At 38.6% G+C, this 491,788-nt stretch overlaps 4 protein-coding genes across 29 annotated transcripts; 1 reads left to right on the top strand and 3 right to left on the bottom strand.

Annotated features, from left to right (window-relative positions):
- Positions 1-109,830: 109,830 nt before the first annotated feature.
- ARL5B (ADP ribosylation factor like GTPase 5B) lies at positions 109,831-128,385 on the bottom strand. The gene is made up of 6 exons (XM_052803944.1): positions 128,223-128,385; positions 120,182-120,242; positions 118,793-118,940; positions 115,730-115,813; positions 113,832-113,983; positions 109,831-111,851 (listed from the first exon to the last, which is right to left on the bottom strand). The coding sequence occupies exons 1-6, from the start codon at positions 128,266-128,268 to the stop codon at positions 111,803-111,805; spliced, it is 540 nt and encodes a 179-aa protein (XP_052659904.1). The 5' UTR covers positions 128,269-128,385; the 3' UTR covers positions 109,831-111,802.
- Positions 128,386-129,557: 1,172 nt separating this feature from the next.
- On the top strand, positions 129,558-154,066 carry NSUN6 (NOP2/Sun RNA methyltransferase 6). Of its 9 annotated transcripts, none has more exons than XM_052803875.1 (13): positions 130,116-130,243; positions 132,467-132,588; positions 133,220-133,328; positions 134,076-134,231; positions 135,899-135,978; positions 137,182-137,291; positions 140,024-140,177; positions 141,813-141,894; positions 144,310-144,429; positions 147,283-147,427; positions 149,279-149,427; positions 150,377-150,502; positions 153,465-154,066. In XM_052803875.1, the coding sequence occupies exons 3-13, from the start codon at positions 133,254-133,256 to the stop codon at positions 153,675-153,677; spliced, it is 1,410 nt and encodes a 469-aa protein (XP_052659835.1). In that variant the 5' UTR covers positions 130,116-130,243; positions 132,467-132,588; positions 133,220-133,253; the 3' UTR covers positions 153,678-154,066. The 9 variants fall into 9 exon arrangements, 8 of the variants coding, with proteins under 8 accessions (XP_052659852.1, XP_052659868.1, XP_052659835.1 ...); XR_008237535.1 differs by adding an exon at positions 152,317-152,437 and having other exon boundaries at positions 130,124-132,588; positions 153,465-153,598; XM_052803892.1 differs by lacking the exons at positions 130,116-130,243; positions 132,467-132,588 and adding an exon at positions 129,558-129,588.
- Positions 154,067-154,199: 133 nt separating this feature from the next.
- On the bottom strand, positions 154,200-423,047 carry CACNB2 (calcium voltage-gated channel auxiliary subunit beta 2). Of its 13 annotated transcripts, none has more exons than XM_052803851.1 (15): positions 422,806-423,047; positions 411,174-411,266; positions 249,647-249,766; positions 202,207-202,329; positions 197,661-197,797; positions 195,776-195,852; positions 191,718-191,851; positions 188,193-188,273; positions 187,823-187,881; positions 182,871-182,980; positions 169,059-169,210; positions 168,235-168,330; positions 166,699-166,884; positions 162,745-162,791; positions 161,871-161,985 (listed from the first exon to the last, which is right to left on the bottom strand). In XM_052803851.1, the coding sequence occupies exons 1-14, from the start codon at positions 422,905-422,907 to the stop codon at positions 162,789-162,791; spliced, it is 1,473 nt and encodes a 490-aa protein (XP_052659811.1). In that variant the 5' UTR covers positions 422,908-423,047; the 3' UTR covers positions 161,871-161,985; positions 162,745-162,788. The 13 variants fall into 13 exon arrangements, with proteins under 13 accessions (XP_052659718.1, XP_052659724.1, XP_052659732.1 ...); XM_052803857.1 differs by having other exon boundaries at positions 161,875-161,988; XM_052803758.1 differs by lacking the exon at positions 162,745-162,791 and having other exon boundaries at positions 154,200-161,988; positions 422,806-423,046.
- Positions 423,048-452,405: 29,358 nt separating this feature from the next.
- On the bottom strand, positions 452,406-490,687 carry SLC39A12 (solute carrier family 39 member 12). Of its 6 annotated transcripts, none has more exons than XM_052803701.1 (13): positions 490,588-490,687; positions 489,117-489,469; positions 484,898-485,179; positions 482,177-482,384; positions 479,547-479,749; positions 474,180-474,351; positions 470,748-470,920; positions 469,317-469,469; positions 468,018-468,128; positions 465,638-465,701; positions 461,799-461,957; positions 460,198-460,385; positions 452,406-454,917 (listed from the first exon to the last, which is right to left on the bottom strand). In XM_052803701.1, the coding sequence occupies exons 2-13, from the start codon at positions 489,384-489,386 to the stop codon at positions 454,789-454,791; spliced, it is 2,112 nt and encodes a 703-aa protein (XP_052659661.1). In that variant the 5' UTR covers positions 489,387-489,469; positions 490,588-490,687; the 3' UTR covers positions 452,406-454,788. The 6 variants fall into 6 exon arrangements, 5 of the variants coding, with proteins under 5 accessions (XP_052659661.1, XP_052659671.1, XP_052659703.1 ...); XM_052803711.1 differs by having other exon boundaries at positions 468,018-468,125; XM_052803743.1 differs by having other exon boundaries at positions 489,351-489,469.
- Between the last annotated feature and the right edge of the window lie 1,101 nt (positions 490,688-491,788).

The following is a 491,788-nucleotide window of genomic DNA, read 5'->3' as shown; positions in this document are numbered from 1 at the left end:
AACCTTTGGATGTTCTATCCATTGCTGATTGCCTAAAACCTGCCATAGGGGTCCTTTTGGTTGCTTGTTATGTATAAGTCCAGAATAGCCTAAAAGAGCTTCTTGAATCGCCGTAGAATGACGCAACTGCCACTCTAAGCCCTTGACTTGCACAGGAATGCTAATGTCAGCAGGCTCTTGACCCAATATTTCCTTGACTCGATCTCGACTCTTCCTTATAGCTAGGCCGATGGCTTCTGTGCGCGTCAAAAGTGAAGTTTTGGGTTGTGTAGGGAGAAAAACCCATTCTATAATTCGAATATGATTATTCATATGACTATGACAGCTCTCTTCTTTCCCTCTTTGAACTTGTTTTTCCTCTCCTTGTACCATTCGGCCTGCTCCCCCTTTTCTTTTTGGATCCACTGGCACAGGACTGCAAATGGCGACAAAGGAGCTTTAACAAGTAGGAGAGACAGGGGGACAAGTGGAAGGCGTCTCGAACTCCACCCGTTGGTAAGCTTTGTAGAAATCTGCACAAGAGCATTCTGTTGTGCAGGTGAGCAAATACGAGGTGCATTGGCATCTGTGCCCTGTAACCATGTTAATAACAGTGCGATGTCTTCATTGGTAATGCCAACGATATTCCGAACCCATTGCAAATCTCCTAACAGCTTTTGAGCATCAGCAAGTGTTTTAATGTTCTTATGCAAGGTAACCTTTTGTGGTCGTACCTGACCGTCAGTTATGTGCCAGCCTAAATACTTCCATGGTTCAGAACGCTGAACCTTTTCTGGAGCAATAATTAATCCCTTGCATTTTAAATGAGTTGTAATGAACTGTAGCTCTGCCTCGGTGATGATACGGTCTCGGGCAAATAGGATGTCATGCATATAATGATAAATTAGCATGTCGGGGTTGTTGTTACACATAGGTTCAAGGGCCCAGGCTACATATAGTTGACACAAATTGGGTGAATTTTTCATTCCTTGCGGCAATACTACCCATTCATACCTTTGGGCAGGTGCACTTCGATTAATGGATGGTAAGGTGAAGGCAAAACATCGGGAGTCTTGGGAATGTAAAGGAATCGTGAAAAAGCAGTCTTTTAAATCAATAATTAACAATGGCCAGCCCTCTGGAATCATTGTTGGGGAAGGTAGACCGGGTTGCAATGCTCCCATGGTCTGCATTTGTTTGTTTACTGCTCGCAAATCATGTAGCAACCTCCACTTCCCTGACTTCTTTTGAATCACAAAAATGGGAGTGTTCCAAGGGCTTACTGATGGTTTAATATGTCCTGCATCAAGTTGTTCTTTTACCAGTTGTTGAGCTATTTGCAGCCGTTCTTGAGTCATCGGCCACTGATCCACCCACACAGGAGTGTCTGTTAACCAGGTCAAGGGTGGAGTGGGTGGCGTTGGCTGCTCTTCAGTGGCCGATGTCAAAAAACTGGCGTATTAGTGGTAATCACAGCCCCAAGTTGAGAGACAATGTCTCTGCCAACTAATCTGTCCAGGTTTCCTGGGAGTGGCATAACAGAAGGTCGAAGTGTGACATATTGTCCTTCAGAAAAACAGAACGTTATGGGCTGTACACTCAACTCCGGTGTTTCAGATCCTCCTACCCCCAAAACTTGGGAGGTCGGCGGTTGCAGAGGCCAATGTTTGGGCCAACGTCTGGAGCTGATGATGGTTACATCTGCCCCTGTGTCAAGAAGGGGGTAAAGTTCAATGTTTTCTGAGCTTTGTCGAATTACCACCGGTTGGGCTCGTCGCTCAGATAGCGTCTGAGTAAACATGATAGCTGTTCCTGTCAATTTAAATTCTCCAGATCCTCTATTCTTCTGCCACTCTTCCTTTGGTTGGTCACATGACAGTTTACAGTTTAAAAACGCCACAATTTGAGCTATTTTACTACCTTTCGGAATATGTAGAGGTGGATGCAAGGTATAAGCCATAATTTTTATGTTCCCGGTGAAGTCCGAGTTGATGACTCCAGGGAGTACCATAAGACCAAGTTTTCCCGCAGATGAACGTCCCAGTAAGAGTCCTCCTAATGGTGAATTTTCATGATACAGAGGACCGTATGTCGTCGTGGGAATGAGTGTGACGTTCTGGTCTTTCAGTATTATATCTACTGCGGTTTCCACATCCACTCCAAGGCTTCCCCATGTGGCTGGTTGATGTTCTCGCAGGAATCCGGAATTTGAACTGGGGCGGTCACGTGTGTCTTGGTGCGCTGCCCTGTCGCGCTCGGCTTGAAGTTTCCCGACTTGCGGCATGCCATGGTAGAGTGACTGTCCTGATTGCACTTGTGGCACCAGACTGTCTTAGTGCAATTTCTCCTTAAATGTCTGTCCGGGGTTCAGCTGGGATAGAGTTAATTTTTACAGGAACCTGGAAGGTGGGGGGGCATAGCCGGGGCAGCCGACCTGAACTAGCCAAGGAGCTATTCCATACCATGTGACATCATGCTCAGTATATAAATGGGGAGCGGGCCGGGGGGAGGGCTCTCGACTTTCGGTGGCGGAGCGTTGGGTTCCGGGTGGTGAGCAGTTGCACTGTGCATCACTCTTTTTGTATATTCTTTCATCAGTACCGTTGTTGTTGTTGTAACCTTTTTTTGTGTTGTCCCAGTAAACTGCCCTTGTCTCAACCCTCGAGGTTCCAGGGTTTTTTTTCTTTTCTCTCCTCCATCTCCTCCCTATCCCACCGGAGGGGGGGCAGGAGGAGTGAGCGAGCGGCTGCGTGGTCCTTTGTTACCAGCTGGGCTGAAACCACGACAGTCCTTTTTGGCGCCCAACGTGGGGCACGAAGGGTTGAGATAACGACAGATCTGGCCAGAGCATGTTGAAACAAATTTGTCATACGCATTTCTTATATTAGATAAATAGATGTTAGTCACAATGTTGATTCATTTGTTTACATGGTGGCGTTTTGTAAGTTCTTATGTGCTCTATGTATTGCCTGTAGTTACGTTTCTCACCTCTGGGAGAGTGATTGGGATTATCATTTTGCTGTACTGGGCAATGTCGACTTGTGAAATGATTACATCACTGGTCATGACGTTAAGCTGGTATCTGTATGAGGCAGTGATATCATTTCCATACTTCGGGCACCTTCTATCGGATTTTATTGGTAATTACACTCAATCCATGGGGAAGTTAGGGGGGGATACTTCCCCCCGTCCGTTCGCCTCCCTTCTCTCCTTCCGACTAATTACAACAGCTTTTGAGAATTTTGAATATCCTTGGGATGCGCAAGCCAGTGTGCTGTTAGTGCTATGCCTCCTGAATATGTTTCAGGTCTTGTTTAGGGCTACAAAAAGGCTCTTTAAGAGTACCACCCAGAGATCTGCCCCAAAGCTGGATATTCATGGGTGGCACGGCATGTGGGAGGATATGGGCAGGTATCTAGAGAACTTCTCACCTCCAGTAGCTTGGAAGTTCACTCCCAAACAACTACAGAACCCTCATGAAGTGGTAGAATATTTGAAAGAAAAATGCTGTGGCTATTCCAAAGACGTACAACTTGCTGCACTGTGCTGGGCCCTGGCCAGTATCTACCAAACACTGCTTGATATTAGGCAGCACCCTCAGGGGGAAAAGGGGGAAAAGATGGAAAACAGGACAACAGGCACCATGGCTACCCAAACCCCGACAACTGGCACCGTGGCTACCTCAACCCCGACAACAGGCACCGTGGCTACCTCAACCCCGGCAACAGGCAGTGTGGCTACCCCAACCCCGGTGACAGATACTGCAGCTAAACCAGAGAACCAACCTGTGCCAGTATCAGTCGCCCCTGTACAGAAGAAGAAACACACAAAGAAATCAGTTCGCTTAGTGAGAGATGAAGATGAACCAGGGTCATCGCGAGAACAGGAGGAAGAGGCAGAACCTGAAATAATTACCCGATCTCTATCCCTGAGTGAGTTGCGTGACATGCGAAAAGATTTTAGCCGCCACCCAGGTGAGCACATTGTTACCTGGCTGCTCCAATGCTGGGATAATGGGGCTAGTAGTGTGGAATTAGAGGGTAAGGAAGCCAAGCAGTTGGGATCTCTGTCTAGGGAAGGAGGCATCGACGAGGCGATTGGGAGAAAAACACAAGTCCTCAGCCTCTGGAGGCGACTTCTGTTAGGTGTAAAGGAAAGATACCCCTTCAAGGATGAAGTTACATGTCACCAAGGCAAGTGGACCACCATGGAGAGAGGTATCCAGTACCTGAGGGAATTAGGCGTGCTGGAGGTGATTTATAATGATCCAGAAAATGCGCAGTCACCCACAGATCCAGATGAAGTCCAATGCACACAACCGATGTGGCAGAAGTTTCTACGAAGTGCACCACCAACCTATGCCAACTCATTGGCAGTAATGTCCTGGAAAGAAGGCTATGGACAAACGGTGGATGAATTGGCTGTCCAACTCCGGCAATACGAAGGAAGTCTCTCTTCCTCCCTACGGGCCTGTGTCTCAGCTGTAGAGGAATTGTCCCGAGAGTTCCAGCAATTCAAAGTGGATATGTCCTCCTCCCCACCTGTACAGGCCCGCATCGCAGCTATTGGGAGTAAGCACTCCTCTGCCCAAGAGAGAGGAGAGAGAAAGTACACACGACGGGCTAACCTGTGGTTCTACCTGCGTGACCATGGAGAGGACATGAGGAAGTGGGATGGAAAACCTACCTCAGTCCTGGATGCACGGGTACAGGAGTTGTGAGAAAAAGCAACCAGAAAAGAGGATTCTTCTTGGAAAGCTGCTGCTCCAGTTTCCCGTGAGCAGTCCCCCAGATGCAGTAGATGGGCTGATCCCATTTCTGATCCTCTTGAAGGGACTTCTAATTCACATGTGCAAAAAGTGAGTGACGGATATTCTAACCAGGATTAGAGGGGCCCTGCCTCCAGCCAGGTGGAGGAGAGGGACAACCGAGTCTACTGGACAGTGTGGATTCGATGGCCTGGCACGTCCGACCCACGGGAATATAAGGCTCTAGTAGACACTGGTGCACAATGCACCCTAATGCCATCAAGTTATAAAGGGGAAGAACCCATCTGTATCTCTGGTGTGACAGGGGGATCCCAAGAGCTAACCGTATTGGAAGCTGAAATGAGTCTAACCAGGAATGAGTGGCATAAACACCCCATTGCAACTGGCCCAGAGGCCCCATGCATCCTTGGTATAGATTATCTCAGGAGGGGGTATTTCAAGGACCCAAAAGGGTACCGTTGGGCCTTTGGTATAGCTGCATTGGAGACGGAGGAGATTGAACAGCTGTCTACCCTGCCTGGTCTCTCTCAAGACCCTTCGGTTGTGGGGTTGCTGAAGGTTGAAGAACAACACGTGCCAATTGCTACCACGACGGTGCACCGGCGGCAATATCGCACCAACCGAGACTCCCTGATCCCCATCCATAAGCTGATTTGCCAATTGGAGAGCCAAGGAGTGATCAGCAAGACTCACTCACCTTTTAATAGTCCCATATGGCCCGTGCGAAAATGGGGAATGGAGACTAACAGTAGATTATCGTGGGCTGAATGAAGTCACGCCACCGCTGAGCGCTGCTGTGCCAGATATGTTAGAGCTTCAATATGAACTGGAATCAAAGGCAGCTAAGTGGTATGCCACAACTGACATATTGCTAATGCATTTTTCTCCATTCCTTTGGCAGCAGAGTGCAGGCCACAGTTTGCTTTCACTTGGAGGGGCGTCCAGTACACTTGGAATTGACTGCCCCAGGGGTGGAAACAAAGCCCCACTATTTGCCATGGACTGATCCAGGCTGCACTGGAAAAAGGTGAAGCTCCAGAACACCTGCAATACATTGATGACATCATTGTATGGGGCAACACGGCAGAAGAAGTTTTTGAAAAAGGGAAGAAAATAATCCAAATCCTTTTGAAGGCTGGTTTTGCCATAAAAGAAAGTAAGGTCAAGGGACCTGCACGGGAGATCCAGTTCTTAGGAGTAAAATGGCAAGACGGGCGTCGTCACATCCCTATGGATGTGATCAACAAAATAGCAGCTATGTCCCCACCGACTAATAAAAAGGAAACACAGGCTTTCTTAGGTGTTGTGGGCTTTTGGAGAATGCATATTCCAAATTGCAGTCAAATTGTAAGTCCTCTCTACCAAGTTACCCAGGAGAAGAATGATTTTAAATGGGGGCCTGAGCAACGACAAGCCTTTGAACAAATTAAACAGGAGATTGTTCATGCGGTAGCTCTTGGGCCAGTCCGGGCAGGACAAGATGTTAAAAATGTGCTCTATAGTGCAGCTGGGGAGAATGGCCCTACCTGGAACCTCTGGCAGAAAGCACCTGGGGAGACCCGAGGACGACCCCCGGGGTTTTGGAGTCGGGGATACAGAGGATCCGAGGCTCGCTATACTCCAACTGAAAAAGAGATATTGGCAGCATATGAAGGAGTTCGAGCCGCCTCAGAAGTGGTTGGTACTGAAGCACAGCTCCTCTTAGCACCCCGACTGCCAGTGCTGGGCTGGATGTTCAAAGAGAAAGTCTCCTCTACACATCATGCAACTGATGCCACGTGGAGTAAGTGGGCCGCACTGATCACACAACGAGCTCGCATAGGAAACCCCAGTCGCCCAGGAATTTTGGAAGTGATCACGGACTGGCCAGAAGACAAAGATTTTGGAATGTCGCCAGAGGAGGAGGTGACACGGGCTGAAGAGGCCCCGCTGTATAATAAACTGCCAGAAAATGAGAGGCAATATGCCCTGTTCACTGATGGGTCCTGTCGCATTGTGGGAAAACATCGGAGGTGGAAGGCTGTTGTATGGAGTCCTACACGACTAGTCGCAGAAACTGCTGAAGGAGAAGGTGAATCGAGTCAGTTTGCAGAAGTGAAAGCCATCCAGCTAGCGTTAGACATTGCTGAAAGAGAGAAGTGGCCAGTGCTCTATCTCTATACTGACTCATGGATGGTGGCAAATGCCCTATGGGGGTGGCTACAGCAATGGAAGAAGAGCAACTGGCAGTGCAGAGGTAAACCCATCTGGGCGGCCGCACTGTGGCAAGATATTGCTGTTCGGATAGAGAAGCTAGTGGTAAAAGTACATCACGTAGATGCTCATGTACCCAAGAGTCGGGCCACTGAAGAACATCAAAACAACCGGCAGGCAGATCAGGCCACCAAGACTGAAGTGTCTCAGGTGGACGTGGACTGGCAACATAGGGGTGAGCTATTTATGGCTCAGTGGGCCCATGATACCTCGGGCCATCAGGGAAGAGATGCAACATATAGATGGGCTCGTGATCGAGGGGTGGACTTGACCATGGACACTATCGCACAGGTTATCCATGAATGTGAAACATGTGCTGCAATTAAGCAAGCCAAGCGGCTAAAACCCCTGTCGCGTGGAGGGCGATGGCTGAAATATAAACAGTGGGAGGCCTGGCAGATTGACTATATCACATTCCCACGAACCCGCCAAGGCAAGTGCCATGTGCTTACAATGGTGGAAGCAACCACTGGATGGCTGGAAACATATCCTGTGTCCCACGCCACTGCCCAGAACACTATCCTGGGCCTTGAAGAGAAAGTTTTATGGCAACACGGCACCCCAGAAAGAATCGAGTCGGACAACGGAACTCATTTCCGAAACAACCTCATAGACACCTGGGCCAAAGAACATGGCATTGAGTGGGTATATCACATCCCTTATCATGCACCAGCCTCCGGAAAAATCGAACGATACAATGGACTGCTGAAAACTACATTGAGAGCAATGGGGGGTGGAACTTTCAAACATTGGGATACACATTTAACAAAAGCCACCTGGTTAGTTAATACTAGAGGATCTGCCAATCGGGCTGGCCCTGCCCAACCAAGACTTCCACTTACTGTAGAAGGGGATAAAGTCCCTGTAGTGCGCATGAGAAGTATGTTAGGAAAGACAGTCTGGGTTAGTCCCTCCTCAAGCAGAGACAAACCCATCCAAGGGGTTGTTTTTGCTCAGGGACCTGGGTACACCTGGTGGGTGATGCAGAAGGATGGGGAAGTTCGATGTGTACCTCAGGGAGATTTGATTTTGGGAGAGAATAGCCAGTGAATTAGGCTGTATGATATTTAACTGCTAAATAACCTGCCAATGTATGTCATTGTATCTATAGTGTCTATATGCCATATCAAGGGTATTACTGTAAGAATTACCCAAATGACTGAAGGATGGACTTTGAAACTGAGCCAAGTACAACAGTGATAGAACTTGAACTGGTGCCCAGCAATTTCCTCAAGATCAGCCTCTTCGACCTGCAGGCCAAGGGTGTGGGTTGCATCAAATGTACCAGCCACAAGTTCCAGAGGCAGCATACAACAACCTAACACCTCACACCATCTCTCTTATCCTGAAGAACTGTTACAACAGATGGAGCCCCAAAGTCATGGACTAAATAAAATTGATGGACACATTGGAGGGATAGCCCATCGACTAAGGGAATACTATGTGTGGGGGGGGGGGGGGGGGGTGTCCATATACATATATATATATATAAGACAAGGAAAGTGGTAGTAGTTGATTGGAAAATGTAAGATCTGGCCATGATGTAGATGGTATAGAATAAGGGGTGGATAATGTCCTGGGTTCAGCTGGGATAGAGTTAATTTTTACAGGAACCTGGGAGGTGGGGGGGCATAGCCGGGGCAGCCGACCTGAACTAGCCAAGGAGCTATTCCATACCATGTGACATCATGCTCAGTATATAAATGGGGAGCGGGCCGGGGGGAGGGCTCTCGACTTTCGGTGGCGGAGCGTTGGGTTCCGGGTGGTGAGCAGTTGCACTGTGCATCACTCTTTTTGTATATTCTTTCATCAGTACCGTTGTTGTTGTTGTAACCTTTTTTTGTGTTGTCCCAGTAAACTGCCCTTGTCTCAACCCTCGAGGTTCCAGGGTTTTTTTTCTTTTCTCTCCTCCGTCTCCTCCCTATCCCACCGGAGGGGGGCAGGAGGAGTGAGCGAGCGGCTGCGTGGTCCTTTGTTACCGGCTGGGCTGAAACCACGACAGTGTCCAAATTCTCCACAGCAGTAACAAGGTCCTAAACCCTTCGCGTCATCTTTGCCATTGTCTTTTACACAGGGTCTGCCGGCTCTTGGTCCTTTTGACCCCTGCAGAGCTGCTGTAATCATTTTGTTTTGTTGTTTCACTACTCCTTCTACGGCGGCAACAACCATTGCAGCCTGGCTGTGCTGTTCTGCTCGAGCTGCCCTTACTAGCATTTCATCCACTGAGCTTCCTTGTGGGAGACTCACTAACACTGTCTTCATTCTAGCGTTAGCGTTCTCAAAAGCCAGAAGATGAAGCATGTATTCTTTCATGTCTTCTGACAGGTCGGACTGGTCTTTCAGGGCTGCTGAAAGTCTATCAATAAACCAGCTATAGGGCTCGGTGGTCCCCTGGCGAATGGTAGCAAAAACAGGTATGCGTTTTCCCTCTGGGAGCTGATACATTGCTTGGTATGCCAATTCTGAGCTCAGTTGGTGAATGTTCATCAGATAGGTCAGCTGAACATGCGTTGGTGCATATGGCCCTTGTCCGGTAAGCATGTCGACGGAGATGCCATACAACAGATCATTCGGTGGACGTGGTTTGTTTACTTCGGCTAGGGCTAGCCTTTTCCAAGTATTAGTCCATAACAAATACTGAGACGGTGTTAGCAGCAATGATGCCAAATTTTGGCAGTCATTTGGGCACATGATGTCACATGTGAAGATATATTTGATGATGTTCCGGGCAGCTTCGGATCTTAACCCATATTTTTCCACCGTCTGTTTTGCTTGTTGTAATATCTTCCAATCGTGCTGCTCCCATGACGAGGTGTTATCAGAAATTACAACCGGGCAGGCAATAGCTTCGGCTGCCTGCCAATTCCCTTGAAGAATGGCATCACGCACAACTCCTGTCCATCTCTTTTGAAACCCTTTAACATTTGTTGGGGGGGGGGGGCTGTCGGAATCGCATACAATGGTGGACGTTCTATTGCACTTGCGTTGCTCAATTGTGTGATAGGTAGTTTCGGGACAGTGGTCATCATTTGAGAACTGCATCCTGTAACAGGTGGGCATTCATCCCCGTTTACAACCTTTCCTAGGGTCTCATTCTGTATCTCTTGAGTCTCTTCGGTTTTTTGTTTCTCTAGGGCAAGGTTTTTCAACTGATCAAGGACTTCTCTCATTAATTCTTCTGACCTGTTATGGGACGGCCCCTTTGATGTTGATATGGGGGAGCCGTCCACCAGAGAGAGTGTCTCAAAATCTTGGCCAGATGGGGGCAGCGGAGGATACAATTCTGGTCGGCAAGCAGCTCCGCCTTGTTCTTCCACCTGCTGACTTGTCACTGGCATGCCCTGCCCCTCGCCATTGCCCGCAGCTGCAACTTCCGCCTTGCTCTCAGTATCACCGGTCACTGAAGACATTACTTCCTCTTTCTGCCCCACGCTCCTCAGAACGTCAGAGACTGAGGCTACTGGCTTTGCCGTTGTGCCTTTCATGGGGCGGTGATGTCTGATCCCAAAAAATGTGGCCAGTCGACTGGGCTTTGGGGGTGCTGCAGCGGTAGGTGCAGCGACGGCAGCTTCTGGCTGCAAAGCAGCAAGGGCTGCGGCAGCCACTGTCCTTTCTGCTTTCATGGCATTTAAGGTATTTATTACATCTTTCCACACTGGTCCCAGCTCCCGGGCTGCCTTACCCTCCTTGCCACCTTCAATCGTGTCAGCCCAGAGTAAATCCCCAACCTCTCGCCATTCTTGCGGATTGAAGAAAAGCGGAGCTGACTGGCACCGTCCCTTCACCGGGGCCCACTTAACAAGGGCTTGAATCCCTTTAATATCTGCCTCGAGCCCTCTCTTTGAGAGGATACTTGCGAGGAGCCGAACCGCCGCCTCATCTTCCATGACGGTTCTTACCTTTGCAGAGGGTCACTCAGCTGCGCGAACTCCAGGCTCCGACACTTTACTTTCGGCTCGTGCCCACCTCTGCTTCTCACGTCCTCAGCCTCCCGGTATCACTGTTCTGCGATGCTTTGGAGGTTTCAGCAAGCTGCCAGATCCAGCCTCCTGGTATCACTGTTCTGCGATGCTTTGGAGGTTTCAGCAAGTTGTCAGGTCCAGCCTCCCAGTATCACTGTTCTGCGATGCTTTGGAGGTTTCAGCAAGTTGTCGGGTCCCTGTTCGGGCGCCACTTGTAGCAGGGAACCATCTGGAGACATGAGCCGAGTAACAACCGGACACCGATACGGTTAAAGTCGTTCTCCCCTTTATTGCCCAAATAGCGTGCTTATATACCTTGTCAAGCTAAACATCAGCTGTCCACGCGCCAAAAGCTAAAATATAATTGGTTATACTATCTCTGTCCACGCGCATAAACATAGGACACAATTGGTTATACTAACTCTGTACACGCGCATAAACATAGGACACAATTGGTTATACTAAAACATGCGAAACTTGTCTTACCCTAATTGGTCAAGATAAACTGCCGAATTGAGGTTCTTCGTGCCAAGTTCCCTTTATCTTGGAATGTGCACCTGTGTTGTTCTAATTGGCATCTTTCTTTTTTTGACTTCTTGTTTATTCTGTTCAAGGCCTTCTAAAGGCGTCTGGAATGCTTTTGCGACTGTTAGCTAAATATGTGTCCGCAACATTTTCATCCTTGACGACTTCCATATAAGTCATCCAGACCTATTCTGTGAGTCCTTTCAGCAAAAAGTGAGTGGCACTTTCCACCAGAGGCACATAATTTCAAATCTACAATTCCAAAATCTTCAAGATGCAGTACCTAACACTGAAACTTGGCATATTCCTATTCCCAGTAAAAACCCACTGATTAATGAGCCTTCTGCTTGTCTTTATAAGGCCAAAATCCTCACTGACTGCAATCAAGGAAATCTGAGGACTCCAGATAATACTGAAGCAATTTCAGCATAATCTTCATAAGAGACAAAGTCAGAAATCAGATAGCAATCAACATCAAAAGATGGTTTCTTGACAGTAGTCAGAGCTCTACCCTAAATAGTTCATCTTCAAAGATTGGTAAATGGATATTAATTGATTTAATGCCTATTAAAATTCTATTTTGGAAAGCAAATTCCCAAGACACAATAAATAAATGATTGGACATTCATCACTGCAAGAAAATTACATTTTTAACATGAATTATGTAGAAATGAGGTAACTCATCAAAGAATACTTGCATAACTTAATATCAGGTAAAGTTACAGTTGTGGAAAAGGTAGAAGCCCAGTGTAATGTTTCACAAGCAGATAGAAATTACTTTATAACAAGCAGTTAATTATTTTCTATATATATGGTAAATACAGACCACATATTAGATTCAATCTTTAATTTTCTACTAAGATTAGAAGAAACAACTATTAATGCCAATTCAATTTAAAAAAAAAAATCTAATGACAAGATCATAGAAAAAAACAAAACTTGAGATGAAACGACTAGTAAATTCAGACTGGTCTGTAAATGTGTACCTACACAAGCTTTCTTTAAAATTAAGTTTTAATAATGGAAGATGGAAATTTTCAATTAAAAAAAGGAGTTAGAAAAAGCATCATCACCTTTCCAAAGACACAGAATATACCCAAGTACCATGGTGAACATTTACTTTCCCGATTGCCACTTTACACATGGGAACAGGAAGTTAGCAATGTCCCTGAAGCAGATTCTCAAGAGATTGAAAATGTTGGAGCTCCTTTAGATTTTTGTCATTTACTTCAGACTTTATCGCTCCTCAGTTCCTTTGTTCTTCTGCTGAGGCTGTTGCCAGCAAGGTGCCAGTTTTGGCTGTAGTCATTTCTGAGGCATAAACCACGGACAGCTTTGACATAGCTGACTCATTTCATGGGAGACAAGCAAACAGCAGGTGACAGATACTAATGAAATTCTGCCCCAGGTGGCACAAATGAAATGTTCACAGCAATGGGTGAAGATAAGTATTGAGAAAGCAGGTAGCATAAAAGTTTGTGGTACAAACCTACCAGTGCAGATCTGCAGCATGGCTGGCTGAAAAGTCTGTAATAACATCAACCAATAACTCAGGTAAAATTAGGGTCTTCATTTCTACCAGAAACCCAAAGAAGTTTTGAATAAATAACTCCAAATCAAAGAGGTCAACTCAAAACCCAATGCAGAATGATCAGTGGGAAATGAGAACGAATGTCGGGACAAAGCCAGGTCCTGTAGCTGCCTGGATGCAGGTGCAGGAAATATTGACAGAGATTAGAAGTCTCTTTTAGGTTGTCCCTTGTACGTAACCCTCTAGAAAATGGATCACTGACAGGATAACTACACTGTCAGCGTTATAACCCTTCCAAGGAAGAAAAGCAGGCCATGCTGAGGGAATAATACCTACCAAAGTCTAGAAAGACAGTTTGGAGCCAGACAACAAAACACGGTTACCCAGCTGTCTTCTAACACTGTATCAGAAGGTCCTGTGCTCGGACATCTCCTTCCCTCCAACACACTGTGTGAAATGCGTGCTCTCAACTTCTTTATAGTGGAAAAGAGCAGTTCTGACAAGCCGTAAAGAAACTCCTTATTTTTCTCAGATTTCTTCTTACCATTATGACATCACAGCAGCAAAGGCTTTCCAACAAAAACTCAAGAGAGATCATGACAATGATTAGTGTTTGCCCGGAAGAGTCCACGCTGATGGATGTAGGTGCAAGCCCACCTGGACAAAGAAGCACAGAGAGATTTCACAGCGGCTTGGCATCATGCTTGTGCCTGCAGGGTGGGCAATGCCTTCCTAACTGAGAAAACTGCTGGCAGGATAAGTGGAGCCCCAGGGCTCTAGCTGCAGCTGGCGTGCAGCTGATTACACAGGCACCCTCCAAGCAAGCAAGACCAGTACTGGGACTAGAGGCCACCAGAGTCACCTGTGCTCTGGGACCTGTTCGCTCCATATCAGCCTGGGAAATCTCAGCCTTTTTCTGACCACCTCAGGCCTTGAGCACTGAGAAAAGCTCGGGCAGAAGGGGAAGCCAATCTGCCAAACCGCTCACTAATCCTTCTTGCCCTGCCAGCATGGTGAAAGAGATGAAGGGCAGTGCTGAGGTTCCAGGTGGACACCAGCTCCTCACCAGCTGGCCCAGACCTGAAGCTCGGCCACTGCCACACCTGAGCTTTGCACCAGTTTCCTTTAATAACCTCTGTAACCTCCACAGAGAAAAGCACAAGAGACAGGTTAACAGAGGTTTCACTTGGTCATGCATTCGCCCTTCCAGAAGACATAAAATTTTTTACATTAGAACACATCTCCCTCCAAAATAATTTTAATGGAAGTTATGGGCTTACAAAAAATGCTTGTGAATATTCGTGAAGCCTTTGAAATTCTGAAGGTAGTAATTGTATAATAAATGTTATTTCACTGCTCAGATGCCTGTGCTGCTGACATGGTGAGACTAGATTTGAATTACACATACAAAAAAAAAAAAAAATCCAAATACTCTGTTACTAAAAACTCACAGAGATTTGTTACTTATAAGAAAATGTGGGTTTGTATGTGTTTGCTTATTTCTGGCTATTTCACATCAAAATAAGTGGCAGCTAGTTTTCTTGCTCTTCTCCTTACTAATTAAGTTAGCCATTTTGGACTTTGGTTAACAGACACTATACCAAAGTGTCTGATTTTGTACATTTTTACCTTTACCTACACTCTTTCCATAACAGCTGCAGGGGAGCATCTGAACTAGAAACCAAGGGTAAAAGGAGTCAGCAGTGCAGAACATGGAGAAGAGCCATGGACGTTCAAAAGGAGAAACCCCCTGAAAAGTGATAGGAGCAAAGCATCGCTTCGGAGCGCAAGCCTAAGTGAGACAGACATTAGATTTTCAATGAATAGCTGAAACAGACTGTATTTTGAAATTTTAAGTCCTAGCAAGAGAGAGAACAGTGAGCAAAAAACTATTCATCCTAAAGGAAGCTAAAAACTGTGGTGGTTTGCATCAAATACGATACGATACCTCCTATTCCAGCATATGAACTCTGAGGAGGTTTTGAAGATGAGAATTTAAGTGGAAACTTTCCTCTTGCTCTCTGGTGATAAATTATGTTCTGACAGTGTAATCAACCGTTGTAGAAATAAATTTGCTCTGGAATTTTTGAAAATAAAACAAAGTCAAAACCTTCCAGGAACATCAAACTAGGCACCAGTTTAGAGCTTAATTTTATATTTAGTTTTATTTGATGGAACTGGTTTCCCAGGGCTTAATAGACATGGATTTTTTCTGAGAGAAAACATGCTTTTTTGGTTAGGAGAAGGAGGCTGGAATCTGAGCTCCTTGTTTCTAATGCCTAATTTGTGACTTTTAAGAGAATGAAATCCTTAGGAGCCCCGTATGCAAAAGGAACATGATGATATTTACTACTGATGCACAACTGCTGGATTAAATTATCGTGGACGATCAGACCAGATGGTCAGAACAACCTGCTTTTGTCTTAAACTCTGTCCTCCCTTAAGTTACTGTTATCATATAAAACTAGATTTATTAATGTTTTGATTTATCTTTAAGACTCTTGGAAAGACACTATTAATTCATTTGAGTCATGACTCTTTTTTTTTTTTTTTTAATCAAGCACAGATGACAGAGTATTTCTGGTGACAGGTGACCATATTATTGGCAAGGACCAAATGATACAAGAGTGGAAAGGATTTAAGAAACGAAGGGAGAGAGGATTTTAAAAATCAGAGAGAGTGACAGAAAATACAGCTAAGACTGGAAAGACAGCCTTAGAACAAAACCTCATGAAACAATAAAATGGATCAGAAACATGCCAGAATGGACCAGACAGATGCGGTGAGAGTTGCTACATTTGAGTTCCATACAAATGTCCAAATAAGTAAATTAAAACTAGTTGTTTAGGCGACACAAGAAGACATCTCTGCTAGCAGATCTACCACTAAAGGGCACAATGTCAGAATTCTCAGTGCTGCAATCTGCAGTTAATTTAATTTGTTAGCAGAATTACTTTCTGAAATTTTAAATAATACTGTTACATGCCTCCCACAGTCACTCACAGCTAAAAGCACTTACAAAATGAAAGCACTGTGCAGCAAAATGAAAACAAATCTGTCACCCACACAAAAGTGTACACATCTCCAAACTGATAGAAATGGGCCTTTATCCAAATAGTTTGCTAGCACCACAACACTAAGCTAATCTTTGGTTCGGTTCACTGTTGAAAAAAATAATTGGGATTGTTGTTTAACTGGACTTTCCTAAATTTAAATCCCATTGAGTTTTGGAGGGAGAAAAGCAGGGACAGCAAGTCGTTGCACAGCTGCCTTTGCTAGGAAAAGCAATCCTTTCTTTTTGTTTTCTTAAATCAGTATGAAAGAAGGTGGACAAGGAAGTGTAATACTCCTTTTTCATACATTGCAAATGAAGTGAATCTCCAGGATTTTCACCTTCTTTTCACAGGCTGTCAGCTACTTTAAAGACTATACTTTCCCCAAGTTTTTGTCCAGGTCTGGTACCAGAACACCCGAAAAGAGAATGCAAGGGAAAACATGAAAAGAGAACTACATAACTGATAGCTACAGCTCCTATGTCACCTTGAGCACAAACAGGGCTATCAACAGGAATACACAGTATATGCAAGTACATAAAAGTTACCCACAGGAGGCAAGATTTGGAAAATATCAGGCTTGTGGAGGATGGAGTGGGTGTTAGCTAGCAATAATATGTTTGTGAGTATGCGTACATGTATATGTTCACACGGTGTAATGCTGGGAACACTTAGGTTCCCAGATTTGCTCCTGAATGCAAACTTTATTCAAAGTTAAGGCTGCAAGTGGAACAAGCCCTACCACATGGACAGGCTTTCAGATCAAAACAGAAGATTTGGGTGAAATACACGCAGTTAAAGAATCTTTCTCACGATTCTGTAGAAAATTGTGGTTCCAGTTCCATCCCAGTGTAATGCTGAGAAGGCTGAACCAACCCCTCTCCCATCCATAGAACTAAAATTCCTGTAAAATTAAGTGGAATTAAGATATAAACTTAATTATGACAATAAAAATTAAGCTTTGAAGCCAAAAGAAGTGTTCTTTTAATTACTGACAGTAAGTAAAATATGAACGAATGCAGCATAAATTGGAAAACCATTCACTGTGTAATAGAAACTCCAAATAAGCTTATAGATGGGAAGTAAATGAGTTGGAAAAGAAAGAACAAATGTGCTGGGAATGCTGTTTTTCATATTATGCATTGTGTGAATCTGAAGAGATCCCATTGTACTGGCTTTTTCACTTCAGTTTAGCTGGAAATGTACTGGCTTAAGAGAAACACATTTGCATTTCATTTCTTAACCTTTCTAAGCATTTAAGAATATTAAATCCATTTCCTTGCCAGAAGTACTAAAAAAATACATATTTCATTGTCAAAATCATATACCCAGCATTATAATAATAATTTTTCCCAGGCTCATTAATCTCTGGGTAGAGAAGATATATTTGTTTTAAATATTAAATAACTTGCTTTATTTTACTGAGAACTGAAGTGAAAGTATAAACATGAAAAAGAAATTAAATCCTGGTTGGATCTGACTTTAAGAACATATTAAATTTTAACTTTCTATAAAATTAAAGCATTTTTAAGAGTAACAAGAAACCTAAAATGAATACACATAGCAGAATGCAGGTAGCATCCTCTACCTCCTTAGCCAATACCTAGGACAGGCTTTAAAGCCCATGCAGCCAAAGGAAATCCTGTCAATGCTTTCAAAAAGCTTTGGATCAAGCCTTCGGAAGTCACCAGGACTATTCACGAATATAATATTAAAGTGTAGTCTTATGCTTAACTGCATTGCTAAGCCAATGTACCATTCTGCTACTGACTGTAAATCCTAAGCCTGCTTTTACCATAGTGTGAAAAATATTGATCATCAGCTCATACCTCCTTAGTACAGTATTTAACTGGGGTAACAAATGCTTTATCTTTCCTATTTTTCTTCCTCTGTTCATCTTTCTCTTTCAGGCACCCAATTCCAATATTTTCTTCTAAATTTATATAAATTATATTGTTTCTTTTTCTTTGAGTATCTGTCACCACTGTATTCTTCCTATAATGCAAATATAACTGTGTAACTAGTGCAGGAATGTGTGTCTGAACATGCTCCCTCCAGTGTCTCTAAAGCTTTTCATTACATAAAGCTGATAATGTTTTCAGACTGACACACTTAAGATAAATGATTTTTTTATTATGATCAGTTAAGATGGTTAAGACTTTTCTTCCTTCCAGCCCCTCAATGAGTAAATTAAGACTGTGCAAAGCCCATTTTTATCATACTCATAATTACTATTCCTTTACCACCACCCTCAGATTTTCTACCCCAGTGAACATTGGATGAACCTAGAACGCAAATAAAAATTGAAAGGCAAAAAGGCCTATTGGGCCCTATGGGGCCCAAATGATGCCAGTCAAATGACATTGATAACCATTATTTTTGATCCAATTCTTCATATTTCTAAAAATAAAAAGAAATCTTGTTTCTCAGAATACATTATGAGTCAAGTACAGAAGGATGGTTTGTTAACACCCAGTGTAAGACTCCTTCATGCAGGACTTTAGATAAAACTTCTCTACAGGTATTCCTCAGGCCTATGTTCCCAATATTTGTTCTCGCTGTGCCTTTGATTTGCACTGCTGTATCTTCAGTTTTTCTCCTTTTTCTCTCAGATACAGACACATTCATCCCCCAAGAGAGGGACAGACAACTGCTTTCTTGGTGCATACGAGGTTTAGTTTGTCTGAGTTTTGGATAGTGCCAAGTACCATCACTTTAGGTGAAGGGTTTTGGTTTACCTACCTGATTGCAAGAAATAGCTAATGTTTTGCTTCATTTACTGTAATGAAGAGCTATTATTTCATTCGCGGTGTGAACAAGTTTTAACTCAAGACCTATAATTCATAAAATTCAAGGAGAAGAGCTAACTGGCTTTAAATTGCTCTGCCCACTGGCTTTGGTTGCCAGTTGTGGTGGTAGAGCTTAATAACCTTAACTATGGCTTATGTCATTGTGTACATTCCAGGCATACTATAGATAATTGGTTGATTGTAGATTTAATACAGGTGATTTCAGATTTTTGAAGTTTTCCTGAGTACATTTATTATTAGGAGTTTGGCAGGTATACGATTTGTAAAATAAAATAAAGTCTTGATTGATCTCCTTAGACTTTTACTAACACAGTGCTAAACTTTGAATTGCAGAAATTATTTTTTTCTTTTACTTATTCAAACTCACTTTTTATCTAGTCATCTGCTCCTGTCAAAGAAAGATTCTTTATTATACCTCAATTTTTTTCTAACTCCCTTTTGGCAAATATGTTGTATGTATGATATTATTTTCTTGAGTTTTTAAGAGAGCTTTTCACTTCATATATTGTTTTCTTTAATGAAATATAAAGATGGGGGAAACAATTTTTGTGCCTGTGTGTGACACCAAATAGATAGGCTGTCATTTGTATGGATATTTTTACAGCATTGCCATATCATTTTTTGACCTAGAATCAACACATGCTTAATTCAGGATGAAGACAGCAAGAAAAAATGGCTGTTAGTTTCTTGGTGCTTTGTTTCATTGAATGAATTTGTCTCCTGCAAGCAGATTACTGAGGAAAAGCTAAAATACAGGAATGCATCTGAGATTTGATCCTGAAAATGGTTAAATCCCTGCTCAACTTTCTTCTCACATTTCTTCTGAAAGACATGAAACAATTTTCTGAGCAGAACTGAAAAATTCACTCGGCTATTCAAAACATTCCCACTTTTTGGTTAGTGATTTTACTGCTATCAAGTATATAGAAGGTCAGCTCACATTCACTTGGTGCCTTCACTGTCAGAGTATAGGAGCACACTGGCCCAAGGGGAATTTTATTCTGATGCATTGTTGCAGTCTTACGCTTTATAATAGCAATGAGCAAATTATGGATAAAGAAGCTGACTTTCAAAAAGAAAAAAAAAGCAACAACCATGGTGTAAGGTAATTTTTTTTAATTAATGGATATCAAATTATGCTGACAAAGCATAATTTATGCCTTCCATAGCCATAAACATTAAACCATAAGCATTAAACCTGCAGAGTCAAAACACTACTGTGTCCTCAAATACATTAACTTCTAAAGAGCAGCTTCCCTAATAGTTGTACGTATTCCAGCTATGAATCCTCCTCCAGGAACTGCAACATGCATAAAAGAGAGGAGACCAAATCTTGGCCTGATTTACAACAAAATTAAGCAAAGACAGGCAGTATAGCAAGACAAATCAGATGTCATCACCATTTTGAAGGAATGACAATCACTTGTTTGCTGCTCATCATTTTCTTGAAAATTCATTATTTAGTAAATTAGATTTACTATTTTGTTACATAATGTGACAAACTAGCCACTGACTGTGAAGTAATTGTAGCTATTTATTTAGGAAATATAGCAGAGAAGAATACATTTTTCCACTTCTCTGTAGGAAACAAAAATTCTGCTCTGCTTCCATCCCACTAAGTAAATAGATTTGCAGAATTTGCAGCACAGAGGGAATAAGCCCCTAACGTCAGGTTATGCACTAGTTGAACTGTTAATTATAATCATCAGAGCAACACTGCTGATGGTGTTGCTAATATTGTTTAACTCAACAAGCAGCTAGAAATTATTATGTTTTGTTGGAATTCTTTTTTGAACTGCCGCACTTTGCCAGTAAAAACTGTATTTGCTGCCTTTGTCTCTGTAACAATCAATTATAGGAGCATTTGCCATTAGTCCACAGCACACACAAACATTATATGACATTAAAACCATTAAAGTTCTGGGGAACTGATTGCCGCTCTTGTTGCTATACTTTGGGTAGATAAACAATAGTGAAAGAGAAAACTTCTTGTCATGGACGTGTCCAGCTAAAACAGCTTATTTCTTAGGTCATAAATTGGTGTGGGCATATGCTGTTAGTGAAAGGTTCATAAGCTACAAGGCACAGACCCAATTTCAAATCATCATACATTACATATGAATAGTTTTTTATGCAGTGGAAGGCTATTCAATGAAATCATTAAAAAATGAAAATTTGTTTTATTAGCAAAGAAGATATTACTGGCACTATGTTTTACTGTTCAAACCTAGAAAGTAGGCTTGCAATTAAATGTCTGATGAAAGAACATTTTCTTCTTGCATGTGGATAAAACTAATTAATTAAAAATCATAAAACAAAACACTTGCAATAATTTAACTAAGATACAGTGAAAAATAGAGTGGATATTTCTGTTTATATTTTGACTATCGTTTATTCATTCTACTTACAATAATGCTCTTTTCCCTCTGTGTTAACTTACCATGCTTAAAATTATAGGGTCTTTAAAGATGATGCAGCAGCATCTGCAGCAGCTTGGATTCAGTATGTCAAGTTCATGGACAGGAAGAAGACTCCAAATGCAGTATTGAAAACCACAAATATATCTCATCAGCAAGTCAAACTCGGATACGGAAGTAATTAGCTGTGTCAGAAGAATGAGCATTCTGCCTTCAAGGAAATAACAAAAGTTGCATAGAATTTGCATACAGTATATGAAATATGGTAATTTCTCTGTAAACAGATGTGTTTTCGGCTTTGATTTACTGTCATCACTAAATGATGAGGATGTGCATGAATACTAATATGATGGTATTAAATTATTCATTTACTAGAGAAAAGTAGAAGAGACAAAAAAGGAAATGGTCTTAAACTCATGGAAAGAACTCCTCTATTTGATGAAGTGTTAAGTAGATAGAGAAACAACTTAATCAACTTGATGCTGGAAAAGAAGGTAGGAAGTTCATATAGAAAATTTTAAAATTATGTGGACATGAGTGTTGGAAACAAAGACAGGATGATACTGATTGACTGAAAACTGAGAGGAAGGCTACTGATGGTTTCAGAAGTGATGTACAGAGAATTCATGTACTTTTTGCAGCCTTATTTAATATGTTTTTTATTGCTAACAAATTTTCAAACTCTTCTAGTACATCTAAAAAAGTTATTACATAAGCAAGTAAAAATATTGTACCTTCTTTATATCTTAGGCTCAGAGAGGTTTAAGAATTTTAAATCTGAGCAAACCTTTGTACCTACATCCATGGACAGACAAGTAAGTCAAAACAAACTGATTTTCATGAATGTTGATCATCCTCATATTCATTACAATTAGCCAGAATTGGAAGTATTTAGGACTTCTGACATTAAATTATTTGTATTTCTGTACCTAAATGCAGAATATATGCCTTATATCCAAAATATCAAAGTTAATAAATTCCTTGTAATGCAGAGCAGAGGCAAATGGATGAATTTGAAGAGCTCATGTTGAGTGTACCGGTCTGGAGGTCCATCTTAAAAAATTTCATTCTCTTATATTCTTTAGTTACTTCATGAATACTTCATGAATGAGTATTTACAGAACCCAGGGGCTCTTCCTTGCAATGTCCTCCCTGACATATATTTTAAATTATGTTCTGTTACAGTTGTTTTCATTGGACAACACTGATTCCACTGAAGTTGAAAACAAATTTCCCATAGAGTTCACCAAAGTACAGTTTTCAACCTTTTCATTAAGAAAACTGTTTCTGGAAGGGAAGAGGGAATCACCTGAGATTTTAAAATTATTCTGCTATAAAAGTGAGTAAGTTTAAAGTTCTAATATGAACTTTATTCTTTTTCTCATAACTCTTAAAAATTATTTTTTAGTCCTAGAAACATGCTCATGTAGTCAACTCTGGACATGAAAAACTTAATCTAAGAAAAGAAAATTAAGCTTGATTTTTTAAAATCATAAAAATATAATTAATTCCAAGAGAGGTTAAGGAAAAGCTTCAGAGAAACAATGATGCTATGCTTTACCTTTGACATTTTTGTATACAGTCATAACCACTGCAATGGAAGGTTCTTGCTGTACATCAACATAAATTTTGGTATTGGATTAGTAATTGTGTTAGCCAAATTTCCATATTGAAGCTTTTATGGATTATTGTTACAAAATAATACATTTTTGCTGTATGGCTTAAACTTGAAGAACACAAAATTGATATCTATGCGCTCAGAAGACAGCTCTGTTCTCATTCTGTGACAGAGGTTTTCATGTGTTCTGTTCAAATCTCAAGAAATGGCAACGGGAAATAATCTGAACCTATCTGAGCTTAATTTTATCCAACATGGCTCACCAGTTTGAATTTTAAGAGACATTTAAATGTCTACTTTTGCCTTTAACCTATGAAAGTAGATGTCAAGATACTACTTAAATGAACAGTGTCAAATTCTAAGCAGTGTTGATAATGTCAGCTAGACCAATTGCAAAAAAGAATGAGAAAATAAAATATTAACAGACAATTGTATGAGAATAAAGAGGGTCTTAAAAAAGATTTTTACACCAGATTAGTTAAATAGATATGCTACAAAGTTATGATCATTTACACTGCATGTGTTTTATTCCAATTTTCTATTTCGTCAGTTTTTGATAATGGTCAAAGCCATTTCTGTTCAGTCATTTTCACAGACTTCTTGTATCCCCTATGTACTCTTTCAATGAATGTACAAGTACACTCTAGGCAAGATGATTAAGGAGAAAAATCTGGATAGTATCATGCTGTAGGGGCACAGTTTTGTATCCTGGAAACCTAAACACTATTATAAGCTAATCTTGTGCATATGCTGATTACATAGGGAGCAGACTTGTTTAGATCAACAATAAAAATAAAACATTCACCTAATACTCATCAACATTTAACTCAATACCCTGAACAAATCCTGTTTATATGAGTTTTGTACAGATAACCAGGGTGTAACACTTTAAGAATACCCAAACTCTTCCCCATATGAAGAGCTTCGGACGTGCAAAAAAGATGTGTCTCAGGGTCTTTTGCATGAAGATTAATTTGTTTTTCATTTCTCAAGTGTAGTAAACTATGACTGTGATTTTCACCCCAGATATGGGGATATTTATATATTTCTTTGCCATCAAATCCAGCATCTTTCCTGTTCTCTCTTTGAAATGCTTCTATTCCAAACATTCATTTCCTACCTGCATTAATTTATATGAAGTGATTATTCAAATAGACATATATTCCTATTGAATATAAACAACATTTATAAATTACTATATCATAAACAAATCATAGAAGTTTCCACACATAGAAGTCTTTTCGGAAGAGTTATAGAAAATGATTTTAAAATGGACTGTGAAAAAGTCCAAAAAGGTACTTGAGAACATATTAAATATAAATAGGTGGGCATTTAATACAGTATTTTAATTATCTTTTTTTTAAAACAAATTAGATATCGTTGTTGGTGATCCTTTGGTAATGAAATAACAGACTCTCTACAGAACACTACAGATCTCTGGGTTCAAAGATAGTTTTTAACTAAGGTATCGACAAGAAATTCTGGCATTTCATTAGCAGTATTAAGGACAATTCTGTTAGGTGGAAATCAAACTCCTATTCTCTAATTACTCATTTTGGCATTTCTGTTTTATAAGGATCATTTTATTTATATATGTATACCAAAATGTTGGGCTAATACCTCTGGACTTAGTTTTTTCTATCTCAGGAGCGTACACAAAGGCACTTAACTTCTCTCTTCTACAGAGACCTGCAGAAAGGTTGGATCAGATAATTTTGGAGTATGCATCACATCAGTTTTGTGAGAGTTAATCACTCATATTTCAATCCCAGACTCACTAAGAAAATAATTCCTCCTTCAAAAAAACTATTCATAAAATAATCAGTCTTCAATTATTGTTTAAGTAATGCTCACTGAAGTTTCTTTACATGCCATTAAAATCCAATATTTGAAAGTAATACAACAGTAGCAATAAAGGCCCATATTGGAATGACAAATGCTGTATGCATCACCAAGCCAGATTTTGCCTTGAGTGATTTCATCAGCTCATTTTGAAGTTTCTATCTGGCATTTAAGTTAGCTATTAAATATAATTAATGGAACCATCTGGAGAGCTATTGTAGACAGAACCGCCTAATAAATGTGACCTGCCATGATGGCATGCCTTTAGATTATTTATCTTCTGTTTGATTGCAGTCTGAACTAGTAATTTCTTTACTAATTTTAGAAAATTCAAATTTAAAGCCTTGCACTATTGCTTACATATGATTGTATTTGACTACAATTATCTCTGGAGATCTGACTTTACAACTTGGACTCATTTCTTAGCTGAATAGGAGACTTAACAATTCAAGTTTGTTTACAAAGTGAGTAGTGCCCTAGTGAGGAAAAGCTGGTGTTGCTTGGTATCTTCACCTTAAAACATGTAAAAATGGCAGCGCAAAAGCCAAAATGCTAAATTGAGAGAGTAAGTGTGGGAAGAACTCTCACACCTTCTTACAGATATGAAATGAAATGTTCTTTCTGGAGTCAACAAAATAAATTAAGCCAGGAATTTCATGCTTAATTGTACATGGTCAGTCACCTCAATATTCATGACACCCTACAGCCCAGTGAAAAAATAAGGAATAATTCCTGCTGATTTCTTGGAACAAAACCAGCAATGATTTTACAAATGTACTGAATTCATTATGTGAAATTATTTGAGAGAAGGGGGAAATTTCCGTTATCTTTCCATGTCTGCCAATTTTTCTGTTATGCAATAAATTATTCTTTCTTGATATACTCATATTAATCCTCTGAACTCAGCCTCCCAGAAATTCTGATCTCACATTAGCCCCTGATCACAACCAGAGTTCTGCATATTATCTCCTTCCTGAGGATCCCAACACCTTCAGTAATGCCTGTAGAAACCCAAACTTGCTTCTCTTCCCCCCAGGTTGGGGGAAGGAATATATCAGAAAACCTGACTTTCCCGTAAGTATTAAACATGTGCTGTTCCACTGATCTTACATTTCAGAAATTATTTTTCTACATCTATGACCCACTGTGACTTGTCAGTTCACACTCCAATAAAATTCCATGAACTGTGGCTGAATAGTCTTTAAATATCTTGGCTTTGTATTCCTAGGGCAATTTAAAATTCTTAAACATGTCATCAAAAGTTATTGTAAACAGGACTATTTTCATTTTCACTCAGCTGTGCATGTGAGGTTTGACCTTGTCAGTCCTGATCCAGCAAGTAAAGCAAGAAAATCAGACCCTCTATCTTGGCTCTATTCCAGATTTCAGCTGATGGCTTACATTTCATTACACATAGACAATTTCATAACATTTCATTAGACTTAGACCCTCAAATGAATCTAGCCACCATTGGTTCATGAATCATCAGACACAGTCTGGGCATTTCAAAGCAAGCCACACATGCTTACTAACAAAAATATTTAGGTGTTCCAAGAAGCCTGAAGAACCTAAGGATGACAATGAATAATGGAAGATGATCACCAGAGGCAGGTGGCGTGCGGACAATTTAAATCAAGTAATATTTAAAAAATGGTTTGGTTGCTGACTCTGTTTTACCTCTGAAATCCATTCTAACTTGTAGATAGGTTTTTAGAAACCATTTGAAATGTACATCTTGTACATAGAAGAATATCACTGATGCATCATTGCTAGATGTTCTTTGACCACACACTCGTTTTCTTTCTTCCAAAAGCCCTGACGGAACAAAACCATGCATATTAAAAGGCAGAAGAAACTGTAACCCAGAAAACCGTAATATACTGTAGTCTTTTCAATTAATAATGTCACAGGCAGTTGAGCACCATGGAATTAGAAACTTCACAATGCGCTTCTCCACATTTCGCAAGCAAAAAAGTATGACATATAGAGTCTTATTACTTACAAGAACAGTGGAGCTTGAAGCCCATGCATTAAGTTTGAGCAGCCTTGGTGAAAATGAGATCTCGTTCCCTCATTATGCATCCTTCATCTAAAACCAAATGAGATAATAAAGTAAGAGAGATGAGATATATTTTCTGCATAAAGAACCATATAATCCTTTATCTCATTTAAATAATAGATTCATAAAATCTTTTTTTAAACAGCCAACTAAATGATGCAGTGAAATATTAATAAATCTGCATATTTAATAAAACTAATACCACATGCTAAATGATATCCAGAATAATTGATATCCCTAGAGATATGCCAACCACCACCAACACGGTTGTGGTTGGCTCTTGGATATGAAGCTTGTAAAGGATTGTATATAGCAACAGGTCTCAGTATTGTGTAAATTCTGCAAAACGCTGTGCATCAGCACAGCATTAAAATACTGGCTTTGTTTTATGTTTGCATATATTTTTGTTGAAGAGGGGACTGTGCTGATGTTTGAGACTGAGTACCAAAAGGCAACATCCTTAGTGCTTTACAAGGCAATTTCTTAACTTCTCATAAGAAAGGAATCTCTACAATTGTTGAGAATCAATGTGATGGGGTGTTTTCAGGCATATTGAAGGCATTTGCCTCACACTTGTACTAGGAGTGGGGCTTTTCTCTTCTCTGACTTCTTTGTAGCTGTGTCAAACATGAATTTCTGGTAAAAAATAAAATGTCAGATAAGAAAATTGATAAGGAAGCAATGAGCCATTAAAGGAAAATCAAAATTATCCTGACTTTCCCTGGAGAGGACTAAGTAAATGGGAAATGAAGAACCAAACCCACTGCTAGGCAAATGGCTGACAGACTGAGTGTTCAGAAATAACAGGAACAGTAGCAGGAAAATGTTTCCTGTTTGCTTGTGGCTATAAAGGGTTTTGCACATCTATCATTTTCAAGTACTGCATAACCAGGTATTAATTTCTCTCCATAACAACTCTGCTATGTAAAGGAGGGTCTCCAGGCGTTTAAGAATGGAGAACCAAGGCATAGAATTTAAGGCTCAAATCCAAAATAGATTATATCAAAATATCTATAGTGAAAATTAAACAGAGTATAGGCATGTAGTTTAAAATCTGAAATCCTTTAAACCCTGGTCATTCACTACCTATTTCTGGAGACCCCTAAAGCACCAAGTGCTTTATCCATGAATATTAATGGCTCCTGTTTGTCCAAAGATTTTCTACTCTCTCAAAAATACCTTACAGTTGACAGGGCGAAGCAATCTGATTAGCTAATTAGTCCCTAATCCCAGTCATGGTCTTTAACCTATCTTCCTCCTATTTACTGGGAGTGGCAAGGGGAATGTCATCTAATAGGTCATTGGGCTGTCCAATGACCAGGTACCACATACTTCAAAAGGGCAGTGGAAGATACAGCTATAATACACAAACACTCTTTGGAAGAACGACTTGAGCTAGGCGACTCTGTGTTAACACCTAAGGTAATGTTCTAGCAACATGTATTTTTAGCTGCTTAGTCCGGAAAATAAGAAACACTAGAGACTCTGAAAAGGGGTGTATTAGAATAGGGTAAAATGAGCAGTGCAAAGCACAGGGTCATATGAGTTTTACTGATGTCTAAAATATGAGTCTAGTGGAGATGACAGAGCAGGAGAAAGACTCATCAGCTATCAGTTAACAACGTCATGTAGCCACGAAAGAGGTGAACAGAGCTAAGGAAGTGTAACTCCATTGTCCAAAGCGCTAGTGACAGTGCACAAGTAAATTGCAGAGCATTAGTCCTTCATTCACAAAAAAAGTTTAATTACAGCAATAAGCATAAACTACCTAGACTGATAAGAGGCATGAAGAGATAACCTTACAAAAGAGGCTAAAATAAGCTGACGTAGCAAACCAAGGCAAGCAGGGATATAATTGCTTTCAAGGAGTATATCAGCAGGCAGGAGGGTAAACACATCTCTTTGAAAGGACATACTTGAGGTAAAAGGGTGTTGGGAGAAAAATAAATGGGCATAAACTATGCATAACTAATAAAAAAGATCTCTAACCTACAGAGCAGTGTAATTCTGGAATACAAACTGGGGACAAAATTTGACTTTTCATCAACTAAAGAAAGATGTTATGGTGCATGGTTGTCTGAAACTGCAGGGGACTGGGCGTCAGCAGCCCAGGAGGTCACTTTGCATCCCATTTTCCAAGACACAACTGGAAAATTTTCAAAGTGAAGAGAAGAATTTCCAAGATTGCTAAGTGAACAATAAGGGAAAGCTGCTTTGTTAAAAATCATAATGTTAGTGAAAGACAAAACTGAAAAGAACAATATTGCATATTATGATGCTTACAATTAATAATATAGGGAATGTAAATCAAAATACTGAGTATATAGAAAGCTGTCCAAAGAAATTAGTCTAACATTCCTGAAGTCTATAAATATACAAAAACTAGTAATTACATACTGATTTTCCACTGCTGATACTTAGCAGCTCTACATTTCATAATGTATTTCCAATTTCAGAAAATAATGTGTATTTAATGATTAATTTTCAAAGATCTAAGGTTAGAAATTAATCCAGTTACCCAACAGGAAAAGGCAAAAGATGATGAACCTCCTACTATTGTGGTCTGATTCATACCAACCACCACTGGAGATGTTCATCTCATAATTCATATACCCTCCAGACTATGTTGCCAAATAAGTGATGGCTCTATCTACAAGCCAGGGCTACCATTTTTATTCTCACCTTTGCCACTGATTCAAAGCCAAATCTGGTCCAATCACCTGATGGATTAATAGAAAATGCCAAAGTAACCTAACAAACAGACTAACTTTGAGTTAGCACTCTTTATAAATCTAGATCAAAGACATTGCATAATCCTTTTGAAAATATTCCTTTTCTAGGGGAAAAAAAGTGGTATCTCAGAGGACAGACATAGACTACCCTAAGATTTCTCAGTGCATACCTTACCATAGACTTTATTTATCTATCTGTGCAAGAAAATAGAAACAGAAAAAGGAATCATATTAAATAAGAGCAGGCCAAGATGATAATGAGAAGAATGAAGTAAACATAACATGAAAATATACCTTGGAATTACAGTGTAGGTGTACTTCCAATGGTTGGCTTTTAGTCTCTCCTTTTTGCTTTTTGGTATCTTAAATAAATACACATTTGTGATTATCCAAGGTAAAATTGGAGCATTTTTAATGAGACATCACAGTCTGAGGGTCCTAATTGGATTTGTTATCTATGTAGGAAGATAAATGATTTGATTTTATTGCCTACAGTGAGTTTACAGGTGTGGCAGTTCTAAAGGCTTCTTTTTAATGGGGAAGTAAGGTGATTTATTACAGTATCAGTGAAAACCCAGGAGCTTCCAAGTGTCAGTATTGCTGTCACTTTTTCAAAATCTAAACGCTCTTCAATCTGACCCCTAACACTTTACCGCAAAATACAGAGATGCTTTATTAATATATATTTTAATTATTTAATGGCTCTCCTTCCTTCTAGCAATATATTCTTTCAAAGGTGTCTTCCACATTATGCATGGCATGCCAAGGAGTGAGTGACAGAACAGCTTTTTAATCAGAAGGAATTACTTCCTTTTGGTTAAAGATGGTACATGTCCATGTATGTAGCCTCCTAACACATTCTGTGGTATAACGACTTATTTATATAGGGATGATAGTTACAGTAAAGAACATTAAATGAAACAGCATAATTGAGTATAGGGTGAGTAATGGCTAAAGCATTAATTGGTTTTGAACTGCCTGCTTTTCTTTTGCTAGCATTTGTTGTGTTCCATACAGTGAAAACGCCAAGATGTTTGTCTGAGCTCATAATGAAGCTCAAAGTGATTAGTCGTTCCTACAAGCCAAAGATATGTGTCTGTAGGTATATATATATATATATATATATACGGTCTTCATATATTTGTATATGTATATATACCTAAGTGTACACATGTATATGCATACATATATATTATTCTTGGTGAATATACAGAACATAATTATATGTTTACATATTATGCATGTAATATGTGCAACAGCATATACAGGAAGCATGCACAAAGTCGCTATCCAGTCATAACCTCAACTTTGAATTTATTAGATATTAAGAACAAAACTATGTGGTGTCTGGGAAATACAAAAGCTGAGATCCCTACCCCTTTTCCTGTTTATATCACTTAGACCAAGGAAATCAGAAATGTCCTAACATCAGAGACTTTCCTGGAATCAGACATGGATGCGATTTGAGTAGCTAGAAGGTGGGGGTATTTAAAAAAAAAATGCTTGTCATTCACTGTTAATGAATCCATTAACATTATTCCTTATGAAAAAATCAAATCTTAAACAGAGCTAAAAAAATTCAAACACTAGTTAACTGATTCACATAAGTAATGATCAGACATTAAAAACCAAGACTTGTCTGTATGTAAAAATAATAGACTAAAAGTAGTTAATTTTTTGCCTGCCAAGAACTGCTCCCACAGTCATTTGCAGTATTCAGTCAAAGCATTTTTACACTCACTAGTCACAATGAAATACTGATACAATAGTGCATATTAATTTTCAGCAGATGGAATGATTCTAAAACCTAAATATCCTCAGCTCACTTGCAAGCCCATATTTATCATGACACATACATTTCCTGTTGAATATTTCCCATGAACAAAAACCATCCTGTTTCTTAAAAAATGTAATGATTATCTTATTTTCATTCCTTCACATGCTTCACCTAAAGCAAATGCCATTTGCTTTCATCACGTAATATCATTATGAAGATTTACCTTCATATTTTCAAATCAAATAGTCACCATAATAGCAACTTGATTGCATGAAGAATAGTGGCTATCAGGATATATTATCATTATACAACGTGCACCTAAAATGAGGCAAATTTAAAGAAACATTAAGTAAGTCATTTTACCCTGACATTCTTTTATGTAACTACCAAAAGGGCTTAAAGTGTACAGCAATTAGTACCACTTTAGAAAGATTCTTTTTCTTTAGTAATGCATTATGGATGGAACTTGAGGAGAGTATTGCCTGACTGAATTGCACCATTCTTGATTACACTTTAGAGCAGCATATCTTCGTTTTCAGTAGATTGCATTACATGACAGCGAGAGCAATAATATACATGCTGTCTGAATTAACATTCCTTGTCTTCTATTTTTAATACCAAGGTGCACTACTGTGATGGCATGATTTTTGTTGTCATAAATAGCATATAATAGTTTTCAACATAATTTAGAAAGGGCCTAGTTTGAAATATGCTGCACAGTGAACTAGAAATCGATCCAAGGTGTAACAAAATGTTGCTGATGCAAAGAATAAGAAACAAACTGAATTACTGAGCTATATATTCCATTGGCAGGTTTTGGTGTAAAATACTTAGCAAATGCTTGGGTGTTTCAGCCTTTTTAAAAAAAATAAATATCAGAAAAGGTTACGGGAGTCTTTATCAAAGCCTAAACAAAAAACTGAAAACTCTTTGTAACCCATTTGTTATAATGTATTCTATTTCTGGTGAAAAAAACATTTTTTATACAAACCATAGACACAATTCTGCCAGTGAAAAAAGGGTTGTGTCTTTATATCTATCTGTATGAAGTTCAGCTGATCGCACCATGCTTGGGACAGAGGTGTAACTTTAGTAGTGATGGTTACTTCACTGAAGGTGGACCCATGGCAAAGCAATGGAACAAACAGCATTTCTGGCCCCCACTGCTGTGAGCTTCAGACCCTCAGCATTGCTTGAATAGGTCTGGTGGGAACTAGTGCAGTAATGTTAAAACACATAGGAGCAACATTATTAAATTTGATCTTTTTAATCTATACAACATAAGTAATAATAACTTATTTATGTTGTTTGTTTTACACCAAATGGAACAAACCAAATCACTGATTGAAACTAGTAGGTTAGTGAAAATAATAATCACAGCAGTCATGTTAGAGAATGAACTTGTTTCAACAGTTTTGGTTAGATTGGTGGAGACATTCAAATACATTCGTGTGGAAATTGACTTTAAAATCATTCCTTTACATATTCACATGATAAATACTACCTATCTTCTTTATCGGGCAGGATGTAGTGAACAGAAAGCACTTCACTACAGCTCCAGGAATTAAACTTTACCTGTATCTTGCTGCAGTTGGAGGACCTAAGCAAGTAAACGTGACTGAGACAAGATTAGTCACATGAGGAATTTTGCACCACTGGCTACAGAAATTGTTGACCGTGCTGGCCACTTTCACCAGATCTTCCTCCTTTCTTTCAAGGGCACAGACCATTTTCTGGTGGAGGAAAGACAGTGTTTACAGACCTCTCTCGTGGGACTCTGACATAAGATGGCAGAAGAGAATCTGACTGCATCCCTCCCAGCTCTATGCAGGTTGGAAAATACACCATTTTGATCATGAGATTATAGTCTGAGAAAATTTATCAATAACTGGGGTCAAGCCAGGAATGTATTCATAGACATAATTTTTGGAATAAAATAAAATAAAATTCTAATTTCAGCATTTCCAAAATTCTTTCCCTGTAGCTATTCACCAGTTGTTTCTGACGCTATTCATGAAATAGTGAAAGTCTCAGAAACTTATCCTAGACTTCTTCGGGTAACAAGATATGAAATAACAGTATCACATGTCCATTTGCTGTCCAAAAAGTGGATTCATCACCCAGTGTGCAACGAGCCAATAATCACAGTGTGCAAGGAGCCAATAAACACGGGAGAGACATTATTTATTTCATATTTGTGCAAAGATGGGTGCTAGGTGGTAATTCCGCAAAGCTAACACACCCTGCAGTTAAACAAACAAGCAATTTATACAGTTTTAGATTCACCCATTTAGTTTTCAAAGACCTTCCCCAAAACCATTATAGGTAGTCATGTATCTGCCACCACTTCTATTGGACTAAGGTTTTCTCTGCTTCAAGTTAAAGGTTTATTCCACAGTGCATGCTCAAGGAGTGAGGGGAGGGGGTAAGTCTTTTTGGTCTTGAATTGAGTTGGTGGTCATGATCTCCCCTGCCACCTTTACCTTTCCCACAGTTACCGCAGATGTCCACTGACTTCATGCCCACTACTAATTACTCAACTTTCAGTGCCTTCTGCAGCAGGATGTTCCCTTCTTATCATTCTTCTAATTCTTCTTCAAGGTTCCTCTAGGCCCAGTTGCTCCAGGATGTCCTTGGTTAAAGAATGTTAGCTGTTTTCTTCTCTGATTACAAATGATTAAATGTCTTTAGACTGTTGGCTTAATAATGACAAAGAACCTCTTGCATAGAAAGAAACAAATCATTTCACATTTTTCAGTTAACACATTCACCCACCCAGTTCCAGTTTTTAAAACCAGGTAGGGAATGGACCTGGCCAACTTCCTCTTAGTAAAGCAGTGAAAGAAAGTAAATGGTGCATCCACAAATCCATATTCTTACCCCATCTTCTCTCCACTTTCTTTTTCACTTATGATCTCCATTGCAAGCACAGCTTCAGCAATCACCTCCTTGCTAGGATGTGCAGATCCATTTCTGACATCAGATTTGCCTCCTTATATTCAAACTGAAATCTCTGCCAGACCTTCTGACACTTTTTGTCTCCCCACCTGCGTAAGTTAAACATGACTAAGCAGAACTTGTTGTTTTCCTCAGGAATCACTTCTTCAGCCTATATTGCTCTGGAAAACTTCCTTTTTATATCTACTACCTACTCAGGCCCAACAATCTAGGTGTTATCCTCACATCTGTCCTCAAATCCAGATAATCTACACACTTCCCAATTTTTCCTGAAAAGTGTCTTTAAGGCATAGGCTTTCCTCATGATTCATACATACAAGTATCCCTTTCAGGCCTTCTGTTTTTTCCAGTCTTGACAGACACAGCTTCACTCTATTTCGAACTGTTCAAAGTGGTTTTGTACAGATGGCACTCCTGAATTTAACTGAACCATGCCAGTTTTCCTCTGAGTCTCTACGATGCCCTCATTTTTTCACTGCATATATAAACTATGCATCTTTATCTAAAAGCCCATTCTGGTTTCAGTGGAAAAGTTAAGGCAGCAACTGGAAATAAGAAAGCCATTAGAAATAAAAGACTGAGGAAAAGAGAAAATGGAAATTAAAGTACATTAGAAGTTATGAGGCATATAGAAGTGACAAAGGATAATACGTACATTGGGGAAACCCAATTGTTGGCAGGGGAAAAGACAAAAAAAAAGTTTTAAGCCTATTGGAAAGAAATAAATCTAGCAACATTTTGTATTTATTATCAGATGGAGATGGTAATGATAATAACAGCAGCAACAAGTAATGAACAGACTGAAGCGTTCAATAAATATTTCTATTCTACATTTGGGAAGAAGCAGGATAATGTACAAATCGACAAATGTGGAAGACTTCACAATTAGCAATAACTAAAGAGGCTGTTAATCAACACTTAGTAGCAATGGTTACTTTCAAACCAGTGGACAATCTCTGGTCTGTGTATATTCCTTCAAATAAACCTGGGACTCCAATGAAATGCTAAAATATTGCTAAAGAATTAACACTGGCCTGAAGTCACAAAAGGCAAAGAGGATGACAGGAATAACTACTGACATTAAATGAGACAAACTCTTGGAAAACCTGTTACAGGAATCAAATAATTTAATTTTTAATTGTTTTACAGGAAATTGATCTTGTCAAGCAAAATTGACTTAATTATTGCATAAAATGGCAAATTTGTTTAAGTGTACTTACTGTAGAAGTATAAGACTCTAGAAATAATAAAGGCATTTGAATTAGCACTGCAAGTACATAATGAGAAGATTATAAATTGGCCTATTAGCCAAGCTTGAAAGGAGTGTCTGTGAGATTCATCAACAAATGGGGATTTTCTAATAGCATCTAGATTTAATAGTATTTAACTATCAGTGGTCAGACAGGAATACAAAGGTATTGCTTATAAGATAACATGCAAAATAATATAGATTTCTTGGTTAAAGAGGTCTTTACAAAACCTTTGATTTAATACAGCTAAATGTAAGCATTTACAGCAAGAAACAAGGAATGCAGGCCTCACTTGAGAACAAAAACTACAGAAATTGTGTAGGAGTTATAATAAATGGTCAGCTCCCAAGTAAGCACCATGAGGCAAAAAGGGTTTAATACAATTGTTACTTGCAAAAACAAGGACTAGCAAAAAGGGAACAGAGATGATTTAACTTCTGTTTAATAAGACCAAAGCTGGAATATTCTGAAAAGAACCTACCTGGGAAGTAACAATCCTTCTCAGCTAACGTATCAGTATTTTTGAAATTGAATTAAGATGAAAAATAAAAAAAAACTTAAAAAGTCAAACAACTTCGTAAGAATAAATTTCTGCACAACTCTTTCTCACAAAACAGAAAACAAACAAAAATGAAAACATGACAAAACTTCTCAGCTGGTGTGCACATGACGCTATCTGAGGCTCTAAGTCAGAAGTCTATCAACTATCATATTGTTTTTTCTGTATGGTTTGATACATTTGATTTGGAAAAGTTTTTGTGGAAAGTCTTAGTTTTACAAAAAGGAATATTTTTCCATTAGAAGTGTTTCATCTATATCTGGTGTTTTAGAATAAATGTTTTATAACTGCAGAAATTTTAAAATCATAAAAATAAAGCTCCACAAAAATATTCAAGTACTTAGCACCTTAGTTGAGAGAAAGCACCAGATATGAAAGGGCCACTTAGGTTAGTGAAAGAAACTGGGGACTGCAGCCAAACATGAATGAAGCAAGGAATAAGGTTTTTTTATAATCAGGGTGATTAACCACTGGACAGCATTTTCCCATAACAGTAACAGACTCTGAAGTTCAGTTTCTGATGCCTTCTTATCAGAAGTGTTGACTTTTCCAGGAGATAAGTTTTAACAGATACTTCACTGTCAGGTGATTCTTTGTTCAGCAGCTGCAAATGCTGTGATCTGTTTTCAGTTAGCCTTCCTTGAAGGGCAGCCTTTGGCATTTCAGTACTGGATTAAGGCAAAAAGAAAACAATGATGTTCTGCACTTAGATTACAGTTTGCAGTCCTATGTGTGATGCATACTTAAGCACACAGTCACATAGGATTTGCCGCTTCAGAGAAGGATTCTGGAACTACAGACCAAAAATGTCTCAGCCAGGTAGACACTGGCTCAATAAATGTACCATGGTATGAAATGCAACATCACATGGTATAAAGAAGGTTTGACTGGATGGTATGCTGTGATCTAGCGATCTATTCCAGCCTTAAATTTTCAGGCACTCTGCAGCCTTTCTCCCTTACTGGTCATTTCTGCACACAATTTTAATTCTGCTCATGGGATGGTTCTGCACAGCGCACTATAGCTGGGGTGTATGATAGGGGTTGTCCTTGCTGACACTGACAGTGCTTTCCAGTTGTATGTGACAGTATACAAAGCATTAATTAAGCTCCCCATTGCCCTGTAACTGCCAAGGTTATTTCAATAGCTGCAGAAACCACCATAATATGAATAGAGAGTGTTATATATTGACATTTGAATTCAACAGATTTCTCCCTTTACCCTCAAAGATGATAATTATAGCAAAGATCACTCTCCATAGGAGAACTGTAGCAAAGAATTATGTATACTAGTTCAACACAAGGACCCAAATTCCCCTTCTTATATCTAAAAAATATTATTAGTGGAGTTGCTCTGAATAAATAAGTTATGTTATTCCATGTGGGATATGTCCAAAGACTTTTACTATCCTTTGCTGGAGCACAGGGGAGTTCATAACCAACAAGAAATAAATTGTTCCTTTGCTGTTATATTTGATTAACGTTCCACTAAAGCAAAGTCTATATTGCATCTGAAGAAAACATCTTTATTTTGGTTAAACAAGTTAATCAATTTGGTCAAGAGAGCATAATGACAGCAAAATTGTCATTCCGTCATGCAACTGTATGTTTCACACTGTGTCTTAGGAAAGGAAAGGAAATTGCACTTAGTTTAGTTATCTTGCTTTATGTACAACCCTCATTTCCTCTTTCTTCCTGCTATCATATACATTCACTTGATCATCTCCTATTTCTGCCTCCTGGAGCAAGGCAACTGTTCTACCACCAGGAAACAGAAGAAATAGGACTGATTTACATCTGAGTTACAAAACTCACCAAATTACCATACTTAGTAGACATCTCCTTACATTTAAAAAAGCTATAGCATTTTATACATCTTTTATCAAAGTATCAAAACCATTGAAATAGCAAAGAAAACAATGCTTTGTCCAATGCTTACTACAGTTGCTCCTACCGTACTTTAAAAACATTAAATTAAGAATCAACATTCCCTTGGGAAATAAATGAAGGAGACACTATGTAGGTAGATTGCTCACCTACTGCAGCATTGCCTCTAGACAGCAATTGCTCACAACAGCTAAGAACAGATAGTGAGAAAAGACTCTCATATCCAGCTGAAATGGCACAGGGAATTTGGGAAGGCAGAACACAATTATCTGAGATGGAATTTCATCAGAATTCTAAGGTTATACCGAGGGAACATCAATGATCACTTTAGAGCCTCCTTTGAATTAGGAAAGCAGGACTTAGGTATAATAAATACACTCAAAGAATTCAGGGCATAGGATGCAGAGAGATTTCAGTTTTTCTGCATGCCCTAGTTTTCACACTGGAATACAGCTTGTCCCTTTTGAGGCATTTTTTCCCTCCTAGTGATCATCATTATAGCACCTGAGGGCCAGACCTAAAAGGGGACTGACCTGCCAAGAGGGACATAAGCAGAATTTAGACACAAAATGAAGCTAGAACTGCAAGCCCGAAAGCTTCCTGACTAATCTCAGCAGAAAGCACAGCCAAAATCCAGAAGGGTCTTGAGAACGTCCAGGGTGATATGTGCTGCGGAGTGTACAACGCCCTCTTATGTCGTATAGACCTTGCAACAGATGACATTTTATGAACTCTTTTCAAGACACTCTCCTTCTTTATCCTTCCTTAACTCTGAACAGCCATGAAGGAGACAGATGCCACATGGCCACAAGAACCTAAAGAAGCTCTCAATTATAAGATAGTTTTCAACACCTCTGATAAAGATAATAGGGCTACATTCTTAACTATGGATTAGTCCTGTTGCAAAAGTTTGATGTAATGTCTTGTCAGATGTAATAAAAAGGAAGTTGCAGCACAGCACATCACCGCCTCACTAAGGTGTTAAGCAGCAGATAAACTGTTTGTATACATTATTTCCTTGACATCTTAGATTACAATGGTATTTTTTCTTGGCACTTTTAGGAACTGGAATATAATGAAGTTTTATTGAACTGGAATGTGGTCTGTTGCTTCTAACAAATCACTGTGACCAAAGCTGACCTCATTAAAAGATTATTTTTTATGCAAAGGACTAACCATTGGCCAAATTCAGTCTGGATTTTCCTAAGTATTCATAGTTAATTTAAACAGCAGTTTCTATGTAAAGACAAACATAACCTTGACTGAAGACGGGGAAGTAAAAAGCTGGTTTATTACAGATTAAATTCCGTTCTGAGAACATCTTGCCAGACAAGCAGAAAATATACCCTCTATATCTTCCAATAATATACAACTATCAATCATTTTCAGTTAACAATAAAGCTGCAAATTATCTCTGCTAATTTTGATCCTTTCTATAATTCCAGAATTCCAGGTATTCCAGGAATTTTTTATACCCCTTTTCATTTCTGCTCAGTCAGAGCACTTCTGGTTTTGTTGGATTATTTGTTTCTAACACTATTTTCCGGTTTATAGACAAGACTGTTGTCCATATACCTATCCAAAGTAACACAGATTTGAGTCACAGTGCATGTTGAATGAGAGCAGTGCTGGTCTTAAGTCTGGTGTACAGAGGGATCAATGCTGGGTCCATAGAGTTACTGTCCCAAAGTAATGTCAAAAAAACCCTTTATAATACACGCTGCTTAGTGTGATAAGTTGTCACAAATATATTTCTGTTGTTCTTCATCTGTGCAATTACCTCTGGTCTCTTTCCTTTCACATTCAGTGTATTGGCTCTAATCTGTAAGGGTCTCTACACTTAAGAGCCATGTCTCAGGGAATCCATTTCCTATATACTAATGCAGGGGGACAACATAGCCATCCTCTGAACAGTTTCCTATTTCAAGACTCATTCTCATTCTTAGGAATAAAATAATTGGATTTTAGTTTTCAATATAAAACATTATTTTGGTCAAAATTCTGTACCAACAATATGGCATAATGTGAAATTGGCCTACTTCCCTGAGAAAAAATGCTTGTTTTACCCAACTTCAAAGTTCTTGCTGTCTGATGAAAAGGTGGAGCTAGATCTGGATATTGAGCCATAAACTTCTGTGGCAAAGTTTGGCAGTACTTGGCAATGACTCTGCATTTATCATGGGATAGAAAGAAGTTCTAAAGCAGTTTATATGACTCCACATCATTTTCTGAACAGTCCTTTTTCCACAGCCTTTGATTTTGGCTAGCAGATGGAGCTACTTGGAGAACAAAAGCTTCTCTGTCTTGGAGAACAAAACCCTTTTGCAGTGGCAGATTTATCTTACGGGCAGTAATACAAGCAATCAGCCTGAATTCACATAGTATATTATCTATATTCCACATGAATCTAAAAAAACAAAGAACAAAATATGCTCCTTTAAATCAGATAATATTCCACAGGAATTAACATCCTCATCTTTGAACTGACAAAAAAAATACACCATTGTTTATGAAAAAATGAATTTCTGGCAAACACTGTCCAGAGAAATACTGATGTTGTTAATATATCTGGTCTCTAAATATGTTTCTAGTAGACTGTATCTTTATTTAGCGCTCACAGAAATTAATTTACAAGAGCCAAAAAGTTCTCCATCCAGATCATTTTGAACTCCATTCATAGGCACAGTTGCTTTTTCCAGTTTGGTCCAATACTGACTAAAAATGTGCTGTCTTTCATTATTTCATGTTTCCTTACTCCTTTCTTGGTCACTGTATTGAAGGGAAAATACATTTTTAAAAATATCAAAATTTTTAAAAAAATCAAAATTCAGTTTCTTAATGAAATATTGATTGAGAGTTCTCAGTTTTGATATATGCATATGATAATGGTTCCAATAAGTAAGGCCTATAAGTGTACATATATATATATGTATAAATGCATCCAATAAGGCAAACATATCCACAAATATGTATGCATATAAAAAGAAAAGGTATTTTTCAAAGAATGAGAACTCAGATGAAGTGACATTGACCAGCTACTAAAAATAATAGTGTGTACAAAGAAGTCCTAATGACCTAAAGAAGATAAGGCAAACATTACTTAGACCATAATTCATAGCTATAAGCTAGGACAGGAACCATCCAACAGATGCAGCTGTATTCATTAAAATTCCATATCACTGCACTGCTGTCTAGCAATGTCCTTAAAAATCTTTAGCTTTATCCCCTAAAGACTTTTTGGAAATTGAACTTCTTGACCCCACACAGTCTTCTCCAGGCATACACATCATTCTAGTTATCTGTTACCTGAAAAGGTCCTGATGGGGTCAAAGTCATTATCTATAAATTCTGAACACTAGAGAGAGAGAGATGGAAAAAAATGGTACAACTTTTTCATATCCCTAAAACATAGTTTTGGCTAAAGAGTATTTTTTTCCAAATATGAATAAATATGATGCACAGCTCATGTATACTTTTAAACACAAAGTAGCCTATACTCTGCAGTACCTAATTGAACATATAAGAGCTAATGACATAAGGGATAATAATAAATGTATAATAAATATTCCAAAATCAGAGATGAAGAGTCTGTGGGGCTGGAAAATGAAAGTATAAAAGAAATTCTTAAAGAAGAGAGATCTCCAAATCATTTATACCTGTAGTCACTGTAGAGATATTAGAAACGTTCTCATGAATGAAACTTTCTTTACGTGAAATAGAATGAAGAATCTGTCTCTGATAAAAGTGTCAGTAGAAGAGGCTTTAGAAAAATACAGAAAATGAAAAGACAGAATTCTAATATCACAAAAAGTTCTGAAAAATTGAAAAATAAAATCCCAAGATTATAAACTGTGCTGCTAAACTATATTCCTTAAAATTGTATTAGTACCAGGTGAATGAAACAGCAAAAAAGCATGCCACTTCTGAAAGGCTCTGGTGATAAAATATTGACAACTCATTCTCACATTTGCCCTGGGGAAACTAGAAGAAACAATCACAGAAACATGGAAACACAGAATCACTGAGATTGGAGGGAATCTCTGGAGATTGTCCAGAGGTAGTCCAACCCCCTGCTCAAAGATGAACAACAGAAGCTGGTTGCCTAGGGCAATGCCCAGTCAAATTTTGAATGTCTCCAGGATGGAGATTCCACACCTCTCTGGGCAACTTGTTCCTTGTTCAATCACCCTCACAGTAAAAAAGTTTTACTTTTCTACATGAGCTCCAGTGTTTCCACATCTTGTTTGTCCTGGGGACCCCAGCAGTGGATACAGCACTCCAGATGTATCTCACCAGGGCTGAGCAGAGGGGAATGGACCTGCTGGCAATGCTCTTCCTAACACAGCCCAGGAAGCTGATGGCCTTCTTTGCTGCAAGGGTGCATTGCTGACTCATGCCCAACTTCTTGTCCACCAGCATCCCTAAGGCCTTCCCTGCAAAGCTGCTTTCCAGCTGGTTGGCCCCAACCTGTAGTAGTGCATGGGGTTATTCCTCCCCAGGTGCAGGACTTGACATTTCCACTTGTTGAGCTCCATGAGTTTCCTGTTTATCCCTTTCTCCAGCCTGTAAAGGTCCCTTCAAATGGCAGTGCAACATTCTGGTGCATCAGCCACTCCCAATTTTGCTGTGGGTGCTTTCCTCCAGTACTCAGAAAACTTCCCCAGTCACCATGACCTTTCAAAGATGATCGAGTGGCCTCACAATGACATCAGCCAGCTCCCTCAGCACTTGGGGGTGCATCCCACCAGGTCCTGTGGACTAGAGTATGTCCAGTTTATTTAAACATCTCCTAAGATGATCCTCCTCTAGCAAGGGTAAAACTTCCTTTCTCTGAACTTTCCCAGTGGTCTCAGGGACCTGGGATTCCTGAAGGCCTTGCTAGTAAAGGTGGAGGTGAAGGGGCTGAGCCTTTTCTGTGTCCTTTGTCACCAGGTCCCCTAAGCCATTCATCAGTGAGCCCACGTTTTCCCTAGTCTTCCTTTTGTAGATGATATACCTGCAGAAGCCCTTCTTGTTGTCCTTCATGCCCCTCACCAGGCTCAACATCAGATATGCCTTGGCTTCCCTAACCCTATTCCTGCATGCTCAGACAGTATCTCTATACTCTTCCCAGGACACCTGTTGCTGCTTCCACCTCTTGTATGCTTCCTTTTCACATCTGATTTTAGTCAGGAGCCTTTTGTTCATCCTTACAGGCCTCCCGCCGCCCTTGTCTGACTTCCTGCACTTTGGTATGGGTCAATGGAGGAGGTGATCCTTGAAAATCAGGCAGTTCTCCTGGACTCCTCTCCAGGGCATATCCCATGGGATTCTACCAAGAAAATCCCTGAACAGGCCAAAGTCTGCTCTCCAGAGGTCAAGAGTTGTGATCCTGCTTTTTGCCTTATACTCTGCTCTCAGGATTCTGAACTCCACCATCACTACGGCCAAGGTTGTCTCTGCTCTTCACACCTCTAGTGATCCTGACTGAAGGATGGTTAAAGTCTCCCATGAGAACCGGCGTCTGCAAATATAAGGTTTCTTCTAGTTGTCTGAAGAAGGCCTCATCTATTTCTTCTTTCTGATGAGGCAGTCTGTAGCAGATGTCCACCACAACATCCTATATTTGTCTGCCTGCTAATCGTGACCCAATAAGAAAATGGATCAGTAGGCACGTAAACAAATAAGGAATCTTGAGGAAGAACCAATGTAGATTCTGTAGAGGGAGGTCACAGCCTCATGTTCCACTGGAGTTCCCAGAATAAATCAAAATGAGTTTGCAGACTAGAATCATTCAGTTAATGTAGCATTTACTTGAGGTTTCCTGTGGGTTTTTTTAACAAAGTCCCTGTCAAAGTGTCATAGGATAAGAAAGAAAGTCCTCTCGTGGATTCTTAAATGCAAAACAGGAAGCAGAATAAGAATAAGCTCAAAATGTGAGAGGGAGACTCATTTGCATGCCAGAGGAATCTTTGCTGAATCTGACACTCTTCAACATACTCATAAATGGTAAACTATGGCAAGTTTTCATAAATTTGTAGAAGGTAATAAAAGTAAGATGACAACACCTTATCATTATTATAAGTTCAGGATAGTAAATACAAAAGCCAGAAGCAAATGACAGAGGAAGGGCATGCTGGAGGTAAGTCACTGAGCAATGCACTGGAAGGTAAGTTACTGATAAAGATAAGGTAATGCACCTAGGAAAAACAACACTGACAGGATGCATACACACTGATGCATTCTGAACTAGATATTATCCCTCATGGAAAAGTTATTAGAGTTTTTTAATAGGTTAAATGTGATACTTTCAGAAAAGCAGCTATAATGTTAGTACTTTTTTGGAAAGGAATATTGAACACAGCAAAAAATATCCCTATACCACAGAATAAATCCACAGTACATCTTAAATGGGTGTTCCACTTCTGTCACCAAAAGTCTAGAGCAGAACTAGAATAACTGCAAAGAAAGGCAACAGAATTATAAAATAGCTCACACTGAAAAGCTAACTCAATAGATTTGGACTCTGAAGCCTGGAAAAGAATTGTCTGTTGGGAAATAGGATAAAACTTTATAAAAACATGACTGAAGGGAAATAAGGAACAGTAATTCATCATTTCTCATTATACAAAAAGCAGAAGACATCAAATACAAGTAGCAGGTGGCAATTCAGAATAAAAAATAGAATACTTCTTCCACATAAATCAGAGGTAAACTGTGCAATTCATTGCCTCAAGATGCTGAGAATGCTAAAAGTTTACTTGACTTCAGAAGTGACTAGACCCATTCATTGAACAGAAATCCGTCAAGGACTACTAAACACAAAGTAATGACATCTAGATTAATCACTGAGCTGTAGGTTGCTGGAAGCTGGGACAATGTGTTTGGGAACTACCTCCTCAACCTTGCCTTGTTCCTAACTGTGTTCTTATATTACTCTTAGCTGCGTGCTGTGAGCCATTGTCTGCCTCAGTGAAAATAGTCCTCTGCTGAAAGAGATAACACCTGAAAAGCATGGACTGGAAAATTATGGTTATAAATGAAAGAAAAATCACAAATTCATCTGACCTGGGAATTAAAGGGAATTAAATATGCATTAACAATGTCAGAAGTTGAAAGCAAAAAGTATCTCTGAAGACCTACCACTTTTTTTCCCATACCCTAAATTTTCAGAAAGCTGTACAAAATCATATGTTTGCCCTATCTATTCAGGAAGCACTATCATCAACCAGTTTTCAAAAATTTTAGTACCCCCAGAAAGTAGAGAACCGTACATAGATGTTCAACATGTTTGTATCATCTCCCTCATTGAGTGATGCACTATCAGTAGATCTGAAACAATTTTCTGTAAGTTTTTTAGGGTGAAGAGTTTATATTCTGAGGAAAATAGCACAAGGTAAGCCAGTTCCCATACTTTTTTTATGAGGGTAGCCCAGCAAAATACACAATGTTTTGTAACTTTGAATAGCTCCATAGTTCACAGTATTGCAACCTCTTATCATCTCATTTCACAGCATTTGCTACCTTATTCACACCAAATCTGTTTTAAATCATATCAGGGACATTCATTTTACCTAACATGAGGAATCTAATTTAGACATCCTTGTAAGGAAGGTAGTCAATGTGAAGTTACAGGACAGGTAGGCTCCTTCAGAGGGTGGTTAAGATCCCCTTATATTGTCCCCAGTGATTTTTTAGGAGTCAAAGAAAAATGGCTCCCTTTAATTAGGGGCCTCAACTAGGTGGGATGAACAGACCTTTGCAATGACAGGCATCAGTTCAGCTGTTTGAATATGCATCTTGCCCCGAGCTTCTAAAAAGGAAAACAACTTCTCAATATCATGCCTTTATTATTGCTGCCTTTTTTACTGTGAAAACAGAACATGTATTTCTGTCTGAGCAAGATAGGAAAGGATCAGCCACCGACTATCTCTGTCCCCCACAGTGCTAGCTTTCAAATCTAAAAGTGCCATGATTGTAATACTCTCCCTAGAAAGAAAACTATTCAAATGAGGACGATGAGAATATACTCACTTGAGTTTCTAAGCTTCAAAACAATTTATTTTTAAGTTGTTGTTTCAATTATTTTCATTTAAAAAAACAAAACAAAACAAAACAAAAACAAAGAATAGTTCTTTGCCCAAGTCATTTTTCAAAGAGAAGTCTTGAAATGAGATGGTCTGAGCATGCTGCACAGAAGATGCATAGATTTAACTCAGGAACACTTTAGGGAAAGGAGCAGTAGGATGTATGAAACAACTCGACATCCAACTGCACTCTATTCTCTATTTCACCAAGTATCTCACATGTCTATGGGAGCAAAGGAGATACAGGGAGAAATAAAGAGACAAGACTAAAGGACAGACATAACATTAAGGTACTGTGTTTGAGGATGGCACATACATTGTTTGACCCTGGAAGGCAGGTACTGAGCTGTAAGTCTGTGCCTAACAGAGAACTGGAGAAAGGCCACTTTCTGTAGTGGAAATATACCTTGAAAATGAGTAAGGAAGATGCAGATATTGAAGTAAAGCCACTGGTAGATATTATATAGATATTTTACAAGCTGGATGGGGTTTTTTTCTCCAAAAGAATACCAAAGACTTTTTTTTTTTTTTTTTCAACTGCCTGATTTAATGTTCCATGTGTCCATCTTGCCTCTGGTCTCCCTCGTACCATTGAGTCTGAAAGGATGTTGTGAGGAAGTCTGAGGTGTCCTCAAACAGCGCTGAATAACAGCACTATACACCTCCTTCTTTTTCTCTTACATTTTTCAGCTTTGAAGATCAGAGTACCTCTTCATCTCCATCAGTAATTAAATGAAATTCACATCTCTCTTTGTCTTACAGAAGGCGGCATTATCTTTGCCTTTTGCACTCTTCTGCCAGCATGGACTGCTCCACAGTCCAGTAAGACACATTTTTCTTCACAGTGGGAAGAGCTCAAAAGGCAGGATAAGTTGAACAGCTTCACAAAGCTGTTTGAAACTTGCCTTGCACGTGGAATGCACATTCCTTGGTGGCACACAGGAAAAAGTGCTGCAAGTCACAGGATACGAGGGATTCCCACAAACCAGGTATTTTAAGAGATCTGGCTGTGCTCAAGAAACATGGCCTTTGCCTTTCTTGACATTGTTTCATTATTTCCCAGAACGCTTATATTTCAGGATAGTATGCTCTCTGTGCAAGTACACAAACCAGAGCGTCATTAAAAGTTCAAGGCATAAACTTACCAGGAGAGCTAAGAGCCTGGACCCCATCTTCTCTGCAGCATGGGCCAGTCACAGAGATGGCTGTAGACCTGCCACTTTTGGCTGGGTCTGCTGCAGGCACAGCAGTTCCTGATCAGACATGATTTAGATTGTGAGAGATTCAAATTGGTAAATTATTCAAGTCCAGAATGGTCATACAGGGAGCACAAAAGTGTTTTGAGTGAAATCACAGAACACCATCACTAGGTGATAAATCCAGATGGAAGAGAGAAACTATAGAGCAAGTGACACACAAGTATTATCTTTACTACTCAAATCTTCTCCATTTAGCAAAGTCTAAACATAGATAGAACAAGCTTTTCTGGTTCCTCTCTCACTTCTGCTCCTTCCGTTTGGAGGAAGCTGTTTTGTTACTTTCTAGGGTTTAGAGCGTTCTCAGACATGCCATATACACATGAACAGAAACTAGAAAATGAAGCAATGAAAAAAACACTATTTTCTTTGCTCTGTTACCACACAGTTATGTCACTGTATAGTTACTGGAGCAGAAATGCCTAATTTTGCTTGGGTCACCCTCTTTGAAATGAACAGCTCTTGATATTTCTTGGGGTTTTTCATTTCTTGATTAGACTTGTAGGGATTTTTTTTAAAGAAAGAAAGATTTTCAGTCAGGATGTTGTTGTTCCACCCTGAGATTCTCACAATTTCCATCCTGGATCTTGTAAAGCATGTACTTAACTCAAAGCATGAGGGTAATGCCACTGAGTTCTCAGACTCTTGACTGACACAACTGCAGTCCACTTCTACCTTACTACATAATTCTCTATAAGCAGCAAATGAAAGATACTGCAATGTACAATATAATAGTCAGAGCACAACTTCAGAGCACCAAATCCTGCTTGTCTTATACTTACTTGGAAGCAGTGTCACTGGTGTCAGAGAAAAGGCTCAAGTGAGATAGCTAAATAGCCCTATCACAGCTTATCTTTCCAAACTAGCATACATACTTTCACTGGATAAATAATACAGCTTCCTGTATCCACACAGTGTTATGTTTTTAAAACTGCAAGCTTCATACAAGCCCTGTACAAGTAACATTAGCAAGAGTATGTTTCCTCTTTTAATAGAAAAATCACACACACAAAAAAATCAACCCTTGTTTTTGTTAGGGTTTTTCATCTTTATTACAAAAAAAAAAAAAAAGTTTAAAAAATCATGATTCCCTGCATGTGGAATTGCACTTTGTTTATCTTGTGCTACATTTTAAAAGTTCAGGAAGATGTTGGCTGTCATCCAAGACTGCGACTACCCTGTCATAGGTAAGGACCTACACATGGCAATAAGAAATCCTTAGGATTTCTAGGTGTCTGTTTTAAACAAACACAACTCTTTTTTTTTTTCTTTTTCTTTCTGAAACAAAAAGGTTATCAGTAATGAAGTGGAATTTTCCTGCTTTTCATTATTAAAGCAGTTCTGCAAAATGCAGTCTTAATCATTGTTCACTTTATCACTCATATTAGGGTATGATAAATTAGCTTCTAGACTTCTTAAATGACACTGGACTGCATCTGCCCTACATGTACTTAAAATTAGGTATTGTGTAGGTGCTCACAAAACATGCCCAGGAACAAGCATTAATGGACAATGTTAGGTGGTTCAATTGTGTGAGTTAAATGTGATAACTTATTGACTATCCATTAATGCAAGCTGCTGCAAATTTCTAACAACATAGCCGTATAATTTGGGTAAGCCCAGGATTTCAGGGTTTTTTTACACTCATTTATTTGTTACCTAAGGCCAGGATGGATATCCTTTCCAGATCTAGATGTGCAATGAAGACATTACTATTCTCAGCTGTTTGTCACCGACAGCTGGATGGGTGTTGCTGCCTTCATCTCTCTGTCTGTGGAGGGGAGCGCAAGTGCAGCCTCCCCCCAATAACTCCAGTCTGCTTAAACCTGCCTTCGCCTGATCTATGGGGGAAACTGTCCATATGGTCCCTTCTATTAGGTGAGCTATGGGGTGGTAACCCCTAGCAAAGTCCAGGGAATAAAGAGGGCACCAGTGTCTTCTACCAGCACTTGCAAAGTGTCTGCCCCTGCCCTAGTAAGAAAGTTGTGCCGGTATAATTAAAGGTCTTATTTCATACTAAAACAGTTAAATTGGCACAAAAAGTTTTGTTGACAGGTTTTTTACTTTTAATTCTAAAAAGCAAGATCTTTGAAAAAGAAGTTAAGATTATCCACAAGAGGGAACTGATTGCTCCAGTCTAACTAATTTAAAGTGGTACAACCTTCCCTTGGACAAGCTCCATTTCTAACTGTCAAGCTGATGTTTTTCACAAGTGCTACATTTTTAAAACCATTCTCTCCTCTTCTAGAAAAACAGATCTGTTGTAATAAACATCAGTGATGAATACATTTGTGGGGTTGGTTGATTTGTTTTGGTTTTGATTTAGAGCGTTCAATCTTAAAATTCTGTCAACGAGTGTTAAAATCAACCATATATGCAAAGTCTCAACATAGCAACTTCTGCACCTTCCCCATGTCATGCCCATTTATTTCTGATTCACCCAACTTGCCTGACTTTGGTGTGAGAACTTTGATTATACCAGCTATGTGCCCCAGTGTTATCCAGAACACACCCCTCAAGAGATGAGCAGTGCTCCTAAAGGAGCAGCACAAGAACCAAAAAAACCCTCTTAAATCACTATTCTCCTCTCACCCATTCTTTTCTTGTTATTTTTCTCATGATTTTCCTTTTACCTGCATTGCTCACAAACTCATCCTTCTCGCCATAATTTTTTAAAAACATTTCATCAAAAAGTGCCTCCTGATTTTGCTATGCTTTGGCAGATTTCCCACATTGAAATCACAGAGTTAAGGAGGTAATCTGACCCAAATGTAACTAAACTGAACCCCCAGAATGGTCCAAATGATAAAAACCTACCAACAGGAATCTTCTCAGACCACTGGAGACGAGGAGACTTGTCCAGTTTTGCAAAGGGTCCTAATCTCCATAAGATCCCTTTAGGATGTGCTGCAAACTATAAACTGATAATTCCTCCATCTGTAAAAAAAAAAAAAGCAGTGACTAGATAGGTTTTCAATGCTATGTGCAATACTGTGCAGCTCTGGTTCCCAACATTGTCCAGAGTGGAGGGTCTGTCAGAGCAAACTATGGTTCCTTTCTGGCTTGTGTGCCCAAAATACCCTCCCACTGGTACAAAGATATGGGGAAGAGAGCTGATGAGCACTTGGATGTCAAGTGATATGATCAACTCACAGGGAAGGCCCTATGTGCTCAGGAGATGGGCAGTGCTCCTGACGGACCAGCATAGACTTAACTAATGTGTTGTGCTTCCTCCCTTAAGAAATACTGAATAGAAGAGTGTGACAGCAAGGAAAGAAATGCATACCCTTTTATTATGTGAAGTCCAGCAGCACACCACATTACAGTGACCTTCTCAGGTTTTCTGTGTTTTGATTGCCTGCTGTCCCATCCACCTCATTCCTCAAAGGTTAATAAGGATAAACAAGAGAGAAACAAAAAGGTCAGCCAACGAAATGCTGATCTATTGACAAAGCCTAAGGAATGCAAAAGAATGCAGAACTCAAATACTGTTGTTCCTGCATTACTGATACCACACTAGAACACATCCATACATACACACATCTTCAGAAAATTTTGCTGTGTGTGAAGTAGAGAGGTGACCCTCTCTCTCAAGTCCAAAAAGCTGAACCAATACTATTACACCCTGAAGGCTGAAGTTCCTATTTCATTATAACTGTGGCATGGTGAACAATGACAAAGAGGGAACCAGGGATGAAGTCAGGAAAATTACTCTACCTCTCTAACTAATTGCCCAGTCATTGGAAGAGGTATATGGGGCAGAACACTAAGGTTTGCCTCACAGCTGGCCATGTCACCTGTGCTCCTCACCTCCAGGCTCAGATCTTTCACCAAGGCCATATAAGTGCTGGCTGTCACAGAAACTCTGCTGCTCTCAGAGGTGGCACAAGCAAGTGTATTACAGCTGGAGACTTTTCTCTTCCTGTCACTGAGGCTGAGAGTAGAAAAGGGCAGACAATCTGTGCCTCAATCCCAGTGACAACCAAGAATAATGTCTAAAGAGCAATTTATGATGAGAACATTTTTCCATTGTAAAAATTTGATCACTTGGCACCCCAGCTTTTCATTGGAAATGGCACTTCAGTCAATAGGAAGAAATGTCTGATCAAAATGAGCAAGGAAAAAAACATCTGTTCCTTCCCATCACTGTCTGTCTGAGCAGGGACTTAAAGCTTTTATTTTTAGTAGGAGGAGGGAGGATTTGTTTCAGATTGAGAACTCAAGATTCCTGGAGTTCTGATTTGGTTTAGAAAAATGTAAATTTTTAACTTTCATAAAATTTTAAAAAAACTATTCCTAGTCTTGGAAGCAGAGTGAATTTTGTTTAAAAATAATCACACAGATTCCATCTATTAAAAACTGTAATTTGTTTCTTTAGTTACATTTCTTTGACGAGCAACAGTTTAAAAGAAAGCAACAGTTTGCAAAGCCCTTCCAGGACTCCTTCTCTAATTAACATTGATGCTGAAGAAACTACTACTACTACTGAAAACTACCAGCAAGTTGTAAGACTACAGAATTAAAACAAAATGGCTAGAGCATCAGATTTGAAAGAATAGTCTATAAATAATACACCTATCTGCAAGAACAATGTGGAGAGCTGATGTGGAAAAAATATTATATATTTACACTTGCAAAACTGCCCTTTACAGTTAAATTAAAGATTTTTAAAAGTTGCCTCAGCAGATGTCTTCAGCAATAAAGCTAAACAGTGAAGGAAGAAGGAAACAAAAAGGGAGGATTGAAAATGTGTTTTCTTAGCAAAGTGAACCTCCGTTGTTCTTTGACAAAATTAAAGGATAAATTTCATTATCCAGACCGTGTTATATGTTGCAGGTTAAAAAAAAAAAGAGTAAAAATGAATGAATAATCTAATATAGTTGATTCCAGTAATTACAAAGCATAAAATCATACTAAAGATCTCGAAACACTGTCTCATGTTTTATAGCTCTCCACAATCCCTTTCTGGTTTTGTTGCCTTTTGTAGGGATGGTGAGGCACCAGCACCTGTCACTAGACTGCTAAACAAATAATGTGTCTTCCCTTTGCACGGACCACTGGAAGGAAATTGCTGCCTGGTGCTCCTATTACTTCTCCATTGACATAAATTATGAGCCACTTACAATGATGTAAAAGGATAGATTTTTTTCTTTGACTGGAAACTTACCTGCTGAATACTCTGGAGCTTTGATTAAAGTTTTTGCCCCATTTTGTATGAGAGCTTGGAAACTAAATATAGTTGGTACTCGGTAACTGTATCAGTATAGTGGACAATAATAAGCCGTGGCTGAGAACAACTGAAGGTTTCAAATTGCTAATGGCATAAATGAGACCTGTTACAGAACTGGAGGCTGAATCAGAATGGGAACTCCTCCATCCTCAGTCACGATGGTGATGGAACAAACTACCATATAGTCAGAAGTTTTGAGTATGGAATACTAAATACAGCACTGCATCAGTAGTTGTTGGATCTGTCTCCTTTCACTGGGAGGTACTTTACTGAGGTATTTCTTCTGTGCTGAATTATTAATGGCTGTTATATTGCCTTGGGAAAAAAGCAGATATATGAGGCAGGCAGTGCCCCGGAGGCACTAGTTGATACTGATCCTCATGTTCAGGGACCCCAGGCAGTGCAAATGTGGCCAACATCCACAAGGAAGCTTAAGCTTAAGAAATTCCTTGCACTAGTTTGCACAATTATGCAGGGACATCAGTTTCCATACAGAAGCTGGATATGACAGCAGAAGGAACACAGCATAGCAAAGGGAGGGTAATCTCCTAATGTTTTGACCAACTGTAAACACAAAGGCTAAGTTCAGAGTCAATAACTACAGTTGCAAATTCCTCTTTTTGAAGAAAAAACTGGAAACTACTAATTATTAATACCTATTCAACTACAATAATATTACTGGCACATTATTAAACCTGTTGGAAGTAAATTTGCTTGCTTTTCTCCACGTTACAACACCCTGCAATATGAGTGACTTTTCAAAGTCTAGATCTGCAGGCCTAAACACGTACATTTCACTGTTTTCATGTGACCAGAGATGAATGCCTGAAAGTCCATGAAACAATGTCTGAGGCCAAAGACTCGGGGTTTACTGTCTAAGGAAAACCTTTACTGTGTGACAGGGGAAGCGGAGCAGGAGGGACTGTGAAATGGCACCTAGAAGAGATGCAAGGAGCCCATATAATCCAGCCCACCGTGTGGCGCTGGTTTGGTTCACAAGTGAGTTTCCTTCATGTTCAGGTATTTCCTCATGCACCAGCTTCCTCTGGGACAAAGTCTGCACACTTGCTATTTTTTACAGTATATTATTTTTTTATCTAATAAACAAACATACACACCCCTCTATATATGCATGGAAACACATAAATAGTTATAGTGATTATATATGAAGCAGTAGTTGGATGACATATAAGAACATATTTTAAAAGAAAAAAAGACCATCAAGGTTGCTGAAAAGAATGTATGAGATTATACTACAAGGTTATTTAGCCAGGTGCAGGCAAGAATATTTATTATTTCATAGGTTTTACGTACAAAATGGACCATCAGGATTATTTAGTCTAAAATTTTGCATAACGGAAGTTGTAAATGTTGCAAGGCATTTCCCAGATCAGTTACAGCCTAGTAACATCAGCCCAGAGGAAGACAAAAAAAATAATAATGAAAATATATTTCTACTTGTCTACTGTTTTGAGGAGATAGACAGTGCAATATAGGTCTTACACATCAGTTAGTTAGACTACTGTTACAGATACATTCCTGTACCCTGTCAGAGAAAACTATGAATACTGTTAAAAGACAATTATGCAAAAGCACATCTATGGGGGAAAAATTGTTCTTTTCTGCAGTCATTGCAGGTTTCTTTTAGGCATCAGTGATTGAATTGTCCAAATAGAAAGCTCATCAATATTAAAAAAAGGCTATATTAATTACAAAAGAAATTACTTAGTTCTTGTTGATTTGATTAAACATAATGAAAAATTGAGTCAGTCAGTGAAAGTGAGAATGAGGTAAATTAACTGGGTTTAGACATACCTTCTTAGGCATGTCTGTGTCTTTAGAGTATGCAGTGAGGCAAATAGGCACAACTGAACCATCACCCTGGGCATGACCATTATGAATACCTCCCTTACTACATGTGCAAACTCATTCTAGTTATAGTTCTTGCAGTTCAGCATTAGTCCAATGTTGAGACCTTAGTAAATTTTGAGATGGCACAACAAATTCACTTAAAGCCCACTAGAGACCCTTTTTAAAAAAGGTTGGTGTGAACATTTATCCTGTTACAACTGGATTTGAATTCTTTTGTGGATAGCAAACTTACAGTTATATTTGTAGTGGTTTGACCTTGCCTAGCCACCAGGTACCCACCAAGCCACTCTACCACTCCTCCTTCTGAACAGGACAGGAGGAGAAAAATACAACAAAAAGCTCACGTGTCAATATAAGGCCAGGGAGATCGCTCAACCAATTACTGTCATGGGCAAAAGAGACTCGACTTAGGGAAATTAATTTAATGTATTGCCAGTTAATCAGAGTAGGATAATGAGAAATAAGAACAAACCTAAAAACACCTTCCTCCACACCCCTGCCTTCTTCCCAGGCTCAACTTCACTCCCAACTCTTCTACCTCCGCCCCCGAAGTGATGCAGGGGGATGGGGAATGGGAGTTGTAGTCTCTGCCACTCCTTCCTTCTCACAATCTTCCCCTGCTCCAGCATGGGGTCCCTTCCATGGAATACAGTCCTTCATGAACTTTTCCAACATGGGCCCTTCCCACAGGCTGCAGTTCTTCAAGAACTGCTCCAGCATGGGTCCTTTCCATAGGGTAGAATCCTTCAGGAACAGACTGCTCCAGTGTGGGTCCCCCATGGGTCACAAGTCCTGCCAGAAAACCTGCTCCTGCATGGGCTCCTCTCCACGAGGCCACAGTTCCTGCCAGGATCCTAGCTTAGCGTAGGCTTTCCACAGGGTCACAGATTCCTTCAGGGCACATCCACCTGCTCCGGCGTGGGGTCCTCCCCGGGCTGCAGGTGGATATCTGCTCCACCGTGGACTTCCATGGGCTGCAGGGGGACAGCCTGCCTCACCATGGTCTTCCCCACCACGGGCTGCAGGGGAATCTCTGCTCCGGCGCCTGGAGCACCTCCTCCCCCTCTGTCGTGGTTTAACCCCAGCCAGCAACTAAACACCACGCAGCCGCTCACTCACTTCCCCCCCACCCAGTGGGATGGGGCAGAAAATCGGGAAAAGAAGCAAAACCTGTGGGTTGAGATAAGAATGGTTTAATAGAACAGAAAAGAAGAAACTAATAATGATAATGATAACACTAATAAAATGACAACAGCAATAATGAAAGGATTGGAATGTACAAATGATGTGCAGTGCAATTGCTCACCACCCGCCGACCGACACCCAGCCAGTCCCCCGAGCGGCGATTCCCCGCCCCCACTTCCCCGTTCCTATACTAGATGGGACGTCCCATGGTATGGAATACCCCGTTGGCCACTTTGGGTCAGGTGCCCTGGCTGTGTCCTGTGCCAACTTCTTGTGCCCCTCCAGCTTTCTCGCTGGCTGGGCATGAGAAGCTGAAAAATCCTTGACTTTAGTCTAAACACTACTGAGCAACAACTGAAGACATCAGTGTTATCAACATTCTTCGCATACTGAACTCAAAACATAGCACTGTACCAGCTACTAGGAAGACAGTTAACTCTATCCCAGCTGAAACCAGGACACCCTCCTTCTTCACTGACCTTGGGGTCTGCAGGGCTGTTTCTCTCATTTTTTCACTCCTCTTCCCCAGCTGCTGTTGCACAGTGCTTTTTACCCTTTCTTAAATATGTTATCACAGAGGTGCTACCCACATTGTCAATGGGCTCAGTTTTCACCAGTGGTAGGTCCATCTTGGAGCCAACTGGAACTGGCTTTGTCTGACATGGGGGAAGCTTCTGGTGTCTTCTCACAGAAGCCACCCCTCCAGCTACCAAAACCTTGGCACATAAACCCAATGCAACATTTTAAAGTTATGATCAGCTATGGTCACTCATTCATAAAGAGTTGGAAGATTTTAAAAATTTGTATCATATTGTGCTTTACCTAGGAAATGCCTGCCTCTGATTAAATGGGTGATGGTTAACTTCCTATATTAGCTAGCCTCACTTTCATGACTCGAAGTTTATTGTTATCGCAACTAGCAAAATGTATTTATCACTCCAGGTCTTTTGAAAGGAAAACACCTCTTCATTTCATGGAATTAGGTGATGCTCATTTCCTGCAACACTGATATGTGTTGTAGCTGCTAAAAAAGGAAAAGTTGCAAGTATTTTATTTTTTTCCAATATATGACTATATATTAAAAAGTATTCAAAATCTATATTAAACCAGTCCTTACAGGGACACTCAAAACACTTAAAATACATTTGCATGTAAACAAAGAAAATAATTGTTAATGGAAGACCTACTGTCTTCCTTGGTGATTTGCAATTCCTGTTTTGATAATCAAATGGTGTTTTTCAATTGCACTATTGAGGCTCCAGTTAAAGAACTGGTTTGCTAAATCAATTTTAGGCTCCATTAAGCTCATGGGGGTCCAGTCCTCTCTTCTGAAGCTTGAAGTATGTGCAGCATTTCCCCCTCAAATTATGTGCCACTAGAACCGGGAGCATTCCACATACCAGAGGACTGAGCTTACCCTTGTTCTGCATGGCCAAACTAGCTCTTCTTACAAAGCTTTAATTTTAATTCAATTTAAGCTCCCATTAAGTTAAAGCACAACAAATGCTATTAAGGAATATATTTTACTTTCAAGTGTACACAAAGAGTATTTAAGTTTACTTTAAACTATGTCTCAAACTACCAAAGAGACAGACACCTCGTCAAGTTGACATTGTTTAACAAGTCACTAGTCAAAAACTGGGCTGTGGCAATCTGTCCACTCTAAACCTATAGCAAAAGGAAGCAGTGCCACTTACTTTAATCTTGTTTAACTGTGAGTTAAGTAGATTTAACTTGTGACTTGTCATGTTTGAATAGTGCATGAATGAGCAATTATCATGGTTGAGTTGATGCATGTCAGGCTAACTTGTATGTCTATTCCTTTAATTAATATGAAATCATCCTTTTGGTTTGCTTTAATTAAATTGATTTTTAAATTATTCCATTAGTTAAGACAAACACATCCTTTTTTGTGTTTCCATAACAATGAGTAAACTGGTGGTTTTTTCAGCAGGGGAAACATAACTTATACACTGATTTAATAAAGAAAAAGAAAGAGAGAAAGAAAAAAATGAATAAACAATTGAATTAAGAAAAGAGAATGTGGCCTGTCATCCATACAAAAATACTGCTTTTTCTTTGCAATACAACAGTTTCAAATAAACAAACTCCTCTTCCTTTTGAAATAAAATCTGTCTTTGGAACAAGATGCTACCAAATAATTTATGTTTTCATTAAATAGCTATTTAATTTTGGCCTGCTGTTCTGCTAAATTTGTGGTTGTATAATTAGCACAGCTCTGTGGACTTTGAGAAAAGTACTAATTCATAGCTGATTAAGAGCCAAGCAATTTCTACTCATCACTTTCATAGTGATTTTTATTTTCTTGTCACTTTTTATCATCTAATTTCCTTTTTCTTTCCAGTTCTCAGAAATAATTATTTTTCTTACTGAAAAAGAATTCCTTCTGGACATAAGAAGTTTTCTGTTACATTGAATTAATATCAACAAGGTAACACTGAAAACAGAACCAGTCCCACACACAAAAAAAGAGGCACTGTTGCAGGCCAATACAGCAAGGAAGGTCAATACAAAACTTTAAAACAAATGCAATAAAAATGCCCACTGGATTAAGATCTGTGACTACATTAACTTAATTTCTCCCAAACAATATTCTATTTTCTTCTTTGCATCTCAGCAGTTAATTCCCAAATTCTGTCTTAAGCAACTCCACTGCAAAGTTTCTGCACTAATCCAGAAAGCAAAATAGCCTATACCACCGCAGCCCATTAAAAATTATATATACATTAGGATTATTAGAAAGACTTCAAGCTACTGCTGTGTAATAAGAGCATCAAAGACTATGAAAGCCAGAATGTCATGTGCCAGGTGACTTGTCTCCAGGACAGCAGTCTGTATCAGGCTCAGTACTTTCAGGCCTGCTTTTAGAGGAGTCAGGGGTTCCTAGTACCTTGAGAGAACAACTGAACGAAAATACAGTTTCATATCAACTATATTCATAAGGTGGTTTCACTGCTCTTCCAGTGCATGTATGAAAGAGCTCTTGTCTGTATGTAGCTTTATAATGTATGTAGGGGAGCTTTTGGGTTAAATATGTGTATCTACTTTATCATGATTATTAGAGATAAATAAACTAGCCTGAGAGAAGGACATGTCTTTAGTCAAATTCCTAACAGAAACTTGTTTTGCTAAACTAGCTTCAAAGAGACATTTGGATGGATGTCCCTTTATTCAAAAACATGATACTCAGGGACATTCTGGTACAGTAAAACCTCATTTTGGGTCTATGTCATCAGTTAATTAATGGAAGTATTTTATCTGCAGGTATATGAGTAAATTTATTCAATGAAATTAATATACTGATAAAAGAAAAAAGAAAAAAACAAAAAAAACAAAAAAAATCAAAACTTTAAAGCACATTTACTAAAAGTTACTGAAGTGACAGCTGGTGGAACAACTGGGTGGTGGGAGGCTCACATTATGTTTGAGTTGTTCACAATAATGAGTGTCAAGTAGTCTGGTGTTTCATGCATGTGTGCATTGACTTTGGCTTTTTGAGGTCATTAAGATGGTGAGGACATCGTAGGCTTCTTTTTGTAAATAATAGTTTAAATATGATTGCTAAGGAGACTTCACAGGTGATTTGGGGATTTCAGTAAAGACATTAACTCCAGCTAAGCACTTCTAGACTCAAGGAGACTCTATGTCATTATTGGCATTTATGAGTAGTTTGAACAAAGCTCTTATAAATTCCAACATAGTGGTATCAGTGGAGTGACTTATTCCTGCCGCTACCAGTCTTAAAAGTTCAGAATATTAATGAGAGAAAATGCAGTTAAGCAAAACATGACCTGAATTAGAAAGAGGCCAGGGTAGCGTAATACAGAGTGCAAGCTACCATCAGTTATAGCATCCTGCAAAAAACTCTCTATGAGAAAGGCAGAGTTACAAATAATAAATACAAACTCTACATATTACTATAGTGCCCTGCTGTGGTTTTTAACTGTGAAAATCATTCCTTTTGTACTGATAGGAAAGCTGATCAAAAAAGATATGCCAAACAAGTCAGAAATTGAATCACCTGCTTTTTGTCCCTTGAGGACATGACTAAAATAGTAAAATCTCATATAAACAGATTTATAACCACAGAGACGCAAACATACATTCACACTCATTTTATTCACATACACACAAATGCACACAAAGTAATGTTAAGAAGGGCAGTCAGACTTTATGATGCAATTGCATGGAGTTACTTGCTAATGAGAAGTACCAGATTATTTTTCCTTACAAAGTGTAATCTCTCAGCATTCCTTCATCCTTCTGCCATGTAGTGCTGTGTGATCTGTGTGATCTGTAGCAACCTGTACAAAATGAAACTTACTGTTTCCTATTTTGCACTCATTTGTTGGAGTCCCCTCAACTCAATAGACATTTTGCAGTCCTACTGGACCTGTTTCTTTGGATGACACCTAACAATGTTAAAGTGGAAGTGCTGCTGAGACCAGCTCCTATTTGGGTGCCAGCAAGTCCCTTCTATAGCACTAACCTTATACACAAGACAAGGAATAACCCAGCTAAATTGCTGCCAAAGAGCCACTGAATGCAAATATCTGCAGTTCAGTGACTCCATCACTTTCTATGTCAAAAAAGGCATTCAAAATTGGACAGGCGAGACTGTCTGCCAAAATAGTTACCCAGACCAAAGTGGGAAAGTAAATTAGCTAGCAGTGCTGAACAAAATGATACAGTAAAATTGAAACTGCAAGCTCAGTAATGTTATTTAACAGTCCAGAAGAGAAGTCTGTACGTCTTTTAAACATTAATGATCGAACCACACAACTTATAATGAGAGTCATCATCCGCAGTTAAGAGATGGAGGTATGTGCTCTGCATTGTGAAATGACAAAGTGGCAGTTTCATATGGAAGTCAGAATTGGGCCGTAGCTATGTGTCTGGTGCCACTTAACCTAAGAGAGTCAGTGGACCTAAGAAAGTCCATAAAAGACAGAGAAGGAAATTATGAATGCATTTGGCAAGAACAGCCAGGACAAAGAAAACAGAAGAGAAAGAAATAGACAAAATAATAGCAATTAAAAAATTTTTAAAAAAGCAACGCAAAGAGAGATAAAAGAGAAGGCATAGAAAAGCCAAGTAAGGCAAAAAAAAATGGGTAGAAAAGATAAGAAAAAAGGCAAGGCGAAGTTGGAATATTAGTTCATCTAGTTGACTTTGAGGTGTCATATTGGTAGGGGTATGATTTTCCCCAAAGGGAAAAACATTTAGCAGGAAAAATTAGGGAGTGGGATTAATTCATATTTTGCCCAGGAGTAAGGTAGCCGCCTCAAGCTGAAAGCTAAACAAATTGAGAATGAAACAGGGAAAATTCAAGGAAGCTTTTCAGGCTACACTTGACACCTTCTCTACATAGTTTACTGTGAAGGTCTCAAAACATCTTATATTAATACTATGGAAAGCACAAATTAAACCTTCTTCCACAGAAAGAGTTCAGACTCGCAGGAGTATTTTTGCTATGGGCATGATTGTCACACCATATTAAGATTGTATCAAGTCTTTCTTCATTAATACTTTGAAAGATTTCTATAGTTCCCCTATAAGCTCAGGTTCATTAATGGAGGTGATTTCAGTAGTAGTCATCTGTACTTTGATCAGTATATCATAACAAAAAATGAATACCCTGAGATTTGTATAGTACTTATGATCTTTCTGAATGAAGTCTATTGTGGTTCTTTATTCAAGTACTAGTGAGTCCAATTACCCTTCTATCGTATCAAGCTGCACACCTAGACAATTTTAATGTCCTTTGCTAGGTTACCTTGTTGTTCAATGAAACTTTCATTTTGCAACAGTTACCAAAATATCCAATTTTAGAAACATCTTAATAGCTATCTTTTGTAGACAGTGCACTGATTTTCCACTCTGCAGCTGTCAGGTGGATATTTTTTGCAGATATAACTTCATTAATTCCCAATAAGTTATGCTGAGCCTAGCTCAGAGCAAGCCTCAGCTGATTTACATCTTCATACCAATGATCAGAAAAAGTTGGAAATTTTGAGTTAATTTCTCTTGGAGTAACAGAGGTTCAAACTCAGTTAAATTGATACTGGAAGAAAAGGGTCTTCAAATCACTCTTGAAAGCCAAAATGCTCAAACTGAATACACTTCCAATGTAACATCTCCTTAGTGCAGATATGCCTGACACAGCAAAATATGCTGTGTCAAGCAAAATTGCCATGGAAAAGCAATTTGTATATTTTGTATCTGCCTAATAAAGGTGAGGGGTGGGGGTGGGGATTCAGACAAATTTTAACTACTCACCAAATAATGAAACTAAAGGCAAGGTAGTCAGAAACCAAGGACCAAAGATAAAAATTATAAACAATAATAGCTCATTTATCATCCCAGGCTGTTTAAAAAAAAAGTATAAATGGCATGATAAGAAACAAAACAAAGCAGGGCTAAAAAGTAGCAAATACAATACTGGGAAAATGAAGACTTACCGGAGAGAGGCAACAAAGAAAATTAAAAATGCTGCTCCTCTGAAGACCATGCTCTATCCAGTTTGATCTGGTTACCAAAGGGATAACGGAGAGAAGGTGTCTGCAGATGTAACTGTAAGGTGACAGAAAATCCCAGGGTTGAATCTTGCTTTGAGAAGGAACACTACACGTTTCTTTGGGGCATCCCATCTTGCTGTATCTCCATTGTTCTATTTCATGTTTGAAGAGCTTTTAGCCAAAAAGAAAAATGTTCTAGTTGCAAATAGCACAAATTTCTCTGTGCTGGTTTTCGACATCAGTCCCACTAGTAAAGGCTGTACAAATGAAACTACATCTGCTCACCTCTCCTGGTAGCAGCACTTCCATGAACAGATTTCTGTTTGCATGACAAGTGAACACAAAATGAAAGTAAAGCAGTTGCAGGTGATTATTACACTTTCATTTTTTGTAGCATGCAGCCATGCTAAGTTAAACAAGCGTGGAAGTGTGTTTACCTTCAAGCTGGTGTTTCTCCACTATAGTGCTTCCTAGTAGGACTTCCAGTTCTATGAACACACCAACCATCTTCTTTCCAGAATACAAATGATCAACTTGTTTTGAAGGTGTTTGTTTGAAGAAACTTTTGTCTGGGTTTTTATTTTGTTTGATAGGTTGTTTTTTTACAAAACATATTTTAAAAGTGTTTCTAGCAAATAGCATTAAGTACTTATCAGTGTATCGAAGTAAATACCACACAGACACATGAAACCACAGTTTTTCACCAAAGTTCAGTACTTGTCCTTGAAGGCTGCAAAATTCTGAAGTTTTTAACAACTGTCAGGACTGTCAGAGATATAGTGTATGAAAAAGAGATGTCATCATGGCTCTACAGGCAGAAAAAATCAAAAAGTAAGCTACAGAACTTCCAGCAAATTTATCAGCAGAGCAGCATAGATTGTAGAGTACAGGGTTTTTGGTTTTTTGTTTTTCCATATGCATAGAAGAGCTGACAGAATAAAAAGGAAAATGTTCCTGATCACTTTTTGACAGGTGTATGTTGTTTATCTAAGTAAAAAGTTTGAGACAGGTTGATAAAGAAAAAAAGCAATGTACAAAACAGAGAAACTGAAATGAGAACGAGCATTTTCCTAGGTTGCTTTTCATAGGCTCTAAGATAGATTTGTTCTGTTTTTAACAAGCCTTTATTTACAGTTCCCAAGATTAGCCTCTAAGCAACTAATCAAGTAGCCTTCTATCACCCTGACACAAAAAGATTTGGGAATAGTAATCCTTTGAATAAGAAGATATCAGCATTCGGAAGCATGAAGAGCTATAATAAAAATTTCCACTTGACTTAGTGTATTGTTTCTAATTCTTTGCTTGAAAATCCCTTTCCACTGCAGAAATGACAATAGTGTCTCGACTTAGTGGGCTCCAACTACATCTGGTGTTAAATGGTGCTGTCCCCAAAATTTTAACTGAAACAAACCAATTTACTGTAGCTGAATGTTTTGCCTGATTTTTTGTAGCTGTATTTACAGACAGAAGCAACTGTGCCTATTTCTAACTACATGCTCCTTACAGCTTACATGATCAGTCCAATTGCTTTGCTTTATAGCCTGGCAGTTACTATATGGATTTTTCAACAGAAGCTATAGAAGATTTCTGGCACATCATGTGCACCATGTATCAGTGGGCAGTGCAGCCCTACATGTGCATTTTAGAATCATTCTTTCCCCTGTGGGCTGCGAGCAGAGCAGGTGTTGCAGAAGACATAATTCTCACTAGTTCTAGATGGGAAGATCATATTTCCAAATACTTTTGTTCCTCTTGCAAGTCATATAGTCAAGCTTCTTGTCATTAAATTTGCTTTTGCTAGTTGAAGCTTCAGAGCAGAATCAAACTATGTAGCTCTTCATCAAAAGCTTAAAGCTTTTGGAGTTCACCAATCTGTACTGCACATTAACGAGTGTTCATTTACAAATTTAAAAGAAGTCCATTAAGTAGATACTAAAAATTAATATAATAGTTAAATGATCCTATTATCATTACTGCATAATAATGGATCGGGGTTTTTTTAAAAAGAGTCAGTTTCTACATTTTACACACTATTAATGTATTCACTTAAATCAATTTTCTTTTTATAAAATACACTGAATGCCATTGAAGTTTTCAGTTCTCAAAACACACTATCTTAGAAGAAAAGAAATTCCACATTCAGTTCCCACCTAAAACTATACCTTTTAGTCCTACTAACAGACATACAGGTTTTATGAAGGAAGAAAATACATTCCTGCCTTCAAATACACACTTATCTTGCTCTTTTCATAAAACATGCTTTCTTCTAAATCAGGGGTTTAATTTTTAGGATATTTCCAGAACTGGTAGCCAAATTAGTGCTTAAGTCATATACCTGCAGTCACCATAGTTCCAATTAAAGATATTAAAAATAATTTTTCTTCTAATCTCTTAAGTGTTTTATTTGCTAGCCAAGTGCTGGGGTTGTCTTGATCTAAATCAGAAGATATGCGTAATTTAGTAGAGAGGTTGCAGCTACCATTGATGTGTGCAACCTCTGTCAGTACTTACTCTTAAAATTCAGGCAACTATCTTGTCTTCCAACATAGATCTGAATCAGAAATGGATTTGGTACATGAGATGTGGGAAATCCACTTTGTAGGGGTCTTCTATGAAACAATTTGTTACTGAGTTCCCCCATCCCACCAGCTCTAAATGTCCATTCTTCCAGGACTCGCCAGGGAAAGACCACTTGTTAGGACAGGAGAATTCTCAAATTGGCAGGGGTGGAAGGCAGATCTGCTGGCCAAATTTGTGATTACACTGATGAAATGGATTTGTTTATTTTGTGCATATATGTCAGCAGAATGGCGTGTTTACCTTAGACACCATGACTAAGAATAAAGTTGTGTTGTCTGAGGGACAGCACTCAGCCATAACTGACAGATCATAGGCCAGAAAGCCTTAATACTCAAGGAGATAAGGTTTGACACACAGCTTTAAAGCAGATTGGGGTCTATCCTTACTTTTCTCAATCACAGGACTTTCACTATTCTTTAATGTTGACAGTTGTCCAGCAATTTACTCCGAACAATTATATATACGTATCTCTATATGATATATTACAATATACATCATATAGAATATAGTATGTGACATAATAATATAGTATCTCATATATAATTTGGGACTATTATATACATACATTTTATACATTATAGTTGAAAATTCCTTAAAAATAAATATTTTGATGTATTTTTATCAATATCATCCTTCCTCCAGGTATCAGAAGCAATCACACACACAGCAGAAAGAAATCCTATATGCCACTTGGGGAACAAAAGGATGCAGAGCTTCTTCTGCAGCAATTACAGTGCTCTATTGCATGTTCATTTTTCCTACTGGTGCTATATCTCAAATTAAACTAGCAATTTGCAGGACAAAAAAAGATGTGAAATTTTGGTTCCTACCACTTTGTAAGTACCACAGCCCATTTGTAAGAAACCTTTCCCCTAGGACAACAAAAGAAGACAAAACCAGAGTCTATATCTGATTTATGTGACAGCCTGAATACAGCTTTCAAAAACACAATCATCAAACAGTTACTAAAAAGTGATAAGTGGCTAGAGCTTTGAAACTAACAGGAGTCCCAGGTTCCCTAAATCTTTGACAGCCATCCAAATTGTGTCCAGTTCCTTGAAAAGGTACTGGTGCAACTGAAGGCATCAAATCCTAACACCATCTAATACTGTAACACAGTCAAAACCATTTTCTATCAGCTTCCATGGTTTCTTCTAGACATCAGAAAAAAAAAAAAAAAGAAAAAAAAGGGTTCAGGGCTCAGGTTGTGACTGTCAAGATGAAAAATAAAGGTAAAAATTAAGTGAAGCACAACCCCAGCCAAAGGAAACTGCTAACTTCTGCAGCAAGCTATTATCCAAAGAGGAAAAAGAGTGATGGAAAAACAACATACCTATGCTGCAGAGGTGGAATTATCTGACTTTTTCCTCTTTAGATTCTAGAAAACACTGGAGCATGGAAAACACCAAGATATGATGACACAGAAAAAAAAAAAAGTATGAAAGGAACAGACAAGTGTTATGAAGCTAATGTTCTTGTGCTAGTTTTATCAACTTCATAATTACAAATGATGTCTTTTTAATTATTGCACTAAGTCTCACTCAGCACTTTAAAAATTGAAATTACATGGAGTGGAAAGCTCTAAGTAATACAGTGTTAAACTAACAGCTCTTCTAATACTTTAAAAGATTTGGATCTCTGCTGCTGAAACGAATAAGAAAATAAAACAACCACAGGAGCTGCTTCCATCCTTACATGATAATGTTGAACTGTTTATTTCTTATGGACAGCCTACATAGAAATCACAACTGAATTTTATAAAATGGCAGGTATTATAACCTGTGAGACATCTCAAGTATTTGGACCACAAACCTGAAATATTTATGAATTGTTACAGAGAACACATCCAACAAAGCTGGATGATTAATGTACAGAATTTCTATGTCTTCCATGTCAAAAATCATGAAAGATTCTGTAATATATAAATCATCAAAGAGTCCAAACTACTGCAGCCTTGAGTACAGTTATTTGTCAACAGCAACAACAAAAAGAGTGGCAGCAAAGGCGAATACATACTAAAACACACACAAAAAAAAAACCCAAGACAAAACAAAACAAAATAAAATATCCTGTATGTGTAATGGAAACAGAAGTTGTAAATCCATGTAAAATAACGCAAGTGAATGAAAACTCCATTTGCATAACAAAAAGCTGATCCGAATGGGGCTACTAGAATGCCATACCAGGGAGATTTTTTCTCTGTGATCCCTTTACCATTACTTAATCCACTTCACTCAATGCACTCTTAGAAAAAAGACTTTTCATTTGCCCTTGGAGAAGGATTATACAAATCTCACCAGACCAAACCTACAGGGCTGAACTTCACCTAGGAAGAGTTTCCACTATTTGTGGCAGAAAAAGCCTTGTGAACATGAGTGAATCCTAGCAAGACTCTTATTACTATTCAATCAATGGTGGTGGAGGGGAACAGGGACAAGCAATAGGTCTTTTATAGAAGAGCCATATTCCCATCAAGACTAACACACAGTGAACAGCAGAGCCTCCAACCATTGCACTGCAAAACTATAGCACAATATTTCTGGTGAGAAAGGGAGGTCCTGAATTTTTGGCAGTATATTCCTTGTAGTCCATTTAGAAAAAAGCAGGTAATTTATGTCAGGACACACATTTAAATGGACTGAGTTACTAGCTAAATGCTTGCAAATCAGTATCAATCATACCATGTATTCTTTGTGGCCTGTGCACTTTCTTCTCATATAGAAATGACTGGCTGAAGAGAAAATCATAAATTTGTGTTAGTTTCTGTTGTGTGGCTTCTGACCTACTCTTTTTGCCCTCAGAGGCTGGGAGTAGCAAAGCAGAAGAGAAAAGCCACAAAGAGCCAAGATCTACAGATGTAGGGAGCTGCAGCTGTAGTCTGTGGAGGCCCAGACAGCTCTGTATGTCGCCATGGTCTCTTCTCCATGTCTGCTCCCATTCCTAGTTGAAGTATATCTTGTAACAGATGAAGTCTGTCTTAGTGCATCCTGAGTATTATGGTTTCTCTTTACTATGAACAGTGGTGGGGAGCCAGACCAGTGCTGCAGGATGCAGCTCAGCAGACTGGCGCATACCTCCAGCGAGACAGCCAGGCAATGTCAGACCTCAGGAAGATGCTTTGCAAAGCCAGCACATTTATTTTGCAGATGAGGAACAGACCAAAAGCCATCCTCTGCAGTGACAGTACAATGTACAGATCTAGGAAAGTGAGGAATCTGTCAGGGTTTTTGTATTGGCTTTGTGTGGCAAGGTTTTGGTAGCGGAGGGGGTTACAGGGGTGGCTTCAGTAAGAAGCTGCTGGAAGCTTCCCCTGTGTCTGACAGAGCCAGTGCCAGCCGGCTCTAAGACGGACCCGCCACCAGCCAAGGCTGAGCCGATCAGCGATAGTGGTAACGCCTCTGTGACAACATTTTTAAGGAAAAAAGTTGTGGGACAGAGAGAAATGGCAGCCAAAGTGAGAACATGTAAGAGAAACAACCCTGCAGACACCAAGGTCAGTGAAGAAGGAGGGGGAGGAGGTGCTCCAGGCACCAGAGCAGAGATTCCCCTGCAGCCCGTGGGGAAGACCATGGTGAGGCAGGCTGTCCCCCTGCAGCCCAGGGAGGTCCACGGTGGAGCAGATATCCACCTGCAACCCCGGGGGGGACCCCACACTGGAGCAGGTGGGTGCCCAAAGGAGGCTGTGACCCCATGGGAAGCCCGCGCTGGAGCAGACTCCTGGCAGGACCTGCGGATCTGTGGAGAGAGGAGCCCACACTGGAGCAGGTTTTCTGGCAGGACTTGTGACCCCGTGGGGGACCCACGCTGGAGCAGTTCATGAAGAACTGCAGCCCGTGGGAAGGACCCACGTTGGAGAAGTTCGTGGAGGACTGTCTCCCGTGGGAGGGACCCCACGCTGGAGCAGAGGAAGAGTGTGATGAGTCCTGCCCCTGAGGAGGAGGATGAAGCGGCAGAAATAATGTGTGATGAACTGACTGTAAAACCCATTCCCTGTCCCCCTGTGCTGCTGGGGGGTAGGTGGAGAATCCGGGAGTGAAGTTGTGCCTGGGAAGAAGGGAGGGGTGGAGGGAAGGTGTTCTGAGATTTGGTTTTATTTCTCATTACCCTACTCTAGTTGATTTGTAATAAATTGAGTTAATTTTCCCCAAGCTGAGTCTGTTTTGCCCATGACAGTAATTGGCGAGTGATCTCTCCTGTCCTTATCTCGACCCACAAGCCCTTTGTTATATTTTCTCTCCCCTGTCCAGCTGAGGAGGGGGGGAGTGATAGAACGGCTTTGGTGGGCACCTGGCATCCAGCCAGGGTCAACCCGCCACAGTTTTGCTGAGAACAGCCTGTTTAAGGTGCCACTCCTCCTGCTAACATTTTCTATGGAGCCTATGGGAGTCACCAAAGCTAACAACATCAACTATACTAGAGCCTCAGCTATGTAATTGCTGTTACTAAGAAAGTGTTTTGCTCTGTGTTATAATCTATAAGAAATGAATGAGGACATTTTCAGCTACCCATTTTTGCTTAAAACTAACCACAGTTTGAATAAAACAGATAAACAAATAATTCCAATATAAAGCAATATCACCTCTGTCTAACTTCAGTTCCTAGTCTCCCATGTTGCCTGAGTAGTTGAGCATAGAAGTAAATAATTTAAATTGTGTCCTGTTGCTTTCACCCTAGCATTTCAGACATACGCTGTGTCTCCAGTTACTGAAGGGTGTATGAGGATATGTGAAATCCAGAGTGAATACTCCATCTCGTGGCAGATCGTTATGTTCCCTGTTGACAAAAATATACTTACAAAACCAAGATTGTATAATTCTGGTAAGACTATTGTATAATTCTCTTAAGATTGAAAATATAAAAATAGATACCTTTTCCCAGAATTAGAGCAGAAATATCTGCACATACGTATGTGGTGGTAGAAAGAAATTACAGTTTGAAACACCTAATTTGCACACTTCTCCCGACCAAAAAACACAGCAAACCAAAAAAACCCAAACAATTTAACAATAAAATCAAATTCCTGGAATTTAAAAACAACCCAGCACATTGAATTCTGACATAAATTCTTCACAGCTTTCACAGAAAATACAGCGAAATGGAATCACTGGATTAGTCTGACTTTTTATGTATTATAGGTCTTTTAAGTATTGCTCAAATACTCTAGTACATACACAGAATATTGTAGCCTTCCAAAACTAAAATCTGTGCTCCAAGGGAAGAATGTGTGATGCCACCTTAATTCTCCAGAGATACACTCAGCTAGCTACACCCTGATCCACGCATAAATAGAAAGAAAATCAATCATCAAACCATTCTCTGGTTCATTTGCAAAACAAACATTGTCCCTTATTCTAAAGAAGAGGCTAGAAGCCCTTGAAATTACTTGGATCATATCAATATCAAATTATAATACTGAATCACCCCAAGTAATCAGAAAGTCAAAGAACTTGTAAAACCTAGCAGTAGTTCTCTAACTATTGGGAACAGGGCACCGAAGTATTCTTTTCCTGACAACCATGTGAACAGACAATGACAGTTCTGAACAGTCCTGGAAAAAAAATCAATAATAGAAAAATACTGCCCTGAAACTATTTCATATGTGTAGGTTGCTACCCTTAAAGGCTCAAAGAGGTACTGTTCTTTGTAGGTTCAGATTGTTTTAATCTCTTAGTTCTCTAAGAAATCACCATTTTCCTTCAAGAACTTTTGCTTCATCTCCACAAAGTGCTTCAGGAGATATCATGGGTAGTAAACACCAAAAATAATTTAGTTTATCCTCCATGATATCCATTGCAGGAACACATCAGGCTATATCTGTATTATTGGAGTCTCATCTGCATTATCAGACTCAAGCATGTTTTCAGGTTCTCTGCAGTTTGCTCTAGCCGTATACCAACTCTGTTTCAAGGTAAGGTTAACAAACACTAGTCCCTCACCCATACGCTTGTTTCCATGGAAATGAACTATAAATTTGCAGATTAGATGGGCACTTCAGCATACTGGGAAAAGTCAGTTGCAGGCAGCCCGAATGCTTGCAAGCATTCTGCCTCTGCTTCTGACCACAGCTAGGACCTTTATCAAAGAAAACATCCATGCTTCAAAGGGAGAAATCTGTTGTTAAACACCCATGCACTGACAAACAACTCTAAAGAAGCCATCACACTATTGATGCCACTAGTTAACTTCTCACGACCCAGATTCATTTTCAGAATACCAAGTCGAGAAGTTTATAGAAAGTCTGCTACGTCATCTGGACATCCATTTTCCTGAAGCACACTCTGCCAGACTCGGATCAAATGAGATGCATAGGGTACAGCACTGCACTCACAGATCATCTCTTCTTTATCCACGGTGGAACACACGACCAGAATTCACCATTACTACTAGTAGCAACCAACTGGTTAAACTTGTTTTAGAGGTGAAAAGTAATGGTGAATAATTGTTGCAAACTGAATCCAAACCTTGGCTTTTTTGTCTTTCATTTTCAAGATCATCTTTAAGGAAAGTACTAAGCCAACAGAAATGCACATGAAAATCATCCAGATGTCTGGATATACTAAATTTGAGGGACAGCATATCCCCACCTCAAGCCTTGCTGTTTAACATCTCATTGAAGATGAAATATCAAGACAGACAGGCAGAAAGAAAAATAATGTGGGGGTTTTTCTTCTTTTTTTTACCCCCAATATCACACAAAGTAGAATTCAAACTTGGGATTCATTCTAAGTCTTTACTACTTTTCAGTCCCATTATAGCTGTGGTCATCTGCCTCTGGGTAGAAAGCTGTCCCCACCATTTTAGATAGATACACACAATTGTGTTTCAGACACTCATCATCTTCAGCTATAGCCATCATGACTATAGCTCATAGATAAGAATGTCCAGAAATAGCAGCAGCTGGTCTTAAATACTGTAGCTGTCTACTAAGTGTCAGAAGTCACCATGAATATACCAGACTACTACTCCACTGTCTACACTGACTCTCCAAAGAATAGTGCAATTCAAAAGCCCTTTTCTGATATGCACAGCCTTCACTAGTTTTAGAACTACTTGCCTGATGCCCCAGAATGGGCACTGAAACATTAACTAAAAATTGTGGAATAGCCATCAAGAGCCAGTTTCATTTTTAACACTATATTTATCCCAGGAATCTCATATGAAAAGTATGACAAGGACATTTATAAGAGAGACAAGTAGAATAACATATGTTCTGTTTATGATTAAAGCCTCTCAGACATCCAATACTTGGACAAAACTATAAAGTAATATACAAATCATTATTCAGTCAAGATTTTGCAGTCAGCATAATCAGCTTAACAGATTCTTTCCATCATGGTAAGCAATACTAGTGATTTTTGATAAATTATGTATTTTTGCCATTAAATGTTATTCTAAGAGATAATGAGTAAAAAAAGAATCAAGTGGTTAATAATTAATCATTTATCTCAAACCTGTTACTAGACCTCTTAACCTCAGCTGAAAGAGTTACAGAAGCTTATGAAAAACTAAAGTACAAACAAGAAGCCAAATAGCCAACAGAACCTTTAAATTCAGTGGTCTCCAAGAAAATCAGTGCTCTGATTATGTAAAAGATTCCTGTGGGGGGAAAGAAAAAAAAAAGCAGCTAATTTAAAATTAGAAGAAAAACCCCAAACTTTATAAATGTCAAGGAAGAAAGTTCACCTTACTAAGTTTTAAAATTATCAGGATCAGATTGTACAGGCAAACTAATATAAACAGGGTAGCTGCAGGAATTCAATATGACTTTTTTTTGATAAAATCTGATTAAAGATAACCATAGAAACGTTTTCAGTAATGTAAGCATTCTATCACCACGGTTTTATCTGCTATGATCTTGCTTCTACAGACAGGACATTTTTTAACTTAACTGAAATAAAATTAAAACAGCTTGAAATTACATTCCAACTAACTGAATTCCCCTTCCTATGTCAATTAGACATAATGTTATTCGCTTCATGCTCTCTTACTAAACAGTTCTATTCCCCAGAGACAAAAAGTGTTCCAAGGTAGTACCTCACCAACAGCTGTCCATTACCCAAAAATTAGTTCCAGTAGAGTAATTGACTGTGTATATTTTTCAATCTTCTTGTCCAAACCATTTCAATGAAAAATATTTAAGTTCTGATTTTGTATAGTATTTTTATTCCACTATACTGTAACTGTCTACAAAGAGGGCTAAGAATTTTTCTGACAATTTAAGGTAAAGATAAGATAATAAGTAATTTCCATTACATAAGACTCACTGCTCACTGGTCTTGCTACTAAAATGTTTCCTCCCTAACTAATCCAAGACCTTATAAATGGTACACAATAAAATATAGAAAATACAATTCTTCCATACATTTTAATTGGATGCTTCAGTCTCCTCCCTTACTTTTCTCAGCCGTTAGAGTCTGGAGCTATCAGCACACTTTCTGAACCAGTAGGACACCTCAGCAGTGGTGACTACCTGTTATTCCTCCTATTCACACGCAGTTGCTGCTCCAGGCTTGCTCAGCACTATCTGTCCATCACATGAACACTTAGAGAAAATAGACTTGAACTGATGCTACATCTCTTCAAGCCAGTAAGAAACACTAAAAAAAAAAATCTAAATTTTATTGTTTTATACACTAATGAGTTCTGAAAGAGTCCTAGTACTTTCAACAACTTCTGTACAAAAAAATCTTGCATTACACACTCATCACAATAAACAGTGTTTTATAGCAGTGAGTCAAATCAGTAAGGTGCCTTGGCAGAGATATGGCTGATCTGGATATCTGACATCCTGACAGAATTTTAGTGACATCTGCCACTAAGACAAGCAAGGTTAGAAGCTTTTTTTAAAGGTTCCAAATCAAAGTTGACTTCCTTTTTTAAAGTACAGAATGGTCACTTCATCTAGAAAAAAGTAGCCTCCTTGTAACTGCATCAAGACCTAAAGCTAAAGTCTTTTTCACCGACTTTTCAGGAAGACACTGAGGATTTTATCACAAAAGACACAAAGGATTTCCTTGTGGTTTTTTGTTATTACTATTACTCTATAGTAGCACCTGCAGCCATGCTGTAGACTTATGCTATTCACTGCATATTTATCCTGTAAATTGGGAAGAATAGAAAGAGGAAGAAGCTTAGATTACTATCAGAAGCACTAATAAACCTTTCCCTGGTGATACCACATCCCGTTTCTGTTGATGCTTTAAAATAGACGTTGACAAATTGGAAAAAAATCAGAAAAGAGTTGCAAAAACTAGTCCAGATTTGGGAAAGCTATTTTAGATTGAGACTTTTTTTAAAAGTCTGTTTAATGCAATTTAAGGAAGGTTACAGTCCAGAGTAAGCTATCTAATTAGAAGATGTTTGACAATAGGAATCTTTGTGTTGATCAAATGTCCCCCCTGCCAAAAGTCAACTGAGAAGACAACCATGTCAGCATTTCCTCAGTCCTTTTTGTGAACTAAGATTATAAAAAAGAGGAAAGAGGCAGGGAAGAGAGTGCAGTAGGAGTTGGAGCAGAAGGGGAAAGGTGAGATGGATTATTGGTTTTAATATGCTAATATAGAATGATGAATAAGTATTAATTTGATACTAAACTTCTGCTTCTCTTATTAAAATAATCCTAGTATTTGACCCAAGAGGGAATACCATCTCTGGTATTCATAAGTCTTCACCCTTTCTTAAACTGCAGTTAAATCACTAGTCTGACCTATTTTCTTTTAAAATGATTGTACAGGATACCCGATATAACACAGGACATGGGAAGTCTTATCCCTTCTTCTCTCTGACTTCCTGCAGCTTCTTTTCTCAGTAAGCTCATCTTTCTCCTGTTTGTTCAAAAACTGCCTGTACTTCATCCTTCTTCTGTTTTTTTCAGCCCAGTATGAGGCCTGAACCTCATTCCAGCTCTACTGCTGGGGAGAGCTGTAACTGAGGAGCATCAAAGACACTCAGGATTGTAGAAAAGGACGGTAGTAGACACTGTCTACAAGAGGTAAGAATGAACTCCAGAGAGTCAAACACGTTCCTGGTCAACATCTGCTTTACATATGTCAGTTCATGGAAACTTTAATAATCTAGGTGGAAACATACTGGAAAGCAGGATAACTTTCAAAGACCTGAAGGTTGCTGGAAACTGGAGGAGCATAGGAGGGAAATGCCACCTCATACTTGCTCAGCTCTCTGACTCCTTCATGGGGATCTGTTACTATTCCTTATGATAAAGAAGATACGTGGGTGCAATTTTTAGTCTAATTCTATACAGCCAATTTCAGGTAGGATCAAGGAAAATACAAAATAAAGAAGGGGAGAGAGATTAAAATAAAATGCGTAGATAGTTCTGCATGAACTTGACTTACACATTTCCCATCAGTTTTTTTGACCATCTTTTCTCTTGCAACCTTAATGCTAAATGAGTTCCATACCAGCTAACTAATTTATTCCCTTTTTGATTTCTGAATGCTTTCATGAACACTCACTTCAGAGAACTGTGCAGCCCGTGGCTAGAGTGAACCCGCTATTCCTGTCTTCAGAGGGAACTGATGTAGGCCAAGCTACAGCAGCTGTGCTGAGTCCACGCCATGCCACATCAATCATTTTCTCTTGGAAAGAAAGAGAACAGAGATTCAGTACCTGCACGCTGCCAAGTTAGCCATATTTTCTTTTTGTTGAATACATTCTTTTCCCTTTTGGTTCTCATTAAAGATCAAGACAAGTTTATGTAAAATGACTGCACATACTTGAGAATCAACAGCACTGTTTGTCATGAGGCAAAGAAGTATTTTTGTGCTACTATAGTTATGTAGTTACACAAAGGAGAAAATAGTAGTTGTTCCTAATCAGTTCCTCATCTGTTCCTAATTAGAAGAGCATGCCTTTGTGCAAAACATGTTGTAATTCCGAACTTCATACTTAAATGAGTGGAATATGTGAAGGCATGGTAGAAAACTTGAGTCTCAGAAGTAACATTCTAGCTGCTGCTGTGCATACCACTGTAGGAAATTCCTAGAGGCCTCTGTCACAAGACACTTCATAATTCAGCATTTAGGATTATTCTGATGTTACAACGGTATTTCATAAAGCTAATTTTACATATAAGCAATGAAACTATTAATCACAATCTTATACAACTTAGTATAGAAAAGGTTATGTCCTTAAAGAGTTTTTGCTCCATCATTTATTTTCTAATACCTATTTTCAAAAAGCACAGTGGTTTCAGAAACCATTATCCTACACCCTTGTCAGACATAACAGGATATCAATGGCCCAGGGGCTGACTCTTGAAATATTTTTTTTTTTCTTATAGCTTCTTGGAATAAAAACCAAACAAACAAACATTGAGTTTTCTTCCTTTATCAACTTCCAAATTTTGTCATAACTCTGGCAACACTTAGGGTTAGTCTGTTAGGGAATCAAGTGTGAATTCCAGTAAATTCCATTTAAAAGTAAGAAAATAAATACACTTCTATTCCTTCATTAAAGGTGATAAAACTGAGTAACTTGAAACAGATCAAAACATTGAAGGCAAACACAATGATATGAGTTTATTAAGTATGTCTTTTTGTTTTAAACCTCATGGCACTCAGACTATTCACGCTGATTTTTAAGTACTCACGCTTCAGCTTGGCAATATATTGATTACTGCAGTTTAAAGTTGAGGGCATAGGTTAAAGGACTAAATGGAATATCTAACCACTAACTAAGAGAGAGAGAGATAAGATCCATGCATCTGAGGGTGACTCAGCTGATTTGAAAAAAAAAAAGAACTTTTTGAATTCTTACACTAATGGACTTAAACTAAATTGTTGATAGAAATAACAGTATATGGTCCTTCCATTTCCACCTTCATTTTTGTTTTACTGGCTTTTTCCACTTCTGTATTCTAGATGGTTTTTTAAAAATGTCCTAAAAGAATGCAAGAGACTTCAAGAGCCGCTTCTCTTCTGTTTTTTTTAGGCAAACTGCTCCCCTCCTCCCTTTAAGTAAAGGTGGAGTCCTAGTAACTTCTCAGTGAAACACTTGATGCACCCCAGGACATGGTTGGCCCTTTTTGCTGCCAGGGCACACTGTTGATTCATATTCAACTTGCCATCAACCCAAACCCCCAGATGTCTTTCCACGGGGCTGCTCTCCAGCCTCTCGTACCCCAATTTGTATGTATAACCAGAATTACCCCGTCCCAGGTGCAGAATTGGGCACTTGCTCCTGTTAAATTTCATACGGTTGGTGATTGCTCAGCTCTCTAGTCTATCCAGATCTCTCCCTAAGGCCTCTCTACCCTTGAGAGAGTTCACAGCTCCTCCTGGTTTAGTATCATCGGCACACTTACTCAATGTAAGATCATTTATAAAAGCATTAGAGAGCACTGGCCCTAAAACTGAGCCCTGGGGAACCCCACTGGTGACTGGCTGCCAGGCTGATGTAACCCCATTTACTAAAACTCTTTGAGCCCAACCCATCAGCCAATTGCTCACCCAATGTATTATGGATTTGTGTAGCTGTGTGCTGGACATTTTGTCCAGAAGGATACTGTGAGAGTCAGTATCAGAATCTTTGCTAAAATCCAAAAGAAACGCTTCTACTGGCTTCCCTTGATGATAGGCTAGTCATCTAATGCAACCTACTGCTTCGAGCAGCATCAACACTGAATTCACACCTTACTGTAATAAGTGACTTCAAAGTCAGAAAATACATTCCAACCCATTTTTCATATGGATAATATATTTTTAAATCAAAAGCATTGGCATCAAATATTATCAGAAACTCCATCCAGCACATCAGGAGATATACCTGCACAGCTAAAGAAACATCCTCTTCAACTAAAGCACTTGCAAGCTACCCTCCTTTTCTTTCTTTCAAAAATTAGATGAACTTGCATCGTCGAATACAGAGACAAAGCATATATGAGGGCTGTGCCAAAATTCACCTAAGCAATTATAGGCAAGGTCCTATAGTACTGTGGGAGCCCAGTTCACAGTAAGTGAAGGAACTAGAGCCATAAACACCGGTAGAAAATGTTTTATTTTTGCAAAAGAGAGAAAAGCCACCTAACTGACATTCTGCACCCAAAAGTTTCACCAAGGGCCCATTGGCTGCAAGCCAGTTGTCAGACAACAGACAGCTACCAATTGTTTCAGTACAAGCAACTTTCTTTTCTAGCATGAAATGTATTTCTAGTCTAAGGACTTTTACTAAAACAAAACTATATTTTCATTTCACGTTATAAACACTGGCATAGAAACCAGGGGTTTGAGTGAAATGCTGTTAAAAGCCTTTTAAACTTCCTTCTTTGTCTTTACTGCTAAATATAACATCATGAGACTATTGAGTGATAACAGAAAGCCCTTGTTCCAAATGGCAGACACACAGGGCAATATGTAAACAGGATTAGCGTATAATGCTACCATTACTCTCTGGAAAAAGTGCAAACTAATAATTTATTGGCTCATTATCTAATTAGAAAAAAGCTTTTTGGCTAATAACTTCAACACTGAAACATAAAACCAGCTATGCCAAAGCTGAAAATGCAAAGCTTCATGTGTATTTTGCTGCATGTTTCCATGTAAGAATTTTTCTAGGAATGTAACCCAAATTTCTACCAAGCACTTCATTTTTTGTAAAGTACAAAAGTCTGCAATAAGTTCAAAAATAATCCAAGAAGTACAGGCCGGATTAATCCACCCACTAATAATCAAATAATCCTTTGACTTCCAGCAAAGCGTGCAAGAAATCTTAGCTGGATGATCAAACTAGTCCCTCTATAGTGCCCTTTACATTTCCAGTATCATTACAGAAATCAGTTATATTGTATTTGTGCATTAATTCCCATATTTTCTAAGACATAGTGTATAGTTATTGTTAGAGAGAAACTATTTAAGGAACGAATAAAAGGATGCATTTGGAATGTTGCCCAACTCCCCTTAAATCCAATGAAAATGTTTCTAGATTCCATTACAGATTTAAAAAGGGCCATATTGAGAAATTTTAAATCTATAAAAGTTTGCAGTCAAACACCTGAAATTAATCTTCTGGTTTGCTAGCAGCCAATGAAACACAATACATGGTCACATTAAAGTGGAAGAAGGACCAAACAAGTGGTCTCACCGCTGAATTTTCCAGTGTTCTGTGCAAACAGCGAGCTGTTCAGATCAATACTTATGGCATATTTTGCAACGGGATCAAAGATTTAAATTTATGTGTTGAAAATAGGTTTCAGGATAAACATTACAGTCCTTCAAAACCATAAAGTTGAATACATCTCTCTCTGTAATACAGGCACAGTAACAAGAAATTATTGCTAATTCTTGCATAAGAAGTATTTGTTGTACAGAAAGTAATTGCAAGCTTTCCACTATGCAATGTATTATCACCAGTATTACATTGAGTTTAAGTCTGAGAACATTGAAACTGTGCTGTTGACAAGGGGTAAAAAGTATTCTTGTATGCTACCTGAAACTTAAGACCACTATGTGGTAGAGTATTTCACAAGCTGCTTAATAGGAACTGATAGCAGGCCCAGAGCAGAGGGCAGAAAAAACCCGAAGCGTAGCTAGCAAAATAATGCTTTGGTGCCTCAGATTACTGTGTAAATTACAGCAAGCAGATTTAGGCATTCCATTCGGGAAGAGCAATAGAGAGCATGAACATGTACTAGAGAAAAATCATTAAAAGAAAATGAAATAAAAGCAAATGAGAAGTGCATCTGTAAAAAGAAAATGTATGAAAAAGGAAAATGTGGATGCACATGTTGTGATCAGACTGCAATTTAAGATCACATTTGGATGTATTCTGTGTGCTACAGTTAGTTACCCTCTCATACAACATTTGAAGTGAGAAAAAATTTAGAGGCGGGAAATCAATTCTGACCACATATCTCAAGGAAGATTTCTTTAAGAATAACTTTATTCATTCATCTTCAGACAAACCATAGTCCTTGAATTCAGTAGGATTTCCTGAGTGGAGCTGATATCCCACTGGCTTCAGTAGAAGGACTTGATTTGAAGTCTTGCAAGCCCCCCCCCCAGCTCCTGCCTGTGCCCCCACCAGCCATTGGCTCAAGCTGATGAGGAGCACCCAGGTGCTGCCAGGCCACCCCATGCATACAGGCTGACCAAAGCTGCCCTTCGAGGACTGCTTTCCTTTGGTGGGGGGGACTCTCTTCTACCTGGATGATGGTTTTCACAGAAGCCATACAAAAGGTGGTACCTATCAGGTTTTCATCACTCCGCCAAATTGTCAGAAAAGAAATAGGCTCGGAAGTTATTAGGCAAGAACTGACAAGTGAACAGACGGTAGGGGAATCAGCTGCTTAAACACTGGTCACTAGTGCCATTTTTACACCCTGAGCACCCACAGTACCCACACAGGACTAGCGGATGTGATGCAGGACCTATTGGGCTCCATTCCCTTTTGGAGTGACAGCTAGAAGCCAAATGGGCAGTGTTAAGGTATTGAAAATGACACTGAATGCTTTGGCAACTGAATTTAGCTGGCAGTGTGAATATGTAAGTCTTGTTTCTTTACAAAATCAGTCTTAAAAAAGAAGAAGAAATATTTAATACATCAAGGAAGCAAAAAATGTGAGGAAAACTAAACATTTCCCATCTGAATGAGAAGACAATCAAAAATTTTTTGTACGGCCCATCAGATTTTTACATGAATGATGGAAAAATAACAGGACAAACCATAGTTTTTCTTTATCTTATTGCAAAATTGTTTTACATTTCTGGATGCATTTCCAAGGACCAAACGTTGTTCTAAGTTTCAGCCCACTTTCTCTTTTTCATATGGGTATATTTCTATGGAGAACAACAACATTATTTTTAGTTCTTCAGTTCTCTAAAATGCAATGTCATCAAATGAAAAACTGAGCTATCATAATCTGCCAGCTATCCCATCCAGTGATTAAATTCAAGATAAAAATAGCCAAATGGTTTTATATATGATTGAAAGTGGAAAAGGCAGATTGCTTACAAGATAAAAAGAAGAAACTATGATAAGTCAATCATGAGCACAGGAGATGAGAGCTAATATATATTGGTGTGATGAAGACTGACATGCCCATTACCAAAGTGGAAAAATTTTTAGCAGTAAAAAGATTAAGCATGACGGCATGAAATAAAAAGTAGACTAGACTTTATAGAACATGGAAATTCAGGGGCTTCAAAAGGATTATTAAAATCTGCTGTGAATAGAAGCCTCCATGAGTAAAAAGAATCAGAGAGATTATGCTGCCCCTTAATGCAAGAAAAAAAATTATTAATTTATCTCTTCTACACCCATGCAAACTACAGAGAAATGACTTATAAGCAAGAAATAGTAAAAGAAAGAGTGAAAAAGAATAGTCAGCTGCAAATTACTGCAGAAGAAAATGACAAAAGTATAAGATAATTGCTAGGCAAATACAAACCTCAGCATTGCCAATTAGCGATCTAGAACTTGAGGAAGATTCTTTTAGCCACAGATGTAATTTATTGGACAGTATTTTAAGGAGTTGGTCATCTACTATTGATGATCTTACCAGAAGCTGCAATAGGTATGATTTTGCTCTAGCATCTTTGTGGGCCTTTGATTCATATTTATATTGGATGATGTAGTGAGCAGCAAGTCCTCTATCTTCAGAGCAGCAGTTGAGACCTCAGAGGACAAATGACAGTCCCTTCTCCACTGGCACCATGCGCCAACAGGTTTCCACAGCACTGAGGCTTTTGCGCTGGTTAGTGAGCCGCACACCAGTAGATGGAGGCTATATTCAGCGTTAAGGACTTAATTCAGCTTTAGAGATGCATCCAAAATGAATGCTTATAATTTTGTTCATTCCCATTCATACACTGAAGACAACAGAGCTGGACCGCTGTATCAAACACTGTGATACTTACAACATACTGATGATTTATAACACCTGAGTTTCAGACCTTTTACTCTTCTTTTCAGATTTTATACCTTTCATTGAAGTTTTGCTAAACTGGATTTACAAACCTTTTCGTCTAATATTTAAGCAAGCCGTCAGGAGAAATGTTCTCTTCACTATTACCTTTACACTTTTAATTATCACCATTTGCTTGTGTTAGAAACAATCTTACAAAGCTTGACCAAAGACATACATCTTTTAGCACTTGCATCTTACCATGGTGCATGTGTGCAGCTTTTGTTTCAGGCATATTTAAAAGATAGATCATAAAAGTGGTGATAAATAGGTCTTAAGATTTATTTCAGGGGGGTTATTTTGAGGGTGGGTGGTAGCAGTGAAAAACTGAGCTTGGAGTTCCAGATTAATTCCCTTTCTACCTTCATTGAGACAAGCAGATATGCCAGAGGAGTGATGTGTAGGATTAGTGACTGTTTGCTTTGATAATTATTGTCAGCACATGATAAAATTTCAAAGGTAGTGAAGAAGTGATCACTGAAGATTTAGAGATTGTTTGCAATGCTATTTTGAATGGACAATCACCTAACAAGGTGTGATTTATACCTATGATGCCAAAGGCATAAAAGAAGAGAATTCCATTTCAATTACTTTTACTTTATTCTTCATTTTAGTTATGAACACACACCTGTTAAATGTATCCCCTAATGGTACCAAAGCAGACTGACAGAGCAGTTATCAAATTTTCTGGTTTAGTACCAATATCTTGCACTGTTAAGAGAATATTTATTAGTTAGTTCTCTGTTTTAATAAAACCCGTACTTGTAAATCAGGCATACAGAAATGCTCTATGCATTGATTTGCAGTTGCAGAATTGTAGGCTTTCCATTTCAAATCATGAGCTTTTAGTATATTTATTTACTTCCTTGAATTTTCTGTAGTACATATCAGTACAGCATGAGCATTTCAAGATGCCCTCACCTACCTTAGGCAAATATTATTCCTTGTAAAAGGATCATTATTTCCTCCTTTAAAAAAAAAATCTTTGAATACGTATGAATTGTACACAAATGCAGTAAACAAAGCATCTTTTTAAGCCTACCTATTGATAAACTAAACGAAAAGCACCAAAAATGCATCCCTTTCAATCAGATATTGATTTCAAAAAAACAATGATGGTATAGGATGGGATTCATCTGATTTAGTATAAATGTCTACACCTGAGCTAATCACCCACGATTACCTTCAAGTGACAGCTAGTAGGTATAGTCATAGGAGGGCCGGGCAACAGTCATGTCATCCTAATATTGACATCTAACACAGGTCAAGTGAATCACATTCTAGTTCTTTTAGATGACTGCAGAAGGAGTATAGTGTAACTAGCTTAACTGTTAACAACAATATTTAAATGTCTAAATTTCAGATTGATGAATCTCATCCACGATGTCTACCAGGCATTTTTGCTGTTTGTGTGGATTCATTTATCCCGTTTGTTGCAGAGTTGTTAATGCCCAAAGAGTGCAGTTGCAAGTAAGGATGGATGGAATGAGAGTGAAAATTTCAGTTGTTCTAAAACTCATGCTAGTCACAGATCAGCAGTGCTTGACATTTCCCATTTCTGCAGAAGTTTGCTACCCCCTCACGCCTGGGTCTTAAAAGTGTGGGCTGAAAGATAGATAAAACTGCAGAGATATTGCCCTCTGGGTTTCAGATAGCACATAACCATTACCTGCAGAGAGAACTTTGTGTTTTGCTGAAATAGATGTTTATTTTTTGAATCACAGCACTCTGAAGACATCTTTAAGACTGAGATTTGCTCCAAGTAATAGCTATTAGAAACCAGAGGAAAAAACATAAAAAGGAAAAAATAGTCTTACACATTACCATAAGTAATAGTCCTTTCTATGAGGTCAGTTTAACTGTTTTTACTGAAGAATCAGTAGCAAACTCTGGTTTATGTTAGTATTAGCAAATAAAAAGGAAAACTTTCAAATTGGTGAAAATTCTGAGGAAGAAAATCCATTACCAGAAGGACACAGTTGCAGCAGCTGAAATTGTCCAACTGGTTTTTAACTGACAAGTTTTCGTCACAATGATACTTTGATTTATGTGTGTGTGTGGTGTAACTGTGGGTCTAATGAGCACAGTTGCCTTAAGCATATTCCTAAACCCACTAAAAAGAGGCTGAAACAAGCAAGAGCAAATACTTATGCAAAACACTGTATTCTTTCTCATTTTTCAAGCTTCTGGGTGAAATAACAAATTTCATCGTGTGGGGTTTTTTTTTAAATGGCCTCGGGGACACCTACTGCCCAATCATTGTGCAAACACCAGTTTTCCAGTGATCCATCAGCAGCACGCTGCAGAGAGCACTGCCATTGCTAGCACAGTTGAAGTGGTTTGGGATAGTTCTCTTTCTTAGAAAAAAATAAGCCTAAGAAATGTAAGAAGCAATTTAAGCTTAACTTCACAAATGTAGTCCATGACTTCTAAAAATAAAGTTCACTCCTTTTCCAAGAAGGGGGATTGACCCCCTCCCAAGCCTGCTCCGAGCGGGGGGTTCACCTCCTCTTCCACACTGGGCTGCACTCACTTAAAGGAGTATTCCAACCCAACAAAGCAAGTACAGTGACCCGCAGAAGAAATATGTTAATTCTAAGTAAAGAAAAATTATTTTCTATTTGAACAGGCAAAAAGAATTTTTCAGGAGTCTCTGATAAATACAGGTTCATCAAGATAAGATCTGGGCTGTAGTTCTCACAGAATATATTATTGCCTGATACTCCCTATCGTGTGATACAAAATAAGCTAAGGCTAAACCTCTCTCTATTTTAGCGAAGGTATGGTCTAAGCAGACATCAGAAGAAACACATATAATTTTATTTCTTTACACAGTGTGTGTAATGAGAAGAAGAAAGCTCAGCTCCATTGTTTTCAAATGAGACATTTTTATTCAAACAGGAGAGGTAAGTCAGATCTGTAACATACCAAGCATACATTTCTTTTTCCATAATTTATTATTTTAAGAAATAACAGGGTAGACATTAGTCAAAGAGGAGCAGCTGACATACATTTCCTGAGTAAGTCCACAACTAAGAAGTATAATTATTTTCTTTTTGTTCACAGTAACTTCCCTACTAATTCAAGAAACAAGAATATTAATCCATTTGGAAATGTATAATGGAAGAAAATATCAGCTCTAGTTAATTTTTGTTGACATTTCCTGTCATCTAGGCAACATATATTAATATTTGGTGGTAATATGTTTAATAAATAACATTTATCTATTTCTTTTTCCTCTATGTTTCCAGAAATGTTATACAGCTTTGATTTTTCTCTTTTCTTGTTACAGTAATGAGGGTATAAAACCTGTATCATAGTCTAATATCGGTACCTGAAAATTCTTTCAGTTCTTTGTGCCTTCCTGTGATGCCTTTGACTGATCTAATGCAGTAGTGTCTATTAAAAGTAGACAAGAAAGCTGAAACTTGCCAAGTACAGGAAAGTTGTTTTGTTAAGCCACCTTGGGTTTCTCTTTTTCTAATACATAGGTGATGCCATTTTTGGAAAAATACCTGTAGTGTAAGCTCAAGATGCAGAGAGTTATAGCAAGAGCATGCTATTAAGAGTTATTTTCTCCTATCATCATGAAGAAAAAGTAATTTTAGTGTCATGTTGGTTGAAAATTTTCAGCAGTTCATTAAGCCAGTAAGAATGCTCATGGGCACCTCTCTCTCTTCATGAGAAAAAAAATAAACGAAAGTAACTTTTAACAGGACTAGCTTTGCAATCAATCCTCTCATTGATTTTGTGTCACGATCTGAAGACTGAAGAGAGAGGCATTATGCTACTGGATGTTACTGGATGTCGTGAACATCTGAGGACCAGGACAGCATCCAACCTGCAAAGACGAGGGATGTTCCTGTTACAAGTGTCACCTCTTCCTCTGGCTCTGAGAGGAGAAGGATGTGTGCCCGGTGCTTCTGTCTGGCTCATTGCGGCTGCCACAGCCTAACCACGAGCAGGACTTGGATATCGAAGGGAGCAGGTCAGACCTTTAACTGCTTCCCAGGCAGGTTCAAGCAGGAAGGTGGAGGGCTAAGCTGGCATGACAGTGAAGGCAGGGAATGGAGTTAATTATTATGTTTCATATCCAGTGGCTCACTTTGCAATAAAGTAAACCTGTGCTGTACATATCAAGGCAGAGGAAGAAAGAAATAAAGAGCTTCCAAGGATTTTTCCTTTTGGCTCTGAAATGTCCAAGAAAGCCTTGGGATAAGCATCCTGTCAAGTCTGTAAAACCTCCCACATCAAACTTTGGGGAACGTCTCTGGGACAGAAGGGCGGATGTAAACTGTTTGAGATTTGACCAACGTTACATCTTTAACTGCAAACAGCAGGACTGAGAATTAATTTCTTTATAAATTAACAGAATGAAAATTAAAAGCCTATTCAATGCCTACTGAAATGATGACTAAGTTTTATTAACAGCAGTGGTGATGTAGGGGTTTCAACAATTGATTCTGAGAAGAAAAAAGCAATTGTAGCCTGGGGAAGACTGAATGTATAAATCTAATAATTCTTTTTTTCCCAGGCATTTTCACTACAGACTTGAGCAATTAGAGGAGTGAGCTTTCTCTCCAGTAGAGAATATGACAACTACTGGTTTAATATTAACAATTTAACAATTTTATTCAGGCAGATCACTGGTTCTAGAACAGGTCAGTAGATACACAGGGTAATTTGTAACCACTTTCTACCTATAAACAGGTCAAAGCACAACATATGTTAATTCTACAACCATGGTGTACCATGGACTGGCATACTATTGCTCGTGTGATCTTGAAGAAGAGTCTGTTGGGAAAGATCAGAGTTGCAGGAAATGCTGATCAAAAGCAAATGGAAAAGATAAACAGAAAGCAGCATGGGAACGGCATCAACACACAGAATCTGGACTGCAAACATCTTCCTTAGCTGCTGAGATGTCACAGTTGTTTGACAGAGCTTCCAAATGTCACAGTTTCACTAAACGTGACCCACAAGTTACCTGCAGTTTTGTTAGAGCTACTAGGACAGCTTGCATTTGTCCAGGGTTTCTGGGACATCTCAACAGCCTTTCTCAGACAGAACTACGCAATAGATTCAACTAGATTCCCATTTGGAATGTGGAGTTCTCTTACTTTTTTCAGAAAAATTGAATTTACAGTCTGGGGAATGATTGCTGGAGGTGACTTGTTGATATGTCCCATCCCCCCTGCTTAAGGGAAGGTAAACCTCCAGGGTGGAATGTGGTGGATATGCAAGGAATCTGTTCCATAATAATTCCCTAAGCAACATAACCTGCAACCTTAGATATTAGCAACACCGTGGGAGCCTGGTATGCTGACTCTAAGAGAAACAACATGGAGGGTGGAGCAGAGTGGAGACACCGCAGCCAGGCTCTGTGATATCACCACAGGGATGGGGAACTGGAACTGCTGGAACAAGAATGGAAGGTCCCTGCATTGAATCTACTGAAGCAAGGAGGTGAAACAATGGGGGTTCTGTCAACCTACTGCGCTACTTCTGATTTATATCATAAGTGCCCCATTCTGGAGTACTGACATGGAACTTTGCTCATTATAATCTCATTATAATACCAAAACACACCTCCATCCCAAAAGCTACCCACCTCCAAGGTGTGACCATCCCTCACTGAGCAGGCACTCTGAATTTTCTCTAGCATTTACCTTTAAAAGTAAAGCGAGAAGATTTTACACCAATCATAATACAGGTATATAGGACTAAAGTCACCCAAGCTCCACCTAAAAAATAAAAAAATATAAAAGGGCTTAAGAAAGGAGGAATGCTAGGGAAGATACCATCATAGACAACTCAGGATGACATTGCTGACTTCTGGGATCAGTCAACAGGCTGAACCTCTCTTCTCCCTGATAGGGATGCCTATTGGGTAAGATTCGAACCCTCAGTTATACCGAGTGCTTCCCTGGGAAACTTAGAAATCTCTATGGAGTTTTTCCATAATTTATTGTGCTTGTAGTTGACTGTATTATTATTTGCACATGCTTTGCAGACAGCATATTTATCACTGGCAATCCAAAGGAACCTGTACTGTTGCTTTAATGATTTGCGCTGCTCATTAATCTAGCCGTGCTAGTTTGTTAATGCAACCAAACTCCCTAAGTCTGGTAATTCTAGTGCATTGAACGCGGCTAAGCTGAGAGTGCAGTACGCTATTAGTGCATCTGTCATTGTGATAGCTCAACATATTGAACGTGATCAGACTTACAGCGTTGAATTGGTCACCACTTGAAACTTAAACCTAGCTGCCCCCAGCCCCTCTGACATCTGAGGACAAGCTGGAATGCAAGGGGGTTTATTTTTTGCCAAACTTCATTATGCTTTAACGCAACAACAGTCCCAACATGCACATGATGATACAAGAACAGAGATAGAGGAGGAGGGAGCAACATCTCTTGGACTAGTGATGTCTTAGGAAGGAACACACAGATTAGATTTAAAATCCCCATAGCATCTCTACGGCATCTGTCAGCCTTAGCTCTTTCAGCAGTTTCTAAACTACCATTACTCCCTATTTTTCACACAGGGAAATAGGTCAGAGAGGTGAAGCAACGTTCACAGACCAAGTCAGTAACACTAGTGGCAATAGGTACTTTAAATTCAGTCATTACTGTAATTTTTTTCCTAATTATTTGACTTCTTAGAAGTGATCAAAAAACTGTTTACATCTTGAATAAAGTATTAATCTTACCTATTTACTTGCTGTAGAAAACCCACTTGCTAGCCCAAGGGGAACAAAAACAGAAGGAAAATATGTTTTAATATTTCTTTTATTTCTACTACCTCAATAGCTGTTCTCCATTATTAACAACAGCAATTTCTTAGAACAGTGCAAAACACACAGTCTTCAACATGACATGTTAGGAAATAACATTTCAGCAATCTCACCTTGCATTCTGATTCAAAAAATTACTTGGCTCTAACAGGCATCAGTTAGCCTTTAGCAATTTGACTGCAAGCTTCAAACTAAAAACAAATTTCCAAAGATTTCCCTCACTGTGATTTTGCTATATGACAAAACATTACGATGAGTTTTCCAAGCATCACTTTAATTTACAAGTTTAATATAGACATGTAATTACTGACAAGCACTGGTCTGTGTGCTACCCTTAATTTATGCAAAACTGCTCATGACCTGTGGTGATCTATCCAAAGAGGTGTTGTATGACAGACAGAAGAGTTTATAACGGCAGCCCAAGCGTAGGACTCTTGCAGTGTAGGCTTGGCTGTTACCGCAGTGCCCCGCTGGAGCGAGCTCTCTCTCACCATTTGAAGTCCCACTCAGCAGGGCGTGCTGGGATGGGGGAGCAGGTGAGGGCACTGTGTGGGGAGAGCTTTACTTTTAATGTGTTTGCAGATGTGAGGACAGGCTGCTCGGTTCTTTCAATGCTGACAGTCCATACCAGTCTATGTTTTCCAATTTTTCATTCCAGGAAGGAAAGGTAGAGACAGCAAAGCCAAGACTCCTTTACGGGATCCACAGGCTAAGCCTTCTACAAAGTGCTCAGCAACCTCCTCATGTTCATCTCTTCAGCCTGCTTCCAAATTGACAAACCTCTCCTCATTCACACAGCTCCCTCCATTGCTCAGACACCTGCTGAAAACTCCTCCAGAAAGTTCACAAAGATGCAATCATCAGCTCCTTCTATATCTCTGATTTTAAGAAGTCCTCTTGCCATAGCCAGGAACTCCAGCAGATACTTCCCCAGAACTCCAGTGTATATTTCCAGCTTTATGTTTGAAAGCCTTCCGAGCAGCCTGCTGTAGCTCTCACAGCGTGAAGCACCTCTGCTATGCTTTACCATTGTTACACTAAATAACGGAAGCAATGAAACACTCCTAGGAAATTATCCCACCCTGCCTAACTCATTACGAAATAATGCACCACTCCCACCTCAGACATCAATGAATCCAATGAAAAAAAGTTATTTTGAATGAAGCTTTGACTATTGACTGTAGTCAATTGACAATATATATTGACTATTGACAATAGTACTTTATTGACTGAGCTTTGACTACTGACTGTGTATTTGACTACATATATACACATTTTGAATGGAGCTTTGACTATTGACTGGAGCTTTGACTATATTTGACTATTACATCAAAGGATGGGAAAGGTGGTGGTGGGTAATGACAATGTATTGGATAGAGTGGGATGTGAGCATGATGTAAATGGTATGGAATAAGGGGTGGAGGATGTGCTGGTTTTGGCTGGGATAGAGTTAATTTTCTTCACAGTAGCTACTATGGGGCTATGTTTTGGATTTGTGCTGAAAACAGTGTTGATAACACAGGGATGTTTTAGTTACTGCTGAGCAGTGCTTACACAGAGTCAAGGCCGCCTCTGCTTCTCACCCCACCCCACCAGCGAGGAGACTGGGGGGGCACAAGAAGCCGGGAGGGGACACAGCTGGGACAGCTGACCCCAACTGACCACGGGGATATTCCAGACCATATGACACCACGCTCAGCATATAAAGCTGGGGGAAGAAGAAAGAAGAGGGAGACCTTCAGAGACGTCCCAAGTAACCATTATGCATGATGGACCCCTGCTTTCCTGGAGATGGCTGAACATCTGCCTGCCAGTGGGAAGTGATGAATGAATTCCTTGGTTTGCTTTGCTTGCACGCATGGCTTTTGCTTTACCTATTAAGCTGTCTTTATCTCAACCCATGAGTTTTCTCACTTTTACCCTTCTGATTCTCTCCCTCATCCCACCAGGAGGGGGGAGTGAGTGAGCGGCTGTGCGGTGCTTAATTGCCAGCTGGTGTTAAACCCCGGCAAACTGTTTCAAGTAACCAAATAAGTATCAGAAAGGCTATATCATAAAATGCTTACATTTTAAACTTTGTCAAGTCCAATTAATGGGTCTTTTTTCCCTTTGAAGATTTGTACCTTGCTGCTTCTTTTCCTTTTAGAAAGACTTAAATAATTCATTTATTGGTCTTATTTTTCTACTCTCAGTTCCCCATATAGTTATATTTTCTTGTACTAATCCCTTATGCCCTATTTTCAGAAACTTCTGTCACCTGCTTGTGAGAGAAAAGTTAGTTAGCTGAAAGCCTGTTTAACATCTCCATTTCACAGCACCTCTGTACTCTAAAACAAATAGCAGTAAAGAAGAAAAAAAATTTTAAAAAATCCCAGTCTCTCTGATACCTAAGAATTACCTGTATGGCAAGTAACATTTACAAAAGAAATAGCAGTAGTTTTAGAAAGTATTCCCAGGCAATGATTCCCCAGCAGTAATAAGGGCAAATTAAAAACTGTTGGTGAACTTCATCTTTCTGAAACTGGTGGGTCCCACATTCCCTGCCTCCATTCTCCTATTTTCATTCACTCAAGATACGTGAAAAAGAATCTAAACCAAAACACAACCCTCATTAAAAGTAAAACAGCTGGACTCTGGGCTACGAGATATGTTACATTTTGTGCAATGCAACAGCATGAATCACTGAAGAAAAACAGGGTTGTTTGTAGGTAATGATGAAAAAAAGCTGGAAAATCTGGAAAAAAAGGCTGTTACACTTGCAATCTAGGAGACAAATGCACAGGCTTAGGCTGTGGGAGGATTCACAAAGATGAAAATTTGTTATGTAGGAACTTCAATATAGGTGTTCTGCTCTACTGCACTTGTAATTGCCTCATCTCTTCCTTGGCTGACCAATGCTCAAGTGATGTCCTTGGCACTGCATCTTCACTCCTGGCTGCATTTGCTGTTTTCTGGCCCTCCTAAGCAGGGAGGTAACGGCTGCTTCACAGGCAAGGAAGAAACGGGCACCTCTAAGAGGGAGTCTGGAGCCAGTAGTGGAAAAACGATGAAGGATGGGGAGTGAGGTACTGAATTATGCAGATTTTATGAGCATGTTGCTGACACGTCAGTGTGCCTGAATCTCTCAGGGCTAGATATCTAGGATCCATCCCACGTGGTTCAGTGAATGCAAAGCAGTTTTCTGGTCTGAGGCAACTGCATTGTGACCAGATGCAGAGATGCAGACACCTCACGCGGAGAAAGTGTAAGAATCTGTCCCTATCCTGAACATTGGAGATGGGACATACTCCAGCCACAGTAGCTACTTCTACATAAAATAGCACCAGCTGCTGTTATTTTCTGTCGTGTTACTTTGCTTCAGAAATTCATCTGTTTGGCAAAGATAACAACCTAAATAATAATTGAAAAGAGTCTACAAAGTGCTGTAGAGCTAGTTATAGGGACATTTTAAATGTTGCCTTTCAAATATCTGTACTAGGTTTGCAAAGAAATCTATGAAACCAGTTGGCTTTGGATTATATCTGAAATAAAATCCTACTCTCAGGAAGAATCTGATTGCTACTTCCTAATTTTACGTGGCATTTTGAAGACTTAATGTACAAAAATAAGATAAGATACAATGAATAGATAAAACACTTCTTCTATTCCAAACTATGTGCTTGACAAAGATAAAAAGAAAAAAGAAAATAACATCACCTATGTATTTAAATCATTAAATGACTCTGTACAAAAAGCTACAGTTCCTCTTAGGCAACACTTCTTTTTTTCTCCCCCTCCCCCCCATATTTCAGGCTGATGATGAATGAGACTGATTTACTTAGAACTGATTTCATGGCAAGAGAAGCACATACAGAGCAGGCAGCCACTGAGAAAGCTTTTTCACGCTACTACTGTGCCAAACTGCAAGGTGGCATTGGCGGATAGATAAATGTCCCCTGGGGACAAGCGTGCAAACTCATTTTAACTTGTGACCCAAGCCAGATTTGAATTCGAGCTGGCACCCGAATACACCAAGCTGGGAAAGCTCCTCATATGCAATTCTGCCCCACTCCCCTCAGAGCAGCTAATTTCACTCACATCAGTGAGGTCTTCTAAGCTTCAGTTGTGCCTGCAAATAACTCCTAACTGCTCTAAAGCCTTCAGATGCATAAGTTGTATCTCCAGCCTTTTCACATGACATTTTCTTCACATTCTGTCATATAACAGTCACCAGTATAAGGAAATGGTTGAATAAGCATTTCACTATGAGAAGTGAATGGGAGATTAAGTAGCCTGTTGTGTTTTAACTCCAGCCAACAACTAAGCACCACGCAGCCACTCACTCACTTACCCCCCACCCAGTGGGATGGGGGAGAGAATTGAAAAAAGTAACACTTGTGGGCTGAGATAAGAACAGTTTAATAGAACAGAAAGCAAGAAAGTAATAATGATAATAATTACAATAATAATACAATTACAATACTAATACAATTACAATACTAATAAAAGGATTGGAATATACAAAACAAGTGATGCACAATGCAATTGCTCACCACTCACCAAACAATGCCCAGTTAGTTCCTGAGCAGCAATCCCCTCCCCCAGCCCCACTCCTCCCAGTTTATATACTGGACATGACATCACATGGTATGGAATACCCCTATGGCCAGTTTGGGTCAGCTGCCCTGGCTGTGTCCCCTCCCAACTTCTTGTGCCCCTCCAGCCTTCTTGCTGGCTGGGCATGAGAAGCTGGAAAATCCTTGACTTAGTCTAAACACTACTTGGCAACAGCTGAAACCATCAGTGTGTTATCAACATTCTTCTCATACTGAATCCAAAACATAACACTATACCAGCTATTAGGAAGAAAATTAACTCTATCCCAGCCGAAAACAGGACGTAGCCAAATTGGGAAAAGAAAATGAACTGAGCCATCAACATTCATACATAACTTCCTGAGTAAGAATTACAACATCACCAGTCTGGTCTACTACTCCTTGTCTTAACTCTCAGTTACCAGGTAATGGTTATGTTAAGAGTTCTCTCCTCAGAGTAGCGATTATCTGTTAATGTCTTCATGAAATAGACCTTGAACATCCCTGCACAGACTCAACACATAATTAGCAAGGAGTATACTAATATGCTGGCTCTAACATAAACATTTAGGAACTATCCAAGGAGTTTTAGAGACATTTCAGTGCAATACCTTCACCATCACTAGACATACTAGCTTCCCTTAAGGCAATTCTACATATTTAAAACATTTTGGGCTAGGTCACATGTTTTTGATTGGGGTTGACAAAGACAGAAAGTCTTAATCTGCTCACAGAAAGTAGTGGAACTGTTAAAGTGTTTTAAATAAGCAAATAAAATAATTTCTTTGCAACTGTCTGCTCCTCCTCTTTTCTTATGGGAGTGAAGACAGACATAAACCTACAGGAAGAGATAGTAACAAAGAATACACATACAAACACAGCTGTGTTTATTCATGATTTTGTTCATTTTTAAACACAATTTAAATTTTATGCATTATGTATTTTTAAGGAGGCATTGTCCCTACAGATAGCAAAATCTGCAATCCCAAGCAGCTCAGCACAGCTGCACATAGTTCAAGCCAGTACACGTTTCAGATAAAGCTCTTTTTACACAATGCAACCCCCATTAAGCAAACTCACTAGAGAACATCCCTTAAAGCAATTCATTATGCATTAGGTGGTATATTCAACAAAAATAAAGCAGGTTTTATTATTTAACATCTACTTAGAGTTTAAAAATGCATGCTCGATGTTCAGACAGTTTAAATGGCACTCAAGTTTCATACACTATGTCAGATGCAGTACTTTTGCTAACTCTCAATGCCAAAACACAAAAGCAATGTTGTTTGGCTCTGGTCTGTGTTTAGCAGAACCTTGAGAGTTTTAAGGGAGTCGATAACAGCTGATAAACTTATTCTCTAGCTCAGTAAAGTACATTTAAAAAACTGGAAGTAACGTGGCATATTTAATTTTCACAGGTTATTTATCTCACCAATGTGACCTAAGTTTTTCAACAAGTGATAGAAAACTACATTGTGCTTCCTTCATGAATTTGATTTCATTTTATTGTTTTCTGTTCATTGTTGCTTCTTTAAATTGATGGTGATAAGCAGATCGATCATCTTATGTGAGACCTTCGCAGTTTGAATAATCCAGTATACAGTACAAAATATGATTTGCTGACAAAGTAATTCACTGATCAGTAACAGGGATAAAAATCTACAGCTTCAGTGGAAGGGTCATCAGAATTGAATAAATTTTAGATTAGTAACTTGAAACATTACATGCATATAGAATAAACTGTGCAAATTCTGTCAGAAATCTCATTACACAAGTACAGATGTTGTCAGGGTATCATCTGCTGAATGATGAATTCATTCTCAACTGAAAGAGGAGCTGACTCGGCATATCAATCACTCCTGCAATCCTTGCTCTACAATAGTGTGAATGTTTTTTTACGGATGCATGACATCTATAATTTTCACCGTTTGCAGCAGTTAATGTCGTTCTTCTAGCTTTTAACTTTTATTGCCTCCAAGATATTCAATCCCAAAGTTTGCCAGCTTCCAATTTGTACAGTTGAAGTCACATATTGAGTCTAAATTGCTGGCCATTTAAAGGGTCTTTCTTTAATATCTTTGTAGGACCTATGTTGTGTCTTATGTTTTCAAAACATATTCTGCTGTCATAAAAATGTGCATCTAATGTTAACTTCGAGCTGCATTTCCAATGGCATTGATATTTTTCATCTTCTTAAAGTCATGACTAAGAATAGAAACCTGAGGATTTTTTACTGTGCGATTATTTTTATCAATATAATATTTCACAAGTCTGAAATAAAAATATCTTTTTTACTGTACCCATTTGCAACCAGACATTTCTGTACAGAGTATCGTTTGAACTAATCTACATAAGAGGCCAATTGTTCTATGACTGTACAGAGAGGCCTCTTCTTCCAGGGAACCAGTTTATAATAGATGTTAACGCTTCCTATATTTTGATGGGAAACAGAAGGAAAGTTGAGTTGGAAAAATAGGCTGAATTAAAATATAGTTAAATTTACCAAACAACTTTAAAGTTTAAAATCCCAGTGAAGCTAGCCAGCATTGCATAGTATGGTATACTGGATGAAATAAATTGATAAAAAGGAACTATGTTTCTTTGATCTCTAGAGGAAGCAACCGAGATCAAATAAGACCATGAATAATACTACTGAATAAACTAGTTTAATTCTTCAGAAGAGGATCTTTTACATCATGTCCTGGTTTCAGCTGGGATAGAGTTAACTGTCTTCCTAGTAGCTGGTACAGTGCTATGTTTTGAGTTCAGTATGTGAAGAATGTTGATAACACTGATGTTTTCAGTTGTTGCTCAGTAGTGTTTAGACTAAAGTCAAGGATTTTTCAGCTTCTCATGCCCAGCCAGCGAGAAAGCTGGAGGGGCACAAGAAGTTGGCACAGGACACAGCCAGGGCACCTGACCCAAAGTGGCCAACGGGGTATTCCATACCATGTGACATCACATCTAGTATAGGAACGGGGAAGTGGGGGCAGGGAACCGCCGCTCGGGGACTGGCTGGGTGTCGGTCGGCGGGTGGTGAGCAATTGCACTGCACATCATTTGTACATTCCAATCCTTTCATTATTGCTGTTGTCATTTTATTAGTGTTATCATTATTAGTTTCTTCTTTTCTGTTCCATTAAACCGTTCTTATCTCAACCCACGGGTTTTGCTTCTTTTCCCGATTTTCTGCCCCATCCCACTGGGTGGGGGGGAGTGAGTGAGCGGCTGCGTGGTGTTTAGTTGCTGGCTGGGGTTAAACCACAACACATCAGAAGTCCATCTCCTTTAGACTTCATCCAGTATATGGTGGGGAAAGAGCAGAAGGTAGGACTGGTGCATGCAGGAAGAATTTAAAATACGTATTGTCTATATTTGCACAGGTCTTAGCTTATCAAGCACTACTTTATGTCGAGGAAACTCTTCAAAAGAAAAATGCATGCAATACATAGAAAATATCAGTTACTTATATGAGAATGGCATTTATAGTTATAATACTCAATACTACTCAGCCCAATTTATTAAGCTTATCTTCAGCTCCACTGTAATATACAAATCTTGAAAAGAAAACTCAAAATCTTCTGAGTTGATGCTTCACTTAGAAGCTTAGGAAGGAAAGGACAGAAACAAAGAAACCAAAGAAAAAACATTCAGAGAATGACAACAGAACCCCCCCCCCAGAGTTCAGTTTCCATTTCTTTTTTTGCACGCTATCTATAGAATACCACCTTGTATAGCTTCACTGTACCTAAAGCTTCCTCTTTTGCCACACACTCCACCAGCTCCACTCCCGCCCCCACTTGCTTTGACGACATTGCCCTTGTTGAGATGAAAACCACAAGAATTTAAATAACAGAAACGCAAGATCTCTGAACTAGAGCTGGTTGTTAAATTCAAAGTACTATTGCTAAAACTTGATCTCCATGACGTTTGTCCTATTATCATGCTATATGCTTCAAAAACCTGATGCAGTGCAGCAGAAATCATTTTAAGGTTATTTATACACAGTATAAAGCACTGAACGGCTGTGAGAGTTAGCAGATTTCCACATAGAATCAGAGTGAATGTGACAGCTCTCTGTTATAAGTTCAAATCTCCTAGAGGCTAAATTAAAGGTTTTTCTGTAACAAAGAATAAACCAGAGTGAATACTTTGGCTGTCATTGAGCTTAATATTAGGCTATGGAAAAGCTGAGCAAGACCTGGGACAGGAAGATTTTGTGAGGCTTTTATTTATCTAGTAAACAGCAGGTTTTGGATTTTACATATATTTTTCACACCAATTCCAGGCTTAGAATTTGAACTTAGCTTTCAGTGAGCTTTGAGAAAATTACAGCATGGAGCCTGAATTTGAGACATTACTGAGAAATGTACTTATGTATTTTTTAGTTTTGTTTTGGAGGTTGTTTCGGGAAGTAAAAAGAATTGAATAGCTTCTGATTGTGTTGTCCATTCTTCCAAAACACAATTTACATTGATGAAATTTCTCACATGTATAAATGCAAGAGGTTTCCTACAGCGCTCACCTGTGTGTGCATCATTGGGGAAGGAAGAAGGGACAGTTTTTGCATTTGCAAAGGAGTTGCTTTTTTCCTGCATCTCTCCACCTCACTTCCTTCGGGAAGAGCCAAGAGAGAATGTTGTTAAGACCAATGTTGTCGTTATTTCTCTTGAAGTCACTTAATGGTTATTTTTAGCCAAATCAGCTCCCCGACTCTCAGTGTAGTCACATGAATGCTCAAACTGATGCCCTGAGCATGGAGACATGACTGCAGCTGAAGTAGCTAACATGAGCAAGCCCTGGCACTTGGTGCCCAAAGAGGTTCAGACCAAGACAACTGGACAAGGCTTTAAGCCTAATTTGAAGTTGGCCCTGCTTTTGGCCAAGCACTGAACTGAATGAGCTCTAAAGGTATCTTCCAGCCTCAATTATTCTATTCCAGTTGCCACAGAGCAGTGCCCTCTGACTCAAGCAGACTCCCACGCTTCCTCGCCTGGGCAGACTCAAGGCATTTCCACCTCTAATGCCTTTTCCCTTCTCCTTTTCACCTACTCGTTTCACCACACGGGCAGCATCGTTACACACCCCTACTCAAACACCCTATAAGACAGCCAGCAAGGCAGGCATCTGCTTTTGAACAATTACTGAATAAGGTATCAGGGAGCACATGAAGCTAAGGAAATACTCTGAATATCTGTTAGCAGCTGAAATGTTCTAGAAACATGAAGGACAACAAAGAATGTTTAAAACAGAACTTCCATTTCTGGCTACTAGAAGTGGGTTCAAGGAGGAAAGGAAGACAGCCACAGGACACTATTTTTGCAAGCAACTAGTTTGGAAATAGCTCAAGCACACTTTTAAATAGGTAGTATGAAAAACAAATGAAGGCAGGAGGAGTCTCCAACTAAAGACTGAAAAGATAAACGTGATTTTTAAAGATAATCCAGAAGGGATCAGATAAAAAATGAAGCGTGGGACAAAATGTTAAAGAACTAGACCCCAAATTACTCTTTAAGGAAATAATAAATTTCCCAGTCAAATATCACTCAACTAGAGATGTGAAGCTTACGAGGTACAGAGCAACCTACTGCACTACAAACATGACAAAAAAAACACAAAATGGGGGTTGGCGGGGGGGGGGGGGGGGGCGGGGAGAGAGAGAGAGAAAGAAGCAGAAGGACTTCCAGGGGTTAACACTGGAGTCAAAACAGGAGAAAAAGTTGCACAGAACATTAAATTGTGTGGCAGACTCACAAACCAAGAATGCCCATCGTTTAAAACAATAAAAAGGACCCCATGATTTCACAAGCAACTGCAAACATTAGCAGAGTATAAACAGCATGAGCAGGGCTGGAAACAGCATTATTAACACATTGGAAGGAATGAACAACATTGCAGTAAAAAGTGAATGGGTTATCAATTTTAAAGAAAGCAGAATGTTAATTTCAAATTGGACACAGATGAACAATCTGGCGTTATCAGGACACAGTAATTGTTGCTCTTGAGGGAAAAGCTCCAGGAAAACAGATGAAACTCAAATGTTGTAATAAAGATTTTATTCCCAACTGAAGAAGTTTATGAAGTAAATGAACAGGAAACTAAGGCAAGGGAAAGGGTACAATCCATATACAGTATTACCAAAGGGGGAAAAAAAAAGTCTCAATAGAGTAAAAGATGCATCATGGTCTGTGTTTCAGCACTGGGAAGCCCATAAGAGGGGCATCAAGCCAAAACAGCTATGGGAAGAGTTTGAGGATGTTCAGGGAACATCCTGAGAGAGGACCCATGAGAGCCCATCTACTTCATGCTCCTCAGGCACAGAGAGCAGGTGAGGCTTTTTTTGTGTGTGGGACTCACCAGCTGAACTTGGACATCTGAAACAAAACAGAGAAGAGCACTGCCTACTGGCTTCTGAACCTTTTAACAATTCCCTACTTGATTCAGCACTGCCTGATTTGGCCCACATATATTTGATTTGTTTTTACTTCATCAGGATTCTACTCATGATAGAAACAGGGCTTACAGGGATGCCCAAATACAAAAGCTGTACACCAACCTTTAACTACTCCATTTATCACACAATGCCATTTTGCAGTCAATGTTTTTTAAACAAACAAAATGCAAAAATCCCATTATAAGATTCCACCCAACCACAAGTAATGACAGGTACTTAACCACTACTTGGAAGTGAAGTACATACATCCATAGGAGTAGTACTATTTCTGTGCATTACTCTAATGGAAATTTCTTTAATGTCTGTATTTTTAAAAATAGTTAACAGGAATTTTATTTAAAAATAAACTTTATTCTGCTCTCAAAAGTTTTATTTAACAATTTTGGATGTGTTCAGAATGCCAGTACCACCTGAAAAGGACACAGTGAGGGGATAATTGACCTTGTCAGCTAGAAGCAGTCTTTTCTTTTCCTTGGAACATTTAACTCATAGATGCAGTCAATTACCTTTAGGTAATGCCTGCTTCAAGGGTTTTATTGCTCTGTTCCTTTGAAATGAAATAGATTTACTAGCCTAAGTTAGATCTGATTTGCCTGAAGTTCCAATGGCATTTTAGCAATATTAAAATTCTCTCTGATTCTAGTATTAGGCTTTAAAATAAAGCCACCAACATCTGTGTTTCAAAACAATCAAATATTTACGAATGTTGCAAGCATTTTTTTCCATAACCCTGAATTCATTAGTATGTATATTAAAGTTGATTTATAGGTTCAACGGCTAATTTTTACTTGACACAAGTGTACTGGACAACTTTTAATCTAAAACTGTGTCTATCCCTTATAATTGGTTGGGAGACTCTGTGGGTCTTTGGATTAAGCCAGAAATCCTGGTAGAGTAAAAACAGGGCACAGCAGTATGCCATGGTTTACTACTCTGTCACCAATACAGTCTCTGCCCAGGAATCTTAGAGACTTTGTGTTCAGTGCTGAGAAATCCCAGCTGACAAGAAGTCAATAGAACAACTGAAAGGAAAAAGGTTGGAATGTAAAGCCCATGGCTTACACATGGGCCTCTTGTCTAGTCCTTGTTCAGCACAGTTAAAAATCTCAGATTCCTTTCTCTCCCAAACAAGCTTCTAAATTAGTCACACAGCAGAAGGCAGACACAGATTCATGAGGCAAAAATGGTCTGACCTTAGATGAGAGTACTTTCCCCCCCTCCTTATTTCAACGCATATATAGTTAACCATTTTTCGTCTTTTTTTTTTTTAGAAATATTTATTAATCTACACAGAGACTAGCAGAAACAGTCTTGACTGTACAGAAGAGACAGTCAGACTAGCAATTGAATTAAGAAGGTACTGAATTTAATTGCTTATTTTCCAGATATACACAACTCATGTTAATGTAAGATCCCATTTTCATTGCAGCTAAAAAGCAAAGCAAAAAGAGAAAAAGATTCACAAGAAGCAAGGGAAACTGTCTACACCACTTGCAGAGAATCAGTGTATGGAATTTCAAGCAGTCCAATATTTTGTTCATTAACTCCTAATAAGATAGTTCTGTAAAGAGGAATGAGCACTGTTGGATTATGTATCCTACTGCAAGTCCCCAGACACTTCCTATATTGTGTTTAGTTTCAGAGAAGCAATAGGATTTAATTCTACAGTAATTACCTCCCAATTTTCCTCCACAGCAGAAGTGTATTACATTTCCTACTAAACTGAAAATGGATGCTATCAAGTAGCTGCTGTCTTACAGCTTACTGATAAAAGAGCAAAGGGAAAATATTTTAAGAATTTGCACTCATCTTTGAAGGTGCCAAGTCCAAGAGCAACTGTTAGATAGGAAAAGCAGGATTAAGAACAGAGTGTTTGGGCCTTTGTAGTATCAGTACTAATTTTTTTCAGTATTCACTGGACAGAATACAATATGTATCTGCATCAATTTCCTTTACCTGTAAAAGAAATTTAGATATATAGACATCGTAAAAAAAAAAAAAAAAATCAGTCACTCATATTGCCCTGGAAGTTTGAACATTATTCTTTCAATTGGCTTCTTCAGCTTCTAACTGTAGTGTACTCAGCTGAAATCTATACCAAATTTCTAGTTATGCCATTTTTAAAAAAATGCATTCAAAGTTTTTCCCAACAATAGAGTTTGAGTATTGGTGGTGATTAAAGATATATTGTTGTCAAACTTTAAAGCTTGACCAAACCCACCTTTTTTCAACATGGGATTAGAATAACAGATCTCCTGTCTGCTGTCTATCCAACAGCAATTTCCTTTTTGACTCTGGTCAAACAAGTGAACTTTCTGCTCTAGTTCTGTTGTCTACAGAATGGAATAAAACTTCCAAGGGGATATGGGAGAAGCTGATGGAAAAATGATAAGCACTCAAATGATTCAGTGAAAACACTGCTTAAAAAGTGCAATCTTGAAAAATAAGAGACCAGAAACCAGAGTTTTGTTTTGTAAAGAAAATGGCCATATTTTTCTTAATACTGTCATAGAAGATTTTGACCAGTATTAGCCAGTTACCAAGATTTTCTTATGTAAGTATCAGTTTTAGCAGCACTATTTTTGAAATGTTTTCTGAGATTCTTTGGAAGAACTCGGTAGACATTTTCCTGACCAACAGTGCCTTTTTACTGATTTAACTCCAAAAGGTCAGTGGTTACATCTGAAAATTTTAACCAATACTTTCACTACATTTTATCTTTGTACCTTTCATTTCAGTTTCCAGTGTCTTCACTGGTAAACACAACCATTTCTGGAGAACAGTGCAGTGAGACCAAAGTCATCTCTGGAGGCAGATCCACTTCATTCTTTGTGGATGCAGTGAGTGCACCATATGCCACTGTACAGAAGCCTCTGTGCAGGGCTTTGGAGACAGCTTCTGAGGACTGGAAAATCCAGCCACAGAAAGGGTATACCTAAGCGATCAGGGTGTTGAGATCTACAGGTGAGCTTTCTTAGACAGCATGTTTGAATCTTGAAGTGTGTGTGGTTTTGACACAATAATGGGCTAGTACATCTATCTGAGCAGCTTTTGGAACAGAATGGGATCTCACCCTACAGGCTCAGAGCACAGCTGAGCTAGGTCATGACTGCTCCCACCAATCCCAATAGATGTCTAAAGTTTTATCCATTAAACTTATGTACAAGTTGTACCAAAGAAAGTGACTTCTGCAACTAGCTGTGAAAGATACACTGCAGAACAGATAGAAAGGGAGGTTCAAGAAGTTCTTGCTCATCACTTCATTAAAGAATATCCTTAGAGAAGAACTGAAAGAAGTTATGGTCTTACAGACTCCATTCCCTCCAGGTGTCCTACACTGTTTACCACTTTTTTTCTTTTTCAGTATGGAGGATGAGCCCTTTGAGACCATACAAGTCAATTCCACCTGTAATGAAGCTTGGCCAGCAGTAACTTTCATTGTGGACATTAAAATGAATGCTAATTATTAGGCAATAGTTTTGTCAATAGTAATAATGTAAATAGTTTTCTAAAAAAACTGTATAAAGGGAAATACACAAAATATGAGACCATGAAATATAAAGAGAGAATTATAGTTTCCCATTTGCATTTATAGAAGATTGTTTTTTCCTCTTGTGCATATTTCAAAGTATTTTACAGAAAATAATTTTAAATTCTGCCCATGTGCTGCCCAGCTGAGGATTGAATACTGTTCCATCATTAAACATGAAGACACTGGGCTTTGCAAAGTCAGAAATGAAAGATTAGCAGGGACAGGAAGAGAGCTATTTTGCTGTCTTGCCAGGATACTGACATTACATATACACACTGAATTAACACATTCACATGCATAGCTTGTGTCTTTCTAAAAATATAATTAGACCCAAAATTTTCCAAATATTTTTATATTTGGAACAGACTGGCAATGTTTTGTATAAATCTTTCTTCAGGCCTGAAATAGAACCAGTAACTTGTGAACTACAAATAAGCTGAGAACAATTGTTTCAAGATTAGTTTGATTTTGCTCATCAACAATTAGAGAAAAGGCAGCTCTAAGTGTCAAACAGATGGATGCTACAGGGGTGGATATGGTATAGGACCTCCTCTGGGTTAGTCAGAGAAACGCAGCATCCTTTCTGTGTCCAAAATGTCCTTTTGGCTAAAAAGGTACTTTTTTTTTTTTTCCCCCTCCATCCAGAATTCCATTTTATACAAGAAGTACAGTTGAAGATCCTCATTTCACCATCGTAAGGAGGTAATCATGAACACTTGTCAAGAATTCACTCTGGCAACCAAGCCTCAGGTACAACCCAAGATTGCCCAAATTCTACTGTCTTCATCAAAAAGACACTCCTTAGTAGAAGCTGGCATCCTATTCTGTCACACAGCTTTTTTTTTTTTTTCATATTATGAATTATCAAATCTAAAACAAATGCATACAGCTTTCCAAATGACATAATTACTGAAGAACTGGTAGCATGACATGTCACCATGCTGTGCTTCCTTGCTCCGTTCCAACCCTTCCTCAGCAGGAAGCAGTATTTCAACACTAATCTTTGTTCTAGTTTCTCCTCCCACCCCTACCTGAATTTAAGAGAAAGAAAAAGTCTTGCAGGAACGACTGTCTCTCAGATACTTATTTTCATGAACCTTGCAACATTAGATACCCCTCTACATTCCTTAGCTCTCTAATTTTGTCCATTTTTGATAAATACTGAATCACTTAGCACCAATTGTACAAAATAGTGAGAATTAAGCACTGTTTAACAGGAGACATGCATTACATCAACTGCAACAGAAATGAGATGGGCAATGAAAGACTGTTGGTGATACAGCACATTGGGACCACTGCTATTTTGAGCACTGCTTACCTTTAAAGATGATCTAAACCTTGCAAAGAAACTGCCATTTTACCTGAGTTTAGCCTTCATATGTAATAAGTATATAGGAAAGACTGCAAATCATCACAGCTAAACACACAGCAAGGTACATTTTAGAGGTATGAATGACAGTTCAAATGTTATAGATCCCAAATGTTATAGATATTTGCCTTGCAATTTCTAAGTAGTAGTAGGACAACTTTGCAGAGCCTTAGAAGAACAATTGTCAATCAACCAAACCTCAAGAAAATAAGGCATGTCGTGGACAGCAGCCAGAGGTTATTATAAAAATGAAGTATGTTGGGAATTGTATTCATTTTCGTGTTGTCTTCATTCTCAGATGGAGCAACAATAAAAGGTGTAGAATATAATTCTAACCATAAATGATGAAGACAAAATGCTTTTAAGCTACAGAACTGAGTTTCGGGTTTATTCAAAACGCACCATAAGCTTCCCTCCCACAGAAGATATGATTCAGCCTTCCTCTCCTCTGTGCTTTCTCCATTGTATCTAAGCACGGTCCCCATGATTTAGCTAGTGATAACAACAACTTTGTTTTACTGAGGTATTCTTAAAATCTCTTGGGTCGATGCTGAAGCACATGAGTTAATGCAGGTTTGGCACTGTTAAAATGATCCTTTACTGCCATCTAGGGGACACATACTGGTGCGCAAATGGAGGAACAGAGGATTGTCTTCACAGTTACATATAGGAAAACTTTCTATATGAAATGGTTATCCCTATGCAGCAAACCAAAAATCAACTTAATTGAAGAGTAGCACAACTATCAAGAAACAAACCTAACTGAAGACTATAGCACTATATTATTAGAGACCAGATATGTAACAGTTTAATTCTGACATAACCCTAAAATGTTCTACAGTAAACTTTAGTTAAATGACCAACAGAAATACTGGGTTGACAATTTAAGCCCCGCTTTTATGACACACAGCCATGCCTTCTGAGCTACTCAGCTATATGAAAAGCTTTTTGATTTTCTTGGATACCTCAAGAGAGCAAGATCTATGCTGTTATAAACAGTGTGTAGCCATCAACAGCCAATACAGAGATAAAAAGAAAGGATTGAGATGTCTGTGGTCCCAGAAATGGAGAAAGTCAGAAAAAGCAAAGTTGCATCACACCTGATAATTTTGAAGTCTTCGCTCAGTGTCAGAACTTGCTTTTTGATACATCATTTACACGAATCACTAACTTTCTCAGAGCCTCATTCGGCTGTCTGCACGGTGGGCAGGGCAAAAACTTAGTATGTAACAACGTGCCCCAGGCACTGTGCAGACAGTACGCACCTTTCTATTGCTCTACCCTAAGGAGCAAAATATAGAAAAACTTAGTGTCAAAAGGTCATCAAGTTAATTTTAGAAAAAGTTAAAGGTTGTTCCGAGATGCAAGCTCCTATTGCTAGTGTTGGCATCGTGGTCACATTTTTCATATTTGCTCTCTTCGCTGTTGCCTTCCAGGCCTTTCACAGGGCAGACTCTACAAAAGGAAAGAACAAACTCAGCTAAATGCTAAGCATAGTCAAATGCACACATGAAAATCCAAACAAGTTTTTTCTTCCTCTTCCATTTGGATTTGTTTTGTTCTTACTTTGAAAGGGAACAGTCCACTAAAACAAACAAAACCCCAGGCTTCCCATGGCCAAAACGATGTGAAAGTCTCTTTAGGATCAAAGTTGGAGCTTCTCCCGAGATGAAAGGAACCAGGTGTCCAGCCAAGATGTTTTGTGAACTGGCAACAGTTGCACAAGATGCGGGACCCAATTCTGCCCCAGTGAAGGGACTGAAGAAGAAATGCTTTCCCTAATCACTACACTTAAAGTGACAGTGTTACACTACTTTGATACCTCTTCACCGAGGAACAAACACACACAAAAAAGACCCCCAAATTTAACAGAACAACTCTTCAATTAATTTTATTTTGATAAAAAAAATTTTGAGTAGCTCCACCCATGTCCTCTTCCCATTACTGTGTGCAGTGTTTTTAAATAGCTGGAAAGAATCACTGGCTTGGGGATACTGAAGCTCTTTACCCCCTAGGCAAGAAATTCCAAAAAATAAACAAATAAAAAGCCAGGTGCCAACCCATTTAGAGCAGTGCAATATAAATCTGTACAAGACACCTCAATTTCTTGAACTGGAACATAGTATATGCTTGCACACCACAAACAGAAGTTTGACACTAGACAAACACTGCTGCTAAAAAAAAAAAATTCTCTCTAGATACTATACTTATGGAATTTGTTACAGAAAAAGAAGGAAGGTCTCCTGCAAGATCAGGATAACAGCACACATTGGTGAATAGCAAGCCTTAAATTTGATGCAGAAGAACTTGCAGAGATTAATACTAGAAAGCTGGTAGTGCCCACAGGTATTGAAGGAAGCTGCAACGGATCCCAAGTGTTAGTACAGCCTGCCTGGCTAACTTCAGGAAATCTGTGCCCCTGTACCAGGAACTGTTGTCAAGGTTCTGTAGAACATCCAGCTAGGGGACTCTTAGATCCCCAGATAAGATGCCAGCCATGTCTTGGAAATGGAGAGTGCTCACGGCTAGAGGGTAAACATGAACACCAACAAACTGAGAGAAGGCACTTAAGATATGTAAAATAATTTTTTTTAAAAAAGGGAAGAAAACAGTGAAATGAGATTGGATTTAGCAAGACAGCTGTATGAGGAAAATGCAGCTTATTTAAGACCACCTTTTTTGTTTGTTTGTTTGTACAGTACCTCACATGCCTTTGTCAGCATCTTTAGACAAGCTGTTACAAGGCAACAATACCTCGGAGAGGGAGAGAAAAGAAAAAAGAAAAAAAAGGACAAGGGCTCGAATTACACACAGGATAGAAAGGTAGTAGGGCACCATCAAGAAATCAAGACAGCTTGTTTCCTAAGTCTGACCTCCAGTGGTGTGTACAGAGACTAAGATAAGGTACATCCTTAATGCAAACTGCCACAAACATACTTGTGAACAGTAAAAAAACCCTATGATACATATTCAGGACCTCTCAAACAGATTGTATATTGCACTTAATGAGGTAAATTATAAAGAAGTCGCATTCAGCCAAAAGGAGAACTTTTGTGCCTATGAAAGCTGACACGTTCCAGCTTTAGTTTTCTAAAAAACAAAGCAATGTTATGTCAGATTTGACTATCTGCAATGACATTTGTGTAGTCTTACAGAAGTTCTGAACCACCCAAAACTCCGTAATTCGTTGGCTTGTATCTACAAAGTTTTCTCTGCATTTAACATATGCTTATCTTTCCATTAACTTAAGAAACCAAAGCCAACAAGCACGTGAGATTTATGGGTTTGTTTTTTAAACGTGATAAAAAGTAAGGTTTCAGGAAGGGAACTTTATTCAGTGTTTCAGGAGGTGTATTCCTATGCAAGAGATGCACCATGTCTAGGTAACAGCATGTAAATACAGGCACATATTTATTTTGCTACTCTGGCCCTTCTGCTTAGAGAACATCTTCAAACCCCTTTGTTCTTTGGCAATATTTTTGGAATTCTGGGGTAAAAGGAAACTTATGTTACATTAAGAAGGTCAAAATTAAGACACTGAAAAAGTATCTATTGTTTAAAGCCTATCCTTATGAAATAGTGTTGGGATTCAACAGAAAAACAGGAATTCACCCCCCACCCCACTTTCACAACTCAACACAAATTACTGATCTGTCTGTAAATAATTGTCTAGAAGTCATGTTTTGTCCAAAAGCTTTTTTTTTTTTTTAACAAAAAACCAGAACACAAATGAAAGTACAGTTTCTTAAAAAATTACCTGAAGACCACAAGATCAAACAATTTTTCATCAGAGTTTTGTTCTACCCCAAAACCCTATTTTGGTGTCTGTTACAATATTGACATGGTGAAGTGACTACCAGTTTGACTGTAGAATTTCATTTTCAACACTGGAAAATATTCAAATTGCATGTTTTACAGGGGGCATTTCAGTTTATGAAGAGCAAATGAACTTTTCAAAAATTCAATATATGAAATTATAATAGAGAACACTTGAATATTTGCAAGCCACAGTAACTGTGAACATTAGGGTAAAGAAAGAAAACTGTTTCCTTCTCAACCACAAATGACCCACTTTAACATGCTAAATAGTACAAAAGGAAAAGCAACTTTTTATGATCACGAAACATATTTTTTTCCTTAGTAAATGGTTTTCACTTACCATATATTACTGAAGCAGATAAAAGTTAGCTGGACAAGAAAGACAGGAAGGATAGCACACTCACTACTCAATTAGCCAGCTTATTATTTTCTAGTACTTACTTATGAAATAAGGCTTTATTCAGTCTTAAAGTGATTAACAGGGAGGGAAACATTAAAATTATTACTGGATCTACTTAGTAACAACAGTTAGCTCACAGATGAACACATGGGGAAGGAGGAAGAAAAAGTCTTACTGTAAAACTTAATTCCACTTCAAATACATTAAAAGCAAATTCAATTAAGAAAAAGAGCTTAAAGTCTGCAAAGACTACTTTCAAAAAGTGGATCCTGCCAATTTCATCCAAGCATGACAAAAATTGCTCAAAATGTGCAGGCTCATAGAGGCTGCTAAACAAATCAGAACTATTTCTCTCATAATATGATACATTATTTTAACACAATGGGTCTGACTTTATAAATTAGACTATAACATGCATATCAATTACTCAAAATACAGGATACTGTAATGAAGTGGATTATTTAGGACAAAAATCTTTGTGATATTTTACTCGAGAATGTTTTTAAATGTTTACTTGCATTTGTAATTTCCTCTGAGAAGCTAATTAATAGTGTTCTTTGTGAACAGCATATTAAATGCAGAATATTTTCAAAGTGCAACAACTACCTGGAACATATTTACTACATACAGATTAACAAAATAATGCAGAGTTTGGCAGTGCAGAGACACATGCAGTGTTCTAATGCACCCCATTGTAAAAATTATTTTAATTAGACCACTTTTTAGTTTAGCAGGCTCTGAAGGTGATTAAAAATAAACCCCCCAAAATTCCACACCAAGCCTTTTTCAAAAAACCCAAACCACAGCATAGATGTTGTGAACACATCTATATCATAAATGGAAAACTGTTGTAGAAAATGAAGTAGTAAGGTGATCAAAATTATAGCTATTGCCAAGAATGTTTCCTTCTGTAAAGGTACTTAAAGGCCTTAAAAGTGTAAAGGAATTAAAAGAAAACCTTCATTATTCTGATATTCTAAGGTCTACAACATGACCATTTCCTCCCAACCAAAGTTAGATATATTACCTAAAGTGAGACTGGACTTAGTAATCAAACTATAACTTTATGAATGGTTTTACCTGGAAAGGGTTAAATATAAAATCATGTTTGTTTGGTTTTTTTTTAACCAATCAAACAGCTATGCATCCAGATAGTGCTTTTTATAAATATGCAGAACTACATTCTGAATTACATAAAAATAAACCTAAAAATAAATGTAAATTGCAAACTGAAATTATTAAGTCACCAAACAAGAAACCTCATTCACAGTACCATTTTATTTTTTTCATTTATAATTTGCTTCCCTAAGAACAAAACAAATCTTGTTTTTGCACATTAGAACAGATGTTAGCATGAACATCAGAGCAAGAAGCTTTAGTATCAGATTTTCACCTTGCCTTGCATTCCTCTTTTTTCTTTAAGCACTACTTTTCACTGATGTAAATTATTTTGAGCATTTTGACTTGACACTCAACATAGTCTCTCCCAAATGTGACTACTGCTAAATTGCATTAATATATAATTTCATTCAACAAATCACTGATTCCACATGTATTCAAAAATCTGCTTTTTAACACTTATGACAATATATTTGCTGACACTTTTAAAATTTCATTAATTTTTGTTCAAGTAAAAATGGAATCAAACTGAAATTTATGAAACTTAGAATTTTATTAAGGAAAACTCAGTGTGCTTGAATTATCAAAACAAGATTAATGACAAAATGTTTTTCATACAAGGACTCTAGTCAATTAGTTTAATGGTTCTAGTAACCAGAATCCACATGGGTTATAGGCATGCAAAAGTGCAGAAGGCTGCTTTTGGAAAGCCTACCAAGCATTTTTGTAGGTTAGATCCTTGACTGCTGCTGGGATTTCACTAGGAATTGGGTGTCCACTACTGTTTTTCTTTTTTTATTTTTTTTTTTCAGATTTTTGGGGGGCATTTGGTGGTTAGGGGTTTTTTTGGTGTCTAATGTTCTCAATTAACTTCATCCATAGCTTTAGATTCTCTTTACAGATCTAACTTCATCACCTTCAAACTGGATTAAGAGTTACTAGGTCCAATCTTTCAATAGCTGTTTTTCAAATGGAAGCTCTCTACTTTTCAACTGCCAGTTCCTAAATTTCAGGTGAATGAATCTAACTTGAACACCATCAAAAGTTCTCTACTCTTGCAAATAAGACTCAAAACAAAAATTAAGGCAAAATATTTTCTCTGCAATGGAATCTGAAAACATATTTTGATAGCAGGTAAATAAATGTCAAGATTAGCTTCGCTCTAAAGTCCAGAGATACAGCACCCTGATTTTGTTCTGTTTATAAATCTGGCTTCCCTTTTGATTTTGGATTCATTTAGAAAACAGCATTCTCACTAAAAGGTGAGGAAGGCTCATGTATACAGTATTTAAAATATTAACAGATTACAGAAAGTCTACACATAACACCGGCTGCTGTGATTCCAAATTTAATAATTAAGAGGTTTATTTTTAAAAAGGTATTCGAGTTCTAAATGACTAAATCAGCACTTAATAATGATTTTTTTTTTAATCCACTGTACAGAGATGTATTTTCAAGTAAAAGAAAAAGAATCATATCCTAGAACTACTTACCAGAGAAACTGAGAATGAAATAGATTTCTTTTAAGGCAGAAGTTCAATTATATACCAGGTTAAAAGCCACCACAATATTAACTATAACTAACTCATTCAGAATTTAAAAATTTGCGTTCATAACTATTAACTCCTGTGCTGGCTAGAACTCTACTGATGTTCAGGAAGCCCAGCTGGAGATATGGTTATCCTTAGAGGCTAAAGCTATGCCAGAGTAAAGTCAACCTACTCACTACTTTTCCACTATTAAACAAACTGCGCTCATTTATGTTAGTAAGTTATATAAACTATTTAGAAAGAGGAAGTATGAAATATTGACAATGACAAAACAGATTTTAAAAAGCTATCATTGAAAAAGTTAGAATACACATTCAGAGGAATTTCAATGCTTAAAAACAGATTCACTTATGTTCATCCAGTTGAAGATTAGTGTATTAAAAAAAGTTAAGAAAATACTTTGTGTTTCAGTTCAACTGCACTTGATTCAAGTACAGCTTGGGGGTTGGCTAATATAAATTAAACATGGTCACTGCCTTAGCAGCCAGAAGTACAGAAGAATGTACATGTTCACAGGATAAATACAAGTCTTTTTTTGGGGGGGGGGGGGGGGGAGCGAAGCTATCTCACTCCAATACGGGAGGTCATCCACTCCAAGCCTTGGCATAATCTGAAAAATAAGAGATGTTATATTGGTACTAGTTCTATTCCAACATCTTTAAATTATCTTCTATCTGTTTTTATGTTTAAAAACATCTACATAAAATAAATAAAATCAGCTGGAATTAGGACTGAAACTTGAGTAGAGTAAATAGTGTTTTAAACTAAAGTCTCCTTAGGCTTTAACCACAAGAAGATGGTCAAGCATGATGTTTTATTGAAGCTTGGCACTCCTTCCATTTTTTTTTTCCTTGTAAATCTAAAAGACACTATTCTTAACATGCTTACTCGTAAGTACGTGGAAACAAGTAAGTTTTTCTTTTTCTACAGGTTTCCCATGAAAGACTGCTTACTTGAAAGCTAGACCTTTAAATACTAATACTAAAAGACAAAGGACAGGTACCCAGACTGAATCAGTTCACAAAAAGGCAGTGTACCAAGAATTCCAAAATCCCATTACAAAATTAAAAATATGTTTATATTCAACACCAAGATTGCACAGGATCTAATCTGCTTACTGACTCAATTTGTATCGCTATTTAAAAGTCTTCCATTTCAGAGGATAGGCCTTCCTTTGATGTTCTAAGGATCTAGTTACCTAGTTTATGCCATATTTAAGCTTTTCCATTGTAAAGTATATCATGACTTAGCTATCCAAGAGGGCTAGCTTCACTCACACTGGGCTAATCTCCCTAGACTTCTGTCAGATCTTCCCAAGGAAGATTCAGCTCAGCAATCTAACTCCAGAAATTTTTTTATGAGTTGGTCTCACTATGGTCACAGTTTTAAGTATTCTAATTACTCATCTTTTTTAAATAAGAAAGAAGCAGCCTAGGATGGCCAATGTTCCTGAACCAAAGTTCATATTCATTAATTTCTACCTTCCTCCAAATGCCAACTTATTTGAAGATCTAAGTTAGCACACAAACTAAGTACTCAAAAGTGACTTTGGCAAAACTGGTAGGAGGAAAGCAGAGTTAACTCTTAGAATGAAACAATACGATCCAAAGACTCAATCAAAAAACCAGTTTGTTTTCACTAACACATCCCACCCTAAGGAAGTGAATGCTACCAATCACTCTACAAGACAATTCCATTACATTAGAAAATACTTCATGCTAGAAGTGAGGAAGATGCTCTCACTTCCCAAATACTCAGTTGGATTCACTATTTTTGATGTCACAAGACCACATTATTGTAAAGGTTGTACAACACAGCTGAAAAAAAACCTCTATTACACATTAGAAGATGGCTTTAAGAATCAAGATGAAAAATTAGCACACTTCAAACCATGTAAGCAAGACACTATCCAACTTGTTACAGGCATCCAAAAATGGGGGTTTTTTATCTTTATAGACAAAGGATCTAAGAAAAGCTCAGCTTTCCATTTTAGTAATTCCTGCCATAAGGTATACAAGTTTCAAAATTAGCTACATCAGCCAGGTATAAATAAAAGGTTTAATATTGGTAACAATTTTGGTTTATGCCAGATCTATGTATCTCTTCATCAAAATCATGTTTTATCAAAAATCCCAACAAACCAAAAAAAAAGCCAAAACCACCCCAACCCCCACACACACCTTTGAAGCTTACGGCAGATCAGAGTGTAAAGGAAGACAACAGTAGCTTATTTCTTTAACTACACGAAGACATACAGAATGAGATGGTAGCACGCACAGTAAATAACTATGCCAGCAGCCACATATTTGGGGGGGGAAGGGTGGTGGTTTGGGTTTTTTTGTGTTGTTGTTTGGGTTTTGTTGTTTTGAGTTTTTTAACAATAAGCTGAAAGACTTTCATACAAATTTGGAGTTTGACCTATGGAAAAAAAAAAATCCACAAGGTTCAATAAAGAAAAGGAAAAATTCAAAAAGTCCCCTCTGACTGCAAAGATCAGAAAATATGTTCTTTCAGGAAATCCACATTAGTGTCAATAAGCTTCTAAATTCTCATTTACCATATATTACTATACTAAGCAGTAAGCATTTACCCTTCTCCTGTCAAAGCACAACAGGACTGAATGTGCCACGGGTGATCCTTTATGGAGCTAAGGGTGAGGTATGTAGATATCTCAGCAGCTGTCATGCAACCTTTCATGTCCTGCTTGTTTGCAAAGATGAGAACTGCAGCCTTCCGTAAATCCTAGAAGTAATTTAGAGTGTTCATAATAGTTATTGTAAAGACCTAAAAGGCTACTGCATTAACTGACATTCCTTAAAAGAACTGTATTCAAGCTAATCTGCAATTACACAGCAGCATGGAGTTTTAAGAGACTTACTGCATTAAAAATTAATTACATTAAGACTGAAGAAACCAATTTATTCAGAAGTGTTCACCACAGAGAGTCAAATTATAATGTATTATAAGACTATCCTTTTGGTGTTGACCACATGTTCATATGTTAACTAATGGAAGTTAAATTATTGTTAAAATGTATTTCATAAAGCTCCAAGCCATCCTGCCAGCAGAATTATTACTGGATAAACATTCCAAAATCTACATAGATACTATTCAAACAGAAAAGCCTGCTAGATATCATTCCCTTGAAATTACTTTCAACTTCATTAAACAAGTTCTGTAGTGATTAAAGCAGTAACAATTTAAAGAAAGCTATCTAAATTCTTGTAAGTTTTATACCTACTGTTCCAAAAAGGGATTTCTAATAATGCTGCAGCAGCTTTAGTAAAAACAGAAACTAATAAAAAGTTGTTTTGTTTCTGTATGGAGATTAGGATTCCACACAACAATGAGACAAGAACCAGAATGTATGGTTTTAGGAATGTAGGAGAGTAAACAAATGCAATACTCAGGAAGCTCACAGCTGTAATTAAAACTGTTCAACACATTTAAATGTATATTAAATTTTGAGACTATTTCTCCATCAAGAGAAAAAAACAACCCAAACCTTTATGGTGCAAAGTTGAAAATTCACTCCTACAAGTAGTCCAGTCAAGGCCTACCGACTGTTTTCAAGAGGTGGTAGATCACAATCTCTTAAGAGTTTATAACACTGGAAACTAATAAGTTACATGGGAAAAACTTTACCACAAAAAGTCATCCTTCCACCTTTCTTGGTAGTGCATTTGCTCCTTACTACCAGACCCAAACTACATTAATATTAACTATAAACTAAAAACATCATTTGTTTGAAACAATGCATATCTCTCAGAAGTGAACTCCACAGAATTACTTGCATTGTGCTAAACCCTTTTACTTCAAAAAATGGAGATATTTAGATTTAAAACAAACTTAATTTAGCTTGAGAGTGATCACAGAAGGTTTTCATGTACTTTAGCTAATCCAATGTAGATGTCAGTTTAGGATGTTTGAGGGAGTTAACCCAATGTTGAACAGTCCTCAATACAACATATAATAATAAAACTACAAAAAAAAAATCCAGAAGGAAACTGAACTGAAACTGATTTATCCATAGTATTAGATATGCTCCTTAATTTTAAGGAACCAGATTAAAACAAACAAGAGAGAAATGGAATTGCCTACTTCCTAAAATAAAAGTAAAAAATATTTTTTTTTTAAAAAAAGAGTTTATTGAAATTTTAACCATTTAACTGAAAGAAGAGAGAGAGTGGTGGAGAACAGTAATACCTTAAACTTCTCGTTAATATAACTGGGTATTTTACAAGTTCAACATTTGCAAAGTAAAGAGCGATTTGATTACAATCAAGCAAGCTCTATTAGAAGACTGCTTCATAATAATTTTCCTGTTTATTTATAATTTACATGGTTTTAAAATGTGACCAACATGCACGCACATTTAGGCTCAGAAATTTTTTTGTGATGGTATAATTTTTGCTAACATAGGAAGCATGTAATGTTATTTGACTGTTCACAACAAAAGAAAACTATTATCCCAACTCCCCACCATACCTCATGAGCCAGCATTCTATAAAGTTCTTCTTTTGTAATGGAAAGTCGCTCTCTATCAATGCTGTCAACAACAAGAATGATGAACTAGGGGAAAAAAACAATAGTACAGTATGTAAGTACAACGTATAAATTACAGAAAGCACGTTTTCAAGAGACGACTACCACAAGTCTTCCTATATAAGAGACAGACTTTCAGAGCACACTAGAAAATAGAACAAGAGTTTTATTGTTACAGTCTTTTGCTAGGTCCCTGGGAATCACACATGAAGATTATAGTTTAAAAAAAAAAAAAAAAAGATTGTGCTTGTACATTTCAGCACTGCTATTAAGATCCACTGTCATGTACTACAGTTAAATCTCCTTGGTGAATTTTCAGGCCCTCCATCATAAGCAAAATAACGAGGTAGGTACCAAAAGCACCTACAGATAGTGGAGTCCATTTAAAATGTGGATGACAAACTTGTTAAACAGTTATTAATGAAAACATCTATTACTGTCCACTACTACTTGCATACTCAGAAAACTATAAAACTAAAATTGAAATTCCCTAATTTGAAAGAAGCATTTTTAGCAATTCAGCATCATATTACAAGGCTTAAGAAATGTTATTTCAAAGTAGCACATCAGAACTTAGAAAGCTATGTACCTGTAGGGCTTAGCATTATGTTGTTGCATAACACCTTAACCTTTGTAATTCAAAGGGGCTGTGCAGTTGGCCTCTCACTTACAACTTTGCACCCTTCCACCTAGGCACCTGGAGAAGGCTATAGCAGTGATTTTACCCTTACCACTTCTGCCAGGCACATTACTCTCATGGCCATGTACTTTGGCATCCTAGGACACTGCTAGGTCTGGTACATCAGATCTGCCATGGGAAGCAATTGTCACTGGTATGAAAATTACCCTCTTTTGACCCACTCTTTCTGCCCCTTGTTTTGTACCTTCTATTTATAGACTTACACTAGACAGGAAAAAGACATGGCATTCGCACAGTAGGTAATACTCAAGTAAACGCTTGTAAGCATTACACAATTAGTATGTGTACACAAACTGTAACAACTGATCAGTGTTCAACACTTGCCCTGCCCAGAGCGTGCTCCAAGCAGCACTAACAGCATCACAGGTGGGAACAATAATTAGGGAGATCAAGCACATTCTGATGAAAATTATACAGATAGTATTTAAAAAAAAAAAAAAAAAAAAGAATTACAGGGAACACATGCTACACTGGAGAGGAAACCAAGGAGATTACATTCATCCGAGAGACTCCATCACTTCTCTTCCCAGATGGGAATACTTTCCATCCCTTTTCTCTTTTATGTAGCTCTCTTTGTTTGCCCCCACCCCCAATAGCTTAACCATGAGAGCTTCCTCCCCTTTCCTCTCCCCCCAAATCTTGTGTCAGTAAGCCTGTCTCAACATCCTCTCTGTAAGAATACTATCTGACTCTTAAAACAGAATGGCAGAATTAACCATGTCAAGTTGAAACTAATTAGGACAGGTATGCACTGAAAAGCTTATTCGTGGGATTTTTACACTAACCCAAAGATTTTGTTTAGATTGCTTCAATTTACAGATAATGAAAGGGAGAAAACAGAGATAGTAACAAAAAAAGTCAGATTAGAGGTCACAGCTGTAATTCTCCAACATATGCTCCAAATCACTTTGCCTTATAAAATTAAGGAGATTCATTACCTGTTGAAAATGACCACAAAGTATGAAAAACTAAGTCAATTTAATGCTTCTGTGACTTTGCAATGTCTAGCAGATGAGGAGGAACAGTAAAGGAATTATTCATATCAGGGAGGCTAGGATTAGCATAGTAAACAGACCCCTTTTCTTCCTCAACTGTTTCCAGCAGACAAAGCTTCTAAGTAAAGGGAAAGTTGTTCTTTCCAAGTGCTAGAAAGCACTGGATTTCAAGCACTTACTAGCCAGAATATGATGAAGAACATCCCAAAAGAATCAAAAGAAGAACCAATACATGCATCTCCCCAAATTCCAAAATCAAAGATGCTCAATGGACAAAAGTCAAGAACTTGTTGTTATTGTACCACATAATGCTGGCAGAAGTATCTTCACCCTCACATGTATGTATCTTAGATGTAGCCACACTTTTCTAGATAAAATTAAAAAGTTTAAAATACTAGAGATGAAGGTTGAGATGTCATCACCAGGCTTTCAGTAGACAAAAAATTTCTGAACATCTGGGGTGGATCACTCTAATCTCCCCTTTCTCAAAAGGGGGCATAGGACAGAAAACCTCATTCTACAGGAGGATGGAATGCTTATGTAATGAGTAATATCTACAAGAGGTCTCAGCTTTTAGTAGAAATGATATGAAATGAAGTCTAAAATCTTTTACATCAATGCAGAAGTCTCAAAGTGAGGCTACAGAGATTTTATGTGCATGTTGCATTGATAACCTTTTGGCATCAAAAAGACTGGCATAAAAAACAAACCCCCAAAGACAAGTGTTGCTGAGTTCTACTCCAATCTTTCCAGCAATGGCAGCTTTACCAGTACCTCATGAGTACTGCACAGCTAGACTTTCCTTTATCCTTTGGATAAAAGCCACAAGCTGATGAGCTTTTTAAATACTGCTGCCTAGAGAAAGTTTCATTCTTCATCCTTAATTATCATTACCTCAAAAACATTCAGACTAGATGTACAGAAGTTAGGTTAACCACTGCAAATCCACATCAAATTTGCAAAGTACACTGCAAAATTTTCTTTTTAAATCTACTTGAAAAAACATGCAGAAAACCCATTTGATCTGAAATGTATTTTGATACCATTTGATTGTCTAGGAAAAAAGTCTAACTTCACAGTTTATACCACAGAACAAACAACATTAAAGTATACAAGAAAAATACTTCCAATATTACCAGAAAATTGCTGCATATCAGACATACCTCATACTTTTGGGGTTTGTTCTTCCTCAAAGAGATTTTAAAACAATACAGCTGCAATCTTTATAAAAATCTACTGATAGTCCTAATAAATAAATATAATTTCAAAAAAACTTATTGAATTTGCAGACTTCGAAGCAGCTTCTCATACCTCTGTGTTTGAATAATAGGTATTCCATGATGACCGTAATGATTCTTGTCCTCCAATATCCCACATTAAGAAATGAGTGTTTTTCACCACTATTTCTTCTACATTGCTTCCTATGGTTGGAGAAGTATGAACCACTTCATTCATTAAGCTAAAGAAAACAATATCACACCATAAAGACCAGCCAGTAAAATCCACAAGGCTTGTCACAGCTCAATTACAACAAATTTGTTGTAGGAAAAGTAAATATGTGTAACACTGATAAAAAAAGATTAAAAAATGAGGCATATTTCAAAGACCTATACATTTGAATTTTTATAGAAATGAAGCAAATATTTAAGAGCAGTTCTTTAGTAAAAAAGATTAGTTCAGTCTGAATTTGGATTAAAAACTGTGGCTGATGAAGTTCTAGTGTGCTTTTGTAGCAGACTGTAGAAATGCTTAAAGACATGAGCAACAAAAAATAAGCACATAAAAGGCTTCTAACAAATGGATAAGCATCTGTGTTTTAAGAGGCTTCTCTTTTTAAAGGGCACTCTCCAACAGATACTTAAAATACACTTGTTTCAAAGTAGAAGCCACTATTCTAAAGATCCCAAATAAGGGGAACACTAAACTGTGCAAAATTTAAATCAGAATATAACTTTATCAGAGCACTCAATTTAGTAATTCAATATTAAAACAAATTCCAAAGGACTGTTTGGTTACATAGCTAAAAATTTCAGTTCTACCTTTAAGCTTTGTCAAAAATGCTTTAGAAAAAAGGTTTTTTGGAAAACATCCCCTGCTCCCTTTGTACCCAAATATATGCATAGTAATTTGGTTACACCCTCCTCCTTTTCCACAATTACAATAGTAATTATGCTCCTGACAATGTTCTTGAATTTATCATAGATATTCTTGTAATGCTGGCAAGATTTGGGTGCAATGATGCTATTGAAAATGCTTAAGATAGGACCCAGGCAAGATGAAATACTATTCTGAGGAATCCTCCATCATAAATTTTAGACACTGGAATCAGGAAACATTTATGGATTTTTGCAGAGTGGCTAGAATATCCATTAATTTAAAAATCACTTTCTTCTCTGCAGTTCTTGGTGACAGGATTATTTCTATGCTTGCAAATAAAGATAGGCTTTGATGGCAAAAGAATGTGCAGTTCACTTTGTGCTTGTAGGTACAATTCTGTTACTCAATTTACAGTTCAGTTTTAAAACACTGAAGTTCCTTCACTTACCATTTAAATATTTACTCTGTTTAGAACAACTAATACCATTAATGTACAAACTGTGATCCTACAGATCTGCCAGTTTGCAAAGCTGAATTTTCAATGATTAAACAGTGACAAATACTAAAACGTAAACAGAAAAACAAAATAGTTCATATACTTACAATTGGTAAAGAATAGTAGTCTTTCCAGCGTTATCAAGTCCCACTATGATTACTTTGTGCTCTGCATACACACAAAAAGGACAAGAATAAATTAGTCAAAACAGCAATAATTGTAATTTTGGTTAATCATTTTTCCTTACTGAAGAAAGCAACTGTTTGTTTGTCTTATTTCAATAGCTTACACAGAATACTGGTGACTTCAGGACAGAAAAAAAGTCCACAAAGCCTCATCTTCTCTTGAGACTACAGTTTTAGGAAAAGTCAGTACTGGAAGTCTTCATAAAGGAATGGTTATTAATATGGTTACTTCATTAAAAAAAAAAATCTAGTTTTAGAAAGAAAAGTACAATGAAAAAATGTAACTCATAGCAGTGTATGATCTTAAGAACATCACCAAACATCCAAAGACTGCACAAAATGTTAGCCTAATATTTAAGGCTCAATAATAACCACTTGTTAAGGGATCACCATCATTCGCACAGTAAAAACTAAGAGAAAGCTGTATTTTGAATAGATCACAAATTCCAACGTTGCAATTTCTAAACTGAAAATTCACAGAATGACAGAATGGTTGAAGTTGGAAGACACTTTTGGAGGTCATCTGGTCCAATCCCTCTGCTCAACCAGGGCCACCTAGACCCAGTTGCTCAGGACCACGTCCAGACAGCTTTTGATTATCTGCAAGGATGGAGACTCTACAACCTCCCTGGGCAGCCTGTGCCACTGCTCAGTCACCTTCACAGTGAAAAAGTGTTCAGAGGGAACCTCCTGCATTTCAGTTTGTGCCCATTGCCTCTGGTCCTGTCACTGGGCACCACTGAGACGAGCCTGGCTCTGTCCTCTTTGTACCCTCCTTTCAGGTTTTTATACACATTGACAAGATCCCCTCTGAGCCTTCTCTTCTCCAGGCAAAACATTTCCAGCTCTCTCAGCCTTTTCTCATATGCGAGATGCTCCAGTCCCTTCACCATCCTCGTGGCCCATTGCTGGACTCTCTCCAGCATGTCCATGTCTCTCCTGTACTGAGGAGCCTAGAACTGGACACACTACTCCAGGTGAGGCCTCACCAGTGCTGAGTAGAAGGGAATGACCACTTCCCTCAACCTGCTGGGAAGTCCAGCTTATAGAATGGTGATCTTCCAAATGCTGCAATGTTATTTTTCCAGGCACAGGGGAAACAAAGCCAAAGCCAAACAAAACCAACACCCCCCCCCCGAACTTATATGCTTCTCTGTAGTTAACCCTTCTTAGAATTTCAAATACAGCAGCACAGCCAATTAGAATGGTGGTTCTTTTGATACATGTGTGAAGTTAGAAGATACTGATCTGCTTACTGACAAAAAAGCAAATCACTTGAGAGCAGAGAATTTACAAATGGATGCTAGAAGTAAACTTGCATAAAAAGTCTGTGAACAGGCTCACTTTTGAAGGGGTAATATTTAAAATTCTAGGGCAAAGCAAAACATGGTTCACAGCCTAAAGATTTCTTCTAAAATACCACATTCGGTCTACAAGACTTATATAACAAATTACTAAAAGGTCAGAAGATCGATCATAAATATCAAGTTGGTATATTTTTGCCCGCAAGTGGGTGGGCTAACAAAGAATTAAAGTGTGTTGGGGTTTTGGTTTTGTTGTTTTGGGTTTTTTTAAATCTGTTTACATATTATAACCTATGGCCCTAATAAATGTTGAAAGGTATTTCCTTGTATCAGTTCCCCTACTACTGCAACCTGCCAACATGTTCTAAGGGAAGAACTTTTCCTGGCCTTAAATCCAGTAATTCTTTTAGCCCCATAAGCAGCAGCATCAGTAATTAATAACCTTTGCCCATACATAAGTGATATGAAATCCTCTCTGCTTTCAACTCTTAATAAACCATGACACATAGCTAGACTGTCCATCTCTTTTTCAAATTCAGTTAAGTTTAAAGGGCTTTCAAAGTTCAAACACAGAAGTACCCTTCTGCTGTTTTCAAAACAGCCATGTTGTCAACTATTGCCTGGAAGAAGATGACTCTACTTTTGCAACATTCCGTTTGAGTTATTTTGAAAGAAAAAAAGAAAAGGAATTACAGTCAGGCATTACATTGCTCTTTCCCACCTTCACATCAGAATACAGTGTCTTACTTAGGAATGAATGAGAAAAATGTCAGATGAAACAATATCACACTACTTAAAGTGATGAAAAAAAAAAAACAAACAAACTCCATTGAGATAACTGTTTTTGAAAGCCACTGAAACGTGCATGGTATAACACTAACTGGGAAAATAAAGCACAGCTTATCTGTGTTACTCTGTAGTCAAATAGTATTTTATACAGTAACTGGATAAGCACAAACAAGAAACAGTCCACAAGTATTAATTAATATTGATTTGGGGATGAAAAGAATATGACGAAAGCATTAGTATCTCATACAAATAGCAGTTTCCACCTTTTATTAATGGCAGTTGCTTCCAGAATTGTCATCTATGGTAATGGAAAACTCTTCACTTGCAAACATATTTAAAAGTTGAATTTCTGTTTAGATTGGTTAGATCACAGAATTTTTACTTGTGTATGTGCATTAGAGGGAAAACATGTGAACTAAAAATTGCCAAACTAAGAACAAAATTTTAGCAAGATGAGTACTTGTTTACAAGAGCAACTAGTAGAAGATAGATGCTACATTTAAGAGAAAGGACAATTACAGAGCAAGCCATAGGCAGCAATTTATGCTCATATTTGTGTTCTGTACTTACAGACTAACCCAAGTTTCTCCCTTTCACTGGATATCATTCAAACTCAGTTTGGGTTGTATTCATTAACATCTTCACAGTCCACCATGTTCTTGGCAAAGGAAGAAGAAAAAAACATAACAGAGTTGCCAGAGCAGAGGCTTTATAAATCAGGTAGAAAGAGGGAAAAAAAAAAAAATTAGAAAAAGTAGGCGTACACGGGGGGGGAAAAGACAGTATTAGACTATGGCTTAAAAGAATCTAAAGAATTCTTTTATGTCAACAATTCCTGGTGGACTGTTTTTTTTTAAAAAAAAAAGCATATAGTATTGTTAAAAAAATCTCTGGCACTCTAGTATAACAAAATAATAGGACAGTGAAGATGATCTTCCTGCAGATGTTAGAAGGAAGAGATAATATGCTCTTTTCTTCACATATTCTTCTATACTCCTCTGTGGTAAAAAGAGCCAAACCTGAAAATTCAATTCTCACAATTTTGCCCTTTCCTCTTTCTAATTCGCAAAAATTAAAAATAAAAAAAATTCTAAATACTTTAATGATGACCAAGGCTCATTTCCAACATATTTGAAAAAAGAAATGAATATTGGAAAGGGTACCTATACTTTTCAGGCTGTGAAACACAAAACCCACATCCAGTTCCAAAGAATAACAATCTTGGAGGCTTTAAGGCTGAAGACAGAATGCAGATAGAAGTTTGCTAAAGAGGAGGCAGGAGGAATAGCATTTTACTAAAGTTCAAAGACATTTCAATACGAGGATTAATTCTGCACACTAAAAGCTGTCTTAGAATCTTCTTTTAAGCCCAGAAGAACTGCTTAAATACATCTTGTATTTCCAGACTTGATTACAAGAAAGTAGCCTTTAGTAGTCACTGGAACCAAAATCCATTTGGTTTTGCAGATAATGGTCTCTGCTAACCTGACTGCACAGTCTGGGAAACGTCAGCAAGGCCAAGTGAAGTAAACTGGGGAGTTACAGAAGTTTAACCACCTTGACTTAGAGCTTATCATTATTTTTCTTATGGCAGTTTTTTAACACCTATAGCATTTATTCAGAGCAACCTGGAAGACTTTGAATGACTATCATTTAAAAAAAAAAACAAAAAAACAAAAAACCACACAGATTTGTGAACTTCTTAACTCTATCAGCCACACACACACAAAGGAATAAGGTATTGACAATTGTCAGAGTTGCCTTTATCAGGGTTGCTGACATTCACTTCTGTTTTTTCCTTATAGTTTCATTAAGGGCAATCTTGATAGTATTGATGGAATGGTAAGTCAAGCAAGTTTTATTCAGCTATGTGTTAACACAGGCAAGAAGTTAATTGCTCCACCATTTATTTGTATTATGACACACTGCTTAGAAGACTGTGCCATTTGAGTACTGAATCATAGCTTAAGCAGGTCATTTTTTAATACTGTTTTATTTTTAAACATACTTCTATTTTCAAAATAAGTGTAAGTTCATTCTGAACCTATGACACTTTATAACTAGACTTTAAACAGCTGCAGGGCATAATATTTTAAATGAAAACAATACTCAGGCAATGTTTTTTGTCAATTTCAAAAACAAGGAAAAAGAATCAGGAAGCCATCAGTAAGTCACTTAGAAAAAAAAGACAAAAATCTATTTTCAAGCCAATTGTTTCTCATACAAGTATCTCTATTTCAGTTCACATCATTCAATTACTACTCGACTGAGAGACAATATATATTGAGAGCTGAAAAACAGAGACGAGAAAACAACAACATTAAATAAGGCCCTGGAACAGTTTTGACCACTACCACCACCACCACCCAAACAGAAACAGCCACTGTTTAAAGACTACTGCCAAACTCAAACTGGAAATGAACCCTTCCAAACACATCCACAAAACTAAACAGATATTCCCTGATGGACTGTGCTCAAGGCAGAGACTGTTAGCCTTCATCTCTTTCATTAGTCATTGACTCACAGATCAGCACAGGCATCACCCAGTTTCCTTAAACTGCTCTGCACTGTAGCTTTTCTTGTTCCATAATCCCACATACCAGATTTGGAGAGTAGATGGTGCACTGCAATGGAAAACCAAGTGCATTCTGCCAGGGTAGGAGGAAAAAGAGCTAAAGGCTTTCCCCTTCCAAAAGTTCCCATCACAGGTCAAAGCCACACAACACTATTTTAACCATTACATTTTCCACCACTGAGCCAGTCTGGGTTTGCCAAAACGGGCTAACCATAATCAAAATGGGCTGAACCAACTGGAACAATTTCTGCTGCTTATACAGTGAGCTGAAACAGAACAACAGACAGATTCAACTCCCTGGTAGGAACACACAGACGTTACCCAAGTCATAGGGCTAAAACAGCTGAATACAAATAGTAAGAAATGCTACTGGAAGAGGTCAATAGATAACATTAGTCAACAGACACTTATTGCTGAATGTCTTTAAAAACAGATTAGGTTGAGTCTCTTGACCTTCCTTCCAGTACTTCATCCTTACCATTGGAAAGGAGGGTAAGAGAATCAAATTGCAAGAGTAGTAAAGAAGAAGATGTGTAAATTAATAAAGTGACATTCAGTGCTTTAGCAGGATCTAAGGTACCTTGATTACAAGGTTTTCCTGCCAGGCAGAAGTCACTCTGAATGAACTCAATTTTCTGTGCATCACACACTTTAACTTCACTGAACCCTGAGGCACAAAACATATGGGGCTTATTTTAAGATGTTAGTTATCTTAAGATGTGTGTTTTTTCAGAAGGCTACCAATGTATTTTCTTCCTGTGAGTTAACGGTATTAACTAACCAGTAGATATTTCTTTAACATTGGCCAAACATTATTGATCTAATACCTTTCAGATTTGGCATTTTCAGCTCAGCTATTATTATTCACATTTATGTAAAGCAAAACTGCAGTGCATAATTAATACTTAAGTGAAATGCCAATGATTTCCTGTTCTTATCTTCTAGCACTTAGGCACACCTCCTCCCCCATGCTCTACTTGATGGAAAACAGATGGCACTTTCTAAATCTTTGCTTTGTTTAACCTTTCATTTTGCCAGTATCAAGTGCTTCAGACTATCAGCACAACCCACACTAGCCATGATGAACTGATGACATGCTCCACACACACCAGGGTGTAATTGCATCTTTGGCATATTCCCTCTAGATAGTAAAAATCATTGTGTAAACTACTGTGCCAGTCTGCTCAACAAGCAGTTTCATTAGACAGCCTATGGATTCTCTGAGAAATTGTCTAGATTTGATATAACTAGAAGAGCAACCCAAACCAACTTACTACTACTCTTTATTATTATTAATAATATTATTTACAGGAAAATAGTCATGTAATTAGAGAATAATTTCCTACTAGATGGGTCAAAAATTTATGTTTGAAGAGAGTTTTCTAGGGTGGAATTTCAATTTTGACCATGAAAAGAAATTCACTTTCTTCTCTATGGTCACCACAATAAGAGGGGGTGAAAAAACCCAACCCAAACCACAAAGAACCCCAGCAACAAAACAAGATCAGAATACACCCCAGAAGCCTCATATTGGGATAAAAGCTAACTGATAAGTATTCTATGGTAGTGCCTCAGCTATCTTAACTGTGATACTAATTTTCATTAACATTTTAAATGCATGAAGAATAACTTTCCTTTCAGGAATTAATATACAGCAACAAAGACAACATGTTTTCCACTAATGAAATAGAATCAATGTAATCTAATGTTGTCACATAGTAACAAAAAAAAAAAAAAAAAAAGAAAGAAACCAAAACAACAAAACTGCACCTCTTCCTTCCTTCCTGAAGATAAATGCTGACATTGTAAGGTACCATATAGACCAACACTAAAAGCCGCCAGAAGTTACCTCCTGATCAGTTCTCCGCTTATAGACATCTCTTTTGAGTCCTTCACGGAAGGAAAGGAGTCACAGATTGCAGTATTTAATGAAAACCAAGACAGTACTTAACAGTTTTCTGGACAATAGGGGAAACCTTGAATCTTATCAAATGGGTTTTCCAGTTCAGAAAAATAAGAATCTTCAAATCAACAGCAAATTCAGAAGACTCTGTTAGAAGACTTCAGGTCCGATGTGGTAGGATAGTGTATGCGGGGGAAAGACAAATGGTCTGGATCTCCCTCCCACTCCCATCCCATTAAAAGACAGTTTGATACATAGAAGTTAATACATACACATACAGAGACTTTGCTCTGGTATTTACAGAATTAGAATGGGTTATGTGCACTGACAGTGACAAGGCTACTAAAGGGACACCAGGTGTACCTGCCTCACCAAATCTGGAAAGTTGTAGTGGCAACAGTGTTGCACAAAAAAGCTGAACTACATTTTTAGTAACTTTAAAGTGGGAATGAAGCCTGCATTTGAAACCTGATGAGAGAACAATAACATTAACATCAGGTTGCCTGCTCCAAACTCAGGGCCTCAAGGAAAATCAATACAAATGATAATTTCCTTGACTATTTTATTTTCTACCCTAAGCAAGCTAGGTAAGCAAGATTCATTAAAATAAATAAATAAAACATAATTTTCTGTTTTTATGATAACTGTCTGAGGTAAAGGTGGTGGCAGCCACAAGGTTTGAACTCTGGATTAGAGCATGAGCCACTACTGTGGGGCTGGGTGCACTAGGTAGGAGAGAACAGAAAGCTATCCCCTTAACAATCCTTTTATTCTTGGCTCGAGAAGTGATTTTCTTGGGTCACTAACTGTATTTAACCAGCACCTTTGCCAAAACACAAGCAGATCTTTACCTCAAATGCCCCAACCCAAGTTTGGTGTTTTCTTCTTGATACTAAAGATAAAAATAGCATCGTTTTAATAGCAGACCCCGACTTAAAAACGGAGGGTCTGCGAAGACAAACAACACCTGTATCGTCCATCAAAGCTTCAGTCCCTGCAACGGCGAAAGAACACGTCTGAGAGGCGGCAGCAGCAGCATTCACCCCTATGCCAGCTCGGGAGCACATCGCTCGCAGGGCTGCCCGGGATCAACGAAGTGTTCCGAGCGGTCAGGGAGGAAGGGGGAGAGGAGGGGACCACCTCCGCAGCAGAAACAAAGCGACTCCGAGCATGAGGCGCCGCGGAACCAGCGCTCGAGGCGCTGCACAAAGGAAAGCCCAACTTTCGCCTGGGCGCGCCCTCAGGGGAAGCCCGGCGACCAGAGCAGGCCCCCGGCCTCCGACGGCTGCCCGCCGCCCCCCTCAGCCCCGCGGGCTCCACTCGCCCCCCTCCTCACCACCGGCGCGCCGCCCGCCCCACCTCCCAGCGGCCGGCTCGGGCCCCCGCGCCCACCTTGGCTACCGAAGAGACTCCACAGCTTGGCGAAGAGCAGGCCCATGCCTGGCCTCGGCTTCCCGCCGAGCCCCCAGGGCACCCAGCACTGAGCCAGGCGGCAGCTCCGCGGCTCCCTTAGGGCGGACGCAGCCCGCAGCGGCCCCGGGGCAGCGGCCGGGAGCGGGGCAAGGGGGGGCGGGCACACAGGTCCGCCCCGCCCCCCGGCCAACGGCCGCACGGCGCGAGGGGCCGCCCCAACGCCTACGCGGCTGTCGCGCCGCGCGTCATCACGTACGCCCACGGCGGGAGTGAGCGGCCGTCGCGGTAGCGTCTGTCTGAGGCGAGCCGCGGGGAGAGGCCGGGCTTTTCCTAGGGCTGGTGGAGAGCCGAGGGGTCTGGGGTCTCGCGCGGCCGGGGAGGAGGGAGCCGTCCCGCGGGGTGTGCTTGTCCCCCCCCGCCCGGGGGAGAAGCAGCCCCGGCCGCGGTGGTCGGCTCTGGAGCGCGAGCGTTGCCGATCTGCGCCGGCTGCGTCCTTTTCCCGTCACCGGGCGGTGCTGTGGCCGGTCCACGGCCTTCGTTCCGGTAGGGCTTGTGGTTTTCAGGGCACTCCGTTCTTTCCTGCATAGTAAAGCCTTTGAAACCAGGGGACTCGTTTTCAGTGCTGTGCTACGGGTTCTTGCACCGGGACCTCCTGAGCGGGTACCCCGCTTTTCTCACCCGGCAGAGTCGGTGGAAGAGCACGGACCCTGCTCCGCCTTAGCGAAGGAATCCTCAGGCACTTCCGCGGGGGAGGGCTGGAAATACAAAGCCTGTTATTTTAATCCACTCGGCAGCATTTAGGCTCGCTCGTGCGAGAAAAAAAAAAACAAAACAAAACAAAAAGCCCGCTGTCAGCAACGTTTTGCCAAATTAGTTTCTTTACATACCGGCGTTGCGTACTGAACTTGTGGCCTGAGCTACTGCAGCGTCGCAAACTCGCTGCTGCCCCGTAACGCAGGGACCCGCCGCCCACCGCGGGCAGCTGCCGGCAGCCATGCGGGCGGCCCTTCCGAGACACAGACCTCGAAACCCCAGAGAGGGAGAAGGACGTTGCGACACCCCCCACCCAGCGCTGCGGGCTCTGCCCGCGGAGGAAACTCCTGCGGCCGCCCGTAAAGCGGCAACAGGGGTGACTAGGGCCCGGGTCGGCCCCGCGGCCGCCCTTCCCGTGCCCGGGGGGGGCCTCCCGTTGCCGCCCGGCGGCAGAGCGCTGCGGCGTGTCTGGCTCCCATAGTAACAGCCGAGCCGGCACCGCCCCGTCGGCTACGACCAATCCCCGGGGGCCGCAGAGGCGGGACTTCCTGCCGCTGCCCCGGAGGAGGAGGGACCGGCCTGGCTCGCGGCGGTAGGTGGGGACATGGCGGCGTGTCTGGGGTCTGCGCACCGCCGGGGCAGTGTGGAACGCGGCCCGGCCCGGCCCCTGCGTGCTCCGCCCTTCCCGTGGCTTCCCGTGGTCGGGGCAGGCCTGTGTTTCCTGCGGCGTCCGCGGGGGCTAGGGGGGCGGTGGCGGAGCGTCCCGCTCAGGCGCGCCGCCTCCCGGGTGCCCCTGGGCCTGGCTTGAGGTGCCGCGCAGGGCCTCAGGGAGGCTGCGAAGAGCTGTGCCCACCCCCTATCCCCCCCACGCACTTGATGTTGTGAACGACGGGGCGGGTGGGGGAGTAAAGGAGGGAACCCCCAATTCCGTTCCCCACAGCAACGAGCCGACTGGCTTTTTCCTCGTGTGGGACGGGGTGGGGAGAGGAGGGTTGAAAATTAAATCTTGCTCGGCATCTCTGGGTGCTGGCTACGTGTGACAGCTCACAGTGCTTACGTGCGTGCTTAGATCAAAGCCGTGGTCCGGCGTCGCGACCCCCTCTTTCCCCCCCCCCCCCCCCCAGCAGCTCCCGACGGAGGCACAGGGAAGTCCGTAAGGAGGTGGTGAACAAGGGTTGATGCTCCCTCAAGGGCTCTCTTCTGAAGTCCGTCAAACCTTTCCTGGGGCAAGGTGTACTGCACAGCAGGTCTGTGGAAAAAAATACCTCTCTTTAGTTTCGAACCTGCCTCCTGCTAGTTCTGTTTGAAGTCTAACTCTTGTGTTTGAAGAGGCACTGGACAGTCTTCCTCATCAGCCTTTCTTCCTGCCACATCTGAATTTATAAGCTTTTATCCTGCTCCCCTCAACTATGTTCCCCAGCCTGGAAGATTGAAAACGGTTTAGTCTTTACTTATTTGACAGCCATTCCCGATCTATAGGTCATCACCTTTCCCTGAACCTTTCTAAGCTACATTGTATCTTTTCTGAGATTAATGAGCACTGAAAGGACATACACACAGAGCTGAAGCTGCAGGTTGTGTGGGTGTGCTCTGAACCTCCAGTTGTGTGGTTTTAAAATTTCCAGGCTGCTTACAATGGTTTTATTCTTTTGACTGCTGTTTTTAACCAAGGAATTGCTTTTCATTTGTGTGTTGTTCCTTTCCCTGAACTAAGCACAATGATAGTGGGTTTCTTGTATTTGTCATTTGAATGCATGTGTTGAGCCCACATGCCTTACAGTTGCTCTGTGACAGAGCAGCTCTTCTGCAGTAACGTTTCATACCAGGCCCTATGAACTAGTCAGGGTCAAGTCTTAACTTCTCCTGTTATGTGTTCCTTGACTTCCTAAAACGTTCATTAACTGTGGTTAAAAGCACAGATTTGGCATCTTGCTTCTGCATGACGTCTACTCTGTCTACACAGGGAGAAGTGAAATCTCCTTGTTTTTATTCTTGTTTTTCTGTTGGCCCTCATTATATTGCAGGCATTGTAATAAACTTGACATCCTGTTTAGAAGGATAGTGGTTTCTAGCACATTATAACTTTTTTATTTTAGTATGAAATTTCTAACCATAGACATTCTGCACTGTTGACATAGTTGTCTTGTTATTTTGTATCATGGGACTAGCTTCCCTTTAATAACACATTTAGGGAACTTTATTGCAGTTCTGTCCTTTGTATGCAGTGTTTTTGACCAAGAGAGGTTTTGGTTTTGACCACCTACTGGCTCATGTTTCATGGTAGCATTCAGTCACATTTTAAAAATAAGGAAGAAACAAGTCCTGTTGCCAACATGTTGTCAGATCAGTGGTTGATTTTCCATGAAGAAGTAACTATAATTGTGAGATCACCTCAATCATTCTGTGGGATTCTGCTGTTGTCATAAAATACCCATTTAATGTCCTAAAAAGATACATTCATAATGTTAATACTGAAGTGACTTGTAGGGCTCATAAAGTTTTCAAATGCCTGCTTGATTCTTTTCAGGATTCCAATTCTTTAAAAAATTCATAAGTATGGGATTAGTTTATTATGCTTCTGAAGAAAAAACTTTCCAAATGTGAGCCATATAGGGGGGTTTTGGTGATTATTCTCCCCTCCCCCCCCGTAATGTAGGCATCCTAGGACAACAGCTCAGAGGCATGATGTGTCACATAGTCTGAAATGTTAAAACTGAACTTTGGTAATTTTGGTTGCAATATGAACTATTTAGTACTATTAGATATACTAGAAATATCAAGGTAAATTCTTCCGGGCCTTTTGTTAGATTCTAAAAAGAAGTTCATTAATTCTATTACAGTTTCTTTTTTTCAAAGGCTGGTAATGTTGGGAATAAGGCTTTGAAACTCCTACCCATGAAACTGAAAGCTGCCTTTGTCTGGGCTTGAAAGTTAAATCTAAAAACCATAACATTCTTCTAGCATTACAACTTCAACTGAATCTGAAATATCAAAAAAAGATATTTTTGAGGGATTTTGTATGATAAAAGTGACAAATAGCCTCTTACTCAAATAGAACAAGTACCAAACTTTCTGAGGTATTTCCTCCAAGTATGTTTAATACAGTGAAAATGTAGTACTTCAGTATTCAAATTTCCTTGTTATGGATGGAATAAACCTCACTGATGGGGGAGTGTTCTCACTTTTCCTCTATTTAAGTTGGTGTAAACAAACTTAATTTTTTAGAAAGTCTCATTTCAGACTGAAGTGTATATGATCTTTCAAAATACAGGCAATATAGAGGTGGGCACATACAATTTGGGAAGATAACTGTATTTTATTACCTACAGAGAAAAGTAAACAGAGAATAATTACAAAGAATAAAAGCTGCATCAGGGCTGAGCTACAATAGGGACTTTATGCTTTGCAGAAGGAATTAAAGCAACATCTGGAAATTTCCTGTACCTTTTAACCGTGCGATATTTCACCAGACAGTTTGAAGATTTTCAGTAAGGATCAGCAGAGCTTCTGTTGCATTAATGCTTCATTATTCCTACTGTGAATTAAACACAGACTCAAGAGAAAACTGTTACTTATAGTCCTTCTTTAATTTGTAAGTATATATGGAAAAAATAAAAATCATTGTCCACAGTCATGCACATGTTCCCCCGTTATGAAGTTTGGATAATTTGAACTATGGAGGAAACCTAAGAAGTTAAGCTTGAGAAAAAGAAATCTGACAGGGAAAAATTAGAAGATTATCTCTAAAAATGAACAGATGTGATGATGTAATAGAATAATTTCAAAGATGTGACTTAGAAGAGTCAAAGCTAAATTCTGTGAGGAGCCTTTGTGAGTGAATTCTAGGACTAAACAGCAAGTTCTCCCCAAGGATAGGTAGGGGAACTTTAACGGGACAGGATTTAGAGGTGGTGACACTTTCTTCACATTTCAAACTGATACAGTAGCCTTTGAAGGTATGGCTGGGAAGGATGTGACAGCAAGGATACCAGTAGCCTCACTGGAAATGCTAAACATGTTAATGAACATGTTCTGAAATGTAATTAACAGTAGTGTTACAGTCATATCTTGAGCACTAATTGGAATTTTGAGCACAGTAAAATTGCATTATTAAAACAGAAGAATCAGAAACTGCAGCTTAGTTTGTGGTACATCCTTATGTTACATTTATAAACTTACATAATATGATAAAAAACACTAAGAAAATATTTTGCTTATTTCAGTTCTTTACCAGCAGATTTTAAAAACTAAAGGAAGATGTCTTTTTTCCCCAAAATCTCTTTCCAACATGAAGTTGAAGAGTATCTCACCAAAGTGTTCAGAAATAATGAGGTATGTGAAATAGATGCTACTAATCATCAACAAATATTCACTAATTGGACACTGTTAATAGTCCTTTGATTTAATACTTTATGTGACTTTAATACCTTACAGTAAGGTATTGTCTTCACATTAGACACAGATTTTTTATATATAGTTCTATTTAAAATGTAAAATTATTCTTTATGCCTGTTGGCTCAAAGTAACATAAAAATACTTAAACTAAAGTTAGCATAAATCTGAGACTTCAGTTTTGGATCCTACTGAAGAATGATCACAGAGAAAATTAACCACTTATTAACCACATAATATTGACAAGAAATACTCCTTTACCCCAGCGTAGAACCAAAAATACTATAGACAATCTATGATTTCCTAATGTCAAAGGACACAAAAATGATGGTTTTGTATATCACTATAAGAGTTATTAATTCATAGTTTTGAATCTACTCCTCCATCTCCTTAGGACTGTTCTTTGTACAGTATCACAGACCTCGCTAGCAGTTACTTTTGGTACTTGCTGCAGCCTGCTTACAATGATCTTGCTAATGCAACTTGTTTTTCCAACAAGTCCTTTTCAAGAAATTTATGAGGTTTTCACTGGAATTAGGCCTCCAGACATAGACATTCCTCACTATTGCACACCACACAACCATATTCCTTCATTTCTACAAAATGTTTATTCAGTGCTTTTTTTGCACTGAGCAAGAGGCTGCTGTGTGAATCTCTTTAATATAAAATCTCTTCTTTCACTTTCAGCTTATCACTGCTTTAGGTACACAGGAGGCGGAGAGTAAATATCAATCTCTGTTAAGTCATCTATCTCATCCACCAGGTTTCACAACTGTTAGAATTAATACCCACTTGGCCTCAGTGAAACATGTGAAAAAATTGCTGTTTGAAGAGATCCAGAAGGTTTGTGCAATTTCTTTGTTACAGCAAAAATAACGGGATATTTCATCTTTTGCCTGATTATGAGAGCTTTTCATTATTGGAAACTATTCCTTAACTTAATACATGTCCACTAGTATTAACATTATGCAATCATATTGATTTCCTGTCAGCATTAAATGTTAAATGAAAATTGTCTAGCAGTATTCCTCATCTAACACGTCCGAGAAAGGCAATAGGAGAGGGAAAAAGACAGCTAACTCTTTTTCATATGGCAGATCCAGACCTTAGATAGGATTGGGGTCCTACTGTAGTAAATACTGTAAAGGCATCATAAGTCTAGAGAAGATGGTAGAAAGGGGTAAAAACTGTAGTTCAGTATGCCGTGTTCAGCATGTTTAGAACACTTTCATTTAAAATTAAAGGAGAATGGCTGTATGTCTTATTGCACAAACTGTTTAAGAAAGTGAGAAAATCTGTATGTTTTAGAAACTAGATCCAGAGTGATGCCCTGCAGCTGCTGTATTTTCTTTTTTTAACCTGTTTTTAATCTTTATATGATTTTCTGGATTTTTACTTACCTTAATTAAACATTTCTTTATCTGATAATATGTTAGCCATTATGTTTAAGAAGTAGATTATTTTGAAACTCTACCCTAGGTTTTCACTCTGTCTAAAAAGATCCAGTTCTTCTTTAAGTAGATTATTAATGCTAGTGGGTGTGCAGGGAACTATTGCATGACAGGAGTCAAGACATTTCTGTGATGCAGAGGCAGTTGACAGTATTCTGCTGGCTGGAATGGTAATGAGTTATGCTAATTTTAGCTTGATTGTAGAAATCTGGAAATGGGTATTGCAGTATGATATTTTACTTCAAGGGAAAATGCTTTGCTGAAACCTGAATTAAGACTGGCTTTTCATAAAATTTTTGTATTTTGAATTGAGGTTATATTAGAAAATGAAACTACATTTTTAACAAAATTATGCTCATGGATTGTTTTCTTTCTTAAGAGAAAATACTTATTTATCAGATGCAAACTAATTTATGGTTTTGCATGTTTTAAGGTTATATTTTAGAAGGCTCAGGCGAGAAGACAGCATCTTTTTAAAGTCCAGGAACAGTTTTAATATGGCAAGCTGTCATTTTTTTCAACTATATGCACAACTCAGCTCTCAGTACCCAATCAAAGTTAAGCTGAAAAGAAAGATAAAAAGTATTACCAACCTGGCATATTAAGTAAGACAGGCAATACATAAGTAGAGCTAAACAGTGGTTTATAATTAATAACATCAAAAAGATAACACAGATTAGACCCAAGCTTCTCTGGTGGTGTTACTGTGATCTGATGACAACTTGACACAACCTTCTTCCAGAAGAAAGCAAAAACCAGTGGTAAGGTTGTGAGTGTCAGAACACTGTCCCACTCCCTGAAGTCAGTTCTCAGTGAATCCCTTTGCAGCTTTGGTATTTCTCAATTTATTAAATTAATTAGTCTTTTACACCAGTATCTTTAATATGGAGTGTCTCCTTACACACTATTTCCCAACCTGTCTTAACCGTTTTCATTACATTTGGTTTTTGTACTCTACGGCTATAAATTATGAATGGAAAAATAGTTTTCAGTCTAATTAAGTACTTAAATACTAGGTTTTTTAGTATTGCTTAATAATTATGTTTTTTAATGAAACAGCAATTTAAAGGACTGTGTGTTCCAGTTCTTGAGCACCCGAAACTCCAGGACGTCTTATTAATTCCTGTCATTGGACCCAGGTTTGAAATTTTTAGTCTTTAGCCTTAAAATGTCATAACACATATTTTACTTATAGACTTCTTGTTAAACAGTTATGATAACTAACTCACTATAAATGAAGCACAACTTCATTTATATTGAGACTTAGTGGACAGTCCATATCCTAACCAGGTTAGAGTTTTAGTCCTTAAAAGATGTAAGAAAACATAAGAGTTCTCTCCTTATTTATGAGATGAACTTCTTATAGGGAAAATGTAACATAAATACATCCTCTCTGGAAAGCCAGGTAGGTGGCAGACAGAAGAACTAAACTTTTGAGGTGGAATATAGAACTATAGCTAAATACAGGCAGGGGTTTCTTCCACTGGAACCAAGTCCAGAGCAAGACTTAGGGAGACTGGATCAATAATGCTGAGAGGATTCCTAAGTCAATTTTATCCCCTACAAAATGACTATTCATTCTTCATTCTTAAGCTATGTTTGGATATTTCTCATGTTGCCTCTGTGTCTGCCCCTACAGAGTTTCTTCATTGTTTTATTGAATTCACTGATGGACATTTTATTTAAAGTATCTTGTTCATAATGAAGACTAACATACTTCAGATTCAGTTTATATCATGATTAGGTAGAGATTGGTAACAAGTAGTGCTAGTTTGTAAATGCTGCGCACTCTAAAATAGCATTTAATGCTTTTATTTATTCCTCATTCATTCATTTAATCCTCTTTTGTAGCACCTTTTTCTGAACTTTCTGTTGGTTTTGTATTAAAATATGTTTACACTTTAATAAGTTCAAATAACTGTCATCTTCACAATTCTTACTGGCAAAGTTCCTTGCACCTGGTTATACATTTATTATAGAAGTACTTGGCAATTGTTAAACACAAAAAATCACTTTACAATCATCTGGCCTAGAAAGGGATAGAGGATTATTTCTCCATCCCAGTATAATTTATTTGTATTCCTCTGTCAGGTTCATAATAGTGGCAGAATGTGTCACAACCTGCTTTATTTTGAGGACTGGTTTCCTTCTTCATTCTTTTCAAGATTCCTCTGGGACTAAAAGAAATCTTTTAAATGTAATACATGATAGTTAACTATTTTTTCTATTACATTGTGACAAAAACAGTATTTATGAACTAGACTTCACCTGGGGGGTATTTGGTTTTTTTCAGTATACTTTTTTTTTTTTAAAAAAAACTGAGCTACATTTTGTATTTTTAGGCGAGATTTAAACAAACATTCATCTGAAGTCATTGTTGGAGCCCACTGTGGGTATGCAGTACTTCGAGGAGCACATGTTTATGTCCCTGGAATCATATCTACCTCAAGATGTAAGAGTTCTCTAAATACACCCAGTTAAGTTGTAAAGAGGACGGAAAAAATGCCACCCTTTGATGACAGTTTCCAATAAATAGTGACATTAATTTTTTTTTTCCTATTCACAGCTGAAATTAAGCTTATAGTTGTAATTTATGGTAAATATGCTTTTTAAAGTTTTTCTGGCTTTGTTTTGAGATTTCCACTATTTTTGCATTATACTTGTGATAAATTGTATGTAATTATTTCTCACCTGGCCTGTTTTAAGTTCCTTTTTCCATTTGTAATTCCTAGATGAAGTATTAGTTCTCAAGGATTTCAGTTTCTTGTTTTCATTTGAAAATCTTTTTAAAGAGCATGTTCAAAGTAAAACCTGGCTTTTTAAGAGTTTATTTACTACTGAATACTGTAACTTTTAATATGGATGTTCAGTAGAATAAACTCACAGAAGTTTGCCACTTTCCAGTCTTGTCACATACACACACAAAAAAAGAATAAAAGGAATGCCACAACAGATACATCTGGATGGTAACTGGATGTATGTGATTATTTAATAGATACTATTTCCAGATGTGTTATTTCTTCATTCAATCACAAAGGCACTTGCCTTCATGATCCTGTCAGATTCTAAGTTACAGATCTAAAAAAACGGATTTTCTTTTATTTTAATCCATTGGCAATTCATTTGATATTGTTTGTACATGAGAGATCTAGTAAAAAGTTTTTTTTCTATTGATGAGAAAAATCTTCAATGTTAATGTCAGATTCTTAAGAAATGAAAATTTTTCTTTCAATGCTTGTGAGACAAGATAAAAAAATCTATATATACTTGCTTAGTGTTCAGCAGCCTATTTATTTTTTATTTAAAGGCCAAATTAACTTTATGTGAAACCAGTATAATTTTGGATGAATCACCTCAGATCTACTAATCATCATGGTTCTTATTATTAAAAAAAGTGAGTCAGGAAAGCATTTATCTAGACACTTAACTTCATTGCCTTTCAGGAAAAAACCTTCAAGAAGTTTTAAGCATGTGTTTAAGTCCAATTCACTGAACAGGAATGTTTTTCAATCTAGGATTTGATAATGAAATAAGTATATTGCCATAGCAGTTGTTGAAACTGCTTATTTAGACAACCTCATAAATATTCAAATCCCTCTTTGAGTCAACTAGTGATTTATCATAATTGCTGCATGTAATTATGTGTGCAATATCAATTCAAAGAAAATAAAAGATACTATAAAACTTTAGGAATACTTCAGGGGAATTGCAGATAGTAAAATAAAATAAAAGGGCATGCTACCCACTTGAGGCCAAATATAATAAGGCTGTATTAAGCACAGATGGCCTAACTAGGGAAAAAAAGAGTACAGCAAAAACACACATTTAATCACTGAACTTGCAACCTAAATGAGGGTAAACTAATTATCAGTGGGCTTTGAGTTTAATTTATCTAATCAAACTCTAAGCTTTATGTTTATGGAATGCCAGTATAAGCTACAAAAAGCTTGAGACCTGTACACAGTACTAATGCATTTTGAAAGGACAATTGTCAGCAGAGAGTGAAATAAAATCCCTTATGTTTGAATACTGCAAAAAATCATTGGCAAATATGCTTGATGGAAGAGTTAAATTGCTGCAAGTTTTTGTTCAGTGAAGTTTAAGCAGACAATAACAGTAGGCTATCACATAATGTTTTGTGTCACATTGTGTAAAAAGAAGCTATCCAAAAAAAGAAACGTTTAGTGGCTACCGAACAAATATTACCATTTAAGAATCCCAGGGCATTTGTGCATATTCAGAAGGCCACTTGAAAATGGGAAAAAAGATTTCTAAATACAATTCAAAGAATTCTTGGGAAGCTGAACTGTCATTAGTCTTACTTGTCATATCTGCCAGTTGCTCCAGCCAGTCAGACACCTCAGAAATGTAATTTTGGAAAATTGTTTATTGCTGTCAGCGTAGGCCTTTATTTTTAAGCATATTTTTCAGCCAGTCAGTGCATAGAGCTTGCTCACTATTCTGCAAAATCACCTAAACCATCCTCCTTTTCCATCCATTTTTGTTCTAGCTCAGAAAGTTTTTAAGTCCCTAAGACTACACTTCTAGAGTTTGGTGTGTATTTACATACTTTACTGATCTGGAGGGTTTTAATTGGAGATGTAAAGCTCTTTTAGAGAATTACCGAGAACAGCAATTGCCTTTGGGGGAGGAGAGCCACACCAGAAAACTTGTTTCAACAAGAATATATCATCACTTGTGTCAAAGGAATAGTTAGTGAAAAAGTAGCAATAGTTCTACCTAGCTATTGAGAGGTCATTAGACAAATTTAGTATTGCTGTCTTTGTACAGTAAGTGTGAACCAGTGTCATTTGATGTATTTGCATGCTTGGAGCACACACAGAGGACTGAATCCTGAAGAGTGTGCTTAAAACTTACGTGTGACCATGTGGTGATAAAATAAATAAAGTGAGGATTTGTCTAGCCTTTTAAAAAACAAGACACGCTGTCTGATTTGTAACCTTTTGTCTCTCAATAGCTCTAGTCATTTGATAGCCATCGTTCGCCATGTACACTTTCAAGCCTAATATCAGTTAATCTTCTCTGATTACATTAAGAAAGTTTAAGTTTTGCTATGATATAGGAGTTCAAGTAAGTATTCTACTGAAAATCCTAAATTATTTGGTCACTACTGTCTTGTCAAGTATAACATTAATCTCAACATTTCTGTTCTTCTTTGCGCAGTTATGAAAGCTGGTGATCTGGTCTCAGTGTATTCAGATATTGAAGGGAAATGTAAAAGAGGAGCCAAAGAATTTGAAGGAGTCAAAGTTTTCCTTGGAAATGGGATTTCAGAACTGAGTCGCAGTGAAATCTTTAGTTCAAGTGGCCCATTGAAGTAAGTCCATAGTAACTGCAATCTATACCTACAACTTTGCAAAGGGATGAGAGAAGATGGGAAGACGTTTTGAAATGTTCTCTACCCTATGTGAAACCACAAGATAGCTTTGACTGAGACCTCTGTTGCATGTTGGGATTTCCAGTATTTTTTGGGAAGTGTTAGTTTCTGGGAATATAATAGAATTGTGCCTCCTTCTGTCTTCTGTAACTTCACAGCTAAGGTAGCAGCAGTGTGATGGCAATTATGATTAAAGTACTACAGTAAGTATTAGCAGACTCAACATTTAGTTTCATAGTGGTATCCAGATACCAGTTTACTTGAGTGGTAGGAGGAAATAAATGGGAGCCTCTTCAGAATTTTTGTTTAGCATATGACTTCAATAATATAGAACAAACAGAAGTGACAAACATTCTCACTGTGGCAAAACTGCATTTTGGTAAATTTTTCTGTACCACTTTCCTATCTGGATGGAACAGAAGTGCAGCCTTGTCGATTTCTCCATCTCCTAAAAATATTTGTAGGGGCTTTTTTTGGTGGGGCAGGGGACAGAACATAAGGTCAGATATCTTAAAGAAATTAATAGTATTTGCCAAGGTAGTTATCTATTTCAAGATTACTTGCTTTTCTATTTTGTTGCCAAAGCATATGGTTCCTCTTCTGTCATCTAAAACACATATAAAAAGCAGTGTAGGAGAGCATGAACATCAAATTAATGACCAAGACTTTACATCCCAAGAACAAACTACAAAAGGTCTAGTCAAAAATATTACATTGTCAGAGGATTTCTGATTTATTAGAGCTTAAATATAGTAGAAGTATTGGTAGGATATACCTGTTGAGTTGATGACATGGAATGGCAGTATGCAGCATTAAGTCTCGTGTCTGCAAGTTTGCTTTCTCATATCCTTCCTTCTTCTTGTTGGACTGTGCAGTGCATATGCAAAATAATACTCATTCTTGTTATCTTCAGTAATCTATTGTATTCAGGCTCAGTATTGTTTTTTCTTGTTTTTCTTTTTATTGTCCATTTCTTTGTACATTTGTATTAATGAAATCTGTGTCAGAACTTCATATTTAAAACTTTTAGGATGCTTCTAAGTTCAAACCTTCGCTTTGTAGGCAAATCAATGTTCCTGTGAGGCTTTTGAAATAGAATTTCTTTAGTTATTTGACTGAAATCTCAGACAGTCTAGAAAAATGGAGGAAGATCAAAGTAGGAAATCATATGCCAGTGCCCTAGTGTGTACATGGCTAGCCAAAAGCAGTTATGGATTGAAATTAACATATTTAAATCTGGTTTTAAGCATTTCCTTACATTATCAAGGCTTGCATTAGATCTCAGTTTGTCTTGTATACAAAAAAGGTAAATTTTCTTTATGCAATTTTTACAGATAGTTCCAATTTATAATGTAGTACATTTTTTGTTATGGTTTACCCAACTTAATGATGTACTTTTAAAGAATATCAGATTACAAAATTGTAAAAATATTTTTTCTTAGTTGATTTGTAAGTGCTTTCATTTTTGTAAGGTTATTGTTTCAAGTTTCCATTTGTAAACATAATGATTTTAATTGAACACTGTTAAAAATTATAAATCTGAGTAGTTGAAATTTTTTTTTTCATGTTTTTCAGTGGGATGGGCATAAGAATGATAGAGCCAGTCTACCTTAGTCCTTCGTTTGACAATGTGCTCCCTAGTCATTTGTTTTTGCAGGTATGTTTGTTACAAAAATAAGTCTGTACTATTTGCAGAATAATGAATATCCTCTAAGCACACATTAATACTTTATCTATTCATTGTGTATTATGGCACCTAATTCACTCTTTGGATTTAAAGAAAACAAAGTGTTTAGAATGAAGTTGGTATCTACATGTAGGTGGTTTAATCATAGTGCATCTGAGATATGATAAGGGACTTCAAAGTAACTTAAAAGATATTCACTTAAAAACTTAGAAATTCTTTTTGCATAGATAGTCTGCATAGAACTTTTAGTTTTTGGAATATGCCTATGAACTCTGAAATATGAGCCTCTTTCAGGGTACATCCTTCTGTAGATAATCAGGAAAGTCTCCAAATAGTAGGTTGACTTTAAGTTGAAGAGAAAACCCGTATCTTTTTAGCCCTAATGAAAAAGATCCACCTGAACAAAATAACCATGACAAATCTTACCGTAGCACAGCTTTCACTGCCTCTTACCATAAAACTGCAGAGCTTCCAAAGAATGACAAATTTTTGTGTAGTTTTTATTGTAAAATTTAAGAACTTATTTCAAGCTAGCTTTTCCTTTTGCGTCTTTAATTTCTGTGATACCTATACTCCTTTTCCTCCACAATAAAACTAATTAAAAGCAATAGGCAGACATGACAAGTGGCCACCTGTGATATGTTGAAACATAGGATAATGAAATCATGGAACTTTCTAGTTTTCTTAGATCAGGTAAAATTCTTGATTTCAGTTTGATGACACAAAAAGATAAGGTGAACACCTCAGATATCTAATACAACTAGTGTGCTAACAATGGTACTGTATTTTTTTTATATAAATATGACAATTTAGAAGCAGAGTTTAAAACAAAATCAAGCTGTTCAGCCTTCAAAAAAAAAGTTATTTTAATCTCTAAAGCGAATGTAAATTTTACCTCAAACAAACCCTTGTTCAAAGATATTCTCTGAAATTCTAAGTTATCTCATTTGATTCATATAACTATCACTCAGATAGTAAGTTAAATCCTTTATTACATTGAATTGTCTTAGTCACTATTTCTTTTGTCAGAAGAGTCAGTCCAGCAGATGAGTTATTTTTATGCATATAATCTGTTTGTAATTGATCTTAATATTTTTAAATCAGCATCAGTGCTGTCTTCCGGTGTGGGCAAACCATAGTTTATCAAGCAATATATTGTCTCATGGCCTGCAGTAAAGGAGAGGCCTTTTCTTCCCTGATTCAGCTTATTAGAGTACTTGCTTTAAAGGAACAGAATTGTTAGAGAGACAGGTTATTTAAGAGACTGTTGCACATGAGAATTTAGATCATATTCAACTTCTTGTCCACCAGGATCCCCACGGCCTTCTCTGCAAAGCTGCCTTCCAGCCAGTCAGCCCCAGCCTGTATTGGTGCATGGGGTGCACCAGGTGCAGGAGTTAGCATTTCTGTTTGTTAAGCTTCATGAGGTTTCTGTTTCTCCATTTCTCCAGCCTGTTCAGGTCCCTCTGAATGGCAGCACAACCTTTCAGTTTATCAACCACTCTTTCCAGTTTTGTATCCCCTGTGAACTTGTTTAGGGTGCACTCTGTTCCATTATCCAGGTCCCTAAGGAAGAGGTTAGACAACGCTGGTGCCAGTGTCCACCCATGGGGTACTCCACTATTGACTGGCCTCCAGCTGGACTTTGTGATGCTGATCACAACCCTTTGAGCCTGGCTTTTTTGACTTGAATTTGCCATGTGTGAGATGAATTATTCATTTTTTTTGAACACTGTGGCATGGAACTTGAGACTGTGCTATCCAAAGACAACATGTAGTAAGGACAACTTTAAAAGGTTTTTATACCTTTGTGTTGAACCAAATTAGAAGAGAATCTTTCAGGATATTTCCATGTTGTGTAAGATGCAATACAGTGCACAATTATTGCATATTATTTTTCTTCAGTGCATCTGTTCTATTTATACAATAGCACAGTTCAGCTTCTTGGTACCTTAATTCAGCAAGTTTAAACTCCTGCCTATTGATCTTACTGTTCATTACTATACTACACCAGTATGTTCATATAGTAAATGTTCCAATAAACAGGTCGATATAAAATACTTGTAATACACAGAGCTGCTCTGTGTCTGTAATAGTATCAGCTTATTTTATTTTGACTTTTAGCACTGTAGTCTCCGTAGTCATAAACACTTAAACTTCAGTCATAGATACTCTATATACAGCTTTAAATAAAAAAGGAGCCACTGGAGACTTTTGACCTATACTGTCTCTTTTATATAATCCCAACAGTTCATTTTCTGTTAAGGAACTGACAGCCATATCATAGGTATCTTCACTGCTGAATGAATTTTTGTTTCAATGAGTTTGTCATTCCTTAATACAGAACATAAGGTTTGAATTCTCCCATATTTGTTTTTATGATAGAACTTGCCTTCTGTGGTTGTGAGCCATATTTTAAACCCTCAGCCAGGAGAGAGAATTTTGGATATGTGTGCTGCACCTGGAGGGAAAACAACCCATCTTGCAACATTAATGCATGACCAGGTAAGAGTAGTCATTGGGCATTTTCTGTCTCAGTGAAGAAAGCCTGGCCACTGTTCATTTGCACAGCTCACTTCACTTAGCTGTCAGAATGCACAGATAATTTACAACAGCAAACAATTAATATTTGAACGTTCTGCTTACCAATATGTTTTGCCACACATCAGAGTTATTAAAATGGGCACAGACTATCTTTATCAAATAGTCACCATCACATTTAAAACCTTATTTGCTGCAAATTGACCTGTTGAAATGTGTTCGATTTCACTTTTTGAATGTTATTGATGTATTTGTAATGGAAGAATCCATAACATGCAAGGTAAAGTTATGTAGGAACTGAGAATACATGGAAAGCAGAGGTTACGACTGTGTGCCAAAAGAATGCACAACTCTGTACAAAAACATATTAAGAAGTTCCTAATCCAGTTAAATTCCTTCTCAGTAAAAATTATCAATTATGCGGTACAAATATGATCTTAGACTGAATTTCTAGTCTGCATTTGTCATTCTAAGGTAGAAGGTCACAACACCAAAAGTATCTCATAAGTAACATTATGAGAAGAAACAAAAAAAAATATTTAGAGAAAGACAAAGGAAAATAACACACAAGCCAAAAAGAATGTGGATATAGGAATAACAATTTGCATATATTAAATTGCTATATGTAAAATGAAAGAGAAATGCAGGTTGCTCTTTTCTAGCAGAGAGGGGAAAAATGTGTAATGTCGCTTCTAAAAATTTTGTAAGGCGTTATTATTTTCATTGGAATAGGGTTATTAGAATATATCAGATCATTTAGAAACTGCACTTTCGTTATGCAATACTTCAGTGGTTGTCTGTGCATTAATGGGAAGGTACAGTGGGTAACGATTTGAATGTATTTAGAAAAGATGTATTCAGTTCTGTGACAGTTTGCTTATTGAAGTGTTTCTTCCTTCAGTATGGAAAGTTTGCAAACATGCATTAGACAGTCATTAGACATTTATTAGATAGATTTATAAAGCTTCCAGTAAAGAATTTTGGTGTGATAAATAAAGGAGGTCTGTAAAAGCACATATTTCTGTCATGGATTCATTTACATCTGTACTTTTTCGATCTGTGTATGTACATTTTGTATAACTTTGCATAACTGTTTTTTTGCCCTTAATCATTTTAGATATTTTGATACCACTCCAGCTGAAGTGGTAAAGATTAAGAATACAGATGTTGAAATTTATCTGAATTGGTTTTCCTTTTCTAAGTATATAATTTTAATTTAAGGTAGGGAAAAAATTTGCACTGCTTTTTGGTTCTTAAGTTCCATTCACAGATTTTCCATACTAAATTTCCATAGACAGTATATTAAATCATTAACATTTAGAATATCTGAATCAATCTTATATTTTTTGTGATTTAATTGTAAAAATTATTATATTGTTTTTAGATGAGATAATCGAAATGTAAAATTACTCAGTATTGTTAAGAGCTTTTAGTAGGAACTGGGAATAGTTAAAGCTTCAGAGTTTATTCTGGATCCCAGTCCAGACCACTGTTTTTTCCAGATGTCTTTAAGGAAGTTTTTCTGGCAGTGGCTGGCATGGGCTAGTGGGGAAGAACTGTTGTCTTCCAGCTTGTTCTTTTTTCTGAGAGTCTCTCAGGAGAGGACTTATCTCTTTATATTCAAGTACAGCATATGTGCAGCAAATCCACTGTTTCAGCAACCGACCTAACTTTCAAGCACAATCAGTTGTTAGTGTGCATGCGTAATAGGTTGAATGGTGATAGGGGAGAAGCAGTGGCATGTGGTCATTGAGCGCTCCTATAAGAGGTGATTTGGCTCACAGTAGTTGAAGGCTGGACACCTCTGACACAACATAAATCCTTTTCTACTTCTCAGTCCTAGGCCTACATATTGGCTAACATGACATATAGTCAATAGTTTATTTTTACTGAAGTTTGGTTTGTTTTTTTTTTACAGTCTATATTAGTCATGTTACCCTTCCATAAGCCTTTAGAGAGCCATCACCAAGTAGGAAAAAGTTGTCACATTTTCTCAGCAGGCTCTATTTGCTATAGCAAGTCTATTACAGGTTTTTGGTCTTTGGGGTTTTTTTGAAGATAGTATTACTGTTCTGGATTTTACTGATGCTATTGTTTACTTTCCTTTGTGTTTAGAGATTTCATCTAGCAGATAGTGGTGTGTGACCGTTTTGATTTATCTTAGGAGAGGAATAGAGAAATCTTATTCACACATAAAAGGAATAATATGTAATTGTGATTCACCTCCCCCCACGTCTAAATTTATTATAGTATTTACAGTATTTCCTAAAGTAACTTGAGTGACAACTACTGCAAGTATAACAGTATGTTATGAGTCTGAGCAAGCCAGAGGTGTTGCTGTGGGCCTCATCTCCTCAGGACTGAGCTGTATGTGATCATGTTTCCTACCATCTCCATGCAAATTTAAAACCTGTTGACCTATTTTACCATGTATTTGAGACTTCTACCCTCTTTCAAATGGTTACATTTTTACCTAACTTAGTGCCCAGTAAAACAGTTCAAAACAAACAAAAAGAAACTAACAAAAAAACCACTTGCCAGAAGTCAGACACTATAGGGTCCGTTAGGGAGTGACTGTGCCAAGCAGCTAGTGCCAGTCAGAATGCACACAGCTTCAGACTAGTATCTAGCCTAATGCAGGTTTCATGGAAAATATTGGTGAACAAGGACTACTGGAGTGTGGATTTAATAACAACAAAATTCTGCAGCGAAAACTAAGCCTCATTCATTGCGCTGCTCATGGCGGTGGGAAGAAATCAGGAACTGCACGTCCATTTAATCCCTATGCTTTTGATAAAAACTTCCTATTTTTTTCAGGGTGAAATAATAGCCATGGACAAGATAGCTAACAAGGTCAAAAAAATTAAGCAGAATGCTGAATTGCTACAGCTGAATTGCATTAAGGCCTTTTGCTATGATGGAACAAAGGCACTTTCAGCTGAGAAGAGAGAGGATGAACAAGGTAAAGTAAACAACTTGGGTTAGTAGTAGCTTTTAGATGAAAACAGTAATCAGGTTTGAACTAACAGTACTAAACCTGCCACAGGTCTACAAGTCCTTGAAATCTTGGCAGATACCTCAGTTGCTTCAGCACTGTGAATGCTCTTATTTTCTCTTCTTTTGTGATAATCAGCTTCTCTGTGAAGCAAATACTATCAAACTATCTGTCCTTATCACAACCTAATATGCTCAAAGGAAATGCATACCTTTCCCAGAAAATATCAAAGACTGAAGCCTTAAGGCTTCTTCCATGATAACGTTTAACCCCATACTCTGAACTGTTTGACTTAGTCTGAGAAAAAAATTTTTTTTGCAGAATTGTTTGGCTTTTCTGCCTCAGAATCCTCATCTGTAAAATGGGGTTATTAATACCTAACTCCCAGGAGTGCTGCAAGGTTTAGTTCATTGATGTTTGTTCAGCTGTTCAGGGGAAAGTTCTATAGAAGCACAGTGTATTATTTTAAGTTCATTTCATTTGCTTTTCTGAAGTGCTGTATTTATGATACTGGTTCTGTTCCCATGATGGAATGATTTAAACGGTATCTGCTGTCTTGATTATTTTTAGTTTGTTGTGCAAAGTATGCTGTTCTTTCTCACTCTATTCTATCCCAGTCACTGGTTAGCGTAAGTAGGAATCAGGTTGCATAATTCACCTTCCTTGTCCCTATGCCTTGCAGTTAGTTATTCCTGCTTTGGAGGAATAAAGGTACTTTCTTAATAGTCTTTATATGAACATAAAATATTGGAGGTCGTATGTAGCACTTACACAGATGAACAAGAGCTAGCTGTAATACTGAGAGATCATAAAGGCTTTTCTGTACATCTCTGCAAGTAAGAAATGACATATTTTGAACACTGTAGTAATGGATCAGAGGTAGATAAATCAGATAGATAGACTCATTTTGTAGTGCTGTAACAAGCTAGGTAGCAGTAGTATGAAGTCACTCACTTGTTTTCACTTGTGACCTAACTTGAATATTTGAGGAACAGAAGGGGAAAAGGAGGTAAAGCATATATATAGCTCTCTTCCTCATTGGTTACCCACAGATACACGTATGGAGCCACTTTTGTCTTGGTAATGCTGAGCTGAAGAGTCGCTCTAGCACTAAGGCGATAGAAACTTTTGGGCTGTTGAGCCAATGGAATTCAGATGAAAGGATAGGTTCTGCATATAGAAGTTACATATTCCTTTATCTATCCAGGTAATATTCAGAAATTGTTCTTGTCTTCACAATCCTTGTCTACTGAATTGTTCTGCTGTGGAGACAGCGTGTCACACATTAGAGCTTGTAGTATTTCATGTTACTATGAAGTGCTTTATTTTCTACAGATATATATGCATCGCAAGAAATAGTTATATAGACATTCCAATTATTATTATTTAAGGCAGTCATAACGGTTAACTACAGGCTTCTCAGTAAAGATTTGCACACTTGGTTCAGTTATGGGCTGACTGGTTTATTAAAGCCTATATGTGCAACTCTGTACCCACACCTCTGACCAATCATATTTCAACATTTATGTTTGATTACTTTTACATTTTACTTTCAAATTATTAAATTAAAGTTAAAAAAATGTTATTGCCTGAAGGGATCATGTATTATTTGAGCCTACAGAACTAAAACTCTTTAGTTTTCTGGGAGATTAAATCTACCACCAGCAGTGCTGAGACTTGTCTCTAGCTGATATTACTTTTGCAGACACTATCTGTAGAACGTAAATGTTTTATGTCAAGGAAGCAGTAATAGCTTGTCCTTATCTATGGTGAAGGAAAGCAACAGCCACATTTTACATTACTAACTGCTTTTTACAGAAGGACCTCCATTCTTACCAGAGTCATTTGATAGAATTCTTCTTGATGCTCCATGTAGTGGGATGGGACAGAGACCAAATATGGCTTATTCCTTGACATTAAAGGAGGTGACTTCTTATCAGCCACTACAGCGCAAGCTTTTCACTGTGGTACGTATTAATCATTGCGTAGATAAGATAAATTGAACATAAATGCTTTTGCAGCATAGAACTTCACAGTGAAAAATGGTGCCTCATTTTCTCTATCTTTTCAGCAGTTAAGAAGGTAGTATTAGGATTCAGTTAACCTCTCAGCTCCACTGTATTTGTTGCTAGGTGAAGTCAATTCATTGGAGCATGGGAAAGGTATATGTAAGCCATAGTAAATAAAAACCTTTGTATGTGTTTTTTCTATTCCTTCAGTTTCATCAGTTGTAATTTATAATAATCGCAAGGGTCTAAGTTACAGAGCAGGTTAAAGTCTTTTCTCTGCAGCAGCACAGACTCTTGTAAGTTCACCGCATAGAACTCCCATGCAGTGGTGCTGTGAGGTACTGTATGGGATATGAGATGGAGTACAAAGCCAGGAGGCCATATTACAACTTTTCATGCTAGTAGGAGTATGCTTAGGTTGATGCTAAAATGCAAGATTTCATGAAACTTGTTTAAATCTGAATTATATGTATTCAAAGTGAACCACAGCTTGAAAAGCAGCATAGCTATAGCTTCCAGGCCAAATATGTGGAAACAGTTGACATCTGGTATCACTGAAAAAAATATTGTGTATCTATCTGTGGTTGGCAGCAGGTGATGAAAACAGAACTATTCTGTCTGGGATATGCAGAGCTGTACAAATAACAAATCTTACAAGGTGAATCATCTCAATGGCATTAATAAACTGCATGAGCTATAATGATGATTTGGAAAGAAGAATATTTCTAATCCATGGGAACCTTTACTGTATTCCCTGAGAATTAGGCATTATCCTAATGGCTATCTTAGAAAGACTTAAGTGCTAAGTTTTAATATTACAGCTTAATGGTTTCTTGGTTAATGTTGCTTAATATGAAAGTTTTTGCATTTAAAAATAAGCTGAACTATTGTTTATTTCTCCCTGCAGGCAGTGAAACTGCTGAAGCCAGGAGGTGTTTTAGTATATAGTACATGTACGATTACACTCTCTGAAAATGAGGAGCAAGTTGCTTGGGCTCTGAAAACTTTTCCATGCCTCCAGCTTCAGCCACAGGTAATAGTATTTTCAGGGTAATTCACACAATCCAGTGAGCTTGTTTTAGCACTGTAAATTTACACATTATATTTACTATCAAGAAATCTCTTTTTCACTGCAGACAATTTTAACTGCTGTGGATAGAAATAACACAAGAATTTCTAAGGCTCTTTTAAATCTATTTTTATGTTTAATTGAGCTTCATTTAGGGATCGTTAAGTAGTTTCCCACTGTGTACTGTGGTTGTTTTGATTTGTACAGCAGTCATTTAAAACACAACAGGGACAAAAGATAGTTCAGACAGGTTAAAATTTCTCTTGCAGTTGTTCTTAATGCATATATTTTATTCTCTTTTTTTGCACATTCACAGGAGAGGTGAAAATTTTTTTATTAATGCCACTAAAGTAGTGAAGACTTGTGTAAAGGATGGGACATGAATGGAAAGAATGTTGTGTTTTGAGGAAGGAGGATTTTATATGTATGGGAGCTATTTTTGCGTTATGTAAAGGAATGAGAGAACAAATTTATTTCAGGCTCAGTGTCCCAAGAATATACCTTGTCTTTTCTGGAGTCAGTGTCTACCATTAAGATGTCTGGGAGGAGGTAATCTATAGGGAGATAAAAAATTCTAGTATCTATCTATACTGCATACATTTCAAAAATATCTGTTACCTTTATTCTACCTTGAGAGAGTTTATCATCAGACTGTATGCGTCTCTATTCCTCTTTGTTGATGAGATGAGTTGGGTGGGTTAGTTGTTTATCATCATGGCTTTGAGGAAGAGTCTAACTCTGATACCTGTTTAGCTTAGTTACACATTCTGTCATGACTTTTATCTGCCGTAAGAGGTTTAGATGCATCTTTTAGCTGAAATTAAAAAAATATATACATAGGTGTACAACAAGAAATTATATGAAGGCTGATAAAGATTTAACAGAACTGAAGCTTTTCTTGAAAGATTTGTATGTCAACGTTCTTCTGCCTGCTTTCTCACCATCCATTTACTAGGAATTTTTCAGTTCCACCTGTTTCAACTGAGATTATACATTTTACCAACAGCACAAAAATTGTCCTCAATAGAATGACAAAGCAAAACACAAGCCCTATTAACTCAAATGCAAGATTAATTCTGGTTTAATCGACTTTCTCTCACCAGTAATCAGTCTTGAATAACGCGCTCGTTTTCACACACAAATGCCATATCTGTAAAAATTAAGATTTTGTGTATAGTATATTTTAAATGAGATGCCACTAAGTTGTTTACCCACAGATAGTTTATAGTATCTTATAACCAGTTCCGCAGTAGTGTAAACTAAGGTGATCTTTTCCAATCAACAGGAAACTGGAGTCTAGGGTTGACTTACCTCATGTTCCTTTATGTATTTCCCATATTCTTTAGTCTCTCAGTGGACACCTTCTTATATACCCAGTCCACTGTCTCCCACCTTCTCAGTTTGGCAAGAGATCCTGGAATCATATTGGATAAGGAAAAAACAGGAGATGGAGCCATAGGCGTTGATCTCGTAGGTGGAGGTTACTGCATAGCAGCTGATCCTTTGTCTGTGCAGACTTACTTCCTCTTAGGGGTTTACACAGGAGATACTGTGTATCAGCTTAAATGCAGTAACTTAACTGAAAGGAAAAAGGAAAAGGTAGAGGAAAAAATTGGTCTGTCTTTGAGCAAGTCGCTTGACCCTGTGTAATATTGTTTTCCCTAGAGTTTTACCTTTCCATCCTTCTATTACATCAAGTTGGTACCCCTGTCTCCCTTGGTATGTTATTTTTTCTCAATTTGCAATGGACACCTCATTTTTGTCTCTTATCTGGAAAGCACTGAAATCCTGCTGAGGGAAAGAAAGGAAGAGAAGAATCAGGCTGCAACCTCTTGGCTGCCCAGCTTTACAGCACACAGTACGTGGTTAAGCAACTAAGTCACATCATGTGATGACTGGGTGAGCTCATGTATTAGCAAAGTGTGATGGCTCAAAAAATTCTCTGCTGTAGGCTGCATTATAGACTACGCTAGACTAGATTTACAAAGGAGATCTATTTTTGATATTGCAATGTCAGCTTTTGCACATTTTGTTCTATCTGCTTACTGAATGAACTGAAAGAACAATCCAGCTAAGAATTTTTTTTTTTTCCAGGAATCAGTGTATTAAATAGAAAGCAGTCAAGGCTACTCACACGAAATGCTGAGAAAAGGGCTGTGATTTTAAGCCCTTCTCCTCTCCAGGAGTTTGATGCCAAATGTCTCCTGAATTCAGATACATAAGCTGTTCCCTTCTTTCTCTGCCTCATATACATACACATGTAACAGTAGTACCATCTACCTGTTAGTCTAATTACATGACACAGAAAATCTGAAGCTCAGATTTTTCTGCTGCATCATCTTCCAAAATGATGCCTTTTCAGGCAGTAACATATCCTGGACTGGGGCTTTCAGTCTTTCCGGTTGGAGTTTTTAATATGAAGAATCCAGGTATTTCTACTGCTGTTACTGAGTATATTAGTAACTGGCTAAGGAATTGCTATTTTTTGACTTAACTCACAGCTATTAGTCAGTACACAGAAGCACTGCATCATTTGAAAGTGGCAACGTAAAAAAACCTTTAGACCTTCTTATTGTCTGGTGATAACAGCTTTCGATGTTTCAGTCCTTTGAGTAATGAATTGATTTAGAGCTGTGTACCTGTCCTCAATAAGTGCTCTAAACCACTAGGCTAAAGTGGATTAGGTGCACCACCACCTCCTCAAAGTACTTTGGACTTTGTATATAGGCTTGTATACATATTGGCCAGGTGAGGGCAAGAAAAGAAGGGCCACATTACTTCTAAATCCTCCCCTGGTGTGAACGATAGAAACCTAGCTTGTCCACGTTAACAGTTAGGCAGCTCTGCATATACTCAGCAGAATACATTTAGGGCACATAAGAACTTGATTGATGCAATAATTTGCTTTTCTTTGTTACTCAAAAAGGAACCTCACATTGGAGGAGAAGGCATGAGGGGAGCTGGATTGTCGCTTGATCAGCTGAAGCTGCTGCAGAGATTTGATCCATCTGCTGTGACGTTGCAAGGAATGGATATTAATTCTTTGCAAGATTCCAGGGAAGATGATCTGATTTCACTGGCAAATAAGGACTGTATAGGATTTTTTATTGCAAAATTTATTAAATCAAACAGTAAATAAGCATTTAGGAATGCAACCTGAAAAAATATCTCTGCGAGTCTAAGAACAGTTCAGACGTGAAGTGTGTTTCTTACTGCTGCAATGTTGCCAAGCCAACGGGGCTGACGGCAGGGTTGCTATGGCAGCAATAAAATCTGCCAGCTTCTGCTGGGAAAGAGCCACAGGTTGCAGAAAGTAAGTCATGGTTGGGGGAAGGGTAGTATCGTTTTTAAGTCTCCATTTGCTTTTGTATTTACAGCAGGTCAGGGCATGAATGACAAGTATGTTCACTCTTACTGCTGTCTGTTCTATCTTTCCCCACATGAGTTGCTTACCTAGTGCGGCAAGCGTAGGAACAGGGTTTCTCTGGGAGGGGAAATAGGCTACTTTATGAAATGCAAACATAAATAAAATAGATGGGAACTATTATTGTGAATTTTGGAAAAGGTGGTTTTCATGGAGGTTTACCAGTAGTTAATGTTTCATTAAATAGTGCTTCACGAAACACTGTAACATTTTACAAAGAACTGTTTTATAAATTGATACTTAGAACCTCATTTCTCTTTTATTTTAATACAAGCAAGATTCTCTGTACACATAGTATATACACAAAATACGATTAGGCTTTGTAGCATGTCTTTTATAGCAGCATGAATATATTAAACCATCATCTCACTCTGGGAATGTAAATAAATATTGTTTCAACATCAAACTTCCCATGCATAAACTGTATTGGTTCTGAAATAGCCTATTGGACTGGCTGACAAGTGACAATTTTAAAATCAAACATTTGCAACAGAAGGGGCTACAGTTGTGATTAATATATCAAAAGACAGAAAACAATGCATAATACCATCTGAAATGTTGCAAATCACCTTTCAAACAACTAAGAATATTAACTCTTTATTAGTTAGAAAGCATCACCAGCTAAAATCATATGAAAATTGAAACTGGGGAAGCATGCTAATGAGAACTGCATTAATACACTGCTCAAAGTTTTAATAACCTAAATTTCTTCAAGGTGCTAGATGTATTTGAAAATTCTGCTTCAGTTCCAGGGATGTTCTCCATTTGAACAGTATTCTCTTTTCTCAGTACTGCTGGAACTGACATTAGTACTAAAATTAGAGGGAAAAGGTAAGTACAATTCAAAAACATAAACTGACATCTGTGTGTGTGTGATTTTTAACTCTCACTCATAAATTTCCAGTTTTTAAAAGCATTACCTGAAAAAAGTCTGTCTTTTCACACATAACTATTTGCTTGGATTAAAAGGAGCGATACTTCTTTTATAATTTGTCTTTATACTGTCAGAAGTGCTTTTGCATTTGCTCGCAACCGAAACAATTTATGCAATTCTGTTTCTCAGTAGTCTGGTTGTTTACTTGTATTTGCTATAAATGTTTTGGTACTGTTTGTTTTTTACTGTTCTTAAATAAAACACATGTCCCTTCTTCTGTTCTTCCATGGTTGACTAGTACATCCTTTGTAAGGTCTATCCTAGCAGGACAGAAGGATGGAATTCTTGTCTACTACTTGTCTACTTTTGTTGGTCACTCCTTGCCATTAACCACAACATGTCTAAAGAAGATTTAAAGTAATTTTGTTTCATCAGTAGTAGGTGAGATATCCTATTTAGAATCATGAAAGCTCATACTATAGATTACAGTCTTTTTAGTCTAAATATGGCTAAAATAATTACTTGGTAACAAAAGGGATTAGTCTTTTATTGTAAGTACATGTTGAAATTTTTAACTCGGTGCTAGTAAAAAAAGCATTTTCTTTTTGCAGAATATATAAATTCTGTAAACATTAATCAGCACACATAGACTATATACTGAAATTTGTGTATGCATACAAAGTAAGGAACTTTGCCTCCAGTTTCAGTAGCAGGATTTGTGCAATGCTGAATTTGAAAGAATTAAGATGATTGCTGAATTTTTAGTGGAAGATTTGTTGAGACTTTCCCAGATTTCTTTAGTTTTGAATGATAAACAGGCTTTTCAAGAAGGTGATCTCTGAATTTTATACGAGAAGTTCCTTGGGGCAGGGAAGAAAGTAACTGACTTGTATTTGATTCCAGTGTAATTGCAGCCCAGGCTTCACCTGAAAAAAATGACTGATATCTGAACTTTAACTACTAGAGTTGTTTCTGCAAAAGTCAACTGCTAGACTTAAAAGAACACTTAGCATATTAAAGGGATAAGCCTCAGCTGCTTCCCCTAGGCCCCTCTCTCTGTTGGTAATTGGGGAGCAGGGCAGGGCCAGGGAGAGACTTCTCCATCAGGCAGTTCAGAACAGAAACTCAATTAAGATGCTCCAAATCAACTTAGCTTGGCTAAGTTAGATGACTGAAGATGGATGGATGCCCTTCTTTTTTTGTTTTCTTTTCCAATCTTACTGGAACTTTAACTAGAAGTGCAGGAATACTTTCTCATTGTCATAATTTTGATGTATGGTGTATATATATTTTTAATACATAATAGGATTACTTTCCTGATAAGAATGCTTTACACACTGAATCATTATGCTTCAGTATTTGGTGCTGAAGCACAACTGAATATATATATATATATTTTTATATACATTACATGAGATACTTATATATTAAATTAAAAAAAGTTATTGTCATTGTAATGAAAGATTAACCCTACAAAATAGATAGATTAGGCATGCAATCAGAGCTTGGCTTTAAGAAAGTCTGAAAAGTAAGTTTTCTGTATTTGCAGAAATAGTCATTAGTAATAGTGCCAAATCTAAATATTTATCTTGGTCAATATAAAGATATTAAAATAGGCAGCCTAGTATAGTATGAAATTATTATACAGGTTTTTCCTGTTTCAGTGTCATGGAGTCCACCAATTTTTAGATCATAGGATTTCATATGCTTCTTAAGGAAAAGGGAATATTTTAGTAAGAAAGAGGCTGGTGACGGTGATCAACAAGAAATTACTTTGGAGTGGGTAGTTTAAAATATAAAGAACCTTCTTTTTATGTTTAATTGTTCACGACTAAAAAATTTATGAGCAAATCCAATTTGGTACTGCTAGAACTCATTGCACAGTAGGTAAGCACGATAGATAAAAGTGGTAAGAATAAAGTAAGAAAAGAGAACACATTTGAATTAGAAGAACCAGCTTAATTTCTATTATATCTGATATAAATATTTTTGGGGGATGCGTAGGAACACATCTCTAGGGTGGTAAGTTATAAAAAGAAACTGTCTATAAAACTATCGTAAGCTCATATGTAACAGTTTGTTATATAAAAGTGGAGAAATAAGTTATAGACAAATTGCCAAGCAATAAATTCAACTGAGTAACATTTGATTAAAAACATTCACAATAAAAATGGCAGCCACATATTTTACAGATGATAGAAGAACTAAAATTTTGGTGAAAGATCTGCAATAAAGTAATAAATATAAGTAAATGTACACCAGAAATGTTATATTACACTCTGAAAAATAATTTCTCTGTTCTTCCTCTAGACTATGTAATAAAGTTTTTTGCAATGTGCTTTATTTTCATGGATGGAATAGAATTAAAGTCAAAAGCATTTGGGAAATAGCTTTCAGCCGGACGTGTTAAAGCAATTAGAGGTCAAATGTAACCACAAACCAAAATAAATCTTGAAGAGGCTTTAGTGACTAACACAGGAGGTGGTTTACACTAACCTTTTTACTTTGGACAGACACTGATTAAAAACAATCAGACCACTTACTTCATTCCAGCTAAGGGAATGATAATGGACCACCTTAAAACCTCTGCAGGTGTCACAGAACATGAATATGACTTTACAAACCAACGGAGCTTAAAAATGATAAATACAAACAAATTCATAAAAGACAGTAAGTATTAAGGGGCAGGGTATTCGACCTGGGCAGGAACGGCATGTATAGGATAAGTACGTAACCAGATATGCAGGGAGAAGTGAAAACAGGTCTCTACTTTTACTCAGGGTTTGATGACTGGAATTTCATTTCCTTATCCTCCATTTATAATAAGGGCTATAGGTCAAGTGTTTACAAATTTCTGTGAAAACAGGTACTCCACTCAAACTCATTTTGGCTTTAAAACCTGTCTTCCTTCATTAAGGCCAAATCCTTAGGAGAAACTATTTATTTAATTTTACACCTTGAGAAGCAAAAATTGTGGAACTCTTCTCAAATTCTGAACTCCTGATGCCAGACACAGGATATGAATTCATGAGTATTCTAGAAGAATTTTCTAATTTCTAGGCAGTAATTTATGGATTGATTTAAAAATAGTTTCTTTCAGCTCTTAACTCCTACTGATGCTGCCTTTGTGCACAAACCTGTTTGTTTACTCATCCCCACTGTCCTGTCACTTAACAGGTCTGGAGACTGTTACTCTCGCCTCCTTCCAGTCCCTCCTCGAGAACTCCTTCTTCCATGATGTCTGTGTGACACTAAACAACTGATAAAGGATAAACTCGGGCTGCTGAACAGCACTGATGTGTATTCATTTGAAAAGACATACAAAAATAAGGCTAACATCTAACATATATACACATAAATGTTAAAAATGCATCCCATTCCTTCCATATACTGAAATTCTTTAGAAAAATATAGAGTGAGAGTATCACTTAACTATTTTATCTTCCTCCTTTCCTTCTTACTGGTTTTATTATCTTTTTAGCTCATTTGAATAGAATTTTTACAGGTTGTTTTGTACCACACATACATAAGAAGACTCTCGAGCTCACTGGGACCTCTACCATTCCTCAGATTCAAAGCTCCTGAAACCAGATACAGAAATACGAACTCATTAGTATCCTAATGCAAAAAATAATATTAAACTTTCTATTGGCAAAACTTTGCAAAGACATTTCATCACAATAACCTTTGATATGTCCTCCAGTTGGAGTATTTTTAAAGCTTCTTATTGAAATAATTCTGTTAAAGTGCTTTTCAAAGTCATGCTCAGCAGGCAGGTGGTATTGTGCAATATGTGTAGTACAAGCTCACAAATGATTTGTCACTCTTAAAACAATAACTGAAGGAAATTATCTTAGCAAGGCTAATAAAAACCTACTGAGTGAGTCTGCCTAAGAAATGCGTGTGTTAGTATGTTGTCTGTACATAATCAGCAGCACTATACAAAACATGATTCTCTCAGTAGTTGGGTTGGGCCATGTCTTTTTCTTGTGATATTTATATTCCATAAATCAATATATAGGCCATTCTTAAATACTAAGTCTTGGACTATGCTCTTTATTTTCTCATTTATTTGTCTATACATGGCTACCTACTCCATGGTTTTCATACACTACTCAGTTCTTTGAAATTCTGCCAAACATTACTTAAAAAATACCTTAAGAAATGTGGAAAATAAACACTCTCTGGAGCAAAAATTAAAGAAAAAAAACAACAACAACAACAAAATAATCAAAGTATTAAAGTGGAATCCATAGATCACTTCTTGGAGGACACAGCTGTCATGTAACAGTTGTAGGGAGCAACAGTCTTTACTAAAGTTGGTAAAGTAGCTAAAGCCAGGCTATATAGAGCAAGACAATATAACTTCTATTCCCATTTACATGTGATCTGATAGCATTCAAACAACAGAGTCCTTCAATGTCATTTTCCACTGATAACCTGAAAATCCTCTCGTATCAAAAGCCACTGCTATATACTCTTATATATTCATTTAGTAATACAGCAGATCTACTTACCTATGCTTCCTTTGTCTACAAAGTCATTTAATGATGTTTAGAAAAATGCTGAGAATTTTATTTCTAGAAAAATATCCTTTTCCTTGTGTTCCCCACAGTTCATGCTTTGAGCCAAATACTACCCTTGAATAAGCACAACAGTCAGCAGCACTGGGAGGAATGGCCAGATACCTGACAGCAGAATTTCACGCTCTCACTTTGTTGTAAAAAATGCATTTAAAGCATCAGGGAGAGGAGCGGGAGAGGGAGGACAGAGTATGTTTAAGGGAGTTAAACTGAATTGCTTAGATGCTGGAATAGAAGATTGGAGAAAACATGCACCTGCCATATATCTTATCCATTTCACTAAAATGATATTCAAAATCAGGCAATGCTGATATTCCCAGAATTAAAATAATAAATAAAAAGAACTTCCAGCTAAATTAATTATTATCCCACTACAGTCTTTATATAATGTGCTATTTACAGTGAAATACAAAAAGTATTTCATTCATACAACTAGTACAAAGACTATATGTGATGCAGAACAGCTTTTACACTAGGCAAGGGTATGGAACCTGTAGTCAAAAATAATGGTGAATTTCCCCCCGCTTACCAGTGCAACAGGTGTTCAATGCAAAACAAAACTGAGTTCACGCCCTTTGATTTCAATGCATGTTCTCTAGCGAGCTCATAACAGAGTATTTTGTCACAGTCATTTTTCTAAACTCTCACCAGCAGCACAACAGTTTAGGTGAAGAAAAAGCAGTGAGCTGGCTGCAAGGTGGGAATGCAGAGGAATTGGCAAGTGTAGAAAAAGTGGAGAAGCTACAAAAATTTATTTTCCAACAAAATAACTCTCCACAAGCTGTGTAAACTTTTCTTACTAAAACAAATACTCTAAAACACAAAGATTTTACATTTCCAGTGAAGCACTCACAGTAACATTTGCCTGTTTTTACTCTCCTGAAGTCTCAACAAAGAGCCAGCAGATTGATGCTTTCTCAATTACCTGGGTCAGTAAACTCCCTCATATTCCCCGACTGCAATTTGGATTTTTAAATTAATAGACAGAATGAAGAAACAGACTTGTTGGGCTTTTGAGTAACCTTTGTTTTCTTCAGTAGATTCTCACACTTTGCTGCCTAACGTGCATATGCACACATACGCCCATCCACCACCCACCCACTCACATACATACCTCTGTCATGTGTGCTCTATTATTCTGACAATAGAACAAAAATTAAGCTGTGTCCGTTGCAATTCTGTGACCTGTACAGAGCAGAATAATTTATAGTGATAAGTTTGTTATCTTTACCATAAATTTAAAATGCAAAATTGGGTTTGCAAGGACAGCATAAGGTATAAGAGTTAGACCCTTTATCTCAAGCACTCAATTGTATTTACAATAAGTATAAGCTTTCTGCTACAGAAGAAAAAGTATTTAGATTGAACACTGTTACAGATTTCCTAAATGAGGCTAGTTCCAGTTGCCAGTAATTCAAAAGCAAATCTGCTGACTTGGCATTAGGACTCTAAAACAGTGTGATCAAACTTATATAGTAAGAAGGTGTCTGCAGAAATAACATTTATAAACTGTATATACAGTACACAGTACCAATACATAGAAAATAGATTTTGACTTTATGATCCCCTGTGTGTAAGGCAAGACTGAATTCTGTCTTCAAATGGAGTCCACCAGAGGTACAAGCAACAGATAGTGGCTCTTAAATCAATATGCAAATCAAGTGCATACAAATTAAAAATCAGAGCAGACAAAAAGTTTTAGATTTTTTATGTGCTGATTCTGGCTTGCTGAATACACGGGAAGTTATTAAACATCAAATGTACCTTTTTTTAAAAAACACTAACAACACCTTGATGGCAACAGATATTGTTCAAGTGGCAGCTACCAAAAAACAGCTTGAAAAATGGCATAGTACAACATCAGGAACTCTGCAGTTGTACTACGCTAATTCATATAGCACTAACCAAAAAAATAAGTATATGAATATTCTATTTCATGCTATTGCTATGCAAGCAACAGCAATACAAATCAGCATACAGAAGGATACCATATGTTCTGCAATGAAGAACCCAAAGATCTTTTCAAGGGGCATTGTTACAAGACTTCAAAGAAACACAAGACTGCCAGAGGCAAAAGTTAGTGACGGATGTAAACATCCCTGTTCCATTCTCCTGCGTCATTACGTTTTTTCGATATCACTTCCCCATCCTTGTCACAATATTGGTCCCTCGATTTATGACGACTACGCTGTTTGTTGCATTCATTGTGGTCCTGCTCGCGGTCCCTCTCTTTTGAGCGATGCCTTGATTCTCTGTGTCTGTGATCACTGCTCCCGTGGGACTCGTCTCTATGATTGTGATCCCTGTGAGAATCATAGTGGTCACCATGCTCATGTGAGTAGTCCTCCTTTGGCTCTACATAAGCCGAATCTCTGCTGTCTTGTGTTTCTGAGTCAAAAGTTTCTTGCCTAGAAAGGCCTCTAACACCACTGCGATGGTTGTGGTGTTGGCTTGAGGAAGAGCGATGCTGGGATTTCTTGATGGGTTCAACCCGTGCTTCCTCTTCAATTTGTGAACCGCTGCGTTCAGGGACTGAGTGGTCATTCCTCTGGTCTCCTTGAGATCCCTGCTATCACAACCAGCAGTAAGTTCATGTACATGAAGTACACATTTAAAAACTTCCTCCAATAACAACTTCAACTAGAAAGTATCATGAAACCAATAAAATTTAAGTACACAACCCACTTTGAATCTAAACTAGAAAAAAACATTAGAATTCAGCTTTTACTGAAAGTTCAGTATTATAATACAAACAATTCCTTTCACTCTCATCAGAATGAATGGTGGCAATCACATTATTCTGTGACACTTTCTCGTTTCCTGTGATGTTTCTGACTATTCCATTTAGCAATAATTGCCTACCACACTCCAGACAAAAAGAGAGTGTGCAGAAGCAGGACAAACTGCAGAAAAATTAAAGAGAACATATCATGCCAGGAGAGGGCAGGTATCAGCTGAGAGTTTACAGATGCCTGCTTGGAAACAGCCACTATGGGAAAGTGATTTTAGAGGGCTGAGGAGGTGGATTCCAGCAGAGAACCAAAGTACATAACCTTGGCTCTTTTAGAGCCTTTTAAGGAAAAAAATGCCATTGAATCTGGTGTGAATAAAGTTTGTATTATGATACTAATAGTATCACTGATCTTCTGCTTTTCTCAGCAATAATTCCATTTCTTCATGGTAATGAAAAATTAAACTTTGACCTCATAATTTTAAGAGCTCGAGAATGCAGACCATTGCCAAGAAAAGCAGGAGGAGAGCGATATTATCACCTACAGAATTTCCTAACACACCACTACTATTAAAAGACCGAAATAAAAATTACCAGGTAATAACAAATCTACTCTTCACCAGCATAATGCTTTGAAATCACTGCAAAATGAACAAGTGGCATTATTTAACTTATGTGGGGGTTTCATTACATTAACCTACTTTTATTCCCAAACCACAGCCAAAGACTTTCCAAGCTTAACTGCAAAATTTTAAGAAATAGTTTATGGTGAAATTGAATTATTCTTCTCACATGAGGTGAAGAATGTCAAGACAAAGTCATCTCTACTGGCACAAAATTAAAGTAAGTTTTAACAGAGTTATACAGGCATTTGTTTGTGAGACTGTTCTGAATTTACCAAAGTTAGTCTAAAGTTTGCCCTCTTATGTTCAGAGTTGTTTAAACTAAAAATGAGGATTGCCTCCAGGGCAGCTCACGGATGTATCTTCTTTCTGTCTTTGTATTTTGTGGAAAAGAGCTAGGGGAAGGAGGAAATTTTGTCCTTCAGCCACAGATCCTGGCAGGTGGGTTTCCTAGCAACCCAAAAAGTAAAATGACAGGAAATTGGACAGGAACAATTCTGTATTTTATCAGAAACTTATAAAAAGCAACATATTTCAAATCAGCAATTTGATAAATTTGACAAATCTTCATTTTCTAAGACAACATTTTGTTCTGTAAACTTTCCAGTGACGAGCTGGGTTGCTCCATGTGTTCCTAAGTTGAAACAAATGGTATAGATGAGAACAAGGTAACAGAAACAGCGGTCAAATTTCTTTTTTGTTCTTGTTTTTATGATTCTGAAGATGATTCTGATTTGCCAGAAAACGAATGTAGTAAATGTAAACATGAATAGATGTGTTCAAGGTGAACAGGAATGACTTAACGGAGGTTTAATTATGAATGAAATCAAGTGAAAAGCTAAAGAGTCTAAAGCAATGCCTGCTTTGGACACGTAAACACATTTTTATTAGTTCACAACCATGACTGTTTTTAAGGCACATAAACTGAGTACAGACATGAAACCCTTTAATTCTCATATGGTCAAATGCCAAGTATATATGCACGTACATATATAATCGTGACTAATAAGATCTGTCATTGCTGTGGTTTGAGAACAGATGCAAAATTTGAACCCGCTTTGAACAGAATGCTACTTTTACAAACTCAGATGGATCTTCTCTGCTATGATGAGTATGCGTGGAGCAGCACAAAGAATAAATTTAGAACCAATACCTGCAATTTCAGAATAGCATTAGGGCTATTGGGATTTACGGGCAAATTCATTGACAGTAACTTTCTCTAAATATTACAGGGACACTGAGCAGGTAACGTCTGAATCTGGATTAGGGTCTGCCTTTGTGGTTCATAACCAAATTAAGGCTCCGATTTGGATTAGATTCCGCAGTGCAGGAATTTTATGGCCCAATCTCATAAGGTTTTTTGCCTAAAATGGAGAAGGTTTGAGATAAGCCCATTTCATTATTTGGGTTGTAATTTCAAAGAAGTAGGGGTTCTTGGAAAGAAGTTTAAGCAGAGTTGAAAGAGGAGAGAGAAGTCTGTGTCCACCGGGTCCATTTGGCTCGCTCCCTATTTCCACCCAGTGGTCCCTAATCGCCTGCACCATATGTCTGTGAGGTTGCTCCAGTCTTCTTTTTGGAATTAGCCAACTATTTCCCTACAAGAGGAAACCTGCAAACAGTTGTCAGGACAGTTTGCTCCAAAGCACTCCATCAGATAGATAGGAGGTGTATGGTCTTCATTGACTTCATTTCAAACAGTCCCAGGAGGCCTCACACCTTCAAGCAACTTGTGCCATGCAATGCACACACTCAGCATCATGCTATAAAAATACCACTCTGGCAGCCGGCAACACAAATCTCTCATTACAATGTACAGCTGGGACTAAAAAAACCACAAAACCCAATTATGTCTCATGGCAAAGGGGTGCTGCACTGAACCCAGGGGAGAATGACTCAAATGCTTGGCAGTGCAGATGTGGCCCCTCCAGGCCAAATGGCTGGTGGCATGGTTTTTCTCTGCAGAGCAGTCTGCAAAAATGGCACAGACATAGACTTCAAATTCTCCAAATAGAGGGTCTTAACACTATTGAGAGAATGGGTTCAGCCACCGTGACTAGAAAATAAACCCACTCTATTCCAAGACTGTGACAGGCTCAGGTTTGAGATGTCAGCTGAAAATGTATCATAGGAAAATGAAACAAAAGGAATGTAAAAGTTCTACGTTCCATAAGGGACCCCTGTTAGGTTAGTAGACATACAAACTGTGAAACTGCAAATACATTCTCATTTTTAGTCCTTAAAATAAAAATCCGTTAGTTTGTAAGGAGATAGCACAACATTCAGAAAAGTGTTATTAAAACTCTGTATACTTCCTCCAGAGAATGTGGTTAATAAAATGAGTAAGTGAACTACAAATCCACACCCAAAAGGCACAAAAAAACCGTGAGCAAAATAATAAACACATCTACAAAGCAAAGAAAGTTTATCTAGCAAGTCTGCACACAACAATACTGAATTTCATACTCAGAAATTCTTCCAGCTCACAATTTTTTCAGGGTTTTTCAGCTCTGAGGACAGAAAAAAAGGCAGAAATGAGCTATAGCTTACAGTCTCTTTTCCTGCAACTGCTTTTGAAAGCAAGAGAAGGAGATACCCTGCAAGGTGGCTGAAGCCATTTTTCTTGTTAAACAACAAACCTGCCAAGTCTGTGGTCTTCTAATGGGAAATAAATTCTTTGACACAAAAAATTGTTTTGCAAGACCATAAAAACAAAAAGCAAATCTTTGCCATTTCAATTTGGGTGCAGATATATTTTTTTTTTCTGATTTTCTAAAAGGAGACATTTTTCTTAGCTAAAGTTATGAATTTTAACTGACACAGGTATGTAACATATGGGCACATATGGAACTTAGGTGGAAATTTAGATGTAGTAAGCCATTATTTGAGCTGGGACAGATGTATTTTAACCCCCACGGTGATCTTCTCGGCCTCAAGGCGTCACGCACTATTTATAATGAAGTAGCATCTTTAAAAACTTCATTTCATGCCATGCAACATATATACAAAGGAAAGGATCTCCTTATGCTGAAAACCTTAATTATACAAAGCAGAAGTTGAAGGAGAAACGAGAGAACAAAATATGCCCAAAGTCACCAGGTAGGTCAGTGCAGAGGTGGGAATAATGCCTGTTTTTCCCAGCTTGCTAGACAGTACTCTAGCTTTCAGAACATACTGCCTCTCAAGGTCTTTCTGCACAATGTGCAGCGGGACTCGGGTTTTATGTAAGAGTTTGGCTTGAAGGAAGTATGTACATTTCACAGCAATGGCCAATGAATAAAAGAACAAAGGAAACACTGGAAGGGCCACTTTGACCTTGAGACTTCACTAATACAGTCACTCGTTTTCAACTTCTACAACTCTGCAGCCTGTGGGAAAATAGGAACAAATTCCCTGCAGCATTTGTGGATCTGGTCTGTACATAACCCAATTTGTCATGCAGGGCCTCTGGGGCTGGGATCTGCCTATTAGCGATAGTGTGCCCATCACTCAGAGAGTTACCAGAGGCTGTAACGTGCATCATATTAGCCCAGTTTTATTCCTCTGATTGGATTATATATGGCCAACTATAAAAATGCTTGTGGCTGGTATGCATATTACTGGCACAGTGGTGTCCTGGGCACAATGAAATCTTAAGTATTTCACTTCACATCACCATATGTTTTCAGTCAGGCTGGCTTAGTCCTTAGAATGAAAACCAGCCCCCTAGTCAATACGCAAACACATGCTACTGTGAATATAATAGCGATAACAATAATATGCCTGTATTTGCCTTTTATACTGAAAATAGGGAATGTATACTGAAAAAGCTCTTACTCTATCAACAACAGTAAGACATATTCAGCATATTCTAGTATCAGACTACCACTGTGCTTTGGAAGAGGAAGAAGTTGGTAGAAAAAAAGAAGAGATGGCATAAAAACTGTACCTGTAAATTAATATTTGGACCTGGGCTAATAGGAAGAGTGGCTGTTGCAAGTGTGCGAGTGAGAAGCTGGTTAGGAGGATTGCTGCTAGGTGGATGTGTGGCCTTCCAGTAGGCTTCCAGATAGTCAGCAAGGTGCTCACAAGCATCTTCAAGCTGGTTCTCATCAAGAATTACATCGAACATTTCCTGATAAAGGAAAGGTTTTAGTGAGAATAAACACCAGCTAAAGGGAGATCAGCTAGAGACATGGATGACCACACTTTCCCTTCATCAAAAATGAACCACATTTCTAATACCTGTGTTAAGATATTCACCCTTTTTTTTTAAAATGCAATTGATACAAAAGACAGCAATCATAACTAGAACTAATATTACACTTGCTAAAACAAGCCCTCATGACTTGCGCTTAGTAATGCACAGTCAATGAAGATAGGAAGAGGCAGCTTGAACGAATCTTAAAACTCAAATATCCAGAAAGAAAGGTTAAATATTGAAGTTTGTAGCTATTGGAACAAAATGGAATGGCAAGAAACGGGATTCCATATCTAGAATGTCTAAAGACTCCCCATATCTAGAAAAACTAAGAGAAAACTAAGACAAACTAAGATCAGTAACTAGTAACAGTAACAAACACAAGTAATACAGATAATCCAGTTTCCGAGTGTCATACAAATACTAGGTAAGAGATTAGTCACATGGTCTAATTTTAGGCATCTAAAGTTAGGAGGCGAGTTTCCTCCATTCCTTCCCTGGTCAGGGAGACAGAAGTCCTCCTGCAGGCAGCTTTGAGAGCCTAAGCAGGTCTCTAGCATTCTTCATTGGCTTCTTGGGGACCTGAGGAGGCTAGTCTCCGAGGTGCTTGAACTTAAATGATGAAAACATCCCCCTCACTCAGCTCCATAACTAAAGCAAATTCCCATATCTGCAACTGAACTGAACTTTCATGTTCTGGTCTCTTACCCATACTCTTGACAGTTGAGTATGCAGGTAATATTGCTCGCCATGTTTAAAACACAGCTGGGGTCTTATCATCTCCACTTTATAGGTAGAAGTTGCAAGAAATTGCTTCAGTGCACATCAACAGAAGAACTGCAGAGCTCTCAGCTATGCAGTACCCCGCAGCTCTTTGCCAAAACTGTGACCAAGAACGCCAGCAGTGATGGGCTGTGGTGACATATGCCCAAGGGGAGCTACCAAACCACTGGCCTTACCCTAAACTGCCAGAGATAAAGCACGGACACTAAGAGGGTTCATTTTTAGACCAATAACCCCAAAAGAATTATCAAGTAAAACAAATGCTCAGCTTGTTCGACTGGTGAATGTATTCAGCACACATCCTAATAACTGCCTGTGACTAGGACTGTTTTTCCTTGCACCTTTGTGCAGAGCCCAGAGACCTCAGGAGGTGTTCTGCAAAAAAGCAATAGTGAAATATGGCCAGAAGAGGGCAAACATTCCCAGAAATTACATAATTAACCTCGTGCTTGAAAAGAAAGGCACCTTTCAAAGACGAGACATAAATTAAAAGTAACTCACGGGAGGACACTGTGCCAGTTTATCAGCTGCCACCATCTGTACATTAAGGTGTTTGGCCTGAGACTTCCCTCGAGATTTTATTAACCTCTGTAAAACCTGTGAAAAATAAGACATTAATAAAAGTGAGCAGGTTCGGACTTAATGTACGTATATAACCACTTGAAATGTTTACATTTCTAACTGTCTACTTGAGCAGATCAAATTCTTCATTTGCTGGCTTCAGGAGCATTTCCCATGCTGTTTACATCCAGAACAAGCTAATTTTCATTTATTTCCCAACATCTCCTTTCCTGTTACAGGCACTTAAATGTTCCCCTCCTACTTTCCTCTGCTGCTTCTGGTTTTGTTTGTTTCTAAGTTGAAATTCTTTAATTGCTCTCCTGAGTTCTCTTCCCATAATTCATTCTTCTCTTTCAAATGCCTCTTCACAAGGCCTGTGTAGGTTTTTTCACAGAATGAAAGAGTACATTTCCAGGAGATGTTAAAGTTTACTCATAAGTCTGATATTCATTATGTGAAAATCTTTCTTTCATTTCTGTATTATTTTGATTTAACAAACTATTAGCATTACTTACGTGATTGATACTAAAGTGCAATCCCAATTAAAAAAAACATTGGAGCTACGGCACCTTTTCCAAAATGGGTTTTGCTAACACCAGAGCTAAGATACTTTTCTGATTAATAATATTTCACCATCCAAAGGGAAGCAGTAACAATATATAGCTCTGAACTGTAATGAAATTATCTGCATTTAAGACCAAAAAAAAGGGAAAAATAATAAAAAGAAAAGACTGAAACAGCATGAATATCAATAAAATATTTACCTTAGGAGAAGAAATCTTTACGTATACTATAATGGGAGCCAGAGAGGTTTTGCTTAGTTGAGCTGGGTGGTTAATGGTATCAGCATCAAGCACTACCAACTGCAGTGTCCTTGCTAATTCAAAAATCCGTTCAATTTCACTTTGAACTTCAGCTGCAGATAAGTAGAAAATTAGAGTTATGAAAATATTAAAAGGCGGTTAGTTTTAAGAAATGTAAAAATGTGGTAGACTGATGTGTTGCTCCTCCTCCGGCTGGCGGGAGTTGTTAGCCATGCACGTCCCTGGCACACTAGGGAAACGAATATGACATTAATGAGAGCATTTTGCCCCCCCCCCCCCCCGCCTTGCAAGCAGCACTGCCTGCCTCCCACCTCCATGGCTTCCTGCAATCCCAGCTTGGAAAGATACTTTCTTACAAAAAAACCCAGTCCATGTATCTAAGAAAAAAAGGAGGTAAGAATGCTTGCTGCATCACATGGTAATCTTACTGTGCCGTTGATTTCCTACATGCAAATAATTTCAGCTCATACTTTAATCTTACTTAGTAATCAATTTGCTCAAACTGGAGTGTCCGAGATAGGCATTAAGACGTACTAAGGTGTCTATATTAGCAGAAGCTCCTTTTTTCCATTTACTTCAACTTATCAAAGTTCAGGAAAACAGAATTTCCTTCATCTACTGGCCTCAGTATGGTACCACATTAAAAATTTGATTACTATGTGTAAAACACTTTAAAAAAACCCCCACAATTCAATAATCCAAATTATGCTATGGTATCCTCCTCACAACCCCAGGAGGTTTGGAAAGGTGATTTCCTGGAAAAAGTCATCTTGTCTTCTGGTAACTCATGCTCCCAGCTCCTCAGCACCCTGGCTGACTGACATTAGTTTCCAGGGCAAACCTCTCCAAGACAGATGGACTGTGCCCACTTTCACAAGTGACGTAGATGTCTTCATTCCCAAATGAAACAAAATTAAATCTTATAATAGCAAATTCATCCTTGAAATGGAATCACATTTTCCTGCTCAAATCTTGCTATAGGCTGGCTTCACAGAGAAATTACAGAAGTTGGGTGATTTGTGCAAGTCTATAAAGAAAGTTACAGAGCCAGAGAAGATTGTAATTCAGATAGGTTTCCCTTTAAAGGTTGCACACACTCCATGAACCAAAACCACATTAGATACCTAGCCCATTCAAAGTAAATATTAGAAGATAACCAACAGAAACTTCAATGTCAACAAGAGGCATCAAAACTTATTAGAGAGTTTCTTGAAATTACACTATCAGCATTTTATCTATTACACTGGCACAAGCATTACTTCTGCTTGAAAACACGGCCTATCTGATCTGGCTAGAGAGAGTTTTCTATAGAGAATGGTCTCTTTCAAAAGGTGTGAAGAGATTGATTTTTGTTATCTTAGAATAGCAACTGAATAAATTAGGTACCATGATAAGGTTGCAAAATTTCCAAGAGAGAGCAAAGCATCCCTGCTAGTCTCCATTTAGCTCAAAGTCTTTTGGTTCCAGATCAATAGGTGACTACTACAATCATTTTATAAAGTAACATCTTAAATGGCCATCAGAAAATCTCTATATGATGATCTCTATTGGAGGAGTTGACATTGTTTTGGATCTAGTAGAGATCACCTCCATCTGTCTGTAGTTACCTCCAATTTTGGCTGAGTACATGCCAATCAGTCTTTCACAGCAGAGAACATTGTGAGATGTGCATGGTGTGCTGGTATGCAAAGCATCGGTGTCTGCTTTCCTGCTTGTCAATAAAAGCATTGTGGTCCAGCTGCTGTCTGAATTACGACCACATTTTTGAAGACAGAATTTCTGATGGTTCTTGGCACATTCACAATTACATTTTCTGCAACTTGCTGCACAGAGATATTGTTCGAATGACTGAATACCATTGTCTCAGTGATTTAGTAGAAGATATCCCTAACTTAAGTCCAAATGACAACTAGAATAAACATATCAGAGATAATTTGACATACTGTTCTGATGATAGAGTTTGGATTGCTTTCCTGCAATTTGAAACCAGGCTCAACACTTCAGTCAGTATAACAATATCAGTTAATGTATCATTTTAAAACCATTTCAGATTTCTAAAAACCTTTGTTCGAGACAATTTATAACCAGCAAAATCTGTCTTTTTGCCAGTGTACCATAATTTTGTCTGGGGAAGCAGTATTTGCTACACTGCTGGAAGCACGTTTCTGCCAGTATAGAATACATCTCTGTGAACTAGATTTCCTGCCATACTTTTTGAAACAACCCTTTGCCAGGGCAGAGTATGCCTCGGTATCTTCTATTGTGAAACATGCCCAGGGCAATAATTGCAGGTAAATATGGTCCTATGAAGCAATAGCTTCCACCTGAGTCTGAAGATGGAGAGATATCTTTTCCATCAATTGAAAAGTATTTCAGTATTTATTTTTCTTAACTTGGTTATAGGAGAAAAGTTCAAGGAATTACACTGCATGGTTGATGAACTAGTATGTTGTGCCTCTACCTCTCCAGTCAAAAGTGGATGGAAAAAATGCCACAGAGATTGCCAAAGAGGTCCTGATCTCCTGTCCCTTAGAGTACTTCTTCAGCTTCTGGAAAAGCCTGCATTTTGCTTGAAATCTTCCTTGTATTCTAACTTTTTACTACAAATAAGAGTATTGCAATTACTTAATAATAGTAGCTTCTCTTATTAGATGACAAAGGTTTTATCTACTGCTGCGGTTTTGGTTTTCATCTTTATTTAGCAACATCTCTCAAAACCCAAATTCTATACCTGTAAAGACTCTTTCCCAACAAGACGCTCAGCACAAATTTTCTATCAGACTCTTGACCAAAGTAAGCAAAGAACCCTAAATGTCATGTGGAGATAGTAACACAAATGTCACTGGTAGTTAGAAAAGGGAGCCGAGAACAATGACAGTGTGGTATCTTGAAAGCAGCACAGTAATAGCTTAACAATCTTCCCACCTCTATTCATATAATCTATTTATAATCATGTGCCTTCTGATGTACTGGACGGGCGTAACAGTGAGGCTGTAACAATTAACTCCAATAAATTGTATTTGCCAATCATAATGAGAGGCATAAACATAATTAGATCTACTGTGACAATCATAATGAAATGCTGGCAGTCCAGCTACAACGCTCAAAACCAGAAACAAGCTACCAAATTTTAAAGTGTCCTTTACAATCTATTTGATATGGCCTCCCTGGTAATCAGAAAGGGAACTTATTTTAAATGACAAGGGGCACTTGACTATTTATTCCATACAATGGGGGGTCAACTCTAAGAAACAAGAACAACACATCTCCCAGACAACTTTAAATATTGCACTTTAAACTTACTCCCATATATTAATTCCAAATAGCCTTACTGTACCCTGAAATGAACAGAAATTCAGTGCTATGAGAGCACAAGTAAATGGCTTATCCTGTTATGGGGGCAGAAAAATATTCTTTACACCGGTTGGACCTTACAAGTGAATTTCAAGCAAAAAATGTAACAGTTCACCACAATAATCTCACCTAAAGTAAAGGCAAAGACACAGCAACACTGCATTGCATCTATGTCAATTCACTAAATAACAAGATGAACTACGGTAGAATTTAGGGTCACTTATACAATGCCATGGTAAAAGAACATTCTCTACTCTACACAGTTGGGGAAACACAATTCTTCTTCAAACCTGGACAGAAAGCTTCGATAGCAGCCAGGAATCACTGGGACACCCAGCCTGACAGAGCAGTGGCTACATCAGCACTATGTTTTAGGAAGACCCTGATGAGATGGCGGTTTTGTGATGGATACGCAATGCAAAACGGCCATACTTCTGGCCTGCAAAGGCCAAATTAGAACCACAAAGTATTGCTTATAGGCAGCAAACAGGTTTTGATCTTCAGCAGGAACAGTGAAGTTCACATACTGTCAACTGAGTACAGTATGACTTCAATATCCTACTCAATTTGACCTTGTCTACTTGTCTGTGGTATCGGTGGCACTGTTTTGTTCATAGAAACAGATTTGTAAATTATTACTTGGACTGCAACAGCCACAGAGACTAAGCGTTCTATTTTTCTAAACAGAGCTCCTGATATTACAGACATATAGCATGAAAAGAATGTACCTATGTCAATGCATGTCATATAAAAATGATTAGCAACACCTTGCACAAATAGCTTTCAAATAATTTTATCAATTAAGGAGAACAGACATCAGTAGCCATGATTCTTCTTATGCTAATTCTTTTAAACAAGCACACTTACTTAAAAATAATTAATCACTAAATTCCATGAACATAAAGAAATGAGTTGTTTAAGGCAGCCTCAGGAATTCCAAAACAAAGGCAAAAGAAACAAAAGTGCTATATATCCTCAGTGCCTTAAAAGCACATTGAAAGTATCACACCAAAAAACCTGCTGAGAAATGGATAAAGGTCACATCTGAAATTCAAGAAAATGAAAAAAGAAAAACAAAAAGGAAGCGATGACTATTGAGTTGTGCCCACACACCCCTTGATTAAGAAGTAAATCATGAGCTGGACTGACAGAATTCAAATTTTAAATTTTAATTTGGGAGCATGTGTTTGTCTACACATGCTTACATTGCTGGCAAAATCACCAAAGTGTCTACATTAGGTATTGTACTAACCAGAATGCAGGTACTTGGCCACAGCAGGCTATCCCAAACTACGTTAGATGCCTGTGCTCACTGTAGAGTATACAAAGCGAAGAGACCAAGATGCTACTGAGGGTGATCCAGAAAGCTACATGGTGTGTAAGCAGTCTGGAGCAAGCTGGTAAGAAACCCCACAGGTAGGTAAATGCTTGGCCTCTTTCTTGTCATCTTCCCCTTTTATCCCCTCAAGCACCGAGGTTGCTCTGGGTAGGCAGGGAGCTAACAGCGGGGGCTGGCTGGACAAGGGACAGCTGGCTCCATCCCTTCCCCAGCCAGGAGGTTCAGCCCCGTGGTCTCCAGGCAGGATTAGGTGTCCCACCCCACACCGGTGGCAATGCTGGGGAGCAGAAGCCTCCATGCCTCCCCTCCAGCATACCCAGCTAAGAAGGAAAAAGTCTTGGAGGGGAACATAAACAAGTAAGAGGGAATAAATGCTCTAGCTTAGTCCTCAGGCAATGGGCCAGAATCTACCTGGATTACAGGTGTTTTAATCAAATTTCTAACACAGTTTGGTGAGTATACTTTGATTTCCCTGGTCTCAACCAAATCCCTTAGCCACTAGCTTGTTACATAAAAAGGGGAGGGTGGGAGTGGGAGGATGACAATATTTTCCAGGGAAAGCGGCTGCATGTGTTACTCATGCCTGACAGATGGGGCTCCTGCGAGGGATAAGGCAGAAAGGAGAGGAGCATGTCTGCTGCTCTGCCTGGCGCTCCCGTCTGGGCTCCGCTGAAGGGGGGCTGTGGAGTGAGGTGCTGCAGGAAAACAGGGTTTTCCTCTTCCTGCCTGCTGAGGCTCAGTTTAGACAGAATTCAGATGGCCTTGAATGCACACACACGTCCAAGTGGTATTTACAGATACAATGTGATGTTTGGAAACCTCAGCATAACCAAGATCTATTTATAATGGACTAATACCTCCTGAAATGCAATACTGTAATTATGTGAAAATATAAAACAGGTAGTGTCATTTAAAAATACTAACTAGCACATGAAAAAGACTACTTCCTGCCCTACTTCTCTCGGCTAGCAAAACAATAGCATTCATGGAATGATGCTTCTGATGCCAGGTTTAAACTGGAAGTAAATTTTAATGGCTTATGAATGGAAAAGCTTGAAATCATCAGACTGCAGCAGAAACACGAGTGGATGAGCACTGCAGAGGGGAGAGCTGCACTGAGACGACTGCACCAGGTAGAACCACAGCCGCTCCAGAAGGTGCCACGCAGCAGCACAGCGCTGCTCCCATCATTAAGCTCCCCTACACTCTGTTGGCAAGCAACTGGGATAGTAAGACTGGGTAAAGAAGCAGTCTAACATTTATTTTGCCCAGGGGACCAAGCAAGTGTCTCTGCGTAGTTCAGAATGGATATCATCACATCAGGCTGGCACTAACTTGGATATTTCTGTACCATGTCTCATTACTCAGTGAAGTGCTATAGGCTTTTACAGCTCTGGTCCACACATAGACACTAAGCAAGCATTTCCTAGGTCTGTTGTTTTATTCAGAACAAACATAAATAAAAATGCCTAGCCTTTCTCACAGATAGGATGTGGAACCACTCCACTGCTGGCTATTCAACCCCTCCTGCTGATGGTGTGCCACTCGCAAAACATTTGCGTATTCACTGAGTGGGAGAGATACTGACTCTGTAGCCTGATGCTTAGAGTGGGAGGCAAAACACGTGGATTCCAGTTCTTTCTCCAGGGAAAGTTTAATTATTATGCAAAGTGCGTAAGACTCAGCAGGACCAACTGACAACCATCATAAAGGTGATCATAGCCCTGTCACGGAGATGGAAATTATGAGTTCATGCCTCTGTTAGTAGAGAACAGATATGAACCCAGACTTCTCTGCATTCTGGTTAAATGACCCAAACTCTTACTCTTGGATAAAATGAGGACACAGACACCAACTTTTTATCAGTTCCATGAGCCTAGGACAAAGAAAAAATACTGGATCAATTCAACCTACAGGCGTGAATAGTTTTAAGGGAAGCAAACTGTATTCTTAAGCAAACAGCTAACTTGCTAAAAATATTTCATTCACCTATCCTCATGTCTCAGTTATTATACAGTTGTCTGTAACCTTAAATATTATTCTAACACATTGCTATATTGCTTTGTCTCTAGCACGTTTTGTTTCAATATAGTTATCAATCATACATATTTCAGTGCAGTGCCATGAGAAAATATAGTGACATGTTGCTGAGAGCTATCTCTAATTTACAGAAATCACGAATTATTTTTTTCCTCCCCCATATATCCTTTGGAAACACTCAGGAAATTTCATTAAAATACTTTGCCAATACTGTACCAAAAATTATTTGTAAGTTAGAATATTGCAAAGTTAGTATCAAACCTCTAACACAGAACTTCCTGGAGAATTCATTAGAGAGACTCTGGCCTTAGATATTAACAAAATCATGGCTGGCCAGCAGGGTAAAAGAGCATTTACAGACATGTGAGGCTGATAAATTATAACAGGTTCAGGATCTTCATGCTACTTGTTCCTCGTCTGTGTGCAAAAGGAAGTGTAGCCACGTCCTCATGATAACCCAAAAGCTCTTGGCTGCTACATTACAGCATTCTGGTTCAAGGTAGCTTCAAGTTTAGCAGATTACTTTACCATATCTGAGGATTTAATGCGTGCAAGTGAGAGTTCTGGACATTTGTCCCAGCTATCTTGAAGATATAACTATAAAGGGACAATCAAGATTTTCCATAACACATCGAACACCTTTTTTCTTCTCTTTGAACTCATTAGATCCTTGAGACTTTGTAATGGAAATACACTCTTGGTTAAATCCCAGTTTTGCACTCCTGTTCCATGGCCCCTGTAAGTAGGGAAGGATTTTTATGAGGCTTAGCTAGCACTCCTTCAAGTTTATTTTTAATTTATAGTTGGGGAAGCATTTACTTGAAACTTATCATATACAACAACAGTCATTAAATTAGCAAACATGGAGAATACATAACAACATCATATATATATAATGTGTGTATATGTATAATAAATTGTTACCGTAGTTTCAAGCATTCAACTGGCTTTTCACACAGATATCAAGAAAATGAAAACACAAGTCTGAAATTTGCACTGATAATCCACTACTATTTCTTCAAGCATTTATGTTTCATTTTCAGAAGACAAAACTCTGGGATATCAACCTTATTATGTGAATGGGAGCTCTATACATTTTCTAGAGACAACTTTCCAAAGGTAGGCACTCAATTGCACATGCAAATTGGGTGCATGTAATGCCTGTCAGGTTACTGCATGTGCACACAGAAAACAAATAAACAGATTCCCAGCCATTTGACTGTAATCAATTTACCATATACATGATGACATATTTTACATCTACATTCACATGTCTGTGTTAGAATATGCAGATTAGGTACACATACCTTAGAAATTTACAGTGGAAAACCTATCTTCAGCATTTACTTGTCAAATCTCAACTTTATTTTTAGAATTACTTGAAAATAAATAAGGAAAACCAGCGAGATTTTCTAAAAGAAATACTTAGCAACACAGTACAGGATTGGCTTTTGTCTATCAGTGAGCCAGTTACGAGAAACACACGGTGGTTCTGTGAGGTACAATAAAGCACTGAACACAAAACAGCAGGAAAAGTAATTTGCAAGCTTGTATACATACCCAAAACATCTGGAAAGGGAGAGCATTAATGAAGCAAAGAATGGAAAAAGCCAAGACAATCAGGTTCTTGTACAAAGCATACAGCATGAGGTAAGGTTATAACAAGTGTAACATACACAGAAACAACAAGAAAAAGGTTTGGGTCCTTTTGATGAAGAAATGCAGCAAAAGCACAAAGCTGGTTCAGCAGTTTCTGCAAATGGCATGTGTACGTACAGAAATTAATAAGCCAATTGGGACTGATTTTCAGGTGAATGAGATTTAACCATGTACTGTACCCTGTTGGAGAGAAAAGTCTTTTCAAAATTACAGATTTCTTCTAGGCTTTTAAGGAAATGAATCAATTGCCCTTTCCTTAAATTTAGTTCCAGCATTTCACACATTAAACATATAACAGTATTGACAAGCAAACATTTCTCTTTATGTACAAAACAAGCATTCATATAGGAGAGGAGTAAGACTGTACTAAAATTCTTGGATACGTTAATTTTGCACTAGAATATTCAGTGGTAGCATTGGTTACCAATGAGTCAAATCCCAAGCCTATTTTTAACTGATGCCTTTGCAGAAGCAAACTTTCAGTCAATAGGCACGTGTAGCATTAAGCCCATTGAGACTTCCCTATAATCCCGTAAATCCAGTTCCTCATGACAATTCCTACTCCTGATTATCACATTGTTTGTTTATGCCTCCTTGACATTAATTCTGGGTTATCTATTAAATCAGTTCCAAATAATGGCGTTCACTCCACTGTACTGTGCTATACACAATAACAAACAATAATCACAATTCTGCAAGCCTATATTGGGCGATAAGGTAAGAGTTGTTCTCAAAAAGAGGTTTGTTTATTTCCCAGAAAAAAGTATTTGTTATTGATATATCAAGTATATTACCTTTGTAGTATATTAACTCATTGATAGAACACTTATTAAAATAATAACTTATATAAAAACCAACAATATATTTTCAAAAGTCTAAGAAATAGCCTTCTCTGCTGCAGTTACAACTGCCGCTCACAAGCATGAGCATAACTGAGGCATAAATCAGTAGCTTGACTGTCTAGCTGCATGAGGTACCACTACACAAAGGTGGGTGAGTAAAGGAATAGCTTTCCACTGAACCTGGAACAGGGAAGGGATTTGGATTAACATAAAGCAGTTCTGGGGAGCTATATTTGCTATAATAAAAAGCTGTTTTTAAATGATAACATATGTAGAAATAAACACATGGGTCTCACTCCACACACCCCTGACTGTTCAAGGAGGAGAGAGGCAGACAGCAACTCATCTCCCCCATGTCCCACAGCTATGCAGCCAGGGGACCGGTTCAGAGCAAAACAAAACAGAACAAAAAACCAAAACCAAACCCTGTTTTTCATTAACAAAATCGAATTTTATTGCAATAAATACCATTTTGAAATACCTGGACCAGTACTAAGTCATTGTAGATAGTCTGGACAAAAAAAAGAAAGCATAAATTTGGTGTTTGCTGAAATTCTGTCATTTTTTTTTGCAGTGATTTGGAGAAAAGGACCTATTATTCTTATTTTATACAAGGGAAAATGTAGGTAGAGAAAGCATTCACTTCCCAGAACCCCTCAGCAGACCTACAGCATATACTAGAAAAGAACTAATGTAACCTGAGTCCCGACTCAATGATTTATCTATGACTGAAAATTGTATTAGAAGAGAACATTATTTAGCTGCAAAGCTAATACTAATAATGTAGGAAATGCCAAGATAGCTCTCAAATTAAACCTTTTGTGGTCTGTATTATAAGACAGCATGCTCAGGAACATATAATAAAGTTATTTCTGTAGGGCTGTTGTCTCAATCAGTACGCAACTCCATACTTTGCCAACTGATAAGCAGCTCTGTGTGTCCTACATTCCAAATATGTGTTTTAATTACTGTGGTATGAGTTCCTTGGACGGTAGAAGATGGGTGATGAAGGGGCTTCCTCTTTATGATCAGAAATTCAATCTTGGATCCACAAATCTCTCCTGTTAAAACTGCTTGATTTACTGCCATAAAAAGTTTTGGTCAAATCACTATTTCCTGTCCTGCTCCCCTGAAATTTAAATTGAAAATGCCCTATTGTGCTTTCAGAGAACATAATTTGCCTTCCTGAAGTTTCTTGCCTCATACATTGTACAAGTTTCATAGCAAGTGAAACAGCAATTCACTGAGCGATTCCAATTCTCCACATTAGTTTGTACATTTTTCAAAAAAACTAAGGCAGAGGACTGGTGGAAAATAAGTCTGCGAACGCATAACCAAAGACTGAATCACAGCATATATAACCTAAAGATACTAAGAAGTTGCACAGTTAACCTTCTTACTGTGACTTCCTAACCTTTATTTTGCACAACTTGAGTTTGTAAACAAAATAATATCCTTTTAATAGCATTTTTTGTTGACTTATAGCAAATTCATCACACAAACTGAAAAATAAAAATTCCACTACATGGTGTGATATTGCCACTCACCTCTGGTACTTGAGCCAACTAAGTACTCACAGCAGTGCTATGTTGTCATCTTCTTTGTGAACCGCTGCTAGAAGAGGCCACCTACCATCAGGCTACAATGATATTTTCTGATTCTGAGTCTGTATCTACCTTGAGGTACATTGCAGGCAAGCAAGGGAACAGGCTCTAACACTCCTTGTACTTTCTATCTTTTGCTTTGCACAAGGGTTTTGCCATTGCCTTATAAAAGCAGCTCCCTTTTCTGACTCCAGGTTCTTTTACTGTTTCTCAGTTTTCCTCCTAACCCACTGCTACCACATCGTTTCCCTCCCTGACTTCCTTCCTGGCTGGTTTTTGTCCTCCCATGGTTTACCCCATGTCTGGAGCACAGACCCTGGAGGTACTTCGCCAGTGGGTCCAACTATCCCAGCTCCTACTCCGTAACTCCAACCTTTTCCATAATGGATTTTCACCACTTGCCTTTCTCCCTTAGCCCAGCCACCGGCTCCTCCAGCTGAACATCTTTAAAGTAAACAACTTTTTACTCCATACTTCATGCTGCACAGCAAAGTAGGGACTGACAGCTGAAAGATGAGCACCCTCCTGCTTCAGCTCTGCTTGGCTGCCCTGATCCAGTCTGCTGGGGGCAGGTTCTGCTCAGCACCATTGCTGGACCTTGCCCAGGAAGAGCTGTCTTTAAGCAATTCAGATGCAAAGCTTGGCATGTGTTAACGGCAGCTTCTAGTAATTTCATCAAGTTTTCTCATTATTTTCATAAAAAATGCCCAGAAACATGTATTGTTCAATTCACTACCAAATTTCAAAACGCTGCTAGATTATTAGAAGTATGGGAGTATTACAGGTTCTGAAAAAAAAAATGTTTTGAGAATATTTTAACATAGGTAGAATTAATTTTTGCCCTAACTTCATTCTTAAAATGACCTAGTTGCTCTCACTAATATTTCCCAAGATAATAGAAAATTATTTTATAAATCAGTTAATTTTCAGAACAATTAAAAGCAACTGAAAACCAAGGAAATCTTGGGTAATAATAATAGGCCTGTTACAAAAACCAGAGAGACATATCTATCTATCCACATATTTACATATATACATTATCACTGCCATCTTCTGGGTGTCTCCAGCTGAGGTTCTGTCAGGACTTCCATTTTAAATACCTCTATCAAAAAAATACCTTGACCCAAAGAAAAGATGTTGATGTTCTTAAGGGTAAGGTTCTCCATGAGATAAAGGTGTACACAATTTGGCTGCATTTATTTTTTACAGATTTTTTTTTGGTGCATAAGTTTTTGTGATAGCTCTTTTATATATAGGAAAATATCTTAACATGAGGAATAGATGATATGGTTTTTACTGCTGCATATATTTGTGCAGTATTGCACAAAATTGCACATGCTTTGATGTTCAGGTTGGGAAATTAATCACCATGGTTCTGTTTGTTCCATGACTGGGTGACCTCCATCCTTATTACCAATTTTCAGTTCTATTCAAAACAAGTGACACTTTATCTTTTCATTAGATTATTAAAAGACTTTGGCGACAAGACTGAAATTCACATAGAAGAATATTCTTGCGTGTAAAGATATTCATTATGTTGTTACAGTACAGATATTTGAAAACACATAAAATAAGACATACTTGGAAGCTATCAGACTACTTGCAAGTAAAGATTCACAGGCTCCACATAGCTGAAAGCAAGGGGTTTAAGAAGCAAATTTTCAAGAAAGGGAAGTCAAATGTTTTAAGGCAGGGAAGCTCATTCTAAGAAGGACAGCTATATCAGGCAAATGTTAAATATTCAAAGTACAGGTGTACTCAGAAATTTTGTTATAAAACTGATAAAGAACCCATTTAGTAGGATGAATGAGACTCCTTTCCTGTTCCATAAAATTTACAAGATTTCAAGATACAATGCTGTGTTCAGGGGAAACCAAGCTCTCTCAAAGGCTACTAAGAAAAATCTGCAGCCTTGTGAAGACAGAAACCTCACTGGAGCATTCACCTGCGATCTTGGACATTCGAGTTCAAGTTCCTTCTTTTTTGTACTTGAGCAGGGACTTGAGCTTGGGTGTCCCATATCTCAGCTGAGTGCCCTAACATGAGTACGCAGACTCCTGGCAGGATTAATCTCAGCTACCTCCAGGTGTCTACACAGGGAATGAGCCAGCGGCGGCAGCAGAACCTCAGATAGAATACACCTCGTGCTAGAGGAAAGGCTGAGGTCAGTCCACATGAGCTGAGACTCCAAACCGACCACCTTTTCCTGTTTACTCTAAGGACACCTTGGGATGACAAGCTCCAGTGTAGTCACCTGTACTGTAGATGGTGACATTTAGTTACATCTTCCCAGCTAAGCTTGTTTTCATTTCTGGCTAATAAACGTTTAATTACTTATACAACTGGACAAGCTTCAGTACAAAAAGACTCATGTAAGATGACAGATATGTATGCTATGTATCTAGCTATATAGTTTTTTAAAAATGTCTCCCCTTTTCGATTGTTCATTTTTTGTACCAACCTCAGCATTAAACTGATACAAAATTCAGAAAATGTTCACTTCAATAATTTTTTTCATGTCTAATATCAGTAGCTATCACTACTAGCAATCTTATCAAAGATAATGCAAAATATCAATAATATCCATACAATTTCAGGTATTCTGAAACCGTCACTTCTATTTAACCAGAAGAACATCTCTTCAGGTTTTATTTACCTTATGGATGCCTACTTCTCCCCACAGAGGCAAACAGCAAAACATAAAAACTGAACATAAGCAGGATAAACCAAAATCAGCACTGTATGAAGTTTACCTGGTAGTGATTTTAAAAAGATTTCTAGTGCCAGGATTTCTGAATTATGGGAATAGTGATTTTCTCACAGCAGAGAGAAGGCTATTTTTAGCTTACACGTATGAATTGAGAGTAGTATACTTTACAGCCAATTTGTAGATAGCATCAATATAGGTACTTACCTAAGCTTGATCTTGTGTTAGATCGCTCTATTATCGCATGCTTACTGGGGTTGTTTAATACTGAGCGTTTGGCAAGCGAGATGTCTGCTGTGACTCGTGTAATTGATATACTGCAAAAATAAAATACAGTAAAATAGAACAGAATGTTATTTATCTTACAGGGATGTGGGGAGAAAAAGATACTTGTTTAACACTAGAAGATGGCTAAGACTACAGGAAAGCAAGTTCTTCTCAGCAGCACAGTATGCTTTGACAATGTGAACAGAGAAGAAACTTTATCTAACTAAAACTGTTACAAGAACTATTGATAAGACATCGCCCCTTCTGCACAGTACTGAAATGCAGTACGACCACTGACTGCAAAGCTACACATGTCTGGGGAGAGGGGAGGCAAAAGGAGGTCAGAGATGTGCTGCAGAAGATGGGACTTCTCTGGGGGCTCCAGGCCTGATGTGGTTAGACTTTGCATCAGTATTCCCAGTATGAATAGGCTGGTTTCCCCTTTCCCTAATTTTGATTAATTTGTTGAAAGGTACTGAATGACAACCTGGCTTACTTTAACCATACGTATAAGACATATAGGGATATGCAGAGCTAACAGGTAAAGGTAAGGCTTAGCAGGGAAACTAGTACAGCCACAAAACTCTTATTTTTATTGTTCGGTTTACTAGCATATGTTTTTTAACAAACTGCAAGAGTTACCTATAATTTTCCAGAAAGATCCAGCAATATGCTGGCCACCTAAAAATTAGGACTGCAACACAAAGAACCATGCAAATGTAAACTCTGGGCTGAGTATCTGGCAGGCTCAATTTTGTCTTTCTGAGAAAAGATGAGCCAAGAAAGAAGTGGTTACTTCCAGTTGTTTGCACTGACCTGCTACATAACCTTCTGCATATTCTTCTTGCTAGGAAAACAGTTAACTTGGTTTGTTTTGCTTTACAGGGTCAAAATGCACCCTTTGGATTAATTCCCTTTCAAACTCTCTGGTCTAATGAGGCTTAGGGGTCACATTTTTCCAGTGCTGAGAGCTAAACCAGATTGATGATATTCCCTTGTTCTTCCTTGTATGATTTTACTTGCAATTTAAAAGGAAGACACGGATTTGCTAAGAACAGGGAGGGCTCCTCTCTAGCAAGCACAGTCAGATGCTGTTCATATGAAATGTAACCAAATAGGTCATTTCCCAATGAGCTCAACATGTGTATATATCTATCTAAAACCCTACAAAATGTAACAGAGCCAGAAGTTAATACAGAAAAACAGAATTATTTGCACAATACTGATTAGTAACATCATTTTGGAAATTTAGGCATGATTTAACTTAAGCTAAAAGCATAAACAAAGATTGTGATTTCTGGCACAGATAATGCCATTAGTCTCAAAATGAAATCCAACATGTAATTTGGGGTACTCATTAGTTATCTGTATTTGCTAAATGATGAACACTGCAAACTTTTACAGCTTTTTGGTTTTTGGTTTTCCTGCCAGTCTTCCTTCCTACATGCAATAGAAAATAATTTTTCCCTTTTTCAAATGCAATTATGGTATATTGAACAAAGCTAGATTTATCAGTCTAAAAAGGCTGGGTTTCATTTTAAGATCTTTTAACGTCTTTTTAAGGTCATTTTAATGTCTTTTGAGATATGTAGCACCAGGAAGAACAAGTCTGTTCTCAAAACAAAGGGTATGTATGTTCATATAGCAAAACAATTGCAATAAGAGTGGGGACAGCTTGACAGCAGAGTGGCAGTGAAAGAAGTACCATGAATCTAAGAACCTCCCGTGCAAATTTCTTAAGGACCTTGAGTACCAATTTAGATTGCTACTGGAGTTTGGGATGCTTCAAATCCGCTATTATAGACAACAATTGTATTGAGAGTATTTGTAGATTCACCCTGCCACAAATGGATCTACAGCTGAAAATCAGATATGCTCTAAAATACTTTGAGACATAAAGACGCAATAACTTGTTTCTGCTTGCAACACTCACTATTTTGTTAACTTCCAATTCTGAAGGTACATATCTGAGATTTGACAACCGTGAATAATATAAAGAGGGACTACTATGTGGCTGGGTATCAACATCATCATTCTGACAGAGAAAATCCAACAGCTTAAACCACAGTGTCCGGTATTTTAAAGAGCTGAAGCTATTGACAGAAAACCTCAAGATCCCTCTTGAAAGTTTGACAGAACCGGGACAGATGGAATAGTGTTACTGCTCTGCCCACTTCCAAACTAAATAGAATATTCATTGAAGTTACAGATATTATAACAAGACCTTCCTGTTTTCTCAATCTTGCCCCCCAAATGTCAACCCACTAGCATGTATTAATCTGGGGCTTGATCAAGTAGCAATATGATCACATATGGAGAATCCACCTGATGTCTCTGGTCCATGATGTCTGAATTACAGAATATGCCACTGATTTTAGAGATGGATTGTCATTTGACATTTGTACTACAGTAAGGCCTGGAGGCTCAAATAGGGAAAATGTGGGCCCTCTCCAGAAGAAAATGGGAGACCTGGTTACCTGGGACATGGAGAAGGCTGAGGTACTCAATGACTTTTTTGCCTCAGTCTTCACTGGCAAGTGCTCCAGGCACACTGCCCAAGATGCAGATGGCAAAGGAAGGGACTGGGAGAATGAAGAACCACCCACCAGAGGAGAAGATCAGGTTTGAGATCATCTAAGGAACCTGAGGGTGGACAAGTCCATGGGACCTGATGAGATGCATCCACAGGTCCTGAGGGAACTGGTGGATGAAGTAGCTAAGCCACTATCCATCATATCTGAGAAGTCGTGGCAGTCCAGGGAAGTTCCCACTGACTGGAAAAGGGGAAACATAAACCCCATTTTTAAAAAGGGAAAAAAGGAAGGCCTGGGGAACTACAGGCCAGTCAGTCTCAGCTCTGTGTCCGGCAAGATCATGGAGCAGATCCTCCTGGAAACTATGTTAAGGTACATGGAAAATAAGGAGGTGATTGGTGACAGCCAACATGGCTTCACTAAGGGCAAATCGTGCCTGACAAATCTGGTGGCCTTCTACGACAGGGTTACAGCATGGGTGGACAAGGGAAGAGCAACAGACATCATCTACCTGGACTTGTGCAAAGTATGTGACACTGTCCAGCAAGACATCCTTGTGTCTAAATTGGAGAGATATGGATTTCACTGATGGACCACTCAGTAGATAAGGAATTAGCTGGATGGTCACACTCAAAGAATTGCGGTCAGCGGCTCGATGTCCAAGTGGAGACCGGTTATGAGTGGCGTTCCTCAGGGGTCAGTATTGGGACCGGCGCTGTTTAACATCTTTGTCGGCAACATGGACAGTGGGATTGAGTATACTCTCAGCAAGTTTGCTGATGACACCAAGCTGTGTGGTGCGGTCAACACACTGGAGGGAAGGGATGCCATCCAGAGGGACCTTGACAGGCTTGAGCGGTGGGCCCATGCAAACCTCATAAAGTTCAACAAGGCCAAGTGCAAGGTCCTGCACGTGGGTCAGGGCAATCCCAAGCACAAATACAGGCTGGGCGATGAGTAGATTGAGAGCAGCCCTGCGGAGAAGGACTTGAGGGTATTAGTGGGTGAAAAACTGAGCATAAGCCAGCAATGTGCGCCCACAGCCCAGAAAGCCAACCATATCCTGGGCTGCAACAAAAGAAGTGTGACCAGCAGGTCAAGGGAGGTGATTCTGCCCCTCTACTCTGCTCTTGTGAAATCCCACGTGGAGTACTGTGTTCAGCTCGGGGGGGGGGGGAACATAAGAAAGACATGGACCTACTCAAGTGGGTCCAGGGGAGGGCCACAAAGATGATCAGGGGGCTGAAGCACCTCTCCTATGAAGACAGGCTGAGAGAGTTGGCGTTGTTCAGCCTGCAGAAGAGAAGGCTCCAGGGAGACATTATAGCAGCCTTCCAGTACCTAAAGGGGGCCTACAGGAAAGATAGCAAGGGACTCTTTAACAGGGAGTGTAGTGATAGGATGAGGGCTAACAGTTTTAAACTGAAAGAGGGTAGATTTAGACTAGATATTAGGAAAAAATTCTTTACTCTGAGGGAGGTGAGACACTGGAACAGGTTGCCCAGAGAAGTTGTGGATGCCCCATCCCTGGAAGTGTTCAAGGCCAGGCTGGATGGGGCTTTGAGCAACCTGGTCTAATGGAAGGTGTCCCTGCCCATGGCAGGGGGGTTGGAACTAGGTGATCTTTAAGGTCCCTTCCAACCCAAACCATTCTATGATTCTATGAAATCACATTGGACCTTGCCTGGTGTGCTGTGGGGGACAGGCTGTAACAGCACTCAGATCAAAACCCAGTGAAGTGCAGCCTGTGTGCTACCAAGGGTGACAACATTTCAGCAAGGTGGGGGACAGCCCCCCCCTCCAAGCAGTCCTTCTGAGACTTCCCATTATAGAGTCCAGCACTACTGTCAAACCAAGCTCCCATCTTGAGGGATGAAGAGTTTCACAATCATATACATTAGATAGTATGAATCTCGTATCACTCCTTCCAAGTTAGATGCCACTGTAAGGAACTAGAGCTGAGAAGGAATGGTGGCCCTTGTCAGTTTGTACAGAACCCAGGCAGCAGTAACGAGATACCATTAGAAAAATACTTAAACAAAATAACTTTTTAAGAGTAAGCATTTATTAAATCTGTAGATAAATATCTAGCAATTTGGAGCGTGAACGTCACGGTCATCAAGAAGACGACAACCTTTTTGCCACTCTCAACAAATATACGCCCCTGAACACTTCCCACTGCAACACAGCATCAGCGTGCTCTGCTAAGGAAACTTCCAATCCACACTATAGTCCACTGATCAAGAAATTAGCTGCTATTCCTATTTTTCTACAAAAAGAATGTAATTATTTCTTAAAAACCTGGTACTACCTAAATAGGAACTGAACTCAAGTAGATTTGCATTGCAAAGTACTTACCGCCCTTCGAATCTATGTTTTAAAAAATCAAATAATGCTTTTTGCATCATATCTGTTACCTAGAAGGAAACAAACAACAAATTCATAATCATATAAGAAATTCATAATACTTGATGCTAATAATAATATGTAATAAAGTTGGCAGTACATCTTATACCTGAACAATAGGATTGGAATGTAATTTATTCTTAATCTGAATTCTGATATGAAATGAAACACAAATAAACAGCTATCTAGTAGAAGTAAAAACTGTCTAGATTTTTGTCTGTGATAGAAATTATGTTATTCAGCTTAATTACCTTTGAACATTCAAATACAAATGAAGCACAATATTTTTGGCAAAATAAAACCATTCACAACAATCACTTACCTCATATCCCTTCAGAGAAGGCCCCACTAAAACTACTGGTCGCATAGAAGGCACTACATCATAGGGAGGGATGTGCTCTGTCTGCAAAACAGAAAAAGCTTTCAGCATCACAACACCTAGAGAAAGTGTTACACATTACTTACAATATTAGGAACTCTGAATTTCCAGTGATGTCACCAACACAGGAATCATGGATTCATTAACTTTTCCTGAAAATAGGTAGTAGATGATAGGGACATAAAAGGTTCAGGAATTTCTTTTGAAAAAGCTTTTCTTTGACTTTTGGTTTTCCTACTGTTTTCGTATTTGTTCTGGATAGCTATAAAACTGTTATTCTGGAGACATTCACATGTCCCAGTCCATAATTCCTAATTGGTAAATTGAAAAGGTTATTTCCAACAGTTAACGATTTGAAATGATTGACTCCAGAGCTGTGACATCTGTTTCCCACCAAAATTTTATGTAGGCAAATTATGAAAGAGAAAAATAAAACAAAAAGGGACGGGAAAAGCATAACACATCTCTTTTTATGTTCAGATCTGCCCACCGCTTGACAAAACATTGTGACACCACTGCAAATTCCCATGGGAGTACTCATAGTCTGACTTCCACATTTGCATCTGCAATTCACTTGCAAATGAAAACAAAATAATGACTGATCAAGTTAGTATTTCTAGAAAATTTTCATAAACAGAGCTTGGGATAGCAATCCTTCCACTTTAGGAAGTTCTTGTCACTGCCCAAGAATGGATTCTGTTAGTACGATATTCACCAAACTACTTACTGATGTATCATGCACAATTTATAAAAAGCATTTTAAAATACAAAGATAAAAAGATTGCCTGCTTCCAAAGATTGCAAAAATGTTTATATTGTTATCAAAATAAAATATAAACAAATTAAACTGGTTTTTTTTCCTTTAATAAATGGCTACTCAATATATATCACTGAGAATGAGTCTTATCAGAAAGAGTTTTTTGTTTGTAAGGGAGGGTTTGGTTTATCTTTGTCTTGGGGGAAAAAATGATTGAAATCCAAACCCAGGAATGTGTGAGTGATACGGAAAAAAGGTATGCCAGATCTATTTTTCAAATGCCTACATAGTACAAATACATCAGTCAAGATCACAGAATACAGTCATTGTTCATTGTTTCAGTACTCAATGTATCCCAAGGTGTTTCACAATAACATTAAAATAAGTATATACATTCCAAAACACAAAAACACAAAGACAGACATTAATACAGTGACAGCACACAATGCTACACAAGCAGCAGTCTAAAGCAGTCTAAAACATGGAAAACATTTTTGTGAATGTTTTTCAACATAATTTATCTTATTTTTTGTTACCTGTAGCTTCACCAGATAATTAGTAACATAAGAATGAATACCAGTGCCCAAGGCATCATAAGCATGTGAAATTAATTTATTTTACACAGTGCAGAATCTGACTCAACATATTTCAAAGCAAACCCCTGCAATTATGCTGTGGCAGTATCAAAATGCAACCCTCCACTGTTCTTGCTAATATCACTAATAATCTGATAAGCGTATTAGAGACAGATCCTAAGAAAAATTCATTACAGATGTGTAAGTGCTTATAGCATGAGTGTCCTGATGCAACAGATCTTTGTCTTAATGTGGCTGACTGAACCAAAGGTATTAATGCTAGAAGTTAAGGAGCTGTTTGAAAATAAGGGAAAGCACAGAAATTACCTTATTTGATGGAATATGGGGTATTTTTAAAATCTGTTCTGTCGAAAAAGGCTTTTTTTTTTCTCTAATCTTTACAGCTTGAAGTAATGAAGCTGTCAGCAGAAAATTGAGTAAAAGTTATCTAATGGAAGCATTAAAGTTCTTTAATTTAGCATTAGAGAATCTAGTATTTTCTAAGCGACTGGCACTGAGCTATACAGCTTTCACTTGCAGATTCAAGTTCAAATATGAACTCAGAATAAAAACTAGCGTAGTTTTGACCATACAGCTTTTGCTCAGTGGTTTGACTATGTAGATTAGTTTGGGATGCCCATGTAGTATGCACTGAAAATGTCAGTATTACAAAACCCACTATAACTAGTAATGATTCTGATGTGGAAGAAAAGAGGCACCAGAGAATGAAGACTAAAATGGGACTAGCCACCATCCAGGTCCAAGGTGGTTCATCTAGGAGCTGCATCTTCAAGAGATGCTTATGCAGGTAGCATCCAATACATGTCAACATGTATTATTCTTCCTTAGCATTTATATTTGGTTATAAATATGATTAAGTAAGAAATTACTCAGAAGCAAGTAACTGCTGTGGATTTCCATAGTGGGCTGTGAATGACACAGTACTTAACAGACCCTACTGAAGCAAATACTGGTGACTTTGGAAATGAGAAGGATCCAATATTATTTAAAAGAGTTCAAGAAGAAAAGAGAGAGAAAAAAAAAGTTTTATTTACTAAACATGAAAGCATCCACAGGACAGGCCACAGTGTCACTTGGCACTGTTCATAAGCACTATAACAGTCTGTTGTTACCTGTAGATTTAAGTGAGTGGTTAAAAACAAATGAATAAGAGCTATGAAGACTAAAGATTTAAAAACAAAGTAGAAATGTGGTATTTCACTGCATAGTCTTGCTGCTACCTAATGTCTTAATAACTTACTCCAGCAAAGATCCTAGAAACATATTGCAGTTTGCTGTAACAGGATGCCGATTGCATAATTCTGTAGTTATCTGGGTTATCTATGGAGAGACATTGGCTCTCCTGGGAACCACTAGTACCATTTCCAATAGCTGAGACACTAAAAAAGTCTGACTGATGGATAGCAAGAACATTTGGCTGATAATTTATACATGATAACAGGAAAAACTCAAAGTAAACTGTCAAAACAAGTCTGCGGTTTTCCATTAGTCTTGTTCACCTGCAGATTTTGCAGCTAGTAAATTAGAAGTTTAAATAGTGACTAAATTAAAAAGACAATGTTTTTGACTATTTGTTTTCTAAGTACAATTTGAGTATCTGATTAGATTCCAATAACGATTTCAATAGACTGAGTTATAAGGAAAAAAAACAACTTGAGAAAGATAGAAAGCATAAGCATGCACTGGAGAGGTGCATTATATGGATTTGTTAGAAAAAAATTTCTCAAACTTTTAGAAGGCCTTCTAAGTGTGTCCTATTATTCCATCAAAAAGGATAAGTACTGTAGCAGAGCTTCACAGATGCGCTGAACTTGGGACTGTTTGTTTTCTTGTACTGAATCCACTAACAGCTCGATACATTTCTTCCTTAATTCTAGAATAGCTGCATTGTTAATAATGCTAATGATGCCAGTGGCAGGATGAACACAGGTAATGTTGATATAAACTTACCGATTTCTGCTTCTGCTTAGCTACAGCAGCATGGAAAAGAAACAAAGAACAACAAAGCATGCATGTTATTGGCTTGTCAAAGGACGCAGACAGTTAACAGGACTAGAAATGTGACGCAGTGCAGGTGAGCAGGTGCACAGATGGGAGCTTGGAAGTCGGTGTTACCTTCTTAAAGAAGGGCATTCTTTTCTCTTTGGAGTGGGGTGATGTTACACTGTTTGCACTGGGTTTGGGGGAGCGATGGTTTGCTGGAATATCATTTTCTTCTGCATCTAAGCCAGTGGCATCTATGTCTATAGCTATATACAGACAAACAATTCAGAATTATCAGATGACAGGGAAAGTAAAGATAGGTTAAAAAGGAAATAACAGGCAAAGAGAAATAAAACTGTCCAGAGTAATAAATAAATAAATAAATGAAAATTAAAAAAAATCATCCATGAGTACAAAACACAATAAAACAAAGGGAAAAATTTAAAGGTGCAGTACATTAGGATTAGAACACACAAGGCAATCTGTAACAGCTACTATAACATTTTCCTCTGATCCCCTTTTACACAGCTACATCAGACATACACAGAATTACTCTTACAAAACAGAGCAATGGCCAAGTTCATTCTTGTTACACCAGTGTAAATCCAAACTGGTTCACTGGAATAGATAAGACTTTCACCAACGTAAACAACAGAACTTGGCCAACAACATTTGAATTATTTTATAGCAATGAACACTAATTCAAAATGGGTATCATCAATTGAAATCTGAAATGTCGCTAGCTTGTCCATAGGAAATTAAGAAACAGAAGAAAAATCACTTTTGAAGACAAAATCAGCTTGATACTGGTACAATAACATCTACATTTATCTCAGGTTGGACTACAATTGGCATTTTCAACCATTTTAACTAAAAATGCACAGTAGTCATAAGATACATTTATTAGAAATAGAAACAGACCCACTAATAGTGAAAACTAAAAAGAATGGGTAGCAGAAGAGAGGAAATTGATCCCAGCTTGTCTCAGAGACCTGCATCCTGTTGTAAAGAGTGAGGATGGAGGCAGGGCAAAATGGTAGTGAATACAATAAACCACTGCTGTTCAACCTCTATCCCAAAAGAACATAGAGCACACAACATTTATATCATAAATATAAAATATTTACCCTCTTTAGCAAGTAAGTAACAACTGTTTAAGCAAAAATCATCATCGACTCAGAAATAAATACATTTTCAAAATGCAAAGCCATGTTATCCTGAATGCAGAGTCCAACAGATACCTGCTAACTACATCCGAAACAAACCAAACCAAAACCAAACAGACACAAAAAAGCTTTCTTGTTTACAATGCTCAATCCTGATCTGAAGCAATGTATTAAATTTGTCTTCAGAAAGCAAGTACATACACAAAATCGATCCACACACATGCTGTACAACATCACCTTTGTGCGTAAAGATCTTACCCACCTCTTGACACACTCTGGTAACACATGCTTATCTTGCTGTGCCATTATGTTGAACTGAATCTAACTCTAAATAGATCTGTAAGCAGTATCATTTACATTGACTTTATCCAAACCCATAATTAATCATTGCAAACTATTATGAAACCACCTCAGTGACCTGCTTTCAGCTGCTTGATGAGTGGGACATCAACTAATACAGTGGTATGTGCTATTAAATTATGCAACAAAAATATTTCTGTCAAGCCTATGTGCAGCTACTGATTTAAGAGACACTTGGGACAGTGATCTCTTCTGTTTGAATAAAGTATATTTTCCCATCTGAATTATCCACAGATCAAATGCCATGATGCCTGACAATCCTTGAATAACAGAACTGTGCCTTTGAGCCTGCCCTTGCCAGGAAAGCCTGTAAGTAGATCCGCACCCTGTTTCTATACTCCTGCTCCTAAAAACAGCCACAGAAATCATGTAACATTTTCTTCTAGCAACACTGTTCCTTCATCCTCTTCATAAGTATAAAAAGAACATTATCTTTTCTTGAATACAGGCCAGCACAGATTCTATAAATCACTCATAATAAGGCATAGTAAAACTCCTTCAGTTCTATGTTCAACTAAAATCGCCAGTGAAGAAAAACCAGGGTTGTTAAGTTTTTCCTGAAAAAAAGAAATGCATCATTTGATCAGCTAGATATCAATATCTCCTTTTTTCATTCTCAGTCTTCACACTATGTAACATCTTTCGTGATAGTTCTTTTACTGTTAATTATCTTTAGTTCATTGGGATTTTTTCAAAGTAATTTTCACCATTATCCTCATCCTGTTTGGTGGTCCATGAGGACACTGTATGGATTGATTACTATATCAATATAATATTGATTATTTAAATGGTGATGAGCCTCCTTTTCATTTGTTTTTCACTGATTCTTCATCTTGTTTGGTTTTTTTGGTTTTGTGGCACTAGTTTATATTGAAAAAAAAAAATCCCTGACTCAAAGTCAAAAAAAGATCTCTTCAATTCACTAAATAATTTATGTATTTGTCATTTATTATACTTTCAAAAAGAGGAGGCCTGGGAATAATAATTGAACTGTACTTCAAAGTCACTTGAGTTCTTGTGTTAGTCACAAACTATGCCTCTTCCCCCCTTCTTGGGATGTCTTAAGATAAGCAAAAAAAACCCCTGCAGCCCCAAAATCTTAAGATCACAGAATAAGCTAATGTGCACTATTCATAAATATTCTCCAAATCTTCAATGTAACTGAATAAACTTTACCAGATTTCCTTCTTTCTCCAGAAAACCATGTTTCTGAAAACTACTGTCTGAAGAAATGATTCAATGCAATGAAAATTACAGGATGGCTAGCAATCAGTCAGTTGGTAACCTAAGCATGCGACCTGTTCCCTTACCTCTAAATTCTGTGCAACATTCTGGAAATTTCATATGTACTGATCTCCAATTGTTTTTAGGATACAAAAGAATATTATAGCATTTCAGACGCTCTAACTATAAAATTACAACATAGATCCATGGACACTTCTACTGCAAAAATGTAGTTGTTGAAAAAGTGGGCCTTACCAGTAAATACGACAGTTTAAAGCCATCATGAAATAAAAGATTAAGGTGTGTTCTACAGACTTGTGATGGACACGTATTAGTAACCTAAAAATATACTTCCCCCAAAAGAAGAGAGGTAGGGAACTTAAGCGGAATTTTGATAAACGAACTGCAATTGTAATAAAGTTGGTTGTTACAAACAAATTCATGGTTTCACAGGAAAGACAGATGTATTTTTCAATTAATTTAATCAAATGAAGCTACTACCGTAACTTGATTGAATTCCTCTGTCTCTCTTAATGTCCATGTAAATACTTTAAAATCTTTAGGATCATTTTAAGATGACTGCTCTGTAGACCAGGCTCCATATAAACTAATATGATTGGAAAATACATGTCTTTGCCTCCATAGACAAGTCACTAGCAACATTCATTAATATTTTCTGAATTCGGGTATTCAAAATGTACATTTTCTCTCTCAGGAGAAGATAAAACATCCAGCAATGCAGCAGCTGAATTTAGTAGAATTCTTTTTCTTTTTTTTTTTTTTTTTGGTAATCTTCTGCTATGCTTTTTTCAAGGAGCTAATGCCAGTTTCCTCCACTAACTCACCATGTATTTGCTTCATACCTCTTGAATCCAACCTAACTAAAGTTCAATCTGTCTGTTGATGCTCTAAATACCAAACAATATTTGTGAAAAATTTGTCACAAAAGGCAAAAAATATCCAGTATGCTAGAATTATGTGAAGCACATCCTTATCAGAATTGTGAAACTAAAAGTTCCTGTTATTATAAAATAATGCTGGTTTTGATGCTACTGCAGAAACCTCTTGGGAATTTTTGTTCTTATTGCTGCTTTTTCTCCTGTACCAGAAGGTACTTGTTGTTCAGCAGGAGTGCTCACACCAGACCAAACCTCTAACTATCCTACTGCAACGCAGTCTCATAATTTTATTATGTCTTTGCTATAAAACACCATGGTAAAAGCAAAGAGGGAATTTTGTGCATTGTTAAGAGCCCTATCATTTCCTGATGGCATTGACTCCATTACTTCAAACCTACCCAAAGCAGCCTTATAGGGCAACACAACCACCCAGCCTTATACCTGTGAAGTACAGGGAATAAGAAAAATAGGACTAAATGTACACAAATTTTAACAGATAGGTGCATGAGTCTGTAAACCGAAGGGTTCTTGACCTACTCACCAGATGATGGAGGCGTCGATTTTCTGGAACTAGGAACGATGTCACCCAAACTGGATGAAGAGTTTCCTCCTGATTTACTGGAGTAAAGCAACACATTAGTTTGAAGTTTCATAGCTTTCTCAGTATTTATTCTAGTTTATTTATTACCTGCCTTCTAAATGAGCTGCTAGCCGAGAGACAAACGGTATTTCTGGCAGAGGTATAAAATATACATCTTACACAAAATGTGTGTACATTTTGAGGACTGAGGAACTGCAAACATCAATCATGCTCCTTGTTCTGCTGTGCAACTTCGTTCTGCTGCATATGGTCTCACTACCTCATGATCTTAATGTGATCCAATTATTAATATGGCTACTGATACCTAATTATTAATATTACTAGTTATTACTAAGAATAATTCTTAAGCCAGTGAGCATATCCGTTTCCTTTAACAGAAGAGTTATTAAGAGCTCCCTAATGAAAATGATAGAGTGTTTGCCTAACATGTTTTCAATTTAATTAAAGTACAAATTCTTTTGCTGTCTCAATACCAAATAGCACCTAGGAAGAAAAAAAAGTCTCTCAAATGAAGATAAAGCAGTCTAGGGATTTGTCAAGTTCTGCTTTGTGAAAACCTACCCAAGTTGTGAAAATGAAACAATATTTTTAGTCATTTTATTTCAGTTACCGTAACAAGAAAAGCACTGAAAAGAATGTAAGAAAGGCTATCTCGCTCTTCAAATAATTCATGTGATAGTACTAGTTTCCACTTTCTCCATCTTAAAATATTAATAAGCACTAAGTAAATGCATTTGTGGCATAGGACAGTGTTACCTCCAGTGAGAAGTTATGGAGAATGGAAGCCTTTACAATTTGGAAAGGGACCAAATCACTGGGTCAGATTTGGCTATATCAGAAGCGTCACGAGAGGAATAAGGAACCTGACATCCTCCTGCTGAGGACAGCATGCTCATAGGGAAGGCACTTCACAGCTGGCGAATGCATGTGAGCACTTCAGCACCCTGGTCTCCTCCTGTGCAGACATACTCTTCAAACACTGCTGCCCTTCCTATCAAAGTAGGAAAGCCTTTCTGCCTTCCCAAATGTTTCCCAGCTGTTTTCTCAATTCCAGGTCCATCCCGCTCAGACATACTGGAAATATTTATTTCCAATATACCCAAAGGGAAGCAAGCGGCATTTGCTTCCACATGCGTTAATGTTTACTGGAAAACTACTTTATTAAGAATTCTACAGTAAAGATGACCTTATTACAATCTTGCAGTACTGTTCAATACATTTAGATACTGAATCTTTATTTTTAGGTACTGATGGCTGCAGTCAGAGACAACAAATGACTTGACATGAAACTTCCATCACACAATGCAATATTCTTAAAAGCTGTATTTGTAGGCAATGAATTTGACAAGACCAAAACATTTTTTTCCCTAAGAGCTAACTAACAGGCACTGGCTTCAGCTTACAAATAAAATCACCTTAACATTTTCTGTAATTTCTAAAATCAGCTTTAAAAGTGTTTAGAAATTGCAAGATCATGAAAAGAAGTAACACATGCTAAAGAATTCAGGGAGAACGATTTTTAAGTCAAAAATTGTGCTTGCACATAGTAAATGTACTAACTGCAATGCATATTTGCAAATATTTTATGAAAATAAAATGGAATAATAGCCATTGTAGGCCACCACAGACCACCAATCTAAATATCTACTTTCTCTCTCAAATGGCAATGACATTAATTCTATAAATAAATATTAATTCCTTCATTGATTCAAAATGTTTGTAGCTGCCAATTACAATAATTAAACAGAACTATAGCATAAACAGCATTAACTTCCAAGTTGTGTCACAGTCAATGCTACTATTTTTAATGATTTGTTGTTATTACCTGGAGTAGAATTTTCCTTGTTTTGCCTTTTGTTCATGCTGCAGCCTCATGTTTTCTAGTTTGACTGGGCTTGGTATGAATCCTATTTCACAGCCTTCTTTTACCAACCGTCCTATCCACCAGTCATTATTAAATTTCTACAGATTAAAAAAAAAAAAAAAAGTCATGTACTAAGAAATTACTGTATTTGGGACCATTTTGTTATTATTTTTAATTTGCAGCTAAGCGATTTTATGTAATTCTTCTTAATCACTGTACTATGTTATTATGGCAATGAAGAATTGTGTTAATATTCAGAAATACATTAAAATAATTATACCTTGCAAATTATTAAAATGCTACAGTACTTAGGCAGAAACCTTTCTCCATAGACTCCATGATTCTCCCTGGCTGCTATTTCCACCTATCTCCCCATCTTTATTTTTTTCTGCTTTACAGTCTTTTCCCCTCATACATGATACCTGCTTTTGTTCTCCCTTGATGTTTCTCCTTGGTGGACACCAGACATTTCTTCTGATCTGCTCCTACACACTGCAACAATTTTTACAGCTCTGTAATAATCTATTTTTCTTATGCCATTATATTCAGTTCTCTATTTAAAATAAAAAATACTACTTCTCAAACTCCCCCACTTCTCTGAACCCACTAAAATCTTCTGAAATATGACTACATTCCACTGCTTATATATGCTCTACTGCATACAGCTCATGTGATCTGCATCTTAAACATACTGTGATAGATCCACAAGGAATGTATATCTTTGGATAACTAAAAAACCTTACAATTATACAAATGCACAAGATATAGTCCAATTAACTGAATTTCAGCTATATGAGATGACTAATTTAATAATATTGATTCATACACACACAGGGGCTTTTGTTTGTTTTGCAGAGGTGTGTAGAGCAGAACTATTTGCTTTTTCCTGTATTATTTATTCACCATTTTTGCATGAGAATAGGTCACTGTTATGTATGGCCCCACATGCAATACTCTAGGAGTTCCATAGCAATAACTACCGTCAAATATGAATTTTGGATAATTTGGATTATTTATGAAACTGTAAGAGAACAGCTGAATGGGAAGAGAAGTTGCCTTCTTGAATCTGAAGCTATGAATGTATATATTATAGTGCATTTTTAATTATTTAATAAGTAATTTTAATAAGTGTACAGTTAGGAGTAAAACATGTAAAATGTGTGGGCTCCCATAAAAAGGAATTAATTTCACCGAGAATACAACATTGGGGGATCAATGTTACACAACCTAAATTGCAATATTATCTTTCATTTTGGCTACTACAGAAATGTTGTGATGCTTGAAACTAACTTTAAGATATTTAGCTAACAAAAAATAAAGATTAAAATGAATGCACTTTTAAGCTCACAAAACATAAGGGGATCTATAACATTCATCCAGTGGGATGCCTTTATGAGTAAGAATACCAACATTTAAAAGGGAGCTAAGCTGGAATAGCACTTTCTCAAAGCTGTATTAAACTGAAACATATTATTAAAATCATAACCTTTCATTGCAAAATGCTAACTAAAGATATGCATGTGCATTATGTAGTAGGATAATATAGGTAGAGGAAGACTATTGCAATTGAGCCAATGGAGGTTGCCATTATATGGATCTGCTCTACAGTATACATGATGTCTGCAGAAGTAGTATCATTAACTTGGTAAAAGGAAGAGATAGATAATTAAAAACCACCACTAAATTAAAATTTGAACAGCCACTACTTTTTTATGCTGTCCTACAGTACAACAGACTACTATGCAACATTAATTTTATTATAATTGATAGGAATGCTAAATCCATAGGAATTTTTTCTTCATACAAAAATAAAAGCATGTGGAATTCACTCCTGCAAAGTCTCAAAGCTGAATGCTGTGTCAGTATATGAAAAGGAGGATACAATACTTTTATAAGTAAATAATACCACATATAATACTTTCTAATTTTAAAAAGCCGTAGTGGAAATCTTGGTAGCAAGGTGTCCAGTTCTCAAGGTGCTGGCTGGGGTGAGTGATTCTCTGTAATTCACCTGTGCTTGGAGCGCCAAGGGAAACACAAATATGAATTAAATGCTAAGCAGAATTATGGCCATGCATTAAAGCCTCAAAAGATTCAGGAGTGACTATGATGCAGTGCATGTTTCTTCACGCAGGAAGGAATCCTTCACCTTTATATGTACTCAGTTTTACTGAATGTAACCTAATGAACATAAATTTCCCTCATAATCATTGCAGTACTTTTCACCATTGCCCATGTACATTTTGAACTGAGGTTTTTCTTGTTTGAGCCCTCTCAGCAGCACAAATTGGAGAACACTCCTCGCAGACAAGAAGAGCACAGTATTGATCGAATATGGCATTACTATGCAGGCAAAAGTTATCGTAGATTAACTTAGATTTCTTTATTTCTAGCAACCAGTTAGCTAAAAAATATGAAAGCAACACTGCATTTTATAGCCAAGCATGGGTTTTTTTACTTTTCATCTGCATAAATAATTAAAGTTTGGACATTTCAGTTCTCCCAGCATTAACTATAGGGAGCACCAAAACTACTGACGGAGCAGTATCTGGTGGGATACAGAGCCCTGGAGAGCGAGCAGGGCACGGCCATGGAAGATGGACGGGGAGGACGCACCTGTGCAGGGCAGGGCCACTGCTCGGGGCACCATCCTGAAGAGGTTCGACCTGCCCGGACGCAACAGCTGCTGCCAAACGCAGGACCAGAGAGCCCAAGTCTGACTCCTCGCGGGTCCCTTCCCACCGCTCCATCCCAGCAGTGCACCTGGCCCAGGTGCAGGGTCCCTTCCACAACCCAGCTCTGGCCTAGCACCACTAGACAGTCAACTTCCCTTAACTGCTTAGAGAGAAAACCAGGTATTTTTAAAGGCAATTAGCACAGAGTGCCTGTTCTATTACACCCGAAGCTGCAAGAACATTTTAACGTATTTTTCCATTCCTCAGTGCTACATGTAGCCACAGACAATACAACAACTCAGCTGAGCTAAGCTTCCTTCCAAGGCATTTCTGAAGATCCAGAACAGTTCAGGAAACTTTTTTTTCCCCATTTTCTCCCGTGCATATTTACATTTCAGTCTAAGTTGTGCCGTGAGGAAAAAAGCATAAATTATAACAGAAAATCTGCTAACACTGTGTTTCTGGCTCATATGGAAACAGGGGAAAGACTTGATGTGAAATCTGAGATTACCAGCTGGTTCGAAATGCAGATGGAACAGATGACTACACGAAATCATTTAATCTAACCAAATTGAGCCATATATTCCAGACTCACCAGAGAATGCTGATGGTTTTCTTTTGCCAAGGCTCTGTGCCTCCTCATCTCTACTTTTGTCACAAGACAGAATAGAGCAATTCTTTTGCACTATCATCAGAAAGAAAACATATTTTCTTCCCTATATACAGTTTGAATCCAAATTATCCCTTTTTTGTGTGTTTAATATATATGGAAAATGATGATCACTAGTCATCAGTATGGAGGCACTAGAAGTCCATTTTTTGTTTCCTTAGTCTCTGTCCACCTGTATTTCTACATGTGTATTAGGAATGTTCCTTGCTTCCACAAAGCACCTGCAGTAGCAGAATCTTTGTGCATCATCAATCATAACTACTGAGGGATTTTTTGATAATCTAAAATGGGGCAAAGACATAATTTCAAATGCATGGCTAAGTTGCTCTCATCCTTAAGCTAACTTTCTAGTTCTTCTGCTATAAACCTCTATTTCCAGATGGACCATTTTGTGACAAAACACAATGGAGTATGACCAGAAGCTGGGAAATCTCATAAAATGAGGGAATCATTCAGAAGGGCACAGCGGGCTGCTAAGGAGGTCCTGTATGGGAAAGTTACCAAGTTATTTGCTTTGGATTGTCTTGCAAGGAGCAGAGAAAGAAAATGACTTTAGGTGTTTGAAACTGTAAAAATTGAAAAATTTCAAAGTTAAACTGGAGGAAAAGAAAACCAATGCAGCAAATGCAAGGCGCCTTTTCTGACAGTTGCTATGTGCATCTTGAAACATCACAACAGTTCTTCAGTATGTAATTGTTAACAAAATACTGTCTGTGCCAGGGAAGTAACTTCAGTGAAAAAAAGGAGACCTGAGGATTTGGGGGTTAACTGCGATCCAGTCACACAAATAGAAGAGAATCAACCCTTGGCTGCTGAATCACAATGAACCCTCAGAGTACTAGAATGGTAAACCCCACAAATATTATATCATTGAATATGCAGATGTAGATTTTTAAAGCTCTAAATAAGTGATTTTTACTAGAGAAGAAAAGACTTGCTTTCCAAACTGCACTAATTTGATTGTAAGGCATTTGTGCCATTGCTTTTATAAGAACAGTATTTCAAGGAACATTCAGTTCCTTATACACAGTTACCTTATTTATATAACATTTGTGTAGTGCTTTGACAACGTGAAGTGTTATCTTAACATTAAGAAACAGTAGCACTATTACTCAAATAGAGCCTTAAAGAGAGATTCACTTACTTCTCTAGTTTTACTTACTTCTTTAACATGAAGAAAATCTTTAGCCTCAAATGAGATGGCCATGCCTGGGACTGGAACATCATCATCGTGAGCTGCACTGTACCCAACATTTGTCCGAACTGCAAATGCAACAGGTTTTGTCTGCAAAACAAAAGACAAACAGCATGAAGATTTCCCTAGCAAACATGTACATATGTACAAACATATAGACAGAGGATGTTTTCTGTAAGTTGTCTTTTTAAAATCATAAAAATTACAGAGAACTCTCAAAGCGTCCATGTAAAACATCATGAAACATCACATTTACTTACCTCAGTTATTTAATATCAACACATTCGATAGAATACAAGTTTTTTTCCAGCTAGTAGTGCTCTGAATTAATTTGGAACAAGTCAAATCAATAATTAGAAGTCATAAACCATTTGGCAATCCATATACAGTGCTCGGCTTGCAGTTCTGCTGCTGCGCTTACCCAGAGCTACAGAGGAGCACGTGACAGCCCCCACGTAGTCTTCAGGGAAATCACAAATTAGGAGGAGCGGTGTCAGCAGCTGCAGGTGATTCCTAAACAAGACATCTCACTGCAGAACCACTCTGAGAATGCAGTAATGTGCCCTCAGATCATCAGGTCGTTACCACATACCAGCCACAGAGAGATTTGCTCGTTCCCATAATTCATACTACAACCTGTACTGGTAGTTGATATCAGTGAGTTACAGGATTTTCACAAGTTTTGTTTTCAAGAAGCAGTTGCAGGAAGAGTCAGTGGCCCCCCTGGCCCCACAGCTGCCCTCCAGCATCCTGCACAGCTTCTCCTTCCAAGCCCCACCGGTGCTGAACACCTTTCTGCACAGGTACGGTTAAGCAGGTAGTAAAAGCTGCCATCCAGCTCAGCTCAGCCTATAGCTATAGAGGTACAACTCTTCTCAGAGGTACAACCAGAATACAGGAGAACCACCTTTATTCTGGTTTATTCTACACCAAAAAACACCTTGAGCTTGCTCTCCTGATAGAGGATATCACACAGTGTCCCGGGGACCCACCATTGTCCTATCTCAGGCTAAACTTTTAGCCCACTCCAAAATCCTCCAGTGCTCTTATGATCTAGTTTGAAGTCCCTACACATTACGGCTAGTAAAATATTTTTAAAGATGTGAACTGAGTCTCCGAGGTGCTCATGAGTGATGGAGGAAAGCATGACATAACTTTTCATCTGAAAATATATTAAAGCTTCTACCAGACAACAATTTTAGCTTTATTAGTTGGTATCCATCATCACTTTGGCTTGGCTAAAAATATGGTCTTTTCGCTGAGATGACAAGCAAAAAAGTATCTCATTTCCTACATAAGGAATTGCTTCCATTTATTCTCGAAAAATAGGATATGAAAATGCATCCCTTACTTCATGACAGCAAACCCAAATACCTGAAACCAAAAATCGTGCTATATTTTTCTGATTAACAAAAGTCCCTGCCTGCTCCTTCCAGGATTACTCTGACAACTTGCATAGTGCTAGAGGACAGAAATCTGCCACATTAAAATACCTGATAAAATAATGAGGGAGATATATAAATAATTCTAAAGACAGTATCATGCCACCTGGCCTGGAAAGGACAGTTGGAAATAAAGGGAGAGAAAGTTTCCTGTTGCTTAATTTAGGTCTAATGTGCTGTAAAAGCCACAAGATTCCAATAAAGCCTATTTCAGAACTCCTTAAATAGGCCCACATTTGAATGAACTACCACAGTCAAACAATTTACATCTAAATGCACATTCTAGGAAGGCTTTTTAATTTAGAAGGAGAAACAATACGCTCTCTCATAATAGTGGGGTCAAGAGAGCCTCTGTGTCCAGAAGTGAAACAGGCAGTTTCAATGGAAATAAATTTTGGAAGGGGACTGCAGAATGGGCTTCATGTTTATGTGGTACTCTGGATCTAAATATGTATTTGTACAAAGAGATGATCAGGAAATTATTGGAAAAGGACTTTATCCCATCTGTTCTTTCTTCCAGAAATTAGTGGAAAAATCTTAAGAACCTTTAAAAAGGTTTGGTAGAAGGGCTCTAAAGACTGAAACTGGTATCATTTAAACAGGCACTTATTTAAACTGGAAAGCCTATAGCAGACTAAAAAAATTAAATACAGCTGAATATATTTACAGGTTGAAATAACACATCCCAAGAGTTCAATGTCTTTCTTGGTGTTTAGCCACAATTAAAATATTGCAAATAGTCAATTGCTTTTCTTTCCAGGTCACCTGTTCTATTAAAAAAAAAAAATTAACAAATTAGAGTATGTAAATGCTATGTCCCTTAATAAGCCCTTAGTAAGTTCACCTTGTCATTACACAGATGAACTGTTAGAAGGGCATCAAGATACGATTATGCGTTCATGATTACATTTCTGAAAATGGGCATTTATGAGAATGATCATCCAAAAAATAAAGTTTGGTGATTCCGCCACATAAATTTAAAAACCTTGCAGTGTTGATGCAACACAGGTATGTCCACTTCCTAGCAACTCAAATTTGTATCTTATTCAAGTTCTCTATGATTCTCTCAGTTGTTGCTAGCACTCAGTTACCCTACATAAAAGATAGCTAACTACTACAGAACTAGGCACACCACAAAGAAAAAAAGTAGTCACACTGGCACTGAACTCAGTGATATCATGTATCTTCCTTAAAATAAAAGATAACATAAATTACTGGATTTTAATATTCATACAAACCCCCACAACTTTCCTGAATTTAAAAATTACAGACTAACAGAGTTGATGCTTTCTATGCTATTACTCATTTCAATACTGAAAATACAGATATGAAAAAGCATTAAATTGTCAAATCTCCTAAACAATACTTCATCATTGAGTAGTACAGCATGGAAAAAATCATTAAGAACAATCTTTTTGTGAAGCATAGTAAGCTGTCATTGTAGAAATGTGTCTCAGAACAAGAATAGAAATATTAAGGAACAATCTTTGCCAAACACTAATGGGGGGATAATATGCTTGCTTATCCATTCTCACATTTGCTGTATCTCCTAGTGAATATAAAAAATGCTCAGTAGAGTATTGTGACTTACTCCTAATAGTATCAGTGGATGAAAGATTTTAGGCTGACTAAAGACTTTAAAATCTCTGCTGCATTGCAACAAACAGACATCTTCAGCAAGTTAATGTCCTTGACATACTTCTTAGAAGTGATCTAAAATTTCCTATTAGAGGGCAACACCTGACTACCCAAGAAAAAGAGAAAAATGGTAACTACTCCAGAACTATCTTAACACGAAAGATAAGTAGCAGGTAAAAAATCCTCTGTCATTTTCTGTCATCGAAAAATTAATGTAAAACTCTGAGTAGAAAAACAAAGAATATTGAGCTACAGATATTTACAGAAACGCTGTCCCCCATTTTAGATACTTGTTATACTAGTAGAAAGGGACACTGAATTACTATGGGATTAGACTACAATAATTCAACTAATTGAATATTTAAAAGTAATTAATTTATAAAAGTTAAATGCTAGCTTTTTTACATAAATAAAGAATTCTGAAAGTTTCAGAGAACTGTTAAATTAACTACTTCTTGTTTTCTTGAACTACATTGTCTTGAACTAAAAAAAAAAATCCAGCTGTTATGTAATTAGGGCCTTATGTAAAAAAAAAAAATCTTTTTTTTTGACATATGCATATGTATATTTTAAAATATATCTAGCATTTGCTTATATATTCTACAGTTCTAAAATTAGACTGGGTCAAATAGTTAAGCACTTTCTGTTCATTCTCTAAATCTCCATGAAAATGTGATGGCAGTTTAGCACTCAGTTAATCCACAGGCTGGACTACAAGGACAGATGCTCCCAGACGTTAAACAGTTTAACATTTCATCTCTCTCAAGAGAACAATGTAGCCTGAAAAAGTTCACTTATCTTCAGAATGAACATTTCCACCTTGTTTTCCTTTTTTCCCCTGCAAAAATACAACATTCCACTGACCAAATAACCCCACAAGGAGAACAATAACCAGACCATGAACATTACCATCATCTGTACCACTAGGGCAGCAGGGAACACGCTCTGGCATGGGGGTTCTTCATGAACCAATTTCAGCTTCTGATTTAAACTCAGAATATAAATCAACAAAACCTTATTCACCAACTGTTAAACCAGCTTTGGCTGTACACTTCTGGTAACAGACATAAATTAAAGTGGGACTAGGGAGACCTTACTTAATTTTCTCTTCTTCCATCTGGATCTCACTTCTTCCTTTTGGTTCACAAGTTATATTCACTTTATACATCTTCATGCCAATCCTCATTACTAAGTCAATACTATTTACAGTATTATTATACTCTACTACTTACATTCCCTCACTCTTTTTTTATTACTAACTTGTATTGAATGCATACACAAGCATTTGCACATTGTATCTGTCTCAGTCAATTTGTCAGTTTAAACGAGTTTGCACCTGCTTCGTTGAATTTGTATTTGAGAAATATTTACCCAATAACAGAGCAAAATAACACAGTCTGTTTTCTAGTAATGTACTTAAAACATGACAGGACCCTTTTTTTCCTATAACTCATTTCAGACTTTTTATGCTGTGCCATAAACCCAGTGGATGCAGCCCCTGCGGATCCCAGCCAAGGAGGCAAATTTTCTGACACAGAATTTGCTCACAGACAGGTCATCTCCCTCATGGCCACTAATTTTGGGAATGTTGCTTGATAATCGAGGTACCTCTATTCCCCATCCACTACCAGAATGTAGAAAAACAGAATAGAGCATTCTCCAAACCATTTTCCTTTACAGCTGAGGTTGTCCTATGTGAAGCAATGACTCTTAGGGCTACAGAAATACAAGCAAGGCTTAAGGCTGCCTTTACTTTCTTCAGCAGTAGGTGATGAGTGTCCAGGGTCCCTGATCCATCTAATTTCTCACTCTATTACATCATTCCCACAGTAGAGGTACACTGCATTTACACCAGTTTAAATTAAACCAGAATGCTAATCAGAATGCATCTTTTATGAAGGCAATGCGAGCTAAGCCAAGAACTGACTCAGAAAATTACTTCAGTTATCATTTTGACAAAGTGCTTGTCGACGTTGGCATCTGTGTTAAAGTTCGGAAAATTTGTCTCAAAGCAAGTCTCCTCCCTCACTATTTCTACATAATGCTACGCATCCTTCATCATATCCACTTTTCACAGACACCTGTAACCTTATCCTGAAAGCAAGGAATTATTTTTCTCTTGGGTAATGAATATAATGGGTCTCTCTCGAAACACTACCAGGTTTGCATTCATGAAAATTTAAAACACCGCACAATTTTTTTCAGCTGAGGAAAGATGATACTACTACTGAACTTTTCATTAGTAGTCTTAGTAGGGAGTAAATATGTCAGATGATGACCTATGTTTGGCACTATTTCCACAGAGTAACCCTGTACATAGTGTTTGGGCCATAAGCAATGTTAATACCCGACATAGGACAAAGATCAATAGCAATGTGATGGCCTGATAACTGCTGTCTTAAAATATGTCACTTTATTTTGCCCTGCTGTTGACTGAGAGTGAAATATATAAAGCAAAAGCACTTCAAAACCTAGATGTTTTACAGAATTACATGATTTTCATTATTATTTTAAAGAAGTTTACAATGCTAGGAAATATATACTGTCACAAAAGCAGCTCAAGAATGCAAAAATAAACAAAAATAATAAAAGAACTTTCTTGTTTTAAATTTTTTATTTTCTACACTAATTTATACATCTGTTACACAAGAAACAAAAATCAAACCCATCTGAGTACACGAACAATTCACAAGAAATTTATGTCCTAAATGCTGATTATTGCTGGATCCTCATTACAGATAAGTAATTGGACAATCTCTAACAATAGCATCTGCTCAGCAATCTCATTGCTAAGGAAGCAACGACAATTCATGGATGTCCCAATAGCAAATTAGAGTATACCTGCTGTCACTAAAAGTGGTGATCAATAATATCACTTCCCAGCAAAGATTAGGCCTTCTTTTACTGGTGTGGGTGTACGTAGCAAACAAGTCTGGTAGCAAGACAGAACCACAGAATAATTGACGTTGGAAGGGGCCTCTGGTGTCACCTAGTCCAACCCCTGACCAAAGCAGGTCTGGTAAGATCAGGCTGCTCAGGGCTGTGTCCAGGTGAGTCTTGAGCACTTCCAAGGACAGATACCACAACCTCTCCATGCATCCTGCTCCAGTATTTGCCCACCCTCATGGTACAAAACCATACAGGAACTATGGTTCACTCATATATCTATGAGTGAGGGACATAAAAATCTGTAATGGACAACAACTACTGGATTTTATACTCCAGTACAAGGCAAATGAAGTGTTATCACAAGTGGAAATCACCAATTTCCAGTTTTAAATGGGAGTGGTCTAAAAAGGGGTGGGGTTTTTTAACCACTAGGTTGGAGGTTTTGTGTGTGTGTGATATACTATTATTTCAGGTTAAGACAGCTGTTGTATTACTTTCCTACAGCAGACAGCACTGCCCTCATAACCATCTAATGCCTGAGGCTCAAGTTTTGAATTAGTGCCTCCCTGTGCAAGCTGCTGTGTACTCAGCACTTCCAACAAACTGAAGGAGCTGAAAAACAAAAGTACAGTGGGAGAACAAAACACAGTAAAATTGTAGTTAATAAGTAGCAGCCTGAGTATAACAGTAGTATGATGAGATTCAAACTCTTCTAAATTAAGGTTTTTGATAGCATGAATCTCTCTCCTGAGGGGTTTGGGAGAGAAGTGGCCAGCCAGAACATGTAGTTCTGGAGCCAAACTTCATTACGGACTCAGACACTGAGAAATTATTTGATCCAAGTACATCTTACCATCTATTTGCAAGACTAAAGCAACATGAATTATGCCCAGCCATTACCAGTGCTTGCAGTGCTACCTTACAAAGGGTTGGCTCACCAAGTTCTTGCCTAGGAAACACCACAACCGCTGCTCTCCAGCACCTGACAGTAACATGCACCCTCCTGGAAGAGCGGCCAGCAAGGAGACGTGCCCATTACACAAGCCACTGCCGTGATCGCACAAGCCGCTGTGCCACTGCTGTGATCAGCCTTCCTCTTGGACTCTCTAAGCAGGCCATAAGTGACGCTGCACGGAAACTCAGCTATTAAAGCTTAAGCGTGATTTTCCTTAGGATCGAGGCCATTAGTGGAATTTGCTGAGGAAACTTCTGAATCCTTCCAGTTCCTTTGTATCCCTGCTACACCAATGCCTGCTCTGAATGTTAAAGAAGAGAAAGAAAATTTAACACCTCCAGCTGGTACAAAAGAAAGTCTTGCCAGATCCATTTTTTCTTACCAATAGGTAGGCTTCAGAGAATTTTTTTTTGTCCTCTCCTACTCTCTAGAGATACTTTTGTTACTATTTTAGCTCATCTTCACACAGAGCTTGAAAGTCATGCTTCCTACTTCCTTTTACGAAATCATATTTGAACAGAGTCACCAATGTCGGTTTACATTCAGCTCAGGAGGCAGCAAAGACTGAAATAGCTTTAGTGACGCACACGGAGCTTTCTCATATGAGTGGGGTCTTTTTTTTATTAGAACATAATGCCAAAACTCATCGGTGGATGTGTGTGTCTGCGTGCAAGTATGCCAGAAAGGTGGCTCTTTGGTACCACCCACTTGGAGAGTTAATGGGAACAACTGCAAGCAGGCACAGCTGAAGAAGTCTGTTTGTGCTCACTGAAAACATGCTTATTCTGGCAGCAAAAGCCAGCAGATGAAAACTGTTGTTTGCAATAAAAATACTGCGCTGGGATTTCAAGTTCTTTTTTTCAATGTCACAAGTGAGGACATTTTATGCTTATGAGACATTTTAGGCTTACGAGACAGCATTTTAGTAGATCTTAGCTTTTTGGCTAAATTGAAGTTCACATAGAGAAAAGATCTGCAGTAACAAACAAAAATTCTCCAGGAAAAGCATAAATCTGTGACACAGCAAGCTAAAGTAAACACTAAATAAATCAAAAATGCAATGGTTGGTTAAAAATGTAGATACTATTATCAAAAGCTCCTGAAAAAAAAGCTGTATCATTGAAAATGTTTCTTAATTCAGTCTTACACATGCAAGTTTTATTGCTAGTTCCAATATTTAAATAATTTTGCACTTCTTTTTTTCAATTGGATCAGAAAGTCTCTATGACTGCTAGAGCTAAAGGTCAATGTTGTTAAAATGTTTGACTTTTACAGAACACGTTAAGTATGTGTTCTTTAAGAAACTATGCTGAAAAATTCTTCCTTTATTAGAAACATACGTTTTGTAGCTAGACAGCTCTATTTCCAGGAGTTATATGAATATGTGTTCCAAGGATGATATTTTAGAGTTTGAAAAGTCAAATATTATATTAGCTCTTAACTAATATGCCGAACAAAAACTGAGAAGTTATGTCAGCACATGGTAAACACTACAGCTAAGTCAACACTCCTGCCCCTTTCACATGATTACATTTTATGCCATAGGTTATGTTATCCTACTCTTCAACTGAGCACTTATTGTTTCTGTGCATCTTGCACTATCTGAGATACTTCTCATGTATAAATTCAAATGGAATCTCTACTGCAAATCTCCCTGACAGCCTAGATGCAGATTACAGAAATTATAACACATAGCACATACATTTAAAGCTGTGCTAAAAGAACATTTATTAAAGTTGAAAGTTAAACTTCCCAGACTTAGGAAAAGTGAAAATGGAGGTACCTTTAACTTAGGGGAACAGTGGTGGTATCTTCAACTTAGCCGTCACTATGTACAGTATTACAGTACAACCATTAACTTCATAATTGTATATTCTCCCCCGTCTCAGTACTGCACCTTACTTGCATGCAGGAAGGATCTCCCCTTGCGACAGATCAAGAATGTATGGAACACAAGGAGCTCTCTATAGTATCCTATAGTTCTCCAATGGATTAATCTTTGCCATCAGAGTGAGGCTCACCCAGTTCAACAGAGAAAGACAAGCAGTCTTTAAGGGATGATTTATCCTTTTTTAAATGGCATGAATCAGCTTTTGCCTCTCCCTATCCCCCCAGTAGGGAACTAAAGCAACAATCCCCGGTTATCCAGGCATACCAAATCCTACTCACTACTCAGTGTTATGGATGGAAGGTTTCTTAAATTTGTCACTTAACGTTAACAGAAACTTTTGATCTCAATCTGTGACTTAGTGGCTCAGCTGCAACACTATAAAAGGACAAATCAGTGCTTGCACAGCATTCAGATAGCTTCTCCACAAGGCCCCACAAACCCAAGAAATCATCAGAGAAGTGAATACTTCTCTCTTCTTAATATAAAATAAATATAACACTGGGCCACTACAAGAAAGAGAACAAAGAGAAACAAAATAATCAACAACTGCTTGTTAAATGTAATCAGATTATACAGTGAAGACTATAGCCTTATATATCTGCACAGGAAAGTTAAGCTAGCACAAACCACTTTACATCATTCATTTTCTAGCTTTGGAGCACCTGATATTGTATACTTAGTTTCGGGTTTTTTAATTGAATTTTGTGTGTGTATGTGCAATTTTCTATGTTTAAATAAAACAAACAAAAAGATCCCGTAAGTAATACATTTCTAGTGTCACACTGACATTTTCATACACCATCAGTAGGAATGAAATCTTTATATCCTCTGCCAAAAACTCCTTGCAATTTCAATCACAGAATTAACAGACTGCAAATGGTTTAATATTCTGTAAGAGGAATAGCATTAGAGTTGAGGTGCACCTTGGCTGTGCTCTTCTCAAATATTTGCTGAGAGCAGAACAACTGTGAGACTTGGGAACTAGAGCTATTTAAAGCAAAGCTAATCAGAAACGTAGTTTTATCTGAAATTTTTCTTTTTTTTTAAAATAAAGTTTACCTGAACCTGATATGAAGCATATAAAATATTAGGCCAAATATCTTAATTTTGGCAGAATGACAAACAAAAGAAGAATAAATGCTACATCACTAACTTCAGCTATGATAATTCTCCTGTATCTATTGTAATCCTCCTTTTGCCCTTTGGGCAAAAACGCACATCTTGAGTCCTCAGCCTGGCCATCACTGCGGCCATGAACCTCTGGGAGACCAGTGAGCACTTACCCCTTCCCCTTCTCTTTGCATGGAATTGTTCCTGGAAGGTTTAGCACCAGCAGAGCTGCTGTTGCACTGCAGTTCTCCTGCCCCGTTATAGTAAGAGTCACGGCCTTGCCCATATGTTCTGGAGATCCTGTTTTGCCAGAAAAAAATCCTCCAAAGTTTTCAAATTAAGTTAGAGCAGCAATAGGGCTTCTCTGATATAAGCCAGGAACCAGGCAGAATCATGCAGGGGAGAAAGCAACATAAGACTGGCTAAAAGCCAGGCTTTGGGCCATTCTTCATCTGAGCCATGCCAAGAGCAGGCCATAATCAGGGCCTAAAGATTTATGAGAGTTCTCATCCCATTCCTGTCCAAAAACACTCTCTCACAGTAACACACCAGGAATGGAATTACTTCTTTTTAATATTTCCTAATATTCTTATTTACTTTTCCTTAAGACATCTCATTTGGATTCCTTGCTCGGAGCACAAGATAAAACAGGTTTCTGGGTGGGTGTATGAGATGCAAGAGTGAAGTGCTGTGACGATGATATCCTTACAGAATATATTATACAGCTGGTGCACAGCTAGTCATCTAGCCAGCAGATGAAACACTAGCTGGCAATAAACCTTACTCTTATTATAGCCGTGGAACTGCTAAGGTTTAATTCCAGGTTGGATGCAGCAAGAGTTATTACAAAGGCGTGAAATAAAATGACACAGAACTGTAACAATTTTCTCTTTATAAGAAAATGAGACACGGCACACAAAAAATGCAAAGTGGTGGTAAGAATTCTAATTTGGGTTTCTAGACATTTTTAATTTACTCTACTTTCTTCAGCTCAGTGGACTGAATTTTCTGTGGGTATGCAGGGACGTAGTTCCTTAGGCTGAACCAAAGCAAGTGGAGAAGGCCACACCCAGTCTTACCAGGGAATCAACCTGAGCAAGACAACACCCTTGAATGATACAGCTGCCTACCTACGCACAGTTTTTTTGTCCAGACAACAGGTATTACACATACTAGCATCTTAATAGTAAGCAGCTGTCATTTACACGCTGAACGTTACACAGGGCTTTACATGCCTTCACCTATTGTTGCAACGGGTTCTCCTGGGAATTGACTGTCACAAAATGGAGTGGTTTGGACTGCTTAAAGGATCACCTTCAAGGGTATTAGCAAAAATGATTTAATAGGAATTTATAAAAGCACGACTTCACAGAATTCGATGGCAAGGTTCACTCTATTACTTAATACATAGATGAAACGTATACAGGAAAATTAAGTTAGAATCAAACTAAAATTATGTACACAGAGACTGAAGATGCAATAGGGTAAAAGAGAAACATACAAAGGAAAATCGAGTTAGAATTTATTTCTTGTGATTTGTACAGAGATCAGGAATGTAAAAAGGTAGGGGAGACCCTCCCGTTGAGTCACCAGGTTCAGAGAAGATCCCCTTGCTTTCTAAACTATTGTTGGAGCTTAGGTGCGGCTGGATCAACTCCTAGTCCCAGACGTGAGCAACGGTTTATATCTAAAGAAGTTATGAGTATGATAGCAGCCTGAGATTCATTCACAGTTGAATAAAGTTTACGACAGTGACATATATGGATTTGAAAAGCAGTATTTGTAATATACTTGCTATAGAATATTCAGGTTAGTACACACACATGCACAAAGACACTAAGAGATATATACATACGCGAATCAAAGATGTATACCTGTTAAAAATTCGCCTCGAGTTCAGGGAAAATATTCACATCAAATGCTTTGGCACCCTTCTTAACAGGCAAAGGGTTGAGCCTCAAGGAGCGAAGAGTATCAGCCCAAGCCTCGTAAGCTTTCAGCGACAGACCTCCAATCTTCACAAACTGAAGAGTTTGCGATCTCTGAGAGGTGTCCCACTCAGAGGGAGATGCTGGTCGCAGCCTGCTGCAGGCCAGGAGAGCTCAGAGGGTCTCACTTAGTACCGCTGTTCATAGGTTCATGAGATGATTGGCTTTAGTCATCAGCAAATTACTGGGATTCCAGTAGCACTGGTACTGTTTCACACGAGTTACAATTCAGATAAGGAAGGCTCCAAGGCTGTCAGAGAATGACTTAAGATTTGGATACAGGATGCTCCAAGGCTGTCAGGAGAGGACTGAGATATGTCCCAAGGTTGTCAGGAAACGACTAATTATCCCTACTCCCGTCCCCAGCCTCCGCCAAGCAACAGGAGTCCTTGGTACAGTCAGTGCAGCTCCCTGCCTTAGCCATGCAAGAGTTCCTGGTACAGTCAAGGGACACTTAAGCGCCCAACTCATTACACTTACACTAAGGCCTAGCGAGGCTCCATGAATTTGTAGATCAGCCCAGAGAGGGGGGAAATGCACCACCACAGTGACTGCCACTGACGTGAGAATCAGCCCTTCTCCCCTCCAACCCTCAGACTGTCTTGACCTTTGTTTTGTAGGGCTTAGTTTGTATTAGAGAAAATTTAGTTTCTTTCTCATTGCCACATACCGTAGAGGGGAGAACACCCAAAGGAGGATGAAGACACTTACCAGGGGACCCCATCACTTCTTTCTCCAGCTGGCCAATGGGAGTCTCCCCTTACCTTTTTTTTCCCCTCTCTCTCCCCTGTTTTTTTCTTATTTTCCCCCCAAAGTACCTTTCACTATAAAGGGTTGATGTATGTCATCAGCTATGGATCTGGTGATAGTTTTGTGCATGTTAGCATACCTAAACACCCTCATGCATCAATGTCATTTACATGCAATACAAAGAATTAGTGGACAGCAAATACAGTTTGCTAATAAGCAACTAAAACTCTGCATACTTTAAAGCTTCTAAAAGAACAATTTTTAAATTCTCTATCTTTCTTCTAGTATCAAAATTATATAAAATCCATGGCTATATTCCAAGGAGATCTGCAATCCTTTACGAACTGCTGGTAGTCAACCAGAAGGTTGTAAATGGTCATTATGGCATAACTTGTGTGCACAAAGTGATATTGGGGATACAGGAAAAGAGATGATAGAATTCTGTTCTTTATTTATTTTTTAATTTAAATGAATTTTATTAATAGCCATATTCTATGTCCATATTTACTTAAAGAAATTAAGAGACGGGAGTGAAGCTTAAGAGTAGAATATGAAGATGCAATGCTGTTAAAATGTTCTATTTTTGTGAATAAAAACCTGTTTACAAGATATGGAGAATGGAGAGAGAAAATAAAATCAGAAGGTATTACTTAAATAATATATTTTAATCTTGTTTTACATTTGTATTTCATCCTAAAGAAATACTCTTCTTTGCTAGTGTGAATAACTTTTTAAGTGGGTTGATTGGTATCAAATTCAAGATTTCTAGTACTTGTTTTTATGGCTTTGTTCATTTTTTCAGTTAGACATTGGAAGACAAAAGCATGTTTTACTGGTTTTCATCTAAAATGAATTCTGTTCTGCACAATGGGAATAAAAACTACTTAAAATGAATAAATATAAACACAATTTTAACTTCATGCAGCTTTGTAATTTTTATATTACTTCAATGCAACATTATCTTGAGTTTTAAAATATTCATTGTAAAATAACACTTATTTAATATAGTGCATGATATCGTACTGGGTTTATGAAGGTTGGTTTCACATGAAACAATACAGATTGTGTACCTAATTAATCAGCATCCTTTCATTTGCTAAAATCTGAAGACAACTAACTCATCTGTTTACATATCATTAAACAATTTACACAATTTTTTTGTTGTCACTTTGTGCTCTCACCAATATGGTAACTGAAAGGAACTGGAAGTCCACCGCATAACAAAAATCATGTCTTAATTAACAAAACAGAGCTGTGTGATAATTTGCATAATTAGAATTACATGAAAGAGATCGCATTTTCTGGAAAGGAAAAGAAAGATGTTGCCTAGCATAACAAATATGTGGAGCTTCTCTAAGGTTCATAATGCACTGTGAGGTAGACCATTGAAAGTCTCTGATTTAAGGATAAAATTAAGGAAAAAAAAAAAAAAAAGCCAAGGAAGGGAAATGGAAGAGACATGTTATAAGCAATCAAGCCTGGAGAAGGTGATAATGGTTTTATTTGAATAATTACCAATCATATAAAGAAAGGTCATTGTCTTAATGGCATATTTAAACTACGTAAACATTTACTGAGAATGGAGCCAAGCAGGGTAAGAGTAACACCTTTGAATGTGCTGGAAACCACAGATGAGGAAAACAAAATAAAAGGGGCTCTTCTAGGTTTGTTTCTAACCAATTGGCAGAAACTGTTTAAGAACACAAAAGTGGAAAGAAACAAGTGCTCATGAAATGGAAAAACTCACCAACAGTGAGGAAAGAGTGATAACAGGAGAATGAATGCAATGGTCTCCAGGAAAGCCAGGTTTTAATATACTTTCAGTGTATTCTCAAGTATAACTGCTTCCCATGGGAAGCAGTTCTCAAGGAAAAAAGTAGTTCAGGGAAGTGACAGGTCCTCAGTGAAATAACATTAAGGGCACAAATTAACCTATATGAAAAAAGATAGAAAGTATATAACCTGAAACTCAGGAAAGAATACTAAAGGGGAAATTAATACGAATAGAATAGAACCAACAAATAGGGGGAAAAAATCAGTATAAAATAAATATACAATTAGTTAGCAATACTAAAAATATTTTTTCCTCCTGCTTTTAATGTATATTAATAGTAAAAAGCAGTTCAAGAAGAGTTCTCTCACCCGAAGGAAAAATCTAAAACTCTATGTTCCTGACAAAGCAAAAATACCATGTATATTTGGTTCAGTCTTCAATTTTTAAAAAGTTCACTATTACTGCATATTTAAAGGGGAAAAAAAACCAACAAAAAACCAACCAAACAAAAAGCTCCCCAGAACCACCCTGATGATGAAGGAGTAAAAATTCAGGGTAGAGAAAGAAAAGCACAGGTGAGACAGAGGTTTAATGAAACTCCAGCTATAGCATATTTTGCTCTGGAGATCTTTGAGCCATAATAAGTGGGGAAAAAGAACTATGACAAACTGAAGAACAGTCGAGCTAACTTCAGTTTCTAGAAAAACATAATTAAAATGAAAAGCTTATGCAGAGAAAGCAGAAGATAACACGGAAAGCCTCTATAACAAAATATGTCACACAGCCCTAACTTCTCTATAGGAGAATACACAGCAGAGAACCGTCTCTCTGCTGGACTGACTGATGCTCTGACTTTGCTCCTCTAATAGTCTCACAAGCAAGTTTTAAAAGTATTGCTGCAAAATTAATTGGAAAAGTTAACGGTAGGTTGTTATCAAATATGGAAGATGGATTAATTGATTCTCTGTAGCTTTGTATCAGTATTTCCATTAACTATTTGGATGATGGGATACAGAATGTCCTGCTTAAATTTATAAAAGATACTGAACTGGGAGAAACTAAAGGAACTGGAATAAACTAGCAAGACTTCAAAACTGTCTTTCTAAACCAGAAGAATGATCCAAATGAAAAATAAACCACAATTTAATCAGGAAAGCGGCAGATGACTAGACAGGACTCATCAACTCCATAAATAAGAAATGTTTAACTGACTTGACGGTTGTCCTAATGACAGGATTTAAGGACTGGATCACAATTAGAAGTGACTGTCATACATGCGTGAAAGACAGTACCTCATGGAAGATGACCAGGCAAGAAGAATACAGCCCACATGGCCCAAAACAATCTTTCCACACAATCCGAGGGGGGCCGGGTCCTCACCCAGCACGTGCTGCACCATCTTGGGCACAGCGCTTCAAGAGGGTGTGGGAAGAAGAGAAATGGTTTGGACGGGAACAGCCATGATGATTAGAAGCATAGAAAACAGCAGGGAGAACACAGAAACATTACTTATGTTCTAACTGCCAGAGGTTTTAAGAATAAATTACACAAATACCTGTAAGGAATCGCTTTGGTACAGCTCATCCTGAGTTGATGTAGAAGAACAGACTTCTTGGGAATGCCTTGAAATCTCTTTAAGTCTTAATTTTATTTTACTGTGTGAGCTCTTTCACATTTACATAAGTTTATTTTACCAAATATGTCAATCTTATTAAACTCATTTAATTTTAGACTTCATCTCCAGTCTTTGCCAGCTATTATGTCAAAAATGTGATCGACTAACACTACTTAAACATTAAAAAAAAAAAAAACAGAAAAAGAAAAAAAGAAAAACAGAAAGATGACATCAACCACCAGGAAATGGACTGTAGAACTTAACATCCAAAAAACACTCAAACTCTCTCTCTGTTTCACTACTTCCACTTGCTTGGTCAAACTCATGCTGGACTTCATGGAGTCACCAGCACAGCTAATCTCTTCTCTCTTGCATATCTCATACTATTGTTTTCTATGAACAGAGATATTTCAAGTGAATTATTTTTTACCTACTTTTTGTCCCCAAAGCAAACAGACAGGATTTATATACATGTATATTGGGTTAGTTAATTATCCTTTTCTGGTACTGTATGAACTTCTTGTGTGTTTAATAATGTGGCATTTAAGTACTATACATAAAAATTCATAAAAGCATTCCTATGCACCTCACAATGGCAGTATGCAGGCAGGGAAAGAAGCATAAAAAAAGACTAGACCTAGAGTGACAGAAGGAAAGATTTTGTTTCTTGGATCCTAAAAGAGACAAGGTGGGGTTTATTTCAATGGAAAAAGTTACTAAGTTGCTGGGCAGAAAACTAGCTTTAAAAAAAAGACCAACCCTACTCAGGGCAGAAGTCACCTTTCTCATTTAGAGTTTTCTCAATTTCATTGTTCTAGTTTTAAGTGGTTTAAGGAGTTTTGAGCAGACTTCAGGCTGAGATTTCAGCAAGAAATTTTTTTTGTTTTGTTCCTGTCACTGTGGTAAGAAGGACAAGAGAGGACCATGGCAAAGGAACTGACTCACCAGAAAGGAGAAGCAAGCCCTTGTGTGCAGGCAGATTGCTCCTACAAGAAAAGCTGACCAAGGCCTATTTGCTGCAACTGCTGCTCAGTACAGATGGTGACAGTGCGAACTGCAGAGGGCGCAGCTGTGGAATACAGACCCAGGAGAGATGGAAGGAGCTGCAGCCCAGGTATCTCAGGTAGTGAATGTGGTACATCATCTTCTAGGGAGGAGTAAGATGGCATGCAGGCCAAACACCTGGATATTTATCACTTCTAGACAACCCAGATCATGAGATGCTACAAATGACTTCACTGACAGAGAGCCTTAACTTCTAGGTGGTATGGCAGCTTGGAGAGAAGATATGGAAAAAGGTTTGAAAACCCCATGCAAGTCCATGAAAAACTCCATGCAAGGGTTCTGGATGCCCCCAATGGCACTAAGCTGTTTCCCAGGTATAAAAAAGTATTTACTACTAACACTTTAATATGTGAAAGGTTTGTCCACCGCGAAACTGAGAGAAATAGTGATGTGCTGCCTCAATAGTCAAAGAAAAAGCTCTAGATGTATTTAAACATGTCTCCAGAGGACATAGCTCACACCAGTACAGTTTACACCAGAAAGTACTTCTGCCTGTGCTGGAATAGCCCCAGAGTACTACTGGCAAAGTTTTGGGCAAATAAAACTGTAAGGAGGTAACTTGGAGAACTAGTTACAGTTTACGGGAACATCTGGAAAAACAGCAAAGAAAGGAAGGGAAGAAAGCACTGGGGCATCTTTTGTGACTGGAGAAGTAGCACGTTAACCTTCAGCACTGAGTTTGGTTATAGGTAAAGGCCAGCACTCTGCCTCCTGTGGAAGGCTGCCACACAGGCTGACGGTGTGGGGAGGATACATGCCTTGGTGGGTAGCACAGGCCAAGATGCCCGACCCCGTGAGGAAAAGGGTTAGATTAATACTGAAGAGACACTCCCCTCCAGGGACACTGAGGGAGCAACCCGCAGAGAGAAAATGTCGCTCTGTAGTAGGTCAGGTCAGTAGGAACTTACTGAGACGCAGAAAGTGTGGAAAAGTGGCCCATAAAGCCCTCCTAGATCCCTCACAATAAGGGGACTGCCTGTGTTTGAAGGGAAGAGAAACAGACGAAGCTCACCACGACGGCAGCAGGTGTATCTGTGAGCAGAACCGTCACAAAAAGACAGAAACAAAGTGGGATGGAAGCTCAGAGCAGCCAGAAAAATAGCCAAACATCCTGGATCACTGAACCCAAAGGACATCACCAAGAAGTTAACGTCAGTATTCAGCCCTGCCCCCACAGTCAACCCACAAAACCTATGGCACAAGAGAAAATCATCAGGTATCTGCTATTCCCAGGCTGGTCCCAATCCTAAGCCACCACACAGTGCAGTGACTTCAACACCCACACTCCCAAGAAACGGGCAGAGAAAAGAGATGTGAACAAGGTGGTACTCCAGAGGGCATTTTGTTTCAGGATTGTCTGCTGCAGGGAAGCTAACACAGGAGGGTCAGGTAACCATGCCTTGGCCTCCATAGGCCAGACAGGGAAGTGTTAGAACTTGTTGATCGAAAGCTTTTTACACCTGCCAGAAATGTGACATTTAAAACACCCTGAGGACTGATAAAACTGTCACAGAGGAGAAATAAATAAATAAAAAGGTAAAGAAGAGAGAAGGAGCGAACCAGCTTAAGCTGTGAGAGGGTATGTTAGGAGAGAAATTTATGGGATGCTGTTCTGTCACTTGTCTTTGAGCAGCAGCTGACTGAGCTCGCTGGGCTACTGGAAGCAGCCCCAGCACGTGAGCTAGTACCACTCTGCACCACAGCACTGCTCATGGAGAAAATTAGTAGAAGTAGCACTAGACCTGGCCTTTGGCTTTACCTCTGCTGTAATTACTACAGAGCTCTCCCCAACTGGCAAAAGCACAGCAGCCAGCAAAGTAAGGACAGAGCCTGTTGCTCAAAATATATTTTAAAACTCATTCCCCCTCCTCCTTTTCCCTCTGTACTTCATCCCCATCACCTTCAACTGTCGTGCCAAGCATATCCAAAGTGCAAAACTGTTCACTATCTGCCTGCTCTATGCAGCTTGGCAGACCTTCTCGCTAAAATGTGTATGTGTTAGTCCCAGGGGTCACAGGAAGGAAGAAAAATCTGGTAAGTGACCAGAATCTTAAAAAAACTCAGTGTCACAATGAAATGCAGCTACCAAAGTAGCTGAGGCATTTTGATGGACAGTCACCTGGCCTCAGTTAGATGTTTTTGTCATGCCCCCCCATCCTCCCTGACAGCAGCACTGTGGACAGGTGAGCATGAAACAACTGAAACCTGGCAAGTGCAGCTCTACGTGGCAGGACTGGCCCTGGCTAAGCTCCCAGGGGCAGAAGCAGCTGCTGGTCAGGCATCAAGTCTGCCACCCTATGTGTCGATTTGGGTTTTTTGTTGTATAAAACTAATAAAAAAAAAAAATTCCAGTACAAATCCTATCTTTTCCAGTTGTTTGCACTTTTGCAATTGGAGGTATAAAACAAACACCATTTAACTTTTCTCATCAGTTAAAACTGTAAATGGATTCCTTTTATTTACTCTCATTTTATGTAACAAGTCAAAGGCAAAAGGTATAAACAGAGCTTAAGTTGGAAGTAACAATTTTATTCCCCTTTTTTACAGTCCAGCTCAGTATAATGTGTTCTGGCCATGTAACTCAATGTTCTCATAAATCCCTGGAAGCCCAACCCTTTCTGATTTAACAGCACCAGCATTATTTACTCACACTTTTTCTTCTTTTTTTTCCTGCACAGGATCAAATTAGCCATTTCTGAATTCAGAAGGAATACAAGGATATTGGTTTTATGCTCGTCCTTGTATTGAGACTGTATTTTTCTTTGCTTCTGACATTTAGAATCACTGAATTATGGGAAACCAGCACACAAAAGGAAAAGTGTTTCTGAGACTTTTACGCTGGGTGCCCAAGGGAATGAAGCTCACAGCATCATACTCAGAGGCTGTGTGGGACTGTGCTCTGGTGCTCGCCTGTGCAGCCATCCCACACACCATGACCTCTGCACCCGGTAAGTTTTCAGTCTTTCACACAAATTTGATAGAGGGAGTAGAAGTCTATAAATAGCAAGTTCTCTTAAGTTTTGTGATGATAGGTGAGCAGGTAAAAGAAAAAAAAGTGTAAACAGTGCAACTAAAGCACAAATGTCAACCACACTTTGCAATCAATCAGAAGTCAAAGTCACAGAAAAAGAGCGTTTAATTGTAGTACTGGACAAATCCTTTCTTTTGATGGTAGTACAGTAACATGACAGCGTTAACAAAGAGAGATTCAGTATGAAAAAGGATCTGGGGTCTACAAACTATATTTATTATCCTAAATATCAAATTAAGTTAAATATTAAACTCGACAAAAGGTAACATCGAGACATTCTGTGAAAAGACTGTGTTCTTTCAAGCAACCTGTGAGAGTGTTTTTTCTGCCCTGCGTTACAAGCAAGCAGTGAAGAGCATGCTGCCTTTCACCAGCTTAGTACATTATAACAGATTTGAACCATTAGCATTGAAACCAACCAATGAATTCCTCGGGAAGCAGAAGCCGTAGCTGACCCAGTAACCCTTGAGAGGCTTAGGAAAAGCTTAGAGCCTTTAAAAGCATAGCAGACACAAGCACCTGGCAGATCCTCCATCATAAATATTGTTTCCTCTCTGGAAAGAGAAAATCCTACCAGCCCAGTGAGAAGACCTTGGAAGACACATCCTTCTTCTCAGAAGGGGATATTTAGTCAGACTGCTGAGAGAAGCACCATCCCATGGCACGCAGGAAAGCAGGGAACAGAGGGAGGGGACTTTAATTCCTGGGAAAATGCCTCATGAGGTCAGGAGATTACTGCTGATCAAGCCAAGAAAAGGGACGCAACTGTTCCCAGAAGGAAGAGGGAAGGAGCAAACAACATGAAACCTTTAACCTTTTTGTTCACTGTATCAAAGTGGTAAACCAAAGGGTAATGGTAGCTAACTAGCTTTCACATCCCATAACATCGCAAGCCACTAGACTTCCTGGCCTTGACATTTCTCTCCCATCAGCATTTCATAAACTGTTTCAAGTATTCTGAAGATTTTACCTTTCCTGTTCTTTTTTTCTTTTTTTTTTCAAATTATAAAGGAAGTCTTCTATTAAGATCACACTGGCATAGGTCTATTGACTTTTTTCCTTCTTCATCTTACATATATATATCGCTGGGTGAATGAAGTTCAAGCTATCAATGTCTGACTTTAAAGAAAAAAACAATTCAGTTCATTACAACAGAACTTGTACCCAGTGCCAAGAATAGAAAAAGGCCAAAAGGCCAGGAAAGTAAACTCCCATGTTAAACCAGACCTGGCATTTCTGTAAATGGGCAATGCGTATGCAGGAAAGGACTAAAATCTTCCAAGGCTTAGAAATCGCTACCCTTTCCTTTGCATACAGAGGAAAATGAGAACATTCACAAGTACCTGGAGTCTTTGAGGTGCAGGCTAAAGGGTATCCTCTGAACAGACAATAAGACAATATCTTGATATTAAACTAAGAAAACTGTGACTTATCTACCTTTTTTTTTTTTTTTAAGAAATGCTACAGAAGACGTGTGATTTTTCTGTTCACCTTTACAAGCCATTTACATACAGGGTAACTGTGCTCCCAGACAGAATAAGTGAAGATAGCAATGAAGATATGTCAGTTCAGTGACAATCTGCCACAGCTATGCACTTCACCAGTTCCCGTCCTCAAAATGAACACTGTAGCCCTTCACACAGAGTATCTTCCATCTTCCGACCTGGACATCCAGGAGCTCTCCACCTTTAACTACATGCATCCTCTTGGCCCTCACAGACCTTCTTGCAGCTTAGAGAAGTTCCCAAGAGGCTCTTGGATTTCACTGTCCTGACCCCATTCCTCCAGCCTAGGGCAAAGCAGCAGCCAGAGCCTCCATTGCTCCCCTGGCTTCCAGGCTGTGTGGGGAAAGGACACAATCCCCCTCCACTGCCCAGTCCAGCTTCAGCCTTTCCAACCTGGCTGCTCTCTTTGCCACTGGCAGTCCTGTTCTTCAGAAATCTCACTGACCGCTGCAGTTGTCTCACTGACTGCCTCCTCCCATTCAGTATCGTATCCCTGCTCCTTCCTGGCTCCCTGGTTTCAGAGAGGATGGAGACTAATAGCAGGTTTTGAGCTAAATTTCGTGGTTGCAGTGTTAGAACATCCTGCCAACATTAAACAACCTTACTGAACTCTGCTTGTTACCTTTGCAGGGGAACAAAAGTTAATGTGATTCCATGGCAAGTTAAAACGAGCAGGATCAGTCTTGGTTTTACACTGCCTTTCAGGAAAGTAATACCTGACAAAACCTTCCTCAACATGCATGTCCAAGGAAGGCTGAACAGCACAGCAAACCATGACAACAAATTACTCAGGTGAAAAAATGGAAGTATGCACTTTAAAAACAACTGAGGAAACACTGTATTGGTCTTGACCAAAACGCAGGATATAAAATCCTTATTGAACTTAATGGAGTTCATTAATTGTGAAATGGCAAGGTGACAAAGGAGGAAGCCCAGATCCTTAAAGCATGGCCAGCTCCAGCCCAAAGGGACAGACAGGGTGGCACGGCTGTCAGCTGGCACTGCTTTGCAAATGTGCCCCCCTCATGGCAGTGGCTCCGAGGGGCTGCAGCCTGCTCAGCCTCCGGGGAGGCTCATGCCTCCACGAGGGGCACAAAACTCCTCACCCTCTCATATAACTCAACTAAAATACAAACTTGAACAGATAGTATGTGCACTATTTAATTATTTTAGAAAATACTGTGCAGGATCTTAATCAACAAGACTGTTTAGGGTTAAGACTAAGAAGATATTTCCACGAGAACTCTTTGGAGAAATGCTGCTCTCCAACCTTGGTTATGGCACACGAAAGGCTGGTACTGAAAACTAGCTAAGGGAAAGCAATTCAGTATCTCCTAATTTTGTAAGCAGTCCATGAATGACAGACCCCCAGCCTCTCTGCCCCTGCCTTTTGTCCACTTCTCTATTCATAATTTTCCATCTCTAACATAAAAAGTGAAGTTGTGCTACAGGCTGCAAATTTTTATTTCATTTACTTGTTCCAATATATAAATAAGCTGTACTGATCAAAAGTTATAGACTTATTGCCTCAAATGGTGCTTAAAAATTGATTTGGATTCGGGACTCATGAGTTTTAATCAAATTATTAGCAAATGACTGTTAGAAAGGTATAAGAATAGTTTTACTTAAGTTACATAAGAATAAATAATAACAATCACTTTCCAGAAATTATTCTGTTTCAGAGAAAGTTAATCTTATCAGTGTTTGGCGGGGGGTGGGGAGGAGAAGAAACATAATTTTAATTCTTTAAGTAGTTTCATCCAAACCTGTAAGGAATCAGATGCTCGGTTTTGCCTCTGACATATCCTGGCAGACAACTTCTGTATCTGTTAGAAAGTTCCAGGACAACTGGAAGTACAACCCATTAAGATACAATAATCTATAGGGCAAAAATCAATAGTAAAGTATCCTCTAAGGTACTATCATGACAGGAGAACATAAATAACTAACTGACTATTTTCAAAGTGTGATAAACCAGCTGCTTTGAAATCAGACCTATTGCTAATTTAAAATAAAAATGTGGTTTATAAAGATGTTATAATCAAATGAGAGTGCTCAAAACAGACAAGTCTCTTTTTTTCATTGCATTAATTCACCAGTAACAATCTTGCATTTAATACAAGATTCTTGATTTTCAATTAGCTATCCAGTATATGACTACATAATCAATTCCAATTTAGCAGGGTTACTGTCCTCCATTCAATGTTACTATTTCCATTAGTAACCTTTGCAACTACTATGCTAAAACATATCAATTGTGAAGGCCATTACTTTAATACAATAATCATAAATTGCCTTTCATTTGACATTACTCCTGGACAAAAAAATGACCAAGCATCACAAAGGGTAATCAAGAAATCATATATATAACTTCAAGTGCAAAGAACATCACATTGAAGAACCAGTCTCAAAGGGGAAGTTGGTGAGACAGAAATCTTGAATAATACGTCTTCCGAGGACGAAAAGGTAAGTTTCTTCTTTAAAAATACAAAATTACTAACACACCAAATCCTTACCAGAATAATACAAAACAAGGATAACTAGTGAGCATGCATAGACTAAGACCATGGCAAACAGTTTTGTCCTTACTCTCCCTCTGATGTGTAACCAGCTTAAAGAATGAGAGCATTTTACCATGGAAAAATGTTGCACAGGTGTAAAAGACCACAATAAAGCAGCTTATATTGCTACTTGCATGCATCCACGATTGACTGAACCTTGAAGTTCACAGCAGAAACTGAAGTCACAGGTATTAAGATCTGTGATGTGCTCTAAATATAGATAATTTAGGTCATAACCATAACAGATACAAACAGTCCTCTGAAATAATCCTCATGTGACACTGGTATTACTTTAAAAGGAGTATTTCTATAATAACTCTTGATTAAATATAGAAATGACAGCAGTGACTAAATCTAGACGCGGTATGGATTTTCTGTAAGGCTCTTCACACAAATCTGGCTGTGCAGTCACTGGACAGACAGAAATAAGGCTCTCAACAAAGCTGGTTTCCTTCTTGGTAAATCAAAGTCTTCTTTCCAGGCATTTGTATCTTTTAAAGATGTTTTATAGAAGGTTTTCAGAGATACAAACTCACTTCAGAAAAATATAAATAAATGAGACTATCTATAGCCTTTGTCACAAAATGGGAATAGATATTATCATCTTTCTAAATGTCACTAATCACTTAACATTTCACCTATTATCTTCACCGTCTCCATTAATTCCCAGAACCCTTGACTCATGAAGTCTGTAATGTGCTGGAGTATTTAAGTTACTTGCTGAAGTTATTCAGATAAGATTTGAAACGCAGAAGACAAGATGTACAGATGGCTGCATGCACTAGGAGACAGTTTTCAAAGGTGAAACGATACGGAACGTTCACATTTCTCATCTCCCCTCCCTGTCAGCTAATGGCTTTGTGAAAGCAAGTGAGCAGTGTTGCCAATGTGCATAGTTTTAAAGTCTTGAATTATTTAGTCCTTATTCTTAAAGTCCCTGGTCTTAAAATTTTATGATTTAGTTACAATCTCAGCTTTCATTAAAAAAAAAAAAATAAAAAAAATAAAGCTAATATTCTAGTCCTTACCATTGTGAAAGAAGGCTTGAAAATGTTTCCCAAACCTTGCCTAAAGGCTCAGAAACTTGGGAGCAAACTTAATAAATGACATTGGTTTTAGTGTTCGGCTCGTGACTTCTTGAGGTCTGCAACTGGGGAAATTGCATTTACTTCTCTGATCTTTTTTTCCCATTTATTTCCTTCCCTTCATTGCCACTTCATCACAAACGATGCTTCTCAGATCTCCTAGATTTTTCTTTTTTGAAGTTCTTTGGGGTTTTCTCCTTCCTCTCTCTCAAAGGGCACTCACCACATCCTCTCTCCCTTCTCTCACTAACTCTGTCAGGATTAACCGGATGAAACTCTGCCTGGCCCCTCAGACCTCAGTACTACCGTGATGCCTGCCTGGTATCCGTGCAAATCTTTTCCTTTCAAAGGCTCACTGGAGAAGGTGGGAGAAATGCCACCTGGCAAGTGAAGGAGTATATAAACACCAACCTTCTACAGGCCTTGGAGACAAAAAAATAAAGTGCTGCTGTTTCTTGTGACAGGCCACAGGCTTATCATTACATTAATACCACAGGCATGAGGGTCTTGTCTTCCCCTGCCCGGAGACTTGCTTTAGTTCCTAATAGAAATTATCTGAAGTCGAGGTAACTGCCACGCACTTTGCTTTACCTTTTGCTTAGCTTTGCACAACTATGTTGTGTAACACTTATTAAATATATTTTTGCAACTAATAGACAGTATTAACAAATAATAAAACTATGCAGAGTGGGCTGTATGTGACCCCACAATAAAACGCAGCAGCGAGGAGTACAGGCACAGGATGAAGGCAGAGGCCCTGAACGACCCTGGAGGCCCAAGGGCTAGAAGCAACTTGTCTAGTGGTCTATGGCCATCAAACGAACGCAACTTTGGGCACTGTGAGTAAAACCAGTCTTAGGGGTAAAAAGAGAACAAAGAACCAGTATCGGCACATGTAAAGCATACCACATACCGCACCTTTGGTTGTAATGTGGAATTACAGCCCAACGCAAGCCCCAAAGCATGCAGGTAAACAGGTAGAACAACCCAAAATGGATTGTATATGGAAGAGGAAGAAACCACCAGTATCAGCACTGTGCTCCTCCCAGTAGAGGGTGCTGATGACTCACTGCACCCCCACCCTAATCACAACAGCTGCCACTGACCTTAGGACTCAGCAGTGCCGTGGGAAAAAAAAGGGTAGATATTAGGAAGTTTGTGTACATGTCCTTCTAACTGCATATACTTTTAAACTATTGAAATTGGAATAACAATAGTTCTTTGATTAAACTAACAATAAATTCTTGGCTTTATTCCATATAGAGTGCTTCCTTTTGTCTATAATGGCCTTATGAGTCAAAACCTGGTAATAATTCAACCAACCACTTCCCAAAATGTCAATCCCCCCAAATCAAACATGCTGGTGTTAAGAAGCGAAAAGTAAAATTTGTCTCATTTTTCCTACAGATCACAACAGAGAAAGCTCAAACGTTTTTGCCTCCTCAAAAAAATGCATGTTGTTAGCTAAACTTAGCTGCACAAATGGACAGCATTAAATCACTGTTCTTTTCCACATCATTCAAATTATTTGCTTTGAAGCTGTCCAAGGAGCATCCAGCCAAATCTTTTCAGTATTGTATTTCTCCTATCTTTATTCTACTCTTTTCAACATTCAAGACTCACAAATGCATTCATTTTTTATTACTACAACTAATAAATAAACCATCCCCAAAGTTCACTGGGATTATTCTTATGTTTTTCTGTTGTACAGAGAAAACTGCATTTGTAGAAACGTGGGCTAATATTGAAAAAGCTATACATTTTAAAGCAAACTACTAAATGCAAAGATAAAGCAACTCCACCAGGAACAGACCCAACCATTCACATGTCTCTTAAGCTGTACTTGTATACTGTTTTCTTTTATAAAAAGTTAAGTTTGAAATGCTGTTTTTCCAAGCACGTATCACATTGCAGTTAAACTTCTCCTTGGTCTCCTGAAATTTCAAACCAAGCAACATTATAAAAATAAGGCAAAACTTGTAACAAATTCTGCCCATGCAGGACTATAAATCAGATTTTCACTTGGATTTTTTTTCTCCTGTGCATGCTCATACATCTGGAAAGGAAAACAGTAAGAGGAATCTTTTGGGTGACATATTGTTCAGTTTTACATTGCCAAGAGCTATTTTTAGCTCTTGAAAGTACCAAACGTTCTTGAACAGAATAATAAAAGATAAAGCCACATCCAAAATTCAAGAGGCAAATACTGTCTCTGTCTTCATCCTTTCCACGTATAATGCTGAGGGCTATAAAATCAGAGTCCCTCAAAAATTAATGTTTGCAAATTCTCTACCTCAGCACAGTGAATAGTCCTTTCAGAGCTCTTGATACGCAGGCTAGTGCTGACCACTATGTGAACTTACAGAACATGCTTGCTGGTTAGAGTGAAGGCAGGCAGTTAACTTTGCAAGCTGAGACACCCAACTATAAATCAGACATAAAAACATGAAACATGTATCACACTTATTTAGTCATGTTGAAAGGGATATCTATAAAAATATGCTTGATGTATGAACAGTTTAATAACTCCCATTCCACTAGATCTGCAATTACTGCACCTACTTTTCTGTGGAAAGACAATATTCCTCCCTCATAAAAAAAAAAAATAACATAAGCAAAGAATGCAGGGCAAGGGAAACACTAATAGGAAAGCAAATGCAACAGACATGGCTGAGGTGGCATTATTTGCAATGGTAAATTGAACTTTAAAAATATTAGAAATGTAAACTTATCTGTGATTTTTCACCAGTCTAAAAGAACATTGTCATTTAAAAGCTATCAACTACAGAGATGTCCTTTTCCATTTAATAGACATGTAGACTACTGCATTTACCGATACTGCACGTATCTCGTACTCTTTGTTATCATAACACACTAACTGGACAGGAAGAAATGTTTCGACCTTAAGCAAGAAAGCAAGCAAAGAATCAAGCAGTAACAGCAATAGTACTCTCATACTGTGGACCAGTGGTCATCTTCAAGGAAAGGAAGAACATCTGACACATTGGAAGATTACTTAAAAAGTCACTTAACTGCCAAAAAAAATACAAAAATAAATAATACCAGTAGAAATCTATTAACAGCCTCTAAACCTTGAAGAAGCTACCAACTTCTTGATCGCTGATTTTGAACACACTATCAACCATGTTTTAAGTTATGACACATGATGAGAATGAGGTGCCAAAAATCAGGACCACAGGGCTTTCATGGTTTTGGGGCTTCAGTGCTTTAGCCTGAGAGATTAACTTAACCTACACTGCAAGCAATATCACCACAGTCATCACCATCTCAATGTCTTAAAGATGCACATAACAGCTACAATTGTGTGTGTGTACGGTAATTTGTATGCTATCATGCAAGAGGTTTTCTTATCTTGAAAATCTGGCTTTGTAGAAAAGAAACGCACCACAACTCACCACGTTTACATAACAGATTGAGATAAGACATTCAGGATGACCAGAAAATGGTATCTGAGATACTAAAACAGAAGTTAATGGTTTTCAGACTGTATTTCTATAGGCTGAAAGATGGAGGAGTACTGAACGTCACAAGAAAAATACTACAGCATTTTTAAAATCAGTGAGGAATGAGAGAACTATGAAAAGTTTGTAACTGAAACCCAGGAGAAACAAGTCTTTAAGGACCAGGAAGCAGAATTCTTGTGCAGTGGATAGGCAGGAATTAAGAGCACTGGTCACCCCGGCTTTACCAAAGTTATGACAAGTTCACTTAAAAGTCTCCACTGAATCCATCATATATGCTGTGCTAGACCAGATCATTCATGCAAACTAGCTAACATACCTTATCTGGAAAAAAAAAAAAAATCAAAACAAACCACACCAAAAAAATAAAACTAAACAGAAAAACTCCAGATACATTCAAAAAATGGAACATGAAATCAGAGATCATAATGTATAATTGTGTTAACTGTTCAGCAGCAGCAAGCCATGCATGCTAAGGAAGGAGTAGCAAAGAGATCTAGGTAGTGAAGGAAAATGTAAAAAAGAACCTAATTTAAAAAAATGCGAACAGGGGAAATAACAAGAGAAAGAAAGAAGCAGCAATCATTGCAATCATTACAAAGCCTGAGCCCAAAAGACTGCTTCACTGACTTCATGTTTGGTCAGCATACAGTGTCCAGAGCCTACAGCTGTACACGAGTCTTGACTAAATCAAATCAGGTATTTTTTTTTTCCCTTTATTTCAACAGATTATTCATCAAGCAAAAGTCTGTCCTAAAACAAAGGTGAGCACGTGTTCTATAAAGACATGGAAATAGATCCTAATTGTGATCTATAAAATATTATGAAACACCAGGGAAAATCTTTACTACATCCAGAGAATTCAGCACTGAATCAAGTTAGAGCCATCTTGGGCGGCAGGGGGGGGAAGGTTCATGCCTTGAGAGGGAATCCAGACAAGTGAAAAAACTTGCATTATATCTGAGACATTTACTGACTACATTTACAGTCTGTTTTTCTCTTACGCTGTAAAACAGAACTTGTCATTTATTCCATGTGAATTCAGCTGCCTTTTCACACAGGACACCACACAGGTGTGATTAGACAATCTGCTAGTTGAAACATGAGCGGCCACTTTTAAAATATTTAAGACTTGCTATTTGAAAATAATCTAAGTTTATGTATATACAGACACACAATTTTAACTCCGGAGATATGTGTCCATCTTTTTGAAATATGAGCCATATATTAAGTACAACTACTTTTTACAGGTTAAAAACAGCCTTTGGACAAAAGACATTCTGAATTTAGAGAAAATGTTGATGACTGTTACAGAAAGGCAAGCGGAATAGGTTAAATGCCCAATTTATGATGAGAATATAAAAAACCACTAGAGAACTGTAAATAAATCATGCAAGTGTGCATTTGGAAAGAATTCACACGTTCAATGATCCCTCTTCTCACTGCTGGCAAAAAGAAGAAAGTTCCTGCTTTGTCTCAAGGCAGCTTAATACATTCGTTGTGAATTTTTACCCAATGCTGACTGATTGGCAAACACGTGAATGCAGGCAGTTAAGAAAGACCCCAGCAACTAGACTAGACGTGAAGGGTAGATGATGTGTGCTGTCTACACAGTTGGTTTTATTTGCACAGATGAGGAGCCAAATACTGGTGATGAAGGAATTTCTGAAAAGGAGGTCATATCCTTCCCCTCGTAATTTCCTCTCTCCTCTTTAAACTCAACACAGAGGCAGCTCTCAAGATTCGCAAAAATTACATTTTCTTACTGTGATGATTGGTGCCTCTTTTTCACATGTGGCAGGCAGCAGCTCCCAGTCCCTCCTCACCCCCTGCATCACTACCTGCCTGCAGAGATGCTCCAGCTGGGCACGGAGGAAGGGAGCAGGCTGCCTGGGACTTAATGGACCTCATCACCATGGCTAACAAGGAGAAATTGAGGAAAAGGGGACAGGAAAGTATTAGAAATCTGAAGAGAATAAACAGGCCAGGTAAAATATATAGCAAGATAGAGAAAAGTAGTGTAAAACCACTACCAAACAGAGCTATTGTAGTTGTTGTCATGGTTTAACCCCAGCCAGCAACTAAGCACCACGCAGCCACTCGCTCGCTCCCCCCACAACCAGTGGGATGGGGGAGAGAATCGGAAGGAAAAAGGTAAAACTCATGGGTTGAGATAAGAATACTTTAATAGGACAGAAAGGAAGAAAATAATAATGATAATAATAAAATGACAATAATAATAATAAAAGGATTGGAATATACAAAACAAGCGATGCACAATGCAATTGCTCACCACTTGCCAACCAATGCGCAGTTAGCTCCCGAGCAGCGATCCGCCCCCCCAGGCCAACTCCCCCCAGTTTATACACTGGGCATGACGTCACATGGTATGGAATATCCCTTTGGCTAGTTTGGGTCAGCTGCCCTGGCTGTGTCCCCTCCCAACTTCTTGTGCCCCTCCAGCCTTCTTACTGGCTGGGCATGGGAAGCTGAAAAATCCCTGACTTGGTATAAACATTACTTAGCAACAACAGAAAACATCAGTGTGTTATCAACATTCTTCTCATACTGAATCCAGAACATAAGAGTATACCAGCTACTAGAAAGAAAACCAACTCTATCCCAGCCAAAACCAGGACAGTTGTCCTACAAACAAGACGTTGATTTGGATGTAATCCTGTGTTGTAATGAAATCTGGACAATCCTTGCATTTTAGAAAATTAGGACTAGTCAATTTATGTCTACATATAAATTAGCTATCCCCTCTATAAAGTACCTGTTTGGGAAATACAGAGGAGAGAAGAATGGGCCTGGATCAGATGTCATGTACTGATTATTTATGAAGTGAAGCAGAAGCCTTTTAAAATGTACTTTCAAGGGTACTTTAATAATGAAGTTGAACTCTAATTCAGAATCTCCTTAAGGCCACAGTTTTATGCATGCTCTCAATTCTTTTCAGCCAACATTCTCACCAAAATTAAATGCTGTCTTCCCATGGTCCCCAAATTACGTTTCTTACTCTTGCGCAGCCTCTCTGCTCATCCCAAACAATTTGGATGTCAATGGGGTGAACAGGATCACAAAACTGATACTGCTTGTACCTATTTTTTCTCATTAGGTTACGTGTAAGTCTAATAGTTCTCAGTTTTATTTCACCATGCAGTCACATAAAAACTTTTCCAGCAAGTGGGCTGGACCACAGCATTCATCTTTAGAAAATACTCCATAAAGTTTACAGCATTAGCTGATTAGGGCAGTCCAATAAAAAACTAAAATAACTGCAAATTAATTCTGCTTATGAACATGTTTAAATACAATATATTTGGAATATGTTTCATTTTCAAATGTACACTTTATTTGGTTGTTGATTTCATGCTTTTCTGACTAATTGTGGGATAAAAGCACTTTGCTTCATGGACTACCTTTTGACTTAAAGTTAAAAAAATTTCTTTCACTATTTAATGTGCAGAAATTTGCTGCAGCCTGCTAACAAACAAACAGACTTCTTTCACAGTCAGTGCAGGCTCATTTCTTTATCTGTATCTATTATTTGCATACATACATTATACATGTAATAAGTGCCTGCTTTGATAGACATTCTAAACTGTTCAGAGTAATTTTAAAAAATTGGAAAAGCCTATCTGCTAACTTCTACTTTAACTAGGCTAAATATAATGACTAAGCCCAGGCTTGAATACAGAATTCATATTAGAGTTTAAACCCTCCACAGTAAACAAAATGTGTTACTCAAAACTGGCTTTCTGCATATGCAACCTACCACCTCACAACTTTAGGGAAAGTAGGAGTGAATTAAGGTCCATTTAATATTTTCCTTTTAAATTCTAGAATGACACTAAAATATGCTTCTGCTCTTCTTCTGAATTTGACTCTGAGATGAAATAATAATTTAAACAGGATGTATGTGTTACTAAACAGACCTGTTAAATTTGCTTTGTAATGAAGTTGGTCCAAGGAATTCTCCCTCTAATGGGGCTGAAACCAGGTCTCAAAGCAGCTAGCTGGGAGCACGACAGTGTCAGTATGGGTCTTAAGTATCATCCGCTGGCCATGGCTGGCTTTTTGCGTGCTAGTCTGAGTTGGCTTTTAGCAAGGTTGTTAAATCTTTGAGCTGCCGGTCAGGGAGTGGAAACAATTTAAATTTTTTCCATCTCTAAAAGCAGACTCCAGGAGAATCTGATGTTAAAGCTTCTGTTGGTCATCCCAGGGAGGGAGACACTGAGGAAGCATGTGTTGGGACTCAGAAGTGAAGACAAGAAAAAGATCAGAAACATCTGCAGAACATTCAATGATGATTTGTGAGATTTCATCCCCTCTGTCCCCTTCCAAAATGAAACAACTTTCTGTAAACACGTAGTGCCTCAGACAACATGCAGTGAACCATAAGTATTTGGTACACCTGCAGACAATGTCAAACAAGAATTTGGCGTTAGAAGACACCATAGGTACAGCTCAACAAAAACTATCGTACAATATAGGTGAACCTACAGTCATACAAACAGGTCTACTTGCTCTGAAAAACTGAAACAAAGCAAACATGTAAAGCAAACGTTTGTGAAGGATGAGCAAGGCACAACTGTTAATACCTTCCATTACAAGTGCATTTTATGCAACAGAGATGTGACAGAGGCAGTGGCTGGTTTACTCTAGTTATTTTAACTACGTTTTCTACTTTTATTATCCTCTCTTTTTATGAAGGTCACCCAAAATCAGTACATGTTTCAGTCTCACTGGAGACAGCTGATATTCAAAGGACTGTGAAATAGCCAAAGTGCAGAAAGAGTCTGAGCTTCAACAGAGCTCTGGGACACCCTGAAACGCCACGGACCACCACACCCAGCAGTCTCTTTAATATGACAGAGTGATCGATGCATTGTAGCAGAGATGCTTACTGTATAACACAGCATTTAGTACCCATCATTTGAGGTTTTACAGATAATTAGAGAAGCCTTACTCTCCACACATCAAATTTCTTTGGGTGTTATTCAACTCACTGCTAAATTCGACAGTGTTATGCAAGAACATGTGCGTCCCCCACCTCTGCAAAAGGTTTCTCTCCTGTGCATACTTGATACTGATTTCACACAGGGCCCAGCATTTGCTAAAGCTGTTTCTGTCCTTAATATAGTTAAAGCAACACACAGCAGCTGCTCAAGGGTTGCTAAAAGAAATCATGCACTTAATTTGCTGGGTCTTCAACCATTTATCTTCCTTTTACTGTACTAAAGACCTCACACTTTAGTAAAGATCTCAAACCTTATATAAAATGTGAAGAATCTAAGTCAAAAGGAGTACTGAATGTATTGAAAATGTAACTTAAAGCTTCTTTATTTGAACAAAAATCTACTACAATGATGAGAAGTAAAAAAAAAATATCAACTTTTAAGGTTTAGAATTCTTCAATAAGTGACAAAATTCTACAAAAACATATTTTGTCTCTCTTGAAAGGAATACGTGTGACCAGACTGCTTAATTAAATTTATATCCTTTGAACAAGATAAACTTGGAGTCTTAGACCTTGAGTAGCTGCTTAATTTACTAGTTAAATTCAAACAGTATGTTCTGAACTCCCCCAAGATGTTAGAAGACGTTATATTCTATTTCCATTCAAAGTTCTTCCACTGAAAAAAGAGCATCAACAGATTTCAGTAATTTGATAAGCCCTCCTTCCCCTTTTATCTCCACTTAAACTTTCAGCTTTGTTAAACATGTAAAAGAAAGAAAAAAGGTCAGGACATTCAAAGTAGATAAATTGTTTCTGCCAACATATTCAATAGATAATATTCTATTTTATCCAAGCAGAATAGCTTCATAAGACGACTGAAAAAAACCCAGAGCAAGAGAAACAAATTTAACTCCTTGCTATAAATCAAGGGAAATGGTGTCCAACCTGGGTCTCCCATATTTCTCATAAGTGCTTAGGTATTTCTTAGCCCTGAATTGGAAGAGGGATCAGTATGTGAACTTTTCTCCAGCTGTATTAATGCCACATAAATCCTTGTGTGTACTTTGTCACTTGGTTTCTTTTACTTCCACTTAAAATATTCAAAACAAAAGCACTAATTTCAACAGAGACAAAAATTGTGGGTTTTGACATGGAGGTTCTTGAGTTAGCTGTGGTTTATAGAAATTCCTGGAAATAAATGAGTTTATTGACGAAAATCAAGACTTCTTTTTCAGAGCTTTTGAAAAGAATCAGCATGGTATTTTTTTATAACGTCTAGAGCTTGATGCTATCATTATATGTATAAACAGAATCTGAACAGACAGTATCACAGCATTACTGCCATTGAATACTCTATATAAGCACCTAAATGAACTATCTCACAAAACAACCATATGCTTTCTGCAGCATCTCAAAGAAATGGATTTAGGACTTGAAGGTATTTTGGTTTGTAAACATGCATAAGAAACTTGACAGTATCAGTAAGGCATTAATTTTTTATTGCTTTTCAAAAAGAGAAGTGTCTCTGCATTCACAATTAATAAAATGTTTACTATTCATACACATATGATGAATTTTAGTTTCATACAAACATTTGAGAATAAGATACAGCTATGGCATATTTAGTAGCCTTTCACCTCTGCAATTCCAGGCTCTCATAAAGGAGTTTGCTTTAGTGGGCATGGTTGATTACATGTAGTGGGGTTTTTTGTGACAAAAGACCACTGTGGTGAGAGCTTCAAGCCAGGATTAAAACATACAGAGAGAATCTGTGGGAAGTCATGCACAAGGACAGACATTCATGGTGCCTAGAACTAATGATCATAGCTTCAAGAACCCAGTGATAAATAAAACATAGAAAAAGGTATCAAAAAATGTCTTTGTGATGACAGGAAAGATGCATACAGGATGATATCGATATTTTGTGTTCCAGCTGTTGAATTATGCTTGTCTTCGTTCCCATCTGAGTGTGCAACAGTCCTGCAGTAATAGCAGAGGCTATAGCTCATGAATATAGGGGAATTGCTGTAACACACACTGAAGTTCAAAGAGAAAATGCAGGTTTACTTCTGTGGGAACACAACTACCCACCGGATTGCACAAGGCAAAATTTCTAGCCTGAATTTGCCAGGGGCATTCAGGAAGAAATATTGAAACATGTCATTCTTGAGACAAAAATAAGATCTCCTCAATTCACGACGGAGTGAAGCACACAAAGCAAATACATTGCTTTATGCCCTTTTGTGTCTTGCTCCTTTTCCTGGGATTAAGTAACAAGAGTGTAGACGTGTCCCTGCTCACACCAGACAACTTCAGAAGGAAAGCCCTGAAGAGCAATCAAATTCACTTGTGACTGATGAACAACCAACAGCATGTGCTGCCGTACCAGAAACTAGGATCAGCAGTAGGTTAAGTGCAAGATCCTACGCCAGACAAGAGAAGATGTATTTCTCAGCTGAAAAGGGTACACACTTACTTTTTCAGTCTTGTGGTATGGAGCACTCTGCTTCCATCCACATCCCCATGCCACAGCACACTGTCTGCCTATGAGGCTGCACCACGCTCACTGTGGTTAACTGACCTGGCTTAGAAATAACCCTACCAAAATAAATGAACTGAGCAGCTGCGCATGGAAGCTTCTTAAACTAACGCTTTGGAGCCAAAGCCACTGCCATGAAACCACACTGCCAGAGAGACACAGCACAATCAAAAGGTGTGAAAGACTGTCAAATCTGAGAAATGCAAGGTAAAAGTTGGGTCTTTCCAACCTGCTCAAGAATGTCAACGTTCAACCCCCTGTATCTCCTCCTTCCCACCAGATTTTCTTCAAGAATCACAGAACAAGGCTGTGTGAATCAATCCACACTACGTCTGTCCCTTTCCAAAACTCTTTTGCCCCGTTTACCCTTCCCTAACCTCCCCTTGTCCTCAGGCCTGTACCTCAATCACGGGCTTTCAAGAGAAACTCTTGGTTTGAGAGCTTTCCTTGGAGATTTTAACCAGCACTGAGCCTAATGCCAAGATAAGCTCTTGCTCTGGAAGGCAAACAGCAAGGATACAGTTACATGCTGGGTGATTTAATCTGGTGATTTTATGCTGATACGAGTTTAAAACTAGGAGTAAGGCATCTTCCCCTTTCTGAGGAACAAGTAAGGGTTTCAACTGCATTTGAGTTCACACATACGTAGCCATGTACACCAGCACAGCTCCACGGCTTTATCCTCAGGAGGGGGAAGCACCCATCTCCTTTGTCACAAGCTGCTGGAGTTACCTGCGTCCCCAGGTCACTGCCAGCTGAGCGGGGACAGGCACTGGAAACACTCCTCCTCCTCCTCCTCACCTTTCTGTCAGGGAACCTAATGTCACATCCATCCCTGTGCCTGCAGCAGACAGCTCCAGCACCGGCCAGGCAGCAAGAGAAGGCAGGCCCACGCTCAGTCCCCACCAGACCAGGTTCACTGGACGCACCAGGGTTACTATGAAGGCAGAAAATAATAAGCAATCCAGTTGAGCACTTCCATGGCGGCTCTGTGATATGTCTCAACTGGATTAAACTACCAGGAAACACCAGAGGAGAAGGCAAGGAAATTTGTACTGCGTGGGTGAGTCACGTGCCTCGCTGCGAAAAGGCAATACAGGGTCAAAATAATCAAAGAGCTGGGATAAATGTAGTAAGTTCTCTTACAGCTCCTCTGGGAAGGACACTCAGCTGTAATTTGACTGCTGCTAAAAGTCAGAAATACATTTGCCTTTCCAATTACTGCCATTTATTACTGCTGATTATTAAAAGCAATGTGCACAGCTGATTTGCAAGATGGCAGGTACTCAGCGTTTCTTCTCATTTTTATTTCAGTCAGGAAGTGTTTCTCTTATGACAGACAGAGGTGATCGGGAGCTATAGTAACCCCAAGTGCTTTGTGTCTATTTTACCACAAGTGAAATACTAGAATCCAACAACTTTTTAAAACTCGATTTTCAAATAATTGGCAGAAAGGATGGAGCCAAAAAACAGCGGGTGCATCTCTTCTCATTTCAACAATCTGACATCTCCAGTCAAAATAATCAAAGCAGCTGCGGTTTGATCCTTCATCTTCCCTTTCAAGACATTTTTCCCTTCACTTTTCCTCCACTCACTGAAGAAGGATGACTTGCAGATCAATAACACAAGTATATTTGCACAATAAAAACCCAGACCCTGCTTTCCATACCTGTCAAATGCAGCTCTGTTCAAAATACTGAAAATAAGGCATCAGTTTTCAAATTGGATTTTGGATTCTAGATATAATAAACAACAAATCACCTTGAAAATAGATACCTACCTGATAAGATTCCCAAAATGAGAATAAAGGTCAGTCTTGTTGATATGTATTTTAATCACATATTTATCTTACATATTTTATTTTACCATCAATGTACTATCATACTTTTCCAAGAACAAAAATGTACAAATTTTACACTCATAAGCCAAAATAGGTTAAGCTGTTAGCACAGAAAGATCATTTTATAAGAGTCAGAAAGCTGGGAAAATTTTATTTCACCAAACATTCCAAGAAGCAAGAACTTCTAAGCATAATCAAATGAGAAGTTCACATTTTAATGCCAGTTATTGGAGGCAACCAAAAGAATAAACAAAAAAAGTAATGTAACAATTACAGTATGCTAAAATTACCCAAATATGGACAGGGAGGAGACTAAGCAAAGTAAAGCTGAAGATAGTAAAGAAAAAGAAAATGGGAGAAACCCTTGGATTCTCTCCAGCAGTATTAACCTGAATTGTCTGCACAGTTGTATCGCTTGACATTGTATCACTTTTTAAAACTTAGGTACCATTTGCATGTGTCTTGCTACCAATAAATTTGGATTTAAATAAAAAATCCTGAATGCAATCATCATCTTCTTTATCTGTTTAGCAAGGAGGAGAAGGGTTTTTAAGAAAAATAACTGCAAGAAGTAATATTTCAGTGGGTACTATCTCATCTAAAGCTAGAGAACGCCACCTGAAACTTATATGTTAAGATTTCATATCAGATCCAATGAAAGTATTTGATTGCCTGCTTACTTGCTATTAGAGCTGAACTTGTTCAATCGAGTAAGTAAAAAATAAAACTAGGTGGTTGTAAACGTTGTATGAATAAAATCCATTGGTGACATTTACATCACAGAAATGGAGGGAGAAGGGTAAATAGTTATCCATACTTTCACAAAGGATAAATGCCTGTTTAATCTTTGATAATTTGTGGCAGCCTAAAATGTATCTCAGCATATACATTTCACCTCAGGACTGATTATTTTAAAGGTATAAAATAGAGGGTTTATGCACTGCATATTCTGTATCATATTGAATTTGGGAATACAACCCAGGTAATTACGAAATGCTGGAGGAAAATGTCAGTGCAGGATTGGAAGTTAAATTTACAGAGGAGGTGTTCAGTGGTTTCTGTAGGCTCCACAAATGAATGTTAGGGGCAGTTCATGCTAAGTTTTTTGCCCTAGGATGTGCACTGGCTTTACACAGAATAAAGAAGAAAAGATGGCAGGAACACAATCAGAAAAGCATCAGCGAGGGTCTCTCTGAATCTTCAGTTTTAATTAATTCCTCTCATACTATGAATTATGCAGAATCCAGACATTCTTCATAGTTCAAGCTGAGTTTTGCACTTAAAATGTTCCTACCCTGGGAACACAGAGTATCTTCTCCCCAGGTATCACAGGTTTACTTTGGGCTCCTACTGATTTTTCTTGAGTTTTATACAACCAGTGACTAGATTATGTAACTAATATTAAATTTTTGAAAGGAAATGCTTTTGAATTGGCATCTAACGTCAGTCTAATTTTGTACCAGGGCACTCTACTGCTACCTATAGTTAGAACTCATTGGCATCTTACATTAAATGTTATAAAACAAGTTGCAATTATGAAAAAAAAAAAGATTATTTTTGAAGCTTCCTTCCATTACTTTTTTTTTCCAAGTATAAAACCAGAACTACAGATACCTGTTTTTTTCTTTTTTCTTTTTTCTTCCTTCCTGTGTTTTTGGGAGAGTGGTTTAGTGAGAAGGGAGGGGATTCAGACCTTTGCCAAGGACTCAAGAACCATGTCTGGGGCTTTGTTTTCATTGCAGATGACAAGTACTTCCCTGCATAATAACACACATCAGCCAGGTGTCCGCTCTAACAGAAATCAGGTTAGTTCCTGAACTGGGTGGAAAATAGCTACTTTGGTACAACAGCAGAAAGCATAATGCTTTTGTTGTGCAAACTAGTCTTTCTCCAAGCCACTGCACCACATCACGTGGACCAGTATTAGCTGGGGCACCTCTGCAAGGGTGAGCCACTGTTGCCTGCACTGAAGTCCTTACTCCACCGCATTCCTGCTTCCAAAAAGCCCATGGCAGTCCACTACCAGCTCTGACCACAGGATAACTTTGTTCTCTGATAAAACCCTTCTATTTCCTCACAAGTTAATTCTTTGGTACAACAGTTCTCCCTGAGTACAAAATAAACACTTTACAATGGGAAGTTACCAGCTGTAGAACATAAATGGCCAGTTCAAGTCACCAGTGCTAGTTATCTAATACATGCAGACATATATACAAATATACATCCATATATACACATGGATGTGTATATGGATATATATAATGCATACATAAGCACACACAGATATAAACACAGGTCCAGATCCACAGACATTTAAAATCCTTTATTTTACTGAACTCAAGAATAACTAAGAGTCCTAATGCTTGTATAAACCTGAATCAGTAGTGCCTACCTTGAAAACATTTTACAAGTACACGTTTAATTTTAGAAAAATAAAATATTTAAAAAAAGATAACCCCCCAAAAAATCTCCAGACAGATTCTACATTAAGCTGGAATTGAAATGGGAAATATACATCAATCACTTAGGAGTAGGAAAGATATAATTATGTAAATTATTCCAAAATAGATATTACAGATGCAAAAAGCTCACCATGTACCTTAAGATAATTACAAACATTTTAGCTACCTTTAACAATGGTCTGTGCCCTGAAATCCTATTTTCCCCTCTATTGTTGAATCAGTATTCTCTTTTAAGTAAAAAGACGTATGCTAAGCACTTAAAAACCCACGGCATTCAGATAGCTGGACCAGCTGCTGAGAAAAGTGAAGGTCTGGGCTACAGCATACTGTCTCGGATGTCAGCAAAAGTAAATCAGACCCTATAAACCTCAAGAAAGTTAATGAACCAGCTCATATATGTCTTAACTGGAAATTGCTTAGAGTGACCAGCAGCACCTACCTCTATCTAACATCAGCCAAAGAGCTCACCTTTGTGCCAGCCTGAGCAGCCTGCAAAGGTGCACCTTAATTCCTCCTTTTCCAGGGTCTATCAACCACGCTTACCCCCCGCCAGTCACAGAGAGCAACCCCAAAGCCACTTCTCACCCTGTCGTACGATTCCCATGCCCCTCTGCAGCCCCTGCTGACCCCCACACCAGCACCTGACCCGACACCCGGACCCATCGGTCACCACCGCCCCAGCCACAGCGAGGGCTGGCCTGAGCACGCTTACTCTGCAGCCTGGCTCAGCAGCCACAGGTAGGAGGTAGCATGCGGCTGTCACCGTGTACCACTGGCCAGCAACAGGCAGGTGATAGTTTGGGAACCTCTGCAGTGCCAGCCATGCAGCAGAGGCTGACAGCTAACAGGCTGTCTCTGCCACAGAGACCCGAGGGAGGAGGAGCAGAAAAACGTCCAGATGAGGATTTAAGATGCACGCGGGTGTTTGCACCTGGCTTACAATGCTTACTTTGGTTAAAATATTTCTTCAACGCTTCTTTTAATAAAGAACTGATTTAGTTTTACAAAAAGTAACACCTGTATTGCCATGCTTTATACGGTAATTTAACCATACAGATGAAGTCAGAGCAAAGACATCAAGGAAGCAAGCAGGCGCATGTCAAAGCAGCAGGTGAGAGCAGGCAGAAGAGCTATGCTTGTCCTCAAGACTTTTTCTCAGTATTGTGTCTCTATTCCTCAGAGACAATTCATCTCTTCCTGGTGATTATTTGAAGGATGTCAGGATACAAAAGGATCTATCTACAGTTAGGTATCTAAATTTAGGCTGTGTTAATATCCCTTCCACTCTTTTTTCTACTCACACCCAAGAAGCAAAAGAGGAAAGGATACTTATGAAACAGATTTGATCACTCCATAATCACAGTATGAACGGGAGATGACAAATGTTTTTTTTAATTAGAGAGGGTACTATTTCTGGAGCATTTGATTCCAGGTTACATGAGACCCTGCTGGAAGAAACAACTCCAGCCCCCGAACAATGCAGCCCAACAGTGAGAACAGATAAACTGTTCAGGAAAATAAACAACATAATGACAGGTACTAGTGTAGAACAAGTGTATATACACTTAAATTGAAGACAAAATAGATCATGAATATAAACAAGAAAAAACTATAGGTCACAGACAGCAGTATAAAGGGAGCTGCTTTACGTCCCAATGTTGCAGTCCTAGGAAAAAGCAGCAGAAGTGAAAGAAGAAAATGAAGAAAAAGAGTATCTGTAACCTGATTTGAGCAGATCCAGCAATGCAGAACTCGCCTGCAGCTAAGCAACAACCAGATTTGCAACTGTACTTTTGGATCAACAGCTCATTTATTTCCAGCTAGACCACTGTGCCAGCTCCCATGTAATCCCAGCAACTCTGACATGCAACATTAGCTATCTAAATGATAACACACAGTGGAATTATTCTAAAACAAAAGGGCAAATGAGAAGAAATCAATGAAAAAAATATTACCATACACAACAGCTAACAAAAAGTGCTACCCCATGTTGCTATGGCTTTGGGTGCTGTTCAGCACCGCAATGTTCTTGTAATTCAGAGAAAATAGAGTCTCCGTGATGGAACAAGCTGACACAATATAAGGACACACATCAAGGTGATGGGCACTTCTGGTCTGTCAAAAATGCTATTGCAGCTTAAGTAGACATACCTTAACTAGCTTTGCAGCTGCCTGCTAGCAGCATGGGGTCATTCAGAGACTGTGAAACCTGTCTGAGAGTGAATAAATACTTAAATAACTAGTCTTGGCACACTGCACTGGATAATTACATCTGACAATCTTTTTCATGCCTTCAGCCTTGCAGGGATATGTAGGCATTATCCCAGCCTGCTACACGTTTCAGAGCTGTGGTCCCCAACCCATGCATAGAGGCAACGCATTACACTTAAGACATTGCATTATTACTCACAGTCACAAAGCCATCACCACTACTACAACACACATCAAGAAACCAAAACACGACAGCTTATATTATTGCCTAAGAGCCAGCAAAGGGATGCCTGGTATCAAAATTTCAGTGGTTCACCATCTGAATGTAAAAATTATTTAAATGGCATTTTAAACTAGGACTATGGATAGTTCAAGTTTTAACAAACTCCTAAACGGATGCTAGCAGAAAAGCACTAGGTGGAGTGCAAACAAAACAGAGCTCAGAGGAATTGAGTTTTCCTGTTACGGACACAGTTACCGACTTCTGGAAGGCCATGATCTGACTTTGACAGCCATTTAAGAAGTTCAGGACCAAAGGGTGTTGAGAGCAATCCTTAACAGTAAACAAAGAGCATAGGGCTGTCCCTTAGTCCCAGGTTGGAAACAGAAACCGGATTATTAACTGGCACTTTTCAGTATCCAATGCGTTAGAAATAACTGAAAAAAATTATTCAATTTTCCAAAATGCTGAAAATTCTATAGATCTCATTTGAAAATTGTCTCTACATAAGGAGCTCTAAAGCCATGGGAGAGAAAAAAGAGGCAAAATCTAAAAATTTGAAGACAGGAGACTGAAGAGAAGAAAGAAGTTACTCTTGCAGAAGAGAAGAAAGAGGTTTACAGACCACCTGACTAATTGTATTTAAGTCAAAACTAGTTCATAAAATATGATGTGCTTCAGGCAAAATAAATCAAGGGAATATTTGAATTGATTTTACCAGCATCGGAGAGAGCCAAAAATCATTATTGAAGTCCCCCTTCTTATGTACAAACGTTAGCTCATTTAGTACTGAATTTAAAGGTCTCACTAATACTCGTACCTCACAGTTTTCCTTTGATCTCATCCCTCTCACTTGGTGCAATATTTTAAGGGATAATTAACTGAATACTTGCAAGGAATGGACAAAAAAAAAATCTTTACTTACTATCATTTATTTTTGATCCTCGCTCTTCAAAACTAAAAAGCTTTTTTTCTGTAGAAATGACAATTTTTAAAATATTAACACTAAAAGCAGATAATGTCATCGGGCTTCTTATTTATTTTTTGGCTTGTGAATGCTTAAGATTCATGTTTTTATGGAAACAGGAAATTCAGTAAAATACCAGTACAAGCCCTTAGATTTGGGCATCGTTAGCACGCCCTACTCAGCCACAACACAGGTCGTCTTTATCCTAGAGATAGCCACATGCTATGGGCTATGAAGAGGATACCAAGGAAATCTTCAATACCTTGAAATAGGTTTTTTCTGTTTAAAACAAAACAAAAAACAACCTTTCCGCATTTGCATTGCTAAACCGTTCTAACCAAGAACATTTCATCTCCGCTTTAACAGCTTCATTTGAGATTTGTTTCCCTTGGGATTAGCTGCTGGCCTGCAGGTAGCCTCATCAGTTGCCTCTTAATTTTCCATCGCTGGATGACTCCAAACATGCGCCCGTGGCCCCACCTTCCTTACAGTAAGTCACATGCCAAAGTGAGTCAGCAAAATATGGTTAACCATTTTCCAGAGAGGCAATGCTTGTATAAAATAAATATATAAATAAAACCGGCCAGAATGTGTGTTTTCTTACAAGCTTTTTTGTTTTTATTTTCCCTGTTTGGATACGTATCAGATATGTATATTATATTCTGGCTTCATGTTACACAAACACTTAGAATCCATAAAAATCCAAACTTAAAAACCTTAAAATCCTCCTAACAATTTGCCATTGTGTGCTTTATTACTGTATTTTTCTCTTCAGTTTAAGGTGTTTTCCCTAGCTGTAAGGAAGGAAAATGGATGTCATTAAACTGTTTTCATTAAGTGCGTGACACAGTTCAACGATTTTTTTTTCTACCTTTAATTCACTATCATTTTCCCTCCACCACTGCATTATTCATGTATGTCATCCTCTTCTAATTCCTGTGACAAATACAATTCTAATGACTTTATTTAGGATCAACACTTCCACTCACAATATTAAAAGGGAAAAAGTTAAAGCAGCTGCATCACTTGCTCTGCCTGATAGCCGGTCAGGGCGAAGGCAAGGCAGCTGTGGAGAGCAGGCAGTAAAACCTGCTGCCTGTGGGAAACAGGTCTGGGTGCACACAGGAGCCGGGCAGTACCAACAGAAGTTACCGCTTCAGTAATTTTACTGTGTTTCGGGGAGGTGAAGTACTGAATCACCAATAAAGGCAGAAAAGCACACCCTGACATATTTTAGATCTACCGGGCTAGGTTTAATTTACATAGTTTTAAACATTTATTTCAAATGTAAGCACCAAATGCATGTAATATTTTATTTAATATTATTAATTTAAATATTACACTACTATAGCCACTACATAAAACTATTTCCGTACATTACAGCCTGGAACGATTTTTAACATTTGGCTCGAAAAACAAAACTGCTAATGTAGTTCCAGCTTTAATCCATTTTAAAGCACAAATGATTTAAATAATTCATTTTGTGTTTTCTATATGGCTGGAATTACCCATTGTCGTAGCAGGTTGATTTTGGCAGTGCCTTTGCTACTTTGACTGTTCACAAGTTGTCTTACAGTCTCAGACAGTGTCAGACCTAGAGACTATATCTTATGCCAGCTGGAGTGAGAACATTGCTTTGATGTATAGAAATACAGTTTTAAAAAGTCAGGGTCTGCTAGTAGTTTCTCTACAAACTACAATGGCAGCTGTGTTAGAGGTCATGAATATTACATAAGGGCTGTCCATGCATTCAAGCCAGCATCAGTAAGCCAAATTCCCATAGCAACACTCGCATAGATTTACTCATCGTTAAGAGATGCATCAGTTCAGCAGCAAGCGCTGTACTGCTACCCTGATTAGTCTGCAAGATATTATTACTTCAACTCTTAAAGATTGTGCATTTACTGATAAAATTCAACACTTCACCTGAATTTCAGCGCAGCCTTTATCATCTTTCTTAAGAGCAAATAAATCTCACACTAGCAAAAAGCAACCCTGATAAAACTGAACCTCCTGATTACAATCAGCAACACCTCTAAGATACAAGGTGGAAGGGAAGAAGCGGGCTGCTTCTGTGGCATTTCTGCTATACTGATCCCAGGACAGCAGGACCTGACTTCAAAGGGATGTGCAGGATCTCTTGGCAAGTTCCAGCATCTTATTAAAAAGCTGCTTTAGGAGCTCTTATCAGTCAACAATTACATTTTTCAAAAAACCATCTTTGGCTTCCCTGTTCCAAGCTTTCTAGCTCGATGAAGCTGTCTGCTTCTGCATTATAGTACTGTGTTATTTATGGAGCTGGTCCCCGCCATACCATCAGGTGTACAGCACAATGATCTGAACTCCCGAATTTCTGAGGAACCCTTGTAAAACAGGTGGCGTAAATGGGCAGAGGCAAAGCTGGCAGCGGAAAAGGAAACAGAATGGGAGACGGAAGGGAGATAAGGAAATAAAAAACAAGGCAAAATGGAGGAGGGGAGTCGGAGAGAGAGAGAAATGCAGATCAGGTAGATCTGAGGAAGGATCTCAATACTGTATTTAAATATTTAAATATAAGATATGAAAATGGAAAACAGAACATGGAAAACAGTAATACACTGAGATTTGGCAGATAGCATACAAAAAAGAAAAACTGGAACAAAGTGATAGATGAATGATAAAAAAAATAAGATGAGCATGATTTTTACAGGTGCAATAGTACTTAAAGATACAGCACGGATGAAAGAAAAACAAGCCCATACCTTTTCACTGCTAAAACCCTCACAGTCCTAAATGCATCTCATGGAAAATATATAAACACACAGCAAGAACCTAAAGCTCATTTAGTATTTCCTACTAAATTGTCACTACCTGCCAGGAGTATGGAGATAGAAGAAGAAATCTTAACAAGTCCTAGAGTGTATTACTCATGGGGTCATTTAACACACAAACTGTAAAGAAAGTCAGTGAAGTCTTCAGGAATAAAAGACCTTTGTAACAGATTGTCCCTATTTACATGTGACTTGTACAGACCGACCCTTCATTGAAGGAAGATAAATAGGATGTCTGAGGGCTGATTTCTGTAAGTGTAAGTTTTGAGTGCCACAGCAATTCATGGACAAACCTTCACAAACATCTCCCGTAAGAACTCAAAGCTTTGACACTATACACTGCAATAAATGTGTATATTCAATAAAAGAAGAAATGCACACATTTAAACAAGATTGTTCTGAAATACAGAAGCCAATCAAGTGCCCTTTATGGAAAACTGATTCTAACTGATTTTTCCTGGAAAATATATTTTCTACTGCTGTCTGGAAAATCTTTATAAGAGATCTTATGCTATATGTTAACACATTTAAAACATTTGTATCAGTAATGGATGAAATGCCAGCCCTTCAAAGCCGAACATTTTATGAGTCTGTGACATGAAACACCACCTTACCTTTGCTTTTTCCAGCTGTGCCTGGGCCTGTCGCTCTGCCTCTCTCCGCACTGCTTCCCTGTCTTCTTCCAGAGATACATCTGAATCAGATGGACGGCTGGTATAGGAGTCCGCCGAACCCTGCACAAGACAAGGAAAAATAATGTCACAAGTTGTTTCAGTGTTCAAAAAAAAAAAAAAGTAGAAGTGGTTTTGCACCTTGCCTTTTCTCTTACTTCTGTATCCCTGAAAAGAGAATAACTGCCCAAAAGGGAAAGTCACTTAGAAAAATTTTGGCTAGGTAAATGTTTTCTTCTGGAGACTTTCCAGAAGTGCAGGTGCCTTCCCCAGTGTTTTATTTCCTGCACTATCCCCGTGCTCTTATTTGTGTGCTTTTCAGCAAGCAGAGCCAGTTGCTCTGTAGAGTTACAGCAGTGGTGCAGTGCAGGGCTGAAGGACACACAGCAGCTTCAAGGATGGCTCCATAAAAATTAAAACTCTAAACAGTGACAGTATTAGCAAGGAAACAGACTTTTTATAATCAAAATGCAAATTTAGTATCAATAATCACCATTACACAATATCACTGCTAACAGATTTAACCTCTGCTATCTGTTTTTATTTTAGGGCAACCTCTTTACCTGACACACTTTCCCCATCAGAACTGCAAATGGCTCGTATCCATCTCTGCCCTTCAGCAAAACATGCAAATGACCACAAATCAACTTCCAACTAATAAAATCCGTCTGGACTCAACACATGTCCCTGTATCGCCACAATGGAAGCAGTCACAATGCCAGAACAGCTCTATAAATAATGACAGCTCTGCTTTCCCTCTGCATCTCCCTGCATACAAAATAGAGTTCTACTAATTCAATCAGAATGAAAACAACTGTCCTCTCCTCACCGTCTTTTTTTCTCTCCCTCTCTGCAATACATATAATATATGCTGATAATGAAAACGTAGGGCTTACACAGATATCAGAATTCTTCAGACGTCCTCCTTTGGCTCTTTTCAGAAGCCTGATCCAGGTGGCCTTCATTAGCCAGACAGCTCAGTTATTGTCCGCAGCTGCAGCGCCCGGCACTGATCTCATAAAACATGTGCACACTGAGCACCGCAGAATCACTGCTCCTTTCCTATCCATGCTCTGCTGTGAGAGCCTTCCTTCTCTTCCCTCTGCCTTTCAAGCTTGTAGCCTCACTGTTTCCAAGTATTCTACTGCAATTAAATTATCAAATTTTCTCATGCCAGTTAAAAAAAAAAAAAAAAATCCAAAAACCCCCAAAAATCCACACCACCTCCAAAAATCTCAACCTGAATGATAAAAACGTAAAATAAACCAGACTTCAGGTAAATGTTGTGAGAGATGCTTCAGTTGATCATAAACTGAGATCGATCACAGAAAAATACCTAGGGCTTTTTCCTTTCTGTTTTGGGGGGCGGATTTGGCTGTTAAAAATAGTGCTTAGAAGAGAACCTTTTAAAATCCTGTGCAAAATGTATTCAGTGACATTTGCAAGTGCAAAGTTCATTTCATCTCTTCCTAGATTGGCTGGGGGTGGGGTAACAGGCTGTTCATATCACTGGGCATGCTCCATATGTGCAGCCTTTTACGCAGATGCTCACATCACACCAGGTTGTTAGCCTATGCCAAATTGCCATTTTACATCTCAAGGGTAAACAGCTGGAAAACGCAAGGTCCCTGTGAAACTGGAAGAGCTGGTACAGCGTCTCGTTCCCGTCATGTATGTCTGCTGTGAGCCACGTTTCCCTTGGACGCTCGGCTCTGTCACGCAGCGCTTCCCTCCGCTGCAAAGCGCTGAGCTCCACTCCGAGCTCTCTTACAAAAAACGTAAATCCAAAAATATGCCTGTTGAGCAGGAGCTTAACCCCGTAGTCACTGCTTATATTTTCCTGACATTAGCAGAGGAAAGAAGCAAAGAATAACTGCAACAGACCACTTAACACATAAATATTAGATCCTAATATGGCAAAAGCCAAACAAAACACTGAACTTCTGTATTCTGCTTTTCAGTCACCCTCTTTCCTTTCATAAACTGACAGGGGAATAACATACTAAGGCATGTTTTCTAGGGCATTTATGATTCACTGACAGACATGCAACATTCTAGTTGAAAAAGATCACTGTAGCTTACTGCAGATCCTGCCTTTGATATAAATTCACAGTTACAAGAAAAACAGAGAATAGAGATTACAGCTGAGAACAGTGGTCATGCTCATGTCATAGTATGTCAGCATGTCCCAAGAAGGACCGAATCCTGCCATGGTTTGTGTCTGCATAACAACAAAATTGCCCAATCACAAGTGATGCGGCAGCCTACATTAACCACTATTAGAGCAAACACTAAACTGACAGTTTAAAATAAAGGTAAATTTTAACTTTCCAAATGTTTTATTCTTTTCTTTCCTGAAGCCCGTAATAGTTACAGAATAGAGTTTAATAAGCTGTCTCTGAACTGACCAAAAGAAAATTATTCTCCAAGGGATATTTTGCTTACAGGAGACCAGATACATCTGCTATGATACAGTGATCTTCCAAAACTAAAACGCCTACTGAGCTAAAGCAAAAGAAGCAGAAAAGAAATACACACAAACTTCTCTTGACTTTTTCAAAAAATCTTGTCCGTTAAGAAAATACCCAGAGGCCCTGTCACCTCCCCAGAGCCTTTCAAATTTGGCTATTCTTTAAAATTTCCCTTTGCCACAACTTCAGACGCAGCTCCCCGATGGAAACAGTGGCAACAGACGAGCAGCAACAAGCAGACAGAAGTTTAGAGTTTAAATCCTATTATGGTTGACACAACAGTGGCCTGTGGTCAAAACTATTGACGTTGTCACAGCATTAATGAAAGCTGAGACTGTGATGAACTCCCCCATAGAGTCCCAGCCCCCAGGACACTCTGGGGTCCCTCAACACTCAACCCCCTTCAGAAAGGGCACATCCAAGCCCTTCCCCACCAGCGCTGCAGTTCCTCCGTGCCACTCTGCCTGCAAGTGAGGCACAGTGTCACAAACCAACCCAAAAGCAACACTACCTTTAAATAAAACAAACAAACCAGCCATTAAGCCTGACACGGCAATTGCACAACGGCCACTGTGGGTGTTAGCTTTCTACAGCACTTCCACAGTGAACACATCATATTTTCCACCAACCAAGTGGCATGGCTTCACTTTTACTATTGTTCATTCTGCTGTCCAGAGTGGATACTGCCTAACTAGTCCTCACCCTATTAAAAAAAAAAGTCATGAAGCACAGAAACATAATTCCTATCTCCCCTAAGGGGGCAAAATGCCTTTTGGGTCAGGCCTGAATTGCTAAAATTGGAATTCCATCTTCCAGGCCACAGAGATCATTTACAGTGCTGGTCATGTCTTGTGTTGGCCACAGTCCCAATACACATCCAAAAAATCATAATGATTCAGTTTATTTTAATTATATTGACAAATCACATGAATTGAACTCAACATTACATTTATTTTCCCAGTAGGACAGACACGGTCATGTAAATTTTCCGTGGGAAGCAGAAGTTGGGAACTTCTTCACTTCTTGAATATGGAAAAAAACCTCAAAGCCTGACATCAGGGCAATCCAGGAAAAGAGGGTGCATACAATTACCATTAATTCATTTTATAAACTACTGACGATTTTTATTATTTTTTATTATTTTATTTAGGAATGTATTAAACCACTTTAAGATAAAAAAAATTCAAACTTAGATAAAAAATATGATGACACTACAGTGCAAATACCTTGACTATTCAAGGAAAATAGGGCCAAGTGGATGTGCATTGTCCATTCATGAGCTAAGGAAACTACATTTCTTCCCTGGGTTACACAGGGTTTTGGGGTTGCTCTAGAGAACAGTATGGATCTTTTCCCAAGAGCTTCTGAAATTCAGCCTTTCTGAGATTCTGCAGGTCTCCATCTCCTTCCACTGAAATATGGAAGAGCTGCAGTAATATATGTATGTAATATATGCTACTGTAGCCCCCAATTCCTCATCTTTCATGGGAAACTGTCTAATAAAAGTGAGATAAGGCATGTTCATAATTACCCCATCTATTTATTCTTTTTTCCTTTTCTTTTCCTCCTTACTTGGGAGGTTTACAGACCCAGTTTGTTTGAAAAATAATTTCTTGTTTTAATGACATGCTTGACAAATATTTACCAGCTATCTTACCACTTATTATATAAAATGAGTAGCTTCTATGAGGTATTCTTATAATATGAACCCATGCTTTTCACACTGCTAGCGGTCATATGTGATCATATTTGAGCTCCTTTTTCCTTCAAGACCATACATGTCTTATCTTCTTTAGTACTGTAGAAGTGTATCATCTTCAAGAGACTGGTCCTTCAACTAAGAGGTTTTTTTATTATTCTCCTTTACTTGCAGGTAGAAACTCCTTAGTTAAATTAGGTGGTGCCTCTAGATCTCTTATTCTTTCTTGTTAGTTTTCTGTACCCACGCTTAACTTTGGTCAGTACAGTTAGAGCTTAAGTACAGGTTTTGACTGCAGTGTTACATTCATAGTGCAAAATCTGTTGATGTGTTTGGTCTGTTACTGTAATAAATTCTCACTGGGTTAATATAGCTATCATTACACTCACAAATTCAGTCATGGCCTTTATATTATGTCTTCCTCATAAAAAAGAAAAGTGATCCTCTGAGCACCATGAGTTTCTCTTTAACAGGGTAATCCACATGAACTGGATATCATTAGGACAGGTAACTTTCCAAATTACTGAAAATTCTCAAATAATTCTCTTCTTAGAAAGATCAAACAAGTTCCTTCAAGTAGAGTCTTTTTATATGATTGTTTATTAAATGAAGGCATGAAGCTGTAAGCAAACATACAACAAGATTTTACAAGAAATAAGGAAATACATGTGACTGCACATATATAGAAACTCTTCATTTATAATACCGGGTTCTTCTCCTAGATATATTTTTCATCTCTTCATTCATTTAATGTGGAAGGCAATTTTAAATCCAGAAGGAGAAATATCTTTATGTCTCCATTGATTTATACTTTGAATATGGAAATCTCGGGCCTCCCTGTGCCAATAAGAAGAACAATTCACCTCAATATTCAGAATTTATACAGATATATTGCTAAGTGTTTATCTTCTAATCTTGTTGAAATAGTAAGAACAACATCACGTGTCCTGCTAGGACATGATTTGAGATGGTATATTATGTCCTTGTGATGTGCTACCACTTCTTGTGTACTACAAAATAAGGTAAAGGAAAAACAATGTTGAAAGGTTATTTCCATAAAATTTTCGTTTCACTTAAAGTATTTAAAACTGATTCAGAACAAAGGTAAAATGTGAAATGTTGAAGTTTAGCATGAAGTGAAACTGCTGACATTGGCAAATTATAAAATGCCAGCAGGGAATACAGATTGTCCTGTTTCATCATAAACTGACCAACCTGAAATGTATGAGCCACACAATTAGAAAATGAGAAGCACTCCCACAAATGCATCAGTAGGGACCTCAGTTTGGCAGAGTGGCCACAGCTGGTGAATGTGAAAATTTCTTACCTATGAAGTTTTCTCCAGATGTTTAAACGTCATTATTTTGAACGATGTTGAAGAAAGCACAAAATGCTGCTCTGAGAATGCTACACAATGTTATATTGATGTTAATTAGTTGAGGACAGAATTTTTATGGAAAGACCAAATTAATTCCAATTAATTGTTGTATATGTATATTAGGTGTGCATGACAAAGTGAAGAGCTACATTTTAACAAAGGAAAAAGGAAAGAGATCATGTGTTCATTAAGGGGATATCAAGCAGGAATTGTTGACTCTTTGTTTAAGGGCCATGGACACTTCACAGTGTGGCAACTGCCAAGTCTAGTCCTGATGTCCTCTCTGGTCCTTGGCATGGGCCCTGCAGCACTTGGCCATTTGCCCACTACAAACACTTTTACACTTAAATGCTGTAAAACTGTGCTCTCCCACAATTTCTATACAAGGAGAGCTACCAGCTCCTACAGTAGTCGCTGAAATCCTCTGCTATGTTTGCATTTAAAAAACAAAACCAATCTTGATTAGAATTTTGTTGTTGTTTAGAGCTAATTGGGCATTGCTATGGCATGCCATGGGGGACGTTCAAATAACAGGAGGAGTGAAATTTTAGAACAGCTGGAAGCTTTAGGGTGGCAATGTGATTAAAAAGGAGATTATATAGGAAACCAGTCTTCTCTTTACCCTTAACATGACTTTGGCAAGCTTGATCTCAGCACCCAGCTCAACATTAACAGGTTTCCAAGGCGCTAATCCAATCGACAGCTGGATGAAAGCACAGGTTTTTAAAATAGCTCTTAGGTTTGCAGAAGCCTAGATTTTGGGACTCACGAACCAGGTAAACAGTTGTACCAGGTACTTTATCAGGGAAAAACAAAACAACAAAGAACAAAATAACCCCCCACACCAAAAAACTCCACACGTTTGCACTCACATTTCACATTAGCCTAAATTTTGCTTTCCTGTTGTTTTGCTAAGGAAAAGTAGCATGAGTAGGTACTTTTAGAGGAATTATAGCCTTTTCATGGCAACTCTGCAGAAAAACTTTGGCAATATGCAAATTGTTTCCAAAAGGGCTGCTGCAGAGCTCAGCCTGGTTAGCAAACAAACAGACAGACCCCTCAGTCAGAGCTAAGCCTTCCCCAAATCTGTGGGATGCTCTGGTGTGTTATAGTTTACCATTTTCTGTAAAAACCATCTAAAAGGGAAAACTGCTTGAGACCCTATTGTACCAGGCACTGTAGAGTCACAAAGTGAATGAAAAACCCCGCCTAAATGAACTTGCAATCTAAAGGATGAGAGAATATGAGCAGGAAAAAAAGGAATAAGAAAGGGATCAAGGTAGCAATGCAATAGAAAATAAAGCATTTTTAAATATTCAATACCAGCATTATGACTCACCTCTTGCATAACCATGGTGGGTTGTTGTTTAACTAAGTTTTCTATATGTATTATGGCAGGGATTAGTTCTGTGAAAACCTCTGAAGGAGGATAATCTGGTAGCTCTGTATATTCTGACAGATTCTCACACTTATGAAAAAAGAGAAAGTGCTTTTGAGGAAGAGGGCAATGATAGGAATATAAGGAGGTCTCCTAGCTTATCAAAATATGCTTTATCAACAATATAATCCCATAATTGAGAACTTTAAAAACAAAAAAAAATCCCCCAAACTAAAGAAAAAAAACGGGATTTGATTTTTCAAGACAATTAATTGGATCTAGAGGATGGGATTAAATTATTGATGGTTTTGAGCTGTAAGGAAAAGTCAGAGCAATGACAGAGCTAAGATGTTGCCAGTGGAACAACTCAGAGACAAGTGTCGAAGGAAGAAAAATACACCCAAGGAAATGATTGCAAGCTGCATGAACCTGAATCATCTCACTTTTGTCTCAGACTGTCAGCACACACATGGATATTAACACAAGTTGGTTGACTCATGATAACTTTTTAAAGCTCTGGTAACTTCGTTATATGTCTAAGCCCTTAAGCAAAGGTAAACCAAGATTATTAATAACAACAAGCTGAACTGTGGTCGTGTTTACTGAGACAGACGCAGGTGAAAAACTGAAGACTTTGAGGGAAAAAATGAAAATATAACTTTTGGCTGTATTAATTAATCAACAGCTGATATCACAAAGGAAGGATTTTAAATTGCAGAAAGACAACTCGAAAAAAGATTTAAAATATAAAATGCTATGTGTTGATACAAGAGCACAGAGAGAAAGACAAAGATTGGGTCAGCCACAAAATTACAAGGGCTCATTGAAAAAGAGGAAAAATGGAAAACACATCTGGGATGACAACAAGGAAACAGAAAGACAACTAGAAAAGGAAAGAATTTGAAGGAAAGCATGGCAACCATCATCTCAATTTGTCTCAGCTCAGTTAAAAGTGCCAATTTAGATTCTCTGTTCCAGATCTTCAGTATATTTTTATCTGGGATTTTGGTTCAAGTCATTAAGATTTTCTGCATACTTAAAAATAACTTCCTTGAAAATTTAGCATGAAATTCTGTTAGCAATGGTGAATTTTGAAGGAAAAAAATATTTTCTTTGCATTTTATCAGATTATTTCTATATGTACAATCCCTACTTGGTATTCCAATGTAACATTTTTAATCTACTCCAGATAACAAATGGAAGGTTTGGGGGTTAGTTTGCTTGTTTGCTTTTTAACTTGTTAAAAGTGTTGAGGTTAAGTATATACAGTGAAGTCTTCCCTATTTTACTATCTCAAATGTAACAACCACTTTAATACATATTTTTGCTTGCTACCCTTCATTTTCATACTGTAAATACAGTATCCATCTGTTTAAATAATTATCTTTTTTCCATATATCTTCATGAGTTAGTTTGGCAAGCATGTACTCTGAAGAAACCGCTGTCATACAGTAGTTGTCGACAATATTTTTCAACCTCTGATAAGTTTATTTTCCAGCCCATTATCTACTACTGAAATCTTGATTTCCTAGTCATGATCTTTTGCTAACAGCAATCAATGACTGTCATGACATAAAACACTGCAATTTGCTCACTGCTTATATTAGGAGAGGTTTTCTTATCAACACCTTTGTTAAATTGCACACAGTGAAGACTAAGGAATTAATTAATTAAATTTCCCTAACCCAGGTTCACTGAAATCTCAAGCTTGTAAAACAGCAGTTCATTTGTGTCTTGGCCCAGGTATCTCTGGCAGGCACAATCAACCTTTAAGCATCTGCAACCTTGTTTCCTCTGATACTGCCAGAAACACCAAGTGAGCAGCTTTCACACTGCATGGCACCATTTACTTCTGGATAAAAATGCTACATAAAATACATATATCCTCATCAGTGGGCTAAATCTAAGCTTAGTTTCCAAGTGTGTCAGAAGCCACATGAGTCCTTTTGGTTTCAGGCATTAGTCCTTTGTTCCAGCCTTCATCATCACATATGCTGCTTGAAAAATATCAGGTCTGTTTCTTTATACGCATTACCTATCCTCCAGGTCTAGCATAAACCAAAGCAAACTACTTGTAATTTTCCCAAGAGGATGAGGCTCCTTACACCATGCAGATATTACAATTATTCTCATCTGATTTCGAGAACACAACAGTGTGTAATACTTTCTCATCGATGGAAAAGTCTCTGGAAAGGCCTTTTGTCCCTCTTGTCTATCACATATCAAAATAATGATCTTGGAAAATTCTCTCTCTCCAGCATGTATCTTCACAGTTTTTGTTCTAAAACCAAAATACACCAGTTAATGTATAGATTTCATTATGTCAGCTGTTCACATCCATTGGCTCTTTTAGATTTGACTGTAAAAGATACCAAACCTAGTGCATCCACACAGAGCGGGTGAGGGTATCAAGGGTGCGGTGTGTGATACTCATCCAAGGGAGAAAAGCTAAAGCAAGCACTGCACGCCTGATTCTCCCATCCCAATCCACGTGGCTGTCACTGTTGTACAGCTCCACCAACTGCCTTTTGAAAGAGGGAGAGCAAGATGGAGTTTGTGATTCTGACTCATGAGTCCTTCCTACTGCACTTTTAGAGCACTATCGCCATCTCTTTACTAACAACCAAGACTGAAGTCTCTGTATGTTACTGCCTCTGTTTTCGATCTGCAAGTGAACATAAGAATGCGAAGAGTGTACACAACACTTGTTTACAAAAAACAAATTAGCAAAAGGTTGTAGGAAACTATCTGATAGTATATAATCTCTAATAATCAATAAATCTAAGAATATTTTCTTAAAGCTAAAACACATCTTGTAATATGGATTTATATTAGCACTACTGAGATACGATCACTTAAATAAAGATGGGAGAGTTAAAAGAGAAGTATATGTTTTAGACAACCTGGAAACAGAAATGTGCCTGCTACTGAAGATGGTGACAATGATTAGATGCTAATCTGAAGGAAAATAAAATATAAATGAATTGCAATAGAAAAATTAAAGGAAATCATAAAAGCAGCACATGGTCTTGTGATCTTTCCTATCTCAATGTTGGAATATGTTTTGTGTTCTGGAACATTCAAAGCTTAGTACAGTACAATGGCCACTTTCCAGGATAATAAGTGAACTTAGGTTTTTAAAATTATTGTGACTTAGAAGACCAAACATTTTCTGGTTTTCAGACATAAAAGAAACATCAGGAACAGACTTCTTTCTGATTCAGAACAGACTTTGTCTGGGTCAGGAAAACACGTTACGACATATCTCTCGCTAAGCCATTTCCTCCTCTAGAAGAAGCACCAAATTTTGGACCACTAGTTATCTTTTGACATATCTTTTATCTATTGACACAAAGTACATGCTTGATTTGCTGATAAATCCAAAATCTGAAAAAAGAATGCCTCTCGTGTCAGAGCTATGACAACGTACTACATCTTGTTCTCAGGACCACAAGGCAGAAAGGGGGCTCAGGAGATCTGTGGTCCAAACTCCTGCTCAAGCTGTGAGAGCAGACTAGCTTGTTCAGGCCTTTATCCAGCTGGGCCTTGAAAACCTGCAAGGACAGAGACTGCACAAGCTCTCTGGGAAAACCCGTCCCATTGACAGACTATCCTCACGGTGAAGATGTTTGCTCTTATATCCAGCCTGAACCTCTCTTCTTTCAATTTCCAGTGTTTGTCTCTTGCCCTCCCACCATGCACCTCTGAAGAGCCTGGCTCCATGCTTTTAATAAGCTCCTTGTAGATGCCGGGGGGGCCCTTGGTTTCCCCCCGAAGCCATCTCGTCTCAAGGCTGAACAAGCCCCGGTCCCTCAGCCTGTCCCTCCAGGCCAAGTGATCCAACCCCAACCATCCTGGGAGCCCTCCACTGAACCCTCTCTGATTTATCCATGTCTTTATTCTTTTGGGGCACCAAAACTGGTCACAGTAAAGCAGGTATGTTCGAACGAGTGCTGTGCAGAGGGGGGTGATCACCTCCCTGGGTATAGTGCCTGTGCTCCTGTTCATACAGGACTCAGGAGTTCAGGATTTCAAAAGAATCTGCCGCTTTGGAAATATAACAGAATTCTCGTCAAAAAAAAAGCCAATATACACCTTAGGCAGACCTGTATTTATAGATGTGCTATACAATAGTCAACTCATTCAAAAATGTTAAGAGAAGCAATGCCTCACATTGCTGTAAAGCAACATTATTAATATGCTACCAGGATCAACCAACTTTGTAAAACCCCTCAGATAAAGAGATTCCTTCCAACACATCCCTAGCAAGTTTCTGGTCACAAGAGAGTCTCCAGCACCTGCAGCGATGAAAGACACAAGAATGGAAACTCCAGTTCTGCAAGTCTTAAAGTCTCAAAACATGTTGTGCTAACTCTCACCAAAGAAATAAAAATGAGCCCATGTCGTCCCTGACAATTTGTTTTCTTCAGGAACTGCACTGGCTAAAGCCTGCTTTTTCCTCTCTGCTCTATTGTTTGGAAATAGTATTAATTCTCTCCTTAAACTCATCCGGTTATGCTCAGTTAAAAGCCATATTTCCTCCAATTTATGAGGGAATCAATTTCTGCTTAAGGAATATACCACCCAAACTTATCAACTATACCACTGCTGCTGTCACCACTGGACTTCTGCTGAGGGGACAGGAGTATTACAAAGATGTTGCTGAGATTGCTGCTCTGCTGTGCTAATTAGTAAGGCAATTATTGTTTGGATGAGAGTCCTAAAGATAATTAGGAAGAGAGTGAACAAGGAGCCAGCAGAAAGCAGGTAGGTGGATGATGGGCATCATCCATACCACACAGAAGAGGAGCACCTATGACATGGCAGCAAAGAAGGACAAGGCTTTGAGAGGAGAAATACAAGAGAAAGATTTCAAGAATGTAAGAGATGGATGGCAGGCTGATGAGCATTTCTGAACATTTACTAGTTCTTGCCACTGTCCAGTTTAGCAGCAGAGATCACAAAACTTGATTTGTTACAAAGGCAGAAAGATATCTTTTCTAGGATGAAAAATATTGTATGAAAATAGTGTCAAACAAAAAAATTAACTCAATGTTATTTGTGCTTATATGCCTGGCACTACAAGGAGTTATTAAGCTAGTATCTGCCTTTTTTTAAACAATATACATTTTTATAAAATCTAACCACTTCCATCTTTGTACTGTATGCAGTTTTCCATTACCGCCAATAAATATCCAGGGGTTTTAGGCTTTCAAATTGAAGCATATAAGCAGAAAGCTAATTACATAACTAGTTTTTCTGCTTACAAGCATTCAACAGTCTCTTTGTGTTCACCTTGCTTTACATGAAGTCAGTCCCCAAAGTATTCATGGACAGATAAGAACTATAAAATGAGAGAGAAACCCAAGATGCATAATCTTTTCCGGGTCACGCCTATTGCCCATGTAGATTGTATACATGCTGCTATACCACAACTCAAATACGTTTGTACTCAAACCCTCTCAAAGATACTCCAGAGACACAATGCTGGCTTCCCTGGCCAGGTTAGAGTCAGAAGCCAACACTAAATGCAAGACAGGCTTTTCATGCTTTAAGAAGTCTGACTCCTACTGGCTTTCAATAGTATTCCAGTTCATCTCTGTTTTGGAAAACAGGGAATTTAGTATCTTAATTTTTATTTACATTTTATTTACATTTATTTACATTTATTTTACATTTATCCTTAACTGATTTCAATTAGGCTGAAACACTTGTTACAAAAATATTGTAAACTTTTTTAAGGAAAGCAGAATTTCACTCTAGATTTGCACTGCTCTCCTTCCATCACTCCTTCTGTAATAATTATTCTATCTATAATCAGCAGTAATTCATGCAGTTAGCATGTCCCTTCCTGTTCAAAGTTTTTGACTTTACAAAGGGTAGAACAAAAATGATGGCTTATTGTTTCTTTCCTCATGCAGAAGAAAAGGAAATGTTTGTTGCTGAAGTTGGCACAGTAACACAAATGTGCTCTTTTATAACCTCTCGCGTTTTGTTAGTTGTCTACAGGCATGGATCTTTTTTATGATTTGAAAAGGCTTCAGTATTTTTATGTCTTGTTCATTTTCAAAATCATCATAGCCTATGATCTCAATAGCAGTTCCTTCTTGTTTCCTCTTTGATTTTGCTAAAGTAGACCTTATTTAAATTGAATAGCATTTCATTCACGTCATAAAATCTACCACAGAAGTGCAGGGACAACACTGTCAATTGTCACGAAGCAAGCTGATCCACAAAACATGTTGTGTAACTGGCAGGACTAATCTCTCCCACCGGACTTACAGACACAGATGTCCAGGTTTATTTAAAATAGCCCCAAAAGAAACAGCACAACTTGTGGTGTTTGGGTTTTTTTTAAAGGTATGCATTTTACTGGGAGGCATTTGATTACAGAAAGATCTCAGATTTTATTGCTGTGCTGACCAGGCAACAACGGTTAGAGGCAATGATATCAGTTGCATTGTATTTTCTCCCTCCACACACTAAGGACAGTCCCATCCAGACCATTTCCCAGATGTTCTTGCCTGCAAATTCCAGTGAACCTCTGGATCCAAACTGATCAGAACATTATTTTGTACTAACAAGATACAGCTGAACAGAATTATTCATTTTTCCTTACAAATCTGTTACTGGGGGGGAATCACATTCACGTATGCATGGGAAAACTCATACTCAGAAGGCAAAGCAGTTTAAGTTATTAGCTGATATCAGCAAATAGGTGTATGTGGTGATTATTAAAAAAAAAAAGCATTTTCTTGCTGTTAAGTTCTAGTGAAATGTCAATCAGCGAAAGCAAAATTTCACATATGGTACTAGATTCTTGTACAATGAACCTTATGATTTTGCTTAAGCATCTCTGAAGGCCACCCATGTTCTTGCTAGGATGTCCACATAACAAATAATAGAATTACAGCAAACAATATGAATAATTCCATCTTAGAAAGACCACAGGATAATTAAGGGAAACAGAACACAACTTTTTTAAATATACGGGGTAAACCACAATATGATGCGTATGAAAAATTGACTATGTTTGAGCAACAATCGAATGCCCCTGTCCTTCAGATCTTACTTTATAGATATATGACTATATTTATATGGAATGCAGATGACGGCAAAAGAATCACAATGAATTATGGATTAGAACCCTAAAATTTCAGAATTATATATGGCATCCTTCAGCAATGGGAACTAAGTCATGGGCAACTGATGGACAAGATGAAGACTTCTAAGAACGAGTTTTGATTTATAACATAAAACATGGGAATTCCTGCTTTGGTGCCAGTAAGATTACTACATAGCCTGTATTCTCTGAATAGAATCACAGAAAAAAATAGGTTGGGGAAGAGACATCTGGAGGCCAAGACATCTAGTCCAACCTCCTGCTCAATGCAGTGCCAGATTCAAAGCCAGACTAGCTAGCTCAGGGTCTTGTCCAGTTGAGTTTTGAAAATCTCCATGGATCAAAATTTTTCAACTTTATATAGAATTTTACTTGTTAATCTCCTACACCAGAAAAATGTAAGGAAATTCTAAGAGTAATCTAACATCTTAAGATAATAAACTAAGAAGTTATATGACATTTCACCTCAAAAATTAGCCTGCTGAGCTGGTTCCATAAGTAGACGAATACAACACTATCAAGTTCAGCTCAAAGTCAATTTTAGTAAAGCCCATTTCTGCACATCAAAAAACCTTCATTACTTCCAGTGAAGAAAAAATTAAGTATCTCATTTACTTTCAGGCAAATACACTTTATAAAAAGAAAGACACGCAGAGACCTTTTTCCTATCATATTTAGTTGTTCCTTAAAGGAATAGCTTTGCAATACAATTATATTCTTACATTATAATACTCTAATAATAGCTATGCATATATCAGCCTTACTCCTATAAACTGGCCTACTATTGTTCCCTCTGCTTAAAATTCTTGTAATGATCTACCCGCCCTTAGACTTAAGAGCTCAACTGAGTAGGGAGCACTCTCATTTTGGATTTCTGCACCACCATTGCTTTGCTTGTACCAACAGACAAATAATTTGATTTAAATAATTTCTTTTTAATAAGAAAATTTGCCAAGATATTTGGAACAAAACACAGAAACTGCCTTAAAAAAAAGTAAAAAACATATTAAAACCAGTGCTTATTAACTCCATTTGACTTGTAAGATCTAACAGAAGACTGAAACTATATTGTACATCATAAAATACAGTATGCTATTCTAGCATTTTAAATGCCCAAAAGTCCTATGCATTGCTAAATTAAAACGTGTAGATTCACGTTGTGTTGTAAATGACAACGTATAATGAAATGTGCACAGGAGAATTTCTCAGGGATTTCATTCTTTCATTTCTCAGAGAAAAGCTTTTAAAATTGCTGGTTTCTATAGGCCTGTAGTTACGGCAATCATAACACCCAAGTTTCACTAAATTTTCTCCCTGCAGAAATCTCAAACATCAATCTGGTCAGAGATGCATAAAATAATAAACAAGCTTGTCATGGCTGTCATTAACTGTTTCTATGTAAATAAAGGATTTGCTGGAAAAAGAATTAATGACTCCTATGGAAGATGAGCTAACTATCCCCAGCATTTTGTAATTCTTATTCATCAGCTAAAGTTGTTATCTGGAAAGTAACATGTATTATAAGTAAACAAACAGCACTTCATTTACTCAGTCCAGTTGCCCAGACCTGAAGACATGTCTTCATGAAGACTGATGCCCACGGCTTTGGTAAAGAGGTAGATGGATTTTTTTCTGTGATAGACTTCCTGACAGCCAATATTGAATAAAAATAAATAACAGGTTTAGTCTGATCAGCTGTTTCTGAACTTGTTCATCAGACCTACTTATTATAACCAACTGGAAAACAAAAATGTATTCCCAAACAGACATAAACACACAATCTCAACTGTAAAAGAAGAGGGGAAAAAAAAGAAAAAAAGGAATTGTGCCTGGAAGAGATTATCAAAGAAGTTTCAGATCAAATAATCTGAAACAGCATTTTTGGCCCTTGGTTTTCCTGTGTGGAAGGTTCCTATCAAAATGACATTGGACTACATCCAGCCTGCCTGCTAGGAGTGCTTAATTGAGCTGTCGTAACTATGATAGCGTTGAAAGGTCAAGAGAGCAACGAGCTATCTAGACTGCCAGCCACCACCTCATATACCATTGATGGGAGAAAAGTAGCTGTGCTACCCAGGACAGAGCGTCTAAAACAGGCAGTCTGCCGCACCAGGCAGGCAGGCAGGCAAGCACGTATGGCAGACAGCGCGAACATGCCTCTTTGACTTCAGCTTTCCATATGTGCTGCAGAGGAGTCACGATTTCAATTTTTCACATAAAACATCTTGCGTGTGTACCCCTTCTGCTAACTTACATCCATCCACAGACTAAACAACATAGACATCAAAATGCATGTCACAAACACTTAACTGGAAAACAGACTTTAAAATAACTCTATTGTCAGAGGCACCACATTGGGGCCCCTGCAAGATCTGGAATTTTCTTGTACCGTATTTCATGCACAGCACGTACAAGTCCCGCTTCTTTAACTAGAGACATTCAAGCTACCTTCTTCTAAATAGCTACAACTTTTCCGTGTAGGGCTCCATCCTGAGAGTTATAAATTGATGACTTAAACCAGGCATGCCATTAGTATCTTTTACCCACAAGACTTCTCCAGCTACATAGGTTTCCCGACATCTAATTAAATAAGAAGTATGAATATATATGGCATTAACAGGGAGCAAGTTGTAAGTAATTCCCAAAAGCCTGGAAACATACATACACACACACACACACGCGTGCGTGCAGAGGAATCCAAGATAATTAAGTATGTTGCAGCTATGTAAATGAGAAGCACAATAAATTAGCTTGATGTTAGCTCTGTGCTGCCATAGCTAGATTACTGCCCCTACCGTTAACACTTCTTATGGCTATGTTAGGCTCCATTCAAGTTCCTCACTGAAAAATAGCCATATTTTTTATATTAAGACCTGTACAGCAGATAACAGTTCAGAAAAGAAAAACTCAAGTATTCCTGATCATGAAGTTATTTTTTTAAAAGTTCATGCTGGTTCACTTCAGTAAGGTAAACTGTCCAGCATGAGAGGTTTCCTTTGCCAGGAAGTAGGTAGCATTATTATATTTGTTTCCTTCAAATGGAAAAAAACTGAAACAAGACCAAGCAATTTAAAGATTTCATCAGGACTTGGTGCTATCGACGCAATCAGAAGCCAACTATTCCCAGATCCTGAGCGAGATTTCCTTCCCTCCTTCCCGCTGCTGTCTCACAAATGGAGAAGTAGCTGAGAGGTGCAGACCTACCTCAAGCAGTTTGGTGGAGGGCATGCAGAGACAGGTCTCTCCACTCATCTCCATGCTTTACTTTTTTCCACCAGCACTTACTACAAGCTGGAAGATGAAGGTGAGAAGCGAAGGAGGGAGATACAATAAAAACACACAAACAAAACACTCAGCACTGGTGAGGCCTCACCTGGAGTAGTGTGCCCAGTTCCAGGCTCCTCAGTACAAGAGACACACGGACATACACGAGAAAGCCCAATGAAAGGCCACAAAGATGATGAAGGGACTGGAGCATCTCTTACATGAGGAAGTCTGAGAGAGCTGGGGCTGTTCAGCTTGGAGAAGAAAAGGCTCAGGCGGGGATGTTTTTAAGGTATATAAATACCTGAAGAGAGGGTGCAAAGAGGACGGAGCCAGGCTTGTCTCAGTGGTGCCCAGTGAGAGGACCAGAGGCAACAGGCACAAACTGAAACACAGGAGGTTCCCTCTGAACATCAGGAAACACTTTTTTACGATAAGGATGAAGGAACACCAGCACAGGCTGCCCAGGGAGGTTGTGGAGTCTCCACCCTTGGAGCTACTCAAAAGCCACCTAGACACAGTCCTGGGCAACGGGCTGTAGGTGGCCCTGCCTGAGCAGGGGGGTTGGACCAGATGACCTACAGAGGTGTCTTCGTACCTCACCCATTCTGTGATTCTGTGAAAAGTGTTCACAAGGCTGCTCATCCATACCATCTGTGCATGCCCTTTGTAAATACTTTGGTTTCGTTATTTTGTCTTCACATTTGTGAGGTGAACTGGACTGGTCCTGCCAACCCAGGCCAATTTCCACACTCCACATCTTTTCCCCTCTACTCTGTAAACAGAAGTAAACTTCACCCTTGCTACTTCATCACCTGGAGCTTGTCAATGTGGTTGGTTTCTAAATGCCAGAAACAGTATGACCTTTGCTCACTTCACAGGGCTCCCTCCCATGAGTCCCTCAGGTACAAACCTGCTTCTCAAATGTGGTGTGCTACCCGTGATCCTCTTCCACAGGATGCTCATTCCTTTCCTCTATTGCCTTCAGGCACCACTTGGCACTAAACCAGTACAAAAGGATCGAGGTTAATCGCAGTCGTTGCTTTGCCTCATGTTTTCTGTCAGAAATACCTATTTCTAAAAGGTAACTCCTGAGGAGGGAACCCTGTCTTTAATCTCTGAGAGCACCGCATACCCCAGGACGCTACATTATAAAGCAGGTATGATGCGTTCTGCGTGAGGGACAGCTGACCTACTGTTCATAGAGTCATGTACGTAACAGGACTTACAGCTCAGTCCCTCCACCTACGGCCTCCACAAAGCTCGCCACCTTTTTCTTGCCTGTTTATATGTTGAATCTTGGGGACAGAGGTACGGGAAGGCCAGACATAGTATAAATCCCTTCAATATACTGTCAATAATCAAAAAGGCTCCATCCTCAGTCGGTGAAATTCAAATTAAAGAAAGGAGAGAAGGAAAAGCAAGCTATCTGAAGGTCAGACAGTAATATCGTTATTAAAGAATCTATTTTGCATACACTACAGGAGGTTAGAGTAAACATCAGTTTTTCTCTGGGGAAAAAAGTATGGTACAATTGCACAAATCACTAACTGGAAAGCACACTGGGTGTCTTCGGAGTAACACAGAAATGACCAATACCTCTCTCTGCATGGGTTTATTAAGGTTTTCCTCTCTAGTGTTTCCCTATCTGAAACTGAAACTGCTTCAGGAGGCATTCTGCTACACAATCATAGCCAGTGGCTTTCCCAGGCTTCCCTTGGGGGAATCCCAAAACTCATATGCAGTGCTTAAAACATAGCTGAGACATCTCTGAGCCAGTCATGGGGAATGATGCCATACAGAATGACCCTCATTTTTCCAATTTAGGAAAGAAAAACTGTATTGTTTCTACACTTTGGCTGCTGCAGAGAATCCACAGGCAAAGGCTTGCTGAGGGTGACTGTTTCACAAACCTACATCCAGCTCTGGATGTTGAGTACATCTATCTTTCACATAGAGCTCTTCTTGCTAAACACCCAGTTTTAGGCATGAATAACTCCATTCCTAGTACACATGTACAACATTTGCAGTAGAAAATTAATCAAATACTAGCATTTGTTATGTGTAAAGCAGGTATTTTTAAAGCAATTTACGACCTTTAAAATGTTAAACATCTGTCCTTACCAGAAACGAACCAAATATCACCCAAGATTTAAAGGCAAAGAATCAAAATGTCAAGTGATTTGTCCAAAGATGGTGTGGTAGGTTGACCCTGGCTGGACGCCAGGTGCCCACCAAAGCCACGCTATCTCTCCCCTCCTCAGCTGGACAGGGGACAGAAAATATAACAAAAGGCTTGTGGGTCAAGATAAGGACAGGGAGATCACTCACCAGTTACTGTCATGGGCAAAACAGACTTGACTCGGGGAAATTAGTTCCATTTATTACCAATCAAATCAGAGTAGAGTAATAAGAAATAAAACCAAATCTTAAAAACACCTTCCCCCACCCCTCCCTTCTTCCCAGGCTCAACCTTACTCCTGGTTTTCTCTATGTCCTCCCCGCCAGTGGCACAGGCGGAAGGGGAATGGGGGTTGCGGTCATTCATCACACGTTGTCTCTGCCGCTCCTTCCTCCTCAGGAGCAGGACTCCTCATGCTCTTCCCCTGCTCCAGTGTGGGGTCCCTCCCACAGGAGACAATCCTCCATAAACTTCTCCAATGTGGGTCCTTCCCATGGGCTGTAGTTCTTCATGAACTGCTCCAGCGTGGGTCCCTTCCACAGGGTGCAGTCCCTCAGGCACACACTGCTCCAGTGTGGGTCCCCCGCAGGGTCACAAGTCCTGCCAGCAAACCTGCTCCAGCGTGGGCTCCTCTCTCCACAGATCCACAGGTCCTGCCAGGAGCCTGCTCCAGCGTGGGCTCTCCACGAGGTCACAGCCTCCTTTGGGCATCCACCTGCTTCGGCGTGGGGTCCTCCCCGGGCTGCAGGTGGATATCTGCTCCACCGTGGACCTCCATGGGCTGCAGGGGGACAGCCTGCCTCGCCATGGTCTTCACCACCACAGGCTGCAGGGGAATCTCTGCTCCGGCACCTGGAGGACCTCCTCCCCCTCCTTCACTGACCTTGGGGTCTGCAGGGCTGTTTCTCTTACATATTCTCATTCCTCTCTACTGGCTGCAGTTTCTGTTGTGCAGTTTTTTCCCCCCTTCTTAAATATGTTATCCCAGAGAAGGCACTACCACCGTCACTGATGGGCTCGGCCTTGGCCAGCGGCGGGTCCGTCTTGGAGCCAGCTGGCGTTGGCTCTATTGGACACGGGAAGCTTCCAGCAGCTTCTCACAGAAGCCGCCCCTGTAGCCCCCCTGCTACCAAAACCTTGCCGTGCAAACCCAATACAGATGGACTCATGGCTCTGAAGTAAACCTCAGAGGCTGAATTTAATTTTCCTACCTTTCAAGTCTGTACTTCAAGATACACTCACATGTGCCATACAACTTACTCATCTGAACATAGCATTAGATGTTGTTGCCTTAGGTTGAAGTAAGGTGAACAAGAAAAAGTCATTCCAAAATCTTAGGGTTAAATCTTTACAGCGTTCTGCCACAGATAATTTGCAGAACTGTACTTGCAATAAGAAACTTGCAATTCAAGTGAGAGCTTCCCAAAGAAACAATCCTGATTTATGATTTTTAGACGTGTTCCTGTGTTAATCCATAGTATGATAAAAAATACTGTTGCTAAACAGTTACACATGACTCCCTCCAATTTTAAACAATACCCTTATTATCTTTCCTCCCTTTGCTCAGTTTCTGAAATAAGGTAAGTAGCAATGACTCAGAGTAAACACTGAAAACATATCAATGTATTCTCCCTACTGATTTCTAGGACTTACAATAGTGTATTTCTAAAATAGGTGAGGTTTTCCCTACACAGAGCAAAATTAGCCTTATCAGCAGTATGCCTGCTGCACATAGAATCGGGGTTTGTCTGATTCACAAATAGGACTCAAAAAGTAACTCTTCTCAAACCTGAATGTCATTTGACTTCTTCAAGATCTTCCACTCCTTTACAAATTTAGCAGACAGATTTTCATACTTTTTAGACGATAATGCTACCCTGCAGGAGCCATGAGGATAACTGGCATCTATCAACATCATACTTAATATTCCAAAAGAAGTGCTCCATTCTGCAAGAGGACATAGGCAAACTCAAGGGAAGTGAAGACTTAATTTAAATAGACAACTTCAAAACTTTTGCCTGGAGAACACAAGTGACAAATGCTGGATTTCCAAGGCAACCAAAACTGGACATCACAACCAATTCACTGGAGTTGTAAAGAGGTTTTCCATTCTTTGTAAGGATATTTTCAAAGAGACAAATCTATGAAGAGCAAAAGAGCCGAGTTTTGAGCTTCTTAAGAAAGTTAAAAACAGCTACTTGATCACAAAAGTTTGAAAGTTGCATGCAATAGAGGGAATGAAATTCAATTATTTTCCTTAAATGACCAGTCACCACGAAAACTACTCCCTACATCCGAATTACTCTGCTATAAAATAACTAATTAATCCTACACTTACCATCACAGCACCCCATCATCCTACTACAACAGAGCCCAACATTTCTACCAGGAAAGACTGCCAGGAGGGAGGAGAGATGAAACACCAAGGTGTCCCATGCCTGGTCAGAGAGGAGTCGGTGCCGCCAGCTGTGGCCCACATGTCTACACCCCGGGTTCCCTGGAAAGGGGCAGTGGTGGGACGTGGCTGGAGATGCCCAGTGCCCACAGCCTAGGCGAAGCCCACCTGAGGGAGCAAGAGCAGCACCTCTGCAGCTATGGGAAATGCTCTGCTGGGCCAAGCGTAGCCTGGGGGCAAAGAGCAGCCAACCAGGCCTCCCAAACATGCAAGCACTACACCAGATTTCCATCATCCTTTACACAGCAACTCAAAAGGCTATTGGGAGTAAGTTTTAGATGCTTTTGCTTTGGGAGGTTAATGCAGAGTACGAGTTACCAGGTAGCTGTGAAAAGGAGCTCCCACTTTCTGCTTCATTTTTGATGAACTATTCCAATTCTGTTGTGTTATCAGAGGTTTATTTTGCAAACAAACAGTAAAATCCCTACACAAACAAGTTTTAGCCACAAATGAGATTGCATGGCCTGCGGCTTTTTATAGTTTCCTGTATATACGAAATTAAATCACTTACTATAGTCAAACACCTCTTCATTTCCAGGTATATGTCATAAAAAAAATGCTTCAAAAGACCACAGAAGATACTATATCTTTATTCCACTAGTTCTTAAAAGGTTAACAAGCATCTGCCTGAAGTGCTAAAATGCAATATGAAAGACACTCAAAATCCCAAGTCAGAACATTTATGCAAAAAATCATTCAAACAGGGGAGGACCACAGCTACATGTTTTTATCAATGATTTCAAAAATACAGCATTTGTTACTATGTCATGAAATGACACTTCTTTTTTTTTTTTTAATATGAAGTGGTCATAAACCCCAGCATTGTCTTTTGATAAGTGATCCTTAAGCGATATTATCTTTGTTTACTAGGGTTTATGGGAGATGATATAAAAATTGATTATTGGTGCTGTCAAATATCTAGACTTATTATGCACTCAGAGCAAGGTAATAACACAAGCTTCTTTATACACAGGAACAAAAAGAAAGCAAAAGAGGGCACCACATGCAAAAGCTGGTTGTACAAGCCTGTGGAGTTTCGCTATTAAATTTAACTGAGTTAGAATATCGCCTCAGACACTCATGTTTCTGCAAATGTGTGTGTGTGCTTGTGTGAACATATATGTGTGCATATGAAATGCACACAATAACCACATAAAGCGTATTTCTCTATTACTCTATTTAAGGGTTGGATTTTTAAAGAGGATTTTATTGAATTCCTCTAAGAGCTGTTTTAATCATGCTATGTTTCATTTTATCAGTAATCTCCTTTCCAAAATAAAATCAAATTTTATATGCATAGCTAGAATGCCTCAAACTAATTTAAAACTGTTTGAAATTAATAGTGAACTTAAAATTAAATTCTGAGACTCTTCACTGGCATTCTTTTCACTCACTTTGTCCTTCAGTGACTCACAAGTAATTGTTTGTGTGAGAACATAAAAGAAATGCCTTTTCCACAGTGCAGAGCATATGGCTTCATGGACTACAGATCTTTACAGACAGAAGTTTTACATTGATTTTAGCTTTTCATGAACAATAAAACTGTTATATCAAACAAACAAACAAAAAAAATTAAATGAAAAAAAACCAAACCCACACAATTCATGGTGGACTTTTTACTTTTTCTATTGATGCTGTTCCACTTTGCTTAATTATATAGCAGAAAAGGACTGGACTGCGATGTCCCACCTGCCTGGGAAAGGTGTCTTAAACTTTAAACTATTTTCTATGACACAGAATACTTCAATACTTTTTAAAAGTTGAAAGCGCATCAGGAAAAGAGATTGAGAGATACATTAGAGTCCAAAACCCTAACACCATTCTTCAGTCATCTGGGTTATTTTCAAGGTACTTTAAAATTTCAGACCCAAAGCTTCACTCTCTGTATAAACCAGTAAGTAACTACACAGGGTACAATGGAATGTAGATACTGGGCAAAAATCCATTAAAAGAGATTTGCAACCCTTTACAAATATCTACAAAGATCTAATGGATTAAAAAAAGAAATCAGTCCATTAAAAGCTTTAAAGTTGGAAACTTTCTTTTTCTTGTCAATTTTTACAAACAAGTAATCAATCCATAGCATAATTACTGCAATGCCATGTTGTTTACTGCTTTGGAGATACTAAGTTCTTTTCAGTTGCCTTGCTTGGTTTGTGAAAGTTTGTGCAACTTGCACATACAAATGAGTTCAATGTGCAGTCAGCTGCATTTGAATTATTTTCCTCAACAACTTCTTCTACGTTTCCTGCATCTCAAAAACATAGCTGGTTAGAATTAAAAAAAAGAGGAAAAAATCTAAAATAACCAAATTAATTCCTTGAAATGTGTTGTAGAACGCAGACTGCCATAAAAGGCGCTTTCATACTTCAAAGACGAACTTCAATAATCAAAACAAAACATTTGCAATTGCCAGTTATATGCAAACAATGTGCCACTTTTTAACATGTGAAATTTATTTTGATGTCCTATAGTAGAGTTCATACACATTTTCCGGTCTCGTTACTTTTCCCCAAAGCTCCTCAGGTCTTTACTCGGTCACGAGTGCTGCGTGGGTGGAAGAATCCATCCATTTTGCTTACAATGTAGCACTTGAGCCTCAGGCTGCAAAATTGCAAACTTTTATGTCAGCTCCCAATGCCACGCAACAGCGTGGAGTTGTCCGTGGTTTTCTTCTTGTCTTCTCTTACATCATCGACTTATTTCAGATGTCGTTTTACACAAATACTCAAGTAAAGAGTGTCAGATCTTAATGTGGGTGTGTTTGTTGTTTTTTTTAAGCTAGCTCTTTGGATGGACGCTACATTACACTACAATGACATGCTTTGAACTGTACAAAAGAAATGGTTTGGCAATGTCCCCACAAACATAAAATTAAGGGCAGTTCTGTAAGCTACTTGCAGTCTATCTACGTTACAAAGTACAAGACAAATTCTGAATTATTTGCAAGCATGGTTTTGCTTAACCCAAGGGCTGAATTGCCTCAAAAATAATCAGTATTTGAATATTTTCAATATCACCACAATGCGATAAACATGACAAGGAAAGTAAATTCAGTTTTATCTAGCTAATAGAATCTCACTACTTGAAGAACTTGCAGAAATACGTCGGGTTTTTAAAAGCAATCGAATTGGCGAGTACTAAAGTTCAACTACAGAAAGAAGAGCGCTGACAGAAATTCAAAGCTGCCAATAAACTCAGAGACAGGAAACACTAAAAGTAAATAATAATTTAGAAAAAAAAAAAAGCCCAACCCTTAAGTTTCCATCTTACCACTTCGTAATCCTCACTGCCAAAAAGGTACATAGCTGCACCTTCGCAGCCTGACACGAGACGTCCAGCGCGCCCCACACGCCTAAAGCAAGACCTTCAACTGCATCTTCAACTTCTGCGTTTCGGGCAGGCAGGCTCCACAGCTGCGATGATAGAGTCCCAGCGCTCGTTTCCCACGCTCAGCCTGCTCTCTTTAAGTATCGCTCCCGGGCACGGAGACGAATCCTCCTGCTGCAAGGGGCCGAGGAACCGACGGTCTGGCAGCCTGCTCCGCAGAGGGAACTGCCCGGACGGGGAGAAGCGGCGGAGGCGGCGGGCAGCGCCGGGCTGTCAGCGGCGCGCGGGGCCGGGCGCTCCTTCGGGCTCCGGCGCCGCGTCACAGGGCGCTGGCGCCGCCCTCATTGGCGGCGGGGAGAGGCCGGGTCGGGAAGAACCGAGCGGCAGCGCGGCCACCCGCCGGCTGGGGCGGGAGGGACCCGGGCGGCGGCGGCGGCGGCGGGGGGGGGACGTCGCGTTTCTGGGGTGGGAGCGGGCGCTGGGGCGCGCTCCTCGCCGCGGGGCAGGGCGAGCAAGCGCCGGAGGCGGGCGAGGCGCTCGGCTGGGAGCGAGGGCGACTAGGTTAACTTGGAGGAGCTCAGAAACGGGCAGTTCGCAACCTGGGTTACCCGAGCGCGTCTACGTTTATCCCTCACTCCTCTCATGGTTCTGCAGAAACCCATGGAGCTACCTCACTCTCTATCTCTACTTTAAAAAAAAAAAAAAAAAAAACCAGTCCAGGATAGTTTTCCGTTGCTATGTTTCACTCACTTCAGTGCTCCCTTCCGCTGAATAATTGCAGGCTGCTCTGCTAGCGAAACACACTGCTACTTCATCTCAACAGGGTGGCACTAAGGTAACAGAAAAGTTAACGCCCGTTACCTCCGCCGCATGGGGAGCCGATCCAGCGGACGATACCACGCGGTGACAGAAGAGCCCGAGGCCCTGCCTCGCTCCTGGCCAACTTCCACTTCAGGTAGAGCAGGCAAGAAAGCGTAAAAGCAGCCAAAGAGCAGGATAAAACACTGCAGACTACAAGACTTCGGCGACTAATTCACCAACAACATTCCCAATCTAATATTCAAACGGGGCTTTAAAAATAAATCTCACTAAAGATGGTTTAGGAATACAGCATAAAGTAAGCCAGGCATACAGAAATATTGCCCTCTGGGAAAGGCTGCCCTTCACAACTGGGGAGGAGGCCACCAGTTGGCATCCAGTAACACAAGCCTGATCAAAATGGCTTTAAAACAGCACTAGGAAACCCATCCTCTCTCTGCCCAGTCTTCTAAATTTCTTATAGTTCATATTGCTGCTATCACTGTATCCCATAATCAGAACTATACATAAGCTCTAGGAAAAATTACAGAATATGTAATGTTTGAGGGAGGAAATTTGTGGGTGTATGCTTGCCCATTTATATCTATAATCATGTTAATATAATATACACAGCATATGACAAGATACCATGAACACATATCACATTGAAAACCAGTTTGTGCTACTCGACTTCCTTCTCTTCCAGAGAGGAAAGAGGGCAAGACCACTTTCCTAACAAAAACACCAAATGAAGCAGTTCAAATACATTGTAAACATCCTCCCTGTTCCTCCCACCGCCTCGTCCCCCACTTATTTTAAATAGATCTTGCCTTGACTACCTCAGTTTCTTTGCCTGACTTAGTAGGATATTCTTCTCTCAGTCTGCCTTCTCTGTTGAAACAGACCTTTGGTCCTCTGTTGACTGTATGTCATGTGACTCAAGAGTCTGGATTTCTTAAGCTCTTGTATGTATTCACAGAGTTAAAACCAAGCTATATGCTTTTTCAAAAGAGCAAATTAGAAATCAGAAGACGTTAATTTTACTTCCAATCATATGTTTACAAAATAGTAGTGGTTTAATCTGTCAGCCAAACTGGTCACTTCACGTTATATCAATTGCAAATTACGTTTCAAACAAGTAATAGCATCCAGAAAGTAAACAAAACACGCACCATTCCTGCATGGAGGTAAATAACAGACATAAGACACCGCTAGTGGAACGTAATAATGACTTGTCCAAGTTGATTGCCACTACTAATGCTGAACGAGTGTGGCTACATTCACTTATTAGTTTTAATGTAATTGCCTAAGGTTTACTGCACAGCATTTTTAGTGTGAAACCACACCTGTCAATACTAGGCAAAGCTAGTGTCATCACCCATTATTTCACTTGTCTGATACAGCTCTTACAAGCAACTGAAATTTGGGTGGCGTAACTTGATTGCTCCCTTCTTGGATATGGCTCTCTACTAAATTTGGAAAAAAACCCCAAACAGCAGGAATGTCACAAGTGTTCCTACCATCAAGAAAAAGGAAAACATATTGCTTTCTATGTCTTAAAAATTATGGTGGGGTTTTGGGGTTGGTGGTTTTTTTGATAGTTTCACCAGCTCCTGTACTTTGGGCATGAATATGAAATCAGGGAGGATTGCAGTTCACATATGCTCAACAGAGACTTAGGGCATTATTCAGACTGTCACCATAACTGACTTACATGTCACAAGTAATTCTCACTACAGACAGCACAAGCAGCCAGAGTCTGGCAGCTTGAACGGTAAATAAGCTGAATTGCTCATTGCATTCTTGAATTGAAACATCATGACAGGTACCCAAGACTATCTCAGGGCTCCACAAAGCAAATTTGTATATAGGTTTTATCGTTCAAGACTTAAAAGTCTGCAAAAATGCCACCCCTGTTGAAGGTGTTTAAACTTAGCACAGCACTTCTGGATGACCTGTGCTCCACTCCCAGCTAAGTGACAGCCGGCGGGTTTTCTCTGTGCTTCCTTCCCTCAGTGGCTCAGTGTGGCATGGGACTGGCCAGCACAGGGACGACAGTGTCTCGCTGGTGCTGACCCTTGCAGTGAGGTGGTACAGACAAGAATCTTGTGATCCACATAGAAAGAGTGAGCACGGAAATGGAAATGGGAGAGAGAGAGAAGTAGGTTGGAAAAAGGAGTCTGGCAGTGATGAGATGGGAGAGGTGGTGGGAATGGGAAGGGCAGAAAACCAGACTGCAGAATAAGGAAGGAAGCAGTGTGACTGCATGACCTACAGGGAGGAGATGCTAAAAGCCAGGCCAGAAGACACAAATTAAGATTAGGCAAGAAAAACATTCATGGTAGGCAAGGAACACAATAGGATTTGAAAAGACCTGCACAGGGACAGCTGGCTACCTGACTAGCCTAAAGCTAGGAGGTGATCAGGGAAGAGGGGAAGGGTGAGGACCAGGGCAGAGATGCTGAGATGGGATGCCTAGGCCAAGATGGCTGATCAAGCAAATAGGGGCTACTGAAAAACCTGTAGGGTGGAGACTTCAGCAAGACACAAAGTTTAGGATAGCAACGGAACTGGGATAAAGGCAGACACTGTCAAAACCACAGCAATGGCTTTATAAAGAAAAGAAGGTGGAAACAAAGCTAAGGGTGGAACTGCTCCTTTCCTCCACTGGTACTTTCCAGCAGGACGTGTACCTGAAGATGTATGACAGAGAGCTACACAGGTACACAAACGCAACTTGAAGAAGACTAAGCCTTGAGAACCAGCCTTCAGACTAAAGGAGAACAAACTACCTGGAGGCTTGACCATGAGAGTCAAGACTACAGTCTGAAATGATGTGTAAATCACAAGAATAAAAGAAATCATTTCTTTAGCTTTCTGCTGCACACAAGTACTTTTAGAGTAGCCCTTGTTCATCTGTTGAATCCAGGACAGCAATAGCAATATTAAACATCTGTTAACAGAGGCAAGCAGGTATAAATGCAGGTGTGTCAATATGTGTGGACTTTGTTCTGATTGTTTCTGTAAATTTTGTTCCTTTCGTAAAAATCTATTAACGTTTATACTACCTGCTGGGAGGGAGTAAAGAAGACAGAGCCAGATTCTTCTCAGTGGCTCCCAGTGAAAAGGCAAGAAGCAATGAGCATAGACTGAAATACAGGAAATTCCATTTAAACATAAGGATTTGTTGGTGGTGGTGATGGGGTTTGTTTTGTTTTGTTGGGTTTTTTTATTTTACAGTGAGGGTGACTGATTGCCCAAGGAGGTTGTGGAGTCTCTATCCTTGGAAATATTCAAAAGCCATCTGAACATGGACCTCGGCAACTGGCTCTAGGTGGCCTTGCTCCAAGCAGGTGACTGGACTAGCTCCAGAGGTGCCTTGCTACCTCAACCACTCTGTGAAACTGTAACAAATTCATACAAAAAAAATCTGATTCACATTGATATTTTAGTGATTCCATCTCTCCATTTGAATTTTCAAAGATTAAGCATAATGACTTTTCAAATTATCTAGGAGGATAGCATTTAACTCTGGTATTTAAACTCTGACCCATGTCTTTCAAGCATAGCTATGAATTGTCTACACTATAAATAACTTTGTATATCATACTATTTCAACATAGTGCCTTTTGGAAAACAAACAGAAAAAACTGCTGACGTGGTTGTCAAGGTTAATAGACTAAACAGACCTTCCTCCATAAACAAGAATCTTTCAACTTGCATCCAACAGTAACAACAATTTTTGCTTCAGGAACTCTAATGGAAAGCAATTGACTCGCTCTTACCTAATTCAGATTCAAATTCAAATCCCAGTGAAGAATGTCAACAGCTTGTAACTCTCTTTTGCACAGCTAGCAACAAGAATTGTCTCTTGTAAACACAAGTGTTTCATTCTTAAGGGAACTTCGGCAATGCTCCTATTTTCATTTTTCATTTACCTGTGGCAAAAAACTCTGAAGAAGTTGTCCCCTTTCACATATAGGACCAAAGAGAAAGAGCCATTTTGCTTTAATTACCTACCATCCAAACTATCCTATCCCTCACCAGCACTAAATAATTACTTAACAGTGTTACTTAAATGGGAAAATGATGATTAGCATGTAATTTTTCAGTTTTTCCTATGAATTTTAGCTCTCCCATTGATTTTCTGCCGTGGTGGTCAGGATAACTGTGGGCACCACACTTCCAGCAGCATAAACTGTGGCTTGCTTACACCTCCAGAAGTGCTATTGCCCTGAAAGAGCTACAGGAAGGATCTGAAGCCCAGACCTTCTTGTTCCTCTGGATATCAGCGCATTCTAAAGGACGGGTCTTTTCCAATTCTTCTCATTGTCATTGTTAGTCTCTGAATGCAATATGGTGGTAACCACAGTGTCTTGGCAGTTAAGAACAACCAGGAAGTAAGACTCTGTGTTCTAAGAAACATCCAAGTGTTTTATGAAAATTATAGGACTGTCTCAGCAAGGGAAACTGAAAACAAGTTAACCCAGAAGAGTTAACAGTTTGATCATAGCACCATGCTGCTCCTATACTCTCATGACAGGTAAGTAATTCAGTTTGATTTTCCCAGACTCCTGCTAAACACCCCTATCTGTATGTTGGGGGGAGGGAAAGAGGGGGATGGAGGGGCCAGGATACGATTTGGACCTCCTCCTTCACTTCTTTTGAATGACACCTTACTTTCTTTTTAAAGCAGCCCCCAAAAAATAGCATGTTTTGGGTCAAGTTAAAAGGGTTTTTGTTTATTTGTTTGTTTGTTTTAATTTTCATATCAGCAGAAATGCTGGGCAGCATCCCAGAACATGGTGCAGATTCCAAACCATCAAGATGCTCCGTGTTCATCTGCAGCAGACTTTGTATTTCTTTTCTGAATGTATTGGGCTTCCATCTAGCCATAAAGTCAAAGTCCATCTCCTTCCATAAAATTCCATACATCGCGTAGGATGTTTGTAATTCTCCTTTACAGATGGTGTACATCTGAAAAAGGCTTGATAAGTAACATTTTATTCTATGAGATTTAATTTAGGTATATAATAAACCAATGTCAACTAATTCAAAATGCAATAATGAAACACTTCCTTGAGATAAATGTCACATCTTAAACCTCAAAAACAAGCTTAAAATGAATGAATAATAAAATAAAATCTGAAAGTATGCCCATGGAACTATTGGAATGCTATTTAAATATTATTTTTAAACACTAAAGCTGCTTATCATTTGCAGATTGTTATTGGTTATTATGGTTACCATTCTCTAACACAATCCAATCTGCCTGCAGTTTTCTATTTCAGGATACAGCAGTGATAACATTAACAGCAGACTAAACTTCTCAACTTGGAAACATACATTAGGGGCACATGCTATCTCCTCCTGCACTGAAAGATAACATGAGTATGTTCTCACAGTGTCACAGAAATAACAAGCTGCCATTCTTCTTGCAGTCAGATGTTAAAACATTTAACCCAACTCACAATGAGTGTCAGGAACATAGCAAAGGTTTGAAACCATTTGTATTATGGATACATAATACAAATACCTGTTGTATTATGGATCCTCTGCATCACTCAGATATTGGAAAGGTGCTATAAATGCTATAAAGTTGGAAGATCTGCCCACAGGTGATTGTTCCCATGTGTGGGCAAGATTTTTTATTTTTATTTTTTAAATGTAACACAGAGTCACGGGGAACATTGTCTTCTTGTAGCCTTGCAGCAGTGAAGCACAGAGAATGGGGATACAGACAGAAAGAACAAGTCAAAGTGCTCAACATGCCATTGCTGGTCTAGGATGCTCACACAAGTCACCTGCAAATGAAGGTGCAGCCAAACACTTCTGAAACAGCTGTAAATTTTGTCAGAGCTTTAAGTGGTTGGAAAAAAATTGTCTTCAACAACCACATTTAAAAGAAGTAATACCCTGAAGATTAAAACAGAGATAATGTTCATTTTGCTATATTTATTAACTGCAAGGAGGGAAATTCCTGTGCTTTTGAGCACAAGAACGTCAATAACAGAACCAACCTTCACAGATAACACTAAGATCTTGAAGTAAAATATATAAAACTTACACAACCCTGGAGAAACAGGCTGTGATGGCCATAGTTCCTTAAAAAATGCAGCTTTCCACTGAAAAGTTACTAATTTAACTCTATAATGTCACCACTACATGCTGCTACACTGACTGCTACATTAAATAAACACTGGGATTTAATCGCAGTGAAAGGCTTGTAACTCTCACACTCAGCACATCTGCTTCTGGGTGTACTGAAATTTTTCAAGTGCCATGAGCAGCTCGATAATCGCCAGATGCTGACCTCCCAGAGCTGGTGACTGAGGAGTAACTTTGGCTTGTAGCTGCATACAGGAGCTACCGCAAACTACCAGGGATATTAACCATCTCTGGCTACGGCCACGTCCTGAAAACTGCTCGAGTTACAGGTTGTCCTCTGGGTACCGTCGCTGTGCAATTCCCATACTCGGGACATTGACTTATCAACTGATACTTCACAGAGGAGAGGTCCGAGACCTTGATCCTTTAAACTGTTTTGGTTTTTAAAATGAGGTAATAATTCATGTACCAAGTCCAACCATATCTCAAAATCACATTTATAAAAGTGCTTGTAAAACTTGAGCTGTTGATACCTCCAAATTCTGTTCTCATTTCAGAAACAAAAGTGCATCTGATCAGCAGAGCCACAACAGCAGGCCACAGGAGGCATTTTGGCACACATTGCATTTGTTTATACATTTTTGGCAGAAGCCATCATTCCACAATTCCATCAATTTAAGTTATTGATTCTCACAAAATGTTGTGGTTTCTTTGGCCTCATCACTTCTTCAAATCTCAGTTCCCATTTCTCATTTTTACTATGTTTGAAACCTCTAATGTTTGCATTTTTGGCAATCCTAAAAGCTTTATTAATTATGTTTAATTTTTGGTGAAGACTGGCTTGTACAATTTAACAAGCTCCAGCAGAATGAGTTCTGGTGAAATGTGAAAATTGGAAAACTTGTCTCTGCAGAAAGGACTATGTATCACTTGAGACCCACTTCAGAGCTCAGAATAGGAATTGAGTGGAATTAAGGCAGCACATGTGCTGTTGTAACGGCCTCTCTCACCTATGAGGATGGGTGTCACCCTGGCACTGCAGAAACATACTTCAGTTCAATGAGCAGGGAGCCAGATGGATAACCCTGGCTAATAACTCTCAGTGCGTTGTGGTGAACACAGTGAGAAGAACCAGTATGTTAGCTAAGCGGAGTCAATAGTTTGCAATGTAATGGATGAAATACATACAGTAAGTTGTTCCTTACAGAGAACTACTTCAACATGTTACAATGACATTTTCAGAACTGCCCTGATGAGATACAGCATGAAGGTAAAATACTTTTAGTCAGTCCTTCTTGTCCACTCAAATTAACAGAATCTTGGTAGCAGGGAGTAAGAACATGAGTACTTAGGGCAGGGTGGAAAGGTCTTCCCTCTCCTATGCTGAAATGATACATATTTTTTCCCAGTTATATTCTCCTAGGTTGGTGTAAAAATGTGATTTTTCAATTACATTTTTCTGTTTGGTACATTTTTTCCCCTCCCTCTTGCTACGATTCACAATCAGTGTTCATAAAAAGAATGCTCTGAAGAGCCTGGTTCCCCTGTGCTGACAATACTGAAAGCTCACGCATCAAACCAAAGAGCATACTTCAAAGTGCATTTCTATGTCGGGCTTGCCTTCTCTGTCTGAGACTGCAAGGCTCTGATAGTCCAAGAAAGGCACTCCAGCATTTTCTACATCCCGGTTAGAGTTTTAAAGGTGAACCTGTTCATGTGATTCAGCAGTCATCCCCCACTACCTTTTTCAGGTTCAAATCCATGATACTAAGGTGAGTTGGGTGCGGATTTCTGAAGTCACTGAGAAACTCCTCCTGAGTACAAAAAATTTACCAGACAATTGATTTACCATGATGAAAAAAGTCAATAATATAAGAATTCTGATCAAATCCATAACTGTTGATCTTAATATGGTAGGGACCTATAAAAAGACAGTATTTTGAATTCCAAGGTACAAGAATTTCTCCTCTCCTAAATTCATAAAACTGAACCTAAGTTGTATATTGTGTTGTGTGTGACACGAATGGAATAATGGATTTACACCAAACCAGCATCAATGCAGAAAGTTGCTTTTAAAATTTAAGAAGGGAATTATTCTCACAAGCAGTTTAGTTCAGACACCATAAGCTTCCCCTAAAATGAAAGACTTCTGCCATTACGATGCTAGGTGCTTTGTTTACGTCTATACAAATTCTAATGAAGCTGGGAGATCCATGTGAAAGCACAGCGATAGAACCCAATCAAATTTTCATGTCAGAAAATATTCAGCCAGAAAATATCATGATGTTCTGGGAACTCAATGATTTACGTTGAATTTGGCAGAAAGTTATCGAAGTGCTTAATTTGAAAATTACTTTTCTAGCATTCCACCATAGCATAAGCTATTGAAACTATTACATAATTAAGCATTACCCTGTTTCTTACATACCAAAATGACTCTCTTTCCAAGATGAACTGGAAATATTGCTGAAAAGCAGTATTTAAAAAGTTCAAACATTATTTTTTCCAATGCCTTATATATATTTATTTACTAGTTTCTAGAAAGCAAACACTGAAGAGATTACTCTTTCAAATAACACTATGATTTGCAAATACTTGTTTCATTGTTACCTTATTAAAAGGCAAGAAAGATATGCATATTTTATTATCATATAATGATAAAGTATATGTGAATGTGACATAAAAAGAAACAACCAGAAACTTTCAAATAAAAACCAGTCACTGAATAGTGCTTAAACAAATAAGAAAAATCATACAATCATAGAATAGTTTGGGTTGGAAGGGGCCTTTAAAGGTCATCTAGTCCAACACCCCAGTCAAAAGACTCTTAATAAGAGGGAAAAATGTAAAGCCCAAGCATGTCTGGGTCACACAGATTTTCAAAGAAACTCTATCCTGATGCACTGAGGGAACTGAGCTGCTGAACTGGGTACTTACAAGACTGTGCTGAATTGCATAGAAACAATAATACACATTTGACTGAGGACTTCGTCAAACTGAGAAGACACTAAGTTACAACTATTGCAACTGTGAGCCAGTCTTTCTACTGACATCCTTTGATCAGTATGAGCCTACTCAAAGTGAAATTTAACTTTTAAACCTAGAATTGCTAGCAGAGCTTTAAAATGATATTTTTTCTGATACTAATATTCTACCAATACTATTAACTAACAAGCTAATAATTTTTAAGGTATGAATATTCTAAATCATCAATCTGTCAGCATCCTTTTGACAGCCTCAAAACATTCAGAAAAAAATAGACATTTATATCCACTGAAATACTGCAAAATGCAATGTATCATTAATGATGAGCTGAAGAAAAACAAGTTGTTTTGTGAACAGCAGAAGTAATGAAGCCTGGATTCCCACACACACCTCCACAATACCTTCAGCTTGCTCTCATTTTCCCTACACACCACATGCTCCGTACCCTTGGTTCCTCTCCCCTCCCCAAACTTCCCCTCCCTTTCCTCCAGTTGCTCGTTGAACAAAAGGCAGCATTTTTTTCAGCTACTCTGGAGTTAAACTCGTGCTCATGGGCTGGCTGGATGATATCTTTTGGATGCCAGAGGAGCCCAGAGAGTGCCTTGACTCTCACACACTGGCATGTCAAGCAAATGGCTTTAACAGCTCCGACCAGCCCCCAAGAAGGTCTGGTATAAGCACTCAGTACTTCTGAGACCTCTGCAAGACTGATTTAAATTGGCCATTGGATTGAAGTTACTGAGAAGCACAACTAACAGATGGAAAGTGGGATTGCATAAATCTTGTCTTAGGAAATCAACCTAAAAAATCAGATCTGTTATACAAAGACTGTCCATAAGCTTTAATACTCAGCAGCTTGTTCAAATATAAGATGATGGCATGAGCAGCAATGTAAACTTTTAGTCTCTCAGTCAGTATGGAGAATTTTCAAACTATCCTTTTCACAGAACATGGGTTCCTGTTATTAAGCAGTTGCAAGTACGATATAAACCACAGGCTTCCATGCAGTGTACATGCAGCACCAGTGGCGCATAAAAATTTGCAAAGAAATACTGTACTTATAACAAAGGACTTTAGGGATCAGTAATTAAAAAATTCCAAAAAGTCATATGTACATACGTAATTAGAAAACCTATTCTAAAAATTATAACATCTTCTATATTTTGGCCCATAGGAAAAAAAAAAAAAAAAAGAGTTAAAATAAAGCAGCCCAGTAGTATAATAGCCTCCAAAATGGATATCTGAATGCAATGGAAGATTCAAGGCACTTTACCTCCCCTCTTTTTACACCCTTTTTATGCTGCACTTCCACACTCTCCATCCTGGGAAGCAAATAGTAGAATTTACCCTTTCAAGTTTATGAATTCCTAGGCTCGTTCACTGCAAGTTGAAAACTGAATAAAAAAATAGCAGCAGCAATTATATATTCCACTGTTGCTAAAAACATAAATTCAGGAAAATCTGGGTAAATTGGTAAAAGGCAGGATGTCACTTCTGTGCGTAGTGGGTGAGGTAAGGACAAAATTAAAGTCTTAGGAGACCATAAGGAATTACTGTGCCTAATGTGCTTACACTTTCTGGCAGTTACCAAAGTTTCCATATTGAAGAATTTCTATGTCACAAGGACCGTGTTGGTGGTGAAAATGTGTCGGTGGCTATGCAATAAGTATTATTTTATTTCATCCCACAGTGACATTTTAATTGACTTGAATGCTTCAGGGGTCAACTTGTTACAAGGAACATCCTGAAATGTGGCAATTCAGAAAAAAGTACCCATTAAATAGTTATCTGAATTTCTGTTCAATTATGCAATTTGTATCTACTTTGGATGCAACAACTGTCATTAACAGACTATCATCAATAGTCAATTTACTTAATTATACATGCCAAGAAATATGAAAGAGAAAGTTCTCAAGCTATATCTCTCTTTTAATCTTCCCAATCTTTCCATTACTTCCCCCTCAGCTATTTAAACAATTCCTTTTTCAACTAGATAAATGTTTGAGAACTAGTATCACTAAAAACAAGCTCATTTGCAAGCACAGGTTCCTGTAAAATGCTTCTGAACAAGAAATGACTACAGCCAAATTCACATTAGCAAAGCTAAATGGTCTTCTTCCCCTCATGACGTATCCAGAAACTAGGATAGAAACTAAGGAAACAGGAAAATGGTCATCAACCATCACTTTAAAAAAAAGAATGGTCATCAACCATCACTTTAAAAAAAGGTTGACCAAATGTTCAGAAATCTACCTAACATACCCGGCTGAATCCCTTCAGCCAAATTTTATTCCTTTCTGCCTGTGTTCCACTTCTCCTGTCCTGCTTTGTTGCTGCTTCTCAGTTCACAAGGGCTGTACATCCAACAGCACCGCTCCTTGTGATCCCCTTACCCTGTCAAACAGTAACTTCTTCCTCTGTCCACCAGGACTTCTATGACTGTGTCAAATAGAGTTTGGACTTCTTCATGGTATGATATGAGGGAAAAGCTTCATTTTAGTCTATAGCCCAGATAAATCAAACTCACCTTCCCCTTGATGACATTATTTGATGACTAGTAGACAGAAAGATGAAAATGTTGCATGGAAATGTGGACATTATTTGTGCTAAGTTCTAACATCAGGTAGCTTCTCTTTAGGAAAACAATATTTTCCAATTCTTTTTTTTTTTTTTTCATTTTACACCCTTTTCCCATGATAAAAGTTATTCTCCAATTTTTCTCCATTTATAATTCTGTTGGGATTGTCAGAGAACCCCAAAACACATTAATTCATCAGAACTCTTAAGAACTGCTTGGAAAAGATATATATTAAAACTTAAAGACTTAAGCTTTTAACTGTACTAATTACATAAGGAAAGGCTAAAGGCAGCTATAGCTACAGTTGGACTCAATGATGTTAAGGGTCTTTTCCAACCTAAATGATTCTGTGATTCTACTAGTAGCTGATTTCTGCTGTTCTGAACATCCATGCTGAAAACAAGTCCAGCGGAGTTGTATATGGCAGTTGTATTCCTTCCTACTTCATGGCACACTTCCTATAAGACCCATTGTTGCATTATTCCCCCCACGAACATATGAGCACGTTGCAATTTGAGTAAAGAGAAGTTGTCCGTAAGAGGAGGATAGAATGGATGTTAGCAATAACTACTCAGCTTCCTATGCGCAGATCCCTAAATAATCAAGGAATAGGAATGATCCAAATCTGATTTCCTTCTAGAAGAAAGATGTGGAGCAGCCGTTACACAAGACACTGTCCCTGAGTTTTCTCAGAATAACTCTGGAAAGCTACTGGCATGCCTATGGTACACTTCTTCACTGCAACTGTACTCAAATCTCTCATAAAGGTTATAGAAAGCAGCAAGTTTAAGCCAAACATTTAGCTTAAGTTTATGCCTATGTTACTTTTATTATTTTAATCTCCATTCTTTGTTTTCTACAGTGTAAAAAAGAAAACAAAGCACATCCAATTATAACTTTTAAAAAAATATTTGTCATCTATTTATCTTTTATTTCACAAGCACAGCTGTAGTGGGATATCTGCTACTGTAAGTCCCTGGCCCCAGGATACACGTACCTGGCCAAATGCTGCCAAACCAAAACTCATGAGCATGTTACAACCTCACCCAAATCAAAAATAATACAGTGTAACATTTGTGTCTGTAAAGAGAATGTACTTCAAACTACTGCCAGCAGAGAGTCCCATTGCTCTCCTATTGAGGAGAAAACAATTTAGCACAGTCTCCCAAAACACGGAACAAACAGCCATCTACTTCTTTTTAACTATTTTAACAGGGTTATAGACAAAAGCGCTCTCAGCAACAGCCACCTGTGAATGCTTTCCCTTCCCCTCAACTCTACTTTTTGCAGTTTTTCAATGTGATAGCAAGTTAGCATGTTTTTAAAAAGCAAGCTCAAAAGTATAATTTGGACTTCCACGAAAAGGCTGGCACAGTTTTTCAACAACATTTGAGCTTGGCTAGATGAGAGCGAAGTGAAACAGTTTAACTGTAATTAAGTTAACTTGCAAGCCAGCCTGTACATTGCATTGTAAAATTAAAGGGCTCCCGAGCATCTGGCCTGCACTCCTTCAACATATGCTTACCCCAGGAGTAATGTGCTTAGTTTGAGGAGACATCAGGCGTCTGTCAAGCATGTCAGCCTTGCCCCAAGCAGGCCAGCCCTTCCAGCAGCAGCAACGCTTCTTACAGGAGCAAAACCTCCGACACAAAGCAGTGCACCAGCGAAAACTTCAGCAAATCAGCCTGCGTTAACCATTATTCGAGTTCCTTGTCCGTCTAAGGCCTGGTTTGAAGTCCCCAGCTTTTGTTTATATGGAGCGATACTGTTTGCTGGCGATTTCTCTCAGCTGTTGATCTGATTCAGTCCCTATGTTAGGTTACAGCTCAGCAGAGAACCCGTCACCATCAATTACCAAGGAGGAGTGGGAGGGCTCCACGCTCCCGGTGACGTCAGCCACTTTAGGAACGAAGCCTGCACACTTGCTGGAGTAACATAACATTTTGTTAATGTCAGCTGCATGCCTTGCAGCACGCATGGCCTCCTGTTAACATCCAACAACTGGCTATGCACCCAGAAGCAAATCATGGAGAAGTATCTGGACACAAACACTGGATAACTGGGCTTCTTGATGTTTGTGGGTATGGATTTTTTTTCTTTATTTTTCCCCCTCCTGAACAGGGATTATAGGCACTGGTATTTCAAGTTGGAAATCTCCCCTGTAAAAGGGAAATTACACTTGACCATAATTAAGGTAGAATATATATTATGATAGAAGGTACATTCAAATGAACCTTAATCATGGTTCTTTATAAAAATTATCATCCTAAAAATAACCTCATTAGACACATCAGCATGGCAGTACTTCCATATGTTAGCCAGTCCACTGAAATCATCAGGGAAACTCACATGCATAATATCATTGACCCTAATGAGTTTAAGAGTTTGCAAGATTAGGGTCAACCGGCTTAAAATAAGAGTATAGGTTAAATGTAAATAAAAAGAATGAAGGATACATGTCTGTATTGGCCAGAGGCTTCTGGAAGTGTAGTAAAGAGGAGTAAGGAGCAGGCAGCAACAGGTAGGGAATGGTATGAACAGAGAAAGAGCTGCAGAGAAGCAGCTTTCTGCTCCTGCTACCACAGAGATAATAAATGATGAGGCAGTGACTCCTGAGAGTAGCAACAAGCACAAACACTTTTTTTTTGGCTCCAGCTATTCAGTGAGCTAGGCAACCTTCTCCTCTACTTACACCTCAAGACTGGTCTTTAATAGGCATGCTAGACAAGCAAAGCCATAAAGTCAAAACTCTGGCCTATAAGAGCTGAAAACAGTGCCTATTTCCAAAGGCCCAAACTCTCAATACTGACTTTGTAAGTAGACTCTGTAAAGTCGACAGTAGTTGGAAAGGGAAGGACAGACCCCACCTACATGTCTTACAATAAGAATCAAAACAGATTTTTTTTCTTTTTTAAATGACAACTTCAGACTGGCTTCCATTTATATTAACTGGTTTCTACACATATTTTCACACAGCCACTTTTAAGATGTACCAAGGTCAATATAAAGTTATCCTCTTCCCTCCCCCCATCACTCAAAATGTGATTTCTTATTTATATTAGCTGCATACCATATTGTTAACAATTCTAACTCACTGAAACTAGAAGTGACTTTTGGTTGATACATGATCAGGTGGTTGTGGGGTTTTTTTGCAAGGGGAGTCTGGGAATGCGGGATTGTTAAAATTTTACCAGTGTTTCAGAAACCAGTATTCATGTTAGATCCAGTTCAGGTGCCAAAATAGAATTAAAAAAGTAGAAACCTTGCATAAGGTTTTGCTGATAGCCAAATATTTACTTCTCATGAAATAGATATTTGTATTTACCTGAAATAGATTCAGCAAAGAAAAATACACAGAACATTGACAACCTCTTGTATAATTTATTTTGACTTCCATAAGGCACTTCTAGGATGCATTATTAAACTGGAAATGTTGAAACAACTACTGTTTTCAGAGGAAGCAAACTTCAGTGAATACAATTTTAGAAGGCTGTGAGAAGTATAGCAATTTCTGATGCAATACTGTATTAATAAAGTTTTGGGTTTTTTTACAGTGCAATTACTGAGCTAGCTTTTTGGCAAAATTATTATCCTTAAAAAGTTTAACACATGCTGTGGGACACAAATACCTTGGGGCAAATCAGCACTACTCTGAAGAATACACAATCACAGTCCCAGCTGGAATATCACAATTAGGACAGGGCAGCTCTGAATCCAGAGGCTTATTTTCTGCCCTTCAGCAGATTTTACAGAATACTGAAACTAAGCTTGCAAGACCAGGCTGTCGTCATGGCAAATTTTGGCATCACAATATTGAAACAAAAGGACTTTGTACTAGAAAACACAGTCATAATATGATTTAAACTGGAGAAACTGCAACAGAGAAATTCGCTGGTACCAATCATAAAGTTTCAAAACCTCCCTAAGTCTTCTAGCCATAGAATACAAACCACTTTTTCTTTTTTTTTTTTTTTTTTTAACTTCTGAGTAGCAGACAGTCACAGAACTAGTGTGTAGTAAATGCTAGATTGCTTCTGCCCTTTTTTACCCAAGAGGGTGAATTGTCACCTAAGAAGTACCAGGTCTGTTAAAAGCTGCGTGCTGTGTGTAACCTGACAAATTAATTGAGGTACCTTAGAACAAAAGTGAGTGACCTTCAGCCACTTACAGAAAAATATAAGGTCTTTTAATTGTCAAGAGAACATGAACACAATTCATTCAGTGATTACTATTTTCATTCATTCTTTAATCTTGTATAGCACTAATGGAGAAGTAGCTTTAATGTTAAATATTAATATTCTGTATTTACACAGTGTTTTCATCAGAATTCTCAATCAATTTTGAACATAACCTTAAGAAATTTTACTATGTTTGGACTATAAATGCCATTAAGCACACAGGAGAATAGAAGCACTGATTGACTACTCATTCTCAGTGACATACTAATAGAAGCTTGCTTGTGAATGTTTAAGGTTTTTTGGTTTGGTTTTGGTTTTTTAGTTTAGCAAATCAAGGTATCTGGACTCTGCCTCTTTTCATCCCGAACTGAAAATGAATGTCTGTCTAAAAAAGTTCTTCTTGACAAACCAGATCATAAATGAGTCGTTAGAGATCACAACAGTCAATATCTCAGAAATAATAAAAGCTTAGACATATGAGTAATTTTTCTCATCACCAAGTTATTGTGCATCAGCTCATCCATATGTGGACATGTGGGCACTCTTAGCATATGGCAAACAAATTAAGGCAATTTATTGTAATTCTGCCTCATTATGGATTATGTTATCTGGCATTTGCTGATGGATAAATGCATGAACTTGTAACGCACGGCAACTTGTCAATCCACATGTCTAAATCTAATATATATATATATATATATATATATATTTATCCCTTTGCCATTCAAATAAGTTACGTATATTACCAGCTCTTCCCACCTGGCAAGAGTCAACTTTAGAAAGACTTTCCTTTCCCCTTTGAGAAGCCCCAAAGTCTTCCCAAAAGACATCAGGGTATTAAAATCACTCATTTATTTAATATGACAAGACAGCAGAACTCTGTATATGCCTACGCAAAGTTGATAGATATGAATTTTGACATCTACAAAATTTTTGTTAAAAAGACAGATGATAAATTAGTCAAAGCTCACACAGTCAATGATTCAGTAGCAAACAGACCCAAACTCAGATTTCCTAAATTGCTGCAACAGCCTTTCCACAGAAAACACTCAAAACCACCCTGTCAGCAGGAGACCGCTCAGTTCCGTTGTTCATGTCAAAGCTCACGAAGGTTTCTCAGGTTCATCATTCTCTCCCAGAGCTTTACCAAAGGGCCAGTCTGCTTAGTGTTTTGCACACTAACTGAACAGGGCTGCTCACGCAGCAGTGTCCCAGGTGAGATGCTGAGAGAGTGGCTGGTTGATACTTCTAGCAGAAGACAGTAACCCAGCCGCTCACCCAGCATGGTGGGAGCTGAGCTGTAGGATAGATGGCTGCTTCCCAAGTACACTCTGCCCAGTTTGAGTAAGGGACATGAACAGGGTCTCCCACCACCAAGGAAAAGTTTCTTCACTACCAGATATAAAGTTAATCTCTTGTTTTTCTCTCTGTGGCCAATGAAAAGTCAACTATTTTCTATAAGTGGAAGAGGGTTCAAGATGAAAAATTCATCACAGAATAAAGGACAAAATTCTGTAATGCCTAAATATTGTAAAATAGGTTTGAAGGTTTGAAACAGGTGAGTACTCAAACCAGCAAGATTACTGGTTATAGCACACAGGGAAGATTTTTTTTAATTTTTTTTTTTAATAAGGGCAAGCTGACTTGGTTAGACACCTACTGAGAGAAAAAGATTCACATCTATGTTTTACAACTAAAATACACGATAAGAGTGCCTGGCTTACCAAGAACTGCACCTTCGTATTCCTCATTTTTGACCAGCTAACTTGAGGAATTTGCCTTGCAAACTGTTACTCTTGAGAGCAACAGTTGCATCTGAGAGCAAACTGTTGCATCTTCATGGATGCTGATCTTCCTGACTTCAGGTACACGCTACTTTACCAAAAATCAATTTAATGGAAAATGTGGAATTCCACCAGCCTAAATACACTCCCACTCTTATATGACACTGCCTTACTGCAAGGTCCACAAAGCAGGATCAGTGTGCAACAGTACTTTTAGGTTAAGTGTTGGTTAGGAAAGCAGGATTCATAGAGCTCCTGCAGTTCATTTTAATTTCTGCAGAGAAGGAACTTCAGCACTAGGTGAAAATTTAAGTTCCTGATGGCACTAAAAGATGTGTTAGGAACCTTACAGAAATCCGAGTGCAGCATATAAAACATAAACATCACATAAAACAGCTAAACTAATAATTTCAATAAGTAAACCGCACTGCTGAGGGTGGAGCTCTTGGCCCCCCCCTCTTGCCCCCATCCCTGGTACCTCCAGCAGTGCCTTCCCTCCCCTCTGCCGGTCCCAGCACTTGTCGGACCCCTCTATCAGGAGAGTGACAAACCTAGCCTAGTAGGAAACTACCTGTTTGAGTATTTTTCTTTTTCGCATTTTTTTTCCTGCCAGGTCAGTAAGGTGAAATAGCTATTGGGAACAAAACAGGGGAAAAGATGCTGGTAGCAGTGGGGCAACAAGCCTCCACCACCCAAACCTCACTGCGAAGCATTACAAGATAACCCACCAAGGGCCTAACTCCCTTTGTGAATTTAATTTCTATTTTGTAATGCATAGTGATAACTATGCAATGTAATGCTGTATCAGTTTAAAAGCAGAAAGACATCTACTTCAAAACAAATATGTCACACTCAAAACATTAATAATTAACCACCCCCATACAAACACTCAAGTAAACAGAAAAATGACAGCTTTAAGATGCATACAGTTGTGCTTAAAATTTAAATGAAGTCTTTTTTTTATTAAAGATAATTCATGTCACCTTTTTCCCCTTCAGAGTTCAAACTTAACTCCAGTCACAGTGAATAAGGCACACCCCTCCATGCATACATTTTGATTTCATACTTACAATAGCTACAGACAACGTTAGCTTACTGCAATCTCCTTCGATGTTAACTCTCCCCAAAATGTTCTTATTGGCGTGATCTGAAGCCCACAAGACTCTCTTCAGTTGGCTTTAGATTAGGGCCTTACATAACTGTAACATCTGGGGCCCATTTCTACTATGCAAGTTCCAACAGACACAATTTCTGTGTGTATAAATTCATTTCTATTTAACAGACGCCTGTATTTTGGAAAAGCAGAACTGATACACAATTCTGTTAAATTGAACATACAAGTTAATACATATTCTCCCAGAAAGGAATGAAATAAATAATGCAATTTTGTACAACATACACCCTTAACGTATTACAGTGTGGTTTTTTTAACTTCTGTGCTTTGCAAATTCATGTCTGTCTCTGCACAGGGGATAAAAACCAGAGCAGACCATTATTGCCACAGCTGGAACTACTGGAAGGGAGAAGGTCCAGGGTCAGTATGCTTCTCCTACATTATTTTTATACAAAGTATACAAAGTATTACATATACTAATCTGTGATCTTACTCGGGAGACAGCAAAGTGATTTAATACGACAGTGGAAACAATGCAAAGTACCATTGCATAGCCAACATGAATCAATTGTCAATATGTGAGTGAATGAGTATTTGTTTATGTGCAACTCCACAGTGAAGTTTGCAAGGGATTGCTATGAATTAGTGAAAACTCCCCACACAATAGCCCGTTACACTATATGTAATGAAGAAGTATGATGAACTGTTATAATCTACTTTCTTCTTAAGCATAATTTTCCCCCAGTGAAGAGCAATTACAATTTCTTGTTAAGTCATTTTTTGTCTACCAACAATAAAATCATGCAAGGATATCCATCCTTGTAATTGCACAAACAATAAGATATTAACAGGATTATCACTAAATCCTTGTGAAGAATTCAGTATTACTACTATAGAAAAAGTATTGCTGAAATAAATAGATGAGCCAGAACTAATACCCAGTAATGTGCACTGGTTTACAGGGAATCAGAGAATGGTCTTCAGATTACAGCCTCTAAGATTATATCAAAAATAGGTCAGTACAACAGTTCAATAAAAGGACTAAAAATTAGTTATTTTTAAATTATTTTCCCAACTTCTACCAATGCGACAAGAGTGGATTATTCACACTGTCACGTATTGTATTTCATGTTCTTTGTTGGAGAACCACTTATCACAGAATACCACAACCTACAAATACCTGAGATTATATTTCTGTACTGATAGAATTTATTGTTTATTAGGCTGGCAATGCAGAATTTTCAGTGATCCTTCGCAAACAACAGCAGAGTCTCCACCCACCAATCTAAAAGGCGCTGGACTTTGCAACTCACATTTCAACACTACTTATCTGGATTAGGAAAGCAATTACTTGCCAATTAAGACACGTAAATAGGCTCAAGAAAACAATGTAACATAGCAAAAAAATACTAACTTAATGTTTTTAATAAAAAGAAACACTGTAATGATTTTTTTTTTCTTGTAAGCAGGGAAAGAATGACAAAAAACATAGTCATACCACGGTTAAACTACAATATATTATGCGCAGAGCCTGCTTTGAAAGAAGATTAGCAAGACTGCAAAATAAAGCAATTAAGCATTTGGTCAACTTTAATTGAATTCCCTTGTCCTCACCTACATAATCACATTCTGATTTCCAGAGAGCTTCTACATTTTTCAGCACACAGATAGATGGATGTTTGCTGAGCTGCTGCCACATGTATTTTTTTCTCCTCTTTGCTCTCCTGAGTGTTTGGGCCCCAGGCCTCCTGTATGTCTCTGAAGCCTGTATTATTAACTTGTTCTTTGAATTTTCTGAGAAGCTCATCACTAGTATTTTGTATAGCTTCAAAAAGAATTTATATTCAGAATAAGCAGCACAGTAAGATGAAGGGGGCTTTTTTCCCACTTTACAGTTGAGAGCTAAGGCAGATAGAATATGGGCAGAAGGAGCCACTAGTTCTGAAGGCCATATCTTCTCAGAATTTGAAATGGGAGCATGTGATATTTTGTTGCCTGTGGCACCAAAATTTGGCGTGTTAAGAGAAAGCCTCCAGCTCCCAGTACCTCACCCCCAAGTAGCTGACAATGGCAAGAGATCTACTTGCAAGGCCACACACCTTTGCAAGACACACAGAATATTTGTCAGGCACTCACAAGATGACCAAAAAGAAGAAAACTTTTTTAAAGTAGAAGGAAGGTGCCAATTAATGGGTACAACAGAATTCAAATGCAGATGAACCCCTCAGGACAAAAGTATCCCTCCTGTAGCATTTTGATCTCGAAGATCAGTTCTCAAGAACTTGAGCTATCCTAATCATCCCAGCATAAGTTCAGAAACCGTATTTCTGTTGAGTAAATAATATGTTTAGCAAATGACAGAACTGGACCCAAACAGCCAGTGGACACGTTCTTGGAATACAAATCCATCAAGACCCAGTGAACACACATTAAATAAACCTTATATATAGCACCACTGTTGCAGTTCTTATGCCACACTGTGGAGAATAAAGTGTTTTGTGGAAGGCTATCACTTCATGCTTGCTTTATGCTTATATTTCTCCTTATTTCTGCTACTGGCTCCTATTGGAAACAGCTAGATAAATCTTTGGTCTAACTTGGTGTGGTGGGTTGACCCTGGCTGGATGCCAGGTGCCCACCAAAGCCACTCTATCACTCCCCCCAACTCTCCGCTGGACAGGGGAGAGAAAATATAATGAAAGGCTTATGGGTTGAGATAAGGACAGCAGAGATCACTCACCCAATTACTGTCACAGGCAAAACAGACTCAACTTGGGGAAAATTAACTTAATTTATTGCCAACCGACCAGAGTAGGGTAATGAGAAATAAAGCCAAATCTCAGAACACCTTCCCTCCACCCCTTCCTTCTTCCCAGGCACAGCTTCACTCCTGGATTCTCTACCTCCTCCCTGCCAGTGGCACAGGCGGATGGGGAATGGGGTTTACGGTCAGTTCATCACACGTTATTTCTGCTGCTCCTTCCTCCTCAGGGGCAGGACTCATCACACTCTTCCCCTGCTCCAGCGTGGGGTCCCTCCCATGAGAGACAGCTGTCCACAAACTTCTCCAACATGAGTCCTTCCCACAGGCTGCCGTTCTTCATGAACTGCTCCAGCGTGGGTCCCTTCCACAGGATGCAGTCCTTCAGGAACAGACTGCTCCAGCGTGGATCCCCTGCAGGGTCATCACAAGTCCTGCCAGGAGCCTGCTCCAGCGCCGGCTTCCCACGGGGTCACAGCCTCCTTCGGGCATCCACCTGCTCCAGCGTGGGGTCCTCCAGGGTCTGCGGTGTGGATATCTGCTCCACCGTGGACCTCCATGGGCTGCAGGGGGACAGCCTGCCTCACCATGGTCCTCCCCGCGGGCTGCAGGGGAATCTCTGCTCCGGCGCCTGGAGCACCTCCTCCCCCTCCTTCTTCACTGACCTTGGGGTCTGCAGGGTTGTTTCTCTCACATGTTCTCATTCCTCTCTCTGGCTGCAGTTTCTGTGTCCGCCACAACTTTTTTCCCTTTTTAAATACGTTATCCCAGAGGTGCTACCACCGTCACTGATGGGCTCAGCCTTGGCCAGCAGTGGGTCTGTCTTGGAGCTGGCTGGCATCGGCTCTATTGGACACAGGGGAAGCTTCTAGCAGGTTCTCACAGAAGCCGCTCCTGTACCCCCCCCACTGCTACTAAAACCTTGCCACACAAACCCAATACACTTGGTACAGCATGTTTTATGTCAAGTGCTAAATTTACAAATCAGGGGAAGAAAGAGAGAAGAAAAGAAGATACACGCTGAGCTCTTCAACTTCCAAAGTTAGCTTAAAGGCTGATTTGAAACATAACTCCCGAGAAGCATCGTGGCGCTAAGCTACCCCTAAGGCTTCATAGCTGAGAGATGCCTCTGCAAAATCTTCCAGGGAAGAAGGCTGGTGTTAAATATACTTAAAGTTTCCTTTTCATTGCTTTTATTTTTTTCTTTATTAATTCTGGTTCTGGTTTTGTGACCAAGGATGTAACTTTCCCTCTGGTAAAATAAAAAGCAACCTCTTGTTGTGTTAAAGCACAAATTCTCCAGAAACATCACACCCAAATGTGGGATACTACGTGCAAGTAGTCCCTTTAGATGACTGTACACAGGAGGAAAAAAAGCACATTCAAAGAACTGCTGTGCATTTCCATTAAACTACATAGGTCAGTACAGATGTTAGTACTGTCAAGTACCAGGTTATGGGAAGTTTTCCCTAGAGCATTAAACAGTGCATTTGACCACGAGCTAGGCAGCAGAGGAACAGCCCATGACAGCAGAAACTGCCCAGAAGGAAGCATTATCTCTGCCAATAGAGACGTCAGCTGATAGTGTTATTTTCCTCCCTAATATAATTCAGTCCATTTCTTTCCCATGATTACCTCCTTAATACTCTCCAAGAGCCAAGGGCATGATATACCCTGCTTTTAAACCTGATTTTGCCCATAACCAGAAGTTACAGTAGACAATGCGCTTCCTATTTAACTTTGCTGGGTAGCTAATGTCAGTATTTCGTTTGAAAAGTTTCATTTTCAACGCACGATATATTTGTGAAAGTGCTATTTTTCAAAAGTGGAAGAATATAGAGAACAATTTAACCAAAGGAGTCTTAGTATTTTTTAACAGACAGTGCAATACCACTGCATTTCAGACCAGCTGTACAGTAAATAAAGAAAATTACTCTGCAGAACAGGTACTGCTCTGTGAATTATCAAGCACAACATGACTTACAAATGATTGCTAAAATGTAATCTTGGCCGTGCAAACGCCCATCTTTCATACGAGGGCAAAAACAGAAACACTTTTTCAGTAGACATGGAGGTACCTCTAAGGGTTGGAGGAAGATCAGGACTTTTCCTCCTGGTCCACTCCTAGCAGTTACCATTGCAATCACTGCAGGGCCCCAGAAGATAAATCGGTGACTACTAGCATGGGACAGTACTCCTGGCTCCTCTTACTGGGGTCTAACGTATCAAACATGCCTGGACTGAACTGAAGCCAACTGGCTTGGAGTTGCCCAAGTCCGTAGTATTAAACTGACTCTCTTCCCCTTCAGAAGAGGATGGCTGAATCCAAACCACACTGCAGGAACACTACCTGGCCTGTGCTGTCTCACAAGCAATGCCAATGAGCTGCCTGGAAGACTGCGAGTTAGTCCTGGCCAAACGCACACCAGGGACCACTTTGACGACTCTGTAGAGTTGCACTCCTGTGCCAGGAAACCTTTGGTGCTCCTCAGCTCCTGCGTATAGGAACAGCCTTAGTGCTAGACAGCTTCAATAACTCCTACAGGCAAAGCCAGGCCCCATTTATGGCCACAAATGTACTTTAAAGTGCACTCAGGTGACCGTTTCACTATCATTTCTAAGCCGACTCAAGTATTTCCATTTTATATCCTCACCTGCTCATCTGGAGTTTTCTTTCCATGTGGCACTGTACAGCACCAACCCAGACAGACACCGTGCTGCTAAACCTCTCCAGTGTCTTTCCCAAGACTCTCTTCCATCCCTGCCTGGTGGGACAGCCAGCCATCCCCCCAGCACGCAGGGCCAGGCCACCGGCTGCCCACGCAGCCCAGAGCATCTCACATGGCTCTTACAGGCTTTGAGACTTTCCGTCAAATCTGAGCCCCACAAATATTGGCTAATTTCTGTTCTGAACCTTCTTCCTTTTTCACTTTAACTCAGTTAATTATTTCCATAAAGCTTTGGTAAAGCATGTACAAGGAGATTCAGAAAACAAAACTGCTCTGGTTGCAGCACTGTCATTTAAATGCCTGGTTAGTTTGATGCAGTTGATGTTTGTTTCAGGCCTAGGTTATGTACACATCCACCACACTTCCAGGCATTTTACATGAGGATTTAGGATTGCTGATGGCATCCATTTAGAAAAATACATATTTAACTCCCTGCAACTGGGGTTACTTCTATAAATCTCTTTAAGACAAATTTTCACTGGTACTGACCCATGCCAACCACTGTTTCCCTTCTCATTGCCTTTCCACACCAAATGACATTACCTTTTAGACACAGCAAATATTCAGATCAGTATAACATAACATAAATTAAAGCACATGTTCTCTTTGGACCACCTGCAGAAAATTTCAAACTTTACGGTGCCCCAAGACTGTGCTTCCTCCTGTACAGCTGCAAAGAGAACAGTTTGGGTGGTTTGTTTTGGTTTGTTTTATTCTTGGCCGATAAAAGATTTCAGAGGCACAGCAAATCAAACATACTAAATCTGCATGCTTCAGACTGGTCAGAAGCACAAAGTAATCAGAGATGGGAATTAAAGAGAATGATTTTGTGTCCCAGATCTCGGAAATGCCACAGGACTGCTGGGCAATATTTAGACAAGAGTCTGCTAGAAAGAAGCTTCTAGAAAAAAAAAAAAAAAACCAACCACAAAACACAAAACCAAAACAGAGAACACAAAACTCCCATTTGCTATTGCTGGTACACAACATATTTTGGGACTAGCTCACAACATAGGGAGGTGAATACATTTTAGAACAGAAAGAATGTGAATTTTAAAAGCAATTAGGCTGCTTGTGTAATGGAAATAAAAGAAGGGAAAGGGATTAAGGAAGAAAAGAGAATGAAGCAAAACACAAGGATTTTCTAAAAGAGCATATTTTACTACAGAAACGATTTTGAATCTGATGCATGGCTGCAGCATGCGCAGTGCTGTCCTGCCCACCCAAACCCCTCTGCCTGCCCCACAACTGAGGCTGAGAGAGGGAGGAGGGACATCCCTTTTCCATCTCCTGGACGGTAAAGAAACATGGAATTCATCTTTTATTCCTCTTCCTTGAATTATCAGAAATGGAAAACATCTTGTAGACTGAATTTTGAATTATTACTTATTTTTTTCATTGATAGCACATAGTAGTCAGAAATGAAGGACTCTTCATCAGGCTGTGTGGTTTTCCATGTACCATGCAAGTGTTACTGGCAACACAGAAAAACAACATTTTACACAGTTTTATGTTATCTGACAACAGTGAGCCCTGAGTTACAGATACTAAACCAGCATTCTGTTGTATCTGATTGCCCGATTATTTGAATCCCAAATTTCACTTTGGGACATCTCAAAACATTAAGATCTCAACCATATCACCTTAGAAGAATATCTAAAAATCAGATTAATTTTTAAGAATTCAGTTATTCAAATTACTTCTGTTTTAAATGACAACTGCCTTTTTTCAACTGTGGTTGTTACTCAGGTTGACTTAAAAGCTCACCCTCAACTCTGGATTAATTCTTTTCTCCGTCTTCTCTCTGCTTCCATCTTCCATCACTCACATATATATCATCATTCTCCTCTCCTTCTATATCACTTGCTGCTCTCACCATATTTTGATTTTGTTTCCTAATTAATATAATTTTCCTTCCAGTGGTCTTTTAATCCATTTTACCTCAACTTTTTCTGTTCTTTTCCTATACTTGCACTCCTCCAAAATCAAACACAGACCTTGCAAGGAAACCCCTGCTCCAAACCCTACTTTCTCAAAACACCCAGGAAATCAGAAGTTAACCAAAGAGCAGCAGTCCTTTTGTTTTAAAGACTTGAAACCTCACCTGAGACTTGTCAGGGAATATAGTTTCCTTAAAAAAAAATAAATCTTAATCCTCTTTTCCTTACAAAATCCAGTAGAGCTAAAGAAAGATAAGTAACTTGCAAAATTATTTCTGTAGTAAATCTATTAGATCAGCCCGACAAAAATGAACTAATTTGCAGTGAAGGACATAAATCATTCAGGTACTTGGAAAAGCCAGGTCATTTGGAAGCTGCTACATCTCTAGTATTTTTGGTTTAAAGCTGCTTTACAGGACATTTTGTGACAGATCCCTTTTAATGGAGGGTTCAGAGCCCCCCCGCCCCGCTGCATTACACATTTCTGATCTCCTGACACGCTTGCACATCAGTTTGGGGGAGAAAGAATGCAGGAGAGAATGGGAAGACCCAGGTATCAGTTTGCTCACTGACTGAAACAGGTCATGTCATGGCTGCAAAACCACCAAGTTTAGATATTTTTTTAAACTGGGACAGTGAGGTATACTTGCTGTTAAGTAATGTAATTTCAGATTTTCCCCTTTTTTGCATGGTTGGCTTGCTTAAAGGAAGCAGAACGGTGTAATTCCATTCAGAAACAAAAAAACCCGGTGGAATTATTGATCCATCAAGGGAAATTCCCATAGAGAACAGAAAAATTAACTCTCCTTTACACTTGTTATTTTTACAACTTACTCCTTATCTTATTATCAGAGCAAATTCAAGCGCAGTTGCATTTTAAGTCATAATTTAGACCCAGAACTTACTCCCTTGCACACCCCATCCAACTCGCCAGCAAAGGCCGTGCACAGGGAGCATGAAGGGAGGGTTTGATTGCAGCTCCTCAGCCTTCTCGTTCAGCAAACCGCCTCCGACAGGCACAGGTGACACAAGACACACGTTTGTCCTGACACCGCTCTGCGTATGAGAGGAGTCTCCTGCCCACCCGTCCCAGTGTGCCTCACAGCGATTGTTTCTTCCTAAGGAGATTTAGGCAGTTTGCGTCAATAAAGGATTTAACAAGAGACATAAATGCCATCCCCTCTTAACATAAACAAACAGCTGCCAGCACCTTCCCTGATGAGCTAAGGGTGCATGGGCGGCTGGCAAAAATTATAAAAGTAATTTCTAGTGTATTCTCCCCTTTTAAACATACTACCTAATCTTATCGTTTAATCATAGGACTGATTTTAAAGGTCCTCGTTTTTCTGCAGTAGAAAAAAAATTCTTAAAAATACTATAAAGGCAGATAAAAATAAAATGGGAACTCTTATGAAGAATAACAATATTAGATGCCCAGAATAAACACAGAGTTATATACAGGGTACAAAAAGCATAAACAGAGTAAGCATAGAGAATCATGGAATGTTTCTCCAACTCCAGCTGTCTAAATGAGGAATCAGATAGAACTCAAATAATTAATTATTGTGTAAGGCTTGCTCCTTGGTCCATAGAGTATATCTATATCAGAACTATGGCTGAAATTAGCACTCACATCTGGCTGCAAGCCTTGTCAGATCTTTTTTCAGTAAATAGAATGAATAATAATACTAAACCAAAAATAATCTTGGAATTAATTGTTTTGAATAGCAATATCAACACAAAACATCCTTGATTTTGCAAGCAAGTTTCTGCTTTTTAAACCTGGTCATGTTCAACACAGACTTACAAACCAGACAATTACATAATGGAATTATGAATTCTTTAAAAACTGGCCCAGTCATTCCCACAATGAACTTTGGGAAATTAGCATCACGTTAGCAGTTTGCCAGAAACCTAGTAGAATGCAAATGAGGAAACATCCCTGCCCGGCAAAAGATCTGCCACTCAGTGGCTTGGCAGCAGGGCTGGTTGCGTTTCTCCTGATCACTCCCTTCCACACTCTTTGCCACCAGCACACACGTGCAATTTTTTTCCAGGTAGAAATGCAGTGGCCAAAATACAGCTCACATATTGTCTTATTTCCTCATACAATAACTTAAATTCAACTACTTTTTCTATGCCCTAGATTCTCCTTTCAATAAGCTGTTTGGTAGCTCCCACCAAATACTATTAAATCAGTCGCAGTCATCCTTTTAGCAACAGTTCCAAAAGTTCCCTTCATGATGTTAGAAGCTTATTTCAATTATAGCACCTCTTAGCATTTGAACTTTTGATCTGATTTCTTAAAAATAGCAGACTCCCAGATCAAAGAACATTATTGAAAATAACAGTATTAATGCTATTTAATCAGCTTGAATTTATTCTAGGCTCCGGAAGCAGAAGGCAGTGTGCTGCATATTCTAGTCTACATTTGGACCGACTCAAAATGCAAAGCTTTGTCTTCGAATATTTCATTCTGACACTGTTAAATAGCAATTTGGGAAGTGTGCAAAGCCCCATGCTAACATTTTGGGTTAAAGCTTGTCCATCTTAACTTCCCGTGTTCTTCTGCTGACAGGTTTTGGGAGTCAAGTCCAAAAGTTTTGCCATGGGTTTCTTTCTTTCTCTGCCCCTGAAGAAGCAGGGATGGTTGTAGGACCAGGCGAACTGTCTCGCAGGCTGAGCACCTATCCTTCGCTCTGTGGCTTCCTTAGGAGTCTTCTTGCTTTTCTGGGAAACCTCTGTAAACAGCATTCAATTATGGTCTAAGGATGTTTTCAGAAAACTTCAAAACTCTAGGTCCTGCTCACAGGATAATATTGAAGGGTTTCTTAGACAAAATTAAAATCAGATGTATTTCACTTGAAAGCAGGGTCCTAAACATATACTAAATTTCTGAAAACAAAACAGGTGCTGTGACTTTGTAGAACAATTTGGGGAAAAAAATAATGTCACAAACATACTACAGGAGATTTAAAAATAAAATGGCAATCACTGTGACAGTTCTTGTCCTCACTTATGCTCACACAATCCTAATTAACACCAGACAGAATTTGGCCCGCTGTGCAAGCCCCGTCTAATCCCTGCACTGTAGTCTGCCGTGCCAGAAGGTTATTCCTTGAAACACTCCCCAGTAAGCCGGATAATTCTAGAAATGACATTTCAATGCCACTGAATCAGTTTGCCTAGTGCTATGATTTAATTTCTAACCCTATTCCACTTGACCGTACTTGTATCACAACATAGAAATGGTGACAATGATATCTTTTTTGAGAAAGAAATCAAAACCGACAACAACTATTTTGGCCTCTAGATTGGGACACTCATTTGGAAATAATGGAGTCTTTGCAAGGGTAGCATCGTCCCTCATTTATTGTGTATCTACAAGGTACATCACGGATTACAAAATGCAAGCAGAACACTTAGAAAGAGTATCAGAGAGCCAGAGTACCATCTAATGTGTGAGATAAAAATAACAAACCCATTGTTATTAGTGTCTTAAGACTGCATTAAAAATGAGACACTGGAGCAGTGAGAGCAGAGCAGCGAGAGCAGAGCAGCTGTTTTCTACAATACTTAGCTCCTAGCTCCCAGAAAAAAGGCCTGTGAGGGCAGGGGAACACAGGAAGAAGTGATGGGCTGAGCAACCCAGAGGCTGCTGGATTGGAGCCGGGGAAAGTTTAGATTAGGTCACGTCATTGTCCCAAGGCTGATGCCTCAAGGCCATTTTGCACCTCCTTGCCTGAGCTGCGCTTACGGCTCATTATCTGTAACACAGGATATGAGACTGAGGGTTTAGCATAGGAAACTAAGCTTTATGATATAAATAAAACCAGATCCTGCAAACAAATAGGTCTTCTCTACTAAATGGAAACCAGTTTTACAAATATTTCCAAGTTCAGCTCCTTGCTGTGCTGATACTATAATTCACTATGTGGAATAAAGGGCAATCTGCAACAGTGCCGTCTCTGGGGAGACGTACTCCAAATTCAGTCTCTGACTTCCCATTTATGCCATGCAGGAATTAAACAGGGCCAGCTTCTACGCCAGGTCCAGGGTTTTGTGCTCTTTGGCAGCCTGGCTGTATCAGCTCCATGTTCACGTCCAGCCACCTACAAGGCGAGGAAGAGCTCACCCAGCTGTACTTGCTATCTCTTCACAGCTCCGCAAAACGGGCAGCGCACAGCAGGGCTGAAAGGAGATGCTGCTCTGCCTGATGTCGAAGCCAGGAATACTGTATTGTGCCGATAAATACACCTACACTTTTCAGGATCTTCCTGTCCTCATGACATACGAGACATGAGTGACATGACATATCTCTTCATTTTCACTGATACCTCTCCTCAGAACACCTGGGTACCATTTAAAGACCACTGATTTTGTTACAGCTTATTTTCCAGTTTCACTCAGTTTCTTCACCTGTTGTCTCTTGCCTTGTGCAAAATACTCAAATTTAGTATCCTTGGTAAAACTAATTTTTAACTCTGCCAGTTATGAGACTACCATGATTTTTTTTTTTTTAATTAGCAAAACAGTAACATACAAGCCTTGCAAAAACACAGTACAGAAGCATAAGGAAATTTGTATCTGCTCCACAGCACTCTATACTCCTTCGCACTTCCTTGAAGACAATTTTGGTAAGAAAAATCAAAGACTATGAAGTCAACTGAAGATTTGAGTATGTGGTTTTCCTTAAAGTCAGACAGACATCTGAACAAATACTCAGGCGCATGTGCAACAAAACAGATTCTAATGAGTATTTAATTATTTCATATTCACCATAGACCTGTTTTTAAAAAGTTGTCTCAGTAAATAAATTGCATTTGTTTGCAACAGAATTTTCCACATTCTGCTATTACAACACCAATACGGTTTTATAAACCAAGAACTACAAAAGAACACCGAACCTCAAGCGTAACACTGACATAGAAACATTGAAAGACTTTTGGCGTGCCCCTCACCACATGATATATCAGACCATCTGTCTGTAAAAGACCAGGGGACATGGGGGGTTTTCCTGTACCATTAACTGGCAACTGATAGTGTTATATCATAAAACACTGCAGCCAACTATAAATCTCTCTGAAGCTCACCAAAATCTTAGAAAGGGGTCAGGTAAGTGAAGGTCGTATGCAATAGAATAAGAAAATACTTCAGAGCAGAGAAAGAAGTGGGCTTCAAGAAGGTCACTTTGGTGCAGCAGGCAAGGCTACTTTTCAGAGGAACTCAGGATGATGTTTCATTCTTGTGATTTTAATACAACTACTTTAATTTTTTTTTTCTTTTATGTACAATTCAGAGTAATCTATTCAGATTTACTAAAGAAAATTAAAAGACATGTTCTTATTAGAATCTCATTAGAATTTATCTTGAAACTGGGACAATACGAAATATGGAAGGATAAAAACATCAAGTGCTGCCACCAGCATAAACTCACTTTTTGGCAGGATTTTGTAGAAGGTAAAAGAAAAAGAGCAGATTAAGGAGCTGATGCTGCACCTCACAGCACAGGCCAGCGAGAGGCCCTGGAGGCTCCTGGCCCACAGCCGCAGCCAGCCCGGGCAGCCTCGATGCCGGCTGGGAAGCATTGTTTAGATTTCTCAAGCATAGAGAAAACTGTGATCAAAACATCTCTCTCTGAAAATTTAGGAGCTGAAAAATATGACCTTAGACTTTCCAAAACAGTTTTCAGCTCAGTGCTCTGCAGCCCATTGCCATATCAACACGGACACTTCATTTCAGCATGCATTTTGCTCTGAAATACTTTCGATGATTTCATCTTTTCTCATATCAAATTACACGTAAAAGAGAAAATCCAAAACTCAATACAAAATAGGCGTTAAATGACATCCCAAACTATAGTTTTTAAAAGGGCTGAAGTCTTCCTGGCACAATACAAAAGACACTATGGAATGTTTAAGCTCAGCATAATCCTAATATTTATTATACAGCATTTTTAGATTGAATTATCCCAACCTTGAAAAAAGCATAATTCATGGACAACACCGGAGAAGCGACCTGTACAATCTCCCATCATGATAGGTGGTGCCGATTACATTTGGGCACAGTTACACTGAGCTGCGCATTCAGAGTAGTGCACAAGGGGAGTATCACAGCACTGCACTGGGCTGAATTTCAAGCTGCCCCCCTTGAGTACCTTCTGGAGTTACTGGCACTTGAGGCCATTTCGACTGGATCCACATCCAGCTGTGCCAGGCGGGTAAGGCCCGTGCCAAGGTACTGCATGCTCACAAAGGACGGGAAGCGCCAGATCCAGAAAAAGATCTGGTAAGGGCAGAGGCCAAACCCAGTGTTTCAACCTTGAAAGCTCTTTCCTACAAGGCTCTGAAATTTCTTATGGGAAAGAAGCATCTTACTCTTGAGGCAAACAAGAGCTCAGCTCCTCACGCCGAGATCCCAGAATATCTCTGCCTCGTTCTCCTGCCAGACTTCATCTGGCAGCTTCGAAGCGTGCACAAACAGCAGCAAACTTCTGTGACAAAACACGTGAAAGATTGAGACCCAAATACATAAAAAGTTTAACAGAATAAAAATAATGAACATGTAGCTGTATGAAAAGTAGGGAGAATCAGCGGATTTCAAGCACCTGGTCTGCCAGACTGAAAAGTGGGAAAGCAACACTGAAGATCATGTTCTATCACCCCTAGTAAGAGCTGCTTGAATAATCCATTTTTGGGAGCAGGGGCCAAATCAGTGTCTTGTAACATTATGCAACCTCTTGTACAATACTAGGAATACACCAAAATGATTTTTTTCGGTTTTCTTTTATGGAAATGCAAGTATAAAATGAATCATTTGGGGTTAAAAAAATTAATATTTTAAAAATTGGTGTCTAATTCAGGACTAGGTTTTAAGAAATGTCTGAATTAAGATTGTATGTTACAAGTACAGCCCCTCGTCAGAAACTTATACTTACTTGGGCCTGTGTAATGAACTGTGCCATGAATTCACTGATGATTTCCCTTTGCATCTCAGTAACAGTTAAACATATCTCCCATCTGCCAGACTGCTGAGATTTCAGTTTCAGCTTCCTTACTACATACTCATTACCACAGTTAATATTAATTGGTAATCAAACAGATAGTGCCTGAAGCAAAGAAACAAGACAGAAATAACCTTTTTATTCTCACCAGGCAAGAACTGAGACATGGTAATAGGGCAGTATGTTTACCATTTATGTTTACCCTGTACATAATAAAAGACTTCACCAACCAGAGTGAATAGACATTTTTCATCAGCACTTTTGTTTTTCAAATGGAAGTTTTTTATTATATGCAAAATTGCATTAAGCATGCAAAATGACTTATTCAGTGATTTGCATAAACATCTTCCATGGTGTGCACAAAACTTGACAGCTGTGATTTGCTTTACCCACGCATAAATAATAACAGAATTGGCCCAAAGACTTTTACTTCACATTTTAAATATGAAGCCTAACAGGGTAAAGAAAAAGGTTATCACTTCCAGAAATACTGGAAAAACACTTAGCCCAGACGTAGTAAGAAAACACTAGAAAAGAAAACAGGACAAAAAATGATAATAAACAAAAAAATTATGAAATTCCTATATCTCAGGATATTTTTATCCTATTGACCTCAATGCTGAATGGGATGTAAATATAGTTACAAGGGCTAAATCAATAGATATTTCTTTTAAATGGTAAAGAGAATTTTTAATGGTAAAGAGTATTTTTAAGTGTTTTGAGAACTTAATATTTCAAATATCCAATATATGTATGTTTGGAGAGTATCCAAATATTTCCAATATTCAAATTTTTAAAATGAATTAAAAATTAAAACTTAAATAATTTCAAAATACTTTTAGAACTTTACAGTAATTAAAATATTTTAAAATACTTTGGTTAATCTATTCTACAATTAAACTTTGAGATATTTTAGAAGTCTACAAGGAGTAGCCACTGGCCGGAATTTACTGAAGGTTTATTATCTGCTTCTTTCTATAACCGTTTCTAGCTGTTCAACATGTGTGTAAAAGTAATTTCTGCTTTAGTCTAGGTGACTACACTGTGTCGATGGAAAGGCAGAGGGGATGGTTTTCTTCAGATTTAACCAACATTTAGAAGGTGGGAGGGTATGGAAGAAAATTACTTGTATGACCCTTGCCTTCTTGCACTATCATGTCTAGACCATTTAAATACTTCAGTCAAAGTATCCTCTTTAAACAGCACAGGCTTTATTTAGACAATAAGCTGCTCAAGCCAGGTTTATTATTTGCCTTCAGCATGATATACACATTGGTTACAGCTGAAAATCAAAACTACTTTTCAAGTAAGTTCTGCAAACCAGTAGTGCAACATGAATATAAAAGTCAAAATTGAACCATAAAGTGAAAATCACTCAGTACTAAGTCTTAAATATTTAGATTTAGAAGGAAATAAGTCAAGATAAATTTTTTAAAAAATCAAATAGTAATCTTAAAGGAATCTAACCAGCAAAATATATTCCTTCCTATCCCATGGAAATATCTAAAAATTCTGCAAATTCATCAGATTTAAAGGTTAACCACCCCCATTCCAATTTTTTCCTTCATTTTTATTTACAGGTTTTACAGAATGACTTAGCTACTTTTTTAATTTTTTTTTTTAATTTGTGAAAGTATAAATCAGGACAGCTTTTGGATAGCAGTCTCTTGAGTTTCTAAATATTTATTTAGCTAGTTGCTTAGTAGGAAGGTAGCAGAAATTATGTCACCATCTTTATGCTAAAAAAAGTCTGACAGCATTTGGGGTTAAGCACAATATGGCCTTGACAGTAGTTTGCGGTCTTGTACCGGAAGGCATATAGCATAGCACAGGAAAAAAGCCTTGAGGCATTAGTGTAATCCACCAAGGTTAAAGTAGGAAAGCTAAAATTATTTAATACATTTTAAGCCCATAGTACAGTAAATGGTCTGTTGCTAGGAAGCAATCCTGGCTAAAAATACAGCTCTTTAATATGCTGACTTTATGTCTAAAAAATGCCAGAAACGGGTCTTACTGAAGGTACTTCTCACACCCCTCGTCTTGTTCAATGGAGTCCCCAACTCACATCCATGAGTGGAACGCATGAAGCTGAAGTGCTTCTGAGCCTGGAGGTTATGTTTGACCAGGAAAAGGCAAGCTGAAAAGATGGATGATCTTTACTAACATCTTGTCAGGAGTGCCCACATCAGCAGAACCACGGAAATAACTAAAACCTCCTCAAAATTATCAGAATTAAAGTTGTGATCCCCCACTCCAACCATGGACTGGCCACCCATGAAGGAAGACTTTCCCCACCAGACACCTGAGACCCCTGCCTGGGGAGTTCCCCTGGGGGGAACTGAGGGATGCAGTAAGCAGTCCCAAACCCCACCCTATATGCTACGATAAATTCCTGTGAATAACCAGTACTTGCCCTGTTCTGTGAAAACAAAAGCAGTCGACTGTCCTAATTTACAGCTGTTAATTTACAGCTGTAAACAGATGAAGCAATGCTTATTCATGCCAGTTAAAAATTAAACCCCTCAGAAACAGAAAGCAGAATTTGGCAGTAACAGTGCTGAGGAGGTGCATCCATTTAGCTAGAGAACTGACCAGTAAGTTCAGTACCATTAAGGAACACAACACACCAGAACACGGCTTGCAAGGGATGAAAGTGCCATGAACAACTTGACAGGTGGGAATCAGTCCTTACAGGAGGCTCTGGATGAAGTGGCAGTTGTTCCACTTTGTGCAACAGATCCACTTAGTCGCAATTCAGAGGATTAACAATATATTAAGGGAAGAATAAAATATATATCCCTAAGCACGGAATTGCAAAGGCATCATGAGTTACTGTAAACAAGTTGAAGACTTTGATCACAAAATATTACACCTTTCTATTCTACAGTAAATCTTTACTGAATGCATTCCTTAAGTAAATCGTGACACAAAACCTATGTTTCTAGTAGCTATGTGATGTCCCTGAAAATGAGCATACGAGTAGAAATTGATAATGGCCTTAAAAGGGCCAGTAAATAATGTATAATAATTCTTTTTAATTACTAGATACATTTCCTATTAATAATTACTGTTATAGCTGAATTATTTTGTAATTCAACTTTATTTTTTATGTTTACACTCTACAGTCCTTTCTCCTTTCTAGGTGGTTTTCTGCTAGAAAGGAAGATAGATTCGTTTTGACTGCAGAAGTACTGCATTTACTTTACTACTCTAACCCAAGTAGCTGCAGTTTAACAGGCAGGGTTAAGGAGGAAAGGTTCAGAACTTCAGTATACCTTTTTTTTCACCTTAAACTAACTTATAAAGGGAGTCACCTTCTCAAAGAGTGTGGGATCAGACCAAGGTCCTGTTGTCTTCCTGAGTCTTAAAAGTTAAGCCCTGACTCTAAACATTTGCTCTTTTCCTTGGTTTCTCTTCTGGCTATGCTGGGTGACACAGAGGAGAGCTGGAACACCTCTGATGGCTTTGCAAGGCCCCAGCTCATAAACAGGCCAAATCCTTGCATGAGAAATGGCCCACCACAGATGCTCACAGTTAGCTCAAACCAGTTTAAGATAAAAAGGCAAAGATTTCAGCATTCCTGAATGTCCTCTGCCCTCTGGATGAACTTTCCTCACTTTCACAGCCAGTCTCCCTTTTCAGATTTTCAACAGGTTTATTATTTTTTTGTTAAACCCTTTTTCTTCTGCCCAAGTAGAGAACAGTGTGGCCACCCTCTTAAATGAGAACCAAGTTTGGCCCTGTCCAACAAGTAGATAAATGTCTCTGTTTATGATCATAAACATTACATTTGCAGTCATGCACTTACCGGTTAGTAAACAGCCCTTTGCATCAGCGAGGCATAAAACTCTGCCTTTTCTCTGCCATGACTACTTGGCATCTTTAGGGAGGAACTTTTTTCTCTTTGGACTTTATATTCCCTGTCACATTGCACATCATAGATGTGAACATCTAACTAGGCTAATAGTGCATGGCTGATATCAGAAAAAATAGAAATCTATCACTTTGGAAGCACAATAATTTTGAATGGCTTTTCCTCAACCTGCTCCTTTTAGTCAGGTACATTCATACAAGAAAAATCCTATCAGAATGCATGCATTAAGTAGTTAATTATGGGTACATGCCAAGTCTAGTTTTTAAAGGCTCTGATTTCAGTGAGAAATACCAAAGCAGTTTTTGCTGTCTGGATGTGAGGAATTAGCTACAGATTTTTACAAATTACAGTTTGGCAAGTCTTGAAAATTTCAACCTAAACTACAATTTTAACAGTGGCATTAAGTCGCTTGTTAATGATGAATGGAAACCAAAGCATAATGTACTTCAGAGATATTTTAGCCTTTGTTTCCAAATATGCTTCAACATCATTACCATTGTTAATATTTATCTTCTCCTATGTGCATTATATCTGAAATAATTGTAGAAAGTTAACTCCCCTCTTTTTCACACCATAGTGAGATTTGGCCTTGAATCTTCACTAGTTCAATTTTCTATGCAGATCTAGAACTGCATTACCATTCAATGTAGCAACAGTACAACAGTTAATATAACTATCCAACAACTATAAAATGACACTGCTAAAACCCACCGGTAAGACATTAGCGCACTACAATATATCAAGAATAAATCAGCTACTAGCTCTTAAAGAAGAGCCTGAGTTTAAAGACCACCATGCAACACTATAATTAACTAATCTGGAATGCCTGAGTTATTGCTAAAGAGCTCTTTCATTCCTTTTCCTTAAAAATGCAGTATTTACAAGAAAGTTTACGCCGTCACTAGGAGAACACCAGTTCCCAGAGCCAACACGTTCATTACTCATGATGTAACTCACAGCATGAGGAGTTCCTTGAAAACTGTATACTACAAGAATACAGTAATTTCCATTAGTGTGGGAACATACCACATATCTCATAGGATTCAAAGTATTTCCCTTAGCAACAATAAATCTATGGAAAAAGATACAAGGGAGTAGTTAAAAGCATTGGCTGTAAGCGAAAAGAAGTCCTTAATTCACTATCATGAGCTAGTCTAGCGCTGTTCAAGTCATAAATATGCAGAAATTATTCCAGTAGTTTAGACCAATTGGGTTTTGGATTTCAACTTCAGTGATTTTTTTTTTAATTTTTATTTTTTTAAAGGAGGCAATGTGCACATTTTTAAGATTTATTTTAGTTACAATCACAATTTCAAAGGAGGTACTTTAAAAACAAACCAGATACTTTGTCCCTTGGAAGAGGTCACCTACAAAATGTCTCTTAAAATAATCTCTTTCCAATTTACCAAGACATTAAGGGAAATCTACAGGAAAGGCTGCAATTTTAAAGCCATTTCTTCATGAGTGCTTGAATCACCCACAAAAATAGTTCAAATTAAAACCCACATGCTCGCTTGGATCTGATCACTAAGCACATTGTTTTCCCACTAGCAGTTCAGATTTAGAGAGGTACCAGTGCCTCATTTACCCATCCATACGTTAACCCTTCTCCGTGACCACCAAACTGGTCACGCATGTAACACAGTGCATAGGTAACCCTATCAGTAAGGTGGTATAAGGCCATATTACCTGGGCAACACTGTCAGACATACCAGAATTGGGACCTATTGGAAAAAAAAGTGATTAGGGGAGGGCTGTTTATTTGGGTGAGAATAAGAATGGAAAGGGGAAGAACTTGGGAGGTGAGAAGGGAAAATAAGATTGATGCGGTGACTGGTGGTGTTGAGGGTGCTTATCAAGCACCCCCAGACCTGTAGGTCAAGTCCTCCCACAGACAGCTTAGAAATCATGATGCTGGCTTAAACAGCTGGGCTGCTAGGCTATCAATGGGAACTGGCTTGGCTTCAGAGAGAGAAGTATCTCCCCTCCGCACAGCAACCTCACTCCAGTCACGCACACCAGCTGAACGCTCTGCTTGGGTTTCCTTCCAAACCCTGCAGACCAGCACTGCCTGCCCACAGCGCTGGGGTTGCAGGCACAGGGACCGCAGCCCAAGGGGCTGCTACCGGATCACTGGATTTACTGACATAAAATAAATTTCCCATTGGTTTTGGAAAGGTGGGACATTGCTTTTATTCATTTAAAAAGACTGCCAGTCCAACTGTGTACAGAGGTGATTGGCCATGTGAGATCATCTGATGGAGAAAAACAGACACAATAATACATGCATTGCAGTGCAGCCCACATTCCTTGTCATCCCTAACGCAGGTGAAAAGACTGAATTGTCTGCCCTGGTGACAGTGTAGAAAGATGTTGTGTGACTGATGTTATTTTACTCATCAGAAATATAGTATAATCAGACCTAGTGTTGCCCTTGCACTCTTATGCAGCACACAGAGGTTACATCAGAGCAGATTTACTGACTCAAACATTCAGAGATAATTTCTTACCCTTATATGACAACATTAAGCATGTGACAGAGCTGATGACATTTGAAATGATACTTGAGAGTACAGTTTGTTCAGAAGAAAGTTGGAAAGTCACTTAAGAGATTTTGCTCTATCTTTGTGTCATTTTGCCAGGAACTAAAGAGCACAGCCCCATTCTGCCCTGTCCCCTCTCCTGCCACTTAGTTGGCTGTAGCAGTGGGAACACTTCGAAATTTCTGGCAATCCAACACTTTTCAACTTACTCTTCACGTCAAAGCTTGTAGAACTTAATTAAGTTTATGAGCTTTTCTAAGTGACCTTGCAAGAGCCCAATTGTCAGCGCTGAAATAGCTGGCATACAGCTTGTTTAATGTCTGTTTACAATGGAAAAATCTCCTAACAGAATTCTCCGTCATATTGAGAAACATTTTATGATTAAAAAAAAAAAAAGGATTTGTCAAAACTCTTAAAATGAAAACTACCTAAGTGAAACTAATTATAGACACTAATACAATATTAATAATACATTAATATTACATTAATACTTTTTAACAGTTTAAAATATATTTGAAATTAGATGTTTTGATTATTTTTCACAGAAGAATATAATTTAACAGTTGCTGAATTACAAAGTTGCTTTAGCTGGCAAAGGGTGATTATGTTTCTTCTTCCTCTACAAAAATCTGCTCCTAAAACTATGTTATTTTAAGAGGAAATTAATGTCCATTCTATAGTTATATTTTGCCTCATTAGCTTTATTCTCTATTAATTGTTAATGACTCCAAAGAATATCACTGTGTATTAATGCTTTAATTTAATGTACAATATTCCATGCACTTAGGCACACCAAGTACTTGTACATTCCTGTTTTGTCAGTGTTCGGAAAGAGACTAAGTCATTAAATAAAACCTTGATTTCCTTACAGCAGAAACTATTTCCTTACAGTAGAAGCTATGGTAAAAGTGAGAAGAAAGCGCACTCTTTCCTAAGTGATCAGCAAAACAGAACGAAAAAATTAGCTGTCTGCTCTGTGAGAAACAAGTCATGATACATGACCAACTACCGAGTCTGCAAATCAAGGTTTTCATGAGAAGCCACGAGTTCTTGAATCTGTGGGTTGTCCCATGGTGCTTCTGCTGCATCTTCATCTGCCTGAGTCAAAGCAGAGTGTTTTAACTGCTGCTCTAATTTCTGATAACTAATAAAGGCCATAATTATGCCAAGGCATTCCAGTAACATCCCATTTTCACCAATAGGCAGGAACAGCTCTAGGACTAGATTGAGATGATGGTTTATAAAGAGGAAGCAGTTTGTCAGAAGATGTCATATCTGACCCATGCCTTCTAATAAGAAATAAATAAAGAGGTAGATATCAACAGCTGAGATAACATTACTTCCATTTCCCTGTTCCCTTTGTGCTTTGGGGATTTCATTTTGCTTTTCCAGATGTCTTTAGGGAGGAACTTTAACTTCAAGGACAACTGAATGTCCCTTATTCCCGAACGGCCCTTGTTAGCCAAAGAAAGAGTAAGCCAGAACTTTCGGTACTTATAGTTTAACAGGAAAGCACATTCAGAAGTGCACCAATGAAAAAAATCTGTAAAATAGTATCTTGCATATTAGTACACTCAAACGACCCAACACAGCTACACACCATTTCTTTTTATAACAGCACCCTCTCTTCTTAATCTTAGAGAGATAATGTTCTTTAAATGTGTCTCTCAAATTGTTTACTAGTCTTATTCCAAGAAGTAACATTTAATATTGTTTAAAACTATTATTCTTATTCACAGTAAGAGTACCTAGTGCACTAGACAGTGCTTTATGTATTTCATAGCCTTCTATTTTGATTCTTGTCTCTTATGATGCATATGAATTCTTTATTCAACACAGGGTAGATATAGAGGGAAATCTGACAGTAAAACCTCAAAACAACTGAAAGACTCAAGGGAAATCATATCAAAAAGTGTAATTCACTCTTTGCCACAGGGTATATTTCAAATTGGAAGCAAGTCTTCCAGTGGAAGAAAAAGCCTACAAGACAGTAAAACCTGCAAGCATTGAACATAGATAAGCCCTGCGATAAAATAATTCACACCTGAAGAATATGGTATTGGTTTGGAAGGCTGAATATTCAAAAATTGAGGTGTTGTTTGCAAAGCACCTCCTATTATTTTCTAAAAATTCTGAAGACAACAAGATATTATTACAGTAACTATCAAAGTGCCTGTTGAAGTTTATCAAATTAAATTTACTTAATAAATTCTCCCAGAGCTAGTTATGAATATTTTGCATTCAAGAATCAGGTTCTGTAACGTGGCAGAAGTCTCACGGAGCGGGATGTGTCCTGAAGAGTGGCCAAGGAGACGCTGAAATGAGGAAAGAGCATTTGGCCTGGAAATAGGGCAAGAATTCAACATGCTGTATCCAACAGAACTGAATCTATTACAGTAGCGAGATACTTATTTACCAAAGCTAACGTGAAGCGAAGGAAATTAGGAAGCAGAGACGGCGGGAAGTCAGACATAAAGGCAATCCCTTAGGCCTCTGCAGAGAAGGCATCACCAATGGGCTCTGGGCACAGGTCTGGATTTTTTAATTTGTGAAACCTAAAGCTTTTACAGCTGTATTTACTTCTTTGCTGTTTTTTCTGGGCAAATTATTTTGAATCTCTAATGTCTTTTGAATCTCCTCTCATTTTGAAGATGTTTTCACTTGTGATTGAAAGCATTTAGGAATCGTGTAATGGAAAAGAGAGATCTTCATTGCTAATGTGTATCTTGGGAATGTAACATACACTTCCATATATGTAACTTTTTTTGCATGTTATTTGTACGTATTTTTTTTCTGTGACATACGTTTGCATAACACTGCCCAGATTTATCTACTCTAGTAATCAACTGTTATATTCTGTGTTAACAAGTGATGATACTGTTTTCATTCTATAGAAGACATCTTACTGACACCTCTTACTGACACCTCAAGAGGCAACAAATAAACACTTCCTAGTAACTAGGTAAGTATATTCCTGATGATCATTCAGAGAAACTATGGCAACTGTGTTGTTGGGGTTTTTTTTATCATGGTAATTTTTATCAGAGTTCTTTCTACCACAATAAATAATAAAAATGCGTATTTTTCTTGGTTTAGTTTTCTGCAAAGCATTACATTCAGATTGGCTCTAAATACTCAAAAACAATTTCCACATGGGAAAACCTGTTCTTAGTTTCCTTCAAGAACAGACTACCTAATGAAAATGGAACTTAGGAAGGCTTTCAATGTAATCAGTAGCCCTTATGAATTCAGTATAAAATAGTTAATGGTTAGATATAAATATCCTCTTATGAATGAGTATAAATAGCAAAAAATAAACAGATACAGAAAAGTTTGAGCATATAATTACTAATTTTCCATGAAATTCTGATCAACTGTATCCAAAACTTTATGACTAAAATATAGACACATTTCTTGAATATTTCTCATGAACTTTTCTTATTGTATGCATGGTTTTTGTTCAGCGTCACACATTACTTGAAGAACAGTATAACTTGATGTTATAAAATAACTGCAGGACATTACAAAGTCTATACACAAGCAGAATTCCAGCTGAAATTTAGCAACCATGATGAGCACAAGTATTTTTAAAAGGGAGCAAGATGAATCCAAGCAGAAAATTTTACAGCCTTAACATACAGGGCTAATGTGCTCAACGCAACATAATATTTCTCTATCAGCTATAACATTAATTAAACATGAAAGGGTTAAAACTTCCCCATCTTCCTTAGTTTTTATAGAGTCTTCCTAGTGTTGCTGTATGTTCGCAGCCCTAAATGTCCACTAGCTGCTGTCTTCTCTCCCTTTCTTCCCTTTCCCTTGGCTACCATATTTTTAGGAATAATTCTCCCATTAATGCACTGATGATTTGAGTGAAGAACTCATAAATGCTTATGCAGTTACATGTTTAAATTTGTCATGCATCACTGGAAAAATAAACCATTTACACTTTATATGCTCTGGGCCCATTCATGCCTCTAGAAATGCAAGATGTATCTGGCAATTTGTCATAAATTACAACTTCAGTCAGCTTTAAACTTTGCAATTCAAATACAGGAAAATTACATTGCAAATTTATATTGCAAGCTTCACCAATTTTAGCAGTGGCAAAAAACTTAGAAAAGAAAAAGGGAAATGACAATAGAAATAACCAAAGAAACTGAATATACAGCTGGCATTCCTGTATCCAGATTTTAATGTCAAAGGCCAGTACAAATACTGCTGAGAAAAACAGGCATAATTTCCTTTTATCCACAGTTGTTTCTGTAATTGCACCTTCTATTTCATCTCAGACAACACTACCTTCAAATTCAGGTTCATATTTTTTCCTACGCTCTCCTCTATCCCAGAATAAACTCTAAAAATTTCTCTTTGTCAAGACTGTTCAAGGCAGCTCAAATCAACTGTGACTGGGTCAACTGGTAACTTCTTCTGCCTTTTTATTAACTCTTGATAGTGGAAAACCCCCTAACTTTTACATCTTAAAAAAGGGAAAACGCATTCCTCTTACCTTCCCCTTTATATCTGTGTGGTTACAAAAGTCTATAGAGATTAGAAGTAGCAAACAGACGTCTGTGGTAAATGCTTGTGTATGCTATTACACAGTATTAAGAAAAAGTACTCTAGGAAAGTTCACTTCTCATTACTCTATGAAGTCAGTCAACACTAACTTTCTACCTTCAACATAAATTGTCCCCCGGCCTCTTTAAAATTGCTGCCTGGTAGTCACAAACTCAGCACGCTGCACATAAAGATGAAGTGCTAAAATTAATGACAGATTCCAATTTGGAATGTATCATTAATTTATTTTTCAAACATGATTGCTTAATTTGAAAAATCAAGCAATCTGCCTGAGTCAAGCAGTGTTATCAATAGCGACGTATCACCCACATCCAGCCCAGACTCCCAGTGCCAGCAGACTGAGTGCAATCACAGCCTTGCACACACAGGCTACTACTGCCCACAGAAACTGCCATCAGTGCAACTCTGTTTGTTGGTACAACCCAGCTGCTATGAGGATGTGGGTGAAATCCTGGTTCCCGTGATTCAAGGGAAAACTTTCAGAAATTTCAAGGGAAGCCAGTCCTCTATCTTACAGCAGATTACTTGAAGTTCTGCATGCCCTGATGACCTTTCTGCTCATCGGATTATGCATGTAACTCCAACCAATATCAGCTGGAATTACACTGATAAATAAGTACAAGAAAAACCAGAGGAGGGGATAATATGTAATTAAGCCTTTTGCCTTTTGTTTCCTAGTGCTTTAAAACCCCTGAACTTTCTGTAGCACACCACTTGAGTCCTGTGCAAGCAAAGGGAGACAATCTGGCAGCCACAGGAGCTTTCCCACAGGTTTGCCTCTGAAGGACAGAAACAACCCAGGCCTGCCTCTATTAGTAGAAAAAAACTGGGCTGCCAGCAGAGAGAGCCAAAGCCACCAAGGAAGCTTGCTCTATCACCCAAGAATGCTAAGAGCTGTCTCCAATAGAAACTAAGGACTTGATAATGACCAGAAAGCAAGCAAATGACAATGTCGTTTCAGTCCATGATTATCTAACAGAACGAGTATCACATTAGCACACATTAGGCCAGGCCGAGACAGAAACAAAACAGTACCCTATTGATTTACTGAAAAGAAACACCACTTCATAAGTAATGTAACAAACAAGAGATTTTTTTCTTTTTTTTTCTTTTTTTTTTGCCAATAATGGTGTATTTCAGCCAAAATATCTACAGCTGTTTCAGCTATGTCAATCTTTCAATGTCAAGAGCCATGATTTATCAAAGGACGAAGATCTCCACGCAAGCCGGAGTTGAGTAATGAATTGCCTCTTGTGCCATAGACTACTCCAATTATTGCATGGATACATCTTTAAGCCCTCAGAGATACTGTTGCAGTCAGCAGTTCTCTACTTAGACCTTCCATCAGGTCCTTGCCTTCCCTCTTTCAATAGCATCTTAAAACAGCACTATGAAATGAGCAATAGCTTTGTTATTGTTCCACAGATCGGTGACATTTCCATCTTTAACATTTCTTGATTTCATCCACTTTGGCAGTCTTTTCACAAGACTGATACTAATCCAAACCAGAGTAATAGCATGCCTGTAAATTGCAAATGCTTCTCTCCAAGCTTTCCTCTCATCCATGTACCATGAGAACCTCAAGCAAAAAGAACTCATCCAAGGGAACCTTTTGTCCTCTCCGTTAGAAACACAGCAAATTTAATTTGCATTATCATTACCTTCCATGTTGCAGGGTAAACCCATGCTCAGATAATTTTCCAATTATTTTCAAGATTTTTCCACTGTGTATTCTTCAAACTACTTGTTTAATTTCCTATTTTCAAGTTGACCCCAAATGCAGACACAAAAATAGCACTCATAATGTAAGCCACACCCTCCTCTTGGTGTTTCTGCATTTGTTTAATCCTTCCTTTCTAATACTATCACTTCTCTTAAGATTCAAAGCTCTATTTTGTCTTTCTCTTCATCTTCCTTTTCTCCCTTACAATTTTATCTTCTCCTCTCTTTTTTTCTTTGACCACTTAATCCTCTATTTTTTCACATCACTCCATATTTCAAGAGTTTCCAAATCAATATAACCAAACTATTCCTTACATTTTCCACAGATGTCCCATCTTCTCTTGAAACATTCTGAGCTAGAACAAGCATATTTCACCATTTACATCCTATCTTCTTTCATCCCTCACTTTCTGTACCATTGTAACACTATATATGCCACCATGAAACTTCTTAAGTAATAAAGTGAGATAGAAATACCAGTCCCTTTTTTTAGCTCAGGGAATTCAGCAGGAATTGTAATTTAGTTAATTACATAAAAGTCAGTCTTCCTTCTCTGTAAATTTCACTCCTTTGAATTTGAGTGATACTAGGTGGGTGACAAAGAGCATTAATAAGTAAGAGGACAGAGATAAAGGATACTTTGCAATCAAGAAGATTTATCTCTTAAATACCAACACTGACAACTCAATTTAAATATTAATAAAAGCAGAAACATACTGTGTATACACTCTTAAGCACCCTACTTACAGTAATTGCAGTACAGCAAATTACCTACCCACCCAAACCTGTCTTTCAGGGAAGAATAGTTACTCTACTAAAAGTGGCACACAGACTTTGTTCTTTTTTTGCAGTGGGTACCATGATCTACAACTACTGACAGCAGAGCATGGCAGGAGGCTCCACAGCTTTCAGATAAAGAGCTAGAATTTATTTTTGGGTATCTGTGGCGCAATGACCTTTCTGCTCAGCAGGTTGCCTTGGCACTGAGTCAAGGTTTGCAGCCCTCCAGCAGGGCTTATATGGCTCCAAAGGCTAGAGGACATTTGGATAGGAAAAAAGGGCTGTATCTGGAACTCTGTAAAATCATGCTACCCTTGAAAATTACATTAGGTACAAAATTAAATGTCTTTCACAGACTAGTTAAAGGTGCTTATTCCTCTAATATACCAGTACAACAGACTGGCCCAATAACTTACAGAAAATATAGGGAAGAAATCTTTCATTAACAAGCATGGAACAATATTTTGAAGATGCTGTGGTACTTCAAATTTGAGAGTTCCTTTAAGCACAATTCTCATCACCATCTACTGCTTAGGTCAAAAAGATAGTTTAAAAAAAATCACCATGTCCCATAGCTGCATTTATTGTAATTTATTGGCTTTTTCCCAGGTGAAGGTCCTACCTACAGTTGTCACAGAGCTCAAGGACAGGATTGCTTGTATGTACATTAAGTCACAAACAATAAAATTGTTTATATTAGACAATAAAAATTAAATTCAAGTCAATAGGAGTCCAAGTCAAAAATTAGGGATTCCATCAGGGATAATTAAATGGACACATTTTGCAAATTAAATATTAAAAAACCCAAGGCACTAGATGACAAACAGATTTTACAGTCATCTTGTCTAGGTCAGTCTCAGTTCTTCCCAGTAACTTTCAAAAACATTCACACGTGGCAACACCAACAGCCTATAGAGAGAAGTGAAAATATTCTCTACATAATTTAAAACTAAAGTCACCATGGCTCCTACAAGGCCTTTTACTTCACTTAAAAAGCCATACACCACATGCAGCAGTGACCAAAGCTTTCCTCAAGACTACGTGCATGAAACCAAGGCTGTAATTCACATGTCTGGAAACCCCAGAGCTTGTATCAAAGTCATGTAGATCTATCAAATGGTTTCTGAAGAGCTTCTGGGGAAGAAACAGCCCACTAAGAAGTTGTCAGTTCCTCAGCTCTTCAAAGACATGAGAAATTCATTTCTCAGCCTTGTCATTTCTGAGATGAGGGTCCTTGCAGCAGTCAGGGGTCTCTCCGACGCATTGGTGCAAAATGTTGGTGAAAGTCTCAGAAACTGCCTAGCTTTTAAACACTGTAGCAGGTTTGGGTTGGGGTTTTTTTATTTGTTTGGGGTTTTTTGTTTGTTTTTTTTTTTCCACAGAGGAAGGCACCCACCTAGGCACTTGGAAGCCCTAAAGGGGAAATATGAATTCTGCAGGTAGCAGTCTTTTGTACAAAGATACACCAGCATAGCGTGGTTTCTGTCCTTAAGAACTTGTATGCTAAAGGCACAAGGATCAAATGCCAACTTTAATTACAGAATAATGTAAGTTTAGCAAACACACTGATTCAGCAAAGTTTTAAGCAGGTGAGAAACAAGCTGAAATTTCAGGAGACGTTGAAGTGCTTTGCTAGATTATAGCCTGTAACGGAAATACCTTTAAATTGTTGTTACCCGTGATTTGAGTTGCAGGTTATAGGAATTACTACAGCAGGAGCCACCCGAACCAATAGAGGACATGCCTTACAAGGAGCAGTGCAAGTGCAGCAGTGACCCAACCTCAGCTGGCTTTGATGGCCAGTAACTCCACACAACACACCACCTCTCCTGCCCTGAGTGACCACCATAACAGATGGAGCCCAGAGTCATGGACTAGGTGGGCTCAGTGGACATTCTGTGGATGTTTCTGGACATTTTATGGACAATTTACAAGGGTGGTCTATAGACTAAGGAAATGATATCTGGATATTATATAAAAGGATGGGAAGCAGGGTGGTGGTTACTGAGGATGTATTGGATGGTGTGGGACCTAAGCATGATGTAAATGGTATGGAATAAGGGGTGGAGGATGTGCTGGTTTTGGCTGGGATAGAGTTAATTTTCTTCACAGTAGCTACTATGGGGCTATGTTTTGGATTTGTGCTGAAAACAGTGTTGATAACACAGGGATGTTTTAGTTACTGCTGAGCAGTGCTTACACAGAGTCAAGGCCGCCTCTGCTTCTCACCCCACCCCACTAGCAAGGAGACTGCGGGGGCACAAGAAGCCGGGAGGGGACACAGCTGGGACAGCTGACCCCAACTGACCACAGGGATATTCCTGACCATATGACACCACGCTCAGCATATAAAGCTGGGGGAAGAAGAAAGAAGAGGGAGACCTTCAGAGACGTCCCAAGTAACCGTTATGCATGATGGACCCCTGCTTTCCTGGAGATGGCTGAACACCTGCCTGCCAGTGGGAAATGATGAATGAATTCCTTGGTTTGCTTTGCTTGTGCGTGCAGCTTTTGCTTTACCTATTAAACTGTCTTTATCTGAACCCACATGTTTTCTCACTTTTACTCTTCTGATTCTCTCACCCATCCCACTAGGAGGGGGGAGTGAGCAAGCAGCTGTGTGGTGCTTAGTTGCTGTCTGGTGTTAAACCATGACATAGCCAAAAATTTTTCTTGCACTCACCCTTGTGATTCAGCCTTGGACCCTCATATTTTCACTGAATATGCACAATGGTCAAGATCAAATCACCAGACAGGTAAAACTTTGAGAGTCAAATTCCAGATTTTCAGGGAGTTGAAGATGATCTCCACTTGCAGGGATTTAAACCAAGTGACACTTTGAGCAGGTATCTGATTCTGTAAGGTTCCCTTGTACTCCACTGCAGGGTATCTCAGGTTTTCAAAACATTAGAGCACTAAAAAAAGGTCACTATTATATTCTGAAACATTCTCATTACTTGTTTTAAACATCCTCAGTGCAATAACTATTCTAATTTTTTTTTCATTTAAAATATTGGTCACAAAATTATACTTATTAAGGAAATTATAACTTCCATCACTTAGTATAAAATTTATTCACTACTATGTTGTCAAAGATGGATGAAGTGACTAAACACATCTGCTCCCAAGAAAACCAAAGGGAAAGGGGTGAATGCAAGAGGTACATAAAACTCTCTTCATCTTTTTATAGAACTAAACTTCTTCCTTTTGCTCTCTGTGTCTCAAACAGATATCCAGTCACAACCATAAATTACTAATAGAATACACTTAATTCAAAACTAAGTCAGAAATCCGTGCAAATAACTTTTGCCATTTTATTTATTTATTTTTGAAGGGGGGAAACGTTACATATAGTAAAAGTAATCCCAAAAGCTACAGGGGTTTGGATGCTGCATCTATTTCTTTACATAGCACACAGTTGCAATCATCTAAGTTGCCATTTTTGCACTGGATTTTTCAAATCAGTTTATAGTTTTTACATTTCACATGTGTAACTATGAGTTTAGCGAAACAATTAAAGGTCACTAATGTTTAAAATATAAAGCTATACCATCATACATAAACTCTGTATCATTCATTCAGTTGAAATAATTACCAAAATTTACTGGTTTCATGACAGCATATATCTATCTCCTTTTGTATGTAAACTGGTCGTGAAACTATGAAGGGGGAGAGAGCTCTTATTTATTTTATTCTTGGTGATTATTCCACAGTGCAAAACTATGGGTAAGAGTAAGTACCTTGGCATTCTCCAACAAAATCACCAGAAATTAGGTTTAAATACCTAAACCTGGAGACAATCATAGCTGCAAACATACAATATTTCTACCTCCAGGAAGACACGTTGTCTATGTGAGCAGTTTATCCCTCAGCACCTAAGTTGGGGGATACAAACACCTATCAGCTACACTTATATGCAACCATAGCCTGCTTCATGAACACACATAAATTTCTAAGTACTGTGAAATTTAATGCATTTTCATAGCTATTAATCACTGGGCAGTTGCAGGAAAGGGAAAGTAACTGTACCCTCGTCTCTGGCAGTGATGTCCTTTATTCCCGAACAACCCCAGCACTGTAGACAAGGTAATGCAGTTATGGGCAACACAGTTGGGGCAAGATTTGGAACTCAGTGAGGTCACTGAAGAAGCCCTAAAGGCATCTACTGAGCAGTTGCCAGCATGTCCAGGTTTCTGCGTGGAACTCAGGTTTGATGATATTCTGCTTATTCAGGAGAGCAGGCTGTGTGCTGGCAGTGTTGTATAATCATATGTGATGGGGGTTAGGAAAGGGCACTGTTATTTACCCTGGAATCATATTTCGTGGCTTACTCTATTCCCCAACAGGGAATCCTAGTTTCTGACACAGAAATAATGTATAAGGACAAAATAACAATGTATTTTCTTAGTAAAAAAGAAGAAAGTCAACGGAAAAGACACTGAACACGGACTCCCTCATCCCACTGTGTATTACAACTTATTACAACATACTGAAAAAACTCCTGGGACATTTTTAATAATGTTTAAAGATGTGGATCACACTACATGTAAGAATACCTACAGTCACAAATCATTGAAATATACAAAAATAGAAATTAAAATATAATTAAAATCATTAATCCCCCTCCAGATTTTTAAACCTTACTCTTAAGGCCTTGAATCTGTACACTGAAAGCCACACCAATTTTGCAATTGATTTAAAAGTACGTAGCACAAACCCTTTACTAGCATAGATGAAAAGTATATATCAAAACCAACTAAGTTGAAAGCCTATAATTTTAACATTTCCATAATTTAAAATATTGTTCCTTCAAAATACTGGTGTTCCAATTAATGTGTTTTGTGTTTTTCTTAATTCTTAGTGATACTTAATCACTTATAATTTTTTAATCCACCTTACACCTCAGTCTATTTAAGTTTATAATTCTACATATATAGAGAAGCATATTCATATATATCTGAAAAAATGCATATTTATAGAAACTTTGTTCATGCTTTCGTACTTACCCAGGATACATTTTTAGCCTTGGGTGTTTTTAGCATGGCAACATGCAAGGCTGAGATGACCAACAACAGCCCCACCAGCATGGAAAGTCAGATGGAGGGGTAGTCCAGGTGCCTCTGTTACCCCACGGAGTGCAATCCCTTAGCCTGGCTGACACAGGCACACTGAGCATGTGGTCAGGTAACAATAAAAAAAGTCATTTTTCTTCCTGATGTACAATCCAGTCAAACAGAGACAAATCTTTGCAAAACGCCTGTCTTCAGCAGCAGCTGGCTATATTGCTGTATATCCATGAAATCCAAAGTTGGATCTTCTCTTGGAAAAGTTAAAACCGGAAGTCAAAAGGACCCACTCCCACAGACACTTTCCCCTTCCACCGGCGAAACGCAGTGCCCGGTTACCCACCCAGCTTCCACCCAAGCTCCGAGACTGGAGCTTGTAGGAGAATGAAGCCCAACACTGGAAGCCACTCGCCTTCAGAGAACATCAGAGAGACGCCCAGTTGCTGGCTGCGCCGTTTAACTGCTGCTATGCCTGAATATTTCACGACCCTGGGATCTTCTGAGTAATAAAGAGAATTAGGATCTCAATGTCCATAAATAATGCATGCCAACAGGTCGCGCAGGTACCTGTTGTGCCGTGTGCGGCCGCGGCGTGGCAGCTGCCGCTCCAGCCCTGGGGAAGGGGGGTATCTGTTGTCCCGGCACCCTGTCGCGGCTCTGGGCGCACCCGCCAGCACAGACACGCGTCCCAGAAGGGGAAGCAAAAGCAGAAAATCGCTGTCCCTGCTCGTTTCTCTTTGTTCCTCTGCCCTTCTGTCCCTTTACTTTTACCTCCTGTCAATCTAGATTACCAGAGCAGATCCAGGCTAAATTTTGCAACTATCAGTAGTGATTAGAGTGAGTTGATTGAAATCGGATTATACAGGAAGACCTCTGCTTCCTCACTCAGCACGCGGGCCAGTACCATTTACAAAATACTTATGCTTCACCGCACAGTATGAAAGCATTTGGAGCAGTCCATTTTAAGAAAAACGGTGCAGTAAAAACAAGCCAGGCTGCACTCTTTAAAAAGAGAAAAGGGAAAAGGGATCCTGTTTTTAATAGCTGCCTGAATTTACAGGGGAATGTTTCAAACCATTTCCAGATAGAAGAGTTTGCTGGAGTCTCACGGATTCACCAGAAAGCATGGTATATCAAAGAGTGGCATTATGTACCTAAAGCGCTCTGCGTACCTGATTGCTACTGCTCAAATATGGATCCGGTGCAAGCATAACTGCGTGGCGTCTGAGCACCGAACGTGTGAGAAGTATCATCCTTCCCCAGGGTAACACCTGCAAATCCTACTGCCAGTATCTATGCAGCTCATGAACAATCTAATTCAAATGTGCTTCTTCCAAAGCATATCATTAAATGTATGAGAAAGTGGCCTGCCTGAACCATATTCAAATATATATATTCATTCATTTAAATACAAACACGAGCTATCAAGTAAAAAGGTAGGATGTATTATAAAATTATAGCACCATCATAAAAGTGTGGTATTGAATCTTGAAAAGAAGAAAACAAAAATTAAAATACAAAAGAAGGCTGGTGGAACAGAACAAGTAAGGGGGCGAGATGATAAAAAAAAAAAAAATGTACAAAATTCAGTTAAGTCCAGCTGACAGACACGGTGAACGTGACACACAGTTGCAGTTCGCATTACAACATACCATTTTTCTAGGACTTCCTAAATAATAACTTAATATTATTATCTACTCATGATACAGACCTAGATTATGCTCCAAGCATCGTCTGTCACTTTACACTCATTATTTAACGTATTTGCATAAATGCGATGAGTTTGTGATTCCACAAATTCAATTTCTGGATGGTCCATAATTTGTTTGCAGGTATTAAAGTAATAATAAGGTCTTTTTGAAGATGACAGCATAAACTTTTTATTTTGTTAAAAACTCTAGAAACTGTTTACCCTGATTGGGACAGACAGAAAAGCAAAATGCATCTATTTTCCAGTGGAAATAAGCATCCAATTTCAAAATAATTACAGTCTTCTGCAGATTTGTAGTCCACACTGAAGGTAACTAGAACAAGTTTGGTGCATTCTGCTTTGCGTATGCTAGAATGAAGGCTTGTATGCACACGGTTGTTTAATAGATCCCTGTATTTTTAATAAGTCCACCCAGTCTCATGGAGCTGAAGCACTATCCATTACTGGCTCATCGACAACTACAAGAATCTGCAGCTGATAAACTCTAGAAGTTGATGAAGTAGAAACATCTATTTGAGACAGTATGAATTACTGGGTAGTTTATCAGTAGGTTTTTCGTTTAAGAGAAACATCATTATTCTACCGTAGATGTTCAAATATAATCCAGTAGGCAGAAATCCTGCCAGAGTTAAGGAAAGTGTAATTCACTTCTGGAAAAAAAAAACAAAACAACCAACATTACGAAGAATGCAACTATTAAAGTTGTCTATATTTGAAAAAAAAAGTTTCTAGCCTTTTCAAAAATATTGCAATATAGAATACCTTGGATATTACGGAACAAAATTTTGAAACACTGTACTACTGTATGTTGGCAGCTTTTCATCAGGACTTAGGCTGTATAAATCACAGGTCCATACACATTCCAGGGAAAACAATGTTAGAAAACAGCAGGTTGAACTTGCTTCCTTCAATGAAGCTCAAAGTTGGATATGCACTTGTATCCCTAAATTGCACTAGTACTTTTCACATCATCCTTTAAATGAGACCATTTATGAAATACATATATTTTGAAAGTTTTAGTGAAAACTGCAAAGATCAATGTTAAAATAAAGTCATGTATGTCCTTCTTTCTATTAATTGCATAACCCAGCCAGGTAGGAAAATTTGAAGATTCATATACAGGTATATGCACATCCGTATCTATCTTGCTAAACTATGCAGCACTTCTTCTGGGTTACAGAGACTCTCCAAAACCTTATAACTGTTCTCTCATATGGCATACGGAATAACTTTACTCAATCTCAGAACAGCTCTGGCATTGATTTTCACCAGTGAGGCACATTCTTCCTGGATTCATCTTTACATGAATCATGTATCAAAGATACCTATTATCCCCTTCATTGTTCATGCTGACCACAGAATCACTTGCCAGCAAGCCATTAACCAGTCACTCATGATATACCAGGTTAACAGATGCACAATGGCAAACAGAAGCTCAGGATTTATGCAGTTTCCCCATGATGATTTTCCCGTCTGGACAAGCTGTTGCATCACTGGGAGAAGGTTCATTCAAATATCTGATACATCAAGTGCTGACTGAAACAAGTCAGAGGAAATACCTCTGGTTCAGTCCTAATCACAGAAATACTTCATACTGGTAATGTTTTATCTTTTCATACAGAAAAGATAAATATTCCTTGTCCTGAGAAAGAAACTATAAATTTTAAAAACCGACACTGAAAGGCAGAAAGAGTAAAAATTCTCTGAGGTAGCCGTGTAATTAAGATGGCCAGATAAAGGCCTCCCCCTTCAAAAACCACCCAAAAAATGCTAAAGTCACAGATGGCAATGCACAAGCAATAGTTTTCAAGGCATAAAATGCCACAGAACAAAGCCTGTGAGTTGAAATTGTCTGGAGACAATAAACTACAAACCAGTCTTGAACACTTTAGCACTGCTTGCTGATTGGAGCTGCCTTCTATTCATCAGCGACACATAATTAGGAAAAGCTTTTTAGGTCATGCTTTTGTTCCTGTTAGAGCCATGTACTTAAATGCATTGGATTCGACATTAATACCAATGAAGACTATGGTAATTTTATCCATTAATTTCTATTGAAACATTTCTAATCTATTACGTGCTTGTCACCAAAGACAAAAGAGTGCATATGTTATGAATAACTGTGTGCTATAGATCTCTGTACTTTCTCTTAATATCACTGGAATAGATCGCTGATAAAATATAAATTACTTGTGTGAGATGAATACATTGTTTCATCTCATATATGGTTTTGTTAGCAGTAGGAAACTGCCACTGACATTCTTTTTTTTTAGTGACAAAATATCTTTTACATACAATATTTGGAGTATGCGTGCATACTTAATGATACATATGTAATACAGGCAAATATCACAGCAGAATTCCCACATACTTTGATATCAATTTATTATTTCCCTCTATCTGACTTCGACCATAAAATGGTAAGATACATGCAAGTAATAAAGGAAAAAAAGCTCACAAAAAAAATTAGTTCTGGGAGAAACAAAACAGATGAAAATGACACAAATAAATGCAAAGGAGATTTCAATGCCATTCTGCAACAAGTTAGTTCTTAACATGGAAAGATAACTTCAGAAGCTAATATGCTTTCCACTGATTAAGAATCAAGCAGATAATTAAACAAGTGTTGACTGTTTAGTGTATTATGTTGTTATTCTCTGTTATTCTCTGTAATTCCCCCAGTTTCAATGGAGTGAAACTAATAAGTTGATGTCAGCAGGAGCAACCTGAAGCACCCTGAACAGCCTTGAACCTGTGGGTTCTGTGATCTTTGCTGAATCTGCACTACAGTCAATATATAATTGAGAAAGGAACTGGGCTGACAGAAGTCTGCCTACAGCCAGTTCCTGGGAAGAGGGGGCCCTGAAGAGTACAAATCCCATTTTAGTCCTGGGAAGGGGAAGAAATGGCACAAAGCAGTACACATAAACCAAAAGAAACATTAACTTAAATAGGCTATGTAGCATAAATGAGGCTGCCACTGAGATAATCTCACTTCTACTTAATAAAATTACCTGCAAATAAATTAAAAGGTAAGAATTGCTGGGCTTCTCAGAATGCTAAGGGTAAGCACCTACATGTTGCATGCTTGCACAGACAGAAACACTATAAACATATATTTGTGCACTTGTAAAGGCACAAATTTCTACTTCCCAGTTGAATTTTGACAGTTTCTACAGTTCTAATGTTATACATGTACCTCCAATGAAACAATCTGAGTTAGCGAGTCCATTTAGATGCCAGCTTACAAACGTGAAGTCACCACCAGCACAGCAGAAAGCCAGCATGTCTTTTCCAAAAAGCCCAAGTACAATGAATGGACGTATGCTGTCCATACAAATGTATGGACAGGCACCTGTGTAGTAAGTGCCCATCACAACACGCACCACGTACCAGGCTCTCGTCCAGGTTGCACAGCATGAGGGGAGTAGTGTCCTCTAGAAGAACTCTCTCTACAAAGCTACACTTAATTTTTAAATGACTGACACTCAAATAAAACTGTGGATGATTGCCTCCAATAAGTGCACTGAGGTTCAAATTCTAGTAGCTGGACAGGTGAAATAAAAGGGTATATGACTGGATAGACATCCCTGCAGCAGTGTGGCAACTTTCTGCAGTGAAACACTTAAAAGTACAAGAAAGATCCTCAATGAGATGTTAAGCAGTTATTAGAAACAGTTGTGTTTCAAATATACTGTGTCTAGACATATTAAAGAAAAGAAAATATTTCACAGAGAAATTAATGACCTTATTCCATTCTAAGAGATAGAAGATATAAGTATAGAGTTTGTTACATCAGTACCTAACACAAAGGTATCCTACAGTACTGTCGCTGGTGTAGAACAGATTAGATCAGATCTGACCCTATATACTGTGCTAATAAGCAAACTTGGTCCCATACAAACAGGCCGGAAAACAGCTGGCATTTGAGTTTTCTCCTTCTTCTTAATATTAACTCAGTTCACAGAATTTTAGAGCAGCAGCTGCTGATGGCTTGCCAGATGTGCTCAAGTAAAATGAACTAAATTTATTCCCTCACAGAAGGATTTAGAAATACTGAATTTTACTTAAAGCAGCTAATTTAGTGCCAACAGGATGTATTAAAAATTCCTACTGCAAAAAATAACATAAAAAGGACAATAAAGGTTGAAAAATTAGGTGCTAACAAGACTAGAAAGTCCAGAAATTAGCCCTGTTATACGTAGGACCTATGGTGTAATCTTTAATTCCAGAGGACACAAATCTCACTGTAGAAAACAGAAGGTCATCATCAGATGAACAATGCTGAACAATTAACCTAAAAAGACAAACATATTCTGGACGTGTTCATCATGCATCATCTCCTTTCTGAGGCTGCATTTCTTGTACAGGCACTGCAACACTCAATAGTTTTCCTGGGTTTAACGAGCATGTGTTCAGAAGATACTTGTGAGGGAAGATGTTACTGTTACTCTCATTTGATAGCTGAAATATCAATTCCAGATGAGTCCATTAGTTAATGAGGACTCTAGTCTGAGAGGGTTCTAGTCTGATCCTTCCAAGAATTTAACATTCTCAATACTGTCTGTATTTAGAGCACACTTGTGGACTTCTGCTGTACTGCATACTCAGCAGTTCTGCAAATAAATCTTGATCACTTCAATTTTGAGATCACAGAGTTGTTTTAAACGAGGTATTCCCAAATGGTGGTACACAAGACACTTAGAGAATGATCAGAATCTCTGATTTAAGCAAAATGCCCAGCCTTGCCAAAAGCCAAACAAGCACCAAATCCAATTCCGTTTTATTCATAAAATTTTCCTCTCTCTTCCTGTCCTACATTCACTTACCGAGCCCCTACTTCAGCAACAAAGCGGTGCCTCACATCAAGAAAATTGAATAATTTTTTTTTCTGAGTATCAGCCATCCAGTGATGAATATAGCTGTGATCTTAGGAAAAAGAGAATGTGGTACTTGGTCTTTAAATACCGCATGCATTGTGGTGTATACACACAATTCCAGGGTGTTTCAGCTTTCAGATAACTGACTTCCTAATCTCAACATTTTATAATGCATAAGTTTTCCTTTTTTATTTTGTTATAGGTTTTAATAAAAGTCCCAGCACCATCACCACCAGAAAAGAAACCATATGAATGAGTTGAATGATTCTGATTGCAACAAGCTTCACGGTACTGCCTGCAACTGTCCTCAGTTCAGAGCTGCAGCTGAAACAGATGCATGTTGCCAGAGTCATTTCAGTTTGGCTCCTCAAAATAAGCAGACGCTAGAATTAACGTGTCTGCTCTCTAGATATAAAACAGAAATAACACATAACCTTGCAAAGAAATGCTGTAAATCTGCTCATTAAAGTTTGTGAAGCAATTAGACGAACATTATAGAAGACTGCACTGCTTAATGAAGATTATTAAGAAAAGCCTTCATACACATAACACAGGAATCCATGGCATGAGCTGCCAAACTGTAATTGTTACTCTTTACATAGGCCAGGTGCTGAAAAAGCATGAAGCACGTGGTTCTGTTTACTGATACCGGAAAGATACTGCAGCTTAGACACTGGTCCCTCCTCCTGCTGTTCCTGCCAGTTTTGCACCTTGGTGGTCATCTCCTCCCTGCCACCAAATGACTTGTGACTGCACACCCAGTTTCTGGCCTCCCCTCTACCCTCCTGTGACTCCCAGCTTCACTGTTCCTCCCATCAGTCCCAGCCACCAGCACTGCCACCACCCTGCTTGGATGGCCGAACACAGGACAGCGGCAGACTGACCCCTTGCTCTAGGCAGATCCCTACAACCTATTCCAAATCACACTTGTAATTAGTGTTTCTCAAAGGATCAGCTTATTTCCTCTAACCTAATTCTAAAAGAACCCTCCTGGAATAGAGACCGTGGTTGTAGAAAACCTCCAAGTTGCACAATTTCAGAGCCAAAATGTACAGGATGAAAGGAGGAGTTGGGTAGCAAGGTGAGAAGGCTGCCACCATGCCGGTACAGCCCAGGAGGCAGGGAAGAAAATGGAATGGATTTACAAAAAGCCAGAATCCCCCTAACTGCAAAGCTGTGAAAGCAACCACAATTCGGATAACTCAAAGTTTGATTTAAAAAGAATTCTTCAGAAGTTGTCATAAGGTTATAACCATCATTCATATTTTCAAAATATATTACATGAGATACTGCAGCTGACTCAGGGATTATGTTCTCATAACAGGAAGAAAGTCCATAGATATTAATAACATGCAGTATCTGTTTCCAGTAGTTAGTTTCTAAGGTAGGTAGGACAGCAAACTGTACTTCCATATCTGTGCTATTCAGCAGTACAAAGAAAAAACAAAGATTTCATAATAATGCAGAAAGGTGTAAAAAAAGAGGTCACCAAAAGAAATGGAAAATATGATTTTTACAAGCTTCTATATGATGCTTTAGAGGTTACTGAAAAGTTCACATTGGATATTTATAAGTAGAAAATTAATGACACGCTCACGGCAAAGGAAAGCTCAAAGAGTATGTAAATGTATTTCAGTGGTATTTTGGTTCACTGCATATAAGTAATAAGGGAAGCACCAAAAATACTCAAAGAACTGAGATTTAATACTTGGTGAGTGTCACATACTAAATTGTATGAAAACACAAAGAAAAATAATCAAAAGCATCAATCAATGATCAATGGTAAGCCAAATCAAGCCTTTCTGTGAAAGAAGAAAATGTACTACACGTTAATAAAGGTATCAATTACTGAGGTAATATATTTCTTCTAGGAATATTTTGATAAAACAGAATTCCTCAACCCTTGGTGAGCAATAGGAATTTTGGTATCTCTGATTTTTTCAAAAACTATTAATTTTTCTACAAGCCTGAAAATTTTTGTGTAATTCTTATATGAGGAAATCAAAAGTACAGCGAACACACTATGAAACCTACTACCCCAACCCTTTTGTATGCATCTCTCATCCCAATATATGTACATTAAACAAATGCTTTTCACTGCCTTTATTTATTTGAATAGTTGGGCAATATTCTTTACTATGACTTACTGACATAATGACTTGAATATTTTCCTTTTCGTTTTTCTGTTCTTTGTCTTATGACTACTCCAACAGTTCCTTCAGAACACACACACACCCCCCAAGACACTAAGATGACTCATTTGCAATATTCTTTATAACAAAACAACCAGAACATTGTACACACGTAAGCAAAGCCTTGAAAGAATATAAAGGTGCTTGGGGAAACAAGAATTTATTTTTACTTTTTCTTTACTTTTAACACTAATTAAATACACCATCAGATGATACTATTTTCTTGTGCTCATCTCTCGCATTGATTGAAAATTCACTGACTAAAAAGCCAAATACCCTAGACTACAGCAATAACAGATTATAAAACCTTCAGTTACACATTCGATGTTTGAAAAGGACAGAATGCTGAATTTATCCAAAGTTCAATTGTTTCAGTTTGGTTTTTTTGGTATCAGATACATTGTAGGCAAATTCAGCCTTCCTACCATTGGTAAGATTTTCTTCTCTGTTGGTATTAGACAACATCATCAAGCATCTCAAGCCCAAACTGCTAAAAATGAGCAATGAAGTTTAGAGCAGTGATATTCAAAATCACTACTAGAACTGTGCAAGCCTTTCAGGGAGACAGTTTCATTTTAAACTCACCCAATGTTGTATTTTAATCAATGAAATCATCAGTGAAAAGCCAGTACAAATCAGAATCTGTTCTACCATGTCACATCGTTCCTCAGGGACAAGCAACATACTGTGAAGCAAGGATTTCAAAACAAAAATGCTCTGGAACATGCTCTTAAAAACAAAGATGACAATATCTGCCATTTTGAAAACTGTGCATCAAGGAAGATACTGGCTTGTACAGCCTTTTTTGATCTCACCTTTCTCATGCCTATTTGTATTTGCTATAAACAAAATGATATGATGGGTCTGTATCTCTGCTTCTCGTGTTTTAGCATCTACGTGCAGGGAAGACAGCAAGTGTGGTGTGAGCAGCCAGTCCAGCACAGATTAAGGGAAAACAGCCGGCTCTGGCATATAGTACCTTTGTAGTCAAATATCAGCGAGAGGATCTGAGGAGAAAAGGCAGAAATGGGGGACAAAGAAAAGGTAATTAAATAAGTTCAGCCTGTCCAGGTAATATATATGTATTACATACACAGATTATACTCCTGGGCTGCCCAACACAATCCAATATAATCAAAAGTATCGTACTGGAAAAAGGCCACAAATTACATCATCTTTCATGCACAGAATTAAATGTTCCAGCAGCAGAGCGAGCTCAGGAGCACACCTCAGGCACTGATGGATGAAAGCAATGGGGACTAGTACGTGGCAGAATGATGTTCAGCAATTTATGGTGCCTGTTAACAGGAGTGTCAGGTTGTGAGCAGTGTCAGAGAGAGGCCTCCTGAACTGAGAGAAGAGCTAGTGGGACAGACCACCTCTGCAAACCAGAAGGGTTTATGTGATGAAAAAATGGAAGACATTGTTATAAAGTCCATATCCTAACACAAACATCTCTATCGCAACATGATTCACAATATGTAACGCTGGGGCTGCAATGTATCTTAAATTTAGGCTGGCAAAGAGGCAGCATCACTCAATTCCTTCTCCTGCCCAGGGAAGGCCATTTCCCGCCTCGGCGCTGCCAGGCCACAGCACGGGTCAGGCAGGAGGCAGGCAGCCACCGCAGCGGTGATGGCCTCTGGTGGGGTCTCTCCTCTCTCCTCCTTCACAGCAAAGCGCAGCCACCGGCAAAGTCTCAAAACTTCATTTTGACAAAACGTGTGAACCCCAAGATTCACATTGACCTCCAAGACTTCAGAGCGATGTGCGTTTGGAGATGTGTTTACCTTGCACAGCAGGGGCCCACAGGTTCCTACATACTCTTCTCGGTACCACCGAGGTCCCTGCTGCTGGGTTGGCACAGATGTCCTGTCCCGACAAGCTGAAACTGAACCAAGGTTGGTGGCTGAAAACAGCCCTGGTTGTACCTTCTCCAGCTTGCTGGAGTCTAGTTTTGGCAAGCAACACTCCATTACAATTCCCTCAAATAGGCCTTAAATTCATCTAATTCGCTTGCCTTGGTCAAAAGACTTTACCCTCCTCAGCTGTGAATAACTGGCATGTTTTACTTTTTCAACCCAGTTCTTATCAGGAAATGTAAACAATTCTCCAGCCTACAAAGAAAGAATTTCTTATAATCGATTTTTCCTGGGTCCTAATGTTCACTGTTGCTGGCTAACCCTCCTGACTGGACAAGTTGATCTGTAGTGTTATGATAACGACGCCACATTGTACCTATTCAGTTTGGGAAGTACACTGAGGAATCTCTTAAGTTCAAACTGAAAAAGTTAATCTATTGAAATCATGGTAAGAGTTTTATATTTACTCCAATAATTTAGTCACTTATATTAATTCTTATATTAAGAATAGTCTATCTAATTTGCTACATTAAATCAAGGAACCAGAATGTAGTCATTTCTTTAAAAAAGAAAAAAAATTCCACCTCCTAGATCAGAAATCCACGTTTTATGTCATGACAAAGTGACAGAGAAGTTACTTTCAATTTGCAATTCATACAACTTTGTATTTGGAGTGCACCCCAGAAACTTGTCATGTACACAAAAAAAGAATACAACCTCTAAAGAAATGACTGCAAATGCAAGTTTTATTTCATGTTCTAATTTGTCCTTTTTTAGCATGCTTTCAGTTTTGCAGCATGAAAGTACAGAAATTAAACACAACCCACATGCACACGAACATGTGACCATCATTTAATCAGCAAATCGCTTTGGGTCTCACTGACCTTGGCAGTTTTACAAAATTTTTATTTCCAGCGGGTTGAACTGTTCTTGAACAACTTTTTTTTACTGCAGTAGTCACAAACTGGCTTTTCTGTATCATCTGCCATCCATGTTCTCTGACGAAACCAATTTTTCCTAGAATATATATGACTTCTCTAATGCAAAACCTCTACACTATTCCTTTGGTACTTTCACAGTATCTAAGAAAACAAAGATTTTTTTTTTTTCTGCCTATAATGCCATTTCTCAAAGGGTACAGAAAGTATTTCTGTTCAGCATTCCTGCAACAGAGCCTCACAATAACAACTGTTACTATGAGCAAGCTTTGCACATGAAGGCGGAGAGATTTCCTTTGAATCCAGCCAGAGCTCAGCCACGAGTGACTGCATAGAGTTCACATAACAAAACCCACCTCTGTGATCTCTTCCTGTACCGTAGGTAAATATCACTATTTCTGGAAAGAGTTTTTATCTTCTCTGTTCTGTCTCCTTTTAATTTCTCTCAAGAAAAATTTATTTCAATTCATGTCTGAAGTTTATTTCAAACTACAATACTTTGGCCTTTTTTTAAAAAAAATTTACAAGGATCACTTCATCTAGCTTAGAAATGTAGCTATGACCAGGGCCAACTCCTTAACCGTAAGTACCAGTACTAGCATAAAATCATTATGAGATGATGCCGTATCTCTCCAAATCCAAAGGAATTTCAAAAATGAGTATAAAATAAGGGGAGAATATTTGGCCTAAACACCACAATTGCAAATGCAAGCCTGAAGGAAGGGTCCCCCGTGGGAAGTCCTGTGTCCACAGCTGGCAGGAGCTCAGCAATGGCAGGGCCGACCCAGGTCACTGCACTTCGGCCCAGAAGAGACTCACTGCGCAACCCTGCAGCTTTCCTAAGAAGTCTACTTAACTGGGGGGGGTGGGGGGGGAGGGTGGTGGTTTGGGTTTTTTTTAATCTGTTTAATTTTTAAGAAATCCTACTCCATATGGATGGGAGGGTGTATCAGCATAGATCATAAAAGATAAAACAGTTTTAAAATGTTTTTTGGCAAGCTCACTGGAGACGCATTCAAACGTTGCTGTCTTGGTTCCCACTAGTGACTGGGACACACAGACTCACCTGACCCTGGGACACCCTTTTCTAGGGCAGACCTTAGACATCCTGTTACCTTTGGACACCCTGGAGGATGCACTGGCCAAATAGAATATTCCTTAAAATACGCAGCGAATACATTGGGTTGTTTGACTCATGATAGGCTTGGATGAGGCGTGTTATTACCCAGGCACTTTCTAACACCTAACACAAGCCAGGTTAAGATAAAAACAAAAAGAAAAATATTTCCTTACAACTCCCAAAGCGGTCAACAGTAAAAAATTTTTATGAAACCAAAAGTGAAGAAGGTAAATCCTTCCCCAGAAACTTTCCACAGACTTTCCTGTGTTTCTACTGCATTTTCCCGCTTTCTGCATCTCTTAACCCTCAGGCTGCAACCCTCACTGAGCACCTCTATTTGGTGAAGCACTTAGCATTTTATAACTAATCTGATCATTGAAGTCCCCTTCAGTATTTGTCACTGAGATTTAATTTATTTCCTCCTGATTTAGAAAACTGCATGGTCATTTGTCCTGTCAAAATAAACACTGTTTTGTTTCCTCAGAGATGCAAATATTTCCTTCTCAGACCAGGTATCATCTCACGTACTTGCCTGGTTTAATGAACATTTCTTTGCCTCAATCAAGGAACATTTCTTTCCTTCTCCTGCCCTTTGGTGATTTCTTGTGCCTGTTGTCTTCTCCTAAGGTTTGTACTGTAATCTATGGGTAACCTACACAAATATGTTAGCCCATGTATAGATTGACTATTACTGAAATATAAATAGGTTTAATGAATCAGCAATGTGCCATGATCCAATAGATCAAACATGACAATACTTTAATGACTGCCAGCAGTCCTTACACAACATAGTTTAATTAAAATTTGTAAAAATTCAGCTGTCCATGTTACTTGAATTATGGTGCTGTGTTTGCAGATATATACACGCAAACATATATCTTTAATGAAATGTGTGCTCTAGTTCATAACAACATTAACCATTTCCTCCATAAGAAAAGGTTCCACATATGCGACCCCCTCTCTGCCTAGTTTTTCTATACACATGGAATACCTCCTCTGGGTCTGCTCAATTGTCTTTGGCATCCTCTCTGAATTTCTCTTCATCCTTCCTCTGATTCTTTCAGTTTGAATAGTTTATTATTCCACACAAACACAATCTAGATTAAACTCACTTCTAGCCTGGCATTTGGACTTTTGTGGATAAGTTCTTCTAGTATGATGATAAAATGAACATTGGCATATCTCAGGTATGTTTTACCAAAAGCTGGAAAACTCAAGATATAGGAATCACGCTGACAACGTAACTGCTAAACAGCATTTCCTTTTCTAAAAATCTATAGCCTAGTAACAATGTTTCATCACTTGTTATTTTAATATTCTTACGTGGTAATAGAGATTCTACAAAACGGGTAATAATCCATTGCCATATTTCTTTCTGCTCACAAGACAGATAGGGTAGCATCAATCAACAGATATAGTCTTAAAGAGATTGTATGACTAAGTCTTTCCTTCCTTAGCTGCTGGGGACCAAGAACCAGCATCTTATATTTATTTACTGGTGCTGGTTTTGTGTAGGGCCACGTTATTTCAGCACACTTTCAATATTCTGGGAGAAAGAGAGGGCTAAAATCCATGAGATTAACTGTACTACACCGTTTCTTCTTTCTTCTTTTTTGGACAATGTTTTACTACGTTTGATTCTGATTAGGAGATAATTAATCAAACTAGTTTATCTTCTGAATCTTTTACATGGCCTGCAGTGGGCCAAGTTTTGCACATAAATGCCACTCTTAGAACTACAAAAATATCCAGTTTCAGTAAAATCTGTGGCTCCCACATTAATTCAATAAAACCAACATGAAGAGTATATTGTGTAATACATTTAGCTCACATTTACAACCGGGAAGATAAGAGTTAAACGGACACACTAATTTCCAAGTCGGGTGAAAACAGAGAAACCTTGAAAAAGTTGTATATGCAAGTACTGAAAAAACCACACAATCACAAAACATGGGAAAAGCATTAGTAAAGAAAAAGAAAGCTATTTTAACTGGGATAGTTTCTGGAAAAAACAAATGGGAATAGAGAAGCAATAAAAGAAGCAAGATGTTTCTACTGAAAATAGAGGTATCGATGCCTGGTATAGTAGACCAACTTCTACGCACAAACCCATAAACAGAAAAGATTATAAAATATGAAGATGGTGAGTGTTATTGCTAACAGTCTGGTTATAAACTCTGAAATAGACTTTACAGAGGCAAGGGACAAGATGAAGCATCTGACTGCATTTCACCAGATGTAGAATAAGTAGGTCACTATTCCCATAAAGATAATAATTTTCGCTACTCTATAACGGATCAAAGTTTGCAAATACTACCTTCAAATTATTTCTTTCCAAAAGGAACACAAAACTCAAGAGCATTCCTTCTGTCACATCATGCCTCTAATGCCACACAGTATGCTCCTAGCCACACGTAGGCATTTGAACATAGATACGTGATTGCAAGTACATGCTGCAGTGGTTTCTTCAGCTGTTAAACAAATAGTATTTCAGCCAAGTGAAGCAGCAGAGTGGTTCCATCTAGAGGAAGAGTGTGTAAAAACTACTAATCCCTGATAACTAGCTATTTCTAAATAAATAGGCATAAACCATTAATACAGCACACTCGGTATAAAGGGCCTCCTACCTGGTGTCATAGGTCCATGAATAATCTGTTTCTTACAGCGGTGCATGCTTGGTTGAACTGGACAGAAAAGACAATGTTGTAACCGTCAGAGTTATTAATGTCTACATCCTGCACAGTCCTGGCAATATCTGCACCCATGAATATGTTAAAGTAGGTATGACTAGGAATGAGACATAAAAGAGCTCTACAAGTGAACTTGCTCACTGAGGTGTACATCATATGTTCAAACCAATGCAAACCAAAACACCTCCTCGACTCTCAGCCCCAATTTCATTTTGTCTTGCCTTGATCAGCAAAACTTTTTAAGGACTCTACAAAAGCCAAAAGCTTCTTTTTCTGCTACACATAAAAGGCACATTAACACATTACTTAAACAAAATGAGTTCTTTCAGCTCTTTTAGGATGAAGCAAAGAACTGACCTTCTTCCAGTAATCTTGTTTGGTCTCTTCCAGCCTATCTTGATCTTGACCTTCTTTCATTCACTAACCAACAAATCCCTTTTCCTTCAACATTCCTGCTGGAAAGGGATGTTTAATCACACCAGAACCATTGCAAGACTTTTTCCAGAAGAGTTTCTGCTCATTGAAGCACTCTTGCTACATTCAGCACTTCACCAAATCTATCTTTTCAATTCAAATCTAAAAGTATTTTTTTTATCTTCCTCTCATTTCCCTTTCAGTAGGTTATTAATTTTGCTACTCTGGTTTAGTATAAAGATAGTAGGAAAGACATTAAACATGACAATCTTCCTCAGAGAAGTCAGGAGACTCAATTAGTATTGTAAGACAGCCAGTTAATTTATCATGACTTCACAGTCTCATAAAATTGTTATGGAATGCCAACTCATCTGAAAATGTATTAAAATTGCCAAGAATACTTAAAATTTTCCTCCACCACTGAAGTCAGTCAGCTTTGTATCCAAAGGCATTACACCCAACAAGAGCAGAAATAAAAAATAAAAAATATAGTCAAGAGTGAACACAAAAACCAAACCAATAAAAGACCAAAAAGAAAAGAGAAAAACATTTTTACCAAGTGAGGATAGCAAAGCTCACTGTGTATGAAGTGGGGGGAAAGGCAGAGGGTAAAAAGACTGTGAGCCAAAAAGAAATGAAGGATGAAAATGGGTTAAGTTTAACTTGTAGCAGTCTCTTAAGTTAGTTTTAAGTGTTTATTTTTAACAAATACCCTTTTTTCAGGCTTCACAGAAAACTTTATACTTCTGCACACATGCTTGTGCAGCAGGATTCTCCTTCTGTCAAAGAATGGCAGCTTTGTGGAAAGGAAGCACCTCAGGCCTCTTTCCACATGATTTGTCCACAGCCACAGGATGAATCACTGGTGGGTCTGGAGACAGAGTTTACAAGTCCTGATTCCCACTTATTAACTCCAAAAGACTAATAATACAGCATACAGTGCTTTAAGTGTATGACTTATTGCAAATTTGCAACTTGTTTTCATGAATATAACACAGGTTGCAGAAAACACAGCCTTTTTAAGAACAACTTATTTAAAATACAGCTTCAGAAAACTCTAACATTAAAATTACATGTATAAAATCAAAGTCAAGGGTGCTACTGGTATAGGAGGAGGAGGTTATAAGGGAAGCAGATTGGTTTCACAAGTCTGAGCTTTTCTTGCCAGAAACAATGCAAATAATGTCACTACTTTGATATACCCACATTAGCAGAGGGTAACAAAATAATGTTCTGGTTTAGCAATTAGTGACAGTATTAACAAGTGAAATATGAATTCAGCCTTAACAGATGAGGATAGAGGAAAATAACTAAAATGGGGTTCTCTAATTCTTTATTTCAGTTTATTTAAAATTGTGATACTGCTGCTGACTTGAAAATTTAAATTTTTTAAATCTATTATTCAAGCAGTTATATTACATATAAAATGAAAAAGAGCAGGCCCTTATTGCATATATTGTCATAATATTTTATCCACCAGCCATATTGTTACATAATTTTACTTCAGAATGCACAACGATCTATAAATGTTCCATTTAATTCTCCTAAATGTAAGAAAGTTTTTTAAAAGAAGCCTCTTCTCCTAGTCAATTAAATTCAAAGGTGGTACCTAGGGAATGCAGCAAGAAGAAAAAAATTAAAGGGGGACAAGAAAATATATTCTTATTTTGTTTCTTTAAACAGAGGCTTTGTAGTCCAAACTCTATGCTAGTTAAATGGAATGCAATCATTGAAATGCAGCCACAGGAGCCAAAAATAAGAAATTATGACCACCTAATATGTAAAAGGGAAAAACCAAAACAATTGGAACTAATGTGTGAAGTTTACTTGGAAAGACTGGAGCTGCAATGGAAACAGTTTAGCTTCAGCAATACTCCCCAACATAACTAATATAGGCTGTTAGACAATTGTAGCAGATAAAGGGGATTTATTTCCCTTTAATATGGGCAGTGCACAGTTTGCCGTGGTTTGGCTGGTATACAGGGACTGACAGTCTTGGTTCAGGTCACTTTCCCTTCAAATATTGCTACACCAGTTTATTCCACTTTATTCACTTACTGTTTTCTTCCCATACTACCAAAGCAAAACATTAGAAAAGTAGGGTACAGAAAAAATGCAAAAGGACTTCCAATAGATATTTAAAATACAGAAAGTGTCCTCCAAATCCAGAGATTACGAGTTGCTCCCTAACAGTTTCATGTCAGCCATACTCACCCAGTACCAAGGACAGTCCAGTCACTTTAAAAAGTTAAAGGACTCGTTTTGCTAGTCCAGCAGATTCCTTTAAGGTATAAAAATACTGTGTTTATGCTAAAATATGTCATTTAACTCTCATAGTCAGAAAACCACAACTTCTTTATACTTTCTTTCCTCCTTCCCAGCATGTTGTTTTTCTGCCTACGATACACAAAGAGGAGAATCGTGGAGGTAAATCCTGATAACAACAATGGTTCACCAACAGCTGCCTTAGCCTGCAACTTCTGCTTGTGAACAGCTCAAACTTCCACTAAAACTGACAACAGCAGCACTGGAGAAAAGAAAAGGGGTAGATGCAGGGCTAGGGTTGATGGCACAGGAGTATTAAGGGTCACAGAAACAGCCCTGGCAGGTGCAGTCCTGGGAACGGAAAAATACAAGGCTGGGACTAATGTCAACAGAAGGAAAAGAAGTTTGCAAATGTGAAGCAAGATTTCTGCATGTCAAAACCAGAGAAGCATGGTGGAGAAGAGGAAAAAAAGTAGCTATAGCCGGAAAAAAACCCCTATAAATCAGCAATGAAGAACAGATAGGGAGGTAGTGAGCAAAAGGACAGCATCTGCTATGATAAAGAATGGTCTGGTGAGAATCATGATTAAGTAATAGATAGAAAAGATTAGTCTCAAGAGGAACAGACAAAAAACTGTAGTCCAAATCTAACAACACCAAAAGAGAACATTCCCTCAGGAGGTCTGAGATATCCTCCAGACAGAGGTACAAAAAGCCTGCCGTCTGGATCCTGCTCACTGCTGCAGGCAGAAAGCTCTCCAATTACAGTCTCCACCATTAGAAAAGAAGCATCTTGAAACAAAACCATACCAAGGTCCTTAATTACATTAAACTAAAACACACAGTGCAAGCCATAGCATAAATTTCACTATCAATCTTTAAATAAAGTTTATATTGTTTTGGAATGCATTTTTTTAAGCTGAGGGGGTTTTTTTATATCAAATTGTAATAGTCCCTTATTAAGGATTAGAGTCAGAGTAATGAATATTTGCCTTCCAGACATCATCTCCATGCTTTATCAAATTAGTTATATATCTGAGAAAAATCTTTAAAACATTGGCTCAGACTTCTGAATAGTCCTTCCAGCTAGCAAAAATGTCATTCGATAATTCTAAAAAAGAAAAAAAAAGAAAATTTTTTTCAAAAAGTCAACAAGATGAGTTTTCAAACTACTAAACAAATATTAAATACAACGTTGGAAAATCCAGATAACTAAAGATTTTAAGCTGTTATTAAAAATACAATGCATTCCAGCCTACGGCTTGCCTATCCAGCTTATCATATGTTGGCCCTCCACAGCTACAATCACCTACTCCTTGTAGTGCAGCTGTAAGAGTGGCAATAAACATGTACTCTGCAAACATGCCTGTACCCTGAGAAGCCAGGAAGCTTCGCAGTACACTATGCTTTGCAGTACACTAACGTGCTCAATGTGCTTGGATTTGCCTGTCTTGTATGCTCCGGTAGGTGACTTCCAGCTATGCATTAGGACACTTCGAAGTTCATCATCTTGAAAAGCCTTCAAGAAACTATATGGACTCTCCTCCTGTACCTGTCATTGCTTTCACTTGCCATGGATAAAAAGTTTGGAGTCAATCCCTGTTACGTTGCCATATAAGCAATTTTTCTAGTTTGGCAGGTATGTTGCACCACTGCAAATGAGACCACTCACAGCAGTAACAGGAGACAGTACGTACAGTCAGGCAAAGTGGCTGATACCTAATTGCTCTGTTCAGAAATGTGCAGACTCTGGAAATATCTTGGACTCTGTGTTCAAACAGCCTTCAGTTCCAGCCACTTCCAGGGAGAACACCAGAGAGCTGAAGACAGTGCAAGATTTCTGAGTGACTCCCATCAGACTGCAACTTCTCCTGAAGGCTGGACCGACAGGTGGATAGACTGGACTAAAGATTGAAAGCTGAAATATACTGGTCAGCCTTCAGGTTCTGGTGCTTTTAGATGTTCTGTGACATGCTGGCAGTAAGAGTTGTGAAAACATTTTTGGGCAACATACAATTAGTACTAAGGTAGACTCCACATTCCAGAAAGAAATGAGATTGTCCACTGGAAGAACTCCACACAGCTGCTCTTCCATACTACCTGAAAAGGATCCCATTTGACAAATGGCATGACCCCATCTCACAGACATGACTAAAGGAATAAGGTGAAGATGTTATTTGGAATTATCTCCAGCTTTTGCCATGAAAATGTCCAATATAAGGGTCTTTATTTCTGGAATTGAGTGTTAGTATGCAGTCATAATGCCCATGTGACACACCTGACCATTAGAAGCTGCAGATTATTCCACACTGTATTAAACATATTGCATTAAATGGCCCCCCCATCACCCTGATTACCTACCCACAGAGAGAAACTCTCAGAAGAGGAAGAGAAAGAGTGGAAACTTAGCGGATGCAGGTAGTACACAGTGCATGCTGAAGGAAGAGTGAATGATCAGGAAAGCCTGGAACACCTGAGCCAAATTTAATCTTGTTAACATTGTGTGGTCTGCTCATCACTCAATAGCAGCAAAACCTGGAGAGAAGGTAAAGGTGGATACAATCCATCCAGGCCTTCAACCTTTTCCCTGCACACAGATGCAGGATAATCTCTGTGCATGAGAGACTAACATGCAGGACATCACAAAAAGGAGCAGCGTAAGAATGCAATCACCTCCTCCACAAATAATGCTGCTCCTCCAGAGAAACAATGTGAGCCCACATAACTAATTGAAGTGATCTGTCTATGCCTGACCCAAAAGACCATCGAAGGGATTGATTACACCTAAGATCTGCACAATATTTAGGACTTGGACCAGAAAGAGCTGTACTGGTTGCAAAACAATAGTCAGTTAGGTTCGTCACATGTTTTTGGATATATAAAGTCCAATACTTTAAACTCCCCCCAAAATAAAAAAACCCAACGGTTAAGTTGGATCATTCACCACTACAATTCATAAGCAAGAACTGTAGGCTAATAACCCAGAATAAGCGCCTGATGTTTTTCCCCAGTGAGTCAGACGTTAATAAAAAGGGTCATGGCTCACTTTAATTTCAGTGCTTTCATCCCGGAAGAATCACACAGTACAACCTCAATTAGCCCAATGCCATGGGGAGCACAAAAAAAATTCAATAATGACGGGTTTGGATAATCAAGGATTCAAACAACAGACAGAATTTTCATTGTAATTAAGTTACTTGAGAACACGGTCATCTTTCACGTAATGGGATTCGGACCAAAAAGATCAAGGGCAAACTCCATTTCACTTATCCTAACTAAGACGGAGTAACCTTCTTTTTTGTGAACAGTTAGCGAGGTACTTGGAATACCATGAGGCCCAGCAGCATTGCACAATACCCTTTACACAAGTATCGCAAAATAAGGTGCAAACCCTAGTACTTTATAAGACATTCACTAAGCTTCTTTCTCTCCATTATCCACAAACATCCAAAAAATCATAGAGTTCATGGAGTTTAGTGAGTTTAGTATGAGACTAAACCTAAGTAGATGTCATGGTGGTTCACAAATGAGTATTCTGACACTTCAGGTTGTGAAACATACTTTGCAAACAGGCAAATATTTTATTCTGTCTAGATAGTATTATTTACAGTGGCTGGTGCTACTGTTAAGTAACAATAACAAGGAGAAATGAAAGGGTGGGTGATGCATCTCAAGAGGTCATCATTTTCATATGCCCTAAACTCCACTGGCATGAGCATGCTAAAAAATAAGAAGTGCTTTCAATGTATTCATATTTCAATTTCTGCATAACAGTGTGAATATCTATATATCAAATAAATATCTGCATAACAGATGTCCAAGTTTTGATTTTATATTGAATTGATGGTTAAAATGAACTACACATTGGTTTTTGCGTAATTTATGCAAAATACTGTACTGTTTAAGTTCTAACCTTGAGCAAAGATCTCATCTGAATCTCCATGCTTCTGCCTGCTTCTTACAGAACAACATCAACTGTTGCACCAGTGAGAACAAAATACATCCAAAGTCAAATTAGCTGTGCAAAACAATTATGACCACACTCACGTTTCTAATTGTTTACATCTCTGCAATATATTCTGAAGGAAAGGTTTGTTTTCTTTCTAGTAATTTCGTTCTCTCCATCAATCCCCTACACAAACTTTGACTTAGATCACACCTATATATGACCTTGCTTGTTCTGTGATCATTTTTTAAGCGTTGTGTAAAAGAGCTTCCTATGACGCAGAGAAACACACAGCGTTCCTGACAACAGAACTATTTCTACTGATATATTTGCTCTTTTCTTGTGCAACAAGCTACAAGCTGCTTGTTGCAAATACTAAGCAATTTCAATTTGCAGCTTAGCCAGATCGTTTCAATCTCCTGTTTCTTATCACGTCTATCTGACAACTGAACAGCAGAACAGAAAAGGAATGCTAAAACATAAATGAATTACTTAGGAGATTATCACGTCAGCTGAGTACAGTTCAGACATATTTCAGCTAACAGCCAATCTTTTTCATTACTAATACTTAAGCTTTGGCGCTGGCCTTCCTTGTAGAATTTATTAGAGACAGCCATTTTGCAATACAGAGCAGTCTTATCATACCAGAGTATTGAAATAACCTGTTCTGGAAAGCAAACAAACCATGCAAACCATCAGGCCATACTTCTGCTACTGTGCTACTGCTCTTTTGAAAAAGAACTACCTCACAAGATGATTTTTATGTTCCTCAGGGTCTTTCAAATAATTTTAGTGCCAGTCCATAATTGCTTATAACTTTAATTGATTTTCAGTTATCATATACGGATAAATAGAGATGTCTTTTTCTAATGACTCCACTTAGGCAGAGCTACTAGCAAGAAAAAATACACAATTTAAAAAAGAAGTCAGAAGGGTCAGACTTCCAGTCTTTCAACACTGCAGGTTATTTTGAAATAAGATATATTCTTGATATGAACAAGTTCTGAAAAAATAGATTACAAGAAACTCATACCTGTTAAAACAATCCTTGTGTCTCTGTGCTGTAAAAACTTATTTCACAGATACTTAGTGCTCTGGTTGGTCACTCAGATATACATTAAAATACCTGCCTGAGGCATACCATACCATCTAACATATTAAGAGTTGAATGTACAAGTTAGCATCATTCTAATACAAACGAAAACTTACATAGGAAACCCGTACTCGCCGTCGGTGCACCAGCCCACAGCACTGCATGAAGAGGACAGCAGACAACAATCAGTGTATGCTTTCACCAAGCTTCGGTCATTCCTGTCTCCTCTGAGACACTGTCCATCTCTCCTCACTTTTCAGCCCCAGGTGCAAGGAAACAGGTAGAAAAACAGTCACCCTCCAGCTCCCAAGCTGTCCTTTAAAATTATCTTGAAGATAGATGAAACTTACTTTCTCTGAGTAAATCGATCTCTTCTGTTTCAGATGATAAAAAAAAAAAAGCCAGAAAAAAACCAACAACAAAAACCCAGAGGCACGTCTTTATTTCCTCAGCATCCAGTTATTACAAAGCAAATTCCGTATTCATATACATCTTTTACTACACATGGCGTAAGGTTTGTATCAACCATTCTGAACTTAGGAAAGACAGAGATGTAACAGGCTCTTTATATCTCAGACTACTGCAACACCCAGCTTTCCAAAGGTCTCTTGCTGCTGCTGCTGCCGCTGCTGCTGTTGTTATTGCTGCTGCTGCTATTACAGCTTTCTTCTCAATGCACAAACCAGCAAGAGCATCCTTGCTTCAGCGTTACCTCTGTTCTATCTTGGGCATATCTGATTTGTTATTTAACCCTTCCCAACAGCCTGAAAAAATGACGGAGTCTAGACTTTAATTCACTCTGGATTCTCAAGACTACAGAACCACCCTCCAAATAGTCAGATGCTTTGTCTGGCGATACGTGTTTCACATGAATTGTAGGCAGGACTGCTGAGTGGCCTTACTACCTGACTCGCATCAGAGGCACAGTCTCCTCTGCTGATACTGTTTAAAAAAAGAACTTGAGAGAACATCAAAACTCAGAATACACGCTTAGACTTTGGGATTAACACCCTTTTTCTTTTTCTTTTTTTTACCTGAAACACTGACAGAGCTAATTAAATACTTGGATAATTGAGCCTTATGGATAATGATTTTGAAAATATAAATATCATGAAAAATTATTATCCTTAAAGCAATAAGGGGACACTTCTGAAATCAGGTCAGATTAAATTAACCTGTTTATGATCACAGTTCATCACTCTTCTGCTGGGAGAGACTGAATATTCCAATACTGAAAAGGCTTAATAGCTATATTATATCTTAAAATTAAATCCTTCAGTACTTTATGGCAGTGGTCTAAGAGTCTCAAATGTCTCCAGTACTGTACATCTCCGGTCAGATGAATACATGAGTCACTTTTTTAACACTGAGGTAAATTTAACCCTTTCACTGCCAGCATTTTGCTAAAAAATAGGATACACAGTATGCTGAAAATAGTAAAATAAGAGGACCAATATATTACTTTTAAAAGGTAAATATAAAGGTACTTTTCTTTTTAATTTCATGACTGAGTTTATTATTAAAATCTGCAATGAAAAAATTAGAGATTATACAAGGCATTTCTACGCTGTCTTTATGTAGGCTGTGTGATGATGGCTAATGAAAGGGTTAAATCTCCTCAAAAGGATAAAGAAAAAGAAGATGGTGCTCCTCAGAGGTTAGTTTGGCTTCCAAGCTTGCAAGAGGGGACTCCAAAGAAGGCAAAATAGCATCAGTTACTCAAACTGGCTGAACAGAGAGGAGAGAGTTTTATTCCAGTGGAAGATAATGAAGGTCTGCCCATAGAAGCAGGAAGCCCTCTGATTCGTGCTGAAATCACGCAACTAAGAGCGTTAACATTTACAAGCCCAAAGTCTGGCAATTAAAACTCAATTTAGGTACCTAACTCCTGCCAATTTCAAGTACATTTTTTTCATGTGCAATTTCCCTCTTAAAAAAAAAAAAAAATCATTAGTGTTAAACATCTATATGTCTTTAGGGACCAAAATGCATATTTAGCTATTCAAATATCACTAGCTTGACTGGTCTGGGGCTTTTTTTTTTTGGTAGTTTTTTTTCCAGACCGTTTAACAACCAGCAGTTCCTATAGTCACCAGTGGGTTGACTGGTCTAAGCCAAATGTATTTTTGGTGTAAAGCCACAACTGTTTGTGAAGATGTATTGCTGATAACTCATCCCAGCAGGACCTGCAGATGCTCTCAGCATCTTAAAAAAATATAATAAGACTAATATAATTAAAAACAGGAAATTGTGGATGTAAGGACCCAATCTATACACCTAAATCTAAGTTAGCTTTATTTTACCTCCTACCACACAGTCAGATAGGTAATGATTTATCTTTATTAGAAGGACAGAAGTTGGTACTTCACAATGACACATAAGGAAATGTCCTTGTAAGAATTTCACAGTCCAAAAGCAGTATACTGGACCAATAAACAATGTAGACCATTCATCTCTACAGATCAGGACTGTTTAGAGTTGTTCTAACAAAACCATTAATTAATATAGCAATTATGACAACCAGCGGGAAGAAAAAAGCATTTGGAAATAGGACATATTGAACATTACCATAAAAAAGAATTGCTTGTTCAAAACAGCTAATCAAATAAAGCTGTAAAGAATAATACAGCAGTTGCATACATACATACATAACAATCAGTTCTCTATATTGTCTCCTTATAATGACTACTTTTTACTCTTGGGGAAGATCATACATAAACTAACACCAGTATGAAAGTCATGCTTCAGCTATATGTTATACATTTAACTTTTTTTAAAGATTTGTGAAATTTAGTTGGAAATCATCAATAATATTGGTTTTGCATAAGTGTTTCTTGCACTGGCAAGGCAAGCAGTATTAAAAAGTAGCAATTAATTTTAGAAGTTTCAATTGCTTCCGGAGAAGATAAATGCATCTATATTTCTAACTCTTTCTAAAACTGATCAAGAAGACCCATAGCAACCATGAGCATCCCTTACAAAACCAGCATCACAACCCTTAGTGTGCATCTACTATCACAATCAAAGATTTCATAATCCAACCATAAAAACTCTCCTTTCAACATAGGCAGGAAAATCATTTGGTTGTCTCTCTCCCCTCCTACGCCCAAATTACTAAAATACTTTGTCATGACCATACTTCAAACAATTATCAAAGACATTTTTTTCAACATGATTCTAAGTTGCTTTTTATGGAAGGGTGGAGGACAGATGACAATTTTGAGGATAGAAGGGACACAAGTATTTCCAAGTCAAGCTCATCTGTAATTGAAATCCAGTAAAATTTTATGTTCAGCAAATATGACTTTGTTTACAGTCCTCATAGGACAATGCAGTGAATACAGAATCAGACCATTTACATCTTCCGTTAAATTTTCTTCAGCACACACACTTTATTGTACTTTCTTTTGTCCTCCTCATTCTCATTAGCACGTTTGTGATGTCTAGCAGTGTTTATTGCCTTTAAAGAAACAATGATGACTATTCAGGCAGCAAATTTTATCACTATTCTTCCTGTACTTTCTGGGTGAGCTTAGTCTTTAGGCTAAGTGCAACAATCTAATCTAATGATTCCTGGCGAATCTGCAACCAAACACCCCCCTTAACATTGTCACTCTAATAAAAAAAACACCATGCTACCTTAAATTGAAGGTGTAACAAGGCACCTAACCCAAGAATAACTAAAAATCAGAAAACCTCACTAAAAGGCAGAATACTACCAAACCAGTGAAAGATAATTTTTCCATGATCTAACATTGCAAAAATAGCTCTATGAACACAGCAATTCTTCCAACTTTGCATTTATTGTGATATATTTTTGAAATGAACTTTTAGTTAGCTGTTATCATTAAGACAATACAAAGGTTAATGTTCTCAGTGAATAACTTTATTTTTGCACACAGGGCAAAATGATAGCACCTTCAAAAAAGGAGCTTATCAGATACATATAAAACAATATTCAAAAGATTGGTACAGGCACTTGGGGAGCAGGAAGGAACAGTGACACAGTGGTGACAAATATACCAACAGGTACAATAAATAAGGAGAAACTTAGAAGTGTTTTGAAGTAATCAGTGAGGTTGATTTTCAAATATTTAGAGGCAGCTTCTCCAATACTGAAACAGCGTGGAAGAAAGGACAAAAGTTTTTATCTGAAATTAAATGAACAGGCTGGCATGAACCCTTAGAGGGTAAATGAGTGATACAGCTATTTGTATTCTCCTCAAGTGCTTCATTTCACAGGTTATATAAACTGAAAGGTGGGAAAAGAAAAAGAGGCTGTCAGAAAATTGTTATCAGTTACTTTGATTGGCTTCCTCAGCTAACCAGCACTATCTGGGTAAAGCCTCCGCCAGCTCACATTCACCCAAAGCTCATGGCCAGACCTTCCATAATCTGATCAAGTGACTGCCCAGAGCTAATGACATGGATCTGAAGTGTTCAATGCCAGCAAGCTCAAGGCACAGATGCCCCAGCTACATCAAAGGGCATTGCATCCATTCCAAATGAGAGCAGTGACAGAATAAAACCATGCTGAATCCTTTTTCTGGATGAAAAAAAAAAAACAAAAAAAACCAAAAAAAACCCAAAAACAAAAAAACCACAAGACACAATTTCCCCCCTTCAAAAACCCTCAAAACAAATCACAGAAAAATGACCGTCCACCCTAATGCTACCTTCAGGATCCTTTATAGCCAAGTTCCATTAAATTATTATTTCAATTTATCCACAGAATCACAGAACGGTTGAGGTGGGAAGCCACTGCTGGAGATCATCAAGTCCAGCCCCCTGCTCAGAGCAGGCTCAGCTAGAGCAGGTTGTTCAGGGCCATTTCCAGGTAAGTTTCAAATTATCTCCAAGGATAGAGACTCTATAACCTCCCTGGGCAACCTGTTACAGAAAAAAGCTTTTCCTTATGTTTAATTGGAATTGCCTATATTTCAATTTGTGCCCATTGCCTCTTGTCCTGTCATGGGGCACCACTGAGAAGAATCTAGCTCCGCCTTCTTCCTTCCATTCAGGTATTTAGACATAAGGAGAAGATCCCCCTGAGCCTTCCCTTCTCCAGCTGAACAGTCCCAGCCAACCCTCTCAGCCTGTCCTCATATGACACATGGTCCAAGCCCTTTATCAAGTTTGTGGCCCTTGGCTGGACTCACTCCAGAATGTCCATGTCTCTCTTGTCCTAGGGAGCCCAGAACTGAACCAAGCACTCCAGATGTATCTCACCACTGCTGAGCAGAGGGCCAGCATCACCTCCCTTGACCTGCTAGCAGCACTCTTCCTAACACAGCTCAGGAGGTTGTTGGCCTTTGCTGCAAGGACACATTGCTGGCTCACATTCACTTGGAGTCCGCCAGGACCCCCAGGGCCTTTTCTACAAAGCTGCTTTCTAGGTGATCAGCCCCAGTCTACGCTGGTGCATGGGGTTATTCTTTCCTGGGTACACAACTTTGCACTTTCCTTTGTTGAACTTCATGAGGTTCCTGTCGGACCATTTCTCCAGCCTGTTGAGGTCCATCTGGATGGCAGCACAACCCTCTGACATATCACCCATGCCTCCCAGTTTTGTAGCATCTGCGAACTTGCTGAGGGTACACTCTGCTCAATCATCCAGACTATTAATGAAGAGGTTAAACTGTATTGGCTCCAGGACCACCCCTGGGGCACAAAACTAGTGACTGGCCTCCAGCTAGGCTGAACTTCATGCCGCTGATCACAATCCTTCAAGCCTGGCAGTTCTGACAGATTTCAGTCCACTTCACCACCCACTTTAGTCCATCGTTTTGTCTATGAGGATTTCCTGGGAAACAGCTTGGAAAACCTTGCCAGAGGCAAGATAAACAGCATCCACTCTTCTCCCCTTGTCTTCTAAGCCAGTCATCTCATCATAAAAGGCTGTCAAGCTGGTCAAGCCTGATCTGCCCTTTGTAAATCCATGCTGACTACTCCTGTCACCTACTTGTCCTTCCTATGTTTAATAAGGGTTTTCGAGAGGATTTGCTCCATCATCTTCACAGGGATCAAGGTAAGGCTGGCCAGCCTGTAGATCCCCAGATCCTTCTCACCCTTCATGAAGACTGCAGTTATATTTGCCTTATTCCAGTCCCCACAAACCTTCCCCAATCACCATGACCCTTCAAAGATTATTAAGAGCTATTTTTCTAGGATGTCAGCTTAGTGGTATGGATACTCAGTGTAAACTACTGTCCCTCAGGAAGGCCTCTCCCCCTAAAATTTATACACACAAATATTTAGGTCTGATTTTCTCAGTTGCATCATAACAACTTCGTTTTAAGTACTTGAATGGATTCCTAAATTTACATCAAAATATTTAATTTGCTTCTAACTGTAATAATTCTTCTAAAGCTTTTTAGTTCCACTTCTTAGTAGTTTATCTGAGTCAGCGTTTATGAAATAACGTATTATTTTTAGCTAAAGGTTTTTGGTGTATTAGTCAGTTGTTAAGTATATTAATTTACTCAGTACCATTAAACATTCTTTCCATGCAGCACTTCAGAGAAACTCATTTGAGATATTTTAAGCCACCCAGTTATCTACAAATAAAGCATTTTAAGCATCCACGAAAAACCATATGAGGGGTCTATGGTGACAGAGAAATTATGACAAAAACATCTCAGACTTTTTGGCAGAATAAGCTGTTTCCAAATCCCTTGGTTCTGTGAACTGTAGAAAAAATGATGTAGTCCCTCCCCCTCAAAAATCAAAACCAAAATAAAAACTTATTTTGTTTATGAAGTTAGTGGTAAAAACCTGTATGGGAGTCTCAGAAACAGTCCAACTTTTACAAGCATTTGCTATGTATTATGCAATACATTACACACACACACACAAAAAAAAATATGGAAAATCTGGCTCTCAGAAAGTGCTGGAAATAACCTTAAGAATATGACTTCTCTGCAGTGGTGTCATCTTTCTCCACGTGACATTTTACTGATCATGTGCTGTACTCAATTCCTCCCAAGCTTTTCAAGAACCTACTTTTGTTGATGTCCAACTCTTCCACTGCTTGAAAGAGCACAATGACGTTCTCTTCAGCTGCTTTTTTAGTGGTATTCCAAATGGATAACTCTACTGTATCATCCATATATGATCTGTATTGTCCAGGAAAAATCTAAGTAACTAAATTTAATACAAAAAGTATGCAATACTACCTCAAGACTTCTGCATTCAGTTAACATTCTTAAATAACAGTTTGCTGGTTTAATCATTAACAATGAGCTTTTGCCAACTATGGCTCCCACTTTCCTGTCTTCCACCAGAAATGAATGTTCTTGACTTTCTATTAATGTTATAAATGTCCTCTTCTCTGCCAGCCTTTCTCTGGAAAAGAATATTAGTGCTAAGGAGTCTTCATTTTCATTAAGAGGGCTTCATGCTGGCTGGCCTTACTTCAGAGCTGTACTGCTCAATTTTTAATTTATTTTTTCTTATAAAGCTGCTGAAGTTGCAGACCACTATTTCTCAATGTAGACTGAAAAAGAACAAACCCCTTTTAACCTGAAATCTTTTGATTTAGTGATCTATCATTATGCTATTTTTGCTAGTTAGCATGTATTAATTAATTAGCAATACTTAAAACCTTCTTGCTTACATCATCTATGCATACATAATTTCTGAGCAAAAATAAGTTAAATCATTTTAAAATCATCTTTTAATAAGGCAGTCCCTCATTGTCATCATGGTTGATCCTGAAAGAGGCAATTACACAATTAATATAGAGAGGTGCCTGTTAATCTAGAGACGTAACGTAACTGCAATTTTTCAAGCTCGCTTTTCAATGTTAAAAGCTATCCAAAGACAGATAATAAACAATTTGCCTCAAATGATCACTAACCTCGGTTTGCATGAATCTGTCAAGCTATCATCCTAGCTATAGTTGTAGTTTTTCTCATACAGATCTACCTCAGAGAATCACATACAGCAAGTCGTAGTTTAAACTATCTAGGAGATCAGTTTCAAACAAGTAAAATAAAGTAAAACAAGTAAAATAAAATACTACTTAAAACATCAGGCATGAAATTCTGGAATCTGCTGCCACTGGCAGTACCACAGACATTACTGGGGAAAAGGGGACTGGACAAATTCAAGGACAGCAGATACATAAACTCATACAAATGCAAATAGTCAGGGACATACCCATTGACAAAACAAGGAGAACAAGGGACCTCTTAAAGCCGACAGGCACTCTCATACCCTCTCTAATTAGCATTATTTTTAACTATAGTTGGAGACAGACTACTGTGCTAGATGGACCGCTGCTCTGATGCAGGAAGAGATTTTATGTGATCTGCTATCCAAGCTATATAGTCTTCTTCAAAGGGATTTCCACTCACAGACACATGTCTTCTTCATGCCCCATCATTCCCTTTGCCTGTAGTTCATTCCATCTCTTGTTATCCAGAAATATCAACTGCATTTCAACTTTTTTTCTTGTGATCCTCTACGTGTATCCATCATCCTCAGTATTGGCAGCCTGCTTTTCAGGTTCTCCTGTCAGACAGGTATTTGAACAGACCATGTTGCTATGTGGCATCCTCTCTTCTTTCCTCCAATTTGTCTACAATCCTGTTACCACCCAAGAACTCTAATTCTCAGGTATGTTCTTGTCCTGGTTTCAGCTGGGATAGAGTTAACTGTCTTCCTAGTAGCTGGTACAGTGCTATGTTTTGAGTTCAGTATGCGAAGAATGTTGATAACACTGATGTTTTCAGTTGTTGCTCAGTAGTGTTTAGACTAATGTCAAGGATTTTTCAGCTTCTCATGCCCAGCCAGTGAGAAAGCTGGAGGGGCACAAGAAGTTGGCACAGGACACAGCCAGGGCACCTGACCCAAACTGGCCAACGGTGTATTCCATACCATGTGACGTCCCATCCAGTACAGAAACGGGGAAGTGGGGGGCAGGGATTCGCCGCTCGGGGGACTGGCTGGGTGTCGGTCGGCGGGTGGTGAGCAATTGCACTGCACATCATTTGTACATTCCAATCCTTTCATTATTGCTGTTGTCATTTTATTAGTGTTATCATTATCATTATTAGTTTCTTCTTTTCTGTTCTATTAAACCGTTCTTATCTCAACCCACGGGTTTTGCTTCTTTTCCCAATTTTCTCCCCCATCCCACTGGGGGGGGGGGGGGAGTGAGTGAGCGGCTGCGTGGTGTTTAGTTGCTGGCTGGGGTTAAACCACGACAGTTCTGCCACCAGTTCAGGTCATACCACACATACACAGATGTTATCAGAAATCTCATTAGCAACACACATTTGGCAGCTTCTACACCTAGTCATCTTTGTTTTCTCCTTCAATGTGAAGGTCATCTCTAATGCCATCTCAGACACTATCAGCACCTCTCCCTAGTCCCCAGCTCAAGAGTCAAGGACTTGTTTCTTCTCATTAAAGACGAAGTCTGCACCACCTCCCCTTTTTTTTCTGCTCCTATGTTTACTCACTCCTGTACTTTAGGGATTTATTGAACATATCCCAACAGTTAAATAATTTGCTGTATTGAATCTGATAATATGAATGCTATGACAACATTAACAAGATGTCCATGCTATTTTAGTTTCTTATTATATGCAGGATGCTCTCTAGGCCATATTTTGATCAAGATTTATGATGGCCTTTCTCATAGCTTTTTAGATGAGGTTTCTTAGGGAACAAAGCTTTATGAAATTGTGTGATCCTTCATTTAATCCAGCAGATTCCCCTCCCTTTCACCACCTCATCAGTTTCTGCACCTGTCAATTTAATTCAAATACTTGAATTTTCAAGGATATTTTGTTTCTAGAGGCATGGCAAGCACCAGAAGATGGATGACATAAGAGACACCCAAACCCCTGATAATTACAAAATCATACTAAATCATAAACAAGCATCACATGCTCTGCCAGACCAATTATACTATATCGTGCCTATATGTGTGGGAAATCACCACATACATAACTTTGAATCAGTCACAGCACATGCTGTCACTTGCCTAGAATGAGTTATTGTCATTGGGATATATAGAAGAAAAAAAAAAGACATATAACAAAAGGAAATCAAGATTCTATAGCTCTGCCACCCAGAGAACAACTACTTTTTTCCTTTGGAACCTCAAAGAAATTGAAAGCAGATAACCTGTGTCTAAAAAACAATTTGCTGTAATGGTGATCATAACATTTTCCAACATTAAATACCAATGTTAATTTCAAATGCCTGTTATGCATAGAGATGCTTTTTTCCAGTTGAAGGAATTATTTTTCCCTCAACACCTCTCTTTAAATTTAGTAAATATGTATTAAACAAAGTCAGCTTGAAGCATCTGAGGAAGAAAAAAAAATGGTAATGCTTCTATATAAAAAAAGAAAAAAAAACAAGAAAGAAAGAGGAAAAAAAAAGATTACATATAAAGTATAACTTGGGGAGCTGCCTTGCCTGTGGCTTGGTGTAGACCAGAGAGGAGATGGCAGCTGGACCACTGTCCAGAGGTTTTAGGGTTCATCACTGCCCCATACGTTTCTTGTCTACTGCCTTTGTTCATAGCATATATACCATTCCAGGATATGGGAGACTGAGGAAACAGCTGTTGCAGAGTTTCTATTTGAATTGCATTTCACAGAAATAAAGGCACTACAACATACGAAGTTACAATTTAGGGCCATATTAATTCCTATTTCTTTTTTATCTGGTTCTGCATCAGAACTGGGAGCAACTGGAAGGGGAGAAAACAATACTTATACAGTCTTTGTTACTCCTACTATGGACTCAGCAGCCTGCAAAGGTGCCTATAAAGCATACTAGAAGCAAAAGCACTGCAGATGCAGGTTTCTCCTTTCTCTACATTGTAGGGATTTATTTTATATATGCTACAAGGATATTAGAGGAAAAACAGTCTGTAGTATATACAAGCAGAGGTCTAAACTTACATCTTTTCATGAGAGATTTTAACAGGGCTTACAGTTTTTCTTTTGATTCTCTTATGAGAAGACTACTTTCTTAAAAAAAAGAATTGTCTAGTATTAAACTTTCCTATACTTGCAGTCACTCATTAAGCTTTTAAACATTAGAAAATAAAGTACTTACTTTCATAAGCATATTATGAGTGGTTTCAGTTGCATCTGAAAATTATTCCAACTAAAAAAATCATAGAATATTCAATGCAAAGGAAAAAATACGGCAGGACTGTGGTACATTACTTTAAAAAAAAAGAAAAAAATCAAGAAAATGAACTGTTCTGTTTAATTACAACCGCTAGGTGGCAAAGTTGGCCAAAGAACAATTACTAGTTACTAAATAATTTGAAACTTGACTTTGCATCTATTTGACTGTAAAAGGGATTATTAAAAAACGCCACAGAAAATAAATGTGTAAAATAATAAAAAGTCAGTAATCAGAAACCTATTTTATGACATTATCTGTAAATTTTATTAAGCTGCTTCATCTATCTATTAAAATCCTTAAAATACTGAAGGTAGAATATTTTTAGTGAATGTTCTTGAAATCACATGGAGAAATTACTGCACTGGGCAGCAATAAAAATACTGAATACAGATTTTGAGTTTAGAAAAGAATACCTATGAACACATACACTATCTTCTGACTTGACACCAGGCACAGTAATGCTATCTTTTGACTAGAGAGGACACAGTACTCCTTATGTTTCTTGACATAAAAGCTGTTTTTCTTCCTTTTAAATCAGCACAGTCAAACTCTCCATATGGTTGAATTCCAGCAAATACTTTAGAAAGACAGCCAGTCTTTTAACCTTTTCTTGTAGTACTTCCTTCTCCTTAACCTTTTCTTGCTAGTTCTTATTTTTTCTCTTTATTTCAGCACAACTGCTTGTTGAATCATTCTTCAAGTTAAATTCCAAGCTGTCTACTACATACACTTATACATCCCAATGTATTGGAATTAGTGGTACCTGCAATGCAGGTAACAGTGATATGAAATACACTACGTTAGTTGATCCACAAACTCTCTGCAAATATACGGCAGAGCAAACCCCATCTGACTCATAGGGGCACATGTAAAAGAAAGGAGTTCGGAAGAGCTTTCCTGTCCCACAGTCCCCATAGAACTACGGAGCCATCACTTAATAAAAATCTACTCCCCATATTAGTATCTCCCTCTTCCAAAACATTTCATGGACCAGGAGCATGAAGTGCCCAAAGAGTGCATGGAGCGAGGATGATCCTGGCTTGTTTTCTCATGTTTCATGGGACAAATAGCTCCAAGACAGAAGTATGGTGAACTCCACAGTCAAGGGCCTTTGACTTGACTAAACAACTAACCCAGTCAGAAAATTATAAAATTACTGTATTGAGTGGGTGTGCTAATGGTAAGCTCTTGTCATATCCAGCCCAAGCTCTTTAAAAGCCACTGGGGCTACAGCACCACATTGTCAAGGGAGGGAGACTGGAGAGAAGGAGTGTAGGCATCAAAGGGGAGTCAACCACTGCAAATACTAAATGCTTGATAGTTTTGATAATATTCTTTACAGTAAAGGGTGAAGAGCTAACGCTGAGTATCGACACTATTTAGTTTGCATTTTCTTTTAAGTGAAAGTCAACAAGAAAATGTCCCACTCGGAATGAGGAGGAAAGAAAACAGAATAAACCAGACTGAGAACGAGTCATTCCAAAGAAATGTGCACTGCCCATTTGGAAAGTTACCAGCTACACGCAGTAGATGTGGAATGTATTTTTGCCCAGTAGCATCCACTCCCATTCCTAGATATGTGTCATTTAACCTGTCAGTAAACAGCTGATCACAGTGACGCGGCTATAAAATCTATGAGGTTCTGTGTCACAAGAGAGGTTAAAATAAACAGCCAGAACTATACTGAGTTTGAGTCCTACCTTGACCCCAGCTCAAACTGTGACGTTTTTAACTTGAACTGCTGCAAGTCTCTGTCCGGAGGACACTGCGAGGTGGGGAGGAGGGGATGGACATGAAGGAACAAAAGACAAGCCACCTGCTAAGCACATTTGAGCAGTCCAGTTTCTGGAGCACACGAGAGAGAGAGAGAAAAAGATACTCTCACAGCTGGCTACCTTTGATTTTCAGCCCCCCAAAAGCAGGAATCTGCTGACAAGTCACTTGAAAGCAGCTTACAGTGATGTCCACAGTGAGGACTCAGCCTGAGTCTCTGGATCTCAGGAGGGCTCCAAACCACTCACTCGTGGCACCTCTAAGAGGGGGAGAGCTCACCACACATTTCCAACAGCATAATCTTGCAAATCTTCTTCCCCACAGAAAATTTCTTCCCCAGAGAAACACAGCCTCATCAAGACAGACACGGACATACTGGCGTGAGTGCAGCCAAGGGCTGTGAAGGTGATAAAGGGCTCGGAGCATCTGGCATGGAAGGAGAGACAGAAAGCTGGTAACATTTAGCCTGGAGAAGAAAAGGTTCAGAGAGACCTTATCCGTATGTATACATACCTGAAAGGAAGTTGTAAACAGTCAGACTACTCAGTGGTGCCCCATGACAGGACAAGAGGCAATGAGCACAAATTGAAATACAGTCAATTCCAATTAAATATAAGAAAAATATTTTTTTATAGTGAGTGTGGTCAAGCACTGTAACAGGTTGCCCAGAGAGACCATGCAGTCTCCATCCTTGGATATACTGAAAACCCTCCTGGACATGGCCCTGAGAAACCAGCTCTAGCTGAGCCTGCACTGAGCAGGGGGTTGGACTCGATGATCTCCAGTGGTGCCTTCCCACCTCAACCATTCTGTGATTCTACAAACACTAAATACATAAAATTCCAGAGTTTTGCCCAAACTTAAATTGCAGCAGTCTTGCTGCTTAAAGAAAGAATTTACAATCTCCATTTCTTACACTACTTAATGCTCACCATTTAGAAAACAATGGGAAAGTAATGCTCTACTACTTACGCATTTTAAATAATAAGCAAGGCCATAACCAGTTTAATTTTTATAGAAAAGAAGTCTGTTTTTCTAAATCTGTCCTTATTACTAACTAAAGAACAAATCTATTCAAAAGACAATCACATGACGCTTTACAATTGTTTTGTCAAGCTTTTATAGCTATTAGGAAGATGCTGGAAAGTTTTAAGAATGTGCTGTTATGAAAAAGTAAACATAAGCTACAACATCAAAAAAACCCCGCCCACAACAAAACTTCCCTTTTACAGTAGTTTCAGTATCTTCCAAAGCCTTCTTCAAGTATTCCCTCCATAATTACCAAACTTGTTGGACTCTTGGAAAACAGCTGTCTAATGTATTTCTACTGAATTGTGCTGTTACTGATAGGCAAACCGTAACATCAGGAATGGAGAAGTTAAAAATGCAACATAAAACATATTTCTTAAGAGGTTCAATGTATTCAGTGAAATTCCCTCATAGTTCTTTCTTACAGAACAAAAAAAAAGCCTTTTCTTTTTAATATATATATCACAGCTTTTTTAAAAAAAATTTTTTTCTAGGAAAATGAACATAATCTAGTACAGTAAAAGCAGTTGGTGCAATATGAAGTGGCTTTTCTGCAGATGATGGGCAATATTTCACTATTTCCAACCAAACAGAAGTAAGCAAATAATAGCCTTGTAGTCTGGTTTCCTAATAAAATAAAACTTATTTCTCCCTCTATGTACTGGGCTCATTTGCTAGTTTTGATAGTATTTGACTGAGGGGAAGAATCTCACTAAATATTAATTTTGTACAGATTTGCTTAAATAATTAGCCAAGTAAAAAGAAACTGCAGATTCTGTAGGAAACACTGAGGGATAAACACCACCACCATTACACAGAAGTCACAAAGGGCCTCAATTTTGAGACAAAAAGCCTTAGAAACTAAGGCTAAATAGATTTGAATAGATTTTTAAAAAGCAAAATAAATCCTGTTTTGTTATTAAAATTTCAGCACACTTCATTAAAGTCATTGAAAACATTCTTCTCCAACCTGACCCAAGACCCAAAAAGGATGTCTGCGTTACACAACAGCGAGTGATACAAACCACACGTTACTACTAGTTCTGCGGCAGCCTCCGGGCTTTGCCGTTCTCTGTGGGGACGAGGGTTTCCCGACCCCTGGCTCCACGGGCAGCCGTCATACCCCAGACCATGAAAGCCCAGGAGCCCTTGAGGTCCAAGGCAGGGGCTGTGGGGTAGGAGGCAGAGAGACAGCAAACCACAAAGTACACCTCTGCCACACGTCAGACTCTGCTAAATCAAAGACTTTTCCCGAATTCGCTTTTTCCAAACGAAACCCAATTGAACGAGGAGACCCCAAGCTTGCATCCTAGCAAACATATGCAATGAAAACCAAGACAGCTACATGGACATCATGAAAATGTCACAATGGTTGTGCCGAGTATGCTTGCCTGGGGTTGGCAATGTTCCCACAGTCCCCATGGACCACACTGGAGGCTCTGGTGGGTAAAGTTTTGGGGGCAGAAAAAAAAGAGAGGGAGAGAGAAGTACACACTGCTGCTGGTGACATATGAGGAATTTTAAGGGACAACTGGGTGAAAAGTAGAAGGAAAAGAGGCAGTGCTTGGAGCAGAGCAGTACGCAGCAGCAAAATTTGCACTGGCTTCAGAGCAGAGCAGGGTAACATAGGCAACTCGGATGGAAACAGATTTTTTTATTATTTATTTTTAATAAAGATTTTCAAATATTTCTCCCCATTTTATTTTGGGCACTTCCAAAGCAACTCAAACCAAGCACCTTGGAGCTCATCAGTTTCCAAAAAAGGCTGCAGCATGTGAATGAACAAGAATTTCCAGATGGCATGTCTCGTGAACTCAAATAAGACATCCCTGGGGTATTAAGTAATGAAATTTCTACTTCCTTCAGCTACTTGTTGCCTGGAAGAATTCGGATGGCACCAAGGCATTTCACTGGAAATGAAAACATTTTAAACCTTGCAGTCCTACTTCGCTTGAAACCTGATGTGGTGTCAGGAAGCCCTTGTCTCCTGAGACAGACTGCGTACATGATAACTTAAGTCTGACTAATCTTGGCGTCTCTGTTTGGATGGTATATCGTTTTGATAACAGAGCAATCAGAAGTTCAAACAGACTGGAACAAGGGTTGAGTAGCAGAACAGGGGCTGCAGGTTTCATAGCTATGTAATGTATATATGATAACGAATACAGCACACTATTGTGAAATTCAGCATGTCGCAGCTATATACTTTTTTTTCTCCTAGAGGCACAATTAAGTCAAAAAGTGTTACTAGTTGCAAATAAAAATATGATATAGAAAACAAACTGTAGTGCTGTGTGCTGCTAATACCTTTACATTCCCTTATAGATGCCACTTTGAATCCTGAAATGAGAATAAGACTAGACATGAAGTGATGACTAAAATAACAGAAAAAGAGCGGCTCCATCCTGAGAAGGAACAAGAGCAAATAACTAAAATATGACAGAAGTCAGACATCCTGCAAGAAAATAATTTTTGGACTATTACAGATTAAGAAAGTAAATGAGGTTCCAGTAAAAAGAAAAAATCGGATTGTTTACACAGACATGAACAGTTCAGGAAATATAATATTAAGAACCCCAAACCTTTTGTTTGATCTATAATGAAATGTTTAGTTTCTGTATTCTTAAACTATTTAAATTTTTCTTTTTTTTTTTAAAAAAAAAAAAAAAAAAGGTCAGCCTTGAAAACAAAAACATTGTTCAAAAGCCAGAACTTAAACTCCCTTTCACCAACTTTACTAATTTACAATGTAGCTTAATATCCTGCAGGGCCCTGCTGGCAGCCAGCCCAACGCTTTCCCACTGCCCACCGCATCCCCCCCAGGGAAAGGCCGGGAATTGGCATCAGCATCACTCACAGATGAACAAACACAGGCCCCTTCCCGCACCCTCCAGCATTCCGGCCCAGATGGGAAGCAGCCGCTGGGGTGACAGGAGAGCTGGGGACAGGAGACATCTCCTCCCAACCACACGCTGCCCAGCGCAGTTCCAGGCACTGCTGCGAACCTGCTAAAGTCTGCAGGAGGAGCTCCAGAACTGGGATCTGCTCCTGGAGCAGATGGCCCAGTGTATCCCACTTTAAATTAGCCCTGGAAGAAGGGTTGGGGTGGCCCCAGAATGTCTAATTTCAACCTATTCAACACCACCACTGAGTTTGGTCATGAATGGTTAAAAACTGGCAAAGAGAGGCCAGCGTACCCTTTCACAGTGTACATGAGTGCTGGGAATGCAGCGCTGGTATTTCAGTCTCAGCTTCATGAAAGTCAAAAGAGAACAAATCTTGATGCAAAAAGATGTTTCCCTATCCCCTCCCAGTCTCTCACCTACTCTTCGTAATGAATAAAAATCTTAACTGCTGCTAATTCAGGAGTGTCTATCCTTATTTAAGGACAATCTCTTCCATAAATGTATGCTATAGCTCTTTTCAAAAGCAACACAGTACTTCTGCTCCTTTCATCACAGTTTTACCAGGTCACTACAAGCAGTTACATAAATCTTGCTTTCTCCCATCACTTGACATCATTCATTCTTTTTAGGACTTTTCCTCTTACAAAAGAGATAATTGTCATAGTTAGTCTTGCCAGAATATCCTTCACATATTGAAAAGGGCAAAAGTTAGGTATCACCTAACTGCATGCAATACTTAATACATTTTGGAAATAGGACTAAAAGCAAAATAGGACTAAAAGACAAAAATAACTTTCCTTGTCCAATCTAATATCCTCACTGCTTTTCCACAGAGGATTCGAAGTGCAGTTTACCTCACTTACAAAATGGTTGATTTAGACTATATCTGCGTATTGCTTTGGTTACGACAGTGGGAATAAATGATATTAACAAAGAGTGCAGCTGGATTCAGATCAATTGTAGATGTGTTCCTGCATAGCACCAGGTATACTAAGTCTTGACACTTGGTAACAGGCTAAGCACCAATATCATACACCAAATGCTTAGTCCTGGACAAGTACCAACTTGGTTTCATTCCCAGAATGAAATGATTCAGAAGGATTTGCCCCAAATTCTCTTTGTCCAGGATCACAGGCACAGGAAATTTTGTGTATCTTATGCTTAGCCAGGCTCTCCAGCTTGTCCATAATATGCCACCAGTACTCTACAAGTTAGTGAGCTTATTTTTGAGAAATCAGACATTAAAAAACCCCTAATACTCAGAAGGGGAATTAATAAAGTATTTTAAAACTTTATATTTTTATACCAGTGGTTGAAACTGGTTTTGAAGTCACAGCTATTTCTCCTTCGAAACACAGTTGTGGTTCCTAAAGGGACTACTAATAACCAACATAAAAATTGTTATTTTACATACCTATGTGTACTCATAATTATTTTATAGGGAGCAAATGCCAAAAAGACTAAAGGAAAACAAAGTTAGAGGCTAAAATCTATACATTAATATATTCCCTGATCTTCAGAGAAGTAAGCAGGGTAAACGGGAGATAGGAAGAAAGAGTCAAACACATCTTTCACGTTTTGAGCAGCTTGACACCTTTGCAGGGAAGGTGAAAGAGGATGTGCCTCATACACACTAAGTTGTCTCTTCCCTCAGCAGAATTAAAGACAGAAGCGACAGTGTTAATGAAGTGGCAAACAGGTCCACACTGCGGAAAGAGATTCAGCTCATGAAAAAGACAGACATTTCTCAACACAGTCCTACATCTTAGAATAACCAAGAACACGAGCCATCAATGACTCATGGGGATGGGTATCTGTTACACTGTTCACAGATGCCATGTTGTTGGCATTGCATTCATCATAAGGATAGCAACCTTCTGGCACCACAGCAACTTTCAAACTCACTGGTAGGCTTATCTTCTCAGTACTCAACTACCTTGACAAAGAACAGAGAAAACAAACCCACAATTACAAATCCAATCCTGAAGCATGTTTTTCCTTTCTCCTTTCCCGTTCAGATGGCATGGCCCCTTTTTTTCCACCAAGGGAAATGATAGCTGCCGCAATTAACTATATTCACAGTATAGGAAATCATTTTATACAGCTGCCGCCACACACACAATAGGCACAGAATGGTTTTGGCATCAAACAAAGGAGGAGGCAGTCTTCTCTTGAATGAAGAAATTAGTTGTCAAACACGTTTATGGACTTACTGTTTGAATTTATGTTGTGCTCCAGCAAATCGCATAGATGTAATTGTCGCTAGGAATCTCAACAGTATATTCATTATTTCTGTTAAAATATAGCAAAGAGTTTTGTTTCCTGCAAATTTGTTTTGTAATTTAGTTCTCTGTGCTATATCTTACACAAAGGTTGTAAAAGCTAAGCAATGGTGGGGTTGCTAAACTTAGCCCGAAGTAGCTCCTGAATTCTGGAAGAACACAAGTAAGGATATTTTGCCTTTCCCTTTTTTTTTTTTTTAAGTTAAAGTTATGCATATATTTTTCCATTTTCTTTCCGTAAAAAAAAAAAAAAAAGTCTTAGTTTAATTTTGTCTACATGAATTTAGGTATTATTTGTAATACCTGATAATTTTCATTGCTCCTGATTGTGTGAAGTACTACAAAGAACTCAGAGCAAAGCATGTGTTCCAAAGAGATTACAGCATAATTTTTACAAGTATCACAAAGGGAAAAAAAAAGTGTGAGGACAGAAGAAAGATATTAGTAAAATCAACCAGAACTCTATCACTAATAATACATAAAACTCATTAGTCGACAAACCAATAGAAAGGCTGTTTAGTTAATATTCACAGCATGCTGAGCCATTAAAGTCAATTCCACACTCAGGAAAAAAATCATGAATCTAGATCTACATCCATTTTCAGCAAAGCAGCAATAAACACGTAATTTCAGGAGCAGCTTCATTGCACTGACTCAACTCTTCAACGGAGAAATTTTCACTTTTAGAGATACAAGTATACACAATAACCATGCCACGTCTGGTTTTCTGCTGAAACAAATGTAAAAGAAACCTGCCTCCATGGTTAATCATAAAGCACTACTACATCAAGCATCAAACGTCTCAAAAAAAAAAAAAAAGGTCCTGCACCACTGGCAATATTTTGCCTACAGTAAAAACTGACCTAAAACCCACAAATCACACAGGCATGATTTTGTGGTTTTGCTCTTAAGGTGCTATTTTGAGTCTCAACTTTTTTTAAGGAGAAAAAAAAAAAAAAATATAAAGACTATTTCCATGCTAACTTGCAGCCAGACACTAGATGTCTCCCCCTGAAATGGCACCAACAAGCTCTTGCTCCTCTTCTTACCCCATAGTGACATCCTGCAGTCCTACTCAAACTTTACGGCAATATTCTCTGGGCTTTTACAAGCAACTTATCACAACTAAAGAAGCCAGAGATGTCTCACTTTTGCTGAAGAGGGATTAAGAGAGTTAGAAAGGCAGTTAGAAATGGAGCAGCCTTCTTCAGGATATAAAGGAAATCTCTGTAGGAAGTAGTCTTGCACATAAACTATAGTGACTATGCTTTTAACAAAGCTTTTAATGAATTTTTTGTTATTGTTTAGGCAGTTTTACAAGTCACTTAAGAACTAAAATAGTACAAACAGGCTCAACCTATACGAAAAAAATGAAAAATACTTCATCTGTATTTAAAGATTATCCAGTTGCTAAATAACTACAAAAACTAAAATTATACTCAAAATTATCAAGACGTGCCTGAAATAATGTAGTCAAATGCATTCCAGTCAATACCTGAAATTTATTTATGCCACCATGGGGCAAGTGACATTTCCTTCTCAAGGACACATTACATGTGACTGGGTAATAAACTATGACTTCTAATTGTTACTATGATTTTTCTGTTTTCCTTAGAGAAGAGTGATACTAAGAAGCAAGTCAATCTGGACTTGCAAAATAAAACCTTAAAGTTTTAAGAACAATCTCTGGATTACATTTTATATGATAGCAGATGAGCAGGGCCTAATTTAAACTTCCTTAAAAAAAAAAAAAAAAAAAAAAACAAACCCAAAACAAAACAAAAAAACCAACCAGACTGCTGTGCTCTAACCTTTATAGCCAGCATTTTGTTGACAGGACCACAAACAGGTGCATAGTTCTGCACATGTGCACATAAAAAAAAAAAAAAAAAAAAAATTCTGTTCCTATCCGTTCATGCATCCATCTGCATACCTACCTTCAAAACCATCCACATGGGCAAATATTTTAAGACAAAGATTGATTTTAGAAACAGGCCAAACCCAAACCATAAACACAGCACCGCAATCTTAATAGTGTCCTTTAAAACTCAACCACTGAAAATGAAAAAATTAAGATACCCTGACATTTCCAGATGTCAGATTCTCAATGCGTCTTGGCTGACTAGGCTCAATTATCTAGATTAGTGGTCTTCCATTTTCATTAGCTCACATACAACAGTAACAACAAAAAGAATGAATGAGATAGAACAAAAACATATTTTACCCTCTGTTTCAACTTTGACTATTACAGCAACAGCTTCAGACAGCTTTTCTCAATGCTGTAATGTCTTGGTGATTTAACTTTTAATTAAGCAGACTATTTAAGCAAGAATCTAACCTTTAATACAAAGAATTATGCTGAAACGTGCATCTATTTTACTCTTAGAGGATCTGCAATACAGTATTGGCTATTTAATGGCATTTATCATCTCCTTTGTAAATATTAATAAAGTATTACAACAGTGAAAATCCATATTATTAGAATACAACAGGGCCCAAACCCATAACCCATACAGACTGTGACAGAAGGTTTCCATTCTCGCAGCAAAACACATATGTGAAATACCAACGCTGCAAGTGCCATTTGTACACATGTGTTGGAAAGGGTGCAATTCAGAAGCCAGTTCCTACAACATGATAAACGTATCTCTCTCTCAAAGAATCAAGAACTGTGCTTTGCACTCATAGCTATGTGATTCAATGTTTCTTCAAGATGCAAAAAATCATATTTTTTTCTAAACAAAGGCATGAGACCTAAACTAGAAGTTTCAATTATTTCATTTTAAACTCAGTCACAATAATAAACAGGAAGAGAAGTGGTAAAAAAAACAGTGGAAAGTGTAAGTGCCGTGACTGTCTCTTGATTCAGCTCCTCAGATGGTAGGTAATAGGCATATGTGCTACTCAACTTCAGCACTGCAAATCAGATTAAGAAAAAATTCAATTCACCACATTTAACTCCATATATTTATTACGCAAATGCCCTGAAAAAATTTAAAACAAGATGAAGTGTGACCTGTGAGTCAATTAGCTAGGCTGAAGAAGAATTCTCATGTAGCTTATACCAGGCTTAACTCTGAATGCTTAACCACAATCAATGGAGTTACACTAACATACAAATAGTGCATAATACGTAAACTAGCAGAGGCATCCAGATGTTTGCAAAGGTTTATCTTCTCGCACTTCCAAAAAGCCACATAATTTCCCCAGAACCCCTCTTAACAGAACAAAGAATTTCTCTTTATTGCTCTTTACTGGTGGTTAAATATTAAAGAACATTTCACATCTGAAAAGGGACTATCATTAAGTTTTCCTGTCTCAAACTGAGTTCTGCTTCATGACTCAAAGTCTCTCCCTTGAAACAACTCTACCAGAGCCATATACAGATGCACCCTGATGGTACCATCTTCCAGTTTTAGAGAGAGAGAACCTCAGAGCAGGTGGCCGACGAAGCTTCAGGACATAAATAACATCACCTAAACACTCCTTGCTATTCATTACTGAAACGATGCAGGGAAAGTGGAATGAGGATTTTGGAGCCTCTCTGGGGTGGCAAAACTTGGCAACAAATGAAATCCCCACGAAACTCGCTTTACTGGTACAGAACGCGTAGCTGGGGAGCACACGGGTGCTGTCGACCGAGGTGCTGTGCCAGCCCACCGCAACGGCAGCAACCCGGTTCCTGACCCCAGCTGGCACAAAACGCCCTGGGGGCTGGCTAAGCCCAGAGGGGAGGCAAAGAGCCACCACGCTCCTGCGGCGCGGACTCCTCCTCACGCCTCGGGAGCAGGGCAAGCTTGCTTATTTTTATGCTGCACCAGCATCTCCATTGTGGGGCGTGAGCAAAATAAATCAGGGAGGAGACACTACTAAACTAAGTTAGATGGCAGGCAACCAGTCACCAAACATTTGCCATGGGACGTAGATATCCTCACCAACCTGCTTCAGATGAGGCTTTTGTTCTGGATACAACTATTCTGCATGAAAAATAATCTCATCTTCACCTCTGAACAATGACAAGATCATTATCTTCACCAAGGACTCATTTGTGCCATCCTTAGAGTATTTCCTCAAAATTTAGTTTTTGAAATCTGATCAAAACTGATTTTTTTTTTTATTTTTAGGTGCCAAATCCAGCAAGGAAAACTGCAGCATGAAAGTGTTGCAAGTGTTACACGCTACCCCACACTGGTTTTATTTCAGGCTGGCAGAAGGGTGAAGGTTGGAGGCCAGGACAGCTGCGCTCCAGCTTATTCACACTCAGCAGTCCCAATTGCTGCTGCCTTCAGGAACCGCCAGAAGCCTACAGATGCAACTAGCAACTGCCGATTGCAAAACCAGCCCCTTCGGCTAGCGTACCGGCTGCGCCAGGGCTCCCTGGAGACCTGAGGTCTCTGCCTTCAGAGGTTCCGGGTGCCTTGTATGCACTTGTCATCAGGCAGGGAGTGTGCCACGGCAAGAAAAACAGTTCTGCCTAACAGGGAGTTAACAGAGTTATTTTATTCTAATATTAAGCATTTAAAGAAAGCTGTATCTGCAGAATTCATTAAACTAACTTTGCAACTAACTTCTGCCCAACTCCTGTATCCAACAGTTGGTAGTAGAAGGCATTAATTAGAGTGTCACATTATTCTATCTGCTGTTAGAGAATACTGATTGCAAGTTAACTATCACATGGACTATCACAAAAAAATATAAATGACACTTTACACATAGCAGCTCTCTGCACACCATAGCAACAGGGAGAGATTGAAGTAAAATGGTCTGGTTTCTATAGCAACTATCACACAGACCATCTGTAATCAAAAGGAATCCTAGCAAGGGAAACAAAATGGGGGATTTTGCATACTAGAAGACTATTCGTGTATATAAAATATATCACTCCTCAATGTTCAACTCTAATGTTAAAATATTATTTAAGTGCAAGAAATCTACAAAGGCTTCTGAAAAAACTTTTTACTTAATAGAATACTAATTAAATTTCACCAGCTCTATCTCCCTAACTAGAAAAGACACCCTTATAAAAAAGCCAGTGTTTTTGAGACACCAAACATACATGACCCTCAAGATCCATAATCCATGGATCAAGTATTTCGTTACCATTTTATTCTGAAACTCAAATACTGTAAGAGGGCTACTAGCATAATACTTCTTACTATCTACTATACAGAAGTGCTTTTAGAAAGATACTATTTCAGGCAGACACATTTAACCACCCTGTTTCTAAAATATAAAATATAAAGGCTTATCCAGCTTTTGAAAATAAACAAAGAAATCAGGATATGAGAAAACAACAAAGGAAAAAGAACGTAACCACCTCTATAACCAGAGAGGCATTTGTGTCATGCATTTCGTGTGCTGAATAGAGCAATATTATATTAAGGCACACCACACACGAACGGAAAGTAAATTCAACGTTAGCGATGCAAGGCACTCTCTTCCCTATCTTTCAGTATTTAAAATCCCAAGAAACTAAAAGGGACCATTACATCTAGATGGGGAAATACTTTTGTACTAGATGTAATTTTTGGTGGAAATTAACTGGCTATAAATAGGCTTTTAATAAATTATAGAACCAGGAATCAGTGAACAAAAATTATTACCGACATCAGTCCATTTCTTTTGCTTGGGAAAATGCTGATTTGCAGAACATCAACCACTCGCACGCTGAAGGCAGGCATTACAGCCTCTTGGTTTCACGCAAAGCAGGAAGAGGGCAATCTGGAATAACCACAAAACCACTTCTCTCTTCAGTATGGGGAAGGGGCACTAAGGAACCACCATGGTGATCCTATGCTGTCAGAAGTTTATTCTTCACTAGAGCTTGTGTGACAGCTGCTTAAACCCACCTCCTCACCATTAGGATGGACTAAAACACAGATGCTCCACCTACTACCTGGACAGTCTGTACGTCCCCCTGCTCACTTCCCTGGGACAAGGCAGCAGGATGGCTGCGCTGGCAACTGCTCCAGCACACACCATCCTTCTCTGCTCTGCCTGAGGCACCGAGATGAGAAGAAACAGAAGTCTCTGGCCAAGATGGCAGCTGAGAGCAAATAACCATGGCCGAATATTCACCAACCCTGCAAACCTACTCCCTAACCGTATCCAAGCAGCACTGGAAAAAGCACACAGGCTAGATGAAATGCTGTGGCAATGGCTGCATATTCCCTTTCCACTCTTCAGACACAGGAGAGAACAGCCCATCTAGGGGGTTGTGCAATTGGTCCTTCATACAAAAGACCAGTGTCTGGTCTTCTCACGCCATATGAAAAAAACACGGCCTAACCCAGACAGCAAAGTGCAATGGGAATAAAACAACTAAACAAAGAGATTTTAATCACTGAGATGCTTTTATTTCTACAGGAAACATCAGTTGCATTGGCACTCAAAGCCAGAATCCAGAATGAGTCTTGTAAGAAGAGTTCAATCCAGTGCTAAAGAGTAGGTCTCACGTTATAGACCTTCAAAATCCCTTTTGTAAAGATGTCTATATTTGTTTAGATGTGAGAGTAATCTCAGCACTCAAGTAATCTTAGCTTAGACATATAATTATCCTGAAAAATAACCAACAGATGTAGTCAATGTATACTCTTCTTTCACAGATTTAGGCAAAGTTAAATAGATTTAAAGCATTGTTCTCATAATTTTGTCCACAAACTCATTTGGTGAGTTTATCACATTACTGATGTCAGTGAACAACAAAATAAATGGTAAGATGCTACACATCCTTCCTGATAATACATATGTGTAGGTAACAGCTTTCAAAAACAAATTCTCTGGCTTCACAAGTACCTTGTACTACTAACAATCCTTATTCTATCTTTTAGCCAAAAGTCAAGGCAATACCATATCTTCCAATAGGTTTGCACAGTGTGCAAGGAATGGAAGCCTATAACTAAAAAAAACCCTCTATATAACTGTGATAGTAACAAGTTTTACAAAATGTACTAGCGCTTATACAAGGAAGAAGTGGGGAGGTTGTGGGATGCTAAGGAGGAAGCCTTGCAATGCGTTATCTAAGGAAGTCATTAGCACCCGTAGGAGATTATATTCTTGGCTATGTCTCCATTAGCAATTATGCAGCACAACAGGAGTCATTCGGTAGATCGAAGAAATTGGTGCCAAAGCCCCTGTAGGCCTCCGCTATATGCAGAAAGGTTTTTATTTCAGACAAGATTTAGTCTGGTCCCTTGGACAAAATGTTTCCAGCACAAATATGGTTCAACCATTGGTTTGGACCCTTCCAGATCCATAAAGGATTGGGGTACATTTGGGGCACACCTTGAGCTTCCACTTCTCCATACAGCTTCCACTTTAGTTTCCTACATAAGGAATCCAGTTCATGCTTATCAAAACCATTCTATAATCTGGAGATTTACTTCCATATCAATTTTTAAAGTATTCTCAATATATAAAGAAAGACAACCCTGAAATCTTGCAGTAAACTAGAGTTCACTTGTGTCTCTTTAATAATAATATGCAAAATTTTCAGCACAAAGTCAAGGAAATTTATGAGTTTTGTTCAGTTTTGGTCTTTGGATGTGTTCAAACCTCACAGTGAAAGCAGGAAAATGAGAGCAAATAGACCATCTATGGAGATAATGACAATTGGGGGGGGGGGGGGGGGGGAAGTGCCCCCCCCCTTTAAACCATTCTTCTTAAAATTATATGAAAATATTTCATAAATGTTTAGTAAAAAAATAGTGCTTAATCCAATTTGCTTTACATTTTCAAAATACATCTCTTACCAAGTTAATGAACATTAATACTAACTCTATCTCCAGATACTCACAGTTCAGCAGAACTTCTTCCCTGCAACTGTGTAAGTAACATAGAATTTAAGATATCTGGGAATTCTATACTGCTTTATCCATTATAATGTCATTACTTTAGTGCTGTATCTATGATAAATATATGTGCACTACCAGAGAAATTAAAAATTATGAAAATCTTCAAAATAACATGCATGAATTTTAAACACAAAATAATCCTGTTGGAATAGAGATCTACTTCCAGCATAGTATGGTGAAGTATAAGATGGAATCAAAACTATTCTTATTAGAAAGTTTGTCTTCATCTCTGGCATCCGTAAAACTGCAGCATGAGACATATTCCATTTTAAATGACACTGCAAAAGGTCAGAACAATTCCCCTAACCTTGTCAAGGCTGGCAAGATTGATACTTGGTTTTAGGTAAACTTAGCATCCATGTCATGTGTATTGGACTAAATATAAAATTCAGCGAGCAGGGGGAACAAACATATATTTAGAAATTAAAAATGGAATTTCATTTTCCAGACCAACAAAAGACCAACAGTTCTGTATCCAAGAACATAATTCTGTAAATATTAACCAATTCACTGTCATCTGATTGTTCTTACAATTTATCTGGAACTTGCATACAATTGCATGGAAACTGAGTGAAAACATGATTAACCTCCTTGCTGGTCGACTCTTTATAAGTATAGTAGAATTTCTTAAGAGTTGGGGTTTTTTTCTGTAACTCTTTGAAGTCCAAAACCATCTTGGCAAGTATACAAAAAATTAGTTATTGTGCTTCATCTTCTCCCTAAATATGCTAAATAACCATTTAACACTGGCTTCTGCGTATTAAATCTTTATTTGAATCCAACAAAATTGATTTACATAACATAAAAGGCTGTTTTCAATACTCATTAACAAAATTTCTTATGTCTCTAACTTTTCACTGCAAAATTTAGAAGACAGAATACATTTGCACGGTAGTCAAAACCAGTTTTCCTTTCATCAGAGCATCAATCAGTCAATACAACTGATAAATCATTTTCTATAACCATCCTTGAAACAGTGATTTAGTACTCTGTGTGTACTTGCTGCAGCCTAATTCAAATAGAACTGAGTAATAGCCATACTTTTGTTTATTCACTGTATTGAGAAACTTTATGAAATTATAAACAGTGGAGGACAAAATCAGAATCCTGTAAGTGCATTTTTATGTATTTGTGTCCTTAAGCTTAGATATCCCTTAAGCTAGCAGCAACACTACAAGCATGAAAAAAAAAAAACATTTGGGGTCACTGAGAGAATATGTTCTGCATATTACAATTATATGCAGCAAAAGATTTATCCTCAGATGATATATGAAAATACAAAAAGAGGAATCCATTACACAAATGCACATGCTGCTGGCCAGTACATGCAGCAGAATACTTATTAGGAAAAAAATACACGCGTACTAGCAGTGCACAGTAACTTCAGTTCTAACCCATTTATCTCTGTGCTACTCTAATGCAAAAATGACAAAAGATAAACATCCATATTCAAAGGGACCTAAGCCTGATTGCTGAGCAGAAAAAAAGACAAACTTATTTCACAAAGAAACTATGCAATCTACAATTTTAAAATGTTTTGGTTTTATTTAAATGAATGAACAACATCCCCCTGTAATAACTACGGGCACAGTACCTTTGCCATTAAAAGATACACATATTGTATATTGTGCTTTTCTAGCAATGATTTATATTTTAGAAACTATAGATGACCACATTTTCTGTTTCCCTGAATACATGTTGATGAGATACAAGAAAAACATATTACCCAAATAGGACATTATTGTTGTCATCAGAAAAACATTGTAACTTACTCTTAAACAAAGCTGTTGTACTTCCACTTTGAGTATTATTGCATTCTGAACCTTACTTTACCCTGTAAATAACTTAGAAAGCATTGGCAATAACAATCATGAAGAGCTAGCCCTTGTGTGATGAACACAGGGACACACAGCTGTGTTTCAGCAGTGATCATGAAGAGAGGAAGAACTACAGAAACCAGCTCTAGCAGCCTCTCTAAAATATGTCCCTATGCACACTCATTTGGATTGTATTTTGCATTTACAGTATGCTTTGCCCAGTTATTACTGAAGCAGTGACAACTTCTTATCCTCCCTTGCCTGATTCATCCGTCACTATCTTTGATTAATATAATTAACCTAGTTGACCATATTTGCAGTCACAAGAATAAAAATAACTCAAATTAACCAAAGTGAACAAAAATACTTTAATATTTATACTGCCTTTCCCCCTCCCATTTTTTTTGGTATGATAATTTATCTGGTGTATAATCTTTTTAATGTGTCGGTCAAAAAGAAAAAAAGAATTATCTAACTTTATATTCAAGACATGAATCTATCATGCTCACACATCTGGAATAATACTTACGTGTAATGTCCTTCTATCTTCTTACCAACTTTCAATAGCACTTTCAAGCACTTTTAATCACTTTCAGAAGGATTTCCAGAAGATTCCAATTGCAGCATGTAGCTCAACTTCATGGAGTTTACACTTGAATGCGTATTATTTAACAAGAAATTAAATGTGAATTCTGGTGAATTAATTGGCATTCACAGAATAGTGTGTATTAAGTTTCATTGCCCATTTTTAAATGTGCCTTTTTTTAGTGTTTGCTTGATATAGGACTACAAGATCTCCTGAAACAGGCCAAGAGTAGATCACTGGACACTGATCTTTACAATCTGATTATTTGAACTGCAGAAGCAACTGCTGACAGCCACTTTGCAGACCAAAGTGGTGTGCTTTGCCAACAGGTGAGGCAATTTATTAATAACACCCCAAAAAACACCCTAGAGATCAGAAATTCAGTCTTGTTTCTTGCAAGCTAGGTCTAATGCCATCACATGCCAGCTGTGAAAACTTCCCTTGAAGATCTGACAGCTTTTAATTCAAGCTCTTTGCATGGTAAAGAGATACCCCTCTGAACCACAAGAAAAAGAAGGTTTTTCATTAAATTCTTCAGGCAAAATAGGATTCTTGTGGCTATATTTTAAAGGATCAGTACAAAAAACCAACATTAAATTTGCTGTATTAATAAACTAGAAAAATATAAGCTGACTCTCCAAGCAATTATTGCTAATAGTACGCATAGTAAAAACTTAGCCTAAAATGTCATGCAAGACTTTAACAAACATCAGAGTCTGATTTGTTAGACACTACACAGACATAGATGATACAATGCTGGCCTTAATGGACTTAAAACTATTCCTGGTCTTTCTACAGAGAAGGACATTAAATCTGCATAGGACCTCACAGCTACTAAGTAGAACAGTAGAAATTAAAAGCATTTGGACATCAGTGGATCACAGAAGGTTGAGGGGATGTGACTGACCCAATTTCATACCGTTAAGAGAAGCAGTCTTCAGAATAAATAAAACACTCCAATGACCTGTTTTTATAGCAATTTCCTTAAGTTTCATAATAAGTCAAACCTACCACAATGCTGTCTTCAGTAGTACAAAGTAGTTTTATTCACTCAAACTGAACATTTCAGCTTCACAGTCAAATGCTCCATGGCCCAGTGTCTTAATCTTGTCAAGTCCCACCTTTATATCACCATAACAAATCTCCTGTTAAGCCAGACTTGAGAGACATTATTAGAAAGTTTATTTGAAGTGCATGGACACCAGCAAAATATCTATAACAGATAGCTTTGGTAGAGCAAATTCAATGGGCAAATCATTTAAAGGACATGCAACTTGAGTTAACTTCCATATTTATATCATAATACATTATTATTTAGAAGCTATTAGTCAAAAAAAGCAACAGAAAGTAATACAGAAAAAGTCAAGTAATCTAGCCTGGTTACTATTTTAAAACTTCTTCTGAAAAATGCAGTTGAAGGCCATCTAATATTTTTACCTCTTTCTTCTTTATACATGTTTACAAAGATTTGTGCTAGAGCATTTTTAAGAAAATATTACTGTGATAAAAAAATATCAAATACACAAATATACAATTATTAAATAGTGTTACTTGAAATGGAACCACTGTCATCAAAAAACTCAACAAAAATTAGTATCTTCTCATTGCCATTCCCTTTTAGCATTTACAGTCTGGTGGCTTTCTATACAGCAGAGGATGTGGTCTAAAGTGCCCAGGAACAGCATGCTGTCAGTCTGCTCATGTTTCCCCACAGCAAGCAATGGCAAGAAAGACTAGATACAATTGCTCTGGTCAGCCCTATGTAACTATCAGTAGAAATCTATACCTCTCCCTAGTATCACATGAATAATGCATTAGTTGCCTAACCATGTAAGATTTATCTTCAAAAATACAGGCTAGGTCTCAAACAGCACGCTAATCAGTTTTGTCATATGGTACCCAAAGTAACGCAACACAAGGTTTCTTCTGCTGTTCTAAAAACATTTGCTTAGTGTGTCTAGCTATGACTATCTCCTGTTTTAACTTTTTCATTGTGAAAAACTAGGATAGTACAGTCATTCTTTTAACCTAAATAAAAATATTTTTTTCAGATAGATTTGGGTGTTTAGTACTCTGACAAATAAACATTTGACAAGAAAGCAAAGTGCAAACAATTATGTTTCAGTCTAAATATGTGGCCCAAATCCATGACATATCTAATATGTGAACTTAAGAATGGCTAAATGGGATAAGACTGGTTCAGTGGAGGTAACGGCAGCCTAAACGAGCAAAACCTACATTTGTTGGTCTTAAGTCCTTACACATTTCCCCATCACAACAATGCATTAGCTCAGCGTCCCCAACTCCCTAAGCTCCCTCATGCGCCAAATCCCCATTCTCAGCTGCACTACAGTGCTCCCAGTTTCCACCAATATCCTCTCCCACCTCTGCAAGGGCAAGCTCCAGAAGACAGCAGCTGTCCTGAAGCTACACATGTGCTTGTTGCCCCATAACGAGCTTCACATTTACTGACCATCCAACCATCACCATATAGAGTGGGCAAAGGCCAGATTTCACCTGTCTGCCCACTGTGGAACCATCCATTTCTGTCTGCTTCACACCTCCCTCCTTGTTTTTCACAAAGTCAGCATAAAATTAACATCTCTGGGATCTCCACTGCTCTGCCAAGTTGATGAAATAAGCCAATGAGTTTGCAGGAAAAGGGTAATCACCAGAGTGGACACTTCACTGGTAGGCTGATTTGAAAACTCTGGGACACAATAAACAATGACAGAGATGACTCACCTATGTGGAACTTGGCCTGATTAAGTTAATTTAAGCCAAACAGACAGATCTATTTAAAAAGGGGAACTAGGTAACAGTAGAGTACCTAGGAAAGCAGCAATCTAGAAAGGATCATGAACAATACTGGTTTCACACAAAGTCACTCTGCAGGTTTGTAGCTTAGAAGGTCAACCTGACCTTTGAACCTATAAAGAAAAGTCAGGACAGAGCAGGTAGGCGGTGTTATGGTGTTAGTAAGATTCTTACTGGAATAGTATATGCAGGACATGTGTCCACACATCTTTTAGGCTGCTGCTGAAAACTGTAAAATTTTAGAGACGTGCTAGAAAAATGACTTTTGTCACTGTTAAAGCAGTTAAAGCAGTTGAGTCTGTTTATTGCAGTGAGAAAGTTAAGAGGTGACTTGAACAAGGATTACACGTAAGCTAGAGCAGTAAGGGCTTCTAACAGTAAACAGGTCTTTAATCTAGCAGAAAACGTCACAACAAAAGCAAAGCATTAGAAGCTGAAGCTAGACAAATTAGGTGAGAGTAACTGCATTTTGAACAGTCTTTAAAGGTAGATGGCACAAATTTAAAAAACCAGGAAAGGCTATTTGAGGGGAGGAAGGGGGGAGAAAAAGTGGGTGAAGGGTTTTGGGAGTTTTTTTTGCATTAAAATGAACAGAAGATACTTGCAATGATCACTGTTAACCCCATAAATTCTGAAACATAGAGAAACACTTTTGATGTGCTTAAGTAATTTAGATAGTATCAGGCCTAAATCGTTATTTGAGATAAAATAATCAACCTGCTTCACAATGCTATGATCTCTAAAAAAAACTTTTATAACCTAAGCTCAACCTCACAATTCCTTCTCCTCCATGTTGTTATTGATTTATGAAACGTCATTTTCATCTAGAATCTGAAGTCACACATATAATTCGAGTTTGTGTTTTGGATCATTTGGCATTTAATGCTCTGTGCCATTTTCCACTCCTTGGTTTGCTGAAGTGAGGTTGCTGGGCATTCAGCTACCTGCCCCTCTGAAACTAATCTGCTGTTCTCTGTTTTCACAGTTCACGGGGCCCCCTGAGTCACCACATACGTTTCCCTAAGTTATGGCTCCTCATTAGGAGCAATGAGTCATAATTCTCCAGCTGCTCACCCAGGTTTCACATAAGGACTTGGGCAGGCTGTGGTTACAGAAGGCGTCAGCACTGTAAGGTAAGTCATGCAGTGCACTTGCTTCACCTCTTTTAGCACCAGCTTACTGACCACAGCCAGGGACAGCAAAACCCAGCTTGAAAGAAGCAGCGGTTTCCTAATGCAATATTTGGCTTCAAAACCAACGCCTTACTCAGGTTCAAATACGTAAAGTAATGTGCCAATAAACTACGGACCGGCTTGAACAAGCCAAACACATTTCCAGTTGCTGGCTTGAGATTCAGCATGTTACACATTTATAAAACAGGACTCATCCAGGACAGGTCAATGATGTAGGGCAACATCCCATGTCCAAGTGAACCCTGTTACAACCAGTTGAAGTAATCATTAATGCAGAAGAAAAGCCAAAAATCACGGGAGCCATCTCAAATACAATTAAAAGAAGTAACAGAAAAAAATCACAAAGCATTAGGCAATCTGACAAAATATGGATATGAATTCCCTTAAGGGAAGCATGGCATCACCATGGACATTGCAAGTTCTGACAAATAAGATGCTATTGAGAACAGAGAAGAGAAATCGGGCTGCTTCAGATGCAGGATATCCATCACTACAAATATTTTTTTTTTCTTTCTCCGAGGATATTATGAATCTAAATTGCTTTTGATCACAAGCAGAAACAAGAGCTGCATATTCTTTGGGAAAGAACAACATTCACTCATTCTAATGTACTCTGAACATACGTGAAAATGACACGCAACTGCGTTCCCCGAAGAAGACATGATGTAACAAATGTTGGGAATGAGCCAACATTGCAGACTCCAGGTCCTTTTCGGGTTGCTTTTTATTTGCATCCAAAGGAAGCACCGACAGAAGGCACTAATGGTACAAATGTATATGTTGTACCAAGGAGCCAGTCTGAAGCAAATGATTAGTTTCTTTATGCGAGACCTATTAGACTAACTTGGAGCAACCAATGAAATTATTCTCATTGAGAAAGGGAGCAGAGCAAGCAGTGCGGAATGGGAAACCAGAATCAGGGTGGTGCAGAATAATGAGAGCAATGCTGAACCAGCAGCATCCCAATAGAGAACAGTGCCATAGCTGATTGTCAGGGAAGTCTCCCATCCTTTTTGGGTTACCCAGAAATTCAAATATTTGGCTAAGCATTTCACTTGTTCTTATGTAAGCACACACACACTTTACAGGGACAAATGCAGCCTTTATAGGAAATAATATTCTCCCGTGCCCAGTTCAGTCTGAGCTCCCATAACAGTATGTGCTTCTGCTGTTATTAGGGGCAGCCATTTGCCACTAAGGACTCCCCATTCATAGGCTAAGATTGATAAGAAATGGTGGCTTTCTCATCTGTATGATGATGCTGAGCTGGCCAATGACTATTCTGGATTGGTTCTAGAGATAAGAAACCGGAATTTCCTAGTCCATTAGGCTGGCATTTCTTGCAAGCACTACTTTCACTTTAAAGAGAGAATAATAGTGGAATATCTGAATCATTACAAAACGATGCCAGAAGAGAAGGGAGGGAGGGAGGGAGAAAGACAAAGAGACAGAAAGAAAAAGACACTCAAGATCCATAAATCTGTTATAAGTCCCTGAATATAAAGGCTGGGGAATGAATGGCATTCATAGTGATGTGTTAGAAAAAAAAACAACTGTATTTAGCGCAGACATCTAATGAAACTGCAGGTTGTAACTTCTGTTTACTTTCCGTCACCAGGCAGAATCTGCTGTATCTCAAGTTGAAAAGTTCACGAACTAAACATTATTTTAAAAGTTCAAGAACTACACACACATGATTATACAATGCCAGTACTTAGTTTCCAGAATACACTGAAAGTTTGCCTCTTGAGATTCCTAAAAAGGCAGAAATATTTTTAAAAGCATAGATTGAGCATTTTGTATCATAACTAACAATAGCATTCTTTAGTTCTTTGTAAATGGCTCTTTACTTTTATTTACCTCACATCAAAAAGCTAATGGAAATCACTCCTAAACTTACTTATATCTAGTTCAAAGTATTAAGACTAAGAAATTTCCTAAGAGAGAACATATTTTCTAATTAATCCCTATTTTTTAGCTAAATTAGATGTTCATTAGAGAGTTTAAAGAAATGTTGGGATGTACTTTAGATTAATTTTATAAACAATAAAAGGAGCTTCTGAATATAAGCAAAAAAGTCCTGTACATGTGTCAAGATTTTTGCAACTTTACCAACATGATTAATAGTTTCATTTTTAAAGGGGCCATGTACACATACAACCCCATAACGTATGAGGTCCTGCACACACAGTCAGCAACAGGAAAAAGAACTCAGGAAACATTACAGAACTAAACAGCAAGAACTGTTCCCAGCTATCAGACAAAGAAAAAAGGAGGACTATGCCAAAGTGAGTGCTTTCACGGAGCTGTATTCCTATGTTCTGAAACTGTATATTCAGCAGCATCAGAGCAAAGTAATAAACTATGCCAAGATTAAATCGCAAGGTTTTGAAAATAGCCCTTGTCCTTTCCTGACTCACATACTTGAAGACACGCATCGGGGCCGATTTCCTGTCAATTCAACTTTACAAACCAGCCTGAAGAATGTAGGACACGTGTAATGGGATCACGACTGCTCATTAATCAAGTACACTCTTATATTCGGCAATGTTAAGTGCAAACATGTGGCAGCATGTGGTACATGTCATACCAAAACCAGAGGTCTAACTATGGCACATGTGCTTCTGTGGATTACTGCAGGAGAAATTTGGTGAAAACTGCAAAATCGCACAAAATGTATGGTAGGGTGAGCAACTGATGTAAGCAACGGTAAAACTACATAGCTGTTATATTATAATAATAACCAAATATTGTCACATTTCATTACTAATGCATTATTGAAATATTACCTGGATAAAAAGATATAAAAGATGCACTGTTAAAGTGGAACTTCAGGAATTCCCTCACGCTTTAACCTTACAGATGGACTAATATTCTCATTTAGTAAATAATCAAGATATTTGACAAATAGGAGAATCAAAGATTAAAGGCTAAGATTTAGAGTGAAGTCTACTCATACCAAGAAATCATTTTTAGAAGTAGAAAGCAAGCCATGTATCAGCGTCATTTATTCTTCAAAATTTTAGTACCTGAGATTTTGCACGTCATGTTGATTAAGAGGACTACCATCCCACCCTGACCCTTCTTCTCTCTACAGCTCAGGCAAACCCTCAACAAAAAAAGAAAAAAACCCTCTCAAATCAGAAGTTAAGATTTTTCTCACAGAGAGTCAAGGCACTCTGTAAAAAACATATTCAGATTCCTGAATTGTTATAATGTCAGACACTTGTTAATTTTCTTGTTGTATTATTAAGTATTCTTTCATCCAGAAACAACAGTCATCTCTTCATTCTGACAAGGAATTCTTCCTAACATTTCTTGATGAAGAGCTTTTCAAAAGAACGACACTGTAGACAAAAGCAGTCAATCTGTCAGTGCAGACTTTTTGCAACAATATGCTATTTTTAACAAAAGTTTCTTTGGGACAGACTTCTAAAGTTCAGCATAGGACTTCTGGTGAAAATTTCAATTTAAAAAACCCCCAAACACTCATCACAAAACAGGTATTCAAGGAACAGAAAGATACCCATGCAGGATGTAGATAGCCAGGCTGAGATCTGACTTCTGGTAGATTTGGACTACTGACTCGGAGGAAAAGGTATGGGCCTGCTAGCCTGCCAGGTAAGGACACTCACCTGGAGCGTAGAACATGTTTCAACTGCCTGCTGCAGTGAGTGCTGAACAGTTCACAGAGATAGGAAAACTTTGCAGTGAAACATTAAGAGGAGAAAATTTCTGGGCAAGAACACAGTCCAGTGTTTAGGACTGGACTAAACTTGTCCTGCTTCCTGCAACACAGAAGAGCAAGGACTCGTGCTGCAGCAAAGGATCAGATCACCAGGACTGTTCATCAAAGCCTGTCTCTCATTCCTGACATGGTATTTTTCCCTTGTTAGGAGCAACACTGGAAAAGATTTTAAGTTTATTCCAATGTAGAAAGGTTATTTTACATCTGCTCTACTTGAGTGCCCCAATATACATGTATGTCCTTGAGCTGTGTTATGGCACTGTGAAGTGCAATCTTCTGCAGAGAAACAGAATACCACAAAGAAACCAAAGACTATTACAGATAGAATCGATCATATTTTTAGCCTTACTCTCAACAGAAAAACCAGGAATTTCAAATTGTGCACAAAAGTCCACCTCATATTAGGACAGCTTCAATTTATCCACTATGGATAGTGCCTAGAGTTATACCTAGAAGTTAGCTATGTAGGTCAGCTTGCAACAGATACTCTCATTCCACTCAATCCACCTGAAGATGACAGCAGCATACAGAAACTTCTTCACCTAGCTACGGCAAAAAAGGTTTGCATGGCATGCACCGAACAGCCCTGCACCACAGACCTTGCTGGGGCTTCACAGATCCTACCTCTACAGAAATAACAGGCTGAATCTGTAAAACCCAAGCAAGCCTTCTCAAGTATAATTGAGAAAACTGTAAGTTTATAATTGCTAACAAATACATTACTGTAACCATAAAAACGCCTCAAACTTTTAACCTATAGTATCCCTTTGCTGTACCTGCCCAGTCTCAAGTTTAGTGTCCTGTGTTGCTTCAGCGGGTGCAGATTCCTGCAAGTCCTCAGGTTTAAGGTCTTGAATTTCTTCCACAGGACTTGTTTCCAGCTCATCCTCGTGTCTAAGACTTAGAGGGTCCTCTGCAAAGTCTGAAATACTTGATTCCTGCAGACTGCCATGCATTGGGCCCTGTGTCTCGTCTCCACAAGCTGATTCCATCGCTCACCCTGGTGCGGAGAAAGGAAGAGTGCTCCTTGCAGAAGCAACTTGGTAATGATAGCATCAGCACTGGCAGGGAAAGATTACAGACACCTGAACCCTGCTCCCAGCAAGTAAATAAAACAAGAAACACATCTGTTAAAATAGTCATATTTTAAAATACCCACTCTAAAAAATCTTTTACTCTGCTCATGAGCTGTATCTATTAAAGATTAGATTTCATTTTACTTGAAAGAATTACTTTAAAAGTGACTTATGGGTTAAAAATAGCACAGTGGGTCCTATGAGAAGAAAGCTCTAGGTATTGCAGTGGCAAGATACAGCCAAAGCTGATGCAAATGATTCAGGATTACTGAGCTTCAGCTCACTGACACCTGTATGCTCCAAGGAGTCTTTTTAAAGCTTCCAGTAACCAGCCCTGGAGTTCAAAGTAATCCCAAAATGGGGCAGGAACAGAACTGGGAACAAACTTTTTCCAATGTGCAAGTATCCGCAAGAGCACCAAGAGAAGACAGGAAGGAAACTAGATCTCAGACTAGATGTAAGGAAGAAATGTTTTACGATGAGGGTGGTGAAACACTGGCACAGGTTGCCCAGAGAGGTGGTAGATGCCCCATCCCTGGAAACATTCAAGGTCAGGTTAGATGGGGCTCTGAGCAACCTGATCTAGTTGAAGATGTCCCTGCTCATTGCAGGGAGGGTTGGACTAGATGACCTTTAAAGGTCCCCTCCAACTCAAACTATTCTATGATTCTATGAAACACTTCGTACCAAACTCTGTCCAGTGTGATGGGACACACAACAGCGTTGGAGCTCTCAGGCTCATACACGAGTAACATGAAGGAGAGTTACCTAGCTGGTGTTCAATTTAGTGTTACATCAAACACAAGACGCTATAGCAGGAATTTGCTAAATAGATTTATCCAGTTTAAGTAGAAGACGATGCAAGCTTCTAAGGGGATTACCTCTTGAAAGCATGTGACCAAATATGTAATATTAGAAAAGAAGGGAAAGGGCAAACAGAAAAGGCAAAGGGCAAAACCTGGCTACATCTTCAATCAATTGGATGTATTTAATTAGTATTTTTCTGAACTACCTGAATCTCAATAAAAACAGATATCATTTGACTATCTAGGGAAAAAAAAATGTCCCTTTTACCACATCTCTTAAGCTAAAAGCATATGTATAAATAACTTAAGTTACACAAATGAGCTCTCATTATGAAAGTATGGCAACTTAATAGAGTCAGTACTATCAGTTATTAGTAATATTGCTGATAGTGCTCAAATATTTTCCTGTAGGATTAATCAGAAGAGGCAGTATCTGGTAGCTTATTAAACAATGCACATAGACTAACAGATAATAAAACAAAATATTGTATTTTTTTTTTAATCGCTTAACATGCAAATGAAACCACAAGCTAACATGGGTTAAATTTTACTCAGTCCATAATTGTTTCTTCAGGACAACATGCACGCATCTCACTGCCTTTCACAAATTGTCCAGACATTTCAACATCTCAGAATCTATATAAAAAAATATGAAAAAAAGTGGGATAATTCTTTTGGTTTTATATCTGCAAGGACCAAGAAAAAATGCTACCTGGTCTCATAAATAGTAATGGCATCAAAACATACTTTTAGTGATTCCTCCCATATCTAGAAACAGATACCTATTATGTTAACTTTTGATATTATCAAAAAACTTAAAACTCGTCATCCTTTTTTTATTTTATTCCTGTTCATATCCAATTTTGCTTACTTCTGGAAACAACCATATACAATATAGAAAACAAGGTACAGATTTCTGCATAATGTATTAGATATAATACTTCTTGATCTCAGCAGAGAGAACATTTTATTTTCTTATAGAGTTTGGTTTCCTTTATCCTTAAGTAAAAACAAAACCATAAATTTAAAAGCATCATGACTAGAGCCAGTCTGTGCATCTAAAAACCCCACAAAAGTAAGAACAAAAATGAAATATGTTTAACAATTGCCTTTACAAAGTAGTGGTAGCCTTTAGTAATCTACCATGACAGCCAGCATCTTTAGATAGGAGTGGAAAGTCCAGATTATCCCACAGGTTGAATAAAACAAAAGAATTGGCATAAGCTTTACATAAGGCACAGAAAAAGCATGCCTCCAGAATTAAAGATACACTAAGTTTATTTATAGGTCAAAAAGCACTCAATATCATTAATTTGATAAATATTCTGTGAATATTTATGTTGTCAACTAAAGAAACAGATGGACAACACAATGTGATATGGCAGCAGCAAGGAGAAGACCTGGAGCACAGCAACTGTGGGCCAATGTGTAAAGCTTCATGTAGAACTGCTAGATAAAACAGAAATTTTCCCAATACTTTTGAATAAATATATATTTATTCATTAATAAAAAAATAATTTTTAATGCATAAAAGTTTAGATTTTCTTCAGTGAATGACGGACACTTCTTGGACTACTGTTCTTAACATAGTAGCTAGATTTTAAGTCGCAGGATAAAAATCAAATGCCAATGGCCTAAAATATTATAAAATTAAATAGGCATCAGAAAGAAAGATTAACAGTAGAATGTAATAGTTTACAAACCTCTGCCTCTGCATCCCGTTCGGTTAATGGGGCAGCTGCTCACAGCCCAGGCAGAACTGTGACACCGATCATTGAGTGGCATCGGCTGCCTGTGCTTCAGGGGGTAAGAGCCTTTCCTCCGAGATACAGCAACGCTCATTGTGGCTATTAAGTTTGCATTTCATCAAGATCAGGGAAATTCATGCTCACAAATACAAAAGCTCACAGCCTTTGCAATACCATTCGACAACTTTTCTACCAGGGCACTATTTCAGAATCTCCGATATAAACTCATTTGTGAGGGCAGTGAGTTGTGTCTTCAAGGCATTTTTTTTCCTCCTCAAAATAATCTATTACTTACAGCCCAGATGACAGCTTCAAGAGGTAAAAATGGCTGTAACAAATCGTGCCTCTTTAATCCTTAAATTTCTGGGCAGATAAGGATACTAAATACTGAATGCTCCTGTCAGATGTTCAAGCACTTCATATTTTTCCCTCCCTCCCCGCTCGTTTAACACAATTAACAGGGTCACACACAGAAGAGCCCCCCCGCTCCCTGCTCACACAGCAGACACCACAGCCTGACACAAGTGCCTTGCACATATGCCGAGAGAAGCTATGAAGAAAACACTGTTTTTCAAGCTGAAGAAAACAAAACGCGGCATACTTTTTCTTTGCTTGGACACCCATCCACAACCTGCTCTTCACAGAGCTGGCCCCACACTTGTAGGACACCAAAGAAACGGCGGGAGAGGCTGCACTTCCCCCCTGTTTGCGACTGCCACCCCAAATTAACCTTCTCTTTGCCTGTTCATGTCACTGCTCAAGGAGAAGGCCCTCGTCAGCCCCTGGGGAAACCAGGGCCCAACTGGGACACAAGGAGCCGCACAGGGGTCCCACTCCCGGCACGCACCCTGTCCCCACTCCCTGCCCACTCATGGCTGCTCCTTCCCACTTTCTTCACACAGGCTGGTGGGAGGGGTTGCCCTCCCAGCTGTGGAAACTCACCCCACAGTCTGTATGTCATGAAACCCATCCCAGCGCTGAAGCACTTGTCTCAGCACCTCACCAAATTTTAATCACGTTCTGACTCCCTCTCATTCCTCTCGCAATTTTCCTTGCTCCCAAACATATGGTCGGTGCCTATTGCCTCAACGAAAGCTGTTTCAATATCAAAGGATATTTAATTCATATTTTAATCATCTGGGTAATAATACACTGCTTTTTCTTTTTTTTTTTTTAAAGGACACGCAAGATATTTGGACGAAAGGTGTTATATAAATCCAGCCTGAAAGACTTTTCATATCTGAGAAAACACAAAGACAAATCCCAATACTAGAAATATTAATATATAATCATACAGTTTGTAAGTTAAAGAGGAAATAAAAGGTCCAAGAAGATGTACTTTCCAAAAAATTTTGAAAACAACCTATTCTAATTCACATCAATCTTTTAGAGAACAGTGAAAGCGTATGTCCGACACATTCTAGAAAGATTATGTACTCTCTTTTACTGCCTGTAGCACACAAAGGATTTTACTAATCACAGTAAAAAAAGAAACTTCTGTGAAAATTTAAAAACAGTTAAGCTTGGATAAAAACTGCTCTTTCAAACATACATTACAAACATACCCACAGTTATTTATTCTCACAAGGTTTATTTGGTAATTAAGCCTTTTACTGTAAAGCTGCTAATATTTGGGGCATAACTTTCTGATAAAGTTTTCCTGGTTTACTCAGGAGAACTTTTACTAGAATTTAGCCACAGATCAACACTACCTCTTAAACTGTGAAAAAGAATAAAGGTTTGGACAGAAAAATCAAAAACAAAAAAGGTGAGTATTTTGGCATTTTTCTCAGCCTAGAGGTTAAGAACCCCAGGCAGACAATGAAGACAGGCTGCAGAGGAAATATCCAAGATTGTCCACAGACTTCAGGTATCTAAAAATCCATTAATTACGGGTAATTATGTCCATACAGTTTACCTGTTGCTCACGTGCTCATTTATATTTCTGTATGCTGAACCAAGAGGTGATAAAACACCATCTACTAGATTGGGTTGCATGTAGGTATGCTCTCCAACCTAAACTGGAAGTCAAAATCTGAAGTTATAGGAAGTTAAAGGAATATTTCTTAAATTGTAGTTTCTGCACCTAGTCTTGTACTTGCAATAAACAGAGAGTCCCTGGAATGCATACAACGTTGAACAGAGCAGATGTCGTTTACATGAGCCAAAAAAAAAAGAAAAAAAAAAAAATCACTGTGACTCAGGAAACATTGCCCTCCAGAAACTGTGGGGCAAATTCACACATCAGGTGCCCACCAGTCTGTCCAGAAGTTTCAGGACAAGGGAACTATTTTTATGTCCTCCAGAGAAAAATAAAATAAAACATGTATACACACACACACTATGAATAACTTAAAAAGTGCAAACCTCTTTACTTCAGCTTGCACATGCACCTCATCGTGTTATCTTCTTACAACAGAAAAAAATAAAAAATTACAACCAGGGAGTTTGGCTTGAGAACTGCCCATACATTTTACCACAGTCCGAATCTTCATCCTTGGTATGTTATCGTAACAACTTGACTACCTCAAAGGTTATTGCTCCCAGAAGATAGACAAATGCTGCAAACTAACACTCACCGTGAAGGATGTTACAGCAAACACCAAGCTTTTGCTCCAGATAGGGATACTTCCAAGTTCATGTGGAGGAAAACAGCCTGGAGAACAGGCTGCTCCTAAGCCTGGCCTAGTATTACTGTCTTTGAACTGAGAGGTTTGAAGCTTGACTATGATAAAGTGTTTTCCAGTGAACTCTCCACTGGTATTGCTTCCTACTTTTTGCTTGTCGTTTCTGCAACAGGCACACTCCATTACAATTAATATTGGGAATGATTGTTTGCCAAGGTGCACATTACCTTCAGTTTCTCCTCACATTCAGAATTTTTTTATACTGCAAAAATAGACTGGACCCTTCATTAGCTCTTTTTGGTTTGGGGTTTTTGGAGGTGAAGGAAGCAGGGGAGATATGAAACACTATACTACAAGACAAAGTAGAAAGGAATAGTCAGTGAAACATGAAGAAAATCAATCTAGTCCTCAGAATTTAAAAAGCAGCTCGCTAACTATGCTCTGCATTAAAATTCTTGTCTAAATGAGAATCATAAAACTACAGGGGAGCAAGGCTGAGGTTTTCCATTTGTTTTATTATTCTGTATCACTTTATGGAGTACCATTACATAAAATAAGAGCTTTAAAATAGTTTTCAAACCAATCTATTGCTGAATCAGGTGGCTGTCACCAATTTCCAAGCTTTATACTGAAAAAGAAAGAAAAATGTCACTGCTCAGAAAAGCATCAGGGTTGATATTAATGACAATGAATGGTATGACTAACAGAATTAAACTGCAGCCTTTTAAAAATCTTGATCCAATGCTGCCTGAGGTCTGAGTTCCAAGACATTGCTTTTTGGATTCTGTAAAGGAGTCCTTGTATTGTATTTTCATTTGCTAGAAAATTACACCTAGGATTGTTACATGCAGACCATGGTATTATCAATAACGCAAAGCTCACCATGCACCATCTGAACAATAGGCTTTTTCACTGTAATGTTTCTTGGGAATTACAGTATTAGATTAATGAGATGTGCAAATGTTTTATCAACTCAATCTCCAGAGCAATGAGTCACTCCTAAATGCAGAACAGCAATAAAATTAAAAACAGCTTATGTGCTGCTGTATTCTACACCCCATAGGTATAGAGCATATGATTTCAATAGAGTAGAACAGATGCAAAAAGGTTCCATAGAAATAAGACCACTGCATAGGCACAGAAAACACTGTAGCAATGTGTGCTGAATCTGTGCTCAATAGCTAAAGAGGTGCTAATAATGCTAAACAGCTGCAGAAACATCAACTGAGAAGAGAGTCTGACCATCAGATACAGGTATGAGTGAAAAAGACTATTCACAGCAACCAACCACAGGCATCTAAATGAGAAAGCTGTTCGCTGATGTTCCCCCTGTACTCAGTGGGACTACAGTTACCCTCTTCTGGAGAGTAATTCAGAGCAGAAGACTAATTTAGGCAATACAAATCAACTTCTGGAAGAGCTGGTCTGTCTCCATAATCATCAAGCATACAGAGGAATGCTGCTAGCTCGGGTGAGAGCTCAAATGGCACTTTCTGCCTTGGCTGACGCCAACAGCATCCACTGGAGGCATACAAAATGTGCTAAGCAACAGTGAGGGTTGACTTTGTACCAGGTTCTCCTTTTCTTCTAGAAAAGCAAGACAAAAGCAAGAAAAAAAAGTTCTAAAATAGAATAGTACAAATTGTACTCTATCTTCTCATGAAAAAACAGACAAGTTTGAAAAGTGGATAGTAATTAATAGATACTCTCTTAGATGGTAAGGACGTACCATATAAGGAAGAAGCAATGTTTATCCAAATGCCTCAGTCTCCCTCATTTATGGTCCCTAGAGACCTAACAAACAACAGACTGCTAGCAATCAGATAAATCAGTTCTATTCAGAAATCCCTAGAATACTCTATACAGCAAATGGGCTATACAAAGTGTTTGTAGGCACAGTGGGTAAATTTCTCTTCATTCACCGTGGTATTCTGGGTTTTCTGCTTACAAAGGCTGGGAATTATTGTCTGCACTGTTATATTAACTTCATTTCCATTTCTGTCTGTTTCCAGACCTATCTCATACTGAGCACCTGCTTACTTCACAATTTCCAACACATCTTTTGTCAAAACACTCTTTCAAAACTGGATTTGTTCTCTCCTTTTAGTAGCTGGGGACACCCATGCCAACGAGACAGGTATGAACCTGTGGGAGGAACGTCCTGCAGCCCCAAGAGGAGAATGGTCCAGCCATCGCCCAAACTCAGAACCTTCTGGGAACACACAGCAGGTTGGATCTCCTTGCAAACTCATTTCCTTCCAGCGACACTACAATGTAGGGGTGAGGAAAAAGGCAATGGTGTCCACACACAACTCTGCTTGCCACAGTGCAGGTAGGGTGTGCTCCAAACCCAGGGGCTTCCCACAGTTTGGGCAAAACCAGAGGGACTAAGATGTCCAAGTTTGATGGGTTTTGGCATGATAGGGACTTCAACCACACTCTTCAGCCCTGGGCTGTACTGTATATAGTATAAATCCAAGCGACTACTCCTGTAGTCCTCTATGGCTGAGAAGCAGCATGCAGCACTAGACCTGAAGCAGCATGCCACCAATGCACAGGCCACCTGGGGCCGGAGAGGAGACCTGCCAGGACACAGCACCCAGACCCTTCCCCTTACAGCAGGCTGAGCAGCCTCTGCAGCCTCACTGCCCCAGCAAGCCAGCACGAACGCGAAGTCTGGTAGCTGCCAGCATTGGTAAATTAATCTTCAGCAGCTTGCCTGCTTGTCTGAAGGGTGTCTCCTTGCCCCAGTGGCGGGCAAACACTTTCACCAGCCAAGTGCAAAACAACAAGAAGCATTTTCCTAAGTTGGCAGAGATGGGTTTATACACCTTTCAGATTTTTGTAGTGTTCTGGTTTGGGGATGACTTATGTAATAAAGCCAATGATGTATTTTGAGGCAGATTTTTTCTTACTGGAAACATAAGGGCTATTGTATTTCCAACTCTTGAGTGACCATTAAAATACCACTTTCACAGAAAAATGGAATGATGCACATACACTTAAACAGACTTGAAAGGAAGGTCCATTAGTACAAATAAGACCAAGTTAAGGTCCTGTTCCATAGCTGGCAGAACCACGTTGGTGAGACCTTTCAAAAAGCCTTATAAAGAGCTAGTAGAGAAAAATCCCTGAGTGATACTCAGAGTAAGCAGAGGTAAATGTTTGCCAGATTAACTGCAAGTTGCAGCTGCTTGACTTCAAGTATGTGTTTTGAAAAACCATTAATAATACCAGTCTTATAAATACAGTGAACTTTTCTAACCTGAAAAATAAAATCTTATGTGTGCTGCCAAGAAAGTCTGCCTAGAAACTTTTAAGTTTTGTGTAAGCTAGGAATAGGATTTCCCCCAAGCCTACCAAATAGTCAGGCAATAAGAGGACGGCATTCAGTGTCTAAATGAAGAACTCTCCTTTTCCGATGCGTAAATTGATCCAGAATTTTAAGCTGACTGACCACAAATTTCCCAATGATGGAAAATTAAAACTACCTTGGAAACAGCAGAGTTAATAATTTCACCTGGCCAAGGTCTGTCTCTTCTTGCAAACGGCGTGCAGAACCAACAGAACTAGCAAGCCTAAACAGGTTAGTATTTTACAACACAAAAATTAGAAAAACAGAGCAGATCAATGCCACTTTCGAACAATATGCTTCAGTCTTTAGTCAGGAGCACAGTACAAGCAGATCCAGTTTGAGCAACCCCAAGGGAACTATCACAGAGGACTGACTCCCTTCCCAATTGGGGCCAGGGGGCAAGCTGTGCACTTTCCTTCTGCAGAGGTGATAATAGCACAAAGGAAGTAAAGATCTGCCAAAATTATAATACCTCAGACCCTACCTGTTCCTATGGATGAACTTTCCCTCTTTTATTTAGTGAAGCAAATACTGCAGCAGTGGGTTTCATTATTATTTCATCTCTCTGTTTCCCTGGGCAATTAGTAACTCTTAGCTAAATGTAAGTCACCCACAGGTTCTTCCCCACATCAACAATGAAATATCCATAGCTATAGTTACGAGCAGGAGATGAAATACCAAAGATACGATTTTTCAGTGGTTTGGGGCTCCATTTACCATTTCTGGAAGTACAAACTAATAGGATGTTCTCCAAAGCATATATAGTTAATGCATGCTGGAAATAAGCCCTAGATTTAGCTGACCCTGCTTTGTGAGAAAGTACAGGGTGTAGGATAACAAAAAGTGCATGACATCACATGTCAAAGGAGACCAAAGGATTTTCTGAGTATCGTGTAAGGATTTAGCTCTGGACTGACGTGATTAATCTTGCCAAAGTAGAAAGCCAACTTCTGATAGAAAGAAGAATACCAGATTAAATGCGAAATTCTGAAATTGTGCTAAACTGAATTTCACCACGTTGACTTTCAGGCATATAACAGGGACCAAATTAAGTAAGTTCTGAGTTGCACTCTACATAGCAAAAATTTGAAGGAAGGATAAAATGTGATACTACTGTATACTTCAGACTGCCAGAAGTTTGGTTACTATAGATAGATAGATATAGATAGATATATAGATACACATAAGGTATGTATAAATTATATATATATTATTTATATATCTATATATATCCATAGAAAAAAATACCTTTCTACTTAAAATGTTCATGGTCAAACTGGAAGTATTTAAGATTTCTAGAACTACCAACGCTCATAAGTACACAGTCCTGACAGATTCAGAGGAAGTCTCCAGGTTCTAGAGAGAGAACTGTTAAGTGCAAATGTAACCATAGAGTTTTATTTTGTCACAAAATTTCAAATCTTCTTTGGTCTGAGATGAATGCTATTTTCTTTTTTTTAATTCTTTTGGAATGAATAAGGGTTTACATTAAAACTCTTCCTCTTGGTATCAAAGTAATTATTTATGACACCAGTCTTTGAGGTACGGGTCCTTCAAAAAGCATGGAAGAAGACAGGTGGAAATAGGCAGGGTGTATGTAAACTATCCCAGTGTGATTAGAACACGTATTCATTGGTCTGAGATGATGACAGTATACAGATACTTGAAGGAAGTTAACTGATTGCAGAAATAAGGGACAGGGATCCTCTGAAAAAATGATCTAAAAGCTAAGTTGCAGACAACAAAGGAATTATTTCTATCTTGTGTAAAATTACTACTTCCTTCTAGAAAACTCTGCCAAGTTCCAAGAGGGGAAAACAAAGTGGCCTGCTAAGGATATGTGAGGTAACTACTGAGTAATACAACTCCATTCTTTTTAGAAATGGAGTTTAGACTTTGATGAAGTAAAACACAGCTCATAAATCGTTAGACTGACCTGCAGTGTTTGTGAGCACTCTGCATTCATTCACCTACACAGATGACAAGTCCCTCACAGTGTCCTGAATCTCTTGGTCAGTACCACATCCATGAAGCCCACAAAACTACCACACGTCATGACTATGAGTCCATCAGTTAACACAGGACATATATATCAAACAGACTTACAGAAACCTTAGATGTAAATTTTAAAATATATTCCTTTCATCATTCAACAGCAGCCAACCAACAAAACTTTAGTAAGTTATTATAAATTAGGGAATATGTCTCATCAGAGGCTTATAATAAATGTGACTGTGGCTCACAAACAGTTAATGGGTATTATCTGCATATAAAGGAAACTGTGTTTAGGAGATATGATACAGGCAGTGTACAGAATATGCTTTGCTTCTCAATCCTTTGTTACATTTTTAAGTTGTGGCTTAGATTATTCATTTTCAAGTGTGCTACCAGAGATCCTAGCTGTGAGTGGGAATAAAAGAATCCAGCCCCACTGGAAGAAAGATGACATTTCTTGGCTTTTTTTCAAGACAGAGTAACTCACATAATCTGTTTGTAGGGTTTCTGCAGGATTTATGATAGTTGTGTCTATTTGACAAGCTATTCAGGCAGATACATAAAAATATCCAGTTGAGCAAAGAGATGAAGAAACACAAAAGAGTCTACTGGGTTGAGATAAGATTCCTGAGCAGAACTGGAAAAGGAAAGCCACTGTCCTATGGGGGGGGGGGGGGGCGCAAAATCTTACTTTGGACTCCTCTAAATTCATCTTCTTCACAGGTAGCCTCCTAATAGGATCTGCTGGTTCATGCAGAAGTTCAGGAGTTTGTTGACCTGGACCCAAGGGTAATACTTTTCATTACAAGTTACAGTTTAGTGCACATGGGATGCAGGCCCATATGAACCCCAAGCTTTGACACCAACCTGCAACCACACTTTTTCTGGATGTGTGGAGTTCCTCTGCAGTTGCCATGCACTAGCACTGCTCCCTTGCCTGCATCCAAGCCCATGAGATTTAGAATTAGTCACTCAGGTTTAAGAAAGAGCATGTTTTAACACAGCATTAATAAAACATCTAGCCACTCTAACTACGGATTTTAGGAAACAGATGCAGAGAGAGGTATCAGAGCGTCATAAAATGGGTATCAGCAGATTTGCCTCAGAGTAGAGGAAGGGAGAAGCCCTTCTCATGCCCGCTGTCTATCACAAGGACACTCTGGCAGAGTGACTGGCTTCAACTGCCATAGCTAGCCAGGGCTGCACTGCTGAGAGAATGGCAAAGCATGCACTTTAAAAATTAAATACAGATATAAGTGGTTGTTCACATAAGAACTGCATACTGCTAATGTGATAGGTGTTCTTGAAGTCTAAACACTACCTGTGGGAGGTAATCCCAGAATTTTCTGCAAGTCTGCTGACAGAGCATTATAACCTTCAAGCAGTTTCTCTCTTCAAAACCTTCAGCAATATTTTACCTAACAATGCAAATTCAAGTTATTCTAAATTGCACACAGTCTTTCTAAAATAAATAAATATCACATGTAGGCTGAACACTGTGCAAAAAAATTAAGTACTGGTCTGAATAGTTCTTCTTTATGAGCCATTAATCAAATAAGATTAGAAAAATCTTAAACCTTCCAGGGTTAAGTTGTTTCCATAAAAAAAAGCACACAACACACTGCCAATTCTTCCAGACTATCTCCAATGAATCACTGCTTCTTAGGCCTCAAACTGATGCTGTCTCTCTTCTACTTGGCTGTGTCATCTCATTTGGAGGCTTTATCTCAACACCACACTTTATCACCACACTTATTTATTATGTAAGGTGTTGACTCATTTTCTACATTCAGATTTCAAAATATAGTAACAGCATAGCTGGTCAAATCTATTAATGTGCTTTCATTTTTGCCATGTCTGTAACAGCATTTTAAATACTGTTCACTTTTCTCAGATAATAACAGGAACGTGAAGATTTTGCAAATTTTACCCTCTGATATCTTCAAATTGCTGATGGAGTTTGAGCAAACATTATTTCTCCTAACTATGGGAAATTTTCTTTTAACATATTATTTTAGCATGTTATTTAACAATACAAGCAGCTTAGGAAAGCATCTTATTTCCATTCCAGTATAAATGGCAGATGATGGATAAATTGTAGCTAATGTTGGAAAGAGATGTGTAAAACCACAAACAACTTCTGATTATACTCCATTACTAACTCTGGCAATTTCCTCAGCAATTATTTCAAGGACAAGGCTGAAATAATCTTTAATCTTTTCTTATTATGAGCAAACATTTCTTTGACACATTACTGTTTTCAAAAGAATTCCTAAAGGGTAAATAAGGTCAATGAAGATGGACAAAGAATGATTTCTTTTTCAGAGACCTATGCATGCAATAACATGTCTTTAGAAATGTCGTAAGGGGAGATTACTGAATATATACTATAATTTTCATAGTTTGTAGGAAAAATAAACCCAACTAGCCATGTTCCTGTAGAAACAGTGAAGCAACGGCACCTGCCTTCATCTCAGTCCCTCCAAAAGCGGGATCTGATAAGCAGACCTTTGAGAGCCAACTGATCAACCATGGCTTAAAGCTGTATTTCTAACATAAAAGACATAGCATGTCAAGCTAATTCGGCATAAAAGCAGAAGTCTAGTTTCCATCCTGTAACAGCCTTCCCAGACTTCAGAAATATTTTCTGGTTCAATCTGCAAAACAACTGAAAACTCAAAAATACCACCGGAGACAATAGGAGGAAAGATATCAAAGGCATATATAGATATATTTCTCCCTTTTTCACTTCACCCATCCTCCCTTCTTTCAGCTCCCCACTTGTTTGCAAGAACCAGTTCTCTTTCCTACCCAAGACTTGATTATCCTATGAGTAAACCATCTGATGACAATCATTTATCATATAGGAGACTACAGGTTTATGTGGAGCTTAGAATTAATGCTGTGCATCAACAGGATTATTGATGACCTCCTTTGGCAGAGGTGGAAGTATTCAGATATTCTACAATACCAGATTTTAAGAAAGGGTAGCTTTCCAGTTTTTCATACCTAGGACTGCTTCAGGTCCTACTATTTTTCAGGCCAGCCATATCTGGGAACTAAAATATTATGTGATCATCAGTGGGGAAAAAAAAGCACACTAATTGTGCTCACATGGATGTCACTCCGCAATTCAATACCTAGAAAAAAGCTTTATTGCTAATTCCTTATAAGATTTACAATTCATTTTAGAAGTAGTGGAGCACTAAGCTTTTCAATGAACCTGGTATTCCAGCAAAGAAAAGTCTGAGCGAGATCACACGAAAAAAGCAACATTCAAATCTACAGGAACATATAATCAGCGTTGGAAGTACTGTCTAAATACATAGCCCAAGAGAGGACAGCTCTCTGCTGCAACTGCCCGTAAAACTGGCAACTTCATGACTAATTGGACAGAAATGGCACTTGTATATGTTACAACATATCTACTTAATGAGGTACAAACCCAAACACTCGTCAGCTTGAGCAGGAATGTACTGGTGGGGTATGGTGAAAGACAAAAGATTCAGTGGATTCCTTTGGCTAATCACAAAGTATCTTTCTTTACTCCCTGAGCCCTGCCAGCGACTAGGAGCAGCTCGGCTCCACGCTGGAAAGAAATTGAAGCAGCTTGCTGCACATCAGCCAACCGGCGGTTATTTTTCCTTGAAACCGCTTGCATTTTGGAGCAGAAGATGACATTTGCTTTACAGAGGACCAAACTGTTCCCTTGCATTAGGCATTTGTTCCCAATCAAAACCATACAGCATAAATGCAAACCCTGAAAATCAATGCAATACTTAAAATGACAAAAATCACTTCAGACTTACTTTTCCGTAAAAGGAACTAAGTCAGCATCTATGTTTATGGTGCATTTACATATAATTATAAACTAGAATTTTGCAAGTGACTTCAAACATCTTATTTCTAAAAAAACCTCCCATATTTTAAGGCCTTGTTAAAAAAAAAAAAAATCCAATGGACTACTCCATTTTAAAAAAATAAATTAAAAAAAAACCCACCCTAAAACAAATCCACTCCAACTAAATAGGCCTGTAAGAAAAAGTTGTGAAAATACTGCACTTATCTTCATAAATTATTCTTGACAGTTTTTGCATTAGCTATAATATATGCATCTGAATCATTGTCCCATTGCAGATACTTTGTATGTCTGTGCTTACTATAACTAGAAGACATCTATGATAGCATATAATAAACCTTGCATCTCACCACAATGTTCAAAATTATTATTTTGAGTAAGACAATGCTGCACACGCGAACAAGAAACCACAGTGAATTTCCTGGGAGAAGCAAGGGACAAAATAAAACAAAACACTTGATTCTCATTCAATCCTATTCCTAATTTTGATCTTAACTGTTTACAACTGTGTATGTTTTTTTTCTTGGAGCTCCTGCTATACCCTACCCAAAAGACCAGCACATACAGGCAAAGGAGGTTCTTGCCACAGCTGTAAGGTTTTGAGAGGTTCAGCTCATGTGAAGCACACTCTGATGAGCACAAAACTGCAAAACTGAGACTGCCAGAGAGCAACTGCCATTCATGAAGATATTTGGCCAAAGAGAAAGCCTAAAAACACAGTTAGGCTTAAGCCTTTCTGCTCATTCCCTATGCCATGCACTATGATGGAAGAGTCTCCAACTGTACGTGTAGCAAAGTTGCGAAGATTATGCTTTACCTCCATCAGTTTGCCTAACTGCTTAAAAAACCCTCACACCTCTGCCTGAGCAGCCAAGCCCTTGCCTCCTCTTCCTCCTCCTCCTCAGCATGGAGGCAGCCCTGTCACCTGCAGAAATCCCACATGGTTCAGGGATGTACAAATCCTGTCGCATCCTTTGAACACCCCGCTACAAAGGGACACATCTGATGCTGCCAAACTTGAGTGCAGGCTGTGGTAGTTCCTGAGCAGCTGGAAAGCCCCATTTCTCCTCTCCCTGACAGACCCAGAGGAGAAGCACATAGCCAGGAGGCACATACAAGACAGCAGCAATGGAAATGCCAAAGGAGAAGGTCCAACAGCTGCCACCAGCAGGGATGCCACCTCCCACCTCAGGGCTCGCATCTCCCCTGTCCTCTCACAGGAGGCCACGTATGTCCTCTCGGACACCTCACAACACCCACCCATCATCTTAGCAAGCTCAAAAGCAACACTGGCAATCATCTCAGCAGTCATCAGATACAAGCCCCATCTTCAAAACTTCCACTGCTGCTTGGAAAGGGATGTGTTGACTTCAGCTGCATGCAAAGTAACATCAAACAAGTCTGCCCATTCAAGGTTATAAAGAGGGCTCCTACCCTTCAGTTTTTACTAAAGTATTCTCTTTAGTTGTTCCCCCCTGTAATTTTCTCACACCCTGCTACAAGAAGAGTAAACAGACGCGTAAGAAGAGCTTTATGATGTTTTGCCTGTTTGTTTTGGTTAGAGGGTGTGTGGGTTTTTTTAAACACATGGCAGCATTTTGATTTCTATTCTTAGAAACCATTTGAGGCAAAAAAGGGCCCATGAAAGAACTGAAGTCCGCAAACGAACTTCCTTTCCACTGGGTTTTTCTCAGCCATCTCCCCTCCAGTCACGCGTGCCAAAATCCCATGCTTTATAGGGGCATCTGCTCTATTCTCTCCAGGCCAAAAAAGGAGACTTTTCAAACCCTTACTACAGCTGAGGAAATCTATAGCTCAATGAGTCTAATGCAATTTTCCCATGTCTACAGAGCCTAAAGTGTAGCTCCACAACTGCCACCAGAAGGGAAAGTCCCTTTCTCTTCCCTCCACCCTTCCTTCCTCCAGCCACACACTACCAATCCAGGCCTCTTCTAAAAGCTGTCCTCCTCCCACTCCCCATCTAACCGGTTTTTACCATATGACTGAGGAACTAAGATATCAGCCATGAATGAAACTGTGTCAACAGCTGAACTGACATATTCTTATGAATCCCTACACTGCTCTCTAAGTGCTGCACCCACTCTTCTGCTGTGAACTTGGTATACTTCATACAACAAGAAATACATAAAAAAAAGTCACTTTCCCATACTAGTACTACTCCTAGAGACATTAGCTAATTTTGTATCATAACAAATACAGACTCACTGGATTTGACTAAACTGATTAACATTGCTTCATACAACCAGCACATCACCCTGAAACTACATTGCCTGCCCATGATTTAAGGTCACACACTGGCCTTAACACCTAAGTTTGGTGGCTCCTGCTAACGCCAGAAGAACACAGCAGTACAGACATCATACTCCATATACCAACCTCAGTGTAAGGTGGCTTTATCCAAGTGCAAGACATTTCCTTCAAAAACTTATAATTTACAGCAAAAAACATAGGATACCACAATTCCATCAAATTAAAAACCCATGAAATAATGGTTTTAATGTGTTTCAAATAAGCAGAATTTCTAGTACTTATGACTTGCGTAAGGCTTCAATGCAACCACAATAGCAAACACAGGCCACAAGCATCACTGCTGCGGCTTTCAGTGAAATCAGCAGAATCAGACCAGAAAAAACCTGAACCTAACAAAATATGCCCAGACATTAGCATCAGAAATAAAAGATGAGAAAATTAAGCCAAGCAGTAGGTATACATTTTCATGTATTACAATCAGTGTTTGCACAATACCTCTAAAAATTTCAGACATACCTCATTTTGTTATGTGTAAAAGCTAAAGGCAAGTCTGAAAAGCTCCTTTTTTCTAAGCCAAACATGTCTCAATTAGAGGCACACAAAGAATGTAAGAATGTATTAATTTGCAAATGAGCATTTTTTGTAATTATTTATTTAGATTTTCTGGCTAGCCACAATCTTTTTCACATATAGTCTTCAAGAAGCAGGAATAGTCCCAGCAGAGAAAGCATAAGCAGGTTTTCAGTATAAGGTTGTTAGTACTGGGCATTAAGACCAAAGCTAATATCTGTGCCCACTCCACATCAGCAATTCACGGCTCAGCTTGTAAATGCATTGCCTCACTGGCAGGCTGTGCATATGAGCTGAATACATAAGCTCTTCCCCTCATGAAAAGGGAAAAAAAAATAATAATAAAAAAAAAAAAAAAATCAAAGCTAAACTCTATATCGGGGGAGGGGGGAAGAAAGAAAAAGGCAATTAAAAGAAGAGGAATACATTTCTGACACGACCCAGTTCTCTGGTGGACTCGAGATTAAGAGTCACGTTCATGAGCAAAACTAAGTCAATATTTTCAAGTCATTTTTTAGTGCAAATCTTAGTTTTACCATTCATAAAATTCAATAGATAATTACACAGCTAGGCAAACCTCCTTAGAGGAAAGTAGAAGAATAATGAATTCCCTACGGAATTATTTATAGCTGTGTTTTTGAGTGAACACAGTGTAACAGGCATCAAGCCAATATTTAAAGGCAAAAAACCAGATTTGTAAAATCTTAAATATTTCAGTAAGCAAGTCTATAGTCTGCAGTCTATTTCACAATCTAATCTGCCTTTGCAATACATAAAAATCCCAACAACTTAGACTGCCTCTGTGATTAATCATTAGGATTTAAAATAAAACCTCGACAAAGACAGGTCCAGAAGTGCAACCACAAAATATGTAATGCTATCAGAACATGCAATTTGCTTAAAATAATGTTTCTGGGAAGTGCCATAGTGTTGTCTGCAAAATATTTTGTCTGATCCGTATTTTGAAAAAACCCTTGGGAACAAAATCATTACCACACATCAGTCAAAATGGCAGCGAGTAGAGATCAGATCCAATTCAGTCTTTCATAGCTAACCCTAAGAACAAGCTGCTTATCACTCCAAAGCTCAAAAAAGATGATGAAAACTATATAACACAATGTTCTTTAGCTCCCTAAAGACAACTGATTAAAGTCAGTTAGGAACTGATTGGTGTGCAATGATGCTTCTGCCTTCCAAAGACACTGCTGAATTGCCAATAGAACTTCACAACACAACAGAGGGGAAAAAAATTCTTCCCTCTCCTGCTACTGAAAAGCCGAGCAGTAGCTGGTGGCAAGTGAAAGGGAAGGCAAGTTGTTAATTTTTTAAGCTTCAATACCATCAATAATATTCTGGAGACAAAACTAAACAAACAATTTTTTGTAACAAACAAATGGAACACGATCCAAAACATTCTCCTGAAATCTCATAGGTTTTACAGTGTCACAAGTAAAAAACAGAAATAAAAATCTGTATCAATAGACAAAATTCACAGTACAGAAGAGGTTTAACTGGACTGAAAAGAACGGTTTTTAAATTTGTAATATATTTATATATATATATAAATGCTCTTCGTTCGGTTTAATGCTTCTTTTATATACATTAGAAACAATACTGGATAGATTGCTCTATTTCAGCACTCTGAAAAACAGATTTAAACAGAAAAGATCATTGACGCACAGGGCTGTGCAGAGTGCATTTCATTCTCTTATACAACAGCAGGAATTTTCAAGCAATTTGAATAAAATGTTACTTTATTCTCTCTCATTCAAATAAAACTAAGTTGGCATTATTTTCACTACTGTAGCATTTGGTGTGCATTGCAGGAAACTTGCCAGGTGCATACTGGAGCCAGAGGTGCATATGTCCTTAAGGAAATAGTAAAATGCAGACACAATAAAGCTTTGTCAATGTAAGTAATGGATACTAACTCCCTCCCTCCTGCAGCAGCTTTAACTTAAATGGCCAGCGGCTCTGTGGATTCAATAGACTGAATCCTATATCCTTGCTCTTGCACAATACCTCCACTGCCTTCCACATGCATAACATTTCTTTAGGACTAGACATATTTGTCTTCTTTCCTCCAGCACCAATATATTTCTCTGTTATGAAATGTCCACTTTCATCGATGCTTACGACAAGAATCTGCATGCCTCTCACAGCTCTCCCAGTTTAAGGACAGGCCAGCTAAATACAATGCAAAAGCACCTTCCAAACATTCTTTCTTCTTTATGAGGAACGTAGGCAGACCTTAGCAATAAATGTTCAGGACAATCCCAGGATTCCTTCTTGAGTGCAGAACGGAGTACTTGTAGAGATGCACATAAAAGTTGCAGGACAAGTTAAGAAGTAAATGTGAAAAGAGACAGGAAGCGGGGGGGGGGGGGAGGAAGTCGGAAGAAAAAAAAAAAAGGCAGCTATAAGCATCATAAGCATGCTGAAACAAACAGGTTGAGTGTATCCCATGTGTAGATCAAAAGCACTGCCAAAAAAACCCACAAAACCCTTTCCAAGCAAAAACTGACCTCCTGGTTTTAAGACAGCATTAAAATAAAATAACAGAAAATAAACAGGTATGTCATTGATTCTACTGGGTTTGGATTCATTTGTCCACTCTGCTTTTCTGCAGCTTTCACCCATCTCATGAGAAACACCAGATTTTTGGAGTCGCTTTTTCTCCTGCAAATAAATGGTTATGGCAAAACAATTATGTTCATTTATACCATGTAAAATATCCTCCAAGAAAGACAGAGACAAGCAATATGCAGCACCGAGGCAGCTTCTGGGAAGGGCAGAGCAGCTGAGCCAGCAGAAAGCGACTGCAACCATTCTGTTTAATATGCGGGGCACTGGGCACCCTGGTCACACTGGTGGCAATTCTTCCTTAGTGCAGGAGAAAACCAAGCTGTCCCAGGAGGAGAATCAGAGCAGGAAAGCCTGTTGAAGATGCAGTCGAAGCTCTGAAATAAACCTCTCAGCAGCAACTGTGAAGAGACACTTCTCATACATCTGCTACAATTCAAACAGCTCTGCCTGTACATTACTTACTAGGAATTTTGTGATGATTTTCTTTTTTTAAATTTATTTTGGGCAATGTCACATAACATATATTTATCCATTAACATCTCTGCATTATCTTCAGGGACAATACCATTTTCAAATTGAGTTTTGCTTCAGTAATCTATTAAATCTCTGATTTTTCGCAGAAGCCTATTTCACCTTTCAGTCATTTGTATTATATCACTTGAGTAACTACTAAATTTGGATTTATTTCAGGGGAATATATAAATCCCTTCTGTAAAAATCTACACTTGAGGCAGTCACACTCCATGCTCCCTTTACAGCCCTGGGAAAGATATAGACACTTTTATACCGTAGCTTACCAACCCTCTTCTATGTGTCTGTGTTGAAGATTTGATAAATCATACCCCACAGTCTATAGAGCCAACCAGATCTCCACTGACTACAGGAGTCCACCTCAACATCTATATGTAGTTTGATGATCCACCTCCTTGTGCTACATCCTCTTTGCCCTGCTCCCCCTCATGACAGCACGAAGATATACTTGAGACCAACTTCAGACTTCATTTAGGTAAACAAGAAAGGCAAAGAACCATGTGCAGCCAGTGTAAAGTAAACACTCATACTCTGCTAAAAATGTTCCAGGCTGAATTCAACATCCACGAGCAGCTAAGGAAAACAGCAGCACAGATTTCCTTACAAAGATTCCTTGGAACTGGGAGAACCTTTTGCTGCTCCCAAACACTACTTGAACTGCTTTTTTCTAAGTATTTTTAAACAGGACAAAATGTCACAAATAAGCATTTTATTGATCCAGGGTTTCCACCTTGATATTGTTTACTGCCACTGAAAAACTCCCATGATTAATTAATATTTCATGCCTATGTCCTACAGACACTGAAATGTAATAGGGGCCTGACTTTATCAAATCCACAGCCTATCACAAAACCTGCTAACATAATCACAGCAGGACAAAGCAGAAGAATTTTGCAAACAGAGGATGTGTACTGATGCAACCAGTGCAACAGCAGTGGAGTCATTAAATGTTTTGAGATGGAGGAACGTGCAAGACTGGTAGAGAAGGCGGTCTGGTGCCTGTTTATGGCAAAACCAAAAACTCTGCAATGAAACCTCCTGAATTCCAGAACCCCTCCGGAAAAGTTGGCAAAGTCTGCGTTTGCAAAACCACGGCTTAAATCAGCAGGGCGTGAAGAACCGTATTTCAGACTCTGCACAGGAACAGTCACTGTGATGCTCTGGGTAGCCCTCACGCTCTCCAAATTGTTGTCAACCATAAGCACATTGAAAGGCACTCTCCTTCCACAGCAGCACAGCTTCAGTAGCACCATTCTGCAGCCAAAGACCACACCGGGCTCTGGATACCCTTCCCTGCACTTTTTGTCCCCTCTGTTGGCCAGACTGAGCTGTCCTCCAAGCACCCACACAGGTGTGGGATCCCCATGAGGCTCCACTTGGGTGTCTCCGTTTGAGGGAGAGATGCACAGGCACAGGTCATGGGAGCCTTCGGCACCGCTCCATCCTCTCCAGGCCTTTCAGCATCAGTGTGATGGGGACAAATGCTGCCAGGGATTTCCCCTCCAACCCATGCCTTAAAATAACACTGGGATGTGGGAGGAAAACATCTAAGTTAACACTGCCTCGCACAGCACTATTTTAAGCAGGAAAACCCTGAGGATTGGTAGGGTTTAGATGCTTTCTCCCAAATGTTGCCACTTTAGGCGCTCCCATCAGACTCCGCCTCCTCCTTCAGCTTTAATCACCTGACAGCATTAGAGCAACAAAAATAATGAAAATGCTATACATGGAATGAATGAGAAATGAAAAAGTATTTTTCTGCCAAGATCAAAACAATGGCAACCAAGTATTTTTCATTGTCCCAGCAGGGCCTTCTGCTATTTCTCAGGCTACAATATCAGTCTTTGATTTGACAATTTGCAAAAAAAAAAAAAAGAAAAAAAAATATTACTTGAACATTAACATCAGCAAGTCATCCAGTCTTTTAAAAGCTGAAAAACAACATACCTGGCGTACGAAACTGTTAGAGGTAGTGTCAGAAGATGTACTCCCATCTGATCCTTTAAATCGGTTTTTTCTTCTTGCCCCTTTACCGTAAGACTGTAAAAAAAAAAAAAAAAAATTAGAGGAACAGCGTTAGTGTTGCACAGAAAGCTTTCAGTACAAGCATCACCAATGTCTCCTAGGCTAGCAGGGATTCAGAGGATCAGCTTTGTGCCAATTAATAAGCACATATTCAATAAGTAACTGATGGGACAATGCGTGTAAGTGGTCACCGACATGACTAGGCTTGGCCAATTGAGCCCTGAATGTTTTGGGGGTTTTTTTTCACATTCAGGTTTGGAGAAGCATTTATAGACTTGTATAGTTGTAGTATTATTCGCCCAAGTCACAATGATTAAAAAGTACAGTTTGTTTTGCAGCTAGTTTAAATAAACAAGCTAGGAAAGGAGATACTACAGCAGTCTCCAGTACATCACAGCTATGAGCCAAGTCAGCTGAGGGAACATTAAACAGCAAGAAGTGACCAACAACTTGTTGATTCAGATACAATCTTACAACCGAGGAATAATTTATAATAATATTTTTTTAAAAAATGTTGAAGTAAGTAAAAGCAGTATAACAACAAAAAAGGAGTAAACATGTAACTGGAAAAGGGATAATATGCGACTAAAAAGCAAGGCATCGTTTTTATCTATTAGGAAATCAAAAAGACAGCAGGAGAAAGCAATGGTTGGCTAAAGCAAAAATTATTAAACTATGGTTTAGAAATACAGCAAATGCCCCCCCCGCCAAAAGCTTTTTGTTCTGTGGGTGAATATGGACTATCAATAAATATCATAAAACAAATTTCAAAAACCATGAAAGAGTTTAAAACTGTGCTATTTGCAACCACTTATTTTTGTGGTGACTGTAAACCATGCCGTGACACCACCTCAGACCCTTCCCAGGGCATCCCTCCCTGGTACAGCAAAATCTCACAGATTTTTTTTTTCCGCACAACTACATTAAGAGGCAGACCTTCCTATCTAGTTACATTGCTTAAATTCATCTAAACTTACACCAAAATCATGTCTTGACTACTTCAAACATTATTTTCCTTGAGGTTGATAAATGCAATTTTTTTCCTCACTCATCATGCTGCTGTAAAGGTCATTTTACTAATCCATCTCTCTGGATCATGTCTCCTGTCTTTAAATACCTCCCACAGTTCCTTGCAATAAACAGGGTCTTTGTCTTCACTTTCAAGGTCTGCCTTGGCCTATTCCCAATCATAGCTCTCATCTTGCATTCAGCACTGAACTTTCGAGTTCCACAATAACTCAGGAAAAAAAAGAAAAAAAAACAACACAAAACCAAACACCAGCCTCCATCAGCTACATGCTAAATTTTCAGAGAGTAATTTCATATCCTCTGCATACTATCTCACAATCCTCTCTGAAGAATAAAAATTCCTTTACAGAAATCTCATTGTTCTCCTTAAAATATGCAACAACAAAAATCCCTCGTGATAAAAAGGTACTAGTATGCTGGCACCTCAAAACATTACACTAATAAATTATATTATTTATCCATTATTATTTCTTAGCATTCCAAGTCCATGCATTTGCATCCTGCTGTTGACTTTGGCATAAGCCACTGTCGGTCCTGGGTTTAGGCACAATGGGAAAATTAGGATCAGCTTATTGGAGAACCTGGCTGTGCATGTGTTACAACGCAACACTCCTGACAACTTGGCCCTGATACAGCAAGGCCTGGGATAAAACTCTGGCTGGGTGCATAAAGCGTGTACTTCCCTGGGCTTGAGCAGTCTTCAGAGCACCATGCTGGTCTTTGGGCCCAAGTCCCATCGGTTCTCATGGTAGGGAAGGGTGGGCTTCAGCACAGGCTTGGAGGCACACTTAAAATCTCATACCAGCAGATTTTTAAGATCATGACTTCAAAATCCGAGCTGTAGCTCTTAGCAGTAACACATATGGTAAGTACGATGAAATATTTTGCAGTCTGAGAGTAATTGAGGAGGACAAACAGATAGCTACTACTAATTTCAGATCACCTGTCAAGTTGACAAATCCAGATAACTTGCCACCATGAGATGCAAGAGAATGATCTCAGGCTGTATCTGGACCGTAAGTGTCGATCCTGGGCAAGTTCAGACCACTGGTTGAAATCCAGTATTATGTCAATCTTTTAGAAAGAATGACTGAAGTAACAATAGATCCGTCAGCCTGACACTGATTCTCAGCAAAAATAATTTAACATGTTATGTCACTGAACTAACAATGGCTTACGAGAAAAGCAATTATTTTATTTTGCCAAATTTTACAAAACTGTAAAAAAGCCATGTAAGAAGTTCTGAAAGGCACATGAACCGATACTACGCATGTTGGTTAGGGCAGAACTATATAAAAATCAGCATGCTACACATTATGAGGATGAAAATAGGACTTTCTGATGAGTCTACAACTGTAACCCAGTAGGTCACAAAATGTAAAATTAAAATTGAATGATGAATGGCTTTGCAGGGTTGCATTTCTAAAAGGGATCCTATAAGAATAACAAGTAGATCAGAACCATCGTTACCAGCAAATTATTCAAAACATTTTCCAGTTACTGTTAGAATAGACAGTTCTATAAGAACCATCTTCTTCCACCCAATATAATACTCCACCTAATATAATATAATATTAAGGTACGTAAAATACATTAGAAGTATCTTTGACATCAGTAGTCTTCAACTACAAGATCATCTTTAAATAAAAATTTACTTCTTAAAAACAGTTCTTACTGAGGTAACTGACTGTAGTTACCCGCCAACATTCTGACCCTCTTTTCTCCAATTTATTTGGAAGAATATGGAAATACACTTACAAAAAAATAAAGAATTCAAAACATTCATATAGCAGTTCAAGAATATAAAGCATCTACATAAAGATCACACTATCTAGGCAATTTCATAAACAATGTACAGTATAGTATGTTGTAATCCCCAAGGAGATACTAGAAAAAATGTACACATATTCTCTTTCACAGTCATATTTTTGTATTTCTACTCAGTTTCTACAATATTTATTTTATTTAGAGAATCATAGTGTTCATTTTTATAATGCAAAAAATTATTACAAAGGCAGAAGAGGGACTGTGTCTAGAGTGATGAGGATAAAACAAATGAGCAGAATAAAAATGTTTTACAAGCACAGATAAAACACACACTTCTCTACCTGCATAGCAACACCTAAAAGCATTAATTTGGGCAACATCACATGGCAAGTCCAGCTCAAACTGAAATTTACCTTGATTTTTCAGGGTTGGGTTGTTGGGGTTTTGTTGTGAATACCAGCATGCACATTTTTGTTCTAGTCTTATATAAGAAAAAATATTCAGGAGCACAAGCCAAATACTAACTTTAAACATAAAAAACCAGTTGACATGATGGCAGGCCATGGCTACACAGTGTAGGGAAAGTCAGTTTTACAGCTGCTTCTGTGTGCAGACCAACTCTGAATCAGAGGAAAGGGGGACAATTTTGGCATGTGGGAAAAGTGGGATTTGATGACTCTTCTCATTATTTTAAAGGATGCTAATCTGGGATTACATTTGTCTTCCAGGCCTTTCAAGCTTATTCCCACAGTCAGAAATGCCCTGAAACTTTCTTCTAAAAATGAGGTAAGTCTTCCATAAACAAAACAGATTCTTATATATTTTTAAAAATGATTAAATATCTCTGTCATGTGGAGAATCATGAATACTAATCCTGTCATATTCATTATGTTTTGCTTCTTTGAGTGTATTTTTTCCATAAGAGCTTAATGCAAGAACAAGACCTTTGTACAAAAAAAAAATAATCTACCAGTTACTTTCAATTCTGGAAAACAAAAAGGAATTTTTTTTCACAATGAACTCAATATGTTACTGTGATTTTTATATTAAGATTAGCTGCCTTATCTGCGTTCTGTGCAGCAGTTGGCTGCAATTAGGTAGCTAAAAATAAAGGGCTGAATCATGACATGCGGACATTGGCCAGTAAAAGCAGCAACACGGGGCAGTCTTTCTCAACCTATATGGTAGCCCTACCTAACAGAACAACCATCAGGGACCAAAAGTCTCTGCACCCCAGTATACGGTACCCAATGGTAACAATCTCGAAACCCAGCATAACCAGCTCCCTATGGCGTACCATCATTTGCCCCAGCTAATTTTAATACAAATGACTCCAGCACTGCGAACAAGCCTGTTTATATATAAAGTTTGCTGACAGGAACATTCCCTCTCAATTTCAGCCCAACATCTTACACAAATAAAGTTATGTATACATGTTAAGTGTTTACAAGATGAAAACTGTAGCCTGGTTTATTAGTCAGATGTGTGAAGTTCTTTTAAAATTGGCTGAGTTGTCAGAGATGAGAAACACAACACACACACACTTATGTTCTATAACTTCTTAAAATACATGGCAGACAATGTGAAACCTTAAAAAAAAAAACAACAGAGAAAGCCCTACCAAAGTAATCTCATCAAAAACATTTCATCAACAAAGTCTTAATAAAGCAAAGAAAGAATCTGCTTTCCAACTCTGACATGAAAGTACATTGTGCAACCTTTATCAGCCCATCTAATCAAACAAAATATAGGAATCATATGAAGCATTAGAGGCATGCATAGCAGTTTCCTGATAATTAACAGTTTCATATACAATTACTCATTATTGCAAACGGATGAGATCAATGTCGTTCAGTAAAATCCTTTAATTTTAATGAGGTTCTGCCTCAACACATGAAAAGCATGCACCCATAAGATTTAATCCTTTAACACACATGACAAGCAGAAGGCATGGTTTTTCCCTGTGAGCAAGATACTATCATCTGGAAGAGGGAATATAAAACATTTAAGATAACCAACTATCTACTACCAGGGAACTGATCTTCAGTAAAAGTTTTAAAATCTTCACCAGTAACCACTCCAATGGTATTTTACGTCAAAGCAGAGAAAAGCAGTATACACAGGATTGAGTCTGAACATTTACTAATTATAATGGGTAAAATAGCAGCAGCCGTTTAGACTGACATCATGGTTAGTGTCAAACATAAACCCTTAAAAACTATCCTACTGGTGTCATTCAAAGAATAAAGGACAGGTGCAGCAAATTTAGGCAGCAGAGTCACTGACACAGAGTCAGGTCTCGAAACAGAAATAATGATGCAAGAAAGGAACTGGCGAGAACAAAAACAGAAAATAAAAATTCAGAGCTGGAATGAGGCTTCACTATCTCAGATGAACAAATACCCAATTACAAGGATCAAAAGAATACCTAAAGGTAAAGGAAATGAGCGACGCCCTGAAGGATTAGAGAATTGCTAGAAAAGTCAGAAACGAAAGAGTGCACTAAGCATTTTTCCTTCCCATGCAAAGGCTTTAGAAGATATTTAAAAATGCCCATGTCCCAGGCAAAGAATAGCATGCCAGGACAGTGCAGAACATGTACATCCAGCTCCATCCACCCCTTGGAAAAACAAGTAATTGCCACTTTAATCAATTCCTTACAACAAGGCAACAGAATGTTCCTGTAGCTCAGACCTCCTGAGCCCTCTCTACGCAATGGCCAGGCTTGCCACCACTCAGAAACGATACGCTCCAGCTACCGGGTGGTGTAGCCTCCAGCATCAGCTGCGTAACTGGAAACCCCGACACCCGCACTCAAACAACCCACTGCGCGCCTTTGGATATAAAGGGTCAGCTACAGAAAGAGACACGAATATTTCTGTTCTTTGCACCACAAATCACACTAGTCTCGTAACTGACGGGTGGTCAGCCTTCTGACGGTACAGCCAAGGGCTGGAAGATGTACGTGGACCGTAGTGACAAGTTTCCCAGCACTCCACAGCTCCATTCCACCATAGGAACAGGGGCAATGGGGCAATATTGGACACAGCAATACATCCTAGCTTGCCTCTGTCTCAGGGATGGTGTTTCAGGTCACCCTACACAATCAACACCAGTGCAGCCCTGTGACAGGCGCTCAGCCCTGTGACAGGCGCTCAGCCCTGTGACATACCTTCAGTGAAGAAGTTGCCTGAGGAGCACAGACTCATGTCCACATAGCAGAGAAGAATCCCAAGGTTAGGTCTCAAAAACTGGATTTCTTCCAGCAAACACCGTTTGCTATCAGGACACAATTCAGAAAAGACAAGAATTCCCTTCAGGAATCCTATCAAAGTGAGGATCTCCATATAGAGTCATCGAGTTCACACAAGCTACAGTGATGAGTCTGCTAAGTCCATTCTACAGTCCTTTTACAAAATCTTCCACCTACACCAAGAAAAATCCATCCAAACAAAAACAAACGAAAAAAACCCACAAATAATTTATTTATCAAAACTTGCATACATAATCCAAAAATACATATTTGACAGATGCTCCATTTTTCCCCACAAAAAAAGAAAACCTATTTCTGCTGAGAAATCTGTAACAGGGTTAAATCTTTGATGCTCTTTTCTGCTGGCCTGTGATAAAGCCTTGCCAGTACTGCGGCTAGAAATAGCCCGATTCTTACCAGTTCCTACACTTCTAAGCCATATCCCAGTGCTCTTGCCCTGGCCTCAAACCAGGTCACCTGGCAGTTTCCACCCGCCAGACAAGAAGTAGGGGACTTGGCCTGCTCTCCTCATCCCCAGTGACTCGGGAACCCACCTCGGTGCAAATCTGCTGCCCATCTCTCCGTAACACCAGTGATGAAGATATCTGCTCCCAACTCGGCCAAACAGGAGCACGCAACAGCAGAAGGTGTTGAAGCTCGTGCCCAGACCCCACTGTGCCTCCCGCAGCCTGTGGCAACTACAGTTGTAGGCCACGTGCCTGTTCCTCCCCACCTGCTCTCCATCGATTCCTGTATTTCTCTTACACAAGCAAACAGAAAAAGAGATCTGACTCTATGACAGGAAGATATTTGCAGGGAGCAACAGCCAACTACAGGGAAGCTTCCCTCTGCTAAGGGTCTGCTGCCCTGCCGACAGAGACTAAGGCAAGCCCTTGGAAGGCAGGGAGGGTGATTTTGGTTGCTTTGTGTTATTTTGAAACTCTTCTATCCTGGCACAGGAAAGAACTGAGTTAAAAAAGCAGAAGAAAAGTAACTGAGACTCCAGAGAAGCCAGCCTTGGAAGAATAGAGGAACTTTTCATCCATAATGGTTTGAAATTATAAACCTAGAGACAAAACAAGACCAAAACAGAGATCGCCTCTAGGAGATGGTTACCAGATATGCAAATAAGTTAGGACTGAAACTGCCGAATTGCTTCAGAGGGATTTACACTCTAGGAAAATGTAAGAAACATTTATTATAGCCCATATATGCTGATGATGTGTAATACCCAAGTGGCAAATAAATGTCTCTGGAAGAGATGAGCACGCAAGATCACCTATTACTGACAGAGTTCAGGACAACGCAAAATAAACCCGAAGAGCAGAGGAGAATCATCAGAAAAGTAACAGCTGAAACCTGAAGGGCTTTCTTCAGTGAAGGACTATTAAAATTTATTTTTGTCAGTAAGGAGTACAACACTGAAAGGAGGTTACCACATCAGGAGAGAAAACACTACCTCTCACTGACGACCATGAGAAAGTCCAATGAATGGAGTTGGATTTCATCTCTTCCTCATTTGTATATACTCCACTGAGCTGCTGCCGCGTTGGATCTGGCTCCTAGGGATGCTGCCAGAAGAGAGTAAAAACTTCCATGCCTCTATAATCAATGGTTATTATTATTGTTTAAGTAAGCAAAGGGGCATAAATTTTGTTTATTGCTTACAAAGTATTCTTGCAAGTCAGTACTGGGATATACACTGTTGCAAAATGTTTATTTGAAGAATAGGTAAACACAGTATGAATTGTGATAAATCAATTCAGCTGAAAGAGAGCAGCAGAGGGCAGTGTGATTAATCTGCTGAGAATAAATCTCTGGCTATTCTTTCCATTCCTCATTACCACAAGACAGGCAGTGAAGGGATGGTGCTATGCAACTGAAAAGATAGCTGGAGATCCAGGAAGGACAACAGTCAGTGCTAGGGCCAAATAACTAAGCTGATATTCCGGAGTCACCACATGCACGTTACTCTAAAATTCATGTTAACATCAATTGCAGTCAATACAGAAGGAAAACTGAACAAGCCTGTCCCTAACCCCATGCCTGCAGTTTACCCTCGGCAATGCAACCTGACCAGCTGGAGCCAAGGGCTCCTGGGAGGATGAAGCCTTTAGACTTGGAAGTGGGAAGCACTTAACAGCATCAGGGCACAGAGGAAAGCTAAATGCAAGTGCAAGAGCTGAAGAAAACAATCAAGAGGAGAATTGTTTTCATTTAAAATGTGTCAGGTTGTTAGCACCAGCATTGACAGATGATGCATAAGGTAAGAAAAAGAACAGGAGGAAAAATAATAATGGGGAATATGAAAGAATTCATCCTGGGTAAGATACCTTCTCCCTCCACAAGGTAGGCTTGTAGTTAGTTGCTTGATACAAGGTTTCGTTATATTTTCTTTGAAACATCTCCTATAATTTACTGATCTGATTTGCTATGACTGTTCCTATGACATAACACAGAAAGCTTTATGATGAGAAAACAGCAACAAAAATTGAATCTAATGATTTCTAGAGACTGAGGGACTTTGAAGTAGGATGAGAAAAAAATTTCATGGGAGGGAGGGAAAAAAGAAGAGAGGCAAAGAGTTACCATGAAAGGTATTAATATGCTATGTTATAATATATTATAAACAAATCAGCGTAGCATCTGGGTTAATTAAAATGAATATTCTACTAATTCAACTTCCTAGAATTAAGGGGTTCTTGAAGTAAAAAATTAAAATGAGGACTGGAGTTGATTTTTAAAAAAAACAGGTACTGATCATCAAACACTTATGCATCTGAAGAGTTTGTTTGTTTTACGATTTCAGAAAATCAAATGCTGATTTTATTACAAAAGGGCCACAGCTAAACCTACCACTTTGCACTGACATATATGTGGATGTTGTGAATAACTCCACAGTGTAACTGTTAGCATGTGCATTAATCTGGAGAAAGCTGGACATTTGAAACTATACCACAACCCCAATTGGACTAGGATCACAGTGAGTACCTAGGACTATGTTTTTCCAGTAATATGGACCTAAAAGCCACAGAATTTTAGGTAATACAGAATAACACACCAATACCTTGCCCCTATTGCAAAGGACTTCCCACGGAGAGTATACTATAACTGTCACGATCAACACCTAAAGGGATTTTATTTTGTTTGTAGATCTTGTTAGGAAAATGCATTATGAAAGTAAGAAATAGATTTTACACAGAGGCTATCTAGGAATATTTCACATATTTAACTTCCTTTTAAAAGTAATTACTTCCAGAGTGTTAACTAGATTCACTCCTCTGCCAAGTGGTGACAAGTTTGGCCAAAATGGATGGACAGGCTTAATCCAAGATATTGACCATGATGTACAGCCAGGTTGAAAGAAATGCTCAGTTTTACAAAAGTAAAATTCTTGGATAAGAGAAATGTTGAGTCTTGTTACAGCTCTACAAAGGCTCTTCAATTATATTTCGCTAAATTATAATTCCCAGAAGTAGCGCTTCAGAGAGAATACTTTTAGAAGTGATATCACTCCATAAGCTCACATGTTGGGTTTTTTTTTTTCCTCCTGATGCATTACTTGGCATGAAATGTTTCTAGGATTGATACTCAAGTATCTTAGTGAAAAAGATAGCGGTGGGCATAACTGAAGTACCTGTAGGCAATCTACTTGATGATTCACATGTTCTCATTAAACCTCTCCTTCTCAGTGTGAGTATGTTCTAAAGCAGAAAGATCTTACAATATTGATTTTTTTGGAAATCATGTTAATGGAGCAAAAATTCAAATCAGAATAATTATCTCTCAATGCAGTGCATGCTAAAGAATTAACTAACGTTATTATTCAGACAAATGGCTCTTTTGCTTCTATAATCTTATTTCCTCTACATCAAAGGTTTATGTACAACTAGAATATGTATATATGGAGAAGATATGATTCTTGTTTTGCCTAATGCCTTTGGTTCTGAAAACTGAAAAATATTCCCTGAACTAAAAAGCTGCATTATTACTATCTTAAAAAGAGGATCTTTTTGGCTGCGAGTGTTCAGAAACCAATTCTATAAAACAGAATATAAGTACTTTACCTGAAATATAAGTAATGTGGGTGTTAGCAAACTATCCTTCCTCTCTAAACAGGCGTTCTTTATGCCTAGTTAAAACGAGGGATGAAAAACCAATTTTATGATCAGTATTTGACATTTGTCCACAGCAGAGGGGCACCATATGATTTGACAGTTGCCGATTCTGTGCTTAGGGCTGAAAAGATATAAAAAGGGGGGGATATATAGGTCAGAAATTAGTTCCCTTGCCACTGCTTCTGGAGAAGCTGGCAAAGCATAAGGCTCTACTGAAACGTCTGTTCTGCACTTGGAGGCTGCAGTCAAATTCACATCCAAAGAGACACTTTTTCTTTTTTAGCTTAACCTAGTCTCCGTTTCAGTGCCTGGATTTTGTTCTGCTGTCACTGGTCCCCAGTAAGTAAAGATCAATTAGCAAGTCTTTTGACAGACCGACAGCATTTTCCTCTGGCAATCGAGCACTTCTGTGATAAAACTGGACCACCTTCTCAAAGTAAATAAAGCAGCGGCAGCAGCAATAAAAACTGCCACCCCAAAAGGAAGAAAACTCTGCCCTAACAAGAACAAGCGTGTTTGTAATTTAAAGCGCATGCAGTCAGATTTTACCACCCTTTTACTGGGTTTAAAAATAGCACCGTAAGTCCTTGTAGCCAACTACTGCAAACTCGAAGATATTATGCAACACTCATACATTAATCAGGAACCACCTTTAAAATACAAAGTCTTTACCAAGTGTGCGAACACCCATAGCCTGCCTCCCTCTCCTCATCCCATTCACCTGACCACAGTCCACACGGACCGAGTCGTTAAAATTTCAGAGATGACTGTACAACCACCTTCCACACGGTAACCGAGAGGCTTAAGCCTGCAGCGTGCTCAACACCTTCAGCCTCCCCAAAATTCCTGCTCAACAACCACCGTGAATCGCCTTCCCCCACCAACACAGACTATTCTCAGCCTGTGTAACAGATGACGAAGGTTTCAGCAGCGCGTGGTAAGCATCAGGTACAGATACAACAGTTTAGCGGAGCAGGGAAAAATACCCGTCACCTGTGAGTAACACACGCACGGAAGAGCACCTTAACGGCAACGTATTCTTCTATATCCGCCCTCCAGATAACTGCAAGGTTCTTTTGACTGACGAAGCTTCTGTGGCACAGGGCGTCCCATCGTGCGTGTTAATGAAACGGCATTTTGGGGTGGGGGCGAGGACAGGGGCTTCAGGCGCCTTAGGAGAGCCGCCAAACTTTTCTGGCGGCGGGGAGCCGAAGTTGAAGGACGGGGAGCTCCGGCAGCCCCGCCGGCTCCCCGCCTGCCGCCCGCTGCCTCGCTGCGAAGCCCCCCGAGCCGAGCCGAGCCCGGCCCGGCCGGCCCCGCCGCCCCCGGCCCCGCTGCCCGCCGCAAGCCCCGTGCCGCCGGCCGAGCCCCGCCGCCCCCGCGGTACCTGCGCTGTCGCCGCCGCTGCGGACAGGGTGTTGTCCAGCAGCTCCATCTGCACCTCCTGCGCGGGGCTGGGAGGCGATTTGGACATGTCGCTCTGGACCATTGGCGAGGAGAGCGGGCGGCTGGGCGCCGAGCCCCTCGGCGGGGCAGGGCGGGGCAGAGCCGAGCCGAGCCGGGGCGGCGGGGCGCCCCTCAGCGCCCGGCCATGCCGGGGGAGGGGAGGGGGGCGCGGAGGCGGGCGGCGGCCCTGCCCTGCCCTGCCTGCTGCCGGCGGGGAGCGCGCAGCGCGGCGCCGGGGGACGGGGCACCGCCGCCGCCGCCGGGCGCGGGGGGAGGAGGGCAGGGGGCGGCGCGTGGGGAAGAGGGAAAGTGGCAACGGGCATCTCCCTCCCCTCCCCTCCCTCCCGGCAGCTACCGGGCGGCGGGCGCGGGGCGGCGCCTGCCTCCCCGCCGGGCGGGGGCGACGGACTGCGCGGCCGCGGCGGAGGGGCGAGCCGGAAAGTTGGGGCTGGGGGCGGGGGGGGGGGCAGGCCCTGCTTTTGTCGCCGCCGCTCGGCCGGGCCGCGGCAGGGTGGGTCGGCCGGTGGGTGTGCGGCGGGCCGGGTCGGGTCAGCCCCGCCGCGGCCGAGGGCGGGGGCGGGAGCGGGAGGGGCTCGCTGCCGCCTGCCGTCGGTAAGTTGTTCGCAAAGGACGCTTCCCGCCGGTCAGGCAGCTCGGCGGAGCGCGGATTCCCGGGCGCGGTTGGGGTAGAGGGCGGTGGGAGAGGCGTGCCGCTCCCCCTCCGCCGGGCCTCCCCGCCCAGCCAGGTAGGGCCGGGAGAGCGGGGCCGGCGGGGTGCAGCCCTCCCTCCAGCCGCCCTGCGGTGCTGCTCCTCCCTGAGCGGACGGCATCGCGCGTCCCAGCCCGTACTGAAGCCCGAGTCGCGGGGTATGGTTGGTTTTAGCGAATAAACCTGCACTTTCCAGAGAGAAAGTTCCACAAGTCTGTCTTGTTGATGCGGTTTCTCCCTGTACTTCCTGGAGGTTCCCATGCGCGTATCGACAAGGGATGAGTAATTCCTAGCTAGCAGGTGAGATGAAGCCCACTGGCTAATTTTATATAGCCTATAGCAGCACAATTTCAATCCTGTTATCAGGTACCCCGCAGGAGGCTTTTGAAAGACCGGTTCTAAACCTGACCCGGGAAAATCACCCTCTACCCCGAGATGATCTATCGTTCATTTCTTAGAAACAAAATCCAACTTTATGACTGTCCTGACGGAGACTAAACCCTCCGACCACATAAGCACACAATGGACTGATACTTGTAGTCAGAGGTGGTTTTGCAGAGGAAGACTTGTCACGTCTCGTCATCATCTTTGGGTTGGACCTCGCTGTGCTCCACGCAGCACGACAGGGAAACTTACGTTTTCAGTATCACTTTGTGATTGTTTGTGAAATCTCTTATCAGGCAACTGTAAGCAGTCAAAAATCAGCACAGAAACTCTGAGTGGCCTCATGTCATATACTTAAAAGCACAACCATTACTAAGAGCAATACAGTAGTCACGTAAAGGGAAAGAAGCCAGTGAACCAAAACCAGCACAAAAGCCAGTTCAATTTCAAGAAGTACTTTCAAGCTTTCTCCCAGTTGCGTGGTTGATTTATCGCATTTTTCCATAACAGCTAATAAATTTCCTCTCTGAATTAGCTTACCCCTATGGATTTTCTCTTATGAATAGTGAAAATATCCTGCAGGAACCACCCATTTTTTTGTGAAGGAATTGCCTTTCTCTGCAAGTGGAAGTGCTCCGAGGTTTGAAGAAGCTTGAGAACTTTCACTTGTCCAAAAAGTTTCACATTTCATTTTGAAAAGTTTTCCTAGTGTTTGTTCTTCAAAACTAATTTCTAGAATTTTGTCGAAGTTGTTGTCTATGGCAAAACAGAATCTTAATTTTAGTTGAAAAGAACATCTTTTACGTGCTTACATTTCATTCAAATAGTTCAATAGAGATGCTAAATAATCTTGAAACTATAAAGATGCTAGAGCCTGGACTGCTTCCAGATGCTCTCTTAGTGGCTATAACCAAAAAGGTATTTTCTCTTTACACATTTGGTGGGAAGAATGCATACTTCACCTTCTGATACAGGCCTTGAAGTAGTTATTTCTTTGTTACTTCCAAATTAGATTGCTTTAACGGAATTACTTGTTGTGACCATCATAATAATTAAGGAAGGATAATACATAAGTAAAGATTTACTAAAGAACCTAAATACAGTATTCCTGTTAATGATTGCTAAGCGGGGTGTTCTTATCAAAAGATGTTGGCTTTGACTTCTAACACCTTTACAGCTTTGGAACCATTTATCCTTCTGTTTCAAACCATTCTCTCTGAAAGGCACTTGATCCACCATGATTCAGTACATTTACTTGGTAAATTTTCAGGCATCTGTCAGAGATCACCTATTCTCTCTCACACAGAGAAGGGAGTGGAAGTTGTTATTTAATCATGTAACAGTGGTCCTTCATATTGCCCTCTGGATTTTTCACTTTGTAAAGAGTAGATAAATAACATAGCATTTTTTTTCAAGTATACCATTCTTCTTTAAGAGTAGTAGAGATCATTTTGGAAGCATTACAGTTTCTAAAACCATAAATTGTGTATCATCTGTGTTGAAAGGGTATTTCTACTGCCTCATAAATTAGAGCTTGAATGTATCAATTGAAGTTCATTTTTTGTTTTCTGAGTCTTATATGTTTTATGATTACTTTGTCTTCTTTTCTTTCCTTTATAAAAAGATAATGATTTCGCTTGTTTATATACACACATACAAGGGCTATAGAAAGCAGGGACTCAGGAAATAAGTTTTTAAGGCACAAATAAACAAAAGGGAACTCAGACTTAAAAAGAAATAGTTAAATATAAATAGTTGTGTTGTACAGTTTTCTCTAAAAAAAAAAAAACAACCCCCCACACACACTAATCACCTCCAAATTTCTAGTAAGTTTATTTCTTTTTTCTTCCTGAGAAAAAATATTCTACCTAACTGTTCTTTAGTAGCAATTATCATTCAACGCCTTGATGTAATGAGTGACTAGAAGATTAGCCTAGAAAAATAATTGTATCTTACTCTTTCACTCCTCTTGTTTAGCAGTTGAACAGAGTTCTCTAACCTTGAAATGTGCAGTGAAAATCCTTCAGCTGACACATATGCATGCAGTCATCCCTCTGCATGCTGTTTTCGGCCACACCTGTTCCAGAATAAGGGTAAATGTGTAAAAACAATATGCAGAGATTCCAAATTGCTTGTTCTTTCTCAAGGGGAAAACAACCTGCTATGCCTAACCACTCCTCAGCAGAAAACAACTCTGCTGCATTTTTTTATGCTTTTATCTGCAATGGAGAGGTGTTGTGCATGCTTATTTGGATTTTTCTAAACATGTAAATGTTGGAAGACCAGAAGAAAAGATAAGCTGGTTTGTTTGTTTGTTCATTTTAAAAAAACAAACCCAAAACCTTAGGCTGACAAACTAGATAACCTGATTTGGGTGCCAAAAAATAGCTTTTGTTGTTGTATGAGAGATTAGATGTTCTTTTAGAGCAAGGAGCACTGTATTACTTTGCATGTTTAATTGTCCTTTACCAACAATATGAGAATGTGGTGTCAGTGTTGTGTCCTAACCTTTGCACACATGTACAGTGAGTGCAGGATTGATTTAGTTTGTAACGGTCACCTGAATGTGCAAAAATAGGCCTAGGATGGTTGGCTGATATTTGTGTAAATGCAGCTAAAAGCTAATAACTTAGGCCCGAGGGAGATCATTAAGAATTTGCAGAAATATAGGCCGGTGAGCTTACAATGACTTTTATGAAACTACTAAAATACTTCAAATTGAGCGTATGTTTAAAGCCCTGATACAGCAAATTTATTTAGGAATATCAGTTAAAAAGAAGTGCTGGCCATCTACTACTCTGTGCCACCTCCTGCTTAAAATGTATTGTAGCTAGAAATTCAATATTGTGAAAACAAGAATTCACTTGGTTACCTGGATTTAATATCTCAGAACAGACATAGTTCATCTTCTTCTCCAGTGATAAACTGGAAGCTGGCTGTCACAAGTGCAAACTAAAGAGATTCCTCTTATTTTTGTACTTTCACACAACAAGTCTGAACAAAACCACTCCAGACAGGCTCACTTATGAATCTATTATCAGTCTATCAGAGCACAACACCACCTGGCTGGATTTAATGAACTGATCCATTCTTCCAGTTCATGTTTATTATGCTTTATTCTTCAGGATATAGGTGCCACACAGCAAAACCTTGATTGATATTGTTATGATATATTCAGGGGGAGGGGGGACAGGATTGGAAGGAGCAAGGTTTCTACATGATGGAAGATATGAGCAAGATAGAAACATTGGCAAAAATGCTCCTAATGCACAGGAAGGCTCGCAATACTTGCAAAAGCCACAACACCTACTAAGCACATATTTTCAGCCCTTTGCAAAACGTGACCAAAAAAGGCACGCTCCTGCTTGCAAGCTGTTCACTTCGCGAGAGGCAATTTTGTCGATGGGTTGTATACTAAGTTCATGTTTGATTAAGCACTTCTGCAGAAGTTGCTGGTTTCAGTTCATATTTTCTTTCCTTTTTCTTTGCCCTTCTGTCATAACTGAGACCACATATCTCTTTTTGTATCCCCAGTCCTTACCAACTATGGTGTTCCTATTTATAGCATTATTGCTCTCTTATTATTAAATACTTGAATCACAAGAGCACAAAAAGGCTTTGTAGCACTCCCACCCACAAATATGTTCAGCCCATGTGAGTTACTGACACGAGAGACAGCTTTTAATAGACCGTGCGGCCTGTGTCCAAGGACGGCATCCGAGGTCTTCTCACCTCCTTGAGGTTGGCCTTTCCTCTACCCTTCGTGAAGCCCTGTGCTCAGCTTGGGCTTTTCTGCTTTAGAGAAGACATTTCTTTTTTTTCCACCCGACAATCACTTATTTGTGGCACCGAAGCAAAACTTCCTTCACAAGAAACTGTATATGAAAAGACAATGAAAACCTCTAATCTGTATGATTGCAAAACCATCAGCTTGGTTGACAGTTAACTCATCATTACCAAGGTTGTTGGCAGAGTTAATACGCCTAAGAGTTTACAAATTCTTTGCCAATTTATACGTGCACAGATCTGAAGTGCAGATCACTGATGGCACAGCTCCACGTTACCATCAAGTTGATTTTAACAGCGAGCATTTGCCAGAAGTCGTTTCCCTCCCTCCTCACCTTGGCTGTGCTAACCTGATCCTCCACTGCACACCACTTGTGCTTCTCTGAGCACAAGGGACTCCATTCAAGAATTAAAAGTAAAATGTAGCTGAAAATTAATTACCTTTCTATAGGGTTAATTCTCTGCTGCTTTATGTCCATGAGCCGTCTTACCATGAAGTCCAATAAGTGCAACTGCCATGGTGAAAGGGCAAGGGGGGGACAGCAGGAACACACAGCTCAGAGCAGGGTTGCAGGAATTCCATCCTGGCAGCACATCAGCCTTAGAGAAGCTCAGCTATAAACATCAAACTGCAACCAGGGTCAGTTTGGAAAACATTACTGCAGAATAACGTCAGTTTGGCTTCTGAAAAGTAATTTTTGCTGAGTACTTTGAGTTTATGCAGCAAAAGGAGGGCGAGGAAAGACAAGTCTTCAAGCTTTTGTTTGTTCCTCCTTTTTCTTCCTTACCGCTCAGCCTCTTTTACTCAGCTGTCCCCCAATCTTTACCAAAATTGAAGCTCTCATTTTGTAAGAAAACAATTTTCAATAAAGCTTTAGCAGCCTTCAAGTTTCATAAGAAAAATGATTCTGAAAAATAAGGTATCAGCAGTCACATTAATACCATGATGTAAATTCTGTATTAGCCACAGTCCATTAATTGCTATCAAAACCATCTTACCTATTTACCTATAAGAAGGGTCAAAGGGAGGATCCGGGGAACTACAGGCCTGTCAGCCTGACCTCGGTACCGGGAAAGATTATGGAACGGTTTGTCTTGAGAGCACTCACACGGCAGCTCCAGGATAAGAGGGGCATCAGGCCCGCTCAGCATGGGTTTACGAAAGGCAGGTCCTGCTTGACCAACCTGATCTCCTTCTATGACCAGGTGACCCGCCTAGTGGATGAGGGAAAGGCTGTCGATGTTATTTTCCTAGACTTCAGCAAGGCCTTTGACACTGTCTCTCATGGCATACTCCTGGAGAAGCTGGCATCTTGTGGCCTGGATAAGTGCACTATTCACTGGGTGAAAAACTGGCTGGATGGACGAGCCCAGAGGGTCGTGGTGAATGGGGTGAAATCCAGCTGGCGGCGGGTCACGAGTGGTGTTCCCCAGAGCTCGGTGTTGGGCCCTGTTCTGTTTAATATCTTTATCAGTAATTTGGATGAGGGGATTGAGTGCACCCTCAGCAAGTTTGCAGACAACACCAAGTTGGGAGGCAGGGTCGATCTGCTTGAGGGTAGGGAGGCTCTACAAAGAGATCTGGACAGGCTGGATCGATGGGCTGAGGCCAATTGTATGAAGTTTAACACGGCCAAGTGCCGGGTCCTGCACTTCGGTCACGGCAACCCCATGCAGCGCTACAGGCTTGGGGAAGAGTGGCTGGAAAGCTGCCTGGCAGAGAAAGACCTGGGGGTGCTGGTTGACAGCCGGCTGAATATGAGCCAGCAGTGTGCCCAGGTGGCCAAGAAGGCCAACAGCATCCTAGCCTGTATCAGGAACAGTGTGGCCAGCAGGAACAGGGAGGTGGTTGTTCCCCTGTACTCGGCACTGGTGAGGCCGCACCTCGAGTACTGTGTTCAGTTTTGGGCCCCTCACTACAGGAAAGACATTGAGGTGCTGGAGCGTGTCCAGAGAAGGGCAACCAAGTTGGTGAGGGGCCTTGAGCACAAGTCTTATGAGGAGCGGCTGAGGGATCTGGGGTTGTTCGGTCTAGAAAAGAGGAGGCTGAGGGGAGACCTTATCGCTCTCTACAGCTACCTGAAAGGGGGTTGTAGTGAGGTGGGTGCTGGTCTCTTCTGTCAGGTGGCTGGAGGTAGGACACGAGGAAATGGCCTCAAGTTGAGGCAAGGGAGATTTAGGTTAGATATTAGGAAAAATTTTTTTACTGAGAGGGTTGTCAAACATTGGAATGGGCTGCCCAGGGAAGTGGTTGAGTCACCATCCCTGGAGGTATTCAAAAAGCGAGTGGATAGGGTACTCCAGGGCATGGTTTAGGGGGCATGGTTAATGGTTGGACTTGATGATCTTGAAGGTCTTTTCCAACCAAAATGATTCTATGATTCTATTTCCAGAGTAAAACTTTGAGAAACATTTGTCCCCCTGAAACATGAAACAGTGCGTAAGACTTCACCATCTTCCCCTCTGATTCTGTGCTGCCGTACATTTTATTAAGATAACTGTCCTTGAAGTGTCCTTCAAAAACCTAAGAACCAAGTTTGTGCTGAGAAGATAGTTTTTTATTGTAACATCGCAATGGTATCCCATATGATAAGAAGAAAACTGTGGCAAGCATCAGTCAGATTTACTCTACATTTTGTAGCTAAATATATACTTTAATATTATTTTGAAACCATGTATTTTAAAATACAGTCTCAAGTACTTTCTATGACACGTTTCTCAAATCTGGATGGTTTCCTTGTATCATTAGATGCTAAGAAAACAAATTTCCTTTCAATTTTGCCCTGGTCTATTTTGTAGGAAAAATAGCTTGAAATAGACATAATATCTTTTTTTTTTTTTGCATGATGGAATTACACTGATAAAAATAATAGGAAAGGATGACCTTTTAAAAAAACATATCTATTAAAAGCCAACAGCTAATGTATTGCTGTTCAAGCCTATGACACCCAGGACATTAAAAATCAAACAATACCATACTACACCTGCTGGGTAGCGCAGGAGCTGCTGCTCCTGGTGAAAGCCATGGTGAAACACGTCTACGTTCGCTCTTGGATTAGTTTCCTGAATGGATATTTCTGAAAAGGCAGCAAAGAACAATAATGATGAAGCATTGTTCTTTCAAGGAGGGAATGTCAGGCCATCAATGATCTCACAAAGCATCCCATGAAAAAACAAACCTTTAATTTTACTTAAAACAATCCCTTAATAGGAAATCTGAACAGGACTTGCTTTTCCTTAGGGCCTTTATGAAATTCTATGGTCACTGAAGACATGTGTTAGTGACTGAATCAACTTCCGTGTGCCATCTGAAGGCTGCCCAGGTGAATTCAATAGGCAGAGGCAGCTCCATGACAACAAATACTAAAGAAGCAGCCTGTTAGCCCGAGCCCTAATTCTACAAAGATATGTGGAGCATATTCTAGCACAACAGGAAGAAAAATACATTTCAGACAGTGACAAAGAGCAAAGCCTTAAAATATTTCCTCCTCAGAATGGAAGCAGATCATGGTCTTTGGTAATTAGTCATTTTTCTGTACATTAAACGATTTTTCCTGAGAACAAAGTAAATTCAGGGTGAGATTTTACAGCCTTTGTTTAGGCAATATTCAAATCAATGTCACCCAGTTGTTTTGTTTCCTTTTTTTTTTTTTTTAAATACAGTCAGTGTGCATCTGTTTATTCACTCACAGATCATGAAGTCCTGAACCAGGAGTTACTATAAGAACAAGAATATTGAAGCTATTTATTGCTAGACTAATGCCTGTGGATTGTTTCTGTATAAGGAGTCAACGAGGACAGAAAAATTTTTGAGTGTCATATTAACCAATGCCAACATTAAAAATGAATCTGTTAAATAAGAGATGTCTTAATGTTTTTTAAGTTGATACTCGGATTAGCCCACCATGAAAATAAATGTCTTCTAAATCCGTTGTTGCAGCTTTCATGGTAACATATATTAATCTATGTTTTCCCATGACTGAATCACTGTAGAGCTCACAAAAGCAGAGAAACTCCCTCATCAAAGTCTCTTATTTTCTTCTAACTAGTCAGAGAAAATTTTAAAGCATAGCTTGCTTAAGCAATGCTTGACATTGATATTCTGTTAAATTAACTTAGTTTTAGAGTTACGTAAAGACATATGTGAAGGTTGCTCAAGCGATATGGTATTTTCCAAATTAATCTTTAATCTTGCTGGCTTCCTAGCTGAGCCATCTCTCAGCAGGATCACCTGTTCATTTGCTGACATCCAGATTTGGCTAGAGAAATTGGGGGACAATTTAGTCATGTTCTAGTGGTAAGAAAGGCAAATTTGGATGCAACCCTGAAGCCCAGGCCTCGCTACTAGTCCTACTGACTGCAGTGCAATTTCTCATGCCCACCTGTCCTGGTTTTGGCTGGGATTAATTTCCTTTCTAGTAGCTGGCATAGTGTTATGTTTTGGGTTCAGTATGAGAAGAATGTTGATAACACACCGATGTTTTCAGTTGTTGCTAAGTAGTGTTTAGACTAAGCCAAGGATTTTTCAGCTTCTCATACCCAGCCAGCAAGAAGGCTGGAGCGGCACAAGAAGTTGGAAGAGGACACAGCCAGGGCAGCTGACCCAAACTGGCCAAAGGGATATTCCATACTATGTGATGTCATGTCCAGTATATAAACTGGGGGCGAGTTGGCCGGGGGGGAGGGGGCAGACTGCTGCTTGGGAGCTAACTGGGCATCAGTCGTCGCGTGGTGAGCAATTGCATTGTGCATCACTTGTTTTGTATATTCCAATTATTTTATTATTACTGTTGTGATTTTATTATTATTGTCATTATTATTTTCTTCCTTTCTGTCCTACTAAACTGTTCTTATCTCAACCCAGGAGTTTTACTTTTTTACTTTCCTGATTCTCTCCCCCATCCCACTGGGTGGGGGGAAGTGAGTGAGTGGCAGTGTGATGCTTAGTTGCTGGCTGGCCTGAAGACAGAAGCCTCAAAAAAGAGAACAAATCATGTTCATCTATTACTTAAGCCCTAGTTATGCTAGATTTGTGAATGAGCTGTGTATAAAGACACCAAAAGAAGTCTTGCAAATCGTTCATGTAAGCAGTTTCATTAGCTTCATAGAACCTTTCATGAGTTACGAAGTGCTCTACACTAGTTTTTAACTGGATGCCAGAATCCCAAATAAGTTTTCTTTTGCATTGGATATATTTCGGTATGGCTTACAAACGCTAACACAATTCTTACTTCATGCAAGTATTCCAAAGCACTTTATACAAACTAATTCAATATTTACTGCGGTAAATACTTTTATATCTTCCAAATGCTCATCTACTATTCAACACATCGCGAAAAACATGGTTTTGTTTCTACAGGCTGACGCAAAACATTTAGAATAGACCAAACACACATGAAAAAAGACAACACTATGTATTAGAGTAAGTCTCCTAACAACAGAATAATACATTGGTGAATGGCTACTTGCATAAGTAATATGGCCGATGTCATAAGAATTACTTATCAGTGTGAATCTTGTGATTAACTGCACAGGGTTTTGCAGTTTGGTTCACTGTGAAGTTGTTTTTTTTGAGAAAAAAACTCTACTGCATGCTTTTACCAAAAACAATACTGTTTTATTTAGTTTTGCTATATATGTCACCCAGCATAAAGGAAACAATGACAGTAAACACAGTGAGATAGTCGGGACCGAACTTTTAGCTGTTTGCAGCCAAACTATTGTTCATGAATCAACTCCTGAACTCCTGCTGTTTCAAATCCAGTATGCTAATTTAAAACAAGATTAATTCTTGGTTCTCACTCATATGTTGAGTGCAATAGTTCTCCAACCAGGAAAATAACCATTTGGCCATCCTTTTTGCTGAGGCAGCAATGTCCCAAAGCAGCAAAGTGGCCAGCTGAGGGTGGTCACCCATACAGTGATTCCAACTTCATTTGCTGTGTAGTTGCTTCTGGAAGAAGCATTAGTTTGAATGCAGTGTTTGTTCAGCCCCTAGTGTAAACTAAAAGGGCTTTTACTAGGAACTTCTGCCAGTGTAAGTATACCAGATAATATTTCTTTCTTTTTTTTTTTCCCTCTAAATAAACAAGGTTAAAGTTGTAATAAGGGCTTTTATGTGCCTTTCTTATAAATTAGCAATGCAGAGTGCACACCAAAGTATCAGGCAGAACATGAAGATCATGTAGAAGAAAGAAACTTCCTATATCCTTCTTGCTCTGAGACTTCAGAAAGAGAAGATTAGGTGATGCTCATAAGCATTCCTCATAAAGCACTGCTACTCCACACTGCACCCTCAGTTCACTATGTAGCTGAGTCTCCACTCTGTTTTTCTTGATTGCACATAGGCTGTTGTGCATAACAGCCTATAAACTCTATTTAATTAGCATTCATGTTGCTGTTTGCAACTGCAATGAAAGTTTACCACAATCTAGTATAGTGTTTATATATAATCTCTTCGTTTGCATACCTACATTCTGTGTGTTGTAAGAAAATTCAGCAGTCTTCTACATTTGCTCCCATGCTTCAGCTAGAGAGTGAAAACCAACTTCAGGATAGGTGTCTTTCATGCACAACAAGTATGTGTTCCAGTACATTTAATGCTTTCATTATTCTGAATGTCTGACAGAATTAGTACTTTTGCTAATTGTCTTGCACTGTATAATTTAAATGCAGACTTTTTTTTGGAACATTTTTATATATAATGTTGATTAGAAATAATAGTATAATAAGGCAATGAAATGGTAATTTACAGATTAGGAAAAAGTACAGAACAGTTAAATGTTTCCAAGGTGAGACTATTCTGGCTTTTTAACCAAAATAGGCATTGGATAAATTAAAATATCCTTTAAGAACAGGAATCAAATCTCGGGATATTCCCATCTTCTTGGAATATTCAACCATTAGATTAAAAACTAATATTTATTCTTCCCCTCATTCCTAGTCCCAAGAAACCTTGTTTTCAGAATAGACCGTTCGTGATGGATACAGGAACCTCCAGGCAGACAAATAATGTGGATCTAAGCATCCTTATAGGTGTTTCTTAGGGAAAAAAGTTATCTAGTCTTTGCTCAGAGGTGCAAATCAAAAAAGAAGTACAATGTCCATTGAGGTGAGTGCCTCTGAGATCACTTCACACCACAGCAGGGTGTTTCAGGTTTGCTCTTTACTACTGTGGAACCTCAATTCAGGTCACATTTTATGAGAGTAATCCTGTTTCTAGATCAGACCTTACATTTCAGAAGTAGCTTAAATTTCAGAGATACTACACAACATCTTTTAGAGGAAATCAATCTGATTGTCAAATCAAACAAAAAAATCCAACTCCAAGCAGAAAAATATGACAAAAAGTATTGAAAACACATGTGGTAAACAAAGCTGATATTACATGCCTAAAAATGTCCTTTTGTGGGTTTTGGGTAATAAAACAGATTATATACCAAAATATCCTTAAAAACAGAACCCAAAACTCTTTCAGCACAGTTACTATGTGTTCAGTTGGTCTATGCACATACATACTTTTAATGATGAGCAACATAAATATTAAAAAGATAGATTGCTTGTAAATGTAACATACAAGTACAAAAACTATAAATGCAAAGTGTTTTAAAAATAATTCCTTTAAAAAAAAAAAAAATTCTTTGTCCAGGAGGTAAAACGATGTATTGCAACCATTAATGCAAAGGAACATACAGTATTCACTGACATTTACACATCTTCCTTACTAAAGGTATGCTTCAATAAGGCAAGTACTTAAGAATAAACTTAGGTAACAGGTACAATACTATGAAAAGGTGGTTTGATTATATTTTCAGAGCTCAGAGAGTTAGAAGTAGCATTGTGTTACATTGAATGTTAATGATCAGATTGGGAGACATATGCAACAAGTGTAGAGGATCAGTTTATTGCAAAAACAAACACCCTTCCCCCAAAACCAAAACCAAGTCTCTAAAGGTTTAGTATCTTAAAATTGTTTGCTACCTAACCACTGTCGTCACCCAAACAAGTGGAATCAAACATCCTTAGAGTAATTCAATGCAATTACTTGATAACTGTGTTTATCGTTCATACAAAAAAGGGGTACTAGATTTAACTGGCCAACTTTATTGACAAAAGCATGTAGTAAACCCCACTTGTAACCCTTAGCCCAGGTTCATCTGTTGGTGATCGAAGGCCAAGTTTGGTGAAAAAAAAAGGGAAAAAAAAGAAAGAAAAAAAAAAGAAAATTGATGGTAAAGTAAAAATAATAAAGGCATGCAAGACTTGAAAAGTGAAAGCACAGACAGAAGTGTTACTGGATGAAAAGCTATTGTTTTCTATAGAATATAAAATCTTTTCCAAACAGTTTTAGTCTTTACTTAGCCATCCAGGCTAGCAATAGGAAAATCACATTGTTAACATGGACAGGCTGTGGACTCTACCAAGTTGTCTCATTTCACTGGTATCGGAGCAGTACTATAAGTCCTCAGAAAGTGTGAAGCCCTGAGGCTGTGCTGACACAGAAGTACAATCAGCACCCTTTGTTGTTTCTTAGGTGTTTCAGACAGGGGCCACGTGATCTTTGAAACTTCTTCGTTTCTTTGTCAGTAAGAAATTACTGTTCTCTGTGGGACGTATGATTAACAAGTACCAGCCTTGTCAAGAGGCATTTTCATAATCTCTATATCAATTTACATTGCTCTCTGCAAAAATACTCCAAGATGTTGTTAATACTGTGAATAATTACATCTGCAGATAGATTGTGTCTTCGCGTTTCTAGCAAAAACTGTACGAACTGTTAAATATTTGTCAGTCAGTGGCTTTGCTGAGAGCGAATTGCTGCAAATTGGAAATCCAAATTATTTCATCACTTTCTCCCCTGCTTCAAAATGATTTTGAAATACCACTGCTGATCCACAAAGATTTATGAAGCCAAGGGTAAATGAAAGCCTGGTATGGAACAGCAACTGGTCTGTGACAACATGGTTTAGCAAAGTGTGTAAAGGTGTCTCACGGTGCATCCCGAGGCAGCCAGAAGTCTGTACCACAAATGGCCGAAGCGAGCCGGCGGGGAGAACAGGAAAGCAGCAGGGTTCAGCGAGGGCTGTAAATTCAGCCTGAGCAAGCTGGTAGCACTCAGGTGGCTGGCACGTAATGCGCCCTGTCCTGCTGCAAGCATGCCTCTCCTGTGCTTGGCCAGCTATTGTAAAACTAGCTCTGATTTATGGCTGCAGCCTGTGTGATCCTTGGCTACAGCAGATACATGCTGAAACTCACAGGTAAGCTAAGCACAGGGCTTACACCACGTTTCTGGTGTTTATTTTCCTTATTGTTTTAGAGGGGAGATGGTTTAACTGAAGATTGCTTCATGTGGCTATGACTACATACATGGAAACTATGAGGCCAAAATGCCCTAAGATAAACACAGCAGGATTTCATGAATGGGAAGTGATGTTTGGCTATTCTCTGGATACTGTGAGCGAGTCTCACATGCAACGTCTGTTAGCACTAATCCCCATGCATTTAGAGCAAAGACAGATTAGACTCCTGTGGTGGTACTTTCCAGATTGCACTATAATAAAGAGAAACCATACAGACTTCTCATATTTCCTGCAGCCTACAAATGTGTCCAGTAAAATCAGTTCACGCAAAGAGCCATGTAACTACAACCCTTGAAGCCCTCCAGAAATAAATACATGGTGCCAAAAAGGCAACTACCACATATACCACAAAGCGAGGACATCAGGACTGACTGGACTGATGATAAAGTTCCTGGAACGTCTGGTAATTAATCTTAGTTTGGAAGGATTTTAAAACGTTGGCTTATATGACTAATTCCCTTTCACTCTAGTAAGTATGTATACGCCAAGAGAACTTTGCTTCTACAGCTCCTCAGTTGCTTCTCATGAAGTTCTAAAGAAAAACATGTTTGGAGATGTACATCCCACTTAGAAAAAGGTCAAAATGTCAAAAGGCTACACTGTGCTGATAAGTACCATGGAAAAAGTTTTAGCTATAAGGGGAGCAGAATCAAAAAACAAAGTTCACTGACACAGAATAAGTATGATTCTCCATTTCAGAGTTTGAAATTTATCTGACAGCTGCTTATATGTACCTACCAGGTTGGCATATTGAGTACCAACCAATCAAATATTTGTGGTTTTGAAATACTGTTTGATTCAACAGCCATTGACGCCATCATACAGAATGAAAATATAATTTATTGCCTAATGAATCTGATCAGTTTCTTGAGGCTAAAATTCCTCAGTGTGCTCTCTGGTGGCTCCTACCTTTTCATCAAAGGAGCAGTTGCTCTATTGCTCCATGTTGTTCCATGCTGTTCCATGCCTTGCGCTCTAGTACTTATTCTGACTTTGTGTTTTCAATGCCTTCTGCGTGGGGACTTTATTACTAGAGCCTTAAAGAATTTGCATCATATTTATTTTAAGCACATATGGGTTGTACGGTCATGGAAGCTTCTCAGATTAACAGTGATGCTGTGAACACACTTCTAACAGCACGAGTCTCATGCGCGAGAGTACTGCTAGTAAAAACTCTACATATGATAATATTTCCAAAAATAATATTTCACTAGTGTCAGTTGTGAGCAACAAAACTCTCTTGAGAGACTTGTAAACATCATACCCATGTTACCAGTGGTGCTGACAGACAATCATGCCATGCTGTACCAGGTCTAGGCATAACTTCTTGAAAAGGCAGTATTTTATTTCAGCTCCGTAAATGCCAATCAAGTCTAATAAAGGATATCTTATCAGGCAGGATGGTATAAAAGTAATAATAATTAAAAAAACTTCCTGTGACATCAGCTGTCCTAGAATGACTACACCTTTACCAGTAGGCCAGCCGAATAACATCCAGTTGGGATAACTTATTTGTTATTTTGATTGATAAACTCCTATAGGAGAGCTCTGAATTGAGGCAGAGACCATGCAAGCTCTGGCTATTTTAATAATAATTTAAAACAATCAATTATTCTTGACAAAACTCTTCTTACATATTTTATATAGATGAAACTATTTTGGAATGATCATCATAAATCCTTAAGAGAAAACAAAGACATTAACAATATAAATATGCACTCTTACTTATAAACAGTCATCTCCTTTACGGTCCATAGGGAATGCTTCGAGCTACTATAGAATACATGCTCTAAATCTATGCTAGCATCATAATTGTCTTTGAAGTGATGAGTCATTTGGATTCCAGCTAAACCAGCTCAGTTTGTAGAGCTGCCTGCTGGGGTAATGAGATAGGATACAGACACAAGCCACCCTTTGCCCCTGAGATTTTATCAGGAATAGTTTTTAAGTGCTCTTGTCACATTTCATATTAGCATGAGTGCAAGAAGGGTTGCTGAAATTAGGTTAGGTTCTCCAAGCATTGCCAGATAAGTCACTCCGGAGAGGAGATCAGATTTTTCTAGTTTGATTGTTCCAGCGCTCTGGGCTTCTATCAAGTATTAAAACTGCCATAAAATGAAGCTGGTTTATTGCAGTTCTCTAAATGTGCTAGAACCATTGCTCTTCAGAGAAGTTATAACACTGACAGCTATTAGATAGCCCTTTTTGCATTGTAACCTGAAAAACAGGCTGGAATATCGAGTGTACCTCTTTTCCCTGTATGGATGCAATAATCTCATACTGTAATACTAAAGAATCAAAATTTGGCTCATAATCAACAAACCTCAGCAACACATTTATCTAATTCCCATCCTGACACAGCTCCCCTGTACAGTCACAGCTGGTGGAAATGTGAAACCTGGGGAAGTAATGTAGCAGTGCACTACCTAGCCCTGAGCTGGGCACTCCGGGCAAATCCAGTGCTCTCGCCCTGCTACTCTCTCACCCTACAGGCTGATGAAAAAAGCAGGAAATGCTATAGCTACATTTACTGCCATCTTTTCCATTTCTCAGTAGTAACTTCACATGAATGCAACTTAGTTTACTTTGGTTGCGATTCTCTTAAATAAATAAATGAATAAGTAAATAAATACAAATCTCACATCAAGATTTTGTACCAGCCACTGTTTAAAATACCCAGACCCTTAAAATGAGATCTATTCAGATAGAGATTATTATTTCCTTACAAAATAATCTCACTGAAGAGACCTGAAATATCCACCTAAGCTTCTGAACTTCTATAAAATCTCGGGTAGAAAACAAGTTCAAAGGATAATAACCTGTTTTCCATGGCAGCTTCCAAATTTTCTCTTCCATTATGTTAAAAGCCTCAGTCAATTTGATCTTGCTAGGAATTCCCAAATGAGAAGTACAAATACAGTTAAAAGAAAGGAATGCTTTAAAATGAGAAAAGCTAAATACTACTTCAACATTTTTGGAGGTTTAAAGACTTTTTCTCATTTGGTCTTGGCACAGTGCTTTACATAAAACAACAAATGTAAATATTTATTGCAAAGCCTGGTTTTCTATATCCAAAAATTTTAAGGATGACAGCCAAATGTCTTGTTAATTCACTAGGAGAGCCCAAATAGAAACAGCCCTTCTTTGTTGTGATATCCAGTGCATAATAATGGAGCAAACTCTTCTGCCAGAAAATAGCTATTAATTTTCTTTTCTACTATCTTGGATCTGGCCCACACCATAAATAAATGGTTAGTATGAAGTATACAGTATTCCTAAGAATGCATTTACTACTACTTTCATTATCTCCAGATTTTCTTCAGACCATAAATGTGTTCTGAGGGCAAACATGCAATATACAGGTAGGGGTCACTTCACTAAAAATGTTAGTATTTTCATATGATTTATGATATGAACTGTTATATGCTATGATTTTATGAGCAATATGTATCTGACCCAGAAAGAATCACAGCGTTTAGAAAACAGAGACTAGTTTGTCTACAGAAGCCATATCATCAACTTCTGTTTTTTAACGTTTATAACTAAAAGATGTCAAGAAACAATATGTAAAAAAATTCCATGATGAAATCAGAATGGATTACAAACCAATGAGCTTATAATGGATTTTATGCTAAACCCACTAACCTGTGTCATGAAGAGGATAGGAATTATACTTCTTAAGGAAATAGCATTTTAAAGATTTCACATTAAATAAATCCTTTGATATATTTACTTGGGATTAAATATTACTGAAACATAGCATTCCTTGGGTGAATTGGAGTTGTTTGCAATTCCATAGCTGTTTACAGCACAAGAAAGAGAGTGTCTTTCATTTTACCACAGTAAAATATGACTCTTAAGGCAAATAAAAGAGCTTTTTCTGGAGCAACTGCATGTTGAACATTTTGGAAAAAAGTCAACAGGAGCAAATATTGCTGCAATAAACGCACTGTATATCCTCCACTTTATCTTGTAGCACCTTTGTGAAATGCTAACAAGTTGTTGTCACCTGATAAACCTTTGAGAAAGCATATGATCAAAGTACTAAAAGTACTTGAAACAGCACAGAAGTGCACGGTTGTGAACTTCCAAAGAACTCATTTCACTGTTAAAGAAATAATTTAATTTTGGTTTTCTACAGAGGAAACATTGGGCAGGTAACTACATTTACAACTATAAATGCTGAGAAATTTTTGATAGCAAGAAATAAGCAATTCCTTTTTTTTTTTTGTGGAAGGATAAATATATGAACTGATGACTACACTTAGAAAGAGGCAACATTGTCTCTTTATCTTTTAAAATTATCTTACCATATCCTTAATCTCATAATTTTCTAGACCAAAGCAAAACAACTTTTTCTTTTCCTGCCTGTATAATTATGAGGTTAACTAGAGACATAAAGCTCAGCTGAGAAGATGGGAGACTAACAGCACTTTATAATGCAAAAGCAATCTAAACTTAGTGTTTGCTCTTCAGTCTACAAAATACAAACACTTACAGCATCAGTGCAGCACAAATCTTCACCAGAGGTTCAGCAAAATCTTGATCTTGCTACCATATTTTAGCTAGCATTTCCCCTTTAGGCTTTAGCCAGACTAGATGGGCCCAATTTGAATTTTTTTTAATTTTTATTTGAATTTTGAATTTGAATTTTGAGAATTGGAGTGTTGGTCTGGATATTGTTTGAACAGTGTTGTAGAAGCTTGACTTGCCTTTAAACAAACTTTCCTGAGTAGGAAGAGAGTAGCTTGGAGTTGCTTGTTGAAACTCAAACTGCTGTTAAAGCCTTGAACATTAGGGTGAACTACAACCTACAGTGATTCTTTTAGCTTATTTTCAGGGGATGTAAAAGCTGTATGATCAATTGACCTATTAATCAGTCTGTCCCCTGCTCCCTCTCTCAACTAAATTTGCCAGAGTTAGGGGTAAGTAAGTTGTAACACCCCTTCTGAAAAGACTAGACTAGTCAGAGGAGCACTACCCCAATGACTGCCCTCCCAGAGAACAGCAAGCCAAACTCAGCTGTTACAACATGGGCTGAAGAAGCCAGTGGGCCAAAACCTGGTGATGCTTTTCTCTCTCAGCTTGCGGAGGTAAGACAGTCATCATGTATTCAGGAGGCAAAGAAGCTGCTGCTTATGGGACAACCATTTTCTTATGTACAGCCTGTCTTGTTTAGCACCTTCTAGTCTTCTCATGTCCCATATTTTACCTGATTACTGCTTATCTTCTGTTCTGATAAAATACTAAACAAGGCAAAAATCCTGCTTTCATTCTACCACAGATGTCCGTGGTCTTCTGAAGGAATCACAGTTCTGCATATTATCCATTTGTACTACACCTGTTCTCTTAGATGGGTACAGATTTTTCTTATTTTTGGACCCTCAAGGACACCGGAGGAGCCCTGAAGACTATCAGGTGGTACTTCTGTTAAAAAGACCCCTTTGAGTCCCTGTGGGGATGCAAAACTGTTTCATGTAGATGAATTTCAATTACTTCAAGCAGGAGTCGGGCCTGAAACTGCTATAGAAATTAAGCAGGGGCTCTGAAAACTATTCTAATCAAAGGGTCTGTGATTTATAAAATCTGTATTAAATTAAATTATACAATTAAAACGCATTGAGATCACCTTCAAGATACATCTGGTTCATTATTGCAGTTCACTCATGTTTATCTTTAATTTCTTCCTGGTTTCTCTCAAGGCAATCTCTGAAATGTAAGGGACTATTGCTTTAACTGAGGACACATTCACTTAGATAAAGAGACATCTTAGTAACTTCGCATTTTAAAGCTCATGTTCCAGACTTATGAACAACTTTGGAAAGACAAGAAGTGCTATCCAAATAGAAAATTTTATCTGATGGGCACATTTTGGGATTAACAAAAGCGTGGAAAGCTCATTGTGCAGTCAGAACTGTGCAGTGCAGGAAACTGAAGAAGTTTATTGATAGCAATTAAACTGTTAACTTATGAAAAGAAGATGTTATTCTTTGAATTTCAGATTTCCAAACAAGCTTATTAATGAAACGATGTTTGGGTACTTCACATATTCACATAGCTTTGGCAGAAATGGACATGGCTGGAGATGATAGGTAGTAAGTAGAGTTTGCAACTTTTATTTTTATTTTTCAAAAATGCTTACTTGTTTAAACTTTTAAACATAAAAATCTGTAGCTCTAATACTCTTTGTACAGCACAAACTGTACTAATTTGCAGGGATGTGGACTGGTTGGGAATGTTAGAATGAAATAATCATGCAATACCTGTCTCATCTCTCATTCTCCTCCCTTCTCTAGAGCCTGCAGCAGTAGTTTGACAGTAAATATTGTACACTGTGGGGGGTCTATAACGCTGGATGGAAAGGCCAAAGTCAGGGTAATGTTGCTGTATGTCATATCCTTGCACCAAAAGCTTGTGATGTTTGCTTTCCCTATGTAAGTCCCTCTAGAACCCATAGACTATTAAGATGTTTGGAGCAGGAGTTAAGCAGAACCAAAGTACCTAGTTTAAAAGCTGCAATCCTGGAGCATCCACTCATTTGATGCATAATTTTTAGAGGTACATAAGCACATTGAGTAACTCCCATTTGATTTGTAAGCTCCCTAAAATTCAGTTTCTGTCACAGTCTGAGCAAATCAGAATGTATCTCTCAAGGATTCAGGATCTAGAAATTAAGCATTTTCTAAGGCTCAGCCAAGACATGCTTCAAAATTGCCTAATATGTGAACTGGCCTCTGAAAAAAAGTATGGCCACTGCCTTTCCAGAAATGGTTGAGAGAGAACATGGATCCCTATCCTTACTCAAGATATCTAATACGAAGAAAACTTTGTTGGGGATATTGGCTTGTTGCTTTCATCAGGAGGAGATTGAAATCCCTGTCTCCTACTCCCCAAAGGACTATGTTACATCATGCTTATTGGCCATTCTGAGGAGTGGCACTCCTCTATTCCCATTAGCGCTCTATAAGAATTAATTTAAGGTAGTAGGTCAGCGAGAAAGCAAAGAAAGAATATGACTTGCAGGTGGTACAAAACTGGGAGGAGTAACTGATGCACCTGGGGGTTGTGCTGCCATTCAGAGGGACCTTGACAGGCCAGAGAAATTGGCCAACAGGAATCTCACAAAGTTCAACAAATGCAAATGCCAAGTCCTGCCCCTGGGGAGGAATAACCCCATGCACCAGTACAGGCTGGGGACCATCTGGAAAGCAGCTTTGCAGAAAAGGCTTTGGGGATGCTGGTGGACAAGTTGGATGTGATCCAGTAACATGTCCTTGCAGCACATAAGGTCAAAAGCCTCCTGGGCTTAATTAGGCAGAGCATTGCCAGCAGGCTGAGGGAGGTGATCCTTCCTCTCTACTCAGCCCTGGTGAGACATATCTGGAGTGCTGGACCCAGTGCCGGGCTCCCCAGGACACGAGAGACGTGGACATACAAGGTCAGCTAAAATCCACAAAGATGGTTAAGGGCTTGGAGCATTTGCTGCATGAGAAGCTGAGAGAGCTGGGACTGTTCAGTGTGGAAAAGAGAAGGCTTGGGGGCATCTTATCCATGAGTATGGATACCTGAAGTAAAACGGTAAAGAAGATGGAGCCAGACTCTTCTCAGTGGTATCTAGTGATAGGACAAGAGGTGATGTGCACAAATTGAAATACAAGAAATTCTACTTAAACATAAGAAAAAACTTTTTTTACTGTGAGGGTGACTGAGCACTGGCACAAGTTGCCCAGAGAGGTTGTGCAGTCTCCGTCCTTGGAGATTCACAAAACCTATCCAGACGTGGCCATGGCCAACCTTCTCTAGCTGAGCCTGCTCTGAGCAAGGGTGGTTGGACTAGGCAATCTCCAGAAGTGCCCTCCCACCTCAAGTCTTCTGTGATTCTGTTACTCTCCAGCCCGGTGACCTGTTAAGTTAACAGGTTAAGTTAACCTGACCAAGTTAATCACTTGTGGACTCTAGTCTTTACTCCAAGGACTGTCTCTGTATTTACATTTCACAGGCCCTGGAGAAAATGCATAAGCAGTCTCTGGAGTTGGGAGTAGCTAGTTTTGGATTAGCTTTTGAGTATTCTGATTTGCCATGCTGTTTTATAAAATTTGGCAGAACAGCTTCCTTTAGACAATCTCTAAAAGAGAAGAGTGACTAGGTTCAGATCTTTGAAAGATAAGGTGTGTCTTCTCAGGAGAGGATTAGATCCAGTTCGCTAGATCCAGACTGATTAAAGGATTATCCCTGCATTCTCAAAGGCCTCTAAACTGTAGAGGGAAAGGTGGGAGTAAGATATTTTGCTAGCTTTTGCATTAGCCATCCCAAGAAATGGCTGGTTTCTGTACAGGATAGTAGGGGCTTTTCACTGACAATTCTATTCTGCTCTACTGTCCTCGTGCTCTCTTCCAAAGTCCAGTGCAGAGATAAGACCATGCACCTAAGGAAGTGTCTTTTGTTCTATCTAACTATTGATAGACAAATTGACAAACTTACCAAGCCCTAGGGGTTACCTGCAGCACCCACAGATGCTGCTTAAGACTGTTAGGCTATCCCTGGGTTTTGAATTTTCCATTGAACTCTTGTAGAAGTCTTTCCATTTTCTTAGCTCTCTGCAGAGCTCAACTGATGGGATAACGTGATAGACAAGGCATGGAAAAAATCTCATTTGGGAAGGAATTGTCTTCTTCACTAGATTTTCCCTGAGACAGCTTGATCAATTATTTTCTCATTTAAGTAGGTAATATGAAACACTGTGTAGCAACCTAGTGCCAAAACTGTTACACTGTCATTGATGATTACTATCTATGAATCACAGAGATATCAAACACTGCTTCTTCCCTGTCACTGCATGGGGTTTTGTTCTGTCCTGTTTATCTTATCTTCATAGAGCTAAAAATCACAATGACCCATTCACAATTCACACTGTAAGGTGCAGTACCATATCATTTAGAAGTTTACTTTCAACTCTTCCCCCGCCCCCCCCCTTGGAGCAGATTAATTATGGTGGAAGTATTTGCAGCAGCCTATCTGTCACCAGGAAACAATAATATAAGGCAGACAGAACTGTAGTGGTAGACTTACTGGAAGGGTATTACATGATCAGGTTAAACTTAACAAATTGAATTTGCTTCTATTTTGTTAAAAATCAGTTCCACAATGGATTAGCTAACGAAATGTCACTGCGGTGACTGAAGGATGTAAACCAGATATAAGTTTGTTGAGTATGTTTGTAGAAGAGATGTTTATATCTCACATTTTAAATAGACATAGGGGATAAATGAACATGCAATGTGTTTTTCATCAAACATACTGCCTAGGAACTTTCAGTACTTGAGAAACAGTGCTGGTTGCTGGCTCTATTTCAGATGATCTCCTTATCATGTAGATCTCAGCCACAGAGGCACTGTGCAGCCTTGGGGGTTTTGTTACAAAGAATGCAAAAGCCCATGTTTTCTTTTGTTTAAAATAGTATAAAGCAGAAATTATTGCCCTTAGTAAAGTTTCACCAGTATAAAACCAAGAGTTCAGAAATGGTTTATGCATTTACATGCTAAAAAGTAAGTCCTGCTGATTATAAAAGCATTAGAGAGCAAAGTCTGAATCTGACATCTGATGCAATTTTGTAACCATGAATATAGTGAACATGAATGTCTCTTCTGCCAAGACTGACTGTTTCTTACCACGTGAACCATCAACTTCACTGGGAAACAAGCTTGACAATTCTTTGTCAAAGGTGGCCATTTCTGAAATAAGTAGGATGAAAGCACGGAAGAGAGGAAAGGGCCTTTTTACTATTCACATAACCATTTTAAACATACAATAATGTAATTCTTAAGAAAGCTAGGGACCCGAAGGTTTGTTCCTACTGTCTTGAATTTCAGATAACTTTTGTGTTGTGAATTCTGCGGGAAGAGGGAAAGGTATGAACTATCTCTTATATGACATAGATATGAGAGACTCAAAAGAAACTCTTATTAATGCTATGGTTTACATTCATACCAGAATTGTAAACTGCAAGAGTGTATTGCAAGTTCATTAGTATCTACATCAAGTCATCAGGAATTTTCAGTTTATACTGCCTATATCAAATAACTGTCCATTCTTAGAAACTGTTTTTCTATGTCTTCATCTGTAATACTAGTAGGCTGTAGAAGTGAAAGTGGTTAGCAATTGTTTTACTGAGAATTTACAAAAGATTAGGCACATGCCCAGTGTCAGCTAATATGTCTCAGCTGGGAAGTAAAAACTTTAAGAAAGAGTGATTGAAGAAGTGCAGGAGATCTGATCACTTGCAGTCTGGTGTAAACTGATTGGTGAATACCAGTGCCGGTATTTGCACCATGTCATTTAAATCTTTTGTTGTTTGTTTGTTTGTTTGTTTTTCCTTTAAAGGGGGAGTGTGCTCTCTCATACCAACAAAAAGTGGGTAGGAACTGCTCTTGCTCTACTTATGCTTCCTTAGAATTCAGACCATCCTTTCTGAGGTCCTTCCTACCCATGATCCAACACACACTATAATTATGAAATGTCTGGAAAAAGATCTTCTGACAAATTAGTTTTTCTCCACCAATACTGAAACTTAACACATAGCATAAATTATCTGGGGGGAGAAATGAAATGAGAGCAAGGGAAGGAAACAAAACCCCCCACTTCACTCAAGTGAAGTACATTACAATTACTTCTAAAAAACACAGCTCCGTGAAGGAGAATCAAGGTCGGGAAAGGAGGGTTAATTAAGTGCAATCCAGCCTAAGAATTCTGATGGCGTATTAAAATATTACGTGCTAGAAAAGAATTTACAACAAATAGTCATGTGCTTGCTTAGTCCACCCTAATAATGCCAGAAACGCTATGCCAGACAGTCAGCTAGTCTGTTGTCTAGACAAATGGCATATTCTTGCTAATTGCAAGTAAAAAAAGCCAAATTAAAAAGTAGGTTTTATGGCAGTAGGAAATGATAGAAAATGGACCAGGCTCTCATAAGCTTTTTTCCTTCTCATTACTTGAGATGGAATTGAAATCGTGCACACAAAATTATACTGATTTCATCAACTATGAATATGTATTTTCCAAAATATATGGCTATGAACATATGGATCATATTTTCAATGCATGTCTCAAGTTTAAGAGTTATTAAAAGTTATCTGTTTTGTAATATTTAAACTATTTCCAGTGTTAAAGCTCAACTTCTTAGACACGGTATTTTCCAGCAACATTTGCAGAGAATTGTGTGGGTTTTTGTTTACCAATGAGAATGAACTACAATGAGGAGGGGGTAATATTCTTTACATATTTGTTGTTTGTTTTGGCATTTACACAGTCGTCTACAAGAACTTTCTCCTGGACACTTCCTTGTTCTCGCTTTTCTGTTATGTACCTGTTTTGCCCTATTTGTCTCAAAGTGAAAAGGGAGATGCTTTGCATTTGTGCAGGATGATGAATCACTATGCAATTTAGTGCACTGCCACTTGTATTCATTTCTTTACTAAATTACAGAAGAGGCCTTATTCTCCATTGCATCTTTTCCTCTGAAACCTTGTGCAAAGTGCACAAACAAATTATCATCGGTGAAGTCCTGGAGTAGGACGGAATGATTCTAATACTCATGGGACTCCTTATGTGGATAGTACCTGGGAGAAGAATTGCATTCATGGCTATAGCTCAATTGTGGATGTCACATCTTCTGAATGCTGCTATGCTCTCCTGGGCACACTAAACCACCAGATGTATATTGTCCACTTACTTACACCTTTCTAAACTTGCTGATAATTACAGCTACTTGCTACTGAGCTGCTGTACCATGTACATAGATGACTTCTGCTTATATACGTAGATGTGCAATACCCACCCACTTCTGGATTGAGATGGCAGCCATAAAGTAGGTGTACTCTTGCTCAGGAGCTCATACTAAACCTTTGCACAGGAATATGAAGATGGTTTTGAAGTCCTGAAATAGGACATGCTACCAGTTGCTAGTGATAAAACCACCCAAGACCAGCAAGACAACACCAACACATTTCAGCATGAAATACGAAAGAATGAACGACTTACTTGTGTTTGTGTTCAGTACTCATAGCAGTGTCTCTTAAATAAGAGTCAAATTGCTGGTGCCACAGTGTAGGTAATAGTATCTCCTTCTGTGTGGTTCTCAGTGAAATTTCCAATGCTCTGTTGCCCTTTCTGAACATCAGAAGTCACAAAAAGTTGCAACACATTGCTCCAAAACCATCAGTATGGATGGTGGAGGAGAACAGGTAAGAGCCCATACCATATGGGTTATGATATTTGCATAGCACAGACAAGCAGGTGGCAGGACAAATGCTAAAAATCCTTGCGAGAAAAGCCAAAAAGTTTTCATGCGAGGTCATGTGCTGGTGGATGCCGTACCTGGTACGAAATGACAGGGACACCTGGAATACTCTGAAACAATTGTCAGACCTGAGATATGGCTGCTGCTCGCCCACCATGTACCCTGGCGAAGACAGCCTGGGCAGCTACCCAACAGACCTGCGCAGATGTTGTCCTGATGCTTTCCCTGCAGTATGAGAGTCCATGGAGAGACAGCAGAATTTGGCGCGGTCTTAAATCAGGACTGGAATGTGTCATAATAATTGACTAGTCTATTCCCCTATGCATATATCTTGTCATCTCTCTGGGATAGGTCAAGTTATTTTCTGCTGGCCCCTGGGAAAAGGATGAGGGAGGGTTCCCCAGCCAGCTGCAGTCGGACAAAATGACGTCACGTATAGACACATCTATAGCACTGGATTAGTGGTTGGTCTGCATTATCTTGGGCCAATATGTAAATGGTTGCTAGGCAGATTTAGGTCGCCAGGTAATCAATCCTGTGTTTAATGCTCTCTGGCAATGTCAGAGCTGAGACCCTGGGGAGGAGGGACTGCCACATCATGCTCGGTTTAGGTGCCCTGTGGCTGTAATGTGGAGGTGGACCACCCTGGTCATGACTACGGGCCTTGACCTTTATTTATGAGAGCATCGTGGGAGGTTCCTCTGCCGAGAAGTGGCATTCCCTTGGGTCACCCTGACTGCTGGGGTCCTGTGGATTGTTGCCCTGCAGGAGGCCACGCTCACAGGGTTATCAGCCAGATTGTTTTCATGATATCTTTCACATCCAAAGCCAAGACAACGTGAACCGTCTGAAAATTCGCCCTGAAGTGAGCTCCTGCAGGATGATACAGAGACAACTATAAACCCTTTGATCCTTCTACTACAACTGTCGAAGCACTGCACTGAAGTACGCCCTTCTGGAGTCGCCCTGCCTGCTCTGCCTCCTCTCATCTCTGCAAAAGGAAGCAGCACCAGCCCTCTGCGATTCCTGCACCCCCTGCACCAGGACGGTGTTCTGTGCTGCCACCATGGGAGCTTGGCAGTGACTTCAATGCAACCAGACGTCTACTCAGGGTCTCCCATTGTGCTTGGTCCTGTTATCGGAGACATAAAAGGAAGAAGGCACTGCTTACATTCCCCTACGTGACCGAGAGCAACAGCTCCACATGTGGATTTTTTGTTCTTTTGGGGAGAAGGGAATGAAGGTGGGTCTAGTAAAATAAATTGCAGGACTTTTTGTTTTGATTAAAGCCATTGTGTAACTACTGCTTGTATTTTCTGTAGTCCCATTCCTACAGCTACACTCACAATAGAAGGCAGCTTATTTTTAAGATGAGAGGAAGACTTGACAAAAGGTTAACAGTAAAGCAAGAAAACCTAACAACATTGATACAATATGCCCTTATAAAATTATCAGCCCTAATCCTTACTTTGATATAAACCTGGTTTTGGTTTCTAGCTGCAGGCTAAAAACTGTTACAATGATAATATGCTTTCCGAAAGGCCATGGCAAGGTGAAAGAAAAACAATCAATACGCGTATCAAAAGTAACCATGTTTTCTTATATGAAAAGGGTATTTTTTTGTCTCTGGAGAAATGCCATATTCATGCCTAAAGCATAAAATACAGTGAAGGAATAGATGGCAGTATTTAAAACATGCAGATGAGCTCCAGAAACTTCTAAGGGCATTAGCATAGCTGGCTGCAAAGAAGGTACTATTTATCTTAGGAGTCACTGGGTAACGTGTAACATATACAGAAAAGAGAGGTCAGCTCTCATGCTTAGAAGCCCTGGTAGTTTGGAATTGGAAGTATTTTTTATGAGGCCCTCTGCCATTTAACTTCTAGGAAAAAATACTGTAGCAAACAAATTCTTTCAACCTTTCCTTTTCTCATTTTCTGTGTTGAAAAGCAAGATATTTTCTATTTTTTTCATCTTGAGAGTGCCTGAAAACTAAGAATAGATGAAAGAGAGAAATACTAACCAGCTTCTTCCAGAAAAATTCCTGTATCTATAGATTCATATATTTAAGGGTTTCAAAGGAACATTATGATTATCTAGTCAGAACTGCCTGACAGGCTGTAAAACCTCACCAAGTAATCTCTCCATCAAGCACATAACATCTGTTTGAGTAATTGCATGCCTCTTAGAGAGATACCTAGTCATGATTTAAGGGCTGCAAGTGATGAAGTTCTGCAGTCCTCACTCAGGAGCTGACTCAATGAAAATATTGGCATATTATGCTCTCTGTCTGTTAGGTTTAGAGGAACACAAAGAAATATGTGGCTTTAAATACAGTCTTGTTTGAATCTGTATGAATAAACTCTACAGAATTTAAAACAAACAAAAGAGAATGCACCATAAGAATGCATTGTGCACCACCTTCTCCTTTGTAAGGACACAATATCATATTCTTCTACCCTTTTTCTTGGGATTCTCAGAGAACATTGACAAAATAGATGAATCCTGTAGGTTGATCTCTCTGGGTTTAAACTGATGTACTTTTCTAATTCCGTGACTTATAGGAACAGTTTCCATCCCTCTGTATGATGCATTGTTCCTAATACACAGTCTAGTCTTGTTTTATGTGTGGTAATACTCCACCTTCAGTATCTTTTTAAAGACACTAATGTCAAGAGAATTAGAGAAGCAGAGGCCCTCACAAGTGCCACAGGAATTCAAACTTCCGTACGGTAACGAGACTTCAGGTGTTCAGACTTGACACCAAGGCAAAATGGTGACTGAACTGCTCACTTGCTGACAAATACCACAAAAGCACATGAGCTCTGTGGCAGAAATAAGGACTAACTGGCATTCTGATCAACACATTTGTGCCTGCGGTGGAAGCTGTATAAATATAATTGGCTGTTAAATGTGATGAAGAAACCTGATAAATATATACAGCCAAAAGATGGCATTTTCTGAACAGATGCAGATACAATATGTTCACAGATCATGTCAGGATGTGAACCTATGCTCATATGCAACTTTAATGTAACACGCTGCCAGAAATTACTTGCCCTCTTTCAGACATGTTAATAAATAGTAGAAAAATATTTCAGCATACAATAACATTGCCAAAACATGATCATATTGGTAATCTTGTTTTCTGTGGTAGTGAACATTATGCATACATAAACATTCAAACTATGTTAGCTCTTCTCTTTGAAATAACAAATGTTTCCAATATTCATTTGTACCATCTGATACAAGAATAGATTTTGCTTACGTCCAGTGGTGTCCTGCTATTGCTTGAATTGACTGTCACAACTGAAGGTCATGTAGTGACTCTGTGCCAATACAAACAGATGAAATACTGGGAAACCACTTTTAAAAAATCTTACCTTACTAAAAGCAAGTACAAACTCCTGAAAAATGTAAACTTTGAAAAGAGAAGCATCAGTCATGGCTTCTAAGCTCATCTTTCAAAGTTAAATCAACAGAAAAAGCAGTCATAATATTTGCACACCTAAATAAAACAATCGAGGATTTTACTTTGGGGCTTAAAACAGCTCAGTTCATTTCCCTAGTCAGATAGAGACTTCCTATGTGACCTTCGATAAATTGTTTGGGACAAGGTTTTTGAAGGTATGTAAATGGCTGAAGGTACATTTAGATGTGCATTGGGGTATTTGCTACAGATTCTCATAACTAACAGGCACTGAAAATGAGCGCATATCTACCTTTAAAATGATCATTAAGTGTTTTTCCCAAGGGTAAGTCTGTGGATGTCTAGGGGTTCACAAGCCCATGAATCTGTGCTGTTATAACCAATGAAATTCAGAATTATTTTCACTTTACATTTTGTTGATAAGGTAGTATGGTGCCCATGAAGCCTTTGAAAACTGAGAGTTCTGATAGTCTGCTCTAGGAGAGTAGATGCTGTTCCCCTTTGTAATATGAGAATAATTGTACCTTCACTACGAGCTGTCAAATAAACACAGGACACATTGTGAGACAGTCATATCATGTCATAATGTAGCCATATTTCAAGCTTGAGTTAAGACAAGGAAAAGAAAACATTCACTTTCTGCATAAAGAATATATATTTGTTCTGTAACTTGTTCTCCCTATTTCCACGGTTTATCAGAGGAGGGAGAAAGAATGCATCTCAATTCTCATAAAAAATATAAATTAGGCAGGGGGGAGTCCTTACACCAAAAATTGATAGCGTAAGTAGCAGAAATCGCAAAGCTGAGTGTTGCTCAGTACCTCCTGGAAGTTGCTCAGCACCTCAGAATCAGGGCAGAATTTGTACATTTGTTTCAGGCTTGATCCTGCAATACTAAATTAAATGAGTCATCTCAGCTTATGCAGAATTTCCTTGAAATCAAGACGACTAATTACACAAAAATCACTCAGGATAGAAGGAGTTGCCATGAGGTTCTATGTGCTACATGTGCTTTAGACAACTGAAAAAGCTCTTTCCACTATGGACATCACATATGTATGAATAAGCTAATTGATGATCGGAAGGCGCTATTGGTGTTTATTAAACATGATGGCTCAGAAGCAACATCTGGCTCAAGGAATCCCTTGATTTGAGGAGCCTGGAAGGGATATCAGGGAAACCACTTTAAACATATTTCTTATAATCCTTCATAAGCATTTGCTATGAGCAACCATCAGAGGTAGGATAATGCAGAAGGCAGTAACTCTGGCAGTTACTATAGTCCAATGCTTAACTGTCACAGAGTCCATCACATGTATGAGAAACTACATCACAGTCGGAAAAGGGCATTCTCAGACTTCTAGGTCATAAGCTTCAACATTTACACTTGTCATTTTTTACCTGCCACAGTGGACCAGTAAGATATGACTACTGAGGATCTTTATGTTGACAAAGTAGATAGATAGTGTAGATATTATGAGATTGCTGTATCCCATTTAACAGTTTAGTTTTGCTATATTTTTTAGTTTCATAGAAATACATTTATTCTTTGTACTAAGAGGCAAAAAACATTTCTGCTTCAAATTATTCAGCTATGGTTAGTCCACTTTAATTATTGCATATAAAAGTGTTTTATTCTTTTCTTCAATCAGACTGGCAGAGATCACTTAGAGCATTCAACTAGAACAGTCTCAGTAAAAACTAATCAAAAGCTCCTGTGAGTTTGAGCATGGGATCTGGTAAACTCAGTAACAAATAAAACATAATTCTAAGCATTCATGTTTACAAAAAAAATTACAAAATCTGAACAATAAGTTAATAAAGTGAAATAGTTATCTACTGTTCAGATATAAAAATCCCAGCAACTTAATTTATATATCACTATAGCAGACATGACAAAATTGTGAATAATGCTATCCACTGTCATAAGTGGTACTTCAAGATTTCCAACAGAAAACTTAAATTTTAATTTTCTGTTCATATATAGCCAAAAGTAAGAGGCAAAGCCAGCCTAATAGTAATCCAAGGTTCTGTAGGAGAAACATCAACCAGGGTCGCCGTGTCTGAATATGAGTCATTTCAGGAAGCTAAAAAAAGAATAAGACACCAGAATGAGAGCCAGATATATTCATCTCTGGGAAAAAAAGTCTTATGGGAAAACAAGGCAAACTTCATTAAAAAAAACTTTCAAAATACTGAGTTTCTGAATATAGCTATTAATCTGTAGCATGTTCTATACATTGTAACAACACTGATCTTGACAGTGAAATATTTAAATTAATCAAATTCTACCCATTTTGGTTCTTTTACTAGTACCAACAAGAATTATAAATGAGATTCCAAAATTTGTTAACTTCTCAATACTTTTTAGTAATTTTATACAGCTGTCTGTAAGGAAATGCTTATTTAGTAAAATTAGTGATTCCCTTTTGTGGGAATAAACTAGTTTGAGTTTTTTTGTTTCAGCACTATATATAGGGTCAATCCTGCTCTTACTGAAATCACTGGCAACACTCCTATTTACTTGGGCTTTAGTAAACATACAAGTAGAAAACAGGATTTTTAAAATATGCTTGAAAAAATTTCGTCTAATATTTTTCTCTGTGAGTTTTCAATCAAGTAAAGGAGCAGCAGCTGTTTATAATCATATTAAAAGCTCCTTAACATTGACCTTCCACCCTACATGGTCTTTTTTATCAAAGTTTTAAACAAAATGTATGCCTCAACAGAGCCTATGAAAATGATGCCTCAGGCTCCGAGTCTCTTAGTATTTATGCTTTATGTATTATAGACACCAGGGGAGACACTAATGACTGCTGATACTTTCACATCAACTTTGGAAATAAATATAGAGCAATGGCCTTGTATTGACCTTTGGTTTTGGTTGGGGTTTTTTTGTCTATTTGTTGTGAACTTCAAAACAAGAGCGAGTGGTCCTGGCACTCTCCCATCATCCCCTCCTGCTCCATTCACAGCCTGTGCTTGAATGAAGCTACTTAATTCCTCTGCTCTTTAGAGCCTCTTCACACGAGCTGTAACAGCATCAGCCACTGGGAGACACTGGAGTGGTGCTGACCAAGGAGGCTAACAGGGTATTTTTACACCTATTTGCTATGCTTGTCCTTCCCTCTGTCGGGGGGGGGTGTCTCTGGGTCTGCTTCTGCACTCTTCTTTCTCTGGAAGTTGGCATGGGCCCAAAACAAAACTATAGTGAAAAATCTGCCTCCACTTTAAAGATTTGCATAAAAATAACAGGTAAACCCAAACATCCTGGGTCTCTTTAACAACTAGGCAGTGGTTTAAATTACGTACAAATCTGCATCTTAGAAACTCATGGAGTTATATTTAATTTGTATTTAAGGATCATCAGCAACTTTTAATCTAAAGCAAATGTAAACACCTCAGAGTTCTGACATAAATCAAAATCTGAACTGACAGCTTGTATGTGTTTGGAGCATGTGTTTTTTTGTTGTGTATCTAAGTAAAAACTGTTAATTAAGACCTAGGCTTGAATTCAGGGTTCCAGCCTAGACCTTTGGCCTTTCTTATTTATCCTTATAATCAGTCTATTTTGTCCTCTTCACCAGTGCCTGGGTGAACAAGTTCTCTAAATAGGAACCTTTTTCCCTTCCCACTGCAAAAGCTAGTTTTTCCTCTTATCGCTGTCAGTGCCAATTTATGTTACACACATCCACAGTAGGTTCCTAAGAAAGTTTTAAAAAAGGAATTTTGAGCAGGTAGTATCCTTCCTATGTCCAATGTAGATGTCTGCTCCCTCCACCTCACCTATGTGAATGTTATCAAGTGCACAGACCATTTCTATAGCCTTACCTAATGTGACATCCCTGCTTATCTCTGAAAATAAAAGCTGATTGCTGACACCATATCAGCTATGGTTCCCCGACTCTCTCTGAACACAAATGTGTGCGGTACAGCAGAGAAAAGCTTATTGTTTAGGAAGCATAAGCCTGTTCAACTGGCAGATGCAAACCACTTCACAAATTAAGGGAAAATAGGACCGTATCCAAGCTGTTGGATGCCATCACACTTACTAATTCTCGAAGTCTGTTGGAGGCAAAAGAGTTACTGTTTATCAAGGGACTACTCTATTCCCACTCCAGCCCATGTTATCATCAGCACACAGAAGATATGAAGAATTAGGAAGCAGCATGCTGAAAGAAGGCATGAGGGCCTCTCAACCATGTGCTGGCTAAACAAGAGTTCTACCAAGCTGGGGCATATATGACATCACTGCTGTGCTGTAACGGCCCAATAAGTCACTTTAAAAATACTCCTTTAACTCCAAAATCAAAAAGATTTTTAAGGTTAGTCAGAGAAAAAGTCAGTTAGTTGCCTCAGGGAGTGGTCGGTTAGCTCCTACTTCTTGATATCTTTATTGTCTTTCTTGCTTCTGTCTCCCTCCTTTCAAATTAGACAGTAAGTCTTTCTGGTCAGGAATCATATAAACCAATATGATCTGTACAATCACTCAGAAATTACATCCCAGTGCTTGGGGTTTAATACAATGCCTGTGATTTCATAAATATTTATCCATAATGATTACTTCATAGATACTCATTTAAGAGGTTGATACAAGATTTTCAGGTTTGTTTCCCAAGAGGAAAAGGGGACATATTTTGTCAAAGAAACAATTCATTAGGAGTTGGTTAGTCTGTTCCATTCCATATATTGGTGTCTCAAGTTTCAATTCAGGTTAAAGGTATGTTAAAGAAAAGGTGTGTTATTAATTAAAAGATCTTTGGAAATAGTGCAAAGTTATGATTATACTTATGACGTCTAAACAGATACCAAGGACAAAAAATCTCACTATACTACTCATAAGAAGCTGTTTTTCAGGGGATTTAATTTTGGTTAAACAACAACTAAACCCACAATATTACAGGTGTTTATTCACATGCGTATCTTGAAGCAACAAACAATTTACGTTGCAATATTACACCTCTGCATACACATTTGCAAGACAAAATACTCCTCCCTTCCACCTTCCCCAATTACTGGGAAGATGAAGCTTTGCAGAATTCCTTCTTGAAAAATGATGAAAGATATAAATAAGTTTATCTTTTGTCCCTTTCCTCAAATGTCTAAAATGATTAGTCTACCCTGCTTGTTAGTGGAGCTAGAATGCCATTTGTAGAAATGAATAATCTTTAATTAGCCACAGAAGTAGTTCTGTGTAACCTTGACTGCGGCGGCAGTCTCACAGTGCTGTCCTGTCAATGAACCTCCACCTCACACCTCTCAGCGTTCCTCAGTGGAGAAACCAGTGAGGCTGTTCAGTTTTATTTAACTGCTGCTCTCTTATTTAACTGCTGCTCTGACAAGCACATGAATATGTGAAAGCCCATAAAACAAGTACTGAAAATTCTAGTTAAGCTTTGTACATCATTAAGTATCTGTACACCATTGGCAGGAACACTGATGACTGCTGTTTGTAGATGAGAAAGCAGCAGAGAATAGATGTTATTTCTGTGCAGAAAGTTGAAAAATACATAAAGCATGGCTTATTTTCTTTTGAGAGGTACTATACAAACATACGAAACTCTTCAGATCTATAGATTCCTGCAGTGCTACAGGAATATATTTTTAAATAAAATAATCCCCGTGATATTCAACACTTGCACTTCAGATGAACATAGGTGAGCAACCCAATGGCAGTTCTTTTGACAAAATGCAAAGAAAGGCAATAGGATTGGAATCTTATTAATAAAAGGGAGGTGAGAGAAATAAGATCCTTCCCTCTCTCTCCCTTCTTTCTCCTCTTCACATCAAGAACAAGATTATGGTGACAAGCCGAGGACAAGGGAAAACATGTCCCTGTCTCCGCCTGGAACTATATCATCTCTTGGGATTTACAGCTGGCACATTGCTTTGAAGACTCAGGGAAAAACATGGTGTTGTTCTAGGAGCTTGTGGATCCCTGATGTATGCCAATCCTACACTGAAGGAAAAATATGCCTAAATCATTCCTAGCCACAAATAGTAAAACCATGCCTATTGAGTAGGTAGGCAGCCTCACTTCCAAATTTCTCTGTGTCAGAACAAGATGCAACTTGGTACACAGTGTTCTTGTCTGTTATTTACCACTAAATAAAGGTATTTAGTGGTACCAGGACTGGTACCATGGTAGGACTGTTGACACACCCACAGCCAGGACTGTTGACACACCCACAATCCTTAGGCAGTTCCCTCATAAGCTCTTAGAAGCACTTTATATTTACTTTACTTTTGTTACAGTAGCAAAAATAGACTAAAATACACCCAAGTTCTAAGGTCAATTATTACAAGTAGATTTTTATATAGGTTATAATAGTGGCATGGCATATCAGATTTAAGGTATTATGCTTGAACCTGGTAAATGATATCTCAGGCATGAGGTGGGGGGTGGTACTGAACACAACACGGAGACAAACAGGCTTGGGAAAAACACAGTAATAATTTGTGAAGAGATAGACCTCTTTTTTTCCCCCTCTTGATCTAATCACTCAAAATATTCCATCTTTGTTCAGAAGCTTGCAAGCAACTTTACAGTAACACAGGCTGGTTGAAGAGCCGTGTGACAAAGCTGGCAAGGTAATTAAGTTCTGCATTGTTACAAGTGTAACAGTTAGCCATCTCTTCAATAAATTATGTGGCCTGAGGCATCTTGCATGAGTTATGATTCCACCACATTCTTCCGCAGTCCTTAGACTTTCCTCCTACCGTATATCTTCATACTTTATTTTTCTATAGTCAGATCATTGCTATGGAACTGGGAGTGTGAAAAATGTTGGGCAAATACAAAAAAAGTTGAGGCAATCTGATGGGTTTTTAATTGCTTAGGAGCTCATCCAAACCTCTCTGAGATAGAAAGGCTGGCCAGAAAGAGCACAGGATAAGCATCTTGCATTTTAGTTCAGAAACAGCAAATTCATGTTGAAACAATGGATGAAAAATATATAAAGAAAAGGGCAGGAAAAAGAAAAAAGTAACCAACTTCTTCAAGATTTTAAAAACCCCTGCAGGTTCAAATGTTTCTTTATGTTGTACTAAGTAACTCTATCAGGCCTAAAAAAGATATTGTTTACCTCTCCCCCTTTAAAAGTCCTTTATGCCTTTCTCATATATTACCCTCTTAATGGCCTTTATTTCACCTTTGTATTGCTAATTACACCTAGTATGAGGGTGACATGAAACAAAACCAGACTATAGTTCTAAGCACTGTGCACACACAGGGAAGACAACATGCTCTTCCCAAGAAGCCTATGAACTGTTTTTCCTTCCAAGTTCATTCACCTGCATTTGTTTGACATTCATCTGTGATGTGGCTGTGTTAAAAGGAAAATATAACAATAGACTGAAGTTCTCACCATTTCTGCTAAAGATAAATACAAGAACATTCCAGCTGTAACAGTAAAAATCCAGTTTTGAATGCATGGGTCAGTTGATACAGAAAGGCCAATATAAAGTCCTAAGAATGCTGTTAGTGCACTTATAAAATTCATCAAAATTGCGATCTTCGTGGGGAGTCCTGTACTTAGCAGCACAGCAAAATCTCCTGCACAGAGAAAAAGACAGAAAACTTATTACTTAGCTGATAAATATATTTGTAAGACTCTCGGTAATAACACATGAAAGAAAATAATTAAGATATGCACAAAGATAGTGAATGATGGAGGACTGTCCTTAGAGTTCTGTAGAATTAGTTATAAACCCATCGTCTGTGAAAAAAACAAAAACAAAAAGCCCATATCAACTTGTATTTGTTTAGCTGTTCCTAAAGATAGCATACAGTATACAGGAGTGGCCTTCTGTTAGTTCTCGATGTTCTGTGACATTTCCAACTTGGATACACGCAAAAGTGAAGTCACATGCTTTCCCACAGTTTCTAAATCTTTCTCGACTGGGAACTTGCCAGTTCAAACCATGTGAGTGTATTTGCAGCATGATCTTTGAGTGTTTTACAGGTGCTGCAAGTCAGAAAAACCTATGCCAGTCTGATTCCAGTTTGAGTTTAATTCCACGGATTTCAGACCTAATTAACTTCAGTAAATTGTACATCAGAATCCCATCACAGATTTTTCTTCTAAAATAAACAATTTCACAACAGGTCCAAAGTAAAAGATTTTAAAAATTCTTCTCTGTGAGCATAGAAATGCCACTTTGACACTGGGCCACTACCTCCCTAGAATTAACAAGGTCTGTTTTTGGAGTTAATGGTTCAGTATTTTAGTAATTTCTTTGCTATACAAACAAGAGTTACCAGTTTTACAGAAATTACCCATCGCACCTTTTTGTTTAGAGAAGTTTTCTACATAGACAGCACATGAAATCTTCAGTCATTTAAGAACAGAAATGAGAATCTGCAGTTCTCATCTCAAACTTGCCAACTTATATATGTTCATCAGCACAATGTCAGGAACAATTTCAGCCATACTGAAATATTTACCACAAGGAGATAATTGAGGGCAATGTTCAGTAGAATGATATTCCTGTCCTGTCCGCTAGTAAAATGGGTCATATATCTTCTTTTATTATCTTGTTATTCTTGATCAGCAGCAGGAATGAGGGTGGCATGAGGAATACATTGTTAAATGGCTCTGTTGCATATTAAAACTCTTGGATAGCCCGTTGTGTCAGGCATGCCCATTGTGCACACATGGCGCCTGCTCACAGCTTACTATTTTTTTGTGTCTGTACACATGAGAATAACTCTTGACCTGACGGTATTTACATTTGGAGAAAGTGAGATGGGATGGCATCCAATAATGAGGGCAGAAGCCTCCTCTCCTTTTTGTGAAGGGGAAAGAGAAGAAAACAGCCTCTTTATATATCCATCTCACACATTAATGTTATAGATCATGATGCTATAAGCAAGAAGAATTTCCACTAATGTCATACAGGAAAGAATTCTTTGGGAAACCTGGAACTCCAAAGCCAATCAGGAAAAATACACATATATATTTCTTACCCATTTCATGAGGAATTTCATGGCATAAAATAGCAATAGTCGTTGTCACACCTGTTTCTGTTGAGGACGAGAATGCTGCTCCTATTACCAAGCCATCAGCAAAATTGTGAAGACTGTCACCCACCAGAACCATTATTGCTAACAAGCTAATTTTCTTACCTAGGAAAAAACAAACAAACAAGCAAATAACAAAAAAGCCTGGAAGTTTTAACAAAAACAGATGCTGTAATTTTTGCTATGTTACAAATTATTTGGGGTTTTTCACATACACCACTATGAAAAGTCATAATAATCAGAGGACAACAGTGTTTATCTGGTTTGTCCTTGTTATTATACTTCTTTCCATACACTTGAAATGAAAAAGTACGTTGTAGAATAAATCAGAGATGGAAATGCCAGGAAGTAGCTTCTTTATTTTTACGGGGTCAACTACTAGACAAAAACTTAGACTTCAGTTTGACTCCAGTCTCATGATATGTCCTAAAGGTTTCCATTAATCTTTCCTTGGTCACTGAAATTCACACAAGTTTTCTTGCATTCTAGATGGTTTTTTTTCCTTAAAAGGTGGGAGTTTTTCATGGAATTGCACAGCTATAATGAAGATGAATACTTGGTCTCACGCAGCTGATCACTGTAATACTGTAAAGCATGTTGCTACTGAGTAATATTTTCAGTGTCTGTTTTTTATGAGATTGCATTACAGTGAAAGACAGAGATGAAAGGCAACAAGCCCCAGAATATCATTATTAGTACAGCATTACAGCATGCTCATTTCCAACTTTTGTTCCAATCAATTAATGGCTGTTAAGCTCATAGTACCCCTGTCTGCAGCATCACTCATGGATGCAGATGGCTATTTTTCTTTCCCATATTGTTCTGTGACCTTGCTTTAGTGTGGAACAGTACATTGGATGTTCATGACCAGGCCTCTGACATGAGAGGAAAGGTGCTACTAGTTATAAAAGTACTGAAATCAAGCTAGGGAATTAGGGCCAGTCTCTCCATCCAGCCTGTAACCCAGACAGCCATGCAGCATGCTGAATGGATTCATGGAGAGGGATTTTAATTCTTCATAGATACATAGGCTCAATGTCTAGGCTTAGCAATATATAATTGGCTCCCCTATGCTGTACTTTGTTCCATCCATTTTATCCACAATCTTACAAGCAGGACATTCTAATGCCTTTCAGGAAATTCATCCATCTTCCCTCTACACAATATGGACAGAACACTTTGCAAAGGGTTGCTTTTATGCCTGAAGAAGCAGGGTCATGATTTGGGCCCTAAACATCAGGCATTTTCCTGACTTTTTTGGCCCCACACAGACATAATATGACAGTCTAAGGAGCTAACATGGAGCTGCACAGAACTGTCTGAATATAGTTATTACAAGGTTTCACTTCAGTAATGTTTTTCCAAAGATGACCATTTTATAGTGATGGGGGAGATGTTTTTCTTACAGAAACTGGCTAGAACTGCAGTCTTCAGACTATTATAAAAAAACACACAGCACATAAAAGCCTAACAACTGTATTCAGAAAATCCTCCCTAGTTGCCTGGGAGCTCTGCGGGTTCAGAAAAATTGGCAGGCTTGTTAGATTTTCCTGCCAGCTTACAGAGCCAGACGTGGATGTCCCCAGTTTGCACAGTTCTTTCTAAACACTATGGGCAGTTTATAATCAATAGTGCAGAGCATGAATTACATAGAAATAATAGATTGCTGCATTACATTAAGTTTGTGATTTGTAATAAGCACTGGTGAGGACGAAATCATGGCCTGCCCTGAGATACTATTAGTCTGTTTTATTCAAGTATCTGATTGTTGAAAAAGATATACCATGGTTACTGGAACTCACTCCAGCGTGCTGTCTATAATAGGGATCAGGTTAACATTATGGAGCAATTGCAAATGTAAGCTTTGTGAACTTATTTGACTGAAAGTTAAGAAGATGCATATATAAACAAATCTGAATCTTTATCTTAATTTACTTTCAGCCTATTTTAAAGCAACTTTGTTACTAGCAATTATCTCACTGCATTATATTGCTGCAATAGTAACTATTAACTTATTACCCTATCTTTATACAAAGCCTCTTCTTAAACAATCCTACATTTACTTCTGATCATTTTCTCTGCTTAAATAGGGGGTTCTACACCATAATTTTCATAAAGCTAATGGGTGCAGGACTCCGATCATAGATTACACTTTTTAAGCTTTGAATAAGAGTTTAAAGCAAACATTTATCCATAAATAGAACTTTTTCCCAATGTTTTCATTACTCATACAGCAAAAATATTTCTAGTTAATGTAAAGTCTCACTGAGTATACCAAATATAAAATGCTACTGTTTGATCTGTTCAGATATTGATAGAATAAGTGTGGATAAATGAGGAGAAGGCCAGTGAGACATCTTTTTATTCCAGTAGCTTCTTGCTTTCTGAGTTACTCATTGGCTATCTAAGGTGACTGACTCCTCTCGCAGACCTGCTTGACATGCGTTTACAGTGAAGTCTGGCATTTCTGGAGATGTCAGGCTTCTGTCTTAGAGCTGCAGATTCCATTCCATTTTGGGAAAAAAAACACCTAGAAGTTTAGCCCAGCATCAAGGTACCCAGGTATGTTTATGCATCTAGCTATTCATAAGAACGCTAACAACAGAAACTTTTGAAAATATGTATTCTCAAAAAAACCCTAAAACAAAACAACCCCCCTTCCCTACTATGGATTCCCTTACTGATTTCTAATATAGAAGTAAAACTGAGGTATGAGGAAAAAATGGAACCAAACAAAGAACATTACTGAGAAACTCTCCCAAATTCAGGTCTACACCAAATTTAGTTATTTGTAACAAATAACATTGACATCACTAGAAATTTGTTTGTGCTTAGCAGGTAGCGATGATTGAACAGAATGGACTGTTCTAGGACTGAACTAGAGATGGACTAGATAGTCACACTGAAACTGGCACTGGATTGTGTACTGCTGGATACATGAGACTGAAGAAATGGAAATCCAGATTTCAAATGCCTCAGAAATGGAAATTAAGTCCACAAGAACAGAGAAGAATATTAAAAACCTAGAAGAAGATAATGACATTGTTAAATGAATCAAACTGATGACCTGAGATCTGAGATCACAAAATAAAGAGGAGCTGATTATAGTAAATAAACAGATTTAAATTCAAATGTTATTCTCTCAGTTGAATAACTACAACTCTACTAAATTCACAAAGGTCACACAAGTACAGTCAAAGGCAGAGTTTGGTTTATGCTCTATGTTCCCATTTTTTGGAGTAAGCAGCAACAAAACAGAGAAGATAGGAGTTACTCTGAAGCTCTCTGAAGAAAACAGATGATTATCCTAAAACTGAAAGCCCATAATTCCATACATGTAATAAATCATTACTAGTTTAAAGAGGTTATTGCTTTACCATGTAAGAGCAGAAGGAAGCAGAACTATATTAGTATAGTGAGCCAACAAAACAACCATTTCACTACCTCCAGAAATAAAAGCCCAAGCAAAGTTTACAATTATAAAAATCTGTTTTGTGTTAAATTTTGAATATTTCCCTTTAAGCAAAGCCTTTAGAAAAACGGTTTGCAACAGTGAGTAAACAAACACTAAAGCATGGACAGTATAAGATTAATGAACTTCACAATTACAGCGTTGGCAGCTGAAAAGGTCTTTAAACAGAGATTAAATTATGTAGCCAAGCACCATCAGATGTGGTGATGTAGCACATAGCAAACGCAGAGCCAAGCCAGCTTCACACTTTCAGTTCCATCTTAGGTCTGAAGGCTTTTCCTGTTACTTGTCTAGTCTTTTTATTGATACTAACTTTTTTTGCTGATTGCCTTACTCTCTGGAGGAACTTCACCAGGCTCAGAATCTTCTGGGCTTCTCTAGTTAAAAGCAAAGATAACAGATCAGTGTTAAAGGGCTCTTCCAGCTGTTACTATAAATACAGGAAAATAAGTTCAAGCTTTTTGAATTAAAGATAATCGCTGTTATTTGCATAGATATCATTAGAATCATTTATTGAGCACTGGCAGTGTGATTGGTACTGCAGAAACACAAAAAAAGAAATCTCCCTTGCCCAGAAAAGGTTACAGTCTAATTCAGGTAGGAAGAAAGACATTCATAAGCACTGTTGTAACCCAAGAAAATCATGTTTCTGCTTGAATACACAAAAATCTGAGCCAAATGCAGAACTAAAAAGAACATTATAATTCAAATTGTATCTTTTGATTTTGCTATGACCGGATGATTGTAGTTTCCTGCTGGATAGGGTGTCTGTAGGATTTCCAGGGAAAAATGGGTAGACACCAGAGTCTCTTTGGAGTTCATGTTCTTCACAGTTACTCTGTGAAAACACAAGACTAAAAAAGATGGTCATAGGTAGGTTTCACAGCCTTTCAAAATATAGGGTTTTTTTCTTCAGGGTGGTACAGGCTCCAGTGCCTTGCCCCTTGGCCTTTAGTTAGGGCTTTGTCTTGGCATCAGGCATCACTGGCTGGGCATAGCAGCACATGAGTACACTCCACTGCAATGAGTGAAATTTACCCTTACTGCAATTGAAGAAAGAGACAGTATCTTTGTCCTTATCCTAGAGAGTTAATTTGATGTGTCAGCCCTAATGTTTAATTAACAGAAACTGCAACTGTGGGAAGAGAAGGGAGAATATGAGGAACCTCTCTCTCCCCCTACCTCTCTGGGGCTTTTCTTTCTGACTAGAGAAATTATTAGAAATTTGTGCAAGGGTGAGATAAGCCAAAAACCTTGTTTCTTTGAAACTAGAAAAACTGAATTTATAATCACTATCTTTTCTTTTTTTGGCCCCAAAAGCATATCAAAGGTATTATGGCAGCCAGTGAAGAGTCAACAGCAGCATGAAAGAGTGCTTTGTCAGGGACAGCAGCCACCACTCCAAAAACTATAGCAGAGATGTGTACTGGCTGCAAAACAGGATATGTTTCTTGGCTGATATTAGCTTGGTTGTGATGTGGGATATGTGCTGTAGAAGCATGAGGAGGGAAGGGAAAGGGTTTGGTTTTGAATTCTACATTTTAAAGGAAAAATAAATGCCTTTAATTCCCATGATTGCAGCCAATCATATGAATTCCAGTAATTGTTCCACTTCTCTTATAATATTTATTCACATGCCACTTCTTTGAACTCTGAGTCAAAACTGCAAGACTAATCAGTGACCTGAAGGATTTATAAGCTTTTCTTAGTCAACCAGTGTTTGTCTTACTATTACTCACATGATTCTGAAAAATTGGCTGCTCTTGTACAAACTAGCTAAGCCAGGCTAGTTCATGTGTTCTATACATAACTTTAGGGGGATCTTGCAGCTGTGAGGAATGACAGGGTCGTTCATTATCATAAACAGGAAGCTATGACGTGGCTCACAAATTAGTAAACATTCTTCACTTGTCTGTTTGCTCTGCATTTAATTGAGAGTTTCCCAAGTGTGTTTGAGAGATTAGCAGTGGCTTATGAGGCTCTTACCCATCACAACTGCTTTAGTAAAATGGAGTTCGCATTACAGAAGATCTCTGGAGATTCTGATTTAAATAACCAGGAACCTATGTATCTAGATACTACATATAAACTGAAGAGATTTGTTGGAAAAAGAGAAAACAGGTTAAAAGGTATGAGTCAATTTAGTTTGCAAAGATATATCTGTCTGGATACCCTCCACAGACCAATGGAAAATTATGTAACTTCTTATAGGTAAGCACCATTCCCAGATATCCAGCTTGTTTATGTTACTCTTCAAATCTGTAGAAAAATGCCCAAGGACAGTCCAAGATTTCATCTGTTCGCTAATTATGCACTTAACTCTCACTGCAGAACATCCTGAAGTTTTTCCCATGGGACAGTCTACCCTTACATAGGATAAAATTTTAAAAAGAAGGGAGGAGGAAAATCTTCAAGAATTTTATCAAGAAAAGGTGGTACAGGAAGTATACTGTTATACCAATCTGATACCACTTAAGAAAAGTTATTGTAAAAATCTGTTTTTGAAATCTCTGTAAAAGCTCATTATAAACTTCAAAATACAGAGATTCCTGACAATCATGTCATGTAATAAAGGATAAATCAATAAAGATTGAAAAATAATACTGATTTATTACATTAATTTGGTTCATTTTTTTGAGGAACAGAGAAAGAAGGATATAAAATCAGGGAAGTACGTCATATTGGTAACCTACCAACTGTATGGTTGAAGTAGATTTGCCTCTGCCTGAATGTTCATTTAATTCAGATTCCACTGGAAGATCATGGGAATGTCCCCAGTGCCCATTAACTAAAGAAAGGCCCTGCTGAATGAAGATGCTTTGCAATTAGTTCTGAAACCCAATGAACAGAGGTGCAGTCTTTCTCAGCCTTTTGTGAAAGTTTAGCATTTGTAAGAATTATTTTTTTCAGAACAAAGCCTATTGAAAAAGATTGTTGGCTGGCATCAACATTTCCTAATGCTTATTTGGTTAAAAAAAACCCCTGAAAAGTGAATCAGATAAATCATATTTTGTTTTAAAACTGAAGATTAAAATTTGAAGCTGAAATTGATATAAAAATTAACTTTGAGAATTCATGTAGTTCTCAGTAGAACAAGTTTAAAAATTTGTGGGATGATGATAAAGCCCTTCTCTCCAAATAAGTAACAAAAAGGACTATTTTTTACCAAACAAACAAAACATCACCATCATCAAAATATTCTCATTCTATTAATCTCACATAATATTCTTATGGCTGACTCAAAGATAGTGGGAATAAGGACTCATTGCTATGTATCTAAATCAGGCCAGTCATTAAACATTCTCTGTAAAACAGAACAAGCAAAGGCTTAGCCTTCTTAAGTGACATTAAGATAGCCTCCCATGCTGAGAAACTTAATGAGCCATCACACTTTGTGTTACATTATATCCTTGTGCATAATCATATTTTCAGGCAACAGCCACACTGAAATAAAGTAATAGAATTACTGTAAGCATGGCAGTGAGCAAAGAGATATTATTAATATAAGATTGGGTTCTACTAACTGCAACATACATATTAGATTTTCAAATCTATTGGGATAGGGGTCAAAAACAATTTGGAAATTTTAAGATATTGTTCTTGATAATATCGTGTGTTTACATCTATGTCTTCCTCCTCTTCAAACAGAGCCTACAGTAAACAACTGTCATTGCTATTTCATATGGATACCTACTCTTCACCTGCTCCAGTGCTAGTCATGAAAGTATGCTTACGGAACACATTCAATTAACTGTTCCCTTCTTGAGTTATAAATATATGGAACACATTCATGAAGCATACAAAATCCACAGAGGAAAGCAAAATAGAAATTGAAGGTCAGTCTGGTAGGAGCACTTTGGAAAGCAATTTTTAATGCTTCATTTAATTCATACAAATGATAATTATTTTCTCCAATCATTTTAACATTTTGTGCACTGTAAAATCTCAAAATAAAAGAGATGTTTTAAAGGACAAATTGTACAAAGCTTTACCTGGTCACGTGGTGTTACCAAAAGAAAGAAACACTTTTCTATCAGAAAAAATCCATGAATTCCTCCAATTATTCCCAAAAGTTTCCAGATATATTCTTTCCCCTCATAGAAATGTTCTACCTCTTGTGCTTCATGTTTATGTAAACCAAGAGTCTAAAAGAAAGAGATAAAGTAAAAAAATTTAAAATGTCAATTTTTTAATTTTTGCTACAGTAATCCATGATGTGTTAATTCAATTTATTCTCAAAATTTTCTTTTGCTGTCTCTTTCAAATTTAAATTGTGTTTCGAGCTAATCAGCTGAATAGTAGACGGATAAAATGAATTATTACAAGCCTCTGCTACACTTCATCATCTCTCAATGGTGAAAATAACTATTTTTAGAGACAGTTTTATGAAATTGCCCTTTACGTGTATATATATATATATATTATATTTAGTGTATATTTTGTTTGGAGTATATTTGTCTTTAAAGTCTAAAAAGTTACTTTTATCATCTTCAGATGTAAACTTCACATTGAAAATAATCCATAAAGCTTTCTGCTGGTGGGTGTGCTTCCATTTTTTCCCCAGCTGCACAGCATGGTAGCCCTTCTTTGCTCTGAAAGTGGGCACTTTAAAGGCTGCTGGATACATCACTTAAAACTGGTGAGGGAGAATACTTTCACATTCAAAAGGCGTTTCTAAAGAAACGCATTTGTCTGACAATCACTGAGAATTGCCTTCCTTAAAACACTCTCCCAGTTCTGCTTCCAGAGGTGATGTATTCAGTATGAAGAACATTTTGACCAGAATCTCAAGTGAAGGTGTGAAGCCCTGATTCAATGACCAGTTGAAGTCTACTCATAACAGTTGTGTAATATCAGAGGAGACTCAATCAAAAATAAATGAAATGGGAAATTTGGTTCTGTTTTACATGCCACCTATGCTTAAAATTTATTTTATTAATTTAGGAAAAAATCATAGAACTCATTTTCTTACAGTTCTAGGCAGCAGGATTAATTAGGCTGATAGCCCCTGGTTCTCTGGAACAATGTGTGGAGGGGACTGTGGATGCCTCGTACAACCTTTGAACAATTTCTCCTAAAAAGCATAACAGAATCTACCTCATGAAAGAGTTTAATACATATCTAGAAATGTGGCTTGCACAGGACTTGTGGGCTTTCTGAAAAGTTTTTGTGAAGATAAGAACCTTATTTTCTCTGGATTCATCATTCATTGATTTCTGCTTCTTACTACTTGGAATCTCTCTCTGAACTACGAAGTGCAAATGTAATTGGAATGCTGGGTAGTCAGTTCACAGATTTCATGGAAAGCTTTATTTTTAAGCAGATGAGCATTAGCCAGGTTTAAATGAAACTTTTCTCTGTGTGTGTGTGCATGCGTGTGCATATGTGTCAATATTTTAAAAACAAAGGTGTGCATTACCTACCTGAGGAATAAGATGTAGCAATGCATCTCCAGAAAGGGTCCCAACAGCCAAACCGACAAACAGCTGTAAAATGAGTTTATAGATTTCTTGACAGGAGTTAAATAAAATGAGGGTTGTACCAAACATAGATCCAATAGTAATAAGTAAAACAGCAACAGTGCTATAACCATATTCTGTAGGGAAAAACAAATGAAACAGAACAAGGGCACCTTTAATCATTCAATATTTGTATTTGTGTTTGAGTATTTGTTTTGTATTTGTATTTCTATTTGCTTTTGAGGCTATGTTTTGCCACCGCTGTGTACAAGCACACAGAGGAGAAGTGATTCATTGTGCCACATAGATTTTTCTAGTCATGTGTGATATAGATGACAGAATTGGAAGCCTAAAAACATTCATTTTTTTCAGGCTTTACAGGTAATACAGTCTAATGTTTCCGAATTTCAGACCTTAAAGAGCTAAATAGACTGTGACTGTGCAGATTAGAGATACGCAGAGAAGCACAGTGAATGCTGGTCTGCATTTGTTTCCTCTCTTAACAGATTTATGCTTGTTATTCTATATCCTCACATGCTACACCTGTGTATCTTTACAGACAACATTATTAACCAAATCATATTCAGTAAACAAACCAAGGCCTAAAACCTCAGATGAATGTAGGCATCTAATTTAGATTTTAAGCATAAACTTTTTGGTCCAAATTATGTTTACAAATGTTCTGTGGACATAGAATTCTCTAGTTACTACATCAGGACCACCAACCTATTTTTCCTGGGTTACTGGGATTTTTGGAAGGTTGCTCTTATAATTCTTCAGAGTTACATGCTGCTCACATTTCCAACCTTTTGCACAACATGAATCCTGATTAATCTGCATGAAAGTCTTATGATGGAGGTAAAACACTGATGAGAAACAGACATAAAGGAACTAATGCCAGAATATTCAAAAGTGTCACTTAATGTTTCACACTTTAATAGCACTGCAAGTGTTCAGCACCTCATAAAATCAGACAGTAAATTTCACAGACTGCACATCCAAATACAAGGGTATAGTAGATATTTATGGAAGGTCAGGCCTTGGTGACTTAGCCAAACCAGCACAGTCTGTCAGTAAAATAGAACTGAGAATAAAATTAATGAGCCTATGCTCGGGTCACTAGGTCACACATAGGTCAAACATGAAGTCCTTTGTCTGGCTCAAGCCAGTAGAAGTGTCCCTGTGGTCATGGAAACCTTCCTTTGCCAAAAAGCACAGGGAAAGGGCTGCAGAAAGGGCTCTTATTAATTCCATTCTGCGTTTGAATAGTTCAGCTTTTCTCATCTACACAGATCTCTCACCTTTATGAGATCACTAAAATGTCATTGACCGGGCTGATGGCCTTAGACTTGGGCAAATCTCACTCAACTGTGAATTTGCCATGAACCTTGTATAAGACCTAGGTAAGCTCCTTTCCTTCTTTGTCCCTTGATTCCCCATCTGAAAAATGGGCATATGTGTGTAGCATAGAAAAGATAAAAGCAGTAAAAACTGCAAGGTGTTCAGGTAATGAGAAGAGAGATAACATAAGAAAGAAGGATTGCTGCCTGCTGGGGAGCTATAATGATTCTTCCTATTCTGTATGTTTCTTTCTCCTATAATCATTCTTGGATGTCCATGAGTTTCCACCAATGCCCTTATCTAACATGGTTTTTTAATTCACACTCATAGTTCAATTAATTTGTACACCATGGAATGATAGCTCAGCTCATTCCCACAAGCTGCTTAACATGTGTAGCTTAAAGTACAGACAGAATTTAGAGATGGAAAGTGCTGCTCCATAAGGATTGTTGGCCAGCAGTGTGTGGGGAAGTCTCATGAGCTCCTAAAAGATCTAGTCATGTAGAGCTGGCCACGTAGATATTAGGATAAAGGTACTGAAGGCATTGATTTGTAGCCTAAAAGTGCTGCTCTAAATGCAGATGATTATGGTTAGATGCCCATTCTTTTTTGCTCACTCCTGGCTCTCAAATCCCCCACCAGAAATTAATGTCCCCTGTAATACATCAGAACACCTAGGTTTGTAACCACTTCCCAGATATTACTGGTTTAAAGTAAAAACAAAACCAGGAAACACATTAACCATAGAATCATAGAATCGTTTAGGTTAGAAAAGACCTTTAAGATCAAGTCCAACCATCAACCCAACACCACCATGCCCACTAAACCATGTCTGAAGTGCCTCATCTACATGTTTTTTGAACACCTCCAGGGATGGTGACACCACCATTTCCCTGGGCAGCCTGTTCCAATGCCTGACAACCCTCTCAGTAAAGAAATTTTTCCTAATATCTAATCTAAATCTCCCCTGGCGCAACTTGAGGCCATTTCCTCTCATCCTATCGCTTGTTACTTGGGAAAAAGAGACCAGCCCCCACCTCACTACAACCTCCTTTCAGGTAGTTGTAGAGAGTGATAAGGTCTCCCCTCAGCCTTCTTTTCTCCAGACTACACAACCCCAGTTCCCTCAGCCACTCCTCATAAGACTTGTGCTCCAGGCCCCTCACCAGCTTTGTTGCCCTTCTCTGGACACGCTCCAGCACCTCAATGTTTTTCCTGTACTGAGGGGCCCAAAACTGAACACAGTACTCAAGGTGCGGCCTCACCAGTGTCGAGTTAAGTGCCGATTAAGAAGGCCTTAGGTCAGGTCAGATTCAGTTTTGTTTTTCAAGACGGTGGACTAGGGATTGGTTACAGGAGAAGTTGAATCAGCAGAACAGATGGGGCAGAAATCCCTGGAAGCAGTGGCATGTGAGGGCTACAACTGCAATTGGGAACAATCTGATTCTACTCTAACTCAGTTCCTGTTCCAGCTCTGTCACACAAGTCCTGCTGCCCATGTGACTGGTTTTCTGGTTGTTTTTCTTCCCACAGTAGTATCCCCAAAGCTTCTCTGCTGTAAAATATCACAACATGAAAAACTAGCAACAATTTTAAAACTAGCACAGAACTTAGTTATATCAAGCATTTTCCACATCATGGTATAAAATGCCAACTAACATAACCTTGAGGCTATATGTAAGAGCAATGAAATGATTCCAGTATAAACCTGGTGGAAATTTCACAAAACAGGACATTACTGCCCAGTAACCCACTGATAAGGACCTGTCATGGCTCACCTGCTGCCTACATCAAGCAGCCTTCTAAGAAATGAAGAAAAAGCTTAAAACTTTACACATTGAAATAGAATTCTAATAAAAAATTGAGACCATTGAAACCCCTCACTTCTCAATACAGTACTATTATCCGACATGTATGCTATGAAATTACAGAGTGCATAAATCTCATCATGTTTTGGTTTAAATATATTAATGAATGAAATGTCTCCAGAAGTTAAGCCCCTGCATCCCTTTATCTGAATTTTCACAATACTTCACTGATAACAACATAACTCACTTTCCAAAGTTGTTGGTGGAAGCTTTGTCTGCTTGGAGTTAGGAAGCTGACATGAACAACTTAATAGTTGCTGAATGATAGCTGGACTGATTTGCTTGAAGTGGTCCTTAGAAATGGAGGAAGAACTGTTTTTAAAAAATATCTTCACAAGCTCATTGGCAGAGAAACAAACCTATGTAGAAAAGTATATACAGTTACTGAATATGTTGCATATACCTGCATTTAATGCTGAGGTTAAATATGGAATCTGAGAAGAACACAGGGTTATACAGCCTGGAAAAAACCTGTTTTCCATACACTCTTTTCTGGTTAAATTCCTTTAATTACTTCAATTACTTCTAATTCTTTTTTGGTTTTCCAGTTAAAACTTGATACTACTATATATTTCAGAAAGATCAGAATCTTTGGGATGAAGTAGCACAATTTCTATTGAAGCCTGTTAATGTCATGAGGATCTGACACAATAATATCTCTAAACATTTTATTGTCATATGTGCTAACAAAAATATTTTAATGCTAACACAAATCACATTCTTAGCTATTAATATAAGACTGCATTAACAGCAATAATATTGCTATTAATGTAAGATACTGCCTGTATCAAGGCAGTACTGAAATTTGTCCTTGTGCTGCATCTTTACTAATAATTTGGTCTAAAGATTACTTAATAACTGTATTATTAGAGTTACTTAAGAGTTTCAACTACTTTTTGTTCTTGTTAGAAATGTTTCTTTGTCGAAAAGAAGAATTTTTCTTGGGAACATGTGTATTTTGAAAAATTTTAATGAAGAATTGGTTTTTCATCTCCAGGATAAAAATCTAGTGAGCAGCTAGCATTAGAACCGTTCTAGTGGCAATTTCTGCAAGAACTTCTAAAAAGAAGAAGTCCAGATCAAATATGCTATTTTACTTAAAGGAATAATCTTAATTTCTTAATCTCATCTGATTGGTTGTGATTCAATTAAAAAATAATATTTGTTTCTTTCATTTAAATGAATTCTGCATCTGAGAATCAAGGGATTCCTAAATATTCTTTTCCTAATCACTGAAGCTTAGGTTTCTTTTGGGAAAAAAAAAAACAAACAACAAAACACCCCCCTATTTAAATAAAAATGTTCTAATTATCATTACTTTTAAATAACCCAATTAAAATCCATACCTTCCTGCCTTTGTTCATCCATTAGTAAAGTAAAATATGCCTTGTAGCTCACTAAGAAACTGAATGAATTGAGCACTGATACATTCATTCTAAATACCACATTCAAGTCTTCAGGATAACAGGTGATCTTGCCACCTGGATCTAGTCTGTTCTGCCTCCAAGCAGAAGGAGAGCATGAAGACAATTCAGGAGCTACCATATTGGAGAAGACCTTCAGTTTGCCTGTTCTAGTCAGTGGTTTTGACTCTAGAAGTAGGGAATGTCAAGTGGTATCAAGATGGAAGTCTAGGTTGTGGCTGGTTATGAGCAGCATGCCTCACTGGTCAGTACAGGGACTTACATTATTTCATACCTTCACCAATGACCTGAGTGACAGAACACAGTGCACCGTATCACATTCACAGATGAAATCCAACTGGAACAAGTAGTCAATATGCTGATGGCCATGGCTGCTATTTAGAGGGATCTTGACAAGCCAAAGAAATGGGCTGACAAGACCTTCATGAAGATCAGCGAAGAGAAATTTATTGCACTTCAAACAGAATCATAGAATCATAGAATCATAGAATCATTTCGGTTGGAAAAGACCTTCAAGATCATCGAGTCCAACCATCATCCATGCCCACTAAACCATGCCCTGGAGTACCCTGTCCACTCGCTTTTTGAATACCTCCAGGGATGGTGACTCAACCACTTCCCTGGGCAGCCCATTCCAATGTTTGACAACCCTCTCAGTAAAAAAATTTTTCCTAATATCTAACCTAAATCTCCCTTGCCTCAACTTGAGGCCATTTCCTCGTGTCTTATCTCCAGCCACCTGACAGAAGAGACCAACACCCACCTCACTACAACCCCCTTTCAGGTAGTTGTAGAGAGTGATATGGTCTCCCCTCAGCCTCCTCTTTTCTAGACTGAACAACCCCAGATCCCTCAGCCGCTCCTCATAAGACTTGTGCTCCAGGCCCCTCACCAACTTGGTTGCCCTTCTCTGGACACGCTCCAGCACCTCAATGTCTTTCCTGTAGTGAGGGGCCCAAAACTGAACACAGTACTCGAGGTGCGGCCTCACCAGTGCCGAGTACAGGGGAACAACCACCTCCCTGTTCCTGCTGGCCACACTGTTCCTGATACAGGCCAGGATGCGATTGGCCTTCTTGGCCACCTGGGCACACTGCTGCCTCATATTCAGCCGGCTGTCAACCAGCACCCCCAGGTCTTTCTCTGCCGGGCAGCTTTCCAGCCACTCTTCCCCAAGCCTGTAGCGCTGCATGGGGTTGCCGTGACCGAAGTGCAGGACCTGGCACTTGGCCTTGTTGAACTTCATACAATCGGCCTCAGCCCATCGATCCAGCCTGTCCAGATAACCCCATGCATCAATAAAGGCTAGGAAAACTGACTGGAAGGTAGCTTTACAGAAAACACCCTTGGGGTCCTCACAGACAACTTGAACATGAGTCACCAGTGTGCCCTTATGGCACTGAAGGCTAAGTGCATACTGGGCTGCATTAGCAAGAGTATAGCCAACAGGTAGTGGAAAAAGATGATCGCCCTCTACTCAGGACATATGAGTCCACATTTGGACTATGTCCAGTTTAATAACCAGCAGTACAAGAAAGACATTGGCAAATTGGGGGAAGTCCAATGGAGGGCCACCAAGATGGCTAGGGAACTGCAGGACATGATGTGCAGGAAGAGGCCGAGGGATCTGAGTGTGTTCAGTATGGAGAAGAGAAGGTTTGGGGGGTATTTTAAATCTTCAACTATCTAATGGGGGCTATAGGGAAAATAGAGCCAGAGTCTTCTCAGAGGTGTACAGCAAAAGGATGAGAGTTAATAGGTATTAGTTGCAGGAGGGAAAATTCCAATTTGCTATAACAAAAAAAACATCAAAATAAGGGCAATAAAGCACTGGTAGAGGTTTCCCAGAAAGACTATGGAATCTCCATCTTCGGAGACATTCAGAATTCAACTGGACGCGGCCATGTGAAACTTGATCTGACTTTGACATTGGCCTGTTTTGAGAAGTAGGATAGACAAGATGAGGTCCAGGATTACTGTGAACCTAAATTTTAATGTGATTTTGTTATCAGGAATTTTAAATGAAAAAGGAAGATCTCATCTGGAAAATAAACTGTCCACCCACACATAAAAAAATAGTTCTTAATGCTTATTTAGTAAAAAGTTCTTGTAAGACTTGAGGCATGACGACCTGCATCTTTTCCAGTTGCAAGACCTAGACTTTTAAGCTTTTTAACATACAGAGGCAGAGCACTAAGTCTCCATTAGTAAAGTAACTATATGTGTACTCCTGGAGGATGATATCGAAGAAACAAGTAAATAGAATTTGCATATTGTCATATGAAAAACTGGATGGATGGACAGATGGATGGATGGATGATTTTGTTTCCAAAATCCATGTTCCTTTAATGAGGAAAAATAAATTAATACATACAATATTGTGAGATAGTTTAATGGAACTTAATATTATTGCTCTTATTAGATCATCTGCTACTTGTTTTATATGCATTTTTTAAATTAGTAGAGACAATGATGACTTAAAAAGAAAGCAGTGACCTTTTCTCTGTGATAATGTTTCAAAATATAACTCCTATCTAAAAATCAAATTACAGATCTTAATGTAGTTAGCAAACACAAGCCATAAATGAGTCAATGCCTCATATGCAGCAGCATCTGTTACTAATGGAGCACAATGGCTATTATAGGCTTGTGCAGAAAGCAGGAGACAAAATTATCAACACAACACTGAAACACAAACCCTTCTAATGGAATGATATGTCAAAGAAAATAGACATAGCTAGAAAGTAGAGGAATGGAATAAACCCGAGAAACTAGGAATTAATACAGAAGAGAAATTCTCTTCTCTCCAGATGTTTCTTTGTGATTTTTTTTCATCTGTACGGAATATTTGGCTCAGTTTGACTCCCAAGCCTCAGATAACTCCCCTGCATACTTATCTTTTGAGTTACAGTCAGTATCAGAAGTTCAATTATAAATTCTTCTATTGCTGGAGAACAATTTTACTTCTTGTAGAGATAGTTATCACTACTGATTTCTGTCCTTCATAATTTAAAATTAATATGAAACACATTTAAAATGACCTTCATTTAAAATTATTTTGAGACCCCATTAAATGCCTCATCATGCTGATCAGCATGATTCTTTTGTGGTCAGCTGGAAAGGAATAAACATATTGATAGAGTCTGTATTCCACATGCAATAAAATTAAACAGATAAATATCTATCAGAATGGCATTTAACCAGATGCCATTTGTCTCAATTCCACACCATAAAATGACCACACAGAAAAAGTCAATTGCACATCACTTATTCTCCTAAATGGAGAAGAAACATTGTGTTTGAGTTAACTTAAATTGTAAAGAACTGACAACAATAGAAACATATTCTTTGAAGTATATATCTCAAATATATACGTCAAAATATATAGAAGGTATATACTTTGAAGTTTCCTTTTTTGTCTAAGGAATGTCTTCCAGTCTAAAGGATGGAAGTCAGTTACCATCTTAATCATTGTGATAAACAAAATTTATTTATTTTCAAATATTTAGGATAAGGATAAAATCACCTGCAATAAGCCACTGTCCTTCAAAGCCCTCAAAGAGGGTACTGGGTAGTAGCTAAAGTTCTGTTCTATAGACTCTATACTTTCTAAAGGAGGCTTCTGGACTCCATAGATGGCTATTAAAAGCATTTGAAAATGCCCAATCTTCAGTTTACAGAAGCCTTTTAAAAACAACTTACACAGAAACCTTAATTTACTTTTTTTCCTTAGTACCGAACACTCATTCTGTCTACAAGATCACTTAAGTGGCCCTAGAAGCTCTGCAACATAAGAGCACAAGAAATCTCTAATAAATGTGTGAAAGCATTGAAGCCATGGTACTACAGTCCTCTGTATCTTGAAGAAACACCTGATTCCACGGAACACTAGCCATTCTGTTAGCCCCTCCCAGCTACTTTAATCACACATTCAACATCCATAAAGTTCTTCCCGCAATTAATATTTAAACAAACATAACTGTATAAAAATATATTTTAATCAGTATCTACATGACTTTTTGAAACTAACAAATTTTACCTCAGAAATAATGTAGTGTTTGCAAACCAATTTGAACTTTTATTACTGAAATTCTGTGACCAATACTATAACAACATAAAAATAAATTAACCTGGTCCCAATCTGTGCTCCTTTCATGATCTTCAAAATAACCTTTCAGATAGTCTCCTTTTGTATGGTTTCCTTTGACTAGAATATTTCTGGTTCCAATATCTCTGATTGCCATACTATAACGTCTTCTTTTGTGACTGTGGAATTGTCCATTTACAGTGCAGGTCTTTTTGGCTGCGAGCACATTTAGTAGTTGTTCTAGTTCTAGTAATTCATTAGAAAACAGATATGTTACCATGGGAAAATACACACACTTAAAAAGATAAAACCAAAAGTAATTGTTAAAATTTTGTTAGTTGTAACATTAATTCAACCTCATTTTAATACTTTTTTCTCTCCTCAGTTTGGTACTGTAGGGAATTTCTGCTTAATAGCTCTAGAAGTTCAAGACACCTATGTACTCAGCCTTTCCTTCTTTACAGTACCACACTCAGATGTTTTGCCTATGACTATCTCAGAGGAAAACAGATGTGACAGAAAGACAATTTATCTTCCATTTAATCACTGAAGTCTGCCAAAGTTATCTACAAACTACTGCTAAATAGCTTCACTGTTCTTCAAATTTTCCTGTGTAAAAGTAACACCATGCTAAGACACCATGGCCAGAGTAGTCCAGAAAGACAGATCCTTTATCGGGTGTCCTGAAAGCAATCCTCAGGATGCTATGCTGCCCTTCGCACTCCAGAAGTGGAACACGGGGCAGCAGATTTTCTCTCTCCTGTGGTGAATCTGGAAGCATGCCTGTTTACAGCACTGAAGTAGGAAGGAGGGAGCCCTAATCCAAACCTGAGACAATGCAGGGATGTATCCCATGACATAGCTTGAGTGCAGTGGGTGTGCCTGCTAACGAAATAAATGCTTGGTTATATGAGGAGGCGTGCTCTATCCTGTCTTACTTATCACCTTCCTTCACCCCTGCATTTTCAAGATGAAGCCATAGTGATAGTTTCCGTAAACCTGAGTTTGTCCATTTGAAACAAAAGCAGTCCACAAATTAATTTCAAAAAGGCATTTAGATCAATGAGATTAAGAATGTTTCCATGAGATAATGCTTTATTTTTTAATGGTGTTATTCAGAAAAAGCAAATGGAATAATCTTAACGGTAAATCTTACAAAAAAGGCTTGTGATAAGTTGTTTGTCTGTTTTCTTTGTCTTGAGCAAACAGATCTGAACAGAGCTGAATCTAGATTTGTTTTCTAAATGTAGTCAACTCTGGGGGTTTTTTTCCATGCTGCCAGTTCCTTGCCCTTTCCTGCAGTTACCATTAAGTATTTAAATAAATTTAAAGGGACAATTTAATTAGCTTAGGCTTAAAATATACTTACACTGTAACAAACTGATTAAGAATATTTTTTTGTTTCTCTCAATGACACCCTAACTCCACCAACCATAAAGTCTTGCTATTGTCTTCACTGACACCTGGATTTCACCATATATAGCTATTTAGTAGCACTGTGCCCAGATGGCTCCATCCATTCTTGTGAGTCTATTATTTTAGAAGATCTGGCTCGGCAAATTTAAAGGAAGAGTTTTGCTGCAAAACCAGTTTATGCAAGAACAATCTAGGAGTCCAAGTTTAGGGCTGAGGCTTTTGTTCTTTTTTTAATTATTCACTTCTGCGATTCAATGTACTTCTGTGTAACCTAAGAGTGGTAAAAATGTTTTTACCTGTGCTTAATTCAACTTTTTAACCTGTTTTAACCCATACTTAATGTAACTTTTTAAAAGTGCTTTGAAAAGCTTGTAAAGTGTTGCTATTCTCAGTTACCACAAACAGGGAAAAGTAGATGTCTTTTATAATAAGTTTCTAAATCTATAGTAGGCCCCTGAGTTGATGGTTTAGCTTCTTAAACTGCTACGCATGCAGAGTCTTTTACAGAACATAATAGCAGCTGCTGAGAACTCAACACTTGTGTTTTCTATTTTTTTTTTTCCATTTTTGGACCACTCAGAACTCTCCTATACTTGTATTTATTTATGGTTAAGTAGCATTTCTGATACGTCTAGCAACAGAGCTCCTGAAGAAAATGAACTTTGCATATTCCAGACTCACTGACTGGGTACTAAGATCAGAAGGTGGGTAGGGAAGCACAAACCACAAAGATGTTTTCAGGTACAGCAGGCAGGTATCAGAGAGCATTTGGTCAAAACAGAGTGGCCTGTATCTATTTCATCTCTGCTGGGGGTACATCTACACTGAGGCGTGAGTGACTAAGGTGCCTAATCTGGCTACCATACATGAATTATCCCATCTACCCCTAAATGAGTCTTGCAGTGTATAAAGATCTGCATAAAGAAGCAATGTAAATGAGGCCCCAGTGAACTGTACCCTCACGGCTAGATTGCCACTCTCAGAGCTCTTTTGGGTAGTAATTAAGTAATAAATTAATGTGATGGCACACATTTAATAATCTCAGCAACAATTTGTTTTATACCTCTCAGAGAATTATCAAAATAAGGAGTTTCTTTTCCAATCTTGTTTTTAAATTTAGAAGAGACGACTTAACAGCTCTAAAATGAAATGGCATTTAAATCTAAAATGAAGTACAGTAAGTCCTTTAGGCACTTAAAAATAGTTTACGTCAAATGTGTGTTGCAAAAGTTAACTAGAGATGAATAAATAGCTTACCTGTCACTTGGAGCTCAGTGGTACTGTTTAGAGAACTGAAAATATATTTTATAAAGAATTCAGGGGAGGGCAAACTTGCTTTCCCCATACAGACTCCTTGGAGAGCCAGAGTAATGATTAAAGCAGCCAGGCGTGGAAGAGTGTTTTCATCAGCACCATCTCTGTCCATTATATCAGCATTTTTCTCCAGAATACTCACATCGACACACTGAAATCAGGAGAAAACAGCATGAAGACAACCCTGGTCACCTACATTTAAATAATCAGAGTGACAGGAGGAGAAACTGGAGATAACACTTCCCCAGACAGCCAGAGTAGAAAAAATACTAAGATTAAAGCTCTAATTGACAGCAGGACAGCAAATGCAAAACAGCGGACATTTCCAGGAGAACAGGCATAGTATAAAAAACCTGAAATTTTACTCAGTGTCTGATGGGGAAGAAGTACAGTCCTTCATTCAGGTTATTTTTCCTTAGTGTTATTTTCATGCTGTTTCTATTATTCCTGTGTCCTCCTCAATTGCATCTACATCTACTTCCAGAAAGTGGCAGAAAAGGGAGGAATTTTTGTTAAGGCACAAGAAATTGACTCAAATAATACAGACTTTAACTCTTTATCTCAAACTTCAGAAAGAATTCTCTTAATGTTTTTAGTTCCCTATCTATTAAATGGAATCCAAAATTTGTTATGGGGCAGTTACCTGGGGACAATATGGAAAGATATAATTCTGCAGATAAAGGGTGACTTCCCTGCTGGGTGACCAAACAGGAGCAGTAGGCAGTCGTGTATACCCATGTGTGTGGATGTGTGCAGGTCTGAAGTGAGGGAGCAGGGTACAGCTCTCTCAGTTACCTGGAAACTTATCCCTGTTTTCTTCCATTTCTGCCCTTCTTGTTTATTTTCACTGCAAATGGTTGGGGTTTGAAAGAAACAAAAAAAAATTGGCAAAAATTATTCATTTGTCTGTAACCAATATTAACTAAATTGAAAAGTCAACTAGATGAGCCAGTACAGTAATAATTTATTTTATACCTACTCATCTCTCTATATATGCCTTAAACACTGCAGAGAAGAGGCTGGCATTTCTTTTCCTGTCCATCCATTATACATTTAAATTTCCACAACCCAAAATTTCATCCCTCATTTCAAATAATATATTATTTGAATAAGATTAATAATTATGACTGAGAAGAGGATATTTTCTGTGAAACCAAAACATGTAAAAAGCCACTAAAAATGCTTTTCTTCTATTACTACCCTGCATCATCAGCCATTTTCCATAACTCAAGTGTTGTGATGCTAAGCATTAGATAGTCTATAATGTTCTGAGTATCTTTCATAAAAAAAACCCCTGTTTTCCCTCGTGTCAGTGAGCAGTGAAGTCTCAGTTACTGAAAAGGCTTGACAACTGATTATACTGCCAGCATAAACAAACAGACCACACAGTAAAGCACTTTATGGTTTGTTATTCTATCTTGACATGCCAAATACCCACCGATGCCTCTTTACAGTTGCCCAGATACCATTGGAGTTCTTGGAAATCGGCACGTTCACCAAGACTCAGAACCAAAAGTACTGGTCAATGAATAATTTATGATGGGAAACGATTACACAAAGAACACAGAAAGAGGAACTGGAGGCCCTCAACATCCTGCTGCACAGCCAGGACTCCTAGCCATCTTCTGTTTGCGTAGGAAACTCTACTACAGTATGGTGTAAATTAAAATCTAATGAAATGAAAAAGAAAAGGGCAAATTCAAACTTTGCAATAAACCAAATTTAACTGTATATTACGAACAGTTCTAAGGGGCTTTTCACATGAGATCAACCTGTACTTTAGGAGTTATCAAATCTGGCAAAAACTTATTTTATTGTCCATTACAAGGAAAAAAGTTTTTCTTTAGATTGTGAACTCTAGAATATTATTCTATTATTTTATAGACCCTACTTGAGATAAGGAATAATAAACAGTGGTGAGAAAACTCACTGCATATTTCCTGACTTAGAAAGGATGTCTTCAGCTGAATATACTTAGTATGCTTTTTTTTTTTTTTTAAACTTTAAATTTAAGCTTATCTGTATCAGTCTTTCTACAAGGCATACTCGTGCTGGTAGATAATTAATCACAAATGTATGTGTCCCAGCTGAAGGAAACTATCATATCTTTGGACAGATTCCTTATTCCACCCTGCTTTGGATGGACATGGAAGTGCAGGCCCTGGCAAGGATTTCATCACAGCAAAATGATTCATCATCTCTGCTATACAGCCAGATCAGTTTTGGAGCTGTTCTGCTTTATACCATAAATACAATCACTGCTAGTATATCTACACTAGTAAATACAAGAGATGAGAAAGTATTTTCTGTCCTTGAAGCCAAGCGCAAGATCTTGCATCCACACAGCTATGCTCTTTTCCATCTGCCCTAAGCAGAGCAACTGCATCTAAATTACCTATTAGGAATGGTCCCTAATATGCACTATCTCCCCAACCATGTCCCAGCGGACTCTGGAAGTGCTAGGTAGCACATGCCAAAAGCAAGTCAAGGAGAAGGCTAATATTAAACAGCACATACAACAAAAGACCAATGTTCAGCCTGTGCTCTCACACTGTTATTTACCAGTTTTTTGGGGGACCATGATACTGACAAAATGTCTGAACTAGCTTAAAGGCATTATATCACTAACAAATATGAAGTTATTTTTACTTATGTTTTCTTTACCTGGCTTTCAGAAGTTTTAAAATGTTGTCTTACTGCAGCCAAAATATCTTCAGTTTCATTCCGTGAAAAATAATAACAGTCTTCATCATGTCTTAAACTGAGCATACTCTGTAGGTAAAATTTATAATCCTTATTATTCAAGCTGAGTTCTGAAGAACACACATCTCTATGATGAAGAATGTAGTATAGAAGAATAAGAGAAATTCTCTCAAATACTTCTTCGCTGAGATGGTCTTCTAAATCTCCACCAGCTATTAGTAACAAAGTCTCTGGTTCAAGGCACTGTGAAAACATAAAAATGAATGGAAATTCAACTCAAGTAACACATTGCCAGTCATCTGCAAATACAATTAGAGAGGAGAACAGAATTCAACTCTTATACTTAAGGGATCGAACCCAAGCCTACACAGATGCAGGCTGATAGAACGGCAGGAGGAGGGTGCAGTTAATTCATTGCAGTTCTATGGCTGCAAGATCACATCGTGGTTTTTTCCAGACCTCCTTCTGGTTTTAAGAAATGCAAGTATTCAAGGGATTTAAGATTTACTACAAAACAGGACTAAATCTGATCAATCGTTGTAGAGAATTGAAAGTCTTCCACTGGCTTCAACAGATTATATTTCTGGTTATAAATATATTAGATAAGGGCTAGGGCTATTCATATTTTCACCCGTGCATTCTATATGTGTTTATACTACAAGACAAAGACCGTATCTGGACTGTAGTTAATTCAGGATATGTAAACAGAAGTTATATCATATTTAATGCACTGTTAAGAGACTTAATTGACCCTGCAATCATACAGCTATTTTTATTTTTTCTCAATTAATTCTGTAAACTGGAACAATTCAGCCCAGTGCACAGAGCCAGCACAAGGTCTTCAACACCATTTAGTCCTCCAAATGCATTTCAAGAGGGACTGAAATCATATACTCACCCTGTGCAGGCATTCTATCTGAGCACAGATGTTTTAAATGCATATATATATATATATATATATAAACCCCTCCATTTTTCTTGATACAAAGACACTTTCTAGAAACTTTTGCCAGCTCAAGCAAAAGTCAGTCTTTAAAATTAGACCAGAATACTATTAGAGCTCTGTGTCAGGCTATGGGAAATAAGATACTGAATTCCAGAATAAAGAATCTTTCTTGAAGAGATCCTGTAACTGTTGTCATTCATTGTGCAGCTGTTTTTTTCCAACTGGCTCCTTTCCAAGCATGTTATAGCCGTGTCAGCTAATCTCAACTACTATGGTAGAGCAGCCAGACTGTACATTTCAGAGAGGAAACTACCACACATGAACATACTATGGGAGGATCAAAACTGCACTCTAATAAATTCATGAATCCAGACAGAATCTAGTTTGTCAGACTAAATTGTTTGTGGCTATGAGCATGACATGTTGGTCAGTGTGGCTCACCTTGTATGTTCGTTCATTTTCCTACACAGAAGCTGAGTAGAATCAAATACACATTGTCGTGTTCAGAAGCCAATGTTCCTTGGAGGAATTGAGAGAGCTGCTGCTTTTTAATAGAAATAATTCTAAGAAAAATTCTCACAAATACTGTCAAAAAAAAGAGAGCTGTGGATGGTAATTGCCAAATTAGATATTTATACCTGTAAATAAACTAGATTACAGTATGATCCACTGTGCCCTGCCTAAATTGTATCAAGATATATAATTCTTTTTCAAATGCATGTCTCTGAGCATTAGTATTTGGGCTAGGAGGAATACAGCTATTCTGTTTTCTGTCCCAAAAGACCTCAAGTTAGTCAGCCAGCCTTTTCAAACACTCCGTAGTAATACAATAAACATACTGCATGTAGTGGAAGGTTTTCAAGGACTTCTATACCATTTCAAAACCCAGTGAGGATAAATTGTAATCAGCGAGGCTGTTGTTTGCTCTTGCAAGGAAGATGACTGAAAAGGAAATTGGAAGGAAGCAGGTGTGTTGTAAAAGATGCAGCTACTCCATAGTATATGGGTAACCCATAGAAAGTGACCCTTGAAGAGGTATCAGGAGAATATAAATTGGTTCATCACTGGTTATTTTGCTATTACTAATATTTTAAGGCATAACCATCTGCATGGCCTTGGTTTAGAAATGTGTATTCACTATGAAAAAGAGGCCAACTTCGAACCTGGCCACTGAACACTGAGTTTCTTTTGTTTAAGAGGCCAGAAGTTAGAAAAAATTATCTTACCATTGCAAGAAATATATTACTTTTGTGTGCTTAGGAGATAAAGCAGTGTCAGATGCCATTCAATAGCTGCCAGCCCCTGCCCAAAGAGTCTTGGGGCCAATATGTAACAACAAACCAAAAAAGGGTCTAAAAAACTGTTAAACTTCACTGCTTTTAAATACCCATTGGAGACATTATTAAAAAAGAAAAAAAAAAAATCTGAAAAGAAAGTCATGTGAAAGGTTGGACCAGATGATCTTTCCAGGTCCCTTCCAACCTGGGCTGTTCTGTAATTCTGTGACTGGAATCCTGGGTTTAGAAGGGAAAGTTGAGTCTGAAATCAATTAGTTATTCCCTACAAGTATGGGAAAAAAAATGCCAAGCTAAGGTCGGGCATTCTGTTTCAAATTTTGACCGTCTTGAAGGATACTGCTTCTTGCACAGTTTTTGCTATCTTGGTTTACCAAATCTTGTTAAATCATCTTGGAAGATTTCAGCACAGTGGGCTGCATGTGACTGAAGATGCCGTCTCTCTCTCATGGATTTTCTATAGACAATGGTCTTCATGTGGCACTGGCAGCGCAGGATGTGTGCGGTGTTACTGACACAGCCAACACTGAGAAGTACTGAAAATAGCGAAAGTACTCAAATTCTTCCCACAGGAAATTTCCAAGACGAAGACTAAACAGAGTGGAAGTCCTGACCAAAGTAAGCCCCAGCTAAGTTTCACTTCGATTTCTTCCAGCCAAGGACGCAGTGGGCATGCTCTCCACAAATACAAGAAAAAATACAGCAGTCCAGAGAAGCAAAACAAAGAGGGAGAAAAGAAGGCCTAGACCCCTGTTTTGTGAAGTTTAGGAGGACTCTATACCCATTACTGTTTAATACATTCTCAGCTTTTGATCTGGGTCCGTATCTGGTACGTATCCATTTCCTATAAGTGCAAAGAGAAAAACTACACAATCATCTCCTTCATAAAAATTATCCATTTAGGGAATAACAGGCCCCTACATTATTTATGTATAAGATTTCACATTGGGGCTTATATGAAAAATGGGAGCGTTTGCAGAAGGGGCCAATTAAGTGAGTAGTTGTCTACTGCACAGGAGAAAAAGACCTCTGTTTCATTGGCTTGGCGGATTGCCAAGAATAGTATACTGTGAAAGCATTCACCTTTATGACCATCCTCATAATTCTGATATAAAGTGACACTCTGCTGCATGTAGGTCACTGAACAATGCCAGAGCTAGAGTAACGTTAATCAAAGCCAAGACTGACCAAGCCCTTTGTAGTCCCTTTCAGCTAAGTTGCTCACTTACCACTGTCTCTGTCCTACCAAAACCTATGACCTTATAGTTCCTTTCTTTGTCAAATCAGGAATCGGTTCTGAAAATATTCTCAACTCAACTAGACAGACAAACCTTCTGTGACGCTGTACCTTGGACTATTTCCAGTTTCAATTTGGATTTGTGGATTCATTGTTCTGCCTTTGATTTTCCTTGACCTGAACCGGTTACCAAAACCCTCCCCTAAAACTTGAATATTTCAGTGAAGCAGCACATAAATCTGAGACAATCCTGTCTGGGTTTTATTTTTATGAACTAAAATCCAGAACAAAAAAAAAGTGGCAGAACTGGTCCCCCATTTTTACCTATGTCTTGCCACAGTGGAAATCCTCTGTGATCCAAATTCAAGCTCATGCTTTTATAGTTAGATCAGGGTAAAGTAGAAAAATCTTTGTTGGAAAATAAACACTTGACAACTTTCAAAGAAAAATTATTACTGTTATACGACTGAAGCATGGCATTTTTAAGGAATGCCTGTCATGTTTTGAATATCTCTTCATGAGCTTAAACAATAAATATTAATAATTCAGAATGAAACGACTAAAGTAGGGACAATGTTTTTATGCAACAACAAGCCCTTTACATGTTTAGGTTTTGTATTCAGGAGAGTATCACTCTAATAAATAATTTTAAAACTCACTGACAATCCTGTAAAGATATCCCTCATTAATTGAAGCACTAACCAGATTACAATCCTCTTGCATGCCATAAATCCGCTGTGGGCACTCAGCTCTCTCCAGTAACATTTTGACCAGTTCTCGTGAGTGGTTCATGTGGAGCTCAGTGTTGTCAGCTGAAAGAACGCGTAAAACTTCCATCAGATAGCCTCGGCTGGGAGCATAGCTGCCATCCTGCCCATGCTCTTCCCCAGGCTGTCCTTCAGCAATGAGCACGCTGAATATGAAAGCAGAACATACCACGCCAAGAGCTGGATGCTTGGTCAGAAAACACATCTCCTCTTCCTGCAGTGCGTGAGCTGCACTGAATGTTGAATTGTTGTTTGCACTTCACAGCTTAAACTTGAAACCTGAGGAATCTGAATGGTAAAGGGGAAAAAAACCCCAACCCCTTAATTAGTGTGAATGCAATATGTTTGAAAGGATTTATTAATTGGTTGGCTAAGCTGATTTGCAGTGACAAGCTGTTTTAGAACAATAGGGAGCCTGTAAGGGCTTTACAGCCCAGAACAGCAGGAAACTAAGACAACCATGGCCTTAAAACTTCTGTAGAATTACCAACAAGAGATTGACTCAAAGTGCCCTTCCCTCCTCATAAAAGTAAAGTGTATGGTTTTCATTTCAGTGTTATGTTATTGCATTCACTAATAGTCCTCTTCAGTAAGAACAGGAAAAAAACCATAGCTTTCACTTTCATTCCATTGTGAAACAGGTTTTTGTAGCAAAAATAGCTGTAAATAAAGATTACTATTCCAATTTTGAAATGAATGTGCAGTAATTATGTTACACAGCAATGATATAGAGCAGGTTTTATTTTCAAAACACTTTACCAACGTTACCAAACTCCAGCTATACAACACAAAACAAGAATGAACAGGATTTACTTAAAAATTAGTGATATTTTATGATCAGACAAAAGAGTTACAAAACTGAGGTCATAATTTCATTCATAGAACTTAGTGAATAAACAAAACAAACACACCAGAAGCAACAAGTTTTACTTGTTAAGTCTAGATGCAAAAGACATTTTGTACTGTAAATCTGTCTTGTCACTATCCTTCCTAATATACCATCGCCTCTGCTTTAACAATAATCTATCTCAATATCAAAGTGAAAGAAACATAAAAGAGTTTCACTTCTGTTTTCCACAAAGAGGTTTTCATTTTACTGATGGGCAAATGTTGGCAGTGACATACATTTTTAGATGATAATGCACGTGTTAAACAGCCACACATAAGTTCACCTTCTTTTAACTGCAATATGATACGTGTGTGTCCTATGTTAAAGGAAACTCTGCTAACAAAGCATTTAAAATGAAAAGAGAACTGCTTAATTCAAATTGGCATTCACTCAGATAAATGTTAGTATGTTTTTAGATGTTAGGAAATCTTTTGGTGTTTAGATATATTTTACTGTTAGCAATTAGGAATATGTATCGTTACGAGGACGCGCTTATTTCTAAACATTATTTTCTTACCTTCTGAAGGGAAAAAGAATGCTTGTGTATCTAGCTTTGTGGCCTTCTGAATCCTCAGAAGTATTTAGCTGCTGGAAGCCCAATGTTTTTAAAATTCCTTGATGGTGCTCTGGAAGCTGGAGAGGATTAGTTTATTGCTGCCTTGAAAAGTTTTCAGTTGCTATGGAGAGAGCTGCTCTTAAGGTAACAATGGAGGTGGATAGGAATTAGTACATGTTCTTCTTGGCAAGTTCTAAGCATCACGTTGTTGAATGTATTTCACATATTTTAGTAGTTATCATTTATGTAAACAGTCTCTATTTTAGCAGTGCAAGATGTATAAAATCTATTGAAGAATGTATTTCATTACAATGAATAATACATGCAAGCACTCTAACTGTTCTCTACATTACATTATCTGATCAATTTTACAACAAACCTGAATTTCTTTTTTTCATCAAAACATTACTCTTTTTGCAAATATGTGAACAGAATAGAAATAGAAATATTTTCAAGCACTTCCATAGAAAAATGTTATTTTTATTTGGGAAACACTGTCCATAGAGAACAGGCTCTTTCATCCCCACTTCCTCTGTGCCACCTTTGCACCAATTAAAAAAGCTGGGATAACTCAGTCTGCAGTGAAAAAAAATTTCTTCCACCCACTCAGATTTTCCAGAGGGATGCTGTTACAAAGTTGCCATTTACGTCACTATGCCACTACAATACTATTGTACTGGAAGGTAGTGAAAACTGTCATGACTGACAGATTTCCAGAGCAACAGGTACAACAGTCATATCATTCTCCCACCTTCCAAACCTTCCGTGCGATAATGAAGACTTGGCATCTCAGCTGGCTCAACAAATCCTGTGAAGCAGTAAGCCTGTAGTAATGGAGACGTCATAATTCTCTTTAAAGCTAGATTGACAAAAAATCCTGGGTTCTAAAATGCATGTAGCGTTTCTTACAAGGTGGTGAGCTCAAAGGCAACAGCCTTGTTTTAGTAAGGCTGAGAACTGGCAACTGATACTGACTATAAAAAAAAATTAACCTGACAACACTAGCTTGAGGGAAGTACAAAATATAAACAAATATTCTCAGAAATACAAAGTACAAGTACATGGAAGTATGTACAAACTCTTGTGTGATCAAGGCTGAGCTTTTTAAAAGTCAGTCCTACTACTAGATACTCAAGTACAAGCCCCTCCCCCACCGATTTGT

Source organism: Harpia harpyja, chromosome 1 (genome assembly GCF_026419915.1).
Source record: "Harpia harpyja isolate bHarHar1 chromosome 1, bHarHar1 primary haplotype, whole genome shotgun sequence".
In the NCBI taxonomy this organism is placed as follows: Eukaryota; Metazoa; Chordata; class Aves; order Accipitriformes; family Accipitridae; genus Harpia; species Harpia harpyja.
This window is presented reverse-complemented; position numbering and strand designations above follow the sequence as displayed.

Excerpts from the sequence above, each read along its gene's own strand:
- ARL5B (XM_052803944.1), bottom strand. The coding sequence starts at position 128,268 with ATGGGCCTGCTCTTCGCCAAGCTGTGGAGTCTCTTCGGTAGCCAAG. Across the intron at positions 118,941-120,181 it reads ACTACTATTCTTTACCAATT|CTTAATGAATGAAGTGGTTC; the intron begins GTAAGTATATGA and ends TGTTTTCTTTAG. Across the intron at positions 113,984-115,729 it reads ATAGAATGCTGGCTCATGAG|GATTTACGGAAGGCTGCAGT; the intron begins GTATGGTGGGGA and ends AATTACTTCTAG.
- SLC39A12 (XM_052803701.1), bottom strand. The coding sequence starts at position 489,386 with ATGTGTTTTCTGACCAAGCATCCAGCTCTTGGCGTGGTATGTTCTGCT. Across the intron at positions 469,470-470,747 it reads TGCTACATCTTATTCCTCAG|ACTCTTGGTTTACATAAACA; the intron begins GTAGGTAATGCA and ends TCTTTCTTTTAG. Across the intron at positions 460,386-461,798 it reads TGAAATTCCTCATGAAATGG|GAGATTTTGCTGTGCTGCTA; the intron begins GTAAGAAATATA and ends TTCTCTGTGCAG.
- NSUN6 (XM_052803892.1), top strand. The coding sequence starts at position 133,254 with ATGTCTTTTTTCCCCAAAATCTCTTTCCAACATGAAGTTGAAGAGTAT. Across the intron at positions 134,232-135,898 it reads TGTTTGAAGAGATCCAGAAG|CAATTTAAAGGACTGTGTGT; the intron begins GTTTGTGCAATT and ends TTAATGAAACAG. Across the intron at positions 135,979-137,181 it reads ATTCCTGTCATTGGACCCAG|GCGAGATTTAAACAAACATT; the intron begins GTTTGAAATTTT and ends TTGTATTTTTAG.
- CACNB2 (XM_052803758.1), bottom strand. The coding sequence starts at position 422,907 with ATGGTCCAGAGCGACATGTCCAAATCGCCTCCCAGCCCCGCGCAGGAG. Across the intron at positions 202,330-249,646 it reads CACAGCTGGAAAAAGCAAAG|ACAAAACCTGTTGCATTTGC; the intron begins GTAAGGTGGTGT and ends TTTGTTTTGCAG. Across the intron at positions 182,981-187,822 it reads AAACATAGATTCGAAGGGCG|TATATCAATTACACGAGTCA; the intron begins GTAAGTACTTTG and ends TTATTTTTGCAG.